The sequence below is a fragment of the Schistocerca gregaria genome, chromosome 9, assembly GCF_023897955.1.
Source record: "Schistocerca gregaria isolate iqSchGreg1 chromosome 9, iqSchGreg1.2, whole genome shotgun sequence".
NCBI lineage: Eukaryota > Metazoa > Arthropoda > Insecta > Orthoptera > Acrididae > Schistocerca > Schistocerca gregaria.
In genome coordinates this window covers 128,612,252-129,188,967 of record NC_064928.1, presented here as the reverse complement: position 1 = coordinate 129,188,967, position 576,716 = coordinate 128,612,252, and the positions used below count along the sequence as shown (strand labels likewise).

Below are 576,716 nucleotides of genomic sequence, written 5' to 3'. Positions count from 1 at the left end.
TATGTCCGTCCAAACGCCCCTATTCCCTTCGACTTCCTCTCCCACACCGACCGTACCTTCTCCTCCTACGTGATCGCCGCCGACCTCAACATCCATAGTCGTTCCGCCAGCCAGTTACGGCGGTGGCATCGGTTCCACTCCTCTCTTCAAGGCGACCTTATCGTCATCCCCCAGCACACCAGTACCGAATTCAACTCCGCTCCTGATGTTATCCTTTCCTCCCCTAACCTCTTTGGCCGCATAACTGTGGATGTCCTGGAGACTATTGGTAGCGACCATCTCCCTGTCCTCCTCACCGTTTCAGACGGCTGTCGCCCCCGCCCTGCCCCTCGTAATGACCCTCCCCAAAGTACATCGATGACTATTCCCGTGCCAATTCGAACACCTACCGGGATACCCTCTCCGCCCAGGTCAAAGGCCACCCTTCACCTACCACCACCCTGACGATGTAACCCATGCCGCCTCCTTTTTCCAGCAGATCTTGTCTGAGGCTGTTAAGGCACACATCCCTAAAGCCGCCATCCACCCCCATCGTCATACCTTACCCCCATAGGCCGTCCTCCTTCTCTGTGAAGCCCGCCATCTCTACTGTGCCATCCTCCACACACGTCACCTGGACACACTAAGATGCTACCGGCAACTGCAGTGACACATTCGAAATTTACTCGTGGCTAAGAAACGCTGGGACTGGCGACAGACATGCACCCATTTAAATGCTACCCTAGCTATAAACTCGTCCAAGTTCTGGTCAGCCTTCAGTCGTCTTACCGGAACTAAACCCTCCCCCTACCATCCTCTTCTCCATGATGATCACCCCTTCCCTGACACCCTTAGCAAGGCCAATCACTTTGCCTCTACCTGTCCGATGTCTTCTCCATCCCCGATGATCCCCAGTTCAATTACTCCCTCTTCCCCGATGTCCACGATCGAACTGACACCTCTGTCCCTCCCCTCACACCTGGTTTCCAGTACTTGGACAACATTGCACACATGGAACTCATGGCCCCCATCACTACACAGGTTCTCATTGCTACACTCCGCACAAATCGCAACACTGCACATGGTCACCTACCGTCACCTTCGTGAAGCTCCTGTCTCATTCCTCTCCACTCTGGCCAGGCTCTACAATGTAGTCCTATCCACCAATCACTACCCCAACCTGTGGAAAACCTGCTGTATCCTGATGTTCCTTAAACCTGGTAAACCGCCGTGCGCCATCTCCTCCTACCGTCCCATCAGCCCTTCGTCTTCAGCAAGGTCCCAGAGTCTATCCTCACCCGCTGCATCCACCAGCATCTCCGCCAGAACCGCCTCCTTCCCGTTACCCAGTGTGGCCTTCTCTTCTGACGACCTTCTCCTTCACCTCACTCATCTCCTTTCCGAACAGCTTAATTCCCGTCGCTCCGCAATCTTCCTCTCCCTGGACCTCAAACGTGCTTATGACCACATATGGCATTCCGGTCTCCTCTTCAAGCTCCAAACCTTCGCCCTTCCCATTAACTACGTCCGTCTGATCGGCTCCTTTCTCTACCACCGTCCTTCCTATGTCTCCATCCATAACACGGATTCCTACAACTTTCTTCCCTCCACCGGTGTGCCCCAAGGCTCTGTCTTTTATATATGGCAGACATGCCGCCGCCATCACCCCCGTCCACCTTCTCCAGTTTTCCGATGACACTGCCTTCTTAGCCCTTGCCCCCACCCTGCAGCGTTCCCAACATCTTCTCCAATCCCATCTTGACCGGTTCACCACTTGGTGCAACCAGTGGCTGCTCAAGGTCAATCCCTCCAAAACCAAGGCGATCATGGTAGGCAAATCCAAGCCTTCCTTCCGCCTCCTTGATTTCTATCTTACCATCAATGGCTGTCCTATCGCCCTCACCCCCACCCTTAAGTACTTTGGCGTCACCCTCGACCGTCTACTCTCCTGGACCCCCCATCTCCAGACAATACAAGCCAAGGCACGCTCCTGACTCCTCAAGCTCCTTTCCGGCCATCTATGTGGTCTAGACCCCTCCACCATACTCCACACGTATAAATCCCTCAACCGCGTATCCTTTGTTATGCCCATCCGGCCTAGATCTCCGCCCCCGCTACCTTTTATAAATCCCTTCAAATCCTTGAACGCCATGCTCTCCACCTCGCATATCACAACTGTCCCCTCCCCCACGGAGATCCTGTACTATCTCATTCCGTTCCCCCACCTCCTCCTTTTTCTTGAAAGGGTAAGGATCAGGTACACCTCCCGCAAACTCGATCCTCCTCACCTGCTTGTATCGCCCATCCTCTCCCACCCCCACACACTGCCACGCCTGTATTCCCATGTCCCACCCGGTCTCCATTTTCCCACCCTCTTTACCCTCTCCCAAGGTGGCTTCCGCCAGCACCTTCTCCCTGATGATGCCCTCCTCCCCTCCATCTACCCTTCCTACCAACTTTGATCCTCCCTCCCTGTTCCTGTGTTTGCTCCTTTGGGCACCCTCCCACCCTTCTCTCCCTCTTCCCTCCCTCCTCCATTTCTCCCCACTCCTTCCCTGGCCTTCTCCTCCCGATTGCGCGTGGCGAAGTTGCCACTGGTCATTCCGCTGGCTCCCAGTTTGGCTCCAACCTCTCCTTCACGACCCCACCGAACACCTGATCCTTAGTCTCTTTTTCGCCGGCCGTACCGTCACCTGCGCCACCATCTATGTCCGCCCTAACTACCCTGTTCCTTTCGACTTCCTCTCCCACATTGATAATTCCTTCTCCTCCTATGTGATCGCCGCCGACCTCAACATCCATAGTCGTTCTGCCACCCATTTACGGTGGTGGTATCGGTTCCTCTCCACCCTCCAAGGTGACCTCATCCCCATTCCCCAGCACACCCACCCCAAATCCAACTCCACTCCCAATGTCATCCTCTCCTCCCCAACCTCCTTGGCCGCATAGCGGTCGCTGTCCTCGACCCTATTGGTAGCGACCATCTCCCTGTCCTCCTCACTGTTTCAGATGGTCGTCGCCCCCGCCCCAACCTTCGCACCGACCCTCCCCCGAAGTACGTCCTGTCCCAACTGGAATGCCTACCAGGATACCCTCTCCACCCGGGTCGAAGGCCACCCCTTCACCTACCACCACCCTGACTATGTTACACACGCCGCCTCCTTTTCTCCAGCAGACTTTGTCTGAGGCTGTGGAGGCTTACGTCCCTACTGCCGCCATCCTCCCTCACCGTCCTACTTTACCCCTACAGGCCGTCCTCCTCCACCATGAATACCGTCGTCTCTACTGTGCCTTCCTCCACACGCGTGACCAGGACACACTACGACGCCACCGGAAACACCAGTGACACATCCGAAACTTGCTCGAGGCTAAGAAACGCCAGGACTGGTGACAGACATGCACCCGTTTAAATGCTACCCTATACATCAACTTGTCCAAGTACTGGTCCCCCTTCCATTGCTTTTCCGGAACTACACCCTCCCCCTACTATCCTCTTCTCCATGATGATCACTCCTTTCCAGACCCTTAGTAAGGCCAATTACTTTGCCTCCTACCTTTCCGATGTCTTCTCCATCCCCGATGATCTCCAGTTCGATTACTCCCTCTTCCCGGATGTCCGCATTCGAACTGACACCTCTGTCCCTCCCCTCGCACCTGGTTTCCAGTACTTGGGCAACATTGCACACACGCAACTCAGCGCCCCTATCATTACACAGGATCTCATTCCTACACTCCGCACAAAACGCAACACCGCTCATGGTCACGATTGCGTCACCTACCGCCACCTTTGTGAAGCTCCTGTCTCTTTCCTCGTCACCCTGGCCAGGCTCCACAATGAACTCCTGTCCACCGACTATTACCACGACCTGTGGAAAACCTCCCATATCCTGATGTTCCTTAAACCTGGTAAACCGCCGTCCGCCATCTCCTCCTACCATCTCATCAGCCTTACCTCTGTCTTCAACGAGGGCCTGTAATCCATCCTCACCTGACCTATCCACCAGCTTCTCTGCCAGCACTGCCTTCTTCCCATTACCCAGTGTGACTTTCGACCATCCTGCTCTTCCGCTGACCTTCTCCTCCACCCCTCCTCATCTCCCTTCTGAACAGCTTAATTCTCATCGCTCCACAATCTTTCTCTCCCTGGACGTCGAACGTTCCTATGACCGTGAACGGCATTCTGGTCTCCTCTTCAAGCTCCAAACCTTCGCCCTTCCCATTCACTAAATCCATCTGATCGGCTCCTTTCTCTCCCACCGTCCTTCCTACGTCACCATCCATAACACGGATTCCTAAACCTTTTTTCCCTCCACCGGTGTGCCCCAAGGCTCCGTCCTCTCTCCCCTTCTGTACCTTTTATACATGGCGGACATGCCGCCGCCGTCACCCCCCGCCCCGACTACCTTTTTCGGTTTTCCGATGACACCTCCTCCCTTGCCCTTGCCGCCACCCTGCAGCGCTCCCAATACCTTCTCCAATCTCATCCTGACCATTTCACCACTTGGTGCAACCAGTGGTTGCTCAAGCCCAATCCCTCCAAAATCCAGGCGATCATTGTAGGCAAAACCACCCCTTCCTTCCGCCTCCTTGATTTCTATCTCACCATCTATGGCTGTCCTATCGCCCTCACCCCCACCCATAAGTACCTTGGCGTCACTCTCGACCGTCGCCTCTCCTGGACCCCTCATTCCGGACAATCCAAGCCAAGGCACGTTCCTGACTCCATCTCCTCATTCTCCATTCAGGCCGTACTTGGGGTCTAGAGCCCACCACCATACACCACATCTATAAATCCCTCATCCGCCCTGTCCTCTGTTACGCCCATTCTGCGTGGATCTCCGCCCCCCCTGCCTTTTACAAATCCCTTCAGATCCTAGAACGTCATGCTTTCCGCCTCGCCTATCGCATGCATCTCCCCTCCCCTACACGGATCCTGTATGACCCCCACGTCCTCCATTTCCTTGAACGGATACGGATCCTGTACACCTCCCGAAAACTCAATCCTCACCCGCTTGCCTCGCCCATTCTTTCCCATCCCCGTCCGCTGCCGCGCCCGTATTTGCACGTCCCACCTGGTCTCCATGTCTCCACCCTCCTTACCCTGTTCCAAGGTGGCTTCCGCCAGCTCCCTCTCCCTGATGATGCCCTCCTCCTCTCCATCTACCCCTCCTACCAACTTTGATCCTCCCTGTGTTTGCTCCTTTGGGCACCCTCCCTCCCTTCTCTCCCCCTTCCCTCCCTCCTCCATTTCTCCCCACTCCTCCCCCGGGCTTCCCCTCTCCTGTCCCTCTACTCCTCCTCCCATCTCCTCAGCCATTGGCATGTTTGTTCTTTCCTCTCCCCCCTCCCCCCACCTCTCTTCCCTTCTTGGCAGGTCCCCGGACTCGCACACGCTACGTGGCCATTCGCGCGCCGGAGATTGTCGCCATCAGTGTCTCGTGTGTGCCGTCGTGTTTAGTGTTCAGTGTTCACCGTCGCACTCCACCTGTGCCATCAAGATCTTCAGTGTTTGCGCATCGTGTCAACAGTTTGTACTGTGGAATCGTCGAGTGTGAACAGCTCCGTGTTGGTCTCTATGTGTCTACTGTTTTATTAGCAGCTGTTGTGTAACTTATGTGTATTCTTTCTGTTGTTTCTTTGTCTATTCTATGGTAGAAGAGCAGCGTAACATGCTGCTGACATCCTGCCTGTTTGTACAGGTTTAAAAATAACAATAAAGAAAAAAAATCGGCCAGCTCTAATTTTGTTGACATCTCATTTTTGCCTGTTCTCGTATTTGCTTAGTCGCTTAGCTCTTATTCGTTTATGTTATTGTACTCTCTTTCAGCTATTCTGATTGTTTTGATTTACTCCCAATTGAGAAGTGCTTATTTTGGCATTTCAGTTTTGCATGTTTCTCATTTTGCTGATAATATGTCCCTTAGCCTTTTACAGGTGAATTGATTAACAAAGTCTCATGTATGTTCATTTCAGCCTGTGAATATTTTGATGTTCTTCAAATACTGTAATAATTATCGGAAGCATTTCTTCCCTTAAACTTGTGTAAAGTATTCTCGATGTAGGATTTGTTCTGTGACACAGGTGTAAGGTTTTGAATATAAATTATATATGAAACTGTGCTTCAAAAGGAATTTATTTTTTCAGTTTGTACTACATCAGATGTCAATTTTGTGATATGATGGAGAAATCTGAGGGCGAACCCATGGAAATAGTCTTAAGTGGTCCCCTCTAAAAATAAAAATTTGTGTGACACTGAAAGACGTGACAGTGTAGGCACCGAATATATATTGACTGTGGCCGGTTGGGGAGAGGCGAAGGGAAGCCACAATAGGCAGCTTAGGGCGGCTCAAGCTCTGAGAAAGCGGTAACGGGGTGCGGTCTCCAGCTGCCTTAAGGTGAGTGACAGTGAGTGGATGGTTGACCCGATGCTGGTGTACCGAGAAGCAGAGAACTTGTACGCCTGTTGATAAATGTCCGTCATCCCGTTTTCAGTGAAACATGCGAAAAAGCCGCGCAACGCTACGGTGGAGCGGTAAACAGAGGTCAAAATATGCGTATTCGTGACTATAGCAACTTCACGCTGAATTCACGGTCCGCAGAGTCTGAAGTGAATCTGGTGAAGAGCGACGGAATGAAATACGCCGGCCTCCTATGGGAATGTAGGACCAAGAAAGTAATTCTGACTCTCCTGGGAGTCAGAATTCCGGAAAAAATTGGTGTTTTGTGCAGACGCTAATCTTGATGGGCGGCCTGGGAGGAGCTAAATAGCAGAAGTTGAGAGGAAGGGAAATTATGTGGGAATTTGTTCACTTCCCAGAGCAGGCATTGTAGTGGGACGCGAAATTGAAGCGTCAGCCATCCACCAGTGTCAGCCCAGTTTGCAGGTGAATATAAGTTTAATTCAGTGTTTGTTTATGTATTTTGTAATATTTGTAATGGTTGTGAATTATCTAAAGTTCTGTATTTATTTTTATGTTTCATGTACGGAGAGGGCGGCGCAACGAACGCAGACAGCATCTTCACTGCCGGGACCAGAGAGAAAATTGCTGGCCATTATACGTCGCGAGTCGACAGCCAAAGAGCAACAGAAGATCCTGAAACCGAGTTGTTGCGTCGTGCTTCTAAAAACTGAAAAAATAAAAATTTGTAATGTTTCTACAACAATGAAATCGTAGAAAGCTTAATCATGTTGTAAATGTTCAGTCCTATCTTGTCATGGCTCAGGTTCACGTCTATGTGTAGTATATAGTAAGATAATAAACTAGTGTATACTACAAAAGTTTAAATACGTGTTCCGAGAATTTATTTATGAAGATTTAAGTTAAGGAAGAAGTATTACTAATTTATTTGACAAGATTATTAATTTTTGACAACGTTCATCCCGAGTTTGAGTCTTGAAAGTTTATACAATGTGGTTTTAATATTTATTAAAGCAGATAACTTGCATTAATATAATTTCTGAGAAGAAACAAACGACATCTAAACTGAAAAAGGTTTGCGCAAACCAACTGGACTGAGTCACGTAATTCTGCGTATTCGACTCAAATGATGATGTTTTAATTACAGTTTCGTTCAAGAACCATTCAGAGACAACTTTAAAAAGAATTTAAATAATTTTGGTTTTGTAACTGACGTAGGTGACGAAGTCTGCACATGGTCATATGTCAAAAGAAAATCATTTAAACAAAACTTACGTCGTTACACTACAGCATTGGTCGGTGCTGGGAAGCGACGCATAATTAACGCGGGTTGCGCTGCAATTGGCGTAAGTGATTTTGCTGGAGGGGAAACCGAGGCGATGAGCGGACTGGGAGAAGTCTCCGTAGTGGTTTCTCTTCCCAGCTCGCCTAGAGTGCGGACGTGGCGTTCTTTACTCAGCTGGCCTGAGGAAGAGTGAGCATCTCTGCAGTTTAGGACTTAGAAAATGGAACGATTGAGCTTGGTGATAGGAAGTTTTGGTTCAGCTATGTACTGAGCAAGATGGCTAGGAGTGAACAGACGAGCGCAGCCTTGCAGCACCACGAGGTCGGCTGACGTCCACAGAACGACGCCGCTCCGCCACGCTGTATTCGGTGATATTGCGCCCGCTCCGACAGCTGATTAATTTGTTGGATCACGTCGGCAAAGTTTCCACGATGGTTTCATGGGCTGTGAATTGTAGAATTCTTTTCGCACTTCGCATTACGCCTGGGTCAGTCGATAGGAATTACTTTTAAGTTATCGCGCTTTACTCCACACCAACGCAATTTATTACCACTGCCTCATAGGAAAGTCTTGTAATGTCATGATTGAAGGTCGGGAGTTAAAATAAATCTGTGTTAATCGACTGCATCTGTTTTGAATCAAGTAGTTGAAATCCCAAGTCACTTTCTTAATTAATTTTATGTTCAACATTTGCATCTGGTGTCTAATAGCTGAATACAACATCAATGTGCACCTCTTTTTAATTGAAAGTGATCAATTCTAAATCAATTAATGTCAACACTGCCACCGCAGTTCAATCAGGAGTCACAGGGCCTTATTACGTTTTTTTGCGTTATCCGATAATGCGGCAGTTTTGCACTCTCTGTTAATCTGTTAGTCAATTATCTGGGGCGAACACACACCAAAACCAGATAAGTGACGGGTGGGGTGTTACAATACCTTGGAAAAGCCCTTGGACGTTAGTGTGTAGGTACATCTAATGTGCGGCCGAGCTCTACCCCATCTTTGAAAAATCATCAAAAGTTGACCTAAACACCCGAGACAGAAGCCAAATGGCACTTTGTTAATAAACAATGGTGTTAGTGATATACGCAATGAGTGGCTGGCATTGGCCTAATGAAAGAAGCAGTTGTTAAAACTCTTTATAAGCAGAGTGACAAGAAAGCGTCCAATAAGTATTATTCTGTTTCGTTTTCCACTGTATTCTGAAAAGGAATGTACTCGAGAGTGGTTTAACATTTAAGTGGAATTAATTTACTTATATGTCACAGTTTGGAATTCAGAAGCGTTGTTTGACTGAAAATGGTATTTGTAAATTCACTCATCACATATCACACAACTTAAATAATAAACAAATCGCTAGATGGCACTTTTTTTCCCAAGGCATCTGACTATAGATCATGCTTCTCACATAGGAATACTTAAGCTTTTTGGAACTGATGGCTTTATACACAACTGTTTTAAATAATATTTAAAAGTATAGAGCAATAAATGGTGCTGAATAATTGAAACAATGTTGGAGCTGTATTATCTCAATTTTTTTTCATTCCTATGTTGAACTTCACTGTAGAAAATTCTGCACTGAATCATAACTGTTGAGATTTTATTTTAGCTTCATTGGTAAATAGCAACAGCATCAGAGCATAAAACTTAGTTAACTGTCATAGTTTGGATTTTTTAGTAAATTTAAACAGATTTCAAAGTGTACTTAAGGTATGTCTTCCAATGTTGGACGTAATGCTGTGGGATTATTTCAGTAATTTCATCAGCCTTGTACTCAATCAGCATTTGTGACAAGATTAACACCATTCAGCTTAAATGAGTGTGTAATATTCATCAAAATGATTGTCCTGAATTTTTGCAATCTCATGCATATCCTAATTTCAACATGGATTTGCATAGTTGTACTACATCCAAATCGAATAATGAGAACTCGTTCGCTACTAAACTTGAAGTTGTATGTGAAAGCACAACTGCGTCAATGACACAAGCAAAAAATGAAAGATATGTTAGGAAAACTAATCCTGTACTCTTTTTTGAAACCAGTATGTGTAAATTACAAATCCGTGAGAACACAGAGCAAGACTCAGCTGTGAAAAAGTCAGCACAATGGATTCCACTGAGGACGAAGTAAGTGCAGTAGAGTGTAGAGTGAAGAAAATCAGTCGAATAGATCACCAAATAAAAGCGATTGCTCATATCAAACCTCAGACAAGCCACTTAACCAGTGAGCAAACTAAAACACATGAAACTGTTGAAAAATCTGTATCGAGAAATGAATTGCATTATGGACGATAGAAAAACATGTCGAATGGGAGTTTGATGAAGAAGTTTCCTCGATGCGAGAACAAATGTCCAGTTACGCTGAACGAGCAAGTACATAAATAATAGAGCCAACTGATGACTGAATTTCCACTCAAAATGAATGTAATATCTACTGGTGCCACAAACAAAAAAGAAAAAGAAATTCATAGCGAAAGTGGTGCGTGCCTCCAATGCCAGCCTAAAGAGACCGCCTCACATCGCCTCAGACGGAACAAGGGCTACGCCACGTGCAAACAGCCATATACAATTCAGAGGCAAAGAAACTGGTACAACTGCCTAATATCGTATAGGACCCCAGCGAACACCCAGAAGTGCCGCGACACGACGTGACATGGTCTCGATTAATGTCTGAAGTAGTGCTGGAGGGAACTGACACCATCAATTCTACAGGGATGTCCATAAACACGTAAAAGTACGACGGGGTGAACATGTCATCCGAACAGCATGTTGCAAGGCATCCGAGATATGTTCAATAATGTTCATGTCTCGTGAGTTTGAAGGCCAGCGGAAGTGTTTAAACTCATAAGAGTGTTCCTGCAGGCACTCTTTAGCAATTTTGGATGTGTGGAGTGTCGCATTTTCCTCCTTGAAATTGCCCCCGTCCGAAGGAATGCACAATAGACATGACTGGGTGCAGGTGATCAGACAGGATGCTTACGTACGTTTCACCTGTCAGAGTCGTATCTAGAGGTGTCGGGGCTCCCGTATCACTCAAAACAGTTACAGAGCCTCAGCCAACTTGAACAGTTCTCTTTTGACATGCAGGTTCCGTGGACTCATGAGGTTGTCTCCATACCCGTACACGTCCATCCACTCAATACAATTTGAGACGAGACTCGTTTGATCAGGAAACAGTCCAATGTTCACGGGCCCAGGTGAGGCGAAAATCTTTGTGTTGCGCAGCCATCAAGGATACACAAGTGGGCCTGCGCCTCCGAAAGCCCAAATCAATGGTATTTTGTTGAATGGTTCGCACGCTGACACTTGATGGCGCAGCACTGAAATGTGAATCAATTTGGGGAAGGGCTGCGCTTCTGTCACATTGAACGATTCTTTCCACTCGTCCTTGTCCCCTTTCTTGCAGGATCTTATTCTGGCAGCGGCGATGTCACAGATTTGATATGTCCGCAGCTCGTGGTCGTGTGGTAGCGTTCTCGCTTCTCACGCCCGAGTTTCCGGGTTCGATTCCCAGCGGGGTCAGGGATTTTCTCTGCCTCGTGATGACTGGGTGTTGTGAGCTGGCCTTAGGTTAGTTAGGTTTAAGTAGTTCTAAGTTCTAGGGGACTGATGACCATAGATGTTAAGTCCCATAGTGCTCAGAGCCATTTGAACCATTTTTTGAACAGATTTGATGTTTTACCAGATTTCTGATATTCACGGTACACTGGTGAAACAGTCGCACGGGAAAATCCTCACTTCATCTCTACCTCGGAGATTCTGCGTCCCATCGCTCGTACGTCGACTACAACACCACGTAGAGACTCACTTAAATTATGATGACCTGCCATTGTAGCAGCAGCAATCGGTCTAACAACTGCGCCAGACACTTGTTGACTGCCGAAAGCAGCGCCGTATTCTGCCTATTTTCACACCTCTGTGGTTGAATACGCATGGCTGTAGCAGTTTCTTTGGCGCTTCAATGTATAAATCGGCTCTCCAGGCTCTCAGCCACTCTAATGTCACCGTGACTGCGGATCACTTGCCTGTTAGACCGAGCCATAATGTAACCCCTGATTTTGTGTATTTGGACTTATTACTACATCATCCATCATGTCTGCATTTTCCTTTCCGTGGAAGTGAAGTAAAAGGCGGTTGGTGGGAATTCTAATATTGTGATGTGAGTGTAGTAAATGCGTTTCGTTAAGGCAGTTCACTGTGGCCAATATGTTGGTGGAATAAATTCTTCAGTCTCTCGTTTACCGGCAGTGAGCTTTGAGCAATCAGCGGCGAGCCCTCTCTGCGGCACTGAACAATTTGCAGGCCTACCTGACGTGGCACGCTTCACTGCCGCAACCCCCCCCCCCCCCCCCCCCTGAAGATGCAGAAGAACGTTGGGTCGCATACGGAAAAGCCTTCGGCGACATTTCCGAGCGTTTGTGTCGTCGACCCTAGAGTGTAATAAGGCTTTCAGGCTTTCTTTCCGTCAGAGACTTCTCCCCGCGTTTATCGTGTCAGGTTCGAGCATGGTACCATAAGTACCCGACCCAACAAAGAAAACACAAAAATTTAGGAAAAGAATGTATTTATTTTTCAACAAAATTTCGTTTCATCTCAGTACAGTTTTTCCCAAAAATGTTCAACAAGTTCGATACTCTTTTTATACTGAGAACTGTCTAACTCCTCAAAATAGTCACTAACTCCACAACGAGGTTTTCACTCAGCAGCGGAGTGTAAACTGACATGAAACTTCCTAACAGATTAAAACTGTGTGCCAGACCGAGACTCGAACTCGGGACCTTTGCCTTTCGCGGACAAGTGCTCTACCATCTCAGCTACCGAAGCACGACTCACGCCCCGTCCTCACAGCTTTATTTCTGCCAGTATCTCGTCTCCTACCTTCCAAACATTACAGAAGCTCTCCTGCGAAACTTACAGAACTAGCACTCCTGAAAGAAAGAATATTGCGGAGACATGGCTTAGCCACAACCTGGGGCATGTTCCCAGAATGAGGTTTTCACTCTGCAGCGGAGTGTGCGCTGATGTGAAACTTCCTAGCAGATTAAAACTGTGTGCCGGACCGAGACTCACTAACTGCCGATATTACGCCTTAATTTGTTGACAATCTTCGACCATCGAGCCATTTTTTCAAGTTTGGAACAGAAAATAATTTTAAGGGGCTAAATCTTGTGAAGAGGGTACATGAGGTAGCAATTCAAACTTTAATTCACTAATTTTGGCGATTGCAATAACGGACGTGAGCTGGTGCGTTATCCTGAAGAAACAACACTTTCTTCTGGGTCAAATGACGTCGTTTTTGCTTGATTTATTCGCCCAAAAGTTGCAAAAAGTTTGCATGATACTAGCTGTTGATAGTTTTTCAAATGGGTCAAATGGCTCTGAGCACTATGGGACTTAACATCTTAGGTCATCAGTCCCCTAGAACTTAGAACTACGTAAACCTAACGAACCTAAGGATATCACACACATCCATGCTCGAGGCAGGATTCGAACCTGCGACCGTAGCAGTCCCACGGTTCCGCACTGCAGCGCCTAGAACCCCAGGCCACCGCGGCCGGCAACTGTTGCAGAAGCTTTGGGCCTTAATCACGGTGCTGGAAGCAGCTGGGCTGAAACGTAACTTGGGCAAATCAAAATTTTTCAGCTGTCATCGTGTATATCAGTTTCAAAGTATCGGATGCTGGCGATGAAAATTGCTGCGCCCGAAGAATGTCAAGAGTTGCATGCATTTCTAAGGAAGATTGTTTCCTACCATTAATTTCTTCCTGATGCGGGCATCGCGGCTCAGCGCCTTCGTGCTCCGTAAGAGTGTTCGTTTTCACCGGCCTTCCACTTGCGAGCTTACTTTCACCCTGTAGAAGTCAAAATTACACTCGGTACCTCCCTTGGTTATCTTCCAACCAGCCAACACCTCGTTCTGGTCACAGGCGTCTCCTATTGTGGCCTCATGGCCGTAATCACACACAAATATCCAGACAGTTGTCAAAGTCCTATTGTGTACACTTCCATAATTCTGAATCAGGAGCACCAATGCTACTAGTAGATAGAACAAAAATTCCTGGCTATTGTGCACGCCTTCAAAATATTTCATGTTTTGCTCCGCGGGTCTAAATTTCATTTGATTACTGGTCATAAACGTGTGGTTTTTCTTTTCCATCCTTCAGTACCACTTCCAGACAAAGTCGCAAATCACCTGCAATGCTCGGCTCAGTTTTGGTCAATTTGTCACGGTCCATCATTTGATCAGGATGAACTATTTTTGTTTCCATTCAGACGTGGGAGCCCAGAACACTTTGGATGGTTTCTCCGTTACCTGTTCTTGGACTGTTGCGTCAGATCCTGTCTTACTTCAAATTGCTCAATTTGTCCATTGCGACTGGCCAGGTAAACCACCAGGCCGAGCATCAGGTCCTAATTATTATGCTCTCCGCCATCGTCTCTCAGCTGTAGATGGTATATTACTCTTAGCTACTGCACAGTCGGCGCCCACACTTGTCATTCCGTCCCCATTGGGGAGTGACGTCATGTGCCTGCTCCACTTGGACCATTGGCGTGTACCTCTCCTACAAAATTGTTGGCCTGCCACCACGTTTTTCGGTCGGGTATTGACAATGAGATCACAGCCTGCCCGGTGTGTGTCACCCATCAATGGGGGCCACCGGCCTATGTTTCTCCGCGGTCCGCCGCAGCGTCCCCCCCTCCCCCCCACCCCCCACTCACTCTCTCGTTCCCTGGGAGTATATTTGTGCTGCTTTCGCATATCCGTTTCTTAGCTTGTTTTCGCTTGTTGTAGTAGTCGCTTTCTCAGAACTTGATCACGTGGTTCATTGCCCGTCCATATCCAGTCACGGCATCTGCAAAGATTTTTTGCTCGAAAGGATTACCGTATGTGCAGTTTGGGACTCAGGATTTTGGCGATTTTTTTGTACAGGAATTGGTATTTAGCATGTTACGGCCGCTCCATTTCATCCTCAATGAAATGCTGGTCCATACCTCCTCCCGAGGAAGCCCTCGATAGTTTCGCGAGCTGCTACAGCTTCACTCCGGTTGGCGATCTTACCCGACCCGTGCGTCCCCACCGCCGCTTCCAGTGTCCAATATCTTTTTCGACTCGTGCGCCATTTTCGTCGTGGGTGCCGCCGCCGCCGGGCGGAGCAGTTGACGCTGGGCCGGCTCTACCCCTGTGGCGTCCGCTGGCGCCGCCTTTGTCTCGTCTGCTGCCTCTGCCGACGAGTGCTCGCACACAGCTGGGCACGGAGAAGCAGCGTCCACCTCCGGCGCTCCCTCACGGCCTCTTGCGAGGAAGTGGGCACCGCGCCTGGTTACGCCTGCACCATGTTCTGCTTCAGCAGTCGCGCCCTTCCGATCGAGAGCAACATGACTAACGTAGAGCAGTGAAACAACTTAAATCACTTAATCAAAGCAGGTCTTCTGGTCCGGACTATATACTAATTCGGTTCCTTTCAGAGTATGCAGATGCAATAGCTCCATACTTGACAATAATATACAACCGTTCGCTCTACGAAATATCCCGAACATTATGAATTTCCTCGAAAAAAAAAAAAAACCGTCTATCGACACACAGTCAACACGGATTCATCGTTCTTGTGAAACACAACTACGCTATGTTATCAAAAGTATCCGGACACCGGGCTCAACGAATGTTTTTGGGAGTGTCCGGATACTTTTGATCACATAGTGTACTTATAATCCGATTTTATGAAAACTATCTGGTGAAAAAATTTAATTCTTTCGCATCTTACAATTTGACATCTTTGCTCGGTGAACATCTGAATTTCTTTTCGTTATTCGTCATAGTTACTGTGCTGCAAGAAACTGGGCACAGGACTGCACGAAATTTTTAAGAGTTTGCTGAGGTAAATGGTTCAAATGGCTATGAGCACTATGGGACTTAACTTCTGAGGTCATCAGTCCCCTAGAACTTAGAACTACTTAAACCTAACTAACCTAAGGACATCACACACATCCATGCCCCAGGCGGGATTCGAACCTGCGACCATAGCGGTCGCGCGGTTCCACACAGAAGCGCCTAGAACCGCTCGGCCACTCCGGCCGGCTGCAGACGTACAATCATGTTGCTTAGACTTTTCGTATAGTTCATTCTAGGCCATACATTATTGCGTATAAAATGCAACCAATGTATCTAAATTGTATTTAAAGCCGAGAGCGGAATGATATCTCTTTTCATTCCTGTGATATTGGTTGTTAGTCGTCGTGAAAATCGGTTCAAGTTGTCGAAACGACGCAGAAAGGGCTATTTTATCATTTGATTAACACTCGATAAGTTTTTGTCAAACATGTAAACAGAGCGGAAACAAGACTTCCTATAAATTACACCATGAGGTCGGAATTTTCATACCGGACCGAAAAAAGAGAAACGGGCAAAAGGGGTATCAAACTGACCAGCGTGAGGTCTAGTTTTGCGTGGAAATATTTAATTTCTTGAAAGCAGTCAGGGTAATGAAGGAAAACTTAATTACTGAGCTGAGAAAAAATATTTCACGAAAAGCTGCTGCCAAGCTATGTAAATAAAGTGCCAAAAAGTTCATTTTTTCAAGATCTAGATAATATGCACATAGAAAGATACACTGGTGCAATATTTAAATGTCAAAAACGCTTCCTTCGAATCAGGTACCGAAGTTAGGATTTTCGAGAACAGAAGACGTTAGCAAGTAAAGTGAGGTGTCAGTAAGATCATGCTTTCTAAATAAAACTTGAAAATAAAAAATAAAAGAAATCGGTCAAATATTTTGTAAAATAATTTGCGTGAAAGAAGTAAGTAGATCAGAGAAACATTCTACGTGCCTTTGAGCTATGCTGGAAATCATGAACGGAAAATGAGGTGCATCAAACGGTTCTATAATATTTTTTATTTCATGCTTTTAGACAATTCCTTTCACAAAATATTTGACTTTCTTTTCGAAAATTGCCGCTCGGAGTGGCCGTGCGATTTGAGGCACCATGTCACGGATTTCCCGGCCTCTCTCACTGAAGGTTAGTCCTCCCTCGGGCATGGGTGCGTGTGTGTGTATGTGTCGTTGTTAGCATAAGTTAGTTTACGTTGTGATTAAGCCTAGAGACCGATGACCTCAGGATTGTGGTCTGTTAGGAATTCAAACACATTTGAACATTTTTCGATAATTTTGTATGCTTTAGTTTTACAGACTATTTTAGATTCACTGAAACGTTTGGCCTTAACATTGACTGCTGATTAATACGTTCGCGACATCAAATACCAGTAAAATTTCATGGTTGTTCATTGCATTTTGTTAGGAATTTAATGTGCGTGATATACTGTGATAGTTGTGTATACAATAAAACAAAGTTTTTCAAGTACTTTGGCAAGACCTCAAAAATATACTTTGCGATGCAGAGTAAACAGCATACATAAAACCTAATACAGAGAATTGCAGCTGAGTCAGATAAAATGTAAGAACCCGGCTCCTTCAATCAGCCGCTAGCACCAGCCGAGTACGCTACCATTACGACACAGATAGCTCTCCAGTGCCGTCCTCATCCGTTTGAGTGTAAGGCAATCAGTCATTCTTCCGCATCTATCGGCTGTTAAAGGTTCTCGATCACGTAAAAAATAATCGTTTTTAATTTATTGATGAGATAGTCGAACGCTCTTCTGCTCATTCACGTCTGTTCGAAGAATGTGTATGGTGATCTTCGTAGTTGATATAAATTATGAAATTCTCCTTGAAGATTCTTCCATTTGTAATTTTCATGCACAGCATTCCTTTTCGCTTTGTTTCCCTAAGTAAACCTAGTTTTGTAGTCTTACTCTCCATTACAGTATTCTACAGTTTAGGGGCGCTGTTTTATAGAAACAGCTGGTTGGCTCTAAGCAGCGATTTTGTACAAGGAGATGGTCACTCGCACGCAGGACACCCGACCTTTTCGCCCGATGCTGCTGCTCGTTGCTGGAGTGTCACGTATCCAGACGTCGTTCGCTGTCGGCCGCTTCTAACGCTAACGTAGAACACGGCCTTAGTCTCACAAACAGGTTCCAGGTGCTGTCTGTTTCAGAGGAAGCCTCTCAAGCCTCAAGACCCGGGCAGTCACAGAGGGTGGGATTATTGGTAGTTGGGAGCACCAATGTTAGGCCCATTACAGGGACCATTAAGGGACATGGCTGCCGAGAACGGAAAGAAAAGCAATGTGCACTCCATGTGCATACCGGGAGGAGTCATTCCAGATGTGGAACGGGTCCTCCCGGATGCCATGAAGAGCACAGTCTGCAGCCAACTACAGATGGTGGCTCACATCAGTACCAATAAAGTGTGTCACTTTGGATCAGGACAGATTCTGCTTGCTTTCTTTTTTTCTTTATTGTTATTTTAAAACCTGTACAACAGGCAGGCTGTCAGCAGCATTCTACGGTGCTCTTCAGCTGTAGAATACACAATGAGAAAAAACAGTAAGAATACACATAAGTTACAGAACGGTGGGCAATAAAACAGTAGACACATAAAGACAAACACGTAGCCGTGCACAGTGGACGATAATCCACACTGCAAACTGTTGACACGAAGCACAAACACTGAAGTCGGCGATGGCACAGGTGAACGATCTAATGCGAAGGTGAACACTGAACACTAAACACGATGGCTCACACGAGACACTGATGGCGATGATCTCCGGCGCTCAGAAGTCCATGTAGCGTGTGCGAGTCTGGGGACCTGCCAAGAGTGGAAGAAGGGTGAGGGGGATGGAGAGGGGAGAACAAAGATTCCAATGGCTAAGGAGATGGGAGGAGGAGTAGAGCGACAGGGGAGGGGAATCCTGGGGGAGGAGTGGGGAGAAATGGAGGAGAGAGGGAAAGGGGGGAGAGAAGGGAGGGAGGGTGCCCAAAGGAACAAACACAGGAAGACGGAGGGAGGATCAAAGTTGGTAGGAGGGGTAGATGGAGGGGAGGAGGGCATCATCAGGGAGGGGGAGCTGGCGGAAGCCACCTTGGGAGAGGGTAAGGAGGGTGAAGGGATGGAGACCGGGTGGGACGTGGGAATACAGTGCGGCAGCAGGTGGGGGTGGGAGAGGATGGGAGAGACAAGCAGATGAGGAGGATTGAGTTTTCGGGAGGTGTACAGGACACGTATCCGTTCAAGGAAAAGGAGGGGGTGGGGGAAGACAGATTCTGGTTTCGAGCTGCTAACAGAAGTGGTAAAGGCTGCCAGTCTTGCTTGCGAGATGAAAGCACAGCTAACCATTTGAAACATAGGAGGAAGGAGCGATTGCAGACGTCTGGTACAGGGCAGAGTGGAGGGTCTGAATCAGAGGTCAGACTAGGGATGGGCTACGATCGCTCCCGAGAAATGCGCGACGCGAAGGCAATTTCTCGAGAATGTCTCGGGTACGCTCGAGAAGTTGACAGTGGTGCGCTCTCTGAGAAATTGCGCAAACTTTCAGTACACGAAGCACTGGGCCACAGCGGTCGTACTCGTCGTTCGTACGTGCACGGAAAACCCTGAAATTCTGTGATTGGTATCAACTGTACTACCGTTATTAATGTGTACTGAGGTATTAGTACCTGTTTCATAAGACACAAGTCATAGAATTGTTGTTTAAAACAAAGCACAGAATTTGCATGAAACAGAAGCTTTATTCTTACAAAATAAATTGCCTTGTACATTCTGCAGGAATGCATGCATGCTTAAATGTAAAAGAGAAGTGCTATAGCCTTTTATGCCCCTCCCCCCCCTTTATTAGTCCTCTCCCTCCTTGGTCCCCCCCCCCTTTTTCGTTTTTTTCCCTTCCTCCCTCCTTGTTCTTCCCCCTCCTCCAGGTCTCCCCCCCCCCATTTGCCTTTGGCTCGGGAGTGTCATCTTTTTGCCACCCTTTTCGTGCAGTGTTTTTCAGTGAGTGTTTTACAGTGAGTGTTCCGTGTTATGTTTTTTTGGGAAGTGTTGCGAACGACCATCATACTGTCGCTGGGTGTGCTTTTTATCTCTTGCGAGCAGAAACCAGACTGTCGCCATGTTTTTTAATTGTATGTGTACTACGTTACTTGCCTGATTCCTGTGTCTTTTATTAACATTGCCAACCCCTTTTGCTTTATGTTTTAACTTTCCGCATTTTTGCGCCATTTTACACTTTATGTCACCGTTTTATCGCCTGTTTTTCTTGTTTATTTTCTTCTTCCGTTTTTAAAATAAAAGTCTGTAAGCTGTAGAGCAGCGTACTAAGCTGCTGCCAGCCCGCCCCCTTCGAAGGGAATTGAAAATCAATAAAGAAAAAAAAAAGCCTTTTATGTACAGAAACTGTGTACACGCGTTTACTTACTGAAGACAGAAAGGAAACAAAAGTTGTTCAGTAGAAGGCATTTTTACATCCCATTGCTGCACTGCCGTCGATTTTTGTTTAGAAATATTACTTTATTAAGCTATTTGAGCCAGATCTCTGGTCGATCATCAGCGATCGGCTAGTTATCTTTGGCGCGTCCCTGCACATGAGCATCTTTGCGTTTTCGGCTGGGGCGCGCGGTACGGCGAGAGGCAGTCGGTTTGGGGCGGCCGGAGAGACTGGCGTAAGCATATGTGTGATGTCTGTTACGCTCGGGCTGTTTACTAATCGTGAAACTCCTGCGGCGGTTATTGGTTACCTGGAAGGCATTTCATATGAACTGTGCCAAGCCTCGCAGTGAGAGGGGAGTCCGGAGGTGGTGTTGGCCTAGATGTCTGAACAAACAGACGTGGCAGTGTGAGAAACACGGTGTGGGCCTGTTGGTTGCTTCGTCTTTCTGGCAGCCACCGCAAGAGGATGTTCGGCCGGAATGTCTACAGTTTGTGGTGAGCATAGTGTGAACAAGTTCTCGTAGGATGTGCTCCCAGCCTGACTCTTAGCCTGTGTTATTTGTGGGTGCCGTCTGTGACTGCTTCCGGGTGTCCTGTAAGATTTCACAGCAAAACTGTGTTTTGGTGGCATTCTGTGTTTCTGGCTCAGCCTCCGCCTAGAAAGTGGAATTCCTTAATGCTGTAATTTAAATATATAAGAAAAACTTATTCTTTCAGAATAAGCGCCTGTCTCTTATGGACGCTGCAGTTCAAACAAGAGTGGCGCAATGTTAATTAGTATTGGTTATTCGTCAAGTGAAGTGTTTTTAATGTCTTGCATTTTTCTGGGGCACGCACCTGTGTTATTTAACTCATTTTGAAGTGTTCTGTCCGGTGAATGATAGCTCCCCACTTCAGTGTATTCTTTTGAGTAGTATTTCAAGGTTTTTTGGATATTTGTCAGTGGGGTGTATTGATTCAATTTTGTTTTCCTCTTTCTTTTCAATTACGGAGAATTGTTTAGTTTATCTGGTTATTGGTTTAACTCTCGCTTCACGCACTAAATCAGCTCATACTGATATTGTTTTTTTTATTCTTGTTTAATGTCAGACAGATTCAAATTTGAATAACAACTTTACTCGAATGAAACCTGAGACATACTAGTTACGAGCAGCGAGCGTGTTTGTCGTGTGGCGGCATTCAGTTCCTAAAACAACAGCGGCGCGGCAAATGTTGTCGCAGTTAACTGGCGCGCAGCGGCACACGCCGCCGAGCCGTTTCTCGTGAGCTAGAGAACTAGAGGCTCGAGGAATTCTCGGTACACTCGAGTCGCCGCGCCACGCCATCCCATCATTGGGTCAGACGGTTCTGCGACCGTGTAGTGTACAGATTCAACTTATGGGTGGTTGCATTTCGGGATCCGCTAAATATGTCAGGGGACAACTACACGCAGGAGGCGGCTACACGGGCTGTGTGGTGTGGCCTGGACGGTTTTTTGAGGGTAAAGGGACACGAGAAAACACAGAAAGGGCTTCAGTCTAAAAGGATGCAGGCCGAACATGGTATGAACTAGATGCAGGAACCATCGGTATAACAGATGTAAACTGTCGTAGCTGTTTTGGGAAGGAACCAGAGCCCCAGGCTCTGATAGAAAGCACTGATGCTCAAAGTGTTATAGGCATTGAAAGCTAGATAATGCCGGAGATAAGATCAACCGAAAATTTTCAGAAGGACCTTACAGTGTTCCGAAGCGCTAGGCTAAACACAATTTACGGTGGCGAGTTTGTTGTTGTTACATGTAGTCTCCACGTCACAAAATTGGAATAGAAGTTCCTGTGAGTTAGTATGGGGGGGGGGGGGGGGGGGGGTTCATTCTTGGCAACTGGAATATAATAATAAATAGATCGTTTTACCGACCTCCCAGTTCAGATGATATAATTCCTGAAAAGCTGAAAGAAAACTTGAGTTTTATTTCAATCATGTACCCGACTCACACACTTATACACTCCTGGAAATAGAAATAAGAACACCGTGAATTCATTGTCCCAGGAAGGGGAAACTTTATTGACACATTCCTGGGGTCAGATACATCACATGATCACACTGACAGAACCACAGGCACATAGACACACGCAACAGAGCATGCACAATGTCAGCACTAGTACAGTTTATATCCACCTTTCGCAGCAATGCAGGCTGCTATTCTCCCATGGAGACGATCGTAGAGATGCTGGATGTAGTCCTGTGGAACGGCTTGCCATGCTATTTCCACCTGGCGCCTCAGTTGGACCAGCGTTCGTACTGGACGTGCAGACCGCGTGAGACGACGCTTCATACAGTCCCAAACATGCTCAATGGGGGACAGATCCGGAGATCTTGCTGGCCAGGGTAGTTGACTTACACCTTCTAGAGCACGTTGGGTGGCACGGGATACATGCGGACGTGCATTGTCCTGTTGGAACAGCAAGTTCCCTTGCCGGTCTAGGAATGGTAGAACGATGGGTTCGATGACGGTTTTGATGTACCGTGCACTATTCAGAGTCCCCTCGACGATCACCAGAGGTGTACGGCCAGTGTAGGAGATCGCTTCCCACACCATGATGCCGGGTATTGGCCCTGTGTGCCTCGGTCGTATGCAGTCCTGATTGTGGCGCTCACCTGCACGGCGCCAGACACGCATACGACCATCATTGGCACCAAGGCAGAAGCGACTCTCATCGCTGAAGACGACACGTCTCCATTCGTCCCTCCATTCACGCCTGTCGCGACACCACTGGAGGCGGGCTGCACGATGTTGGGGCGTGAGCAGAAAACGGCCTAACGGTGTGCGGTACCGTAGCCCAGCTTCATGGAGACGGTTGCGAATGGTCCTCGCCGATACCCCAGGAGCAACAGTGTCCCTAATTTGCTGGGAAGTGGCGGTGCGGTCCCCTACGGCACTGCGTAGGATCCTACGGTCTTGGCGTGCATCCGTGCGTCGCTGCGGTCCGGTCCCAGGTCGACGGGCACGTGCACCTTCCGCCGACCACTGGCGACAACATCGATGTATTGTGGAGACCTCACGCCCCACGTGTTGAGCAATTCGGCGGTACGTCCACCCGGCCTCCCGCATGCCCACTATACGCCCTCGCTCAAAGTCCGTCAACTGCACATACGGTTCACGCGGCATGCGGCATGCGGCATGCTACCAGTGTTAAAGACTGCGATGGAGCTCCGTATGCCACGGCAAACTGGCTGACACTGACGGCGGCGGTGCACAAATGCTGCGCAGCTAGCGCCATTCGACGGCCAACACCGCGGTTCCTGGTGTGTCCGCTGTGCCGTGCGTGTGATCATTGCTTGTACAGCCCTCTCGCAGTGTCCGGAGCAAGTATGGTGGGTCTGACACACCGGTGTCAATGTGTTCTTTTTTCCATTTCCAGGAGTGTAGTTTGGTGGTGACTTTAATGTACCCTCAATATGTTGGCGAAAATACATGTTAAAATCCGGAGGTACGCATAAAACATCATCCGGAATTGTACTCAACGCATTCTCTGAAAATTATTTCGAGCAGTTAGTTCACAAGCCCAAGCGAATAGCAAAGGTTTGTGAAAACACACTCGACCTCTTATCAATAAGAAAGCCCGAAATTATAACGAGAATCAAAACGGATACAGGGGTTAGTGAACACAGGGTTGTCGTAGCGATATTCAATATTCTAAGCCCCATATCCTCCAAAAGCAAACGAGAAATACACCTATTTTAAAAAATCAGATAAAAATTCACTTGACGCCTTCTTGAGAGACAATTTCCACTCCTTCCAAACTAACAATGTAAGTGTAGACGAGATGTGACTTGAATTCAGAGAAATAGTATCGACAGCAATTCAGAGATTTACACCAAATGAATTAACAAACGACAGAGCTGATCCTCCTTGGTACACAAAATGGGTCAGAACGCTGTTTCAGAAACAACGAAAGGAGGATATCAAATTCAAACGGACCCAAAATCAAGACAATTTCGAAGCTCTAAATTCAGCGCAGACTTTAATGCGGGATGCTTATAATAGTTTCCACAATTAAACTTTGTCTCGAAACATGGCAGAAAATCCAAAGATATTCTGGTGGTATGTGAAGTATGCTAGTGGCAAGACACAATCAATGCCTTCTCTGCGCGATAACAATGGACATACTATCGAAGACAGTGCTGCCAAAGCAGAGTTCCTAAACACAGCCTTCCGAAACGCCTTCGCAAAAGACGACGAAGTAAATATTCCAGAATTCGAGTCATGAACAGCTGCAAAGGTGAGTAACGTAGAAACAGACATCCTCGGAATAGTGAAGCAACTTAAATCACTTAAGAAAAGCAAGTCTTCCTGTCCAGACTGTATAACAATTAGGTTCCTTTCCGAGTATACTGGTACGATAGCTCCATACTTAACAATCATAGACAACCGTTCGCGAGAAGAAAATTCCGTACACAAAGCCTGGAAAGCTGCACAGCTCCCACCAATATTCAAGAAAGGTAGTAGGAGTATTCCACTTAATTACAGGCCCATATCGTTAGTGTCGATATGCAGCAGGATTTTGAATTCGAACATTATGCACTACCTCGAAGAGAACGTCTATTGACACACAGTCAACATGGATTTAGAAAACATTGTTCCTGTGAAACACAACTAGCTATTTATTCACATGAAGTGTTGAGTTGTGTTGACAAGAGATTTCAGATTGATTCCTTATTTATGGATTTCCAGAAGGCTTTTGACACTGTACCACACAAGCGGCTTGTAGTGAAATTGCGTGCTTATGGAATATCGTCTCAGTTATGTGACTGAATTCGTGATTTCCTGTCAGAGAAGTCACAATTCGTAGTAACTGACGGAAAGTCATCGAGTAAAACGGGAGCGATATCTGGCGTTCCCCATGGTAGTGTTATAGGCCCTTTGCTGTTTCTTGTCTATATTAACGATTTGGGAGAGAATCTGCGCAGGTGTTTTAGGATGTTTGGACATGACGTTGTCGTTTATCGAGTAATAAAGTCATCAGAAGACCGAAACAAATTGCAAAACAGATATAGAAGAGATATCTGTATGGTGCAAAAATTGGCAGTTGACCCTAAATAACGAAAAGTGTGAGCTCATACACTTGAGTGCTAAAAGGAAGCCGTTAAACGTCGATTACACGATAAATCAGTCTCCTCTAAAGGCCGTAAAATCAACTAAATACCTAGGAATTAGGAAGACCGAGAGACAGATGGCTGAAAGGAGTGGATGAGTGCGTCCAGAAGAAAGGAGAAGACTGGACCAAGGTGAAGACGGAGAGATGGTGGCAAGACAGAAGGCGATGGAGCGGCTTATGTTCCAAACAGACCCGGCCGGAGGCTGGAAACTGTCCATGATGATGATGACATTGGAATTATAATTACGAACAATTTAAATTGGAAGGAACACAGAAAATGTTGTGGGGAAGGCTAAACAAAGACTGCGTTTTATTGGCAGGACTGTTCGGAAATGCAACAGATCCACTAAAGAGACGGGCTACACTACGCTTGTCCGGCCTCTTTTATAATAGTGTCGCGCGGTGTGGGGGATCCTTTCCAGACAGGACTGACGGAGTACATCGAGGTAGTTCAATGAAGGGCAGCTCATTTTGTGTTATCGCGAAACAGGATTCGGAGTCGATATAATTAAAACAAAAGCGTTTTCCGTTGTGGCGGGTTCTTCTCACGAAACGTCAATGAGCAACTTTCTCCTCCGAATGCGAAAACGTTTTGTTGACGTCGACCTACATAGGGAGAAACGATCACCACGATAAAATAAGGGAAATAAGAGCTCGCACGGAAAGATATAGGTGTTCATTCTTTCCGCGCGCTATACAGGATTGGAATAACAGGGAATCAAGCACTTAAAGGTGATTTGCAGAGTGTCGATGTACATGTAGCTGCTGTGACTGTTACAAACGATTCCATTTGAGAACAACTCGCAGATACACGCTGTCTTTGTGTTTGCTGGTAGGAGTTAACAGTTTATGGTCTTAATCTTTGGTCCGCCTGTTACCTCAGGTATATTTATCTCAGCTCTACACTAGGTGCTTGGCCCTGAACTACTGGAAAAAGTAACACTAACAGCATCTTTGATACTTGTGAACAGAATTGTTCGACAATCAAACTAGAAGCATTGGCAGTGGTGTGCGCGTTTAAGCGCTTCCACTATTATTTACAGGGACAAATCTTGGATGTTTGAGGTGATCACAATGCCTCAAGCTCTCTATTTACCTGCAGACTGCTATTCTCGCCCTTAGAGCGTCGCCATATGACTTAGCTGTCTACTTGGATAGAACATACAATTCTGTCATTAACAAATTGACGAGCCTATTACAAGAATTATTGTTAGAGGTATTTCAATAATTTTATTTCTATTATTTTTGATGTCCTACGTAAAGCCTTTCTGATCCATTTTAATTGCTTTTTTTTACTATATTCCCCTTGAATAATACTGAACTTACTACAGTTTTGATGCCCAGCATTGGGCCATTCAATTTCATTTGCACGCTCCTTATTTGCTACAGCACACATTTTTGAGGGCCAGTCCTCAATTAAGTGTTTGACGTGGAAAATACCAAACTCTTGCCACAGCTGTCGACAATACCTGAGGTTCACAACGATAAAGGCAGAAGCTGCTCTTTCACCAGTTCGATTACATTTAGAGAACGAAAGGGAACAAGCTGTTATGTTTCAGTTACAGACACCTTCCGCATTCGTATACTGCCATAAAGAAGAAAGAGGAGTATTTTAATACAAAGCCCACTGCCGTACTAACGCCGAAGTCTCTTTCCTGTGCACCTTTGTATTCACTCACGTAGCCACTGAAACCAGGAGAACAAGACGCGTTGACGATTCGCGGAGGTGAGGCCACATCAGATGGAAATACTCCACGGATTACAGTTACCAAGATATAACCATCGACACCAGCCTGCTAGGACACCTATAGTTCTGTTCGTTATTTCCTGTGCCATATGATGCTTATTGTTGCCACCTGAAGAACATTATGTTGCGAACCTATGGGCATTGTGCTGAATTATTGTAAAGGAAAACACATCTGGCCAACAGCAACCTGTGTTGCTAGAATGATTATTGATGATACAACAAAAAATTTTGGAATTTCTCGTTTTAAGCAAAAGTAGCTGTAATGTTTTACTTAGTGTAATGCAATCGAGTCAATAACACAACAAGCAACATACGATGCCAGAGAGTATCGATCACTCATTTGGAAATAAATAACTTCCGATAAACATGTACTGACAAAAATGGCTGTTTCATTTTTAAATATTCATATTACACATATTTTATCAATGGTGAATCAGTTTATTAAAAATTTTTAAAATTTATTTTTTTTGTTTCCAAGATCTACCAGCGATTATTGATGACACAGTTTCAACTCTTTGATTTTATACTATGTCTCTGCCCTTCCATGGTAACAGTCTTCACAGGAATGTAATGTGAAAAGAATGCTTTAGCAGAAGAGCTATTGTAAACGCCGCTAATGGCTTTTGTAATACTCCTGAAGCCAGAAGTATCTTTTAGTAATAGTTCAGTGTGCACAAATATTAGTTGAAGTAGTTGTGTACACAGTGGCAGCCACTCAAGGAAAATATAAGGGAACTGATTTAAAAATACAGGGTGAGTCACCTAACGTTACCGCTGGATATATTTGGTAAACCACATCAAATACTGACGAACCGATTCCACAGACCGAACGTGAGGAGAGGGGCTAGTGTAATTGTTTAATACAAACCATACAAAAATGCACGGAAGCATGTTTTTTTAAAAATGGAACCACGTTAGTTTTGTTAGCACATCTGAACATATAAACAAATACGTAATCAGTGCCGTTTGTCGCATTGTAAAATGGTAATTACATGCGGAGATATTGTAACCTAAAGTTGACGCTTGAAACCTCCGACGTTCAGTTGCGTGTTGTAACAAACACGGCCCACAGTCGGCGAGCAGCACCTGCAGGGACATGTTGACGATGACTACCGTGTTTACGAGTGTGGCTGTAGTGCACTGTAGTGGTTTGGTCTAGCTGTCGCACTGTCCGCATGTAGCGCTTGCTGCTATTGTTATTCTGCATTCATCTCCGGACGCAGACCAACTGTAGTACACCGTGTTACCAGACGTCTGTGATACTGTAGTGTTGTAGGAACTGTGACCATGGTGTATTCGAGCTCTGAAAAGGCGGAGATGATACTCATCTATGGTGAATGTCGACGAAATGCAGCTGAAGCCTGCAGGGCGTATGCAGAACGGTACCCGAACATGCAAAGTGCCGCACATTGCAAAACATCTACCGCCAACTGTATGCAACAGGTATGGTCGTAGCACGCAAACGGGTCCGTAACAGGCCCGTCACAGGAGAAGCGGGTGCAGTTGGTGTGTTAGCTGCTGTTGCCATGAACCCACACGTGAGTACACGGGACATTGCGAGAGCCGGTGGAGCTATTACATGGCGATGATTTTAATCATCGAGTGCAATTCTTTCAATGGGCATTAACAGAGAATGCGTTGCAGTTCTACCTGTTCACCGATGAAGCGGGTTTCACAAACCACGGGGCAGTGAGTCTACGGAACATGCTTACTGGTCCGTGGACAATCCTCGCTGGCTGAGACAGGTAGAGCGACAGCGATCGTGGGCTGTAAATGTATGGTGCGGAATCATTGGCGACCACCTCATTGGTCCTCACTTCATTGCAGAGGCCCAAACAGCTACAACATACATCGCGTTTCTACAGAATGATCTGCCAATGTTGCTCCAAAATGTCCCACTAGGCTGACCCTTGACAAGATGTTCGACAGGCGTTTCATAGGACGTGGAGGACGCATAATTTGGCCAGCCCGTTCTCCTGATCTTACACCTCTGGACTTCTTTCTGTGGGGTACGTTAAAGGAGAATGTGTACTGTGATGTGCCTACAACCCCAGAGGATATGAAACAACGTATTGTGGCAGCCTGCGGCGACATTACACCACATGTACTGCGGCGTGTACAACATTCATTACGCCAGGGATTGCAATTGTGTGCAGCAAATGTTGGCCACCACATTGAACATCTATTGGCCTGACATGTCGGGACACACTCTATTCCACTCCGTAACTGAAAACGGAAACCATGTGTGTACGTTTACCTCACCCCTCATGGTAATGTACACGTGCGTCAGTGAAAAAGACCAATAAAACGGTGTTAGCATGTGGACGTAATGTGCTGTTCCAGTCTCTTCTGTATTTAAGGTGCATCACCGTTCCCTTTGGATCCCTACGTAATTCGGTGCTCTCCGATACACACGATCGAACAGCGGAGGAGTGGTACTCAAGCGTCAACTTTAGGTTACAGTATCTCCGGATGTAATTAACATTTTACAATGCAACAAACGACACTGATTACGTATTTGTTTATATGCTCAGATGTGCTAACAAAACTAACGGGGTTCCATTTTAAAAAACGTAGGTTTGTGTTAAAAAACTCACTTCCGTGCATTTTTTTATGGTTTGTATTAACCAATTACACTATCCCCTCTCCTCACGTTCGGTCTGTGGAATTAATTCGTCAGTATTTGATGTGGTTTACGAAATATATCCAGCGGTAATGTTAGGTGACTCACCCTGTATATTTGAAAGGCCCAGCCGAGTGTTTACAAGTTTTCTCTTTGAGCAACCTTGGCTGTGTCTACACGACACAAGGTCCTTCCATTTCACAACCGAGGCAGTTCTGTCCAGTTAAAGCTACTGCGAGATATGCCCTCAGCCCTCTGCTTGCCAGTTAAAGCCATCGGTTTAACCAACAGCCTGAACGGAGGGGCAAGTTACGTGTGTGGGCGCTGGAGAGTTCTGCAGGGCAGTGCACACAAGCTTCTCTCTCTTGCGATCCAGACCTCGTCTAGGGAGACAGATCCTCTGGCTCAGCACCGCCTGACTGGCTGCCAGCAGAACTTAACATGAACTTCCTCCCATTCCATCGCCAACTCCTAGACTGTCTTACACCTGGTAATTTCCTATTCTAGACACGCACTGTGAATTTCACACACTGCAATATACAGGATCTATCAAAAATAATCATCAAATTCGGCACATATCTATTCCTCTTTGATGAATGGGAAACTTAAATAGTTCTTTTTCATACCTTTTCAAGGGTGTTCAGTACGGCCCCCTTGAGATGCATAGGATATGTCAATCCGGTATTCAAAATGCTCCCACACTGCAGCGAGCATGTCTTGAGTTACAGCTCCCATAAATGCTGTTATCAGGTATCTAAGTTCATTCATTGTTGTTGGTAACGGCGGCACATAAACGGTGTCTTTTATAAGCCCCCACAAGAAATAATCACATACAGTCAGGTCCGGCGACATTGGAGGCCAGTAATGGAAGAGCGAATCATCTGGTTCAGTGCGACCGATCCATCGTTCAGTAATCCATAACTTAAAAATTCCCACACTGCCTGACTCCACTGTAAAGATGCCCATCCTGTCGGTAAATGAAGTCATTCGAATCAGTCTCCAACTGTGGAAAAAGAAATTTCTGAAGCCTACCGAGATATGTGAAAGGACTGCATCAGAGTTATCAGCAAAGAAAAATGGACCATACATCTTTCCCGTGAAACTGTACAAAACACATTAAATTCTGGAGAATCCCTCGTAATGTTGTACAGCTTCATGTGGTTCTCCCGTACCCCACACTCTCGCATTATGACGGTTCACTTTTCCATTTAACTTCAACTAACAGTTGAAGAAAACTGTCATGCTCCACCTTGCCAAGAACGAAATTACAAAACTCTACACGTTGTTGCTTGTCACCTTCACGAAGAGCTTGCAGTAGCTAAATTTTGTTTCATGTGCAAACGTCAACACAATAGACGTCAGACGGACATCAGCGGTATGTTGAGCTGTCGAGCTGCACGGTGAACGGATTTGTGCGGATGCGTTCGACGTCTGTGTCAGACACTCGGGGACGGCCCGGCGATTTGCCTTTACACAAACAGCCTGTTTCTTCGAATTGTTCATGCCATCGCCTAATGCTCTGTGCTGTAGGAGGATCCACACCATATCTAGTACGAAAGCCACGATGATCAGTTGTTACTGACCTGCACTGCATAAAGCGTAGAACACAAAACGCTTTCTGGTGTCCCGACACCATTTTTCGGTAGACGTGAGGTTGGCATACACTGCTGCTACCTTGCGGGAACCATGTAAAACTCGAGTTTGTTCACGCACGCATCTCAGATAAATTAATAGTTACGTTTTTTTTAAATCGAATGCTTCTTTTTGATACACCCCATATTTTCTTTGTTTGACCAAATTACCTGTTCTATCGCTTAAGGTCAATATGCAGACTGTTGCCCCTGCAACTACTGAAAAGGCTGCTGCCCTTCTTCAGGAATCACACGTTTGTCTGGTCTTTCAACAGATACCCCTCCGTTGCGTTTGCACCTACGGTACGGCTTTCTGTATCGCTGAGGCACGCAAGGCTCCCCACCAACGGCAAGTTCCATGGTTCATGGAGGCGGGGACTTCTAATTACCATATTATTCCTACCAGGAAAGTTATGATATTTCACGATAAAATGTGTTTTTTCTGGGACAATGTTGAGAAATGATTTGAGTAACACTGGAAGTGGTTATTCACAAACATTGCAGGTCTCCGAAAATATTGACAACGCATATCGCTTGTCACGCCCACAATCGTGAATCTCTCTTCAATATTCTTACTGGTCTCAAAGTGTACTCACCCTTTTGGCACGAAACCCCAGAGACTCCACCCTGAAAAATTACAAAAATATCGTGGTATATTACATACTTCCTACTACTGTAAATTTGTTTACATACCTAAACTAAGAAATAACAGACTGTTTGTTAAGTTGTGTTACACACTTAAAGCGAAAGCAGTTATAACTTTGTGTAGGTGACAGTGTCGGGGTCCTTGCCGTTATTGTGCATCTGCAAAAACGAGTGATAACGAATTGCACTCTTCAATGTGCGCCATTTAACAGACGTGTGGTAGGTAGTTCACTAACTCCCGCAAACGCAGAGGCGCGATAACAACACCTCACAGTAACCAATGTTGAACTGCAAACGGTCAGTGCAGTAAGAGGCACCGTGTGTACTATGCTATATACGGTGCTGACCGTTGGAATTGTAGAACCGTGGATACGCCACGGAACAATCGTTAAATATGTATGCTCGGATATGCAAATGGTTATTACATCACAGCTTAGGTAGGAGTAACAGTATTTTCGACATTTCCCGGCCGTGTCAGCAACTGTATGAATATTAATTTTAATTTTAAAAATCAGTAGCCTCAGTTGCACAGATTACCTAGATTTACCTAGATTTCAGTCGGGATAACCCAGCCTTGTTCAGAATAAAAGTAACTACCGTTAGTCGATAGTGGATATCATCAAGCTAAAGCTACAAATCGATAAATTATCGCCAGACTGTACAAACTTATCTGAAACAGCGTCGGCCCCTCTTCGCGAGTTCCAGTACAGCACTAGTGGCTGCCGCATCGCGCTCGTGAAGTGGGGCCGAGGCAGTTTCAGATACGTTTTTACAGTCTGACGATAATTTATGGATTTGTAGTTTTAGCTTGATGATATCGACTATCGACAAACGGTAGTTACTTTTATTCTGAAGAAGGTTGGGTTATCCCGACTGAAGCGTAGGTAAATGCGCCGCGGCCCAGCGGCCCAGCCACGCTGCGGCCCTCTGTCCTGTCCTGTCCTGTCCTGTACTCCAGCACTTCCCGGGTCTGTCAGGGCCTTACCGCTGACGCGCACGTAGGGAACTGAGTGTAGAGGAGTGGCAGACGGGCGGGAACCCAGCAGCCTGGGGAACTGACACACTCTTCGCACGGCCGTGCAAAGGTCGCACACCCCGTTGCGCACTGTCACGCTCAAAGACGTCTGAACGACCTCAGTTGTCTGCAGCCCTCATAACGAAACTGTCCTGTGCCTCTTCTCGCCTCATTTCTACATACAAATCTGACAACGACAAATGATTTCAAAGGAGTCCACTAGTGTTCAAAAAAATGGTTCTAATGGCTCTGAGCACTATGGGACTTAACATCTGAGGTCATCAGTCCCCTAGAACTTAGAACTACTTAAACCTAACCTAAGGACATCACACACATCCATGCCCGAGGCAGGATTCGAACCTACGACCGTAGCGGTCTCGCGGTTCCATACTGCAGCGCCTAGAACCGCACGGCCACACAGGTCGGCGACATCTCAAAAATACAGTGTGTATCAAAAAGAACCATCCGATTTAAAATGAAACATAACTATTACGTCATTTGAGACATGTGCGTGAACAACGGACTTTTGGAAAGAGCAGACTCTCGAGTTTTACATGGTTCCCGCTAGGAAGCAGCAGTGTGCCCTCACTTCAGTTCTAGTAAAAAGGGTGACGGGACAACACAGAGCGTTTTGTGTTCTACGTTTCGGGCAGTGCACGTTAGTAGTAACTGTTCAGCGTGACTTTCGTATTAGGTATGGTGTGGATCCTCCTGTAGGACAGAGCATTAGACGTTGACGTGAACAATTCCGAGAAACAGGTTGCTTCTGCAAAGGTAAACCGGCGGCGCGTCCTCGAGTGTCTGACACAGACACGCACCCGCTATAGTTTCACAAGGAGGCCGCAGAAATACGTTCGCCGTGGAGCTCGACAGCTCAACGTGCCCCCCGATGCCGCTCTGGCGTGTGCCTCTTCGACGTTTACACATCAAACCGTGCAAAATTCAACTGCTGCAAGCTCTTCGTGAATGTGACAAACAACAACGTGTGGAGTAATTTCGTTTTCGGCGAGATGAAGGATGACAGTTTTCTTCCATTTAAATGGAAAGGTGAATAGTCATAATGTGAGAGTATGTGGTAGGGAAGAACCACATTAAGTTGTAAAACATAAGAGCGACTCTCCAGAATGTAATGTGTTTTGTACAGTTTCGCGGGAAGAGTTGTATAGTCCATTTCTCTTTCCTGAGAACACTGTTACAGGAGGCACAAATCTCGATATGCTTGAGAACTTCCTTTTCCCTTCAGTTGGAGACTGATTAGAACGACTTCCTTTACCAACAGGATGGGGCACCGCCATTGTGGCATCTGCAAGCGCGGGAATTTTTATATCAGAGAATTACTGAACGGTGGATCGGTTGCGCTGGACTAAATGATTGAGGCTTACATTACTGGCCTCCAAGCTACCGGACCTGACTGTATGTGATTAATTATGGTGGTGGTTTATAAAAGACTCCGTTTATGTGCCGCCGCTACAAACAGTGAATGAATAGCTGTTATTCAAGACATGGTCGCTGTAGTGTGGGAACAGTTTGAATACCGTATTGACATATTGTGTGCATCTCAAGTGGGGCATATTGAACACCTATGAAAATGTAAGAAAACAAATTTTATGAGCTTCCCGTTCATCGAAGAACAAAATTCATTGTACAAGTTTATTAGTTTCAGAAATATACATCTGCCAAATCGGATAACTCTTTTTGATACACCCTTTGTAACCATTCTCATTACCACTCAATTGGATCACAGTTTGTCGTGGTTAACAGATTTCTGATCAATATCTGGGCTCCCAAAAGGAAAGTAGAATGCCACGCTAAAAGATTTGTTGACCACCCATCAACTGTCGGCAAAACTTGGAGAGCGGGTTTTTATGAACTGGTTATTGAGGTAACCAGTTAGAAAAACCGCTATTAACGTCGTCGAGCGCTGTATGAAAACATCAATATCAACAGTTTATCAATACTAATTTCGCTGTATTCGTGGCGGCTTGTTCACCTACGTGAATTTCGAAGAACACCTATCCACATTGTTGTGGAGCGCAAGTGGCATTCTGTATACAAGATGTACATGATCCACTAGATATGTATTTATTTGAACTTCAAATGTGATGAATAATTTCCTTCGGACATAGAATTTAACCCAGCACCTATGACCACTGATAACTACGTAACGCTTCCGTGCCTAACAGAGGCGTGAGCACGGCACCGATCGTCATTGCTGATTATGGAGAAGGCGCATGGAATTTCTAATTTTTGGCCACTAACAGTTAGCAAGACTCCTTTTAAATTTGCACGGCAAAAACTTTCGAATTTGGAGTCTTCTTCATCGCCTACTGTTCATTTTAACTAACCATGAAAGACACTGAACATGGTTTCTTAAACAGGTAACAAAGTCTTCAGATACAATGAATCCTTTCAGTGCGATGCCGCGAAAGGACAATGACGTTTACGGCGTTGGATATGGCACATATTGTATGCCAGGCAATCACAATATTGGCTGCTAATGGGAACAGCGGGTGGGACAGTGGGTTTCCAGTGGTTAGTGCAGAGTGAGGCTGTGGAGCGTAGTCGACTTGTAACTTCCGCGCGGGATTAGCCGGGCGGTCTGGGGCGCTTAGGGCGCTGCAGTCATGGACTGTGCTGCTGATACCGGCGGAGGTTCGAGTCCTCCCTCGGGCATAGGTGTGTGTGTTTGTCCTTAGGATAATTTAGGTTAAGTAACGTGTAAGCTTAGGGGCTAATGACGTTAGCAGTGAAGTCCCATAATATTTCAGACACATTTGAACTTTTTTTGTTGACAGTGTTACATAGCTAGTGGTGTTGACACAAAGCAGAGCTATGGCAATGGTAAACAAAGCAAACATTGCATTATATCTACTACAACAGTTGACATTTCGTCAGAAAGGAACTCAAGGGATTTCGCAAGGTGAGAAAGAAGCGATAGACGAAATATTAGCGTTCCAGCAAGACGAGTGCGTGGATTGTGTGGTGTTGTGTATGCTCGACTATGCAGAGAACGTACGTCAGGAGTACAATGATGATGGTACGTGTGTAACAAGTGAAGTGATACTGGAGCAGGTGTCGAATCACATAGTTAACCATCCTTGTCGGAAAGGAAGCCACACAGATTAGTGATTTCAAGCGAAGCAGTGGATGGTTACATAGCTTCGAACCGTGCTACAAAATTGGAAGATGTAAGGTAATGAAATATCAAACAAAGCGTCAACTAGACGGCGCACAAAAAATGCAGAATCGGAGCGAAAATCTGAAGATGAGATAAACAAAGTTTATCCTATAATTCTGTAAGGAATTTGTTTTTCAGTTCCGAGCAATCGGGATCTGAAGAGGACACGCATATTAAACGAACCCTGGAAATTGGAGGTACCAGGACAGTTATTATCAAGATAACTAACGTCAATGCCTTAAATCATTCGTGTACAATTATGCCGACTGTTGATCTGGATATTAAATTGGCTGGAGAGTTATCCATTGTGAAGCAATTAGTGGGAGGTGCTCTGCCCCCTACGATCGCTTGTGGTATGCGTGATGTTTCCAGGGCTGTAGGGAATATTTACGCCACAGCAAGAAAGCGTGGGAACGTCGCCGTAAGAGGACTACAACTGTAGTACGACGACTGCTTTTTGCTAACAGCTGGTCAAAATACACTCCTGGAAATGGAAAAAAGAACACATTGACACCGGTGTGTCAGACCCACCATACTTGCTCCGGACACTGCGAGAGGGCTGTACAAGCAATGATCACACGCACGGCACAGCGGACACACCAGGAACCGCGGTGTTGGCCGTCGAATGGCGCTAGCTGCGCAGCATTTGTGCACCGCCGCCGTCAGTGTCAGCCAGTTTGCCGTGGCATACGGAGCTCCATCGCAGTCTTTAACACTGGTAGCATGCCGCGACAGCGTGGACGTGAACCGTATGTGCAGTTGACGGACTTTGAGCGAGGGCGTATAGTGGGCATGCGGGAGGCCGGGTGGACGTACCGCCGAATTGCTCAACACGTGGGGCGTGAGGTCTCCACAGTACATCGATGTTGTCGCCAGTGGTCGGCGGAAGGTGCACGTGCCCGTCGACCTGGGACCGGACCGCAGCGACGCACGGATGCACGCCAAGACCGTAGGATCCTACGCAGTGCCGTAGGGGACCGCACCGCCACTGCCCAGCAAATTAGGGACACTGTTGCTCCTGGGGTATCGGCGAGGACCATTCGCAACCGTCTCCATGAAGCTGGGCTACGGTCCCGCACGCCGTTAGGCCGTCTTCCGCTCACGCCCCAACATCGTGCAGCCCGCCTCCAGTGGTGTCGCGACAGGCGTGAATGGAGGGACGAATGGAGACGTGTCGTCTTCAGCGATGAGAGTCGCTTCTGCCTTGGTGCCAATGATGGTCGTATGCGTGTTTGGCGCCGTGCAGGTGAGCGCCACAGTCAGGACTGCATACGACCGAGGCACACAGGGCCAACATCCGGCATCATGGTGTGGGGAGCGATCTCCTACACTGGCCGTACACCTCTGGTGATCGTCGAGGGGACTCTGAATAGTGCATGGTACATCTAAACCGTCATCGAACCCATCGTTCTACCATTCCTAGACCGGCAAGGGAACTTGCTGTTCCAACAGGACAATGCACGTCCGCATGTATCCCGTGCCACCCAACGTGCTCTAGAAGGTGTAAGTCAACTACCCTGGCCAGCAAGATCTCCGGATCTGTCCCCCATTGAGCATATTTGGGACTGTATGAAGCGTCGCCTCACGCGGTCTGCACGTCCAGCACGAACGCTGGTCCAACTGAGGCGCCAGTTGGAAATGGCATGGCAAGCCGTTCCACAGGACTACATCCAGCATCTCTACGATCGTCTCCATGGGAGAATAGCAGCCTGCATTGCTGCGAAAGGTGGATATACACTGTACTAGTGCCGACATTGTGCATGCTCTGTTGCCTGTGTCTATGTGCCTGTGGTTCTGTCAGTGTGATCATGTGATGTATCTGACCCCAGGAATGTGTCAATAAAGTTTCCCCTTCCTGGGACAATGAATTCAAGGTGTTCTTATTTCAATTTCCAGGAGTGTAATTAGATTTTGCTCGATTTCTGGTTTGTGTATAAAAACGAACATCGCACTACCTGCAGCTACGCCTTAAAGGGTAGTCAGTTCGCGATAAGCTCCATGACTGTTTTATATTCGGTTGCATGCCGTTACATTCAATCAGTTCTCATAACCCCTACACCAATATGATTCTACATGCACTTGATAGAAGTGGATACCTAGGTGAGCTTTCTGCTTGGTTTGTATCTCTCAAGGAGTTCACCTGTAATCATGATGGTACAAATCTTTGCGATTATAGTGGCACACCAGTTTTCATTCGGTTTTCATAGAACAAGTTAATGGTTTGTTCCAAATTTACTTTAGCGTTCTCGCTTCCCACGCCCGGGTTCCCGGGTTCGATTCCCAGCGGGGTCAGGGATTTTCTCTGCCTCGTGATGACTGGGTGTTGTGTGGTGTCCTTAGGTTAGTTAGGCTTAAGTAGTTCTAAGTTCTAGGGGACTGATGACCATAGATGTTAAGTCCCATAGTGCTCAGAGCAATCTGAACCATTTTGAACGAAATTTACTTGAATGTCGACGACGTCCAGTTTGTGAAGTGTAATAAATACACCTCATACAAAGTTGATCTCTACTCCTTCCGGACGTTCATTTTCTGTCGTCGTTCTGATGTACGTGGTGAGTCATTAGCAGCTAACATTTTTCCTGTCGCAATTGTTAACACAACACTTACAAACGAGCCTTATTAATGATTGAACTTGCGACGTCGCAGTCGAGGGGCTCCTCGCCAGACCTGAAACGACGTGACAGTTTTTTGTGTTGGATTGGGGACTAATCGGATTGTTAGAAAGCATAATCAAATTCAGATATCGCATTGTTTCACTAGTAGCAAGGCACTGGAAACAGAAACGGCGAGACGAAAACTTTTTTGCTTCGCTGGGATTGCACACGGCACCAACCACCGGTTTCCTACTCACAGACAGATATTAAATTTCAGTTTCTTTCTCCAGCAGCGCGGTGGGCGCACGTTTGAACTGTAAATAACGTGTTATGAAGTACAATGCTGACTGGAGACAAATCCCATGCACACTATCGTTGTTGACTGTACACAAAGAAACAGCAACCATCGAAATCTGCATACGCATCTAGACCCAGATTCTCTGATCTACAGAGCTACAACGAAAGTTTTGTGTTTTCCTTGAAGTCGAAGCCGGCATCTACGGCTGTTACTGATACCAATCCTATGCCTCCATTTGATGGAGAAGAGGTGTGGCGTCCTAGCCCGTCGAGTCTGAAAGCCCTCCAGACGGTATGAAATGGCTGACGGCCCGTAGGTGGTGCTATCAAACTTGCGAGCACTGCTGCCGCCCTTGTGATGGTGGCTGCGAGGGAAACGCCTACCGTGCCGGTCTACCGGCGCCCGTGATTTCCCTTTAGAGCCAGCAGCAAAGTGTCTACACACAGTGTTGTCAACACGTTGGATTTGTCCCATATTGTGGGACATTTTGACAGATATTTTCAGGAAGGTACAAACGGATTTTCTTGGAAAAGTATTCCTCTCTCTAACATTGTGTAGTAATGGTTATAGAACATGTAACAGTAAAGATAAACATTTCACGAAAGTATATGACATCTGCCAACAGTCCTTGCACAGCCAGCAGTTAGCACTCTCACAATGGGGTTCAAATGGCTCTAAGCACAATAGGACTTAACATCTGAGGTCATCAGTCCCCTGGACTTAGAACTACCTAAACCTAACTAACCTAAGGACATCACACATATCCATCCCCGTGGCAGGATTCAAACCTGCGACTGTAGCAGGAGCGTGGTTCGAGACTCCAGTGCCTAAAACCGCTCGGCCACAGTGACCAGCTCACTATGGGGCAAAATAGGTTTGTTTACACAACAGTAAAACACATGCTCTCTTATAGGTATGATCGTTACATGCCGCGAAAATAATGTAAAATAGGACACAGAAGTAACTGTAAGACACCCATAGACTGTCATTTATTCAACCAGCAGTCAGCACTCACAGTTTAGTAGCTCCCATTAGTTCAAATTTCCTTTCATATTCATAACTTAAAAGCACCATTGTTTATGTATGAGTGACACATGTGAAACATTGTCGAATTTCCCAATGAACATTGCATCTCACAGTGAAATTTCGGTCGTAGGCCAAGTCGAGAGACACAAAGAGAGAGAGAGAGAGAGAGAGAGAGAGAGAGAGAGAGAGAGAGAGAGAGAAAGAGAGAGAGAGAGAGAGAGAGCTTTGCACATGATGCAAAGATGTAAACAATTATTATTATACGGTACTGTCTGAAGTGGTTTAATTTGCTCAGATCACTCTCACTCGAAGTTCTTACCCATCATTTGTCACTTGGTGTCTTGTGTGTTAATCTTGATCTTATTAAATAGTAAATGTTTCTGAATTGTTTGTTTAAGAATGTCAGACTGCAGTCCTTCAAGCGCAAAGAAATCGAAATCTGAGTGCAATGAATTGGATGTGGAAAAATATACTAAAACTTTCCAGTACTCTTGGTATCAACTGACAATTTAAAGGGTGGTTGGAGGTCGTTGAGAGTGACAACAGAAAGGCGCAGTATAAAAAGTGTAACGTGATTGTTACTTGTGGTAAAAGCGAACTCAAAAAACACGCATCTCGAATTAAACACATCAAAATTTTAAAAATTTGCAAAGTAATAGAACTTTTGTGGACTGTTTTTCCACAATGTGTGACAAAAGCGAACATGTGAAAAAGTGAAAGCAGCTAAAATAATATTAGCAACTTTTTTCATGGAGCATAATGTTGCATTTTCAACAGTGGAAGATCTTGTTCCTGTGTTAAAAGATGCTTTTCCAACTCCAAAATTGCTTCAGAGGTGACAGTCAGCAGTGGGGAAACATATGTTCTAGTGCAATTTTGATATCGAATTGATATGCAAATCAATCAATTGATCAATTAATTACCCCCACCCATGGATGATGATGTGGATTTTCCCCAGCTGGCACATGAGCCCCCTCAGGGAACTTCCAGCCCCCTCCCTACCCCATCCAGATGTAATCCAATATGGCACCCCAGGAAAAAATAGCAGGAAAAGTCGCTCAGTCTGCATTTGGACATTGGACAGAGAGGATCTCACAATGGTAGACTAATATAGCGTCAATCACAATGCATTAAACAATTTGCATGGATATTATCTATTTCTAATACACCTTGAAATTTTTGCTGGAGTTTAAACAGTTTGCAGTGATATTGTTTATGCAGAATATTGTTTCACAGGAATAATAAAAATTCACAGTTAGTAGCAGGCTTACTAAAAATATCTGAATTAAATGTTGCATGGAGTATTGAAACAGTTTTCAATGATAATGTTTATGAAAGATTGTGTGTTCTTTAAGCAATTTGAGCATTATGCTGAACATTTCACACAGTTTATAAACTGAATGTCACATAAACTAAATATAACATTGCACAAAGAGAGAGAGAGAGAGAGAGAGAGAGAGAGAGAGCGCTTTGCACATGATGCAAAGATGTAAAAAATTTGCGATGTTATTATAGTTTTTATTTCGAGGAATACTGCCACACTTGAACACAGACTCTAAGAAAATTGTGGCCAGTTCTGGCTCATTTGTGAAGCCTTTGTCTTCGCTGAGCCTTTCTCCCTGAGACTTCGAGCACTTTTATGGGAAAGACTCCAACCTTCTATTGTCTCTGACCATGAACTGCTTAATAAGATATTAATTCCAATAGAATATGTCTCTGAATACACATTCAAGTAGATCGTTGCACAGTAGTTTGCTTCAAGATGTGTCGTAAGAAATCGGTAAACAATTTGTGCATAAAGGAATTAGACATGTAAATGTAGCTTTATACAATTTTCTTCAAATACACTTGCACACAAAACACTGCACTCTAATTGCCAAATGTTGCATACCCATGTTCGAAGGCGCAATGCACCGAACCACGGCCAAGCATCTCGGAAAGAGTGGAGGCCTTCTCAAGTGTTTAGATCCGGTACCTACTTCATGTCGTTGCTTGCAAGCGTGGCACTCTGCAGACGTGCACGTGAAACGGAAATATATCGCTTAAAAGTAAATGAATGCTAATACACTCGAAAATACATGGCACAGGAATATTCTTTATCGACTGAAACTAAAGTAATTGTTGTTTTGTGGTCTTCAGTCCTGAGACTGGTTTGATGCAGCTCTCCATGCTACTCTATCCTATGCAAGCTTTTGCATCTCCCAGTACCTACTGCAACCTACATCCTTCTGAATCTGCTTAGTGTATTCATCTCTTGGTCTCCCTCTACGATTTTTACCCTCCACACTGCCCTCCAATACTAAATTGGTGATCCCTTGATGCCTCAGAACATGACCTACCAACCGATCCCTTCTTCTGGTCAAGTTGTGCCACAAACTTCTCTTCTCCCCAATCCTATTCAATACTTCCTCATTAGTTATGTGATCTACCCATCTAATCTTCAGCATTCTTCTGTAGCACCACATTTCGAAAGCTTCTATTCTCTTCTTGTCCAAACTATTTATCGTCCATGTTTCACTTCCATACATGGCTACACTCCATACAAATACTTTCAGAAAAGACTTCCTGACACTTAAATCTATACTCGCTGTTAACAAATTTCTCTTCTTCAGAAACGCTTTCCTTGCCATTGCCAGTCTACATTTTATATCCTCTCTACTTCGCCCATCATCAGTTATGTTGCTCCCCAAATAACAAAACTCCTTTGCTACTTTAAGTGTCTCATTTCCTAATCTAATTCCCTCAGCATCACCAGACTTAATTCTACTAGATTCCATTATCCTCGTTTTGCTTTTATTGATGTTCATCTTATATACTCCTCTCAAGACACTGTCCATTCCATTCAACTGCTCTTCCAAGTCCTTTGCTGTCTCTGACAGAACTACAGTGTCATCAGCGAACCTCAAAGTTTTTATTTCTTCTCCATGGATTTTAATACCTACTCCGAATTTTTCTTTTGTTTCCTTTACTGCGTGCTCAATATACAGATTGAATAACATCGGGGAGAGGCTACAACCCTGTCTCACTCCCTGAAGTAGATGAGCTCAAATACATCACATCGAAACTCTAGAAATGATCCTACATAAAGTAAAAATATTGTTAAATACATTATCACAATAGTTTGCTGCACGAGATACTGTCATAACCTGGAACCTGCAAAGCGACACATTTGTCAGCAGTTGCAGCTCGCCACAGAGTGAACCAGTGACTGGAAGTGGGATCTCTGGCCGGACTGATGAGCGGGTCCATCACAAGGAATGGATCAGTGGAATGAGTACGTATTTCCAGAGTGCGCCACAATGAACGTGCAAACGGGAGCGAATTCCGTGACCCGCTCAGACCAGCATTCATCAGCTGGTGGGGAGGAATGCCAGCCTGCTATTGTCTCCCTCGGTGTAATGGTCGTTCGGAGTGGTAGAGGTTATGTAAACCCTCATCGTTGTGCAGTCCCTCTCATGCTGCCATCATCAGTTCACTTGTGTGTTCGCTTGTGTTCTTGCATTAGTTTTTTTTTTAAGGGAGAAAAGAAGCACTCAGATTCCAATGACAGCATCAGCAGTGGTAGTAACAGCAAACGCCTTTGCCAGGGTAGCCTGACATGTAAGTTAACTGTTCTATTATTCAATGTGTCTGATTGCCCAATAAGTTCAGTATCTCTCAGAGCGATTATTTAGGTTGTAGTCAGCAGAGGCATTCTTCCATACTACCGTGCTTTTGAACGGTGCATGAGATGGCGGCTGCTGACTATGCTTTTGGATGAGGAGGAGGAAATACAGGATTTTTGGGGTGGGGGAGGGGGGAACTACCAGAAAGCCTGACTTAACTGTTCAAGCCTTGGAGCCAGTATGTAAAAGGTGATTATAATGCAGACATTGTCATTGGAACATGTAATTACCATTATGGAATGTTGGTGTACGTAACTGCTGTTGGTATGAGCTCACAGCACGTATTTAAAAAAATTTGGCATTGAACTTAATATTTTTTGTTATTCATCTGTTAAGAGGCGTCACCGACAGCACCCAATGTCTAGAGTGGTGGTTGCGGAGGCAGGAACGAAACACACGCTTAAGCAGCGTGCACCGCTTGGCAAGATACTACTCTTGGCTGTAAGAGAGGTGACCGCAGTCGCTGCAGTGTGCTCCTTACAACAACCCACCGCCGTCACACAATTGCGTACCCTCTGACATCTGTGGACAGATCAGTCGAAGAAAGAAGAACAGCAATGATCTCCCGCCCCCCAGGCTGATGGTGGTGGAGATTCTAGCATGTAGCAGCAGCATCAGCCACATTGCCAGACACCATCACTGCAACTTGGGTACTCCCACTGTACCTTATCACCACCACCTCCTCCTACTCCAGCTCTGACTGAAAGGTATGTGAGCCTCTGCACATACCACTCCCCCCCCCCCTCCCCTCCCAGCAAGAGCCTCCTCACCAGTACCATCATCCACTAGCTGGATGCAGTCATCAGATTCATTTCCTAGACACAGTATTAATGATAATGAATCTGTGGCTAGCCGTAGTGCTCTCTCCTGTCCTGATAGTGAAGGACATCAGATTAGTGGCCTCATGACCCTTCTAGAACAGTCGACTGTTGAAAAGGCATTTGAGGATTATATTTCTTTCAGTAGAACTGAGTATCCAGTCAGGGGGTATTGTGACCCAGTCAGGTATCTAGGAGCATGGTTTCCAGTGCTGGCCTAGATGATCTGAAATTTCCTACCAGACCATTAAATGTGATACAGTACTTTGCTGCAAGTTGACTCACCGCCCCCCTCCCCTGCCCCCAACAGCATGGTGCTGCTGAAGAGAAAAACCTGAACTACATCTGGGGCCATAATGGGATCAAATCTCGGAGCACATAAATCACCATGTGGTATCGTGAATCCACCATGGGTACTATACTGGCCAAATTTTCTGAGATAGAAGTAAGTGGGTCAGCTAAAGCACTCAGCCAAATACAACACCTCATCATCCACCGACATCCATTAAAATGGGGGTCCAGTTATAAAAACTCCCTAAGGATATAGCTGATAAGAAGGTGTGTATTAATGTCCAAAATGAAAATGATCAGGTTTGTTTTGTATGGTCAATCCTGACTTCCGAAAGAAAAATTAAACAGAAACCGGAGTGCACATCTCGAAAGGGAATAGGCCTTAACATTTGTGGATGTTATAAGTTTGTCAGTATCGAGTTCCCCATAAAGATTCAGAATATACCTCAGTTTGAGTCAGAAAATGCTGGAGAATCAGTTCACGTTTATGGTCTGAAGAAACGCAAATCAAATGTGCGGAACATATCATTGCCCGACCCCTCCATTTCTCAAAATTTGTCAGTGAGCTTGAGATGGATGTAAACATGCTCTTATTTTCCGCTGAGAAATGTAAGGAGAGATGCAATTATCATTTTGTTTGGATCAAAGACATGGCCCAACTCCTTTCCTCCCAGTTGTCAACTGATAGTTATTTAAAGCATATTTGCTAAAAACAAGTTAATTAAGAAATCCTCACCACCAGGAATGACGTCCATTTGTTTTATATGCTGACTTGCTCCCATCATCCACAGTGAAGGAAACCGCTTAGCCTCACATACCACCTTCACATAAAAACACATAAAGTATGTGACAGTGTACCAACTTGTATGCTTATATCGTTCAAGTCTTAACCACTTCGAAACTTGCAGCAGGGATAATCCTACAGTTTAGTTTTTCATTGAGCTCTAATAACTTTCATGAGATTTTGATAGGCTTTATAGCATCAACATCCCCATGACAGCATTAGTTGAGGATAAAAAATTATACAATGATAGAGATAATTGTCATATTAGTGGGCTGCTGTTAGACAGAAAAGTTAAAATTCCCCATAGAGATCATTGTCATCTTATGGGGCAGTTCTGTAGTGCAGCTTACAATGCTTGCAAGTAGAAGTTTATCATGACACATACCTGTCTTCTTTCACAATTTCAGTGGATTTGATGCTCACTTTCTAGTTGAGTAATTGGCTAATTTCGGCATGAGGAGAGTCCTACCTGTGAGTGTAGAGAAGTATATTTCTTTCTCAAAACGAATGACTCCAGAAATTATGATCCTCTTCCTTCACTCTACGTTTTGTGCAGACTTCACTCCAGAATCTTGTTGACACTCTACCTCACATTACCTGATCTGCATAACCCAATGAGGAAAATTTTCAAATTATGACTAGGAAAGGAGTTTTCCATTATGAGTATCCATATAGCAAAGTAAAACCCTATGAAACAAGTTTATCCAACATAGCTGCATTATAGAACTCTCACAGGCAATCCTATAACTAGTGCAGATTATGAACATGCCATGCCATGTGTCTCTGGCGAGAATTCAACATTCCCAATTTGACTATACATGGACTCCAATGCACAGTTGCTTTCAGAGCTTTTTGAAAAGTTCCAGTATGTATGCACAGCCACATACTCTCTGGACACCTCCCGCCTTTTATTACAGAGCACCTGCGTTGTCCAGGGATGCAATGCTGAAGAAAATGATGTGCAGCTTCGAACTTTTGATGGATGCCGAAATGTTTCGTTTCTTTGAGTGCAATATCCGTGGGGCAGTTTGCCATTGTGTCCATAGACAAGCCAAGGGAAATAATCCACATATGGTTGTGGGGTGCACTACATTCTTTGCTTTAAGTTATATTCTATATTTTCATGTGAATAACACATATGGACTTGCCATGATGCAGCCATTGCCAGTTGGTGGATTTCAGTGGGTGCGCAAAGACAAATTAGAGGGATGAGGTGGATGTGGCAGCTGATTCTGATCTAGAGTATGTGATGGATTTAGGCCTCACATTCCTGTCAGTATGCATGAAATGTCAAGTGACTAGCCGTTATGTCCAGACCAAGACGTTCCACAAGGAAACACTGTCCCTGAATTGGTGGGCACAAGCAGGGATATGTAATTCATTGCCATAATCTCTAGTAATGTCTCAGCTTAGGAATGGATCTAGGTAGAGTCACCAGGGATATCTCCTTCAATCAGTCCTCCTGGTTGCAGGGGGAACTAAACACTGAAAAGTGAGTGGATGTGACCAGTAATTTCGAAAAAGGCTTTTATATAGTAATGAATATTTCCATTTTGCTAAAACCATCCAGGATATAAGAAATGGACATGATATTTACATTAGGACCAAATGGTAGTCACGTTATGTGATAAGAAATTGCATCGCCAGACCAACTTTGAAGTTGGTCGTTAATTTCAATGAGAAATTTGTTGCTGTGAAGATATAGAAGGTTTCAGCATAGTTTACGAATCCTATCTATTTGGGGTTGTGTATACTGGAAATCTCCAAACTTCATATATACCACTTCCACTAAGAGTTTCCCAAAATTCGTTTCATGGAACCAAAGTTACTTTATATGGATACAGATAGCTTCCTCTATTAGGTGAAAAACTGTGATCTCTATGAAGTAATGAGGTATCACAGTAACGAATGCGACAAATCTGGACATGCAGGCGGTAATAGTTATAGTATTGTTTCCCAGAACAAGAAGGTTATCAGCTTAATTAAAGATGTGGGGAACAGATTGCCGATTGTGGAGTCTGTAGTTCCAAAATGTAGATCGTACAGCAGATGGGGCCACCCAAAGGTGGGCTAAGGGTGTGTGACATATGGCATCACGTGTCCCCATGATCAAAGACTACTTCATCGCACATCGTACAGCAGATGGGGCCACCCAAAGGTGGGCTAAGGGTGTGTGACATATGGCATCACGTGTCCCCATGATCAAAGACTACTTCCAGTGCATTTATGGAGGTGTTTTCAGTGCTCCACCGCAATCTTTGCAAATCGTATGACGAACTAGTATTTGTTCGCGATGCCAGGAGGTGTACACCGTGTTGAAGTCTAAAGTCAGATTGTCATCTCATAATGATAAAAAATCCATTTATAAAGACAAGATCGAAATCCTCCTTCTGGGTCATCAGTCTTCTGACTTGTTTGATGTGGCCTGCCAGGAATTCCTCTCCTGTGGCAGCGTTTTCATCTCAGATTAGCAGTTGCAACCTATGTGCTCAATTATTTGCTGGATGCATTCCAGTCTCTCCCTTTTTCTACAGTTTTTGCAGCTCCTTCTAGTGCCATGGAAGTCATTCCCTGAAGTCTTAATATATACTCTAACATCATGTCCCTTCCACCTGTCAGTGTTTTCCACATACTCTGCTCCTTCTGTGCAGAACCTTCTCATTCCTTACCATATTACTCCACCTGATTTTCAACATTCATCTGCAGCATCACATCTCAAATGCTTCGATTCTCATCTCTTCCGGTTTTCCCAAGGTCCATGTTTCACTACCATACAATGCTGTACTCCAGACGTACATTCTTCAAATTAATCCCTATATTTGATACTAGTAGGCTTCCCTTGGCCGGTAATGACCTTTTTGCGATTGCTAGTCTGCATTTTAATGACCTCTTTGCTCTGTCCATCAATGGTTACTTTACTGTCTAGGTAGCAGAATTCTTTCAGCAGATCCTCTAGTTCTTCTTCACTTTCACTCAAGATAGCAATGTCATCAGCGAATAGTACCATTGATATTCTTCCACTTTGAATTTTGATTCCACTCCTGAACCTTCGTTTAATTTCCATCATTGCTTCTTCGATATACATATTGAACATGAGAGGTGCAAGACTACTTACACCATTCTTAATACGAGCACTTTGTTCTTCGTCGTCCACTCTTCTTATTCCCTACTGGCTCTTGTATGTATTGTATATTACCCATCTCTCCCTATAGTTTACTCCTCTTTTTATCAGAATTTCAAAGAACTTCCACCATTTTACACTGTCGAATGTTTTTTTTATGTCGACAAATCCTATGAAATTATCTTGATTTTTCTTTAATCTTACTTACATTATCAAATGCAGCGCCAGAATCGTCTCTCTCATGCCTTTACCTTTTCTAACGCCAAACGGTCTTCGTCTAGTGCATCAATTTTCTTCTCCATTCTTCTGTATATTATTCTTCGCAGCTACTTGAATGCATTAGCTGTTAAGCTGATCGTTTGATAGTTCTCGCACTTGTCAGCTCTTGTAATCGTCGGAATTGCGTGGATAATATTTTGCCAAAAGTCAGATGGTATGTCGTCAGACACATACATTCTACACACCAACGTGAACAATCGCTTTTTTGCCACTTCCGCCAATGATTTTAGAAATTTTGATGGAATGTTATCTATTCCTTTGGCCTTATTTGACCTTAAGTCCTCTTTTAACTTCTGATTCTAATACTGGATATCCTATCTCTTCTAAATCGATTCCTGTTTCTTCTTCCACCATATCACACAAGTCTTCCCGTCATAGAGACTTTCAATGTATTCTTTCCACCTATTTGCTCCCTCCTCTGCACTTAGCAGTGGAATTCCCAATGCACTCTTAATGTCACTGAAGGTTGTTTAGACTTTCCTGTATGCTGAGTCTGCCTTTCTAAAAATCATTTCTTTTTTGATTTCTTGACATTTTTCATGCAGACATTTTGTCTTAGCTTCCCTGCACTTCCTATTTATTTCATCCCTCAGCGATTTGTATTTCTGTATTCCTGAGTTTCTCAGTACATTTTTGTACTTCACCCTTTCATCGATCAATTTAGGTATTTCTGATGTTACCCATGGTTTCTCCACAGTTACTTACTTTGTACCTATGTTTTCATTTCCAACTCCTATTTTCACCCTTTGTAGAGATGTCTAGTCCTTTTAACTGTCCTGTCTACTGAGCTATTCCTAGGAAAACATTAATTTATTATCTATTAGAAGATTCTTTCGGTCTGTTGTTTTGAATATTGGTCACAACTTTCTAAAGTCTGGTGTACTCACTAAAAGACACAAGATTAACACATTTCAGTCATGCCATTATCACCCATAAGGATTAGTTATTTTGTCCCCAAATGTGAACAGTTATTACAAATTCTCTGTAGATAATGTGAAAGGGAATTCATCAAATAACACTTAAATGCCTTGATTTCTATATTGCAGCAACCAAAGCAATGAAAAAACGTCTATGTATATGCCATTTTTTTTTTGGAAACTTAAAATTCATTGAGCCAAATATTGCATTACCACTTAACAGAAGGTCCCAGTTAAAGGACATATCGAGTGTTGAATCAATGTTTGGAGGATTTTATCTAAATACATTACCAGTTGAATGGACAAGTCTACCACTTGTGCCTAAGGATAGTAAGAAGGCACTTTTATAAATGGACTTGCATTATATGTATAGTGAAATCTCAAAGTTTAAAGACCTCCAGGATCAGCAGTGTTATCAAATTATCAGTAAACTTGCTAAACTGTTTCTTTCACTTCCACATTCTAATGCTGAAGCCGAAAGAATATTTTCTATTGTAAGTGATGTAAAAACAAGAAAATGGGGAGAGAAGTGGAGATGAGAACTTAAATTCCATATGTATCGTGAGGTCTTCATTTGAAGCAAACGGAATAGACTGCACAACTCATGATGTGGAACAAAACATCTCGGTCTTCACAATACGACAAGCTTGTATTAAGGGAACATTATATGTCCTATGCTGCCAATGTTAAATTATGGAATTTTGTGAACCATTATGTTGGAAAATTTTTAAGACACCAACTTAAAATTTTCCATAAGCTCATCCAGTTCTCGCAGTCCTTTAGCCGTGTTCTGTCCAAATCTTACCCCTAACTTTGTCTTTCATAGTCCCCACCATTAAATGTTATTACAGCATCAGACACTCCTAACTTTCGAGTCATAAGGCAAAGAAATACATTTTTAGTCACATGACACCACGTAACATTATTGGACTCATTCACATTCTGGGTCTACCAATGTAAACACTTGTTTAGTAGCTCAGGATTTGCCAAACCTCTGCAAACAGGCTGATTACCTCCATTACTGCCAAAGGAAGATAATGTTTATGTGTAAATTCACGCAGGGTGCCAGAAAATTCAACTTGCCTGTATTTACGCCGAGTTTTTCGTGGAGGTGGACACAAACCATGACATGGCTTTTCATTGGTTGATCTTCAATGAACGAAAATGCTACAAACAGCTCTTTTGTTCTTCTCTAAATTGTCACAGTTATCTCTAATGGGCTTGCCATAATATTCCTACAGTTCATCAGTTACATAGCCCTTTACTCTTCCAGCACATTTTATTGTTTGCCATCAGATAATCACATTACTTTCAATGAAAAATAGTGTAAGAAAAAAGGACTGATTTGTTTATAAGTAATGCCGACGTCTGAGAAGTTGCAGTAGGCACAAAACAAAGCAATTCACAGCCTAATAGACTGGGCAATTAGCAAGATAAGACTGCTCAACTGTGGCAGTATATTCGTAGCCGCAAAATTTGACAGTCACACATCACCATTCAAAATATTATTTGAAGGTCTCACAATTGTTTAATTTTAATGTATTATATACCAAAATGTTCAGGAAAGTCGAAAGTACATTGTTGTTGTTGTTGTTGTTGTTGTCTTCAGTCCTGAGACTGGTTTGATGCAGCTCTCCATGCTACTCTATCCTGTGCAAGCTGCTTCATCTCCCAGTACCTACTGCAACCTACATCCTTCTGAATCTGCTTAGTGTACTCGAAAGTACATTATGGAGTAGAAAACAGAAAATGTCAAATTTCAACGAATTTCACTTAAATGAAAGTTTAAATGAGCAATGGAGACTAAAAGAGGAAGGAGTATGTGTTTCTGGAGTAATATTTCTGGAAAATACTATCTACTGAATGGAAAAGGTAGCACTTCAATTATGTACTAATTTTACATTTTATTCTGTAGATTTGGAAATGTGTTTTCAAATATTGTAGTTGTTCACCCTAAACTCTACTACTAGTTTATCGTGTTGCATGTGCAATCGTTGTCCATTGTTTCTTTCGTTATACCATCTCTCTCTCTCTCTCTCTCTCTCTCTCTCTCTCTCTTCATTCTTTTCCTTTTTTGTGGGCATCACTTTTTTTTCTTTAACATGAGACAGTTTATAAACAAAAGGTATATTTTGAATACTCGGTTGGGACTTCTGAGTTTCAGCGGTTGGCGTCGCTGGATCCACGGGCAGTAGTAGTTTCTCTGCGCTATTGTATTATACTCTCTGTCTTCGTTCTGGATTCTCTACGCCTCAGTTTTACACCTTAGTTTATTCACCGAACGTGTTATTCTATAGCTCCACCTCCACTGTCTGTCGTTCCCACGTGTTGCGCACGTGCTACAGCGTGTCGGCCAGGCGGCCAGTATACGCTCGTTATCGCGTTGTTCCCTGTCTTGTTTCATTCCTGCCACTTTAATGGTCTGACGGCTTTTTCATTGATTTCACACATGTCGAACCGTTCAAGGATTGGAATAACCAATTTCGTTCAGTTACCAATGATAAGCCTTGTTTTCAATATATCTTCACCATAGCTAAAACAGAGAACTACACTCAGATAATAGTGTGTGTGATTGGGGAGGGGGGCGGGCGCGGAGGTTCTGCAATGGCCTGAAAGAATCGATTATCAGGACCGGACGACAGTCTGAAAGAGACCTCTTCACCTGGTTGCAGGTCCATATTAAACGTGATATCCATACCACAGAAACGTCGGTTTAGGTTTACCAATGTAAAATGTGTAAATCGTGACAAGTAGAAACTGACTCATGAGCAAACTTTCTTACACAAGAAACTTGATTTTGTTCAAGCAGCCAATTCCAGTGGGTAAAGTAACAGGGAACGTATTTCTTACTTTATCTGAACTTGATATGTCGATGATATTTATGCTGGAATGGGATTCGAACTGCAGTCTGTCTTTCCACGTGATTTGACCCGTTTATAACGATACAGAGCCATCATTTCGTTGTTTTGTTAAATTCCAAACACCTCAAGGTCTCCACTAAAGTCGCATCTCTGGGTTCGAATCCTCTTCTGGCACAAAAACGTTGTGTCACTTCAAGCTCTAACAAGTGCACGGCTGACTTCTGGTGAATAAAAAATAATTAATTTTTAACGCGCCACCGTGCGTTATCAGCAATAAAGATAGGTGCCGGTCTGTACTGCCTATGTAACTCTGTGATTTCCGTCACATCGTTTACAGTGTAGACATGTCGGTCGCAGCTACAGGAGGAAATCGATAGTGACAGTCTCTTTGTGAGTACTCTACGACGAAGATACGTGTGAGGTTCAACTCTTAAGTCATAATAGTACTTACCGTCAAGTTGTTTCTATTTCAAAAACGTGAACATCTCTGTACTGGTGAAAGGCACGTGAAGGAAATTTAACGTCTATTTGTGGCTGCAAAAAGAAACGGCGGTAAGTGCCAATTCCAATCCCAGTGGGCACAAATTCTTCGTCCCGGCATCTCCGGTGAAAAAAAAAGTTATATCTAACACTTTAATGTGCTTACATAGAGGTACGATTCATTTCTAATCATGTCGAATTTATTTCTAATCATGTCAGTCCCGAAACCGTACATCACTTTATTTCAAGTCTGAACTTGCGAGCAGTTTCTTAGTTTCTTTCGTGATGGGCAATAGTACCGGTCGAGTTAACAAAAATATAGCCACGTAATTTCATACTGAGGCTATCTAACTGATACTAGAAAAAAAAAGATATTTGATGCCTAATCGTGATTACAGAGCAATTAGTGTCTCGGTTAGAGACGAAAGCTTTGCCTAGCTAGCATTGGGTACAGGTGCTGGATTTGAATTCTATCGAAAACAAATCAGTTTTTTTGTGCCTACTATTAATTTTCCTCGAATACCTTAGGTACTGAATATCACTAAGCGCTAAGAGTGAAGTGAAACGCTGTTGATGTTTTCATAGAGTGCTTGCCACTGTTGATCGGTGTCTTTCTAATTGGTTAGTTCATTAACCAGTTTATTCGAAACCACTCGCCAAGCGGTGACAGGTGGTAGGTAAATCATTTAGCCAGCAACAATATTTCGAGTTATGATATGGCTATGAATGTCACATATTATTGTGAAATCCCTTACGGATAGAACGTTTCATTCAACTAAGGTTTAGTGACTGATCTATGTGACATCGTTATAGGTGTTTGTTGTCTTGCCAATGGCCTCGCCACAGTGGTGACACCGGATTCCGTCAGATCACCTAAGTTAGGCGCTGTCGGGCTAGTCTAGCACTTGGATGGGTGACCATCCGGTGTGCCGAGAGCTGTTGGTTCTCGGAGTGCACTCAGCCCTTGTGAGGCAAACTGAGGAGCTACTTGACTGAGAAGTAGCGGCTCTGGTCTCGGAAACTGACATACGGCCGGGAGAGCGCTGTGCTGATCACATGCCCCTCCTTATCCACATCCAGTGACGCCTGTGGTGTGGGGATGACACGGCGGCTGGACGCTACCATTGGGCCTTCCAAGGCCTGTTCGGATAGAATACGGAGAGTATATGTTGTCCCAGATTCTAATGAGTGTGGTAAGGTTTTAGAAAAAGTATGTGAATATTGTGGGTGGGAGGGGGGGTTGAGGGTGGTGGAGGGGAATGAGCAGAGACGGTGAGGTTCTGGTAGAACCAGTGTATTTGCCTCCCATTCAAAGAACTTTTAGTGAAGTCTGATGCCACATAGCAACAGCAGTTAATGTGAAAAGTGTTTTCGATTCGAAAGGCAATTACAAGAGATTCAACATGGTAGTATAATCATTGGTTGTTTTGTAAATAAAAATTTTGTAGTCTTGTACGTAAGATAAAATGTACAACTTCGTTCTTGCGGTGGTGTAGTCTAGTGAACTAGAAAAAATCTTCCGAAACACACTGTAGATGTTGGAAGTAGGTGGTACGAATCATTTGATAGGCATCGTTTGACGTTAAGATTCGATTTCGGTGGACTGTCTCTACACGAACGGCTTAAACTGACGAACGCGTTCCAAGTGGAAATACGCACCTGTCCGCTGGTGCAGTGGATGGCGACGGAGGTGTCCCGCAGGTGCCACAGGCGGCAGTCGCACGATAGGTGGCCGGCGGCCAGGCACCCGCTCAAGCCCCCAGCGGCGAAGGCCGCTACCAGCGCCACAGCCCACATCCCTGCAACAGGCCATGTCCACGTGAAACGTGTGTAAATAAAGCGAACCGACTCTCAACGTTTCAGCAGCCGATCACGTGTTTGAATCACTCGCCATCTTTCGTCCATTCTCTGACGCTGTATCCAGTAAAATGTTTTTAACTTAAAATACATTGAAATGCCGAAGAAACAAGTACACCTGCCTAATGACCACGCAGAAGTGTCGCAACACGACGTGGCACGTACTCGAATCTGATGTAGTTCTGGAGGGAACTGACATCCTGAATTCTGCGGGGCTGTCCACAAATCCGTAAAGAATACGACGGGGTGGTGGTCTCACCAGAACAGCACGTTGCAAGACATCCCAGATATACTCAAAAATGTTCGTGTCTGGGGAGTTTGGTGGCCAGCGGAAGTGTTTAAACTCAGAAGAGTGTTCTTGGAGCCACTCTGTGTAAATTCTGGATGTGTAAGATGTCAGGCCGCAGCTCGTGGTCGTGCGGTAGCGTTCTCGCTTCCCACGCCCGGGTTCCCTGGTTCGATTCCCGGCGGGGTAAGGGATTTTCTCTTCCTCGTGATGACTGGGTGTTGTGTGCTGTCCTTAGGTTAGTTAGGTTTAAGTAGTTCTAGGGGACTGATGAGCATAGATGTTAAGTCCCATAGTGCTCAGAGCCATTTGAGCCATTTTGTAAGATGTCAATTTCTCCTACTGGAATTATTCAAGTCCGTCGGAATGCACAATGAACGTGAATCGATGCAGATAATCAGACTGAATGCTTACGTACGTGACACATGTCAGAGTCGTATCTAGACGTATCAGGCGTCCCATGCCACTCCAACTGCACGCGCCCCACACCATTACAGAGCCTCCAACAGCTTCAACAGTCCCCCACTGACATGCAGGGTCCATGGATCCGTGAGGTTGTCTCTATTCCCATACATGTGCATCCACTCGATACGATTTGAAACGAGACTCGGCCGACCAGGCAACATATTTCAGTCATGAACAGTCCAATGTCGGTATTGACGGGCCAAGGCTAGGTGTAAAGCTTTGTGTCGTGCAGTCATCAAGGGTACAGGAGTCGGCCTCCGACTCCAAAAGCCCATATCAATGATTTTTCGTTGAATGTTTCACACACTGACACTTGCTGATGGCCCAGCATTGAAATCTGTGACGATTTGAGGAAGGGTTGCACTTCTGTCACGTTGAACGTTTCTCTTCAGTCGTCGTTAGTCCCGTTCTTGCAGGATCTCTTCCTGGCCGCAGCGATGTCGGAGTTTTGATGTTTTACCAGATTCAAGTTATTCGCGGTACACTCGTGAAATGGTTGTAAGGGAAAATCCCCACTCCATCACTACCTCGGAGATGCTGTGTCCCATCGCTCGTGCGCCGGCTGTAACACCACGTTCGTACTCACTTAAATCTTGACAACAAGTCATTGTAGGAGCAGTAACCGATCTAAGAAAAAAATGGTACAAATGGCTCGGAGCACTATGCGACTTAACGTCTGAGGTCATCAGTCGCCTAGAACTTAGAACTAATTAAACCTAACTAACCTAAGGACATCACACACGTCCACGCCCGGGGCAGGATTCGAACCTGCGACCGTAGCGGTCGCTTAGTTCCAGACTGCAGCGCCTAGAACCGCATGGCCACTCCGGCCGGCAACCGATCTAACAACTGCAACAGTCACTTGTTGTGTTGTGTAGGCTTTGCCGACCACATTGCCGTATTTTGCCTGTTTACATATCTCTGTATTTGAATACGCATGTCTAAACTAGTTACTTCGGCGCTTCATTGTAGTATTCTCAGTTTTTCTAGTCGCATTTTTTATTTGAACCATAGTGACTAGTGGCAGTGTCAATAGGGATGTCTCTGATGCTTTTGTCGTATGATTTGCAGAAATGATTGGCTTTGTGATGCTCGCCATGTGACCTAATGTCATAAACTTCGATGTTCACTAGCAGGTGTCTAACGTCGTTTAAGCGATTTCTATTGTTTACATGTACGTTGGACCACTGTGTCACGGTCGTTATGTTAAATTGAGTTGTAACGAGTATTCTGTGTTACAGTTTGACACCATCTGTTACGCTGCTCTTACCTTAAATTTTTGTGATTTCAGGTACGTTTGTGGAGACGGAATAATGTGTAACTGTACGATACACATCTTTACTGTTTCATGCTGGACGAAAAGTCTAAGTCCGCTCCAGAATACGCTTTCATTGTTTGAACCCGAAATGTTATTTTACGTGCTATTAGCGTGATCCTTCGGCTGCTATTGTTTTTGATTTTGTTGTTGTTGTGTAGCGGGTTCAACATCGTGGCTATCGACGCTTATACAATTACAGCGTGGGGTGCTACGTAAGGTAACATTCGTACTCTCCCACTCTTCCTCACATTTGCACGCTCACGGTCAAGCTTAATGGTACAAAAGAGGAAACGGCACAAAAGTGGATACTAATACAAGACGGACTATTAAAATGTTGTCACCAAGAGGAGAAAGTCAAGAATGCATTGTTGACTGCTCGATGAACCTTCGGATCCTTCTAGTGACAGTCCCTGATTATGATATAGGCTTTGTACTTTTGTATTAGTGGCCCTAGGATCTGATACATTTATCTTCAATTTTATCATTATATACCTAGTGGAGAACCTGGAGTCCACAGGTCTGTATCTATTACAATTCTATTAGTCCATACCCTCGTTCTGCCTCCTTCTGTCCTCCTACCCCGCACCCTATCTCTGTCCATCTCCTCCTCCTCCCGCTCAGTCCACCTCCTCCTCCCACCTCTTGTCCATCTTCTTTCACCCTTTCTCCATCTCTCACCTCTTTCCTTTCTCCATTTCCTCCTCCCCCTCTTTCTAAGCATCCCATCTCCCTCCCCCACAACTCTTTGTTCATCTCTTCCTCATTCCTTTCTCTGACAATTTCGTCCTCTTTCCTCCCTCTGTAAATTTCATTCTGTTTCTTCATATCTGTGTCCATCATCCCTCAGTCGGTTCGTCCACGTTTCCTCTCCACTTCCTTTCTCCACATTGCCCCTTCCACCCCAATAGAAGGTTGTTTTTCTTACCCTAAAAGTATTTCTTTCCAGACTTTAATTAATTTGTGTACCATGTATGGTTGAAATCGATCGAGCCACCATTGGAGGAGCTTTTTTCCCAATAACTTTTCCCACATGTCACATATTTCACATATGTTTAACGAATTTCATACATATTTGTACACATATTTCGCCTTTATCTCCAGCGATTTTCACCCTGCAGTTTCATTTTAATGCAGGTCAATGCTGATGACGTCACATCATCGGAACTACTGCCCTCAGAGGCAGTAGTAAGCGGGTATGTTGTGCACACTCAGGGCTAACTTAGTGTGCAAACCAAACTCACCCACAAAAGAAAATTAAAAATTTTGTTCTTTCATTCCAGAGGTGAATGTAAGAAAAAAGTGCAAAACATCTCCTATCGAACATTTTCACACAGTGATCACTGTCTTCTGTATGTCAGCCCATCACAGAGAAATGCCTCTGAGTTAATAGAGTGCTCCATTATTTCGGGCTGAAACATGGCATCTCACCAACAGACAGGCCTTAAGCCTTCCTTGATACCGATAAATCATACAGAAATGAGGATAGAAAATGTCTCCTTGAGATAATGGCCAATATCCTTCTGTCTACATACTTGGTTAAGAGGCTTGACAGAGTAAAAAGTCTTGAAGATTATATATGTAGTTGGTATTTGAGTGACAAAGTTGGTACGAGAGCAAAAAAATCGATTTTAATCACTTAGAAACTATAGGAAACTGTTTAATTCGGCGACTGCTGAAGCAGTCTCAGATTGTGTCAGCTTCATTTGAAAGTATAAATCATCAAAATCGCTTTAGAAATAGCAAAATTATCGTAATATTAATTTTCCACAGTTAGAGGCATCTACTGACAGTTTTCTGAACTGCTGCACGACAGGTGTAGCTGAGATCGACAGTCACAGAGATAAGGAGGTGGAGCTAGTTATCTGAAGGCTGCACCGGCTGCTCTACAACAGGCTGCTGTTTCTTCTAGCGACTATTGGAGTTAGCGATCTCATACGGATAAGAGTTACGCGATTTCTCACACATGCAGCGCTCACCGGCTGCCAGTACTTTCGATTTTTCGCTAATAACTCAATAATATTAACCAGTTTTACAAAATTCAAAATGCTGACATGAGCAGTCAAAGAATGGTTTAGCTGTCGCTAACACTGTTTATAAAGAAGTAAAAATTAATAATTAAAAATTTTCTGCCAAAATTCTGGATCGTATGGCAAATTTTTCTTACCATACATTACTAAATATGCAATTGCGTCTTTCGGAATTTTGTCATTCAAATTGGCAACTAATTTCATTGTTGTTTCCTGTGTAGCTAACAGTCATTCTTCCAGGCATATTTAAGAAATAGATAGGACAATTTTCAATAAACTTGAGTGGACTCACATTAACAGCACCATTCAATTTTGTAGCTCTTTCAAAATCTAGGAAAGCATCATATGCTTCTAGATAATTATTTGATGGATCTAGATCACACATTACTTGAGGAAAAATTTCGTTTCTTCCATTTTTTAATATAGAAATTCTGTAATTTAACATGACCCAATAAGGAAGAGTCAACTAACTGATTATTTTTCCTTTTTGTATGGAAAACAACGAAGATGAAGTAAGGCATATCAAATACTGAAGAGTTGTAGAAGTTTGTAATATCTAATCCAGAAATTTGTAATATACAATCCAGAAATCTCTACAGTTTGTTGTTCAAAGAAATATATGGGAATTATAGTCTATATAGCTCTAATTCAAGGGAATATTCTGGTTCAAATTTAACCACAAAACACGAATTTCTATCGATTCTATGACAATTTTACCCTCATTTGGAAGTGTTGTCACATCTTCAACTGCAGCTTGGGTAGGATCTGCCCAGTAAAGAACACAATGTCCAGCACTTGATGACCATGTAAAAATCGCTGTTAACTCTCTTTCTCACATTGTTTCTCATAATCATTAAGAAATCCGCCAAATAACTGTAATGGATAAAGCACTTCATCATCTTATCATTCTGTTACTAAGAATATATCCTTCCATGGTTAGGACATTGGCTAGAGTCGAAGTCAATTGAAAAAGAGCTAATGAAGAAATAAATGGAAATTGTATTCTAGACAAAATATTCTTTCCTTTCTTTATGGTGATAACATCAAGCAGTTTTGCCAAATAATTATCAATAATTTTTTTTCGATTTTCCATCATAAGTTGGATAATCTGTACCATCAGTTCCAGTAATACTGAAGTTCATGTATAATTGAGCATGATTAAGATGAAGCCAAAAATCTCAAACTCTCGACTTTGTTCATGATTTATTTAAGAGTAAAAAAATTTAAAAATTTCTAAAATAACTGTTACACAATCACCATTAAAATCAATCAAATTATAATTTTCGTCTGTTATAGTAATTTCTAAATCTTAAATTGGATCAAAAACAGGAATATTTACAGATAATGCAGCTCATGAATAATTGATCTGCCAAATTCTCCATTAGGTTTGAATGAAGCAACAATATTAGTTTGTGGATGAAAATTCTCATAATGTTTCACAAACATACCATCGGCCAAATTAAAATTTGTATTTATTAATTCAAATGGAATCATTTTAGGAACATTGTTAGCAACAGTCGTTTATTAGCCTCAGCAACCTGGTTACTAAAACCAAGCACACTTCCAATACTGTCTTTTGTATCTATATAATATATCACTCTCAATGACTATTTAGAATTTCATCTGCTTTAATCTGAATATTAGGCTTTTTTGAATGAAGTACTGACCCATTGGAAATTCTATTGTTTCTCCACAAAAATAATCATTTTTGATGTAATATTTGGAGTTAGAAAAGTTGAATAAAAACCAACCAGTATAATGTTACTAAACCTGTTTTGTAAGGGTACAGTCAATCTTTTTTTAAGAACAAATTACTTACCACACAACTGAAATAACCTACTCATTCATTATTAAAAATTTATTTAATTAAATGAAAACTGATTGGGAACGAAAAATAAGAATTCCAGAAAAAATTAAAAACTAAATTAATGATTGACACTTACATTCTTCTTCCAGGATGCTCAAACTGAAATAGAATCAATCATTGGTACATTTATTCTAAAAGGTTCAGTCAACCAAAATATTCGAGATGAGAAAAAAATTAAAGAGTAGTCGCCACTTTTATTGAAAACAGTGAAGAAATCGTTCTATTAGATCAATGTCAAGATAATTCAGTTGTTATTTTTGATGGCGTCATTCTAGAAAGTCAAGATATAGTTCAAGAACATTTCACAAGGTGGAAGATATAAAGAAATAGAAGGCTTTTATTTGGCTCAAACTTTTTTAAATATCTTTAGACAAGATGAAACTAATTTAAATCACATTTACCATGACTTTGTAGGAGGTGATTTCGCAGTTTGATGAAATTAAAGAAATGTGTAGTAAATGTTGGAATGAAAAGTTTGGTTTTATTACAATAGATATGACAAGAAAACTGAATGATGGGAAGAAATAAAATACAGCATTTATTAAATTTTTATTGTATATAAATGGACAACTTAAGAAATGACATTGCATATCTATTAGATCATGTTGATGGTATTTGACAGAATATAAAAGTGAATTTAAGGACTCTGTTGATAACACAGCAGAATATAAAAATTTAGAAAAAATTAATAAACATTACACTAATTGTCCTTGGTCTGATGATGAAACTACAGATGGTCTGTATACATGTGGTTGCTACTATTTCGAAAAGTATATAATGAGAAAGCATTATCTTTCTAACTTTTCTAAGCATTAATGTCTTTCTTCTTTATTATATGTTTGCAAAATATGATCTGCAGGTTTTTGAAAAAAAAACAGACGAAATATGAAAGGAACAATCAAAAGAAGAGTTTAAAAATGGAAAAAAACAACCAAGAGCTGAGTACAAAAAATGTAAAAAAGATGATCAACCAGTTTTCGATGCCATTGAACAAGTTAAACAGGGGATCGATGGGTTAGGTGATAATGTTTTGAAAGAGAAATTGAAAAGTAAATGGTTCCTTATTCTCATTATCAGTTAAGAAGTATTTAATGATATACCACCAATTAATGTGAAAGACCACAGTTTGGAAATACTTGAAGGGAATCAGAAATACAATATTTATTAATGAACTATGGAGAAGAGAGAGAAAGAATAAAAATGTTAAAAGACAAATATAAGTGAAAAATTGTTAGAATATATTAATCATAGTGAAAATGAAGTTTTATGAATAAGATCTTTTAGTTCATTTAAATACACTGGTATACTACCAGTAAAATTTGATGGAGATAAATTAACTATTGGTGATAGGACATATGAAGGTACAAACTGATTAATGAATCTTTTATCTAGAAAATAGGTAACTGAGGATGATATTAATAAATTATTTACTAGTGCAGATTTGTAAAATTATTCATATATATTGATTCATTCAGGAGCATTACATTCTGATAATAATCCAAATGAAATAAAATCGAATAAAGTTAATGAATACAAATATTTGATAAAAGAAATTGTCGATATTTATCTTTCCAAAAAATTATCACGTTCAGATACAGATGAAAAAAGTGGCGAAGGTGTATTTAAAAAATTTACAGAAAAAGCAATTGAGTATGCTTGATTGGATGACATCCATCAATTATTCGATAGATAAGCAGTTATTCATTGTGAAGAAGACACTAGAAATAAATATTATCATAATTAGAAAATTAGAATAACACATATGTTAACCAATAAACTTAAAGATTTCATAACCCATAGTCTGAAAGGTATTCCATATTTGGTTTGATTTTTGAATAATTTACCGCACACATTTTTTAAAAGTGAAAAACATAGAAAAGGATTAGTAAACACATTCATTAACAAATTACCATTTGAAATTCATCTTCCAGGCTATGTGTACTGAGGGTCAGGAAAAAATTAGTAGAAAGATTAGCTAGGGGAGATCAAGGAATTATTCCACTAAATGACACATATAAAAACACAGTATAATAAAGATTTAGGAAAAAGACACCAAGCAGATAAATAACTTCAATTAACTACAAAAGAAATAATGATGCAAGTAATACTTCAACTGGCGAAAAATAGCTGCAGCTGGAGGAATAAATTACAGAAAACGAAAATAAGGAATGGGGCTCATTCCAAAGAATGCTTCAGCTGTTGCCAACTTAGGCATGGATGACAATGGTTGGGCAGTTCATTCTTTATTAAATTTTTTATCTGTACCAACGATCAACTTTTCTATCGATTATATTTCGCTACCTAGTGGCAAAAGTAAGAAAAAAACGATTAAACTTAATTTTAATAATGAACAATTAAATCTTATTGAGCCACTTTTAAATAAACAGAAAAACAGGTGGAAATTTGCTTAATATATTAAGTATTCCAGTTGTGAAAAAATCGTTGAATATCTAATGAAAAGGAAATAAACAAAACATGAAGGTGGTTTTCTTCCTTTACTATTAGCAGTTTTACCTTCTCTTGCAACGATTAGCACACTTGGTTGACAAGAAGAAAGCTGATAAAGAGGTAGAGGAACAAAAAGGACTTAATTCGGAAGTAGAAAAGAAAGCAGGAGCCTGATTAAAAAAAGAAATATCCAAAAAATAATCGAAAATTTTAAAAATCCTTTATCTAATTTTAACATAGGAAAACTAGTTAAACAATTAAAAATTAAAAACTTGTGAGATATATATACAATTGATGAATTGCCAAATAAACCATTAAAATTGAATGTAGAATAATTAATTTAGAAATTTGTGACCATGCTGGCACACATTGGATTTTCTATTACAAGAATATGAATAAAAAATTCTTTATTCATGTGGTAGAAATATTCCCAAAAACTCATTAGCTATTTGGAGAAAACGATTTGTACTAAAATAGCGGGAGAATACAAAATTTTGATGAATTTATTTGTGGTCATTTGTGTTTGTTTATTATAAGTTTAATGATATTTTTATTTACTAAATGGACATTGTTAGAAACAAACTCATTAAGGATTTTCAGTCAGCAGACCAAAATTTGAAGGCTTTCAATCAAAAATAAATCCAAAATTTAATAATGTAATCACACAATTTTGAAAAGAATTAAAAAACATTTTTAAAGCAACTAAAGGTTATATTGATTTTAAAGGTCGAAGAATCATAGATATAAATATCCAGTAAAAATTATGATTTTGTTACTAAACAATGTTTAGAAATAAAATGTTACAAAACCTGAATATACAATATTCTAACACAATTCAGTAATTATGCCAATAAAGAAGAATTTAAAAAATCTTGTCACAAACAACGAACACGATAAGATTCTCTCAGATTGACGGTAAAAAAATGGTATTTTGGATGGTATCATGGGACATTGTAATAAAGAAATAACCAAAACGAAAACAACTCACCTTCATGCAATATATTCAAGTGACTTACATTACATTTGTAAATCAATAAAAGCTTAGACAAGAAAGTTGACAAAGATCTAGAAGTATTGAGGTTGTTAGATTAATTTAAACTTTATTAAATTTTTTATCTATGTAAACGGTCGAACACATCTGTTTGAAGTGTAAAAGATTTACCAATACTCATGAACCTCACAGAGTTATCACAAGCAATGGAAGACAAAGAATTGAAAGTCTTTGTACAATTTGTAAAAAAGAAGAAAAGTAAATTCACTAAATCAATTTGATAGGCTAAGGTCTAAAAGATATTCGTGAACAAATTATAAATGAACTACATAAGCCAATGAGAAAAAATTTTAAAGACATTTCTTCCCTTTAAAATTTCTGTTGGTACTGATAAACTATGGCAAGCCAATCTATTCGAAATGGATTCCATCAAGTTGAAAGCAATTTAGAAAATAAATAAACGATATGAATATTTATTGACTGTTATTGATGTCTTTTCCAAATTTGCTTGGGCTATTCCAGATAAAACAGGTAAGGATGTAGTTGATTCATTTGATAAAATATTTATAGATGGACATAAACTGTCCTTCAGGAGAGCTTCTGTAAAGTTTGAAAGGTAGGAGACGAGGTACTGGCAGAAGTAAAGCTGTGAGTACCGGGCGTGAGTAGTGCTTCGCTAGCTCAGTTGGTAGAGCACTTGCCCGCGAAAGGCAAAGGTCCTGAGTTCGAGTCTCGGTCGGGCACACAGTTTTAATCTGCCAGGAAGTCTCATATCAGTGCACACTCCGCTGCAGAGTGAAAGTTTCATTCTGGAATAATATCCTTTGCATTTTTTTAAAATTGGCAGAAAGGGTGTACCTTTAATTCGCTTTAATTTTTCAGCTGATATGCTCAGATCCTCTGAAACTCCAAATATGAATAAAGCACAAAATTCCTTTTAGTTTTACAGGGTACTGCATCGAAAACCCTGAAATTCCATACAGAGAGATGAATTTTTGTGAGGGGACGAAAAGATGCAGTTCACAGCATCAGAGCAGCAAACATTGCCATGCTGAGTTTTATTAGTTTAAGATTTGCAGATGGGAAATTATTCCCTTCTAGAATGCCAGAAAATAATGACGGTCGGAAAAATCGACCATCGAAAAAGTTGAACATTTGTGGAGGGACAGAACAAAGCCCACCTACTTTTTTACTCAATTTTGGCAAAGATTCATTATATCGTTAACCAATTTTTCTTGTGTACAGTTATCCAAAGCATTGAAATAATTTCGACAGCAAACAATTCTTAATGTTTCATTCATCTGATGATATAAATTTATTGAATTTGCTGCAGAATCAATTCTTAAAATTTGTTCACTGTTTTGGTGCACATTTCTTATATCTATTTGCCTTTGTGCATTTCTAAATTGTGCACAAATATCATAGTATTCACAACAAGAACTACTTAATCTTACAACAACAAAAAATGATCTTAACTTTTGCTCATTGAATTGTGGACCAACATGGGGCAGTAATGTATTTATTTGCTCATTTCTTTCACACAGAATTCAGCAGCTCTACCATATATTTCATACAATTTTTCTATAGAAATATCCTTAATTTTATTCAGTTGTTTTAAATGATTTATCTGACTTTCATAAAGCTGTTTTGCATGAATCTTTATCTTACACTCTCCATTTTTTCGAATGACTGGTGAAATTTCTTCATAAACCCAATCTTGAAAATCTTCCACAGAAGGATTTTGGATTTCGTAACTAAAGAAAATAAGGCAGGTTCATTGACGAATTTCATTGAATTTTGCATATATTTAACTAGCAACATTTCAGTGCAACCAAATTTTTCAAAAGATTGACAGTATTTTTGTTTAACATGATCTTTAATTGAATTCTTAGGACGTAAGTTCCTGGCAGATTAAAACTGTGTTCTGGACCGAGCCTCGAACTCGGGACCTTTGCCTTTTGCGGGCAAGTGCTCTACCAACTGAGCTACCCAAGCAAATAACTCACACCCCGTTCTCACAGCTTTACTTCTGCCAGTACCTCGTCTCCTACCTTCCAAACGTTACAGAAGCCCTCCTGCAAACCTTGCAGAACTAGCACTCCTGATAGAAACGATATTGCGGAGACATGGCTTACACACAGCCTGGGCGATGTTTCCAGAATGAGATTTTCACTCTGCAGCGGAGTGTGCGCTGATATGAAACTTCCTGACAGATTAAAACTGTGTGCCTGACCGAGACCGAACTTGGGACCTTTGCCTTTCACGGTAAAGTGCTCTACCAACTGAGCTATCCAAGCACGACTCACGCCCTGTTCTCACAGCTTTACTTCTGCCAGTACCTCGTCTCCTACTATCCAAACTTTACAGAACCTCTCCTGCGAACCTTGCGGAAATAAGGATTTTAATTGTTTTTACTCGAATCCTATGTCTAAAAGCAAACTCTCTAGTAGAGGTTAGATTTGTATTCCTGATTATTATGAATAACAAAATAAAAGTAATAGAGCTTTATGTGATTATGATGATGAACAACAAATACAAAATGTATTGGTTGTCAAAAAATTAAGGATTTTGATTGTTTTTGCTTTAACCATTCAACTAAGAAAAATCTCTCTAGTAAATGTAAGATTTTAATACTGGAAGGGAAGCGAAAAAACAAAATAGTGTGTTGTGGAAAAGAAATAGCTAATACCGTTTTCAAAGAGACATTTACAGTCAAACAAGCACAAGAAATTAACTGAAGGTGAACAAGTTTAATTCTGCTCTTTGTTTTTTAGGGCTTATTGTTGCTCTGTTGGCAATGTTTACAGTTGCCCAACTGACACTGGTTTAATGCAGCTCTTCATGCTACTCTATCCTGTGCAAGCTTCTTCTTCTCCCAGTACCTACTGCAACCTGTATCCTTCTCAATCTGCTTAGTGTATTCATCTCTTGGTCTCCCTCTACGATTTTTACCCTCCATGATGCCCTCCAATACTAAATTGGTGATCCCTTGACGCCTCAGAACATGTCCTACCAACCGATCGCTTCTTCTAGTCAAGTTGTACCACAAACTCCTCTTCTCCCCAATCCTATTCAATACTTCCCATTAGTTACGTGATCTACCCATCTAATCTTCAGCATTCTTCTGTAGCACCACTTTTCAAAGGCTTCTACTCTCTTCTTGTCCAAACTATTTGTCGTAGATGTTTCACTTCCATACATGGCTACACTCCATACAAATACTTTCAGAATCGACTTCCTGACACTTAAATCTATACTCAATGTATACAGATTTTTCTTCTTCTATACGCTTTCCTTGCCATTGTTAGTCTACATTTTATATCCTTTCTAGCTTGACCATCGTCAGTTATTTGGTTCCCCAAATACCAAAACTCCTGTACTACTTTAAGTGTCTCATTTCCTAATCTAATTCCCTCAGCATCACCCAAATTATTTCGACTACATTCCATTATCCTCGTTCTGCTTTTGTTGATGTTCATCTTATATCCTCCTTTCAAGTCACTATCCATTCCATTCAACTGCTCTTCCAAGTCCTTTGCTGCTCTGACAGAATTACGATGTCATCGGCGAACCTCAACATTTTTATTTCTTCTCCATGGATTTTAATACCTACTTCGAATTTTTCTTTTGCTTTCTTCACTGCTTGCTCAATATACAGGTTGAATAACATTGCAGAGAGGCTACAAACCTGTCTCACGCCCTTCCCAACCACTGCTTCCCTTTCATGTCCCTCGACTCTTATAACTGCCATCTGCTTTCTGCACAAATTGTAAATAGCCTTTCGCTCCCTGTATTTTACCTCTGCCTCCTTCAAAATTTGAAAGAGAGTATGCGAGTCAACATTGTCAAAAACTTCCTCTAAGTCTGGAAATGCTAGATACGTAGGTTTGCCTTTCCTTAATCTTTCTTCTAAGATAAGTCATAGGGTCAGTATTGCCTCTCATGTTCCGATATTTCTACGGAATCCAAACTGATATTCACCAAGGACGGCTTCTACCGGTTTTTCCATTCGTCTGTAAAGAATTCGCATTAGTATTTTGCAGCCATGATTTATAAAACTGATAGTTCAATAATTTTCACATCTGTCAACATCTGCTTTCCTTGGGAATGGAATTATGATATTCTTCTTGAAGTCTGAGGGTATTTCGCCTGTCTCATGCATCTTGTTCACCAGATGGTAGAGTTTTGTCAGGACTGGTTCATCCAAGGCTGTCAGTAGTTCTAATGGAATGTTGTTTACTCCCAGGGCCTTGATTCGACTCGGGTCTTTCAGTGCTCTGTCAAACTCTTCACGCAGTATCATATTCATCCACATCCTCTTCCATTTCCATAATATTGTCCTCAAGTACATATCCCTTGTATAGTCCTTCCACCTTTCTGCTTTCCCTCTTTGCTTAGAACTGGGTTTCCGTCTGAGCTCTTGATATTCATACAAGTGGTTCTCTTTTCTCCAAAGGTCTCTTTAATTTTCCTGTAGGCAGTATCTATCTCACCCCTAGTGAGATAAGCCTCTATGTCCTTACATTTGTCTTCTAGCCATCCGTGCTTAGCTATTTTGCACTTCCTGTCGATCTCATTTTTGAGATGTGTGTATTCCTTTTTGCCTGCTTCATTTACTGGATTTTTATATTTTCTCCTTTCATCAATTAAATTCAATGTTTCTTCTGTTACCCAAGGATTTCTATTAGCCCTCGTCTTTTTACCTACTTGATCCTCTGCTGCCTTCACTACTTCATCCCTCAAAGTTACCCATTCTTCTTCTACTGTATTTCTTTCACCCATTCCTGTCAATTGTTCGCTTATGCTCTCCCTGAAACTCTGTGCAACCTCTGGTCCTTTCAGTATATCCAGGTCCCATCTCCTTAAATTCCCACCTTGTTGCAGTTTCTTCAGTTTTAATCTACAGGTCGTAACCAATAGATTGTGGTCAGAGTCCACATGTTACAATTTAAAACCTGGTTCCTAAATCTCTGTCTTACCATTATATAATCTATCTGAAACCTGTCAGTATCTCCAGGCTTCTTCCATGTATACAACCTTCTTTCATGATACTCAAACCAATTCTTAGCTATGATTAAGTTGTTCTCTGTGCATAATTCTACCAGGTGGCTTGCTCTTTCATTTCTTATTCCGTATCCATATTCACCTACTACGTTTCCTTCTCTCCCTTTTCCTACTGCCGAATTCCATTCACCCATGGCTATTAAATTTTCGTCTCCCGTCACTATCTGAATAGTTTCTTTTATTTCATCATACATTTCTTCAATTTCTTCATCATCTGCTGAGCTAGTACACATATAAACTTGTACTACTGTAGTAGGCGTGAGCTTTGTGTCTACCTTGGCAACAATAATGCGTTCACTATGCTGTTAGTAGTAGCTTAGAAAACGGGATAAGTTGAATTTAACAATCAACAACCCAAAAATGTTTTATCCAACTTCCACAGATTACCAAGCATCAGATAATACTCGAGAATCTGTTCACACTTTATGCAATAAATTGAGATATAACATCTAATGAGACTATTGCTATAGCAGATACCTCATTTAATATTCAGATGATAGCTATTTCTAGAGGTGGTAAAGGCAAAAAAATAATAAATCTAGCTTAAGACAAAAATAATATAGGCAGTTTCACAAGAATTAAGGTTGGTAATAATTTGTATTGTCTTAGAGCAGTAATTGTTGAATTAACACACCGTACAAATAATATTTTGGTAAGAGAATTAACTACAGATAAGATTAAGAAGATTAGAGAAGGATATAAATACACATTAATAGACAGAGTTAACTGACATATTATGTGAACAGTTCGGTGAATACAACAAAGAAGGATTTTCTGCAGATGATATTAAAAACCTAGAGCAACTACTAAATATCCAAATAAATGTTGTATGTGCTGAAAATTTCAATGCAATTATCTATAGTAGTCCAGAGAAATGAAGATATATTTTTATAAAGATCACAAGGCTTTCGATGTGATTAACAGTGTGACTGCTTTCCTTGGATCAGTATGTTTCTGCATTACATGTAAGAAACTATACAACAACAAGAATGAACACAGATACAAGCTAGAGAGAAAAGTTTGCATATTATGCAAAAGTCAGAACACAAAAGTGAAGAAAATAAGGTTTGTCATAGCAAATGCAATACATACTGTTATAATGAAGAATGCTGAAACAATCATGAACAAGTTTGTGCTATATCTCTTAAATGTACAGAATGCAATAGAATTTGTCCTAGATCTGAAAAACATAAATGTGACTTTGAACTTTGCAGGAACTGTAGACAAGTAGTTATAATTAAATACCATGAATGTTATATGTGCTCTGTATTGCAAAAGGGTGATATCTGTAAAAGAGAATTTAGTAAGGATTTTATAGCCCAAGGTTGTCCAAATTGTAATAAAGATAGTTGTTCAAATGGCTCTAAGCACAATTGGTCTTAACATCTATGGTCATCGGTCCCCAAAGATAGTTGCTACATTGATGGAGAATTTAAAGACTGTTATGTTTGCCAACTCTTTGAATGCAAAAAATAGTTGCTGATAAACGGTTTAAATGCTGTGAAGATGGATTCCCTAAGAGAGTGAATTGTACCCATCCTGAGAGATGCATGTCGTTTGATTATGAAGCAACTCAAGAATCTGGAACACATATTCCAAATCTCATACTCGTTCACAATTTTAAAGGTGATACTGTTTATAAATTTAAGACAAATGATGAATTCTGTAGGTGGATGTTATCTCAAAAAAACAGCTATCCCACATTCGTAGCTCACTACACAATAGATCACAGTTAACAATTTATTTAGAAGTATTGTGTTGAAATTCAATAAAGCCATATACCATCTACACAGGAACTAAACTGATGTTATTGGAGATCAAACCGTTAGGCATAAAAATTATAGAGAGCAAGAACTTCATCCAAGCCCCCCTTAGTAGTTTTACAAGAAATGAGGAAAGGCTACTTCCCACATTTATTCAATACACCAGAAAATGAAAATTATATTGGACCAATTCCTGATACTTAATATTACTGTACTGACACTATGAAGCAAAAGATAGAGAATCATTTCTCGAATAGCTTAGTTCCAGAGTTAAAGAAAATTATGTGTTCAATATGGAGAAAGAAATTAACAGGTACTGCGATTCTGGTGCAGATATATTGAGAATAAGCTGTTGAAACTAAGAGAACAATTTCTAGAAATTGCAAACATCTATCCATTCTGTCATTTAACCATTTGTGGCGTTTACAGGGCTATATACAATAAAGTCATACACCATCTACACAGGAAATAAACTGAAAATACAGCTGCTGTATTACATAAAGAACAGAAAGAGAATTTCAGTAAACAATCGATAGCTTGGTTAAACTGTTGAAACAATAATAATATCTTGCATGCTCTCAATGGTGGAGAAGTAAAAATAATTGGAGCAAAAGTAGATGGATTTTATAAGGAAACTAATACTGTTTGTCAATACCATAGTTGTTTTTGTCATAGATGATTAATTATAAAAATAAAGATACATAGGATGACCTTTATGAAAAGACTGAGAAGAAGTGCAGAAATACGAAATACTGGATATAATTTATTGGAGATGTGGGAATGCAATTGGATTAACTTGCAAAAGTAGAAAGCTCTGAAAAAATTGCCAGAAATTGTCGAACCATTGAATCTGTGAGATGCGTTTGATGGTTCTCGAACAAATGCAATAAAATTGAGAGCTATAACTGATGGTTTTAATGTAATTTTGTAATTTTGTTGGTAAATTATTTATAGGTAAATTATGTTACGCTATTATTTTTCCAATCATAAAAAAGAGAGTCTGAATTTTGTATTTCTCACTATGTTTCTATACCACTTTCATCATATTCTTCTACATCATGGTTCTGGTTTCTCAAATGTTGTATAATTAAAGTTTGTTTAAAATAATACTTGAAAACATTACATTCAACTTGTCTCTCTTGTGGTTTATTATATGTATCGACAAAAATGTCAAATTTAATTCCTCCCACACATTAATCATATTTATAAGATCAAAATTTATCATCTTATTGAATTTTTAATCTGTATAAATGGTGGTTCTACTGAAGAAGCTAAATAATTCAAGCAATTCTTATTTGCTTACAAAGATTCGTGACCTAGAAATAAATGACTTGTATTACAGTACTGATTGCGAATTTTTAAAAACTAGATGTGGGGTAGAAAATCTGTATAGAGGTTGATAGTAAATTTAAAATTATTTTCCCTGACAGATTTAATAGTTTTTAAATATGGTGATATTAAACTCAAATATAAAGAAATGAAGAAAATTAAAAATAATTGTTGTGTGCATACTGTAAGACCTCCGGTACACACACCATCAGATGATTTGACTTGTTGCTCTAACGAAGTAGGCGAGTGTCAGCAATATGTCTCGTGTTATTATCGTGGCGTGTTTATCTTCTGCCATTAGGTCAGACAATGGAAATGCCACTTGCACGTTTAGAGTAGCAGATTGATGGTGACCAGCTTTAAACAGAATTTGATTAATTTTCACACACATTTATTAAAATAATAAAAAGCACAGACATTATGTAACTTGATTCTGGATGCTGTTTACAATTGACAATCTGAAGTTCCTTTGGTCTTGGTACGTTAATCTTATTCTCACATATCACTGATACTTGACAAAGTGTCTATTCGTTTATCTTCATGGTTATGTACAGGAATATGGTAATCTTATTAAGCGAGACTGAAACTTGACTATAGACATACAGACAACTGCAGAGTAATCCAGACTAATGCAGACTGACTAATCAAAGGTCTATACACTCGTTATAATACCTCGCGGGTTCAGGTATCACTGTGCGAGTGTGACCCACAAGGAGAAAAGGTTCTATGTTAGCAGCAATCTCATTGGCTGCGTTACATATTAATATGGGGATTGGTGGAAGCAGAATTTCGTCCGTCTCTAATACAGCACCATCTCGTAGTGCAGAGACGGACGAACGCTGCGCCTGCGCTGTTGTGCTTAGTGGGGCGCGCTCTAGTGGGAAAGTTGACTATGCTGAATTATGTACACAACAATAATGATAAAGATTTTCACAATCTAGAGTTCACTGCTTGAATAAATTTATTTTATAATTTCATTTTCTTATATCTTATCTTAGTTTTTATATCCTGCTTTTTTGGGTGGGTTAGGTTTGCTCACTAAATTACCCCATAGTGCCCTCAATGTACCCATTTACTACTAGGAGCTTATGTGGATACGGTCTGGAAACTGTATAGCTAATATAATTGCAAACAACTAATAAATTAATGCGATAGTTTTTCATTCATCTTCAATGTTTATGGCGTCCAATTTCATAGCTATGTGTCGTACAAAGATGTAATTTTGAATGTACATTCAATGATATATGTGAGTAGTGTCTGCTAAGTTTGTCACGAGCATAGTTAGTAGTGAAGAAATAATAAACTAAAAGGTCAAGTAAGCGATAACATTTTTTTCTTTCAACGTTTTGTGGGGGCAGTCAGTAGGAAACTTTTTCGTTGAGGTTGGAAGTTGTGTCAATTTTACTGCAAGAGCTCTTTTTCTCATATGCTGGATACATAAATTCTGGAGACTCGGTCGCCAGGGGCCACACTTCTTTTCCACTCCCACCCCGATACCTTTGATAGGAAGGTTTCTTACCTCCACACTGACTCTTTCAAAATATGTTTACCTAATTTGGTATAAATCTATCCAATGGTTTAGGAGATGATGTGAAACATACATACATACATAAATATGTACATTCATTAAGTTTTATAATGTGTATGGATAAGATAATGTAAATTCGGAGTACTTTACTTTCTGCTTCAGGAAGACAACTATGAACTCACTTTTCCCTCTGCTCAGGACACGCCTTTAGACATGTAAGCTCCATCATCTCATGTGTTGCACGTTTGTAAGATACTTCACAGTGTAACAGTGTCGTTCAGGACGTATGTGCAGTAAAGAAGGGTTTCATCATTTCTCAACTAAAAGTCTTTTTCAGTATTCCTACAGTCTCAGTAAGAATACTTGTATGACAGCTGTCTTGAAATTTATAATTGCGTTACCTATATGAGAACCACCTTGGAGTGTTAGGTAAAATCACATATGAACTTGCTTAGGCATGATGAACAAGATGTAACAGGAGCACCATTCTCAAAGTAATCCTATTTTTCGGCTGTGTCCTTGGTATCCCCGTCTAAAAAGGGAGCAGCCCTTCCAAAACACGGTTTCGTATTTTGTTTCACTTGTTAATAGTGAACGAATATAGCAAAGCAATTAAATGCCGAATAACAAGACATCTTAATATACACCTTTAAATGTAGGTCGGTATTCGAGGATAACCGAAAATATCTGGCTACCATATACAGAATCGATGCTTTCATTGTTTGATCAGAACGATTACATTTTCTAGGTAGACGTGTTGCATAAGTGTTTTTGTCTCTGATGCTCGGCAGACGTCCGTGACCTTACAGGCCACACCTGTGAACTTTGGTGAAGTTTCTCTGCAGGTAACATAATGTATGAGCCGCCTCTTCCCTTCAGATGGCAGCGAAAGGTCTATTAGCGATGAAAGCTGACAACATAGTGGCATGAGGGAGGTACCGACGCTGGCGAATTAGCACTTCAGTAATTTTTCATATTCAAAAGACGTCTTCCGACTCCAAGCATTCAACGAAGACAGGACGGCACAACGATGAGCTCTGGTCCGGCCACTCAAACTAATAAGCTTTTGCATTGAAAGGAGACGTAAATAAATCTCAAACAACCTTCAAAGTTTTTTAAACACATAAAAAAATACTAACAATTCATTATAAGTAGTTCCAGATTTGTAAAAAAGATACAGATTTATTGTTAGAAATGTAAGAACATACTTTGTATTCATCTGTTAAGAGGAATATATATAGTGTTTATTCTACATTTCATGATGAGTCGAAGAGCTCAAATAAATAAAATTCTGGGTCTGATTCAATGAGTGACAACTTGGTGCAAAAACTATAGGCTGTACAAGTAGGGTATCTCTTACTCCATTGCTCTCCCTGCTTTTACCGAGACTATTAACCATTCAAAACGCAACTCAAGACATTCAATACCATTTTTATAGTTTTTTGTGTAACTTTAAATTATTTATTAGCAACAGACTACAGTTCCTCAAGTTGTGTTCTTTGGGACATTGGTGTTCTGTGGCAAGTGAATAAGTTCTCTATGGGAAATCATTAATAACAAGGCGTTTTCCTTTTTGGACATTTTTACAGAAAGAAGTTATGCTCAATGATTAAAATGTTATTAGCCTTGAAAACAAAGAAGGTGATCCGTGAAAGTATCACAGTTCTCAAAGTGTTCAGTCAGACGAAAATTTTGGGAACACTGCCAAAGAGTTATGCATGCCTAGTTTATTTTTTTTTAATTTTAAAATTATTGAAATGTACAAGGCGCCCTCAGGCCTCAAACACGACTAATTTCTGTTGTTAAAATTTTATTCACGTAAGAACAGGCTGAATCGTCGCCAGCAAAGCTGTCTTCCCAATCAAATCACGTCGCCAGATCCCGTGACTTTTGAGATTGAGGGCTACCGAAGCTGCAAACGTTAAATTTCTCTCTCTATCTCTTTCCTTCACACACACACACACACACACACACACACACACACACACACTTTTGTTCAGAACAGACGCAAATTGGTGGAGTTCCTTCATCTTTGAATTTTTCCATTCTTCTTCAAGATGGCTTATATTCTCTCATGTTCATGATAATCCTCTTCATGTAATCCCCCATAACAAATAAACCGATTACACCTGTAGAGTTCGTTTTTCTAACTCTGAGCATAGTGTATTAATTACAAGTCCACAAGGCTTTCCAATCCTGAATTTCGAGGGGGCGAAGTTGGCAGCCCTGACGCTGGCTACGAACGCTTTTCGCTTGCTGTGTTACGAGATAAGTAATTTATCTAGTAATTTAATTATTTTTGCTGTATATTCTATAGTATTTATGTGCATTAGTGTCAGATAGACTTGATAAATTGAAGGTTTCAGTTTTTATTTGCGTCTGAACAGAAAAAGCGAAGTTTCTGTTTAGGACTGTTTCCTGTGTACGCAAACGTTTGTTTACATTCTTAACTGACGTTAAATACGCGGGATTATGAATTAAGTACAATTCTCAGTATATACTTTAACAAATAAAAATAAAATAAAATAGTCACATATAATAATAATTTGTAATAATAATTATTATTGTTTGGTTGGATAAGCAATTGAGGGATTTAAATTTACGCCATAAATTTATCTAGCTTCGTATGTCCGAAGACGTAGGGAACCTAGCTAGGGCTCATTATATATTTTTTGTAGACAGAGTCTGATATCTGACCTCAGCTTCAATTAGGATAATGGGGTGACTAAAACTACTAAAACAGAGAAAAGCATACTATTAAATAAAACATATATTCATTACAACATATACATTACGATATAAATGACACTCACGTAAAATTCTACCTAAATAATTGCAGATAACTCACAAATGAGAGCGACTTATTAATTCTGCCCTTCTTTTCTGCAAATAAATATCAATGTGGCTAACAGTGGAGCCACACAAAATATTACATCCTTCTAGGACAACGAATGACATAAGAGTGTGTTGATTCCTAGTGGCTGTGTCAAGAGAGCGGTGTTAATTCCTTTATTTTGCATTCTCTTGTCTTAAAAAATCGATACATATAATCTAAGTTAAGTAAATTAAATATTCTCTGTGCTCGAGTGCAAATGGTTGCTTAAAATACGTTTATTAGTGTCCTTTAGTCTCGGTACATTGAAGGTAGCAGTTTTTATACGTTTTATTAGGAAAAGTGAAACTGACAGTGAATTCTAACCTCACTGTATACGTTTCACTAGCGCAACCTGCGAGGGTTAATAGCTAAGCAAACGTAAAATAGTGGTAAATTAGTGTTACACTATAATATCTAAGTAAATCAGTGTTATAATATAACTTCTGAGTCCTTCTTACACACGGTTTTAGTTAGCAGAAAGCTATAACACACCTCGCTTAAATTCCTTAGCTTGTTGTGGATTTTAGTGACTGTGTACTGTAAGCCCATGGGCTCCTATAAAATAGAGGTCATATTTGTGCTTTACATTATGAACTCTTTTTTTAGCTAAGGATTTCTTTTGCGCCTGTATTATCAGTTTACAATACTCAGTGTTTACCTTTATTAGTGTCATTTAGACACGATACATTGAGGGTAGCAGCTTCTTAGATCATTTTTGCATGTATTTAAATGTTTATTTATATTACAAATACGAGGGATAGGGGGGGGGGGGCAGAGATGTCACAGCTCCCTGTCACTGAGCCGACCTCAGGTGCGACTGAGCTGGCTGTCTCACCCTCACCTCAGTGTGGGTGGCGGATTGTGTGGAGGTCTCCAGCCTCAAGGCGAAAGCTGCATGGGGAACGCAGGCTCGTGATAAATCCCATGCACTTTGTTAATAGATTCAGTATGCTATCTGATGCTAGGGGTAGGCTGAGCTGGATCAGAATGTACCTTCAGCCACGATAGTGGCCGCTCCTTCACCAAGGTCTGGGGATACAGGGCTCTTAGTTATTGGGAGCTCCAACGTTAGGCTAGTGATGGAGCCCCCAGGAACACAGCTGCTAGGGCGGGGAAGAAGTCCACCATTCACTCGGTGTGCTTGCTGTGGGAGAGGCTCTTCTGGCGGCTAATGAGCATGCGGCTTGCAGCCAGCTGCAGATTGTTGCACATGTCGGCACCAACGATGCCAGTCATTGGGGTTCCGAGCAAATCCTTGGGTCCTTCCGACATCTGGCTAAATTTACGAAGGCGGCCTCCATCTCTCGAGGAGTGGAAGCCAAGCTGACGATTTGCAGCATCGTACCCAGAGTGGACCAGGGCCGTCTGGTTTGGAGTCGATTGGAGAATCTAAACCAGAGGCTACATCGACTCTGCGACAAAAATGATTGTAGATTCCTCGATCTACGCTATGGGATGGCAGGTTGTAGGACACCCGTCGATAGATCAGGGGTGCCCTACACACAGAAAGCAGCTACATGGGTAGCACAGTACGTGTGGTTTTTTAGATTAAGTTCCTCCCCACAGGAAAGAAACCGTTCATCTGAAAAATTACCAGTTCATGACACTAATGTGGGTATGCCAACAGTGAAAATTGTTAGTTCTCCTAAACAGGTCATTCCACAGGATTTAAATATGCTAAACCACATGTTAGTAAATTGTCGAAGAGTAGCAAGATCCCCGAGTTACTCTCCGAAAAAAACACTAGTAATGCCAATATTGTATTAAGTACCGATAGCAGGTTGAAACCAGGCATAAATAACAGTGGATTGTTGAACTCGCATTGGACAATGTTTAGGAATGATAGGACTGATGCTATGTGATGTGGTGTGTTCACTGCAGTTAAAAGCTGTTTAAACGCAGTTGAATGTGAAATAGTTTGGACAAAGCTGTCAATCAGACAGGGATTGACCATTGTATTAGGATGTTTTTACAGACCACCACCATCCGCAACAAATGTCGCAGAACGTTTCAGGGAAAGTCTTGAGTACATAGGAAATAAATATCCAAATTAAATATTTGTTATAGGTGGAGACTTTAATCTGGAGTGCATTGACTGGGAAAATCACAGGGGTCAGAAGCAAAGACTCGTGTGAAGCTATTCTAGGAGCGCTCTCAACATACAACCTTGAGCAACTGGTTACAAAACCAACTCGAGATGGAACGTATTAGATATCTTGGCGACAAACAGACCTGACATTTTTAAGGTATTAGCGAACATAATGTCGTTGTGGAAAATGAAAAAAAAACAGTTTTCTTGTTTGGGAAAGGAAATAAAAGTGTCATTAATGAATATCTTCATAGCCAGCTCCAAGCATTCAATGCGGGAAACAAAGACTTTGAGCATCTTTGGTGCTAGAGAAATATGTGCTTTGCAAAAATATAGTGGAGGGAAAGGATCCACCTTGTTGAGAAAGCAGAGTTTTGCACAGTCGTTTTAAACGTAGTCACTGCCCCGCTGACAAACAGAAATTATGCGAAATGTAAGCAGCTATCAAAAGGTCAATGAGAGAGTCTTTTGACGAATTTGAAAGCAACATTTTATCTACAGATTGTAAAAGTAGCCCCTAAAACTTTTGTCGTACGTAAAAGCTATGAACGCTACAAATAATTCAATACCTTCTCTTACTGACAGTACGGGTAATGTAACGGATGATGATAAACAGAAGGCCGAAAATCTAAAAGCTAGCTTTCAAAAACTTGTTTATTGTGGAGAACTGCAGCACCATTCCCTCTTTCAATTATCGAACAAACGCAAGGATGGCTGACATAGTGTTTAGTGTATCTGGGATTGTAAAACAGTTAAGATCCTTAGACGCCAGGAAGGCATCTGGTCCAGATGGTATCCCCGTAAGATTTTATGTTGACTATGCTACAGATATAGCACTATTCTTATCCATCCTCTATGAAAGAACATTGGAATAGCGGAAAGTTCCACGGGACCGGAAGAATCTATATAAAGGGTAGAAAATCAGATGCACCTAATTACCGGCCAATTTCACTGACATGGATTTGTTGTTGAATCATGGAACGTATGTTGTGTTCAGACATAATGACTTTTCTAGACTCGCATTCTTGCGAAACACAGCTGGGCCTCTTTGGGCATGATATACAATAGGCTCTAGATACCGGGTCCCAGGTTGATGCCATATTCCTCGACTTTCGAAAGGCGTTCGACTCAGTTACACACTGTCGCTTGCTCCAAAAAGTGCTCGTTCACAGTCTATCCGATGACAAAATGCGGTTGGACAGAAAGTTTTCTAACAGCAAAGAGCAGTATGTCGTCGTGAATGGTGAGACTTCAACAGAAATAAGCGTAACATCAGGTGCGCCCAGGGCAGGTTAATAGGTACGCTCCTTTTTATTATTTACACAAATGATCTGGTTAATGGTATTGACAGTTGTATTAGACTGTTTGCCTATGATGCTGTAGTCTACAGGAATGTAGTACCACACGAAAGTTGTGAACAAATCAATGAGGATTTGCAGAAAATAAATCTGTGGTGTAATGACTTGCAGATATCTCTCAATATTAGTAAGTGTAATCTAGTGCGTACAACAAAGCGAAAATCCCATTAATGTACGAGAACAATATTAATGCCCAGTATTTGAAAGCGTTAACATCCGTCAAGTACCTGGGTATCACTATTCGAAATGATCTCAAATGGAACGATCAGATTACCCAAGTAACGGGTAAGGCGAACTCTAGATTGCTGTTAATTGGTAGAATCCTGAAGCGATGCTGTCCTTCAGCAAAGGGAATTGCTTACAATACGTCAGTTCGTCCAGTCTAAGAGTATGTTCGTCTGTGTGTTACCCTTGCCAGTTGGGTCTGATTCAAGAGACTGAGAAGGTCAAAGAAGAGGGGAAAGATTCGTGACTGGTAGATTAACCCTCACAAGAGCGTTACAAATCTCATAGAAGGTTTGAAGCTAGACACACTTACAGATAGACGAAAAGCTAAACGGAAGGGGCTGGTCACTAAATTCCAAAATCCGATCTTCGCTGAGGATGTAGAGCATATATTACTACCACCACCTTTCATATCATGCAATGATCACCATTCAAAGATCCGCGAGAGGAACGGGGTGGAGGGGGAGGGACTATTACATTAGTGCGAATGGTGCCCTCCGCCACACACCGCTTGGTGGCTAGTGGAGTATACATGTAGATATGTAGACGTATAACTCAATGCGTTTGCAGTTAATTACTTGTGTTGTATTAGTAAACTTATGTGAATTTAATAATTTCGGATCTATGTGTAGTATAGCAAAAAATCGAAAACTAGCCACAATGGATAACCAACAAGAACGTAATATTCAAGACGATGTGGAAAAAACATAACCCACAACTGAGCATATAGAGGACAGGGATCCATTAATGGCATTATTCAGTCAAATCGACATAATTAGCGTAGCTCTGAAAGCCGTTCTTATGAAGGTGGTCACTATTTCAGAAAAGAAACAGAAAATTTAAAAAAAAAACGAAAACAAGAAACTATATCCGAAAAATAGGATGCTACGCCAACTCAACAATATCTTATCAAGGAAAACCTGGTCCATAGTAAACTGTAATATTCTTTATTAATTGTGCAATCGGCCGATTTCCATGTTTATGTCTTTTTGAAGCACATGTTGGTAACCATCACATGATTTTTCACGTTTGACACGGCTCATAAATCGATTTACTACCCCTCATATTTGATTTATGGGCCACGTCTAATGTGATATATCATTTGATGGTTATCCATATGTGCTAGAAGATGTCGGCATATCGCACAATTAAGAATATTACAGCATGTTACGGACTATGTTTTCTTTTACAAAATTTTTAGAGCTTGTGACCCAACACATAAACAAAATAGAGAACAAGAACTACTGGACAAACAAGCTAGCCTCACTAATTAACAGCCTTACACAAAGATACCAACCAACCACTGACATTTTGGCAAAAATCTATTGCCAAGTAGCTTTACGCAGAGACTAGGTAATGGCACGCAGCTTTGCGCAGCGAGGTTTTTCAAGGGCAAGAAGCTTTACGTAGAGAGATTAGTGAGGTGAATATGAGTTTGCGAGATTTTCGAATTATAAAAAGCTAGTCAGGATGCGTTGGAAAATTAGTGAGTGTATTGTAAAACAAATGGAAACAGCAACTTAGTAACTTGGACGTCTACAAAAGATGTGCAGCTTGCCAGTCAAATTGAGGATGGAGTGAAGGTGGCTGTTGATGACATATCGTCTGTGTGGATAGTGTAGGGCGAGACCTTACTCATGGAATAAGTAACACTAGAAACCAGGTAGGCGGTAATATTTTGCTGTGGCAAGTTGCCATATGTGAACATGTAGAGTTGGCCAAAGTCAAAGAAGCAGTACAAGACAATCAGTCTACAGCTTAGAAATCGGAATGGCCGCAAGTCTCTGCTCCATTATTATATAACTCACGACGTTTGAACTATGAATCAGTAGTGAACGTGTCGCCTCCGAATCAGTTACGCTACTACGCTGGTGGAAGAAAATCTCTTCAAGTAGAGGCGATTTCACGTTCTTGTTCCTGACAAGAAAGCAGTACATGCCTTAGTTTTCATTCGTGGTTTTCGGGGTGCACTGTGTCGATCCTAGGGTAAAATTTAGATAAGCTAAATCATTATGGTTTGAGGGGGGCAGTGCACAAATGGTTTAATTGATACTTAACTGGAAGAATGCAGAAAATTGAAATAAGTGGTTCATGTAATGTTAATACAACAGCTGATTCCTCAAACTGGGGGGCTATCAAGCACGGGGTCCCACAGGGTTTGGTCTTAGGTCCTTTACTGTTCTTGATATACATTAATGACTTACCATTCCATATTGATGAAGATGCAAAGTTAGTTCTTTTTGCTGATGATACAAGTATAGTAATAACATCCAAAAACCAAGAACTAAGTGGTGTAAATGTAATTGATGTTTTTCACAAAATTATTAAGTGGTTCTCAGCAAACGGACTCTCTTTAAATTTTGATAAAACACAGTATATACAGTTCCGTACAGTAAATGGTACAACTCCAGTAATAAATATAGACTTTGAACAGAAGTCTGTAGCTAAGGTAGAATTTTCAAAATTTTTAGGTGTGTCCATTGATGAGAGGTTAAACTGGAAGCAACACATTGATGGTGTGCTGAAACGTCTGAGTTCGGCTACGTATGCTATTAGGGTTATTGCAAATGTTGGTGATAAGAATCTCAGTAAATTAGCTTACTATGCCTACTTTCATTCACTGCTTTCGTATGGTATCATATTCTGGGGTAATTCATCGTTGAGTAGAAAAGTATTCATTGCTCAAAAACGTGTAATCAGAATAATTGCTGGAGCCCATCCACAGTCATCTTCCAGACATCTATTTAAGGATCTAGGGATCCTCCCAGTAACCTCAGAGTATATATATTCACTTATGAAATTTGTTGTTAATAATCCAGCCCAGTTCAAAAGTAATAGCAGTGTGCATAGCTATAACACCAGGAGAAAGGATAATCTTCACTATGCAGGGTTAAATCTGACTTTGGCACAGAAGGGGGTAAATTATGCTGTCACAAAAGTCTTTGGTCACCTATCAAACAGCATCAAAAGCCTGACAGATAGTCAACCGACATTTAAAAATAAATTAAAAGAATTTCTAGATGACAACTCCTTCTACTCATTGGCTGAATTTTTAGATATAAATTAAGGGAGGGAAAAAAACTAACTTAAGCATTAGTGTCATGCAATATTTTGTGTAATGTAATATCTTGTACAGACATCTTTCATTAACCTGACACGTTCCACATCATTACGAAGTGTCGTATTCATGATCTATGGAACAAGTATTAATCTAATCTAATCTAATCTATAGAAACATACATACGACATTTAATAGTTTTCTCATAATGCGGGGCCACAGTCATAATATACAGGGTGAGTCACCTAACGTTACTGCTGGATATATTTCGTAAACCACATCAAATACTGACGAATCGTTTCCACAGACCGAACGTGAGGAGAGGGGCTCGTGTAATTGGTTAATACAAACCATAAAAAAAATGCACGCAAGTATGTTTTTTAACACAAACCTAGGGTTTTTAAAATGGAAAACCGTTCGTTTTGTTAGCACATCTGAACATATAAACAAATACGTAATCAGTGCCGTTTGTTGCATTGTAAAATGTTAATTACATCCGAAGATATTGTAACCTATGGTTGACGCTTGAACACCACTCCTCCGCTGTTCGATCGTGTGTATCGGAGAGCACCGAATTACGTAGGGATCCAAAGGGAACGGTGATGCACCTTAAGTACAGAAGAGACTGGAACAGCACATTACGTCCACATGTTAACACCGTTTTATTGGTAATTTTCACTGACGCACATTTACATTACCATGAGGGGTGAGGTACACGTACACACGTGGTTTCCGTTTTCAATTACGGAGTGGAATAGAGTGCGTCCCGACGTGTCAGGCCAATAGATGTTCTATGTGGTGGCCATCATTTACTGCACACAGTTGCAATCCCTGGCGTAATGAATGTCGTACACGCCGCAGTACATCTGGTGTAATGTCGCCACAGGCTGCCACAATACGTTGTTTCATATCCTCTGGGGTTGTAGGCACATCACGGTACACATTCTCCCTTAACGCACCCCACAGAAAGAAGTCCAGAGGTGTAAGATCAGGAGAACGGGCTGGCCAATTTATGCGTCCTCCACGTCCTATGAAACGCCTGTCGAACATACTGTCAAGGGTCAGACTAGTGTTAATTGCGGAATGTGCAGGTGCACCATCATGCTGATACCACATACTTCTGTACCTAAGGTTCATCACCGTTCCCTTTGGATCCCTACGTAATTCGGTGCTCTCCGATACACACGATCGAACAGCGGAGGAGTGGTACTCAAGCGTCAACTTTAGGTTACACTATCTCCGGATGCAATTAACATTTTACAATGCAACAAACGGCACTGATTACATATTTGTTTATATGTTCAGATGTGCTAACAAAACGAACGTGGTTCCATTTAAAAAAAACTAGGTTTGTGTTAAAAAACATACTTCCGTGCATTTTTTTATGGTTTGTATTAACCAATTACACTAGCCCCTCTCCTCACGTTCGGTCTTTAGAATCGGTTCGTCAGTATTTGATGTGGTTTGCGAAATATATCCAGCGATAACGTTACGTGACTCACCCTGTATTTCTTTAAAGTCAGTTGTTTATTAACAGTGTTACATTTACATTTAGTGCAAATGTAACACTGTAAATAAACAGCAGTCTAATGACGGTACTGACTGTAACGAAAAAAGTTGGATACGACAGTTGCTACACATTGGCGGCAGAAGAAACTGAAAGGTGCAAAACCCATGATGAAATTGGGAGAGCACTTTTGGCGAAATACTGCAGTTCCACTTCAGGCGAGGAAGCTTACGAAAATACTTCAGAAACACACTAACAAAACCTGGTATTGTCATAAATCAGTGTTGTGCAGAGATATTTCGTGGATATTACAGGCTATATTTCCAACTGAGATCACGAAAAGTTAATGCGTGTATCTGAATCCTACAACGAAGAGAATATGTCAGTTTCAGAAAAAATGGTTCAAATGGCTCTGAGCACTATGGGACTTAACATATGTCGTCATCAGTCCCCTAGAACTTAGAACTACTTAAACCTAACTAACCTAAGGACATCACACACATCCATGCGCGAGGCAGGATTCGAACCTGCGACCGTAGCAGTCCCGCGGTTCCGGTCAGTTTCATATTTAACAGGCATAATCCATGAATATGTGAGGTCGAGAACTGCACATGCGCAAATCAGAGATCGGTATCTGGGTATAGCAACAACAGAGGATTAAATGGCTCTATTGAAGATCGTGGTGTTCCTAATGATGCACCAGAAAGTTCAGAAACAATCATATAAAAAATGGTGAAGTATATAGTAAACAACAGTCGCCACAGGATTAAGTGACATCAACAATCTGGCTACCTGCCATTGAATAACAATAATGAGTGGCAGAGTCACCGAAGATTGCAACCGAGTAAAACTAGCTAATAGCACTGGCTAAATCAATCTCTGGTAATTACGGAAGTGGTTCAAGACAAAAACTGTCGACCCAGTCTGGAGCTGGAAAATAAGGCCAACCACATTTAACCCCAGTGAGTTTGTCGTGGAACTGGAAAGGGGTTATGAGAGAACAATTACATTTTTATGATACAATGACAGCACATACCTCCAATCCTTGGATATTAATCCATGTACACTGTGTGATCAAAAGTATCCGGACACCTGGCTGAAAATAACTTACAAGTTAGTGGCGCCCTCCATCGATAATACTGGAATTCATCATTGTGTTGGCCCTCCCTTAGCCTTGATGACAGCTTCCACGCTCGCAGTCCCATGTTCAATCAGGTGCTGGGAAGTTTCCTGGGGAATGGCAGCCCATTTTTCACGGATTGTTGCACTGAGGAGAGGTATCGATGTCGGTCGGTGAGGCCTGGCACGAAGTCCGCGTTTCAGAACATCCCAAACGTGTTCTTTAGGATTCAGTTCAGGACTCTCTGCAGGCCAGCTCATTACAGGAATAGTATTGTCGTGTAACGACAGGCCGTGCATTATGAACAGATGCTCGATCGTGTTGAAAGATGCAATCGCCGTCCTCGAATTGCGCTTCAACAGTGGGAAGCAACAAGGTGCTTAAAATATCAATGTAGGCCTGTAGTGTGATAGTGCCACCCAAAACAACAGGGGGTGAAAGCCCTTCCATGAAAGACACCACCACACTATGACACCACGGCCTTCGAATTTTTCTGTTGCCGTTACACACGCTGGCAGATAACGTTCACCGGGCATTCGCCTTACCCACACGCTGCTATCGGATCGCCAGTTTGTGCACCGTGATTCGTCACTCCACACAATATTTTTCCACTGTTCAATGTTTACGCTCCTTACACCAAGAGAGGCGTCGTTTGGGATTTACCGGCGTCATGTGTGGCTTATGAGCAGCCGCACCACCATAAGTTTTCTCATCTCCCTCCTACCTGTCATAGTACTTGCAGTGGATTCTGATGCAGTTTGGAATTCCTATATGTTGGACTGGATAGATGTCTGCCTATCACACATTACGACCCTTTTCAACTGTCGCCCGTCTCTGTCAGTCGACAGACGAGGTCGGCCTGTACGCTTTTGTGCTGTACGTCTCCCTTAACATTGGAAACAGTGGACCAGGTGATATTTAGGAGTGTGTAAATCTCGCGTACAGACGTTTGACTCAAGTGACCCCCAATCACCCGACCTCGTTCGAAGTCCGTGAGGTCTGCGGAGCGCCCCATTCTGCTGACTCATGATGTATAATGACTACTGAGGTCGCTGATATGGAGTACCTGGCAGTAGGTGGCAGCAAATGCACCTAATATGATAAACGTGTTTTTTGGGGAGCCAGCACACTTTCGATGACAGAGTGTTGGTAAGATTACTCAGCTGAGCCAGAGTCAGTGTTCAATGCAAAGATTGCTGCTCTACAAGTGATGCATATCTTAAACATCGGCTAATCTCTGCTACCTCGACTGATTTATTTAAGTGTATCATGAGTGTAATGGCGCGTCTTTTCGGTACTAGTTGTAGAATCATCCGGGAAGTAGGAAACCAATCGAAAAATATAAGGGTGTAAACCAGCCTTATAACTGAACAAGGAACTATAGAAATACAAGGCACTTTCTACGTAGTTAAGAATGTAGTCTTTTTTTACGGCGAAAAAACAACCAAGGGTATACGCGACCATGTCAGGACCTTAGGACACCAAGAAAAAAGTTAAAGGCCACTACACGCTAAGCCCACTCGACGGAAAGACAGACAGCAAAAAACAAGGATTTACTCTTGGAGAAAGTGCAAGTCTGGCGTTAATATTTCTTTGGAAACTTGACCAATGATTCTCCTGTGCTGTGTATACACAAATTCTGAGTCTGAGATATTACCCTCGCGAGTAGTAGAGAGCGAACAGTTGTTGAGAGGAGTCGGATGTGGTCGGATGCAGCATGCGGGGGAGAGAAGCAGCGCGACACGAGAGGCACCAGCCTACCGCGACCGTTGCCAGTAGCGCCGGAGGAGAATTTGGCATTAACTTTGGATTTTTTGGTAATTTGCATTTTTGCTGCAAGTAGCTGTTGGTTGCTTGCGCACTGGACGGATTTTGTCAGATTCGTGCAGCCATGCCTTGAGAGTATCTTTGTTGTCGGCAGGAACGTGTTTATTGAGTATAAAAAATGGTTCAAATGGCTTTGAGCACTATGGGACTTAACAGCTGAGGTCATCAGTCCCCTAGAACTTAGAACTACTTAAACCTAATTAACCTAAGGACATCACACACATCCGTGTCCGAGGCAGGATTCGAACCTGCGACCGTAGCCGTCGCGCGGTTCCAGACTGAAGCGCCTAGAACCGCTCGGCCACTCTGGCCTGCTATTGAGTATAGACATTGTGGAATAATTAAAAGTCTGTGTAAACTTTGTCAGTGTTTCAATAACATTTTGCAAATATGACAGAATATAGACTTTACTGGTATCTTTCATTTTTCTTTACATCGTTTAAGATTAGTCCAGCAACGCCCTCCTGATCATTCAGTTTCTATGTACAAAAATATGGCAGTAATTGTTGCAATTAGTCCATACATTTCATTCTGAATGGGTCGCAGTGTTGCTTTGGAAACATTTTAGCGTGTTGCTCATCACGCAGTTGCAGCGGCAAGACGAGGTAAGTAAAAATGTTCAAATGTGCGTGAAATATTATGGCACTTAACTGCTAAGGTCATCAGTCCCTAAGCTTACACAATGCGTAAGCTAAATTATCCTAAGGACAAACCCACACACCCATACCCGAGGGAGGACTCGAACCTCCGCCGGGACCAGCCACACAGCCCATGACTGCTGCGCCTAAGACCGCTCGGCTAATGCCGTGCGGCGAGGTAAGTGAGTTGTCTGTTGTGCACAGGAGCATTGCAGGATAGTTGTAAGGAGTTGTTAAAGAATATTTTGAACTCGCAGTCAAACAGTTGAGACTCGATTTCTTTATGATTAATTTCTGGTTTTTTCTTCTTATCAATCGTAGTTCTAATATTGTCAGAGATGGAACTAACACATTTTATTACGTCCTTCGCCAGAACAAATAATAATTAAAAATATATTGAATTTTTAATGACACACACCTTTCAAAAGATCCACAAAATACGCCGTAGAAGCAACGAAGGTCGTGAAATAAAGATTAAATATTCTTCGTCATATTGCTACGACGGCTAGAAAGTAAAACCCGGTCACTAAAAAGGCCGGTAACTCAGACCGCAATCATGCATTAGAAAGTAAGTGGATAAAGAAAGGGCATACGGTCAGGAAATGGTGAACCGTCAGAGGCTGATGACAACGGACACAATGTGGTGGGGGATCACCCCTTCGTAAAAGGCTATGGCTACAAAGACCGTGCCAAATACGCAACCTTGCAAAAATGATCTCCCAGCGGCATGAGGGCCGAGAGGAGGCGAGCCAAGCAGCAGAGGTTTAACTCGCCCGAGCTTCTTCCCATCAAGAGTGGCGATGTCCAAGTGACACCATGTGCTGACGGACGGCAACACGGAGACCGTCAGAAGGCACGGAAGAACTAGCGGGCCGAGGTAGAACTGCAGCTTTGGCATCAGAGCGACGTGACCAGGAAACCACAGGAACACCGCAGTGCCTCCATCGATAGTGAGCAAGTGAAAGCTTTCTTACACGTGTTGCACTAAGGGATGGACAGTGTACAGCACGCAGAGGCTCTGAAGCTCACTGAGAGAGCCGGAGCAGATGACACAACTGAAAAGCCTGTGTCGCCGGATGTACTGCGTGACTTAATACAGGGTGAAGAGTGTGGTGTCATTGCCAGACACCACACTTGCTAGGTGGCAGCCTTTAAATCGGCCGCGGTCCGTTAGTATACGTCGGACCCACGAGTCGCCACTATCAGTGATTGCAGACCGAGCGCCGCCACACGGCAGGTCTAGTCTAGAGAGACTTCCTAGCACTCGCCCAGTTGTACAGCCGATTTTGCTAGCGATGGTTCACTGACTACTTACGCTCTCATTTTCATAGACGACAGTTTTTGCATAGCCTTCAGCTACATCATTTGCTACAACCTAGCAAGGCGCCATTTTCAGTTACTATTGATATTGTGAATCATGTACCGTCAAGAGCGACGTTCATCATGAATGGATTAAAGTTAAGTATCCAACCAGCTACGTCCGCTTTCTGAATTCTCATTCCTTGTCATGTTCCAGATCTCACGTCAGTATAGTTCTTCCCTACCCCCGCCAGCCTGCATGAGGTAAAACGCGTGCATTTCCTCTGGTAACACGGTGTTGGCTCTTCTGCCAACTACAACAAAGAGCAGCGCTGTAAATACAGAGCAGTGTTCTGAAACCGATGCCGAAAATGGTCGGCGCCAACGACGAAGGGACATCCGACACCACAGTCAGTCCGAGAGCCATATGTGTACGCAAAGGTACCTGCGTCAAGTTGCGTGCAAAGATCGAGAAACTTGCGGCGATAATTTGAATCTGGAGTAACATCCTTAGCAAGCTAATTAAATCCGAGGTGAACACAGGCTGCCGCACAAAGCCAAGGTGGTGACGGGTTGACACCCACTGGAAATGTGGCAGGTAGCGTGACGTTAATCTGCCAGAGCAATAGCCGAAAGCGACCTCCAGGTGGTAACAGAGAAGAGGGACGTGCCCCATACTGGAGATGAAATGATTCATTGAAGGAGGTGGCAAACGACGCGTGGCCAAGCATGGCAAACAAACAGCACGCATATATGCTGAGGAGAAAATTAAAGTGATAGGATGGTGGCAGTTTGACAGTTTCTGCATACAAACACTCAACCGGGTGTATAGGATGCCAGTGACCAAACGGATGACGTGATGGTGGATATCATTGAGGTGGTGTATGATGGATGGACGTGCAGACGCATAAACGGAACACCCGTAGTCTAGAGTCCAACGGACAAAGAACCAGTACAAACAGAGGAGGGTGGTCCGATTTCCTTCTTGGGAGTACCGCTGAAGACACGAGCAAAGACAAGCGAGACAACGTTGAAAACGCCGCTCATGAAGACAAGTCCGTGGAGGACTGCAATAGGTCGCAAAGTCGTCAACAGAAAGGGAGTCAGAGATGCCCAGCGGGAGACAGACCATAATATGGTTAATGGCTAAAGGAAAGACGACGACGCTCAGGAGGGAACCCTGGCGCACACCGTTTTCCTGAATAAAATTGTCCAAAAAGACAGAACCCACACGTAGCTTAAAAATTCGGTCTCTTAAAAACTCCTGATGGAAACAGGGCATGTGGTCTCAGAAGTTCCATGTGTAGAGAATACGAGTCCTCCATCAGGTGTCGTAGGCTTTCTCCAAACCGACAAGCGAGTTTGGGATTTCCACAAAAAACCATTCATCACATGGGCTGACAGTGACAAAATGGTTCAAATGGCTCTGAGCACTATGGGACTTAACATCTAAGGTCATCAGTCCCCTAGAACTTAGAACTACTTAAACCTAACTAACCTAAGGACATCACACACATCTATGCCCGAGGCAGGATTCGAACCTGCGACAGTAGCGGTCGCGCGGCTCCAGTCTGTAGCGCCTAGAACCGCTCGGCCAACCCGGGCTGGTGGACAAAGTGACAAAATGGTTAAGCGCAGAATGGCGTGCTCTAAATCCACACTGTGAAATGGTTCGTAAATTGAGAGACTTGAGCCACCATACCAGCTGGGCATGAACTGTACGTTCCATCGTCTTGCAGACACAACTGGTGGGAGAAAAGGGGCAGCAGCCAGAAGCAAGGTGTTTGTCCTAACCAAGCTTACTTAAGGGTACGACAGTGGCTTCACGCCAGCGCCTGGGAGACGTGTCGTCTGCCCAGATCAGGTAGTATTTATGAAAGAGGAAGTGCTTGTCTGCATGAAAAAGGTTCTGCAACATCTGAATCTGAACGTCATCCGGTCCTGGGATGGAGGATAGAGATGAAGTGAGGTCATGATCTGACTCTGTCATACCAAAGGCGGCATCATAGCCCTCACGATTCTGTGAAGACTATTGCCCAATCCTCCTTCACTCGTTAGCAATTGAGGAAGGCAAGGTGACAGTTGGTGGAGTTTGAAATGGAATGAACCCTGGTCCCAGAGAGCTGTAGAAGGTTGATCCACTGTTAAAAGAACAAGTAAATGAAATCCAGCTAGCTTTCTTGCTGTCCCAAAGAACGCAGTGACACTGTGCATACCACTGCTTATAACAAATGCAGTTTTCCAACGTAGCATGATGGTTCAAAATGCGGAGAGCACATCTTCGTGTGCAAATTGGGTCGTGGGACCTCAGTCCACCAAGGGAGTGGTACAAATGGAACGTCCTGCGGCTTTAAGGATAATGTTTTAAGATGTTCTACGTGGTCCTCACAACTGGAGAAACGTCGAAGGTCGTCAAGGAGGAGTGAAGCCTTCAGTCAGCCTTAACAAGCTGCCTTTTGGGTGTGCACATAAGTGGGGTAGGAGTCAGTAAACAGAGATCAGATGGGAAATGGACGCTAGAGTATGTGTCAGATAAAGATGGGCTGTCCACTCCAGAATTGATTCAAAGAGGCAAATCCTTCTAAGGAGTGAGTCATAGGTGAATGTGAAAAAATATATGCTTGTTCTTATGATTTCAAAATGCGTCTCTGGTGGCTCTAATAGGCAGAGTGAAAATTCTCCAGTGGACTGCTGCAAGGGCACTCCACACCACATCCTTAAGAAAACATTTCCCAAGCTACAAAAAATGTGTTGTAGACCATGTGCCCATGTGGATTTGCATGCATTGTTTGTATGTGAAGCTTTTTTCGTCCATGAAAACAACAGAAAATAAAGCTCTGTATTTTTTTTCAATTTTTTGGTTATCAGGCTGTACCATTCAGCCATCTCAATAGTAATGCTAATTATGACAGTACAAAAGTATGCACAAGACAACACCTACTGTCAGAGGCGAAAAGAAAAGGTCATTCATTACACTGAGAATCGAACCCGGCTCTCCCCACTTAGCAGTCCACGTCACTGACCGTGCAGATACCTAATCTAGAACCACTCATCAATGTAGAAAACGCTTCTAGCGTAATTTTCCCACACTTCTTTTGAAAAGAAAAGTTCAAATTTCAGAAGCTCCGTAAGCATTTACATACTTTCGAGTGAGTTGTTACTCGTTGTCTTCTGACTTTCGGAATGCGTTGTCAGCAATCATTTAAGCTGCCGTCTTCATCCACCATGTAGTAGGAGAGTATCGCAAGGTGACCCAGGCATCACTCCCCTCCCAACAGCTGGCGCTCCCGCCACTCTCATCAGTCAGACTGTAAGCTGCCCAGTAGCTCACTGCTCCCCATCACTCTCAGGGATCAGATCAGAAGGTAGCTCACTACCTCACTACTCCCCATCACACTCAGGGATCAGATCAGCTCACTTCTCCCCACCATTCTTATGAATCAGGCTGCCAGGTAGCTCACTGCTCCCCCACCACTCTCACAGATGAAGTCGCAGGGAGCAGATCACAGTGAATTGAGGTGTCACTTTGCTGCCCATGCTCTTGGCACAGTGGTAAAACCTGCATCTCACTTTCCTCAATGAACAAGTCTCCATCTGAGGTCATCTTTTTTAAAAATAATGGTATGTGTTACACATATTATTTTATCATATATGATAATCCATGTGTACAGGTTGTTCCAGGAGGAGTCAATACTTAGAGGTATGACAGGAACGATCATTTGAAGCAAAATCCTAAATATGGACATATGCCCTGTTCCAGAGTGTTTCTGAGACTGAACACAGTTTAAGTTAGTTTCGTACATTTTTCTTGAATAACTTGAAATCCGCGACCTGTAGCAAAAACGCGTCACATTGCAAAATTAAACTGCATGAAATTTTATAAAAAAGGTCTTATTCCTTTTCTTCCTAAGACTTATTGTGTGAGTGAAGAAAGTGGGAAAATAATCTCGTGTGGCACGCATGCACTGCGATTTAGGTAAATTTTGTAAGCTAAACTGAGCTACCAGAATGAAACTTTCTCTCTGCAGCGGAGAGTGCGCTGATATGAAACTTCCTAGCAGATTCGAAATGTGTGGCGGACCCAGGCTCGAACTAGAGACCTTTGCCTTTCACAGACAAGTGCTCTGCCATCTGAGCTGCTCAAGCACGACCCACACCCCGTCCTCACAGCTTTAATCCCGCCAGTCCCTCTTCTCCTACCTTCTAAACTCCACAGGATCTTTCCTGCAAACCTTGCAGTACTAACACTCCTTTCTTCCAAGAAAGGTTCTGTGGAGTTTGGAAGGTAGGAGACGAGGTAGTTTTGAGGCAGTTTCCAGAGCTGACAGCCCACGTGGTCTATATCGACTTCGTCGACACTACTATGACACGTTGTAAACAATGACAGTGAAATGAATAACAAAGGAAATAAATAACGGTGTATATTAAATATGTTCTACCTCGGAAACCATTCAGAATAGGGCATAAGCTCACACGAAGCTTTTTGCTTCAAATCCTGGCATATCCCTGAATATTTACCATTCGTCCTGGGTCACCCTGTATGGTGCTTTTAAAGTTTAAATTATTCATTTAACCTGACCAGATTAATGCCTTCTGGGCCCCTCTTACACCAGACCAGAGTATTGTATGTAATTACAAAACTCATTAAAATCACATTTACTTTAAAAAATAGTAAAATTTTTAATATGCTATCTCTTCTTCTTCCTCTGCATTTATTAGACACTTGGCTGTTACCCCCTCTTGGTTGAAATTGTTGATTTTCTTCGGTCTTCTGACAACTGGGTAATAATGCCATCAAGAACGTATTCAGCAATTCGTCTTAGCAATCGAATTTTCATTGAGACGAGTGTTGATCTGAAGGATTTTTCGGCTGCGATGTCACCTGGAGACAGAATTTTTCCCTACTACCATTATTTTCCTCCATGAAATAATTGGTTAACCTAAGTTTTGTTTACTTTTCAATGAGGGTTATCGCTAAAGTCAAGTACTGGTGTGGCTCCTTGATTGTGACAAAGGGATCAGCTGCAGCATCTACTTCGCCTATACTTCTATAGATGCCACTACTCCACCTCCTTATCTTCTGACAGTGGAGTCTATATTTACGATAGCGAGCTTGGCTTAAGCCAGGTGCCCACGTTCGCTAGTCGAAAGACGTGGATGTCGATATTATGAAATATATGGCGGCGTTTGTCGAAATGAGTTGAAAGTGATGGCCAAGTATGTTTTACAGTAACAATATTATGAGATGCAAAGCTGATTAACACTCTATAGTAAATTGATTTCTTAGGATGGCTAGGATGTGTGGCTGCTGTGTACGGACGCAGGAGGAGCTGGCCACTCTTCGCGAACAGCTGAGCGTGTTGATGGCCGCGGTCAGCCGTCTTCAGGCTGCTGCCTCGGAGTGTAGCGGCAGTGGGGAGTCTGGTGCGTCGCATGGTGCACCCCAGGTGTTAGATGCTTCACCCACTGTCCCTGCTGTCGAGACATCTTCGCGGGTACCGGGCGCGGTTGGGCCACCCTCTCCCCAAGAGGAGTGGCGGGTTCAGCGGCGTTCGCGGCGCACGAGGCGGAGGGTCAATGTGGAGGCTGGCCGTGTGGCATCGCCCGCTCTGCCTGTGAGTGGACATGTGGCTGCTCCTTCAGCAAGGTCCGAGCAGGCACACGGGGGGAGGGGTTTATTAGTTATTGGGAGCTCCAACGTTAGGCGGGTGATGGAGCCCCTTAGGGAAATAGCGGAAAGGTCGGGGAAGAAGGCCAGTGTTCACTCTGTCTGCTTGCCGGGGGGTCTCATCCGAGATGTGGAGGAGGCCCTACCGGCGGCGATAGAGAGCACTGGGTGCACCCGACTGCAAATTGTTGCTCATGTCGGCACCAATGACTCTTGCCGTCTGGGTTCAGAGGTCATCCTCAGTTCGTACAGGCGGTTGGCGGAGTTGGTGAAGGTGGAAAGCCTCGCTCGCGGGGTGGAATCAGAGCTAACTATTTGTAGTATCGTTCCGAGAACCGATCGCGGTCCTCTGGTTTGGAGCCGAGTGGAAGGCTTAAACCAGAGGCTCAGACGATTCTGCGGAGAGCTGGGGTGCAAATTTCTCGACCTCCGCTATCGGGTGGAGAAATGTAGGGTCCCCCTGAATAGGTCAGGCGTGCACTACACGCCGGAAGCGGCTACGAGGGTAGCGGAGTACGTGTGGAGTGCACATGGGGTTTTTTTAGGTTAGAGAATTCCCTCCCTAGGCCCGACAAGACGCCTCCTGAGACGCGGCAAGGCAGGAGTAGGCGAAATGCAACAAGGAATAACAATATTAATGTGCTAATAGTAAACTGCAGGAGCGTCTATAGAAAGGTCCCAGAACTGCTCTCATTAATAAACGGTCACAACGCCCATATAGTACTAGGAACAGAAAGTTGGCTGAAACCAGACGTAAACAGTAATGAAATCCTAAACTCTGATTGGAATGTATACCGCAGAGATAGGCTGGACAGTGAAGGGGGAGGCGTGTTTATAGCGATAAGAAGTGCAATAGTATCGAAGGAAATTGACGGAGATTCGAATTGTGAAATGATTTGGGTGAAGGTCACGGTTAAAGCAGGCTCAGACATGGTAATTGGATGTCTCTATAGGCCCCCGGGCTCAGCAGCTGTTGTGGCTCAGCACCTGAAGAATAATTTGGAAAATATTTCGAGTAGATTTCCCCACCATGTTATAGTTCTGGGTGGAGATTTTAATTTGCCGGATATAGACTGGGAGACTCAAACGTTCATAACGGGTGGCAGGGACAAAGAATCCAGTGAAATATTTTTAAGTGCTTTATCTGAAAACTACCTTGAGCAATTAAACAGAGAACCGACTCGTGGCGATAACATATTAGACCTTCTGGTGACAAACAGACCCGAACTATTTGAATCAGTTAATGCAGAACAGGGAATCAGCGATCATAAAGCGGTTATTGCATCGATGATTTCAGCCGTAAATAGAAATATTAAAAAAGGTAGGAAGATTTTTCTGTTTAGCAAAAGTGACAAAAAGCAGATTTCAGAGTACTTGATGGCTCAACACACAAGTTTTGTCTCAAGTACAGATAGTGTTGAGCATCAGTGGACGAAGTTCAAAACCATGGTACAATATGCGTTAGATGAGTATGTGCCAAGCAAGATCGTAAGAGGTGGAAAAGAGCCACCGTGGTACAACAACCGAGTTAGAAAACTGCTGCGGAAGCAAAGGGAACTTCACAGCAAACATAAACATAGCCAAAGCCTTGCAGACAAACAAAAATTACGCGAAGCGAAATGTAGTGTGAGGAGGGCTATGCGAGAGGCTTTCAATGAATTCGAAAGTAAAGTTCTATGTACTGACTTGGCAGAAAATCCTAAGAAATTTTGGTCCTATGTCAAAGCGGTAGGTGGATCAAAACAAAATGTCCAGACACTCTGTGACCAAAATGGTACTGAAACAGAGGATGACAGACTAAAGGCCGAATTACTAAATGTCTTCTTCCAAAGCTGTTTCACAGAGGAAGACTGCACTGTGCTTCCTTCTCTAGATTGTCGCACAGTTGACAAAATGGTAGATATCGAAGTAGACGACAGAGGGATAGAGAAACAATTAAAATCGCTCAAAAGAGGAAAGGCCGCTGGTCCTGATGGGATACCAGTTCGATTTTACACAGAGTACGCGAAGGAACTTGCCCCCCTTCTTGCAGCGGTGTACCGTAGGTCTCTAGAAGAGCGAAGCGTTCCAAAGGATTGGAAAAGGGCACAGGTCATCCCCGTTCTCAAGAAGGGACGTCGAACAGATGTGCAGAACTATAGACCTATATCTCTAACGTCGATCAGTTGTAGAATTTTGGAACACGTATTATGTTCGAGTATAATGTCTTTTCTGGAGACTAGAAATCTACTCTGTAGGAATCAGCATGGGTTTCGAAAAAGACGATCGTGTGAAACCCAGCTCGCGCTATTCGTCCACGAGACTCAGAGGGCCTTAGACACGGGTTCACAGGTAGATGCCGTGTTTCTTGACTTCCGCAAGGCGTTTGACACAGTTCCCCACAGTCGTTTAATGAACAAAGTAAGAGCATACGGACTATCAGATCAATTGTGTGATTGGATTGAGGAGTTCCTAGATAACAGAACGCAGCACGTCATTCTCAATGGAGAGAAGTCTTCCGAAGTAAGAGTGATTTCAGGTGTGCCGCAGGGGAGTGTCATAGGACCGTTGCTATTCACAATATACATAAATGACCTGGTGGATGACATCGGAAGTTCACTGAGGCTTTTTGCAGATGATGCTGTGGTGTATCGAAAGGTTGCAACAATGGAAAATTGTACTGAAATGCAGGAGGATCTGCAGCGAATTGACGCATGGTGCACGGAATGGCAATTGAATCTCAATGTAGCGAAGTGTAATGTGATGCGAATACATAGAAAGATAGGTCCCTTATCATTTAGCTACAAAATAGCAGGTCAGCAACTGGAAGCAGTTAATTCCATAAATTATCTGGGAGTACGCATTAGGAGTGATTTAAAATGGAATGATTATATGAAGTTGATCGTCGGTAAAGCAGATGCCAGACTGAGATTCATTGGAAGAATCCTAAGGAAATGCAATCCGACAACAAAGGAAGTAGGTTACAGTACGCTTGTTCGCCCAATGCTTGAATATTGCTCAGCAGTGTGGGATCCGCACCAGGTAGGGTTGATAGAAGAGATAGATCCAACGGAGAGCAGCGCGCTTCGTTACAGGATGATTTAGTAATTGCGAAAGCGTTACGGAGATGATAGATAAACTCCAGTGGAAGACTCTGCAGGAGAGACGCTCAGTAGCTCGGTACGGGCTTTTGTTAAAGTTTCGAGAACATACCTTCACCGAAGAGTCAAGCAGTATATTGCTCCCTCCTACGTATATCTCGCGAAGAGACCATGAGGATAAAATCAGAGAGATTAGAGCCCACACAGAAGCATACCGACAATCCTTCTTTCCACGTACAATACGAGACTGGAATAGAAGGGAGAACCGATAGAGGTACTCAGGGTACCCTCCGCCACACACCGTCAGGTGGCTTGCGGAGTACGGATGTAGATGTAGATGTAGATGTTACATTCCATCCTGAATTTTTCATTGTTTGGTTACATTCCATCTTGGATTTTCCATTGTTTGGCTACCTTCCATCCCGGATTTTCCGTTGCTTGATTTATACAGTAACAACACAGACGCACTTATAGAACCCGTGCCCACATGAGTAGAGAAGTTCGTAGCTCCTGAAGCACAGGCTTTAGGGTTCATTTGCGCTCCTTTTTTTCCAACCTTTGTCTGCATCATTATCCTGCCATATCTTGTTCACATGGTATGCAGCCCAAGTTCGGATATCACATTCTTCAAAATTTTTAACTTTTAACAGTGAAATCCTCGTTTATTGTCAGACTTGTCTTCGCGAGTTCCTTAATCACTATGTTTCACACTCTTTTGTATATGATACAAAATCTTCAAAATTTTTAACTTTTAACAGTGAAATCCTCGTTTATTGTCAGACTTGTCTTCGCGAGTTCCTTAATCACTATGTTTCACACTCTTTTGTATATGATACAATCTTCACCATCCTGCGTCTAGGTTTCGCAGCTCATAACGTCCTACATCCTACTCTATAACTTCAGAATGTGATGCATATATATTTGTTTTCAAATAAAGATTTCACAATTTAAAATGTCTATTTTTGTTTTTCCAGCTTACTTTACAGTGTGCACAACAATATGTCAGCCACACTGCCTTCGACTAGAAGAAAAACGAGGCATGCACGGCACCATTTTACCAAAATGGGAGAGAAACGAAAATGCCGCTAGAGTCAGTGGATAATTTTCATGGCTTCTGGGGCACCATCGGACGTGAAAGGACATCTAAAGTCGAAGTACCCTGCAGTGCCTCTGGAACGATGTTTTTCGGTATACCCTCAGAAAGGAAAACTGAGTCTCAGGATGTATAAAGCTGATCATTGCCGTAAGGTTCTGGAACAGGCCCTGGTTTATTTCCTTTTGTGGTGTCCTCACCCTAACTGCTTTTCATTTACAACAACCAATAAGTAAATGTTTTAATATTATAAAGTCACTCACGTCAACTAAAAATATGGCATTAGATGCACAGCTTTGAAAAATGATTTCTCCATAGTTGAAGACACAGACTATAGTATGCTTTGCTAAATTTTAATTTACGAAGTCCAAAAATGTTGTCAAACTCTAATTCCTAGTTTATATCACGAATTATTCCATAATATTAAAAATTATTTTTCCACCGCAAAGGCAGTTTGCCTTACGTTCGATGTGTGGACGATTGTAAATACCATTAGTTTCTGCACGTTTAAAAGATGGAAGAGTGAACCTTTTACAGCGCTCACATTTCCAAGACAAGAGATTTGCAGAAAATATCTAAAAATGGATAAATTTTGTTATTTCCAAATACAATATCGATTTTAACGTCATCTCCATAGTAATAGACAATGCGTCAAGTATGGAATAAACTGCCACGCTTCTAAAACTTTCACATATCCCATGTTTTGCATGTTCTTTAAACCTCACTGTGCGACACGCAGTTCAGAAGTCCAAAATTACATTTTTAAGGAGGAACACTTTAAGCAAACTTGCTGATATGCAAGAAAATTTAAAAAATGAGCAACTGAAACTGAAACAAGATGTCCAAGCCATATGTAACTCTGTTTGAAGAAATTCTTCGCAACATCCAGTAAGTGAGGATCACATAATTTTTTGCCTCACTATTTTACGTGAAAAATTGATCACCTGAAACTTAAAAGATACATTTTCTCTGAGGACACCTCTTTGGCTACCTCATCGAAAACGGTATCACATTCAAAAATGGAAATCTTGCCGAGTTTAATGGAAAGGCAACTGAAGAATGTCCTCAAGAAATAGGCATTGGTTTATAATTTCCCTGAAGGGTTATCAGAGTGGTTTAGCGTTATCTGCAGGAACGAATAGATTGATCAGGCAACGTTACTGCACCCCCAATTCAAAAGTTAAGGATTTTCAGCAGACAAAACATTTCAGGACTCTTTTATGAAAATTATTGCAGAAATGAAAGCGTTGGTTGTTCAACAAGAAAAAAACACGCCACAGTTCTCAACCAGTTACGAATATAATGCATGAGGCTTTATCAGTGTGGGAAGAGTTTGATGAAACTATTGGTCAGCTTCAAGCAAGACACAACCCGAAAAGCGTGGCAGTTAGCGACTTGGACAAATGTTTAAGGGAGAGGCATCTGCCTAGAAACAGACATCCTTTAATCAGGTTGTAAACAATAAAATTGTTGTGGCGAGCGCCGTATCAATTGGGTCTATGTATCACACCAACATCAGTGACCTGTAAACGAATATTTTCAGAAGCAGGACAAATATGCATTGAGAAGAGAAATAGACTCACATCGACTCAAATGGGTCATATTTTTTTATAAATGGCAGTGTCGATTAGTTTTTCCCGTTTTCGGTATATATATGTCAATAACGACTGTAAATGACGACTGCAGATACACTGTAATATTACAGTTATAATATGATTCTTGTATTGTATTTTTCGCAATACAGATGTCAAAATATAACAAAAATACCTTCATTCTTAAAAATTTTTTACTTGATAGAAGGTATTAAGGATTTTCTTGTAATATTTATAATTTTTAGAGCACACGATATTTTAAAGTTTTAATCTCAAAATTACAAGGACTATAACATAAAATTAATACTGCTCTTTATATGTCCTTTCAAAATAGGATCAAATCAGATAAATATACAGGTTTAGTGAGCTGAATTAAAAGGGCAATGTGCCTGAGTCATAAAAAAGTAGTAGCTCATTCCAGTGAGTGGCCAGTTCTGATCTGATCTCTGAAAAGAACAGTTTTGTCCATTTCTAGTGGCAGAGAGAGTGGGCCACTCGAAATGACAGAGATCCAAATGGAAATAGGTGTGTGTTGAGTCTGAGTGGAATGTGGGTGCTGCTTCTTTAAGACAAATGAGGTTAACTTGACTGAGAAGATCGGTCAAGAGGGCACCTCTCGGTCAGGTTGTGAGAGAACCCCAAAGGGGACAGTGCACATTAAAGTCACCGAGGACAGAAAGGGGTGAGGGAATTGCCCATTGTGCTGGAAGAAATCTGCCCTGGTGACACCTAATGACAGAGGGGTGTAAATGGTATAAACGGAAAAGGTGAAGTGAGGAAGGAAAAATGTGGACTGCATCAGCTTGAAGCCAGGTAGTCGGGGAAATGGTTTGACTATGAATGTCATACTGGAGCAGCACAACTTCCTCCTGAGACGGAATGCAATCCTGGAAAGAAATGCGAGAGATCAAAGATGAGGATGCAATTTCGTTTCCTGAAGGCAAAGAACAAGAGGATGCTGTGACCCCAAGAGCAACCATAATTCCTCTTTGTTGGATCTAAGGCTTTGAACGTGCCATTGGGGGAGAATCATCATGAGGAAAGGAGAGAAGAGAAAAATTGAAGGGGTGTCACCTCCGTGGCTGCCCAGTACCAGCCTTCGAAGAATTACTGCTACATTGTGCAAAGGCTGGAGAATCCTGCTCCAACAATTCTACAGAGGCGTTGGCATTCTCCGCCTGTCAGTACGTGGGGTCCAGGGCAGATAAACGGTTGCACTTCAGCGACATGATGGTCGGCCAGATGAGGGTATCACGTGGTGACACCGTCGAAGAGGATCTCCAGTTTGGTGAAGGGGAAGACCATTTACCTTTGCTTCATTTCTTTGAGCCTTTCCAGTGGGCAGAGGAAGACTTAGATGTTTGTTGGCTGGAGGGAGGTAAAAAGTCTTCGTGGGAGTATTCCTTGTTCGTTCTGGTCTGCTGGTTGTGTAGCAGGTGACTTGGTCCTATGAAATGTACGGTTGGTGGCTTTTTTAAGAGCTGGTTGAGGAGATGGGGATGCTATCGTGACACTGGGCGATTTTACAGCTGTGGTGCTGAATTTGAGATCGCTTGACTGAATGGTCATGTCCTTTGTGGGGCGAGATGTAGCAAGAACAGTACTGTCATTGGCGGATGGTAGAATGCAGGGTTTTCGACTAGCCAGCAACTTGTGAGTGACAGAATAAGGCACTTTTTCTTTCACCTGATCTCTTGCACAGCCTACTCATCGAGATACATGGGGCAATCTCGGGAGTAGGTGGCGTGATCGCCATTTCATCTGTAGCACAGGATACACTTTTGGCTGGGTGTCAACGAGACATTCCCATGTGGTTGTAATGATGATAATGGCAGCAGCACATTGGTTGGGAATGTGTGGTTGGACTTTGACAACTTCGTAGCCTGCTTTGATCTTTGATGAAAGCACCACACTGTCAAAGTGAGAAGAAGAGTGTGTGTGGGCATCTATCTTTATCATCACTAGATGGACAGCAATGACACCCTGATCAGAAACACATGTTTGGGTTTCTCCCTCAGTCAGACCATCGAGCAGCCTATTGTAAATAACACCACAGGAAGAATTCACCATTTAATGGGCTTCGTGAACAGCCATGGTGGACCAAAGCTGCAAGCAGTGCAAGCAGTTGTTGTGCTTGAGAATCAGATGTAGTCTCCAAAAGCAAAATGCCATTGTGTAGATGAGAGCAAGATTTCACAGGGAATATAATTGCATCACCACCATTCTGGATAATAAACTCATTTACCATATCAAAAGTCTGACTTCCTTCAGTATTTGAAAACACGAAAAATTATGGTGCAGCTGGAAGGGTCTGTGAATCATTAGTCCCACTCCACATAGTTTAGTAGACCTCATTGTGAAGAAGATGATTGGCTCATTGAAAGAAAATGCCCCATGACCACCAGCGTCTCTGACACCATGCTCCTTCCAACTGGGGGCCACCCTCAGTGGCAGGCACACCCACCTCAGGTGGTTGTTCACACATCAGGTCACACCTCCTTAACACCTGACAGGGGGACCAACTGGCAATTCGGGAAGGTAGCGTTCCAAGCAGTCACCCCTACCTGGGCCTGGCCTGTACCAAGGGGTATGTGCAAACTGAACCTGTCGACCTGGAGATGTAAATTATGTGTTAGCCAGTCACCTGTTGCACGTCAGACGTAAAGGCTGTCCTCAGCACAGGGAAAAAGATGAAAGAGAGGAACCTCAAACGCTGAGGCAGAGGAAAGATAAGAGAAGGGAACGAAGAAAGGACAGCGTCTCCATTGTATTTCGTTCCTTTCTTCTGACATCAGCTACTGAAAATGCAGAACACATTCCCAAAAACGTTCCGAACAGTAAGAGGATAGACATGCAGCACGGAAGGGAAAAGATGCTGCAAAGGTTGGGACCTGTTATCTGCTAGGCACGGAAAAATTTTGAAATTTGTGGTAAGATCTATGGGACCAAACTACTGAGGTCATCAGTCCCTGAGCTTACACACTACTTAATATAACTCAAACTAACTTACGCTAAGGACAACTCACACACCCATGCCTAAGGGAGGACTCGAACCTCCGATGGGGGCAGCTGCACCAAAAGTGACAAGGCACCTCAGACCACACAGCACTGTCAGGCACGAATCAGTCAAATAGTAGCGAGCACCCTGAGGGGATACCTAGCTAGTGTGAGTGTACAAAAAGCACTCCGTCTTCAGGCCACGAGTGGCCTACCGGCACCATGCGACCGCCGTGTCATCCTCGGTGGAGGATGCGGATAGGGCAGGGTGTGGGTGGGGTCAGCACACCGCTCTCCCAGTCGTAAGATGGTACGCTTCACCGAAGCTGCTATTAGTCGGTCGAGTATCTCCTCAATTGGCATCACGAGGCTGAGTGCACCACGAAAAATGGCAACAGCGCATGGCGGCCTGGATGGTCACCCATCCACGCCCGACAGCGCTTAACTTCAGTGAACTCACAGGAACCGGTGTAGCCACTGCGACAAGGTCGTTGCGTTAGTGTGAGTGTGGGCATACCAATTTATTTAAGTGTAGACGATATCCGCATTGCTTGTTGAAATGTGTATATGTTGCAGCATAAAGTTACTGTGGGGTTGTGACCCAGAATGTGCAAAGAAAATGGCTTTGCCTAGTCATAAGGAAGGTACACATTCAACACATCGATAGCCGTAAGGAGATGAAAGATTTTACGCGAAAAATTACGTGCACTATACATACTGAAATTTCAATGTGAGATTCGTTCCAGAACCAAATTTCAATGTGAGGTTCGTTCCAGAACCACAGCTGTCAAGAGGAGATATCTCCAATACATTACTTGATGTCAGCCACCAGAAGCACTCTTAATACTAAATTATAATTACACTGATAAATATGTTCCTGGCTCCCAATATTCTTGTGAGTGTGGCCATAGAAAGCCCAGCAGCAAGCAAGCCAAAACAGGACAAGACCACTTGAGATGGCAGAGGATGCTGACAGGATGTGTGCTTTTGTTCCAGCGATCAGATAGATACTTCACTGAGCTGTGGAGCAGTCAACAGGCGACAGTAATGCGACGAGCTCGCTGCTCTGTTACATTCATGTCCCCCAGCGCACCCCAACGTCGGGCAGCCTACATGGGTGTGAGATGCAAGAAAGTTTTTCAGCTTTGTTTAAGCAACCAATGACAGTATAATTCTGTGTTTCCTTGCGCGATCAGAATGAATTGTTTAAAGATACCGCATACTGCAATCGATTGCCCGCCAAATGCCAAATCAACTGAGTCTTTTTCCTGCCAATTTCCAGGTGGGGGTGGGGGCAGAGGTCTGGGGTGTTTACCAGAGCGCATAAGTTTGATCAACTTAATTAATTAGTCAATCAAACTGATAGACTGGGAGGGAGACTATTCGAATAACTCAGGCCTGAAATTGTATATCACATCGGGGGATTCCCAGAGGGGTGGGGGTGGTGGAGGAGAAGGGGTGGGAGAAGTTTCTCTGAAGGGCAGATTAGCCCCAGGGGGTCATAAATCATCCCCAGGGGCTCATAATCCACTTAGGAGAACAATAGATTATGGACCTGTCTATCAAAAGAAAACAATAGGGTTTCCCTTGAATGTAAGCTTGCCCCTGATGTAGGCAGCCCGCAATGCAGGGCGATCCTCCTCTACCCTAATACTCTCCGGATCTTTTGTAAATAAATATGTGTGCATGCACAATGACATTTTGTAGAGCCTGCTGTCCCATAAATGTTCAATGTGACCGCTGCAGTAGGTATTTCACCACAGCAGTAGGTATTTCTCCACACAGACTGTGACAATTCGCCAGATGAGAACTACACACAGTTGCATGATTACTCACGAAACGACGACCCCAACTGACGACGATTTCCCCTCTCGGAGTGGTGAAACCCAGTGCAGCGTGTAATTTGAATGAGGTTCAGTAGGATTCGGCAGTCTCTTTAAAGGAGGTGAGTCAGGGCTGCGATTATTCTCATGGAGCGCAGGCGTCCGAGAGAGCTGGGAGAGTCTGGTGTTGATATTCTCCCGAGCACAGCACGCCTACCGTTAGTCATGGCTGCACGGATTTGTAAGGAGAGTAAAAGGAAGGTATACAGACCGCAGCTTCCACATGTGCTTGCCCATAATGGCAAAGACAGTGATAGAACTGGGGAGCAATGGCGGTGATGATGTAAGAATACAAAACCTTCTTTCGAACCTTAACTGCTGAGACCTAAGGGGAAGACCACGCAAGTGGTCGCAATAGTGTTAAATATGTGTCTTCGTACGAAACCGTTTAACAACAACGCCATTAGATCCATTTCGTTGCTATGACTCCTAGTACTGTATTTTCCTAGTGTAGCACAACGAAACCCTCGAGTTTGGTGAGAGTATGTGGACGCGGGCTACTTTCCCAGGAAGGCGTAAAGCATCAATGGCAGTGGATGGATTCTATGTGCGTTTATGACTGAAATTTAGCTGAAATGATGGATTCGTCATTAATGTACTCGTATCTAGCATCCGTGTCAAATCACGTCTCAGGAGTCCCTACATCTCAATCTTACATCTGTGTAATACAGGAAAAAGGTCATGTGCAGACGCATGGCTCGAGCTTGGGAGTCTTTGTTTAATCTCTTCCCTAGTTTGAGAGTTGGAATTTCGCACAGTGGTAAAAAATCACATTCTCAGTTTTCAACCCAATAAAATAACTGGAGTTTGCTGGTTAGAATGGTGCAAATTTTTTTATCAAACTCTTATTAGAAATATTTTTAATTCATTTGTGAAAATTTTATGCACGCTCAGGAAAATTACCCCAATTGTGATGTGTCTGTGTTCGAACCATCGCATTTCCGAAAACATTGGATATAAAATGCTGTGAATTTCACTCTTCTGTTGTAGAAACTTCGATACTTCTTTTGTTTTCGCCGGCCGCGGTGGCCGAGCCGTTCTAGGCGCTTCAGTCCAGAACCACGCGGTCGCAGGTTCGAATCCTGCCTCGGGCATGGATGTGTGTGATGTCTTTAGGTTAGTTACGTTTACGTAGTTCTAAGTCTTGGGGACTGATGACCTCCGATGTTAAGTCCCATAGTGCTTCGAGCCATTTGAACCATTTTTTTGTTGCTATCATAGTCATAGCAACGCACTGTGTTTAAAGCTGAGGTTTTGATCTGTGAGTTAGTGTTACGAGTCTAGATTTTCGTTTGCGCCTCGTTCGCAGTTTGTCTTGTTACTTTTGTGTTGAGTGGCACAGTTTCTTCGATGCCTAGGAGTACATAATTATTTTAAAATACCTTACCTTCTGTATATGTGATTCTCTTCGAATTTCTCAGCATTGTCGCAAAGCACATCAGTAAATGTCTTCTAGCGTGTACCCACAACCAGAATATGTTATTCAACAACTTCATATGAACTCTTGTGCCCAACAATGCATTATCATGGGATAAAAAAGGAAACAGAGAGTTAGCGATGCTGTTATCTTATTCAGTGATGGCAATCAAGGTAGTTTAACGGTCAAGAAAAGGCTTGACATTGTTCGTCATGGTAACGCCATTAAAGGTCTTCTTTCAGCTTCTGGACAAAATGAGAGCAGGCGAGGCTCATCATGCAGATGAATTTAATGCAAAAAAAAGCAACGACAGCGAGAAAAAGACAGCCTCCAGGCGAAGAAGAAGATCCAGAAGATCTCCTAATTGCTCTGCTGGACACTTCTGGTACCAAAATAAGCGATATCTATGAATTTTCGTAATGAGTTACTTTGCTCGCATTTTGTAGCACTTGACACTTTGAGTGTTCTATGTACCTTTCTCTCGTTAAACCAATGACTCAAATTTTCAGAAATGTTATAAAATAGTTAAAATGTATCACAGAACACGAATCATGACAAGAACTGTCTTATTCTCTGAATTCAGAAGATTCATACGGAATTTTCCCAAATTACTAATGGCTTAAGAGTAAAAATTCATCAATATTACACCAAAAAAGAAACCTTGATTCACGTTCAGTGACCTATAAATACATGCTGGGAACAGCTGTCAAAGTTTCAATATTCCAGGTGTAACAATTCCAGAGAAAACTGCACCAAAAGTTAGCAAATTTAACATTGCGTTCCGACTTCCTATGGAGGTCCCACATATAGCTACGAGTTCAATAATAAGCCTAGTAAAATATGTGAAATGTTATATTATAATACTTTAGTGTAGCACCCACGAAAATGCAGTTAAGAAAAATACAGAATTTGAACAGCATATATCTGAAAATTTGTGAAATACGTGAGTCACGCTGTTAATAACAAGAAGAAGCTCGCGTAGCAATGACAATGTCATAACTTACACGATACGAAATTTAAGTGGTCAGCCACCATTTTTGGTATGTAACGAAGCACTACGGTTGTGTACGGTGGTCCACAGACTGGCTCCGCGAGGACGTGACGGATGGCAACACTGTTCATCTGGCCTACGTTTAGGGAACTACTCATCATGTTGCTCTGTGAACGGTGCCTCCTCTACTCAGCTTCCTGCGGTTCACCCGTCCCACGTGTGGAATCGCGAACCGTGTTGAGTTTCTTGTTGATAGCCACCTGTCGAGGTAGACGCTCGCTCAAGGTACAGAAGAGCACCCTGTGTTAGAGATGGCTAGCAAATTCTACAATTCCACATCAGTTTCGAGTCTGTTAGTTTTCATGCTACTGTGCTGTGGAGTTAGGAAACTTGTATTTATAAAAGTATAAACGCTCCTATAAATTTTTGCTGGGGGGAGTGTGGAGTGGGACGTGACACCCCCTGCCCCCTCTCACTACGGATCCTACCTGTGACAGGTCAAAAACCATGAGACTGGGTATTGATAATCTTAAAAATGGAGTGACATCGACGATAAACAGGGTGCAGTTCGGACTTTAGGAATTTCTTTAAATCTTACATGCGATTACACATAACTCGATTGAAGAGTTTCCCAAGATCTAGAATCATATCATCGCCATTGGCTGCACTACTCAGTACACTTTGGTGGTGGCAAGTTCCTATTGGACCAAACTGCTGATGTCATCGGTCCCTAGGCTTACACACTAGTTAATCTAACTTAAACTAACTCACGCTAAGGACAACACACACACCCATGCCCGAGGGATGACTCCAACCTCCGACACGGGAAGCTGTGCGAACCATGGGAAGGCGCCTCAGACTGTGTGACTACCAAGTGTGGCAAAACTCACTATCCCAGGTCACGTTAACATGTCATCACAATGTGGTCAGTGATGCAGGTGGCGGCTGTGTGTGATCTATGTGTGTCCAGTGTTTATGCTAACAAGTTCCCCATGTTTTCTCAGTGTTCTGCCTGTGACTAGCTTCATATAAAACAATGATTGCATTCTTTCTGAATAACTGTTAAGGGTATGCTATTAATGCCTTGTCTTCGGACGTTAAGATCAACAAATGATGGTGTGGATATAGTGCACAATTGCAAGACTGTTACTCGATTCAAGTACAAGCACATTAGTGGGTGTATGCAACATGTACAATTACCTACACAGGTAATAAGCAAAAAGTGCAAGAATATTCTGACATCCTGGATATTACAACTATAAGTCTACAGACGATAGCATCTATTAAATTAAGAGACATGGAGCAACACAGCCAATGCCTTGCTGTCACCCGCACCTGGTCTGGTCTTCAACTGCTCGCTGTTGCTCTGAAGCACTCTTACGACCCCCACTACTCCGACAGCACTTAATTTATCTCATCTTCTCCTTACTCAAGACGCTGTTGCTCTGACGCATTCCCGCTACACCCACTACTCCGACAATGCCGTCTTTATGTCGTCCCCTCTTTGCCCAACTCGCTGTCACTCTGAAGCACTCTCGCTACCTCCACTACTCCGACAGTGCTGTCATTATCTCGTCCTCTCTTTGCCCACCTCGCTGTCACTCTGAAGCACTCTCGCTACCCTTAGTACTCCAACAGTGCCTTCTTTATGTCTTCATTTCTTTGCCCAACTGTCTGTCGCCCTGAAGCACTCCTGCTACCTCCACTACTCTGACAGCAATGCCTTTATGTCGTCGTCTCTTTTCCCAACTCGCTGCCACCCTGACGCACTTCGCTACCTCCACTACTCTGACAGCACTGTCTTTATCTCGTCCTCTCTTTGCCCAAGTCTGTGCAGTTGCACATTTTAGGTCCACTAGTGAGTGGATCGTGTTCAAATATTTGGAGGTAAGTACACCCATGCAACGAATGCTTCCCGATCACGTTTCACCATATTCCCAGCTGTGATATGAATTCCCACTTCTAGCCACGTCCAGAATCACTAGGCAGGCCAAAACTGCAATGTAGACACCACTCGTCTAGAATGAAATTTTTACTCTAAAGCGGAGTGTGCGCTGATGTGAAACTTCCTGGCAGATTAAAACTGTGTGCCGGACCGAGACTCGAACTCGGGACCTTTCCCTTTCGCGGGAAAGTGCTCTACCCACTGAGCTACCCAAGCACGACTCACGCCCCGTCCTCACAGCTTTAATTCTGCCAGTACCTCGTCTCCTACTTTCCAAACTTCACAGAAGAAAGGCAAAGGTCCCAAGTTCGAGTCTCGGTCCAGCACAGAGTTGTAACCACCCGTCTACTCGTCGGTCCACTCCCTGTGCTCTCTGCAGCACCAACAATTTTCAGATAGTGTATCCTCACTGGGCAACGTTGTTGTGACACTATATTTGTCCATCATTTGTACCTTGGCCCATGCGAGATTAGCCGAGCGTTCTAAGGCACTGCAGTCTTGGAATGTGCGGCTGGTCCCAGCAGAGGTTCGGGACCTCCCTCGGTCATGGGTGTTTGGTCCTCACTTCGTTTCTATTTTTTATTTATTTATTTAATGTTTCGTGGGACCAAATTAAGGAGAAGTCTCCATGATCATGGAACGAGTCAATACATGAAATTATAACACGATATTAAAAACAGATAAAATGAAATATAAAAAACACATATTCAGGTGACAAGTCGTAAATTTAAATAAAGAAAATCAACAATGTAACACTGGAATTTGCTTAACTTTTTAGCTCTTCCAGGAGCTCCTCGACAGAATGGAAGGAGTGAGACATGAGGAAACTCTTCAGTTTAGACTTAAAAGAGTTTGGGCTACTGCTAAGATCTTTGAGTTCTTGTGGTAGCTTATTGGAATTGGATGCAGCAGAATACTGCACTCCTTTCTGCACAAGAGTCAAGGAAACGCATTCCACATGCAGATTGTATTTCTGCCTAGTATTAACTGAGTAAAAGCTGCCAACTCTTGAGAATAGGCTAATATTGCTAACAACAAACGACATTAAAGAAAATATATACTGTGAGGGCAATGTCATAATTCCCACACTATTGAATAGGGGTCGACAAGAGGCTCTCGAACTTACACCATATATAGCTCGAACAGCCCGTTTTTGAGCCAAAAATATTCTTTTTGAATCAGAAGAATCACCCCAAAAAATAATACCATACGACATAAGCGTATGAAAATATGCGAAGTAGACTACTTTTGTGTTGAAGTGTCACTTATTTCACATACTGTTCTAATGGTAAATAAAGCAGCATTTAGTTTATGAACAAGATCCTGAACATGGGCTTTCCACAACAGCTTATTATCTATCCGAACCCCTAAGAACTTGAACTGTTCCATCTCGCTTATAATATGCCCATTCTGTCTGATCAAAATATCGGTTCGTGTTGAATTGTGAGTTAGAAACTGTAAAAACTGAGTCTTACTGTGATTTAGCATCAAATTGTTTTCCACAAGCCACGAACTTATTTCATGAACTACGTTATTTAATACTGTTTCAATATTACCCATAAGACCGTTCACTATCAAGCTGGTGTCATCAGCAAACAGAAATATTTTTGAATCACCTGTAATACTAGAAGGCATATCATTTATATAAATAAACAGCAGTGGCCCCAGCACCGACCCTTGGGGAACGCCCCACTTAACAGTGTCCCATTGGGACTGAACATCACTACCACTCTCAATATTGCGGAGAGTTACCTTCTGCTTCCTGTTCTTAAAGTAAGATGTGAACCAATTATAAGCTACTCCCCTTACTTCATGGTCCATGGTCCAACTTCTGCAGAAATATCCCCTTACTCCATGGACCATGGTCCAACTTCTGCAGTAATATTTTGTGGTCAACACAGTCAAAAGCCTTCGTTAAATCAAAGGAAACACCTAGCGTTCGCAACCTTTTATTTAATCCGTCCAAAACCTCACAGAGAAAAGAGAATATAGCATTTTCAGTTGTGAAACCATTTCTAAAACCAAACTGAACATTTGACAGCAAATTATGTGAATTTAGATGCTCGAGTAACCTTGTATATACAACCTTCTCCATAACTTTAGCAAACACCGATGGCATAGAAATAGGTCTATAATTGAAACTTCCTGGCAGATTAAAACTGTGTGCCCGACCGAGACTCGAACTCGGAAGGTCCTGAGTTCGAGTCTCGGTCGGCACACAGTTTTAATCTGCCAGGAAGTTTCATATCAGCGCACACTCCGCTGCAGAGTGAAAATCTCATTCTGGAAACATCCCCCAGGCTGTGGCTAAGCCATGTCTCTGCAGTATCCTTTCTTTCAGGAGTGCTAGTTCTGCATGTTTCGCAGAAGAGCTTCTGTAAAGTTTGGAAGGTAGGAGACGGATGCAGGCAGAAGTAAAGCTGTGAATAGCGGGCGCGAGTCGTGCTTCGGTAGCTCAGTTGGTAGAGTACTTACCCGCGCAAGGCAAAGGTCCCGAGTTCGAGTCTCGGTCGGCCACACAGTTTTAATCTCCCAGGAAGTTTCATATCAGCGCACACTCCGCTGCAGAGTGAAAATATCATTCAGGTCTATAATTGTCAACATTATCCCTGTCTCCCTTTTTAATAAAGTGGCTTCACTACCGAGTACTTTAATCGGTCAGGAAACCGACCACTCCTAAAGGAAAAGTTACAGATATGGCTAAGTAGTGGGCTAACATACATAGAACAATACTTCAGTATTCTGCTAGATACCCCGTCATATTCATGAGAGTTCTTGGTCTTTAGTGATTTCATTATTAACTCAATCTCCCTCTTGTCAGTATCATGGAGGAGCATTTCAGGTAACAGTCTCGGAACGCTTTTTTCTAAGAGCGCTATATGATTCCCTGTTGGGACTAGGTTTCTATTTAGTTCACCTGCTTTATTCAGAAAGTGACTATTAAATACTGTACATATTTGCGACTTATCAGTAACACGGACATTCCGACTACGCACTGATTCTGTATCTTCGACGTGTCTCTGCAGACCAGCCACTTCCTTTACGACTGACCATATGGTTTTAATTTTATCCTGAGACTTAGCTATTCTGTCTGCATACCACATACTTTTTGCCTTCCTAATAACATTTTTAAGCACCTTACAGTACTGTTTGTAAAGGGTTGCTGCATTTAGATTTTGACTGTTCCTATGTATGACTGTGCACGACTTCACCAAACAGCACAGGCGATGGCGCTTTAAGAGCGAGATGCTATTAGGTAAAAGGTGCGCCTTGTGGGGACATATTTCAGGACGTCCACACTCACCGACAGCCATCCAGAGGTCGTGAACCGCGCCAGCAGTGGAGAAACGGAATGCCCTACCACAAGAAATCAACATCGTGGCCAGCGCGGTGGCACATTGCGCAGCAAGCACTGCCGTCTGCAGTGATCACACAGTCTTTTAACAAGCACTTCCCACCCTTTGTAACTTCTAAGATACTATCGTGTATCACGGTGTCTTCAGTGTATGTGACAGTTGTGTTCGCTCTCTGTGTATCTCTTTTAACCAGTGAACTAGTGTACTAAATCGTAGCAGTTACTTATATCTATAGCCTAAGTTTCACAATGCTACGTTACTTGCAGTGACACATCGTGCGATGTGAAAACTTACGTTTTGCACACCAGTGCAGTTGTCAGCACTGATTAACTGATAAGGAAAGAAAGGTTACATGTCAAGAAACTCTGGGTCAGACTGTCAACTGTGTGTGAATCCCTAAGGGACCAAACTGCTGAGCTTATCAGTCTCCAGACTAACAAACTATTTAAACTAACTTATCCTAAGAACAAAACACACACACATGTCCGAGGGAGAATTTGCATCTCTGGCGGGAGGGACTGCGCAATCCGTAACATAACACCTCTAACTGTGCTGCCACTCCACGTGATTCGGGGTTAGAGGGCCCATACTCGGATCAAGTGGGGGGGGGGGGGGGGGAGGGGTCGTCTCACCCCAGCTTACCACCCACAGCTCATACGGATAGTAAAAAACAATGTAGCAAGTGTTTTTCTTACAAGAAAATGATTTAAAAGTCGATATTCCGCAGGTTCTGCACAGGGTCCGAATTGGAACTTTTTAAGGCTATTTGCAATTCGCCATTCGACGAAAAATACTCCATACCTCCAGGTGGAGCTCCCCTACAAACTTTCATGTGGGCACCCATGACTCCGTGCATTACTAAGAAGCTATAAAAAAAATGAGACGATGCTCTCGGATCAACCGAGGGATGAAACTGCTGGGTGCTTATGCGGTCCCATTAAGATCGATATTCATAGTGGGAGCTCGGACTCGAAAATGCGACCCTCTCGAGTTCTCGCGTGCTCACGTTTTCACAAACCTCAAATGAATAACGAAACACTTGCGTGACAAAACATCTTTCACGAATTCTAATAATGGTTAACAACTACCAGGCGTTAATGTAAAGTAGCGGTACGTTTAACATGTGTTCATTTGTACTGTGCACTGCTGATCAGTACTTGTCTGGACAAGCCTGAAGTCGATCTCATTGTAGCTGTCGCAAACCTATGCGATCTAAAAGCGGGTGGCACGCAATGAGTATTTGTACAGCAGCCTTCATTTAATTAATCTCATAATCTCTAAGTAACAAGGCACCATATTTGAGCATCGATATATATAAAATGCACTGTCACGAAACTGCTGATTGTAACAGCGCAAGATTGTGGTCGATAGCAAATAAGGGTTGATCGCTTTCTACGCCTATAAGAACATATGGTGACATGAACTGCTGCGAGTCCGTTGAATTGTCACGAAAATGCTATTTATAGCCGAACTCTAGATTTGCAAGAATAATAAAAACTAATGGGAATGTGAGTGACTGCTGTGCACCTCCGTGTCCCTGGTGAACGAAGGTTTCTCTCAATTTTACCATAGTCTACAACAAACTACAAGTGAGCAGAGTTGCATTAATGTAGTTTACTCAGAATTTTGTGCATTTTTATGTGTAATAGGGTAGGGAATATAAAATCTCGTACACGCATGAAAGCCGCAAAAGAAAACGGGAGATTCGAAATACACTCCTGGAAATTGAAATAAGAACACCGTGAATTCATTGTCCCAGGAAGGGAAAACTTTATTGACACATTCCTGGGGTCAGATACATCACATGATCACACTGACAGAACCACAGGCACATAGACACAGGCAACAGAGCATGCACAATGTCGGCACTAGTACAGTGTATATCCACCTTTCGCAGCAATGCAGGCTGCTATTCTCCCATGGAGACGATCGTAGAGATGCTGGATGTAGTCCTGTGGAACGGCTTGCCATGCCATTTCCACCTGGCGCCTCAGTTGGACCAGCGTTCGTGCTGGACGTGCAGACCGCGTGAGGCGACGCTTCATACAGTCCCAAACATGCTCAATGGGGGAGAGATCCGGAGATCTTGCTGGCCAGGGTAGTTGACTTACACCTTCAAGAGCACGTTGGGTGGCACGGGATACATGCGGACGTGCATTGTCCTGTTGGAACAGCAAGTTCCCTTGCCGGTCTAGGAATGGTAGAACGATGGGTTCGATGACGGTTTTGATGTACCGTGCACTATTCAGTGTCCCCTCGACGATCACCAGAGGTGTACGGCCAGTGTAGGAGATCGCTCCCCACACCATGATGCCGGGTGTTGGCCCTGTGTGCCTCGGTCGTATGCAGTTCTGATTGTGGCGCTCACCTGCACGGCGCCAAACACGCATACGACCATCATTGGCACCAAGGCAGAAGCGACTCTCATCGCTGAAGACGACACGTCTCCATTCGTCCCTCCATTCACGCCTGTCGCGACACCACTGGAGGCGAGCTGCACGATGTTGGGGCGTGAGCGGAAGACGGCCTAACGGCGTGCGGGACCGTAGCCCAGCTTCATGGAGACAGTTGCGAATGGTCCTCGCCGATAACCCAGGAGCAACAGTGTCCCTAATTTGCTGGGAAGTGGCGGTGCGGTCCCCTACGGCACTGCGTAGGATCCTACGGTCTTGGCTTGCATCCGTGCGTCGCTGCGGTCCGGTCCCAGGTCGACGGGCACGTGCACCTTCCACCGACCACTGGCGACAACATCGATGTACTGTGGAGACCTCACGCCCCACGTGTTGAGCAATTCGGCGGTACGTCCACCCGGCCTCCCGGATGCCCACTATACGCCCTCGCTCAAAGTCCGTCAACTGCACATACGGTTCACGTCCACGCTGTCGCGGCATGCTACCAGTGTTAAAGACTGCGATGGAGCTCCGTATGCCAAGGCAAACTGGCTGACACTGACGGCGGCGGTGCACAAATGCTGCGCAGCTAGCGCCATTCGACGGCCAACACCGCGGTTCCTGGTGTGTCCGCTGTGCCGTGCGTGTGATCATTGCTTGTACAGCCCTCTCGCAGTGTCGGGAGCAAGTATGGTGGGTCTGACACACCGGTGTCAATGTGTTCTTTTTTCCATTTCCAGGAGTGTATATGCTACCTGTGATGAAATTTCACAATTCAAACGCAGTATCTCTGAAAAAACAGAGTATTTGTGGTGATTGAGAAAATGTAGACCTAGCCAGTATGACTCCTGGCTTCGAATGCTTTGCCGTAGGGGATGGTAGTCTGATGGTCACTGTTTCTGATGTCGCAAATTGTTACGACTTCTGGGGCACTTGTTAGCAGCAGACACAGTGGCTGCGCCAAAGACTGAGACGGCGTAGAGTTTTACAGTCATTTATTGAACATTTCTTACAATTTCTCCCTCGTCGTCGCTGCCCAGCCCTGCGGATCCCTCCGCCTGGCTGCTGCTGTGTAGATTCTCCGACAGTGTGCGCCACGCGCCGCCGATCACACTCGGGACCTCAGGCCACCAGTGCCCCGTTGAAGTCAGGATGCCCTGTGGTTGAGATGAACTCGTCTATGCGCCTTGGGGCCAGTTGCCGACGCCTTCTGGACCGGCGGCTGGGAAGCCGTCAGTCGCAATGTCCACGAGGTCCCGTCACAAAATTACCGACTCATCTGTCTGCTGAGCGCGCTCAGCAAGATCGTTGAGAAGGTAATACTAAAACGACTCATCAGGCACTGCATCACAAACGACACTCTGAGACCGGAGCAATTCGGTTTCAGGAATCACCGCTCAACAACACAACTACTCCTCCGCGTCGTTGAATACATAACACACGGATACAACACAAACAAGGCAACTGGGGCGGTGTTCCTGGACATCGAAAAGGCTTTCGATCGTCTATGGCACAACCGCCTAATACGCAAACATAGTGACGCAGGGTTCCCCGACGGGCTCGTACGTCTCATGTACTGATATCTCACGGACAGGAGTTTCAACACCGACGTGCAGGTCAAACAATCGACACGACATGGTATACAGGCAGGAGTACCCCAAGGAAGTATCCTAGGGCCCTTACTGTTTAACCTCTACATTAACGACCTCCCAGCTACACACAACACGACGGTGGCAATCTACGCGGATGACACCGCCATCCTCGCGCAAGATTGGAAGCCGCCTAACATTAACTCACGACTACAGACTGCACTCAGAACGGCGGAGCCTTGGCTGGTGAAATGGCGTGTTAGAGTAAACGTCGACAAGGTGGGATTTTCTACATATCTGTCCTACTTTTTCCTGTGAAAAATGAAAATAACGTTTCAACTGCAAAATCTGAAGTTTTTTAGTTTAATGTAGGAATTTTTAAAGATTTGTATTTTCATTTTGTCCACTACGCACATTTTTATTGAACCTAAAACAACACAATAGCAGTACCTACTTCTGATTCCATTACGATCTTCTGGAGTTTCCAGGAACTAGATTTAATGGAAATTAATTGTTTCTTCCACCATAGCCGGCCGGAGTTGCCGTGCAGTTCTAGGCGCTACAGTCTGGAACCTGCCGCTACTGTCGCAGGTTCGAATCCTGCATCGGACATGGATGTGTGTGATGTCCTTAGGTTTAAGTAGTTCTAAGTTCTGGAGGACTGATGACCTCAGAAGTTAAGTCCCATAGTGCTCAGAGCCAGCCATTTCTTCCACCATTATGTAGAACAGGAAATAAGATTCAAAAATTTATTTCTCTTGCAAATGTTTCTTTCTCCTGCCACGGAGAGCTTTTAAATATCCTAGAACTTACCTGTAATGGAAACAAATTGTTTTTGTTCTATTAAACACGAGACACGGACTGAAAAATTTATTTCTGGTACAGAGGAATGCTTATGTAGTATTTATCCTCAAAGAAAGAAAGAAAGGAAGAAAACACTTTCACAATCAACAGATCGAGAAATTTTTAAAGGCCTTACGAAACTGAAAAAATGGAAATAATTATGAATTGCGTAGAGATGCAAATGGAAAGTCAGATGATTTTATTAATCTTATGAGAAACAAACATGAGAGTGTAGAACAACTTGTCCATGAGAATCTTACGAAATCAGTACAGACAGTCCTACATTGCAATTAATCAGTTTTTAAAAAAATAGATAGCCTTTTCGCGGATTTCTTCTACACTATTCTTGCGCGATGCAATATAAGTAATGGGATACGGTGTATTCCGGTGCTTACGTGTGGCAAACATGGTGCACAAAGGCAATCATAAACTAGCGGAAAGATGCTCCTACTGGAGCACAAAAAATGTGAATATATTCCTGGTTATTTAAAAGATTACTGAAAAGTGAGGTACCAGTCGCAGCATTCTACCTTCCTCAGCATCTTCAAATTTTTGTCTAAAAATTTGGGCATGCGAATATATTCGTAGTCTTTTCCCAACGTGCAACTCACCCCGAAACTCCCACAAGCCCCCCTAAATGCAACTCACTCACACCCACTAGTCCATCGCTGTAAGTCCTTCATATACAGTCACTCGCAGTTTCCCACTGTCACTCATCCTGCCCAACTCACTGTAATCATCTCTTTGTGTCTCTCTGTCATTGTCTCCTTCTCCCCTGGAACCGTCTACACCACTTTTCCAAGCTCTGTTCTTTCGCTGTGAACCACATTGCACTGGGACTGTGTCCCTGTCTTTCTCTCAAACAGCTATTGTCTCCTTCGCTCCTTCTATAACACGTCCACTGTCCACTACCTTCCAATATTTGCTAGTTTTCCAACTCTTTACCATTGCCATTGTCTTCTCTCTCAGCATAAAGAAGGGCGAATATGTTCAATAGCCTTGGGAGACCCAGCCCTGGCAAAACTCTAAAACATGGTGAGCAAGATGTATGAGACAGACCAAATACCCTCACACTTCAGGAAGAATTTATTAATTCCAATCCCAAAGAAAGCAAGTGTTGACAGGTGTGGAAATTACCGAGCTATCTGTTTAATGAGTCACGGCTGCAATACTAACGCGAATTCTTTACGGACAAACGAAAAAACTGGTAGAAGCCGACTCGGGGAAGATCAGTTTGGATTCCGTAGAAAACACGTGAGGCAATACTGACCCTACGACTTATCTTAGAAGATAGACTAAGATAAGGCAAATCTACGTTTCTAGCAATTTTAAAAGTAGAGAAAGTTTTTGACAATGTTGACTGGATTACTCTCTTTCAGATTCTGAAAGTGGCAGGGGTCAAATACAGGGAGCTAAAGGCTATTTACAATTTCTACAGAAACCAAATGGCAGTTATAAGAGTCGAGGGGCACCAAAGGAAATTAATGATTCAGAATGGAGTGAAACAGGGTTGTATCTATCCCAGATGTTATTCAATCTGTATACTGAGTAAGCAGTACAGGAAACAAAGGAAAAATTTAGAGTAGAAATTAAAATCCATGGAGACGAAATGGGAACTTTGATGTTTGGCGACGACATTTTAATTCTGACAGAGACAGTAAAGGACCTGGAAGAGCATCTGAATGGAATGGACAGTGTCTTGAAAGGAGGATATCAGATAAACATCAACAAAAGCGAGGATAATGGAATGTAGTAGAATTAAATCAGGTGAGACTGAGGGAATTAGTTTAGCAAATGAGACACTTAAAGTAGTAGACGAGTTTTGCTATTTGGGGAGCAAAATAATTGACGATGTTCGAAGTAAAAAGAATATAAAATGTAGACTGGCAGTGACAAGGGAAGCGTTTCTGAGGAAATGTCTTGACATCCAGTATAGATTTAAGTGTCGGGAAGTCCTTTCTGAAAGTATTTTTATGGAGTGTAGCCATGTTCGGAGTGAAACATGGACGATAAATAAGTTATAGAAGAAGAGAATAGAAGCTTTCAAAATGTGGTGCTACAGACGAATGCTGAAGATTAGATGGGTAGATCACGTAACTAATGAGGAGGTACTGAACAGAACTGAGGAGAAGAGGAATTTGTGGCACAACTTGACTAGAAGAAGGGATCGGTTGGTAGGACACAAAGGGATCATCAATTTAGTATTGGAGGGAAGCGCGGAGGGTAAAAACCGTAAACGGAGACCAAGACATGAATACACTAAACAGATTGAGAAGGATGTAGGTTCTCGTAGATGAAGAAGATTGCACAGGATAGAGAGCATTGAGAATGGCATCAAACCAGTCTCTGGACTGAAGGCCACAACAACAATAACATGTTCGAAAGCCAGATTTTTGGAAAATTCTTTAAAGGTGGTAAGGAAGGAAGGATGAGGCAGTTGGTACCCTACATTCAGTCATAGTCTTTTAAATAAACAGGAACTTTTTTTCCGATATGAGCATTTTTCAGATGGTTCCCTCCTTTTCTCTGCTGCAGCAGAACATGTAACTTAAATGAAACGAAGCATATTGGTCAGTAAATTTTACATTTTCAGACGTTGTAAAATCGACCAACCAGTTGCAAAACAGGGTTTATTAGCCGCTGACCTACGTTTCGATATTTGTAAAAATTATCTTCTTCAGAAGGCGTGGGCCTTGTTACATCACATGACGTTACATTAGATTAGATGAAGCCGAGCGGCTCGAGTCATATAAAAACTTGACAACACAATAACAACCCAAAGCGATGGCTTTAGATAGCAGCCCTATTAGATATATCGTAATTCAGAATGAATGCTCACCAGTTAATTCCCACAGGTAAAGGCTCTTGTCAACGTAAAAGTGTAACAGGAGTCTCAGGATACAGGAAGTGTACGTCACGCCAGAGGTTGAGGTCAACTGTCGTTCAGATTTACCCAGTTGCTGTTTCACATCCATGTTCAAGATTTTGAAATTTTACATAGGTTATTTGAAATTGAAATAGCGCAAAACTAATTTTACACGTCAGACGGGATTACTCTCCAGTACTACCACATGGTGTTTGCAGATGATAACGGAGACACTTTACAGCATATTTCCCAGTGACACGTCACTTTATAAATTGCTCTTCCGACTCACACCGGTTTTTACGTGCTTATGTTACGTGTACATTTAGGGTAACTGCGGAAGCAGATAAAGATACCCAGAAAATTTTCAAGGTTGTTCCAGATCGGGATCTTAGCAATACGTACATGGCAACCTTGAAAAGTACAGGCTATCAGTAATCACGTAGCAGATATGGAAGCGGGTTCGCGGATTCTCTCAGATTTTTTTTGGGGGGGGGGGGGGGCGGCTTAGAGTTTAATGCTCCATCGACATTCAGGTCATTTAGAGACGGTGCCGAAGATCGGATTGTGTCAAGGATGGAGAAGAAATCAACCGTGGCCTTTCAAAGGAACCATCCCGGAATTTGCCTAGAGAGAGTTAGTAGGAAAATTTTAAAAATTTTAATTTTGTTTCAGGCCTTTAGACAATGTATTTTAGACACATTCCGGCACTAAATAAAGAAAATTTTCCAGCAACTTTTAACAACTTAACTGAAAAATGTCATGATACATGGAAAACGCTAAAAATCATAGTAAACAAAAAAGTACTTTATAAACATTTATGTAAATTACAAACACTCCAAAATCAATACTCGTATATCTCTCAAATTATTAATTAAAAGGAAAGTAAAACATGTAAGCAAAATCCACATAGATCATGAAATAGAGGCCTACCTTCAATGTTTAATACAAAATAATTACTTGTCTTTGTCATACAATGCCTCTTCTTCCTGGATCAGCCTCTACTTGTATAATACAGAATCTTCACTTGTGACTGACAACAACTTTATCTGGAGTGATAATCTTGTTGTAATCTTCGCAGCCTAAATGTCATCCCTTGTAAAATTATTTTGGGAAGACGCTCTTTCTAAAGATAAATGGTTTATTTTTCTGATGATCAAAGAGCCCAAGGTTCCTGTATTCATACTAGATCGAAATTCAGTAATATATTGCTAAGAATACTAAACACTCTCCCACAGGCAGCATTACTGCAAGGAATAAGCAGTAATGCAAGAGTAGGCTTGCTCAACGAGCCCGGTGCGGCACACCTAGCAGATCTTTTGTACCAAGCGATATCACCTTTCCCTTCTTCTACCATTCCAAAGTCATCAAACGGGTGTCTTAAAAAGTCCGTTTCTAATTTTTTTTTCCTCAATCGCTCAGAACATGAGGAAATAGCTCATTCAGCTTTGCAACTGACGATAAAAATTTTCTTTTCCTTGATCCAGTATCTATAACTTCTAAGTTTAAGAGGTCATCATGTAGTGGAAATTTTTCTTTGACCTCACTACATGAGTTGATGAAAAATCTTCTGACACCTTCATAAAAATTCGTGGCTACAGATTTTTCAAGCTTTGTATGACGAATGTAGCTTCCAGTGTCTACACCAATGACAATATCTTCATGTCCTTTGTGATATTTACTTATTTACTGAAATTCCAGTTCCAGGTGACTACCAGAATTAGGTACTGCTAAAGGACTGATAAATCTCAAAATCAAATCTGTAGATAAGTTACTTGGGATGCTGTGAAGTCTGAATTACTGGCTCTTCTTTTTCAAGGAATGCCTTCGCTTTGCTAAATAACGAAACGCGACGACGCAAGAAAGGAAGGTGTGTCTTAGTTACTGTATCATTGAGAACTGTGCACACTCTGGATAAGTGAGAGTTGTTTACATTTTTTGAAGGTTCCTCATAAAACATTTTACAAAAGGTTGCCAGTGTGCAGTTATTCTTTACTGTTGACTGGAGCAGAGAGAGCCATCTTGTTCAAACATCTTCACTATTTAATGGGGTTTAGTGCCATATATATTTTGACAAAGTTTAAAAGTAGACTGTCTTTTTGAACTCTTTTGGAGAAAGCAGAAAATGTCCATTACAGATTCTTCAGAATCAAAATATTCTGCGCTTTTCGCACCTTTTGTGCAGCTGAATGAATCAAGTGGCAGGTACAAGATTGAATTCTTATGTGTGGTTGACCTTTCTTCAAGAAAGCAGCACTTTCTTTTATATGCCCCTCACTGTGTTAGCATTATCACATGCAAATGAAATTCAGCTTTTCCAGGGAGTTCCTTGTGTGAGCAGTTCGCCACTCAAGAGATTAAAAATTCTTTCGCCAGTATTTAAACTTATTTCCAATATAGTTTCACATGTTTAATGTCTGTGGCACCATCATTTGCACATGAAAGGCGATTTTCTTTTAAGTACTCTACTGCATCATTCTGTGTTCCATGAAAAAGAATTTATGTAGTTAGTTTCTTTCATGTTCCATGGACCATAGAAATTCTTCTATGGAAAAGAAGGGGTTGTCAAGAAGAAATCAATTTGTTTTCAAATTTTACCTTGCTATCTGATAGACATTTTATACCACTGGGTAAGTAGTCAAAAATTTTTGCTGCAGCGTTGTGCACCCCTTTCTGTGCTAAATACAACCTTAATGTAGAGTAATGAATGTCTTGTTTCTTCTAGAATTGTAATTATGTAGCTCATTCTTCCTTTTCAACTGTAGTGGATTATTTACAACAAACTTCATGAGGGTATAAATATACTGTGAAGCAGTATTCAGAATGCCCAACTCCGTAAACAGATGTCTACAAGATGGTTGTAGGTGAGCACCACATTTTAATCTTACAGCACTTTCTGAGCAATGAAGGCCTTCTTTCTTAAAGATGAGTTACCCCAGAACATTATTCTATATGACATTACTGAATGAAAATAAGCAAAATATGTGAGCTTACTGATTTCTCTCTCCCCAAAATTTGCTATGATTCTATGTGCAAATGTGGCTGAACTAAATTGTTTCAGAAGCTACAAAATGTATTTTTTCCAATTTAAATTCTCATCAATATGGATACCTAAGGATTTTTAAGTTTCTACCCTAAGTATTATTTCACCACCACATGTTACACTTATCAGTGGTGCAGTAAACTTAGTAGTGCAGAACTGATATGATGTGTCTTTGTGAAATTCAGCGTGAGACCATTCGCAGAAAACCAGTCAATGATTCTTTTGAGAATTTTGTTCACCATTTCTTCCATTTCTGTATATATACTGGGAGTGAGTACAATACTGGTGTCAGCTGCAAAAACAACTAATTCTGCTTGTTGTACAGTAGACAGTAGATCACTTACCTATATGAGAAACAGTAGGGACCCAAGATTGAGCCTTGGCGAACCCCATATGTCGTTTCTCCCCAGTCGGAATTATATCCCTGGATTCTGTTGGTTGAATTACTGTGAAGTCAACTTTCTCCATTATTTTGGTTAGATATGACAGGATCCATTTGTTGGCTTTACCATCAATCCCATGAAACGTCAATTTATCTACGAGCATTCTATTATTCACACAATAAAAAGCCTTGGATGGGTCACAGAAAACACCTTCCAGTGCTATTTTGTTATTTAATGCTTGTAATACCTGGTGTGTGAACATGCAAGTGGCATTCTCAGTAGAGCAACATTTCTGCAACCCAAACTGTGATTTGCTGGTGATGTTATTGTTGCCAAGATGAGATACTACTCTAGAATACATGACCTCCTTAAAAATTATGGAAAATGATGTCACCAGTGAAATAGGTCGTTAGTTACTGACGTCTCTCTTACCACCTTTCTTAAAGAGGGGTTTAACAATGGAAACGCCATCGAAACCAGCTTTTATTCTTGAGAGAATATCTGACCCTATTAATTTCAGAATTAAAAGTTGATGGTACATTCATATGCTGTAATTTTATGAGAGTTGCTTTCTCAACATATTGCTGTGATCTTTTTTCTTGAGCTGTTGGTCCCTACGCTTTCTACTATGTATAAGAAATTATTATTAAATAACTACTGTGACTTGCCATTTATAAACCTTCCAATCAGTCCAATACTAATGTTATCCTCTTGTATAGTTGATTGTCCTGTCTCTTGCTTTACTATGTTCCATACTGATTTAACTCTGTTGTCAGACGTAGTGATTTCTGACATGATGTGCATGTTTCTTGATTTTTTTAATAACCTTTCTTACTAACTTTAGTTTTGGCAGTGTGCTACTACTGCAGGATCTTTACTTGTTCTTGCCAAAAAGTCATTTCCATTTTCCTTTCACAATATACTTTAATCCCCTTAGCGATCCATGGCTTTTTACATGGCTGTTTAATATCCCTTTTGATTAGCTTATGCTGAAAGCTATTTTCAAATACTGATATGAATTTATCATGGAGTAAATTAAATTTTATATTGGCGTTTGGTTCTTTATAACTTTCACCCCAAGTTTTTTCTTGTAACCTACTCTTAAAAACATTTGTCCTGTAGTCATTAATGATTCTGACTTCCACTGAGGTATATGCACACTGTAAGGCAGTATGTCACTTATCCTGACCAACTGTGCATCATATTCAGAGAGAGCATTTGTTACTGGTAAATAGTTATTTTCATGCTCTGTGCCTTATCAAAGAAAACATTATCAGTTAGGGACCTACTGTCTTTATCCACCTGTGTTGGAAAGTTAACTACTGAAAGCAAATTTTAGGATCCAAATAAGGTTTCCAGAACATTCTTCCCATCAGAATACTATGGAAAATATACATTGAAGTCACCACACACTGTTAACTGCTTGCTGTTTTCGAACAGACAGTACAGTAAGGAATCCAGGATCCTCATAAATAATTCAGAATTTCCCAGCGGCGATCTATATACTGTCACAATTAAAAGTGAACTGTTTTCCAGTATTGATTCACAAGCACACACTTCTATGTGCTGATCACTCCAAAATCTACTTGTGTCAACGCATTTGGACTTGCGTTCTGTCTTAATATATGCAACCACTCCTCCTTTCCCCATATTAGTTCTGCATGAGTAAACTGCTGGACTGTAATTTTTTATATGTATCTTATCGAACCCTTTGGTTATGTGGTGCTCGGACAGGCACAACATGTCTGCCTTTTCCTCTAAATTTTGCAAGAAGGCAAGAAGCTCTTCTACCTTATTACTCAATCGTCTAATATTTTGGTGGAATAAACCATCTTACTTTCCTGTGCATTCTTTTGGGGCTCTTCTGTTATAGTGACTTCTTTCAAAACAGGGTGCCTGAAACATGATTCTAAACTAAAAAAAAAGGTCTCCCTCTGAGACCACTAACCACAGGGATCTTGCATTGTGTGATGGTGTCCCCCTGTACGTTTCCTGCAACACGTTCAGCCAACCTACCTTTCCCTCTCCTATTCAGGTGCAGGCCATGTCTTGCCTAACCCCATATAACAATCTTAGCAACGAGCACTGCACTCATAGGAGAATTCATTTCAGTCAGCAGTAACCTGCTCAACTCAGGGTTAACACGGCTCGGAGCAGTATTAACCAGGACTGGTCATGTAGCTGCAGGACCGCCATGAGACTCACATTTGTGAGTGTAGTTGCCACTCCTATTACAACCAGGTCACCCGTAACGCTGTAATTACTGTTCTTAGCCAGTCTGTTTTCTGCTCCACCTACGTGCTACCCTGCTCCTAACATTTCCTGCACAATCTGGCCTACACTCCTCCTATGGCTACTACCTAGCAGCAACACTCTTTTCTTCCTACTGTCTTTTGGTACCGACCTAGACTGAGTTCCCTGGCTAGAAGCCTGCTGCACCCCGCTGTAGCCTATAGATGTATGAGGCTCTTCCCCTTCTACTTCATGTAAGAAGCCGAATTTATTCGATATTGACAGCTCAAATGTAGAATTAGTTGACGAGCTGTTCCCCTTTCAAGCATTGCTTGTTACCATTACCGAGTTCCTCCGACCTTTTTCCTCCATCAATGTACCTAGTTCCATTTTCGCGTGATCTAATTCAGCCTGAGGGGCACAAATCTTTGCCTCCTGTTCAGCTGTTCTCTCGTCTTTTTTGCAGAGCCTAAAGTTCCATGGGAGAGCCTCACTGAGTTCCCCATTCAATTCCCCGATACAACTACCCCAGTGAAATTCCATCCCACAGTCTACAAATACCACTCCCTCTTTGACTATCCTACGGCTACATCCACACTTATCACGCATTGCAAGACAGGTTAAACGCTTAAAAATGTATTAAATGACTTAACACGCTTCACACTACTCGAATGTTCGTTATTTATGTACAGAAAAACTTTGGCCTACTGTATAGCTCTTCAGGTGTTTTATAAAACGCAAAAAGTTATTTATTTTCAGTTACAACACAAACCTAGCACTCACTTAAATACAGTATATGTTAGATAACGTAATCACAACTTAATGGACTTTGCTGTACGCACACTGTATGTAAATGAAAGACTAGTTCGAAAGTTTCTAAATAAAATAATTTTGCATTGTTTGCGTGACGAGACAAACGAAACCAACAACTGCACTATATGAAGTTTTCACTTTTTTCTGATCTGGACTAACAACATAAACTGTACTTTACTAAAACAATCTGGTGACTGACAGTATACCACAATATAAAGAAAACTTACGCCAAAATTCGCGTCTATGAAACGTTTTCTATATTCCGAAATAACTGCGATTGTTTTAGTTCTTCTACAAATGTATTTTTTAGCAATATGAGATTTAGGAAACATTTTTTCGAACAGCTGTGAAGTACGAACTGCACGAGAAAGTGGCAGGCCGCGTTCAACAATAAATCAACTAAAAAGCAATTCAGTTTTGGAGGTAGAGTCTCTTCCATCACGTGTTATTTCAAATGATGACAGTGGTGCATTTGTAGACATAAGGTTTGGCTCTGAGCAAATTGGGACTTAACATCTATGGTCATCAGTCCCCTAGAACTTAGAACTACTCAAACCTAACTAACCTAAGGACATCACACAACAGCCAGCCATCACGAGGCAGAGAAAATCCTTGACCCCGCCGGGAATCGAACCCGGGAACCCTCGCGCGGGAAGCGAGAACGCTACCGCACGACCACGAGATGCGGACGTAAGGATCGCTAGCTCTGTATACACTTTATACATAACTCCCGGCAGTCATTATGAGTAGCATGCTTTATAGAAAGGTCTCATGAACACACTGCAAAAATGACATGTTGGTCTGATGTATTTGATTTTACCAAACATGACCATCCTTTACTATACTGTTTCCCAAATTTCCATCCCGCTTTACATTTTTTCGTTACACTGCCATCCACTGTACTAACGCTTTGGTGTTCCACAATATTAGTGTCTGAATTCGGTACAGTATTTTTCTTACTTACGCTCTCGATTACTTTTACATTGTTTAAATTCGCATTATCATTTTTGTCAGATTATTCTTTACGGACACTATTAACAGTTGCTGAAATGTCTACAAATGCACAACTGTCATCATTTGAAATAACACGTGATGGAAGAGACTCTATCTCCAAAGCTGAAGAAACATCTAACAAACAACTGAAACTTTCCTTAGCAAGTTACACAGTGTTTTCGAAATCGACGAATGTTACCGCCGAACACTAACGATTACAGAAAATATCAGCGCTCTACACGCAATGTACTCAGTATAGTCCTGACGTGTTTCCGCACATATGCTCTAGACGGAAATACCCTGATCACTAGAAATACCGCGCAAACGCGCAAAACTTGAAGGCGCCTGGCTGATTTTCTCTAACTTCGCTCATCAGTCTACTGACTGGTTTGATGCGGACCGCCACGAATTCCTTTCCTGTGCTAACCTCTTCATCTCAGAGTAGCACTTGCAACCTACGTCCTCAATTATTTGCTTGACGTATTCCAAACTCTGTCTCCCTCTACAGTTTTTGCCCTCTACAGCTCCCTCTAGTACCATGGAAGTCATTCCCTCATGTCTTAGCAGATGTCCTATCATCCCGTCCCTTCTCCTTATCAGTGTTTTCCACATATTCCTTTCCTCTCCGATTCTGCGTAGAACCTCCTCATTCCTTACCTTATCAGTCCCACTAATTTTCAACATTCGTCTATAGCACCACATCTCAAATGCTTCGATTCTCTTCTGTTCCGGTTTTCCCACAGTCCATGTTTCACTACCGTACAATGCTGTACTCCAGACGTACATCATCAGAAATTTCTTCCTCAAATTAAGGCCAGTATTTGATATTAGTAGACTTCTCTTGGCCAGAAATGCCTTTTTTGCCATAGCGAGTCTGCTTTTGATGTCCTCCTTGCTCCGTCCGTCATTGGTTATTTTATTGCCTAGGTATCAGAATTCCTTAACTTCATTGACTTCGTGACCATCAATCCTGATGTTAAGTTTCTCGCTGTTCTCATTTCTACTACTTCTCATTACCTTCGTCTTTCTCCGATTTACTCTTAAACCATAGTGTGTACTCATTAGACTGTTCATTCCGTGGAGCAGATCATTTAATTGTTCTTCACTTTCACTCAGGATAGCAATGTCATCAGCGAATCGTATCATTGATATCCTTTCACCTTGTATTTTAATTCCACTCCTGAACCTTTCTTTTATTTCCATCACTGCTCCCTCGATGTACAGATTGAAGAGTAGGGGCGAAAGGCTACAGCCTTGTCTTACTCCCTTCTTAATACGAGCACTTCGTCCACTCTTATTATTCCCTCTTGGTTGTTGTACATATTGTATATGACCCGTCTCTCCCTTCACTCATCGAATTAAAAAAGTCAGAGAGCTCAGGGTTCCTATTTATCGAGTATTAGCCGCCTCGTTCGCATGCACAGGCCGACAGGTGGTTACAACATTCGCGTGCGAGGCTTAAACGAGAATCACGGTCTGCGGCGCGTACGTCACGAAGGTAGGCCTACGCTCGCTCACACGCTCAGCACACAAACTACGTTCCCACACCTGTTATCTCGCAACAAGGTGTGTATGTACAAACAAGAATTGCATCTTCTACTAGAATCCGCTAATATGGAGTCTTACTGTTATTAGTCCTACAATGATCTGAAGCTCATAGGCCTACTTATAATTTGTTACGGCTGTACTGGGGTGCAATGAAATTAAAATCATGTCAAAATGCTTATCAGTTGCACAAGGCACCACTTCTTGTATGGAATGAGGAGTGTTACGTAGAAGAGACTAAACGTTATAAACTAGCAATTACACCATTTATATTGAGTATTGATCTTAATTAAATTTTCTTGTAGTACTGTTAACCAGGAAGACTTCATAATACCAGATTCCAGTAGAAGATGTAATTCTCGTTAATATGTGCACGCCAACTGCGAGTAAACAGGTTTAGAAACGCATTTTGTCTGCTGAGCTCAACGAGGAAGCAAGTGACGTACGCGCCGCGGTTTTTTTTTCTTTTTTTTTTTTTCTCGTGGGCCTCGACCCGCGTGCGGATGACGTACTACCAGTTTTCTTAGTTTCACCGTGAGATGGCTGTCGCGCTACACGTGTACGTCGAAACGTTTCGTAGACAGGTTTACTACACACTTTGCAAGGAAATAATACAGTCTATAATATATTTTAGTAACATATGACTGGCGGAAACACTGTCTTTACCTCTTTTTTTTTTGTAATGCATACCGGTAAAAGAGGGCTTACGGCCGCAGATGCGTCACCTTAGTTGAGAAAACAAGGTCATAAAAAAAGCTGATAATGTCAATACAAAATTTAGCGGAGTGCAGTGTGAAGGAGGGTAAACGTTTCCATCACTTCATAAGAGTTTGGGAAGAAAAATGGTTGGTGTGGGCTGCGCAGCATCTAACTGCACACAATTCTGTACAAATATCAGCGATCTGTTAACCAGTGGACTTCGAGCACATAGTTACGAAGATTATCCGTACTCTTATATGTGTAGATGTTCGTACAAAGTCTGAGACAATTTTGCGAAGAAGCGGAGATGCAACACAAAAAAGTACGTTGGGGTACAGTAAAACAAGTTGGCTTGCACTTTTGCCTAGAACTGAGAAGTCTTGGAAACGTATTGACCAATCAGACGTTACTTTTTACTGCAAGAAAAAATTAATGTTCTTCTATACGTATTCCACTCTAATGAGTGACCTGAGCCTCAGTTACGTTCTTACATGCTCCAGCTGCAAAATTTATCGAAATTATGAAAGGAGCCAAAACTAGCTTATACTACCTTTACAGAAGTTTCTGGTTTGTTTTTGGAGTAAAAACAAGTAGACAGGCGGCTTCGAAGATTGTTATATTCTTCTGTGCGTACGGAAAAATAAAACTTGGAGAGTGGGACGACTGACAAATGTTACTTTACGCGAAATTTTGGTTCTACAAAGGGCGTTCAAAAAGTTTTGCATAATCGTCTCTAATTTTTTTATTTTCTACAGGAGGAGAGTGAAATTTTTTGTGAACATACTTGGAACATTTAGCTATACATTGAGTATGCTCAGTGTAGCCTCCATCAGCTGTGACGCATCTGGCCCAACGTTTTTCCCATGGTATAAATGCACTTTGATAAAATTCTGGGGATTGACTTTTACACCAACGCTTGACACAGGAAATAAGGTCTTTCTCACTATCAAATGTTTTACGGCGCAGGTGGGCCTTCAGACGACCAAAGAGGTAAAAATCCGACGGAGCCATGTCCGGACTGTAGAGAGGACGAGGAACAATTTTCCAACCCTTTTTTCTGATTTTCTCCCGCGTCATAAGGGCTGTATGGGGTTTGGCGTTGTCATGGTGTATTCTGATGAGCTGACCCTGACGCTCTGGTCTGCGGGTCTTGATGGCACGTCGCAGCTTGTCCAGTGACAAACAGTAACGATCCCATTGAGGAGCCAGGATCCAAAACATAAATGAAACTGACCCCACACTGATCCCAGAAGAAGGAGGCCATCACTTTTTGGCCTGCTACTCGTGAAAGCCTTGATTTCTTCTTCCGAGGGGAAACCGGATGACGCCACTACATGAATTCGGTTTGGCTCTCAAGTTCGAACAGAAACAACCATGTTCGATACTGAGTAATGGCGCCGTGAAAACACTGTTTGCTCTCTTCAGTAAAGGTCTCCATGAGACCCTCGCACACATTCTTCCTCATCGTTTTCATTTCTCTTGTCAATAATACAGGCATCCAACGTACTCAGATTTTTCTGTACCTTAGTGACTGTACCAGTGATACCACACTACCCGATGACAAACGAGTCATTTCAGCAAGCTATCGTGTCGTCGATAGCTTGCAGGGATGGCTAGAGGACAAATGTAAGGCTGTAGAGTCTTATCTCACTAGGGGTAAGATACATACTGCCTACAGGAAAATTAAAGAGACCTTTGGAGATAACAGAAGCACTTGTATGAACATCAAGAGCTCAGATGGAAACCCAGTTCTCAGCAAAGAAGGGAAAGCAGAAATGTGGAAGGAGTATATAGAGGGTCTATACAAGGGCGATGTACTTGAGGACAATATTATGGAAATGGGAGAGGATGTAGATGAAGATGAAATGGGAGATACGCTACTGCGTGAAGAGTTTGACAGAGCACTGAAAGACCTGAGTCGAAACAAGACCCCAGGAGTAGACAACATTCCATTAAAACTACTGACGGCCTTGGGAGAGCCAGTTCTGACAAAACTCTGCCATCTGGTGAGCAAGATGTATGAGACAGGCGAAATAACCTCAGACTTCAAGAAGAATATAATAATTCCGACCCCACAGAAAGCAGGTGTTGACAGATGTGAAAATTACCGAACTATCAGTTTAATAAGTCACAGCTGCAAAATACTAACACGAATTCTTTACAGACGAATTGAAAAACTGGTAGAAGCAAACCTCGGGGAAGACCAGTTTGGATTCCGTAGAAATGTTGGAACACGTGAGGGAATACTGACCTTACGACATATCTTAGAAGAAAGAGTAAGAAAAGGCAAACGTACGTTTCTAGCTTTTGTAACATAGAGAAAGCTTTGAACAATGTTGACTGGAATACTCTCTTTCAAATCCTAAAGGTGGCAGGGGTAAAATACAGGTAGCGAAAGGCTATTTACAATTTGTACAGAAACCAGATAGCAGTTATAAGAGTCGACGGGCATGAAAGGGAAGCAGTGGTTGGGAAGGAAGTGAGACACGGTTGTAGCCTCTCCCCAATGTTATTCATACTGTATAATGAGCAAGCAGTAAAGGAAACAAAAGGAAAATTCGGAGTAGGTATTAAAATCCATGGAGAAAGAATAAAATCTTTGAGGTTCGCTGATGACATTGTAATTCTGTCAGAGACAGCAAAGGACTTGGAAGAGCAGTTGAACGGAATGGACAGTGTCTTGAAAGGAGGATATAAGATTAACATCAACAAAAGCAAAACGAGGATAATGGAATGTAGCCGAATTAGGTCGGGTGATGCTGAGGGAATTAGATTAGGAAATGAGACACTTAAAGTAGTAAAGGAGGTTTGCTATTTTGGGAGTAGAGAAGATATAAAATGTAGTCTGGCAATGGCAAGGAAAGCGTTTCTGAAGAAGAGAAATTTGCTAACATCGAGTATAGATTTAAGTGTCAGGAAGTCGTTTCTGAAAGTATTTGTATGGAGTGTAGCCATGTATGGAAGTGAAACATGAACGATAAATAGTTTGGACAAGAAGAGAATAGAAGCTTTCAAAATGTGGTGTTACAGAAGAATGCTGAAGATTAGATGGGTAGATCATGTAACTAATGAGGAGGTATTGAATAGGATTGGAGAGAAGAGTTGTGGCACAACTTAACTAGACGAAGGGATCGGTTGGTAGGACATGTTCTGAGGCATCAAGGGATCACCAATTTAGTACTGGAGGGCAGTGTCGACGGTAAAAATCGTAGAGGGAGACCAAGAGATGAATACACTAAGCAGATTCAGAAGGATGTACGCTGCAGTAGGTTCTGCGAGATGAAGAAGCTTGCACAGGATAGAGTAGAATGGAGAGCTGCATCAAACCAGTCTCAGGACTGAAGACCACAACAACAACAACAACAACCACATCGTGTTGTCACACCTATCGTTATTAATTATTTGATCAATGGTCTCCTTATTCACATAAGTTACTGCCGTCGATGGTCTTACCGCATCGTGGATTGTCCAGTAGAGAGAAATCACCTTCTTTAAACCTTTGCAGACACCGCTGGATATTACTGCGATCCACTGTGTCCTCCCCATAAACAGGGAGCAACTTTCAATGAATCGATGTGGTAAAGTCATCGCTCTTCTTAATGAGGAACTCACCTGTAAACAAAAGAAAATACTTTTATATACCAACTTATAGCTAAATGTTCCAAGTATGTTCTCCTCCTGAAAAAAATAAGAAACTTAGAGACGACTGTGCAAAACTTTTTGAACGCCCTTTGTGCCATAACTGCTTCCAGTGTATAGAAATTCATTCATCAATGCAGCCAATTTTTTTAGTTAAAAAAAAGTCAAGTCTGCGACCGCCTGATGTAGAGCAGACTCACCGACTTGATGGCTGTGTTCCTGACTCGATGATGGCCCATTCGACGAGATGAGCTACCGCACCACTTAAGGGGACCACGAATTTCGGAGAGATGGGAGCAGACGAAGAGCAGTACGGAGAAACCATGGTTGGTGGTGTCTGGACAGCTTAATGGACGGCAGGTAACTGAAGTACCTTTCTGGCTGCCGTGCAGTGCAAGGACGAAAGCGTCAGCCGAGCGGGTATTTTCGTTTATGTGGTAAGCTACGTGTTGTGGTCGTTGTGAAACGTAATATGTGCAGTTGTGTGAAACTTACAAGAAATTCTGAACGAAAATCCCGAATTAATAAACTAAACGTCACACGTCTCAGAAACATGAATTTAAAAATAAACGAATACGTCAATAGCGCACGTTTCCTTCCTAGTTTCAGGGCAACGGAAACCTTCAACTATTTATCTTCATTCCCTACCGACGTCATCGAAAAATATCCCGTACTGACTTTTCATGAAGTTGGTCGCCTTAGCCAAACAGAATTTGTGCCAGGAAAGGTGAGTAAGCTGAAGGTCTCTTCTCACCGAAAAACTTTAAGGACCGAGTCGGTACCGGATGCAGCAAGAGCTTCATTAAAAAGAACATTGAAGTGTAATAAATCAGATGTCGTGCGATTACGAAATAAACTGAGAAGAGGCAGTGCGGAAATCTGTCCGCAGCGGAAGCAGATCAAAACAGTGTAACAGACGGACAAGATCTTCTTGGTCATTTATAAACGCAGTGGGAGAAGGGAATTAATATTTGGCACAACGTTAAGCAGTTTCTTCATAACACATTATATTAAAACTCAGTTAGTAGTAGACATTGTATGAAGCTTGCATTATTGTCACACGCCTTCGAACACATATTTTCGTAATTCAGTTCACGATGTGTAAAGCCGATACAGATTAACACACACGTTGTTCAAGCAACTGGGAACTATTTTTTGGAAGATGATTAAAAGGGAACACTTTCATATACAACATTCTGACTATGCTGAAGATTGAAGAATTTCAGCTGGAGAAGAGTTGACTGAAAGTAAAGTATCTCTTTAATACAGAATAACTACCCAGAATTCCATTGTACTCGATCTGAACAATCAATGAACATCATTTCAGTCCTTGAGTTTCTCCCGGCGTATTTGATAATCAAAATATCCACGGGTGTACTGCAGGTCTATAGTGTCCAACGGACACAATATTTCGGCGATCAAACATGTCGCCATCATCAGGTGAACTGACGGACTGAGCTCCTGTGAACGCCCGTTGGACACTATAGACCGGTAGTACACCCGTGGATATTTTTATTATCATTTCAGTCAATGAACACAAGGTCAGCCCTGCAGTGGTTCATTAGCTCAGTAGCTAAGGACATAAAAGTGTTGAGCGACATAAATGCTGTAGGATCCGAAACTAGTGCGTTAACAACACCGCTTACAAGATATGTCAGTAACTTACAGAGCACACTGGTGTTCTTTCCCTGATAACGCTGTGCATGAAAACGCAGATTCACGAGATGTTAATGGAATCTTGATACATTCTAAACATAACTTCATTGCTTCGTAAGAACTCTCCAGTTCTTAACACTAACTATTTAAAATGCCCTAAGAGGTTCGCATCAGGAAAAGAATATTCAGCTGTGTCATGACATAGATTTAATCATTCTCGTTTTGAAATTGATTTCGCTATTGTAAGTTGCGATGATCATCCATCAGTAACAGACTTCAATAGTTTTCTCATATATCTGTAAACAAACGTGATTGTTCGTTGACATCAAATGGAAGCCGCATCTATATTAGCGAGATAGTTTCAGCAAAATAACAGAAAAGGAGTTATAGAATTTAAAAATGCAATTAACAAAACGCTACGTGTCCCACATATCGCCACATTCGCTTAGTAGCAGTTGCAACACGTCCATTAGCACTCCAGTTACGCTGGATTAGTTAAAAATTTCAAGGAAAAAATTTTCATAAGAAATTAGAAAGAAAATTTTGGACTCGTGTACGAGGAAGTGGCACCTTAAGGTGGAATGTAAAAAAAGTTAAAGTAGGAATTCCTTAGGATGAAATAGCAGACAAGGTCCTGAAAAAAGCACGCAGATCCAGAAAGGGCAATAGAAAGTTAGGACAGAGGTCCTGCGTCTGCAGTGAAATGGCAGATAGCATGTACTGCTGCAAAAGAATGGTACGAGAATGGTCTGAAACCGTCCATATTTGATGGCAGTCAAAAATGTTCCGTCAGTTCAACGACGCCTCTCAGTATAGTTACCTTGCCGTCTAATCTAACGGCTGTTTGAACTGGTCTGCAGTGCTGGTTGTGCATTTGCAGAAGGTAGCGTAACAACAGATGTACATTACCGGATATGTCGCAAACTTAACAGCGAGAAAAGAGTAGTAACAAAGTATATAAGAGGCTCTAAGCACTATGGGACTTTAAATCTGAGGTCATCAGTCCCCTAGAACTTAGAACTACTTAAACCTAGCTAACCTAAGGACATCAGACACATCCATGCCCGAGGCAGGATTCGAACCTGCGAGCTTAGCAGCAGCGCGGTTCCGAACTGAAGCGCCTAGAACCGCTCAGCCACAGCGGAAGGCTTGAATAACATGTAAGGAATGCAGCACGCGAGAAGACAAAACAATTTTTTTACGACTGTACAATGTCAAAAATTCATACGATCTGAAACATTAAGGTGTCCTAACTTGGAAATGTTATTCTACCTGAAAATTTTATTTGGCGTGCACGGTTACGTTTAATGCTGCAATACTGCCCGTATAGGTGTCCATATAAGTGGGACACATCACTTTAAAACGATACGAAGTGTGCGCCAACGTAGTTTTATAAATATAACAGTATACTCTCATCCACAAAAATCACAATTCCTCATGTTTTGCCTTCTGCGTCAAATATCGTGTATAAAAATCAAACCTAAACATGAAGTATTATACAGGGTGTAACAAAAAGTACGGCCAAACTTTCAGGAAACATTCCTCACACATAAAGAAAGAAAATATGTTATGTGGGCATGTGTCTGGAAATGCTTACTTTCCTTGTTAGAGCTCATTTTATTACTTCTCTTCAAATCACATTAATCATGGAATGGAAACACACAGCAACAGAACGTACCAGCGTGACTTCAAATACTTTGTTACAGGAAATGTTCAAAATGTCCTCCGTTAGCGAGGATACATGCATCCACCCTCCGTCGCATGGAATACCTGATGCGCTGATACAGCCCTGGAGAATGGCGTATTGTATCACAGCCGTCCACAATAGAGTCTCTACATTTGGTACCGGGGTTGCGTAGACAAGGGCTTTCAAATGCCCCCATAAATGAAAGTGAAAAGGGTTGAGGTCAGGAGAGCGTGGAGTCCATGGAATTGGTCCGCCTCTACCAATCCATTGGTCCCCCAATCTGTTGTTGAGAAGCGTACGAACACTTCGACTGAAATGTGCAGGAGCTCCATCGTGCATGAACCACATGTTGTGTCGTATTTGTAAAGGCACATTTTCTAGCAGCACAGGTAGAGTATCCCATAGGAAATCATGATAACGTGCTCCATTGAGCGAAGGTGGAAGAACATGGGGCCCGATCAAGACTTCACCAACAATGTCTGACCAAACGTTCACAGAAAATCTGTGTTGATGACGTGATTGCACAATTGCGTGCGGATTCTCGTCAGCCAACACATTTCGATTGTGAAAATTTACAATTTGATCACGTTGGAATGAAGCCTCATCCGTAAAGAGAAGATTTGCACTGAAATGTGGATTGACACATTGTTGGATGAACCATTCGCAGAGGTGTACCCGTGGAGGCCAATCAGCTGCTGATAGTGCCTGCACACGCTGTACATGGTACGGAAACAACTGATTCTCCCGTAGCACTCTCCATACAGTGACGTGGTCAACGTTATCTTGTACAGCAGCAACTTCTCTGACGCTGACATTAAGGTTATCGTCAACTGCACGAAGAATTGCCTCGTCCATTGCAGGTGTCCTCGTCGTTCTAGGTCTTCCCCAGTCGCGAGTCATAGGCTGGAATGTTCCGTGCTCCCTAAGACGCCGATCAATTGCTTCGAACGTTTTCCTGTCGGGACACCTTCGTTCTGAAAATCTGTCTCGATACAAACGTACCGCGCCACGGCTGTTGCCCCGTGCTAATCCATACATCAAACGGGCATCTGCCAACTCCGCATTAGTAAACATTGCACTCACTGCAAAACCACATTCGTGATGAACACTAACCTGTTGATGCTATGTACTGATGTGCTTGATGCTAGCACTGTAGAGCAATGAGTCGCATATCAACACAAGCACCGAAGTCAACATTACCTTCCTTCAATTGGGCCAACTGGCGGTGAATCGAGGAAGTACAGTACATACTGACGAAACTAAAATGAGCTCTAACATGGAAATTAAGCGTTTCCGGACAAATAACATCTTTTCTTTATTTGTGTGTGAGGAATATTTTCTGAAAATTTCGCCTTACCTTTTTGTAACACCCTGTATAATTGATATGGCGGTGGAGCATGTTCCAAAAATAAATATGCAATCACGGTTCTACTTCTCCTGCAGTTTACGATGTGTGACTCAGGTGTCTGTCGCGCCGAGGCCATCCTGCAGCCGCGTATGCACACGTCCCTCCCCACCACCCCCCCCCACCCCCCTCCAACGGGGAAGCCCCGGTCTCTGCTAACCTCAGCCGCTGAGCTGCAGATACCACTTCTTGTGGACAAACCGCTGCTCTGCAGGGGCAACACATTTCCTCTCGGCTTCCAGACTTGCAGAGAGAATATTTGCTTCCGCCTATATTACAAGGCGCAATCCGACCTCATACCTGGCAGGAGACATTATTTGTCTTGGTATCTGTATGTGCTAACTGTACGCTCAGTACTGAAAGGAGCAACGTGACGCGATCGACGGGCATACTAGAGAGTGGAGACACTGCTCAGCACATCTGTGTAAAGATTTATCAGGTTTTCACTGTAGTTTCCATTTCGCGCCCAGTCGTACCTTACTTTGTGAACAGCCCTCGTAAGTATGAAAGCAAATACTATTTCGCAAAGATTTTTTGGGAGCAGAACATCCACAAAGCTTTTATTACTTCTTGTTCAGTTTATTCCGGTATTACTGTCCATTGTTCGAGACAGTTTCACTACACAATTTGTGTAGATGTTCACTTCGTCCACAGAAGATTTCAAGTCAATCATCAAATACCATACGTGGATGAAAAACAAATTCATCGTGCCGTAAGTTCCACATGCTGAATTTGACAATGGCTAATTTCACCATGGTGACTTCCCGTTCTGTAGTAACGGTCGTGGTACTTAAGACTCTCGCTTTCCGGGGCACCTTTGTATCCTTATTAATTAAAACAATAAATATCTTGAATGAGTCTGCAATCGTTGTGGATATTTTGTGAAGGAAACAGTCTATATCAGTAAATTACTTGATTTATAACGTCTTTTCGGCTACTACCATTATGAGAGGTGTAATTATCATTAAAGGAATATTTGAACGATGGATGTTCATTGTCCATTATCGCGATATAAAGGACGAAAACTTAAAAGATTGAAAAAATTTAAAAAGTTCACTTACCAAGACTTTGAACCTGTTGTTTTAAACACTCCATGTCGAGCAGTTGAACCTAAGTCTAAGTGATATGGCAACTGTCAATTGAACTTTTTTTTTCACCATGATACAGGCTGGCGCCAACTGGTATCGCATTCGTTTACTAGTACGAGGTGCCTTCAAGTTCTAAGGCCTCCCATTTTTTTCTAATTAACTACTCACCCGAAATCGATGAAACTGGCGTTACTTCTCGACGTAATCGCCCTGCAGACGTACACATTTTTCACAACGCTGACGCCATGATTCCATGGCAGCGGCGAAGGCTTCTTTAGGAGTCTGTTTTGACCACTGGAAAATCGCTGAGGCAATAGCAGCACGGCTGGTGAATGTGCGGCCACAGAGAGTGTCTTTCATTGTTGGAAAAAGCGAAAAGTCAGTAGGAGCCAGGTCAGGTGAGTAGGGAGCATGAGGAATCACTTCAAAGTTGTTATCACAAAGAAACTGTTGTGTCACATTAGCTCGATGTGCGGGTGCATTGTCTTGGTGAAACAGCACACGCGCAGCCCTTCCTGGACGTTTTTGTTGCAGTGCAGGAAGGAATTTGTCCTTCAAAACATTTTAGTAGGATGCACCTGTTACCGTAGTGCCCTTTGGAACGCAATGGGTAAGGATTACGCTCTCGCTGTCCAAGAACATGGACACCATCATTTTTCCACCACTGGCAGTTACCCGAAAAATTTTGGTGGCGGTGAATCTGTGTGCTTCCATTGAGCTGACTGGAGCTTTGTTTCTGGATTGAAAAATGGGATCCACGTCTCATCCATTGTCACAACCGACGAAAAGAAAGTCCCATTCATGCTGTCGTTGCGCGTCAACATTGCTTGGCAACATGCCACACGGGCAGCCGTGTGATCGTCCGCCAGCATTCGTGGCACCCACCTGGATGACACTTTTCGCATTTTCAGGTCGTCATGCAGGATTGTGTGCACAGAACCCACAGAAATGCCAACTCTGGAGGCGATCTGTTCAACAGTCATTCGGCGATCCCCCAAAACAATTCTCTCCACTTTCTCGATCATGTCGTCAGACCGGCTTGTGCGAGCCCGAGGTTGTTTTGGTTTGTTGTCACACGATGTTCTGCCTTCATTAAACTGTCGCATCCACGAACACACTTTCGACATATCCATAACTCCATTACCACATGTCTCCTTTAACTGTCGATGAATTTCAATTGGTTTCACATCACGCAAATTCAGAAAACGAATGATTGCACACTGTTCAAGTAAGGAAAATGTCGCCATTTTTAAGTATTTAAAACAGTTCTCATTCTCGCCGCTGGAGGTAAAATTCCATCTGCCGTACGGTGCTGCCATCTCTGGGACGTATTGACAATGAATGCGGCCTCATTTTAAAACAATGCGCATGTTTCTATCTCTTTCCAGTCCGGAGAAAAAAAAATCGGAGGCCTTAGAACTTGAATGCACCTCGTAAGACGGTCGTATACGACTGCACGAGTCAGCTAATCCCAAGACAATACAGCGGCACTGGCATGCTTTCACATCATACGATCGAGTCGGTCCCATAACGGACCTGCACGGCCGGCTGGCGGACGGATCCTAGTGAGACGATACTGGCTGGACGGACTCGGTGGAAGTGAGTGCTGTTGCTTGTGTCTGGGCTTATTGCAAACCAAATTACCAACTGTGGACGTACAGAAGTCTGCTAGATTTGTGAATGAGGTTACTGCGGAATATGCGAGAGACATCACCACCATGACTGATAGACGAAACTATGAAAGCTGCAAAGAATTGGAAACGTTCATCGTGACGTAGCAGAAAAATGTAGTACTCTGTGACCAGGTTTAGTCAGTAGTAGACGAGACCCTGGCGTTGCCCAGGTTTGTATATGTTGCGTTCTTCTTCCCCCCTCTCTCTATTTATTCCCTCCCCCCGCTCTCACTGTCCATCTCCTCCTTCTTCCTACCTCTCCACGTTATCATGCTCACCCCAACAGGACGCTGCTGGTCCTTACCCCACAATATTTCTTTTCAGATCGTACCTAATAATTGTACCACATTTGGTTGAAAACTTTCCACAGGTGCAGGATGAACTTTTTACCTGTGGCTTCGGCCGCGTGTGCACACGTCAACCACACAGGATGATTCATGAAGATTAACAAATATTTTAACATGTTATTCTACAAGTAAAAGTAAAGGAGAACATCCAGATAAACATAGGTCCCCAAATATTTAGTTGCAGAGTTACGGTTAATAAAAGACATTGCCTGAAATTTAGTTCAAATGGCTCTGAGCACTATGGGACTTAACTGCTGTAGTCATCAGTCCCCTAGAATTTAGAACTACTTAAACCTATCTAACCTAAGGACATCACACACATCCATGCCCGAGGCTTGATTCGAACCAGCGACCGTAGCAGTCGCGCGGTTCTGGACTGAGCGCCGTAACCGCTAGACCACCGCGACCGGCTGAAATTTAGTAAATTAGCTCATATGAAGCCATTGAAAAACTGTACTAGTTTAAAGAAAAAAACGATTTCTATTTATTTTCTTGTCATTGGTCTGGTGAATCTAATAAAACAAGCCCCAGACGTGTATCTGTAGTATTTTTCCAGAACATCCACAGAAGCAAAGAAGTATTTATGTAAAATTTTAATTTATTAACTACCTGGCTCCATTTATTTTTTTAAATTCCAGATAATTGCACACAGTTTTTACAGAAGTTCTAGACAATTTAATTTTGTAAATATGATTGTAATAATGTTAACTGAAACTGTATGAATGTATCAGATAAGCTGCTTTTATTAATCCCATAACACATGTGAATTCATGTTAAACCGGAAAATAAACAAAGCTCAGTGTTAAGGAAGTTGTACAATGTGGATACAACGCTAGGAAATGACTGTAACAATTCACTAATGGTTGACAACAATGACATAAACGTTTCTACATTCTTAATGGGAAGTAAAAAAATTTACTTGTATAACAATCTTTGCTACTCTAGGTGTTCTGGAAAACTACCACAGATACATGATTGGCACATGTTAAATTAGTATCACCAGATCAATAACAGCAACATAACTGGAAATAGTGCTTTACTTTAACCTCATACGGTTCTGCGATGGCTTTATATTAGTGAAGTCTCTACACCACAGGCAAAATCTTTTAGTAGCCCTAACTCCGTTACTAACACTTTGCGGACCTATGTTTACATATACTTTTTTCTTTAGTTTTACTTGTAGAACAACGTATTAAAATATTTTCAGATCCTCGTGAATTAACCTGTATTTCACACATATTTACCCTACTTTACCAGTATCTCTAGCGATTTCACCCTGCAGTTTTATTTTCGCGCAGCTTGTTGTTTAAGACGTATCTCCTCACCTATGTGCTGTACAATGATATTATTTTGGAGGAAAATCTACGGGTGCATGTGGCTGCTGTCTGCGAAACGTATCGTGAACAAAGTAGCAAATAGTAAACTAGAATGTCATGCCTCGTGTTGCAGCTTTACTGCATTGTCAACGAAGATGTAGTAATCGATAAACTTTTTCCATTTTCATCATTTTGTGGGGCTCGTCAACGAGAAAAAGTTTTGTGAAGGTTTAAAATAATCTGTTAAGTTTTTTCCAAGTCACCAAGTGCTCTCATTCTGAAACATTGGATTACTCGTATACGACTGTTCGCGTGTCTCGGGCCGCACTGCTTTTTTGCCGCCACGACTTTGCAAATCGTCGCTATGGGGGTGAGAACCACATTCCTGTCAGACATTTAAGTGATATTCATACCAAGTTGAGCTGAAATCGGTCTAGTGGTTTAGGAGGATATATGACACACACATACAGACATCCATTTTTATAGTTGTATGGATGTAGTACGTGACGTACAGTGTACATTCAGTAACACTGTTGAAACAATTCTAGAAACTGCATTTAGAAACAAAACTGAGAAGAAAATAAACACGCACCACAATCCTGTCTTAGCTACTTCTGTCAGAACGTCTTAGTGCGGAGTGGCGACAAAAACATTATGTCTCGGAAAAAGTACATCCTGTGGTATTTTTTAACTGAATTCTCCGCACTTTTTGTATAACGAAGACCAACTGCAAACACACCATTCAATAAGAATGTTTAAAACACTCGGGAAACTGAATTTAAAATCAGAATTTATTTCGTTCAATTATACGCCTACTCTGCATAGCTAGTATTATCTGAAGTACTTAAACCGATTTCATATGCTAACGTCTCACGCGCAAAATAACGCCATATACTCATCTCCAATACAGCGGTTCCCGCCAACAGATGCGTATCTTTTTGTCAGTTCCGTTAGCTGGCGTTTAAATGAACCTGCTGTTCTTTCCTCTCCCCTCCTCAATTGCTATGTTGTGTAACCAGCATATGCATTTCAGTACAATGTCGACATTCAATTATTTTTTGCAGCTATCTCCATTTACTGATCACTACTTCAAACACACATTGTATCACTTATAGAGTCTTAGAAAAGCATCTATTGCATCTTCTCTTCATTAGTCATTATGTTGCCAGAAGGAAATTCCACCTTTTAAGCTATGAGATTTGCTGCCTTCATGGAGAGAGAAACCAATGGAGCAATGCTTCATGGCCTTCATGAGGTCCTCAAATACAGTAACATATCCAGCCCAACCACTGTACCTTTTGCTACAGTATGTTCTGCATTGTATGCATAGTTCTCGTATGTACGTCTTGGCAGGATTATGTGCCAGGTGGTACATCGAGATCCTTATATGTGTTGCACTGGTCCAAGTTTTGACACTGGTAGTGGTCTGGTCAAATGAAACTCCAGTTCAGTTGACTCTTGAATCACTGGCTGCAACCTGTGTATCGTTTAGTTATTCAGCTGTGGTGAACGAGCTTTGTCAGTAGCGGGGCAAAGAGAGTTTTGGAACACACTGTTGGGTGCCCACATAGCGGTAAGCGTACATTTAGAGACAAACATATTGTTTTCTTTCCATTGATAGGTCCTTAACCTATTGTTCTGCTAAGAAGATTATCACTCCCTACTGATAATCAATTCTTTTGAATAACAGGTCCTAAACCTATTGTTCAGTTAAGTGTTTTTCGACGTCACCCACACACCCTTCTCGCACTTCTCCTCCCCCATCCATCTGGGAAAACCCTCGCCAATACAAGCAGACTTTTGATATCAACTTGATTGACTAACTAATTAAATTAATCTACTAATTAACCCCTCCCACTTTGAGAAGCCACCTAGCCCTCGCCCTCCTCTACCCAACCTTGAAGTTGGTAGCAAAAACTAAGTTGATTAGCCATTTGATGGGAAATCGATTGCAATGTATGGAATTTTGTTTAAACAATTTAAAAAAGGTGTGTAATATTTTTATTTAAACTATAGTATATAAGGCAGTGTATGAAATATTGTTTTATTAATTTATTTAAGAAATTTGACAGTAAATCGATTGCATTGTTTGGAATATTGTTTAAACAACTTACACTTGTGTCGAATATTGTTTATTTAAGCAATTTACAAGATACAGAATGGTATATGGAATACTTAAACAATTGGGGCACACTTTCATACTGATCACATAAGGAAACACATAATTACATCATCACACACCAGTTAAACATACCTGAAAAACTTTCTCAAGTGTCACCAGCCACACAGGGTGCCAGAGGCTGTCGGATACCAGTGCACACAAGAGATGCCTTCTTTCCAAAGAAAATAGCTCACAGGAAATCAACCCAGAAATACTGCTAAGCTTAATAAATAATTTCTGGTCACGTGATCATGATATAGTGGATATAAGGAAGATCCAGTACCTATTTTACACACACAAATTGGCAGTGTCACGAAGCTAGTAGTGGCTGACTCGAAATACACTTTAAAAAAGATTCTTGTATACACATCCACACACACACATGCACACAGACACACACACACACACACACACACACTCACACACTCACACACACACACACACACACACAGAGAGAGAGAGAGAGAGAGATGGAGAGAGTTGTACTTTACTTTGCAGATGAGATACGAACAAGTACATGATATTTCATTCTTCCATGAGCTCTAAACTAACTAAGCCTACCTGCCTGCCACACTTTCTTGTGGTGCATTTCAAGAATTGCTTCAGTAGCTATTAAATTTGGTGTGGAATATCTCATCTTGAAAATGTCACAAATGATGATTCAGAAGATGTGCCACAGCACACATTACTTGTTACATTATTACAGCATTCAAACAATATCCTTCACACAATTTAAAACTACACAAAATAAAAAAAATCGACATTGCACAGTAGTTTGCTTGTATAAACAACAGTGTTATGTTTTAGATGAGAAATTTCATTAAATAATCCAAATTTATTATTGTATGATGTCATGATTGGAAGTGGTGATCCATGAAATGATAATTGGAATTCTAAATTTCGATGGGGATGATGCATACACAGACACAGACATACAGAAAACAGAGTAAATGCGCTGCAACTGTAAAAAATGTGGTTGGCGGTGACTGGATGCATTCAAGTACGGTATTATACTATGCCATCTGACCAGAAAAACGGTGTGTTTACACTAGGTGTTGGCTACTATAATGCATTTACAACCAATTTTAGAACACGAAACAAGAAGTGCTGGTATGACTGCATAGGCAGAAGTGAGATAAAATCAATAAAATAACGAAAAATGATGGAAAATACGTATAAATTGGGGAAAAATACGCCGAAATGTGTAGAAATTGAGTGAGTACTTGCAGGTATTCTACTTGGTACTTGACATCTCTTGTACACAGTAATGGGTATGTGACAGCATGAGGAGTATGAGAAAAAGTTGACATGGAAGCAGTGGGAACCTGGAAAACACTTTTTCTCAACAGTGATAAGATGGTTGGAATAGAATATTTAAGATGGATGACAACCAAATTCAGAGTGATAAATTTTCATATGTCCAATCAAAAGTCCAGGTGTGACCCCAAAGTTATTGGCAATCACCTTATAAACTTTTATTAAGTGTCCTTAGTTAAAGAGCGTTGTATTACCAGCTACCAATATTCAGCTACAGAACTGATTGTGTGTTTGAAACCCTAACATCCAGTATCTAGAATGTGCTTCTCTGTACTCCCTGCCAGTCACAACCTTGTGTAGTCAGTTAACAAACACTTGTGGTGTGGTTCTTTCAACATTATATTGAATGTCTATTGAGGCAATCATGATGTGTGCAAGTTAACTGGTGTCTTTGATGATCTCCTGGCAAAGAGAGCCATCTGCTTCTAAACGTAAGTTGATCTGTGTTAAAGGATGATAAAAAGTGGATGGAGTGATCAGTTGGGAAGGAGAAAAGGAGCTGTGGCTCCAGGTCATTTATCACTCATGTAACCATTTTTCTCCCTTGTTCTCTCAGGGTGTATCAGTTGCGCAAACTTGCGATTACTTGTGATTGATTCGCATACAACTGTGTTTTGCATGTGTGACCTTGGGCACTATCTGCGATAGTCAACAGCATACCTCTCCAAACCACTATCATCAGAGGATTTCCAACTAATGTGTGATGAAACACCTGTTACGGTATCCTCTTCTAGACGAATGAAGACGTATGTGAAGTAGCTCATTTATCTGCCACATCTTGCATGTAAATTGAGTCTTCAGTTTCGTATAGATAAGAAGCGACTGTTACTGTACTTTTCATGTTCATCCTATCATAAATGCATGCAAATGGATCATCAGAGAGAGGGCATGTCTTGGGATTTTTTTAGGAGGTTGATTTTCTACTAGAATATCTGCGCATCTTACACACCAAACAGCAAATGGGTATGTCGGCAATATGACCGTATCCATATGGAAAACTGGAAAGAATATTAAAAATGACGTAATATCTGTAAAATTCGTGAGAAACCTGGTGCAATCACGAAAATTTGAAGTGGGGTACTTAAAAATTAAGGAAAATACCATGAAATATGTAAAATCGCGAAACGCAGTAAAATCACAGAAACTGATGGAGAATACATAAAATACGAGGTAAATACCATTAAAAGAGTACTAACTAAAATCATTAAAAATGTGTGAAGGTTACCAGGGGCAGTGGTAAACTGCAGTAAGACTGTTGCAGCTCTCTGGCTACTGACTGTGGTATTCATTTTCTTGTAAGATGTCTCTGCTTCTTTGTATGCATCTTCAGCTATCGGTGATCATTTTATAGGGCTGTTGTGAACATATAATTTCCCAACTGTAACTGGGCTTGAACTTCGTAAACAGCAAGCGTCATACACCTTTGGAAACCTATGTAGCGTTTGTGTTACAAAGAATAAATGTTTTCTTTGGTGTACAAGATAGGAGTTTTATCATTTTACAGTTTGTCACCATAGTTTATCGTAGAGAAACTTGCACGGAGGATGTATGTCACGTGCTGGGAGTATTTCTTACATTGGGATGTTAACAATGTAGCTTTCTGTGCGACGAATATGTTGGAAAGCACACCACTCTAGTATTATAGTGTGCTTTACATGTTGAACCACGTAGCCCTTGGAATGGATTTGTTTGTGACCCATGAGCATTTCTCTTTTAATATTACCTTCTTGGTACTGACCCCAACAGTAGAACAATACTTTGGAATTGATGGCACAGCTGATTTACGTAAAATGCTTTGAACTACATCCGTCTGAAACCCCATCATGCAATCTATATATTTCTCCTTCATAATCATTGTTATATCATCACAGCACTCTCATATCAACTATACATCAATAAGGGGTGCCAGCCTCAACATGCACACATCTGGAAAGACCTTGTACACTTGGGTCGGTGGTGTGAATAAGACTCGTGTGGAACAGTCTTCGCTGAACAGCAGTTCCACACATGGATTGCTCTGTTCTTTTACGAGATGTGGAACATAGGGTATATAGTAGCCTCCTACTTCTACTCAGTTGCAAATTAAATTGGTGACAGTGTTGCAGGAAGGGTTGGTTAACGACAATGCAGGGAGTTCTTTCCATCTCCAACTTTATCCTATGAATGCGAGAATGCTCTGCGACTCCCACTTGCATAGGGGAAGGTAGGCCATCGTAATCATATATTATCCACTATCATCGAAGCGCTAGAAACATGTACAGCGATGTAGGATGTGTGTGGAATACTTTGGTATATACATGTTCAGAAATTAACAATGAATGGACATGCTGCTCAATCATGGATCTACATTTGCAATCTAGTACATGGTACTCGCAATGATGGCGTGGTTTAGTGATGATACATAAGTTAGAAAGCATACAGGCATGACATTGGTCGGTGTTGAAATTACAGAAATACTGACAAAATTGCTAAAATTGATCGCACTGTCAACTGTGGTGCTTGTTACAGTAAATCGATGGCGTCTTTTCCATCCCATCTGTCTGCAGCTACACTGTTGATTAGCACATAATGATTGGCTGGCATCACTTGATTCAGATAGAGAGAGAGTCTTAGTGAGAACAGCACCCTGCATGGTTGGCCTGCACCAAAACAGTGATCACATACATTACTGCAATGTGAGGGATCAATCAAAACAAAACACACAGACATGTGCTATCATGCCACTGTGAAAGGTGACTTTAAAAGTAAAGATCATCAATCACCCTTGGACAGCCATTTGGAAACAGTCCCCCTTGCAACAAAAATCTTCCAGTTTCTTTATGTTGTGAGTGTCTTTTATTTCTATCATCCTGTGTGTTGTGAGAGTAGTAGCACCATAATTTACACTATGTGATGTCCAGCTTTCAGTGAGCCAATGGATCGAAAAGTGTTATTGTCAGTGTTGAACCTGATACAGACGTTGAACCTGTGGTACGTGGAAAAAAACAATGGTAGTGTACAAAACTGCAGTCACACAGTGCTTGGATGTGTTACAGCCGAAAAAACAATGTATCAAACAACAAAACAGTGACCCACTCTTGTGACTGATATTTTGTGACATATGATCCTCCTGTAGTACAGGCGATGAAATTTACATTGGTTTATGTAGATGACTTTGATCATTGGTCACCTGCTCCAATGGATCAATATCTGCATATTTCAAATGGATCAATACCTGTATATTTCATAGGATCGCTAAATATGATCGATGTCAGCACGCAGATGGTATTTGTTTTCTATACATACATGAGTATATTGGAAAAGAGAGAAGTGGTAAAATGTTACTGAGTTCTCTGTCAGCCCCAATTAGCTGAGTTTTTATAGTTCATGGTTGTTTTTTCTTTGTTGGATGGCACAAAATAAAGATGACACAGAGAATGTTTTGGTGATGGACGTGAATGCAACCTGGAAGACGCAAATCTCCTGTATGTAGTTTGGAGACGCATCGCAATGCAGCAGAAACATTTTCTTCCTTTTCCAGCAACTGTTTGTATGACCTTTCCTACTACTTCCTGTTGTAGGAGAAAGCTTCATTTGGCAATGGCCTTACACATCATAGACAGTTGGTGGGACTAGGACAATACATTCCCATTTCCACCATGTGGTAAAAAAGACGGCCCTGTCACATTTATTCAACTCACTCTTTTTTCCCAGGGATGCGGTGTGTCTTAGATATAGCGCTCTCTGACTTCTGCTTAGATATAGCGCTCTCTGACTTCTGCTCAGGTGCAACTTAAGCTGCAAGATCACATGGACAAAGCTGTAGGCCATAGATTGAGGAACAATTAAAAGATGCAAAGGGACCATGTAAAACACCACGCTGGCTTTTCATTGTAACAGATACGTTAGAAAAAGGTGACTTGTTTCGTTGTATGAGCATTTGACGAATATGATTCACTAGTGGCTGTAATCATTATAAAAGGTCTCCATACGAAGAACGCAAGTATGTAGTTGAATGGATAGACATGATTCCAAATCATGAACAGCATAAGACTATCAGCAACTCTTGTGTGTGCCTGTAGAACCAGGACTGCTTTTTATGCAGTGTGACTGTAACATACGCATTGTGATTTTTAATAGGGCAGTCCTTACTTGAAATGTTTGTTCATAGTGGTAGATCCCTTCTTCAGTAGCTTCAAATGTGGGTTATCAACAGCGTTCCTCGAAAAACACGTTGACCTCCTTCCAGAGATTCCCATTTGAGCTACCTAGTGAGTGAAATCTGACTGGTGGAAGAAACTTAATCGCCATGCAAAGTTACTCTCATGACCAATTTAATTAATTAGCCTGTCAATTTCAAATCAGTAACATGTCGTCTGGTGGGTGAAAATAATGGCTATGGTGGAACAGACACAGGATGAGAATTTTGCTGCTGCATTGCAATGCGTCTCCAAACTATGTAATTTGTCAATTTCTGTGTGTAAAATATCCAACTCATTTGTCTTATATCTCCTACAACATGATCAAGTGACCAGAAGTACAGACCACATGAAATGGTAGCAGACAGCTGACAGCAGTACAGTGATCCTGGTGGTGCTTTCAATGCCCTCTAATGCACATTGACTCCTGGCAGCCTGCGTGGGCGGCGAGACGTGAGAAAGTTCTTCACATATGTTTACGTGGTCTGAGTCACTGTAATTACACATTTCCTATGTGATCAGAATAAAAAAGCGCCACAGTTGTTGAAATATTCCATATGTCACCTTGTATCTCATAAATTGTTTAAATAAATAATATTCCACAAATTGTCTCAATTGTTTAAACAGTGTTTATCCACTGTAGTCGATTTCCCGACAAATGGCGAATCAACTGAGTCTTTTTCCCTCCAATTTCCAGGTGGGGGAGGGAACTGGAGGGCTGGGTAATTTCTCCAAGGGGGAGGGATTGATTAATCGATCGATTTAATTAACTGGTAATAGAAATGAGCGTTTGGCATCATTGTCCCAGAGGCCCCTTACTGGGCAGGTACCGCTGTCTGGGTGCAGGTCTTATTACATTCGATGCCACATTGAGCGACCTGCTCCCCGGATGGGGATGAAATGATGATGAAGACAACACAGCATTCAGTCCCTGAGCAGAGAAAATCCCCAACCCAGTCGGGAATTGAACCTGTGCCCCTCAGGACGGCAGTCCGTCATGCATACCATTCAGCTATCGGGGCGGACTATTTAACTGCTCAAATTGATATCAAAAGTGAGCTTGTATTTGTGAAGGGAGATCACAGAGGGATGGAGGAGGAGGAGGAAGGGATGGAGGTGGGGGAGGGGGAGGGGGAGGGGGAAGGGTAGGTGATGTGGGGGTGACATGGGAAACAACGAAACAATAGGTTAGGGACCTGTCAATCAAAAGGACAGATTATCTCCAGGGCGTCATAATCCTCTTAGCAGAATAATAGGTTAAGGACCTGTCAAGAAAAAGAAAAAAATAGTTTTGCACCTAAACAATTGCTTTCCGTGATGTAGGCAACCTGAAATGTGTGCCAAAACTGTTTTTGCACCGCTACAATCGTAGCCGTATTCATATTACTGTATAGACACCATGTTAGACGGAAACGTCACCAGTGGACGTTCGATTTTAGTCCTTAGCAGCTGATCTATCCACCCACACCGCACAGCACAGCTTCAGACACGCCGAGAAGCATAGTATGAATGTAATGTAATGCACGCTCCATAAATTTTGTGTGTCGAAAGCTTTAGCATGGTATAAGCTGCACTGCAGAGTTCCCAATGAAGAGGTGTGGACTGATTTGTATGGAAAGTATTCAAGCCTCAAATCGGATAGATAACAGCTATCTTAAGATGTTACAAACTATACTGAATGTTTTTCAGTCCAAGAAATAGGCAGACTCTTCACAAATATAGAAACACAGTCGCTGTAGAAGAACCACGTCTGCGGCAGTGTGCACTTTATGCCCACTCTCTCTGCCTCTCCTCCTCCCGCCTACCAAACGGTTTTATGTTTGAGTCACTGCCCGACTCTAGTGGTTCTTACCACAGGTACTGCTAGAACGAGCAGTGTGAAGGAGGACCCAGAGGGGGCCTCTCTGTAGTATCAGGAATCCCCTCCCCTCCGCTCACACGGTGGCATCGAGGCAGTATAGGACTGGAAGAGGAAAACAGGCACAGCCTGCTCGCGTCGTTTATGGATACACCAGGAAATGCGGCACTGGGACTTGGACTCGCCCGCTGGCTAGTTCACAGCTCTGGAAGGAGCGTTCATTCACTCTTTATACGCCTAAGAGTAGACAAAAGTTCTTTATGTTCAAATAAGTGTGCAATAGTTTGATGAATTAACAGTAAAACTTCAATCACCCACCAAAAAGGACCTTGCGCTGAGGTTCCCACTAGCATTTAATATAATCTGTCTCATTTTGCCACAAGACTGTGCACCGGGATTTTCCTCGCCAACAAGAAACGGATCCTTAACTACCATGTAAGTCGATCCCCGCGACATGTGGAGTGTGCGTTTAGAATTCTAACGAATGAATGGGTCATATTTCAGAGACCTGTCGAGCTAAATATTATCAAATGCTGCTGTTCCTTCATAACCACTGCCATTCCAGACATGCTCGTAACTTTGAACACACCCTAACCATACAAGGACTATGTACTCTTGACAATGAAATCCAATCAAGCGAAGGCAGTAGTAGAAGTAATGATTACTTTAAAGTCATGCTGGCAAAGTACCATGACCAGACAAATATATGTAAATCTGTTCTGTAACAATTATAGTCAACACTTCATCGATCTATTACCAAACATGAAGTACTGTTTAATTTACACTGAGGTGAGAGAGGTCATGGGACAGCAACACACCCGTATACAGGTGGCAGTACACAGGGAATGAGAGGGCAGTGCAGTGGCAGAACTGCCTTTTGTACTAGGGTGATTCACGTGAAAAGGTTTCTGAAGTAATTATGGCCACACAGCCGGGTTGGACGGGCGGTTCTAGAGGAGGAGGAGGAGATTAGAGTTTAACGTCCCGTCGACAACGAGGTCATTAGAGCGGAGCGCTAGCTCGAGTGAGGGAAGGATGGGGAAAGAAATCGGCCGTGCCCTTTCAAAGGAACCATCCCAGCATTTGCCTGGATCGATTTAGGGAAATCACGGAAAACCTAAATCAGGATGGACGGAGACGGGATTGAACCGTCGTTCTCCCGAATGCGAGTCCAGTGTGCTAACCACTGCGCCACCTCGCTCGGTGGGCGGTTCTAGGCGCTACAGTCCCGAACCGCGAGACCGCTACGGTCGCAGGTTCGAATCCTGTCTCGGGCGTGGATGTGTGTGATGTTCTTAGGTTGGTTAGGCTTAAGTAATTCTAAGTAGTAGGGGACTGATGGCCTCAGAAGTTAAGTCCCATAGTGCTCAGCGGCTCTCCTGGAATCGTGACTGTAGGTTGGACACTAGACGACTGGAAAAACCGTGGCGTGGTCACATGAGTCCCGATTGCAGTTAGTAAGAGCTGAAGGCAGGATTCGACTGTGGCAATCACACCATGAAGCCACGGAGGGAAGACGTCAACGAGCCAATGAGCAAGCTGTGGCTCCACAGTGGAGCGTGCTGTGTTCACATGCAGTGCACTGCATCCTATGGACCAACTGGTTATTTTCGGCTCCTTGGAGACCGTTATTTGCAGCCACTCATGGACTTCATGTTCCCAAACGACGATGGAACTTGTGGTGTCACCGCCAGACACCACGTTTGCTAGGTGGTAGCCTTTAAATCGGCCGCGGTTCGGTAGTAGACGTCGGACCCGCGTGTCGCCACTATCAGTGATTACAGACCGAGCGCCGCCACACGGCAGATCTAGAGAGACTTCCTAGCACTCGCCCCAGTTGTACAACCGACTTTGCTAGCGATGCTTCACTTACTAAATGCGCTCTCATTTGCCGAGACAATAGTTTAGCATAGCCTTCAGCTACGTCATTTGCTACGACCTAGCAAGGCGCCTTATTCAGTTACTATTGATATTGTGAATCATGTACCGTCAAGAGCGACGTTCATCATTAATGGATTGAAGTTAAGTATTCCACCAGCTACGACCGCTTTCTGAACTCAAATTCCTTATCATGTTCCAGACCTCGCGTCATTGTAGTTCTTCCCTCCTCACGCCAGCCTGCGTGAGCTAAAACGCGTGCATTTCGGCCACCTCTAGTAACACGGTGTTGGCACTTCAGCCAACCACAACATTGGCGACGAGGCAAAACCGCGTTCTTAACTATACTGTCCTGATTGACTTGTGCAATCTGTGAATGACAAGGCGCCATATCACCACGCTACAAATGTTCTCATCTGGTTTGAAGAACATTCTGCACAGTCCAAATGAATGTTTTGCGCTCATATTGACCAACATAAATCCCATCCAGCATTTACGGCACATAATCGAGAGGTCAGTTCGTGTACAAAATCCGGTGCCGGTAACACTCGCAATTATGGACGACCGTGGAGGCAGCATGCGTATCAGCATTGCAAAACGTGCAATTATGCATTGTGTTGATGCTCTAGAATAAAACATGTAAATCAGTGAAGTTTGGTATGTATGCAGACAAGAAAGAAATATCTCGCGTTTCCCGGATTTCCCGTTTAAAGGTACACCTTTTCCCGGGCGAAAATATACTTTTCCCGGGCAAAAATACACTGTTCCCGTGTTATGTGACAACATCTTTCCCTCGGAACTGTAAAATTTATCAATCCTTTGAATGGTAAATGTTTTCTTCACCGGCGTCGAACTTCCCTGCACTAAAGGATACGAAATACAGCAAAAAAAAACAACGTGTTTTTAAAGATCTTTGATGTTCAGCAACATGTACACTGCATATTTTCTTATTCTGAAAGTATAAACACGAATTAGACCAAATACAGACATTAGTTCCCGAAGCACTGAAAACGAAATTTTAATGTGCTTTTGTCGTAGCTCATGTCACGTGATTTTGACAGTCATTGAGAGCAGACGGTCAGAGCACAGCACACGTTACGTAGTTATCCAATAGCAACATCACTGATAAATGGTTTTAAATGGCTCTGAGCACTATGGGACTTAACATCTGAAGTCATCAGTCCCCTAGAACTGAGAACTACTTAAACCTAACTAACCTAAGGACATCACACACACACCCATGCCCGAGGCAGGATACGAACCTGCGACCGTAGCGGTCGCGCGGTTCCAGACTCAAGCGCCCAGAACCGCTCGGCCACTCCGGCCGGCCATCACTGATAAGTGGCGCGAAGACACAAATAAGCAAAGTTAACAGTTTAAATTAATATACATATAGTACAACTCGAAGCAAAGCCAAGGTTTCACATATAATATAGGCCATTTTTTGCGTGTTTTACCCCTTAACATATACTGAAGAGCCAAAGAATCTGGTACACCTGCCTAAAATCGTGTACGGCCCCCGCGATCACGCAGAAGTGCTGTGACACGACGTGACACGGACTCGACTAATGTTTGAAGTAGTGCCGGAGGGAATTTGCACCATGAATCCAGCAGAGCTGCCCATAAGTCCGTAAGAGTACGAGCTAAATAATGTTGGTACCTGGGAAATTTTGTGGGCAGCGGAAGGGTTTAAACTCAGAAGAGTGCTCCTGGAGTCACGCTGTAGAAATTCTGGACGTCTGGTGCGTCGCATTGTCCTGCTGGAATTGCCCAAGTCCGTCGGAATGCACAATGGACATGAATTGATGCAGGTGATCACAGACAGGATGATTATGTGCGCGTCACAAGTCAAAGTCGTACCTAGACGTATCAGGGACCCATATCACACCAACTGCTCACGCCAAACACAATTACAGAGTGTCCACCAGCTTGAATAGTCCCCTGGTGACATGCAGGTCCATGGATTCGTGAGATTGTCTCCATACCTGTACATGTCCATCCTCTCGGTAGAATTTGGAACGAGAATCGTCCGACCAGGCAACATGTTTCCAGTCACCAACAGTCTAAGTTCGGTTTCGACGGCCCCAGGCGAAGTGCAAAGCTTTGTGCCGTGCTGTCATCAACGATACACGAGTGGTCCTTCGACTCCGAAAGCCCATATCAATGATTTTTCGTTGAATGTTTCGCACACTGAAGGCCCAGCAACTAAATCTGTAGCAATATGCTGAAGGGTTGCATTTCTGTTACGTTAACGATTCTCTACAGTCATCGTTGGCCCCGTTCTTGCAGGACCTTTTTCCGGCTGCAGCGCTTAGAACCTCTCGGGCACCAGTGTCGGATCTCTGATTTAATCGCACATTCTCACACGTAACGTAATTCATCCTGCGTAACAAGCAATTTACTTTGGAAGTAATGCTTCTCAAACCACCATTCCCAATATTTTCCTGCGAAGTGTTAGTAATAGGTTCGCCTGGAGATTTGCGAGAGAGCGTTACTGCGCATGGGCAGCTATGACGATATAGAAAGCCCTTTCTTTGAGTTTGCTCTGCTCACACGGATTTCGTCGCGTTTTTGTTTGGAATTTCGTGCGTCCTGGGGCATCACGTGACCTTTTTTTGTCATCAGTCTACTGACTGGTTTGATGCGGACCGCCACGAATTCCTTTCCTGTGCTAACCTCTTCATCTCAGAGTAGCACTTGCAACCTACGTCCTCAATTATTTGCTTGACGTATTCCAATCTCTGTCTTCCTCTATAGTTTTTGCCCTCTACAGCTCCCTCTAGTACCATGGAAGTCATTCCCTCATGTCTTAGCAGATGTCCTAACATCCTGTCCCTTCTCCTTATCAGTGTTTTCCACATATTCTTTTCCTCTCCGATTCTGTGTAGAACCTCCTCATTCCTTACCTTATCAGTCCACCTAATTTTCAACATTCGTCTGTAGCACCACATCTGAAATGCTTCGATTCTGTTCTGTTCCGGTTTTCCCACAGTCCATGTTTCACTACCATACAATGCTGTACTCCAGACGTCATCCTCAGAAATTTCTTCCTCAAATTAAGGCCTTGTGTGACCTTGTGCATCGCTTGCTCGGACGAAACATACGGAGATATTGTACTTGGGGCAACTATTTTAGAATATCCTACTCACATAAGGAATTGAAAAAAATAGGCAGTCCTTGGCATAATATTCATTTCAAAACTAGACAGCAGAAATCAAAGTACCCCAAACGTTTCTGTGTTCTCACTAACAGAAATTTCTTTTTTATTGGAACTCTGCAATACTGTCATCTAGCATTTAAAATCAGGTTTGCGTCCACACAGCACTGCAAATAGTTTGTAATAAGGAATACAAATTTCTTTCAAAAACATGAAAAACAGGTTTTTGTGTACCCCAAAACTAGGAACGATACGTTTTTCGTGACTTTTTCAAACAATACAATAAATGAACAAGATTTCTTGTGAAACCAATAATCCGTATAAATGGCAGTTCACATTCATCTCCAGAAGTAAATATAAAACCTTGTGGGAAGTTACAGTGATGTAACACGGTGTGTCACGAGTAAACCATTTACCGAAGAATAGCGTTCTGTAGATTTAAGAAGTAAACAACACAAGTGAAGAAATAATGTCAAGGCTAGAGGTTGAACATGCCTTGTGATCAAAAAACATTGTGTTACACGGAAGGAAGATTCGTAACATTCTGCTTAAGTTGTCAATATACACTCCTGGAAATTGAAATATGAACACCGTGAATTCATTGTCCCAGGAAGGGGAAACTTTATTGACACATTCCTGGGGTCAGATACATCACATGATCACACTGACAGAACCACAGGCACATAGACACAGGCAACAGAGCATGCACAATGTCGGCACTAGTACAGTGTATATCCACCTTTCGCAGCAATGCAGGCTGCTATTCTCCCATGGAGACGATCGTAGAGATGCTGGATGTAGTCCTGTGGAACGGCTTGCCATGCCATTTCCACCTGGCGCCTCAGTTGGACCAGCGTTCGTGCTGGACGTGCAGACCGCGTGAGACGACGCTTCATCCAGTCCCAAACATGCTCAATGGGGGACAGATCCGGAGATCTTGCTGGCCAGGGTAGTTGACTTACACCTTCTAGAGCACGTTGGGTGGCACGGGATACATGCGGACGTGCATTGTCCTGTTGGAACAGCAAGTTCCCTTGCCGGTCTAGGAATGGTAGAACGATGGGTTCGATGACGGTTTGGATGTACCGTGCACTATTCAGTGTCCCCTCGACGATCACCAGAGGTGTACGGCCAGTGTAGGAGATCGCTCCCCACACCATGATGCCGGGTGTTGGCCCTGTGTGCCTCGGTCGTATGCAGTCCTGATTGTGGCGCTCACCTGCACGGCGCCAAACACGCATACGACCATCATTGGCACCAAGGCAGAAGGGACTCTCATCGCTGAAGACGACACGTCTCCATTCGTCCCTCCATTCACGCCTGTCGCGACACCACTGGAGGCGGGCTGCACGATGTTGGGGCGTGAGCGGAAGACGGCCTAACGGTGTGCGGGACCGTAGCCCAGCTTCATGGAGACGGTTGCGAATGGTCCTCGCCGATACCCCAGGAGCAACAGTGTCCCTAATTTGCTGGGAAGTGGCGGTGCGGTCCCCTACGGCACTGCGTAGGATCCTACGGTCTTGGCGTGCATCCGTGCGTCGCTGTGGTCCGGTCCCAGGTCGACGGGCACGTGCACCTTCCGCCGACCACTGGCGACAACATCGATGTACTGTGGAGACCTCACGCCCCACGTGTTGAGCAATTCGGCGGTACGTCCACCCGGCCTCCCGCATGCCCACTATACGCCCTCGCTCAAAGTCCGTGAACTGCACATACGGTTCAAGTCCACGCTGTCGCGGCATGCTACCAGTGTTAAAGACTGCGATGGAGCTCCGTATGCCACTGCAAACTGGCTGACACTGACGGCGGCGGTGCACAAATGCTGCGCAGCTAGCGCCATTCGACGGCCAACACAGCGGTTCCTGGTGTGTCCGCTGTGCCGTGCGTGTGATCATTGCTTGTACAGCCCTCTCGCAGTGTCCGGAGCAAGTATGGTGGGTCTGACACACCGGTGTCAATGTGCTCTTTTTTCCATTTTCAGGAGTGTATTTGAAACAAAACATGTTATTCAGTAGTACTGACCAAATTAGCCTGGTTAGTCATTTTCAAGTGAACATTTACGGATGTTCGTGCATATACAGCATTGACAGACCTTACATTATGTCGCAAAAGAAACAGGACTTCAGAATACCCTCGAGAGCATCTGAATCTTATGAACAATACTAAAATGCGTAATTCGACTTAAAGAGCACATTCGTATGATCAGATTCACATTGAAGTAGGCCCTTACCTGATATTAAGCTGTTCAGTGTGGTTTTTGGTTGCTAATTTTCTTGAAGTATCGGTTCTGTATTATTGTATTCTTTGTTATGACATACGTGTCAGAAAATGAATATGTACATTCGAAATTTAGCGCACAGCTGAAACTATCCAAAAGCGTAGCATGAAATAGTTACAAATGAAATGGCTCCCTCTGTGGAAAAGATATTTAGCGTTTATATTTTTCTGCCAAACCAGAAAATTTGCAGAAAAATTAATTTAGACGATTAATGCTTGATTACCAATAGTGTGGGAATAAAGTGAAATCAGAAAACTGAAACTAATAAATTATATTCACAAGAGTAAAATCTGTTAATCCGCCTGATACTCCCCAGCCACAGAAATGTGTTTTGTTTTTATTTGACGTGAGAACTGTAAACGAAGAGAAAATAGCAAGTCACGAAAGATACACACAGGCAACCTCCGCTCCGCAACTACAACTCCGACTGCTCTGCGCATGCACCAATGTGGCAGCTTGGACACACTAGAAATGTTTTTCTCGGTATCATCTGGCTGCATGCTGCTACTGTTTACACCGCTAACTCGAGAAGTGGAAGAGGGCGCTGCTCGTGCCGTACATCAGCGCTGCGCATGCGCCGTATCTCGTACCCTTCGTCCTAAAGCCCTTGGCACAGTTTGCTGAATGAACAAATCGAAAGTTTAAAAATAAATTTTGTTCAAATAGGATGTATACGCTCCGAAACAACTGGGAAATCCTGGAAAAAATTGGGATTTTTTTCATCCGGGAGAAAACCGGGAAAAAGCATTTGCTGCTTAGCGCTATTTGAAGTTTTGAATGCACTGGAGCAAAAACGCCACCATTAGAACCAAGGTAATTGGCAGTGCTAAGTTTAGCAGCGACACATATGTCATTTTTCTCCTGAACCAGTTTCCCAGCAAAACTCTCTGAAAATACAATGAAATGAATACCCCTAGCTGCATACAGGCATTGATATGCTCTTTGAAACCTTTCCTTCACACACTCGAAACTATGTAACTTTGTTCTTAACCCTTAACTAACGAGGTGTGGTGTCTTAGACCGCGCCAGAATTTTCCAAGTCGCTCTCGTATGTCAGTAATGGTGGAATGCTTTTATACACCACTTACCTTCTATTAATCACCAACTCTACAAATTATTATTGTCAGTTGCGTCATCGCCTTACTGTATTGCTGTGTGTTGTTGACATGTGATGGGCTCTCCTAAACCGCGCCTAGTGAACTACGGATCTGCTTTCCTCAGTTCAGTAGAAAATGTGTTAGCAAGAATGTGACAATTTTACGCACTCTAAGTTTGATGAAATTTTTAGCCAGTGGATGGAGAATAATGTCAATGATACAGAACAAGAAGTAGACGAAGAAGAAACCGATTTTTCAATAGCCAGTGATCGCAATTCTGCTAGTGAACAAGAGGACCATTCAGAGGAAGAACTTGGGGACAATTTTGATGAGCATCTTTCTGTTTCTCGAACAAAATACTTAAAGTGTTAGTAAAAATTAAATGTGATCTGAGTGGTGCCAAAGAAAGATGTAGATTTCAGTAATGATTATTAAATTCTCAGCCTTTCTTTTTCTGGCTATCGAGCTCAGTTTTTATATGCAAGTTTAAACTCCGGAAATTAGTTTTATGTAAAAATTTGCTTTCTACAGAGTGCCATAATTTTTCAGAATGTGAAATTCAGTTCTCAAACAGTTCGTTTTGTTTACTACTGAAAAGCTTCACAAAAGTATGTGATTTTTGCTCGATACAAAAATAAAATAGTGATGGCTTTACTTAGTTCAATAAAATTAATAAGGAGTATTTAAACAACTCTACTATAGTTGTAACCATAAATGTTGTTGTTGTTGTTGTTGTTGTTGTTGTCTTCAGTCCTGAGAGTGGTTTGATGCAGCTCTCCATGCTACTATATCGTGTGCAAGCTTCTTCATCTCCCAGTACTTACTGAAACCTACATCCTTCTGAATGTGCTCAGTGTATTCATCTCTTGGTCTCCCTCTACAATTTTTACCCTCTACACTGCCCTCCAATGCTAAATTTTTTTGATCCCTTGATGCCTTAGAACATGTCCTACTAACCGGTCCCTTCTTCTCAATTCTATTCAATACCTCCTCATTAGTTATGTGATCTGCCCATCTAATCTACAGCATTCTTCTGTAGCACCACATTTCGAAAGCTTCTATTCTCTTCTTGTCTAAACTACTTATCGTCCATATTTCACTTCAATACATGGCTATACTCCATACAAATACTTTCAGAAACAACTTCCTGACACTTAAATCTATACCCCATGTTAACAAATTTATCTTCTTCAGAAACGCTCTCCTTGCCATTTCAGTCTACATTTTATATCCTCTCTATTTCGACCATCATCAGTCATTTTGCTTCCCAAATAGCAAAACTCCTTTACTACTTTAAGTGTCTCATTCCCTGATCTAATTCCCTCAACATCACCCGACTTAATTCGACTACATTCCATTATCCTCGTTTTTCTTCTGTTGATGTTCATCTTATATCCTCCTTTCAAGACACTGTCAATTCCGTTCAAGTGCTCTTCCAAGTTCTTTGCTGTCTCTGACAGAATTACAATGTCATCGGCGAACCTCAAAGTTTTTATTTCTTCTCCATGGATTTTAATACCTACTCCGAATTTTTCTTTTGTTTCCTTGCTTCCTTTACTGCTTGCTCAGTATAGAGATTGAGTAACATCAAGGAGAGGCCACAACCCTGTCTCACTCCCTTCCCAACCGCTGCTTCCCTTTACCCTCGAGTCTTACAACTACCATCTGGTTTCTGTACAAATTGTAAATAGCCTTTCGCTCCCTGTATTTTATCCCTGCCACCTTCAGAATTTGAAAGAGAGTATTCCAATCAACATTGTCAAAAGCTTTCACTAAGCCTACAAATGCTAGAAATGTAGGTTAAATTTTCAAATCATTTACAGGTTAAATCGTGGTTTAAAGATTGAGGTCTCAAGACCACACCTCGTAGTATGCGTTACAGAAAAGTCACCTCGTGCGTTAAGGGTTAACCTACCCTCACACTCCTTCTGAGATGTGTCCCATGTTTGAGGGTATTGCTTCATCTGCTTAACGAACAACACTACGCGCAGACCAGCTGTATCCGCGGTGGCTGACAGAGGCTCTCGTTTTACGTTTGCTTTCACGCCTACATTGCTCTACTCTCCTTCATCGACAGCCGCTTGCCAGCGATCGCGGGAGGGGGGGGGGGGGAGGAGGGGGGGGGGGGTAAGGCCGGGGGAATGGCAGCTGCGAGGTGGCTTGCCTGGTTAGGTAGTCGCCGCCACCAGCTCAACTGGGGCGGCCGACCTCGACCGCTCAGCGCCTTGACCGCGGAGGACGCCCCTGACCTCTCTCTCTGCCGCTGCCGTGGCAAACGAGCCCCGTGTTTCCGAGGCGGAAGCCGCGCTGCGGCGACGCGTAGATTCCGGCAGCCAGCCACGCAGTCGGCTGAGGAGCGGTATGTGGAAACCCGAATATCGACTCGTCTGCCTCCAAGCGCGTAGCCAGGATTTTGTCAAAGCGGGCGGGCGGGGGACCACATAGGACCACACAGGACCAGATAGGAGCATGAAAGAGGCTCGTGTTTTTCATTTATTCTGAAAATACATTTATTTATTTTTTAAATTTTATGTGCGCAATTGGCTTTTGGGTGGCCTACATACAAACACTATTCGATGTATATCCTTGGAAGGAGAAACAGCATTGGTCGTATTTTTTTGTTTTATTATCCGCAAAATCGATTTTCGGTCACTTAGTGACCATCCTAAGTGCTGTTGTTGTTGTGGTCTTCAGTCCTGAGACTGGTTTGATGCAGCTCTCCATGTTATCCTATCCTGTGCAAGCTTCTTCATCTCCCAGTACCTACAGCAACCTACATCCTTCTGAATCTGCTTTTTGTATTCATCTCTTGGTCTCCCTCTACGATTTTTACCCTCCAAGCTGCCCTCCAATGCTACATTTGTGATCCCTTGATGTCTCAGAACATGTCCTACCAACCGATCCCTTCTTTTTGTCAAGTTGTGCCACATACTCCTCTTCTCCCCAATCCTATTCAATACTTTCTCATTAGTTATGTGATCTACACATCTAATCTTCAGCATTCTTCTGTAGCACCACATTTCGAAAGCTTCTATTCTCTTCTTGTCCAAACTATTTATCGTCCATGTTTCACTTCCATACATGGCTACACTCCATACAAATACTTTCAGAAAAGACTTCCTGACACTTAAATCTATACTCGATGTTAACAAATTTCTTTTCTTCAGAAACGCTTTCCTTGCCATTGCCAGTCTACATTTTATATCCTCTCTATTTCGACCCTCATCAGTTATTTTGCTTCCCAGATAGCAAATCTCCTTTACCAATTTAAGTGTCTCATTTCCTAATCTAATTCCCTTAGCATCACCCGACTTAATGCGACTACATACCATTATCCTCGTTTTGCTTTTGTTGATGTTCATCTTATATCCTCCTTTCAAGACACTGTCCATTCCGTTCAACTGCTCTTAAAAGTCCTTTGCTGTCTCTGATAGAAGTACAATGTCATCGGCGAACCTCAAAGTTTTTGTTTCTTCTCCATGGGTTTTAATATCTACTCCGAATTTTTCATTTTGCGGATAATAAACAAAACAAAAATGACCAATGCTGTCTCTCCTTCCAAGTATATCCATTATCTTGTCGTGATGCACAGAACACTCCATGGAGCCCTCAATCAATACTATTCGGTGTATAAAAGTAAACAAGAACATCGTGTCTTAAACAAGTAAACAGGACTTTTTTTGTAGGAATTTTAACTCTTAACTCACGAGGTGACTTTTCTGTAACGTATACCACGAGACGTCGTCTCTGAAACCAAAATTTTGGAACTTTGTGGTAAGGTCTTATGCGACCACTGCTGAGGCCATCGCTATGGGCAACAGACACACCTATACCCGAGGCAGGACTCGAACCTCCGACGACAAGGGGAGGAGGTGGAGGGGCGGGGGGGGGGGTGAGCCTTACGGACCTTAACAATGCCCCTAAGACCGCGCGGCTAACCCCCACGGCTTTAAACCAAGTTTTAAGCTGTAAAACATTTGAAAATTTAATTTTTGCTGTATAACAGATATGATTACAACTATGTAAGTGTTGTTTTAATTTTCCTCGTTGATTTTATTGCACTAGATAAAGCCAGAATCGGTTCCCTTCAGGTCACCGAAGTTAAGCGCTGTCGGGCTGGGCTAGCACTCGGTCTGCCGAGCGCTGTTGGCAAGCGGGGTGCTCTCAGACCCTGTGAGCCAAAGTGAGGAGCTACTTGACTGAGAAGTAGCGGCTCCGGTCTCGTAAATTGACAGACGGCCGGAAGTGCGGTGCACTGACCACATACATGCCCCTCCATATCCTCATCCAGTGACGCCTGTGGTCTTGGGAAGACACGGGAAGACACGGCGGCCAGTCGGTACCGTTGGACCTTCCAAGTCCTGTTCGGACGCAGAAATAAAGCCAGTAGTTTTTATTTTGGCATCAGCGTTTTCAATAGTACACACAAACGAACTGTCAGAGAAATGTATATTACGTTCTTTACCACCATTCAGAACTCATTTCATTTTAACTAATACTGTAAGTATCTTACTAGAGAAACAGAAAGAAGTTCGTCACCATTGTCCTCAAGTTCTTCCTCTGAATGGTCCTCTTGTTCGGTGGCAGAATTCCAATCAGGATTGAAAAATCGTTATTTTCTTGGTCTAATTCTTGTTCTATGTCACTGACATCATTCTCGATACACCGACTAAAAATTTCATCGAACTTAGTGCGTAAAATTGTCACATTATTGAGAACATATTTTGTACTAAACTGACGAAATTCACGGGACGCGGTCTGGGAGACCCCATCACATGTCAACAACACATGTCAACAACAATCGAATAAGGCGATAACACAACTAACAGTAATAATTTGTAGGGTTGGTGATTAAAGGAGCGTATCTGGTGTATTAAACCATTCCGCCATAACTGACCTACGAGAGCGACTTGGAAAATGAAACTCTGGCGTGGTCTGAGAGACTACACCCCGTGAGTTAATGGTTACTGCGGGTAAATTTTGTAAGGGGATACGTTTTCTCTAGAGGCCGTTGTTCCGAATTATTCCAGAAAACTTAATACAAGTGATCTTCAAACACGTCTTACTTGAATAACTCAAAAACCGTGCTCTCCTGCAAGAACGTACCCCAGCACAAAGTTGAAGTACATTAAATTTGGTACAGAAACGTGCTGTGCAACTTTTCTGTAGAACTAAAAGTGTGCGCGCGAGTAGCGAGTAAAAGAATATGAAAAATCTCATGTGTGATTTTTGAAGGCGTTGTGGGTTTTATTTGGCAAGACGATAATTCTACTTACTGCCAAACGAATCAAATTGCTAATATAATGTATTGCTTCCTTGGAAGCAAAACACAGGTCAGAATTCTAACATACGGTTAACTATCGCAGAGCACAGAATCTTAACGTTGGTTGGAATAGCTTATAAAGTTACACGGACTCAAACCTCGTTTGACAATACAATCCTTTTCCTTCAGCAACCTTGTATTTGAATTAATGACTTGCCAGTAACTAGGCCAGATTTCCTTGACCATAGCTAAGCACCCCAAGTTCCTCAATCCAGTATTAAATTTTACTAAAGTATCACTTCATTAAAATTCTTCGATTTTCTTCAGTGAGCAATAACTTCTTTCTAAATGATTATTTGCAGTCAGCTTGAGACTAGGGCAACAAAATTAATTTATAAAGCAAAAGGCATCACGAGGGTGAGGCCCGGGTCCACCAGGGTCCAGTCCTTTCACCGGGAAGTTGCGACGACTACTCGCCTACGGAGGCAGACTATTCATTTATAAAACAAAACAAAAGACACAAGTAAGAGGCTACAATTTTGAAATCTTAACACTGACTGATTACAAGTAGACTTCTAACTCATGTGTCATCATAAATGAGTTACTATTCATCTGTGATAATATGGTTATACAGTCTTTGATTTTAAATACCTCTACGATGTACAACATACGTTGCTGTTCGTATGACATTTATTTACAAATACTTTACAGTTCTGACAGTTGCACTCACTTTCCAAGGATATTACGAATAAGACACCTACATCTGCAGTCTGCAAACCATCACGAGGTGCGTGACAGAGCATACATTCCATTGTGCCAGGTGTGGGATTTCTTCTTGTTGCACTCACGTATGGAGTGCGGGAAGAATGAGAGTTTGAATGTGTGCAGTAATTATTCTAATCTTATCCTCACGATCCCTAAGTAACCGATATATCTGGGGTTGTATTCAAGACTGATGATTTCAAGCCAGTTTTTGAAACTTTGTTAACAGACTTTCTCGGGATTGTTTGCCTCTGTCTTCAGGAGACTGCCATTTCAGTTTCTTCAGTATCTCTGTGATACGTTTGAGCAATATTTTAAAACCGGTTGCACGAGTGGTATCTAACCAATCGCCTTTGTGCACTGACTGCGCTTCCCCAGTATTCTTCCAATAAACTGAAGTCAACCGCCTGCTCTACCCACGACTGAACCTACGTGATCATTCCATTTAATATCCCTACAAAGTGTTACGCCCAGGTATTTGTATGAGTTGGCCGATTCCAATAATAACTCATTGGCATTGTAGTCACATGGCATTACATTTTTTCGTTTTGTGAACTGCACATCTTTACATTTCTGAACATTAAGAGCAAACTGCCAATCTTTGCTATACGTTCAAATCTTATCAAGATCTGACTGAATATTTATGCACCTTCTGTCGGGTCGTATTTCATTACAGATAACTGTAAAACTGCAAAAAGCCTCATTATTAATATTGTCTGCAAGGTCATTAATATACAACATGAACAGCAAGGGTCCCAACACACTTCCCTCGGGCACACCCAAAGTTACTTCTACATCAGACAATGACTCACCATCCAAGACAACATGCTGTGTCCTCCCTTCCAAAACGTCCTCAATCCAGTCACAAATCTCACTTCATACCCCATATGATCGTACTTTTGATAATAAGCGTAGGACCGGTGCTGACTCAAATGCTTTTCGGAAATCAAGAAATATTGCATCTACCTGATTGCCTTAATCCAAAACAAAGCTTTCAGTATGTCATGTGAGAAAAATGCGAGTTGGGTTTCACATGATTGATGTTTACGAAATCCATGTTGGTTGGCATCTAGAAGGTCATTATGTTCAAGATATCTGATTATGTTTGAGCTCGTGTCACCTGTGCATTTTTCCAAGAACTAGCTACGCTTTTTTGTTCGAGGGATATAATATAACTACAGTGTATCCACTGTAGTTAGAAGATGGACTAACTCAGCCATAAATTCGGTATAACATGTAACAGGCATTTCATCAGGGCCTGCAACTTTGCCCAGTTTTAACGTTTTCAGCTGTCTCTCAACAGCACTGACACCAATACTAATTTCATTCATCTTTTCCGTGGTACGACGATTAAATTGAGGGAATTTCCCTCCGTTCTCCTTTGTAAATAAACATTTGAAAATCGATTTAAGCATTTGAACCTTTGCTTTGATACCCTCAGTTACAGTTCCTTTCTCATTCACTAGGGACTGGACACTGACTTTGCTGCCACTAACAGCCTTTACCTGTGACCAGTATCAAGATGGCGGCAGTAGAAAAATGCAGTGACACAATGCTCTTTAAAAGTAATAAGTTAAATACTTGAGCATGTAAAAAATGTCAAAACCTTGGTATAAAATGAATCAGGTGTGTGATGTCCAACTACTGGCTGCACGAAAAGTGTGCGAAAACGTGTTTAAAATTCATCAGCAACGATTTTCAATGTTCATGTTTGGAGTGTATACATACGGAAAACGTAACGTTAGAGACGTCAGTGAACACAAAAGAACGAGTTATTAAATCTCTGAAAACTGAAGAAGACAATCTAAAATCAGAAACAGCACTACTGAAGCAAGTAAATAATGCGCTGATGAGACATTAATACAGTAATTGTGAAAATTTCGAAAATGAAAAACACCATCTCAAAAGCAGTAACAGTTTTGTAAACAAACGTAACAATGAAAACTGGCGAATGGAGTACACCCAGTTTACGGAATCTTCTAACTACGCCATATGTGTAGAATATGAAAGTTAAACTCAAAAAATCTCCCACCAATGCAGAAATAGCGTGGTAAGCAAACTTAAACGTGAAAACTTGCGAAGTGATGACATCCAGTTTACTGAATCATTAAGTTCCACGGTTTGTGATGGTCATATTGAAACTTTCTATCAAAAGCAGGAAAGGTGTTGTAAGCAATCTTAACCGTGAAAACTTGCGAAGTGATGACATCCAGTTTACTGAATCATTAAGTTCCACGGTTTGTGATGGTCATATTGAAACTTTCTATCAAAAGCAGGAAAGGTATTGTAAGCAATCTTAACTGTGAAAACTTGCGAAGTGATGACATCCAGTTTACTGAATCATTAAGTTCCACGGTTTGTGATGGTCATATTGAAACTTTCTATCAAAAGCAGGAAAGTTGTTGTAAGCAATCTCAACCGTGAAAACTTGCGAAGTGATGACACCCAGTTTACTGAATCATTAAGTTCCACGGTTTGTGATGGTCATATTGAAACTTTCTATCAAAAGCAGGAAAGGTGTTGTAAGCAATCTTAACCGTGAAAACTTGCGAACTGATGACATCCAGTTTACTGAATCATTAAGTTCCACGGTTTGTGATGGTCATATTGAAACTTTCTATCAAAAGCAGGAAAGGTGTTGTAAGCAATCTTAACCGTGAAAACTCGCGAAGTGATGACATCCAGTTTACTGAATCATTAAGTTCCACGGTTTGTGATGGTCATATTGAAACTTTCTATCAAAAGCAGGAAAGGTGTTGTAAGCAATCTTAACGGTGAAAACTTGCGAAGTGATGACATCCAGTTTACTGAATCATTAAGTTCCACGGTTTGTGATGGTCATATTGAAACTTTCTATCAAAAGCAGGAAAGGTGTTGTAAGCAATCTTAACCGTGGAAACTTGCGAAGTGATGACATCCAGTTTACTGAATCATTAAGTTCCACGGTTTGTGATGGTCATATTGAAACTTTCTATCAAAAGCAGGAAAGGTGTTGTAAGCAATCTTAACCGTGAAAACTTGCGAAGTGATGACATCCAGTTTACTGAATCATTAAGTTCCACGGTTTGTGATGGTCATATTGAAACTTTCTATCAAAAGCAGGAAAGGTGTTGTAAGCAATCTTAACCGTGAAAACTTGCGAAGTGATGACATCCAGTTTACTGAATCATTAAGTTCCACGGTTTGTGATGGTCATATTGAAACTTTCTATCAAAAGCAGGAAAGGTGTTGTAAGCAATCTTAACGGTGAAAACTTGCGAAGTGATGACATCCAGTTTACTGAATCATTAAGTTCCACGGTTTGTGATGGTCATATTGAAACTTTCTATCAAAAGCAGGAAAGGTGTTGTAAGCAATCTTAACGGTGAAAACTTGCGAAGTGATGACATCCAGTTTACTGAATCATTAAGTTCCACGGTTTGTGATGGTCATATTGAAACTTTCTATCAAAAGCAGGAAAGGTGTTGTAAGCAATCTTAACGGTGAAAACTTGCGAAGTGATGACATCCAGTTTACTGAATCATTAAGTTCCACGGTTTTTGATGGTCATATTGAAACTTTCTACCAAAAGCAGGAAAGGCGTTGTAAGCAATCTTAACCGTGAAAACTTGCAAAGTGATGACATCCAGTTAATGAATCATTAAGTTCCACGGTTTGTGATTGTCATATTGAAACTTTCTATCAAAAGCAGGAAAGGTGTTGTAAGCAATCTTAACGGTGAAAACTTGCGAAGTGATGACATCCAGTTTACTGAATCATTAAGTTCCACGGTTTGTGATGGTCATATTGAAACTTTCTATCAAAAGCAGGAAAGGTGTTGTAAGCAATCTTAACCGTGAAAACTTGCGAATTGATGACATCCAGTTTACTGAATCATTAAGTTCCACGGTTTGTGATGGTCATATTGAAACTTTCTATCAAAAGCAGGAAAGGTGTTGTAAGCAATCTTAACGGTGAAAACTTGCGAAGTGATGACATCCAGTTTACTGAATCATTAAGTTCCACGGTTTGTGATGGTCATATTGAAACTTTCTATCAAAAGCAGGAAAGGTGTTGTAAGCAATCTTAACCGTGAAAACTTGCGAACTGATGACATCCAGTTTACTGAATCATTAAGTTCCACGGTTTGTGATGGTCATATTGAAACTTTCTATCAAAAGCAGGAAAGGTGTTGTAAGCAATCTTAACCGTGAAAACTTGCGAAGTGATGACATCCAGTTTACTGAATCATTAAGTTCCACGGTTTGTGATGGTCATATTGAAACTTTCTATCAAAAGCAGGAAAGGCGTTGTAAGCAATCTTAACCGTGAAAACTTGCAAAGTGATGACATCCAGTTTACTGAATCATTAAGTTCCACGGTTTGTGATGGTCATATTGAAACTTTCTATCAAAAGCAGGAAAGTTGTTGTAAGCAATCTTAACCGTGAAAACTCGCGAAGTGACGATTCTCATTTTCATGAACCACTGGAACAACGTCACATACAGAAAAAGACGAATAAGTCGTCACAGTACACAAAAGGAAAATCAAGAAGTCTTTCTCATTATAGGTGACTCTCTAGTAAAACATGTTGCTGTGCCAAAATCAAGACTAGACGTTCGCCGTGGTATCAGGATCCATCAATTAAATAATCACTTAATCAATATTCGAAATTCAAATCAGGGATCTTCAGGTGAAGGCACAAGAACATACAAAGGTGTTTACATTCATGTAGGAACAAATTCACTACGCATCACCACCGAGAAAGAAATTGTCAGTGAAACTAGAAACTTAATCCGATCAACAAGAAACTTATACAGGTCTTCAAGAACTGTAATCAGCGGAATAATCTACAGAAGGTCTGTGAGTGATACTTATATAGAGAAGATAAATTGTTATATTCGTGATATCTGGAATAATCTAGGATCCAAGTAAGTTTTCAAGCAACAAATCTCTGGGGAAAGATGGTACTCACTTAAACAGGTTAGGCTCCAAGGCCTTCACTAAGATGATTACTGATATCTGCAACATTATAAATAATAAGGGAAACTAAAAAGCAGAAGAGGGGAAGACCATACCCAAAATGTGCCTGAAGAAAGCAATATTCCTTTCCTTCATTATAATGTAGACGGATTAAGTAACCAGATTGATGTTTTAGATCACTACCTTACAGATATTACACCCCACATTCTATTTGTCAGTGAACACCACAAATCTGCAGATAACATACACCTGTTTAAAATCCAAAATTATTCATTAACTGATTTTTACTGTCGATCTAACCATAAAGGCGGAGGAGTGGCTATCTACCTGAGAACCAATAACTTAGTAGATTCTTACGAAAACATCTCTTAGGTAAAAGAGTATTTCTCTGATTTGCACTGTGAAATTCTAGCAATTAAGTTAAAATTCTTGTCTGTTGTATTCTTTATCTTAGCATTGTATAGATCACCAAATGGAAATTTTGAATTATTTCTTAATTCCCTTGATACAGTATTATCTAAATTGTTGTCCAAGTAAGAACATATAAATGTTATATTATTAGGGGATATTAATGTCAAAAGGTTACAAGATTCCCAAGAAATCTAACGGTTCAAAGACTGTATCTATTCTTATGGCGCAAAAGATCTGTTGGGAGACATACCCACTAGAATCACTCCAACTTGTATAAGATCTATAGACCATGTTGTTACTAATTGTGAAAATATTGCCACTCCTGCTGTTGTAAATAGTCACGTCTCTGACCATCTAGGCCAACAATTAGTGCTAAAGGGAGATCCTCGTACAAAACCAAAGAAAATTTATGAATACAAAAGAAATCTCTCTGTTATCAACATTGCCAAACTGAGTGAGAGCCTTGGTCATGAATCTTGACATACAGTATTTCAAACTGAAGGAGTGAATAATAAATGTGATGCCTTTCTAGATACATTATCTTATCATCTAAATAATACTATTCCCATAAGAAAGATAAATATTAATAAGAATAAGGCAAGACAGTCAAGAACTGCGGAATTTGATAATTCTACCAAAGAACTGAAAGAAAAAATGGAAGAAATGTATATGATACAAAGAGAGTCCAAAAACAATGAGCACAGGGATAAATACTAACAATACAAGTACTAGTTTTGCATGAAAATAAAAAGATTAAAGACTGAAAAGGTTAACTCGAAAATACAAAATTCAGATTCTATCTCCAAGACCTGCTGGTCAATAATGAATGAAATAACAGAGAATAAAACAAAACTAGGGGTAATCGTTATTGCCAAGGAAGTAAAAAAAGAAGAAAGATGGCACTACAGATTTGCACTGTACGCTGTTTTGAAGCCAAAGTGGTCAGGGCCTGCCGCCATTTTAAATACCCCATAACTTTAGCAGACAACTGTTGACAGCTGCTTCTGGATCATTATTTATGTCGTGTGCATACAGTAGTTGTTATAAATACCAAAAATTACAGTGTTTATTTGAATAACATAGGGTCAGGAAGGCACCCTCGAATGTTTCTTTCTGTTCTTGTATGTGTAATTGCTCTAGTAATATATAACTTAACTTCCTTTGGTGTATTTCGAATAACCAAGAAGAGAAGCATGTGTAAGAAGGATGCTTTTGCAATCCATTAATTCCACTCTTACTCTATTTGCACCGATAGCAAATGAAGCTGGAACTCCGAAACCGATACGTGTTTGCCTACTGCTACTGCTTCTTGTTCGTTACATTGTCAGCTCTCAGCTCGTATGCAGAACAATTTTAATGTTCCCATTTGCAAAAAGCGTACCTATGTGTTCGTTCTTTGTTAGCCTATAAACGTATGGACTGAGGAAAGAACCAAGGCCTGCTAACATATCTTATGTGCACGTCATTTTTGAAATGTCAAAGAAACCGAACTGCACAGAGATATACCTCCACCCGGATTGTCAGCACATTATTCTTATTGTATACATCTTCCCACTTTGAAATTTTACCTATGATGCATCATTCGGTGCATGAGCAATAATAGCAATTTCGAGGGTGAAAAAAGGATATAATTTTTCAAAACATGTTTAGGTGTTGTTCAATACTATAAGTGTAATTAAGGGAAAGTTCTCAAACGCTGAGAGTCTGTAAAACGCATGTTTTGCTTTCACATTTGTCATTTTTTTAAATAATGATAGCCTAAGCTGAGCAACATGTAGGCTTACCTTTCCAACAGTAGCCTCTTTGCTGCTCTTACCGGAATCGTTGTCACCAGTAACTGTATCACTTTATGAGAAATAACGAGACATATCACAGTTGTAATGTATGTCTAATTTGATAATATGCTTGATTTTATGTTTGAATTTCCTTTTGAGGTTTTCAAAGTGTAGAAGCCTATACCACGTTCTGTGGTATACCAATAGTTAATTTTGAGTTCCATGTATCATTTGCACGACAAATGGTAATTTTATACTAACATCAGTCTTTTTCGTAAATATGCCTACATGTTGATTATCTATTAGTTTTTATGTTTTGCAATTAAAGACAGGAAGATGATAGTAACTCCTGCCCGTCACCACTGACACATTACAACAATACACGGTCTCCTGCGAAATAGGCGGAGTTTTCATAGAGTTAAGTTTTGTTCATAGAGAAACTTTTAAGTTTAGTATCAGATTTTACTCTGCTGTGTATCGGGCATTTTATATCATTGTGTAAGTGAACTAAACTTTTGGTTTCAGTATTGTGAACCACTGCTTGTGCTACAGACAACCTTCAAGGGGCGTAATGAATGATTTTCGTCTTTTTTGCTTCTATCATTGTAATTACGTACATCATCGTGCCTGTTCAATGGATTATAAGATACACCGTCTACTTTTTATGCAAAAACACTGTTTTTTTTTACGCAAGCATCACCTCTGTGCCATCATCAGTGGGTTTTGTTTATTGAAAAGTGTAAAAAGCGAACATATTTTAGGTAGTAACTGATCTAACAAAGTGACGACTAACGAAGAATTTTGATTTGTTTTTACATTATATGGCTTTGGACGACCATCTGTATGATGTTATGCACTAATTTGCTTGCCATCTGTAAACCTATGTCCTATAATTTATCTGCAAACACGGAAAGAACAACAGGAGCTGCAGATCCAGAGGATGAATATCGAGTGGATTATTCACACCAAAAATCAGGGAATGACAGTACTGTGAAGTGGATAGATTTTATCACACGCCTAGCAGGAGGCATGTACGACGAAAAGAGTGTTCACTTAAGCTTTCGACCAAAGACATTTTCAGAAAGGAAGCTAAGCACACACACACACACATACACACACAGGTCCCATAGCCTTGTATTGTCCGGGGACGAGGCTGTCTGAGAGAGTTGGGCTGATAGGAAATAAAACTAATACAATAAAAGTAAATAATGTGACAGTCTGCGTTCGACCCACATACAACCACGTCTTGTGTGCATGATGTAGAGCACTGTCTATTTGCGATTGTCAACAGCAAACCTCTCAGTCATCATAGGACTTGCATCTCATGTTTCTTGAAAAGTGACCATTCTATTTCGATGCATTCCTCTAAATGAACGAACATTTAAGCGACGTACCCCATTTCCCTGTAGCATCTTGGGTGTAAAATCAAGTCTTCAGTTTCATAACTACGATGATTTTAAGTTAGAGGCAGATGTTTGTGAGGTACTGTAATCCCAGGTATACTAATGTTTGACAGATGTCCTGTTTATAGAGTTATTGGTGGCTATATGTTTATCTGTTTCCTTGTAAGAGGTATTCTCCGTTACTAACGATCATTTTTATATAGGACTGATGAGAGCATAGTATAATTTCTGAACCGCAATTAGATGTGAACAGTGGGCGCTGTACATCTCTGGAAAGCTATGTTGTGCACGTATCACACAGAATCGATATTTTAAGGAAGTATTTTTTTCAGTTTATAGTTCGTTACCGTGGTTTGTCGTAGAGAAACCTGCAGGAAGAGGGAAATATATTTCTTGCATAGGAATGTTAACAGCGCTGCATTCCACATGACTCATAGGTTGGAAACAAAAGCGATCTATCATTATAGTCTGTTTAAGTGCAGAACCGTGTAGCCTTAGGAATGCGTGTGTTTATGTTCTGTCTTACCAACGCCCGACCTGGTACTGATCTCAGACACTAGAACAATACTTTAATATTGATAGCGTAGTTGATTTACATAAAATGCTTTGAACTCCGTCCGTCTGGAGCTCCAACAAGCATAAAAACCACTTGTTTCCTCTTCTTCTTAACCAACTGCTATTACATCCCAACACTTTCATATCTACTGCTACACACCGATTAGGGCTGCTGACCTCCTCGACATGTGTGTATCTAGAGAAGCCTTGCGCATTTGGAAGGGTGGGGAACAGCAGTTACGGACTTGGTACCCTCCATTCTTTCATGAGACGTGGAATGTAGCGGTCTACATTTGGTCAGCTGCAGATTACATTAGTGCAGTGCTGCAGGGCGGGTTGGTCAAAGACAGCGAGAGAAAATCTTGCAGTCTCTAACATTATGCCCTACAGAAAGATTGTAAATGACACACTACTCACGAAGTGCAAGAAATATATAGATCGCTGTCTGGTATACTTTCTTGTATATATTCGACAATTAACAATGAACGGACATACTGCACAGTCACCTATCTACATCGCAATGGTACTCGCAAAGTAGAGAAGGGATGGATTATCGATGGTACTGAAATTGGAATGCATGTTGCTGCGTCATTGTTAGGTGTTGAAATTATCGTAAAATTGCTAAATTCTTCTCCATCCCATCCATCCACTGGTACGCTGTTGATTACCATGTAATGACTGACTGACATCGCTTGTGTGAGAAGGAGAAAGAATCTTGCTGGAGGGGCTACACCTTCTGGGGACGGCTAGCACGGAAACAGTGATCGCATACATGACTGCGATACGAGGAACCAATCGAAATGGAACACCGAGCCATCAACCATCCTGTCACTGTGATAGATGAGTTTGAATGTAGAGACTGTCAGTCACCTTTGGACCGCAGTTTGGAAATGCTCTTCATGTTTCGATATGTTATGACTGTCTTTCATTTCAATTATCCAGTGTGTGTGTGTGTGTGTGTGTGTGTGTGTGTGTGTGTGTGTGTGTGTGTTTTGTCGTAGCAGCAGCAACAACAAGATGTACACTGTGCGATGTCTAGTTTCCTGTGAGAGGCATCGAAATGGAATTTTGAACCTGTCACAGACCCCGAAGTCATAGTGGAAAAAACAGAATTTATGGCAGTGTACAAAGCATGTTAGAGCAGAAAAAAGCAATATTTGAAACAACGACACAGGGTCACAGGGAGCCTCTCTTGCGAATGATTGTCGGATATGGTCCTCCTCCACCTACAGTTGACACTTTACACTGGCCCGTGCAATGGGTCAATACCTGAATGTTTAATGCCACATATGCACGATGCCGGCATGCATACGGTATTTGTTTTGAAATATCGGAAGAGAGAGATGCGTTAAGAATCTTACTGAGTTCTGTATCAGGTGAAGTTAGCGGAGCATTTATAGTTCTTAATTTTTCTCTGATGAGTGGTACAGAATAACAATGATAGAACGTTGGAGTCATAGATGTGAATGGACCCCGAGGGATGTGGATCTGCTTTAGCCTGCAGTACCCCGGTGATGAGTCGTCCTCATTTTCCCGATAAGAAACATCGCTATAACTGTACGTATTATTTTTATACTACCTCGAGCTTCGTTTGGTGCTGACCTTACACATCATACACAGTTGGCGGAGCTACGACAACATGTTCCTGTTTCCATTGAATGGTCAAAACACTGCCATGTGGCACTAACTCAGCCCGTTTCGACAAGGGTTGTAGAATGTGGTAGATACAGCTCTCTGACTTCTGCTCACCTTCGACTTAAACTGGAATGGTTACATGAGGAAAGCAGCAGAGATGGCAGGGCAGAGTCTCAGGAGCAGTTATAAGATGCGTAGGGACTATAACTGACAGATTCGAAAAAGGTGACTCGTTTCGAGATATTAGAGCGCCACAAATATGATTCACTAGTGGCTGTAAGCATTAAAAGCCTTCTCCATAGGTTCCAACGTAGGTATTTGGTTGAATGAAAAGACTTGATTCCAAATCACCTATAACTCAGTGGATATATCGCACAACCTCTGACGTGGTATCGTGACAGAATGCGTTACTGGTACTGGAGAACTGTCTAGTGATAGCACGACGGTGTTGCAAATATTGGCTCCATACCATGTTCCTTAGCCGAATAACCTTCTAAATTCGGTGATTTTATAAAGAGCTTAGACCATCGGCGATGCAACTGCACCGTTGGTCTGATAATATACACTCTAGTGATCACCGTCTATATTCAGTGTCTCATCATTTTTGTGGAAAAACTACTTCATTTGGAGGCAATGCCATACCTCGATTTATGAGGCTTGTATAGTTTTTTGACATGGACATCGTTAGCGATACTTGTGAGCACCTTTAGAACCAAGGCCGATTATGACAGTAACATGGTCGTTGCGACCGTGTTTTAACATCTGGCGGCTGGTAAGACGATTACTCCTCTTTTTCTAAGACACAATGGTACCGCTCACAACAAAAACTTATGAAACATGCCATCCTATCACTGATTTTTGCACAGTATTGTTTCGTATCATCAGCATTCATTTGTACGCGACGTATTATACTTAGTAGTAGGGGCTGCGTGATAGATTTGGATTGAGCATCAGGCTTATGAAGTGTGTATGTTCAGACGTGTTGCAAAAAAATGGGTATCTCCTGTCGTGAGGGAAGGTATGGATTTGGTGTGGAATACTGTGATAGCTACAAAGGGAAAATTATGTCAAGTCATAAGAATGGTACAGATATTTCTATTTCCAGAGCCACAGCCGTCAGGAAGGGGTACTTCCGATACTTCGCTCATCATCGGATATCGTCCGATTGAGGGTGAAATCGTAATATTTCATTGTAAGTACAGTGATCAGGCACATATGTTGCCGGTTTCCTAGGACGATTCCGTCTGGGGGTGCGTGACACAGTGGCGGCGGCCTGTCGCAGAAACGATTCACGTTTCTGGCTTACAGAGGGAGCTATCTAAATGGAACAGCCCGTTCGGGTGCAAGATGTAGCTGACCAAACTATGTCGCCCTCTAGATGGAAGAATAGTATGTGCTGAATAGCCTTCGTAATCACGTGTGTCCTCCATGCAAATTTGAGAAGATTCAATATGGACGTGTGTTTCAGCTGTAGCATTATTCTCTCCCGTGTTAACTGTCCAGCTGACCACTTCTGCACATTTCCCGCCCTTATTTCGTTGAGAGAACTTCGATTGTGGTTTGTGTTATGTGCATGTAGCAGGTGAAATACGGGTGGAAGGCATGTTTGCTGGTTCTCTAGACATGAAAAACACCTTAGTTGATTTTGTAAATTATAAGGATAATTTGGAATCTGTTACATCATCTACATCGTTATTCGCGAGTGGAATTATCAGTTTCCTCCTCTTTTTTTTCCACGTAAAGGCCTTCGCAGACGAGAACGTAGAAAAGATAAGTATCTAGTTACTCAGTGGTTTGTAGCACATTCCATCTCGCTTCACCCCACAATTTCCGGTCTTTATCTTCGGAATTATACTGCGCAAGCGATACTGCTGTGCGAGCGATATTGCCACGTGTTTGATATCGAGAAGTATCACGGAAATGGTATGATATTCTGACAAACCATGTGAAAACATGTATGTTCTTGTAATCACAGAGTTTGGAGGTGGGTGTAGAAAGTAAACAGGTCTGGGTCAGAAACAGTAACTCCTTTGTGCCAAGGGGAAACGAACCAGTCTTTGTGCAACAGTTCGGAGAGTAACCTGGGTCCGCTGAGGGTGCTCTGGTTATGCAGTGTGCCAGCGCATGTGCAAAGTCAGATGACTTGTGACCATCAGCAGTGGTGGATGACCACCCAACCTCACAGGAAGTATCTAGTGCTGCGTGGAGAAAATACGGTGCATGTGCTTATGCCGTCTGTCTTTGTGGTTCATGTGCGAGTGTCTGGTGGTCGATAGCTATATTCAGGATACATAAGTAGTGATGTTATATGGCGCAGGATACGAATTGTGTGTTTACTACATCGATATGGAATGTGATGATATAGCCAGATTTGAGATTGACTTCACACTGAAATATTCAAGCTATCCTAGACAGTAGCAGAGCAGTGTGATTTAGGAAGTCTCTTTAAATATTTAACGATATGTAGACTACTTTTGCAGGATTTAAGTGTCAGTGCACTATGGTAATCTTCACAAAATAGTTTTTCTGCTGAAAGTGTCATCTGCAGAAAAAAATGCCGGACAGTGCTCCCACACTAGCAGCAGCAGCAGTTTGGTGAGTAAATTCAGTCAGAGTCAGTCAGAATGCTCTATTCATTAACAATATATCCTTTGTGAGGGGTGTAGGGGTCTCTACAGACTGGTTCGAACAAGATGGGGGAAAGGTATCTATACAAAGTTCTGAGAGTAACGTGATGTCTTCTTTGTTCAAGTGTTCAAAGACAAGTTGAAGCAGGTCATCCATCTCTGGTTGGATGTTGTCCCAGATCCGCCATTGTGGCATTCGGACATCTCCAGACCAGCAGCTGTAGGACACTAAAAATTCCAGCCATTTTCCTCTTCTGTACGACAGTACCTCTAATTATTTTCGCGAATTGTTCTGATTTTCCCGTCTGTGCTTAGACAGTGCTCTCTTTCCAAACAAAAAGAATGCTTTTATGATTAATGGGGTTTCCACAAGCATGCTCAGACATGATGAAGGCTTTTAGCAGTGAGAACAAGGGTGAACATGTACCGTTTCTGAGAGATATGTTTAGAGTAGGACGTTACGAGTACCAGGAAGCATAACATGTGACAGTTGGCTGTCCCAGTAGGTTTGCTAGGAAGAAGGCTTCCTGTGTTATTACGTGATATTTTTTGTAAACAGTTTCTGAAAGCATTGTGAAAGATTTTCATAGTGCATCCAGAGGGAGACTTTGCTTTTATTTACACATACATCAGGCATCAGTATAACACTGACAACCTCCTAGCTGCACCTGCAGGGCTGATTCGCTGGACAAAAATCTCGCTCGGCGATTAGGTTTGCGCAGGACCTTCAGGTTTGAAGGCTACATGTCAAGAGCAGCAGCAATGGTCAACACGTTTACGTGGCGAGAGACATCTCGCATGTGGGACAGGCGTGCGCGCCTTGGATCTCTGTGGGGAACAGTTTACTTGTGTGTCACAGTCGAATTTCTTACTGACAGTTTGAAAGTGTTTTTACATGCAATGAGAGTTTGTTCTCTGCATTATTTTCGACTGTTGCATTATTTTCGGCTTTTGCAGAGCATTATACATGCATTCTTTTGACAATTTTACGCATAATGAACATGTCTGTGCATCAGTGTACTGCATTATTTTGGGAACATGTCTGTAGGCTGTACAATGCTTCATTTCAACATTTTACAGTTAGTGAACGTGTTTACAGAGCATTTTACATTAATTATTTTGACAATTTACTAATTGTTTGCATGTCTGTACGTCAGTGTACTGCGTTATTTCGCTAACTTACGAGCAGTTTGCAGGTCTGTAGGCTATGTATTGTGACCATAAGCATGTCAGGGTAAGTGTTTCGTATCAGCATAGTAAATAAACCGTATGAAATCCCTCTGTAAATAAATTGTTCCCACTTCCTACTGAAAATCAAGTACACTCCTTGCTCTCCAGCAGCTGTACACAGACTGAGTCCTGTTCCCACAATTCCTCCACAGACTTCCATCTTGGATGACATCATGAGAGTGATAACATCACCTTCTGGTGGCGGAATGGTGTACTAGGTCAGTTGGACTCCAGACCTCATGGTGAGCACACTGGATGGAGCTACTGCATATGACAAATTGTTTAAATGAGCACTGGATGCAAAATAAGGACCTATGTCCATCCTATCCAACACCACAGCACAGATTGAGTCCTTTTCCCGCCAATTCCAAGGAAGAGGTGGTGGTTGGATGACAAAGGATAGTGGAGGTAGCACAACTGACCTTTTTTTCCCACCAATATTTTCCCCTCCATCTTCTTGGGGACATTAGGGGAGGGGGTGGTAGGTGAAGGAAGGGAGTTGTGTTAGTGGAGGTAGCAAATTTGACCTATTTCCCCAGCAAAATTTTAATTTGCCAGGACGTCACTGCGGCGTTCCCACATCTATCGCCACCATCTTGAATTAATCTGGCAACAGTGCAGAGTGCACTGATGTCCTCGTTGCCCTACTACTCTCTGCAGCCTTGTGAAATGCTGAAATATTTTAACACCAAAGTTCTACCAGTCTCCAAATAACTACTCGTGTGCTAACATTAATCTGCAATAGATAGGTAATTAGGTGCATACAAGCAATTGTCTTACCAGGACGCTAGGGTTTCCTCTATTTTCTTGTCACAAACTTATCCATAATTAGAAACTGTCACAACAGCATACAGCACAAATGCATACAAATGTAGACAGTAAAGAGTAAGTATTGAACTGATTAGCAAGACAAGAACTGAGCTGAGGTAAGGGCAAAAATTTACCGTTGTTTGCCACGGCTCAAGTATAAGTGAACGATAGCGACAGTTGTATCAATGTATCTCCATAACTTAAATATATCAATGACATTGTTGATCTCGATACTGCGTATCTGTTCCTCGAAATGAGACTGAAAATCAAAATATTTTTCATTGTCGCTATATCGCAACTAGGTTGTGAGTAATTTCACTGTGGTGGAAGGTAGGGTCTTTCGCTACGTCCTTGCTGCCGTGACTCTAAAATAATTGTTTTATCTAAGCGAAGTTTTTCAATAAAACTTTTATTTTTCACGTGAACAATAAAATGACCTCTTTTCGGATCCGCATTTGTTCTCCGCTTAGCGAACGTTAGATTTCTCTGACTGGCTAGCGATTGCTCACGATCGCTTCAGAACCTCGTTAGTTGCACTGATAAACTGAATACGACTTACTGCGAATAGAAGACTCCATAAAAGTCACTGTCCATTACCTTACAATATCCAGAAATGAAACATCTACTACCAAACTTTTCATTCCAGCTTTGTAGCTGGAATGTGTTTACACATCACATGACATAACCAAAGGTTTTTGTTTTAATGATTAGAGCAGTCAGATTAGAAACTGCAGTTGGTTCTCATTTCCTGGCGGCACAAGTTCAGTAGGCCCACTATATGATTTCATACATTTCACTTGTAAAGTCAGTAATTCTGCATTGCTGCTCGTTTCCACCAGCGAACGGCGTTCATGGCGTTTCGCTATTGTTGTCGTATCCTCTCAAACTATGTATAGGCTCTTGAGATATCACTTGAGTCATTTTTAGTGTAACAAAGGCTACTGCTTAAGATGAAATATTTTTCAATCAGTTCGCACTGTGGTATTTAATTCATCAAGAAAATTTTTATCTGTCGTTTGTTCTCTAAACGTGTAATACCTACTCTTAGACCAAAGGACCATTCTGAGCGAACCCATAGATTTTCGTTCCGTGACTTAGTCGCGAAATTAACTGACAGCACACAAAAGCAGGCACCAAAAGAATGTCTAACACGTTTCTCTCCTTTTGTCATAGCTAAAAGGGAGAGAGAACCTCTCGTTCGTTTCAGAGTAAACAGCACGCAGAAATGGCAACTTTCAAGAAAAACTATTAGTAATGTGTCAGATAGTGCAGGCGGCGTGGGTAGGGGGGAGGCGGAAGCGCGTTTGTTGTGTTCTACAAGGAATGTCGTAAATGACAACTCTGCGTTTGTTATCACACTTTCGTCTTCCGAGGATTTGGAAAAATGGTTAAATTCTCGTCCGTATGAAAGAATTTTGCTAGCCACGTGGTTATGGTAATCGTTTCTTCCACAACGAGCAACTGGAAAATCCTTCCTACAGACGCAACTTAAACTGGAAAGAACACGCAGGAAATGTTTCGGGGAAGCGAACGACTTCGTCTTAGTAGATGCAACGGATATACTAAAGAGGCTGCCTACACTACGCTTGTCCGCCTTATTTTGCAGTACTGCTGCGAGGTCTGGGAACCTTACGAGATAAGATTAATGGCGTACATCGAGGTATTTCAAAGAACGACAATACGTTTCGTATTATGGAGAAATAATGGAGAGTGTGTCACGAACATGATGCAGTATTTGGGATGGACATCTTTAAAAGAAAGGCGTTTCTCGTTGCGGCGGGATCTTCTTACGTAAGTTCAATCACCCACGTTCTCTCCGAACGCAAAAATATTATGTTGACGCCTACCTACTTAGTTACAAACGATCATCATAATAAAATAAGGGAAATCAGAGCTCGCACTGAAAGTCATAGGTGTTCGTTTTTTCCGCGCACTGTTCGAGAGTGGAATAATAGAGAATCATTGTGAAGGCGGTTCGATGACCCTCTGCCAGACACTTCCGTGTGATATGGAGAATATCGATGTAGATGTACGAAACATATGTGAGTTAGATTTGGCGGAGTGCAATAAACAGGGCCATGCTTTCCAGTATTCCTCCCTACATTTCTGAACTATTCTTGGTTTCTTACCAGTGTCACTAATCCCGGTACCGTCACCACACACATTTGGTGCACCAGAAAGCGCTTCATTGTTTACTTCAAAATCTTTCGAAAATATTTCCTCGACGCACGAGTATTCACTAGAAGGACATTCTATATTAATTTGTAAGTGCGATAAACGCTTGTTAATATGTTAAACCCACACACGTTGTTCACTACACAGAGCTTCACTCCAGAACTGTCATCACAACAAAACAAAGACGCCTGTGCGGTAGCTCGCCAGTAACAGTCATTAGGTGACTACCAAAGAGAACAACTGCGGAGGATATAGCACTACATACTCGGTTATACGTTACGAGGAGGAAAGTTACATACCATGCATGCTACTTTGTGCAATCAAAATTCTATGAGTGGCACAAAAGGACAAGTATACCAATAGTTTATTAAGAGTTTGGAAAGAAATATCGTTGAGTATGCAAGCTGTAAAGAATGATTTTCTTTCGTGCATCATTTTGAGTACTTTATACACTTACACTTACAAATCACCAAAAACTTTTTAAAAAAGTCCTAAATTTTGCCATATCATTCTTAAAGTCGTAAATACTGCAGGGAATTCATAATATTTAAAGCGGTGGAAGACTTCAATTTATTGCTGGGGAAGCGCAATCAGTCTGCAAGATAGATCGCTTACAAATCAGTCCTGCGAATCATCCTAGAATATTGCTCAACTGTGTGGAATCCGTACGAGGTAGAACTAACAGGGGATATAGAACGTATACGGAGAAGGGCACCAAGAAAGGTCACAGGTTTGTCTAATCTGTGTGAGGGTATTACAGATATACTGAAGGAACTGGAATGGTAGATTCTTGAGGACAGACGTAAACTATTCCGATAAAATGGCTCTAAGCACCATGGGACTTAACTTCTGATGTCATCAGTCCCCTAGAACTTAGAACTACTTAAACCTAACTAACCTAAGGACATCACACACATCCATTCCCGAGGCAGGATTTGAACCTATGGTCGCGCGATTCCAGACTGGCCACCCTGGCCGGCTATTCCGATAAATTCTTCATTTGTGTGGTCATAGTGTCTGTAGCTGCTTCATAATCCTTGAGGATATATTTGTTCTGTCGTTTCAGCTATAAAAATGCTTGATTTTTTTTCACCAGAGGCGTTTCTAATTTTTTTAAATGTCGTAGGTCAAAGAAAAACTAGTGGAAAGGTTATTTTGGCAACCCTACAAAACACAAATCAGAACACGTACGTGAAGTACACAAACAAACAAAATACAGTGGTGTGCATAAAAGTGTGTTGTGAAAAACGTAAGAAATGCATAGTTCTGCAGAACAACTAAATTTTAGACCAGAATTATCGGTGCCTAACGCAGAAAAGCAACGATGTGCTGCGAGACGGGATTTCCCGATGTATGCCAGAAATCAACTTAACGACCTGTTTTTCGATCTAAAATCAAATCAAAATGTAAAGAACTGATGATGCTTTACCTCAATAAAGCGGAACGCGACTGGTGGAAAAAATAACGCTTTTTTGTTGCTGCAGCGACAGATCCCGAGAAAGTCTATTAACAAAGTTCCAAGAACCGGCTTTAATTGATTACTTTAGGTGTATACTACAACCCGCTATGTGTCGTTGGCACAGGGATCGTAAGACTAAGATGAATAATTAGTGCAAGCACAGAGACATTCGTACAATCACTCTTTGCGTGCTACGTATGTAAAAGGTAGAGGAAGAAACCCTAATAACTGGCGCAATGAGACGTACCCTCTGTCGTGCACCTCACGTAGTTGTGATATAGAGGTAGACGTAGACACAGGACGTGATGTGGTCTGAGTTTGTATAACTGATCGCGTTTAGCCAAGACTGGAAATAGAAATGACACTGCTTTCAGCTACAAACGTAATTTCGATGTATCAGAAACAGTTTCTATGCGACCTTCAGTGCACCGGCTACAGAGCAGGCAGCGACTAGTTCTTAAACTCAGACTCTACAAATTTAAGACAAGTGGTTCCTTAAATTTCAAGAATCGTAATAACTATGAATGACAACGAAAATATAACTACTTCATTGTAAAATAGTCAAGTGAGACTATAATACGGTTTTTTAGTAGAACAGTTTAGGCTAAATATTCTCACAATTCTTTACTGCCTCCGTGTATTTAACGGACACACGCCGACACACACGCTCAAACGCACACACTGTCTGAAGTCAGACGCGCAGTAGCGACTGACTGTGGAAGTTCACTTCGGCACTCCAGGCATATACAGGGTGTTACAGAAAGGTACGGCCAAACTTTCAGGAAACATTCCTCACACACAAATAAAGAAAAGATGTTATGAGGTCAAGTGCGCGGAAACGCTTAATTTCCATGTTAGAGCTCATTTTAGTTTCGTCAGTATCCAACGTGATCAAATTGTAAATTTTCACAATCAACATGTGTGCGCTGACCAGAATCAGCACGCAATTGTGCAATCTTGTCATCAACACAGATTTTCTGTGAACGTTTGGGCAGGCATTGTTGGTGATGTCTCGATTGGGCCCCATGTTCTTCCACCTACGTTCAATGGAACACGTTATCATGATTGCATACGGGATACTCTACCTGTGCTGCTACAACATGTGCACACAACGTGTGGTTCATGCATGATGGAGCTCCAGCACATTTCAGTCGAAGTGTACGTACGCTTCTCAACAACAGATTCGGTGAGCGATGGACTGGTGGAGGCGGACCAATTCCATGGCCTCCACGCTCTCCTGACCTCAACCCTCTTGGCTTCCAGTTATGGGGGCATTTGAAAGCTCTTGTCTACGCAAGTCCGGTACCAAATGTAGAGACTCTTCGTGCTCGTATTGTGAACGGCTGTGATACAATACGCCATTCTCCAGGGCTGCATCAGCGCATTAGGGATTCCACGCGACGGACGGTGGATGCATGTATTCTCGCTAACGGAGGACATTTTGAACATTTCCTGTAACAAAGTGTTTGAAGTCACGCTGGTACGTTCTATTGCTGTGTGTTTCCATTCCATGGTTAATGTGATTTGAAGAGAAGTAATAAAATGAGCTGTAACATGGAAAGAAAGCGTTTCCGAACACATGTCCACATAACATATTTTCTATCTTTGTGTGTGAGGAATGTTTCCTGAAAGTTTGGCCGTGCCTTTTTGTAACACCTTGTATAGACATACACGGCGTATCGAAAATAATCATCTGATTTGCCACGTCTGTATTTGTGAAACTAATAAACATATACAATGAATTTTGTTTTTTGATGATTATGGGAAACTCAAAAAGTTTTTTATACCTTTTCTTAGGTGTTCAATAAGCCTGTATTGTAGTGCACGGCATATGTGAATGTGGTATTCGAATCATTTCCATACTGCATCGAGCATGTCTCGAGTTACAGCTTACACACCTGCTGTTACGCGATACCTTAGTTCGTTCATTGTTGTTGGTAACGGAGGCACGTAAATAGAGTCTTTTATAAACCAGCACAATAAATAATTACAGACCGTCAGGCCAATAATGTAAGCCGAATGATTTGGTCCAGTGCGACAGATCCATCGTTCAGTAATCCTTTCACTTATAAATTTCCGCACTTTCAGATGCTAGTGTGGCTACCTAGCGGGAACCATGTAAAACTCGCTAGTTTACTCTTTCCAACACTACGTTGTTCATGCACATATGTCAAATACCATAATAGTTACGATTATTTTAATGGGATTATTCCTTGTGATACACCCAGTACATAGTTTTCTGTGGTTTGAAAAGGTGGTTTACACGTTGGATGAGGTAAGAAATTGCCACTCATGATTTCTTGTGCAGATATGTGCCCACTAAAATGTTGATTTCAGAGCGACAAGTTTCTCGCTCGCTATCTCCCGGCTACACGAACACAGCCCTCGTCTGATTTCCCAAGAAGAGTTTACCACAGCTGTCCGCCACAAAAGGCCATAATGAAATAGAACATGGCTGTTTTTCAGAATCGGAAAAGTTGTCCTCGCCCCTATATCAGAACGAGGTCGCGTCTCTGTCTCAACAGGACATTCTACTTCGTGAGCACATCCTCGTCTGGAATGGTTCTCACTTTGAAAAAAGTTCGACATCAACACGCCCTGTTGTTTAATTTGCGCGAGTAGGATTTTCATTACAGCTGAAGACCTCTGACGTAAGAAGCCGAGTCTGGCGGGCAACGCACACAAAGAAGGGTGGAGGGGGGGAGGGGGGTTGTCTATGCATCCACTTTAAATAGAGACACTGGGGGTGGGCAGACAACCCTCACTTCCTGTCTGGTTGTACCAGTTCGCTAGTCGCCAGTAGTTAGTACATTGAAATTTCCGTTCATAATTCGTGTCTTTTAAATCTGCGCTCCGAACCGAGGAAGATGTTGAGTAACAGCCGTTCTGGCTCGGCGCTCCTACCTGCTGAGAGAGGCGACGCAGTTCTCCGCTCCCGCGCGTCTTGATCACTGGGACGCACCGCGAACAACTGACTTCCACAAGAGCCGCGGCCGCTGCTCTGTAGTCACGTGACTGCTGCTCTCGGTAGCCCGAGACGTCCGAGGAACGTGCGAGACGAGTGACCTTCGCTACTTTCGGATTATCTCAGAAACTTCCTGCGTCACAACGCCGAGTTAGTGTCATTCGGGCTTTTCGCATCGATTCCCTCATGAAACGTCAAGTACAAAGATTCCAATCGTGTCGACGTCAGCAGAATGGGTATTTTTCGACGGGAGTTATCGCAGTTTTCAGTGCCTTTCATTTTTAACGGCTTCAAGTAAGTGGCAGTTACCTCTGCTGTGATTTATGAGGAACAGATCGCGCAGACGACTATTTGGTTACATTCTGCGGAAATTTTTGTCTCATATTTAGCGGCTTTTGCGTAAAAACTTACATGCAACGTAGACAACCCGTCAAAAATTTCTATTCGCTGTACGGTTTCTTAAAATACAACGGTGCATGATGAGATATCGGCACATAAAAAAGTAACCTCTACATAGGGTTGCCATGTACAGCTGGGACCTCGTCAGAACACTCTGGGATGTTATTTAATGTAATTACGTTTTGTTTAGAACACAATTACGTGAAACTTGTTCACCTTTTTAAGAAAGTCTTTCTTTTTCTCTTTTACATACTCATAAAATTCCATGCAAGTCAGCTTGTAGTTAAACTGGCAACTGTAAGATTGATTCCACAGTTCTTGACAGCAGTGGATTTATTTCATCAGTCCACTGGGCCGACATCAGCGAAAATACTCTTTCCACAGTGGCGTCGTGTGCAGGAATAGAAATCAAATACTCGCATAATTTTAGGTCCTGGCATCTGCGTTCAGGACTTTCGGTTTCATTGTGAATGTAAATCCATGCTTCTTCCGTTCTTCCGAGTCACGAGTAGTTTCTAAAAAGCTCTTCAGATACACGTATTCCTGAAAACTATTACCGCCTAAAATCTCCAACTTTTTTTTAGTAAGGTATTGTAACCTCCCCACAAAATAATTTCCGTAACCTCCCAACAGTAAGAAATATAATTATTTATAGCATTCAGCGTAACCTCCCACAGATAAATTCCGTAACCTACCAATAATACAATGCGATTAATCTCTCAATAAAATTGCGACTCACTTATAACCTTTCAGTAATTGACTGTCAATTTAACCTTGTAAATTTTGGACGTCAGCAGTGCTGCGTCATGGCCCTGATACATCATTCTGAATAAACTGAAAAATCTTACCTTAATTAGGTCGCCGGATAACGCGTATATATTTGCTCCTATAAAAAATTTTCTGGCGCAGCTAAGTGCAATGCTGGCCGATAGATTTGTCTTATATAAAAGGAAAGAACTGATTTTTCTTTTCAATAATCGGGGTGACCAAGGATCGGAGAAATCAGTAAATTCTTTAAATTGAAATGAATGATTGTCAAAAGTTACTTTTTATGAGAAAGATTCTTACTAAGCGATTTTTTTTAAACATTTACATGGGACTTGATATAACAATACTACATATGCGCGAGGCTGCTTTTACCTTATACTACAACGCTCAGGCTCCGCCATCGCTGCACACGACCGGCCCAGCCAACACGATACACCAGACTGCTAGCAACTACTTACTGCTACTGCCACACGGTTCCTACTGCAGTCAACACTGCTCTTTGGTCTCAGATTGTCTTACAGCTTACATATCGCAGGCAGCATGTGAGCAATCCATCGAAATTACAAAAGCTCGAGTGCGCTAACAACAAATTCCTTAATCATGGACTTCTTACAGTATATAAAAGTGTTTTCAGTTATCACCCAACTGGGACAACACATAGAGTCATCTAATCAAATGATATTTATTAATTTCTTCAAATTCATCTTGAATTGCATGCCAATAAAGCAGCCGGTCTTCCTTTAAAAAAAAATGGTTCTGAGCACTATGAGACTCAACATATCTGGTCATCAGTCCCCTAGACTTAGAACTACTTAAACCTAAGGACATCACCCACATCCATGCCCGATGCAGGATTCGAACCTGCGACCTGCGACCAGACTGCAGCGCCTAGAACCGCTTAGCCACCGCGCCGGCGGTGTTCCTTTCATTCAGACATCTTGGAGAGTCAGTATATTTCTTATTTCAAATATCGAGACTTCATTCTTCTCCACCTTTTTATTTTATTTTTTTCAAACAGAGCCAAGTCTGACTGCTGAAACATGAAGTAAATTTCAATGAAAATAACTGAAATTTTTTTGACGTCGAAGGCAGCCCACCTAAAATATTGTTTTAATAGACTCCAAAGCTTAATAATTCTCCCAATTGCGGACATTAACGACAGCCATCTTGTTTTTGACTGAGATACAACAGTCTGGTGACTGACAACTTATAACATCTCTTTCAACTTCTCTGCCCTTGCCTTGTATATCGGAAAATAAATATTTTCATGACGATTATTTCAGTCTCGGCTGCTAAGACTCCACCAGCGCTTGATATGGTGTTGTGGAGAATATGGGCAGGACATTCAATTCCTTCTACATTTTTTTTCCAAGTTCTTCTTTTGGTGAAACATATTCCGCTGGCCGCTGCGATGAAGCCGTCCGAAGCTAGTAGTGACATTGTCTCCACAAAAACCGATAAATTTATCTAATGGATTTTGCAGGTGTCTCTGAAGTTTCGGCATTCAACGGATGAAACTTCAACAGCTTCTGTTGGATACCGTCAGTTTTAGTAAAGCATTGAACAACTAAAGAAAACATCTTTTGAGCCTGTTTGTTCCATGAATCGTTGCGTATTACCAAAATGAAACTTGTTGTGATTGCTTTATGCAGGCGGACACGGAGCGTGGTGTGAGAACATTTTTTAACAATACAAAATTGTCAAGGATTTCGTGGGCATTTGTTGACAAACCGCCTGCTGGCTTCTGCCTCGAGTTCTTCGGTCGATGTTTGACAATTTTTCTGATGTTTCGCCTGCACAAGTGGCTGGCATTTTCAAAGCTGCACCCTCCACTGCTGGTGGTGGACTGGAGTCGGGCTCGCGGTCGCATTCTGTAGTCTCTCTGAACAACCGAGTTGTTTTCTTCTGTCTCCTCCGTAAACATGTTAGTTACCTAGTAAGTGGATCACAGGATGCTGGGCTGTGATGTTATCCGTGCGTCTGGGTAAGACTACGCAATAACACGGTGCATCAGGTGATAGATAGTGGACGAAACGCGAGTGAGGGTAGCGATTTGAAGAGCAGAGGGAAAAAAGTGCCATGGCTCGTGCCGCGGGAAAAAAAAAACCTCTGCGACAGTGGGATGGGTAGTAAGAGCAATAGTGGCTTACTAGCTGCGATAGTTCATGCAAGGTTGGGTTTGTTAATATGGGTATTGTGCATCATTACCGTAGCAAGCGATGGCGATGTATCCCAGTTGCTGCAGCTGCTACATTCCTGGAACAATTAAGATCGTTATACAGGAGTGGGAGATCGGCCATATATCATCTTACTGTGTGGGGGATGTGTGGAGCTTATCTGCGCGCAGTGTAATTTGATTCCTTTTCTCATTTGTCGACCTAAGACATTCTCTGATGTTCCTTGTCGGTTTACAAATAGTGTTCACGCCGCGTCTGCCTGCACAAACTGCCAACTCACCACCCGAACAGAAGCACAATTAAGAGTCTCCTAAAACGGGGAGGACGGAGATGTGAACATCTCATGTAATATTGTGTAGTTTTGATGAATATATATATAATGAATATTTATTATGTAAAATGAATGGATGATAATGGGGAAGAAATGGTTTTAAATATTTTTGTTATTTACTCTTTCAGTACGAACTTTGTTGTAAAACCCCCTTTTTTTACGTGTGGTAATAAAAATTCATTTAGACAGAATTAAGCACATTTAAAATTACGCGAACTTTAGCAACCCTCTCATGCTGATAAATTCAAACTAACTGATTAATAACATCTATAACTTTGAAAATTATTTAAATTAAATTTTATATGTATTTCGGACTTGGCACATATTTTCTAGATGCAGTGGGTTTTAAAATATTTACTGAATTCTTTCCCGGCGTTAGCTATGGAACACAAGATAGTTTCTGTTAGCATAAAATGGTTAAATATTGCCAAGCCGACCTGAACGCTTAATTATCATTGACAAAACACACGTCACTATACGTTTAAGTTATTTGCTTTAGAAATTGAAAGAACCAACATATTAACAACTTCAACGTTAATCATCCGCCTATAAATGCACAAATGTAAAATGAGTAATAAATTCAGTCAGCCTCACGATCGCAGTAAAAGAAAAATATTTCGTAATTCACTGCTAATTTTACCTGCTCCCGATTTACGGGTTTGGTTAATTTTATAGCGGAACAATTTTTTAAATGTGCCGCCGCTGCAAATCGTTAGGTCGCGGCACAGCCCAGCAACACCAACGATAATCGCTAAAAATGCTGAAAATTCTTTAAAGAAATATTATAGATGACATGGGCAAGCTAATTTAAATTAGTAATACACAGTTTTGATAAATTATAATGTATTTAGACTATAACAATAATTAAAATTACATACCTTTATAATTTCCCCTCTAATGGCAGCTAAAGTTAGATACAGACAAAAGAAATCTACTCGTTCATATAATGCTACGTCACAGGTGTCGCTGTCTCTCTCAGCTCTCGAGGAATACGACAAAGAATGCACATTATGTAGTGCTACTTATATTATTGCTGATTATTCATATCTCTTTGTAATCTTTCAACATTATTTTCCTCTGTGGCTATATTTTACATTTTTTTCATCGCAGATATTAACATATTTCGTAATTACATTATGAGTATAGAAATAATACAATCACAAACACATCGAGAATATTATTACAGAAAATATTACAATAATAATAAACGTCCTTTATACAAAATTAAATAATATTTTTTGTTAAACAATTACAGTATATACGAATTGCTTCATAGCGCCGTACATAGTACAATTAAATGTCGTTTCAGTTGATTAAAAGTGTGTGTGCTGCCAGGGAACGTTACATAGTTCACGTCTAGAGAGTCCACAAAATGACAGTGATGAATGTAAAGTTATTGTAATGTGATTTGAGAGGGAAGCTTTAATTTTGAGTGTTTCTCTCGGAATCGAACTGGGACGCAGCGGTGTGAGACGTGACGGAGGGCAGCGACAGCCGCAGACCGCCGTCCTCTCCGCTTTCCGTGTCTTCCCGTCGTTCGGGTTTCGGCAGCGGTGTCTTCTGGCGGCGAGTCATTCCGGGGGCAGCTCACGCGCGGTAATCCTTCAGGCAGTGTCTGGGCGGCGAGGCGGCTGTGTGGGTTGGCAGCAGCGCTTCTCGTGTGCGAAGCGTGGAACTTGCCGTAATTCAACTGAGCTCAGCCTCACATCGTCGCTTTCAGCAGGATTAGAAACACTCTCAACGCAGCCTCAGTGAGTCATTTTGAGCAGTTACTTGAAATTTAAATTTGCACTAGCTAGAAGAAGTAGATAGCGTCGGAAGTTCCATGCGGCTTTTCGCGGATGATGCTGTAGTATACAGAGAAGTTGCAGCATTAGAAAATTATAGCGAAATGCAGGAAGATCTGCAGCGGATCAGCACTTGGTGCAGGGAGTGGCAACTGACCCTTCACATAGACAAATGTAATGTATTGCGATTACATAGAAAGAAGGATCCTTTATTGTATGATTATATGATAGCGGAACAAACACTGGTAGCAGTTACTTCTGTAAAATATCTGGGAGTATGCGTGCGGAACGATTTGAAGTGGAATGATCATATAAAATTAATTGTTGGTAAGGCGGGTACCAGGTTGACATTCATTGGGAGAGTCCTTAGAAAATGTAGTCCATCAACAAAGGAGGTGGCTTAGAAAACACTCGTTCGACCTATACTTGAGTATTGCTCATCAGTATGGGATCCGTACCAGATCGGGTTGACAGAGGAGATAGAGGAGATCCAAAGAAGAGCGGCGCGTTTCGTCACAGGGTTATTTGGTAACCGTGATAGCGTTACGGAGATGTTTAGCAAACTCAAGTGGCAGACTCTGCAAGAGAGGTGCTCTGCATCGCGGTGTAGCTTGCTCGCCAGGTTTCGAGAGGGTGCGTTTCTGGATGAGGTATCGAATATATTGCTTCCCCCCTACTTATACCTCCCGAGGAGATCACGAATGTAAAATTAGAGAGATTCGAGCGAGCACGGAGGCTTTCAGACAGTCGTTCTTCCCGCAAACCATACTCGACTGGAACAGAAAAGGGAGGTAATGACAGTGGCACGTAAAGTACCCTTCACCACACGCCTTTGGGTGGCTTGCGGAGTATAAATGTAGATATAGATGTAGCAATGGACGTAGACAGTTTTGCTACAACTGTTTTTGACTGATCGCGGAAAATATCGTCAGCATTTGCAGGCTCTTAAGCAACCTGCAATTTTGTGAATGAATACAGTCATAGAACTCATTTTCTTTCAACAATCTATAGAGGAAAGTAGATAGTCTAAATTACATGTCGCCGTATATGACGTCGGGATAAGTAAAGGAACAGTGCTTCTGGAGTCTGGATGTTTGCAGGTGCACGTTCGTAGTGATATCTGTATAATATCAATAAATATTTATCAGATGTGGATTTCTATATTACTGCATTAGTAAACATTATTATTCCTATTGGATGTATTAATTAATTTTTTTAGTGATTCACTGACCAGCCAATAAATTACTAGGGTGATTCATCCAAAATCAATGAAATACGAAGTTTTATACTTTGACGACACGAAGAAGATTTACATTTCAAGGAGTTCAACAAATTCGAACGTAAAGTTCTCTCTACGATAATGACGGAAGCTGAAGGAATGAACCAAATTTTTTTTGCCGCGGCCGGCACGCGAACTCAGATCTTTGTCACGAACAAGGTAAGTCCAATGTCCTCTCCAACGCAAACTTCAGTTCATACCTTCATTCCCCCTACATTGTCACTGTTGCCAGGGCTCTCCGGCATTGGAATAGCGGCCCAGCGATGGACGTAATGGGCAATTCCTATACCATACGCGATCTTATAGATCTTATAATTAGATTTTCCCAGAGACATTTAAGTCTCGTCCTTATCTACGATAATGATCGACTTCTAGTGTCCGTGAGCAGCCGTGACTGTAGTGCTGCGGTGGTGTAAGGTTTAGCATTTCTGTCTCCTGAGCACGAAGAACTGCCTTTCAGTCCCAGCCGTCTCACAAATTTTAATTCGTTTCTTCAGCTTCTACCATTATCGTAGATGAAGATGAGACATAAATGTCTCGGCGAAAATCTAATAATCAGCCCTCCTGACAGTGGCCATCTTGGACTGGGAAAAAACTTGGACTTTGTCCGGGTGCTGACAGTTGACAGCCCCACAAACCAAACATCGTCACCTTTTTTTCCAAAATTACCTCACTCAGGAAGATCGTATTGTGGTTTCTCTTTTAAACCGTCACACGAACACCTGAATTGCAGGTATCAAAATGAGTGAATACGAGATAGAAATTCAATTAAATTTACTCAAGGGAGGAAAGGCCACTCGTTCTGACGGGATACCAACACAATTCTACATCGAGTATCTGAATGAACTCGTCCAGCAGCAGTGCACAATAAGTCACTGAAGGAGCGAAGCTACACTAACTAAGATCCTGATTTTTATTTTGAGTTATCAGTCTTCTGACCGGTTTGATGCTGTCTCTCTCCAATTCCTCTCCTGTGCCAACCTTCTCGTCGCAACGTAGCACTTACAACCCACGTCATCAATTTTTTGCTGTATATATTCCTATCTCTATCTTCCTCTACCGTTTTAACGCTCTACAGCTTCCTCTAGTGCCACGGAAGTTATTCGCTGATGTCTTAGCAGATGTCTTACCGCCCTGTCCCTTCTTCTTGTCAGTGTTTTCCATATATTCGTTTCCTCGTCGACTGTGAGGACGGCCTCATCGTTCCTTACCTCATCAGTTAACCCCATTTTCAACATTCTTCTGTAGCACCGAATCATAAATGCTTCGATTTCCCTTCTCCCGAAATTCCCACAGTCAATGTTTCATTACCATACAGTGCTGTGCTCGGAACGTACATTCTCAGAAATTCCTTCCTGAATATTTGATACCCATGTTTGATACCAGTTGACAGCTCTCGGCAAGGGACACCCTTTTTGTCAGTATTAATCTGCTTTTTATGTCATCCTCACTCCATCCATCATGGGTTACTTTGCTGCCTAAGTAGCAGAATTCCTTAGCTTCATCGTACTTCGTGACCATCAATCACGATGTTATGTTTCTCTCTGTTCTCATTTCTCTCCTCTTACTTTCGCCTTTCTTCGATTTAACCTCAATCCATATTCTGTACTCATTAAATTGGTGATTCCATTCAGCAGATCATGTCATTACTCTTCACTTTCAATGAGGACGGCAATATCGTCCATTCAACTTGAATGTTAATCTCGAATTTAGACCTCTCTTTCATTTCCGTCATCCACTGGTATTTCGATGTTTGTTTGTCATACATACTGTACACTGAAGCGCGAAAGACACTGGTATAGGCACACGTACTCAAATACAGAGATACGAGTATGTAAAAAGGCAGAATACGAGGCTGCGCTCGGAAACGCCTGCATAAGGAAAAAATGTCTGGCGCAGTTGTTAGATCCGTTACTGCAGTTAAAATGGCAGCTTATCAAGATTTAAGCGAGTTTGAATTAGTGTTACAGTCGGCGCACGACCGATAAGACACAGAATCTCCGAGGTGCCGATAAAATGGGTATTTCCCGTACAACCATTTCACGAGTGTACCGTGGATATTAGGAATCCGGTAACACACCAAATCTCCGACATCGCTGCGGCAGCAAAAAGTTCTTGCAGGAACAGGACCAACGACGACAGAAGAAAAACGTTCAACGAGACAGAAGTGCAATCCTTTCGCAAATTGCTCAGATTTCAATCCTGGACCACGTGTCATCATGTGAAAGATCATTTCACGAAACATGATCGATATGGGCTTTCGAAGCCGAAGGCCCACTCTCCTACCTTTGATGACTGCGCGACACAAAGCCTTGCGCCTCGCCTGGGAACGTCAACACCAACAACAACATGTTGACTAGTCGGACGAGTTCGTTTCAAATTATATCGAGTGGATGGACGTGTACGGGAATGGAGACTACCTCATGAATACATGCATGTCAGCAGGGGTCTGTTCAAGCTGTTGGAGGCTCTGCAATGGTGTGGGGCGTGTGCAGTTGGAGTGATATGGGACCCCTGATACGTCTAGATGCGACAGGTAACAAGTACGTAAGCATCCTATCTAATCGCCTGCGTCCATTCATGTCCATTGTACATTCCGACGGACTTGCCCACTTCCTGCAGCACAATGCGACACCTCACACGTCTAGAATTGCTACAGAGTGGCTCCAGAACCGCTCTTCTGAGTTTAAACATTTCCGCTGCCACCAAACTCCCCAGGCATGAACATTATTGGACATATGTGGGCTGCCTTGTGACGTGCTGTTCAGAAGAGATCTCCACTCCCTCGTACTCTTACATACACTCCTGGAAATTGAAATAAGAACACCGTGAATTCATTGTCCCAGGAAGGGGAAACTTTATTGACACATTCCTTGGGTCAGATACATCACATGATCACACTGACAGAACCACAGGCACATAGACACAAGCAACAGAGCATGCACAATGTCGGCACTAGTACAGTGTATATCCACCTTTCGCAGCAATGCAGGCTGCTATTCTCCCATGGAGACGATCGTAGAGATGCTGGATGTAGTCCTGTGGAACGGCTTGCCATGCCATTTCCACCTGGCGCCTCAGTTGGACCAGCGCTCGTGCTGGACGTGCAGACCGCGTGAGACGACGCTTCATCCAGTCCCAAACAGATCCGGAGATCTTGCTGGCCAGGGTAGTTGACTTACACCTTCAAGAGCACGTTGGGTGGCACGGGATACATGCGGACGTGCATTGTCCTGTTGGAACAGCAAGTTCCCTTGCCGGTCTAGGAATGGTAGAACGATGGGTTCGATGACGGTTTGGATGTACCGTGCACTATTCAGTGTCCCCTCGACGATCACCAGAGGTGTACGGCCAGGTAGGAGATCGCTCCCCACACCATGATGCCGGGTGTTGGCTCTGTGTGCCTCGGTCGTATGCAGTCCTGATTGTGGCGCTCACCTGCACGGCGCCAAACACGCATACGACCATCATTGGCACCAAGGCAGAAGCGACTCTCATCGCTGAAGACGACACGTCTCCATTCGTCCCTCCATTCACGCCTGTCGCGATACCACTGGAGGCGGACTGCACGATGTTGGGGCGTGAGCGGAAGACGGCCTAACGGTGTGCGGGACCGTAGCCCAGCTTCATGGAGACTGTTGCGAATGGTCCTCGCCGATACCCCAGGAGCAACAGTGTCCCTAATTTGCTGGGAAGTGGCGGTGCGGTCCCCTACGGCACTGCGTAGGATCCTACGGTCTTGGCGTGCATCCGTGCGTCGCTGCGGTCCGGTCCCAGGTCGACGGGCACGTGCACCTTCCGCCGACCACTGGCGACAACGTCGATGTACTGTGGAGACCTCACGCCCCACGTGTTGAGCAATTCGGCGGTACGTCCACCCGGCCTCCCGCATGCCCACTATACGCCCTCGCTCAAAGTCCGTCAACTGCACATACGGTTCACGTCCACGCTGTCGCGGCATGCTACCAGTACTAAAGACTGCGATGGAGCTCCGTATGCCACGGCAAACTGGCTGACACTGACGGAGGTGGTGCACAAATGCTGCGCAGCTAGCGCCATTCGACGGCTATCACCGCGGTTCCTGGTGTGTCCGCTGTGCCGTGCGTATGATCATTGCTTGTACAGCCCTCTCGCAGTGTCCGGAGCAAGTATGGTGGGTCTGACACACCGGTGTCAATGTGTTCTTTTTTCCATTTCCAGGAGTGTATTTATGGACAGCCCTGTAGAATTCGTGATTTCAGCTTCCTCCAGTACTACTTCAGACATTAGTCGAGTCCATGCCGCGTCGTGTTGCGGTACTTCTGCGTGATCGCGGTGACCCTACACCATACTATGCAGGTATACCAGCTTCTTTGGCTCCTCATTGCATAAGTGCAGTGGACAGCTGTTTTCATAAATGAAGTGGAAAAACAAATCACACAATAGTTGTCCATGAGTTAGTGAAAATGGGACACTCATATCTGTCATATATGTGGGGCCATGCACCGACAGTAAATCTAGAAGTACAGTTTTCTTTTACTTCATTTGTTCAACATACTCCACTACAATATCAACAGGGTGTTACAAAAAGGTACGGCCAAACTTTCAGGAAACATTCCTCACACACAAATAAAGAAAAGATGTTATGTGGACATGTGTCCGGAAACGCTTAATTTCCGTGTTAGAGCTCATTTTAGTTTCGTCAGTATGTACTGTACTTCCTCCATTCACCGCCAGTTGGCCCAATTGAAGGAAGTTAATGTTGACTTCGGTGCTTGTGTTGACATGCGACTCATTGCTCTACAGTACGAGCATCAAGCACATCAGTACGTAGCATCAACAGGTTAGTGTTCATCACGAACGTGGTTTTGTAGTCAGTGCAATGTTTACAAATGCGGAGTTGGCTGATGCTCATTTGATGTATGGATTAGCACGGGGAAATAGCCGTGGCGCGGTACGTTTGTACCAAGACAGATCTCCAGAACGAAGGTGTCCCGACAGGAAGACGTTCGAAGCAATTGATTGGTGACTTAGGGAGAACGGAACATTCTAGCCTATGGCTCGCTACTGGGGAAGACCTAGAACGACGAGGACACCTGCAATGGACGAGGCAATTCTTCGTGCAGTTGACGATAACCCTAATGTCAGCGTCAGAAAAGTTGCTGCTGTACAAGGTAACGTTGACCACGTCACTGTATGGAGAGTGCTACGGGAGAACCAGTTGCTTCCGTACCATGTACCGCGTGTGCAGGTACTATCAGCAGCTGATTGGCCTCCACGGGTACACTTCTGCGAATGGTTCATCCAACAATGTGTCAATCCTCATTTCAGTGCAAATGTTCTCTTTACGGATGAGGCTTCTTTCCAACGTGATCAAATTGTACATTTTCACAGTCAACATGTGTGGGCTGACGAGAATCCGCACGCAATTGTGCAATCACGTCATCAACACAGATTTTCTGTGAACATTTGGGCAGGCATTGTTCGTGATGTCTTGATTGGGCCCCATGTTCGTCCACCTACGCTTAATGGAGCACGTTATCATGATTTCATACGGGATACTCTACCTGTGCTGCTAGAACATGTGCCTTTACAAGTACGACACAACATGTGGCTCATGCACGATGGAGCTCCTGCACATTTCAGTCGAAGTGTTCGTATGCTTCTCAACAACAGATTCGGTGACCGATGGATTGGTAGAGGCCGACCAATTCCATGGCCTCCACGCTCTCTTCTGATCTCAACCCTCTTGACTTTAATTTATGGGGGCGTTTGAAAGCTCTTGTCTACGCAAATGTAGAGACTCTTCGTGCTCGTATTGTGGACGCCATACAATACGCCATACTCCAGGGCTGCATCAGCGCATCAGGAATTCCATGCGACGGAGAGTGGATGCATCTATCCTCGCTAACGGAGGACATTTTGAACATTTCCCATAACAGAGTGTTTGAATTCACGCTGGTACGTTCTGTTGCTGTATGTTTCCATTCCATGATTAATGTGACTTGAAGAGAAGTAATAAAATGAGCTCTAATGTGGAAAGTAAGCGTTTCCGGACACATGTCCACATAACATATTTTCTTTCTTTGTGTGTGAGAAATGTTTCCTGAAAGTTTGGCCGTACCTTTTTGTAACACCGTGTATAATACTAGATGTTTAGACACCAAGATACATGAAGAAGAAGTCTAATTATTACCAGATACAATAGTGTGAATGGAAAGTATTCACAACAGTGAACTTCTGTATGATCGATATAAAGATAATATTGTTTTAACTTTTAGTAACATAAAGATTCATGTGCTGAGAAATGTTATTGAACTGCGAAATTTCTGAAATTCGTTTCCGTATATCTTTCTTAAAACTGGTTTATGGACGGGCCAGCTGCCTTCCTTTCCTGTAACACTCCTCCTTAGCGCGTCCCTCTCTGTATGGGGCTCGCGAAACACCCATGGCAGCTCATCTGCTGCTTGAACAACCTCTCTGCACGTACAGGCAGCAGTTGAGGCTAGCGCGAACGGATAGTAGTAAAAGGTTAGCTTTTCATGTCCAGTAAACACTGTTGAAGATTAGATGACTGCCGTAAATTTACGGAAAGACTATGCTGACAAGTCGGAAAAATACCTTCTGTGATAGCCCGCTTTGCAGTTTCAGCCCATTCTGTCTCTTGTCCTTCTTTCGAATGCATCTTAACTTGCTTGTGATCACAGACGAAGGGATTCTTTTGTAGCTTTCTGTTGCGTTTTCTGGAGCTGTTTGTTTGTCAAGCTTGTCTGCCAGAATTTTCCCACTTATTCCTAATCGTGCTTTCGTCCATTCGAAGTTAACAGGCCATTTCCACCTATGCAATTCCCTAATTTTGTTTCTGATCTCTTGTATCAAATATTTAAGAGTCCTAGAATTTCTTAACGAATCCATCGTGACTCGACTGTCCGTGCATATTACAACTGCCACTTAAACTTTATTTCTCGTGAGTTCTCTGCTTTCTCTAAGGCTCGCAAGATTGTTAATAGTTCTGCATGGTTAATGGTTCACCCATTCATTAGTGTGTACTGCAACTGATAATGTGGTGTGCAATTAATGATCATTACCATTTCTGAACCTGTTCCGTTATCTGAATAATTCCCATCCGTGTAAACCTGAATGTGATATTCCTTCAGTTCTTAATTTTCTACTAAAGTTATCTAACGGAGAATCTACAAACGGACGTGTGTTCAGTTTTTGTAAAATTGTGTTCCTTAGCTATTGACTGTAGTTCAGAAATTATTGGTGTAAGGCCTGTTAGAATGTACAACGCTTTATTAGCCGTCGTTCTTTAAACATCAACAATCTTTATGTTGATCAAGCGCTGGATTCTTCGAATCTTCATACAATTATAGTCGGTTCTTAGTGCGCTAATCCAAACAGGAGCTCCGTTTCAGTGCTCCTGGACCAAGCCAACAATTGAGCTTTGCTGATTTAGATAAAGAATGTCATGTTCATTAAAGCTAAATTGAGAATCAATAACTACACGCAAGTATTTTAATCAGGTAGCTTGGTGCAAAACATTATTGTTTATAACTATACTGACTGTTGCTTTGTCTTTACGCTTTTTCCTTGGTATTACTTTCGCGTTTTGCTCATTAAAAATTATTTTGTTGTTTTGGGTCCAAGCTGTGATTTTTTTTCCATTTCTCTACCACAGAGCTCCTCAGGAGTAATGACAGTATCTGCTTTAATCAACACGATTTGGTCATCTGCTAATGCTACCGTTTTTCTGATACTTGTGTAGTCCAAAATTAGCAGAAAATTGTAATGGATATTCCAAAAACCTTGACCACAGCAGGGATCTTGTGGGCACCCTTCCCTCACCTTCTTTTCTAGTTCCATATTGTTATACGCCAAGACTGCTATTCTATCACTGAAATAGTCTTTACTACGTTATACAAGTTCCTAGGAAATTCGAATTCTTGTAGCGCTTTAAGGATGCAGGGGCACCAAGGTGCGCGAAAGCTCCCTGTACAGCAGAACTAACGAATATTACGTACTGTTCCTGTATTATGACTTGCTCTACGAAGTTCTTAACAACCAACAATACATCGACTGTTCCTTTCTGTGGAGCAAATCCGTAGTAATTATTGCGTAGTAGATCCTTAGAGAAGACGTGATGTATAATTCTGTTAATTAATAGCTATTCCAATACTTTTCCCTTCATGCTGATAGGACGAAATTACGACACTTCCACTCTGTTTCTTTTACGAGGGTTGAGAATCGGAACTTTTTTGGCTCTTTCCCGCAGTCTCGGAAAGCAATCGTTCTTTAAGCAACTGTTATATAAAGCGGTAAGATATTTGGGAAAATCGCTATGCAATCGACGAAGTATCTTAGTATAAACACTATTTTCACCAGGAGACTTCTTTGCAGGCTAGTTCGTTATTATTTCCTTTATTTCTGTCTGTGTGAAGATTACATCATCTACCGCTCCGATGGGGGCGTATCGTTTGAGTTCTTATTAGCTTATGGTATTCCGTGTCTTGAGTTTGATGGTCCTCACGCACTGTTCAGTCATACAGGACACAGTTCGGTTGATTCCGTCGCTGTCGTGTTATCACTTTTCCTCAGAGTTGTCATGAGAATATTACTTCTGGTTTCCCCTGATCGATTCCATAGGTTGCTTTCCAAGAGTTATTTGTTGGGTCGAGCGGCAGTATTGCTTCCTGGACCGAATTTTTGTTTTGTCGCTGTGTTGTATTCCTTCTTCTCTTTGCTCTATTGTTGCCTTCGAGGCTCCCTCAGCTGTTCGTTGTCCTTTGAAAAACTCACCTTAATGCGCTCTTTTTTTTTCTCATTGAAGTTAATTCAGATTGCCACCAGGGGAACGCTTCATTGCATAAAGCGTCTAAAACTTCTCTACATTCTGTGATAAGAGTTTCAGAATTTGTTCCCGTTTGAACTTTTTCTGTCAAATTGTGGTCTATTTTCTTCATGATGCGTAGGTCCGTGTTTGGTAAATATTTGTGCGCAACTTCTTCCAACAAGTACCGCTCAAAGTATCTCAGGTTTTTGTCTCTGACAACAAACCACGACGAGAATAAGTGGCCGGCTATCTGTTACCTGCTGGGGTTGGATTTCTGCGAGAGGGGCGGGAATTCTTCACAGGATAGAAGGAACTCTAGACAGCGTGCAGTATGCCCACATATGGGAAAATGTGATGCTTCCGTCAGTGCGAATGCTGTACGCAGAAGGGGACGTCACATTGGAAGAGGACCATTCCCCCATTCACAAGTCTGCTTTTGTTCAGCAGCGGCTCTCCACGATTGGCGTCAACGTCATGGACTGGCCGCCACGGGCGGCTGATATGAACCCCATGGAAAACATGTGGGCTGAGGTCGTCAGAACATTAACAGAAAACTGGCTACGAAACCAACCAACTACTGCGGACGCTCTTTGGGACTGCGTCCTGGGAGCCTGGGAGAAAGTTGCTTCTTCAGGCTGTTACGTCCGACGGCTTATACATTCTATGCCAAGACACGTGATAGAAGTACAAAATAATGAAGGATTCTGGATAAAATATTAGAGTCCTTAAAATGTTTTGTTATGTCTCCTTTTTCGTCATTTTTCCTGATTGAGAGCTAGTGGAAGATCGCGTGGCAAGAGAAAAGATACAATATGGGCTAGTCTTCCTTTGAGTTGCCTTTTTAATTCAAGTGGTTTCTTTTGAATATACAGTTTGTTAAATATTCTATTTTGATTTCATTTACACCCTGTCTAGATACTTACAAACTAATCAGCGTAGATGGACTCTGTCACACTAGCTTTTGTTATTTCAAATACATCTCTCTCTTCCCTTCATCCATGAATACACCCTCCGTCCTCCACACAATACGCAAATGATTTCATATTATGTTTACTCGTTATTAATATCTATTCTCTCTCTCTCTCTCTCTCTCTCTCTCTCTCTCTCTCTCTCTCTCTCTCTCTCTCTCTCTCTCTCTCTCTGACACTATCGCCGCAAGTGCCCTTCTATTCCATTCCCCCAAAACCTATAAACAAATCTAGCGGTCTCCATTGACGATACATTTTCTCTTTTAATTGCTGCTGTCTTTACTCTCTATCATTCCTCTCAACATCTATGAAACCTTATTCTTTGATCTCCCCTTCACTACAATCCATTCTTCGTTCTGAAAACAGTCCTTCCTTATCTCTCGGTCCTAAGATAAAACGAACTGTGGCACACATCTAAGTAAGCAATACTTTGCAAGCATTTCACGCTTATATTTTGCACTTCTGCACTTCTATCCATTCCCAGATCCCGCCCTCCTTCCTGTTACCCGTCCCTTGACATCTGCATCTACATCTAAATGAATAATCTGCAATTCATAATTATGTGCTTGGCAGGGGGTTCTGTGGTCTGGTAATTAATCTTGTATTGATGTGTAAAACGTGTAGGTTCACATCTCACGTCAGGCGTAGATTTTCAACACACACAAGTAACTCTCCGTCACCCCTACTAATGCCAAGTGCATAACGCCAGTAAGCCCCGCAATAAAGACAACATCCCTTCGCTGCCGACTGGGGCAGAGCGGCATTCGTTTGAGCTGTGACAGATGGAGAAACACCGGAAGGCAGAGAATCTGTCACCAGCAATCCGTCGTAAACTAGAAAACGTGTTTAATTTAATGAACCAATGGCCATGTAAATTCACAAGGCTCTTACTTTATTTGAAACTGAGACGTTGAAAATTGGAGTGCCGCACTGGGATTCGAATTTGATTTCACTGTGTTCCCCAAGATTGCAAACTCTTGTAGGCCTCCTCGAAAGGCACTTATCTGGTCTCGAATCCTGATCAGCACAAAATATTCATTATTTCATTTCAAGCCCTAGCAGGTGTACTCCCAACTACTAGTAAAAAAATTTCAACGCCTCGTCTTGCGTTGTCAGCTTTAACGTGTTCGTTTCAACTCACAGCCACATGATGAGCTTTTTATGACAACATTACAAGATCAAACGTTTCCTTACATCTTTTCAAGTTCAAACATTCCTCTCCACCCTACTGGCGAAAACGGATTTGGATTTGACGTTGTGTTCGTTGTGATCACCAACGACGATATATTGTGGATTCAACTTCTAGCCAGTAGAGTATTTTCCATCACATCATTGAAAGTACAAACATGCCACTCCTAGCTATTATTGGAAAAGAATTTGATAGTTAAAGTGTCTTCATGACCACGTGTGCGGGGTTTGAATTCCATTCAGCACAAAACTATTCGTCGCCTGATGTCTAACTAAACATGCGCACATCTCGCTAATGGTGAACCAACAACAGCTATTTATCGTCTGTTCCTGGCAAGAAAACAAGGGCGCTGGATGCTGGGTTCGAATCCAAATCAGGCAAAAACAATTCTATCGTCATTTAAGGTTCCATCATCTCGCTATTGGTGAAAACATTTGATATTTAACTTCTGATTTTACATACTTCGTTAACAATCTGATTAGGTGCTGGCTTCGCATCCCTGTCACAAGCTTTACATGATGGCATTTCAATTTTAAACATGAACATACCTTGTTCCTCGTGAATGACACCGTATTAAACGTCGTTGGGAGTAGTTCCCAGGAAGGTAATTGTTATGACAGGATTCCCAGTTCAGTACAAACTTTTTCGTCATTTATTTTCAGGATCTGAATAGATAACTGATACTGCTGCAAATAACTGTACTTCACGTCTCTTTATTCCTAGTGATCGGGTCACAATAAGGCACAAACAAAGCTTAGTTAGTAATGGCTATAGGTGCTGGGTTTGAATCCAGGTCCAGAACGACAACGTTGGTCATGTCATTTAAAGTTCAAATTTGTGTACACGTAGCTGTTGATGTGTTACGAGAACAATGATAATACTGGTGATTCGCTGTTAATGTTGAAATTTCTGTAGATGTTGCCATTAAGCGCGTTTTTTTACTGGTTCGTCCAATATCCAGTTTCCAGAGCCACTCGCCGTTGAGTGACGTTCAGCACGTGGATGGAAATCCTTTTCGAGAGTGAAAAACTTTTTTCCAATTTCAGTACAGCTTTGTAAATCCATATATTGTCTCTAGTATTTAATTTTGACTAAGGATTACTGTACGATATATGTAAAATAATCCGTTTTCTCAGAACTTTTGGAATGTCACTTGTTGTAATTAAGGTTAGTTTTTGAGTGTTATGGGGAGTCTCATCGCTAAGAACGTGTTTTCTAATATGTTTTGTATGACGATATTAGTTGACACTTAGACTGACTGCCATAAAGACCTTTGGTCTCTAATAGACTCTTGCGGTACCTATTGTATGTAGTCAAACGACTGTACCCCACGGGGTTTTGGTGTTTAGAGGACCTGCAACACAGCTACGTTATGTTGGTTGTATTCGGCAGTGACCCACTTCTTTTTTTTTTTTTGCTGTCAAATGTAAATGAATGTATAAACATCTGAGGATGGGCACAAGCGCAAAACTGGACGTGTGACAAATAAATAATCTTTTATTGAGAATGGTAGCGGAAATTTTCCTGCACCCTATAAAGGAACAGTTACAGAGTTCAACAGCATCCACTATCGATAAAGTTCATTTAGGCCACTTATTTCTTTGAAAAAGAAATAGGACCAAATATTCTTTCTTTCAAGAAGATCTTCGACGTGGCGCTAAAAAAGGGATATCACACTGTCGTTATATTTGTCATCAAATTTCAAGACGGCGGACAACTTCTTATTATGCGCATCAGTTGCTAGTGCCACACTTGCACCGTGTGTGCATCTGGAAGAAAAGCGGCGGGAAAAAAGAAAACATACTTCTATGAAGCTATAGGTATTACGTCAAGATGATAAAAGCATTCAGCAAAATTTGTTACGAGAGCTACTAGTGGAGGACGTCAAGTCTTAGGTTGTAAATTTTAAGTTGACAAACCAAAATGGCTCGAAAAATAAGCTTCACACGAAAAAATGCGTAGAATCCCAAGTTGATTATTTTCGAGGTGGACATTTGCTGGTGCTAAAATTAGCCCCTGGGGGTGGGGTGGGAGACAACTTCAAAATTTGAAATTGGAACCCCTATTTTGTATTGCAGAATGAGATGCTTCATAAAAAACTGCGTACATTTTGCCTTAAACATTGTTTTTATTCTTGATACTTGACGCTGTAATTCAAGAAAATCCATGTTCTCATTTTTGCGTGGAAAATGGTTATAGATAAATAAAAAATACTTACTTTCTTTAGAAAATTTTGGTTCGTTAAAACTTAAACTCTCCCTCTCTCCCCATAGGTTGGGGTTTGAGAGAGGGATTAGAGTTTTACAAACATTGACCACAAAACAAACAAAACTTATCCGAATCTGCGAAAAAATTAATATTTGGGTCAACATTTGTGAATAATTCGTCTCTCTCCCACCTCCAGGGGCTAATTTTAGCACCAGCAAATGTCCACCTCGAAAATAATCAACTTGGGATTCTACACATTTTTTCGTGTGAAGTTTATTTTTCGAGTTATTTTGGCTTGTCAATTTAAAATTTACACCATGTATATAAATTACGTACGAATGGGTGAGAACGTATTTCAGTATTTGTTCAGTAAAGTGGCTTCTCATATTGCAAAACAGAATACTCTCTTGAGCAATGCTATATATGCAGGAGACAAGCAAACTATGACACTGCAATATCTTGATACTGGAGGGAGCTACTCTAGTTTGCAACACAACAGTCGGATATTACATTGCACATTAACCAAAATAATTCCAGAAACGACTGAAGCGCTTTATAAAGCACTTTAAGGGGAATATGTGGAGGTAAATAAATGTGTAGTACACTATACGGGCAATAAGAAATATTTTTATGTTTTAATAAACAAAGTAGAATGGAAACTAAGTGATATTTCTTCTATTTTAGAGTGTGACCATATCTTCTATTCCTTCTTGCTGCATAGCTGCATAGCTGTATAGGTGGATGACTGTAGCTGTAATTGTGGACATGAAGTCGCCTGCAGCATATTCCACCTGCCCATTAACACACAATTAATAACATGCCTGTGCTCACCCCCTACCCTAGTCTAAGCAAGTTTATGAAAAAAAAAAGAGTCTGAAAGAACACACTAACTTTGAGGCCATGTTTACAAACACACTACAGAGACGGCTGTAGCGACGACAGCGCTCCAAGCGGTTACATTTCACATTGCAGTGAACAGAAGGCGAACGACTTTTGTGATCAAATCCACGGCGAGGCCCTAGGTTTGTAGAAACACCAAATCAGCACACAGATAATAATTCTCAGTCAATTTAAAAGCAAGGACGTCAGTGCTGTTAGCGCATTTGGAATAGCAGTGTTAAACACAGATGATAGAGCGGGTCGGTGGAAAGTCTACTGAGTACAACGTATGATTTGAGAGAGAAACGAAGAAAGACGAAGGTTACAAGAAATAGCCGGAGGGAGAGTGACGATGAACTTAACATAGAAATAGGAGACCACGAAATATACGAATTGAAGGAACTGCGCTACCTTCCAAGCAAAATATCACATGACGCAAGTAGGACATAACAAGCTAACTAACACAGGTGAAGAAAGCGTTCGTGGCTGAAAGAAGTCTACTAGTATCAAAATTCGGTTTTACTTCGAGGGAAAAATATTTGAAAATTTACTTGTGGAGCACAGCATGGCGTTGTAGTGAATCGTGGTAATGAGGAAAAAGAGGAGATTCGAAGCTATTGAGATGTTATTCTAGAGGAGGATGTTTAAAATTACGTGGAACGGTAAAATACGGAATGTGGAGAAACGCCACGGGGTGGTGAAGCGGGGAACAAGAGGAAATCACTGACGAGAACAAGAGCCGAGGTGATATGCGTGTTCAGGCATCAGGAAAAACTTCCACGATACTAGCGGGAGCTGTAGCGGATTAAACTGTAGAGGAAGACGGAGAGTGGAATAAATTCAGCAAGTAATTCAGGACGTAAGTTGCAAACAGTACACTGAGATGAAGAGGTTAGTGAAGGAAAGGAATTCGGCGTATAGTCAGCGCCGACACGCCAGTCGGAAACAACAGGGAAGAGAAGGCTGTGAGAAGAAGTCAGCCAATCACACGCTGACCGGACCTCCCTTCCAGGACGACAATGCGACAGTAGTGGCCCCTATGTGAAGAGGACTTAAACGTGGCAGCCCACTTCGAGAGCAGCGTCTACGTTAGCCACTTCGTTAGGAATCTCTGTGTAGCACAGACCTATATTTGTATATTCTGAAAAAGACTATTTTGTATGTCACCCTTTGCTTGCAACACATCTGTGTAATCCATGTTGAGTACTGTAATTGTCTTTTGTAATAAAACTCATTAATACGAGTTGTTTGATTGCTTGTCTAGCGAACCGAGTAAGCAGAACTCCTAAACACAACGAACTGCACAAAACTATTCAGAAGACTAATGAAAAAATACTTATTAATTGAAAACTACCTAACACATTCTGTGATAATGCATCATCATATGGCATGTAGTACTGCATGCAACTTAATAACTTTATAAAACTGAACGGAGAGCTGTATGCATATATGAACAGCTCTCTCTACTTCATAACCAGGATCTATAATCCCAGTGTCCCATGGGTCACGTGAGCGAAGTCTGAGTAGTGTGGGTATTTGTACCAGACATATACAGAGTGTTACGAAAAGGTACGGCCAAACTTTCAGGAAACATTCCTCACACACAAAGAGAGAAAATATGTTATGTGGACATGTGTCCGGAAACGCTTACTTTCCATGTTAGAGTTCATTTTATTACTTCTCTTCAAATCACGTTAATCATGGAATAGAAACACACAGCGTGACTTCAAACACTTTCTTACAGGAAATGTACAAAATGTCCTCCGTTAGCGAGGATACATGCACCCACACCGTCGCAAGGAATGCCTGAGGCGCTGATGCAGCCCTGGAGAATGGCATATTGTATCACAGCCGTCCACAATACGAGCACGAAGAGTCTCTACATTTGGTACCGGGGTTGCGTAGACAAGAGCTTTCAAATGACCCCATAAATGAAAGTCAAGAGGGTTGATGTCAGGAGAGCGTGGAGGCCATGGAATTGGTCCGCCTCTACCAATCCATCGGTCACCCAATCTGTTCTTGAGAAGCGTACGAACACTTCGACTGAAATGTGAAGGAGCTCCATTGTGCATGAACCACATGTTGTGTCGTACCTGTAAAGGCACATATGCTAGCAGCACAGGTAGAGTATCCCGTATGCAATCATGATAACGTCCTCCATTGAGCGTAGGGCCAAATCAAGATATCACCAACAATGCCTGCCCAAATGTTCACAGAAAATCTGTGTTGATGACGTGATTGCACAATAGCGTGCGGATTCCCGTCAGCCCACACATGTTGATTGTACAATTTGATCACGTTGGAATGAAGCCTCATCCGTAAAGAGAACATTTGCACTGAAATGAGGATTGACACATTGTTGGATGAACCATTCGCAGAAGTGTACCCGTGGAGGCCAATCAGCTGCTGATAGTACCTGCACACGCGGTACATGGTACCGAAACAACTGGTTCTCCCGTAGCACTCTCCATACAGTCACGTGGTCAACGTTACCTTGTACAGCAGCAACTTCTCTGACGCTGACATTAGGGTTATCGTCAATTGCACAAAGAATTGCCTCGTCCATTGCAGGTGTCCTCGTCGTTCCAGGTCTTCCCCAGTCGCGAGTCATAGGCTGGAATGTTCCGTGCTCCCTAAGACGCCGATCAATTGTTTCGAACGTCTTCCTGTCGGGACACCTTCGTTCTGGAAATCTGTCTCGGTACAAACGTACTGCGCCACGGCTATTGCCCCGTGCTATTCCATACATCATATGGCCATCTGTCAATTCCGCATGTGTAAACATTGCACTGACTGCGAAACGACGTTTGTGATGAACACTAACCAGTTGATGTTACGTACTGATGTGCTTAATGCTAGTACTGTAGAGCAATGAGTCGCATGTCAACACAAGCACCGAAGTCAACATTACCTTCCTTCAATTGGGCCAACTGGCGGTCAATCGAGTAAGCACAGTACATACTGACGAAACTAAAATGAGCTCTAACATGGAAACTAAGCGTTTCCGGACACATGCCCACAAACATATTTTCTTTATTTGTGTGTCAGGAATGTTTCCTAAAAGTTTGGATAGACCTTTTTGTAACACCCTGTATATCCGTTTAATAGCCGTATTTGTTGATACCAGCCGGCCGCGGTAGTCTCGGGGTTCTAGGCGCGCAGTCCGGAACAGTGCCACTGCTACGCTCGCAGGTTCGAATCCTGCCTCGAGCATGAATGTGTGTGATGTCCTTAGGTTAGTTAGGTTTAAGTAGTTCTAAGTTCTAGGGGACTAATGACCACAGCAGTTGAGTCCCATAGTGCTCAGAACCATTTGAACCATTTGTTGATACCAAACAATGTCTTTATCTCTTAACTTCCTTTTAATTTTTTTATGTACAGCCGAGTTCTGGTAAAACTGTCAAGTATGTTGCTAAAAAGCAAGAAAATAATACTGTAACGGCAGAAACTACCCCAATCCATTGCTTGAAACTACCAAAATACAGTAGCTAGAATTCACTTGTACACTGCCGAAAAAATGCGAGACACTCAAAGTGCGTTGTCGTAGCAGCTTGTTATATGTGCATACGGAGGGTTTTTAATTTAGTAATGCACTTGTGACGGCCATCGGCGGGCAGGTGGCGCTCAGGAGGGCTCTCCATGCATCCTCCATTTTGACACTCCAGAAAGTAACTGTGCTGTGTTTGGAGGTGAACGGTGTTCGCAACGTTCGTTCTAGCATACAACCGTGCCCCTCCGACGAGTACAGACTTCTGCTGAACAGCTTCAGACATTTCAATGTGAGCGCATTGTGGACCTGTGGGAAATGGCTCTGAGCACTATGGGACTTAACATCTGTGGTCATCAGTCCCCTAGAACTTAGAACTACTTAAACCTAACTAACCTAAGAACATCACACACATCCATGCCCGAGGCAGGAATCGAACCTGCGACCGTAGCAGTCGCGTGGTTCCGGACTGAGCGCCTAGAACCGCTAGACCACCGCGGTCGGCTGTGGGAAGCTGGATGGATACTTTATTGGCCATTAAAATTGCTTCACCAAGAAAATATGCAGATGATAAACGAGTATTCATTGGACAAATATATTATACTAGAACTGAAGTGTAATCACATTTTCACGTAATTTGGATGCATAGATCCTGAGAAATCAGTACCCAGAACAACCACCTCTAGCTGTAATAATGGCTTTGGTACGCCTGGGCATTGAGTCAAACAGAGCTTGGATGGCGTGTAAAGGTACAGCTGCCCATGCAGCTTCAACAAGATAGGACAGTTCATCAAGAGTAGTGACTGGCGTATAGTGACGAGCCAGTTGCTGACCAGACGTTTTCAGTTGGTGAGAGATCTGGAGAATGTGCTGGCCAGGGCAGCAGTCGAACATTTTCTATATGCAGAAAGGCCCGTACAGGACCTGCTACAAGCGGTCGTGCATTATCCTGATGTACGGTTTCGCAGGGATCGAATGAAGGGTACAGCCACGGGTCTTAACACATCTGAAATGTAACGTCCACTGTTCAAAGTGCCATTAATGCGAACAAGAGGTGACCGAGACGTGTAACCAGTGGCACCCCATACTATCACGCCGGGTAATACGCCAGTATGGCGATGACGAATACACCCTTCCAATATGCGTTCACCGCGGTGTCGCCAAACACGAATGCGACCATCATGATGCTGTAAACAGAACCTGGATTCATAAGAGAAATGACGTTTTGCCATTTGTGCACCCAGGTTCGTCCTTGACTATACCGTCGCAGGCGCTCCTGTCTGTGATGCAGCGTCAAGGATAACTGCAGCCATGGTCTCCGATCTGATAGCCCATGCTATTGCAAACGTCGTCGAACTGTTCGTGCAGATGGTTGTTGTCTTTGAAGCGTCCCCATCTGCTGACTCAGGGATCGAGACGTGGCTGCACGATCCGTTACAACAATGCGGATAAGATGCCTGTCATCTCGACTGCCGTCGGGATGCAGCACGGCGTTTCGTATTACCCTCCTGAACCCACCGATCCGATATTCTGCTAACAGTCATTGGATCTCGACCAACGCGAGCAGTAATGTCGCGATACGATAAACCGCAATCGCGATAGGCTACAATCCGACCTTTATCAAAGTCGGAAACGTGGTGGTACGCATTTCTCCTCCTTACCCGAGGCATCACAACAACGTTTCACCAGGCAACGCCGGTCAACTGCTGTTTGTGTATGTGATATCGGTTGGAAACTTGCCTCATGTCAGGGCGTTGTAAGTGTCGCCACCGGCGTCACCCTTGTGTGAATGCTCTGAAAAGCTAATGATTTGCATATCACAGCATCTTCTTCCTGTCGGTTAACGTTCCGCGCCTGTAGCACGTCATCTTCGTGGTGTTGCGATTTTATTGGCCAGTAGTGTACATGGCAGAAGTGCTACCTGTATGGGACATAGCGTATCGGCGCTGCTCTGTGCAACACTCCCACAGCTGTGCACTGCGTTCTGACGCGTGTCAAGATCGACCCACGATGTGAACAGCGTAGCCGACCGAACATCATCCTAGGACAAAACCTCGGCACGTGTTCCACCTGCTGCGTCATCAGCGACCCCTCGGAACCGCCTGCTTGCATCAGAACTAACAACGCATATCAGTCTGGCCGCGCTACCACTAACAGATACAGTTCCCCACAGTCGTTTAATGAACAAAGTAAGAGCACATGGACTGTCAGACCAGTTGTTTGATTGGATGGAAGAGTTCCTACGTAACAGAACGCAGCAAGTCATTCTCAATGGAGAGAAGTCTTCCGAAGTGAGAGTGATTTCAGGTGTGCCACGGGGGAGGGTCATAGGACCGTTGCTATTCACAATATACATAAATGACCTGGTGGATGACATCGGAAGTTCACTGAGGATTTTTGCTGATGATGCTGTGGTGTATCGAGAGGTTGTAACAATGGAAAATTGTACTGAAATACAGGAGGATCTGCAGGAGGGCTAGAGGTGAACCATTGCGTCATTCACTTGATGAATTTGTGAAGTTCTCTTGAATAAATTTGTCTAAAATTCTAATAATATTTTGCATATGCATGTACATTACATCTACCGATTTTGTTTCCGTTTGTATAATTCTTTCAAAGTACGTCGTTTCCTTAGAGTGAATTGACGCATGGTGCAGGGAATGGCAATTGAACCTCAATGTAGACAAGTGTAATGTGCTGCGAATACATAGAAAGATAGATTCCTTATCATTTAGCTACAAAATAGTAGGTCAGCAACTTGAAGCAGTTAATTCCATAAATTATCTGGGATTACGCATTAGGAGTGATCTAAAATGGAATGATCATATAAAGTTGATCGTCGGTAAAGCAGATGCCAGACTGAGATTCATTGGAAGAATCCAAAGGAAATGCAATCCGAAAACAAAGGAAGTAGGTTACAGTACGCTTGTTCGCCCACTGCTTGAATACTGCTCAGCAGTGTGGGATCCGTACCAGATCGGGTTGATAGAAGAGATAGAGAAGATCCAACGGAGAGCAGCGCGCTTCGTTACAGGATCATTTATTAATCCTGAAAGCGTTGCGGAGATGGCAGATAAACTGTAGTGGAAGACTCTGCAGGAGAGACGCTCAGTAGCTCGGTACGGGCTTTTGTCGAAGTTTCGAGAACATACCTTCACCGAACAGTCAAGCAGTGTATTGCTCCCTCCTACCTATATCTCGCGAAGAGACCATGAGCATAAAACCAGAAAGATTAGAGCCCACACATAAACATACCCACAATCCTTCATTCCACGAACGAGACTGGAATAGAAGAGAGAACCGATAGAGGTACTCAGGGTACCCTCCGCCACACACCGTCAGGTGGCTTGCGGAGTATGGATGTAGATGTAGAACTAGACTAGCAGTCACGGCTGATGTGGTGTCGTGAGCTGACCGGAGAGTGTAATGACGCTCTGCCGTCTCCAGTGATGAGGGTAGGTTCTGTCTGTTATCGAGTGAGGGACGTGCACTGTATGCTGTGGAGCTGTGAGCAGCCTGTTCCGAGAGCATTCGCCCACGACACAGAGGTCGGACCCCAGGCTAGGCGGTGTAGAGGCCAGTCAGTTCCACCTCGCGGTGGTATTCGTGTTGCTGCATGGAGCCATCTGGATTGCATAGGCTGTTGTCCACGTGATACCGCCATTTATTCAGTAGGAAGTTGAAGTGCTTTTTCAGCAGGATAATGCAATTTCATGTACTGCTATAGCAAAGAAACGTGTTCTTCGTAGTATACAACTACTGGCCTAGCCAGCGAGATCACCAGGTGTCTCCAACTGCACGCGTACAGGACACGATGCAGCGGGAGATTAAGTCGCTCTCCAGGGCCTGCAAGAACCACTCCCGAAGCGCAAGATGCTTGGGGCGGTCTGTCACAAGGTACATTCGGCACCTTTGCGATCGTCTGTATGCGAAAATACATGCCTGAGTTTCCAACAGTGAGTGATGTACGAGAGGGGGAGGGGGGGGGGGGGGGGCACGGTGTGAAAAGGACGTGCCCTTAGCGCCAGGATTTCACCTGGAACAAGTCCCGCCCATTCACCCCCTCCACGCCTATCCGTAGTGTAAGGCCCTCCCCTAAACAGCCGCCAGTTTTACAAACTGGAAGCTACATCAAACTTGTTATCGTCACAGTCCAACACACGTTACACTGTGATGAAAGTCTGTTATGATAAGAAATTTAACTTTTTCTGGATAGTAATGTAATATGAATGTGCATTATTAAAGAAATGAAAGTATTTATAGAGAATTGAAAGCATCGCCAGCAACAGAAAACAAAAAATAACGTGATGTTATTTAAGGGCAATAGGGACAAATTTTCATTAAGTAATTCACTTTTATAATACGTTTATTTGAGGGAAACGGCAGAGCAAACATGCAGTGCAAAAACAATGGTCTTGAATGTGTCATGTCGGTAGTAAAGCCACGGATGCAGTCGACTAACTCTGTTGTCTAAAATCAACGTTATATGGAAATAAGTGAAAGTCGTTTTGTTTATGTAGGCCCTCATAGAAACTCACAAAAATTAAAGAATATAAGAATGCCATGAAGTAGAAATGCCTAATGAAAGCAGTAAGGTATTTGCTTATATGCCATATTTCGTTAGTATTTGCATGGGTAATGAATGAATTTTAACTTGTAAATTCTTCCAATGCCATAAATGCGCTGTATAAACGAGGTTATGAAAAATTGTGGCTGTTTCTGTGTGATTAGTGTCCTATATGCTGTTGCAAACGTCTCAGGAAAATAATCTGTCGTTATTCTTTCTCCTGTCTGTTTTTAACCAAAAGATTTATTAATTTTGTAAATGTCATTCAAACCATTTCTTAAAAATAATAATGATGATGTGTATGTTTGTCACAGAGCAGTTATGGAGGATATAAATGCTGCAGTGTTTCAAATGTTCAAATGTGTGTGAAATCTTATGGGACTTAACTGCTAAGGTCATCAGTCCCTAAGCTTACACACTACTTAACCTAAATTATCCTAAGGACAAATACACACACCCATGCCCGAGGGACGACTCGAACCTCCGCCGGGACCAGCCGCACGGTGCAGTGATTCACGGCTGTAAAACGTCCTTCATGCTGTGCTCGCGCTTCTTCCACCTCTAAAACCTGTCAGCAAAACTATTCAGTGAATAAGACGCAAAACAGCTTGGACCGATCTAGCAAGAACAAAGTAATCTTGATGCCATCTGGAAGTATAGTGAACGTTGGTGCTTGTTTCACATCTACTGTCTGAGTTCTGAAACAATTGACAAGTATACTGTGGTCCCTGTTTCTCCAAGCAAATTATTCTTTGAGCGTAGGTTTTTCATGTTGTAGCTTTGGGTGCTTTTTCTCACATAGAAGTAAGTTTCTTCATAGGCTATTCATCTGAATACTGAGTTCCCGTATTTAAAGAATTCAGTGCTAAATTGTTTTCTCTTTTGTTTGCTGTGGAAGTACCTGGCACAGCTGAGGCCAATTGTGCACGGTTTTTGTAACGTGTCTTTTAACTACCTGGCAAAATTCAAGACCTAGCAAGATATTAATGTAACATTCACTCCTAGGGCAACCGGACGCGGTAAACCACGTGGATCAACTGAAACGATGCCCATGCGCCGAACAAAGACCTTTCCCGGTGAGTGGGCGGGACTTGTTCCGGGTGAAATCCTAGCGCTAACGATTCCTGTGAAAAGGAGAGGCTGCTTGGGCAGCCTTTTGTGTGACACGTGTGTTTCTTTTGCTCCGAATTTAGTATCACGCACTCCTACATTGATGAACAACCCGTCACCTCACTTAATAGTAAATTGAACTTATCCTTGACGGTTTTGCGTTCGTTTTTCGGCATTCTACGTATTATAATTTGCTTACCTCGTTCATTGGAATTTAACATGTTATAAATGTCGTCTCTCTCGAAAAATAGTGGCAAAAATTTCTGAAAAGACCCTTCCGAAGGTTAGTTACGAAAGCTCCTTTTTTTGTTTGAAAGTTCTAAAAAGCCTTTTGCGGAAAAGGGTGACTACATCGAACCTATTAGGATGAAATGAATAGTCATTGGCCGAACGAATCAGATTTTCGGATGAAAATTCGGGAAAAAAGCGTAAAAAGTTATTGCGCTTACTACAAAATCAAATCAGGACCGTTATAAGAATGATTTCTTTTATTTTATAAGGTAAGCAGACAGACCGATTAACGAATAAAAATTTCTAAGTTGATGCACAGTGTAACATGGTTTACTTATTCTGTAACCTTTAACAACTGCAACCTACACTTTCTTCTTTTAGTAGCAAGTAACCTACTCGTGTTTTTCTTGCCATACATCCTCATCTGCTCCGACCTTGTGCTCCGTCTCTAATGACCTCGTTGTCGACGGGACGTTAAACACTAATCTCCTCCTCCTCCTCCTCATCTGCATATCTACATCTTCATCTATAGTCTGCATTTGACCTTACAGTGTATTGCGGAGGGTATTTCTGGTACCAATATCAGGTCCCCCTTCCCTGTTCCATTCGCTAATGACGCGGAGGAATAATTATTGTCCGTAAACTTGTAATTTCCAGGATTTTCTCATTGTTGTTATTTCGCGACATCGGTTTTTGGAGGAAGTAATATGTTTGCCATATCTCTCCGGAACGCGCTCCCCTGCAGTTTTAACGTAAAACATCTCAGTGAGGCATAACGCTACCTTGTAGCCTCTGAAGTTGTGGTTTGTTGAGCAGCTAAGAAAGTCCGATGGGGAAACGCGCCACTATTCGTTGGGTCTTCTCTCTCTCTCTCTCTCTCTCTCTCTCTCTCTCTCTCTCTCTCTCTCTCCTACTAATCCACCCTAGCTAGCGTAGCAGACTGATGAGTAATATCAAAGAACAATTGAACAAATGTTTTGTAAAACAGTTGGTTGGTGGATGAATTACATTTCATTAAGAGTCTCCTCATGAATATCACACTGGTATCTGCTTTGCTTTGTGTAGTCATTTCTCTATATTCTTACCCCCAGGAGGCCCCAGGAGTGAACATTCCGTTAGAACTACTGATAGCCTTGGGAGTGCCAGCCGTGACCAAACTCTTCCATCTGGTGAGCAAGATATAGGAGACAGACTTCAAGAAGAACATAATAATTCCAATCCCAAGGAAAGCAAGTGTTGACAGGTGCGAAAATTACCGAAATGTCAGGTTAATAAGAAACGGCTGCAAGATACTAACACGAACTCTTTAGAAACGGATGGAAACTCTGCTAGGAGCCGACCTCGGGGGGATCAGTTTGGATTCCATAGAAATCTTGGAACACGCGAGGCAGTACTGATCCTACGACTTATCTTAGGAAATAGATTAAGGAAAGGGAAACCTAAGTTTCAAGCATTTGTCGACTTAGCGAAAGCTTCTGACAATGTTGACTGGAATGTTCTCTTTCAAATTCTGAAGGTGGCAGGAGTGAAATACAGGGAGCGAAAGGCTATTTACAATTTCTACAGGTAGCTGATGGCAGTTGTAAGAGTCGATGGGTATGAAAGGGAAGCAGTGGTTGAGAAGGGAGTGAGACAGAACTGCAGCCAACCCCATTGTTATTCAAGCAGTAGAGGGAAAAAAAAGAAATTTGGAGTAGAAATTAAAATGCATGGAGAGGAAACAAAAATCTTGAGCTTTGCCGACGACATTTTAATTCTATCACAGACAGGAAAGGACTTGGAAGAGCAGTTAACCGTAATGGACAGTGTCTTGAAGGGAGATTACAAGACGAGCATCAACAAAAGCAAAACGAGGATAATGAAATATGATCGAATTAAATCAAGTGATGCTGAGAGTATTAGATTAGGAAATGAGACACTTAAAGTAGTAAATAAGTGTTGCCGTTCGGAGAGTAAAATAACTGATGACGCTCGAAATAGAGAGGATATAAAATGTAGGCTGGCAACGTCAAAGAAAGCGTTTCGGAAGAAGAGAATTTTGTTATTATCGAGTATAGATTCAAGTGTCAGGAAGTCTTTTCTGAAAGTATTTGTATGGAGTGTAGCCTTGTATAAAGTGAAACATGGACGATAAATAGTTTAAACAAGAAGAGAATAGAACCTTCCGAAATGTGGTGCTACGGAAGAATGCTGAAGATTGGATGGGTAGATTACGTAACTAACAAGGAGGTACTAAAAGAGATTTCGGGAAGAAGAGGAATTTGTGGCACAATTTGACTAGAAGAAGAGACCGGTTGGTAGGACGCGTTCTGAGGCGTCAAGGGATCACTAAGTACTGGAGGAACAATGAAGAGTAATAATCGTAGAGGGTGACCAAGAGATGAATACAGTAAGCAGCATCAGGAGAATGTAAGTTGCAGGAGTTATTCGGAGATGAAGAGGCTTGGACAGAATAGAGTACCATGGAGAGCGGTAACAACATTTTGTTACCCCTGGATATTTCACAGTAGTTAGTGTTTACAGCGACTTGTCAGCAACAGTGTAATTGTACTCCACTGTGCGCTACGTTTTTTTATGTCGATCCTGTACCACTCACCAGTCCTGTGGCGTTGGTGCCCTGTTATAGGCAACCTCATCACATGCCAAGAGCCTCGTGTAGCTTCCGAGCTTACACACCATACCACGTATGTTTTTACTGTAAATTGTAACAGTCCTGTAACACATCCCTGTGGTACTCCTGAACTACCTTTACATTCCTTCATTTTGTTCCATTAAGAGCGAGTTGCTGAGTTGTATCTCCAAGGAAGGCGTGAATGAAGTCATAAATCTGCTCCGGTACTCGGTAAGCTCGTTTTCCTTTTCTTTTCTGTTTTTACTGAATGACAGTGCAGGGCGGTGTGAATTGCCTTTCTGAGGCCAAGGGCGCTTTCGCCTACGATTCTGTAGAACTCGTGAACAATCAGAGCGAGCTGAGCTTAGAAAGATCTTTGTTAAGGAATTTATATTGATTTTTGTAGAAGATGATCACATGGCATCGATGGCTGGCTGACCCTACAACATTTAACTCTTTTGCAGTATTATTAATAATGCCACTGGTGAAAACCATGTTTAACATTGAATCTCCTGTCAGTCAAGAACAAGTATAGCACTGCTCTTGTGTAACCTTCTTTTCTAAACGTGGCCAACAGTCAGAATGTTCGAAGTAGTACCTTCTCTAAGAAATTTCTTGCTGCCTGATGTTTACTCCTTTTCTACTATGTGATGATATTTATCTTGTCAAGTCTGACATATATTCATTATTTTGCCCAATTTCTTCTTTTTACTATGTTGCCTGAAGCACAAAAAATGACTTTAAATTACTTCTTTCTACAGGTACAAAATGCCTTGTGCAATATACAAACCTTCCTTTTTCTCCTCATGTCCTATTTGATCCCTTATTTAAGGGAGCTCCTATTTTTACCTTGTGTGCGTTTACTCTGCAGAGATAGTTAGACTAGATGCCAGTATAAATAGTTTTTATGTAAACATAGAGATGTTCTTGCAATCATACGAAAAAATATACTGTCATAAAGAAACTATTTTTGCACACTTCTCTGGATGTACAGAACAACTATTTACTCAAGTTACCGAATGTGATATACTTTGCTCTTGATAACTAATTTTTCACGTGCCACCACCATAACTTGGTGTGCAATGATTTTGGTCATACTGAAATTAAGCTTACAAATAACACTGAATGTAACGTGGTGTTCCCATGCCACTTGTATGTACTATAACATATTGGAGTTTGTGTATACTCTTTTCTTGCTGATATTGCTACCACGATTATTTGCTTAGTTTTAAGCCACTTCTCTAGCGTTAAGTATTCTGATATTTTTGCTCTGTAAGGTCAAAAATTCTTGTCACATAGCGACTAAGTTTGAACATTACACCGACATATGGACTTCCTAAATACTTGTGAAAAACTGATTATTTGCTTAGTTTTAAGCCATTTCGTCAGTGTTAAGGTGTATTGTATTCTGTTTTTTTATTTTTTTCCTCTTTAAGTAATATCTTTCTCATTTTGTTTCTCTATGTAATGTGTGTACTAGTTCACCATTGTATTTCATTGCCTGGAAGTACCCTCTTATCTTATATGAAGCATTTGCACTTTATTTGCAGACTGCGCAGATACTGAAATATTTTCACTGGGAGGCACTGTTAGCTCTCATATTTGGATTATACCCAGGCTTGTGATTAGCCTCTACTGCATTTAAGACTATACAACTGTGGATGTCTCATGGAGACATGCTTGTAATGAGCGGTTAGGTTCTTGCTACAGTGCGGATGGACTATTTTTTTTTTTAGCACATTCTGAGCTTACTACCTTCTCATTTGTGCTAGTATAACATAAGTCTGATGGTGCTGGTGGGACTGCAAGATTGTCTTGCACTTATCAGTTCTAACAAATACTTCTCATGACAGTGCCAATGGTTCTGCATGATTGTCTCACAGTGCTTTTTAAATAATATTTGTACTGTAACTGTCTGTGGGACTGCTATATTTTCCCTCAGTTTGTCATATAGTTTGCCTACGCACTTATGGTTGTCAGTTTTTTTTATATGTTTTACTGTTCTCAGGACACTTTTTGTGCTGCAGTCTAGGGTGGTGATGAACATTTTCTTTACTTAGGAATGAATAAAACAATAGGAGTGCGGGTAAGCTACTACAAACAGCATAGTGAACGCATTGTTGTGGCCAAGATAGATACGAAGCACACACCTACTACAGTAGTACAAGTTTATATGCCAACTAGCTCTGCAGATGACGAAGAAATTGAAGAAGTGTATGATGAAATAAAAGAAATTATTCAGATAGTGAAGGGTGGCGAAAATTTAATAGTCATGGGTGACTGGAATTCGGTAGTAGGAAAACGGAGAGAAGGAAACGTAGTAGGTGAATATGGACTGGGGCTAAGAAATGAAAGAAGCCGCCTGGTAGAATTTTGCACAGAGCACAACTTAATCATAGTTAACACTTGGTTCAAGAATCATAAAAGAAGGTTGTACACATGGAAGAAGCCTGGAGATACTGACAGGTTTCAGATAGATTATGTAATGGTAAGACAGAGATTTAGGAATCAAGTTTTAAATTGTAAGACATTTCCAGGGGCAGATGTGCACTCTGACCACAATCTATTGGTTACGACCTGTAGATTAAAACTGAAGAAACTGCAAAAAGGTGGGAATTTAAGGAGATGGGACCTGGATAAACTGACTAAACTCGAGGTTCTACAGAGATTCAGGGAGAGCATAAGGGAACAATTGACAGGAATGGGGGAAAGAAATACAGTAGAAGAAGAATGGGTAGCTCTGAGGGATGAAGTAGTGAAGGCAGCAGATGGCAAGTAGGCAAAAAGACGAGGGCTAGTAGAAATCCTTGGGTAACAGAAGAAATATTAAATTTAATTGATGAAAGGAGCAAATATAAAAATGCTGTAAATGAAGCAGGCAAAAAGGAATACAAACGTCTCAAAAATGAGATCAACATGAAGCGCAAAATGGCTAAGCAGGCATGGCTAGAGGACAAATGTAAGGATGTAAAGGCTTATCTCACAAGGGGTAAGATAGATACTGCCTACAGGAAAATTAAAGAGACCTTTGGAGAAAAGAGAACCACTTGTACGAACATCAAGAGCTCAGATGGAAACCCAGTTCTAAGCAAAGAAGGGAAAGCAGAAAGGTGGAAGGAGTATATAGAGGGTCTATACAAGGGCGATGTACTTGAGGACAATATTATGGAAATGGAAGAGAATGTAGATGAAGATGAAATGGGAGATACGGTACTGCGTGAAGAGTTTGACAGAGCACTGAAAGACCTGAGTCGAAACAAGGCCCCGGGAGTAGACAAAATTCCATTAGAATTACTGACAGCCAGTCCTGACAAAACTCTACCATCTGGTGATCAAGATGTATGAGACAGGTGATATACCCTCAGACTTCAAGAAGAATGTAATAATTCCAATCCCAAAGAAAGCAGGTGTTGACAGATGTGAAAATTACCGAACTATCAGTTTAATAAGTCACAGCTGCAAAATACTAACGCGAATTCTTTACAGACGAATGGAAAAACTGATAGAAGCGGACCTCGGGGAAGATCAGTTTGGATTCCGTAGAAATGTTGCAACACCTGAGGCAATACTGACCCTACGACTTATCATAAAAGCTAGATTAAGGAAGGGCAAACCTACGTTTCTAGCATTTGTAGACTTAGAGAAAGCTTTTGACAATGTTGACTGGAATACTCTCTTTCTAATTCTGAAGGAGGCAGGGGTAAAATACAGGGAGCGAAAGGCTATTTACAATTTGTACAGAAACCAGATGGCAGTAATAAGAGTCGAGGGACATGAAAGGGAAGCAGTGGTTGGGGAGGGAGTGAGACAGGGTTGTAGTCTCTCCCCGATGTTATTCAATCTGTATATTGAGCAAGCAGTGAAGGAAACAAAAGAAAAATTCGGAGTAGGTATTAAAATCCATGGAGAAGAAATAAAAACTTTGAGGTTCGCCGATGACATTGTAATTCTGTCAGAGACAGCAAAGGACTTGGAAGAGCAGTTGAACGGAATGTATAGTGTCTTGAAAGGAGGATATAAGATGAACATCAACAAAAGCAAAACGAGGATAATGGAATGTAGTCGAATTAAGTCAGGTGATGCTGAAGGAATTAGATTAGGAAATGAGACACTTAAAGTAGTAAAGGAGTTTTGCTATTTGGGGAGCAAAATAACTGATGATGGTCGAAGTAGAGAGGATATAACATGTAGGCTGGCAATGGCAAGGAAGGTGTTTCTGAAGAAGAGAAATTTGTTAACATCGAGTATAGATTTAAGTGTCAGGAAGACATTTCTGAAAGTATTTGTATGGAGTGTAGCCATGTATGGAAGTGAAACATGGACGATAAATAGTTTAGACAAGAAGAGAATAGAAGCTTTCGAAATGTGGTGCTACAGAATGCTGAAGATTAGATGTGTAGATCACATAACTAATGAGGAAGTATTGAATAGGATTGGGGGGAAGAGAAGTTTGTTGCACAACTTGACCAGAAGAAGGGATAGGTTGGTAGGACATGTTCTGAGGCATCAAGGGATCACCAATTTAGTATTGGAGGGCAGCGTGGAGGGTAAAAATCGTAGAGGGAGACCAAGAGATGAATATACTAAGCAGATTCAGAAGGATGTAGGTTGCAGTAGATACTGGGAGATGCAGAAGCTTGCACAGGATGGAGTAGCATGGAGAGCTGCATCAAACCAGTCTCAGGACTGAAGACCACAACAACAACAGTGTTGGGCAGTTGGATGTGAAAAGCGCGTTGCGAAGTTGGAGGTGAGTCGGTAGCAGTGGTGGATGTGGGGAGAGAGATGGCAGAATTTTGAGATAGGACGATCTGGTCGTGTGTCCATCAGAAAGACTAAATTTGTAATATTGGATATCATGAAGTGATATATACATACGATGACTTTTGAATATTATTAAGGTAAATACATTTTTTGTTCTCTATCAAAATCTTTCATTTGCTAACTATACCTATCAGTAGTTTGTGCCTTCAGTAGTTTGACTCTTTTATTTAGCTGGCAGTATTGAGGCTCGCTGTATTGCAGTAGTTCGAGTAACGAAGATTTTTGCGAGGTGAGTGACTCACGAAAGGCATAGGTTATTGTTAGTCAGGGCCATTCTTTTGTAGGGATTATTGAAAGCCAGATTGCAGTGCGCTAAAAATATTGTGTATCAGTTTAGTGTTGATCCGAATAAGTAAAGAGAAAAATGTTTTCGTCTGTTTGAAAATCAAATGACATAAGAGGTTTATCTGCACTGTCTTCATAAATTTTTCTGAGGGGACGTTTCATACGTCGACTCTTAGCCGAGGATACCTCACTGGAATCCTCTAATTTTTTTCTTGTATTTTGGGTAATTAGTGTAGCTATTGTTTACTGTTAGCGCGTAACTGTAGAGAGAATCTTTTTTGTAGTTGTAGTTTTTCATTGTTGTACAGTTAAACGGTTGTGGCATGCATATAGATTTGCACCACGTATTTTGCAGTTGCGCTTGCAATTAACTATATATTATTTTCATTGCTATGTTAATGGGTTTGCTCTTCAAATTGTGCTTTCCTTGTTATCATGTGAAATACGTGATAATTATGGTGTGTGAAAAGCGTAACGCTAGGTTCCAAAGTAAACTGAGAAATGGTAGTAACGACGAGCGTAGCTTATCAGCGCCACTAAGTAATGAATTAACAGACATTCGAAGTAGTAATTTGGTTATTGTGCATAGGGAAATGGAGCGGGCGGCAAATAATGGTGTAGACAGTGGAACAATTAGTGAACAGGGAAGCATTACCGATCGATCGGTCGGCAACAGCTTATAACACTACCGTCTGCAACTGCTGTACCATAACCTTAAAGCTTGAAGCAGGTTGTGAAAGAAAACTATTTTATTAAAGCAAATTATGATACAACGCAACAGAGCAGTGTTACCCTCTGAGAGGAATTTTGTTATGTTGACCGTGTTGTACCTAACGGAGGTGGCTTATCAGAAATGAAAGTCAGAATTACGTAAATATTTGGACAGTAACAAACAAAATTTTGCCTATCTGCACCGTTTAACTGATAAAGAAAACGGTCGCCAGCCTAACTAGGCAAGAAAATGATTAACATTCTCGTTCAAGAAAATAGTTATTAATAACTTTAATGGATAAACACAACCTATATTTTGTCACACGCGAGTGCAATGAACTCTTGACACATACACATGTTTATGGTACGATTGAAACTAACAGAGCAGCACAACCTATTTGCAAAATTATAACAGATACCGGATACTATTACTATTACTTTCAGGGCTTACACAAACTAAATGGTCTTTAGAACATTATTACTATTCCCGGCAGAATCATTAATTGGATATAGGTTAAGTCTCTCTCAATTAAATACTTTACTATTTAAAATGAAAGTTAATTGGAATCCACTAACAGGTTGCTTCTCATATCATTTGAATAAAGAAATTATGGTTTTCATAATTAATGGTCTTTCCGTTACATGTTACCGAGCATTAACACAATAGACAAACGGTGGATTCTGTTATACTATTCATATGCACTTCTAATACACAAGAGAGACAAACACTTCGCAAACATGAGTATTTAACGTTTCGCAACTGCAGTTTTCCACTTTTACTACAGTGAGAGACAAAATTAACATATATTTAAGATACTGACTCACCTTCTGCGATTCACAACAGGCAGTAATGTGATCATTAACTAAGCAAAACTTTATAAGCCTCAGTCTTAAAAACTTTTAATTTGAAGTTGGCAACAACACATTAATAAGCAGTTTTACTAGGAAAATTATTTTCAGCAAGCATCATTAACTTTAACTCACTGTCTTGCCACTTTAACTTTCTTTTTACTATGTTCAAGAAGCATCAATTAGCATAAACACTGGGCTTTAATGTTCTTTCAGTAAGGACACTCGGAAATCACTTTAGTTCAAACGGAGAGGAACCTGAGAGGTGTTATGACAAGAAGAAAAATCAAGGTAGGTACATAAATTCAGTTATAAATTACCTTATATTTGAGCACACTAAAACATCCGATAAGCTGATCCTTCACTGTACATTATTATAGCATTCCGATACAGTGACTGCGCAATGTGGTGGCAACTGCATGTTGGTAGGTGGATTTGCAGGTAGAATTGCTGCACTCTGTCATTTCTTGGTGGCGATGATAGATACAGACTCCAGAATAATTCCAGCTATTTATCCATCGATCCGAGGCATTGGAAAGTAGCAGAAAAGGCTCTCTCGGAACCAGCACAATAGGCATCTTGTACATGGCAGAGCACAGTTTGGTAGCTCGTCACCGGCTGGTGGCTACCCCCGACTGACTCTTGTTCCAACTTTTTTACCTAGGCCAACCACAATTTGCATGCGCTACACAGTTCCGTTCCCGAGGGGAACCACTACACCGTTTACATACAAACCAACTAAGAACCCTAAGTGAGGATCAGCAGTTTACATAACAGCAAACAAATACAATAAATAAAACAGAACATTTGCACATATTGACATTTCTACCAAAAATTATTCACACAAAATTACAATTATGTACAGTAAGTTTTGTTCCCTCCAAATGGGACAAAGAATTTAAATGTCAGATATACTACATTGCATAGAATCAAACAAAGACATCAAAGTTCTTACAAAGAAAGGAGTATACAATTTTGTGTTATCGATTCAATCAAACACATTTACAGAAGCTCAATGATGTAACATTAAATGAAACAAAAGCAAAATAAATCCGTACAGCATTAGAGCTATGGTGTTACAAGCTCGCCTCAGTATTCCGAAATAACAGGACGCAATCTTGCAAATACTGTAGATTCAGGTTTTGTGTCCTCACCGTTTTCTCAAATAAGTCCAGACACATTTTCTGCTTTTCAAAATGCGAAGATTGCCGGTTCAAATGCACTGCCGAATAGCACTGAGAATCATGAATCAGTCACCAGTGCATTGTTATTACAATTAATGCAACAAATAGAACAAAATCTTCAAAAGCTAGACACAATGGAACAACACCAAAGACAAGCATAGCAACAGTTAGAGGCAATGGAACAAAATCAAAAACAGTCACAGCAACAAATGGAACAAAATCAGAATCAATTAAAGAAACACTTCAATAAACACGTGAAGATTTAACTACTGAGTTACATAACATGGAATCGAAATGTCAAAAAGTTTGTAACGACGTAAAAACACAAATTTGTGAGCATTTTCAACCTATTTTTTCGCGGCATAAAAATGCATTACAGAATCACAAAGCAGCCATCAAAGAACTGCAAACTATTGTTCATGAAAATCACGAGACCTTGCGGGCTAAAATTGACTCAGTTGCATCTACAGATTCGGTTACACAACTTGCAAAAACGCAGGAAAACTTATAGGACACAGTAGATACTCTGAAAATTGGTTCAGAATGACACATGGAGCAAGTTAGTTCATTATTAGATAAAGTAGTCGAACTTTCGAATCAGCTAAATATCTACGAAGGTAGTTGCTAATCTGAATGACACAAGACCGGAAGTCTTTAATGACACAGAAGAGTACGAACAAATTAGAAAACTCAAACAAAACCAGAATCAAATTAATACACAACACAAAAGAGAAATCCGGGAAGTACGAGATCAGTTGGCACAAGTAATATAAGAATTACACTCCTGGAAATGGAAAAAAGAACACATTGACACCGGTGTGTCAGACCCACCATACTTGCTCCGGACACTGCGAAAGGGCTGTACAAGCAATGATCACACGCACGGCACAGCGGACACACCAGGAACCGCGGTGTTGGCCGTCGAATGGCGCTAGCTGCGCAGCATTTGTGCACCGCCGCCGTCAGTGTCAGCCAGTTTGCCGTGGCATACGGAGCTCCAACGCAGTCTTTAACACTGGTAGCATGCCGCGACAGCGTGGACGTGAACCGTATGTGCAGTTGACGGACTTTGAGCGAGGGCGTATAGTGGGCATGCGGGAGGCCGGGTGGACGTACCGCCGAATTGCTCAACACGTGGGGCGTGAGGTCTCCACAGTACATCGATGTTGTCGCCAGTGGTCGGCGGAAGGTGCACGTGCCCGTCGACCTGGGACCGGACCGCAGCGACGCACGGATGCACGCCAAGACCGTAGGATCCTATGCAGTGCCGTAGGGGACCGCACCGCCACTTCGCAGCAAATTAGGGACACTGTTGCTCCTGCGGTATCGGCGAGGGCCATTCGCAACCGTCTCCATGAAGCTGGGCTACGGTCCCGCACACCGTTAGGCCGTCTTCCGCTCACGCCCCAACATCGTGCAGCCCGCCTCCAGTGGTGTCGCGACAGGCGTGAATGGAGGGACGAATGCAGACGTGTCGTCTTCAGCGATGAGAGCCGCTTCTGCCTTGGTGCCAATGATGGTCGTATGCGTGTTTGGCTCCGTGCAGGTGAGCGCCACAGTCAGGACTGCATACGACAGAGGCACACAGGGCCAACACCCGGCATCATGGTGTGGGGAGCGATCTCCTACACTGGCCGTACACCTCTGGTGATCGTCGAGGGGACACTGAATAGTGCACGGTACATCCAAACCGTCATCGAACCCATCGTTCTACCATTCCTAGACCGGCAAGGGAACTTGCTGTTCCGACAGGACAATGCACGTCCGCATGTATCCTGTGCCACCCAACGTGCTCTAGAAGGTGTAAGTCAACTACCCTGGCCAGCAAGATCTCCGGATCTGTCCCCCATTGAGCATGTTTGGGACTGGATGAAGCGTCGTCTCACGTGGTCTGCACGTCCAGCACGAACGCTGGTCCAACTGAGGCGCCAGGTGGAAATGGTATGGCAAGCCGTTCCACAGGACTACATCCAGCATCTCTACGATCGTGTCCATGGGAGAATAGCAGCCTGCATTGCTGCGAAAGGTGGATATACACTGTACTAGTGCCGACATTGTGCATGCTCTGTTGCCTGTGTCTATGTGCCTGTGGTTCTGTCAGTGTGATCATGTGATGTATCGGACCCCAAGAATGTGTCAATAAAGTTTCCCCTTCCTGGGACAATGAATTCACGGTGTTCTTATTTCAATTTCCAGGAGTGTACATATTTCAGAAGAGACTCGCGCTCCAACACGGGAAGGGGGGTGCTTGGAAATACGAAAAAGCCACAAAATAATAACATAGGGCAATTCGGAAATTATGAAAGAAATTGGCATGGTGCACCGAATTTTGAGATGGAACCGCCGACAGGACGTAACAACGACCGATATGCGACTCGCCTACACGATGACTTTGTCTATAAGCTGTTTGTTACTACACGTAAATTAAAAACATTTGGGAACTCTAGCAACGACATTCATCCACAATCATGGCTTAATCAATTTCTCATTGTTTTCCTCCCAACTGGTCATTGGAGCACAGGTTAGAATTAATGTGTGGCTACTTAGAGAATGAACTAGTTGCAAGAATGCGATCGGCCATTCACGATTGTCACAGCGAAGGAGAATTTTATCATGACTTCCTCTCAGCATATTGGTCTCAAGCTACTCAACATCGCGTAAAACATAGCACCATGATGATGAAACACTTTGAACAATCTGAATTTTCCAGTCTTGTCAAATATTTTGAAGACATGTTGCACAAGACTCAGTACCTGTCAAACCCATACAGCCCCTCAGAACTCATCCGCATTTGCTTAATGTAATTGCCTGAACATTTAAGACATATTATTTTGGCAGGACGTTGCAAAGACGACACTGAAGCTTTTCAGGGACTGTTACAAGAATTGGAAATTGACACTGACAATCGCAGGACGTGGAAACAGGAACACAGCAGTTACAGGTCACATCCGTCACAATTCCGCGATGACAGAAATAATAACTGGACACGACAAGTCTATTCTTACAACGCAAATCGTGACCAAAACAGACATTACCCGTATGACAACCGTTGACAGAGTAAAAATAATTTCAGAGAAAGATCGCATTTCCAAAGTAATGAATGTGACAGAGACAACTATAGAAACAGGCAATATGGGAACCTAAACAATTATTATCAAGAGAGACAGAATAACTTCAGGCACAACGGTCTACCGTGCAGTTACGACTCAGGGAGAAGGTCTCCACCACGTGACCGACAAAAAAGAAATTACCGACATGACGACAGAAGATATAAACGTAACGACAGACCTGAATTTCATCTGAACTGGCGAGTTTCTAACAGGACAGGGCCAACTCCACAAGGTGAATGTGTAGAGGTAGGTCTCCTAATCCTAATAACGAAGCGCGCCAACAAAGAGACAGACAATGACTCGCACCGCAGGCAGCCATGTGCGCCGGCTGGCTCAGAGAGAAATAACATAGACACTAACCTTGAGAAAAATTTTAGCATTCCTTACCGACGTATACAACGCGATAACTGCTTTGAAGTTGAAACTCTGTGCACTAGAAAGGGTAAAAGATTGCACCACATTTCACATATAAAACAATTTATTGAGAGATAATCTGCTTTTTAACTTAGTCTTTACCATGAAATTTTACACTTCACGTTAGTAGTATGTTTTGTCACACTTAGAAACTGTTAACATGCAACAATGTTTTAAAGTCAACTATACAGGCAAGAACGTAGGGAAGTTATTTAAACAGTAATTACGAATGCATTGTTGTAGTGAACATACGGCACAGCGTTGTTATTTGTCTACATCTACATGACTACTCTGCAATTCACATTTAAGTGCTTGGCAGAGGGTTCATCGAACCACAATCATACTATCTCTCTACTATTCCACTCCCGAACAGCGAGCGGGAAAAACGAACACCTAAACCTTTCTGTTCGAGCTCTGATTTCTCTTATTTTATTTTGATGATCATTCCTACCTATGTAGGTTGGGCTCAACAAAATATTTTCGCATTCGGAAGAGAAAGTTGGTGATTGAAATTTCGTAAAAAGGTCTCGCCGCGACGAAAAACGTCTATGCTGTAATGACTTCCATCCCAACTCGTGTATCATATCTGCCACACTCTCTCCCCTATAACGCGATAATACAAAACGAGCTGCCCTTTTTTGCACCCTTTCGATGTCCTCTGTCAATCCCACCTGGTAAGGATCCCACACCGCGCAGCAATATTCTAACAGAGGACGAACGAGTGTAGTGTAAGCTGTCTCTTTAGTGGACTTGTTGCATCTTCTAAGTGTCCTGCCAATGAAACGCAACCTTTGGCTCGCCTTCCCGACAATATTATCTATGTGGTCCTTCCAACTGAAGTTGTTCGTAATTTTAACACCCAGGTACTTAGTTGAAATGACAGCCTTGAGGATTGTACTATTTATCGAGTAATCGAATTCCAATGGATTTCTTTTGGAACTCATGTGGATCATCTCACACTTTTCGTTATTTAGCGTCAACTGCCACCTGACACACCATACAGCAATCTTTTCTAAATCGCTTTGCAGCTGATACTGGTCTTCGGATGACCTTACTAGACGGTAAATTACAGCATCATCTGCGAACAGTCTAAGAGAACTGCTCAGATTGTCACCCAGGTCATTTATATAGATCAGGAACAGTAGCGGTCCCAGGACGCTTCCCTGGGGAACACCTGATATCACTTCAGTTTTACTCGATGATTTGCCGTCTATTACTACGAACTGCGACCTTCCTGACAGGAAATCACGAATCCAGTCGCACAACTGAGACGCTTGTTAGTTGCACGATTACGTAATGAATATACGGTCTACAAACTTAGTACATATACCGATACTGCTAATGAGATTTTAATGTAACATTTTGGTTTACTTGAAAATACATTCTGGATTTAAAGTACTTTCTGAGAGATACCAGATGACACAGTGGTTAGTTTATTTGACAGCTACACGATTATACCATGACGCTACTAATGAGTTACACAATTTATGTTATTGCTTTTGGGCTGTATCTGTTTTATATCTGCACTGTTTTTCTGTATTATTCTGGAAAGTAAAACATGTTTTAGTAGTAACTTGGTGGTATAGCTACCACAGCCTCTTCTGTAGCACAACAATACGTTACAGTACACTACTTTCTTCATCACAGCAATAATCGTAATAACTACGATATCTATACACAAAACATTTCACTTTTGTTTATGGTGAGGGAAGTACATTGACTTCTGCAGAACTTTGCTTATGGAGGACGATAACTACGACACTTCGACAGAATTATCTTAGAGCAAGACGCACAGTTTAGCGCTAAAGGACACGCATTTGAGTGATTAATTTTTGTACTTAAAACATTTATTTTTAAAGGTTTTTGATTTACAAAGATACAAAGTTTTTCCGTGATACATTTCATTCCATTGCTGTAATCTGTAACACCTGAATTTATAAGTACATTAATCCTCCGGGGGTACACGCCTCCTTTATGTGCTAAGTGTGTGACGAGCGCTAGGAGCCCTAGCTGATATGGTATTTGCTTATCCAACTTTACACAACGGTACCATATTTCTCTAACACAGAATTACACAGCTATCTGCTTATTTAACTGAGTGAGACAAACATTTTTTTAATATGTCAGTGAGACATGTTTACCCAGTTACACAGTTGGATAACTTCACACTTACGAAATTGTATTTTGTCTGTACTTTGTGAACTGTTCATATTTTTTTCGGAACCATTGTGATACTATGAGAGCTTTTAATGTCGTATTTGGTAAGGGATCATGATTTTTGAAGTACGTTTGAGGTAGATGACTTTATTGAATGTTTTGATATTACAGGAAGAAGTTGTGACGATTTTGAGATGTGGTTGATCTGTTATGATGTTATTATTACGACGACGATGTGTATTATGCTATTGAGGTATGTTTATGATCAATAAGCTGATGCTATATGAGGAATTTTATTATGCTACATATTTATTATGATGAAATATTGAAGAGTCGTAGTTTAAGAGTTATGAAAAGTGTGTACATGCGTGAATGTATCACAATGCCGGCGAAATTTTTTTGGGCACTGTTATAGTTATAGGATTTTGTTTCTACATATTTGTATCACAGATTCTCGACCTGTGAAATTTGTTTATATGAGACTGTCACTGTAGTGCAAACTGCTGTCGGTAAGAAAGCTAAGTGACCTTGACGTGATTTGTTGTGGGCGCCTGGCCTGGAGAAAAATCCATTCGGTGGAGAAAAAAGAGGCCATTAACCTCGCTATTGACATTCCTTTGTAGAAATCATCGCATATATGACACGCTATTGCCTGGAAACATATGATTATACTGTAGAGCTCGTACTTCGTGCTACTTACTGAAATGCTTATTAATTGATGGGAAATATTCTTACATCTGCACACCTGATTATGACAAGTGTCTTTCTACGAGAGTTGAGAAAATTTCTACTGACTTATGAAATGCCACATGGCTATTGAATGATATTTTTATTCATTGCTTTGTACATAGTTGCTTATTTCATTTGATATCTGGTTTCCAGCTGAGTTGCAGCATTGGATTTATAAAATAAAATTAAATGCATTTGCTAATGTGAACGCTTTCTGTCAACAGATCTATTAAATAATAATTTTATGATCCACATTCTTCAAAAAAGGAGCACTTGGAAAGGAAAGAACAATAAGAATGGACTAATAACAGTAACTGCATACATAATTTTCTTTTCAAGTACTTGGTAATTTTTTTTTTTGTAGAATAAGTTGTTGTGGTGCACCACTTTAATGACATAGACATTAAGATGTGCATTGTTGTCTTTAGTGTACTATTGTTTCTGCTTTTGGATTTGTCATGTTTGGATATAAGTTATTGCATTTGCTGCTGCTGTTTGGCAAGCATAGTGCTACTGAATTTCACTTTGTATTACTAGGTTAAGCCAGTTTTACTACTGATTTATTTTTCCTGTTTGCTGCACATTGCCTTATATTAGTTGTAATGTTGCATTTGCTTTGCTAGTTTAGATATACTGCTGCTTGCTTTGCCAATGTGCATTTTTTTGTCATTGCTGTTTGTGTTAATTTTTTTGCTGCTGCTGCATTGCGTCGTCCCTTAGTATATACATCTGAGCTCAGTAGATTTAAGTTAACTTAAGAGGGGGTAGGCTATATAAGAGAATGAGTTATGAAGAATAGGAAAAGAACGCATTGCGAAGTTATATGAAAAAGATTTAGGCCAAAATGAGTATTGTACAATGAGAAATAATTATTTTGAAAGAGGATATGAACAAAACAGTAGGCTTTAGGCACAATAGGTTCCTATAGTTTTTTTTTTATTTTATTTTTTTTTCGGGAACAAATGTTGAAATCAGGAAATATTTATAGAATGAAGATTTGGGTTGGACTGTAGCACCAAATGTTACACTGAAAACGAACCCCTCCTTTCCTTTTGTGTTATTCCGCTATGTGTTTGTGTACCCTTGAGTATTTGTGTTTTTCCTGTCTTTATGTAGAATTTTTCTAATACTAAGCTACATTCACTATGACGAGGAATACTGTTATTCTCAATTATAATTTGCATTAATAATATGTTATTTACTTTGTAAAGATGTTTAGACATTATTATAGAAAGATATTCTGATCTTTTATGTATTTACTTATGTCATAATTCCTGTATTACTGATGTATATATTTATTTGTATTCTTTTGTAAAACCCGTATTGCTACAAAGTTATCTGTACTATTATGTTCTTTAATGATGTATTTTGTACCTTTGTAATTGTATTCTTATGTTGTAAATTTATAATTGTATAGACACCAGTTCTTCAAACTAAGTTTCATTTCACTGCACACGTTTCTGTTGGTCATAGTATACACACAATATGAAAAAAAGAGGCCTGTTAGTGCTCGTACATGCGTTAATAATTCAGCCAGGGACTGGTTAACAGCATTGCTGGTTCTAACGACAATTCCAGAAACTTTGTGAGTGCACAAGTGGTGGTTTATGAACTTGCTATATTGTCCGCAAGACTCTTCGATGGTGATTGTGCACCTGCACTGTCGCAACAGATGGCTGCTGACGTTTCTACAAGGATTGCAGTGGGTCTGCACCTTTGACATCCCACCAATACCAATTCTCTACCAGGACTACAGTGGGTCTGCTCTGCGATGACCTACCTACCAATAGTCTTCAAAACTTGAACTGATTTTTGTTGTGGGTTTGCTCTGTTGTGGCCCATTACTTGTCTGCATGTCAAGAGACAGTACTGTCTTTCCGTTGGAAGTACAACACTAATTCTTCACGACTGCATGGAAATCCACTACATACGTGTGCATTTTCCTTTACTGCTCAGACTTTGAGAAAAAAAAAAGTAATTACTGTTGTGATGAATGATGAGGACTGTATTTATGAGAACAATTTTTGCTTTTTACAAACATTGCACCGATAAGTGTGTGCCTTTGATATCTTTGTTGTTGTAATTATGGAAAACTTTATCAAATCATTATTGGCCACTGCCCTAAACAATTTGTAAAATTTTTTTGTAGGGAGCATGGGCGCTATATAAGTAGGCTGTTTAGGTTTTTATGTTGGTAACACCACATAGTGCTCTATATGGAAATCACTGACTGTGCTGTGTGCAGTCTGTGGCTGGTTTGCATTTTTGGAATATTCGCTATTGTAGCTTTGGGCAGTTGGATCGGAACAGGGCATAGCGTTGCGCAGTTGGAGGTGAGCCGTCGGCAGTGGTGGATGTGGGGAGAGAGATGGCAGAGTTTTGAGAGCGGGCGATCTGGACATGTGTCCATCAGGAAGACTAAATTTGTAATATTGGATATCATGAACTGATATATACATACGATGACTTTTGAATATTATTAAGGTAAATACATTGTTTGTTCTGTATCAAAATCTTTCATTTGCTAACTATGCCTATCGGTAGTTCGTGCCTTCAGAAGATAGACTCTTTTATTTAGCTAGCGGTATTGGCGCTCGCTGTACTGCAGTGGCCGGCTCGGGCGGGCGAGCGGCTGTAGACGCTAGAGGCTGGAACCGCGCGACCGCTACGGTCGCAGGTTCGTATCCTGCCTCGGGCATGGATGTGCGTGATATTCTTAGGTTAGTTAGGTACTGCAGATTTTCAGTTTCCATTTGGAATGCTGGGCGATGTTCACTGTAGTATTTCGCCAGTGCTAACCACGTGTCTAAGAGATTAACGACAGGTTCAAATGGCTAGGAGACATCTGTAACTTGTTCTTTGAATGCCTGTAACCATGATGATGCTTTAACATAAACTTTCTTCAGTATAGTGATTAATTTATTTACCTGAGGGAATTATAGCCTCACTTGCCTCTATAATGCGGCTGATACCACGTACAATACAATTTACATGCAACATCAAAGAGTAGAACATTGAAGCAATTGAAACACTGCCACCAGATATACAGAGGCATCTGCGAAGGCCAAAAACACCTTGCTTACATCCACGCCATTTGGATGTAGCATCTTCAGCTCATTGTTGACAAAGTGTGCAACTGTGATTAGTCTCTGTGAGTTGTTCTGAAAAAGCAAATAAGCCCTAGGTGCTGCATCTGGCTCCAACTAGTCAACAGTCAGATTTGTAGTGTACTGGCCAAGACTGTCAGTAGTTTCATCAAAATAAATCCATATGCAAGGTTCCCCAATATTTTCTTGGGTTCTATGCAGTGTGTCAGTGTAAACTGAATCCACATAATTTTTACGAAAAGTTGCCTTTGCAGCAACAGACTGATAGCAGCACTTCTCAAGAAAACCTTTGAAAATAGAATTTTCTAGAAATGAATGTTTGCTGCCACAATAGCATGACACAGCCAACTGCAAAAATGGTTCTTTTTGGTGGATTCATCACATGTCTTTGCTAAAAACAAAATTCGTTATTTGTAGTTGAAATTATATTAACAACATTCTTTTTGAAAAGATACTGAAAATACCTTTTAGCACAATCTTAGTAATAATAACAACACACTTTCAATAACGTGTACTACGACTTCATAACCGCCGTAAAAATTTTTGAAAATGCATTGTCTTTTACTTTTGCTGTAAACATACTTGAAAGAGATACGGTGTGTAAATAAGGACCTGAACAATGGAATATTTAATACGCTATTCATTGGGCAAGTGTAAACTAGCCACAATGACTTAAATTTTCGGATTTCATTTCAGCACATAAACGAAGAAATATTTGTAAATATTGTGAAATTTGATGGAAAATTAATACTGTGTGCCGAACTCGGGACCTTTGCCTTTCGTGGGCAAGTGCTCTACTGGCGGAGCCACCCAAGCAGGACTCAGGAGCTCTCACCACATCTGAATTTCCGCCAGGTCCTCATCTCCTACCTTCGAAACTTGTAAATATTGTGTTCCCTGTGTCCTACTATCAGCAGAATAAAGTAATGAAATACAACTGCCTCTTTTTCTTGTGATATCGTATATTTGTTCTGTAAGGACTGACGCTCGCCGTAACGTGGCGGTGACGTAGTCCTCTTGCTTATTTGAATGTGAGAAATGCATAGACCCTGGGCTGCTATTAACTGGCTGTTAGGCATACAATTTCTCGAGAAATGCCGACAGTGTGAACCAATACTCTTCTACCCTGAATTGTTAACAATTTTGTGCCGAACTGAAACATCCACACCTCGTCATTCTTCAGTAGTAACGTTCATGCGGCGTCAAATGTTTCTTGAAGGGGTACTTTCGGAATATCATACGTAGTGCTCAGATTAACACGCGACAACAACAAAACATGAGTTCCAAAAGAAATCCGTTGGAATTCGATTACTCGATAAATAGTACAATTCTCAAGGCTATCAATTCAATTAAGTACCTAGTTGTTAAAATTACGAACAACTTCAGTTGGAAGGACCACATATATAATATTGTGGGGAAGGCGAGCCAAAGGTTACGTTTCATTGGCAGGACACTTAGAAGATGCAACAAGTCCACTAAAGAGACAGCTTACACTACAATCGTTCGTCCTCTGTTATAATATTGCTGCGCGGTGTGGGATCCTTACCAGGAGGGATTGACGGAGGACATCGAAAGGGTGCAAAAAAGGGGCAGCTCGTTTTGTATTATCACGTAATAGGGGAGAGAGTGTGGCAGATATGATACGCGAATTGGGATGGAAGTCATTAAAGCAAAGACGTTTTTCGTCGCGGCGAGATCTTTTTACGAAATTTCGCTCACCAACTTTCTCTTCTGAATGCGAAAATATTTTGTTGAGCCCAATCTACATAGGTAGGAATGATCATCAAAATAAAATAAGAGAAATCAGAGCTCGAACAGAAAGGTTTAGGTGTTCGTTTTTCCTGCGCGCTGTTCGGGAGTGGAATGGTAGAGAGATAGTATGATTGTGGTTCGATGTACCCTCTGCCAAGCACTTAAATGTGAATTGCAGAGCAGTCATGTAGATGTAGATGGTCACGGGGTGTGTGCGATCCTTGGTAGTCTTTTCTTATTTACTTTACACTGCAACTATTAGTGAAAATTTTCGCTTCCAAATAAGTTTCAAAAAGATAGAAAACTGTAGCTAAGATATAACCTCATTTAAGGGAGTTTTATAACGAAACGATCGCATCCTCAATTCTCCTAACTTAGGTAAAAGTGATCTGTCTCCCTCCTCGACTACTCTTACTTCTTTTCTTTTTTCCCTTGTATTGCTATGAATTTCTATTCCATTCTTGTGGAGTGTATGACCTTACACTTCCTCTGTGTGTGTGTGTGTGTGTGTGTGTGTGTGTGTGTGTGTGTATGTGTGTTAGAATGAAACATGCAGTTGACGATGAGATTATTGTAACAGTCTTTATAGTTGTTAACAATAGATTTTTGGTTTCCCTTCCAGGATATGAGACCGAGCGAGGTGGCGCAGTGGTTAGCACACTGGACTCGCATTCGGGAGGACGACGGTTCAATCCCGTCTCCGGCCATCCTGATTTAGGTTTTCCGTGATTTCCCTAAATCGTTTCAGGCAAATGCCGGGATGGTTCCTTTGAAAGGGCACGGCCGATTTCCTTCCCAATCCTTCCATAACCCGAGCTTGCGCTCCGTCTCTAATGACCTCGTTGTCGACGGGACGTTAAACACTAACCACCACCACCACCAGGATATGACGAAAACCACAATGACAGCGACATCTATGACGACCATGGTGACTACAGACACGCCTGGGCTCCCCGGCACAGTGGTCCTTGGCGGCGGTACTACAGAGGACTGTGGCTGAATTGTTCTGTAAAAGAAAGGTAAGTAGAAACGGACAAACTGCTGTAGCACACCCTCCAACTGCCTCATCACTAGAGTGGAAGGGCAAGAGTCAGCATCTCTCCCAACACCCTTATAAGGCCTCAAACAAAATGCTTTACGGACCTCAGGAGCCACACAAACGGAGGAAGGTTAGTTAAACGTGCCGTCGATGGTGCAGTCACTAAAGAGACGGCAGCTCCTCAGCTTAGAACATTTGCGTGGAGTGATTTAGGAGAACACGAAAACCATGTATCTCATAATAACTGCTGATAGAGCGATTACTTACGAGGGAACCTCCCCATCGCACCCCCCTCAGATTTAGTTACAAGTTGGCACATTACATAGGCCTTATAAACTGAACACAGACCAATCGAGAAAATAGGAAGAAGTTGTGTGGAACTATGAAAAAAATAAGCAAAATATACAAACTGAGTAGTCCATGCGAAACATCGGCAACATCAAGGATTGCTTGAGTTCAGGAGCGCCGTGGTCCCGTGGTTAGCGTGACAAATTGTGGAATGAGAGGTCCTTGGTTCAAAAATTCGATCGAGTGAAAATTAGTTCTTTATTTTCGCAAAGTTATGATCTGTCCGTCCGCTCATTGACGTCTCTGTTCACTGTAATAAGTTTTGAGTCCGTGTTATACGACCGCACAGCAAAACCGTGCGATTGGTAGACGAAAGGAAGGTCATAGGTCAACCGATTCCTCCGTAGGAAAACACGTCTGATATGTTCTATACGACACTGGTGACGGCATGTGCGTCACATGACAGGAATATGTTGTCGACTCACCTAACTTGTACACTTGGCGAATGGGCAAAAAGGTTCTTCTACCTTCCCTGATTTAGGTTTTCTTGTGGATGTGATAATCTCTCCAAAAAAAAGTGGTGAAAACATAAGAGTTTGTCTCATAAACTGCAACAAATGAATGCAAGAGTTTCACAATCGCACTGTTTTCCCTGTGCTCTGTCAAAACATATGTTTTTAACGTTTTCATACAACGTCCCCATACTACGGTGCAGTTACCTCGCATCGGACGGACGGACGGACGGACGGACGGACGGACGGACAGATAATAATTGTATGAAAATAAAAAAATTAAACGATTCAATCAACGGAAGACTTGAACCAAGGACCTCTGATTCCGCAGCTCCTGACGCTAACCACGGCACCACGGCGCACGTGAGCGCAGACAGTCCTTGATATTGCCTATGTTGCACATGCACTACTCGGTTTGTATATTTTGCTTATTTTTTCATATTTCCACACAACTTCTTCCTGTTTTCTCGATTGATCTGTGTTCAGTGTTTCAAGGCCTATCCACTGTGCTAACTTATAACTAAATCTGAGGGGTGTGCGATGGGGAGGTTCCCTTGTTAGACGTAATCGGTAACAGAGAGATGCCTACAAACTGCATGCATTTGGGACGTACCCTAAATTTGGGTAATGTTTCAGTTACATTTCAATAGCACAGAGCATACTGTTCACAATACTTCGAGCTTGCTCTTGCTTTAATACCAGACAGTCTAAATACAATTACTCGCACGCATGCGTGCATACCTGCGACTCCAATATACTCACCCAGTTCTCAGCTCTCAGTTATGCGCACACTGGAAACAATACTAAAATTTGATGAAAGACAGGATGACGCACATCATGTAGTCAGACAACAGGCTCATTTGCGGACCGCTTTCTTAAACTGATCCAACACGCCTGATAGCAGGCAGTATTGACTGTGTATTGGCCGTACTGTGTCATTCTTATTACACTAAACACCGGAGTGACCCTTCCAGTGGGTCAATAAAGGAAGATGAACATAAATAAAGGACTTCATTCTAGTTAACGATGAGCTAATTGGCATAGCAAAAATCAATTGCTAATTATCTAATAAAAAACACGATATCAAGGTTTTACTGCCACAATCAGGCTTTACACAGAAATGAAAGTGAATCGTGTGCGTCAACAAATTATTATTACAACTTTATATTTAAGACAAGTAATTACATTTATTTTTAAACGTCACCCCTATTGCCTCCCTCTTACAAACCCACTGCGATCAAGTAATTACACTGGTCAAGAAATCAAATCATTTTTTCCCGTCACAAGAACGATATACTACTATCTTTCTGGAAAATAGTCCACCTCTGAATCCACATCCTCAGTTTTCGCTCCATAATTATTTCTGTAAATGCCTACGGCAGCCTGAGTATTATTTGCATCCGGCAAAATGACCCACTCTCGCAAATAGAGTTCCAAATGCAGAAGACAAATATATCTGTCTACACACAAAATAAAGAAATGACTGTTTTTGTAGTAAAATATTAACTTAATTAAAGTAGTACTTTTAAATTGTTAACTAGGTACATAAACTCAGAGGACTCCTTACAACGCATTAAACGTAGCCTTTCAACATTGTTGCTGCTGTGCTGGTCTTGAGGCAGAAGGCTGGTTTGATACAGCTCACCACGCTACTCGGTTCTGTGCAAGCTGCATCTTCTCCGAATATTTACTGCACTCTACATCCTTATGAATCAGCTTACTGTATTCCTCTCTTGGTCTGCATCTACGACTTTCTACCCCCTCCCTCCCTCGTCCCCCCCCCCCCCCTCCCTACGCTTCCCTCCAACATTACATTGGTGATCCCTTGATGTCTCAGACTGTGTCCTACCGATCCCTTCGTCTAATCAGATTGCGCCATAAATATCTTTTCTCCCCCTCATAAGTAAAGTGATCTGCCCATCTTATCAGCATTCTTCTGTAGAACTACATTTCAAAAGCTTCAGGTCTCTTCTTCACTTCCATACATGGCTAGACTCCATACAAATTCTTTCTGAAAAGACCTAAGACTTAAATCTATATCCGATACTAAAAAATTTCTCTTCGTCAGAAACGCTCTTCTTGCCACTACCAGTATACATTTTATATATCGTGCACTTAGGCCATCATCAGTTATTTTGCTGCCTAAATAGCAAAACTCATCTACTACTTCACGTGTCTCGTTTCCTAATCGAATTCCCCTGATTTAATTCGACTACATTCCATTATCGTTGTTTTGCTTTTGTTGATGTTCATCTTATATCCCTCTTTCAAGTCACTGTCCATTCCGTTCAAAAGCTCTACCAAGTCCTTTGCCTACAGTGTCATCGGCAAACCTCAAAGTTTTTGTTTCTTCTCCCTGAAGTTTAATTTCTTCTCCAGATTTTTCTTTGGTCTCCCTCACTGTTCACTTCCTGCACAGACTGAATAACTTCGGGGATAAGCTATGACCCTGTTTTACTCCCTTCTCAACCACTGCTTCCCTTTCATGGCCGTCGTCTCTTACAACTACCGTCTGGTTTCTGTACAAGTTGTAAATAGCCTTTCGCTCCCTGTTTATTTTTTTTATTTTTTTTTATCCCTTCTACCTTCAGAATTTCAAAGAGACGACCAGCCAACAATGTCAAAAGCTTTCTCTACGTCCACAAATGCAGTAAACGTAGCTGTACCCTTGCTTAACCTGTCTTCTAAGATAAGTCGTGGGGTCAGTATTGCCTCGCATGTTCCTACATTTCTCAGGAATCTAAATGCTAGTTCTTTCATTCTTCTGTGAGGAATTCGTGTTAGTACTTTGCAACCACATCTTATTAATCTGACAATTCGGTAATATTCACACCTGTCAGCACCTGCTTCCTTTGGAACTGGAAACATTGTATTCTTCTTGAAGTCTGAGGATATTTCGCCTGTCTCGTACATCTGGCACACGAGATGGAAGAGTTTGCTGACAGCTGACTCTCATAAGGCTATCAGCAGCTCTGACGTGACGTCGTTTACTCCCTGGGTCAAAACTGAATTGCTCAATCAACTTCTTCTCGCAATTTCGTATCTCCCACCTCATTTTCGCCTACATCCTCTTTCTTTTCTATAATATTGCCTTCAATTTCATTTCAGTTATATAGACACTCAGTATAATCCTTCCATCTTTCAGTTTACCTTTCTTTCCTGATATTCATACATCTGCTACTCTTTTCTCCAAAGGCCTCACTTGTGGTAAGAGTCAACATCTGCGCCTGGAAATGTCGTACAACTTAAAATCTGGTTCCGAAACCTCTGTCTCACCAATTTATAACCAAGCTGAAGCCTTCCAGCGTCTACAGATCTTTTACACGTATACAACCTTATTTCATAATTCATAAACGAATTGTTAGCAATGATTAAATAATGCTCTATGCAAAATTTTATCAGGCGGCTTGCTCTTTCGTTCCTTTTTCCCATTCCTCATTCACATATTATTTTTCTCTCGTCTTCCTTTTCTAGCTATCGAATTCCAATCCCCCACCACAAGTAAATTTTCGTCTCACTTAACTACCTGAATAATTACTTTTATGTCATCATGATATCTAATACAGTTTTTCAATTTTTTATTCGAGATATAAAGATAACTTACAAGAAGCGCACATAACCCTTTCCCGAACTGCAGACAGTGAGGCAAAATCTACGTGAAAATTATTTTTCTGCCTTGCATTCTAACTGTATAGCTCACAGCTCATCTGAAACTGACTTTTTTCTCGGATACAAAAGCTATTAAAGCTCAAATGTAATGGTAAGCGGCTGTAAGATACCAAAGATCATTTGTAAAATGGACTCTATATGACTGGATACTAATATCGTACGTTTCCAAATATTTTTAATAGTCACCATCTCCACGATCCAATGAGGGCTGCATATCTTATGTGTACCAAGTTTCGTTTGAATTGCGCCAGACGCTCCAGAGCCATGATTACACGTCACGCTTTTCTCATAACCACCTCCGCAAACAAAAATGCTAAGAGCGTCTTACCCAAGTGGTAATTATCTCCTGGTAGTTAGGCACATATGTACCATGACTGGTTTAATTTGCTGTCCGCATTCCAGATCTGTGTTGGAAACACACACACATTGTTTAAGGCTAGGCCCCAGGAAACTCTGATCTTGGAAATGGTGAAGCTGCTCTGCTGTTGGCGTGCTACTATCGCGAACGTTTATGGAAAGTGGTTGAAGCATGGTGAAATAACGAGTAAAAAACTAAAACTAAACTAAACTCCGTTCTAACAGGTCTTGGAAGGCCCAACGGTACCTTAACCGACCGGCCGCCGTGTCGTCCTAAGCCCACAGGCATCACCGGATGCAGATATGGAGTGGCATATGGTCAGCATATCGCTCTGCCGGCCGTATGTCAGTTTGCGACACCGGAGCTGCTACTTTTCAGTCAAGTAGCTTCTGAGGTGCACCCCGCTTGCCAACAGCGCTCGGCAGACCGAATGGTCACCCATCCAAGTGCTAGCCCAACCCGACAGCACTTAACTTCGGTGACCTGACGGGAACCGGTGTTACCACTGCGGCAAGGCTGTTGGCGAAATAACGAGTAGGCCTTATGTTATTGGACGGCCACGTCTCATCACGTAACGTAGAGGTCTGAGAGAGCCCCGCTGTATAACGAAGGATACACAGTGGTCTGCAGTAATTCTGACGACACAGTACAGTACTGGTGCAGGCTCCAGTGTTTTGTAGCTCACCGTTCAGAGGCCACTGTCGAACATGGAGCTCCACATCACACGACTCCTACATGTTCCTGTGTTAGTCCAACGACATCGGCAGTTACGATTACAGTAGGCACACTGTTTTAAATGTGGATCAACAGAAACGTATCGCTTGTCCAATGAATCGCTTTCCTTGTTACGCCGAGTCTGTGGGTGAGTCCTTACACGTTGTCATCCAGGCGAATGGCTGCACGAAATGTGCACCGTGCCACAGATGCAGGCCGGTGAGGGCAGAATTATGATATGGGGTACATTTATGTGGGCTCCCGTGGAATCTGTGGTGATTATAGAAGGCAACACGACAGTAGTGGACTATGTGAACATTCGACATAGAAGTTTTCTGGGTGTGGTACAGTGTCATATTGTATAAAACTACTGCTGGAGAAAAACCAACGTTTCGGCAACGATTGGAGCGGCCTTCGGTCTACTGGTGCGTTCTAGCTGTGCAGTGTCCCTTATATTTTGTTACTACTCTTCATTGCACATGCCATTACGTCTTCATTTTAAAAGATTGTTCATTTCATCGGTCACTTAAGGAAGAAGTTTTTTTTTTTTTTTCTTTACTGAATTTCGATTCCCCCCGAAGGGGGCGGGCTGGCAGCAGCTTAGTATGCCGCTCTTCAGCCTACAGACTTTGTTTTAAAAAAGGAGAAGATAATAAATAATAAAAAACAGGCGGCAAAATCAGAGACAAAGGGTAACATGGCGAAAAAATCGTGGAACTAAAAACATAGAACAAAGGGATGATGATGCAAATAAAATACGTATGAAGCAGGCAGGTAAAAAAAGAGACAGACAATTAAAAAACAGGGCGATGTCTGGTTTCTGTTCGCAAAAGACATAAAATTCACCCCCCCCCTCCCCCAAACAGCATGGTTTCTGTTCACAGCACTGGAAAAGACGAAACAACACTGAACAGTCACTGGAACCCTGCACTAAAATATGACATACCACAGCCGAGAGCAGGTGGAGGGAAACTGGACAGATGATGGGAAAATAAAAAAGGGGGGAAGGTGAGGAAAAGAGAAGGGGGAAGGGGGAAAGGAGCCAATGGAGGATGAGGACCCATAAGAGGGGTGGGGGGGGGGTGCTGGGCAGACGTGACAGGGACTGGGGAAGGCAGAGGAGGAGAAGACAAAAGGACTCGGGGGGGGGGGGAGAAGGGAGGTAGGGAGAGGTTAGGTGGGAAGAAACACAGGATGGGAGGGGGAAAGAGGGAGCCCAGGGGAACGATGGAGGAAAGGAGGGGGGGGTGAGGATCATAGTTGATAGGAGGGATAGATGGAAGGAGAGAGGGCATCATCCGGGAAGGGTAGTTGATGGAAACCACCTTGGGAAAGGAGATGATGGGTGTAGAATGGAGGGTAGGGGGGACAAAACAGTGAAGGCGTGGCAGGGGGCGGGCGGGAGAGGAGAGGAGCAACCAGGGGGTGAGGGGGATCAAAGCGGCTGGAGGTATAGAGTATGCGGATATGTTCAAGGAATAGGAGCAGTTGGGGGAAAGAAATGAGGTCATAGAGGAGCCACGTGGGGGACGTGAGGCGTATACGGAAGGTGAGGTCGAGTGCATGACGCTCAAGGATCTGGAGGGACTTATAGAATTTGGGGAAGGAAGAAGGAGACGGAACTTTATTTTAATGGGTTATTGCGGTGGAGGGAGAGGGTAGCCTCTGTTGTCCATTGGCTCTTGTGTTATGTGCCATGATTGGTGGTCACCGGCGAATGAGAAGTTGCCTCCTGCTTACCACATGCTGGACGTCGGCCGCGCGGCGGCAGTTACCCGCCGGTAGTGCTCGCACCTCGTGTTGACAGTGCGATCTGCTTGGCTCTGATTGCTGGCAGCCTGATTCTGTTACGCGCTCCTGTGAACGGGAACGCGTTATGCAGCTCTTGGCTTTACACGCGTCCATTTAGAAAAGTTCTTACTGAGTTTAACGAAGGCGATGTTGACCTGATATATTCGACGATGCCCTTTGGCTACACTGACTAAAGGATTCTTCTAAGAAATACGAAATTAAGCTAACCTGAAGATGCCTAAATAAGTCGAAACGCGTAGGTTGAAAAATACAAAACTAAAATTGCAACCAAGACTGTTTTTAACCAATAGTGTCAATTTATTTCTCTACCGTTCCACTCTCAAAAAGCGAGTGGAAATAATGAACAACTAAACCTCACTGCGCAAGCACTGATGTCTCTTATCACAATGGTCACGTTTCCTACGTATATGAGGGTAAGCAAAATATTGTGGCATTCAGCGGGAGGAGGTTGACGATTGGAATTTAGTGAAAACACCTCGTCGGAAAGTAAAACGCCTACGTTTCAATGATTTCCATCCTAGTTCGTTTAGCATAACCGTGACACAGTCTCCTATATTTCGTGATAATTGACAACGGGTTGCCCTTTCTTGAACATTTTCAACGCCTTCCGTCAGTCATACCGCTTAGGGATCCCACACCGCTCAGGAATACTCACGAAGAGGTCGAAAAAGTGTGTTGTAGGCGGTCACTTTAATTGATTTGCTGCATCTTCTACGTATTTTACCAGTTAACGCACTCTTTGGGTTCACTTCCCCACAATACTTAACGTATGACGGTCCCAATTTAAGTTGTTCGTGATCGTAGCTCATAGACATTTAGTTGAATTGACAACATTTAAATGTGACTGACTCATCGTGTGAGCGAACTTAAACGGAATTGTTTTGGTATTCGTGTGTAGAACTTCACAAATTTTATTGTTTAGGGTTGACTGTCACTTTTTCACAATGAAAATATATTTTGAACGTCATTTAGCAATTTTCTGTGCTCTTCTGAGGTGTTTGTTTACTGGACGGCAACATTAACTTTCACAAATCTAAGAGAAATGTTCTGACTGTCTGCTAAATAGTTTATAGAGGATGTTACAAAAAGGTACGGCCAAACTTTCAGGAAATATTCCTCACACACAAATAAAGAAAATATGTTATGTGGACATGTGTCCGGAAACGCTTAATTTCCATGTTAGAGCTCATTTTAGTTTCGTCAGTATGTACTGTACTTCCTCGATTCACCGCCAGTTGGCCCAATTGAAGGAAGGTAATGTTGACTTCGGTGCTTGTGTTGACATGCGACTCATTGCTCTACAGCACTAGCATCAAACACATCAGTACGTAGCATCAACAGGTTAGTGTTCCATCACGAACGTGGTTTTGCAGTCAGTGCAATGTTTACAAAGGCGGAGTTGGCAGATGCCCATTTGATGTATGGATTAGCACGGGGCAATAGCCGTGGCGCGGTACGTTTGTATCGAGACAGATCTCCAGAACGAAGGTGTCCCGACAGGAAGACGTTCGAAGCAATTGATCGGCGTCTTAGGGAGCACGGAACATTCTAACCTATGACTCGAGACTGGGGAAGACCTAGAACGACGAGGACACCTGAAATGGACGGGGCAATTCCTCGTGCAGTTGACGATAACCCTAATGTCAGCGTCAGAGAAGTTTCTGTTGTACAAGGTAGCATTGCTTACTGTATGGAGAATGCTACGGGAGAACCAGTTGTTTCCGTACCATGTACAGCGTGTGCAGGCACTATCAGCAGCTAATTGGCCTTCACGGCTGCACTTCTGAGAATGGTTCATTCAACAATGTGTCAATCCCCATTTCAGTGCAAAAGCTCTCTTTACGGATGAGGCTTCATTCCAAAGTGGTCAAATTGTAAATTTTCACAATCAACATGTGTGCGCTGACCAGAATCAGCACGCAATTGTGCAATCATGTCATCAACACAGATTTTCTGTGAACGTTTGGGCAGGCATTGTTGGTGATGTCTCGATTGGGCCCCATGTTCTTCCACCTACGTTCAATGGAACACGTTATCATGATTTCATACGGGATACTCTACTTGTGCTGCTACAACATGTGCCTTTACAGGTACGACACAACATGTGGTTCATGCACGATGGAGCTCCTGCACATTTCAGTCGAAGTGTACGTACGCTTCCCAACAACAGATTCGGTGAGCGATAGATTGGTGGAGGCGGACCAATTCCATGGCCTCCACGCTCTCCTGACCTCAACCCTCTTGACTTCCAGTTATGGGGGCATTTGAAAGCTCTTGTCTACACAACCCCGGTACCAAATGTAGAGACTCTTCGTGCTCGTATTGTGGACGGCTGTGATACAATACGCCATTCTCCAGGGCAGCATCAGCGCATCAGGGATTCCATGCGATGGAGGGTGGATGTACGTATCTTCGCTAACGGAGGACATTTTTAACGTTTCCTGTATCAAAGTGTTTGAAGTCACGATGGTACGTTCTGTTGCTGTGTGTTTTCATTCCATGATTAATGTGATCTGAAGAGAAGTAATAAAATGATTCTAACATGGAAAGTAAGCGTTTCCGGACACATGTCCACAAAACATGTTTTCTTTCTTTGTGTGTGAGGAATGTTTCCTGAAAGTTTGGCCATACCTTTTTGTAACACCTTGTAAATTCATAACATTGGAACAAAGTATTTGTTGACATGTCCTGTTACATGTCAATGAAATGCATTTGTAACTCAGTGGATTACGTTTATTTTCTTTCCGATGTGTTGTGGTGATCTGTGCAACTTTCCATTCTTCTCCCTCGCCATAAATACTAGAATGCTCCTCATGACATCTATTTCGTCCAGCCTCATCGTCAGTCTTCATGTGCCTAGGAATCTTGCGCACTCGGTGGTATTAAGAGTTTTATTACAATTAGTCAAATACAATACTTAACGTTGGCAATTAGACAGATGTGTCGCAAGCGAAAGGTGACATACGAGATAATCAGTCTTTTGACTGTTGATCTCTGACTGTCAAGAGTCTGTCCTGAACTGCAGTCGAAGTCGCTATTGTTGACGCTGTTACCCAAGTGGTCAACATTGTTGCTGCTATCTAAGTGGGCCGTCACCAGTCGGGTGCCACGCTTATGTCCTCTTCCCGTAGGGGCCGCTACTGTCACGTTGTCGTCCTGAAAGGGAGGTCGGTCAGTGTATGATCGTCTGACTTCTTCTCTCAGCCTTCTCTTCCCTGTCGTTCCCGACTGGCGTGCCGCCGCTTGACCATTACAACACCATAGGAAAAGTGCTTAAATCACTCCACCATTGATGCACAAGGCTGAACCGTGGCGGCTCATATCGATAGTGCCACTCTGGTGGTTTATCTTTCCTGCCTCGGTCAGGGCAGTAAGCACCGCCCTTTGGGGCCTAAACGAGGAGTAACGAGGCGAGGTCCTGTGGGGGGTGTGCTCCGGGACGTGGTGGGAGACGGTTGTCGGGTTGACGCAGCGAGTGTGGGACCGTGCCTATCGCATAGAGATATACAAGTTGGCTCTGAACGGAAGGCGCCGAGGCAAGCAGCGGGAGACGGGCGTCCTGTAATTTGTGTGAAGGAGTAACGATTTTTGCATTGGATGTCCCAGTGGTTCCCGAGAGTTGCGGTGGCTGCTTTCGGAGAAGAGAATTGGTAAGAGCTTGTGTCTACGGTCTTTTCCGTACGATGTTCCTGCCTGCCGCTATCAACGGATGAAAATCAGGCACTTGTATTGACTATACGGGAACTGGTGATCTAAAATTACACTTGTGATTGAGTCTCACTTGTACTGTGACAATTTAAAGGCGAAAACTGAGGTGGTTTCATTGGGTCTGGTTCTTTGCTGTGTAACTAAGGGAGTCAGTTAATTGGGGTAACTGAAGGAGCACCATTATGTTGGTCTAAGTTATACGTTCTCCACATTTTGTCTATGGTTTTGCAAATCGAAATCGTGGGGGAGTACACGTGTGAGTAATTTGCTATTGTAAGACTGTTCTCTGGCGTGTTAAATCACGCTCTGATTTGTAGCCAATCTAAGCAGAAGTTACCATTGGTACTTGCTTATGTGCTACTGTCCTTATGATTGGCGTTGTTTGTCCTTTGATTGTGGGTGTGCTCACATTAAAAAAAAAATTACGGCTACTATTCATAAGGGTTGTCTAGTAAGGAAATTGCTTAAGCTTTTATCATATGCTGGTCTGTTTGCCTATCACATTGGCTTCCTATGCAGTAACTGAAGGAATGTGTATGGTGGCTCAAGATTGTAGGCTGACTAGTATTTGAACTGGTGTTGAGGTTAAGGGCGAGATCAGCATCCCGCAAATCCGCACGCTGCACGTGGTTAAATGTTCCGCCGGCTCTCTGTTCTTGGATTTTGTAAGGATACGTGATGAGTGGATCGCTCTAGTTTTTCACATGCTAAATTGCGGGGTGTCGGTGCCGTCCTAGGGCTAGACTTGTGATGTATGTTATGTTGAAAGGGAATTAACTGTACCAAACTTAAGACAGCTTTTAGTTTGTTTTAGGTCTGTACATGGAATGATGTTGATATTTTGTCGATTGCAGCCATAACTTCCTGTGTGCGGAGATTCTCTGAGCGACTTGTATCGTACTGTTGCAGTGCAGTCCGTCTGAAACGTGCTGCTTAAAACTTGGGACTGCAGCTCTCTGATGTTATATATTACTGTTTAATCTTAAATATCTTGGATGTAATATGGTTGTTGAGGATTATGTAATTAATTTTGATCGCTGGTTCCTTAAAGGAAGTATTTCGTTTTAAAATATGTGCTCGGTCAGAGCGTATGTAAATATGATTTTGACTCATCATTCAAATTTTCTAGTCTTGCTTTCTTGAAAGGCTTTCAGTTAAATTCGCCTGTTTAAATGTTTGAGTGACTTAAAGGAAAAGAACATTATTTTGTAATTTTTACCGATTGTTCCTTTTGGGTAATACCTGACTTGTGTTCAATAAATGAGTGTCTACTCAATGGCGATGCACTGTTCTATTGCTAGCCTACCCCTTCCGCTCTACAGCCTATTGAACTGCTTTGTGTCGAAATTGTGTTCATAACACCCCTGTGACCTGACACCTCAAAAGCAAACACCTAAATTGTTAGCCCACTCAAGAAAGACATTTCCTGTAGATACATAATCCTACTGCTACGATTATGATAGGGTCATCACAACATAGTGGAGCATGAGCAGTGGGGTAACAAGTCGTCACCCGACAATGTGGGTTGCCTACATCAGGGGCAAGTATACATTCAGGGGCCAAACTATGGTTTTCTTTTGATTGGCAGGTCCCTTACCTACTGTTCCCCTGACCATTCCCCTCCCCTCCTCCTACCACTCCCCATTCGCAGTCCCTCTGGAACACCTCTCGCCGACACAAGCTCGCTTTTGATTGCAATTTGATTAACTAAGTAATTAAATCGATAAATTAATTAACAATTCACTCTCTGGGAAACAATCCAGCCCTCCCCTTCACCTCCTCCACCTGGAAATTGGCGGGAAAAACAATCAGTTGATTGGTCGTTTCGAGGGAAATCGATTGCAGCCTATGGAATATTGTTTAAGAGAACCGGGATCCTAAAAATTATGAAATTTTGGGTTTTCAGTTTATTGTGAAATAAAATACTACAGATCTTCCTCTTTAAAATGACATATTAATCTTACCTGTAGCTCAGCTCCAAGTATTGAAAATATTATTTTCAATAATGTGATGCAGAGGGCATGTCGCGACATTGAATTTCCATGGATACATGTTCATTGAAAACATCGTTTTTCAAAACTTCCGGTCTTTCCAAAGACTTTATATTATGTTGGCAACACGATTTGATAGGCAATTGTTTTGTCTGCGTATTGTAGTCTTTGGATACTGTTGTTTACATTGAGCATTTGGTGGTTGTTGCACGTTTTGTGTTGTATTTCTATTGCGTAACTGGAACTTATCAAATATGCCTCGATTTAGTGACAGAGTTTACAAGAGGAAGAAGCCTCCTCCGAGGTACACTAGTGGAACTGTGACAATTTCTCCGACCTTAGGAAATGATTCTGAAAGTAGTGAGGTTATTCATGAAGTGAATTCTACTCCTGTCTCTAGCACAAGCAAGAAGTTGCATGGATCAACTGAAAAACACTGCAGTTTATTGGAGAAGTGCAGTGAGGATAATGTGAACGAAATAATTAACATTTCATTGCTCTCAAAGGTGACTGAGAGTTCAGTACTATGTAAGGAATGTTGCAAATTGAGTATTTCAGTAAATGTCAAGCGACACGTAGGACTTGCAGCAGAAATCTGTCTCCATTGTACTAGTTGTCATTACAGTGTTCCATTTTGGAACTCAGAATATGTCGAAATAGGCCTAGGTGAAACTGATAGTGATAAAAGCAATGCTATGGTGTAAATATTAGCTGTGTTTATGGTCTAAGGTTAATCAGTAAGGGATATTCTGCTGGTCAAATGTTTTATGGTGTAATGAATCTACCACCACCACCAACGAAATTCTCAAAATATAACTCGGTTGTTGGATCCTGTGTTGAAGATATTGCCCAAGAATCCATGAAAGAAGCAGTGGAGGAGGCTGTGGTGGTGAATGAAGAAGTTCCAGATGTTCAGAATCCTAGAGACCTGACTGTCGCACTAGATGGTACGTGGCAGAAGCGCGGGCACACTTCACATAATGGGGTAATAACGGCAACAAGTGCTGATACTACAAAAGTTATAGATGTTGTAATTAAATCCAAGCACTGTAGGTGTACTAAAAGAGTGAAGGATGAACATACAGAAAACTGTAGAAGGAATTACAGTGGGTCTAGTGAGGCCATGGAAGTTTCCGGTGTGAAAGACATTTTCAGTCGCTCTCTTCTGTGGTACAAGGTCAAATACCTACAGTTCCTGGGTGATGGTGATTTGAAGTCTTTTGTTGCTGTATCTGAGCTGAAACCTTATGGAAATGATGTTACCATTACTAAACAGGAGTGCATAGGTCACGTTCAGAAACGTATGGGAACAAGGTTGCGTCGACTGAAGACCACAATGAAAGGTCAAGTACTCAGTGATGGAAAACCTTTGGGTTGAGCTAAAAGATTGACAGGCGAGGTAATCAACAGATTCCAGAGAGACTATGGACTGGCAATAAGACAAAATCCTCACAGTGTTGATGCAATGGAAAAGGCTGTAATGGCACTTTACTACCACACCTTATCGACTGACGAGGAACCACTACATGGCCTATGCCCACATGGACCCAATTTCTGGTGCAAGTACAGCAAGTATTAGGGATCTGAACGTGTATAAAAGCATATCACAGTCTACCAGAAACTGTCATGAAGGCTATAAAACCAATTTCCAGAGATATTTCTGCAATTGAACTTTTGAAGAAATGTCTCCATGGACGTACGCAAAATCAAAATGAGAGTGTGAATAATATAATTTGGACCAGAATCCCAAAAAATGTGTTTGTGTAAATTCATACGCTACATTTTGGAGTATATGATGCCACTGCTACATACAACAAAGGTAGCATTATAAAGTGCAATGTGTTGCAGAAGTTGGATGTGATGCCCGGAAAGTACATGGTGAGTGCAATGATGGCGATAGACAATGAGAGGAAATGGGATGCTGAAAGGAAAGAAAGGAGTGTGAGAGGCAAGCCAGACAAAGAATGAAAGGTATGAAAAGAAGGCTAGATGTGGAGATGTCTAGTAACAGTGAAAACCCCTCTTATGGTGCTGGACTCCACTAAAATGTTAGTGAAACATTGAAACGAGTTTCCCACAACTTCACTTTTTTGCCATATAAGGAACATTTTCTGACAAACTATTAGAGATAAAGACTTAAAATTTTCAAGGAATGTAATCAGTGCCAATATACACCTTGTATCATAGCCTTTTTGTGGTATATAATTGATAACAGATTTTATTTCAAAGACACTATGGCAAAAAATGTGTCAATTATTTTCAGTAACAAAATAATTAATATCTTCCAAAAAACATCAATAAATTAAAATCCATATGGTACATGGTATTAAATATATGTAATATTATACTGTAAAAGTTTCATCATTCTGGTGTTAATAGTTCATAAGAAAATGTTCCTTACATTTAACGTTGGAGGTATAGGATGTTCTGGGTCCCCTTAAACAATTTAGAATGTATGGAATATTGTTTATTTAAACAATTTGCGGGATACAAAGCGGTGTATGGAATATAGTTTATTTATGTAGTTAAAAAATTTGTTGGGAAGTTGACCGCAGCGTATCGAATACTGTTTATTTAATCAATATACAGGATACAAGGTGCTGTATGGAATTGTAGAATCTTCTACTGTGCGGATCGAGGGATAGGATGTTGTTTGGTAGCTGGTATCCTCTTTCTATAACACAAATGCACACACAGATTAACACAATTCTTTAGTTACAATAACAGGAAGCTACTTATCGTGAACAGAGTCCAAGTGTTTTGGTACAAGATCAGTAATAATAGTCCTCCTGCAGACAGCATCAGTAATCCTGCTATTACCAACTTTAATCTCGCTGCTAGTCTCGATCTGGTCGCTATACGCTGTCGTAACCTAAGATGTAAACTGACAGACACCAGTGAGTTAGTCCGAATCAGTGAACTAGTGACTGAGAGCATCCGGTCAGCGGCGCAGCGGCGGCGGCCTCAATACTTGCCGTCGAGAGGACCTCGGCGGCATGTTGTTTGCGAGTCTGGCCTCTCTCGGGATAGGCGCACTTGATCGAGCACCTACTATCGATCTTCATGTTACATCTTTGCCGTCAAGTATGCTGGTGACAGCTTACTAGGTTATGCCAGCACACTCCTCTCACCATGAAATGCTGCACCGTGGTCGTGTAGGGAAGATGCAACCGACAATGGAGAGGGAGGCATGACACTGAATGTGGAGACGAGCCTGGAGCCATGACTGTGGAGCAAGTAGTACTCTCGATCTACCTCGCCATCGGGCTTGCGAGGCAACAGGAGCATCCTCCAGAAAACTGCTTCCAGGGCAAACGTCTAGGACTGAGAGTGTGTCCTGGGGCTATGATGCAACGGCGATGGGTACGGCGACAGTGATGGTGGGTCCAGGTCCATCGGGTCGGCGAGTGGGGACGGCGGGGGCGATGGCGCATCGTCCATCTGCTCCTCCTAGGGTGCCCTGGTGCACCAGCGGGCGGCTGCGAAGGCGGCACGTCCCTGGGAGGCTGTGAATCTGGGGGAAGAAATGTAGCAGACTCACGGGGCAAATGACGAACACGAATTTGGTTCTGGTGGCGGCGCTACAAAGCATCGGGACCTGCTATCAAGTACGTAAAAGGGCCAATGCATTTCTCGATCACGCTTCTTTCCCAGAGCCCACAGTTGCCATTAACCCTGAAAAGAATAAGATCGCGCGGCTCAAAGCGATACTTGCGGAACATTGGTGGCGCCATATGCTGTGGTGGGTGTAGCAAGTGTAGCAGCGTCCAATGGTGGGGGGCATGCGGAAGTCCCGCTGGTCATGGTCCGTCTCGTGGGTAGGAGCGATAAGAGATGTGAAAGGGTTGCAGCACCTGTTCCTGTGTGTGGGTGATGTGAATCTTGGCCATCTGTCGTTTAAAAGTGCGTGCGAAGCGTTCTGCTTCTCCATTAGACTGGAGGTGAAACAGAGCACTTGTTAGATGCCATTTCGTTCACAATACTGTGGTCTGTCGTCCGTCGCAAGTGCTTCTGCAAACCTTCTATGCAAAATATGGAGGACAACGCTTGAATGGTGCTATGTGATGTGGTATGTGGTGTGCATACTGTAAGACCTTCGGTACACACACCATCAGATTATTTGACTTGTCGCTCTAACGAAGTCGGTGAGTGTCAGCAATATGTCTCAGGGTCTTATCATGGCGTATCTTCTGTCGTTAGGTCACATGATAGAAATTCCACTTGCACACTTAGAGTAGCAGATTGACGGTGACCAACTTTAAACAGAACTTGATTAATTTTCACATGCATTTATTAAAATAATAACAAGCATAAAAATTACTTAACTTGGTTCTGGATGCTATTTACAATTGACAATCTGAAGTTCCTTTGGTATTGGTTCGTTAATCCTATTCTCACATATATCTCTGGTACTTGACAAAAGTGTCTATACATTTTTCTTCATGTCTATGTACAGGAATTTGGTAATCTTATTAGGCGCAGACTGAAACTTGACTATAGACTGGTACAGACAAATGTAGAACTCGTACAGACTGGTAGAGACTAACGCAGACTGGTACAGACTGGTGCAGACAAATGCAGATTGACTAATCGGAGGTCTGTACACTCGTTATAATACATCGCACGTTCATGTATCACTGCACGAGTGTGATCCGCGAGGAGTAAAGGTTCTACGTTAGCAACAATCTCATTGGCTGCATTACATATTAATACGCGGATCGGTGGAAGCAGAATTTGGTCCGTCTCTATGGGAGCACCATCTCGTAGTGCAGAGACGGACGAGCGCTGCGCCTGCGCTGTTGTGCTTAGCGGGGCGCGCTCTATTGGGAAAGTTGTGTACGTGCTGACTACGCGGAACTATGTACACAACATGGTAGAAACCATAGGCACCGCGAATGGGAACTTACTAAAAGAGTCTACCACTACGAGCCAACGTGTGTTCGAAAATATTCCTGCAATGTCTATATGCACTCGCTACCGTGGCAGTTGAGTCCTGGGCCAAGCTGAGAATGTCTGTGGTGTAGCGGAACGGTTTTCCGCGCATGCGCGACACAGTGACGTCGTCTGTTCAATGTGGGGCGTTCAATTCCAGCATTTAACTGATTAGTGCGAACAATTCCGCAATGTCCTTGGTGGGGCAATCGCAACACATCCTTTTGCAACACTTTGGGATTAAGCACACTCGATTGTCCGCTGTCATTTGGAACGAGAATCACATCCTGTTGAACGTTATGCCAACGTGCAAAATATCGGCGTACAACTGAGTTCTGGATACTGTTCAATGGACGAGGCCAAGACGTGCGAATGTAATGCAACCAAGTCTTGACATCTGAATCTGCTTCCGTGGCCTGCACAATTTTTTTGTAGTGCAAGGGGAAAAATTCCAGGAAATCGTAATCCTGCACATCGGCTTGGCAACAAGATGCGGCAGACAGGTCAGAACCTGGGCCAATCGGAGAGCGAGATAAGGCGTCTGCATTGCCATGCTTTGCCGTAGGTCTACACACAATTTCACATTAATAATGCGAAAGCAACAAAGCCCACAGTTGCAATTTTTGATCAATGCGTGTATGAACCGGCTTTAATGGATGAAACAAGGACTGCAAAAGGCTTGTGATCTGTCACTAAAACGAACTTGCGAATATACAGATATTGATGAAACTTGGTCACACCATACAGAATAGCGAGAGCCTCTTTTTCTAATTGAGAACAATTGCACTGAGTTTGAGTTAACAACTTTGAGGCGAAAACAATTGGTCTGTCTTGGTCACCGATTCTGCACGAAAGCACAGCGCCGATTCCGTGGGAAGAAGGTTGTAAAATTACTGGCTTGGCAGGGTCAAAATGCACTAAACATCTGTCACTAAGCAAAGCATTTTTGAGTTTTTGAAATGCGTCATTACACTCTCGGTATGAACAGAATGTAGTATGATCTTACGTAATACTGACAACAGTTCAGACACATTACGACGAACAGACACGTAACGGATTTCAGGCGAATGAGATTGCAGTGGGTGCACACCCTGACTGTTTATCACACGATCTACGTATTGTAGTTCAGTTGGAAAAAAGTGACACTTTTTGAGACGACACCTGAGTCCTGCTTCAGACAAAACTCGAAAAAGGGAATGCAGATTGGCAATGTGTTCCTCTGGTGTACGACCTGAGACGACAATATCGTCAGGGTATAATTGCGTAGGCTTCCGCGGGCAGAGTCAGTCGACATAAAAGTTTTCTGGGTTTGGTACCGCGTCATAATGTAAAAAAAAAAAAGTGATGCTCAAAACATCACACCTGAGCTTAAAAGGTTACGCACAACGTTTTTAGCCAATGGCTAGAGCCATAAGTCGATAAACACAGCCTCGTCGACGAACACAAGCAAGAAAGATAAGCAGGAAATAGACAAACTGCAGCCAACAGTATGCTTGCCCTATGTGAAAAACGTTACTGACCGAATAGGCAAACACCTTCTTAGGACCCAGGACGTGCTAGGCTCCACGGAGGACAAGGTTGGATGCATTACACACTGCAGGCGTTTACAAGGTGGAATGCGAATGTGGAGAGGCATACATCGGCGAGACTGGTAGGCCAATAGCAACGTTCATTCGGGAGCACGAGCGTTATATTCATCTAGGGCAACACAACAAATCCGCAGTGGCAGAACACCACCATGACTACGGAAAAGAAATAAAATTCAGCGAAGCCTGTGTGTTGGCCAAGCAGCCAATTACGTTGTTGTTGTCTTCAGTCCTGAGACTGGTTTGATGCAGCTCTACAAGCTACTCTATCCTGTGCAAGCTGCTTCATCTCCCCGTACCTACTGCAACCTACATCCTTCTGAATCTGCTTAGTGCATTCATCTCTTGGTCTCCCTCTACGATTTTTACCCTCCACGCTGCCCTGCAATGCTAAATTTGTGATCCCTTGATGCCTCCCTTCTTCTAGTCAAGTTGTGCCATAAACTTCTCTTCTCCCCAGTCCTATTCAATACCTCCTCATTAGTTACGTAATCTATCCATCTACCCTTCAGCATTCTTCTGTAGCACCACATTTCGAAAGCTTCTATTCTCTTCTTGTCCTAACTAGTTATCGTCCATGTTTCACTTCCATACATGGCTACACTCCAAACAAATACTTCCATAAACGACTTCCTGATACATAAATCTATATTCGATGTTAACAAATTTCTCTTCTTGAGAAACGCTTTCCTTGCCATTGCCAGCCTACATGTTATATCCTCTCTACTTCGACCATCATCAGTTATTTTGCTCCCCAAATAGCAAAACTCCTTTACTACTTTAAGTGTCTCATTTCCTAATCTAATTCCCTCAGCATCACCCGATTTAATTTGACTACATTCCATTATCCTCGTTTTGCTTTTGTTGATGTTCATCTTATATCCTCTTTTCAAGACACTGTCCATTCCGTTCAACTGCTCTTCCAAGTCCTTTGCTGTCTCTGACAGAATTACAATGTCATCGGCGAACCTCTAAGTTTTTATTTCTTCTCCATGAATTTTAATACCTACTCCAAATTTTTCTTTTGTTTCCTTTACTGCTTGCTCAATATACAGATTGAATAACATCGGGGAGAGGCTACAATCCTGTCTCATTCCTTTCCCAACCACTGCTTCCCTTTCATGCCCCTCGACTCTTATGACTGCCATCTGGTTTCTATACAAATTGTAGATAGCCTTTCGCTCCCTGTATTTTACCCCTGCCTCCTTCAGAATTTGAAAGAGAGTATTCCAGTCAACATTGTCAAAAGCTTTCTCTAAGTCTACAAATGCTAGAAACGTAGGTTTCCCTTTTCTTAATCTTTCTTCTAAGATAAGTCGTAAGGTCAGTATTGCCTCACGTGTTCCAACATTTCGACGGAATCCAAACTGATCCTCCCCGAGGTCCGCATCTACCAGTTTTTTCATTCGTCTGTAAAGAATTCGCGTTAGTATTTTGCAGCTGTGACTTATTAAACTGATAGATCGGTAATTTTCACATCTGTCAGCACCTGCTTTCTTTGGGATTGGAATTAATATATTCTTCTTGAAGTCTGAGGGTATTTCACCTGTCTCATACAGCTTGCTCACCAGATGGTAGAGTTTTGTCAGGACTGGCTCTCCCAAGGCCGTCAGTAGTTCTAATGGAATGTTGTCTACTCCGGGGGCCTTGTTTCGACTCAGGTCTTTCAGTGCTCTGTCAAACTCTTCACGCAGTATCTTACCTCCCATTTCGTCTTCATCTACATCCTCTTCCATTTCCATAATATTGTCCTCAAGTACATCGCCCTTGTATAAACCTTCTATATACTCCTTCCACCTTTCTGCCTTCCCTTCTTTGCTTAGAACTGGGTTGCCATCTGAGCTCTTGATATTTATACACGTGGTTCTCTCCAAAGGTCTCTTTAATTTTCCTGTAGGCAGTATCTATCTTACCCCTAGTGAGATAAGCTTCTACATCCTCACATTTGTCCTCAAGCCATCCCTGCTTAGCATCCCTTAGCTGTCCTCCCATGCTGATAAAAGTCCAGCGGAAATACTTCACGGTCGGCCATTCCACTCTCTCCTATCTGTTCTAGTTCTCCAGGCTTCTCACCCTTCCACCCATAAGTCGGCACACTCCTTTCATGTCGGCCAGGAGGTCTGGATGCGGATCTTCTCTCATCCAAGGGCACACTGGGCATCTGTGGTCATCACCGAGCTCTGCAGCCAAGCGATAGCGTCTCTCCAGTGGGCTGACAGTTCCACCGCCTGCTGCCACCTCAACCAGCTCCACTACCCTCTGTGGACCACGATGCCCCAGGGAAGCTGCCAGCGCCTATAGCCAGCAGCTCTCTGGCGGAACCTCCGCTTCCATCTCCGCCTCAGCCGCTGACTGCCTTTATTGAGTAGCCACCTCCCACCCCTGATGGTCACGAATCCATGGACGTCGACCAGGACGCCCCTGCTCCTATGGACGTTTGTGGTGTTGTACATTTTTCTCAGGGGGGAAATTTCATAGCGGCCCGTATTTAGAGGGCCCACACAACTGACATGCAAGATGGGTTGCTGACCTCCTTGCAGGAATGCAGAGAGAAACATCGCCAGCGGACAGAAACAACAATAGATTTTCCAATTATTCATGCATCGTGTATCCACAGGACACGTGGCTTGTAACTGAAGAAGTGTGACGATGATTTCTCCTTTAGCGAAAGATTCTGGAATAGTCCTCCATTCTTATCTCTGTGAGGGGACTGCCAAGGGAAAGGTTACCATGAGAAAAAGACTGAATAATCAACGAAATAATAACAGTCTACGAGTCGGGGCATGGAATGTCAGAAGCTTGAATGTGGTAGGGAAACTGGAAAACCTGCAAAGGGAAATGCAAAGGCTCAGTCTAGATATAGTAGGCGTCAGTGCAGTGAAGTAGAAAGAAGACAAGGATTTCTGATCATATGAATATAGGGCAGTATCAACAGCAGCAGAAAATGGTATAACGGGAGTAGGGTTCATTATAAATAGGAAGGTGGGGCAGAAAGTGTGTTACTGTGAACAGTTCAGTGATAAGGTTATTCTTAACAGGATCGATAGCAAACCAACACCAACAACGATAGTTCAGGTATACATGCCGACATCGCAAGCTGAAGATGAAGAGATAGAGAAAATGTATGAAGATACTGAAAGGGTAATACAGTATGTAATGGAAGATTAAATCTAATAGTCATGGGGGACTGGAATGCAGTTGTAGGGGAAGGAGTAGAAGAAAAGGTTAGAGGAGAATATGGGCTTGAGACAAGGAATGAGAGAGGAGAAAGATTAACTGAGTTTTGTAATAAATTTCAGCTAGTAATAGCGAATACTCTGTTCAGGAATCACAAGAGGAGGTATAACTGGAAAAGGCCGAGTGATATGAGAAGATTTCAGTTCGACTACATCATAATCAGGCAGAGATTCCGAAATCAGATCCTGGATTGTAAGGCATACCTAAGAGCAGATATAGACTCAGGTCACAACATGGTAGTGATGAACAGTAGGCTAAAGTTAAGACATTAGTCAGGAAGAATCAATACGCACAGATGGGGGAACGGGAGTACTAAGGAATGACGAGATACGCTTGAAATTCTCTAAGGCCATAGATACAGCAATAAGTAATAGCTAAGTAGGCAGTACAGTTTAAGAGGAATGGAAATCCCTAAAAAGGGCGATAACAGAAGTTGGGAAGAAAAACATAGGTACAGGACCTCCGGTCACTACTCAAATTCTTACGCTCATCCCAGAACCTCTCTCTACTTACCCCTACCACTCCCCGCACTCCTACTTTCTACATGCTTCCTAAAGTCCATAAACCCAACCACCCAGGACGCCCCATGTGGCCGGTTACTGTGCACCCACTGAGAGATCTCTGCTCTCGTAGACCAACACCTTCAACCTATTACCTGGAACCTATCCTCCTATAAAAAAAAGTTACTAATCATTTCCTAGACTGACTCTCCACAGTTCCTGTCGCTTTGCCACATGATGCCCTGCTCATCACTACTGATGCCCTGCACACTAACATTCCTAATGCCCATGGCCTTACTGCTATCGAACACTACCTTTCCAGACGCCATATGGTTTTCAAACCAACAACCTCCTTCGTAGACTCCATGACCAACTATATCCTCACCCACAATTAGTTCTCCTTTGAAGGCATTACCAACAAACAAATCCGTGATCTTCGTACATGATGATACTCATGAAATTCTACGTGAAGATTCCTCCCTTTGTAATTTTCATGCACAGCATTCCTTTTCGCCTTAGTTTCTTAAGTAAACCTAATTTTGTAGCCCTAGTCTGTGTCTTGGAGAGACATAGGCAAAGAGCCTGTAGTATGCTATGGGGAAACAATTTCTTTGTCTCATCGTTAATGTGAACCTTACTTCAAATTTGGTTTGGCGCCAACGCGTTTGTTTTGTTACCGACTTTCACGTTGGACGCTTCTGAAGAGCGGGTCAGTGGTCACGTGGTGTCAATACGAGTAAGTGGCGGTATTGTGCGGTATTGCTGCTACAACTATACTGAGCCTATGTAAGTTTAGTAATTATAGCGCGTGCTTTTATTGTGTAATCAGATTCCACAGATTTAATTTTAAAGTTGGCCAGTTTAAGAAGTTACCAGAAAAATAAAGTAATAACCTCAATATTGTAACACACAGAAGATAACTCAGACCACGGTGTTAATACATCACAAAACGAAGGAAGAAAGACAATTGTTTCAGTTAACCATGCACCGTACTTGGAAACTATGTACAAGCTTTTCATTGAATGTGCTCTACGTAATAGCGCAACTTACGTATGACATTTTTGTGGAATCTAGGCATTTCATTATGTTGTAGACTGTAGAGGAAATTGTTCGACGTGAAAACATGTTACACATACGTTTATGACAGAGGGTCGAGAACTTGTTATGACATGATCAACCTTGTCCGACTTTTGGTCGAATAAATTCTCTGTTGGAACACAGATAGTGAAGTTGCGTATAGTTTACTAAAACTTGGTTTTACTGTGTTACCTGTGAATGTTTATTGTACGAAAGCCCAAATTTGTAGATAGGCTGCCACATTTTGTGATCGATTATTATGGCCCTTGTCGCTGGACATCAATTTGTGGAGAATGAATGATCATTTCCTGAATGATGTGTATTAACGATTAAATAAAATGCAGTCATACTGTTTCAATACAGTCGATGGCTTAAGGCCCGTACAAAGATCTGAAACAATAAATATATTTTAAAAAATCCCTTGTCAATGTGGAAACGAGTCTCGTTAGGTGTTTTAAATCGTGCCCAAAACATATTTTGCATGGATAAAAAATTAACGTTAAAAAAAATATCAGTAGCAGCTTATGAGGCTAGTACAGGCTTCACCTTCCTGATCTGATAAAGCTCTGGGTTACATTGAATGCATCTTATTATGTAGACTCGTGAGGTCCTCCGTAAGGATATGGAGAGTGACAAAAGTCTGAAATGTAATTTCGGTGTAGTAGAGGCAGACCTTACTTATTTTCTAAGTGAACATACATAATGGTACCATATTGCCCTTTTCTTTAGTGGATTCCGATTTGCATTTTCAATTCAGACCTTCTGGTTGAGGAAATTGTAGTTCTTGTACAGTGTAAAAGACTTTCAGTTGACATTAATTAGTGGGTTACACCAAAAAATATTTGGATATGTTAATTGGTGTTACATTTAGACACTCTCATTATGTTGGTATTTTTCAGGATGTAACTATGCGCATCTGATACTCATTTTTCATTTTGTTTGACACATTTTGAATTAATTTGTTGTATCGTCAGTGGAAGTATGTTATACTGAAGGAGACTCAGTTAATTAAGGGGAATGAAAATTGGCTGTTTAGTTGCACATAGACACAAGCTGAACATTAATAACATGAAATTGATGGCAACATGTGTAGACAGACCAAGAACGTTAGATAGGTCACTTTTAGCTTTCACATTTAAGTGTAGCCGTGAATGTTTTGGAGATGAAAATCTCAAAAAGTTGGCTTTACTTGTTTTTGCATTCACAAATGTTTCATTAAGGGGGAAATGTTCGTTGCGCAGAAGCATGTAATTCACATATGTGGTGTTCACTTTGGAAACTTGTAGACAGCTTATTACACAGTAGGATGCATATGGACTAGGTGACAGCCTCACAGCATGTTTACTCTCAAATGATGTTTGTTGTGAACAGTCACAGCTTGAACACATTAACATTACAGAATAGAATATTAGAAATATAAATTATTGACTGTGTCCATCACTCAGCTTTGAATTACACAGAAAGCAGCGAGGTGTTTGGTCGTGAAAAAATTTGACTGGTGTAAATAATTTAATGGGTAGTAAAATTAACTTACAGCGAAAACTGAAATCATATCTGCTTGAGAGCAATTGCTACTGCACATAAGAGTGTCTGAATAAGTAGTGGCATTGGTTATGTAGAAAGAGAAAATAAGTAACTCAGACATAGAGTAAGCAGTCAACATATTGCTATAGCCTACTTTCCACTGTAATGTAGTGTCTGCTATAATTTTAAAATTGACTATCTCCATAGCATAGAGATAGGTAACAATTACATTCTCCTGAACATGCAGGTAACTTAACTCACTGTGCTTGTTGTACCTTTCTGTACAAAGTGGTTTGTTATTAGTTCTTTGACAAAAATTGGATTTTGCCACAGCTGTTTGACCTTCAATATCCATGTTGCATAAATTGTTTTTTCCATTTCAGTCATTGTGCAAATTTGATTAGCGTAATCTGCAAACTGTAGCTAAGAATAAAACTCTAGTTATCAACTTTGATCAGTGATTTTGTAACGATGCATTCCCAGCACTACATTTGTGTATGCCGACTGTGTCATCAGTCAATCATTTGTATTTCATCGGAGAATCTGGTGGTTTCAGGTAGTGTGTTCTTATTATTCATGCTTCAAGTGTGTTACTGGATAAAGAGGGATTTTTCCCTCCCCCCACCCCCCTTCTCTCTCTCTCTCTCTCTCTCTCTCTCTCTCTCTCTCTCTCTCTCTCTCTCTCTCTCTCTCTCTCTCTCACTCACTTCCTCCTGGGTCATTCCATGTCAGTTCAACCAAGGGCTCCAGCTCCTCATAGTCTCAGATTTGACTGAAATTCACTAATTCTACCATGTGTGGAACACTCGTGTACAAAGTATTAGTTTCCCCTGCCAATTAGTTCCAGAATTATGACTTGCGAAAGAAGGTGGCGTGACACGGAAATTGCAACCTGCATCTTTCAATCTATCTTCAGACCCAACTTCAGGTCTTAATAACTTTGGAACTATTCCGCACAGTCCAGTGAAATTTTTACAACCCAGTAACATCCATTTCGAGAACACACTCCATGGATCAAAACACCACCAACATATTTCTGAGGGAAAATAAAAAATTCCAAAATGTGATTTAAAAAATGTAATTCATTAAAAGGTACATATTGTAGGTGCCCTCTATGCCAAATATAATTCACTCAAAAAGGGTATGAATTTTTTTGTGGTAAGCTTATTGTGGCCTAAACACACACACAACTCATCATGCCCATATCAGTCACAAAAACTGAGTTACATGCACACGAATATACAAAAATTTGAAAAATTACCTGAAAAACATGGATTTTCTAAGTGTGGTAGCACAAAAGGGACAAGTGGTATCCAAGCCAAATTTCACACACTTCATAAGTAGACCATAATGATATAGGCCCATATCTCAAAATTTCAGCATGTTATTGCAAGACATTTGTGTACAATGGAAGTTGACATGTATTTGGTGATGTCGGCATTGTTCCACAATACAATTTTGTAAAAACATATCGTAAACTGTTCTGCCTCTTCTTGTCCTCTGCCACAACTTCGTAATCACTAAGCAACAACATATAGACAGATTAACACAACCTATCATTAATGTTTACTGCACCTTAACTGCTAAAAACCAGTTGATTGTGCTTTGAACAGAAGTTCTCCCACACTTTAGTTACTCTACTATGTACATTGAGTGGCAAATTGTACTGTCTTCCTGACACTGTGGTAGGAACTGGAACTGTCATAAGAATATGTTCAAAAGGAATCCAATACCTTTCTGCCAAACATGGCCAATGAAATGATATTGCTGATCCTGCTGGTGCCGTGAAGTTCAAAAATACATCACCTTCTGCTTCACAGCACACTGCAACACATCATAAGTACCATTTGTCACCATAAACAGCAATAACATAGCAACCTGGTTGTATGTTGCTGCTTTTGCTTCTGAATCCTGAGTCACACACACTGTGAAGACACATGTTGTGCATGAACCTGTAGTTATAACCCGACAGTCTGCCCATCTGCACAGTGTCAGAGTCCGCTGGAGAGAAGTGATGATGGCTCCTTGTGCCTGCAACAGTTTTAACGTGTTCTAGTCTGCTTTTTAGCTACTCTTTGACTTACTTGACCTCATCTTTTGAAACATAGAATGATATTTTTCTGCACCCAGGTAAATAATTGAAGAAGTGTTAGAATGTGACCTTCTGTAGGGTGCCGCAGACTAGCAGATGATGCCATGTACTTAATGTTATCACTAATACCATCACATACATTTTTACCATGACTTGTGAAAAAATTCCATTCTGCGTGACTCTGAAAATCATGGTAATGCATGCATAAACTTTTGAGATGTTTACAGTTTTTGTACTGACTAGCTGCCCCAGCACTGAAGTATTTCGCAAAATGTATGTGAGGCAGCTTGTTTTTCACATATGCCATGACAGTGCAGATGTGGGCATGAAGTGCAATGGCATTATGAATTAAACAGTCACGAAAAAGGCACAGCTTCATGACAGACACATCACCTGATTCACATCTATAGTAAATTGTAAATGGCTGGAGAGTTGCTCGACTGTTGTCCCAATGATATCCTTGGATGGCATCTTGAACTATAAATGATAATTTTCAGAAAAGTCTAGTATTACTATAATTTCATCTTGTTTCCAGTTACCTTTACAAAACTGGAAATAAGCCGATAGTGCTTTTGCTGTGAAGCTGTGTGTGGTCAGTTGGTCCGTTTTTTGACAACACATTTCAACAAAATCTTCCACTGTACTTTGCTTTGTTTCGAGACCTGTGCGATCCATGTATGTCCATTGTTTATAAGAAACAAGTTCATCATCATCATCCATAAGGAGTTCACCATACAGTTTATTATTCATGTGTTCTGCAAGATTTGCCTTACCAGAACACTTTTCACACCTGTGTTTCATGCACTGGTAGGAACTGATGTCACACACTAGCAGCGTCATTGCACCTTTGTAATCCACACCAGAATCCTTTATAGCAGCAAACATCAGCTTAGCATTTTGATGGGTCTCACATATACAAACATTGTGTGTGCCCCTTGAACTTACAGGCACAACCCATTTTGGCTGAAGATTGAAAAAAGATGATAAACCTACTTTTGTATTGGGATACTTTTCCTTGAATTCTACATACAGTTCTGATATGTTGCATAGCAACAGTCTCTTTTGCATCTGTACACGTACATTTCCCATTTTCACCTTTACATAGTCTTTTTTTTTTCCATGAGTAACCTGTAATTATTGCTTGTTTCCTTTGATGTTCCTGCCTAACAGTGACTCATTCTGCCCCTGAAAACTATCATTGTTTAACTTCCTGTTGTTAGTGGTTCTCAATAGCTGCAGCTTTATCGGAAACAAGCTGTCTGCATCATCACTATTACTTGCTAAATCATGTTAAAAGAAACATAATCAAATACATCTGTCAACTTTTATTGTACACAAATGCCTTGCAATAACAAGTTGAAAATTTGCCACATATTATATTGTGGTCTACTTGTGCAGTGTTTGAAATTTGGCTTGGATATCACTTGTCCCTTTTGTGCTACCACACTTAGAAAATCCATGTTTTTCAGGTAATTTTTCAAATGTTTGTATTTTCATGTGCAGTTTTTGTTACTGATATGGGCATGATGAGTTCTGTGTGTGTTTAGGCCACATTAAGCTTACCACAAAAAAAGATTTATACCCTTTTTGAGTGAATTATACTTGCCACAGGGGGCACCTACAATATGTACCTTTTAACGTATTACATTTTTTAAATCGCATTTTGGAATTTTTTATTTTCCCTCAAAAATATATTGGTGGTGTTTCGATTCGTGGAATGTATTCTCTAAATGGATGTTACTGCGTTGTAAAAATTTCTCTGGACTGTGCGGAATAGTTCCAAATTTATTAAGACCTGAAGTTGGGTCTGAAGATATATTGTCAGATGCGGGTTGCAATTTCCAGGTCACGCCACCTTCTTTCACAAGCTATAATTCTGGAACTAATTGGCAGGGGAATTTAAAATTTTGTACATAAGTTTTCCACAGTTGGTAGCATTGGTGTGCTAAATTTCAGCCATATCTGAGACCATCAGTTGGAACATTTTCTCCAATTGGTTGAATTGACATGGAATGACCCCCCCCCCCTCCTTCCTTACGCTCTTCCCCTTCCCCCCCTCCCATAGATGTGAGATGTGATGTACATATGCAGGCAAACAAATACAATTTCAGAAAATTTAACTGATTTATGGAAGAGAAAGAGGTTCACAAATTGAGCAAATCGGCAATGTTGTGCTCCACTTCTGGCCTTAATGCAAGCAGTAACTGAACTTGTTATTGGTAGAGAGAGGTGTTGGATGCCCTTCTGAGGGGTATCGTGCCAAATTCTTTGCAATTGGTGCTGTGTTCAATGGTCAAAATCCTGGGCTTGTTGGAGGGCTCTACCCACAATGCTCCAAACATTCTGAATTGGGAGGCATCTTTGGTGGACAAAGTAGGATTTGGCAACCATGAAGACAAGCAGTAGAAACTCTTGCCATGTGCAGGTTGCATTGTCTTAATGAAGTGTAAGCCCAGGATGGCTTGCCATGAAGGGCAACAAAATTGGGAGCAGAATATTGTTTCCATACTGCTTTGCTGCGTGTATGCCATGGGTGACAACCTGATAGGTCCTGCTATGAAAAGAAATGACACCGGACCATCAGTCCTTGTTGTCGGACCATACCGTGGGCGACATTTGGGTTGGTATCCCACCACCATCCTGGCTGTTTTCAGTCACACCTTTGAAGGTCATTGGAGCTCAGTTCAAAGTCGGTCTCATCACCAAAGACAAGTATACTCCAGTCAGTGAGAGTCCAGACCTAAGATGTGTCTGGAGATGCCCCAGACAGCAGTGAGATAACCTGTCTATCTCTCACTATAAGGCCCAATAGCCAGGAGTGGTGGCCTGGGGTGCCATTTCTTTTCTTAGCAGGATCCCTTTGGCCATCATCAGGGGCATCCTTCAGCACTGCAGAATGCTGACAATATTTGACACCCATATTGTTGCCCTTCAAGGAAAACCATCCTGAAAATTTCAGTTAGGTGATGCCCTTCCCCAGACGGTGAGAGTTTCTACTGCTTGCCAAATCATATCTTGGCAAGCAAAGTTGCAGGATCTCTCCCCAATTGAGAAGATTTGGTCCTTTATGGGCACGGCCCTCCAACCAGCTCGGGATTATGATGATATAACCCACCAATTGGACAGAATTTGACACAATACCCCTCAGGAGGACATCCAGCAACAGAATCAATGCCTAACTCAATAACTGCTTGCTTAAGGGCCAGATGTGCTCATTTTTTGAAGCTCTTTGTCTTGAATAAATCATCCATTTCTTCTGAAATTATAATCATTCATTTGTATGTACAGTTCTGGTTTCCGTCATATTTGGATAATTTCTTTGTGGTATACATATATGTCTGCTTGTGTCTATGTATGTATGGATGGATGGATGCGTGCGCGTATATACCTATCCTTTTTTCCCCTAAGGTAAGCCTTTCCGCTCCCGGGATTGGAATGACTCCTTACCCTCTCCCTTAAAACCCACATCCTTTCATCTTTCCTTTTCCTTCCCTCTTTCCTGACGAAGCAGCCGCCGGTTGCGAAAGCTCAAATTCTGTGTGTGTGTTTGTGTGTTTTATTCATTGTGCCTATCTACCGGCACTTTCCCACTTGGTAAGTCTTGGAATCTTTGTTTTTAATATATTTTTCCCATGTGGAAGTCTCTCTCTCTCTCTCTCTCTCTCTCTCTCTCTCTCTCTCTCTCTCTCTCTCTCTATATATATATATATATATATATATATATATATATATATATATATATATATATATCACAATGAACAAAATACACAAACACACACACACACAGAATTACTAGCTTTCGCAACCGATGGTTGCTTCTTCAGGAAGGAGAGGGAAAGACGAAAGGATGTGGGTTTTAAGGGAGAGGGTCTCTCGTACTTTACTGTAGTTAAACTACATAGTTTTTGCACTCTACTTGTCTTCCATGGGCCACACGATTTACCTCCCAATTTTTCCAGTAATTTTTATTCAGCCAGAGTGTGTTGTGATGTTTCCAAATTTTTGACAGCATAGCTTCAGTTTTCTGTTTTTGCTTTTCTGTGGAGATTGTAATCTAAAACATTCTTTAAAAGTGTGTTTTAGTTCAGAACTTCATATTATTCAGTAAAACACCATTCTAACAAGGGGAGGCCATGATGTTTCAAGCATAGATTTTTACGCTTTAGTAGGCCATTAAAACAACATAATGTGCTGACAGTTCCAAGAAAATCACAAGAGAAGTTTTACACATCTGTTATGTAACTGATGTATCTGTGTGTAGGTGCTTGGATGTTAGAGTTCATGTGGGGTGAAGTTGTTAACTTTCTTGTGAACGAGGCAACCGTGTATGAGGCGACAGTTGGAATCCTGCTTACAATTAATTTTAATCTACATTTTTTCATCACTGGTCGTCTATGGTTTGCATGTAAAGTATTGGAGGAAAGAGAGATTTTTAAAATGTCAGGAAGGTGTGTTTATCTGTTAAACTCTGAACATTCCCTGTAAATACGGGAAAATTGCAATCATTTGATGTAGTAGATGCCGTTTAAATTTATGTTTCCGATGTGTGTATGACAAATACCATCCTGCAACATGTGATGTGGAGAACACATCCAGCAAATAATTGTACCTTACTCTTGTGGCCTTGCACATGGTGACTTACTATATTAGTGAATAACATTATGTGCCAAGAAGCAACAGCCGTGAAATTTAAGGAGACGCTTACGAGAATGGCTGACTTCACAAAATAACTTTCACTCAAGAAAGAAGAAATCATGAAGCGAGGTTGTGTCAAAGATCACACACTGTGTGAGAAAGCAATATACTGTCGTGAAGAGCCAGGAAAATCTGCAGTTCACTTAGCACAGCTGTTCTGGGAATTGTTCATGAGGAACTACGCCACAGTCAGTAGGCCAGATAGCTCTATTCTCTTTCGTCTTAACATGCCACAATGCATACGAAAACGCTACCATCTCCCTCTCCCAGACCTAACAACGATCTACAAGATCAGGACGAACTTGTGATAGCACTCCGAGCAGAGGTGTCCCCAAACATTGTCAGGTTCACCTTGGGGTGCTACCCCAACCAGGCACCTGCTGCAGAAGAAGTAGAAGTAGCAGCAACAGAGTCTCTGGCAGTACAAGCCGTAGCAGAGACACGAGCCGATTGGGAGACATGGCCTGTTACTGCAGAGTCCAGGAAATGGAAAAACAAGACTCCCAGCATCGCCCTAGCCTCAGAGGATAACTCCAAAGGCAATGAGAGCTGAAGGGACAACCTACTCAGATGGCTTGACCAGGACCACTCCACCAAGGTGCATTCTAGCTGCAGACCCTGCCTCGACGAGAAACTGGTTTCGAGCCTTAGAAGACAGTGAGCAGGAGGACGGACTCACAGCAGCCGCTGCAAACTGCTCTGCCAAAGCAAAGTAGGCTTCCTCTATCAGCATCAAGTTTGAAAACTCATTTACTGAACTGCTGGAAGTAATCAAAGAAGCGACAAAAGAATGTATCTGGTTCAAAGTAGCATGAAACGACCTATATTGTCTCTTCGCCAAAACTGTAGAGGACGTCACAAGCGTCTTGCAAGAGCTGAAGAAGAGAAAATGGCAACACTACACATATTGCACGAACGAGAAACCCTTAAATCTTGCGATGAGGGGATTACTCTTTGAAGTTCACAATTGCAACACTGCAAACTGAACTCGAGAAAAAAGCATCTCGACCAGATCAGTGACCAAATCAAGTCACCCTTAACAGACATGTAATTATTTAAGCAATAAAGTCACAAAGAAATTAAAAAAAAAATTATTAATGTTTGTCAATTCTCAATTTCAAAAAAATTACAAGGATGTAGAAAAATGCTTATCACATTTCTCCAACCTTATGAGTACCAGATTTTGGTCCGAAATAATTTCCTAGATTGTAAGATTTCTAATAAAATAAAAATTTTAATGGTCTTCAGCTAACTTACACAAACATCTGAAATCAAAATAATTTTCCCCGGGATTGAAAAGGATCATTTTAAGTAAGGTCATCCACTCACTGTGTCACTGCCTCAGCTGCAAGGGTATCAAATTAGCATTTTTAAGTAAAACTCATTCTAGGCTAGCAAATTAACTTTAAGTGTGGAAATTTATTTTCTTTCATTTGACTAATTCAGTAATTGTTTAAAGACTAAAATATATGTGATTTGTGTGTTCAGCCAATCACCACCTCACAGTGATAAAAAAGTGTTCTTAGATAGCAGTAGCTTGTTTGAAATCTTTATAGGCATGAAATCAATGCAACAGTTGCTGAAATTCATTGCTGAGAATAATTGGAATGCAAGTAGTCTATTTGGCTTCAGGTGCTCTTTGGCTTTCTGAGACGTGAGACAGGTTGTATCTGTTCCTGGTGAGGCCCTGTCATTCCACATGTTTAAAGTATGTCTACAGTGAATTAGTGCTTAGTTGATTCCAATGGAAAATGTGAATTCATGCACTGTTCGAAAATAACTAAAAACATCATGACATTTGACAGCCTATAGCGTAGTAAAAAAATCAGCAAAAAGTAGAAGAGCTGAGCAAAGACCAATGAGATTTGATATTGCTGTGATCCAGTATAAGGTTTCCACAAGATCAAGAAAGTACTGCTGTATGTGAACATCACAAATACTATTACTTAAATGTTTTTGAAGGTCATCAAATAACTTGTGATCCTTTAAAAAAACACAAACAGTTAAAAAATCTTTGAGGACAGTTTGCTTGTCTTTGTCTAAAACATTAAGCGCTAAAAGAATCTATGTAAAACCATGCCAAAAACTGTGAACTGTCGTAAGATTTGTGAACAGCAAACTGACTTCAGTAATAGAAATGAAAGTGATGCATATCACATGGGGGTGACATTTTACGAATGAGTACTAAAATGCCAAAGTATTGAGGATGCAAATAAAACTTTACGTGATTTGGGGTGCTGTCCCTCAAAACTTCACTCCATTCCAAATCACAGGTCTCACATGGCAAGAAGAAGCTAGAAAAAGTGAAGTATGTTTTGGAAAGAAAAGTGTGCTGGGCACTAGATTCCAGTATTGCAGATTCTGACTGTAGAGAAGAAAAATTTGATGATTAAATTGTTAAGAAGGTCAAAGATTTTGATGGCATGATACTGTCAATGAAATAAAAGTTGTCTAGTGTAAGAATACCTGAGAAAATTCATATTTTAACTGTAGCTCCACCCTCTTGGTCAAAGGAAAATGTAATGTCAGAAATCAAGGTTATTGAGTATGTGGTTCAACAAGCAAGGGCCCCCCTGTGGGTTCGGGGGTAAGAATAGGCCCACGGTATTCCTGCCTGTCGTAAGAGGCGACTAAAAGGAGTCTCAAACGTTTCGGCCTTATGTGATGGTCCCCTACCGGGTTTGACCTCCATCTTCTAAATTCTTCCGAAGAGCGAGCTGATTGGGGAAGGGCGCCTTACAAGGTGCAATGTGTCCATCGCTCATTACCATCTCTAGCTTGGTTGGTCGTCGTCGCATAGCTGTCCCGCCCACTCACCATCTCTAGGGCGTGGCTTTGTTCTTGGGTGCGGTTTTTGCAGTCTGCTCTGCTGTGTCGCTTTATGCGCCAATGACGATCATGGGCTACATTTCACCTGAAATCCAGCACGGTAGCCAGTCCGTTGTGGTGGGGCCGCCATGTACCCTGTCGGTTGTAGCCCCCTGACAACACAGGGATCGCTCTACTGATGCCTGCGCCGTTAACTCCCCGCGTATGCCAAGGAGTAGATGCCTGTCTCCTTGGGGCATCGGGACTCCCGGCAATGGCCATCCCGCCAGGTGGTCGTTGCTGAGGCTGGGTGGCGCCCGTGGGGAGGGCCCTTGGTCGGAGTAGGTGGCATCAGGGCGGATGACCCGCGATGAAGCGTGGTACATCATCTCTTGCTGGCGGCCAGCCGCCAGCAGTCTCTAAGCGTTCTCGGCCTCAATACAACGCTCAGGCATATGATCCACAATCGTTCCCCTCCCTGGCCACACCATGGGAGGAACGAAAGGCTACGGTTGGCAGCGAACCTTATTCACCTCGCTATTTAGTCTGTACACGAGTCGATGGGGAATCGTTTATGGCGACCAAGCCTCAGTTTTTTGTCGAGCACTTGGAGGACAAGTTTGGGGAGGTGGAGGGCTTGTCCAAAATGCGCTCTGGGGCAGTATTGATCAAAACGGCTTCCTCTGCACAGTCACGGCGGTTACTCGCTTGTGACAAGTTGGGGGATGTTTCCGTCACGATCACACCCCATAAGAGTCTCAACATGGTCCAGGGCATTATATTCCATAGGGACCTACTCTTGCAGTCGGACGACGAGCTACGCGCCAATTTAGAACGGCGGGGTGTTCACTTCGTCCGGCGCGTCCATCGGGGTCCGAGGGATAATCAGGTAGCCACCGGTGCCTTCATCTTGGCCTTCGAGGGTGACGTCCTACCCGAAAAGGTCAAGGTGATGGTCTACCGATGTGATGTGAAGCCCTATATCCCTCCCCCAATGAGGTGTTTCAAATGCTGGAAGTTCGGCCACATGTCATCTCGGTGTACTTCCAGCATGACATGCAGAGATTGTGGACGCCCTTCACATCCTAATACTGCATGTGCGCCGCCTCCCATCTGTGTGAACTGCGGCGAACACCATTCCCCTTGCTCGCCAGACTGCAAGGTTCTACTGAAAGAACGAAGGATCATGGAATATAAGGCCCTGGACCGCATGACCTATACTGAGGCTAAGCGGAAATACGAGAGGCTACATCCTGTGGCTCTGACCAGCTCCTATGCCACCGCTGCCAAAACAGTAGTTTTGTCATCTGCTGCACCGATTCCACTGAACACTCTGAGCCGGAATACTACACCTGCCCCCTTGATGGTGGGGGGCACTTCCCCATCTGTTGCTCCTGCACCACCTACCTCAGGAGCAACGACCCCCCAACCATCGGGGACACAAGTCCCCCAACTCTAAGCCGGAGAAGCGTCCGACTTCTTCGGCGACTCTCTCTCGCAAGGGATCCCTCGGGTCCCTCCATTCCCAGGTTTCCACCTCTGGGAAGGGTGACGTCAGCCAATGGCTGAAAAGCAGGCCAGCGGCTGGTCGCAGGGCTTCCCGCTCCTCCTCCGTCCCGGAGACTGACTCGGTGGAGCCCTCCCAGCCAGTAAAGCCCAAGGAGCCGAGAGAGAAGACGAAGAAGAAGAAGGCCTCTAAGGCCAAGGAACGCGCGGTGGCATCCACCCCACCGCTCCATACAGGCTCTGCGTCTGGGGATGAGGTGGAGATCCTGGCGTCCGCTGAGGACCTGGATCTCGCCATACCCTCAGACGCCAAGGACGCCGATTGTACTGGTCCTCGATCGGTGACAGCAGGTGACCCAGTGACGTGATCTGCCTCCTCGGTCCCTTCACGCCTATTTCGCCCATGGACAAAGTGATTCTCCAGTGGAACTGCAGCGGTTTTTTCCACCACCTTGCTGAGCTCCGCCAACTCGTTAGCAGTCACCCTTTCTTCTGCATTGCCCTCCAGGAAACGTGGTTTCCGGCAATGCGGACCCCTGCCCTACGAGGGTATCGGGGTTATTATAAGAACCGGGCAGCTTATGAGAGGGTGTCTGGTGGAGTCTGCGTCTACGTCCTTAACTCTATCTACAGCGAGTGTGTGCCTCTTCATACACCCTTAGAGGCTGTCGCTGTAAGGATGTGGACGCCTCAGCCTATTACTGTCTGCAGTTTGTACCTTCCGCCGGATGGTGATGTCTCTCGTCATGTGCTGGCTGCATTGATAGGACAACTGCCGCCTCCCTTTGTGTTGCTGGGCGACTTTAACGCCCATAACCCCTTGTGGGGTAGCGCCGCGATTACTGGCCGGGGCAGAGATGTCGAGACTCTTCTGTCACAGCTTGACCTCTGCCTTTTAAACACGGGAGAGGCGACCCACTTTAGTGCGGTCCATGGCTCGTTTTCGGCCATTGACCTTTCTATTTGCAGCCCCGGACTTTCACCATCCATCCACTGGAGGGTCCATGACGACTTATGTGGTAGTGACCATTTCCCCATCTTTCTGTCACTGCCACAGCGTCACTCTTCTGAACGCCCCTCCAGATGGGCTCTGAATAAGGCTGATTGGGACTTACTTACATCTGTCGCAGTGATCGCACTTCCTTCCACTGATCCGATTGATGCGGTGGTTCAGTCGGTCACCACCAGCATCGTTTCTGCGGCGGCATCTGCGATTCCCTGTCCGTCCGGGTCACCTCGGCGGAGGACTGTGCCGTGGTTGTCGCCCGAGATCGCAGAGGCGATTCGAGATCGCCGGCGGGCTCTTCAGCGCCATAAGCGGCACCCGTCGTTGGAGACCCTCATTGCTTTTAAACAGTTCCGCGCCCGAGCCCGACGCCTTATTCGCCAACGGAAGCAGGAGTGCTGGGAACGTTATGTTTCCACCATTGGCGTCCGTACCTCTGCATCGCAGGTTTGGGCCACGATTCGCTCAGTGCCTTGCCAGCGACGCCTCCTAGATCTTTTCAATCGCGTCTGGGTCGAGGGTGTTTTCCCGTCTCAATGGCGGGAAAGCATAGTCCTCCCCGTATTGAAACCTGGCAAGAACCCGCTGGAGGTGGACAGCTATCGTCCCATAAGCCTCACCAACGTTCCTTGCAAGTTGCTGGAACGTATGGTGAGCCGGAGGTTGAGTTGGCTCCTCGAGTCTCGGGGCCTTCTGGCTCCGTCTCAGGGTGGGTTCCGTAAAGGCCGCTCTGCCGTCGATAATCTGGTCTCCCTGGAGTCTGCCATCCGTACAGCCTTTGCGCGCCGCCAACATCTGGTTGCCGTCTTCTTCATGCGGAAGGCATACGATACGACTTGGCGCCATCACATCCTGGCCACACTTCATGGGTGGGGCCTTAGGGGCCCGCTCCCGATTTTTATTCAGAATTTTCTTTCGTATCGTTCCTTCCGCGTGCAAGTAGCTGCGTCGCATAGTTCCTCCCGGGTCCAGGAGAACGGGGTCCCACAGGGGTCTGTCCTCAGTGTGTCCCTGTTTTTAATTGCCATCAATGGGCTCGTTGAGGCGGTGGGGTCGTCCGTCGCGGCTTCTTTATATGCGGACGACTTCTGCCTATATTACAGCTCCAGTGGCATCGCCGCTGCTGAACGGCAGCTGCAAGGTGCCATCCGCAAGGCGCAGTCATGGGCTGTAGTGCACGGCTTCCAGTTTTCGGCCGCGAAGACCTGCGTTATGCATTTCTGCCGGCGTCGCATGGTTCACCCTGAGCCGCGCCTTTACCTTGACGGTGAACCTCTTGCTGTGGTCGCGACGCATCGGTTCTTGGGACTGGTGTTCGATACCCGGTTGACTTGGCTGCCCCATATTAGGCAGCTGAAGCAAACATGCTGGCGGCACTTAAACGCTCTCCATTGCTTAAGCCACACCAGGTGGGGTGCCGACCGGTCCACCCTCCTCCACCTATATCAAGCGCTGATCCAGTCCCGCCTTGATTATGGGTGTGTGGCGTACGGTTCTGCCTCGCCTTCAGCGTTGCGATTGCTGGATCCCATACACCACTGCGGGATCCGCCTCGCCACGGGAGCGTTCCGGACAAGCCCCGTCGACAGCATACTTGTGGAGGCTGGTGTCCCTCCATTGCGGTTCCGGCGTGACCGCCTTCTGGCCGCCTATGCCGCGCACGTTTATAGCATGCCAGGGCATCCAAACTACCGTCTCCTGTTCCCGCGCTCGATCGTCCATGTTCCAGACAGGCGGCCCCGGTCAGGGTGTCCCATTGCGGTTCGCCTCCGGGACCTTCTCCGTGGCCTTGACTTTTTTCCTCTGCCGCCTGTTTTCCGGGCCAATCTCCGTCTGCCCCCGTGGAGTGTGCCCCGACCGTGCCTTCGGCTCGATTTGGCACAGGGTCCGAAGGTCTCAGTGCCTCCGGAGGCCCTCCGCCGCCGCTTTCTTTCCATCCTGGCCGAGTTTCCGAACGCGGCGGTGGCCTACACCGACGGTTCGGTGGTCTCTGGTCACACTGGTTACGCTCTCACTCTACGGGATTATTGTGAGCAACGGTCATTGGCAGCTGGCTCCAGTGTATACACTGCCGAGTTGGTTGCCATCTATCGTGCCCTAGAGTTTCTCCGCTCCCGCTCAGGTGAGTCCTTTGTCATCTGTAGTGACTCCCTGAGCGGTTTACGAGCTCTTGACCAGTGTTTCCCTCGTTCCCGTCTGGTGATGGCCATCCAGGAGTCCCTCCATACTCTCGTCCGTTGCGGCCGCTCTGTCACCTTTGTTTGGTCCCCGGGTCACGTCGGCATCCCGGGTAACGAGCGGGTTGACGAACTGGCGAAACAGGCGGTCAGTTCCCCGGCCATGGAGATCGGTCTTTTAGAGAGTGACGTCCGATCCGTATTGCGGCAGAAGGTCCTTGCTGCTTGGCGTGATGAGTGGCGCACCCTGCCCTCTCCCAACAAACTTCGGGCAGTCAAGGAGACAACCAGTGTGTGGCGCTCCTCCATGCGGGGGTCTCGCAAGGACGCTGTCGTCCTCTGCCGGCTCCGCATAGGACATACCCGGCTCACGCACGCGTATCTCTTGTGCCGTGACGACCCGCCTCTCTGTCGCTGCGGATTGGCCCTGACCGTGGTACACGTCTTACTAGACTGCCCACTTTTAACTGCCCTCAGGCAGACGTTCGCGCTGCCTGATACACTCCCTGCTCTTTTAACCGATGACTCTACTATGGCTGACTTAGTTCTCCGTTTTATTCGAGCAGGGGGTTTTTATCATTCAATATGAGAGTCCCTTTTTATTTTTTTTTTAGTGTCGGCTGTAGCTTTTGGCCTGGGGTTTTAGTTTGTGGTGTTTTAATGTGTCCCTTGGTTGTTGGCCTTTCCAGTTTTATTTTCATGGTCGGCCAATGACCGTCGCACTCTGTGTGTCTTTTAATCTCTTTTCTCTGGTCTTCGTCTATGTCTTTCTTGTACTGTGTCGTCCTGAGTTTGCTGAAAACTACGGTTTTGTAATTCAGAATGAAATTCAGAGTTACCACTGGACAAGAAGCAACTGTACAATCCATCCCATATGTGTTTATGTGGTAAATGAAGAAAGTAAAGTGGAAATAGTGAACCACAGCTTTATAAGTGATCATATGGAACATGATGTAGAATTTGTAAATGCTGTCCAGAAAGAAAAGGGTATGTGGCTGGCAGTGCATTAGACACAAGTGAAGAAAATGCATTATGTCTCTGGTGGATGTGCTGCTCAATGTAAGAATAGAAAAAGCTTTAAAAATGAGTGAGCACAAAAACAATTTTTCTGTTGATTTTGGGCATTACTTTTTTGCTGCTTGCCACAGTAAATCTGTGTGCAATGGTTTGGGAGGAACAATAAAATGTATATTGAGAAGAGAACTAGTCTTCAACTAGCGGATGATGGACAAATAACATCTGCGTCTGGTGTTTATGATTTCTGCAAGGGTAATATTGACAGATGTATTTCCCACTTCTTAGAGAAAGTCAGTGTAGATTTCCTATGCAAGATCCTCGCAATACTGCACAATACCTGGTACCAGGAAGTGTCACCATTATAAACCACACTTTTTGATTCTTTAGAGATTAGAAGAGTAACTTCTTCTGAAAAGCCTTCCTTGATTTTTTTCATTCAGTGAAAATGCTCCACAATGGACATGCACTCGACCTCGACAATTTCTTTCGTAGCAGCTGTATACGATGACAGGTGGTACTTTGCCTTCATTAGAAATGTCTGATAAAGATGATGTTGAACTACTTTTCCTCTACCTACCTGGACCAGCAGTGTCATTCTTTTGACTGAGATGGAAGACTCTTGTTTTATGCCTTTGGGAAACATTTTATGTCATGTTGGTGTACGTAAATCATTATTGTGCAGGATGTATTACTTTAATGAAAAAGATGTGAAGTTAACAGAATATAATTTGCCACAGTGAATTAAAAACAGAGGTGCTCTTAAAAAGTTTAATTGATAGTTTCAGAGATCTCCACTGCTGAATCTGCACATTTTAAATTAGCATTATATAGGGGAGATGCTGAGTCGCAGATAAGCGTAACAAAAAGACTCTCACAATTAAAGCATTTGGCCATTGGCCTCCATCAACAATATACACACATACAGGTGTGTGCACACACATGCGCACACGTGCACTCATGCAAATGCAGTTCACACACATATGTGCGTGTGCATGTCTTGTTGATGAAGGTCAGTGGCCGAAAGCTTTGTGCGAGTCTTTGTTGTGCATATCTGCGACATCACACACATCCATGCCCGAGGCAGGATTCGAACCTGCGACCGTAGCAGTCCCGCGGTTCCGGACTGCAGCGCTTAGAGCCGCACGACCACCGCGGCCGGCGCGACTCAGCAACTCCACTTTCCTTCTCATAGTATTGTTACATTCCAGCCTGGATTTTCCATGTTTGATTAAATTAACAATACTGTTGCCTGAATAATTGTTGTTTGAAGATGCTAATTTGAGACCCTAAATAAAGTTAACCTGTGTAGTGAAAATTTTTCTATTAAATTTATAACTTTTAGCTCTGCACTTTTGTGAGGCAGCCTTACTATCGGTCGTCAGTTCATGAAATCTGATTTGAATGATCTACTGAGCAATGATTTGATATAAATTAAATGAACGTCCAATATCTCGGGGTGCTTCTTTTTTCTTTCTTTTAAAATAATATCGGAGTTTCGATAAAAATAAATATTGTATCAGTTGTCAAAGTGTTTTAGATATTTAAAAATGAGCTTCTAGTATGATAAATAATAAATAAAATATTGATATATTTTAATTTTTTCAATTTTAATCTAATACTTATATAGGTATTGTAATTCGTACTGGAATGTCGTGTTTCCAGTTTGGCACAGCTTTGCCACGGGAAACACGAAAGAGGCCGAGGTCTCTGGTCGGCTCCTGATCGTTGTCAGGAGGTGGCTAGTTTTTGATTACGCAAAGGTTTCTATTATTTGGAAAAGAACAACCCGGATTCCTTTACGTAATCAGTATGAATTTTATAGTTACCCAAGGGACTTTTAACAATGAACAATGAAAATTACATTAATAAACGAGGCGGCTATGAGTTGTATAGAAAACAGGGAGAGGCCTTCCGTCTATGACCAGGATGCCACGGTATTCTCCGCTGTAGTTAAGGCTGATTGACATAAAAATATGACATGGAGGTAAAAAAGGAAAAGGAATAGAATAAGAATTCTGGTAAACATTAAATATATTCAGTTAATTCTCACAAGCAATTAGGGTAAATTTATAAACAGTGTAACTTATGTAAGTAATTTTCGGACCATTTTGGTGTGATAAGATTTCAGTCTGTCCTGTGATCGCTTCTTGGTTCGCGTCTATATTACAGATTACACTCATTATCTTTCTCTTTCTTTCGATGGAATTCTTTCACTGTTTTTTTTAACATATTTATAACAATGACTTGCCGATTTACAGCACTGTCGAACATAAATTGAGTTTTACCAATTAATAACTGTTGCCTGCACGCTGGCAAGACCGCTCATTTTTATGGCTCACAGTCGACCTTTTTTTAGCCCTTTCACATTACAAGAAGTAGTGCGATAAAATCTGAAGATCTACGAAAGTTTACAGTCATATTTTTTATGTAGATCGAAGTGGAACCCTCTGTTCAGCTTCTGTTAAAATGTTTCTCTGACTGCGCAGCCGATGTATTAGCGTTTATGCTAGATGCGCATATGTACAGTTACATAAATTACATAAACCAAATGTCTTTCAAAGAATAGGTCTCATCTTATAAGTTGATGATTTGTTACGTAGCTTGGTTGGTGAATGCCTTTGCAAGGGTACTTACAAAAATTCATACAACGGAAATCCCAATAATATTACAAGCTTAGTGTAAGGGTCTACGGATTGCGCGCAGCCGTACGGTGCGTTAACACACGCTCGCCAGCCGACGTATCTGGAATGCTGACGATTCGCTTGGTCAGTAGATGCGCATCCGGCCGCACTGCGACGGAAAGTACGCGACTGGCCGCTGTCCGCAGCGGGCAGTATTAACTAGCGCGGCCTCGGGCGCGAATATGTCTCTCTTTCTTAGCTCACTACGGAGCCTTTCGATACGACCGTAATTAGCCTGGCAAAATATTCGTGTAATCATCATCCGGGACAACAACACAGACTAACCCCCGTATAGAAGTGGTGTCAGCATGGGGATAATTATGGAAAGTCGACAGTCCTTAAGAGGCGCTACAACGTGAACTTCGAGCAGCAGCAGCGTGAACATCTTCCGACTACGTGGGGACATCCAACGCTGGAATTCAGGTTGGTCTACTCCAGATTCGCTAGAATACGAAAGGCCGTGATGGATTTTTATTTTACATTTGAGTGACTCATTGCCGTTAAATTAGACGAAATGTCGCAATCCAGTCAGAATAACGTTGTCGATTTACAAACTGTTATAAATGAACTGCTAGTAGAGATTCGGCAGTAAAAAGCAGAAGGAAGCGAGCATAATATTCAGAGATACTTGTCAAATAATAGTTCAATCAGTACAGGTACAACTACAATAAAGATTTTTTCATTGTTGCCATAATTACCAGTGTTTAGCGGGAAACCCGAAGGTGATTTGAAAGTGTGCCGCCCTATTAGGATCATGGACAGATTCCGATAAGTTAGTGGTTGCCAAATTAAGAATTTAGGGAGCAGCACAAGATTTTATTAGCGCGTACCTACTTGCCTGAAAATAGAATATTACAATGAGTTTAGAACGATTGTTGTTCAGAGATTTAAACGTAAAAACGCGATCAGATTTTACAGAGAGCAGCTTCGCAGTGTGCGAATGCGATGAGACGAGTCTATCGAGCAGTTTGCTGACAGAATTTGAAACATCAACGCTCAAACGTACGAGTTAGTAGAAGACGAAAATGAAAATCGAATTCAGTTATTCGAGGCCGACCAGAGAGTCTTGGACACATTCATTCATGGGTTGCAAAAAGAGGAAGTAAGCAAAGCTGTTTGGTTGGTTCGATGTAAAACGTTTCAGGAAGCAGTAGAATCAGCTGTTGGTTTCGTTGAAGCACTAAGACGACCGAATGAGATGCAGAAATAAGAGCGTAGAGTTGTCAACACAACAGTACAATGCTACAGATGCAATAAGCTGGGTCACAAGCGTAAGCATTGTCAAGAGAATCGAATCTGCTATCATTGCGGGATGCAGGGTCATGTTTAGAGAGACTGTCGCAACAAGAAGATAGGTAATGCGAACAACAGACAATCTACCAGATCTTTAAACGAGTACGGGGACGTACGGGCCAGCACTCTGTCCGTTTCTTGTCAAAGACAGTGATTCCTGTTAGTTCCAGTGAAAATCAGACCGAAAATGACTTCGTGGTAGGTGCTGTATATCGTGGGAGAAACATCAAACTACTTATTGACACAGGAGCACAGACCTCATTAATGTGGTGTTGCATAGATAAACGGGATAAATTGAAACCGCCGCTATTAAAAGTGCGAGGGTTAAATGGAGGAAAGCTACATAACTATGGAGATGTTGACGTAGAGTTAATTCTTGGCCAAGATGAAGGCGAAAATAAAGATAAATACACAGCACGGGTGCAAGTAGTTTCAAATAACGAAACGCATTATGACGGTGTACTTGGGTTTGATTTCTTGTCCACTAACGAGGCAGAGATATTTGTCGCAGAAAGAAAGATCAAACTAGGCCGTAGTAACTACAACCTAGAAAATCGTTCTTCAGATCATACTCAAAGGAGCAGCAATACTAACGTCGTGGGAATGGACCACCCAAACGATGCATCAGTTCAAACCGTCCGTGTCGATGTTCAAATTGATCAGCCTCAGCAGATTCCCAAGGGAGCAGGGAAGACAATCGTACGTTGAAGTCAAGTCACCCCGGTGCAAGGAAGGAAATTTGTTATTAATTGAGCGATGCGAGAAAAGTGAGTTGTTGGATACAATGCATTGTTTTGTTGCTAGAAGTGTAGGTGTCGCCATAATGGTGAGACAATGCCGCAAAAGTCCCGGTTACAATAACGAATATGACCAATAAGGATGTTGTTTTGCCACGAGGAACGAAAGTTGCTGAAGTGTCGAGCGTGAGTAATAATAACGTAATTCAGATTTCAGATGAGATGAGATAACAAATGCTGCAGTTATAAACACAGATTTTTGTAATAGTACCGCAAAATTGCAACGAGGATACGAACTTAATAATGAACTGAAGTGCAAGATTTGGGAAAAGATGGAACATTTAACAGTTGAATCAGAAGATTTTAACGCCTGTTTTGCTGGAGTATGCTGGTTTATTCCGAGAACGTTCAATTTTACCTGTCACTCATTTAGTTCAGCATTGTATTCATACAGGGAATGCTGCCTGAAACACACAGAAACTTTACTGAATACCATTTAGTCCAAGAGAGTTGGCACAGAAGACATGGTTAAAGAACAATTAGAAGAAGGAATTATAAAACCAAGAGACCCTCCAGACCCATCGTGGCGTTTGCCTGTTGTAATTGTAAAGAAGAAATCAATTTCAGGAGAAACACAGTTCCGTGTTTGTGTTGATTACCAATCTTTGAATGCTGTGACCACACCCAACATTTACCCCTTACCATATTTAGTGTAAACCTTGGATTACTTGGGCAGATGTTGAATTTTTTTCAGTATGTGATTTAACAAGTGGTTATCACAGTGCATCCAGATGATCAACCAAAAACTTCATTTGTAACAGCAACAGGAGTATACAATTACCTTCGTATGCCATTTGGACTTCGTAATGCACCAGCTACATTTCAGCGCCTGATGGATTCAGTTTCACTAGGGCTCACCCCAACACAAGTACTTGTTTACCTCGATGATGTAATAATTTTGGGTGAAAACATGAAGCAGCATACTGTGAGACTACAAGCTGTTATTTAGCGTATAAGAAGTGCAAACCTGTCTTTATCAATTGATAAATGTCATTTTGCACAAAGTAAAGTTAACTACCTTGGTAATGTTATAACCAGTGAAGGTGTTCGACTTGATCCAGAATTGATTTAAGATGTAAAGAATTTTCCTGAACCTCAGAATTTGAAAGAGCTGCAATCATTCTTGGGATTGTCAAATTTCTACAGATGATTCATAGACGGTTATGCAAATATAACACATGCGATGACACAGTTACTGAAGAAAGAAACCATCTTTAATTGGTCAACAGAATACAAAAAGGCAATGGAAGAACTTAAAACTGCTCTAACCACAGCCCCAGTGTTAGCCTATCTGGATTTCAGTAAACCTTTTATTCTTTGAAGCGATTCATCCAATTCTGCCATAGGTGCAATTTTGTTTCAGGAAGTTGATGGTCATGAACATCCTATCTCATTTGCTTCCAGACAATTAAACAAAGCAAAATGTAATTATACTACTACTGAGAAGGAGTTTTGTGCTTTGGTTTTTGGTATAACACATAACAGATGTTTCTTAACAGGAAGAGAATTTACGGTTATTACAGATCATGCCGCATTTAAATGTTTATTGAGCTTAAAGGATCCAAGTTCCAGATTAACAAAATGGGCATTAAGACTGAGTGAGTACCAATTTAAGGTTATTCACCAACCTGGTAAACAACATGTGAATGCTGATGCAATGAGTCGAAAAGTCAATGTTTGTGTTACAATAAGTCGAGAAGAAGAGGCAGCTCAAGAAGAAGATCCGCAATGCAAATTATTTTGTAGAGCAAATCATGAGAGAGCAACATGATTCTTTATTATCAGGACATTGCAGGAAAAAAAAAAAAAATTAAAATAGCTGAAATGTTTTGGTGACCGAGTCGGAAAGCTGACATTTTCGAGTTTGTTTCACTGTGATTCCTGTAACAGATGGAACAATGTAGGAAAAAGTAGAGCGCTATTGCAAGAACTGCCAGCAACAAGTGAACCATTTGAATGAGTAGCACTAGATGTCGTAAGATCGTTGCCTAAGACTAAAGATGGAAACAAATACATATTGACAATGTTAGGTAATTTCTCTAGATACCTTCTCATGATACCATTACCTGATCAGAGTGCTAAGACTACAGCTAAAGTTTTTGTAAAAGAATGGATTCTTAAGTTCGGATCACCATTAAGTATAATTAGTGATCAAGGAATGAATAATATGGGTGAATTACATAAACAGACTTATAAGCTCATGCAAATAACTCAGTTACGGACTACACCAACACACTCTGAAGGAAATGGAAGAGTCGAGCAAGTCCACAGAATAATTATTAAAATGGTTAGCCATTATGTGAGCAGCAAACATGACAATTGGGATGTCTGTTTATTGTACTTGGTAAGTTGTTACGATGCCAAAATGCATAGCTCAACTGGCCTAAGTCCATATGAGATCATCTATGGAAGAAGAATGCATTCACCCTTGGACTTTGCACGATCGACTGCCAGAATCAGCAATGAACACTTAAAGGGCTCTAGCACACAAGCTAAAGGAAGCATGGAGGGGAGTGAAACAATGGAATCATCAATCCTTTCTTCAGCAAGCAAGACAACACGATCGCCAAGCAGCAGTGCCACAGTATCGAGTTGGAGATCTTGTGTATCTGAGCAATGTGGTGTTAAAGAAGAGTCAAGTCAAAAAGTCTAAGAAGTCTTGGAAAGGACCATATCCAATCTTGGAGGTGTTGTCGCCAGTCTCTTTTAAGCTCCAACTGCCCTTCTGTTCGATTGTCGTTCATGTCAATCGTGTAAAGCCATTTCTGGGCAGATTTCCTGTAGTATTGCAAGGCGATGAGGACCGACCGAGAGGCAGACCTACTGTTATCAAACCCTGGAAGCGAGAATCGCGAGGTCGCAGTCCAGACTTCGAGGCCGAGGCATCGTCACGTTCTGAGCGATCCTGTTCCAGACACCCCTACAATTGGTGTAAACGTGTGTAGTGTGCGAGTGTGCCATGTGTGTGTTTATTTCAGCCATGTGCTTATGTGGATGTGTTGTGAAATTTTAGTATTGAAGCTATTGCATGAGTGCATAAGTGAAACTAAACCTTTTATTCCACAGGTTACGTATTCTACTAATGTTATAGTAATACAGGCGTTTTGTTTGAACCACGATCAGACGTGGTAGTGTCAACAAGTAATACAAAACTTGTCCTCAAGTACAGTCTTAGTGAAATCCAGCAACAGTTCAATTCTGTAAAGAAGCAAATTGATCTAATTCATTCTGTTAAGGGTAATGATACAATTTCCAAAATGCAGGTAGAGTCTACATTTGCTAATTATGTACAAGAAATTTACTGTTTTTTAAAGCTTGTGCGACATAAAACTTTAATTAGGCATAAACGAACCTGGTCTGATTTTGGAGGGAGTATCCTTCATTGTGTGTTTGGTACTTTAACTAGTCGAGATCTACTGGAAGTTAAAGGCAAAATATTAGCTCATGAACAATAGTGCACACTTAGATTTAAACTCTCTTTTGTTAAGAATTACGGATAGTTTATCAAATGCTAGAATTGATTACCTTAACTTAAGAACAGCCTTAGAAAGTAGTTCAAATGATTGTTTGAGCAGTGTACTACCACATCCAGAACAATTTTTACAGATCTTACTATCAATTGAACGAAAGCTAGATGCAACATATACCATGATTTACCCTGTTAACTCATACAATTTATATGCTTACTGTAAGTTAACCACCACCACACTCCTTAATGACTGAAGATAAATTAACTGTTATTGTTTCTATTCCCATTGCTAGATCAAAGCATAATTTTGAAATGTATAAGATTTATACTTACCCTATGAAATGGAGACGGGCAGGTATTCGTGTGAAGTATGTACTGAATCATTGTCTACTGATAAGCAAGGATCAAAGATATTTTGTGTCCCTAAACGAAAATGATTTGCATATGTGTAAATGTAGTCATAAGTTAATTTGCACTGAATCGTCAGTATTCTTAGACAGTAGAGTGTACAGCAGTGAGAAAGAATTGTTTATGAATTAGCCCCCAAGAGATGATTGCCCTAAAATTTTAATGCATCTTTATCGTCCATTTCTTAAACGATGTTCTGAAGGTATAATTTTCTCATTTAACTCCATCCTTGATGTCACATGTACATGTTAAAACTATGATATACCTGAGCTACTCTTTACACTAAAATTGAACAATAGTGGATTAATCTTGCGTGCCACATTATGATGTATCATGTAAACTATTTGATATGCCTAGTGTGTTGCCAACTACATTTCATGCAACTGGACATTTGCCATTAACTGGAATGTTATCTGTTTATTACAATGATTCATACATATTAACATATGTAAAGCATTCCTTATCAAGTTTTTTCTGAAGACAATAAATTGATTTAAGGACATCGATGAAAATGTAATCTCTTCAAATAATGAGTTACATTTCATTGAAGCAGCAAATAGAATTGAGTCCTTCGATTCCTCCAGTAATGTTAATGCTTACTTGATTGTCAGTATTGTGTCTTTATTGCTTTTATTAATTTGTCTTTTGTCAACAGCATTTGTCATGTATGAAATTGTCGCCTTGAAGGCATGCTTCTCTGTACTGAACAGTACTGTGTCTGCAGATGAAATACTTGTTGCAATGCCTTCTGATGCCACAAATGGCGAAATGGATTCATAACACCCAGGAGGTCATTTAGAGCCACCTATGGTTGCTCTTTTTCTCTGGGTAGAGTGATGTAATGTTCTACGGATTGCGTGCAGCCGTGCAGTGCTTTAACAAGTGCTCGCCAGCCGGCCTATTTGGAATGCTGAGGATTTGCTTGGTCAGAAGACATGCGTTCGGCAACACTACGATGGAGAGTACGCGACTGTCCGCTGTCCGCAGAGGGCAGTATTGACTAGCGCGGCCTTGGGCGCGAATTTGTCTCTTTTTGTTAGTTCACCATGGAGCCTTTCAATACGACCATAATTAACCGGTGTTATGATGTCGGACACAGTGATGATGGGTGTGCGTAGCATGCGTGTTTTATAATCTGCTTTGGTCAATAGAACTGTTTAAACTTACTTCTCGTTTTTGCGAATTGCTGTACCTCAAGGACCGACGGCTTACAAATCCTGACAAAATATTTGTGTAATCATCATCTGGGCCAACAACATAGACTAACCCCTTATATTAAGTTAATTTTCTATATTCCCATAAGTCGAGAATAGTTATTAATTTCTTTCCAATAGAGATAAATCCCTTCTGTGCCATCTTGGGAAATATAAGAGTGGTGTGTTGAAAGTAAGATAGTAGTTGTTGAAGTTGAAGTAATGCAATCCAAATGATAAATTTCAGTTGCAGCATTTATGTCTGTAAAAAATTTCCATTCCCCACCCTCAAACTACATGAAGTATGTGTAGAAATTTTGCATTGACTATTGCCATGCAGACAAGAAGTAGAAGAGTAGTTTTGTGAAAATCTGAAGCAGTGGGTGTCAGGTATGGATAATCTTTCTTAGAATTTCTTGTTTTTTTTTTTATTGAAGACCAATTATAAGTTCCCAGCAGGTTGGAGAAATGTGATATAAGCATTTATCAATGTGTCTGTACTTTTTCCAGAAATTGGAGTGAGATACACATTAAAATTTTTGTATTGTTCTTCGTAGCTTTACTGCTTAAATAATTACATGTCTGTTAAGTATGTGCTTGTCTTAATTTATGGAAAAAAATTCCGAACTAAAAGCTTCATAAACTCTCAAGTTATGGTCATTTATCTCTATATGTACCATTTTGCTCTGATATTCTTGCAGAGCCCAGTTACCGGACTATCACTGCATTTAAAATTCGACATAAAAAAAAGTTCTGAGAGCAAAAAGATTTTGTAAAAGTACAAGAAAATGTGCAAAATTTCATGAAAATCTGAGATGATGGGTGACATGACCTGCATGATTTGACGTGGAATGACCTCCCACCATTATTTATTTAGATTTGACTTTCTCTAAGCCTCTTCCTCATCCATGAAAATTTAATTAAAATAGTAAATAGTCAAATAACATATGGAATTCACTACAACTTCATGAAAATGCACTTTTTTCATTATATTAACTCTAAAATATAATGTAAATTAATTAATGTGATCATCGATGAAAAAATGTAGCTTAATAAATTAATGGGGGGGAGGGGGGGGGGAGATTCAAAAGACTGCTCATCCCCGACCCTCTTGCTTAGCACGAACACTAAGAATGTGACCACACAGGTGGCCTACAGCTGTTAACTTCGCACAAATACATCAGGTACATAATAGATGTGTAAAATGTCTCTTGCGATTTTCTCAGTTTTGCCATAGTGCACCTTACTACTTGCATATTATGTTGTTTTAATGGCCTACTAAAGGTGTACAAAGTCTGAAGTAAATTTGTGATTCCAGTGTTTTGACCTTCCCTTGTAATTTTTGTCATCCTTAAATTTAATTGTTCAGTTTTGTAGTGCAGATCTTCATTACTCCTATTACTGTATTATCCACAATTAATTTATGTTTATCAACATTCTTCTTAAGTTATTCCTTCATCTGTCCCATGTTTTCTGTCTCTTCTTAGTCTGATCCAAGCATTTTTCTGCCCATTGATATTCTGACTTATTGCTGTAACATAGTGCTATAACTTTGTTTGATACAGGTTAGCTCTCTTATTGTACTTGTATTTAGTTCACAGGCTCATTTGCATAATCCTCGACCCGAATTTGTTAGCCTCTGTCCCAACCATCCGTTTGTGTTACCTAGCTAAAGTTAACAGCCTTCTTAAATTTTCTGTATTTTCTCCCCAGAAAACTTCCCATGTTGTACATGGTATCATTCATTACAGGTGGTCTCAACTGCTTCTAACACCATTTGACATCTAGCAACTCTGAGGCTTCGTCTTTGCTGCACTACACGAATCCCGTTCTCAGCAGAAGCGTCAGCTGCCATGATAAGGTGTTGCTCCTCTGTGACAATCTCAGGTACTGTACACAGACACCTGCCAAGTCTGCCACAGCGGTGAGTAGTCTCTTCGATTTGTAAATCGAGAAATCAGTGCACCATCTCAGCTGCCGGCATTTTTATTTATTTATTTCTCGTCAGAAGCATTTGTACATCGAAGAGCTACACAATAACTTAGCAACATGCGTTGTAATAATTAAAACAGAAGTATACCATAAGTTACATACATTTGTGGGGGTTAAAGCCAAAGTGATGTAAGTCACGTTTCATGCATTTTGAGAAACAGAAGGTTTTGTGAGAAGCATTATAATAAATTCCACAAGAAATCAATACCATTTTTTTGTGTTTTACATCACAGGAAGGTGTCGTTGTTTCAATGTGTTCATAATTGAAAACGGTTTAATACAAAATTATGTGTCTTTTGAAGGGCCCAAATGACTTACACCATTTTGCCTTTAACCAATCTTGTATTTGCAGTACATTTAAATAAAACCAAAAGGTATTTTTAATGACAAATGATACATTTCAGAAATAACTAAGAGCAGTACAACAAAATATCCTTTCTTAGCTATGATAGTGTTCAGTCACATTCAGTATCAACAACATCCAGCAGACCTGCGTTGTCTACTGTTGCTTCAGTTGTTGTAAGTCCCTGGAAGTAAGCATGGTTGATGGGTGGAATGTATGGTAGAAGATCTAGCACGTCCCTTTTCTTTTCCTTGGTTACAGGTCTTGATCCATGGTATAGATTGTCCATAGCAATATGTCCAAGTGAAACTGGCCTTCCTGGTTTGGCTGGCTTCAAACATAGAGCGACGAATGGAAAATCCTTATTATCGTTAATTCCCCATTAATGAGAGTGTTAAAACACAATCAATATTCACAATGACAATATGGTACATAAATTGGTACATTTTAAATTCATGGCATTTTTTCTGTCTCTTTTCTCTTCCCAAAAACCTCTCATAAATTCACTGTGTTTCTTCCTCTCTTCTGTCCACTTCTTTCCTGATTTCTTCTCTTTTGGTGTTTCTTCGAATTTCTGTTTGTTGATTTTTTTCTATGTATTTTCCTCTGTTTGATATTTCTTCTGTAGAGATGTTTAGACTTTTGAGGTCTTCCATGGTTTCCTTTACCCAATAATGTTTTCACCTTATTCGTCACCACTATGTTAAAAGTCTTCTTGGTCAGCCTATTTTCATTCATCCTATGAATGTGCCCATAGAATTTTGCCCTTCTTTTTCTGAGGTTGTCTGTAATTGTCTGTGCCTGTTTGTACAATTCCTTTGTTAGTATCCTTATCCAGGTCCCCTGTCTCTAAACTGGCCCATAGATCTTTCTCAGAATTTTCCTCTCTTGCTTTTCCATTTCCTTGATTTTAGTTCTTCCTCTGATTACTGTTGTTTCTGAGGCATACAAGGCCTCAGGTAAGATGATTGTTTTGTAATGTCTTAATTTGACATTGATGGAAATATTTCTTTTATTGTAATGGTTTCATGTAAGTCTATATGCTTTTTGTAGTTTTGTAACCCTTTCTTCATTGGCTGTTGAATTCAGTCCTGTTTTCTGTATAATCTCTCCCGGGTATTTGAAACTTTCTACTTGTGTTATCTTTCCGTACTTTGTTATCAATGGGCTTCAGTCTGTAGATTTTGTGTCCACATACTGGGTTTTTTCATATGATATTTGTAGTCCTGTTCTGCCTGCTATTTCATGCAATATCTCTAGGGCTTCTCTGGCTTCTTTTCTGTCTTCCCCCTCCTCCTTCCTCATCACTTGCGAAATGAGGCCCCGGCAGTGGCGGAGTTTGAGTCTCCTTGTAATAGAGCGTAAAAGATTCGTTCTTCAGTAAACGAATCCACTGCATATTAAGCAACGACACTGGTTTTTTAGCGACATTTTCTTTTCTCCTTGTAATAGCTTGTTCAAGATTGAAAATCTCTTCGGGTTTGCTGCCGGATCCTAAAATCAACTTGACTCGATATTTCGGCGATCCAACTGGTCGCCATCTTCAGGAGAATGCTGCTTGCTGATGAGTCCCGCTGAGAACTAACGCCTGGCTGCAAAACGACGTCCTATATAGCCCACCGTGCAGTACACGGCGCGTGCGCCGCCCGTCACAGTTGCTGCCCTCCAAGACAGGGAAGGGGCGCCGCCCCTGATAGAACTTTGCGGCAACGATATATCGCACTCATGGTCGCACCGAAGAACGTTCAATTTTGATGCGGGATAGTACCGGATTCCACGTCCTGCTAAGAGGAAACCCATTGTCTCTATTGATTAAATTATCCGCCAACCTAATTTCAATCACCTCTTTATAAACACTATTCCAAAAACTGGAAATGTTGGCAACTACCACAGTTTCGTCATATTTCATGTCGTGTCCCTCATTTAAACAGTGTTCTGCTACTGCCGATTTTTCCGGCTGTTGTAGCCTCGTATGGCGTCGATGTTCCACACACCTGTCATGAACTGTGCAGGACGTGGAATCCGGTACTATCCCGCATCAAAATTGAACGTTCTTCGGTGCGACCATGAGTGCGATATATTGTTGCCGCAAAGTTCTACCAGGGGCGGCGCCCCTTCCCTGTCTTGGAGGGCAGCAACTGTGACGGGCGGCGCACGCGCCGTGTACTGCACGGTGGGCTATATAGGATGTCGTTTTGCAGCCAGGCGTTAGTTCTCAGCGGGACTCATCAGCAAGCAGCATTCTCCTGAAGATGGCGACCAGTTGGATCGCCGAAACATCGAGTCAAGTTGATTTTAGGATCCGGCAGCAAACCCGAAGAGATTTTCAAGACTTATTATGCCGGGAAAGCCGTTGTTCAAGATTCTTTGTAGACTTAGTCTTCACGTGACATTTGCGTAACAGTAAAATCTTTTTTGATTTTGCGATTATGGAACACCATCAGCAGGAACATAAACTGTTTTACTTCTTGCATAGGGTTCTATAGATCGAAAATCTGAATCATTAGGGAGATAGGAGTGGCCACTAACCATAAATTTATGGTCCATAATGTCGATGTTAACACTGGTGTGAAGCAATTTCATGAGACACAATGCAAATTTCAAATTCCTATTTTGCCCCGTACAAGTGTCACTATACATGACAACATGTTTTGAAGCTGAAGCTCTTGTAGTAATGTTTTGTAACACAAGAACCTATTTCTTGTGACCCATGTGAGGCCATTGTCTCATCCCATGTGTACATAAAGCCAATATCAGTTGACAGCTCATAACAGCCAAGATTGTAGAAGTACATGTTTCTTTTATAATAGGCCACAGAAGTGGTCAGTTTGGGGAATGGTAGAGCTTTCTGCAAGTCAAAAGTGAAGGCATAATACAATTTATCTTTCTGTGGCTTTTCTTTATCTAATTTCATGGATGTTCTAGCAGCCTCCGCCTTTCGAAGATGAAGTTCATGTTGTACTTCCACGTTCCTTCTTTCTATTGCATCTTCTAAAGTGGACATCTGTATTTGTACTTGTCACACTTCACACAGGTATCTTTCACATGGAGCATGAAAGTGCAAGTTGAAGTCATGACTGAAACCTGAAACATCTGCCATAAATGGGTTCTTTAACAGGTAAGATTTTTTTTCTCTTTGCAATATTCTCTGTAGAAGTTATACATAAGACGTACATTAAGGTCAGGGGATAAATATTTTCTGTTTGGATTTTGAGCTCTTATATAATGAGACTGGAATGAGGGGAATGATGAAATATGCTTCCCGACAATATCCATTCGTTCATCAGAGATTTTGTTCACGGGTATCCCTCTTCCTCTTTTGTCCGATCCTGGTTGCTCTCACATTTTCAACTTTTGTACAGCTCTGGTCATCCGCCCATCTGATATTTGGAATGTTTGAAGGAAATATTTTTTGCATACTTTAACACTAGTTCCATCAACTTGAATATAAAATTGATTGCTGGTTGACTTTGGCTATCTTGGCCCATTTCTAGGACGCCTGTGTTGAGGACTTATTTGCTTAACTAACCAACATAGAAAAGCATTCTGACAGGAAAAAGAACCTAATTTCCAAAATGTTTCAAGTGAACTTCTGCGTGCCACTTCCGATATCTTATCTATACATTTTAATCAGCAGTTACAATTTAGGTTTGATAATGTCTTTTCAGGAACCTTTCTCCCTTCCTTAGTTTCATGTGCCTGACCCAAATTTCTTTTTTTCCTTCTTTCCTGCTTAGTAATCCTCCTTCCTTGCCTCTTTCTACTTCGATTTGGTAATTCATGTTGTGTTATTTCCACTTTTTCCTCTGCAACCAAACAAACATGCATAATTATTTTCCGAATGTTATGCTACGAGGTTTTGAGGTTGTGTATCAAGACCGTTATTATTTTTATGAATTGTTTTGCAGAAATTATGCTACATTGTTTAGCTCGCGCACCACGTTTGCTATAATTTTAGTGAAATTACGTTTATAGGCCAGTCATTGTTAAACTTTAAATGATAATGTGTTACTAACGTAATTGGCCAAATGGTAGACAACGTGAGTTAAACTTACATGAAGAACCAAACATTTCATTCTATGAAGGATCATAATCATCACTAGATCCTGCATTTTGCAATATACTGGATTCACTACTTGTGTCTTGAGGATCCATCTTCACCAAAACACGTAAACTACACAGTACAAAAGCACACCTTAGAAGCACTTAGAGGAATAAGGGCGTAAGTCAGACTTGCACTGCAATGCCTGTAAACAAAGCGGCCATTTCCCATTTCATTCACAAGTGAAACTGCTAACGCCATCTATGGGGGTAAGAACAAAACTGTGAGTTACACCATTCTTCCATTTAACAGATCTATATTTCAAAATTGTATTGCAGCACTTAAAATTTTCCTGGACTAATATTTCGCCACTGTGTGTGTGTGTGTGTGTGTGTGTGTGTGTGTGTGTGTGTGTGTGTGTGTGTGTGTGTGTGTGTGTGTGTGTCAGTTGAAGCCTCGGCCAAGGCTCTGAGAGTGCACCTAGCTGGGCACAGGCTGCAGTGCAAGATGGTCTCTGGCCTGTTCGACACTACATTCGGTCTCCACCGTGTAGCCCCATCTGTGTATGTCGGATCTACAACTTGTGACACTTGCTTCGAAGTCAGTTGAGTGTTTTCAGAGAACCCAGTTGTCTTTGTGGCCAGTGGTTGCTCTCTCGTCCGGTACCAGCCAGCCTTCCATTTTTGGCTCCTGGTGCACGACTCATGAGATGCACGACTCCTGAAGTATTGTGGTTGATGCTTAGATGGTTCTGCAAGTGCCTCGGTTGTTCCCAGGAAGTCCTTCCTCGACTTGAGTCTCGGTTGTGCTGGCTGGTATTCAAACAAGTGGTAGGTTGCAGATGTTGCGGGCTCAGTCGTCGTTCTCTTCTGCCGAAAGCCTTCGTATGTCTGGGGGTGCTATTCCATCAAGATAGTACTGCTTCTCCAGAAGTGTGGGGTGGAGACAGCCTGTGACTGTGTTGTGTTTTTCGTTACGAGATTCATTCACAGTTCTTAGAATGGCAAGACTGATATGACACTGGGCAGGCATGTTCTGCCACGGAGTACTACGAGGCCAATGCGGATGTTTTTAGTGCCTCTACTCTTGTGAGCTGCTTCTATTGTGATATTCAGTACCACATTGTTTGTTGCACCCACTTTCTGCTCATTATGTAGGCATTCTTTCTTATAGGTCAGTGTTCTGTCCAAAGAGACCCAAAGATATTTAGAGGCTGTGCAATTTCCCTCCCCAGTTAATGTGCAAAGGCTTCTAGTGGCCTCCTTGTTCTTCACATAGAGTACACACACCTGTGTCAGCTGGTTGTCTTGTAGTAGGTGGACAGTAAGTTAGGGCTTTTGACAGTGTTAACTTTGATGCATTCAAATTCCCTGAGCTGTGATGGCATGATCATCTGCAGAAGTGAAACTTTGGGTTTCTTATAGTTGGGGCTTGTCTTTCCTATATATGACTGGTTCAGAGCACAAGTGGTGTAACTCCACCTAGGATAGGTTTGAGTAAGAGGAACATTCATTAAGAAAAGTATAAAAAATTATTAATGTTAATAATTTATTTATATTGATGAATACAGGATAATATGCACTAAAGTCTGTCCGTAAATATTTTAACAAAACAGAATATTGTACAGGAAATGTGTAGGAAATGACATGTTGAACAAAAAAGAAAGGAGTTACTTAGTTTGTGCACTGAACACTTTATGAGTCATCCACTGTAACTTAAAGTACATTGTGTGAATACAGGTTCGTCGTTTTCCTTGTCCGAAATCTGATCCCAGGAATCCGAATGTCGAATAGACACCTATGTAGGCAAGTCCTTGAAGAATGGACGATACACAGGAGGAATGAATTTTAGAAGATCAAGCATATCCTTCTTGTCTTGTGCAGTCTCCCTTGTGTCACTGATGCAAGGCTTCGAATAGGTCTGCCTAACGTGCTTACGAAAATCCACCTCATGAAATACTTCACTGTGACGGAAACTTGATTTAAACCTCATGGAAAATGGCTCTGCCCATTCAAATTGCATCCATCTGCTTTGCAGATATTTTAACAGATGTCCATCAATAACATTTTGTTTTTACATCCTTGGATAATACAGTATCCACTCAATCACCAGCTGACTAAATATATTTTTTTGCTACTGGCTAATTCAAACAGACCAAAGCATGCATCATTAGGTAGGTAGCTGTGGCCAGGTATCATAAATTTGTGGTTTATTACTTCCACTTTCATGTCTGGGTCTTGCACTAATTTCATCAAGGAAACATACATGTTCATCACTCATTTTATTAGTATCCTTGGATGGAGGCTTGAAGTGTAGATTAAATTTTTGAAATGAAAACATGATAGTAATATTTTGCTTTTGCCAGTTCTTTGCGTGTTCCTTCACTGTTGAATAAAGAGTTCGTACATTTTTCTCACTGTGAGATCTTGGCTGAGATATCGTCAATTGGGATTATCCTTTCTAGTATAATGATTCTGGTAAGATGGAAACAACTTGATATGTTCTTGAACACTGCTGTTGTCTATTTTATTTCCAGGTGTCTTTCGTCCTTGTGAATCAGGTACAGCAAACACTTCTTGCTTTCCTATACACCTGTATAATCTCCATTTATTTGCAGTGTCCCTAAGAAGTACTTTTTGTGCACCTGTATACTATTATTATTTCCTACGCTAAGAAAGTATTTCTGTGTGACTGCTTTCGGAGAATGAGACCCATCCTTCCAGTTTTTTCTATGTGCTGAGTTTGACGGAACAAGTCCCCAAATATACACATTCTGTGTGGAGTAGTCTGCTAATTTCCAAAAATTTTCGGATATTTCTTTCCTCTTACTTGCCTCAATTTTTGCTTAACATTCTGTCCTGCGGTTACAGTCCCCGCCCTCAAATATCTTTTCTAAAACATTCTTTCCACTACGAGATATATGTGATTGCCAGAAGTTTGTGTTATTCTTACGGGTGTTCTGTTTCCACACACTGGGAGTTCATGTCCTTTTGCATCCCCTGTGCACTTCTTCATAATCTAAAAGTATGATTAAAAAAGTTATGTCAAATGTTTTGGTCTGTGCTAGAGTGCAGTTATTGTACGTTCATGGTATACACAATACATAATTGTTATAAACTGCACTTCTGTTCAGGTGTATATGTAATGGTAAAATGCAGCACCCTTCGACGGGTTAGGTTAGAAACAGTATCTTATTCATTTTGGCTACATATAGATTATTATTTATTATTATTGGCATGGTTTACCTATCATAGTATCATTCACAGGAAAATTTTCCTCTTTGTCTGGTGGATATTTTGAACAACACTGCTTCATATGGTCACTACAAGAACCTTCAAATTCCGTCTTCTACTAATGCTTATGGGCATACTTACGTTGTGCTTTGAACAAAGGTGGGAAACAGTTAAAGCACTAACACAGTGCTGTACTCAATGCACAGATGACGAAACGTCAGAGATATGTACTTATAGCTCTGAACTGTAGATGTCTCTCTGTTAATGAATATCTCTGTAACTCTTTCTCAACGAAAAGTGGAGCTACGCTGCTTGTTCTCTGAACCCCTCATATGAGGCATTCAGATGCCAAGCTGGCTCACTTCATAAAATGAAAATGTTCAGTGCAAACAGTTGTTGATCTATTAATTTTTTTCAGCATATTTATAATAAATTCATTTAGTTTCTTACAGTTAAGGTTATGACTAGAGCACATTAAAAACAAAGATTCCAAGACTTACCAAGCGGGAAAGCGCCGGCAGACAGGCACAATGAACAAAACACACACACACACACACACACACACACACACACACACACACACACACACAGAGAATTACTAGCTTTCGCAACCGATGGTTGCTTCTTCAGGAAAGCAGGAAGGAGAGGGAAAGACGAAAGGATGTGGGTTTTAAGGGAGAGGGTAAGGAGTCATTCCAATCCCGGGAGCGGAAAGACTTCCCTTAGGGGAAAAAAAGGACAGGTGTACACTCGCACGCCCACACACACACACACACACACACACACACACACACACACACACACCCACACACACACACACACACACACACACACACACAGACATAAGCAGACATTTGTAAAGGCAAAGAGTTCAGGCAGAGATGTCAGTCGAGATGGAAGTACAGAGGCAAAGAAGTTGTTGAAAGACAAGTGAGGCATGAGCGGCGGCAACTTGAAATTAGCAGAGGTTGAGGCCTGGTGGATATCGAGAAGAGAGTACTGAAGGGCAAGTTCCCATCTCCGGAATTCTGACAGGTTGGTGTTAGTGGGAAGTATCCAGATAACTCGGACGGTGTAACACTGTGCCAAGATGTGCTGGCCGTGCACCAGGGCATGTTTACCCACAGGGTGATCCTCATTACCAACAAACACTGTCTGCCTGTGTCCATTCATGCGAATGGACAGTTTGTTGCTGGTCATTCCCACATAGAAAGCTCCACAGTGTAGGCAGGTCAGTTGGTACATCACGTGGGTGCTATCACATGTGGCTCTGCCTTTGATCGTGTACACCTTCCGGGTTACAGGACTGGAGTATGTGGTGGTGGGAGGGTGCATGGGACAGGTTTTACACCGGGGGCGGTTACAAGGGTAGGCGCCAGAGGGTAGGGAAGGTGGTTTGGGGATTTCATAGGGATGAACTAAGAGGTTACGAAGGTTAGGTGGACGGCGGGGAAGGATGGATCTCATTTCAGGGCAGGATTTGAGGAAGTCGTATCCCTGCTGGGGAGCCACATTAAGAGTCTTATCCAGTCCTGGAAAATATCCTGTCACAAGTGGGGCACTTTTGTGGTTCTTCTGTGGGAGGTTCTGGATTTGAGGGGATGAGGAAGTGCCTCTGGTTATTTGCTTCTGTACCAGGTTGGGAGGGTAGTTGCGGGATGCGAAAGCTGTTTTCAGGTTGTTGGTGTAATGGTTCAAGGATTCCGGACTGGAGCAGATTCGTTTGCCACGAAGACCTAGGCTGTAGGGAAGGGACCGTTTGATGTGGAATGGGTGGCAGCTGTCATAATGGAGGTACTGTTGCTTGTTGGTGGGTTTGATGTGGACGGACGTGTGAAGCTGGTCATTGGACAAATGGAGTTCAACGTCAAGGAAAGTGGCATGGGTTTTGGAGTAGGACCAGGTGAATCTGATGGAACCAAAGTAGTTGAGGTTGGAGAGGAAATTCTGGAGTAGTTCTTCACTGTGAGTCCAGATCATGAAGATGTCATCAATAAATCTGTACCAAACTTTGGGTTTGCAGGCCTGGGTAATCAAGAAGGCTTCCTCTATGTGACCCATGAATAGGTTGGCGTACGAGGGGGCCATCCTCGTACCCATGGCTGTTCCCTTTCATTGTTGGTATGTCTGGCCTTCAAAAGTGAAGAAGTTGTGGGTGAGGATGAAGCTGGCTAAGGTAATGAGGAAAGAGGTTTTAGGTAGGGTGGCAGGTGATCGGCGTGAAAGGAAGTGCTCCATCGCAGCAAGGCCCTGGACGTGCGGAATATTTGCGTATAAGGAAGTGGCATCAGTGGTAACAAGGATGGTTTCCGGGGGTAACAGATTGGGTAAGGATTCCAGGCGTTCGAGAAAGTGGTTGGTGTTCTTGATGAAGGATGGGAGACTGCATGTAATGGGTTGAAGGTGTTGATCTACGTAGGCAGAGATACGTTTTGTGGGGGCTTGGTAACCAGCTACAATGGGGCAGCCGGGATGATTGGGTTTGTGAATTTTAGGAAGAAGGTAGAAGGTAGGGGTACGGGGTGTCGGTGGGGTCAGAAGGTTGATGGAGTCAGGTGGAAGGTTTTGTAGGGGGCCTAAGGTTCTGAGGATTCCTTGAAGCTCCGCTTGGACATCAAGAATGGGATTACCTTGGAAAATTTTGTATGTGGTGTTGTCTGAAAGCTGACGCAGTCCCTCAGCCACATACTCCCAACGATCAAGTACCACGGTCGTGGAACCCTTGTCTGCCGGAAGAATGACGATGGATCGGTCAGCCTTCAGATCACGGATAGCTTGGGCTTCAGCAGTGGTGATGTTGGGAGTAGGATTAAGGTTTTTTTTAAGAAGGATTGAGAGGCAAGGCTGGAAGTCAGAAATTCCTGGAAGGTTTGGAGAGGGTGATTTTGAGGAAGAGAAGGTGGGTCCCGCTGTGACGAAGGACGGAACTGTTCCAGGCAGGGTTCAATTTGGATAGTGTCTTGGGGAGTTGGATCATTAGGAGTAGGATTAGGATCATTTCTCTTCGTGGCGAAGTGATATTTCCAGCAGAGAGTACGAGTGTAGGACAGTAAATCTTTGACGAGGGCTGTTTGGTTGAATCTGGGAGTGGGGCTGAAGGTGAGGCCTTTGGATAGGACAGAGGTTTCGGATTGGGAGAGAGGTTTGGAGGAAAGGTTAACTACAGAATTAGGGTTTTGTGGTTCCAGATTGTGTTGATTGGAATTTTGAGGTTTTGGAGGGAGTGGAGCTGGATGTGGGAGATAGGGTAGATGGGAGAGACTGGGTTTGTGTGCAATGAGAGGAGGTTGAGGTTTGCTGGAAAGGTTGTGAAGGATGAGTGAGTTGCCTTTCCGGAGGTGGGAAACCAGGAGATTTGATAGTTTTTTGAGGCGGAGCATGGCATGCTGTTCTAATTTGCGGTTGGCCTGTTGGAGGATGCTCTGAACAGCCGGTGTGGATGTGGGAGAGGAAAGATTGGGGACTTTTATTAAGGATAGGAGTTTACAGGTGTGTTCATTGGCTGAGTTGCTGTGGTGAAGGATTAGGTGGGTGAGGGCAATGGAGTGTCCAGTTTGGAACTGGTATAGGGACTGATGGAAAGAAGGGTTGCAGCCAGAGATGGGAACTTTAAGTGTGAGGCCTTTGGGGGTAATACCACATTTCAGACAAGCCTGAGTAAATAAAATATGGTAGTGTTGGTGCCACTGAGCTGTCATTTGAGGATGCGGCCTCGTCAAATATTTGTGCGGGAAAGCCTTGTCTCCCACAATCATAAAGGGTGCTGGTATGTTTGTGCCAGGCAGGTTCCTGCTATTGGGCACACCTGAGGTATTGCTTTCCAGTGCTTCGCCCAGATTGGACTGAGTGTAAATCCCGCCATAACTTTCTGCTGTATGTTCCATATCCACTGCTATGAATTTATAATGTGCATCTGGAGGTGCTAGCAACATGCTTTCCATCAATTGCAGCAGTGAAAAAGGGGAAATAGCGTAATTTCCAAAATTCGTCAGCAGCAGTCAGCCACTGCTCTCGTGTACGTGGAGGCGTCACAGCATTGAGTGTGGTATCAATAACTGTCTAGCACATTCCATAGACAGTCCTGTGCACTGTAGTGTGTCCTAGCCAGAAGCTAAAGGCTGTTGTCAGTAGAGGACCTCCTGGAAGGAGAAAAAGGAGAATTAACAAAAATTATAAATTACTTCTCAACTGTTAACAGAAAAACAAAATAGACTAATGCAATCTCCATTCATAATTTTAGGCCTGTCTGGCAGATTTCTGCAACTTAATATGCCGATCCAGAAAAAAAGGTGGTGCAACATGTGTAATGGTCTGTCTTCGCCAAAACGAGGATTGTTACTTTGTCTGTTATTGTTCTTATACTGACTATATCACATGCCGTGTAAAGTACATTGAGATACAGTCAAAGCAGTAAGTAAACATAAAAGTCACTCACAATTTCTAAATTATATTGAAAGTAAAATGCTCAAATTGGAAATGATAGGCCTAAATTTTAGGGCAATAAACAAACTGCAGAGTCTGCATGAAAGTATAGTAATGCAAGCAATGAGATTAATACTGCATAATTTGATGAACTTCTTGATGTTAATGAATTTGAAATAGATTGATAAAGTGAAATATTGTATTCAATCAGCTAAACAGTGTCTTTCATTATGGAAACTGAAATTGTCAACGAATTGGCTGTCAACCTTTTTTGTTTTGTTAGGGCATGCATAATTTAAATATAAGCAGTAATTAGATATGACGTGGGTACTTGGGGTGTGAGAAAAACATGCTTCAAAGTCTTCTTAATTCAGAAAGAACCAGGTTCATTAATTTGGGACTAACAAGTGTCCGTATTGTTCAAGAGTCTTGTATATTCAGTACGAAAGATATATTTAGCCAATGGATGCTACTTTTTTAAAGGCAGCTTTCAAAGACTTCGGCATGAACCAACACTAAAATTGAACTGTATAGTCCACCAGCTCATATAGGCTTATGTAAGTTTCTTGAAAATACCCCATGTCGTAGGAGCTGATACACTGCAGTAAAAATCTTGAAGAATTCGGAACTATACATCTCAAACTTTGAAAAATTTTTCAGACTTTATTATTATTGTGAAAACGAGTTTATTCAGGACAAACTACAGCGCGCGTACACACACACACACACACACACACACACACACACACACACACACACATTGATATATCAATCATCGTTACTGATGTACTGTTGTCATACATCACATAGTTACAGCATGTTGAACACCGTAATAGCCATTTGAGACTGAAAATAGTTAGGGCCGTAAACTAACAGTTGACAAATTGATAATGTTCATATATCTGTTTTTTTAAAAGCATGCAATATTAAAATAGAAATTCTTTTTGTACAGTATGCCAAGCCATGGCACAGAAACCCACTACAGAATTGACAGAGCTGAAATGTCAGTCGCCTCAAACAAACCATCAATTCTTCTCATGTAAAATTGGCTCTTCATGTCTCCTTTCATAATCCTCTCGCTTATCAGAGACAGTAAATTAAAATGTTGCTTTCGTGATATTTGATGGTATTTCTAAAATGTAGTTCCTTCTCCTTCTTCTAACTATCTGTACAGTGTGTGAAATTGACCTTCATACATTCTCTTCAAAAGCATTTTCTTAACCCCCGTTTGTCCTAATCGCCTTGCCAGTTTCTGTTCTCTTTCCTCGTCATATAAGGCAATTTCAACAGTAACTATACTGTGTAAGGTGAAAGAAGAGCTCTGGCAGTGCTGTCGCCAGTATTAGTCACAGAAGGGTAGCGAGCCAGCAGCGGTCGCCCAGCACTACGGCAACACTGGGGCGTTGCCACGGTAAGGTAAACAAAAGCCCACAATCTGATTCGCTGTTGTGGATGCGTAAAGCACGTACGCCACTGTCAGAGCTTTACTCTTGGCATTTGCACTGTAGTTCTTAAACACTAAATTTAATGTCAGCCATTTTGAACAAAAAAACATGACTGCGGGTTTCCAAGTGTGCACCAAATAGTGCTTGAATTTTCGCCACATCTTGACATTCTGTCCAGTGGGAATATATGTGGATTTTTGAAAATGTGTGGTGTCACTAAAGTGATGTGACAGAGAGCTTTGTACGCACTTTTAAAAAACAGATGGCCCTACTGGTTTTACCACTTTGTTGTAGTTCTGTATCTGTATCTTCAAATTTTTAGACAGACATCTTTCATTGCAGACATTCCTAGTTATTCCATAAGCTCTCTCCATTTTATGTACTCTTTCTTCTACAGCAAATTTTTCTAAGCCATACCCTTGAATAATTTCTCCCAAACATTTAAATTTATTCATAGTCTTTATCTGGCTAGTATCTGTTGCTAGGGATTCGGAGCATTTTTTATATTTTTCATAAATTTTGTTTTTTCTACAGATATTCTTAAACCTGCTTCGTTGGTAATTTTTTTTTAAGAGATTGATCTGTATTCCAGCATTTGTTAGGTTTTCCGAAAGGATGGCAAAATCATCTGCAAATGCTAAACAGTGAATTTCAATACCTTTGTTTTTAGTTTTCAGTCTGATTGGTGATAGCTTCTGTTCTTTTAGTTTTTGTTTCCATTCTCTTACTATTTTCTAGTACACAGTTAAAGACAGGCTGTCACCTAGCCATACACCTGTTTTTATATTGAATGCCTTCGATGTTTCACCCCGAAACTTTACTTTTGATTTGGTGTCCGTGAGCATTTCGCGAATAAGGTTTGCTAATTTAGATTTGATGTCAAATTCTCTGATCACTTTATCTAGTTTTTCCCTTTCAACCGAGTCAAATCCCTTTTTAAAGTTTATAAATGTTACAACTATATATTTGGAGTTTGTAAGTCTGTGATGAATTATAGACTTCAGATTGAAAATCTGTTCTGAGCAACATCTGCCCTTTCTAAATCCACTCTGATATTCTCCCAAATGGCTATCAAGTGTAGTAGTATTGTTGAAAATCTTTTATAACCCACTCACAAAAAAGATACACTTCTAATAGTTATTTACATGTTGCTTATTACCTTTCTTGTGTAAAGGATGGGTGAGAGCCACTTTCCAATCTTCTGTATCTTTTCAGTTTCCTGTACTTCTTCAAACATGAGTTGAAGGCTAGTTACAATTTTTGGCTGAGACCATTTAATAAGTTCAGCTGTAATAGAGTCTTCTCCACTGGCTCCATTGTTTTTCAGGGCACTTGTTGCTTTTTTTAATTTATTCAGCTGTAGGTGGTGGATCTGCTTCTGTAATTTCATGGAAATCTGGAAATTCTAGCTTACAGTTCGGTTCTTCACGGTTCAATAATTTTTCAAAGTACTTTCTTACTATTTCACAATTCTGGCTGTTCTATAGGCCTACTTTACCATTTTCATCTGTGAAGCAAATACTTCGAGCTTTACATGACTTTTAAACATCTGATAGAAATTCTGGGAGTTATCTATTACAAATTTGTTTTGTATGTCAAGAAATTGTGATTTCTTAAAAGATCTTTCATCACTCTTTATTATTCTTGCTGTTTCTTTCCTCTGCATTCTAAATTCAGCAAGGTGTTCAGGCTTCCCAGAACATTTCCATTTCTTCCACTGTTTTGTTCTTTCTGTAACTGCTTCTTCACAGATTTCATTCCACCAGACCCCCTTCTTCATTTTTGTTGTTCTAAATATAGTTTTCATTGCCCTGTTGATTTTTTTCAATATTTCTTGCCATTTCCCTGATTTAGATACTTTAATTTCTTCCTGAAAGTTTTTTATTACATCTTTGGTGCTGTTGATCCTGCATGTATTATACTTAATTAATTTTTGCTGTCTGTTTTGGTTTTCATTGGGGAGAAGTTTCAGTTTAACTTTACTCAGGTAATGATCAGAATCAAATTCCCTGTTTCCTCCTACTTTTACATTCATGATTTCTTTAAAATTGCATTTAGGAATAACCATGTGATCTAACTGGAACTCCCTTAGCATTGGATTCGGAGAGATCCATGTTTCTGCCTTTCTTAGAAATTTTTTGAAGAAGGTTAACATTACATTCAACTGAAATGTGCTGGATGACATCCTTTTATTTTTCGAACCTTTTTTCCCCTCCCTATTTGTGCATTAAATTCTCCCATTTGTATAACATTTGATTTTGGAATTTTTGATATCTGTTCTTCTAGAAGTTCCCAGAAAACATCTACTTTACTCACATTTTTCTTATTGTTAACACTGATTGGAGTATGACAATTAACAAAGGTATACTGTTTATTTCTCCATTTAACTGTGAGAAGAGTGAGTTTTTTTGAACTGGATTTGAATCTCTGTAATGATATCTGCTAAATTTTTATGAACATTGAAAGTGGTACCAAGTATTGGCACGCCTTAAAGTTCTTTTTGTTTACCAATTTTTAGTAACGAGTTTTTTCAAGGTGCGGCACAGAAATTCCTTTTGAACCTGAGTTTGGAAGGATACTAAGGATGCTCCAAGTCATCCTTAATGCAGATGTTGGGACTCCCAAGAACCCTAGTTCCCGATGCATTGCATAAAGCAATGGTGGACTCCTCTTTTGAGTTACCACCTGGGGTAGTGCTTTCTTCTAGCGGGCTTCCCATTCTGCATTTGAAATTGTACATGGTAGGAAACAAATTCCAAAGTAAGATCAGATTGTTAGTCCGAAATAATTATTTTTCATGGTTTTCTCCATTAGGTTCTTCTGCTCTCTCTGCCGTTGGGAGTTAGGATTTCTCTTCCACCTTTGAGATCATTGACCGGGTTTCACCTGTAATCCTAGCCAGGAGCCTTCACAGGGTGCTACCATCCGGAACCAGATGGACCCGGTCTTTTTTACAAGGTGTTACTCTTCCCCCTCCTCCTTCCTCATTGCTTGCGAGATGAGGCCCCAGGCTTGGACTGGCAGTGGCGGAGTTGAAAACATGTATTAATAATAATGATATTTTTAATATGAAAATGTGTATTTTAACATTAACATTTTTGAAAAATATGGTTTTTGATACAGATATTTGCTACCGACACTGAGCACATCTTTACTTTGATAGGCTTCAAAAAAATTATTTTTCACAACCCATAAATACATTATACTCGGTGTTACAAAAAGGTACGGCCTAATTTTCAGGCAACATTCCTCACACACAAAGAAAGAAAATATGTTATGTGGACATGTGTCCGGAAACACTTACTTTCCATGTTAGAGCTCATTTTTTTACTTCTCTTCAAATCACATTAATCATGGAATGGAAATATACAGCAACAGAACGTACCAGCATGACTTCAAACATTTTGTTATAGGAAACGTTCAAAATGTCCTGCGTTAGCGAGGATACATGCATCCACCCTCCGTCGCATGGAATCCCTGATGCGCTGAAGCAGCCCTGGAGAATGGCATATTGTATCACAGCCATACACAATACGAGCACGAAGAGTCTCTACAAATGCCACCATAAATGAAAGTCTAGAGATTTGAGATCAGGAGAGTGTGGAGGCCATGGAATTGGTCCACCTCTACCAATCCATCTGTCACCGAATCTGTTGTTGATAAGTGTACGAACACTTTGATTGAAATGTGCAGGAGCTCCATTGTGCATGAACCACATGTTGTGTCGTACTTGTAAAGGCACATGTTGTAGCAGTACAGGTAGAGTATCCCATAGGAAATCATGATAACGTGCTCCATTGAGCATAGGTGAAAGAACATGGGGCCCAATCAAGACATCACCAACAGTGCCTGCCCGAACGTTCACATAAAATCTGTGTTGATGATGTGATTGCACATTTGCGTGCAGATTCTTGTCAGCCCACACATGTTGATGTGAAAATTTACAATTTGATCACGTTGGAATGAAGCCTCATCCGTAAAGAGAACATTTGCACTGAGATGAGGGTTGACATATTGTTGGATGAACCATTCGCAGAAGTGTACCCGTGGAGGCCAATCAACTGCTGATGGTGCCTGCACAAGCTGTACATGGTAGGAAAACAACTGGGTCTCCCGTAGCACTCTCTATACAATGACGTGGTCAACGTTACCTTGTACAGCAGCAAGACGCTGACATTAGGGGTATTGTCAACTGCACGAGAATTGCCTCGTCCATTGCAGGTGTCCTCGTTGTTCTATGTCTTCCCCAGTCATAGGCTGTAATGTTCCGTACTACCTAAGACGCTGATCAATTGCTTCGTACGTCTTCCTGTCGGGACACCTTCGTTCTGGCAATCTTGTCTCGATACAAACGTACCGCGCCATGGCTATTGCCCCGTGCTAATCCATACATCAAATGGGCATCTGCCAACTCCGCATTTGTAAACATTCTACTGACTGCAAAACCACGTTCGTGATGAACACTAACCTGTTGATGCTACATACTGATGTGCTTGATGCTGGTACTGTAGAGCAATGAGTTGCATGTCAACACAAGCACCGAAGTCAACATTACCTTTCTTCAATTTGGCCAGCTGGAGGTGAATCGAGGAAGTACAGTACATACTGACGAAACTAGAATGAGCTCTAACATGGAAATCAAGCGTTTCCGGACACATGTCCACATAACATATCTTCTTTATTTGTGTGTGAGGAATGTTTCCTGAAAGTTTGGCCGTACCTTTTTGTAACACCCTGTATATTTTATGCACATAACTCTCATCTTGAAATTACAGCCAGGTTTCCTGCATTTGGAGGCATTCTTGGCCTCAACAAATTTTGGTAGATGGCCAACATTGCCAAACTTTATGTCTGCAGTTGGTGGTGACAGATCTCTTCTTGGCTTTTTATTTATATTTTCTGCATCATCGACATCTTCACTGTCATATGAATCACTGTACTGCGACGTCCTCGTCTCCTAGGCACCGACCCAACAGATTTGTAATTAATCATAGCTTTGCTAACATGTACTTTGTATATGGGCGAGTTGGAAAATAAGTTTCCCTTGTCAACTGAGGTCAGAGTTGTGTGTAAAAGGGAAAAAAGAGAATGAGACATTAAAGATAAGAAGTATCTTTATTTTTCTACATAATTTCCAAGTACATTGAAACATTTGTCATACCGCTTTATAGGCTTTGAAAAGCCTTCCAGGAAAGAATCAGGCCCATTGCATATGGAAGAAACGTTGAAAGCCTTGTTTGACGTCAGCATTGCTGCTAAAGCTTCTTCCACCGAGAGTCTTCTTCGAAACAGGAAACTGATGGAATTCACTTGGTGTGAGATCAGGACTGTAAGGCGGGTGCTGTAGGCACTCCCAACCAAGAGTTGCAATATGGTTTTGCTTTGCCATCGCCGTGTGTGGTCTCGCATTGTCATCCAACAGCAGAATGACAGATCCGAGAAGGCCAGGCCACTTTTTCCAAATCACCTCTTTCAAATTCAACAGAGTGGCACAGTACTGCAAAGCATTGATGGTGGCATCCTTCAGAAAGTCCAACAGCGGAACTCCTTTGACGTTCCAGGAAACTGAGTAGCACTTTACCTGCAGACAGAGTGCTTTTGAACTTCTTTCAGACAGGTAACGATGGACGTTTCCACTCCATTGAAGCGGCCTATGATTTGGTTGTGTAATGGTGGACCCACGTTTTATCCCCCATCACAATCCGAAACAGGAGGTCATTGCCAGATTCATGGTAATGCATGAGCTGTTCCAGGCCGAACGCCTTGCGTTGTTCCATGCATGTCGGGGTCAGTTGGCAGGGCACCCTTCATGCTGACACCTTCCTGTATCAAAGAATATCATAGATGATCTTGTGAGCTCGCTCGTGTCAGGTTGTAAGTTCTGCCGCTACGCCATCGATGGTGCTACACTGGTTCGCTTTAATCATGCCATCCACCTGCCTGACATTTTCATCTGTAGTGGCCGTGCACGTCTGTCCAGGTCTCGGTATGTCCTGCACTTGCTGACGACCATCACCGAATTGCTGGCACCATCTCTGCACCATCTGTTCTCAACATCACACCTAACCCATACGCCTCACAAAGGCGGTTATGAATTTCTGTGTCTGATGCTCCACGTGTCCATTCATAGCGGATTCCAGCTCTCACTTCCATCTTTGACCACAACTCCAAACTGCACCTTCTCTCCATAGGTCCGGGAAAAGACCGAGTGGCTGGCCTCCGCTTTGCGCGGGCACTGCGACAGCACCATCTGCTTGATCGCGGTCGACCTCTACCCAGTGGTGTATAGGTGTCTTGCACGTGCACGTTTACCTGCTGTGTCATCTTTCGCCCATATCACACAACTCTGCCTACAGTCGACAGGGGAAACTTATTTTCCAACTCCACGTCGTAATCCATGAGTGAAAACTTGTCATTTGGGTAATTAATTGTTCGGATACCATCAGCGGTACATCACCCGACACTTGGCAATTACAAGGTCTACAAAATGATTGGACATTCTTACAGGCTATTTTCCTGTGCGATAGTAGCACCTGTAATAGGACATAAATTTGTCACAAAGATCAACACCTGTATTTTCATTATAGAGTTTCACTGCTATTGGTTGTGGATCATGTAATTTTTTATTCTCTCCTCTTGACTAACCCTTACATGTTGTAGGAGGGCTGCTTCCAATTCATGATGAAAACAGCACCGCACCTATATTATCATTGAAAAATGACAGACTACTTATGGGGGGGGGGGGGGGGGGGGAATGGGAAGAATGGGTTAGGGAATATTACAACCCACCCTGTTCTTCATAATCTCTCTGGTAAGTGTTTCTTTCCAGTAACATGTCTACATATTTTATTCTTGTGAAAAATCTGTCAGTGTATACATAGTGCTGCTTGCCTCTAGGAACACTGTGTCAACAGCTTAGTTACTGCTGCACCAGGACCATACTCTTTCTGACCTTTAGTTGACACAGTACCTGCTTCAGTGTAAAACATGAAGTCTAGCACATGACCATCGGGTGAAGCCAAAATGAAGCATTTTAAACCTAATGGATTAGGTTTTGATGGTATGTAAGTCAGAAAGCCACCATTCCCAGAAAATGGCACCATCTGTTCGTCAGTGGAAAGATGATGAGATCTTGGAAGGGTCAGGCACTTTCCTTCACACAATGAAGTAAAGGTTTTACCTTCCTAAGCTTCTCATGGTGCTCAGTGGTGTTATCCACAAAATGCATGTAGTTCCTCAGTTCATAGAATCTGTCTTTTGCCATACACTTAGCAACAACTGGAACCTGAGTATCATAATGCCAGTAATGCTTATTTTGTGCATAACCCAGGACTCCTGTTATAAGTTCTGTCCCAGCTAAATGCAAAATTTCTTCTGTATTCGTGTTAACAGATCTTGGTTCTTGTTTCCAAACTAGAATGGCAGTGGAAGGTATTCTTGAAAGGATTCAAAAATTTCTTTCTCTTCTTGATGATGTGGAAGATGAATTTTACTGCCACAAGGATTCATATGCGGTGTTTGTTTCATTTTCCACTTTTTGTATTGTACTGGCAGTCAAGTTGGAATAATGAGAATTTTGTGTGGGGCATGTAAAACAAGTAAAACATGGGTAATGGGACTAAACAACTTTTAATTATTGTTAATAATTCCTATAAACAATAAACACTCCATTTCCATCATCTGCTACATCACGAGCAGCCCCAATGTCTCATCTTCACTTGCTTCATCTTTGCCATTGCCTTCAAGCTCAACAGTACTATCTTCAAAAACGATAATTTGTTGTCTTCCCCATCAGATAATTCTTCATTGTTATAATTAAAAAGAGCTTCTAATTGCTCATCTGTTAAGATTTTGTGCATTTCTGTAAAGTGTAAAAAATGACAGTTACTTAAGTATTACATATGAGTATTACACTACAAAGGCCAAACTGTAATTAGCAAATATGCATTACGAATTGAGGTCCACCTACGAGAACACTTCGTACAGTGTGGTATTTCATAGGTAACAAACAAAATTTGCGCCAATTGGAACTAATTTTCAATATCTAGAATACTTACGGCACATTCAGAGGAAGCACAGATTCTCTGTCTAATATTTAGGCATAATAATTATTTACATGCCTTTCCGACTCGTTGAAGCAGCCATGTTCAGCGCATGCTGAAATGTAAACTAATACACTAGTCGTTTGTTGCAAGCTGCTGCGCTCTCGAGTTAAAATGAAGAACTAGAAGATCCACGCTCATGGCTCATTGGTCTATACGCAGAAAAGTACGCCTATTGTCGGAGAGAGAAAAATTATGAATGTATGTCCACATTTGTGGACCAATAGAATGAAGAGGCTATATATCCTGACTGCTTCTTCACCCTCCACCTCATTTGCTAGCTGTCTGCGTGGCCGCCGGATGTGGATGGTGACAGTGGAGGGGGGGGGGGGGGGGGGGCGGGAAGGTCCCCAGGTATCATATTTCGGGAAACATACGGTCTCTGGTGAATTCTGCATTGCTGCTCTCAGCGTTCTATATGTGCTGGCCACTCGCTCCATTTGCTACCTGCACGATTACCGCAGTGGACGGTGATGGTGGTGAGGGAAGTCGAGCTCGGGCCGCGCTCTGGTCTGCAGTGTCCGCACTACCACTGCTGGATGTGGACGCCACAGTCCGGGAACATCTCTTCCTCTCAGAGTTCAGTGCAGGGTTCCACACCTGACTGAGTTGTAGGCCACTATCTTGATTGATTAGATCATCCTGCAGTCTGATTTCGATGGCCTCTTTAATCGGGTAATCCTGGGAGGAGAATGGCTGCTAAGTATTTTGGTGTTTTCGTAATCCACAGTATAGCTTTTTTATTTACTGTGGTCGGCCATGGCTGATCTAGTGGTGTGGTGTAGTTAGGTATGGAGTTTATATCCACAGCCCCTCTTTTCTGCAGTGCAAAAGCTTTCCCCGATGCTTGATTTGCTGCACTGGCAGAGGATTTGGTAAACACCTGGTTTGTGGAGGCCTAAATCATCCTTTACTGAGTCGAGTATTCACAGGAGGTCGAGATACACTTCTTACATTCTGTCGCTCTAGTATATTACTGATTTTTCTGGAATTTTGCACACCAGCTATTAAACTCTTCATTGTCTTTGTCCTGCCATTGCCTTTAAACAGTGTCTGCACACTCTGCTTACCTTTTCTGAATGCCATCTTGAGATGCTTCAGCTCAGCTGGAAGGCTGTCTGGGTTGCAGATGGATTGTGCCCTGTGAATGAGTCTCCGTAAAACGCCTTTTCAGTGGGACTTGTGGTGGCCACTGAAGGCATACAGATACAGATCAGTGTGTGTAGGCTTCCTGTACACATTGTGTACCAGGTTGCTGTCAGGTTTCCATTTCACTAGTGTTTTAAGAAATGGAAGGGCACCGTCCTGTTTCACCCCAGTCATAAACTGTATGGTGGGATGTGGTGTGAAGGCCTCTGATGCACACTCATTCACAGGGGACGATCTGTCTGTGACTGAGACAGGCTTCGAGCAGAGCTGAAGCACCTTGAGTTGACATTCGGAAGAAATGGGTATAGCAATAATCAGATAAGACGTGCCTTCAGACAGACTGTTCCAAGGCAACAGCGGGCAGAAGAAAAGGAACTGGTGTGCAGACTTCCAGAAAAACTTTTGGGATAATAGAGTGACACAATGTATGTGAAATGTGTGTTTCGGCTCCTGCAAAAATGCTGACTCTACTAGGCTCAGTAAAGGATGATCTAGGCCACATCAAACCAGGTGTTTACAAAATCCCATACTAGTGTGACAAATCATAAATCGGAGATAGGGTTCACCCAGTAGAAGATAGGTGCCGTGAACATAAACACCATACTGAACTACACCAGACCACCAAATCAGCCGTGTCCAATTGTAGTATAAAAACTAGACAGTACTATGGATTACGAAAACACCAAAATATTTAGACAGTCATCCTACTTTTGGAGTTGCATATCTAAAGAAGGCACTGAAATCAGGTTGCAAGATGGCTTAATCAGTGAAGATAGTGCCCTGCAACTCAGTCAGGTATGGAACCCTGCACTGAACCTGGAAAAAAACAAGCGTTTACAGAGGTGGCGTCTGCACCCCATGGTGGCAGTGTGGACACTGCAGGCCAGACTGCAGACCAGGGTGCCGCTTCCCTACCCCTACCACTGCCACTGTCTGCTGCAGCAGCTGTGCGAATGAGGTGGTAGAGGGAGTAGTGGTCAGCATATATAGTATTCCAAGAGGAGCAGCGCAGCATTCATCAGGGACCACACACAAAATATGTTGGAGGAATTAAAATGTGGCCCAGCTGGACACCTGAGAATTCTGTGGATGATACGATGTTGAAGGGTGACAGGCAGATTCCATCTTACTAGATTTCCAAAAAGAATTTGACATAGTATGCCATTGCTGACTGGAGGTACAAGCACACGGTTGTCTGAGGGGCTCACAGACTATCATTATGAAAATGTTAATGACACCTACAGAGGGAACAGTAAGTTGTCCTCGATAGTTAGCAGTTCACCAGAGATGAAGGTATCATCAGGAGTGCCTTAAAGAAGTTTTATAGAACCACTCCTATTTTCTATTTGTGAGTAGCATCAAATGAATAATGGAACACACTTTTTCTCGGCCAATTCAGTTGAAAGTATATGAAATATGTTGTGGTGCATATTTTCAGACTTTAGCTTCTTTATTTTTGCGAAGTTCCGATATGTGGTGGTATTGTACATAGCTCATCCGGACGTGTCTGTTAGTAGGGCTGACACACAGGTCCACCAGTTGGTGTTCTCGAAGGTGTGTGCCCAATGGCTTCCTCACCGCCTCGCAGAAGACCATAAAGAGCAATGAAGGACCATCCATATGAACTGCTTGCGCATTACAAGGCTAATCGTGACTTAAAAAAAAAACTTCGCAACAGGCAATGAAATGTGGGTTCGACACTTTGAACTAGAAATAAAACAACAGTCCACGGAGTGGCATCACACCTCGGAAGTAAAAGTTAAAAGCCACACCCTCAGCATGTCTTTTGGGGCTCTGAAGGGATTATTCTGTTTGATGCCCTCCCTCATTCTGCAATGTTCAAATATTAAGTGTATTTTGCTACCCTCCGAAAACTGGAGAAGCAACTTCAGCGTGTTCATTATCACAAAAATTCTGACGAATGTCTCCTTCTCCGGGACAACGCGAGGTCTTACACGAGGCTGTGCACCCGAGAGGAGTTCACAAAACTTCTATGGACTGTGCTTTATCTGCCCTACAGCGTGGGTGTCACAACTTCAGACTTCAGTCCACAGGCCCTATTAAAGGTGCTGTTCACAGGAAGCAGTATGTGGGTGAGGGGGAGGTTAATGAGGTAGCAAGACTTTGGCACTGTTGTCAACCAGTGGAGTGTTACCATGAGGACGTATAGGTCCTCCCGGTAAGTTGGTGTAAGACAGTTGCATTGAACGTAAAACCAACCGGCTTTGAAAAAGAAAAAAAATTATGTTACATTACTTTTTGGCCATGCCTCATGTATAAATGATGCGATGGACAGGGTGAGCAGCAATCTTCGGCTTTCTGCTGGGGGTGCTAAAGTTGTACATGAAGGTGTCGTCAAGTGACTGTAGGATGGTACGAGATGACTGGTGTAGTGAATGGCAGCTTTTTCTCAATGTAGAAAAGTGGAAGTTAATGTAGATGAGTAGAAAAGACAAGCTTGTAATGTGTGAATAAAGCATTAGTAGTGTAGTGCTTCACACACTCACGCTGATTAAATATCTGGGCATAAAGTTGCAAAGAGATGTGAAATGGAACCAAGCTCGAAAGGATGACAGTAGGGAAGATGAATGGTCGACTTCAGTTTATTGGGAGAAGTGCCAGAAAGGAGCCCCTGTGTTAAACGCTAGTCTGACCCATTCTCGGTGACCAAGAGTTTGGGATCTGCACAGAGTCAGATTATAAAAATGAAGCAATACATAGGCATGCTGCTGGATTTGTTACCAGTAGGTTCGATCAGCATGCAAATATTAAGGAGACACTTACGTGTTGAACTCAAATGGGAATCCCTGGAGTGAATACAACGTTCTTTTTGAGGAACACTATTGAAAAAATTTAGGGAACCAACTTTTGAAGCAGGCTGCTGCCGATGTACAAGTTGTGTAAGGACCGTGAAGATAAGACAAGTAGGGCTTGTACGGAGGCAGACAGGCAGTAGTTTCTCGCTTGCTCTATTCATCATTGGAATGGTAAACAGTGACTAGTAGTGGTACCAGGCATCCTCCGCAGTGCACCATATGGTGGCTTGCGGAGTGTGCGTGTGTATGCCGACCAGGTGGGGACAAGTACTGCACAATGCACATACTTGCATTGCATGTGATAGGCCGGGTTACTCAGAAACAGCTACGTTATTCTCTCTGCAATGCTGTAGACTATGTCATGTGTTTGCTGCTAATTTTTAACTGCAGGTATCGTTACTAAAACAGTGCTCGGTGGTTTTTCCAATTTATGTTACAATCCAATATTTCAAAGCAATGGTAGTTTTGCGAATAAACATTACTAGCTTTTAAAAAAGTTTTATATAAAAATAAAGAACGTTAGTGTTGTCGCAATAGTAAAGTGATACGCCAGTATTATTATCCGAGTATGTGTAAAAAAAAAATAATTAAGGAATTGTTGCAACAGACCAAACATATATCAAAGGATGCCAGTTTTTGTGAATCAGAATACCATTATTGCTTTTAAACAGTCTAATTTTTCCATCCCTGCACGGTCAACAGACGTTTACATTGCTACCCACTGCCTCACCACCAACGGCTGGGTCTGCCGTCGTGAGGGACACGAGAAGGCCTTTCCCAACAAGAGGAAGAAGCTGCCAGCTGCTGCTGTGCCAGCCGTGACTACCCAAGAAGCCACAGCACTGCTGGAGTCTACTGCAACGGTCTTGGCCACCCAGGAAGCCAGGAGCAGCCCCACCAGACGTGGCTACTGAAGAAGCCACAGCACTGCTGGAGGCTGCTGCAACAATTGTGGCCACGCTGGAAGCCAGAAGCAGCCCCACCAGTCGTGGCTACTGAAGAAGCCACAGCGCTGCTGGAGGGAGCTCCACCAGTTGTGGCTACCAATGGAACCGGAGGCAGTTCTGCAAGATGTGGCTAGCCAGAGGCAGCTTCGCCAGTTGTGGCTACTGAAGATGCCACAGTACTGCTGGAGGCTGCTCTGCCATTTGTGGCTAATCGAGAAGCTGGAGACAGCTCAGCCAGCCGTGGTTCGTCTGTCATAAGGGATGTGGGGGTGGGGGTTGGATCCAGGGATGGGAAAATTCGGCTGTTTAAAACAGATACTGGAATTTTAAATCAGAACAACCGGCACCTTTTCATAGTTGTCTGGCCTCAGATACTCATTTTTACTAATAATCAGGTAATAAAACCAGCATATGACTTTCCCATATCAGCAGTGCAAAACTTTTTATAAAATTTAAACAAACCGTTTTTACAAATTAGCTGATGTTACCATAGCTTTGAAATATTGGATTATTACATAACTTGGAAAAAGCTGTCAGCACTATTTTAATAACCCCTGCAGTTAGAAATCAGCAGCAAACACATGACATACTAATTTAGAGCAATGCAGAGAGAATAATGTACCTGTTACTGCGTGACCTGGTCTGTTAGATGGTGTGTGTGTGTGTGTGTGTGTGTGTGTACGTGCCATGAGGATGACTTGCTCCCACCTGGTCAGCATCTACACATACATACATATTGCGCAAACCACCATATGGTGGATGGCGGGGGGTACATGGTACCTCTAATGGTCACTTTCTTTCGCATTCAGTGGCAAATAGAGCTAGTAAGAAGCGACTGTTTGTATGGATCTGTACAAGTCTTAACTTATCTTCATGGTCCATACACAAAATGTATGTCACCAGCAGTGAAGTCATTGTGCAGTCGGCTTCAAATGTCAGTTCTCTAAATTATCTCAACAGTGTTCCTCGAAAAGAATATCATATTCACTCCACTGATTGCCATTTTAGTTCAACAAGCAAACGTCTTCTTACTACTCATATGTTGATTGAAACTACCAGTAACAAATCTAGCAGCATACCTACCTAAGGAGCCAGGAGCAGCATTGCCAGGCGTAGTTACTCGAGAAAACACAGGCCTGCCAGATGTGAACATGTCGTATGCCTAATTGTGCAATACGAGATGACCAATGGAGACACCGCAGGCCTCGTGGAAGTGTCGTTATGAGATAGATGAGGAGGAGTGCGACCACAACTGTGAAGCTCCAGACAGTGAATGAAGAAAAAGGCGCCCACTGATAATGCCATCACAGCTCCGTCAGCTCAGCTGACCCAGAGGATGGCCTTGTTGCTCTATATGTGGATCTACATACATAATTCACGAGCGTAGTGTACTACTGCTGCTGCCACTGCTACTGCTGCTGTTCAGTTCCTCTTTCATTCACAAACATAGTGAGGGAAAAAGAGACAGTATGTGCCTCTGTGTGAGCCCTTAGTTCTCGTATCTTAACTACATGGCCCTTACATGAAATTTATGTAGGAGACAGCAGAAATGTTCCGCAGTTAGCTTATAATGCGGGTCCTTAAATTTTCTCAGTAGTGCTCCTCGAAAAGGACGTCGCCTTCCCTCCAGGGATGCCCATTTGAGTTCCCAAAGCATCTCTGTAAGTGTTCCATGTTGTTCGAATGTAGTGACACTAAAACTAGCAGCCTGCCTCTGAATTGTTTCAGTGTCTTTCTTTAATCCAACCTGTTTCAGATATTTAAGTGACGTGAACTGTATCAAGCAGGAGTCAACTAATACTGTATCCGAACATTACAGGTTTGTTTTTCTTACTAATCTGCAGTAACTTACATTTTGTACATTTAGAGCTAGCTGTCGTTAATCACAGGAACTACAAATCGTGTCTAAGCCATCATTGTATCACTGAACAATGACACTTCCCTGTACACCATACCATCATTTGCAAACACATGCGTATTACTACCAATCCTGTCCACCAGACCATTTATGTATATAGAAAATAATGATCCTATCACACTTCTGTGGGGCACTCCTGATGATGCCCTTGTTTCTGGTGAACACAAAATAAGAATCTGCCTGTTGCACTTCATCCATAGTTCGTAGTTTATCGTGCGGGAAAAGGGCTTCCAAACTGAAGAACATTGCTTGGACAAGGGTGTTCGAGCAGTTGCAACCACTGCATAACTCAAACAACTTCATCTACATTCCCGTTGTCCTTCAGATTTGTTACACAAAGACAAACAAACAGATAATTGTCTCAAGTAAAACACTTCTTACACTGGGATATACAGTGGAGACAAGTTCTGCATAAAGTCAAACACGAGTCCACATACAGAGTAGTCTCTGGCAGTTAACTGTGGGCACTTCTGTAATTCCTTGTGGAATTTGTGGCTTCTGTGTTTATAAATGTCCAGTTCAGCCTGTGCCATCCATTTAACAGACTTGGGCAGGTGACGTGATCTCAATTTGATTCCCAGTGCTGCAGACTTCAGTTTGTGGTCTCCCAAATATTAATTTAAAATTGTTACTGAAGTATGATAAATAAAAGCTATGTTTAACTATTGTTCCAGGATGGCACTTTGAAAGAGGTTGTACGTAGTCTTCAGATTTAATTCAGAGTGCAGGCATTTTATTTCGTTTCCTCCTCAGTGTGATGTTTTAACAGGAAATGATCTTGTGAAACTGCATGGGACTAATTGTCTAAATTGGTGCCATCTGGTTGTTTGGAACCTGAGAATAAAAGTGAACTTAACCTCAAAACCTTTTTCTGTAATATATAGTGAGCATTGATGAAAAGCTTCTGTACAAATTTATTTGTGGTTTGACTTCTGCAGTGCATAGAACTCAAAGCTTGCCCTTATTTATTTTGAATATTCAATGCTTAAAATCTTCCATGAGCTGTTGTAGATGTAAAATCACACAATTTTGATAGAATTTGTGTGTGTGTGTGTGTGTGTGTGTGTAGGGTTGCCCTTTGACCATCTTTTCTATCCTAATGTTACATGTTTCAGGTTTTTCCTTCACCTTCTTACCTTCACCTAGAAAATTCAGCTCATATTGTGCCTCTCCCAACTCCATAGTTTTGCTAAATTATTCCGGCAATCCTTGCACAACATTATTTCACTTCAAAGTACTTACGGGCATTCAGCCAGGTTGAATTTTCGACAACTGCCGATATTTCAGCGGATGCACCCTCTGCCATTTTCAAGGCTTAACTGCAACGACCAGACGAAGTACAGAAAACACGAGAGCTCGGTTCTGCGAGTCTAACAGAAAAGATAACACACACCTAAACAAAAGCCACCAAAGATGAATGAAGTCAGAGCTATCGATAGTAAGAAACTATGGACGGGTAGTTGAGGAAACGTTAACTCTGTCCCTATGTTTTTAACAAGTGAAAGAGCAGGATTCCAGGCCGAGTTTAAACAAAAGCCTGTGATATCAACCAACTGTGCGCCAGGTGACTGATGATAATTCTCAGTTGACTCCTAAATCTATTGACTTTTTGCCCTACATAGGAAGCACTTCAAACAAGATAGGTCGTATTTTACGGAAATACAATGTGAAATGTGTTTTCCGACCTCCATCTAAGATTAAAGCGCTTTTGGGGTCTGTTAAGGATGATCTTGGTTTACGTAAGGCAGGTGTTTATCGCATTCCTTGTAGGTGTGGCATGGCATACATTGGTCAGACCATCAGGACCGTGGAGGACCGGTGTATTGAACATAAACGGCACACGCGACTACAGCAGCCTAGCAAATCTGCTATTGCCGAACATTGTTTGGACACTGGTCACCCCATGTGGTATAATAATACCGAGATATTAGCATGTACATCCGGCTATTGGGATAGTGTGATTAAGGAGTCTGTTGAAATTAAATTGGCTAGCAACCTTGTGAATAGGGATGGAGGCTTTTGTTTAAACTCGGCCTGGAATCCTGCTCTTTCACTTGTTAAAAAACATAGGGACAGAGTTAACGTTTCCTCAACTACCCGTCCATAGTTTCTTACTATCGATAGCTCTGACTTCGTTCATCTTTGGTGGCTTTTGTTTAGGTGTGTGTTATCTTTTCTGTTAGACTCGCAGAACCGAGCTCTCGTGTTTTCTGCACTTCGTCTGGTCGTTGCAGTTAAGCCTTGAAAATGGCGGAGGGTGCATCCGCTGAAATATCAGCAGTTGTCGAAAATTCAACCTGGCTGAATGCCCGTAAGTACTTTGAACATAGTTTACGCCAGGAGAAGCTCAGGTCTTACATTATTTCACTTTCAATCAAATTCACAGAGTGAAAAATGTGCAGATATTTGTACTTCTTTCGTCACATAACCCTCAGTATTCCTCCATGTCATATCAGTTGTTGTGTTTGGAAGTGAACAGAACTAAATGCAATAGTTGTTTCTTTTCAATATCAACTATGCAGAATAGGTTCTGATTTATGTCCACATAGCCACCACCAGTTGACTGGTCTGCCACGAAAGTACACTGGCTATTGTATATAACTCATTTAACCCAAAAATATCAGTTAGTGCCTTTTAGTTCTGACTGATTCAAACACAAACAGTAAATATTTGAATAAATGGTAGATACATTTTATTGACACAATTATGGCACATTACTCTTCATATGGAGCTGAAGAGTACATTTTTCAGTGACAACAGACATTTTAACCCCTCCCTTTTGGCAACAATGATTACTTTTTCACAACATTTATACTACACATGACAGGTTGACTTCCAGGCTTCTTTGAGAGCTGTACAAATTGCCTATAAATACAACAGCCTATTTATAGATAAAATTTAAAAAAAGTATGACAAATGTAATTAATATATGACTTTGACCTGTGTACTCTACCTTACTTCTTACCAGCTGCTTTTTGCTGTGGCTAATTATTATGCGGAGGCAGGAAGATTTTATCAGTAAGATGCTGTGACAAACGTATCATGACAAACGTAACTCAAGGGTCATAATTATTAACTTTATTTCAGAATAAGCTACAGCCTTATGATTGAAGCACATGTGTAAATACAAAGCATATAGCATTGGATAAATCTCATATAGTTCTCACTGAACTTGAAATGACCACGATGATTCAGTGGGCATGGTGGTGATTGCAGTTTCTTCACAATGTCACTCTTGTGATAAATAATTTGATCCTTTTTGTCAGGCCATTTATATGTAGATGTGCCAGCAGGAATCATGACAGACACTTGAAAAGAATTAGAATCCTCAGGATCCACTCCAACAACTTATCCAGGATACCTCTGATTATCATACTGAACAATGCACCAGTCGTGTACAGATAGTTCTATAGAATCAGAATTCCCAAATGTTAGGACATTACTAAAGTCTTCACTACTTTCTTGGGGAATACTGTTATCTGACATTATCGTCATTGCCATTGTGAAGACTGACAGTGTAAAATCTTACACTATCAGATATGGCAACCACATCTTCTGTTTTTTCATACAACAAAACCTGCAAATTTCCTACTTGTTTCACACAGTGCACTCCCTTGATACATTGGACAGGAGCTACATGTTTAAAAAAGTTACTCAGTTCACGTTTTTCTTCTTACATGTCACTCTTGGCAACAAACGGGACCTGCATATTCAAATTACCAGCAACAAGAACATCACAGAACTCTCTAGCATTCGAAACATGCTAGTCACCTTGGAGGACGCACCTCCACACATCTTTTTGCGACAGCACCCACAGCATCATGTGCGCCCTTACCATGATAAGATTCAAAAAAGTTCCAAGCAGAGTATTTTGGGCACGCCGACATAGCTGCGATGGAATACCTGTTCTTGAAATGACTGGCTGCTCCATCACTCCATACTGTAATTTTTTCAACTGTCTCAAAGTGCTCTTCAAAATGTGTTATGATGGCTTTGTTGAAGATCTGTACTTCTGCAGATGTGTGACCGGTGCAATCTGAAATCACAGCATAACACCGATGCTTGACATCCTCGGTAGATTCCGGTCGATGATGTATGACTGCAGTACATATTGTGACAGCACAATCGTAGTTCCAGTGTGCTGCCATTACTTCACTCTGGTGTCTTACACAATAGTTTTCATCAAAGTCTGTTCGCAGTATCACACTTACTAGCTGGAGAGAGTCTTTCTGTTTCTGCAATTCTGATGCCTGTCGGTATATGTTATATAGGTGTAATTTTACTTTCTGGAGTTGAAGTTAGTTCATCTCTTGCTTCAAGAAGATTCCATTCTTGCTTCACAATTGCACCCCTTCTATCCCACTGAGTAACTTGAATCTTACAGTTCTCAAGTTCTTCAGTTCACTGTTACACTTTGAACTCCAAGGTGTCTACTAATTGTTCAGAAGGTAAGCACAAGTGACACATTCCTATCATACAGTTTTTGTTATGCATATCACACACAATAGAACGTACAAAGCCATTTGTGGATGTTTCTGCACTTGTGTACAAATGGATCTGCCGAAGAAGGAATTCAAAGTTCTCACAGTATAAACAACAACACACTTCCTGTCTCAAAGAGCCAAACAAGTCAACATGTGGTGGAGGCAATTGGCAAAACATTGACAATCCTATTTTCACATAAGAGTACTTTTCTTTAAACAAAAAGTGGGCCTCCTCCAGATTGAACATCATCAGCCTCGTTTGCATGCTTGTCTTTGTCTTTGTTTGTGCATCCCTGACAACTTTCACATCTTTCTTACCAGGCAGCTGGCGTGAAATTGTATCACTGTGTAAGAAAACTTGCACAAGTTGTTTTGTTTCATCACTGATTGCAGTTGACCTATGTCTTCACACTGTGTCACACAGAGAGACGCTACATAAACTTGTTGAAGATAATTTCGTTATCACTTTTCTTCATTTTCGAGGACTGTTGGGTAAAGCTTCATTCACTTTTCTGAAAGCTCTTTGTAGTGACAGAGCACTTTTGTATGGTGATGTTTCAGACGAACTTGTTGGCATTGTAGGGGATGCTGTTCCGTCAGAAGCCTGTTTTCGGCGTTCTCTCATTCTTTTCATGCAGATTCTTGAAGCTTCCATCTCGTTTTGTGGAATTTTCTTGTTACCTGCTTTCTCGAGGTTTCTTCATATTTTCACATGCTTTCTGTCTTTCCATTTCCTCCTCCTGTGGATATTGCTTAGCTCGACTTCTTCTTATCCATTCTGCTAGTGTCATTGGAACCATTGTGGCCAGTGATGCTCGTCTCAACTAATTTTCCACCGCTGCATCCGAAAGACTCCCCCCCCCCCCCCCCCCCCTCCCCTGGTGGCCAGGAAAGACCCAACCCGACAGGAGAAGTCCGACATCTCTGGCTGCTCCATAGGAACCACAACAGTATAAGAAGCTCCTTCCTCCTCGTCCTCGTCGTCCAAAGAGGACTGGGACGATCATAGTCATCTCTATCTTTCAGCATATCTGAATAACTTACTTGGCAACGTATGCCTGGAATTCCTACCAGTCGCCATAGTCTGTTCTTTGTATCATTCGCTGTATCCTTTGCAGGAGTGTGGCATATTCGTTTCATGTATTTACAGGGGATGCACGTTATTGTTTGCTTTTCACAGCTCTTTGTGTCATGACTGTCGTCTCCACACTTACCACACACATGTTTCTGAAATGATTCAGCGGCAAGTGAAAATGCCGCTGCCCAATAGTTATTAATTTATTAAACAATGCCAACGCCTTTGCAGCAGTCTGCTGAATGTGTACTCCAAAATTCCAGTGTTTATCCAAATATACTCCCAGGTACCTAGCTGAGCCACGTATGGAAACAATTACCTCATTAATTTGTACTGTTGGGTCTCTGTTGAGCTTTCCCTTCAGTAACATATACAATGACTTTCTTGGCGCCACCATCAACTAGTGGCCAAGGCTTCATTCCATGCATTTTGACCATATCTCTATATATTTTCTCAATGTCAAATTTTCGGCCGCTTCTAGCAAGCACGTGCTGCACCAAGCTCAGTTTCATAAGTACAATGAGAGTTCGCCAGTCGGCACTAAGGGCTTCGCTGTCCCACCTGTAAGGCATGGGCGGGTGTGTTGAGGAGCGGCACAATTCCTGGCGTTGAGGTGCGGCCACCGGAAAGAGCGCCATTCAAAATTTGATGTAAATACTTGCATAGGTACAGTGAGTCCGCTGGTCGGCACTGAGGGCGTCGCTGTCCCACCAGTAAGGTGTGTGGCGGGGGGCAGCATAATTCCTGCCGTTGAGGTGCCGCCGCCGCCGGGAACAGCACTGTTCAAAACTTCATACAAATAGTTTCATAGGTACATTCGCTTTCATCATCTATCTATATGGCCCTGCATCATTTACTAAGCAGTGCTGTGAGACAGCTCAGCAATAAGTACAGTACTGATGTACAGCAGAATGTTTGCCTTCTACCAAAGGGCGAGTATCGACTTTACCCCAGCGTTGCCACTGCAGGAAGTGGCCTAGGAAAAACTACCCCCACACCATCACCATTTTGCGGGGGTACGGACCCTCTATATCCTCAGAGGAGCATACTTAGCCACCAGGCGTCAGGGCTCAGGGACAGCTGTTAGGCGCCCACAGGGAACTGCGTGGAGGTGGTGCCGCCGTAGCGTCTGCTTACAATAAGCATCAACTGGCGCACATTTCCCCCGCCATACCTTGGGCTCAGCAGGTTCAACAGCACTCGGCTCAGGCTAGCCAGGCCTTGCCCATCGTCGAGCCCTGAATTTTCTGGGTTCTTGGTCTAGAGTCCGGTCACAACTTTTCATAGCCAGCCCACGAGTCAGCAGCCGAATCATTGCTGCTGGCCTCTGGAGTCGTGTCGGGATCATGGGGCCTTCTAGCCCTTTCCCTGACGGGTTCCACGGCTCTGCTCCAAGTATTGTTCTAATGCACGTGCAGAGATCGCAGAGGCAAGAGTGTTGAGCACCCTCCAGTGCTCTCGGCTCTGGAGTAGTGCCCTGACGTCTCTGTTGGGGGCAGTTCGCCTTCCCGTACGTCATCAAATTGTGGGCAATCCTACAGTGTGTGTTCCGTGGATCCTTCCTCGCCACAGTTGCAGAATGTAGTTTCTCGTTTGCCTGTCCTACACAAGTAGGTGGGAAACAGCCCTTGTCCCGTCAAGAAGTGCATCAGTCCCTGTGAGGGTTTCAGAAACCAAAGTCTCATCCACTCTCTCACGTTAGGGAATATGTGGTGCACACGCCTGCTTGTGCGGAGTGGGTCCCACCTTCGCTTCCACTCGTCAAGGAGCTAGTTCCGGACTGCAGAGTTGCTGTCTGCCAGTCGGCCTAGGATGTTATTGTCCCCTTCTGGATTTCCCTTCTGGAGCCAGTACAGCCCACCCCTTTCCCTGACAAGTAGGTCAAGTGGGGATATTGCTGAGAGGACAAGTAGCACATCGGCAGAATTCGTGCTGTAGCCTCCAGCAAGGCGTATCAGCGCTAGGTGCTGTAACCTCCTTAATGATGCCACAGGCTTCCTCTTTCTCAGTCTATGAGCCCACACACTTGACCCGTAGGTCATGATGAGGACATGGATACTTGATTGATACAGCCTCAGTGGTGTCACCAGCAGGTGGAACTGCTCGTTTGCAATACTTGCTGTCTTGTGAAATAGGGCTTGGCTTTTGCTACACACAATTTCGATGTGCGCAGAGAACAGTCTGGTCTCATTGAGACAGACGCCCAGATATCTCGTATTGCCTGTTCGCCTGATGACTCCGTTGTTGGCCCTGCCAGCGACTAGGAGTATAGGGTCTTGGGCCAAACAGCTGTCTGACAAGATGTACACTGTCTTCTCTACAGACAGCTATAGCTTCTATTTCGGGACCACTGCTGCAGTGCATTGAGTGCTGCGTTGCAGTTTACTTCCAGCATTACTCGATAGTCACCTACTATCACTAGAACGCTATGGTCGGCATACGCCACCATGCCTCGTACTTGTCGCAGTTCTCCAAGTTCCTCCAGCACCAGTTCAAGGCCTACATCCCAGAATATGGGACTGTAGACCGAGCCCTGTGGGCATCCCTTAATGATCGACTTTTCAACCAACTTCCCCAGGCACTGTACAACTGCCCGCTGATCACGGCAGTAGTCAAGCAGGCACCGGTACAGGACTCGGGCATTCCAGCTTCCTTAGGCTGTCGAACAGGGCCGGCCACCATAGGGTGTTGAAAGCTCCAATGATGTCAACCATTATCCCCGCAACGTACTTGCCTGTGGATGTGTCCACCAACAACATCGCCTTGTTTATAGTGTCCACCTTACACTGGCCCCTCCTAAATGCGTACTGGTGGGGACTTCGTCCCCTAAACTCCAGGTGTTGCTCCAGCCGGATGCACAGGAGCTTCTCGTGGAGCTTGGCCATGGACTGCATGAGACAGATGGGTCGGTGTGACTACAGCACTTCCGGATCCTTGTCTTCACCCTTTCACAGAATGACCACTTAGGCCACCTTCCATGACACTGGTACGCGTTCCTGACGTAAGCACTCGTTGTAGACGTTTGTCAGGCAGGGGCAGATCTCCACACACAAAACTTGGAAAGCCTCTGCAGCGACTCCATCATGGCCTGTCGTCTTTTTACAGCGAAATTCAAGAAGTGCAACGGTAATTTCACGTTCAGTGAATGGAGCAACCAGCATCTTGTCGGCGTACACCTCATTGAGTTGCCGCCTAAGATTCCGTGTTCCTCATCCTCATCTTCGCTACTATCATCAGGCAATAAGGTGTTCATGAGGAGTCTGATTGCAGTCACACAAGGGACTAGCAACAGTCAGTCGATCTTCCTTAGGGTCGACAGGATCGTTAGTGATCGAACCTTCGACGCTGCAATCTTGTACAGTGTGCACCAGTGGTTAGCCGTCAGACTCTTGCGAACGAATGTCTGCCAACTCTCAGTCTGTACCGTGTGCAGTGTCTGCTTAAACACCACCTTGGCCTGCCTGTACTGCGCGAGCGTGGCTTCACACATGCGATCGCCAATATTGTGCTGGTAGTGCCGCTGCGATCTTCTGCGTTTGCGTCGGAGACGCTGCAGCTCAGGGTTTCAAGGTGCCCTAGGCGCTTTCCCTGTATGGGCCAATGGGACTGCGCCTGTTGCTGCTGTCTGTATGGCCACCGTCAGATCCTCTACAGCTTTGTCTACATCCACAGCGCGATCCATTGGCCAATCCGGTACCACTAGATTTCCTCTTAGACAATCCCAATCTGCCTTGCGCCATTGTATTTGACAATGCCGTTGACTCGGTCTTCAGTAGGCTCCCCATCATAGGCTACAGTGAATGTGATCAGATTGTGATCACGTAGTGTCATTCCCCACCATACCTTCCAATTCTCCACACAGAGAAGCGCGTGTGCACTCTTGAGTGTCACACCAATGTTCGAGGTTGCCCCTCGGCGACCTTCATACGTTGATGGGAAGTTTGGTCGGTTCAACACTTCAAGTCCGAGCTCGTGAATTGCTTCAGCTAGTCTCTCACCTCGCCTCGCGGCGCGTCGTGCGCCGAGAGGCTCGATGTCACTGTGCCATAGAGGTGACATGGTGTTTACATCCATTGTGCAAATGAGCAAGTCGTTGTGGTAGAATCCAACAACCCAGCGGCCCAGTCGAGGACGGCACGTCCCACTATAAGGCAAGCGGGAGCGATCTAGCGACCATGAAGTTCATAGCAACGCAGTTTGAGAAGGTCCTGGAGTTGGTGGACGAGTCCCTCAAACTGGGGCAACTGGTTGAGGGGACGAATATGGGCGACTTAAAGTGACAGCTGAGAGCTTTGGCCATGGTGCAGTCAACCCTCACAGGAAGGGTGCAAGCCTTACAGGAGGAAATGACGAGGATGGAGGCGGTGCCCCCGCACTACCCAAGATTTTTGCTTAAGTTGCCGCCGCTCCACCCTCTCCAGAACGGAAGACCCAGGCCATGATAACAAAAGCCCAGACTGAGAAGGCAACATTCTTCATAAAGTCAAAGGGCAACAAAAGCAGATCGGAAGTGAAGAAGTAGTTCACCTCCCTGGTCAAGTCAGAAGTCGAAGGTGTGAAGTTCTCACGGGTGACCACAAACAACCAGACACTCATCGCTGATGTGGTGTCTGAGACTGATTGTCAGAAACTACTGGCTAACACTGAACTGACAGAAGTACTAAAGTGCGAACTGCTGAAAAAGCTGAATCCACAGATCACCATCTACCATGTAACTTTTGTCATGAAGACTGTGATTGAGCTCACTAGCAAGCAAAACGACCTCTGAGGACTTTCGGAAGCGCAATTCAGTAAAAAGTTTAAGCCGAAGTTCTGGACTGGACCAAGGGGCAAACAGACATCGTATCACGTGGTGGAAGTATGCCCCAGATTCTGAGTCGCTATCCTAAGGCTGAAACGACTGTATATGGGCTTTGTGTCCATGCCAGCCGATGACTACCTCTACTTGGTTGTTTGCACACACTGCCAGGATGTGAACCACTCAGTGAGGTTCTGCAAGCAGGACCCTAGTATTGTAATGTGCGGGCACTGTGGCGAAACCGGCCACATGAGAAAAGATTGCAGCAAGGCAGGGTACCGAGCAGTCTGCATCCCGTGCAAAAAGCGAAACCGAACTTGTGTAAATCCAGGCAAAGAGTGTGAGAACTAAAAGATTCTCACAAAGCGCAAAATCCAGAGAACAGATTATGGGAGACAAGACCTCTCGTCAACTGGCTCCTTACCGGCTGCTGCCTCACCTGTTCCCGACCGGACCGTGAAAACTCACAATGTTCGCATCGGTTAAAATAGGACAGCCGAACTGCACGCAAATGCAAGCAGTGATGCACGAGGTACGACACCGTGCAGAGGAGGAGTCTCTAGACATTTTATGTCTGCAAGAGCCCTACTCTAGAAATGGAAAGATCCTATATATGCCACCTACAGCTCAGATCTTGGCTGAGGGAGAGCACCCTATGACAGCAACCATTGTGCTAAATAGATCTTTCCGACCAGTCAAAGTGGTGCACCTAAGCAACAAATGCAAGGTGTTAGCCGAGATAAAAAATGACACTTTCACCTTCCTTGTGCTGAACATGTACTTCCAGTACAGGCACTGGAAGATACTGTATACTGATCAGTTATATATATGCAGTATTCCCAAAATTTTTATGAAAATGCAAGTTTTCTTTATTTCTAATCACATATCACACACAGAGTTGCAGCTTGGGATGTAACAGTGAAAGCATTAAAATGTGTTCATTTGTTAGCATTACATTTCATAAGAGGTATCATAAAAATCATTATATATAATGGGTGATGATGGAATGTTCATTAATTCCACAGATAATGATGAGTACTTTTGCAGTGTTTTCAATATCCGTGCTTTCGTCCATTGCCAGTGAAAACCAAACAAAATCTTCCCTCACAGTCTTTAGCTGGTTTGCAAGTTCGTCACTAATTAAATCAATGCGCCGCGCTAAAGTCCTCCTTGACACGAAATGCTCTCAAATTTGGTTTTAACCTCAGGACGCAATACACTTGCAGACTCTGCCACGCACTGTTTAATAAACTCGCCATCCGAAAAAGGTTTGTTTCCTTTAGCAAGGTTGTAGGTGACCTGCTGCACAGACAAAACACAAGTAAACCACCCGAAAAAGAAGAAAATTGCCCTAAACTCGGCGCAGGAGAAATACTGCTCTCCCATCAGCCACCGCGTGGAGCATAAATTTGCGCCAATAGCAGGATGCACAGTGTTTTTTTCCATGCCCGTGATGGCTGATGGTAGTGCTCCCATAATCCACCGCGCCCACATGCAGCTAGGTTGGTTGCATGACTGTAGAGACATTTGTCGGTAGTACGCACTACCGAGTAGTGCAGACGCTCGCGGATTTTTGAAAGTCGCGCGGGGAAGGGAAATTTTGTTTTTCCTATGATTGTTGTAAATGTTTTGGCGGGCCACAAAAACCCCTCTGCAGGCCACATGTGGCCAGTGGGCCACTATTTGCCCACCCCTGGCCTACAGGCGCGGCTGCTACAGGCATTTTCCCCGACTGGGCCGCTGGTCTGCTGCTCGGCTACCTTCGCCGGTTCCAGCTCGCCATTCACTGTCTCTGACGGTTGCGACTTAGGCTGTGTGGCCACCATCTCTTCCATCAGGCAAGGCTGAGTGGACATGCCAGGACTGGCTGGGCCACCGGGTTGTTGCCCAGCTACCTGCGCCAGCTTTGGCTTGCCTGCAGTCTTTTCTGCTGGCAGTGTTGTCGGCCGCAAGACCTTTGTCTCTGCCTTTGAGTTGGACTTCCCGGTTGCGCCGTCATCAACTGGGCCACTGGGCTTGCGTCCGGCTACCTTCGCCGGCTTCGACTTATCTCCCGCCTTGTGTGCTGCTCTTGGTGCCGCTTGGCGGGGTGGCAGCATTAGCTCGGTGGCAGCATCCACACTCTGTGATCTCTGTTTTACCAGTTTATGCAGGGTTTCTTCTGCCTCATTGCTGCTGCCTCGCATTCTTTTTCGCTGTCACTTTCACTCGTGTCAACGAGTGTCCGTGCCAGAGTCTTGCTTGCAGCAGTCTTGGCGCTCCGTGCACGAGGTGTTCGGAAACCCAATTCTGGCGTGCTAAGCGCGGAGTCAGTGTCTTGTGGCCAAGGGGCTTCCGACTGCCCTTGTGTTTGGAGGTCATTACATCACGAAGTATCAGACTCGCTCCCTGAATGGTCAGTGTGATGACTCCACGACAGTCCACTGTTTCCGTCATGAGAGATGTGTACGAGAGAATCCATATGCTTCCCACGAGTAGCTAGGGATGTATGGGGTCCGCCCAGGCGTCGCCCCACTCACCTGGGTAGGCATTATACAACAGAGGGTTGGTGGGTCCTCTTAGATGGCTGACTCATGACTGTTCACAACTCAACAGCCTTGCACCCCATAGCCGCCAGCTAATGCAGAGTGTGAGGGGTGATATAGAGATTGTCCTTCTCTTGCCCAGGCGATTAACCCAAGACTCCGGTCCGACACATGCATGATGTTCCACTGCTCACCTCACAGAGGTTTTTGAGGTGTGAGTATCAGATTACGCCTGTTGCCAGCTCCAGTCTAGGGTACTCCGGGTTTGCCAGGCCCAAACCGAGGCTGCATTAGCCTCCGTCCATATGGTCTTGGTCTTAGACCACTCTGGAGCATCCTCCTGGGGGCAGCTCCTGGTGAGTTCCGTGTTGCGGTGGCCGCGTCCGTCCTCCCCTTCAGTCATGCACAGGGAATCCTCCGAGTGTGGCCAAGTCGTTGCCTGTGTTGCATCCTCTGAAAGACAGAGGGCATCTCACAGTCAACGCCCTTCCCCAACCTGTGGACACTGGCCTGCTTCCAAGTTAAGTCCTCCGTTGTGGAAGAGTTTGTTTCCGCAGGAACGGTGACCGCCCATACTACCCACTGTGTGCCGACCGCGTGTACCGACCACAACCAACATTGCGTTTGGCTGGGTGGCGCCGCTAAGTTGTCCGGTCGCGGCCAGCCAAACTGTGCACAGCTGCCCCGGTGTCCGCCCCGGCATAGCAGCGGGAGCGGACAGTCAGTCAGTGACCAACCGCTCGGCCCCTTCCACCCAACAGCGCTCACACCGCCCCACCCCGCTCAGCCCGGCGCAGTGCAGCCGGTATGGTGATGCATCAGCGCATATAGCGCATCAGCACATACATAGAGGATTTGGTCTACGTCGTCCTCTTCTCCGCAAGTGCAGATGGGATCCGTTTCGATTTTTAATTCCCATAGTTTCTTCTTTAACCCGTGTCCATTGAGAAGACAGGTAAGTGAATAGGGTGGTGTTTTCATTTTACTCCATCCGGTACGCCAGTGTGATACCTGTTGAAACTATTTGTATGTGTCTCTTCCCTTGTCTGAGGACTCCCACCTTGTCTGCCATTCTACTTATAGCAGGGATTCTATGGCCTTGGTTTGATTAAACCCTGGTGTTTGTGCATCAGGCACAGGAAATCCTGCTACACTTCCACCCGTACCATGTCTTGTATGGTATGTGAGAGCTGCCCTAATTACTTCCAGATCCAGTGGTAAGCATCTGGCAAGTACCTGCAGGGCTTCATTAGATATTGGTCTGCATGCCCTGGTCTTTTGTAGCAGACAAGGTCTCTGTATTGCAAATAGAATCCTTTGGATGTATCTGTTGTTTGCTCTATCCCCCATGCTGCAGCACCGTATCTACATAGTGATAGGCAAAGCCCACTGTATATTAATTTCAGGAACTTGTTTGAGACCCCATTCTGTTCTCCTCACTCTTACCAGTGCCCCAGTTATTCAACGAGGGTGACTCCCAGATGCGTGAATTCAGAGACAAACCTGATATTCTGTCCTTCAAATTTTATTTGTGGGGGGCCTTTCTCTGTCAAAATGACCTTTTAATGTCATAGCTACAGTCTTGGTTCTGGAGATCTGTAACTTATTTCTTTTCACCCATTCCCCAATTGTTTGTTTGGCTTGTATTCCTTTCTCCAAGTTGCTTCCTACTGCAACCTTTTATCGTGATGGCAAGGTCATCTACATATGCCACCTTTGTCCATTTATCTCCATCGTCTTCCTTCACTATTTCATGAATACAAAGTTCCATAGGAAGGGGCTTCAGATGGAGCCCTTTCGTGATAACCTTCTGAGTTGTACCAGCACTGGTTTCTGCCATGGCTTTGCGGTGACTAAAATAACTTTGTCAGGTGCTAGATGTTTTGTGGGCAGTCTATTTCTCTTAGTTGCCTCATTACGCATGGCCACCATAGGTTGTGAAAAGCTCCTGCTATGTCCACAAAGATGGCAATGACATATTTTTCTTCAAATTGGGTGGTGTTTAAGACCTGCCGGATTGCCATCTCTGTGGAGGCACCTTGCCTAAAGCCGAACTGGTTTGGGGCTTTGAGGCCTGACTTCTCATACTGTTCCTCAAGGCAGCCAATAGTCAGTCATTCCAACACCTTGCCGAGTATGGCAAACAAGCATATGGGACGGTAAACTTTGGTTCATCCCTCGGCTTCTCTTCCGATTTCAGCAGTATGCATACTCTTCCTTCTTTCCTTGCTTCTGGTACTGTTTGTTCCCTTAGTCAGGAGTTGAATATGTCCATTAGTAGGTCTGGGCATGTGAGCCATATCCTTTTGATTATTTTGTCATTGATACCATTTGGGCCAGTGGCTTTCTTTGGTTTGCAAGCTTTGATGGCTGCAGCGATTTCCTCACGTGTGAATTCAGGTGCAATGACTATGTTGTCGTAGTTTTTATTTTCTTCTTTTACTGCATCCTGGTCAGCCGTATCCTCCTCTGGGTTGTCGTCTGGTAGCAAAGATTTTAGCAGGTGTTTTATGGTCTCCTTCCATGTTAGGGTGTGAGTCTGGTCGGGGAGTTTTATTTTGCTAAGAACATTATCAGTGCCACGTTTTGGTCTAAGTATTTTTTGTGCTGCTTGCCAGCAATTGTTGTTTTTGTCACAATCTGTTATCCATTTTTTCCAAGTATCTTCTTTGGCATTTGTTATTTGTTTTGTGTATTCATTTCTCTTCTTGTTGTAGTTCCTTTTTGCTGCCTCAATTTCGGTCTCATCCCCATTCCTGCGTGCTTGTTGTAGGTTTTGTCGGGCTGTTGTTGTGTTGCGTCGAAGCTGTGTGAGGGTGTCATTCCACCAAGGTACGGGATCCTGCAGCTGTGTCCTTTCCTTCATGGATCTATGACAGCTTAAATTTATTGCTTCCTCCAGGGTGAGATCTATGTTACTTTCGCCATTTGGCCCACTGAAGGTTGTTAGTGGTGAGTCCTTGTTTATTATGACAAGGCTGTGCTGGCTTATGAAGTCTTTCAGTATCCTTCCTTCAGCATCAGTTGTGTTGCCATGCCACATTGGGGAGATTGCATTTGCATCCATCCCTATAATTACGTGTTTCCCTGACAGTTTGTTTATAATTGTTTAGAGTTTGTGAAGGAAGCGGTCTAAAGGTTGGCCATATAGACGGTACATGCTTACAAGGTAGAGCTCTCCTAAGGACCCACTTATACTTGCAACAGCTGTGTGTGCATCACATAGGGTGGTGAGTTGCAGCACATTTAGTTCTTTGGTTCTGATTATTATGGCCACCTTTGGTGTTACATGCTGAGGACTGTGAACGACTCGAAAACTAGGAGGATATCCCTTGATTTTGTCAATAGATGTGCATGGCTCCTACACCAGTAGCACATCTAGTTTGTCCCACTCCATTCTTTTCACAAGTTGGCCAGGTACTGCTTTGGACCTCTGACCATTTATCTGCAAAATCTTTACTGAGTTTTTTTCCATGTCTTGTGCTTTGTTACCAGAGGGTGCTTCTTCATTTTTATTCTTGGCCATATTCAATTTTTCGGTTTAATAGTTCGTTTATTCTCTTATACTCTGTGCAAGTTTGGTCCTGAACTGAATGGTTGCAATCCCTCTTCCCACACTTTCAGTTTGCACATTGTGGTGGCTGCTCCTTCTTTTCACACTCTTTAAAGCTGTTTCCTGAGATTGCACAGTGTCCACAGATGGTTTCATTACTTGTACACCTTGCTGATGTGTGGCCATATCCCTTGTATCATGTGCTAATGTTTGTGTAGTTTTGCACCCTGTGGGATGTGCAGCTGAGATATATACGACCTTGTTGGGTTATGTGGTTCCATGTTTTTGGTGAAACTTCAAGTACAATGTTTACTACTTCCCTATTTCTTGGTCCACTTTTGAAAACATCTCGGGTACCATTTGACACTTCCTCTAGGGTCATTCCTATCCTGGAGAGATTCCTCTAATGCAGTTCGGATTTTAGAGCCTCTTCTTCCATGTCTCTGGGGACATCATACACCATTACCCTAGGGTTTCTTTTCTTGGGGTTTGAGAAAATTAGACCTGAACTCCTAAAGCCTTCACATGTATTCATTTAACAGCCTCCTCATCGTTTGGGACTTCGATAATGAAGCTATAGTCCTTCATGGTCCTACATTTCGAGACTCTTACATCTCTGAGTGTTGTTTCGATAACTTTTTTCACGGTTTCTTACACCTGTTTTGCGTCCTTCTGTGACTTTTCCTCTGTCTTTATGACCAAAACCTTGTGCTGGGGTTTTGAGGGTGCAACTCGTTTTGGAACTGTAGCTGTTGAGGAAACCTTTGCAGCGTAAGTCTCCTGCACTGGTGCTGTGTTGAGGTGGGCGTTTCTGAGACATCTTAGCTCAGTTTTTAGTTCTATTATTTCTGCCTCGTATTTTTTAATATCTGTTCATACACAGATAATTTGCCCAAGACCTTTTGTTTTTACTATTGTGAGTTTTGTGTGTTCACTGAAAGTCTGTTTTTCATCTAAGTGTAGGCCAAGGTAAAGCGTAACCTGTTTTCTGCGTATGCTTACATTGTTTAGCTTTAGAATAGGGTTTCTCTGCAGTACCCCTTTAAGTAGTATGTAAACCGTTTTGTTTGCAGCGATGTGAAGTTTATTTTCCCTACATCAGTCGGCGATTTTCATAAGGAGTTGTGTGTCGTTTTGTTCGAGTACAGCTTGTGAGTTTGCCGACGTTTGAAGTTGGAGATCGTCAGCATAAGCAACCACACCTCTTACACAGTGATCTTGGCCCATAATATCCAAGAGGGGCTCAAAGTCGATGTCCCAAAAAACCGGGCCACATATCGAGCCTTGTGGGCAGCCTTTGCTAATTCGTTTAACTACCTTTCGCGTGTCTCCCCTCCACCCCACCACACAATTGTGGCAATAGTCTAATAGACTGTTATATAGAGATGTACGTTGCTGGATCTCTCTAAGGCGAGCAAAGAGTGATGGCTACCATAAATTGTCAAGGGCTCAGCTACATCAATAAGTATAGCTATCACGTACTTGTCACGAGTACTATTAGTAATTTGCAATGCTTGATTAATAGCATCATTTATGCACTTCTCCTCTCTGAAGCCATACTGGAAGGGTGTAAGGCCGGTAAGACGTCTTTGTGACTGTAGCCCGTCACACAAAAGCCTTACCTGCACCTTAGCCAGTGTGTTTAATAAGCATATAGGATGGTATGTTTTAGGATCAGTCGGGTCCTTGTCCTCAGATTTTTGAATAATAACTGCCTCAGTTGTTTTCCACAAATGTGGGATTCTAACTAAGCTTAGTGCATCGTTAAACAGTTTGGTGAGAAATGGTGTAATTTGCGTAACTGTTTGTTTTATTGTTTTTGGAAGAATTTTACCTGGGGCCAGGTGCTTTGCCACTCTTAAGTTTGTTGATTGTCATTCTCACAAGAAGAAGCTGCAATTGCAAAGTAATTCTGTCACTTACATAATTTTCCCTCATTTTCCATCTTAGATCTAAATGACACTGTTAATCGTGTGTATGATCATCGTCTGCTTAAAAGATACTCGGCCGAACTCCGCCACCCCTCTGTCAGGGTACCATCAGTTTGTTTTAATGTTGAAAGTACAGTCGGTGCCCTTAGTCGTTCTGACTGAAGTTTCTATGGCTGCCCCGATATGTCTTTATGTAATTCCGATTTAATGAAATTGGGCCAGTGATTCTTCCCGGTTTTGTGCAATTTCTCCTTATATTTCTGTCTTGCATTTCTGTAGAGTTCAAGCATAAATTGTCTTTCCGGTGCCGTTTTTGCGGTTTGGTAGTGCTTTCTTTTGACCCTAGATTCCCTACGCAATCTGGAAAGTTCTGTTGACCATGGCAGCTGCTTACCACCCTTATCATGTACCGTAGGAATAGCTGCATGCTGCGCGTTCTGTATGACACTTGTTATAATGTGTGTCCTGTAGTCGTTATAATGTGTGTCCTGTAGTCAATGCTGCCGTCGATTGTTGACAATGATGCTGCCGTAACCAAATCCCTGAGTTTCGGCCAGTTTGCCTCAGTCATCAATAAGTGCTGGTGTCGTGTGTCCCTGTGTTGTATGTTCATAGAACGGTTAATCCCAATGACAATGGGATTATGGTCACTGTGTAGCTCGCTCCACAACCTCCCAGGTATTGATGAATGGTATGGACTTTGTGTTCACTAGAGAAATGTCAATGTTGATTTCGCCTCCTGCATGTCCACAAAAAGTTGGGAGTTGTCCTGCTTTATTTAATATGAATAAGTTGCACTCATTAATTGCGTCTATCGTAGATACAGCGAGAGTCCGCCGGTCAGCACTGAGGTCGTCACTGTCCCACCTGTAAGGCATGGGCGGGTGTGGCGAGGGGTGGCACAATTCCCGCCGTTGAGGCGTGGCCGCCGGGAAGAGCGACTTTCAAAGCTTGATGCAAATAGTTTCATAGGTACAACTTTTTTTAACAACTTTATTGTAACATACAATAACCCACTACCTAGGTTACAAAAGTGGGTACTAAATCTAAACAATAGCTACTTTTTACAAACTGTGATTTCTACGTAACATGCACAATGCAACAATCTATATAACATTTGGCGTCTTAGCTGCTCCTGGTAACCAGTAGCATTGCCCGTCCCTAGCAATGAGGAGGCGGGCCGACTACTACCGCGAAACCACTGCCTTGGTGTATTTGATTATATCATCCCTCCACCACCCTTAATGATACATCATCTACATATACATATCTACATCTACATTTTTTTAAGAACAAATAACATGCGCTTCGGCTCAAACTACTAACTTTCTTCAACATAATGATGAAATAGTAATTATAAGAATTTTGAAGACATCATCTTAATATACATGTTCATACAAAAATAATACATGGAAAGTCTGGTACCGCACGCCGCGGAATTTGAATCCCCACCAGACGTCATGGACGTTGAAGACCCATAGAGGTATCTGTACCATCCCCATACATGACGTTTTCCCTTTGGAGAGGGCGGAGAGCCAAGCCCCACCGATGGATCTCCAGATGGCGGGACCGAGTCGGCTATTCCACCCTCCATGGGCCATTAATTACGGGTCTGATAAACTCTTGATGCTCAATACTCGTCAGCCTGGCTGATGAGTACGGTTTTTCTTTATTAACTGTGTGTCTATTCAAAAATTAGCTTCGCAAATTTAGAAACTTGATCGGCTAGATCTTGTAAAACTTTGTATAGGTCAGGAGTTGTTAGTATTTCTACTATTTGTCTGTTTCTTAATTCCCTCCTTGCTTCTGAGGCAACCGGATCAAAGTCTGGGCACTTGAAAACAACATGCTCAGGCGTCCCCACTGGGGTGCCACAGACACATTCAGGTGTTGCCCAGCTTCCTATCCTATGAAAGTAGGTCGGATAGTGGCTGTGTCCTGATAGAAAGTTTACTATGCCACAAGTCACAAGCATGTTCCATAACTTCAATCTCTCGCGTACACTGGGAAGGTGGTCAAAGACCCACCTGTCAGTGTCGGAGGTTTCCCACTTCTCCTGCCATAAATGAATGGTTCTTTGTTTGTTATCTTTAACTTTATACAAGTAAGTCCCCATTACACCTCTTACCCTCTCATAGTCCCTCTTTTTTAACCAATAAGTTGCTGCATGCTGTCTAACCTTCAAATCAAGGGGACAAAGTCCCATCATTACACAAAGAGCATCTGTTGGAGTGGTGTCAAAGCCACCTACACATCGTAAGATGACATTTCTTTGTATTCGCCTGATTTGCATTGCAGGCTTAACCTGAACGATTCTGTGGGCACAGGCACAGGAGCCATATCCCACAACTGGCACAAGAATGCAGTTGTTATACTCTTGTGTTGCTGCCGGAGGCAGATTAAATCAGCGTTGTGCAATGCTTATAAGCCTGTTGAACAGCGTTATTGCATTAGAAGCTACATAGCCAATGTGTGGAGCATATCTCCAGGTTTCGTCGATAAAGACGCCTAAGTATCTATCAGATCGTGTTCTGCCTACCGTGCGGTTTTCTAATCTTATGACCGGATCCCTTGTCAATCTTCCCAACAACATATAGTTTGACTTAAGAGGTGCCAAGTGAAGCTTTGATTGTTTGCACCATTGCGACAAGATTTCCAACACCCGAGCTGTTTTTGCGTGTATCGCAACGCGACTGTCTCCGTCAACAAGGATAAGAAGGTCGTCTGCATACACGACGACTCCTAGTACCATGTTGCTCTCATTTATGATTATTAACTACGGGTCCATGTTAATATCCCAAAGTACTGTTCCACACACAGAGCCCTGTGGGCAACCCTTTGGGATGTTTTTAGACACCACAGCACCAGGAGCCGTTACTTTGGCGACTCTGTTCCGGCAGTAGGCCTTTAGACAACCATAGCGCGTTGCTGGACACTCCATCCCCTATAACTGAGAGCTGGTCAGCACAGATTGTCAAAGGCACTGGAAATGTCCTCCATGACTCTGAGATCTTATTTCCTCATAGATGAGTGTACAATACTAGCTGCCTGGTTTATCGCATTCGATGTTGACTTGCAATACGGCTTCCGAAAAGGCAAGTCACTCATTCCATGTAGAATTGTATGGCTCGACAGTGTATACACCAGCAGTTTCTCAAAGGTATTTCCCATTAACTCAAGCAGACAGATCGGTCTGTATGATTTTGGCACCGTTGGGTCCTTATCAGGATCCTTTTTTATAGTAATTAATTCTGCTGTTTTCCAGTGAGTGGGGAAGCTTTGTGTCTCTAAGCATCTGTTGTATATTTTTGCTAGTACCGGAGCCACCTTGGGTGCAAGACACAGCAGGACTTTGGCAGGAATTGCATCCGGTCCTGGGGCCTTTCGTTTTTCAAGGGAGGAGATGGCGTATGCCACTTCTGCTGATGAAAATGGGTATACCTGTGTTATGTTCTAATAGTCGATCTGGTCTTGCTGTCTCATTGCCAGTTGCATCTCTTCGTGTGAGTCAGGTTGGTCGTCAGGTAGGAGCACGAGTAGGAGTTCCTCGGCTGTTTCCAGCCAATTCATCATTTGGTCTGTGTCTCCAATCTTTATGGTAGACAGGTGCATTGGCAAATGTATTTTTTCTCTTATTATTTTGTATTGTATATCCCTAGAGCCAAGTGAGACATTACAAAGTCCTCCCAGCTCTGTTGCCGATGTTGAAATAAGGTCTCTTTGAATACACTTTTTTGCCATTTGTAATTGGCGAGATAGTATTACCATTCCTCCAGGGTAAAAGACCTTTGATCATTGTGGCGCGCTCTTACTATAGACTGCCAGAACCTTGTCAGCTGTGGAGTCCTTGGAGAAGTGATCTTACAGATAAGATGCCTTCTCATCGGTATTGTCACAGCCACTGCCTTCCTGATCGATGCTGTCAGCGCCTCAATGGCCTTCTCTGTCAAAATTACCGTCTTTCAACTCTGGAGGATTAAACTCCGCCTCTAGGAGGTCCCAGTTGGCTCTCCCGTAATCAAACTACGTGGTCCACCCCTCTGGCGCGTGTTAGAGTTCGTGCACTAATGTGAATTTTATTGTATTGTAATCACTTGTGGTATGATTTTCCAGTGCTTGCCAGTTTTGAATTTGATGGAGCTCAGTGTTACATCAATGTGTGAAGCTGCCCCAGCTATGCTCCTGTAAGTAGGAGAGTTGCCGGGGAGATTAACCTCGTTTAGGTGAAACTCCATAATCATGTCTTCAAGGGCAATGCCCCTTTGATTCCGAACTGGGCTGTGCCAGAGAGGGGACTTAGCGGGGAAATCACTAATAATCACTATGGATAGCAAGCTAAGGCTTTTAATACTTTTTTCAACTGCCCTAGGTGAATTTCAGTTGGATCTCTATATTGACAGTACAGATATATTAAATACCAAAAGGAGTTATGATAGTTTATTTCCACAACTGGTACATGTGAAGTGCAGAACTGTGTGACTACTGTGGTTTTGATTAATTTATTCAAAATAACTATAGCCGAAATTGGATTTTGTCCTGTGGTGATTACCTGGGCAGTAACACGAAAGCCCGAGACTCTACCCGAGGCAGTGTTTGCCTCTTGTACAAGCAGCATATCTATCTTATTCTCTTCTGAAAGCCTCCACAGCTCCTGCATGACCAGAGAGCTCTTCATTGGATTTATTTGATAACATTTAATGTGTATCAGGGTACTTAGTGTAGACAACGCTGTTAGGCCAGGTCTGGACAGGGTCATACGTGATCCTGCCACACATCATTAGCAGCTCGTTGTAACTTTTTGTAAGATCAAATTTCCTTCCCCGTCTTGTGTAAGCTTTTGAGACCAACTCCTTTAATTTATCATAATCCTGCGGAGTATTTAGTGCCGCTAACTCGACACAGTCCACATCCTACAGAGTTGTAAGCGTGATCTTTTCTCTTCTCGGATGCTCAGCCCTGACCAATTGCCTCAAAGCAGCCATTATCAATGCCGGATTCTCCAATCTACTGAGCTGCAAAGTCTCATTACAGATATCATATGTGTTTCCAGGTGGACACGTGTTATACTTGTGTCTATCTACTGAGGTTATTGTCACAAAGCCAAAATCAGATTTTATTTAATGTACACTTTTGTTAATGTTTGTAGTTTCTACGCCATCTTCTGACCGGTGAACAGCAGTGGCTTCTGCAGCAGGCACTGACAGCATCACACCTGAGGCCAGGGAAACCCAACCAGACAGGAGACAGACACCGCGCCGTCTGCCGCCCTTACCAATGTATCTGGGAGACACTGCCTAGCCAGCAAAGACCCGGTTGGCAGGAGAAATCGGATGTCTCTGGCCACACGAGTGGAACCAGGAGAGCATAAGTGCCCCCCCCTCCTCCACCTCGGTAGTCATCATGGCTGGAGGACCACCTCAGAGACTGGGGTAGACCTGTCCAGGCAGGAGTAGTCTGACGTTTCAAGCCGCTCCAGTGAACCTGTAACAACATAGAATTTCCCTTTCAGCCCATTACCATCATTCAGGGACAACTGAGACGATCTCTGTTTCCTCCACCTGCTCGCATCTCGCAGAAGTTTACCTGGTGATTTTCATTTGGACACGTTACAGCTAGTCACCATAATCAGTCTTTTGTATTAACCTTTTTATAAGTAATTTGTATATTAGGCACTCCTTTCCAGGAGCATGACACGTTCTTTTCCTGTATCTGCACAGGAAACAGACAGGTGTTTGTTTGTCACAATTTTCTTCTCATGTCCCTCCTCTCCACAATTGCTGCACACTGAAGATTGAAATGTACAATACTTGGCAACGTGGCCATAGTCCTGACATTTGAAGCACTTGGCCAGTGTCCATGTAATCATTGGTAGATATTGTGTTGTACCCTATGTACAACCTATTTGTTTTAAGAAAAGAAATCATAAAGTCAGGAGCACTTCTACCACATGATGTACGGTAGGTCTATCCTGGGATCCTGCCTTGAATCTTGGGTTAAACTTCTCAAGAAACTGCTCATGAGTCATTTTATCTTCAAAATTTTGTCTTTACTCACAGTCTGTCATATCATCCACAGTCATGTATGAGGGGACATCATACATCATCATCAATGGTCTGCGCTTCCTTGGTTTTTCGCATGTGATTGTTGAGGATACTGACAAATTGATGAATAACCCTAAAGTTAAGGAAGCAGAGGCTAGTTCTGCTCTATGTTTTTCGTAGTTCTTACTTGGTTAATTTTAATCTTGTCTGTCCAGGGGTTAACGCTTTTCTCTTTGACCTTCTTAGCATCCTTACACTTCTTTGGCTTTACAAATACTGTTGGGACTTTTTTCTCTAAATTAATTTTTATAGTCTCGTGTACTGTTCTTTTAGGTTGTGTTGGCACAGCAGATACTGCTGCAGCAGCATAGGTTCTCTGCAATTATTGGTGTTCTTTCCTCAACCGCTCATTTTCCTCTTTGATCTCAGCATACTGTCCTCCTAGCCATGCATGGGCCAGAGTCCATGTGGCTGTTTTCCTTGATTGCCCTGATCTGTTCCGCGTTTATCTTTCCATGTTTTATGCTCTGCTCAAAGAGCCGGAGGAAGTAGGCATGTCTCTTCGCTACACTCATTTCATAGAATTCCCCGATAGGATTATCAGGCTCCAAGTGCGCGATATCACTCTCCATGTTCTCAGCCATATTTCAAGAAGAGTGAAAAGAATTCGGAGGACCGTCTCTTTCCCCAGACAGGCCTCTCTGGCATGTGGGGGGGGGGGGGGGGGGGAGGGCGGCGGGCGGCTTTCTGGAGCTCACTCACCAGTCCTGCCCCTTGACCAAGAGCCTTTTCAGCTGCTGCGTTTAGCACGCCATTCCCAGTGTGCTAGTCCCCTTTCATGACCACATCACTGGAGATTTCACCTACTCCTCCCCGGCAAGTGCCCACCATATTCCGGAGAGGCAGATTCACCTCTCAGCCTTTGCCCCCTACTAGGCCGAGTTGCCACACTGAGGCCAAGTACTCAGTCCTACCCAGGTGCTGGGTCGGTCCCCCAGACTTTCCAGGTTCTGGCCCATCCAACCAAGCCAGGGACATGTCACCATGCCCTGGCTTTGTGGAACGTGTCCAGGACATCCCGTCCATGGCGATGAGCCTTTGCCGGCTCAGGCTGCGATCGCTCCCCAGCGAATGCGGCCATGAGAAGAACGGGGCACTGTTGTTGTTGTGCCCTGTATATAGGGACAGATGTTGTGTCCCACCTGACACAGCTTCCCCTGCGCCACGCACCCTGTGCTTTCGCTTTGGGTTGGGGGACCTTTAACGTCATCCAGCATGTAAGGAACTGCAGCGGCCAGACCGCAGGATTCCGGGATCGTCGTTAGACTTACCCTCATACCCTCTCCCAACCGGCGTGCTCAACTCAGAAGAGATAGATGGTGTGTCTCTCGTAACGCAGCTCCCCCTGCGCCATGCACCCTTTGCTTTTGCTTGGGTTGGCGGCATTTAACGTCCTTCCATGACGGGAGTTCTATGTCCTGCCTTGACACAATGACAACCCTCACCTATCACGCAGCCCAGAGAAGGTGATGTTGATGATGATATGATTTGCAATGTTGTGGCCCGGGTCTTATGTTGTGGAGTTTTACATCATCGAGACGGTGCGGCACTCAAACCCGAGTTACGTTCCCTGGAGGGTCCCCAAACATACTGTGGGATCATGACCAACTATGTCTCACCCACCGGTTTTCTTAATTCATGGTAGGCCAGTGCGGACCAGTGAAGGTTGCACCCAGTTAAGGGCTAGCCGTTTAACGTCATGCGTGGATGGCCCATCACATGTTAGCAGCTTCACCACATCCCAGGGGGTTACTGAGCCACGGTGCCGCAACAAGTCCACGGGATTGGACATTACAGTCCCCGCCCCACTCAGGTTCCTGTGAGCCCTGGTGTGTATGAAGATTTCAGGGAATCAGAGTGTCTCCTGGCGGTTTTAACCCAGCTATGGGAGGCAACACACCTCCCCCAGGTGACACCACACAGACTGATTTCCCCTATTTCATAGGTACAGCAAGAGTCCGCCGGTCGGCACTGAGGACGTCGCTGTCCCATGTGTAATGCATGGGCGAGGGGTGGCACACCTCCCACCATTGAGGTGCGGCAGCCAGGAAGAGCGGCTTTCAAAACTTGATGCAAATAGTTTCATAGGTACAGTACCGTACATGGGCTCGCTGGTTTAGGAGTTAACCCGCACCAGAGGGGAATTGTCATTAGGGATACTGGAGCTCTCGCTCATACTCCCTTCTAATTATCTCCGTGGTCCACAATCTAGCTTCTTTCTGCAAGGGAACTGACTTGTAAATACTACTCCCAGTGTGGGGGAATGGACCCTCCGTGGAGGCGGTGTTGCCATCCCTGGCATTGACCCTTATGCCAGAGATAAAGCATCCACAACAGCATGCCATTTGCATGGGAGGGTTGCCCTCCAAGCTGGCCAGGCCTGCATGCTGTTGAACACTGGAAATCCTGGATCTGGGCCAGATTTCCCTGCCATTCGTTGTAACATGCATGTTTATATTAATATGGACCACTTAACTATTATGATACTATATTATACCTACTTATTTTTAATTATATTTATTTTATTTTATACAAGTTTTCTTTCGGACTGATCACTTTACTTTACTACACTATACCAATTAATTACTAATTCCTATATTCCTGCTGCATAATTTATGGACAGGAGAGGCCACTGGAGTCCTAATTATTTGTCATCTTGTTTCAGATTCAGGTTCGCCCACTTACTTATTTCTATAGTATATCTGTTTATTACTGGTTTACATTGTTTTTTAAGCTACGCAACTGGTAACCAGGCTAAGTCACTGTAGTGTATTCATTTATCCTGTCTGCTCTATTTCATTGAATATTCTCGTTACTTCCCTAACTTCAAAGCCTTCCTCAGCAAACAGCTTTATTACAGTGTATGTTTCACTGGTTACCAGTAGCATATGTTTTGACTGGGAAGTTGTTTCACCCACTGCTGTTATGAGTCTGTGCCTCTGTTCCTGGTAGTTCCTGCATACATAGAGGATATGGTCCATGTCCTCTTCTCCACATGTGCACATTGGGTCAGCTTCAATTGTGAGTTGATGCAGCTTCTTCCGTAGGCCATGTCCAGTGAGCAGGCAGGTGAGTGAGTATGATGGTGTCACATTTTTACGCCAGCCTGTCCACCAGTGTGAGACATTTGGAGTCCATTTGTATGAGGCCCTTCTCTTTTCTGAGCCTTCCCACCTTGCTTGTCATTCCTGTTGCAGCATGCAATGAATTGCCTTTGCTGGTCTTGTTTCGAGGTGTCTGTGGCCCGGGTACTGGAAACCCTGCAACAGTTCCAACCATACCATGTCTTGTGTGGTACAATAGGGCTGCCCTTATTACCTCAAAGTCCAATGGGAAGCATCCAGAGAGTACCTGTAGGGCTTCATTTGATATTGTCCTGCAGGCTTTTGTCATCTGCAATAGGAATGGTCCCTGGATTGAATAGAGTATCCTTTGGATGTACTTAGTCTTCGCTCTACCCCCCCCCCCCCCCCCAAGCTGCAGCACCATATTTAAAAATTGACAGAGACCACTGTAGATGAGGTTCAATGATTGTCGTTTTAAACCCCACTCTGATCTGGTGACCCATATTAATGCACCCAATATTGCACCCAGCTTCTGTTGGTTTCTCTTCATATGGGGAGTGAATGACAGTTTCTCGTCTAGCATAATGCCCAGGTATGTAAATTCTTTCACAAACTTGATGTTCTGCCCTTCGAATTTTCTTTGTGGTGCCCTTTCCCTATCAAAGTGTCCTTTTAGTGTCATTGCTACAGTCTTCGGTTTGGAGATTTGCAGTTTATTTTTCTTGGCCCAGTCCCCAATCTCTCTCAAGGCTAGTGTTGCCTGGTCCCCAAGTTGCTTGTGACTGTTGCCTTGAGTGATAATGGCCAGGTCATCTGCATAAGCTACTTTGGTCCATTGGTTCCCTTCTTTTTCTGCTACTATTTCATCAAAAACTAGATTCCAAAGAAAGGGACCACAGATGGAGCCTTGGGGACACCTTTTCGTGACTAATTTTTCAGTTGTGCCAGCACTTGTTTGCGCTATGGCATTTCTATTTGTGAAATAGTTTTCAAGCCATCTCTGTGGGTGCACCTTTCCTGCACCCAAACTGGATTAGGGCTTTAAGACCTGAGGTTTCGTATTGTTCCTCTAGGCGCCATACCATTAGTCTTTCAAGTACTTCCGCTAGTATAGATAGTAAACATATAGGCCGATATGATTTTGGTTCATCTCTAGGCTTTTCATGGGACTTGAGCAATATGCACACTAATTATTTCTTCCATGGCTCTGGTACAGTATGTTCCCGAAGGCAAGAGTTGAATACATCCATTAGGAGAGCTGGATGTGTTCACCATATTCTTTTGATTATTTGGTCATCAATACTATCTGGGCCTGTGTCTTTATGAGGTTTACATGCTTTTATGACAGCAACCACTTCCTTTCTCGTATATTCTGGTGCGTTTTCTATATTGTTGTACCTTACGTTTTCCACTTTAACTTCTTCCTGATGGGCTGTATCCTTCTCTAGTTTGTCATCGGGCAGAAGTGACCCTAGTAGATGCTGGATTGTGTCCTCCTTCATCATTGTTTGAGTCTGGTTTGGAAGTTTTATGTTGCTAAGGACGTTTTCTGTACCTCTTTTTCGTCAGAGTATTTTTTGAGTTACTGCCCAGGGGTGGTTGTCGTCACAGCCAGATACCCACTTCTTCCATCCATCCTCTTTAGCAAAGGTGATCTGTTTTGTCTATTCATTTCGTTTTCTGTTTTACTCTTGTTTTGGTGCTGGAATTTCTTCTGCATTCCCATTTCTGCAGGCATTTTGCAGGGTTTGTTGTGCTGTCATTGTGATATGTCTCTGTAGTCTAAGTGTCTCGTTCCACCATGGTATAGGGTGCTGTCGCCAGGTTTTTCTTCTCATTGATTCTTTGCAGCTAACTCGTACTGCCTATTCCAGGCATTGGACCTTCTCATTAACATTCATTGCTTGGATATTCCCCAGATTTTCATTTTCCTTTGCAATGCAGTAATCGAAAATCGCCCATTTTCCAAATTGTGTATTGTATTTTTGTTGCACTATAGCCGTTCTGTTTCTCTCTTGTGGGGAAATCTCATATGTTATGGCCCTGTGATCGCTGGTTGGCCATCCCCCACGGACCTTCCATTTTGTTGTGGTTCTAGCCACAGTTGCTGTACAGATAGTGAGGTCTATGTTACTCTCTCCATTTGGTCCACTGAAAGTTGTTAATGGAGATTCCTCATTCAGTAGGACAAGACGATGCTGGTAGATGAAGTCTTCCATCTTCCTACCATCCCGATCTGCCATATCACCATACCATAATGGGGATGTTGCATTTTCCTTTAGGCCTATAATTACTGGTTTCCCAGCCATGTTGTGCAGTATGTCCTCAAGTTTATTCAGAAAGTAGTCAATAGGTTTACCATACTGACAGTACACACACACACACACACACACACACACACACACACACACACACACACACCTTCCACTTATGCTTGCCGCACATGTATGTGCATCGGAGAATGTGGTTAGCTGGAACACATTGAAGCTCTCGGTACGAATGATTGTAGCTGCCTTTGGTTATCCATGTTGGGAGCTGTAAACCATTTGATAACCTGGAGGATAGCCTTTGACTTTGTCGTCAACTGTGTATGGTTCCTGTACCAGTAGTACTTCTAACTCCTCTTCCTCCATTTTCATGAATAGTTGGTCAGATACTGTTTTTGACATTTGTCCATTTATTTGGAGGATTTTTAAGGGGATAAGTTGTTGGTCCATTGAGTATCTATGTTATTACTTCCCATAATCAGTTATTTATTGAATTGCTTCTTTTGCTCTCTTGTACTCGGGGCAGTTTTCGTACAGAACTGAGTGTTTGCAGTCTTTCCTCCAGCATTTGCAGGCATAAAGAACAGCCACCACAGTGTGCATATTGCATTCTTTGAAGGAGTGTCCAGGTGCTGCACAGTGTCAACATATTGTTCCAGCTCTTGTGCATCTTTATGTGTGACCAAAGCCCTGACATTTGTAGCACCTGCTAATATTTGTATAATTTTGCACCCTGTGGGATGTGCAGTCCTTGGTCAGTCAGCCTGTTCCATATATTTTGTGCCACCTCCGGCACTATGTTCACCACTTCTCGATTTTTTGGTCCAGTTTTGAAGGCGATCTGTGTTCCAAACACTACATCTTCAACGGTGAGACCTGCCCTTGACAGATTTGTTTCACACAGCTCAGTTTTCAGTCGTTCTTCTTCAGTATCTCTTGGAACATCAAAAAGAACTACCCTGGGATTCCTTTTTGGGGGGGTCTTGGATGGTAAGCACACAACAGCTAAACTCTTCACACTTCCTCAGTCTATTTGCTTCTTCAGTATCTGGGGATTGTAGTATGACGTATTTGTCCCTTGTAGTCTTATTTCGAGGAGACAGTAAAGAAAGTCATCACATCGCTGAAAGATGTGAGGGTCATGAAATTTGTTTTTCTGGCTTCACAACTAACAATTTGGGCTCAGATTTTGGGCCTTGAATATCGTTTGTGGGCATCACTTTGGTGGATGCCTTGGAAGCATATGTTTCCTGTACAGGTATTTTTGCAGCATGGGCAGCCTTAGTGGATCAGAGTTCAGTTTTTAATTCCAAAATTTCCATTTCGTATTTTCGTACAATCTACTCATACGCCAATAATTTTCGCAAAATGAACCTTTTCTGCACATGGCATTGGTACAGCGAGTGCGCCGGTGGGCACTGAGGGCGTCACTGTGCCACTTGTACGGCATTGGCGAATGTGGCGAGGGGCGGCACAATTCTCGCCATTGGGGCGCAGCCACCGGGAAAAGCACTGTTCAAAACTTGATATATGTGAATGTACGTATGAAACTATTTATATCATCTATCTATATGGCCTTGCATCACTTACTAAGCTGTGCCGTGATACAGCTGAGCTGTAAGTACAGTACTGATGTACAGCAGAATGTTTGCCTTCTACCAAAGGGCGAGTATTGGCTTTACCCCAGCTTTGCCACCACAGGGAGCAGTCTCGGAAAAATTACCACCACATCCTCACCATAGTGTGGGGGTACGGACCCTCTATATCCTCAGTGGAGCACACTTAGCCACCAGGCGTCAGGTCTCATGATCTGCTGTCAGGTGCCCACAGGGAACTGTGTGGAGGTGGTGCCGCCGTAGCGTCCGCTTACAATGGGCATCAGCGGGTGCGTGTTTCCCCCGCCATACTTTGGGGTCAGCAGCTTCCACAGCACTCGGCTCAGGCTAGCAAGGCCTTGACCATTGTCGAGCCCTGAATTTTCCAGGTTCTTGGCCTAGAGTCCGGTCAGTCATTGCTGAGCCATTGCTGCTGGCCTCCGGAGTTGTGTCGGGGGTAATAGGACCTTCCAGCCCGTTCCCTGGCGAGTTCCACGGCTCTCCACTGCAAGTATTATTCTTACGCCTGTGCAGAGCTCGCAGAGGCAAGAGTGTTGAGCACAACCCACTGCTCTCGGGTCTGGAGTAACACCCGGATGTCTCTGTTACGGGTCAGTCCGCCTTCCCATACATCAGCAAATTGTGGGCAGTCCCACATAGTGTGTTCCGGGGATCCTTCCTTGCCACAGCCGCAGACTGTAGTTTCTCGTTTGCCTATCCTACATAAGTAGGTGGCAAATGGCACATGTCCCGTCAAGAAGTACACCAGTCCCCATGACGGTTTCAGAAACCAAAGTCTCATCCACTCTCTCACATTGGGGAATATGTGCACACGCCTGCTTGTGCGGAGCGTGTCCCCCACTCGTCAAGGAGCCAGTTCCGGACTTCAGAGTCGCTGTCTGCTAGTCGGTGTAAGATGTTATTGACCACTTCCAGATTTCCCTTTCCAGAGCCAATACAGCGCATCCCTTTCCCTGACCAGCAGGTCAAGTGGGGGATTGCTAAGATGACAAATAGTGCATCGGCGGAAGTCGTGCTGTAGGCTCCAGTAAGGCGTATCAGCGCTAGGTGCTGTAACCTCCTTAACTCCGCCACAGGCTTCCTCTTTCTCAGTCTATGAGTCCACATACTCGACCCGTAGGCCGTGATGGCGACAAGGATACTTGAGTGATACAGCCTCAGTGCTTGCACCAGCAGGTGGAACTGTCGTTTGCAATACTGGCTATCTTGTGAAACAGGGCTTGGCTTTCGCGGCACACGATTTCAATGTGCGCAGAGAACAGTCTGGTCTCATCGAGATAGACTCCCAGATATCTCGTCATGAGTGTACGCCTGATGACACTAGGAGTATAAGAGTCCTGCGCCAAACGGCCCCGTGAGAAGACTTTCCAGCACCACTGCTGTAGTGCATTGAGCGCTACTTTGCAGTTAACATTTAAAACAGGCCTCGTACTTCCAGCATTACCCGAGAGTCACCTATCACTAGAAGGTTGTCATCGCCATAACGCCACCATGCCTCTTACTTGTTGCAGTTCTCCAAGTTCCTCCAGCACGGGTTCAAGGCTTCCATCCCAGAATATGGAACTGCAGACAGAGCCCTGTGGACATCCCTTAGTGATCGACTTCTCGACCACCTGCCCTGGGCACTGCAGGACCGCCCACCGATCACGGCAGTAATCAAGCAGGCAATGGTACAAGGCCCAGGTCATTCCAACTTCCGTAGGCTGTTGAACAGCGCCGCCCACCATAGGTTGTCGAAAGCCCCAGCAACGTCAACCATTAACTCTGCAACGTACTTGCCTGTGGATGTGTCCACCAACAACATCGCCTTGTTTATAGCGTCCTCCATACACAGGCCCCTCCTGAATCCAAATTGGTCGGAACTTCAACCCTAAGCTCCCGGTGTTGCTCCAGCCGAAAGGCATACGAGCTTCTCCTGGAGCTTGGCCATGGAGTTCATGAGACAGATGGGTCGGTATGACTGCGGCACTTCTGGATCCTTGTCCTCACCCTTTCGCAGAATGACCACTTCGACCAACTTCCATGACACTGGTACTCGTTCCTGACGTAAACACTAACCGTAGATGTTTGTCAGGTAGGGGCAGATCTCCACGCACAAAGCTTGGAGAGCCTCGGCAGCGACTCCATCATGACCTCTCGCCTTTTTACGGCGAAATTCAAGAAGTGCAATGATAACATCATATTCAGTGAATGGAGCAACCGGCGTCTCATCGGCGTACACCTCGTTGAATTCTATCAGTCCGTACCATGTGCAGTGTCCGCTTAAACAACGCCTGTACCGCGTGAGCGTGGCTTCACACATGTGATCGCCAATGCTGTGCTGGTAGTGCTGCCGCCGTCCTTCTGCATTTGCGTTGGAAATGCTGCAGCTCAGGGTTCCAAGGCGCCCTAGGCGTTTTGCCTGTATGGGCCAACGGGACTGCGCCTGTTACTGCTGTCTGTATGGCCACCATCAGATCCTGTGCAGCTTTGTCTACATGCACAACGCCATCCATTGGCCAATCCGGTACCACTAGATTTCCTCTTAGTCGATCCCAATCTGCCTTGTTGTATTTGACGATGCCATTCACTCGGTCTTGAGGAGGCTCCCCATCATAGTCTACAGTGATCAGATTGTTGTCACTTAGTGTTATTCCCCACCACACCTTCCAATTGTCCACACAGAGAAGCACATGTGCACTCTTGAGTGTCACACCAATGTTCGAGGTTGCGCCACAGCGACCTTCATACGTTGATGGGAAGTTTGGTCAGTACAACACTTAAAGTCCGAGCTCGTGAATTGCTTCACCTCGCCTGGCGGCGCGTCGTGCGCTGGGAGGCTCAATGTCACTGTGCTATAGGGGTGACATGGTGTTTGCGTCCATTGCGAAAATGAGCAAGTTATTGTGGTAGAACTCAACCGCCTCTATTAACTGATCAGTATACAGTGCCTGTACTGCAAGTACATATTCAGCATGAGGAAAGTGAAATCTCCAGTGTTCATCTCGGCTAACACCATGCATTTGTTGCTTAGGTGCGCCACTTTGACTGCTCTGAAAGATCGATTTAGCACAATGGTTGCTGCCATAGGGTGCTCTCCCTCAGCTAATATCTGAGCTGTAGTAGACATACATAGGATCTTTTTATTTCTTGAGTAGGGCTCTTGCAGACATAGAATGTCTAGAGACTCCTCCTCTGCACAGCGTCGTACCTCATGCATCACTGCTTGCGTTCGCGTGTCCTATTTTAACCAATGCGAACATTGTGAGTTTTCACGATCTGATCTGGAACAGGTGAGACAGCAGCTGGTACAGGGCCAATGACGAGAGGTCTTGTCTCCCATAGCCTGTCCTCTCTATTTGGAGCTGTGTGAGAATCTTGTAGCACTCATAGTCTTTGCCAGGCGTTCCACATGTTCGGTTTCACTTTTTGCACAGGATGCGGGCCGCTCGGTCCCCCGCCTTCCTGCAATCTTTCCTCATGTGGCCGGTTTCTCCACAGTGCCCGCACGTTACTATACTCGGGTCCTGCTTGCAGAACCTCGCTGAGAGGTCCACATCCTGACACTGAGTCCATGCCGATGACTACATGGACTTGGTTATCTGCACACAAAGCCCATATACAGTCGTTTCTGCCTTAGGATAGCGACTCAGAGTCTAGGGCTTGCTTCCAGCATGAGATGCGATGTCTGCCCCTTGGTCCAGCCCAGAACTTCGGCTTAAACTGTTGGCAGAATTATTCTTCCGAAAGTCCTCAGAGGTCGTGTTGGTTGTGAGTGAGCTCAACGACGGGCTCGTTCTTCATGACACAAAGTATGTGGTAGATGATGACCTGTGGATTCAGCTTTTTCGGCAGTTCACACTTAAGTGCTTCTGTCAGATTGTCAGAAGCTACTGTCAAACACCGAACTGTCTCAAGGCGCCACATCAGTGATGAGTGTCGGGCTGTTTGTGGTGACCCGTGAGAACTTCACACCTTCGACTTCTGGCTTGACCAGGGATGTGAACTTCTTCTTCACTTCCGATCCACTTTTGTTGCCCTTTGACTTTATGAAGAATGTTGCCTTCTCAGTCTGGGCTTTTGTTATCATGGCCTGGATCTTCCGTTCTGGAGAGGGCGGAGCTGCAGCAACTTGTGCAAAGCTCTTGGGTGGCGCCGCCTTTGTCCTCGCCAACTCCTCCTCTAAGGCTTCGGCCCTTCCTGTGAGGCCGACTGCCCCATGGCCCAATCAAACAGTTTGGCTCTCAGCTGTCGCTTGAAGTCGCCCAGATTTGTCTCCTCAACCAGTTGCCCCGGTTTGAAGTACTCGTCCAAGAACTCCAGGAAGTCCTCGAGCTGCGTTGCTATGAGCTTCACGGTTGCTAGATCACTTGGGCTTGCCTTATAATGGGACATGCCATCCTAGACTGGGCCACAGGACTGTTGCCTGGCTACCTGTGCTGAGCACAGCTGCTTGTTCGATTTCTGTCTCTTTGGTCGGTTCCAGGGATTTCACCCTTCGGTGCCCGACATTGGCATAGAGGCATGGCTACTACAGGCGCTATCCCCGTCTGGGGCACTGGGCTGCTGTCCGGTTACCTTCGCCTGTTCCTGTGCGCCATTCACCGTCTCCGGCGGTTGCGAGTTAGGCCGTGTGGCCGCCGTCTCTTCCGCCGGGCCACTTCACGGTTGCAGCGTCACTGACTGGGCCACTGGGCTTGCATCCAGCTACCTTCGCCAGCTTCGACTTGTCTCCCACCTTGGGTGCTGCTCTTGGTGCTGGTTGGCAGGGTGGCGGCATTAGCTCGGTGGCAGCATCCGCACTCTGCGATCTCTGTTTTACCAGTTTCCGCAGGTGTTTCTTCTGCCTCCTTGCTGCTACCTAGTGATCGTTTTCACTGTCACTTTCACTCATGTCAACGAGCGTCCGTGCCAGAGTCTCACTTGCGGTAGTCTTGGCGCTCCGTGCACGAGATATGGTATGTGCCTTTTTAGCCCGCTTACAGTTTGCACATTGGGCTGGTTGGTCCTTCCTTGAACACTCCTTAAAAGTATGCCCAGGTGCTGCACAATGGCTACATTCTTACACTTTGCTGCTGTTTGCAGTGAGAAACCATTTGCAGAGTCCGCCAGTCGTTATATAGGGCGGCGCTATCCCACCTGTAAGATGTGGATCATAGCTACATGTTTTCATGTTTTTATTGCTACTCTACAGCCCACTATCTAACTACTTTTTAGTGGGCTCTACTTTACAATGTTTACTACTAACTGCTCAGTGTTTTTACAATTTTCCAACGTTTATTCAACATTGCAATGTTGGCCGTACACTTTGTGTTGTTTATATGAGCGTACAGTATTATTAGTAATTGGCCATGATAATTACAATTGATTACAATATTGCCTAATACTACATTTCTGACAATAGTTACAATTTATTTTACTACATGATATAACAACTAACAACTAAATGAATTTTGCCACTTAGCTGCTCTGGACTAATCCCAGAACGTTGCCCATCCCTACCGCAAGTAGGTGGGCCTCTACTAGCTACCGAAACCACTGACTACTACTACTACTACTACTACTACTACTACTCCCTCCACCACCATAATTTTGACCATTTGTAATTGATAATTTAGTTATTACATACAGAGTGTATTTATTTATCTATCGCACTCTGACATAATTGGTAGTATGTGTTACAAGGTGTAAGACGGCTTCAAGGCAACTCTTGTTTTGCTTAATAATCGCTCGTGTGACAGAATTGATGTTGTGCCAATTTTTGGTATGAACCTACATCGAGGCCCGCTCTATCCAATTCTCTACCGCAGTGGGGATTGTGGTTTGCCCCGATCCACATAAAATATCTCTCAGGTTGGGCCCTAAGCCGGGGAACCATAATTAAGCTCCTTTTCTCCAGTACTGACATAAGGGTAGAGCTGCTCCCATCTCAAACCTGGTTCATTATTCTTTCTTGATCGCAATCATTGTCTTGTTCTGGTTGTGCCATATCCATGCTGCAGTCCAACCCGAAGCTGCTGTCAGTCCTTTCATATTCAATTATTTCTGTGTATTCTTTGTCATTTATATCACTGCTGAGCATTACTTGATACTATATCAACAAGCTTTGTGAAAATCTGAAGAAGGTCATTACTTTCTATTATATTCACGATATTTCTTGTTGGTAGCGTCTGCCTCTCTATTTACACACCTTGATTGGCCTCTCTATTTACACACCTTGATCGTACTCAGGGCAATCAAAGTTTAGCAGATATGGCCCATGGCCTGTAAGAAAGTGTATTACAACGTGTGATGGTATAAAATGGTGTAGTTGTAGTCTCTGTGTAATGTTAGGAAGGAATCTGTGTACCCTTCTCACTTTATCAGAGTTGTCCCATTGTTGTTGCCATAGCTGCATAACTCTTTGTTTAATTTTCTTAAATGTTCCCAAAAGTGTGCCTATTATATTCTGTATTCTCCCATACTCCCGCTTGTGTAGCCAATGTGTTGCAGCATGTTGTCTTATGACCAGATCTATGCGGCAAAGTCCCATTACTACACACAGTGCGTCTGCTGGGGTAGTGCTGAAACCCCCAACTCATCTTAGCAGTATATTACTCTGAATTCTTCTTACAGCCATGGAAGGCCTCACCAGAGTAAGCCTATGCACCCATACACTGGACCCATACCCAACGATTCGCGCCAAAAGTGACTTGTGATACATTTTTATAGCTCTTTGTGGTAAATGAAACTGGCGAAGTCCTATTGAAAACAGTTTGTTGAAGAGTGAGTGTGTTTTTGCAGCTACTTGCTCAATGTGGTGCATGAAGTTCCGTTGTCCATCAATGAAGATACCCAAATTCCTTGCAGATCTTTTCCTTCTAACGATAGTGCTCTTTATGCAAACTATTGGATGTCGATGAAATTTCCACTTTAGAAGTAGATAAACAGATTTTGCTGGTGCTATTGATAATTTTGTAATTTTGCACCAAGTTTCTATTATTGTTACCGTGGTTTGAGCCTGTCTCACCATTTCCACAGCGCTATTGCCCTGAACCAGGACGACCAGGTCATGAGCATAGGCAACCGCACCCAGCGCTGCGGTGTCCTGCTGCAAGGTATTCAGTAGCAGTTCCATGTTTATGTCCCAGAATGTGGGACCACAAACTAATTCTTGTGAACATCCTTTTGTTACTCTTTTAGACGCCACATTACCAGGAGCACTTATCCTCGCAACTCTATCCCTGCAATAGGCCTCCAAACACCCATACAGCAGCCCAGGGCACTTCAACTCTCTAAGTCGGTAGAACAGTGCGGGCCACCAGAGGTTGTCGAAGGCCCCAGAGACATCCACCATGACCCCGATAACATATCTTGCCGTGGCTGAACAGAAAATCCGCTGTACAGCGTTGATTGCATCTTGCGTGGAGTTCCCCGCTCTAATGCCCAATTGACATTCATTCATTCCCTGTAATATGTGGTAGCTGGACAGACTGGCACACAACAGCTTCTGAAAGGCCTTCCCCAGAACGTCCAACAGACAAATTGGCCTGTAGGATTTCAGTAGTGGAGGATCTTTGTATTCTCCTTTTTTGATTATTATTACTTCTGCTGCTTTCCACTGCGACGGGTATTGAGCTGTCTCCAGGCAGCGATTGTAAATTTGTGTTAGACATGGGGCGATCTTTGGCACTAGGTACTGCAATATTTCTGCTTGTAGTCCATCTGTGCCAGGGGCCTTCGCTGGAGACAGCTTCTTCAAGGTTTGAATAACCTCTTCCTCATAGAAAGGGTAGGTAAGTATTTGTCTGACGTACTCTTGTATCAGACTACTTCTTATTGCTGTCTGGTCATGGCTGTCATTTCCTCGTCGTCTTCCAGAAGGAGCGCGTTGAGCAGCAGGTTGGCGGTGGATAACCAATCCACAGTGTACTCTTCATCTCCTATCTTCAGGGTTGACAGTGTCATGGGAGAGTGGATCTTCTACGTAACAATTTTCTAAGGGTCGCCCCCTGGGTCCAGGTTCAGTTTTTCCCTGACGAATTTCTCCCAGGACTCTCTCCTCGCTTTATCTATCTTCTTTTTTGTCTTGATCTTTTAACCTTCTGTATATTACTATATGGGATTGCCTTTCATTCTGAGAGAAAGACCTCTGATAATTCTGTCTGGCTCTGCGCACAGACTGCCAAAGCTCCATTCGTTCCGGGGTCCATGGAGTTGTTGACCAGCGGATGAGCCTTGCCACCCAGGTCACAGCCGCATTCACAGCAGTTTTGATGGAGGAGACAAGCTCCTCTACTTTCTCATCTATGTACACTTCATCTGGCCCCACCTCTGGGGGAGTAAACTCCGCTGCTAAGCGCTCTCAGTTCACCTTTTCAAAGTTGTAGCGTTATTCCCACTCCCCCAGCTCAGGCAGATGGTTTGATGCAGTTTCGAACTAGATTGTATTGTGATCACTTGTTGTTAAATTTGGGAGTTTGTGTTAGCAGAAGAGCCAACACTGTGTTAAGAGTGGAGGCCGAAATGCACGCGTTTTAGTTCGCGCAGGCTGGCTTGAGGAGGGTAGAACTATACTGACGTGAGGTGTGGAATACGACAAGGAATGAGAATTCAGAAAGCGGACGTAATTAGTTTGATACTTAACTTTAATCCGTTAATGATGAACGTCGCTCTTGACGGTCTCTGAAAGTTGTAGTATTTGGCGATATGGCCATAGTCATGACATTTAGAACATTTAGCTATAGCAGTGTAATCTTTAACAGAAATTGCATTATACCCAACATATAATCTATGAGAAACACTGTTCATCACACAGTCGAGGTCGCACCTGTATTATGGAAACTTAATAACAACTGTTACGAAGACCTGCTTTGAACCGTAATTTGAAATGTTCATTAAACTCTGCGTGTATGTGCAAAATTTTGAAGACAAGACGACTCGCGAAGTCTGAGACACTGTCCTGGGACATGTATGACGGTACGTCATACATCATCATCAGGGGGCGGCGTTTCTTTGGCTTTTCGCATGTAAATGATTCTTTCAACTTATTGAGTATTTTCTCACTATCCTCAATTGAGCCCACTTCAACAATTAACACATTTTTGGTTGTCTTGATATGATTTATTTTAATTTTGTCGACACTAGGGTTTATACTTTGTTCAAATTCTTCTTTGTTCATTAAACCTAAAAAAAAGGTGATGACGTAAAGAAAGCCAGTGTTGGAACAGCTTTATCGACATTTTGTTTAATGGTCTCCTGGACCGTTCTTTTATTAACTGGTGCTGTCGCCAGAGGTCTCGATAGTTCTTCGCACAAGCGGTCGTTTTCCGCTTTGATTTCTGCATACTGCCCCTCAAGCCTAGGATGTGCTAAAGCCCAGTTGGCGATATCCTCCTTTATCACTCTGATCTGATCAGCGGTGATCTACCCATGTTTGACACTACGATCAAGTAATCGTAGGAAGCGTGCATGTCTTTCCATAACTGATAGATCAGTCGAATTCGCATAAATGGGAGCATCTTCCTTCGATAGCGCCGTTTCACTCTCCATTTGCTCAATCATGTTGATTTGAAGAGTGAAAAAGAATGGAGCAGTTGCGTAGGTACGTTTTTTTTAACTTGCATGACCCACTGTCTAGGTTACAAAAGTGGGTAGTTTAATCTAAACAATTCTACTTTTTATTTCCTTGTTAGTAGTGTTTCACAATGCTTTACAATTTATTTATGCAATACAATGTTACAATGTTTGCAATTCGGTCTCTTAGCCGCTCCGGATGACCAGGAGCGTTGCCCGTCCCTAAGCGCGAGGAGGTGGGCCGTCTACTAACTAAGGAAACCACTACCGTATTTACAATTTACATTTGACATCCCTCCACCACCCATTGTTTACACAAAATCTCTAAATACAATTCTACTACTACAATCCAAAGTTACAATTCTACATACTACTGCGCCAAACAAAACAAATAGTACATACAAGAAAGCATATGATACATCACTGTTACAAAGTTACAGCTTGCGCTTCTGCGCAAAAAAAAAAAATCAAAACAAAAATGTAATATTTAAATTTTATGATTTTATGAAAGCACGAAAAGCATCTTTACATAAGTTATTGATTTAGTTATATATTTCATGTGTATGTCCAGTCAAGTTTTATATGTTATCGGATTATTGGTTTGGATCTACAGGAAGGCAATTCTGCCATTGGATCCACCCCTGGGGCATCTCACGCGTCTATGTCTCCATAGACCGTCTTGCCCTCGTTGCAGTTCCCAGATCTTTGTGTTTCGTCGGTGGGGCGGACAGGCACCGCGCAAGCGGACATCCAGAAAGCGCGGCTACCCTCCTTTCCACCATCGACAATGCTAGTGTTTGCGTAATGCAACTTTTTTACCGCACAATACTCCTCATCCCTGTTGAGGAGTACGGCTTTTCTCTGGTTTAACTTTAATGTATTTCCTCAAATATTAATCTAGCGAATTGGGATATTTGATCGACTAGACTTTGTAGTGTCTGGTATGTATCAGGGTTGCTCAGTATTTCAAATACAGTGAGGTTTCTTAATTCTTGCCTTAACTCCGAGGCAACTGGTTCGAATTCAGGGCATTCGAATACTATGTGCTCGGGTGTCCCCACAGGGGCACCACAAACACACTCAGGTGTTGGACGACTCCCTATCCTATGTAAATACACCGGATAGGGGCCGTGTCCTGAAACAAAGTGAACAATGCCTTGAGATGGATTAATGTGCTTGTTATGTATTCTTTCTCGGACATTGGGAAGGAGGTCATAGACACGTCTTCCTGTTTCTGATGTGTCCCATTGTTGTTGCCAAAGACTCATTACTTTGTGCTTGATCTCCTTAACATTGTTTAGGTGTTCACCCATTATCATTGCTACACGTTGGTATTCACGTTTGGACAACCAATACATCGCTGCCTGCTGTCTAATTTGTAAGTCCAGGGGACAAAGCCCCATGATCACACAAAGAGCGTCTGTGGGTGTTGTGCCGAATGCGCCCACACATCTGAGTATTACGTTTCGTTGTATACGTCTTACCATAATGGCAGGTTTTACCTGAGTGAGTTTGTGCGCCCAGGCACTAGAACCATATCCCACAATAGGTACGAGTATGCAGTTGTTGTACATCTTTGTTGCGATTGGGGGAAGATGAAACCGCCTTTGAGCTATGCTGATTAATTTATTGAGGACTGCTAAAGCCTTTGAGGCAACATGAGCTATATGTGGAACATAGCTCCATGCTTCGTCTATGAGGACGCCCAAGTATTTTGCGGCTCTCTTCCTTGTAACAATTCGATTATCTAGCCTTATGATTGGGTCACGAGCTAGTTTACCTTTCAACAAAATGTAGCTAGATTTCTGAGGCGCGATCTCCGATTTTGAACTGTAGCACTATTGTGTTAATATTTCGGACACGTGGACCGCTTTTGTCTCTACCTCGGCACGGCTGCCACCCTCGACAAGGACGAGGTGGTCATCCGCATACGCCACGACTCCCAGTGTCATATTGTTCCTTTCCAGTGTATCTAACAACGGGTCCATGTTCACATCCCAGAATAAGGGTCCGCACACAGAGCCCTGTGGGCAGCCCTTTGATATGTTTTTGAACACCACGGCACCGGGAGCCGTGATTCTGGCGACTCTATTTCGACAGTAGTCCCTCAGACAACCGTATAGCGCTGCCGGACACTCCATCTCTCGAAGACGAGAGAAGAGCGCCGGCCACCACAAATTGTCGAAGGCTCCCGAAATGTCCACCATGACTCCGAGAACGTATTTCCTCGTGGATGAGTGTACAATACTTGCCACTTTATTTATGGCATCTGATGTTGATTTGCCAGCACGAAATCCGTATTGCAAGTCACTCATGCCACGTAGGATTCTGTGGCTTGACAGTCTAGAGACCAATAGCTTCTCAAAAGTTTTCCCCAAGACGTCTAAGAGACAGATGGGCCTGTAGGATTTAGGCACCGCTGGATCTTTGTCTGGGGCCTTTTTTATGATTATAACCTCAGCTGTTTTCCAGCAGGTTGGGAAGATCTGTAGTTCAAGACATCTGTTGTATATTTTTGCAAGGTCCGGTGCCAGCTTGTTAGCAATACACTGCAGGACTTCCGCAGGGATTGCGTCTGGCCCCGGAGCCTTGCGTTTCGCAAATGAGCGGATGGCTGCCTTCACCTCCTCAGTAGAGAAGGGGTACACCTGTAAGTTATTGTAATATTCCAGCTGGTCTTGGCGTCTTAGTTCTCGCTGCATCTCGTTGTCTGTGTCTGGTAGATCGTCAGGGAGGAGCACATTTAGTAACACCTCCGCAGTCTCAGCCCAGTCTTGTGTCAGTCTGTCCGTGTCACCGACTCTTACGGTCGAGAGATGCATCGGCGAGTGTATCTTTTCTCTAACTATTTTGTATGGTGTACCCCAAGGGTCCATGGTCAGGTGAGACTTCACAAAGTCTTCCCAACTCTGCTGGCGATGTTGTTTTAAGGTCTCCTTAAAGAGCCACTTCTTTCTCCTGTACTGGGCCAGATGATATTGCCTTTCCTCCTGGGTAAAGGACCTTTGATAACTATTCCGTGCTCTTCTCATAGACTGCCGGAGCCTCGTAAGCTCTGGAGTCCATGGAAAGGTCACTTTGCGTATGAAGCGCCTTCGCGTCTGTATCGCCGCGGCCACAGCCGCCCTGATAGAGACAATCAAGGCCCCTACAGCCTCGTCTATATCGAAAGGACCGTCTCCCAACTCTGGAGGACAAAACTCCGCCTCCAGCAGGTCCCAGTCTGCTCTCCTGTAGTCGTATTGCATTGTCCACTCCTCCAGCACATGCTCCACTTGTGGCACTATTGTGAATTCAATGACATTGTGGTCACTTGTGGTGATATTATCAAGTACCCTCCAGTTTTGAATATTGTTTATGATGTTTGCCGTGCACAGTGTAACGTCTATGTGTGAAGCCACCCCTGCTCTACTCCTATATGTAGGAGGGTTGCCGGGGCGGTTAACAACATGTAAATTGTATTCCATTATGAGATCTTCCAATGCAAGGCCTCGTTGATCCTGCACTTGGCTGTGCCAGAGGGGGGACTTTGCGTTGCTATCCATTGTAATTATGATTGATTTGCCTGCAAGGGCACGTAAAGCTGTTGATAACTGCCCAAGATATGTATCTATTGCGTCTCTATACTGACAGTACGTGTTTATCATGTACCAGTGTGTGTTAGACATGTTTATTTCCACTACTGTAACATGGGTTGTTATTCTCAACAGGCATATCAAAACAACTGTATTGACACAGTTCTGTACAATTACAGACATAGGATTTGGACCTGTGGAGATTACTTGAGCAGTTACGGGAAAGCCTGTGATCCCGCCGGAGACAGAGTTCGGCTCTTGTATTAATATCACATCAGTATTCTTTTCTTCCGCGACTTTGCGGAGCTCCTGAGCAACAAGGGTGCCTGGTATAGAAATGGCTATCAGGCCAAATCTGGGCAGGGTCGAAGCCAATCCTGCCGTACATCTTTACCATGTTTTTGTAAGTTTTATTTAGATCAAACTCCCTACCCCGTCGAACATACAATTTCGAAACTAAGTCTTGTAATTTCGAAAATTCTGTTGGAATGTTTAGAGCTGCTAGCTGTATGCAGTCTGCGTCCTCCAGAGTTGGGAATGTGATTTTTTCACCATGAGGATGCCCAACCCTCACCAGCTGCCTCAGAGCCATATTCAACACTGTAGGTTCTTCTAACCTTGATAACCTTAGTGTCTCTTCACAGATAGTATAAGTGTTTTCTGGCGGACATTTATTGTACGTTTCCTCTACGGTACCACCACCAGGAGTTATTTCTACTGCTTTGTCTACTGGTGTTATTTCTACAGTCTTTGTTACTTCTACAGTCTCTGGTGTTATTGCTACTGTTTTGACAGTTTTCTCAGCTGCAGAGCCCTCCGCGGCGACCGGTGTCGACTCCCCCACTGATGGTGAAGGCGAACCCCCTCCCTGGAGGGAGGAGCTCGCCACCCCGGCCGTCGTTTCCGCCAGAGAGTCCGGGGGACCTTCTCCCGCAGTCAGGAAATTCCCGACCTGGCAGGAAAAGTCCGTCATCTCTGGCTGCTCAGCTGACATTGGTAGTGTGTATATCTCCCCCTCCGCTTGCGGGGGCAAGCCCCCGTCACGGGAGCAGGGAGACCCCGTCTTGGTCTTCTCCGCCACCTCGTCCGGGCGACCTCTCCCTGTGGCCAGGAAGGACCCGACCTGGCAGGAGAAGTCCGTCGTCTCCGGCCGCACAGCAGGCACTGAAACACAATAAACCTTCCCTTCCTCGTTCTCCTTCCCTTCCTCATTCTCCTCAGTCGCATTGTCCACAGGGGACTGAGTCTCCTGTAACTTTCGCCATCTTCCTGCATCCCTTGCTTGTTTACTAGGCTTACGAGTAACCCTATAGCGAGTCGCCATAATCGGTCCTCTGTATAAGTCGCTGTAATGGTAACTTGTAGGTAAGGCATTCTTTGCCAGGATTGTGGCAAGTACGTTTGCGATATTTACACGGGATGCAGGTTGGTGTTTCCCTTTCGTATTTACTCATGTCGTGTTTTTACTTCCACAATTTCCACATACTGGATTCTGGAAGTTACAATATTTGGCCACATGGCCGTAGTCTTGGCATTTCGAGCACTTTGCTAGTGCAGTGTAATCCTTTACGGATATTGCGTTGTACCCTACATAGAGCCTGTTTGTTGTTATGATCTGTTTTATGAGTGTTGGTGCAACTTCGATTGCGTAATGTACAGTGTTCCGGTCGCGAGGACCTGCTTTGAAGTGTACCTTAAACTGTTCCACAAATTGTTCCCGGGTCAACTTGTCTTCAAAATTTTGCGCATATACGCAGTCAGCTACATCATCTTGAGTCATGTATGACGGAACGTCATACATCATGATTAGTGGCCTGCGCTTTTTTGGTTTTTCGCAGGTGAAAGACTCTTTCAGTTTGACATTGTTTATTAGTTTCTCGCTGTCCTCCGTGGAGGCCAGCTCAACTATTAAAACATTTTTTGTTGTCCGTATCTGGTTAATTTTAATTTTGTCAACTCGTGGGTTTATGCTTTTTTCAAATTTCTCTTTGGCAGTCTTCACATCGTCACCCTTTTTGGGTTTTATAAATACAGTTGGTACTGCCTTTTCAACGTTTTGTTTGATTGTCTCTTTGACCGTAACTGTGCGTTTGCTTTGAGTTGGAGTTGCTGCAGCTGCAGCATAAGTCTTTTGAGGCTTGGCTATTTCTTTTCTTAGTCGGTCATTCTCTGCCTTGATCTCGGCATACTGCCCCTCAAGCCTGGCATGTGCCAATGCGCAATTGGCAATATCCTCCTTGATCACCCTGATCTGTTCTGCGGTGATCTTTCCGTGCTTTACACTTTGGTCTAACAGCCGAAGGAAATGTGCATTTCTCTCCATAACTGTCATATTCGTAGATGTCGCCTCGATTGGAGCATCATGCTCCGACAGCACCGTTTCACTCTCCATGTTATCAGCCATAGTTGATTGAAGAGTGAAAAGAAATGGGGCCCGTCTGTTTCCCCCGACCGGCACCTCTGGCATGGTGGGGGGGGGGGGGGGGGGGCTTTAATGCAGCTCGCTCACCAGTCCCGCCCCTTGACCAAGAGCCTTATGAGCTGCTGGGTTTAGCACGCCGTTTCCAGTGCACTAGTCCCCTTCCACGACCACACCACTGGAGATTTCACCCGTCCCTCCCCGGCAAATTCCCACCGCATTCCGGAGAGGCGGATTCACCACTCGGCCTTCGCCCACTACTCGGCCGAGTTCCCACCTGTAGGCCAGGGACCCAGTCCTACCCAGGTGCTGGGTCGGTCCCCCAGACTTTCGGAGGTCTGGCCCCATCTAACCTAGCCAGGGACATGTCACCACGCCCTGGCTTGACGGAACGTGTCCGGGACATCCCGTTCACGGCGATGAGCCTTTGCCGGCTCAGGCCGTGATCCCTCCACAGCGAATGTGGCCGTGGGAATTGCAGGGCTAAGATGTTGTTTGCCCTGCGAGGGACAGATGTTGTGTCCCTTGTGACGCAGCTTCCCCTGCGCCATGCACCCTTTGCTTTCGCTTTGGGTTGGGGGACCTTTAACGTCGTCCAGGACGTGAGGAACTGCAGCAGCCAGACCGCAGGGTTCCAGGATCGTCGTGAGACTTACCCTCATACCCTCGCCCAGCCGCCGCGCTCAACTCAGGAGAGACAGATGTTGTGTCTCTCGTTATGCAGCTTCCCCTGCGCCACGCACCCTTTGCTTTCGCTTGGGTTGGGGGCACTTATCGTCTTGCCGCGACGGGAGTTTTACGTCCTGCCTTGACACACGACAACCCTCACTAATCCACAGCCCAGAGATGTTGACGGTGATGATGATGTGATGAAGATGGACATGACTGGGTCTTATACGTGGAGTTTTACATCATCGAGACGGTGCGGCACTCAGGCCCGAGTTACGTTCCCCAGGGGTGTCTCCACACGTACCGGGGGATCATGACCGACCATGTCTCACCCACCGCTTTTGCTAGTTAATGGTGGGCCAGTGCAGACCGTGAGGATTGCACCCAGTTAAGGGCTAGCCTTTTAACGTCATGCATGGACGGCCCATCCCGTGTTAGCTTCGCCCCATCCAAGGGGGTTACTGAGCCAGAGAGCCACGACAAGGCCACGAGATTGGACATTACGGTCCCTGCCCCACTCAGCTTCCTCTGAGCCCCGACGCGTTCGTTGACTTCGGGGAATCAGAGGGTCTCCTGGCGGTTTTAACCCAGTTATGGGAGGCAACACACCTCCCCCAGGTGGCGCTGCGCAGACCGCTTTTCCCTGGAGTGAAGTAGGTACAGCGAGAGACTGCGGGTTGGCACTGACGGCGTCGCTGTCACACCTGTAAGGTGTGGGCGGGTGTGGCGAGGGGCGGAACAATTCCCGCCGTTGAGGTGCGGCCGCCGGGAAGAGCGCCATTCAAAACTTGATACAAATAGTTTCATACGTACAGATTTTTTTTCAGAATTTGTTATACATACAAAACCCACTGACTAACAATTATGCGTGGGTGTACTACTGACTACACAAGACTAATGTATTGCAAAAGTGGTTACATTTAATAACAACTACTAAAATGAGCATTGTGCTCGCAAAACAAAACCGGCCTCTTAGCCTCTTCAGGCTATTCCCAGAGTGTTGCCTGTCCCTGGCCATGAGGAGACGGGCCGCTACTATCTACTCAAAACCACTGGAAAAGATACAATCTTCCCTCCACCACCCCTTTTGATCAACTTTACACTACTTTACTGACAACTATTTGCATACTACTTCCAACACACAATCAATACTTCCGGCACTTGATTATATAAACAGCAAGAGGCGGCCAACACCAACAACAGACATACCCTGAAATAAAACTTACACATAGGTCATATGCCTGCTTCCCATTTCATCCTCTCGCTGACCCTTCCTTCTTCACTTGGCGGCCGTGCCCCAGGTGGTCCAACGCTTGTCGCCATTCCTGGGGAGGACCAACTGTGTCACCTCAGTTACAAGGCTCTATTTAAATTTAAGTTGTTACTTGTGTGACAGTATTCATTTCAGGAAATTTTCCTGAGCCTTTCGATACTCACTGTTAACAAGTTTAGGAAAGATCTTGTAATTATCAGCATTAGTCAAAATACTGGTTACGTTTTGTGTTGGTAGTGGCTGCCTCTCCACTGAGGCAGCTTGCTCATATATTGGACACTGAAACACCACGTTCTTTGGTGTACCTTGCGGGAACCCACAGTCGCACCCTGGCGTGGGTATCCTTCCAGTCCTGTGTAAGTACTCAGGGTAAGGTCCAATGCCATCAGGAAGTGAATGATACTAGGAGATGGCACCATAACCTTGTTCTTGAGTCGTGTCCTTACACTTGGAACATATGTATAAACTTGCCGTCCAGTCTCTGAGTGATCCCACTCCTCTTGCCATAAATTCAGTAGCTGTTCTTTAATCGCCCTGATGATAGTAAGAGGCGCACCCATGATGTCTCACATTGTATATTCTGTTTATGTAACCAGTAGATAGCAGCTTGCTGGTGAATTATTAAATCCAACAGACACAGTCCCATCACTACCAACAAGGGATCTGTAGGGCTGGTACCAAATGCTCCAATATATCTGACAAGTATGTTCCTTTGAACTCCCCTGACTGCCATCGCAGTCTTCATCAGGGCTATCCTGTGGACCCACACACTTGCTCCGTAACCAACAATTGGAGCTAAAAGGAATTTATGATATATGTATGGAAGTGAAACATGGACGATAACTAGTTTGGACAAGAAGAGAGTAGAAGCTTTCGAAATGTGGTGCTACAGAAGAATACTGAAGATAAGGTGGATAGATCACGTAACTAATGAGGAGGTATTGAATAGGATTGGGGGGAAGAGAAGTTTGTGGCACAACTTGACTAGAAGAAGGGATCGGTTGGTAGGACATGTTTTGAGGCATCAAGGGATCACAAATTTAGCATTGGAGGGCAGCGTGGAGGGTAAAAATCGTAGAGGGAGACCGAGAGATGAGTACACTAAGCAGATTCAGAAGGATGTAGGTTGCAGTAGGTACTGGGAGATGAAGCAGCTTGCACAGGATAGAGTAGCATGGAGAGCTGCATCAAACCAGTCTCAGGACTGAAGACAACAACAACATGTATAGCCTTCAGCGGCAAGTGAAAACGCCGCGGCCCAATAGTTATTAATTTATTAAACAATGCCAACGTCTCTGCAGCAGTCTGCTGAATGTGTACTCCAAAATTCCAGTGTTTATCCAAATACACTCCCAGGTACCTAGGTGAGTCACGTCTGGAAACAATTACCTCATTAATTTGTACTGTTGGGGGTCTATTGAACTTTCCCTTCAGTAACATATACAATTACGTTCTTGGCGCCACCAAGTAGTAGTGGCCAAGGCTTCGAGAAGTGGTGAGACATTCATTACGTACATTTTGACCATATCTCTATATATTTTCTCAATGTCAAATTTTCGGCCCCTTCTAGCAAACACCTACACCACCGAGCTCAGTTTCATAGGTACAACGGGAGTCAGCCGGTCGGCACTGAGGGCTTCGCTGTCCCACCTGTAAGGCCTGGGCGGGTGCGGCGAGGGGCGGCACAGTTAGGCGCGGCTAACGGGGAAAAAACGTCGTTCAAAACATGATACAAATAGTCTCACAGGTACAGTACTGTACATGGCTGCTCTGGTTCGTGTTTCCTCTGGCCATAGTTGGATCATCATCAGGGATACCCAAGCTTCTGCCCACTCTCTCCTCAAGTCCAACCCACGCACCCACTACCCAACTCCACCATAATGAAGGAAACCAAATGGAAGATCCGCCCACCCCCCTCCCCCAAAGGGGGTAGTTTTTCTGAGCTGAAGAGTGCCTTTAGCCACCCTTTTGGGTGCCCACTGGGAACCATGTGGAGGCGGCGCCGCAACTGCTGATGGCTACCCTTTTCATCAGCAGTATAGCATCCACATACAGCATGATCGTAATTACGGAGGTGCTCAGGGAGACAACCTGTAGCCCCCCAGGCTGGCGAGGCCCACATGCTATCCATCAACAATTTTCCAGTATCTCGGCCAGTTGCTGTCCGTATACTGTTATTATTACATACCCTTCTCGCCACTGGTGTCCCAGGAACCATGTAGAGGCATCATCGGTGGTTCTGAGAGACAGCTCGTCACTCCTCCACACTCAGCCATTATTCCTCGAAGTGCGCGAGATTTCAGGGCTTTTCCCGAATCGTGGGTCAAGGAAAATATTGTGTTTTCCAGTTGGTACTGGTTCCTGTACTTGGTCGCAATTGTTTCTGAATATTTACTATATATTTCTTTAAATTCTTTCACTGATTATTCTTGCTACTTCGCTGATTTGAAATGCTTCCTCAGCAAATGCCTTTATTGCTGAGAATCTATCTATTGTTTGGAGCAGAGTTTCCTTTCTCTAGTAGGATGCGTGTTCCACTGCTTGTATGAGCTGACTTCTGGGCTCAGCGTACTGCTTACAGGTGTAGAGGATTGGAATCCACTTCCTCACCACATGTGCATCTGGCGCCATCTTCAATGCCCAGGTCGCAAATATTTTCAGACTGTCGTCAGTCAGCAGGTACGTTAGGGAGTATGGTGGAATCGTCGCCCTCCGCCAACCTGCCTGCCACATTCCCACATCTGGTATCCAGCTGTAGGTTTCCCTACCCTTCTCTGCCTGGTTCCATCTACTCTGCCACTCCTCCTGCAACATGATATCTATTTGCATGCAGGTATCACGTCTAGGGCTTTGCCCAACAGTGGCTCGTGGAGCCTGGAACCCTGCGACCGAACCAGCCATGTCGAGTATAGTACAGCAAGGCTGCCTTCACTATCTCCAGTTCGAGCTGCATGCATCCTGTTAATACTTGCAGGGCATCTGCCGATAGTCCTAAAAGCTCTGATCATCTGTAACAGAAATGGCCTTTGAATTGCATCAATTATTCGTTTGACATATCGGTGCTTCGTCCGATCTGCCCATGCAGCTGCACCATATCTGCAAACAGAGAGACACAAGCCCTGATATATTAGCCTTAAAGATTTTTTCTGCAGACCCCACTCGGTTCTAGTTACCCTCAGGAGGGAACCTGAGACAGCTGGATGTTCCTTATGTGAGGTGTGAACCACAGTCTTTCATTCAAAGTTACACCGAGATATGTAAACTCTGCAGCGATCTTGATATTTCCTCCCTCGAAAGAGATTGTTGGTGGTCTGTGACTGTCAAATCTACCCTTGATGGTCATGGCAACCGTCTTTTGTTTGTATATCTCTAGCTTGTTTTTGGTGGTCCATCTGCTTACATCACCTAGCACGATTCTAGCTCTAATCTGTTTCCTGCTCAGACCTTTAATGATGATTGCGAGGTCATCCACATATGCCACTTTTGTCCATTGCTCGTCTTCTTTTTCAATTACAATCTCATCAAAGACCAGATTCCACAGGAATGGACGGCAACTGGAGCATTGTGGGCAGCCCTTTGTGACCATTTTTCTACACAGTCAGCCCTATTTTTGACCACAACCTTCCGGTTTTTAAAGTAATCCGCCATTAGGTCATTCAGATTAGGCAGGCACTGGATTGCTCTCAGTCGCCTCATAACACTAGGCCACCATAAGTTATCGAAGGCTCCTGCTATATCTACAAATATTGCTACCACATACTTCTCACAATCCACACTACCCAACACTTGCCTAATACCCATTTCTGTCGTTGCACCTTTTCGAAACCCGAACTGGTTGTTGGCCGTGATGTTTGATTCGTCATAACGTTTTTCGAGACGACTGACTACTAGCCTTTCTAGAATTTTACCTAAGATAGATAGGAGGCATATTGGATGGTAGGATTTAGACTCATCCCTAGGTTTGTCTGTTGATTTCAGCAATATGCAGACATTTCCCTCCTTCCACATGCCTGGGTCTCTACTTTCCTGCAGACATTTATTCTATAAATCTGAGAGAAGATGGGGATTGGTGCGCCAAACTCTTATTATAATAGCATCATCAATACCATCAGGACCTGTTGCTTTCCCTGGTTTGCAAGCCTTTATTGCTGCCCCTATTTGCTCTAGTGTGAATTCTGGGTTAAGGTCCCCATTGTCATAGATGACCAACAAGCTGTGAAAACTGACCACAGCTGTGTCCTGTTATGGGTTGCCATCAGGAAGTAGGCTCTGTAGTAATGACCATACAGTCTCCTCCCATGTCATTGTAGGAGTGTGGTTCTTTCTTTTTATATTACTCATCACGTTTTCTATTCCATATTTTGGGCTAATTATCTTTCTCAGTATGACCCAAGGATCATTCTCATCGTAGTCAGTGACCCATTTCTTCCAGGTCTCCTCTTTGGCCTTATGAATTTCCTTGTTGTAGTTATCTTTTACTCTATTGTGGGTTTGTTTTCCTACTTCTGGGTGGGGTTCATTATTATTTTTACGTGCTCGTTGCAATCTTCGTCGTGCTGAAGTGGTGTCACATGCATGTTAGCAAGTGTTGCATTCCACCGTGGCACTGGATTCCGCACCTGTGTCCTCTTTCTCATTGATCGGCTGCTGCTCTCCTGGATTGCTGCCTGTAGCCTTGTGATCATTTCATTTGTTCCTACATTTTAGCTTTGTGGCCAGTGGCCTGTGGACCTGATGAGGTGCCACTTTGCGAAGCTGGTGCTGTAGTGACAAGTTCCACAGTAGCTCTCGCTCTTTGAGGTGCCATGAATTTGAATGTTATTGCCCTGTGGTCACTTGACGTCCATTCTTCATTAACCATCCACTTGCACACCGCTTTGGCAGCTGGAGGTGTGCAGAGTGTGAAGTCAATATTGCTCTCCCCATTTGGGCCAGAGAATGTTGTTAGCTCTGACCTCTAATTCATTATTATCAGCCCATGTTGTGAGATGAAGTCTTCAAGCATTCTGCCTGCTGCATCAATCGTTGAGCTGTGCCATACTGGTTAGTTGCCATTTGTGACCATCCCTATAATAACTTTCTCCATCAACTGGAGATTATCCTCGATAAACTCCCGGGAAAACCAAAGGTCTATGTGTAATCCATATTGGTAGTATATGCTGGCTATGTAAATCTCACCAAAGGCTCGATTTATGTTGGCAGCAGCTATGTGCATGTTGCCGAAGCTTGTCAGCTGCAAACCTGTTACTGTTTGTAAGTTAACTGCTATTGCTGCCTTGGGTCCTTTGCCTTTGGGGCTGTAGATCAGCTGGAAGTTTGGTGGGTACCCAAATACTTTATTGTTTACATAGTAGGATTTCTGAGTCAATTGCACAAATGTATTTTCTTCTCTGATTCGCTGTACCTTTGTGTGTCAGTCCGTGGTCTTCTTTTACGTTGTGCTGCTGCATTATTATTACATGCCAAAGTCAATTGTATTATTTATTATGGCCTTTATTCTATTGTACTCAGGGCAAGATTTCGCCATGACTGCGTGGGTATCTGCCTTCTTAGCCCACTTACAGTTTGCACGTTGGGCTGGTTGGTCCTCCTTTGCAGTACCTGGACTTAAAATAAGGAGTGCTCAAAGACAGCAAATGGGATCTACATTCTTGCACTTTGGTGGACTCTCACTGCACACAGCAGCAGTCAGCACTGAGGGCGTCGCTGTCCCACCTGTAAGGCATGGACAGGTGTGGCGAGGGGCGGCACAATTCCTGCCATTGAGGAGCACCGTTCAAAACTTGATACAAATAGTTTCGTAGGTACATTCACATATATCATCTGTCTATGTGGCCCCGCATCATTTACTTACCAGTGCCATCAGAAAGCTGAGCTGTGAGTACAGTACTGATGTACAGCAGAATGTTTGCCTTCTACCAAAGGGCGAATATCGACTTTACCCCAGCGTAGCCACCGCAGGAAGCACCATTGTGCGGGGGTACAGACCCTCTATATCCTCAGTGGAGCACACTTAGCCACCAGGCGTCAGGTTTCACGGCCTGCCGTCCGGTGCCCACGGGGAAATGCGTGGAGGTGGTGCCACTGTAGCGTCTGCTTGCAATGGGCATCAGCCAGCGTACGTTTCCCACGCCATACCTTGTGGTCAGTAGGTTCCACAGCACTTGGTTCAGGCTAGCCAGGCCTTGCCCATCGTCGAACCTTGAATTTTCCGTGTGCTTGCCCTAGAATCTAGTCACATCTTAGTCATCGCCGACCCGCGAGTCAGCATCCGAATCATTACTGCTGGCCTCTGTAGTCGTGTCGGGGTCATGGGGCCTTCCAGCCTCAGCTTCACTGTCCAGCACCACTGCTGCAGTGCATTGAGCGCTGCATTGCGGCTTACTTCTAGCATTACCCAAGCGTCACCTTCTATCACTAGAAGGATGTCATCGGTGTATGCCACCATGCCTCGCACTTGTTGAAGTTCTCAAAGTTCCTCCAGCACTGGTTCAAGGCCTACATCCCAGAATATGGGACCGCAGACCGAGGCCTGTGGACATCCCTTAGTGATCGAATTCTCGACCACCTGCTCCCGGCACCGCAGGACTGCCCGCTGATCACTGCAGTAACCAAGCAGGCACCGGTACAGGGCCCAGGGCATTCCAACTTCCTTGGGCTGTCGAACAGCGTCGGCCACCATAGGTGTTGAAAGCCCCAATGATGTCAACCATTATCCCCGCAGCGTACTTGGCTGTGGATGTGTCCATCAACAACATTGCCTTGTTTATAGTGTCGACCGTACACAGGCCGCTCCTGAATCCACACTGGTCGGGACTTTGTCCCTTAAGCTCCTGGTGTGCTCTATCGGAGGCATAGGAGCTTCTCCTGGAGCTTGGCCATGGAGTTCATGAGACAGATGGGCCGGTATGAATTCGGCACTTCCGGATCCTTGTCCTGTTCCTTTCGCAGAATGACCACTTTGGCCAACTTCCACGACACTGGTAATCGTCCCTGATGTAAACACTCATTGCAGAGTTTTGTCACGCAGGGGCAGATCTCCACGCACAAAGCTTGGAGAGACTCGGCAGCGACTCCACCATGGCCTGTCACCTTTTTACGCCGAAATTCAAGAAGTGCAACAGTAACAGTCACATTCAGTGAATGGAGCAACCGGTGGCTCGTCAGCGTACACCTCGTTGAGTTGCTGTCTTAAGATTCTCATGTTCCTCATCCTCACCTTCTTCGCTACTATCATCAGGCAATAAGGTGTTTATGAGGAGTTGGGCTGACTCTTGCCAGTCCCAGGTGTGGCTGCCATCGATCTTCCTTAGGGTCAACAGGACCGTCAGTGACCGAACCTTCAACGCTGCAGTCTTGCACGGCGTGCCGCAGGGGTCAGCCGACAGACTGTCGCGAATGAAAGTCTGCCAACTCTCAGTTCGTACTGTGTGCAGTGTCTGCTTAAACACCGCCTGTACTGCACGAGCGTGGCTTCACGCATGTGATCGCCAATGCTGTGCTGGTAGTGCCGCCGCGCCCTTCTGCATTTGCGTTGGAAACGCTGCAGCTCAGGGTTTCAAGGCGCCCTAGGCGTTTTTCCTGCATGGGCCAACAGGACTGCGCCTGTTGCTGCTGTCTGTATGGCCACCCTCAGATCCTCTGCAGCTTTGTCTACATGCACAAGGCCATCCATTGGCCAATCCGGTACCACTAGATTTCCTCTTAGTCGATCCCAATCTGCCTTGTGCTAGTTGTATTTGACGATGCCGTTCACTCAGGGAGCCTTCTCAAGACCATCATAGGCTACAGGGAATATGATCAGATTGTGGTCACTTAGTGTCATTCCCCACCACACCTTCCAATTGTCCACACGGAGAAGTGTGTTTGCACTCTTGAGCGTCAAATCAGTGTTAGAGGTCGCCCCTCGGCGACCTTCATACGCTGATGGGAAGTTTGGTCAGTTCAACACTTCAAGTCCGAGCTCGTAAATTGCTTCAGCGAGTCTCTCACCCCGCCTGGCAGTGCGTCGTGCGCCCAGAGGCACGATGTCACTGTGCCAGAGGGGTGACATGTCGTTTGCGTCCATTGTGCAAATGAGCAAGTCATTGTGGTAGAACCCAACCGCCTCTTTTAACTGATCAGTATACGGTCTCTCTCGGTGCCTGTACTGGAAGTACATGTTCAGCACAAGGAAGGTGAAAGTGTCATTTTTTATCTCGGCTAACACCTTGCATTTGTTGCTTAGGTGCGCCACTTTGACTGCTCTGAAAGATCGATTTAGCACAACGGTTGCTGTCATAGGGTGCTCTCCCTCAGCCAATATCTGAGCTGTAGTAGGCATATATAGGATCTTTCCATCTCTAGAATAGGGCTCTTGCAGACATCGAATGTCTAGAGACTCCTCCTCTGCACACCGTCGTACCTCGTGCATCACGGCTTGCATTCGCATGCAGTTCAGCTGCCCTATTTTAACCGATGTGAACATTGTGAGTTCTCACTTTCCGGTGGGGAACAGGTGAGGCAGCAGCCGGTAAGGAGCCGATGACGAGAAGTCTTTTTCTCCCATAGTCTGTCCTCTGGATTTTGCGCTTTGTGAGAATCTAATAGTACTCACACTCTTTGTTTGGCATTACACATGTTCGGTTTCACTTTGTGTACGGGATGCAGACCACTGGGTCCCCCGCCTTTCTGCAGTCTTTCCTCAAGTGTCCGGTTTTGCCACAGTGCCTGCACGTTACCTTACTCGGGTCGTGCTTGCAAACCTAACTGAGTGATTCACATCCTGGCACCGTGTGCAGACAACAGAGTCCAGGTAATCATCGACTGGCATGGACTCGTAGCCCATATACAGTCGTTTCTGCCTTAGGATAGCGACTCTGAGTCTGTGGCTTACTTCCACCACGAGATGCGATGTCTGTTTGCCACCTGGTCCAGTCCAGAACTTCGGCTTAAACTCTTTGCCGAATTGTGCTTCCGAAAGTCCTCAGAAGCACTAAAGTGCGAACTGTCGAAAATGCTGAATCCACAGATCATCATGTACCACGTACCTTGTATCATCAAGAATGAGACTGTGGTTAAGCTCACTCGCAAGCAAAACGACATCGGTCAGTTCGGTGTTAGCCAGTAGTTTCTGACAATCAGTCTCAGACGCCACATCAGCGATGAGTGTTGGGCTGTATGTAGTGACCTGTGAGAACTTCACACCTTCGACTTCTGGCTTGACCAGGGAAGGGAACTTTTCCTTCACTTCCGATCCACTTTTTTTGCGCTTTGAGAAGGCAACGTTCTTCGTATATTCAGTCTGGACTTTAGTTATCATGGCCTGGGTCTTCCGTTCTGGAGAGGGCGGAGCGGCGGCATCTTGTGCAAAGGTCCTGGGTAGCGCCGGGGGCGCCGCCTTCATCCTCACCAACTCCTCCTCTAAGGCTTTCCACCCTTCCTGTGAGGGCCGACTGCGCCATGGCCCAATCAAACAGTTTGGCTCTCAGCTGTCGCTTGAAGTCGCCCAGATTTGTCTCCTCAACCAGTTGCCCCGGTTTGAAGTACTCGTCCAAGAACTCCAGGAAGTCCTCGAGCTGCGTTGCTATGAGCTTCAAGTTTGCTAGATTGCTCGGGCTTGCCTCCTTGTGGGACGTGCCATCCTCGACTGGGCCACCGGACTGTTGCCCGGCTACCTGCGTCGAGTCCAGCTGCTTGTTCGATTTATGCCTCTTCGGTCGGTTCCGGGACTTACAATCTTCGGTGCCTGACATTGGCATAGAGGCACGGCTACTACTGGTGCTTTCGCCGACTGGGCCACTGGACTGCTGCCCGGCTACCTTTGCCAGTTCCTGCGCGCTATCACAGTCTCCGGCGGTTGCGACTTAGTGCTGGCACGTCCACCCAGCATCGCCCGGTGGAAGAGACGGCGGCCACGCGACCTGACTGGGGCGCCGGGTTGTTGCCCAGCTACTTGCGCCAGCTTTGGCCTGGCTGCAGTGTTTCCCGGGGGTGGTGTTGTGGACTGCAAGGCCTTCGTTTTCGCCTTTGAGTCAGACTACCCGGTTGCGGTGTCGGCCACTGGGCTTGCGCCCGGCTACCTTTGCCGGCTTCGACTTATCTCCCACCTTGGGTGCTGCTCTTGGTGCTGGTTGGCAGGGTGGCGGCATTAGCTCGGTGGCAGCATCCGCACTCTGCGATCTCTGTTTTACCAGTTTCCGCAGGCGTTTCTTCTGCCTCCTTGCTGCTACCTAGTGATCGTTTTCACTGTCACTTTCACTCATGTCAACGAGCGTCCGTGCCAGAGTCTCACTTGCGGTAGTCTTGGCGCTCCGTGCACGAGATATGGTATGTGCCTTTTTAGCCCGCTTACAGTTTGCACATTGGGCTGGTTGGTCCTTCCTTGAACACTCCTTAAAAGTATGCCCAGGTGCTGCACAATGGCTGCAAATGGTTTCTCACTGCAAACAGCAGCAAAGTGTAAGAATGTAGAGTCCGCCAGTCGTTATATAGGGCGGCGCTATCCCACCTGTAAGATGTGGATCATAGCTACATGTTTTCATGTTTTTATTGCTACTCTACAGCCCACTATCTAACTACTTTTTAGTGGGCTCTACTTTACAATGTTTACTACTAACTGCTCAGTGTTTTTACAATTTTCCAACGTTTATTCAACATTGCAATGTTGGCCGTACACTTTGTGTTGTTTATATGAGCGTACAGTATTATTAGTAATTGGCCATGATAATTACAATTGATTACAATATTGCCTAATACTACATTTCTGACAATAGTTACAATTTATTTTACTACATGATATAACAACTAACAACTAAATGAATTTTGCCACTTAGCTGCTCTGGGCTAATCCCAGAACGTTGCCCATCCCTACCGCAAGTAGGTGGGCCTCTACTAGCTACCGAAACCACTGACTACTACTACTACTACTACTACTCCCTCCACCACCATAATTTTGACCATTTGTAATTGATAATTTAGTTATTACATACAGAGTGTATTTATTTATCTATCGCACTCTGACATAATTGGTAGTATGTGTTACAAGGTGTAAGACGGCTTCAAGGCAACTCTTGTTTTGCTTAATAATCGCTCGTGTGACAGAATTGATGTTGTGCCAATTTTTGGTATGAACCTACATCGAGGCCCGCTCTATCCAATTCTCTACCGCAGTGGGGATTGTGGTTTGCCCCGATCCACATAAAATATCTCTCAGGTTGGGCCCTAAGCCGGGGAACCATAATTAAGCTCCTTTTCTCCAGTACTGACATAAGGGTAGAGCTGCTCCCACCTCAAACCTGGTTCATTATTCTTTCTTGATCGCAATCATTGTCTTGTTCTGGTTGTGCCATATCCATGCTGCAGTCCAACCCGAAGCTGCTGTCAGTCCTTTCATATTCAATTATTTCTGTGTATTCTTTGTCATTTATATCACTGCTGAGAATTACTTGATACTATATCAACAAGCTTTGTGAAAATCTGAAGAAGGTCATTACTTTCTATTATATTCACGATATTTCTTGTTGGTAGTGTCTGCCTCACTATTTACACACCTTGATTGGCCTCTCTATTTACACACCTTGATCGTACTCAGGGCAATCAAAGTTTAGCAGATATGGCCCATGGCCTGTAAGAAAGTGTATTACAACGTGTGATGGTATAAAATGGTGTAGTTGTAGTCTCTGTGTAATGTTAGGAAGGAATCTGTGTACCCTTCTCACTTTATCAGAGTTGTCCCATTGTTGTTGCCATAGCTGCATAACTCTTTGTTTAATTTTCTTAAATGTTCCCAAAAGTGTGCCTATTATATTCTGTATTCTCCCATACTCCCGCTTGTGTAGCCAATGTGTTGCAGCATGTTGTCTTATGACCAGATCTATGCGGCAAAGTCCCATTACTACACACAGTGCGTCTGCTGGGGTAGTGCTGAAACCCCCAACTCATCTTAGCAGTATATTACTCTGAATTCTTCTTACAGCCATGGAAGGCCTCACCAGAGTAAGCCTATGCACCCATACACTGGACCCATACCCAACGATTCGCGCCAAAAGTGACTTGTGATACATTTTTATAGCTCTTTGTGGTAAATGAAACTGGCGAAGTCCTATTGAAAACAGTTTGTTGAAGAGTGAGTGTGTTTTTGCAGCTACTTGCTCAATGTGGTGCATGAAGTTCCATTGTCCATCAATGAAGATACCCAAATTCCTTGCAGATCTTTTCCTTCTAACGATAGTGCTCTTTATGCAAACTATTGGATGTCGATGAAATTTCCACTTTAGAAGTAGATAAACAGATTTTGCTGGCGCTATTGATAATTTTGTAATTTTGCACCAAGTTTCTATTATTGTTACCGTGGTTTGAGCCTGTCTCACCATTTCCACAGTGCTATTGCCCTGAACCAGGACGACCAGGTCATGAGCATAGGCAACCGCACCCAGCGCTGCGGTGTCCTGCTGCAAGGTATTCAGTAGCAGTTCCATGTTTATGTCCCAGAATGTGGGACCACAAACTAATTCTTGTGGACATCCTTTTGTTACTCTTTTAGACGCCACATTACCAGGAGCACTTATCCTCGCAACTCTATCCCTGCAATAGGCCTCCAAACACCCATACAGCAGCCCAGGGCACTTCAACTCTCTGTCGGTAGAACAGTGTGGGCCACCAGAGGTTGTCGAAGGCCCCAGAGATATCCACCATGACCCCGTTAACATATGAAGGGCACAAGGCAAAAATTATGATAGTGCCTTTTTTTTCAGGATGACGAATTTTCTGTTCTAGTCTCTCGTATATCATAAACGTTCACCATATAGAACAATAAAAGTGTTGTTGTGATAATTATATCTATTTGTTTAGGTAATAAATGTAATACAATCTAAGGTACTTTATTAATTAAAAACTTAACTAGGTACACAAAAAACACGGTAAAAGTAATTGTAGTCATAAAAAACTTGGTAAAAACGATGAAAGTCCGCTATCTTTCTGTGCTTCTTCATTGAATATTGTAACCTGTAAACAGATTTATAATATTCTAGATTTTAACACATTAGGCCCATATAGAATTTAATACTGTTACTCACAACTTATGTTTTGTCAACTATAAAGTTCTAAGTACTTTTGAGCAGATGGACTGTAAAACTGCTTCAGGTACTGCAGGTCTTGGCAGATGTGGAAATGAGCAAACTTTTGGGTTAAAACAAGGGAACCTGCTGGTGGTTTTTGTCCTAAAATAGTAACCTACCTACTTACATAGCGTATTATGAATTTAACTATTAACCTAACTAAATATCTGTTGCAATAACGGCAAAAATATTTCCTGTACTGATTAGTTTTCATTACTAGCAAGGTCACACTATTGTTATGAGGTATTATTCTGTAACTCATTATATATCTATAGATTATTGATATGTGAAAGCAAGGGTAAAGTGTTGAGTCATTTTCTCTTACCTTCACGCGGAATTGGTGGTAAAGAGGAGGACATATTTTCACCAAGGTCTTTTGTCTCTCTTGAAAGCGTGGTAAGTGGTTGTTGTGTTAGGATCACTGACATAAGAAAGTACCCAGTATAAGATGATCTGTGTTCAACTAACCTACAATGGTCTTCTGAAATTTTTATTTCACAAATTGGTCGTGTAGCAAATGGGCATTTCTTGTGATAGTGATTTCCCAAAAAAGCAGTCCATTTTCTAAATGGGTTTTGGTCAGCATCAATCACAGTGAAAGGCGAAGGCTTTACTCTGGCATTCTTTATTTCATTTACCCAATGTTCTGGTATCTCTGCGGGAAATTTGCCATTGATCAGGGCCATATCTCTATCGCATTCTAAGTAAGAGTGTCCGCTAATAGGGAGTATGACTAGTTTTTTTAAGGATTTCTACCACATAATGACAAACTGCATAACAGAGGCGAAACATGGTGTAATTCTTGTTCTCCCCACTACAAGAATCACAAAATATGTACAAGTTTTTGACATTGGACTGTAACATGGTGAAGATATAATAGTGCATCATCGATACTACTTCGTGTGCACCTTTACCTCCTTCTGTTTCTAGGTAAGCAAAAAAAAATAATAATAATAATAATTGCGTTTCCTGTAGATAGGCTGTGGACATTGAACAAATCCAATGACGGCAGTGGTAAATGTCATTTGTGGTCAAATTACGTAAGCTTAAATTTTTTTGAAAATCAGTGGTAAGTGCCTCAGTATCTCCCTTGTTTTCGAAAAAATTTCCGACATATTCTCTTTGTGTCATAAAACATGATAGCTTTCCTCGAGTATAGTTCATTCTCACATTGTTTTGTCTTAATGCTGCTTAAAATATTTCCTTTTTCCTCGTCATCATTAGTCTGTTCCAGCTGGAGGTGTAGAGCTTTCATTTCTGCTTGGTACCTGTCACATGCACTGCAGGTGTCGCTTCCGGAATATCCGAAAGCTGTGTTAAACTTAGATACGAATATCTGTCTATAATATTCAAAGGACACAATCTTACCACTAGGCCTACCTGTTTTGTACAATGTGTACTTTTTTTTTTTTTTTTTTTTTTTTTCAATTTAAAAGTGTCTGGCAAGTATCGTTTTTTAGTTTTATCAAAACTGTAATGGATTGTACGAGACTTTCCTCTCTTGTCTGATGGGGGTTCACATGTTCCTTTCAGACTCATTGGAATAGTTTGAACGCTTCTCCCAGTTACACCAAAAATAGACCAAAATGCTTTATAACACTGCTGTCGCCACTTCTTCCTGCGCAGTTGGACGGGTGACAGTTGGTGTAGTGTACACTGTGTCTAGTTTGCGTCTCAGTGTTGCATATTGTGGAGTGTCTGTGTTTGCGATTTCGGGCAGGGGTTTGCTCTGCAGGGACTCCGCTGTGCGTCTCCAGCCCTTAGTCATCACACCATCCTCCTGTCGCAGCGTTCCCGGAACCAGTGGGCTCTTGATTTTCTCTGTCACAATTTTGTATGGTTCCCCCCAAATGTTTAGTTGTGTTTGTGCTGCTACATGGCTATTCCAATTGCCTTTCCTTGTCTTATTCAGCTCAAGTTTGTATTTGTCCTTGGCAAGCCGGTAGTCGTGTAGTCGTAATTGTCTTTCTCTATCTGAAATTGCTTGTTGGTAAGGCTTACGTTTACGTTTTGAGTGTTGCTTAAGTCGTGTTAATTGTTTAGTCCTGGGAATGTGTTGGTGTTTTTTGTCATTCTTTGTGTGGGTATGCAGGTGTTTTGTGTGTGTGTGTGTGTGTGTGTGTGTGTGTGTGTGTGTGTGTGTGTGTGTGTCACCACATTGCGACACGTAAGTCCCAAAAGCGATACGCCATAGAGCGAGGCCGAATGTAGGCTGGGTGGCTTCGCCGGCGATGTCCGATCGACACTGAGCGCTGCGGTCAGCTCCGCATGTCAGCCGGCCACATGGTTCGCGGGACCAGGTGGGGACTGTAAGCTCCCGTACGCTGCTGACTCCCGCGGTTGGGCGCGGAAACTACTTGGGAAACTCAGGCGTAGCGCGTGTCAATTGGCGCGCTGCGACCTACTCTCGGGACTTTGATTACGAGAAACGTAAAGCGATACGCCGTGACGGCACGCAATTTTCCTCACTTTCGACAGTTTACAACTTTTACCTATAATATGTCTACAGGGTGTTACAAAAAGTTACGGCCAAACTTTCAGGAAACATTTTCTTGCTTTATGTGTGAGGAATGTTATGTGGACATGTGTCCAGAAACACTTACTTTCCATGTTAGAGTTCATTTTATTACTTCTCTTCAAATCACATTAATCATGGAATGGAAACGCACAGCAACAGAACGTACCAGCGTGACTTCAAACACTTTGTTACAGGAAATGTTCAAAATGTCCTCCGTTAGCGAGGATACATGCATCCATCCTCCGTCGCATGGAATCCCTGATGCGCTGATGCAGCCCTGGAGAATGGCGTATTGTATCACAGCCGTCCACAATACGAGCACGAAGAGTCTCTACATTTGGTACCGGGGTTGTGTAGACAAGAGCTTTCAAATGCCCCCATAACTGGAAGTCAAGAGGGTTGAGGTCAAGAGAGCGTGGAGGCCATGGAATTGGTCCGCCTCCACCAATCCATCGCTCACCGAATCTGTTGTTGAGAAGCGTACGTACACTTCGACTGAAATGTGCAGGAGCTCCATCGTGCATGAACCACATGTTGTGTCGTACCTGTAAAGGCACATGTTGTAGCAGCACAAGTAGAGTATCCCGTATGAAATCATGATAACGTGTTCCATTGAACGTAGGTGGAAGAACATGGGGCCCACTCGAGACATCACCAACAATGCCTGCCCAAACGTTCACAGAAAATCTGTGTTGATGACGTGATTGTACAATTGCGTGCAGCTCACCCACCAACCTTGTCCCTAGGTCAAGAGCAGTCCTGAGCTGCGGAGTTCAGCACACCGTTGACAGTGTACTGGTCCCCTTCAGTGGCCTCGTCACTGACAATTTCTCCCAGCGCTCACCGGCAAGTGCACCCCGCACTCTGGAGAAGTGGATGCACTCCTTGCCCTTCGCCGCCTACTAGCCCGAGCTCCCACCAAAACGCCTAGGACCTGCTCCTACTCAGGTGGCGTATCGGTCACCCTGTCGCTCGGCGGTTTGGACCCAGCTAACCTGGCCCAGGTGATGTTACCACCTCCTGGGTTTGGCAGAACCCATGTCCTTCCTTGACAAGCCAAAACTCACCATTCCACAGCCCGGAGGTGTTATGAAAATGATGATGTGGTGAAAATGATGGTATGGCCTGGGTCTTATGTTGTGCAGTTTGACATCATCGAGATGGTGCGGCACTCAAACCCGAGTTACGTTCCCTGGAGGGCTTGCACACGTACTGGGGAATCATGGCCGACCATGTCTCACCCACCGCTTTTGATAATTCACTGTGGGCCAGTGTGGTTCAGTGAGTATTGCACCCAGTTACGAGCTAGCCTTTTAGCGTCGTGCATGGACGGCCCTTCCCGTGTTAGTAACCCCCTTAGATGGGGTGAAGCTGAGTGCCAGGGCCACGTCAAGGCCACAAGGACATTACGGTCCCCGCCCCACTCAGGTTCCTCTGAGCCTCCGGAGCACTTCAGAAAAATCTGAAGATTTCTGGGAGTCAGGGGGTCTCCTGGCAGTTTTAACCCAGTTTTGGAAGGCCACACACCTCCCCCAGGTGGTGCTACGCAGACCCCTTTCTCGTGCGATACAAATAGTTTCACAGAGTCTGCTGGCCAGCGCTGAGGGCGTCGCTGTCCCACTTGTAAGGCGGGGGCGAGTGTGGCGAGGGGCAGCACAATTCCTGCCGTTGAGAAACGAGAAACGGCCGCCGGAAAAAGCGGTTTTCAAAACAGTATTTAGTAGGACTTCGATTAGAACACTAACTTAACCTACGTCATCATCGGTACTTTTGGTCGCAATCGGTGTAATTGACCCCCCCCCCCCCCCCCCAATCCCGTACGTGGCGGTTTCCAACTTATGGAAGTCGACCATTCCACGCACAGGCGGTATGGGAATGGGATCAGGTCTTAATCGGTTGGTCTTTGTTAACAGGTTACCTGAGGGACCAAGAATAGGCACCAATTCAATTTTCGTGATACCTCATCTGCCAGAGCATTCAGAGTATGAAAAGTGTCTTCATATCTAAGTAGATTCTATGTGTCGTTGTTCAGAAGTCTGTCTCGGAGTGTTGTCGCGACGTCATTGAAGAGAGGACACTCGAAAACCACATGGTCGGGAGTTACCTCCGCCGCGCCACAGTCACACTCGGGATTTGCCCTTTTCCCAAACTGACATAAATATGTCGGATAGGGTCCATGACCAGTGAGAAAGTGGACGAGTCCTCGTGTGGGTTTAGCAGTAAGTATGTAGATTTACTCGGAGATATTTTCATCTTTGTGTTTAGGCACCATTGGCTTGCTCTATGGCCTTTCGATCTTTGGCTCGATGTGCTCTCGGCTACGAGAGCCTACACAGATGACCTCCTCCTGCTGGTCGGCAATCACCTCTAGCACTTCTTCACTTTGTTGTAGTCCGTCTAGCAATGGTTCCATATGGATGTCCCAGAAAAGGGGCCCCAGAACAGAGCCTTGGGGACACCCCTTGGTACTTTCCCAATTCTTCCGAACCCCCTGTTCCTTACAATAGCTCCTCAGACACCCATATAGCGGCCCTTGGACACTCTTTCTCCCGGAGACAGGAGAAAAGCGAAGGCCACCACAGGTTGTCGAAGGCGCTACTGATATCCATCGTGATGCCGACGACCTACTTATGTGGGATCGAGCCACAGACCTCAGCCGCCAGAGCGATAGCATCAGATGCAGACCGCCCCGGCCTGAAGCCGAACTGTCTGATGGCTCACTGGGTACTGTGTGGGATGAGCGACAATCTGTCAGCCAGCAGTTTTTCCAGAAGCTTCCCAAAGAGGTCCAGTAGGATGATTGGCCTGTATGATTTGACATCAGCCGGGTCTTTTTCTGGTCCCTTTCCTTATTATGACCACATTCGCAGTTTTCCACCTCTTGGGAAACTTCCTTTGTCTGAGGCACTCAAAGAGGTGAGTCAGTGGCGCGATTAACTGGGATGCTAGAAATTGCACCACCGCAGCCACAATGCCGTCTGGTCCTGGAGCTTTCCCTCTTTTTAGGGATCTTATTTGTGCAGCCACCTCCTCTTCTGAGAATGGATAGACTGCCGTGTCATTGTTTTAATCTTCTAGGTCCGTGTCTCGCAGTTGCTGCTGGCTTACAGTTTCTCCATCCGCATTGTCGTCAGGCAGCAGGGATCGGAGAAGGACCTCAGCAGTTTCCTGCGAAGATTCCGCTGTCCTGTCCCCCTGACTTGATATCTTCAGGGGAGAGCGGATTTTTTCCCTCACTAATTTATAGGGGGGAGCCACGGGTCTAAGGCCAACTGGTTCAGCACGTAGCTTTCCCAGCTACGCGTTCTCACCTCGCGTAGTTGCTTCTGAAATCTCTGCTTGGCCTCCCTGTATAGCAACTGCCATCTTTGCTTTCCAGCCAGACGACACTGCGCTGTTAGTTCCTCCATAGCCTCCTGACAGATTGCAGTAATTCCTCTAATTCGGCCGACCATGGTGACGGCGAGGCCGCCACGGCCTTCCTCCTGGTTGGTACTGCGGCCCTCACCGCTCTGTGTATTGCACCCACCAGTTGATCAGCTCTTTCGTCCATGTCTATGTCTTGATGTACATCACCTTCTGGTAAGGCAGGAATGTCGCACTCCCTTGTTACTTGTTCCCAATTCGCTTTGTTATAATTGAATTGTACTTCCCATCCCATGGTCCAGTGGCACTCTCTTTCAACTACAATGAAGGTTATTAAATTGTGGTCACGCGTGGTGGCATTGCTTACGACTGTGCAAGCTTTTTATGAGATTTGCTGCATTATGACATGTTAGGGTTACGTCTATGTTCGTGCCGCAACGTCTATGTTCGTGCCGTGTCCTCCTCCTGCTGTGTAGGTAGGAGGATTGCCCGGCTTGTTGGTCACCACGAGTTGTGAAGCCATGAGAAACTCTTCCACTTTATCACTGTTTGTGTCTCTGATGCCGCTGTACCACAGGGCGAATTTTGCATTGATGTCAGCTGTTATAACCAGTTTGCGTCCCCGCAACGCCGTGGCTACTCTTGTTAGGTGATCCAGATGTTGTTCCATATTGGAAATACATATTTATGAAGGTTATAATTCCCATGGGAGCCTGTATCTCCACGACATTGCAGTGACTGGTGGAAAATTGTGCAAGTGTTGTTACACGTAGGGACTGATTTGTAATGACAATTGCCGCTTTGTGGGCGTCCCCACTACTAGCTATTTGCCATGTAGCGGCTGCAAATGAAAGTTTCCCAGCTTGAGAGTACGGCTCCGGTAAGCAGAGTACGTCAAGCCGCCTCCTCTCCTCCACCTCCCTTCGGAGCTCCTGCATCACAAGTCTGCTGTTATGCGTGTTTAGTTGTCCGACAGTTAGTTTAGTCATTATGAGAAGTAAGTATGATTGGAATAAGACTTGGCCTGACGATAGTCCTAGCTCGTGGTCGAATCGCCTTTGCATTCTGATTGAATGTAGATGTCGTCTAAGTCAAATTTCTCCCCGCGTCTAGTTGTATTTTTACTCAAGAAAGTATTTGACAAAGTCAGTGAACCTTCCCACCGACTTCGGAGCCCTGCGAGACTATCTACAGCCTCCATTACCGAGAAGGTGACCCTTCTTCCATTCTCATGTCCCACCCGGACCACATGTCGTAAGGTAGTGGTCAGGATAGCCGGCTGCTCCAATCTTGCCAGTTGCATTGTAAATTCGATGTTGGGATGCACCCTAACCGAGTGTACAGGCGGTAGCCTGATTACTGGGGTATCTGCCACGGTTGGGTTTGCACTGGTGCTAGTAACTGTACTTTCTTGGAGTGGCTGTTGTTTAGTATGTTTAGGTTCGTGGGTAGGGGCCAGGGAGGCCGCCACCACCACAGGATGCTTCTGCCGTCATTGATCTTTATTCGGCCTTTCTCCCCTGTTTGGAGAAGGGGGAGCTGTGTTCTTTTCCGAGAAATCAGTCTGCAAACATCTGTCCACCATAAAGGGATCTGTTCTGATTTCTTCCTCTACTGTCGTAATTTTTATGGCGCCCCCGAAAGCAACCTTAAAAATTCTCTAAATCTATTGGCCCTCACAGCGTCCCTCCTTCTTTTACTCGAGGGCCTAAGCGTTTAAGCATCCTGTTAACTGAGCCCCGCTCAACCATAGTCACTTCTAGAAATAAGGCGCTGTTCTAGCATCCGGTAAGTGGGGCAGTTCCGTCTCGTGGCACCACAGGATTTCTTCCCACAATTTTTACACAGGATGCAGACCCCTGTTGCTTTACATTCTGTACAGTTGTGTCCACTCTCACCGCACCTGGAGCAAGCTGACCCCCTGGTGCAGAGCCTCAGAATGTGGTCCAGGTCGCCACAATTATGGCAACGAGGTACCACGATATAGTCCTTGGCGTTAATGGCGTGAAAGCCTACATATAGTCTGCCTACCGACAGACCTCACGCCAGACAATACAAATAGTTTCATAGAGTCCGCCGGCCGCCACTGAGGGCGTTGCTGTCCTACATGTAAGGCGGGGCGAGTGTGGCGAGGGGCGGCACAATTCCCGGCGTTGAGAAGCGGCCGCCGGGAAGAGTGGATTTCAAAACATGATACAAATAGTTTCTTTTTTTAAAAAAAAAAAAAGATTTTTATTTACTATCAAGAATAATTATACATCCTAACCAACTTCCTTATGTGATTAGTGTGTCTTACTTTCTATATGTTAGTTACAATTAGCAGCTAATTACCATATATTAGGCTGTGAGCAACAGCTATATTCTAATTACAATCGGCACCTTTTCAGTTATTAGTTTTCTTAACTTCTAAGATTTTAACTAACCTACTTCTACTTCCTGCAGCGTCACAGATGTGTCGGAATATATATAAGCCTACTTTATTGCCTTGCCCATCGAGCTAATCCCGATGTTCGTGCCCCTGACACTGGGCAGACCAGGATATTAATCGGTGCAGGTTCCTAATTCTAAATTCCTAGTCTAATTGCACCGAAATTGACTTAGGTTATAACTAGTTAGTAGAATTGTCCAGTCCTTGTTTTTTATTCCCCACTCCCCCCTAATCCCGTACGTGGCGTATTCCAGACTCTAAGGTTGGCCAATCCACACGCAGGTGGTATGGGAGTAGGACGCGTGTTTGTTGTAATTATCTATTTAGTTTTGTTCCCTCATGTATTCTCTTAACACTTTTCGTTTATTTAGTGTTTGGAAGGTGTCGTGTCGTCTTATCAGGTGGTATGTGTCATGATCGGGTAATTGGTCACGTAGTGTGGAAGCAACATCATTGAAGAGGGGGCACTCGTAAATCACATGTCGGTTCGGGAAAAGGGCCACACCCACGTGTGAATGTGGTGAACCGGAGGGCACTCCTGATCAAAAGTATGTCAGGTAAGGCCCATGTCCAGTGAGAAAATGGATTAGTCCTCTGGAGGGTTCAAAGTATTTCATTTTTAGTCGTTCTCTAATGCTTGGAATCAATTCATATGTCCTGCGCCCTGTTTCATCCGTGTCCCATAGTTCTTGCCATATTTGTTCTCCCCTTTGCTGAATCTCACCCTTGTCCCCTGCCCCAATGCCTAAGATCTCCTCAATTTTTTTGCATTTCCCTTCTTAATCCAGAACCACGCAGCCTGATTTTGATATCCAGGGGGCAAAGCCCCATTATGACCAGTAGTGCTCCCCCTGGTGATGTTCTGTAAGCCCCTACCGGTCTAACTATCATGTTCCTTTGAACCCTTCTCACTGTCATGGCGGGCACAACCCTCGCGAGGCTGTGTTCCCAGACTCCCGAGCTGTAACCCACTATTGATGTTAATATGCTATTATGATAGAGTGTTTGAGATGAGGTGGAAGATGAAATCTTTTATGTCCTATGGATATGAGATTGTTCAGTGATTGCGAAACACATCGAAACCGTAACCCAGAAAGCCCTTCAAAGTTCCACTTCTCATCAATGATGATGCCCAGGTATCGTGTGTCACGTCTCCAAAGTACTGGCGTGCGCTCGATTCGTACAGTCGGGTTACGGATTAATTGTCCCTTTAATGGTAAATAGGTAGAGTTGCTCGGTGATAGTCATTTTGGTGTTTTGACACCATAGTTGTAACTAGTTTAGGGCACTTTCTATTTTGAGTTCAATGTCTTCACAGCTATGGCCGCCGACCAACAGGAGGAGGTCATCTGCATAGGCTATCACCTCTAGCACTTCTTCACTTCGTTGTAGGGTGTCTAGTAAAGGCTCCATGTGGATGTCCCAGAACAGGGGCCCTAATACGGAACCCTGGGGACAGCCCTTTGTTATAGATTTTCCAATTCTCTCGCCAGAAGATGATAGCCAGGCTTCCGTTCTTCGCAATAGCTCCTCAGACAACCATATAGCGGCCCTGGACACTCCTTCTCCCGCAAGCAGAAGAGCGAAGGCCACCACAGGTTGTCAAAGGCGCCACTGATGTCAACCATGATGCCCACCACGTACTTACGTAGGATAGAGCCACAGACTTCAGCAGCCAGGGCGATTACATCAGATGTCGATCGCCCAGGCCTGAAACCGAACTGCCTGTCGCTCATCCCACGCAGCATCCGATGTGCAGCCAGTCTGTCAGGTAGTAACTTTTCTAGTATTTTCCCTAGTATATTAAGCAAGCAGATTGATCTGTAGGATTTTGTATTTGTTGGATCTCTATCTGCCCCTTTCCGAATGATAACTACAATTGCAGTCTTCTACACCCTTGGAAATTTTTGTTTTATCAGACACTCATTATATAAGTGAGTGAGTGGTGCAGTTAGCTGGGGAGCTAGAAACTGCACCACCTCGGCTACAATGCCGTCTGGCGCGGGAGCTTTACCCCTTTTAAGTGATTTTGTGTGGGCAGCCACCTCTTCCTCCGAGAAAGGGTAGACTCCCGTATTGTTGATGTATTGTCATGTCTTTGTTGTTGTTGTTGTTGTTGTTGTTGTTGATCAGATTCACCGTCCGCACTATCATCAGGCAGCAGGGACCGGAGGAGGACCTCGGCAGTTTCCCGCCAGGATTCCGTCATCCTGTTCCCGTGCCTGACTGTTGATAATTCCAGTGGAGAGCGGATCTTCTCTCGTACTAATTTATAAGGTGTACTCCAGGGGTCCAATGCCAATTGGCTCTGGACAAAGTTTTCCCAGCTTTGTAATCTAACAGCCTGGAGTTCCTTCTGGAATCGGAGTTTAGCCTCCCTATATTGCAGCAGTCATCTTTGCCGTTCTGGCCAGACGATACTGTGCTGGTAATATCTTCTCAACCTTCTAACAGACCGGCGCATATCCTGGAGTTTGGGCGATCATGGGGATGGAGAGGCTGCCATGGCCTTCCTCCTGGTCGGTACGGCAGCTTTCACCGCGCTAGTTATTGCACTGGTCAGTTCCTCTGCTCGGTCATTTACGTCTGTGTCAATGTCTGCGCCACCGTCTGGCAAGGCAGGGATGACGCACTTCCTCGCTAGTCAGCCCTTTTGTAATTAAACTGTGTTTCCCACCCCGTGGCCCAGCGGGACACCCATTCACCTCTAGTGAACGTTATTAAGTTGTGGTCGCTTGTGGTGGCGTTTTTTTCTACTTTCCACTCTTGTATTGTGTTGATTGAATTGGGGGTAGCTAGAGTTACATCAATGTTCGTGCCTTGTCCTCCTCCCCCAGCATAGGTTGGAGGGTTACCAGGCTTGTTAGCTATCACTAGTTGTGATGCCATTATAAAATCTTCTGCTTTCTCTCCATTGGTGTCCCTTGTGTCACTGTACCACAGGGGGGATTTTGCGTTGATATAGGCAGTGATTATCATCCTTCGTTCTTGCAATGCCGTGGTTACTGTAGCTATATGGTCAAGATGGGTTTCAATGTTATCACTGTACTGAACGTACATATTAACTAGTATTATTGCTCCACCGGGAGACAACAGCTCCACGACATTGCAGTGACTGTTGGTATATTGCGATAGTGTAGTTACTTTCAGGGCTTTATTTGTGATTATTAGCGCAGCTTCCGGATTATCTCCTTGGCTGATGACCTGCCAGGTCGCGGCTACAAATGCTAGGGAGTACGGCTCTTGTAGACAGAGCACATCCAGCCTCCTCTCCTCCACTTCCTTACATAGCTCCTGGATAACAAGTCGACTGTTGTGTGTGTTGAGTTGGCCAATGGTAATTTTTGTCATCTACGGAAAGTATGTATGTATGCGGTGTTCAGGCCATGTCTTGCTCCAGTCAAATGCAATACGTCCATTAGCCAGAACTGACTGTTCGTAAATGTCGTCTAGGTCAAATTTTTCTCCTCATCTCTCGAATACTTCCTTTAGTAAGTCTCACAGGGCTCCGAAGTCGGTGGGGAGATTCACTTACTTTAGCTGTATCCTGTCTACAGCCTCCATTACCGAGAAGGTGACTCTTCTTCCGTATTCATTTCCTACGCGGACTACATGTCGTAAGGCAGTGGTCAGGGTAGCCGGCTGTTCCAATCTTGCCAGTTGCATGGTGAATTCTAGATTTGGGTATATCCGAACCGGATCTACTGGCGGTAATCTTACCACTGGGGTGTCTTGAGAGCTTGTTATTGTGCTCTCTTGCACAGGCTTTTGTTCTTTCTGGTTGCTTCCAACTATTGGGACCTCAGGGACAGGATGCCCTTGCCATTGCTGGTGATCGGCTTCACTCCGCTGCTGAGAGAGGAAGGAGTGGCCATAGGGATAGATTCCATCTGGATACGTTTATCAATTTTCGGCGGATCTGTTTCGATGCTTTTGTCAGCTATCTCAGTTATCGGATCTTTCGAAAGAGACTTTATAAATTCTTTGAACCTATTTGCCCTGATGGCATCCCTCCTCCTTTTGCTAGGGGATTTTCGCTTTGGCATCCTGTTTTGTTTGATATCCAGAACGGACTATGGTTGAGTACGTCAGTCTCGCTCCAGCAAGCGGTACGTAGGGCAATTTCGTCCTGAGGCTCCTCAGCTTTTCTTCCCGCGTCTCTTGCAGGGAATGCATACACTTGCAGCTTTACATTCTTTCCCTGTGTGACCATCTTCGCCACACCTGGAGCACGCCGACCCCCTGATGCAGTGCCTTAGAATGTGGTCCAGGTCTCCACAGTCATGGCAACGAAGTACCACGAGATAGTCTCTAATATTTATGACATGGAAGCCAACATATAGTGTGCCCATTATTATTATATCTGCTTCCACATTTGTGCTGTGACCTCAGGGACGTGATGTACGACATCACGATCCCGTGGCCCCGTTTTAAATCTCAGCCTACAAGAATCCTTGAAATCATTATCATTCATTTGGTCAAAGTTCTGGTCCTTTATAGTCTGGTACAGTTCCTCGTTTGGTCATTCTATACGATGTACCAACAACAATGACAAAGGGTTTCTTTTTCTCGGTGGTTCACACTTAACCACTGAGTTCAGCTTGGGGTTCTTTAACCATTTTTCTTTGTCTTCCTCTGTGGCCACCTCCACAATCACTGAGTTCCTACTAGGTTTAAGTTTATTTATTTTGATTTTGTCTTTCGCTGGATCAATAGTTTTGGTCAACAACTCTTGTATTTTTTTAACACTCGTGTCTTGGCCGCGTAGAGTTCTTAGGAAGACCGCCGTGTCTGACCGCTTGGGCACCTTGTCGATCGTTTCTTTTGTTGTTTGTGGTTTTGGTGGTGCTTGTGCGACCACTCCAGCCCAGGTCTTAGTAGGTGTCATCAGGCAGCAGGGACTGGAGAAGGACCTCAGCAGTTTCCTGCCAAGACTCCGTCATCCCGTCCCCATGCCTGACGGTTGAGAGCTCCATCGGAGAGCGGATTTTTTCTCGGATAAGCTTGTAGGGGACTCCCCATGGGTCTAAAGCTAGTTGGTTCAGAACAAAGTGTTCCCAACTTTTTGTTCTTACTTCACGTAGTTGTTTTTGGAAATTGTCTTTAGCTTCCCGGTAAAGCTGCAACCATCTTTGTCTTTCTAGCCAGACGACACTGCACTGGTAGTGCCTCCTGAACCTTCTAACAGACCGGCGCATCTCCTCCAGTTCAGCTGACCATGATGAGGGAGAGGCTACCATGGCCTTCCTCCTAGTAGGTACAGGGGCTTTGACCACTCGAGTTATTACTGTCACCAGTTCCTCGGCTCTGTTGTCTATGTCAGTGACCAGGTGTCCGTCACCTTCTGGCAATGCAGGAATGTCGCACTCCCTAGCAAGTCTTTCCCAATCGGCTCTTTTGTAGTTGCATTGTACTTCCCACCCCATGACCCAGTGGCTCTCCTGGTCTCCAATACTGAAGGTGATGAGATTGTGATCGCTATTGGTGGCGTTCTCTACTACTTTCCACTGCTGGATGAGGTGCGTAGCCAGGCTCACATCAATGTTTGTGCCTTGGCCACCTCCCGCCACGAAGGTCGGAGTGTTGCCTGACTTGTTTGCCACCACCAGCTGCAAAGTCATGATGGCGTCTTCTGCCTTCTCTCCTTCAGGGTCCCTGGTGCCACTGTACCATAGTGGGGATTTGGCATTTATATCTGCTGTTACAATTGCTTTCCGCCCCTGCAACGCCGTGATGACTGTGGTAAAGTGTGCCAAATGTCTCTCAATCCTGTCACCAGACTGGAAATACATATTGATGAAGACAGTTGCTCCTGATGGAGACTGCAGCTCCACGACATTGCAGTGGCTAGTTGTGAACTGTGATAATACTGAGGCTATAATAATAACCAATAAACTTCTAAGGGCCAATCTTGGGTCTTTCCCTCAGCTTTCACAGATGCAACCAGGCAAGTAGTAAGCAATTTTCCCATTTAGGGAGTACGGCTCTTGCAATCCCTCGGTCCATTGTGGAAAAGTCGGTTTGAGTGCTTGTGTTCGTAGTTTCAATAGTGGCGCTCATGAGTGTCCTCAAGAATTAACTTGAAAGCACTTGCCCTCATGGCATCCCTCCTCCTTATGGCATCCCTCCTCCTTTTGCTCGGGGGTTTTCTCATGGGCATCCTGTTGGCCTTAGCTTGATCAGCCGTAATCTGTCCTTGAGATCAGTCGTTGTTGTAAAAGTCTGTAAGTGGGGCAGATGCATCTGCATCCCATGTAAAATACCGGGCAAAAAACATTGTGGAATCACCAGACTGCTGCAGCCCTACAGTCTTTCCTAACACGACCATCTTCACCACATTTTGAGCAGACCGACACCCTGGTACAGTGCCTCAGAACGTGGTCGAGATCTCCACAATTGTGGCAAAACGGTACCACAAGATAATCTGTAGTGCTGATGGCATGAAAGCCAATGTATAGTTTGCCGATTGCTGTTACTCTCTTCCACATTTGAGCGGAGACCTCGGCAACGTGATGGACCACATCACGGTCCCGAGGCCCCATTTTGAATCTCAGTCTAAAACTTTCTTTAAATTCCTCGTCTGTCAAGTCCTCAAAATGCTGAGCCTTAATAGTGTTGTGTAGTTCCTCATTAGTCACGACCGTTGGGATGTTGTGTAAGATAACTAGAGGGTTTCTTTTTCTCTGTTGCTCGCATTTGACCACAGAGTTTGTTCAAGTTGCCTCGGAGGAGGACAAAGAAAATTACCGAGTTTTTGCACGGTTTTACTTTATTTATTTTGATTTTATCTTTGATAGGATTGATAGTGTAAAAAAGATACAGGAGTTACTCACAACCACTGTTAACTTGGCCAGGCAAGGTCCTTAAAAAGACCGTTGTGTCTTACCGTTTGGTAACTCTAGCAATGGTGTCTTTAGTTGTTTGCGGTTTCAGTGGCGCTTGTGCAACCGGCGATGGCCCAAGCCGCCTGACTAATCTTACCGTTTTTAATATTTTGCTCTAGGAGCAACATGATTCTTGTGTGTCTCATCAGTTACCTGTCCCATCTCGTCCTGAGGAGCGGGTTCAGGCATCGAAGAAGCTCGCAAGGGCGCATTCGTATCACTCGTTTCTGGTGCCGCCGTTTTGTACGAGTGATAAATAAAAAAGGGTGTGAGCCCATCTCTTGCCCCGGTCCGGCTCCTCTGTCATGGGGGGGATTACTGCAGCTTGCCCAGCGACTTCGCCCCTAGGTCAAGGGCACTCTTGAGCTGCTGGGTTTAGCCCACCGGTTCCAGTGCACTTGTCCCCCTCGGCGATTTCATGCGATGCACCCTGGCAACTGCGCCCCGCACTCCAGAGAGGCGGATGCACCTCTCGCCCTTCGCCGCCTACTTGACCGAGTATCCACCTCTCGGCCAAGGACCCACTCCTACTCAGGTGGCGGGACGGTCTCCCAGATGTACGGCGGTGTGGACCTATCTAACCTGGCCCAGGCGATGTCACCACCACGTGGGTTTGGCAGAACACGCCCCGGTTACCCAGGGGCACGGCGAAGCACCCTTGCCGACACACGCCGCGATCCCACGTCAACGAACAAGATCGCTGGCATGCAGAGCACCTGCTGGTCTGTGTCTTGCGAACAGAAAGGGACTGGTGTTCGGTCCCTCGACACAGCTCCCCCTGTGCCACGCACCCTTAGCTTTCGCATCGGGTTGGGTCACAGCTCTCCCTTTTGTCGCAAGGCAGAATGCCGAGCTTAACATCTGGCACCACAGGAAGGTGGAAAGAGCCACTTGGGAAGGAGAGGATATGAGAGACGCATCCCTTCTCCGTGTGAGGACTGCCGCGGCACGCCCGACTAGAAGCGATACGCCCCAGTGCGAGCCTCCGTGCGGGGGCACTTGCAGGGGAGGGATGGATGAAAGCCACATAATGGTGAGGCCGTCAAAGAGGACGAGCGTGCTCGAAACGGCACGTTCAACCTAGCAGCTCGATTTGTGTCCTGGGGCGGGTCCGGTGGGCGAGCTGCCATACCCCCCCCCCCCCCCCCCCCCATCAGTGCCAGTGGTGCCGGTCGGGGTTAACAGATGGGCCCCAAATTTTTCACTCTTCATGCTCAAATATGGCTGATCCTACGGAGAGTGAATCGGCGCCTTCGGAGCATGATGCTCCTATCGTAGATAATAATGAGAATTTAACAGTTATGGGCAGACATGCTTCCTTCCTCCGATTGCTAGATCGGAGTGTTAAGCATGGCAAGATAAATGCAGATCAAATAAGTGCATTAAAAGAGAATATTGCGATTTGGGCTGTTGCCCATTCAAGGTTAGAGGATCAATACGCGAAAGTTAAATCCGAAAATGAGCGGCTCTGCAAAGAACTTCAGAAACCTCAAAAGTCGTATGCTGCAGTTGCAGCAGCGACTCAACCAAAACAGATGGTCCCAGAGACCATAAAGGAAAATATTGAAAACATTGGCTTTCTTTATATCTTCACCTTTTTTGGGTTTGACAAAAATAGTGGGTACAAAGAACACTTTGAACAGTCAACCCAAGAACAGACCAAATTAAAATTAATCATGTGAGAACAACCAAAAAATATGCTAAAAGTCGAATTAGCCTTAGCTGAGGACTGCGACAAGTTACTGATAAACAAGAAACTACATGACTCCTTTGTATGTGAAAAACCCAGAAAGCGGAGACCTCTAATGATGATGTCCTGAGACATCTGCGCAGTTGATGACGTTGTACGACGTCCTGACGTATATGAGCAAAACTTTGAGGACAAGATGACGAGGGAAGAGTTTATAAAAAAGTTCAAGTTACGATTTAAAACAGATCCACGGGACCGACCTACGGTGCATCACGCCATAGAAGTGGCACCCGACCTAAAAAAAAAATAATAGTGCGAACAAATAAACTGTATATTGGCTACACAGCTATAACCGTTAAAGATTACACAGTACTGGCGAAATGTACGAATTGCCAGGACTACAGGCATGTAGCTAAATACTGTAATTTCCAAAACTCGGTTTGCGGAAAATGTGGTGAAGATGGGCATGACAAAAAATCATGTGATAGATGTGAAATCTGCAGCCCTTGTAGATACAGAAAGAGTCATACACTCCCTTCCTGGAGAGTGACAGACCTACAAACTGTTAGCTCAGAGACTAATCCAACGGACTGACTATGGCGACTAGCCATAAAGTCCAAAAGCAAAAGTCACCCAGCAAATTAGCACGGGATGCTGACAGTTGGCGTAGGTGGAGATCGCAGTCTTCCTTGGATGATGACGAAACTGAGGATTCTTATTGTGTTCCAGTTCCCAAGACGGACTTCTCCTGCCAGGTCAGGTGCTTCCTGGCCTCAATGGGGAAGTTATCGGCATCTGGTAACGGTTCGGCTGCTGAACAGTCTGAAGACAAGACAATTGTAGCTTTAACAAATCTGCATGTAGAGAATTATGTAACTGGTGACGGCATGGAGAAAATATTAAAAGACTATGTAGAACAAGTAGCATTAACTTTGCATGTTGATAAATATGTAACTGGTGGCGGCGCGGAGAAAAAGACAAAAGACTCAGTAGACCAAGTGACCTCTGTAGATAAAAAGACTTATACCGTACGCTTTCCCAGGGGGACAGTTATATATGTGAAAAAACACTAAGGTTATCCCGTTTAGAAGATCCAACGATGTTGATTGTGGCTCTCAGGCGACTGGTGAGAACTGGGTATCACCATAGTGGTGAAAATTTCCTGGACCTTCCTTGTGTCTTGGCCGGGCAGTGGTCTTAAAAAGACTGCTGTGTCTGGTTTTTGTGTCACCTTCACTAATGTTTCTCTAGTTGTCTGAGTTTTGGGGGCAGCCTCAGCTACTACACCTGCCCATGTCTTAGCTGGTTGTCTCCTAAGAGTGATATCCTCTCATTGTAGTTCAACAACTCGCCCCTCAAGCCTTGCATGAGCAATCGCCCAGGAGGCAAGCTCATTTTTTATTGATAGTAAAGCAGTCTGGCTTATTTTACTGATTTTTACGTTGGACTCCAACAGTTGCGTAATCCTGTCGTGTCTCTTGCTAACGCTCTCGTCTATATCTTCCATTTGCCCCAATGGGTCGGGAGCAGAAAGCATCGGAGCTCTCGTGGACGCACACAAATCGCTTGTCTCTGGTTCGGCCATGATTTGACAAGCGATAAAAAAGGGGTTGGGAGCCCGTCTCTAACCCTGGACTGGCTCCTCTGGGTGGGTGGGGGTGGGGGGGGACTAAGATGCAGCTCGCCCACCAACCTCGTCCCTAGGTCAAGGTCAACCCTGAGCCACCGAGTTCAGCACATAGTTGCCAGTGTACTGGTCCCCTTCGGTGGCCTCGGCACCGACGATGTCTCCCAGTGTTCACCAGCAAGTACACCCCGCACTCCGGAGAAGCGGATGCACTTCTACTCCGGAGAAGCGGATGCACTTCTACTCCGGAGAAGCGGATGCACTTCTCGTCCTTCGCTGCCTACTTGCCCGAGCTCCCAAATAGTTTCATAGAGTCCGCTGACCACCACTGAGGGCGTCACTGTCCCACCTGTAAGGTGTGGCAAGTATATGTTAAGACTAAGTCACCTCTTTCCCTAGAGGACATAGAAGAATGTGACAGTCATAAAAAATATTGATTATTAGCTGACACTTATATTCTTGTCGATCTTCTCGGAGATACTTAGATCTTGCTGCTTCAAACTGTACTCCCAGAACAAATGTGACCATCTGATGTTGACTTTAATACAATGGGAGTATGTTGTGATCTAGGCTTGGTTCGGTGTACTGTTGTTGTAATATCCAGATTCTGACATTGTGATAATTCGCTACGAGTTTTCGTAGATATAGTTGTCCTTTCTGCTTCTTCATTAGGTGAAAGTGAATATTTTGATGCCATTGTTTGTTTTCCTTCCAATACCACATGTACTTTCAGTGTAAGTAGCTTCTTTCTTTGGAACTAATGCCTAAGAACCTAACAATACTTTTGTTTCACAAACAGAAAGTTTCGAAATATTTGCAATTTCAGTACTTACACTTGAGCTTTCTATTAAATCGTGCCTGTATGGAGTGCTGATGATGACGGTTTTGTTGCCTTTACTCTCAGCAATTTGTTTTGTCGCTGTGAAGGTAAATTGATTTTTAAGCCATTTTTTACACTTTGAATGCTAATAGAATTACCCTGTATATTGTTCTGTTGCCTCTTTTCTCAATAGCTGGTTTTGTCTTTCTGATGGTAAATTGGTTTTTAAGTCATTTACTACACTTCTAATGCCTTTTATAATTCCACTGTGTATTGTTAACTTGCTTCTGCTTTCAAACTTTCAATGTCACATCAATGTCATTTACAATACGAATACTTGATCTGTTTGCTATTTCAGTTTTCTTTCGTGTGCACAAGGAAACACATTTAAAGCAGATATTGGAGAACTTCATCTAACACAGTTTCCTTAGTAATGTTTAATTATCACTGCGTTCATTTTCCAATGTCAACACTCAATGTATTCGTTAATTATTCAATATCTCTAATATAGTTTTTAGCTACTAAAGATTCTTCTTGCAGTGCATCTTGAGATATCTTGTCCACTGGAATGAACAAAGCCACATACTCATTATGTTTTTCACACATTTACAGATGTATCTAGCACATATGAAGGAGCACAAGTGAATACCACTGTAAAAACATCTTTGACAGTTTATGAACTTTAAATTGTATACAGTGGTGTTTCTACAGCGCACTTTATGGCTACTACTTGCATATGTGATGCCATCTTGCCATCATCCACTGTGGTTCGGTCACACAAAAGGCGTCAAACACTATTTGTAAAAGAATACTCTATTGCCTGACTTCAGCACTAATGAAACGTACCTCTGAATTCTTAATTGACTTTCTGTTTCAAATGTCTGGCAAACCAATACATATTTACCATTACGCATCTGTTCCAAACCTGTTTTCTAAATTATCAGTCTGCAATTTACCAGATAGACAGCATCTCTTCCCCTTACTGTGAAGCCAACAGTTGGCCAAATCAATGATGGCATCAGTTGTGTGCTTAAGTTCACAATGTGTCTCTTTGCTCACCTGAGGCTGCTTGCTTAACCCCTGTGAAAAGTCTTGCATAGAACTGAAAGCAGGGGAGAAACTTTCTGCAGTTGGCTTCAGGTAGCTCTTGTTTGATCTCTGTCCTTTCAATGAACTTTTTACACTGACAAATCCCACCACTAATTGTACTTTTCCAGTGCTCAGTGTGTTTTATGGGACCAAATTCATTAAGAGCAATGGCTATAGATGATTAAGAACTTGATGGATAGAAAGATTTCAGATTCTTAAAGTGGCCCACCATCATCAGAGAGACCAAGTTGCCATGTTAAAAGATTGTAATAATGGAAGTGTTTTAATGTACCAAATGAGTAATTAATGTGTTCCCTTTTTTCCAGTGTGTTCAATGCCTTCAGACGTAGCAGCAGCAGTGCAGCCAGCTATTTCAGAGCTGAATGACAGGAACCGTAACTATCTCACTCCAGTTCAGTGAATTATTACTTTTACTTTCTAAAATATGCATCCTGTTAGAAAACATTACTATTAATCTCGAGATGGTTACTAAAGTATGGTGTGGCCCTTCTGTTGACTGTACCATAATCATAACTCCAGTAACTTGATATCCTACTTTCTGCAGATAACAACAACATTCTGTCTAAAGTCAAACTAACTTTGCATCCACAGTTGCTACCCTTTCAAGACAGCGCCAGACTTAACTGCTATGCAAAGCTCTGTGAAAATCATTCTTACTTCCAGTTTCATAGTTGGACACTTGACTGTTTGTTGCGAAAAATGCCCTTGTCTGATGTTAGCTAACATGTGAATATATATAGACGATCATAATTTTTAATTCTTTAAAGATATTCCTACACAATTCCATATCAGCAACCATTTTCACTATCTGTAGTTTTAGTTTTTCAATTGTAAATAATTATTTTGCATAATTTCTTTTTTCCTCTGATTTGCTACCCGTACTATAACAGGGTATGCACATTTGCGTGGAGAGCACATGCTATTGTTTGACAGTTACATTAGTCCATAAGCATTCTCAAAACATATTGAACTACTGACACAAGGGTGAGTAAATGCTTTTATGTTACACCCTAGACACAATGATTCAGTTTCAGACCATAGGGTGATTTTTAAGTAAGGAAAATTTGATGAATTTTTATTTTGTCAGTCTCAGCCCAAAAGGGGTAACCACAACAGCAATAAATTGCTTATTCATGTAACTGACTCCCCCATTCTCAAACCTCACACTTTGTTATTTAACAGTAACTAGTTATACAAAACATGGTGCCAAAAGGCATAAACTGCTTCATACAGGAAAGTCAGACTGTGAGCAACAAATACACTCATTGATATGACAGTCTACTGTTTCACCTAAATGACACAACCAAGTGTTTCAGTACTTTGATAATGTGGAAGGTGGAGCATAGATACAAGGAAACGTACAATAATTATCACATATTATAAAATAATATTGTTATCTGCAATATGCAGATGGTCACAAGACATGTGACACATTGCCCTATGTCTCTTTAATTACTGAGTATGCCATTTACACTTCTACAACAATCATGTCCACAGTATTTGGTGTAGCATTCAGTTCATCATGTTCTGTAGATGAACACACTTCGAATGTCTCTGAAGCCTGAATATTAATTTTTTTTTTTTTTTTTTTTTTTTTTTTTTTTTTTTTTTTTTTAAATATATATATGTTATGTGACTCAGTTGGCTGATATCGGTGAAATATATAATTTTGTTATTTTATCTTTGCTAGAATCCACAGCCAGTCATAATTTAACAGTGGCCATTTGTGTAGACAGACAGCTTACATATATGTATGTGTATTTAGTCATGCTTAGAGCTCAGTAGTTATCTGAAAGAACTGTGCTACCGAAAATGAAGTGGAGCTGGGGGAAGAGTATGATGTCAGCCTCACATTAATTAAATCAAAACTTGCACAGTTTCACAAATCTAAACAGGTAACATTCAGTATAAATTTATGTAATAATAGCTTTTTGTAGGAAAAATTAAAAATATTTTTAGTAACCTGCTCTTTGGAGTCTATGGCTAGTTTGTGGCTCCTTATGTCTGTTTATTTTCTTCTGTGGTCTTATTTTCTTGTGTGGTCCAAGTGCTTTTCTGTTATGATTGTTGGGGATCCATTTTGTTAGCTGTCTTTAGTTGCTCATTTAGAATGTATTGAGGTGAAGTGATGGTGTAAATACATCATTCTAGTTTTCTATTAGCCCTCTTCCCTTATTTTTGTTAGTTGTATATAATATTTGTAAGTTATGTATAATGTTTGTGGCAGTGTGTCCATATTGATTTATGAAATTGGCCATTGCAGAGTTAATTAAATGTTTTGTCAAAATGCACACATGTGTTCACAATATCACATATTAAAGTTTCTCCCAGTATGGCCAAGATTAAAACTGGGGCAATTGTCACAACCAGTCTGGTATATTCCTGATTTTACAAGACCTAGTCTGGTAATATGGTGATGTCTTCTATGTTATAAGGGGTGCTCAAAAAGAAATGAGTCACAGTTTGGAATGCGCAAACCGGTGACAGAAGGGTAATATCATGGCACGTGTAAAAGGGTGTGGTTCCGACCAGGGCATGGAAATTGACAGCCTGCCCCTAGACGGCACATAACTATACAGAACTAGCAGCAATGTGCCTCAATCATCCAACACTGCAAGTCACATTGCAAACAAAAAGAAGAGCAAAGAACTGTTGTTCGTTTTCTGGCAGCGGAAGGAGTAGAAGGAACAGACATTCGTTGACGAAAGTCACAAGTGTACAGCAAACACTGCAGATCCTTTGCAAGGGTCAAGGCGTGGCAGAAGCACTTCAGGGAAGGACGAGTGTCGTTAGCCAATGATGCACTCAATCCAAACACGGTGGCTGTGGCTTTCACTGTCACTTGGAGGTCCTGGGTAATGAGCATTGGAAATGTTCACACCATCATGAACGACTGCACATGCACAAAGTGTGTGCCCAATGGTTGCCCCAGTCGTCAACCACACTAGAAAGCATGTTGAATGACCCACTGTCTTCGTCATCTGCAGTGCTATGCTCAGGAAGGGAATGCATTCCTGGCACGAGTGGCGGCTGGAGATGAGTCATGGTGTCATCACTTTGAACCAGAATCAAAATGACAAAGTCTCCAGTGGAAGCATCTAGGGTCACCACCAGCAAAAAAAGCCAAGGCCATCCACATAAGTGCAGGAAAGGTTATGCTGACATTCTTCTTTGACCAAGATGGCCCCCCTTCTGATTCACTTCCTGCAGCATGGGACAACAGTGAATGCCCAGCGTTACTTGCAAACCTTGACCATCCTTTGCCTGGTCATTTTCATTTGATCATTTGACACTCTCACCCATGGGGTAATTCTGCTCCATGACAATGCAAAGCCTCATATGGCACTCCTGCAGAAATTCAAAGGGGAAGTTTCCGGCCACCCTCCTTACAGTCTGGACCTCTCTCCCTGTACTTAAAGCCTTTTTAATGGGACCAAAAATGGCATGAGCGGCAAACGATTCACCTCAGACCACAACGTCCAGCTGTATGTGTGGAACTGGTTAACATTGCTGCCCCAGGAATTTTATGAGACAGCCATTCACCACTGCCTTGGATCACTGTGGGCCAGTGTCTCAACAGCCAGAGTCACTACTTCTAACATACAAGTAGTGGGTTCTGTACTTATGCCTCCAGCTCATCTCTTTTTGACCGCTCTTTATACATTGCACAGTACTAGGCACAACTTAATGTTTAAAGTTGAAATTGTATCATTGCAGTGATGTACAGATCCTGGCCATAGGATTTAGCACCAAGATTTGTTAAGCTGTGTCAGTTGTTCATTGTTAAGCAATGTTAATTTGGTAGCATTTGTACCTTGTGTTATGTAAATATGCCTTGAGTTCATAGTATCATTATTTGGGAGGGCTCTATTTGTGATTATTGCTGATGTTCTTGAGGCTTCACCTGATGTTATGTAACTGCCCAGTACCTGTGTTTTATGACAGGGTTATTTGGAAAATGGAGGGTCTGTGATTAATACACAGCTCTCCAAACAACGGTTGATGATGAATGTTTTGCAGGAGATAATGTTAAGTTTACACCATGTGTATATTTATTGAAAGTGCTCAACTGCCAATAAATTTGTGCTCATCAGAATTTCCAATGTAGAATAGGCTGATAAGCTACACCTGTCCTGTATGGCCCTTTGTGTCCAAGACCACTTCTTTTAAACTATAATCTGTCAAGTGAAATGCTTAACTGAAATTCCTTACATGCCATAGCAAATTGGTGATTTAGCATGAAATATAAATAATGTGTGATGATTTTCGCCCTAAATACATTAGCCATCATTACCTACGTTTACAGTTACATTGGTTGTAAAAATTATAACTATTCAAAAGTAGCTTCTTTTCTTCATAGAGTCACTATTGTTTTATGTTGAAAATCTTCTGATGTTGTGACTAGTTTATTCTTGTTAAAAGGTAATGACCTCATTCATTTTCTTATGTAAATGTTCATTGTTTGCCAAAAAATTAAGTTGAGGTCAAAAAATTAAGTTGAGGTCAACAAATTCCCATTAGACTATTGTTTGACAGTGTTCAAAATGGTTTTTGCAACATGTATATGAAAAATTTACTGAGAATCAAAAGTATTGTAAATAGTAATGCAATTAATGTTAAAAACACTCCTCCCTTTCTTACTGTATACTGACTTCTGTAGATGATACTTTTCTTGTGGGCACTTTCAAATGTAAAGTTACCTTCATGGCGCTTCATGCTGTAACTGTTACATTTCATAGGTTCACTCTTACTTGGTTACGTATTATGCACATATGCAAAACGGGAAAAGTCAAATAAATAGAGTACTATTTTTGTGTGAAAAAGAATGAGCTCTGTATACATGGATTAACAATCGTATCAGTCCTGAATGAACTTAACCAATTATAACCAGTACAGTACAATGAAAAGGCATTATTTGTCAATGTGCGTATTTTCCTTTGTTGCATAATCCTTAATGATGTCATCTCCATTTTACCTCTGATGACCCTTGGGCAATTTTGGAACTATCATCTCTTGTCCTATTGATTCAATGGTACACTTTGCTGTAACCTCTTTCATGACTGTTGAGTTCCTTAGCTACATTCAGTTTGTGTGGTACAGTTACTGCAAATATTTCTGGAGTTGTGGAAGTTGATATTTGTTTCTAATTTGGTACAATCTATTTGTGATTTATTTACTTGCATTTTTTGTATGAAATTGTAAATATGATCACTATGTAAAAGTCATTTATTTGTATTTAGAACTAAATGTGATAATTATAATAAACAATAATACTTTTTGAAATTTAGCACAGTCTTCACGTGTATTAGTATTGCAAGGGTTATTAGTTCACCACATACTGTAAATCATAAGTTTTATATGAAATAGTCTCATTTGTAAAAACACTTGATATATCATGTGTCTAGCTTGTATATCCTTTGGTATAAAACACCGTTGGGTTCTTACTATTTGCAGCTTTAAAATTTATTGAGTGATTACAGGCATCTGTCAGTTACACAAAATTAACTGTGATTTGAACAGTCCACGGTTGCTAGTTTTCATATTATTGTTCTGTACATGCATCATGGAAATCTAGTTGGAGACTAATCAATTTCTACATAAAAATAAACAGAACACCGGCATTTTGATTTTATTGTCTGTGGTATTTTCATTGTATTGTTTGCTTGTTGTAATGTACGTTTTTTTTTTTCATTTAAGCTAATTTTTATAACAATTACTGCTTTTGGTTTTGTTGTTAATACTGTAAAGTTAATATTCTTACAATTCTCTGCATACCCAAAGACATATTTATGAGGAATGAAGCCAGTGTCACGGCTATAGAAGCTGAACACTATTATATTTATCGACCTTACCAGTGAGTGTAGTCACATCAACAAATGTGAGCAATGTTCTGCACCATCAAGATACCATCTCAAGTGCCGATAACTGTCCTACTGCTGGTGCTAATGATAGTAATAGTTATGCCAAGCATCTAACAATGAGTGTATGGGACACTAACACCGGAGTCTGTTACAGAAGTGTTGGCAGGAACTGTGCGCATCAAAACTGAAATGGGTCGATAGGAGGTGCTTCGCCAAGCCTGTCTCTTTCAGCATACGACGTGATGGATGGGGCCTGGAATACGCTGTACAGGACCTGTGCTGACACATTTCCGTGAAGACGTTGTCACCAAAACATTTGATGGGGCTGGTGGAAAACACTTGGCACTGTCATTACTGCAAGGCTACCCTGCAGTGGTGGAGACCAGTTAACTACCCTCCGATGACTGAGCAGTGACTGCAGTGTGAACAAAATGGATAAATGTGGTAGCCATCAGCATCACTTCACAACGTCTAAAACCATCAAGGCACTTCTAAAATCATTAAGGACCTGTGCTGCCAGTATCTTGTGGTCACCAGAAAAGCCCTTTCACCTTTTCCATGATGCTGCTGGCTGTGATGATTGTTTTCATAGTCACACCAATCCCGTCTTCTATGGATGAGTACTGTGGAGGCACAAACTACCCTCAAGTCCTCTATCAGAAATTCTTTTGTTTGGTAAGCAGCCACAATGGTGACACACTGTTCTTAAATGTACTGGACATTTCCGATATCACTTCTGTATTGATCCTGTTCATACAGATGTTGCCAGGTTGTGCCCTACCCTCTGTACTTGGCATCAGAAGGTGCTGGATATTTGATACTAAAGAAGATACTTCAGCTTCACTGCTAAAATGATGTCGGCACCAGAGAGATCCATTCTGACCACAGACTTAAAGTATCAGCAGCTACAGTTCTTCAGTTTCAGATTTTCTGTAATGCCTACATTGTTTTCTGTACTTTTAAGTGTCTACTTAGTTGCCCGACATACCTATATATTTATTTATTTTAGACTATCCTAATACTGTCACCTGATTATGGAAAATGTAATTACACTATGTGTATAATGCTAAGTGCTATGAACAGCATTAATGTCAATGGCAACAGCAACAATAACAACAACAATAATAATAATTTCTTCATCCCATCAGCTAAATTAATTGTTAATCAGTGTATTTCTAACAGTGTCCTGTATACTCTTTTAGGCAAGTTGGATAAAATGAATGTAAGTTTGCGATGTATTTTGATCTTTGACAACTGAATTACGAAATGTTGTTGGACAAATGCTGAATGTAAAACAAAGCCATCACCGGGAAAGAATTCACAGGCCCCTGCATGGGGCCTCCTGGCCAACAATGCCATATGATCATTTCATTTCATTTTTTTGTAGACTGTTAATATTTATTTAGCTCTAATCATGTTGTTGTTTGATGACAATTACTTAAAATATTGTACAGCACCAAAGAGATGTTTTGTTTCTCTTGTTACATACATTTTAAATTTTACATCACTGATATGTTTTGTAGCAGATTAGTGACAAAATCACTTTTTAGATCTGTACTGTCTATTACAGGCATCCCTGTGGATGCTCATAATGGTGTCCAGTTATGGTGTGAGTAGCTATACCATTATTCAAAATGAAATAAAGTATGGTTTGAATACACAGCTTCTATTCATTAATGCCACTGAATATCTGTCACTTGCCATTCGTTTCTCCTCTAGAAGTGCTTATTAATGTGATGTAGTCATGAAGCAACCTCAAGATGTGGAAAAAAAACCTGCAATATTTTGGCAATGATGTTTATTTGATATTTTAAATACTACAGTCATTTTTCTCATATATAACTCTGTGACAATATTTATATATAGCATACACTCATTGAAATGAAAGTATTTCCCAGTAAGCAAAATTACTTTTGTGACAGTAGTCTGGAATAAAATGTTCTCAGTTTCCTCGTGTGAGGGCACAGAGATAACTTGAGCTTTTGGTAAAATACTACATAATCTTTGACAGGACCTGAGTGTCTGAATGAATCCTATGGAGCTGTTCTGTGTGCAATAGTCCTAAATATGAAATACCACTAGAATATTATTTAATAGACAGCTCCTGGAAATGACAGAAATTGTTGAAAGCTTGATTTCTCGCTGAAACTCAAATGGGGAAGGAAACATGAATGACATTATCTAATAAGTTGCTTTCATTTTGATATAACTGTAGATCCAATTTCTGCTTGTAAGTCATAAGCACTGTCGCATTTACAGAAGCTGTTGTGTGTGAGGTAGAAGGATGCTCATGTCAGGGCTATATTAATCATCACATTTGTGTAGAATGTGGCAGAGCCAGGTAAATTCTCTTTCTGAAGCTTTGAGCACGTCACTTTCAGTCCACGCAATCGTACGGCTGCTGGAAACAGAACAAGATGCACATACCGTGTATTTCATGCTGTGCATTGCTTGACTGCAAGGGCTCAAAGACAGTAAGCTAGAAGGGGTACTGGGTTTTAACATCATCTATAGATTTAAGTGTCAGGAAGTCATTTCTGAAAGTATTTGTATGGAGTGTAGCCATGTATGGAAGTGAAACATGGACGATAAATAGTTTGGACAAGAAGAGAATACAAGCTTTCTAGATGTGGTGCTACAGAAGAATGCTGAAGATTAGATGGGTAGATCTAATAACTAATGAGGAGGTATTGAACAGGATTGGGGAGAAGAGACGTTTGGTGATCCTTTGATGCCTCAAAACATGTCCTACCAACCAATTCCTTCTTCTAGTCAAGTTGTGCCACAATTTGGTACTGGAGGGCAGTGTGGAGGGTAAAAATCCTAGAGGGAGGCCAAGAGATGAATACACTAAGCAGATTCAGGAGGATGTAGGGTGCAGTAGGTACTGGGAGATGAATAAGCTTGCACAGGATAGAGTAGCATGGAGAGCTGCATCAAACCAGTCTCAGGACTGAAGACCACAACAACAACAGATGTTGACTGGAGACTGCAGAACAACTGTGGCTCAAGTTTGAAATAATAGTTGACTGTGGACTGGGTAGATGATATGCACCGAGTAGAACAATTCATAATCCAAGGGACCCGCCATACCATACAGCTGCTGTAAAGCAACTTCTACAGAAACAGACTTCTGCATAATAGGTGTAATACAAAAAAGAAATCCAGATCATATGTAAAGGTTGTTGGTTGTAAAACAGTGTCCACACACATGTACAAACATGAACTAAAATTGAGAGTAAAAACAAATGCAGAAATATTGGATTCAATTTTCAAATGTTTCTTTCCAAAGAAAAATCCAGGATTATTGTCCCAATGTAATTCCCACACCAGTGCAGAGATCAATGGTACTGAGAAACAGTTGAAGTTGATACAATTTAACCTTTCACATCCCCTGGCTACAATTGTGTACATTACGTTTTACTGTGGTTTAGCTGCAACAGAAGTATTTTTTCTCAATGGAAACCTGAGGTACGCATTTGTGAGAGTTCAACCTTTTTGTCAAGGCCAAGTGCTGCTAACTGTTGGGCTTCATTACAAAAACTCACCTAGTCTATGTAAGAGTGCAGTGTAGCATGTAACCACAAGAATACACGGTTGTGGTTGGTTTGCTGTATTCTACTCTATAATTTAATATTGTTATTGTTATTTTTCATGGTAATTATTGAATGATAATTTCACTATTTACTACAATAGAAAATATTTTGTAGTCAGTTATTTTAGTCCATAAAATGAAGTCAGTGTACAAAGCATGTTTCAAAAATAGGTGATTTTTTAATGATTTCAGATGCAAGATTTCTTCAAAAATATGTATCTAAGAGCATTAGCAGAGAAAGAAAAATTTTCCTTTCTCCAGAAAAAAATTCAGGTCCGAAAGAATTAACAACACTCTGGGGTCCTATCACATTTCATACTGAATTTGCAGCTGAGATATACCATAGATACCTTAAACCAACATTGGTATCCTTATAGATGTGTACAGATCACAACACGTCTACAAGGAGGATAGTAGAAATGATCAGAAACCACAGTCCAATATCATTGTCATTCATTTAGTGTGGAACCTTAGAATATATTCCAAGCTCAAACTTAATGATTTATCTTGAACAGAATGACCACCTCATTTCCAACCAGGGTAATGTTGAAAACTTAGATCACGTGAAACTCAACACGTTTCTCACACATGACAGCCTGACAGCCATGCATCAAAGTAGTTCATAAATGATAGTCATGACAAACTTCCTGCAGATGATGCAGTTATCTATAACAAATCAGTGTCTGAAATAAGCTGCACAAATATTCCGTCAGATCTTGATATGATTTCAAAGTACTGTAAAGGTTCACAGCTTGCTGGAATGTTCAGAGATATAAAATTGTGCTCATAACAAAATGGAAACATGTAGTATCCCACAACTACAACATAAATGAATCCAGTCGCGGATACATATGGGGGTGCGCGGGGCGCGCATTCCCCCCTTGCGGGGCCACCCACACTGCCATCTGCGCCACCCCCACCAGTCAACCCGCACGCTATTCATTCATTTCTTTCATTAGTCAACTCAACTGAACCAAGTTATCGAGTAGTTCTACTTTCCTATGTAGCACACGCATACACGTCATCGTTATTTCATATGTTTCTGTCTAGTACATAGATTCTGTTATGCAAGTGTTGTCTGTTTGTCCTAGATCTTACTATCCTACTTTGCACAAACTGTACAAAATATTTGCTTGTCTACCTGCATCTATTGCTACAGTAGAAAGAAGTTTTTCAACATTGCGGCATCCAAAGACATAGATGAGGTCGACAATGGAGGAGGATCGATTTATGGCTTAGCTCTGTTGAACACTTACTCTGACACTGATTGTCCTATTGATGATGTAATTAACCAATTTTTCACGAAGACTGGGTGTATAGACTTCATCATTTAAGGAAGAGAAACACAATTTTAACTTTTTTATATCAAAAGATGGCATTGTCTTCTATTGGTGTACAATCAGTTTAAATGAAACTTTCTTAAACTTTGCACGTGACTATTATTTTTTTATTATGGTAAAAGTAAAGGTAGCTCAAGATATTTAGTGGTGGATACAGATAATCCTCAAGCAGGGGGCACTGAAGATGAGTCACAGTTGGAGTGGGTCATTGCTTGCAAATACCTGGGTGTCATAATGTAGGGATATGAAATGGAATGACCACATAGGTTCAGTCTTGAGTGAAATAGGTGCCAAACTGTGATCCAAATCCAATGCTAGAATACTAGAAGAATGCAATAAGTCTACAAAGGATATTGCACAAAAAACATTTGTGTGACACATCCTAGAACATTGTTCAAGTGTGTGGGACCCATACCAAATAGGACTATCAGAGGATATTGACAGTACACAAGTAGAGCAAATGGTCACAGATCTGTTTATCCAGTGAGAAAGTGTCATGGAAATGCTGAAAGAAATGAACTGGCATACGCCTGAAAATAGGTGCAAATTATCCAATGAAAGCCAACATATAATTCTAATACTTACCGGAGATTCTTGTTTAACGAATACATACTCGATCTCTTGCTTCACAGATACAAGTGGATCAGTCTCCACCTGAATGAAAGGAAATGAGTTATTACAATTGCAATGCATAATTAACAAATCACAAATAAAGACCAGTGCACATAATACAAATAATTACTTCACGGCAACTGAAAGTCTGTGTCAGATCATGACTCAGACCTGTGATTCCTGCTTGTCACAAGGACCAAGATACACACAGACATGGGGAAAGACACAAAATGAATCAAATGTACAGTACTTAAGTAAACTGTTTGATGGGGATGAAATCAGTGCATCACATTGCAGGTTTGACAATATCTCTCTACCATTTTCACTGGTATTAGCTCATGTTTACATCACTACAACCTGCCACACTTCTTGAATGAATGATTTATTTCTCTGTAACTAGGAACTGTGATGAACAAAAAAAATTAATCCAAATACACATCAAAGTGAACATCAAGAACAACAATGTTGCTCCACATCAAACGAAGGACAATGTGTGGAATTTGGGCAATAAATTCTCACTGGCATACAATGATGGGCCCAGGCATTAAAGCAGCTACAGAAAAATAAATCATTTACTCAACAACTGTGTCAGGTTGCAGTGTTTTCTTCAGTGATATTTACAAAAACAGTCCGGATGTTCTCAAACCATCAAGGCTAAAATAATGTCATTTCACATCATTGCACCTTCATGGAGTTCATCCTCATTCTTCCATTCATTTCTGTGTATTTAATTCATTACACCCAAGGAACATACATACAACTCCTGCAATATGAGAAATGTGCAGAAGTTGATTTAGTCAGTGTCATCTTGGCAAGCTGCTGGTTGATGACCTGGACTTAAATCACATGCAGTCTGCAGGAAAAGTCAGATTACAGAGATACAGCGCAGCTGTACAAAAACTTAGGACTGGGGCACTCATGCAGGGGCACCACTGGAATTTTTGCCTCCTGTTCCACCACATTGTGCTGAGACACTGTAATTGGAGGAATACTTGTGCCTGATCTGAACTCAGTCCCAGTGTTCCCTCTCTTGCAGTCCTCTGAACACAACAAGAAGCATCAACTTGTGACATTATCTGGAAAAGTTGAAAATATTCAAACCAGTAATACCAATCTTTTATTATCCATGATCAACTTCAAATAAGTCAACATTATCTTCCTGAAACCACCTCTCTTGCATCTGTAGTGTGTGTAGTTTCATTGGAGCTAAATTAGGAGGTAACAATCACACAATTAAAGTTTCTGGAAAAAAGAAAACATTTTTTTTTAAATTATAAACAGATAATTTGTGCAAGTCTTATCAGAAATTAATCATATGATTAATGATTACAAGATACAATGCAAATACACATACTGAAAACAACAAGAAATTGTGCCCATTTCTACTCTACATCAATACTCTGTAAGTGACTGCATGGTGCATGGCAGAGGTCACCGTGTGCTGCTACTAGTCATTCCCTCCCCTCTTCCACTCACAAATAGAGCGGAGGAGGAACAATAGTGTATACGCCTCCATATGAACCATAATTTCTCGTATTTTCTCGGTCCTTACATACAATGTGTGTCGGCTGTAGGATCATTTGGCAGTCAATTTCAAATGCCAGTTCTCTAAATTGTCTCAGCAGTGTTCCTCAAAGAGAACATTGCCTTCCCTCCAGGAATTCCCATTTGAGCTCCCGAAGCATCTCCATATCCGTTGTTCGAATCTATCGGTAACAAACCTAGCAGCCCTCCTCTGAACTGCTTCAATGTCCTCCTTCAATCCGACCTCATACGGATCCCAAACACTGGAACAGTACTCAAGAACAGGTTGCACCAGCATCCTATATGTGATTTCCTTCATAGATGAACCACTTTCAAAAAATTCATTCAATTAACTGAAGTCCACCATTTGGCTTCCCTACCACAGTTCTCACGTGCTCATTCCATTTCATATCGCTTTGCAACTTTACGCCCAGATATTTAAATGACTTGACTGTGCCAAGCATGACACTACAAACATTACACGTTTGTTCTCCCTACTCATACTCCGTAATCAACATTTTCCACATTTGGAGACAACTGCCACTCAACACACTAATTAGACATTTTGTCTAAGTAATCTAATATCTTCCTACAGTCACTCAACTTAGACACCTTATTATATACTACAGCAGCACCAACAAACGACCACAGATTGCTACTCACCCTGACCATCAAATCATTTATGTATATAGAGATCAATAGCAGTCCCATCACACTTCCCTTGGGTCCTCCTAATGATACCCTCATCTGCTGAACACTTGCCATCGAGGACAATGCGCTGGGTTCTATTACTCAAAAGGTCTTCAAGCCACTCACATATCTGAACTCACTATGTATGCTCATACCTTCATTGACAGCCTGCAATGGAGCGCTAGGTAAATGCTTTCTGAAAATCTAGAAATATGGACTCGACCTGTTGCTCTTCATCTTTAGTCCTCAGTATATTATGTGAGAAAAGGACAAGCTGAGTTTTGCAGGAGTGATGCTTTCTAATACCACACAAACCATAGACGTAAGCTTCTCAATCTCAAGAATGTTTATAATGTTCGAACTGAAAATACGTTAAAGGATTCTGCAGCAACCAGAAGTTAGGGATATTGGTCTGTAATTTTGCGATTCTGCTCTTCTGCCCTTCTTATACACTGGAGTTACTTGCACTTTTCTCCAATCGCTTGGGACTTCATGCTGGGCAAGATATTCGTGATAAATGCTTACTAGGTAAGGGGTTAATGCCATAGAGTACTCTTTGCGAAACCGAACTAGAATTCAATTAGGACCTCATGATTTATTTACTTTTAAATCTTTCAGTTGTTTCTGTATACCAGTAATGCTTATTACTATGTCATCCACACAGAAGTCTATCTGATGGTCAAATGATGCTATGTTTGTGAGATTCTCCTGTGTGAAGGATTTCTTGAATATTAAAATTAAAACTTTGGCTTTCATTTTGCTATCTTCAACTGCCACACTATACTGGTCAACAAGGGACTGAATGGAAGCCTTAAACTTGCTTAACAATTTTACACACAAGCAGCATTTTCTCAGGTTCTCTGCCAGATTTCTTGCTACTGTACGATGGTGACAGTAGTTGTATACTTCGCGCGTAGATCTTTTCACAGATGCACAGAGCTTACTAACCTTTACTTGTCATTATTTGTGCATTCTCTTTTGAACCAAGAGCACAAGAGCCTCTGTTTCCTCAGCACCTTCTGAATTTCGTTATTCAACCATGATGGGCCATTTTCATTTTTTATCCACTTCCTAGGCACATATATCTCCAGACCACAATTTACAATCTGCTTAAACTTTGCTCTTAATTCCACTACATCGATCTTGCTGGAACCAAGTGATGTCAGTTCACAGTCTACGTGAGTTGCTAACAATTACTTATCTGCTCTATCTAGCAGAAACACACTCCTAGCCTGATTTATTAGCTTTCATAACCACATTTACTGCAATGATGTCATGATCACTAATATCCATTTCTGTAATGACACAGACCTTGTAGCTATAAATAGGCTGGACCTTACAGTCAAAGATATTTCCATTGCATGAGGTTTGCTCAAAGCAATCTTCAGACAACTGTGTTCCACAGTATTTCATATGACTGACTGTCTGCTCCCCCCCCCCCCCTCCCTACCCTGCAATCTCCAACTAGTATTGCATGATCTGAGTATTTACATAATACTCACCATCGCCACAGACTATCTTTGAATGACGAACTGTCACAGCAGAGTCAGGTGGCCTGTAAAAATATCCAACAATTAACTTGATTTCACACAGGGTGCGATTTGTGCTTTTACCAGTGGGGGTGGGGGGGTATGTCTTACGAGGTTCGTAGAATGTTGCTAGCCTCGACCGTGGTGTTACGCATGGTTAAACAGCTATTTATAAATATATGTTAATGCCGAAACTCACTATTCATGCATATGCACTATCAGAAACGCCATCCCTTATTATATCTTTAATAGTACATTATAGGTAGAGCTTATTTACAAAATCATCTACATACAGGTATACGAGAGGAATTCAAAAAGTAAAGGCACATTTGTGAAAAGCTGTACTTATTCTGATGTTAGAAAACTGAAACATATTCATAGTATTAATAGTAAGACTTACTAAAAACTTTCAGTGTTCGGCTCCACAGATAAATTATATGTAAAGTTTTACTCCAGTGCGTGGGAAATAAACATCCCAGGTAGGGATGCATAAACTAACACCAGAGGAGGGGATGGTCTGATGCAGAGGGGAAGGGGGGAGGGGGGAATGCCCCCCATCCCTCCCAGCAAATCGCACACTGGTTTCACATACACCTGTTATGCATGACCAGATAACATTATTGTCACAGTGAACTTCGACCTCAATAGGAACAATATTATCGCAGAAGAAGCCAAGTACTGCAGTAGTATAGGGGTTATGTTATTGAATTGTTGCATATTTCTATATTCTGTTCGAGTACATTCTAGAAGTATCCACAAATGGCAAGAATCATTGTACTGGAGTGTTCTGTAGCTGTATATATACCATATGTGTACTGGCCGGAGGCAGTTCGCTCTGCGCTCTTGCATGTGCAAGTGCTGAATAAACCTTCGTTAAGTGAAGTCTGTGTTTGTCATTCATCTATTTACACCTTCCTCTATGTGACATTATTCTGGTGGAGAAGGAAGATAAGGCTGCACATCTCATGAAGGGTGTTGCTGAGGACATGTATCAAGCCCCATTCCTGAAGGAGGTTTCGACAGCAGATGACTTCATAAAATGGTGCCAGTTTATCAAGACAATGCATCAGAAAAGAATTACATGCAAGAAGTTTGAATGTCTTCCAAACAATGTCTGTGATGGAGGAAGAAACTTATTTCACGAGTGTTCTTCGTCAGATAGTGAGAAAAGAAGTTCAGAAGGCACTTGGACTGCACAGCGAGCAAAAAGCAGACACTTCAAGAGGTCATAAGGGAGGAAGTGCAACAGACGTTGAACCCAATCTCTCGTCCTACATTTCCCTTTAAGATGGTAAAAAATTTGAGACCCCAGCAAAGCTACGTTCCTACAATGCCACATGAGGAACCTGTTTGGGCACCAAGGAAGACTAATGTCTGGAGGACCCAGGATAACCAACCAGTATGTTTCCACTGTGGATGACCAGGACATGTGGTGCGCTATTGTTGAGAAAGGTGGCTGATATTTGATGACACTCGCGCCAGGAGATGTAGACCGATCTTAAACGACGCCAACTCCAGGACAATGAAGATGAACAAGAAGATGTGGATGCAGGATGACGTAGGTCACCATCGCCGCAAGCTAGCCACTGTAGAGGACACTCCCCAACATGCTGATCAAGATCTCCATCGCTGTTTAGAAGCTCCAGCCAATCACGTAGCCACTGCAACCTGGAAAACTAATGGGTCCGACCTTCCTTGGAGGGGAGGCTGCCGAAGAGAAAAAACCTCTGCCATCGATCACTACAAAAATGATAGGAAACAACGTCGATATGTCCATGGATGGCCAACCAGCCCAAGCTGTTGTGGACTTTGGAGCATCATATTCAATCATTTCAGAGAAGTACCGATGCCACTTGCAGAAAACCATATTTGTTGACAACAAAACATCTCTGCTGAATGTGGCTAATGGGAAATATGTAAAACCTACACAAAGATGTGTCATTCATGTAGGTATAAGTGGCAATACACAGCCCTTAGAATTCATCATCTTACAAGGGTGTAGTCATGACGTCATTCTCGAATAGGACTTTTTGAAAGCTTCTCAAGCAGTTATAGATTGTGATTGCTCGAATATTATGCTATATGAGATGAGATACTGTGGACAGGAAGATGCGCATCCGAGTGTGTGGAGGCTGTGCGTGTTGGATGAAGTGATCGTTCCTGTAGTCAATGCTAGAAAAGTAGCTGTCATGTGTCAGATCTCGTAGTGGAATGTAAGAGAAGCATACCACTGACAAATAACTTGGTCACCCCAGCCTCTGTTGTCTCGTTTCGGAACAGATTTGGTAAATAATAATAATAATAGCTTTATTCATCAAATGGTACACTGTACATGTACAAAGAAACAGTAATGATTAAAGTTATTTGTACAATACACAAGACACATTCTTCTGAATACGTCAATAATTTACAACAAAATTAAAATAAGATATTTACTGATTTCTATTCACATAATTTCACAAATCATTTGTTGTTCTTCATATAAGTATGGTACTCTTCAAATGTGTAGAGAGGGTGTATTACTAAAAATTTCTTAAGCTGATGTTTCAGTTTAATTGTAGGAAGAGCCATGACTGTACTAGGCAGTGCATTGGCTAATTTTATACCTGCGTACTGAGGCCCCTTTACGTAAAGTGCTGTTCTGTGGCTGCCAGTGTAAAACCTTTCTTTATTTCCAGTATTGTAGTGGTGGAAATCTGAATAAGTGTTTGGGTGCAATATGGCTTTTAGAATGTATGTGTTTATAACAGTTAACACCTCTGTTTTTGGAAACAAGTTGCGACAAGATTCCCTATATTTTGCTCCACAGATTATTCTCATGTCCCTTTTTTGAAGAATGAGTAGCTTATCTAGATTAGCTTTGGTTGTTGCCCCCCAAGTTTCAATACTGTAGTTCAGGTGGGAGGAGAAAAGAGCATGGTATGCAGTCTTTAGGACTACAGTGTCTAGAGAATTTGCTAATAGTACTGATTGCAAATATATTTTTTGACAACTTAGTTGCTAGGGAGTCAATATGTGTGTCACATTTCAGGTTGCTTTGGATTGTTATGCCAAGGAATTTTACACTAGACTCTTTCTTTACCAATCTGTTGCCAATGTATAATTTAATTTCATTATTCAAACTACTTTTGTTAAACTCCATCAAACATGTTTTACTGGTGCTTACATTTCAGTGGCTTTCATTAAAAAACTGAACAATTTCTTTTGACACATTATTACACTAGGCATCTAGTTCATTACATGATTCCTTTTTACACACAATGGACGTGTCATCAGCATACAGAACAATTTTGGAATTTATAGTACAGTATTGAATATCATTTACATAGATCAAGAGCAGAAGGGGGCCCAACACCGAGTCCTGGGGCATGCCATATTTTATGCAAGTGATCTCTGATTTGTAGACACCACTTTCGGTTTCAAGTAGAACAAACTGTTTTCTATTGATCATATAACACTTTATTAGGTCATAAGGAGCACCTCTAATGCTCATGTTCCATAGCTTGTCTAATAGGATGTCAACACTCACACAATCAACGGCTTTTTCCAGCTCTAGGTATACACCTGCCACATGTTCCTTGCTTTCGATAATTGTGGATAGTTAACTGTCGCCGAGAACTGCAGATCCTTCGAAGATGCATGTGTGTGGCAAACGCTGAGCCGTTAATTGCAGAACAGCTGAGCATCATAGAAACCCTACCATGCCAAGTCTGTGGGCGAAATTAACACTACCACTACGAGACGAGATCTTCTAGCTCAACTACCACCAGGCCTCACTAAGGAACAACAGACAAAGCTACTTGCCATTCTTCAAGAGTTCTCTGAATGCTTCAATCCACAGGTGAAGAGCAAATTAGACAAATCGATGGTGAAGCACTGGATTAGCACTGGAGACCATAAACCAATAAGCCACAGAGCATACCGTGTGTCAACAACAGAACGTCGAATAATTCGTGATGCGGTAGAGAAAATGATGAAGAAAGATATCATTCAGCCTTCACAGAGCCCATGGTCGTCACCAGTGGTTCTCGTCAGGAAGAAGGATGACAGTTGGAGCTTTTGTGTTGATTACTGGAAGCTTAACAAGATAACTAAAAAGGACGTTTACCCTCTTCCACGAACTGACGATACACTAGACTGTCTGAAGGGGGCTATGTTTTTCTCAACCATGGACATGTACTCGAGATACTGGCAAATTGAAGTAGATGAGGCTGATCATGAGAAAACTGCATTCATCACCCCTGTGGGCCTGTATAAGGTAATGTCGTTTGATTTGTGTAATGCACCAGCAACTTTTGAATGGATGATGGGTAGTCTTCTAAGTCATCTGAAGTGGACGATGTGTCTTTGTTATTTAGATGACATTATAGTGTTCTCAGAGACATTTGATGAACACACAAAAAGACTGAGGGCCGTTCTTAAGTGTCTCCAACAAGCCCAACTGAAACTTAATCCAAGAAAGTGTCTCTTTGGAACAAAAGAAATCGGAATACTTGGGCACCTTGTGTCAAATGGTGGTGTGCAGCCAGACCCAGAAAAGGTGAGAGCTATAACGAAATTTCATATTCCTTAAAGTATTGGAGATATGAGAAGCTTCCTCGGATTGTGTTCTTATTGCCTTCGTTGTTTCAAAGACTTTTTTTAATCAAAGCCAGGCCACTCCAAGTGTTGTTAAAAGCTGATGCTACATTTATCTGGGGTGGTGCTCAACAAGATTCTTTTGATGTGCTGTGAAAAGCTCTGATGACTGACCATGTACTTGGTCCGGTGATGAGAGAGCACCTATAGAACTACACACAGATGCCATTGGGTATGGGGTCGGTGATGTTCTGGTGCAGATTTCGGATGGAAAGCAGAAGGTTATAGCCTATGCGTCTAGGAGACTTACAAAAGACGAGAGAAACAGAAAGAGAATATCTTGCTGTGATCTGGGCCATGTGCAACTTTTGACAGTATCTCTATGGAAGGCATTCACAGTTGTTACAGACCATCATTCACTTCGTTTGTTGATAGGTCTTAAGGATCCAACAGGACGACTCGCCAGGTGAGTACTACATCTTCAAGGGTATGACATTACCGTAGTGTACAAAAGTGGAAGAAAACACCAAGATGACAACTGTCTCTCAAGAAACCCTATGCAAGACCATCAAGACTTTGATGAAGATAGTGACTGTCATTCTGCACTCCAGGATCTCTCTGCTGAGCAGAAGAAGGATGCCAATATATCTCAAATTATGCTTGCCTTAAGTCAGTCAGAGGATGTGAAAGGACAATTTAAGGTAGTTAATGGATTACTTTGCAAGAAAAACTTTGATGTATTTGGAAAGAGGTGGCTACCAGTGATTCCTAAACACATGCACCTAGATGTAAATTCCATGACACACCTGAGGCCGGACATTCAGGATTTATTAAGACATATGATAGGATCCACAAGAAATTTTTCTGGCCAGGTTCATTTAGGAGTGTCCGTCACTATGTGAAGCACTGTCGAGGGTGCCATAGGAAAAAGGCAGTTCCTGAGAAACCACCTGGCCAACACATACCAATTCCACCAGCTGAAACGCATTTCCAGCATGTTGGGATTGACCTCCTCAGACGATTTCCAATGTCTGCTAGTGGAAACAGATGGATTATTGTTTGCACTGATTATCTGACGCGCTATGCCATTACAAAAGCCGTGAAACCAGCTGAAGCATTCGCGGTAGCCAAATTCATTATGTTTCCTACATTACCTTCCTTAAGCAAAGGTACAACTATTGCCTATTTAACTACTCTGGAAATGTCCATGATGTGAAGGATTCATTTATTATATTTGTTAAGGGGCCTTGTGTAATCCCTATGCATTGTTTCAGTACACGCATTGGTACTTCATCTAAGCCTACTGAGCTGGCCGGAGTGACCGCGCGGTTCTAGGCGCTATTGTCTGGACCCGCGCAACCGCTGCGGTCGCAGGTTTGAATTCTGACTCGGGCATGGATGTGTGTGATGTCCTTAGATTAGTTAGGTTTAAGTAGTTCTAAGTTCTAGGAGACTGATGACCTCAGCAGTTAAGTCCCATAGTGCTCAGAGCCATTTTTTAAGCCTACTGACTTTTTTTTGTTTGTTTTTGAACTGTTTTTGTTGAATTCATTCTCTGTGGTTGGAAGTAACATCATTGTATTTAGTTCAACATTATTTACAGGTGTTATATTTGTTTGGGGGGATTTTTGCTATAACCTCTGTGCAATACTTGAAAAATGCTCGTTTACATAGTTTGCTAAGTGTTGTGGATCATTTGTTACCTTATCCCCCTCCCTTAGCAGTGTGTTAGTCTGTGTTCGTTCGCCTCTCCACATTTCCTTTTTATAACATCCCAGACTTCTTTGCTTTAATTCTCTGCACTATATATTATTTTATCATTAAATGACTTTTTAGCAGCAATCAGCACCTTCCTGCAGATCTTTTTGCGTCTATGGTAGAAATTTAAGAATTCTGCATCACTGTGAATCTTTTTCATGGAACTGAGGTGTTTAAGTGAAATGACATTGACACTTTCCTAAATCAGTTTGTGCCTGGTATGCCCTAAATATATCCATACCAATTAAACAATCAACTACTAATTTCTCTACTATCAAAAAATTGCATCGTACAGAAAACTGTCCTAATTGGATGGGATTTAAGACTTGTATTTTGACTCCTTTCGATTTCTGATCAGTGGCAGTTTGTACCTTGCAATTTTGCACTTGCAGTGTGGGTATACGCCCACGTTACTTCAGTTCTTGAAAGAATCCCTGTGACATCAAATTAGTCATAGCACCTGTGTCAAGAGCAATGGATACATCAAGGTCAAATATTTTGGCTTTAATAGTAGCTTGTACCTTGTCCTATATCAAGTTTTTCTGTGTATCCTCATTACTTTGGTATACCATTTTTCACATCACTACATTGACTGTATCTCATAAAGCAAGTGTCGACCAAGCTCGTGCCTGCACTCTCCTACCAGGTCACAGAACGGGGGCCTACCATGACTGCTTCAAGATTTGTGGCACCGCGATGTCATCGGTCTCTGAGTTAGGCATAACTTCCACTACGTGGACTGATGGTGTTTGATTACACCAATTAATATCATGTGAGGCTCTTGACTGAAATTCTCTTTGCCTTTGCGCGTTATTCAGCATGTGTGCGTTACTTTGCTGGCCGAATTCTGTTGTCTATAGATTATTCGGCTCTCTTTTTTTTTTTTCCCCGTGTTTATCAAGCGATCGGCTGATTATTGCTGGTAGCTTGTGTCTGTACATATTGTACTTGCTGGCCATACGCTAATTGCCCGTTGTAGTTGTTTTTGTTAAATTTTTGCCCATTTCTTTTATATCCACCCTTGGATTTACGGCGTTTCCAGTGCCGTTGTGAATACTGCTACGGTTACCATAGGTCTGTGTGGAGTGAGGTTGCTATCCGTGTTGTACTACTAATCCGTTGTCCACTTGTTGGTCCGTAAATCTCTGTGGCAGTACCTGCATATTAACATGCTTGGGTTGTACCGGTCTGTCTGCAGATATTGTGGGTAACCAGTGAAAGTATCTAACCTCTCTAAAAGCATGGGTTTGTTTTCTGTCAAATGTTTTGGAATGTCAGTAGTTTTCACAGTAATGTCTTGTAACCTTTCCTCTGCTTCTTTTAAACCTGAATCTATTTTAGCTAGAAATTGACTTTCTTTCTCTTTTAGACCTTCTTCTACAGTATCTCCATAAATTTTGCACTCTGACACTACCTTTTCAGCAAGGGTGCTGCCCTTATTCAGCATACCAGCTTCAGCTTTTTCAGTTATTTCCTTTACATCTTCACATATCTTATCTCTCTGTTTTTGGCAAATTTTGATTCTAAAGATGACTGGTCTATTCTCAGACTTAACTTTTGTAATTAAATTTTTGCACACGTTTTGCAGCTCGCTGACTGCGTCCATCACAATTTTTTTCTGACCCACTAATTTGGGACTGCATCTCCTGAATTTGAGACTGTGCTTCACTAAGATTTTCTAACTCTCCTGCAAGTTATTCCTGTTTATCGTCCAAGGATGATACTTTTTCAATATTATGAAAAGGAAAGTTGCTACTCACCATATAGTTCGTCAGATAATTTAGAGTGTATAGTTTTGCTTACCTCACTGAACTGTTGACTAATACTATTATGAAATCGCTAAATGACTAATTTTTCTGTGTAAGCTATTGTCCTATATTTTCCTGATGTGTCATGTCCTTAAGTTATTGTGTTACACTTTCCTGAAATGCCTGTTGTTTTGTAAACTGTAAATACTGTTGAGACACACAATTTGATACAACTCATGCAACAAATAACACAACAGTGTTTTTACGAACTGTTTCCTGTTCTTGCGTTTGCGATGTCGTGAACATTTGTTCACGTCGTTTAACAATATTCTGCTACAGTAGTCACGAAGGCGTCATGCATAACTCCCTTGACAAGTGAACTTTTTTTTCACCATCTTCCTATCTATAGGCCTATGTTTTGTTTTACACCTATTATGTAATAATCTCTGTTTCTTTAGAAGTTTTTTGTTCAGTTACTGTATACCTTGGTGGTTCCCTCAGATTATGAACTGTTCTAGAGGGTACATATCTATTCAGTGCATGGTCAGCTATTCTTTTAAACTGGAGCTAGAGTTCCTCTAAATGCTCCTGACCTATGCCAAAAGTTTCGTGATGAGGCATGACATCACTGAGTTTTTATCTAGATTACTGAAGATGTACATGTTTCTGCTTGCTTTAGTTGTCCTTTGTACTATTGTAATCATTGTTGCCACAGCCACGTCATGGTCACTGATACCAGTTTCAATGTTTCCATCATGAGTTGGGTTTCTAATTATCTGTTGTAGATAGTTTTCAGAGAAAGCATTTAGTAAAGTTTCACAGGATGTCTTGTCACACCCACCACTATCAAAAGGTTCAGTCCATATGAACTGATCCCATGAGGGTTACTTGACCATGTTTAAATATTTTGATTTCTTATATGTGACTACCCCATAATTGAGAAGTTCAAAACAGGTTTTTTTTTTCTTTTTTTTCAAATTGCCTTATACCCTTCCTGAATGGCAACCACATTTATTTGTAAGCGCATGACGGTTATTCAATTTGGAGACATTTGTGTTAATTTGAATATCTCTGCACTGGGTTAAGTTACAACTGATATGACCGTTTTTAGGACGGTTATTCAATTTGGAGACATTTGTGTTAATTTAAATATCTCTGCACTGGGTTAAGTTACAACTGATATGACCGTTTTTAGAAAAGTCTCTTCTACAACATAGTTTATTACCCAAAATACCCTAAATTCAAAAATAACCTGTCAAAATGACCTCCAAAGTTTGGTACTGAAAATTTAGAAAACCTGGTTCTCAGACCCAAAAATACAAACCAAGGAGTGATTAATCAACGTGTATTTTTTCTAGTTAGATGTCATAAATTACTGGCCTTATATAGAGTTAGAACACGGACAAATGTTTCCTTAATTTCTTACGAATTTTTGAAATTTGAAAAATCTAAATTTTTTGTAAAGTTTGGAGCTAGTTATGGTGTTGCTGAATATAAAAATTCGATTTTTGCACATTTTCTCCACCTATATGATAGCAAAGTACTAGAAAAATTTCAACATAGATATTTGACTGTGAACAAAGGTATGAGTTTTTGAAAATAACGTAGTAACTCACATAACACTGCAATTGATCTTATGGTTATTGCCTATTGAAATGGTTTATTGTTTCACAGTAATAAAATTTAGCTGTAACCTATATTTAGGTAATAATATGACACTATATTTAGTTAGTAATATTTATCTTGATAATAAAATAATAAACAATAGGAACTTACACTTAATGACATGTTAAAAATTGACCTTTACATCTTGGCTTATTCTCAGTGAAGTAGCACTATATTACAAGTTACAAATGATAAAAGTAAAATAAAAAGCATGTGAAATATCTCTACTGTTAAGAAGGCTCCAGTTTTTGCATGAGTTCAGTCCTCAAGACAGGTGTGTACAGGAGACCAATGGACAGAGTAACAAGTCCCAAAGTCAGTGACAAGTCTGTACATGAATTGTGTATCCCCATTACATTTGCTGGTTGTGGTACTGCTGTAGTCAGTCTGTTCAGAAACCGCTGTTAGAGTGGACTTATATATTTCACTGAGAGTGCAGAATATTTTATGTTTTCCGTGAGTGTAATTTTTATTAACTAAAATCATTTTAAAATTTAATAATAAAGACTAATTGGGATGTAATAAAATGTACAAACAGTGCTCTATTGGACAGATAGTAAGTGAAGTGTGTCATAAAAGTTAATAACCTTGATGATGATACACTTAATGTAAACAAAGTATACGTGTAAGTTCTCCTGTACCATCAGTTTGAGAATATCATGAGAAAAAATATACACTGAAGTACAATCATGTTTTTGGAAAAAAATGCTCTAATCTGCTCAAAGTTCTAAAGTACATTCTCATTTTTGTAGAAAAAAAAAAGCTCTGATCCACTCAAAATTCATAAGAAGCCAGTTATTAAAGGTTTGAGGGAAATAAAACTAGAACATTTGTCCTTGTTAAGTGTGAGTTAATTAGGTTCACAAGTGAAACTTACTGACGTTCCTGGAAATTCCATGTGCTCAAATTGTTACTGAAAAATATTTATCATGAATCTGGAACAACAATTATGTAACCTTGTTAATGACATTTATATTCCTCATGAGGAAACTATTAACAAATTAGATTTTGGTTGTTCTAATTTAGAGATATCTCTTGCTTTGAAAATAAGAAAACTGAGTAGCAGAAAAAGAAAAGAAGCTTTCAAAAACAAGATTCAACGAATTTCAGACAAAATTAGTAAAGACTTAGAATCATGCTTCAATAATGCAGACACCAACAGTATTTCTAAAAATGAAGGAAACCTATTTCTAGAATCATCTGACACTGAACATTTGAGCTTAATCAAGAAATTAAAATGTAAGTGTTCAGTGATACCTAAAGAAGAAAAGATAAAATTAAGTTTGCTCTCAAGAGAAAAAATAGTTCACTAGTTTAATGTTTCTGGCTCTTTGATTAGACTAACTCAAAAATTAGTGAAAGAGCAAGGCATTCTACCAGTTTTAGGAAAGAGGAAAGGAGCAGGTATAAAAGAAACAACTGAAAAGATCCAGCAGTTTTTTGAAGATGGTATAAACAGTAGAATGTGCCCGGGTAACAAAGACAGCCCAGAGTTGTTGGAAAAGGAATCAAAGTAACACAGCAGAAATGGGACAGTGCTGTCAAATTTAAACGAACTTCGTGTAGCTTTCAAAAACGCTCATCCTGATTGCAAAAATGGAAGGTTAAAATCTTGCAGCCTTCGCCCGAAGTGGTGTATTTTGGCCAGCTCCTCAGGAACACACTCCATGTGTATTTGGTTATATCATAAAAATGTCAAGGTGATGACTGTGCGTGCAAGACTCAATGACGTTAACTTCTAAGAGTTACTAAATGTAATGGCCTGTGATGGTAACAATTACAACTGCATGATGAGTTTGTGTGATAAATTCTCTGGTAAAGAAACCACTCCGGCGGGGTCAGGGATTTTCTCTGCCTCGTGATGACTGGGTGTTGTGTGCTGTCCTTAGGTTAGTTAGGTTTAAGTAGTTATAAGTTCTAGGGGACTGATGACGATAGATGTTAAGTCTCATAGTGCTCAGAGCCATTTTTGAAAAGAAACCACTCTTGAATTGCTTAACGAATCTGAGGAGGAAATGCCTGACAGTATTACCTTCAAACAGTGGGTCACAACCGACAGAGCTGAAATGATGACAGTGGTTAAATCTTAGGAAGAGTTCGTTAAATCTTTAATTGATAACTTAGAAAATCTCAAAATTCACCACTATGTCTCTAAAATCCAAAGCAAGGTTTTGAAGGACAAAACAAGCACAACTTTATGAAACTGAATGAATAATCCTACCTGATTTTGCAAGAAATGTTACCACTGGGTTCATGACCAGGCAGCAGTGCATTCACTTGTTCTGCAGTTCAAAAATGAGAAAGATGAAGTTTGAAGCGTTGTGCTCCAATTAGTCATGTAGAATGCAGATTGAAGAAGTGCAGTTGTCCAGGCGTTCCAAAGTATGTAACTAATTACATAAAGAAAAGTTGCTCAAGACTGAGAAGCTCATATACTTTTCAGATGGAACTCATAGTCAATACAAGAACAAAAAGAATTTTTCAAATCGTTGCAACCCTCTTGCCATGGTAACAATGCATGCAATGGGGTAGGCGGTATGACAGAATGGGAAGAGATTGAAGCCAGCCTACAATGAACGATCACAGACCAAATACTTACAACAGAGGGAAAGTGCTTTTTGCAAGGATAATATTAAAGGCACCACCTACTTTATCATCAATAAAGAAGAGGCAGTTCTCAGCCTTCATAGCACATATGAAAACGGTATGGCAACAAAACGAACAAGTAATCCCACAAATCCTTGGCACTGCAGAAAACTTAGTTTGATGCTATGTAACATCAGAAACCGATATCTACTAGGATCACTGAGTCGGTAAAATTGTACAGTGAAGCACCAAAGAAACCAGCATAAGCATGCATATTCAAATACAGAGATACATAAACAGGCAGAGTACAGCGATGTGGTCGGCAACGCCTATAAAAGACAAAAAGTATCTGGTGTAGTTGTTAGATTGGTTACTGCTACTACAATGGCACGTTATCAAGATTTAAGTCAGTCTGAAAAAAGGTGTTATGGTTGGTGACGAGCGATGAGACAAAGCATCTCCGAGGTAGCGAAGAAGTGGGCATTTAACCGTACAACCATTTCACGAGTATACCATGAATATCAGGACTCTGGTGAAACATAAAATCCCGAAATCGCTGCGGCTGGAAAAAGATCCTGCAAGGACGGGACCAACGGCAACTGAAGAGAATCGTTCAACATGACAAAAGCGCAACCCTTCTGAAAATTGCTGCAGGTTTCAATGCTGGGCCATCAACAAGTGTCAGCGTGCAAACCATGCAAAGAAACATCATCGATGTGGGCTTTCAAATCCGAAGGCTCACTCGTGTACCCTTGATGACTGCACAACAATGCTTTACAGCTCACCTGAGCCCGTCAACACCGGCATTGGACTGTTGTTGATTGGAAACATGTTGCCTGGGCGGACAAGTCTCATTTCACATTGAATTGAGTGGATGGGCGTGTACTAATATGGAGACTACCTCATGAATCGATGGACCCTGCATGTCAGCAGAGGGCTGTTCAAGCTGGTAGAGGTTCTGTAATGGTGTCAGGTGTGTGCAGTTGGAGTGATCTAGGACCCCCGATATGTCTAGATGCGACTCTGATGGGTTACAGCAAGCATCTGCATCCATTCAATGCCCATTGTGCATTCCGAAGGGCTTGGGCAATTCCAGCAGAACAATGTGACAACCCACACATCCAGAATTGCTACAGAGTGTTTCCAGGAACACTCTTCTGAGTTTAAACGCTTCCGCTGGCCACTGAACTCCCCAGATATGAACATTATTGAGCATATCAGGGTTGCCTTACAACATGCTGTTCAGAAGATGTCTCCACTCCCTCATACTCTTACGAATTTAAGGTCAGTGCTGCAGGATTCATGGTGTCAATTCCCTCCAGCACTATTTCAGTCCATGCCACGTCGTGTTTCGCCACTTTTGCGTGCTTGCAGGCAGGTATACCAATTTGGTTCTACAGTGTCTCTCTCATTGAATGACATAGTGGCACATGTGCATGATGGACAATGGTGGCTAGCTGATTTGCAAGAATAAGTTTGGAAAACAATGATGTTTTTATGCATTTTTATAGTCCTGCTGGCCCAAGAATGTCATTCAAGAAATCTACTATTGACAAAGTCTGGATGCCAAAGAAAAACATATTATGGATGCTTTCAGTGCTTGAGCTTACCGCACCAGCTGTGAGACCTTATTCTACGTCACAGAAGCTGTCTGAAGAAATAAGTGCTCTTAACAATCACCACTAGGAGTAGGAAGCACCACGTCGTGAAAGTATGTTAACTGAAAATTCATGCTAATATAAATGTTAGGTCAGAAATTTTTCGAGTTTCTGCATATAATTCCATACCTTAACTTCAATGATAATTGATTACATCCAGCCAATATCACACATGAATTAGACAACAGCAGTAAGATCAATTGTAGTGTAATGTGAATATTTCCATATTTTCAAAAATTCAAGATCTTTATTCACATTCAAACATCAAATTTGAAATCTTTACAGTTATGCTATCATACAGATGTATAAATTATGCAAAAATTAAATTAGTATATTCAGTCCCACAAGAGACACCTAGCCACAAACTTTACAAAAACTAAAATTTTTCAGATTTCAAAACTTTACTGTTTTTCTCTAATTATATTTCACAAACTATTAGCCTTGCGTAGAGCAATAACACTGACAAATGTTTCCTTAATTTTTATAAACTCTTACTAATCACTCCTTGGTTGTTATTTTTGGGTCTAAAAAGTGGATTTTCTAAATTTTCAGTACCACACTTTGGAGGTTATTTCAACGGGATATTTTTGAATTTAGGATATTTTGGGCAATAAACAGTGTTGCAGAGGAGAGTTTCCTGAAAAATAATCCTTGTCAACTACAGTGTTGTAACTTAACACAGTGCAGAGATATTCAGAAGAACGCTAATCTCTCCAAATTGAAAAACCATTGTACACTTTCTCTGAAGTATTCAGTTACATCAGGAGATGGGCAATAGAAGGATCCAACTATCATGTTATGCCCACCCCTGATATTGAGTCTTTTCCAAACAATCTCATATGCAGCTTCAATTTCTATCTCAGGGGCTTCGAGGTTCTTTTTTTTTTTTTTTTTTTTTTTTTTTTTTTTTTTTTTTTTTTTTTTTTTTTGTCTACTGCAACAAATACACCACTTTCATTTCCTATTTGTCTGCCCTTGAGATATACACCTAAATTTTCCCAAAAAAATCTCACTGTATCAATTTCAGGGTTCAACCAGAATTCTGTACCTAGTATTACGTGAGCTTCACTGCTTTTCATGATTGATTGATTGATTGATTTATTCAGCAGCCATTTGATGTAATACATTTGATACATGTTGTATCTTTACATATAGGCATTGTCATGTTTTACATTGAAGTTGAGAATACATTACAATTTCACATATACATCTTCAAATTGATACTATTATAAAAAGTGATAATGATACATGTTAAAATCCCATAGGTTAATAATCATAATAGTCTACAATTATACAAGTTTATAATCATACATTATTTATTCATACTTTTGCTGTAGTCGAAATATCCCTTTATTGAATGAAAAGGGTTTACTTATACAGCTTCAAATTAACAGTATTATAAAAAGTTAATAATAACACATGTTAAAATCACCTAAGTTAGTAATCATGATAGTCTACAATTATACAAGTTTATTATCATACCTTATTTATTCATACTTTTGCTGTAATCAAAGTATTCCTGTATAGTATAGAATGGGTTTTCTGTCAGTATTGGTTTAATACCTTTTTTAAATTCATTTATGCTCTCTGCTTTTGTGATGACATTTGGTAGACAGTTATAGAGGCGCATTCCTATGTATGTAGTCCCTTTCTCATATCGGCTGGTCCGATGCTGAATTGCCCTTAGTTTCCAGCAATTCCGGGTTTCATATTGGTGTACCTGTTAGTTCGTTTGGTAGAGATTAATGTGTTTTTTAGTGAGTATTAGAATTCTGTAGATGTAGACATTTACTACCGTTAGGATATTTAGTTCTTTAAATTTTGGTTTGCAAGTGGCTCGCCACTTTTGTCTTGTCATTATGCGGATTGCCTTTTTTTGTATAATAAGGATCTTTTTCATATTTGATGCACTCCCCCAAAGCTCAATTCCATAGGACATAATGGAATAGAATTGTGCAAAGTAATATTTTATCAGAGTTTCCATATTAACAATTTCACTTAGCTTCCTAATTGCAAAACAAACCGAGTTAAGCTTATGACATACAGCATTGATGTGCTCTGACCAAGACAGTTTGTCATCTATGTAGAGACCTAAAAATTTCGCACTTGTTACTTGTTCAAGACTGTTGTCATTGATTTTTAATCCTATCAAATTTTATTTGGGTCTGTTATTTTTGAAACAGATAAAATTAGTTTTCTTGTAATTTGGTACTAATCTGTTGTTGCAGAACCAAGTATCAAGATAACAAAGAATACCTTCAGTGTTTAGAGCACATTCTTCTAAGTTTGCACCCTTTATCACAATATTGGTATCATCAGCATAGAGGATGGCCTTATTTTGGATGCCACTGGGGAGATCATTTACATAAATCAAAAAGAGTAGTGGCCCAAGCACGCTTCCTTGTGGTACACCATGTGTAATTTTCTGTGTGTCAGAGTAAAATGTATTTCCTTTTTCATCAGATATTTCCACTTTCTGATATCTATTTGTCAAATATGAACTCAATAAGTCAAGTGCCGTGCCTCTGGTCCCATAGAATTCTAATTTCTGCAGAAGCAAGTCATGATTTACTAGGTCAAATGCTTTGGATAGGTCACAGAATATCCCTATTGTAGTTTCTTCCCTGTCAAAAGCATCTAGCACATAGTCAATAAGTTCCTTTGTAGCAGTAGTGGTGGACTTGTTTTTCTGGTAACCGTGTTGACTTCTGGATAATATTTTGTATGTTGTGAAGAACTTCATCAACCTGTTGTGCAGAATACGTTCAAAAATTTTTGCTATTATTGGTAAAATACTCACAGGCCTGTAGTTTTCTGGTTCTTTCGCATTACCCTTTTTATATAGCGGTATTAATCTTGCTATTTTCAGGCTTTCTGGAAACACCCCCTCTGCCATTGATTTGTTGAATAATTTAGCAAGTGGCTTAGCTATAAAGGTAGAAGACAGTTTCACCAGCATATTTGAGATCCCATAAACATCCTGTGTCTTAGTGTTTTTCAGGTTGTTTATGACTCTAATTACTTCTGTTTCACTCGTAGGAAACAGGTAGATTGAATTACTTAATGATTGATTATTCAGCTTTAACCCATTTAAAGCATTATTTGCTGAAGTTCTGATATTGTCTGTCATATGCTTGCAGATATTTACAAAGTAGTTATTAAAGACATTTGCTATGGCATCTGGGCTTTTTATTAAGGTGTTATTCCATCTAATTTCTTTGGGACAGTCCTTTTTATTCCTTCTATGACCTGTTTCTTCATTTAAGATTTGCCATGCTGTCCTAGCCGTATTTTCTGAAAGGCTGATGGCCTTCTCAATAGCCTTTTTCTTGGCACATTTTATGACTTTTTGATATATTTTTTTGTACCTATCATAATACATCTTAAGATTTGAACCCTCTGTTTTGTACTTAACTAATCCATGCACCTCTTTGAGCCTATTACTGGATACCATAATGCCCCTGCTTATCCAGTTATTTTGTTTTGTTTTACTAAAGACACATTTGTTTTTGTAGGGGAAAGCCTCATTGATGTATTCACAGTACTTTGTTATAAAAATACTAGCATTGTTTTCATTGCTTTTATCTAGTAGTTCAGTCCAACCTTCCTTAGCCAGATTGGTGGTAAACTTATTTATGTTTTCTTTGTGTATTGGCTGGTACTTAATATTATACTTTCTGTCCTTTAGGTTTCGATTTATGGTAATTATTTGTTCAGTATGGTCAGATAAATTGTTTTCAGCAATGTTTACAGTATAATTCTCTGATTGAATATTTGTGACAATGTAGTCAATTGAAGTGGCACTGTTAGCAGGGACTCTAGTCGGATCTATGATTGTGTTGTGTGTTTAGAATCCTTGAGGTAATCAATGTTGAAGTCCCCGCAAAGTATTAGTTTGCATTTAGACTTAATAACCTTGCTTAATACTTTATCTAAGCTATTGAAAAATGTGATTAATTTACTATAAGGTGATCTATAGAAAAATGTGATTAATTTACTATCAGGTGATCTATAAACATTAATGATTACATATCGTAGATCAGAAAGCACAATTTCAATGGCAGAGCATTCAAATTCTTTTTCAATATTTAACTTACATAAATCTGCTCTACTTTTTACCACATCCAGTAGTACATTTTGCACATAAATGCAGCTACCTCCATTTTTATGGGTTGTCCTACTGAAATATGAAGCTACTGTATAGTTTTCTAGATTGAAAAGAGGTATTTCCTGTTCCTTAAGCCAGTGTTCGGTAACACATATGATAGATGGGTTGTTCACAGTTCTTAATAAAGCCTCTACATTTAACAGTTTATTTCTATGTGACTGAATATTTTGATGTGTGATTATTAGTTTTACGGAAGGACTGATTTTGCCATGCTTGTCCATAAAAAATCATAGCTTTGGTTACTCACTTTCCTCCTCCTGCTGGACTCACGTGTTGCAGATGACACTTTCTTGCCAGCTGGTGTTGTCGAGTCCACAGTTGCTGTTGTTTTAGTTGAGGGGGGTGGTGGTGGTGGCATTGCTTGTAGTATCAAGGATTCCACTTCTGTCAGTACTAGAGGTGATGAAGGATCTGCCTGATGACTGGTTGCTGTTGCTGTTAGTTTTGTCCCTGATGCTGGTTCTACTGCTGCTACTTCTGCTTCTTTTGTTGATTCATCTGTTGGTGATGATGCTGCTGATGATTCTGCTGTTGTTGTTAGTGCAGCTACTGAAGATTCTTCTCTTGTTATTGGTGCAGCTGCTGGTGGTTCTGCAGTTGTTTTTGGTACTGCTGTTGTTATTGATTGAGCAGTTAGTGCTGTTTCCACTATTGCTCCTTTTGTTGATTCAACTGTTGGTGATGGTGCTGCTGATGATTCTGCTGTTGTTGTTAGTGCAGCTACTGAAGATTCTTCTCTTGTTATTGGTGCAGCTGCTGGTAGTTCTGCAGTTGTTTTTGGTACGACTGTCGTTATTGATTGAGCAGTTAGTGCTGTTTCCACTCTTGAAGCGCTTCAAACTCTGGTAATTTGTAGTGAATGCTTCGGCAGCTTGTTGTTGTTGTGGTTTCAGTCCTGAGGCTGGTTTGATGCAGCTCTCCATGCTACTCTATCCTGTGCAAGCTTATTCATCTCCCAGTACCTACTGCACCCTACATCCTCCTGAATCTGCTTAGTGTATTCATCTCTTGGCCTCCTTCTAGGATTTTTACCCTCCACCCTGCCCTCCAGTACCAAATTGGTGATTCTTTGATGCCTCAGAACATGTCCTGCCAACCGATCCCTTCTTCAAGTCAAGTTGTGCCATAAACTCCTCTTCTTCCCAATTCAATTCAATACCTCCTCATTAGTTATGTGATCTACCCATCTAATCTTCAGCATTCTTCTGTAGCACCACATTTCGAAACCTTCTATTCTCTTCTCGTCCAAACTATTTATTGTCCATGTTTCACTTCCATACATGGCTACACCCCATACAAATACTTTCAGAAAAGACTTCCTGACACTTAAATCTATACTCGATGTTAACAAATTTCTCTTTTTCAGAAACGCTTTCCTTGCCATTGCCAGTCTACATTTTATATCCTCTCTACTTTGACCATCATCAGTTATTTTGCGCCCCAAATAGCAAAACTCCTTTACTACTTTAAGTGTCTCCTTTCCTAATCTAATTCCCTCAGCATCACCCGACTTCATTCGACTACATTCCATTATCCTCGTTTTGCTTTTGTTGATCTTCATCTTATATCCTCGTTTCAAGACACTGTCCATTCCATTCAACTGCTCTTCCAAGTCCTTTGCTATCTCTGACAGAATTACAATGTCATCAGCGAACCTAAAAGTTTTTACTTCTTCTCCATGAATTTTAATACCTACTCTAAATTTTTCTTTTGTTTCCTTTACTGCTTGCTCAATATACAGATTGAATAACATCGGGGAGAGGCTACAACCCTGTCTCACTCCCTTCCCAACCACTGCTTCCCTTTCATGTCCCTCAACTCTTATACCTGCCATCTGGTTTCTGTACAAATTGTAAATAGCCTTTCGCTCCCTGTATTTGACCCCTGCCACCTTCAGAATTTTAAAGAGAGTATTCCAGCCAACATTGTCAAAAGCTTTCTCTAAGTCTACAAATGCTAGAAATGTAGGTTTGCCTTTCCTTAATCTATTTTCTAAGAAAAGTCGTAGGGTCAGTATTGCCTCACGTGTTCAGATATTTCTACGGAATCCAAACTGATCTTCCCCGAGGTCGGCTTCTACCAGTTTTTCCATTCGTCTGTAAAGAAGTTGTGTTAGTATTTTGCAGCTGTGACATATTAAACTGATAGTTCGGTAATTTTCACATCTGTCAACACTTGCTTTCTTTGGGATTGGAATTATTATATTCTTCTTGAAGTCTGAGGGTATTTCACCTGTCTCATACATCTTGCTCACCAGATGGTTGAGTTTTGTCAGGACTGGCTCTCCCAAGGCCGTCAGTAGTTCCAATGGAATGTTGTCTACTCCGGGGGCCTTCTTTCGACTCAGGTCTTTCAGTGCTCTGTCAAACTCTTCACGCAGTATCATATCTCCCATTTCATCTTCATCTACATCCTCTTCCATTTCCATAATATTGTCCTCAAGTACATTGCCCTTGTATAGACCCTCTATATACTCCTTCCACCTTTCTGCTTTCCCTTCTTTGCTTAGAACTGGGTTTTCATCTGAGCTCCTGATATTCATACAAGTGGTTCTCTTTTCTCCAGAGGTCTCTTTAATTTTCCTGTAGGCTGTATCTATGTTACCCCTAGTGAGATAAGCCTCTACATCCTTACATTTGTCCTCTAGCCATGCCTGCTTAGCCATTTTGCACTTCCTGTCGATCTCATTTTTGAGACGTTTGTGTCCCTTTTTGCCTGCTTCATTTACTGCATTTTTATATATTCTCCTTTCATCAATTAATTTCAATATTTCTTCTGTTACCCAAGGATTTCTACTAGCCCTCGTCTTTTTACCTACTTGATCCTCTGCTGCCTTCACTACTTCACCCCTCAAAGCTACCCATTCTTCTCTACTGTATTTCTTTCCCCCATTCATGTCAATTGTTCCCTTATGCTCTCTCTGAAACTCTGTACAACCTCTGGTTCTTTCAGTTTATGCAGGTCCCATCTCCTTAAATTCCCACCTTTTTGCAGTTTCTTCAGTTTTAATCTACAGGTCATAACCAATAGATTGTGGTCATAGAGATTTAGGAACCAGGTTTTACATTGTAAGACATTTCCAGATTCAGATGTGGACTGTCTTACCATTATATAATCTATCTGATACCTTTCAGTATCTACAGGGTTCTTCCATGTATACAACCTTCTTTCATGTTTCTTAAACCAAGTGTTAGATATGATTAAGTTGTGCTCTGTGCAAAATTCTACCAGGCGGCATACTCTTTCATTTCTTAGCCCCAATCCATAGCTACCTACTACGTTTCCTTCTCTCCCTTTTCCTACAGTCGAATTCCAGTCACCCATGACTATTAAATTTTCATCTCCTTTCACTATCTGAATAATTTCTTTTATTTCATCATACATTTCTTCAATTTCTTCGTCATCTGCAGAGCTAGTTGGCATATAAACTTGTACTACTGTAGTAGGTGTGGGCTTCGTATCTATCTCGGCCACAATAATGCATTCACTATGCTGTTTATAGTAGCTTACCCGCATTCCCATTTTCCTATTCATTACTAAACCTACTCCTGCATTACCCCTATTTGATTTTGTATTTATAACCCTATATCCACCTGACCAGAAGTCTTGTTCCTCCTGCCACCGAACTGCACTTATTCCCACTATATCTAACTTTAACCTATCCATTTCCCTTTTTAAATTTTCTAACCTACCTGCCCAATTAAGGGATCTGACATTCCACGCTCACCATTAGTATTTTAATACTCTGTCCTGTGGGAGGCATTTATTTTGATCTCACATTGAAATTTAGTTGTTTCCTACAGCTATCGTTATGTGGAAAGTCACTAAATCTAAAAAAACCTCTTGTGCGCACCCCGCACACAGTCAGCTACCTGAGTAGCGGCCTCTGATGTGTAGCGCACATCTGACTTATTTAGGTATATCGTACAGTTCTTAACACTGTTGTAAGTCTCTGGTTCAGTCCTTTCACTTGACTCAGAACAAACGGGTCACTATCAGTTTATAACGATATGTTTACGTAATGTGTATACATAAACATACAGCTATAAATGTTCCCGTTCATAGTCGCTAATTATAACAATATGTTATATTTTCACCGCTGATTATAGCTATATGTTACAGCACAAAAGTAATTTGCGAACGCCGACCGTGTGCGGCTGTTTCTTGTTGGGTCGTCTGATCACTCGGAAGTTGCATTGCAGAGGATAGTAAATGCCTATTCAAAATATAATTATTTTTCGATTGCTCAACATGAATTTCCTAAGGGACCGTAGTTTATCATGCATTTGCCAGTAGAATATGGCGCGGAGAAAATATTTCGCCGCATACAACTTCCGTCCGATTTCGAAGAAGGAATTCGTGACTGTGAACTCTCTATTTGGCAGAAACATAAAGAAAATTAAATAACTTCATGAAGGAGTGAGACATAGATTCTACACTGAATAAATAGTCCATACACTAGTTACATTTAACTCTGAATTTATGGCAATTACTAGATGAACTTACACTACAATGAAGAATTTAACATGGATGCCGTTTTGACTGGCACTTCTCCTCTCGTAATGAAAATAATTCCTTTGACGTTTTCACATACACGTCGCACAATAAACCTACTGCTATGCAGTATTGCACATTTACTTTACACTAAAATAATATTACTTTTAACGATAGTAATACGGCGGCAAGACATGCGCGTCCGACACAAGCTACAAGAGACAAGAGAAGAATGAGTAACTGTTCATCGAGAATATCTCGTACATAAAAAAAAAGTGTTCTTCTTCTGTTCGTTTTTCGCGCCGCGGTTTTCAAAGTCAATAACTCACTGCACCTCTGACGGCGCTTCGACAATAAACAAGTTACGTCATATGTCGTTCACCTTTTACATTCTCGCAACATTATTTGCTAACTGTAGCTGTTGCCAAGCGACTTCTCGATTAGTGAATGATTTAAAATGATAAGCCAATCACATAATGTTACAAGTTCTGGGAACAATGCTGCAAATTGTGACCTTCATCGGAACTCCACAAGCAAGGCTGATCTTCTCAATCTAATCTGGCAGTCACTGGAATGATCCTAGAATGACTTCAGAGCCCAGACGACATGCTTCATTTATTCCAACGTGCGCCACAGTCTGCAGTTGGTTACAACCTGTTTCCTCAATGGCTGCCGCAAAGCCTCTTCAGCATGTTGAATGAGGCCCCCAGGCGTACCGAGGTAATGCATCTGGTGTCCTTTCCTGTCCCTTGCTACCATTTCCAGTGTGTTTGAACTGTCAACGATTAGTTGACGCCCACTTTTTGCATTTGCCGCCTCCTGATACTGGGCAGAACAGGTTTCCTGCCCCGTTAGCTGAGTGGTCAGCACGTCGGAATGCCACGCCAAGGGGCCTGGGTTCGATTCCTGGCCAGGGCAGGAGATTTTCTCCGCTCAGGGACTGGGTGTTGTGTTCTCTTCATCACCATTTCATCCCCATCTCCGACGCGCAAGTCGCCCAATGTGGCGTCGAATGCAGTAAGTATTTGTCCTCGCTGCCGAACTTCCCCGTACGTTCATTTCCGTTTCCACAGGTTTCCTCGCAGCAGGTGAAGTGAGTCCCTGTGGGTCAGTTTCAGTAAAAGACAGCACCTCAAGCTTGTTGATTAGGGGTATCAGTATAGCATCCTGAGTCCTTCCTAATCCCTATACACCATGTAAGGACGCCTAGATTTACCACTGACGCGCCACTCGTATCAAGCGGTCAGGTAATGACAGGTCCTGTACTTTCTGCAGAGGAAACAGGATTCACAGAAGAAAATAGTACTTGAGGTACCCCTGGTACAGGTATCACAGGCAGACGACCGTCGGGAGCTCCTCGGACACACCAATTTGCAGCAGCTGTCAAGCGTTTGACGTTTGCAAGCGGCAGAAATCGCCGAGTCTACCGTCAACCAACTCATCCTGTGTTTGTGAAGAGCATTCACAGTGGGGCTGCATTTAGGCTGGTGTAATGTATTACAAGGCAGTGAACAAAGGACTTCAAATCAAACCTGCTGATTATCTTTTAATCTGTAGAGCTAAAAAGTTGCCAATTCCTTATGTGATTGAAGCAGAAACACAAAACGAGATTTCTGTAAAGACAACACAAAAAACTGTTATAAAAGTTATTAGTTTCCTAGAACGTTTTGTCGTTAATTGTAGCTGTTAGCAAACTCGAAAACATAATTTAAGATAAATGCAGATAATATACAACTACTCCTCTTAAGCGAAAACTAGATGTTAGTTAGAAAATCTGCTGGAGTAACTAAATCACACACACCGATTTCTTACAAATTGCTCTCAGATTATATAAAAGACAGTGGTAGCTTTCGAAAATTCTCAAAAACGCACGTTTATTTGCGTTGATATAAAATGATATTCAGGGACGATGCATACTTTGGCTGTATTATGAGCCACAAACGCTAATTTGCTACAAAATTACAGTATGTATTCAAAACACAAGTATCACTAACTTACGAAAATTAGGTTTCTAAGCGTCAGAAAATTCTGAAACTACCCTATTTCTCGCGTAATTGTACAATGATATTAATGAAAGATTGTTTTGAACGAGAATAGGTCTACTGTCTTTAAAAATTTTAAAAGAACACAATTTAGTTTACGTCTATAATTGACAATAACAGTTAATAACAATTCGCGGGGCTTGCGAATGTTCGAAATTTCACGATGTATCACATTTCAAAGGGGTATTGCTACACTCAATGAAAGATTACGCAGAAGCTACGCGAACAGTAAAATATGCGTAATATAGAACTTTAAATAAACACACGATCTTGTACAAGCGGTCTCACACAAGGGAAAATTCCTAAGCTGGCTATCATTTATAAACAAACGTGCGTACAGCACGGATTTTTCACTTTGCTGATTCTGTGCACACTTGTACACTGGCGGGCCGAAGGCGAACACTACAGCGTAAGTTTATCTCGACCAGAAATCGCTAAAATGTGCAGCACCAAGAAAGCACATCTGCCTGTTGCAGTAACAACGCAATTTCCACGTAGTAACAATGTCGGAAGTTCGACATATCCACAAAAGAAGCAGAGTGAGACACGAAAATCCCACACACTATCAGTCCTATCCATTTTTTTCTAAAATAATTGTGTAAATAGTTTGTAATTAATTAGGAAAGTATAACAAAATTAATTACAATATTCTGAATGATCATTAGGGATTTAGAAAGGGGCAGAGTATTGTACACACTATTAACAAAATAATCACAGAAATAAGCAAATGCTTTAATAATCACTGTGTATATCCAGTATCTTTTGTGGTCTCCCTGAAGCATTTGGCACAGTAAACCACAAGCTAATGCTACACTTTCAAAGTAAAATCTTTGAGGTGGTTCTCATTCTATCACAAAATAGATAGTTGCTATGCAACAAGAAGATGAGAGAGCCTGTTATAGTTGGAAGGATATTGAATTAGGCATACTCCCGGAATCCATACTACGTCCGTTAGTGTTTCTGATACACCATATGTCATTGAAGACAATCTCAGACAGTTCTGAGAGACTTGACAGCTTTAGTTTGCTTTAAAAACATCGAAAACTACCCCGGAATACAAAACAAACTCTTCAGGTACTTGTCATTATCTTGTTATTCGCTAATATAATTATATCCCATTAATTTGAAAGAAATCAGCAAATATTGCACAAGAAAGTAGCATCGATGCAAAAACAATTAATTGTGTCAAGCACTAAAGGGGCTACTAGACTGTCAATAATACTACTCAATATTTAAGGATGAGCAATAACATTGTAAGGTATGTGGGGTAGAGACAGTGTTGCCAACACAGAAAAATTATTCCACTAAACTTAAGTTAAAATTCCACTAAATGCTTATTATTGTTATTTACTCTCCTAAAAATGAAATTTCACTGCATTGATAACTTACAAGGAAATTTTTTGTCATCGTCAAGACTTATTATTACTCCTAAATGGAAGTTTACTAAGTTCAGATTCCACTCAGCGGATTAATGTAGTTGAAGCCACAGTATTTCATTTTCCTCCTCGTCCTGCAGTAGGTTGTCTGCTGAAGTACTGAGACCAAGCTGAAGGCATCTCTGGGGCATAAGCTGTCATGGTGTCGATTTCTTGGAGAACATTCTCCGGCAGTTCGTAATCGTGACAGCACTTAACAACACAATTAAGACCAGCTCTTATTGTAATTATGGTGTTCACCATAATACGTAGTTACTCTGTTCTGAAGAGACTTTCTATCAAACGTAGTTGGCTGAAGGTCCTTTCCACCTCTGCACTGGGCCACGCTAAAACCAAAAGCATAACAGCCAGATCTGAGTGTTCTCGAAAGGGATTTAAGCCGCTGGCATCTCCGTATGACCTTATTTCATTCCTGAACGCTGCGGTATTGTTGATTTGTTACCTTTGGACTGTAGTCAGTTTGTACAACTGAAAATCAATTTTAGCTACTGTACTGTCTGATAAGCCTATTTCCTTAGCCAGTGATACTATTGGTTCTTTTATCACTCTCAAGTATTCTCTAGGAGCAGTTAAGGATACTTTTTGCAACACTTTTACATTTTGGGGCAAGAAGCGTTGCACTTCAGAAGAAAGGGAAACAAGAAAATGTTCACATCTTTTCCTTATGGCATTCTCAATCTCAGATGAAATTTCGTTGGAAGTATTCATATCCTGCAGTAAGATTTCGACTTCATGACCTTCCGGTAAGTATATTCTTGGCGACTTATGTTTGCGAACATCTACTGTTAAAAGATCGCCTCTACACCCTGGTACAAGAATTCCCCTTACGAGCCCACTGAATAGTGAAACAACTTCGTTTAGGGGCAGTAATTGGCCTGAAGAATTTGACTGAAATTTCTTATTTACTAGCTGACATTCTTCCAAATATGGTTTCAAAAACGTAAGGTAAGTTTTGTTTACATCATCACTGTACATATTATCGAGGACTTGGGCAGTAATAGCACTTCTCAAGCAACGCTGCTATCTCAGAGTGTGTTTTTAGTTCAAGCCACTGAGACAAAGCACGAGAAACAGCCTCTAAAATAGACATCCAACGTGTATTGCACTTCTGAACTATTTTCAATGGATTAGCTCCGTCATTTACTGCACTGAATAACATTCTAAAATTAATTTGCGAGATGAAAACTTGGAAAACCAAGAGTACGTTTCTGACAACTATAATTCCAAACTCTGAGCAACGTTTAGCTGCGGCAGAAGATACCTCCAGCTGCACGGAATGGCAGGCACGAGGAATTATGACAAGACGAGGAACTTCTCTTTTCAAATTCTGATACACACCATTATTGATGCCTGCCATAACTGCTACATTGTCAGTACCCAAACCGAGCATTAAATGAATGTGCAAGCCTTATTCATTCAGCAAGGATTTCAAACCATTGGTTACTGCCACTCCGTTGCCTTCCTCTAACTCTACCGTTCCCAAGAATGTGGAAACATTGTGACCTTGGGCCTCATCAGGAAGGTATATCACCACGCAGTTAACAATGTACTGACTCTAATGTCTGTAGATTCATCCAGAAGTACACTGAAACATCCGTCTCGTATGTCCTTTCTCAGACTGGCCTTGAAATGTGGGTAAACGTTGTTTCTAATCACACCATTCTACTTGCTTCTATGCAAATGCATCTGAGAGCCACGGGAGTACCTATAAAACACCGTTATGAAAGGCTGCAGAGGTGATCCACAAGTCTTATTGCGGGATGGTCAGCTACAAATAAACATAACGCAGCTTCTGCAACAGAAACTTCACTGAACTGGCTAACTACCTGTGCATCTGGTTTCGACTGCCCCTGTGAAGAAAAGGGTGCCGCGGCTTTTATAGGCTTTTTGCTTTTTGAATGCTTCAGTAAATCCAACAGACGCGAATTTAAATTGCACTGGCAAAATCGAAATCGCGCGCTAGAAGGACCGGCGGGCATCTCAAGAAGCCAGTCTTCGAATTGTTTGTTGCTAAGCCACTCTTTTCTAAACTTGTGGATGTATTTTTTGTCCTTATGCTTTGACATTTTGACGAGACAACCAATAAAAAAGTAAAAAAAACCACTGGTTACAACCCGATTAACTGCACCATAAACATTAACTATTCAACACTATGCACTGCACCAACTTTGGTCTACGGTAACTTGTAACTGCAATGCTGAGAGCAAATAACTAGACTGGAAAGGATTGTTCTGTTGTGTTGAGGCAGGGGAAACACTAAATCGAAATATGATTATTAAGAGTTAGCTGAAGCCATATTGTTGCCAGTTTAGGATTTTTCACGGTAAATATAATACAAATTGTGTTATGGAAAGGCTGAATTGAACGGAAAAATATTGTTGCAGACATCAATCCACAAATCCTCTAAGAAATCCGTTGACCGCTAAATGCAAAATTTCACCCACGGAGTGTGTAAAATCTGTCAAATTTAGCGGAAATTTCGCTAACTTGGCAACCTTGGTTAGAGAAGTTGTTTGTCGCTACAGAAGCTGAGAATTACATTCTAGAGGAATAAAAGCTGCACTTTCAGATCAATTATTACAAAATGTCAGAAAAGTATGCTACTGAAATTTGGGTAAGCGAAAGGAATGCCTGTAACGTGTTTAAAATGCCCGCCTCGCTGAAGAACTGCGCAACGGGTCGTTACGTTTCGAGAGCGAACAGTGGAACGCAGTAAACATGTCGGCAGTTGTTATGTGGAGCTTTTGCCGAAGTGTTCCTAAATAAGCTTAGTGTGTGAGTTCCAGTTGTTCTACATGCTGATGGGACTGTTTGCCGTTTATCATATTGAAATTACAGGTAGAATTTTACTTGAGTTGCCTATCGATCATGTTTTCTTCTACAGCAGCCTTGAAATGCATGGGTATTTAAGTATTAAATGCACGGTTTGGAATATTATTTGTTTTATATGGAGACGTTGATCTGGGGAAACAGAAAATACGCGTGGAATGCGTATGTTTAATTTATAGAAAGGGGTGATCGGCAGATAAATATTCTTGTAGCATAACCTGTAAGACGCTATAATCGGTTCGTGTGTCTGTTTAACTGTCAGTACCTTGTGTTTTGCTTACGTAACGAGTATTTTTGGCATTTGTATATAATAGTTTTTTTACAGTCGTAAATTTGAGTATTATTACCGCTCCAGACTTTGACACAAATCGGGAAGTGTGAGTACACGGAAATGACTAGAAGTCATTAGTAGACGTTATGAAAGATTCCGATATGTATATTGTGTGTACAACGGGTCGGAATCAGTCGCACTTTGCATAAAATAACATTTCTGTTGAAATAAGGTAATATTACTTACGGGATTTTACGAAGAAAAGAGTGACCCAGTGTTCAATAGCTATTCATTTGGTGCCGCGATTAGTGTTTTGTGCAGTACGACGTTTAGTGCCCGCCTTATGCCATCATATGGTGCCGGCATGTGTGCCTATAGAATTAAAAACCTTAAAACTACTTAAATTTATAAGTTCATAACTGTTAAGAACAGGTAAGTTTGTAACTAGTTATGGCTCATGTGTACCATACAGAGGATCAAGTTGTCATTTTGTACTAATACGCTCAAACGAAGGCAGGTCTTGCCAGAACACCAATTAGTAATTGCGAGAACACCCATTAGTAATAACTAACAAGCCGGCGTGGATTTAATGATCACCTAATTGCAGACATTACATCGACATTTTCATTGATAGTGCTTATCTAGAAGAGAGATAATTTACAGTTGGGTAATGCAACTCATTCCTACTATAAAGCAGGGTAGATGCTTACTTTATTAGTGAATTTGTAGACTCCATGCAGTTTTTATGTACAGATGCACTGCATTTGTTCAGTTCATATAATTAAGAACATGCTTGCACCTCGAGATAGAAAAGGGTTGCTCAGGATTATTGATTAACCCTTGTGCTAAAAAAGCCTGTTTGTTATAATTTGTAATAGTCTCGGGATAATTGAATAGCAGAATCGTCCTGATTATCAGTGACACTACAGATCAATGAAAAATTGCTGTGTGCCATTTGCCATTGATAAAGCCTATCTGGAAAATGCTCTCAGCTTAATAATTTTATGTTTTGAAATTCGTAGAGCCTGTACACAAGGAACATACATAAACGAACAGCACCATCTGTAACATGGTATAGGTTCTAGGGCAGTGTTTGCGAGAGCCATTTTCTTCAGAATGATTGCAAAACTTCACAAATTCAGCAATACTTTGTCATTGTGTCACAATTTATGCACAGAACACATAAATAACAAAGGTAAATTACAAACAGAAAGAAGTAGTCATGACATGGTCTCTCTTCGCACTGGATGAAAAATTTTCACATTGTGTTTCCCCCATTTCCATACTAGAATTGGTTAGATAGTGAGTAAAAGACACTGGAAACTTGTGACAATATTCACTCTGTACACTATGTATTGTAGCTCTGACTTAGTAATTGTTAACGCCACCAAGAAGAATATCTTGCATTTAAGCTTATCTGAAACACTTAAGTTTGACCTCCTTTCAGTGAAGAAGTACATTGCTCAGTACATACTGAGCACATACTTCAGCTTTTGAACCTTTTTTCTGCCTAGTGAGGAGGAAGCACAGATGGTGCTGGTGGTTGGTTCTCTGGACAAAATGTGTAATGTATTGTCCTGTGTCATCTGGAAGTTTCTTTCCATGCTTTAAGTTTTGGTTAAGTCAGTATCCATTTATCCTTAAACTTCATTGCTGCTTTTGAATTTATGTCTGAAACAGGTAATTCTTTCATAGTTGTTTTTAATGTATCAGCTCTGAGGAATTGATGCCATAATGCTTATTTCTTATTGATGATTGGATATATTTAACTTTTCCTTCATTTCTCTGAACGGCTTCTTGTAATCTGAATGGTTCATTGTGTGATTACTGTAGGTTGTTCCAGTTTACTAGGGTAAAGTCGACCAATTGTTGCAGTTTTCTTAAGATCAGCATCTTTTGCTTTGCATAGCCTTTTTTGTTTTTAACTGATTCATTGAAATTTTGGTGGTGATACTGTAACAGCTGATGAGCTCGCATTTACATCTTTGGAAATAAGAATTTTTGGGAGCTTGTTGTAATTTTGTTTTTTTCTTATTATAAGAATAAAAAGTACAAGTCTAAATTTAATTTCTTTCTATTGGCGATGACCAGTTTCTATAGTAATAACCATAATCACATCAGTTAATTTACCCAGATTAAAATTAATTTACACATACCACACAGAAGCCACTGTTCGAACCCAATGTGTACTTGATTGTCAGGGTAAATTTGTTGTGGTTTGATGATGGTTATAATTGAAATTGGTCTCTCCCAGCAGAGAGATATTTTAAAAAATTAGTACTTCATTAAATTTATCTGAGTCAGAAGTATTGGTCTCTTCAGCTTTATGTTGTTGATATGGAATTAATTTCTGTGTAGTTTTCTATGTGGGACAGTCTGTCCTGCATGAAGAACACAGTTTTTGACATGTCGGACTTCATCTCAGTTTAGCTAATAAGCCATTATTAGGTAAGTCAGTAGATCATGGCCAGCTCCAGTGACAGAGGTGTTTCTTTACAGCTCATAGGTTAGTAACATGTCAGTTTTGCATAGCTTCTGAATGATATGTTACATAACCAATGAAAGGCAAGAAATGAATTTCTAGTGCCGAAATAGAAACAGTGTCAGTTTCTCAGTATTTTACAAAATGGCTAAAAATTCTCTTCTGCACTGCTTTTTTGAGAAAATGTTATGAAGCATGAAGTTGTGGTTAGGTTGTGAGCTAATAGTGCAGCTTAAATTGCTGCAAGTGAAGTGAGACACAAGAATTAAGAGATTGTGATTATGTTAGTGTGTGACAGTTTGGTTGTAAGTTGGCAGAGTCAACAAATGTTAAAGCTAAAAAACCTGATTGTGCCAAAATGACATGTAGCTTAGCCCGAGGCCTAAGTTACATTGAAATGACAGCTTTACTCCCAATGAAATTAATATTATTTGTGGTCTCATGTATTTTTCTTCTGAATATTTCACAGAATATGAGGCTGTAGCTTGGTTGGAAACTAATAGTGCGTTGTACGTTAATAGGCTAATCTTTGTTGTCAAAATGTTTGCTTGTTTCTTCTTAATGTCTTAGAATTAGGGAGATGTGATATATAGACATTAGAATGTGACAGTATCCCTTTGAAATGACTTGTCTGCCCACAGTTTTCTTATTGGCTGAGTAGGCCGAGTAACAGACAAGCCCTCTTTCCTCCCCATTGTACCTTACGGCGAGTGACCACCACACTACTGCATGAGATGTGTAAATATGCCACGGGCCCTCATCCTGCCTTTTACCGTAATTTCCAAATTTGTTGAGGCTGCATATTGTCATATTGTGGGATTCATTTTGACTGGGTTCGATAAGTAACGCAAATTTATTTCCACAAGGATCATTTTAAAATGATAAAGGATGTATTAGCTTATTGTGATGATCAGTCCAAAGACTGGTTTCATGCAACTCTCCACACATGATCCTGTGCATGCTGCTTCATCCCTGAATTATTACTGCAACCTACAGCCCTTTGGACTTGCTTTCTTTATTAATGCTTATCCCTCAATAATTTTTTATCTTCTATACATTTCTCTCCGTCACTAAATTAATTACTTGGTGCCTTGGTATGTGTCTTGTTGTGCTTGGCAGGAGAGCCAACACAGGGTTACTAAAGGAGGCCGAAATGCATGCGTTTTAGCTCAAGCAGGCTGGCGTGAGGTCTGGAATTAGAATTGAGAAAAACGGACGTAGCTGGTGGAATACTTAACTTTAATCCATTAATGACGAACGTCGCTCTTGACGGTACATGATTTACAATATCAATAGAAACTAATCATGGCATCTTGCTAGGTCGTAGCAAATAACGCAGCTGAAGGCTATGCTAACTATCATCTCGGCAAATGAGAGCGTAGAAGTCAGTGAACCATCGCTAGCAAAGTCGGCTGTACAACTGGGTCGAGTGCTAGGAAGTCTCTCTATACCTGCCGTGTGGCCGCACTCGGTCTGCAATCACTGATAGTGGCGACACGTGGGACCGACGTATACTACCGGACCGCGGCCGATTTAAAGGCTACCACCTAGCAAGTGTGGCGGCTGGCGGTGACACCACATGTCCCATCAACCAATCCTTTCTTTAAATAAAATTGTGCAATAACTTCCATTTTTCCTTACTTTGATTACATACCACATTAATTATTTGATCTACCCATCAAGTCTTCAGTATTGTTTAGTAGTACATATCAAAAGCTCCCATTTTTTTCTGAATTGTGTGTCAACCATGTTTACCTTTTGTACAAGATTGAACTGCATACATATACCTTCAGAAAAGACTTTCAAATATGTTGACAAATTCCTTCTTTTCATGAATTCTTTTCTTCTGTTGTCAGTCTGCATTTTATGGTCTTACTACTTTGGCTGTCATTTGTTATTTTGTTGCCCAAAATATGAAATTTGTAGACTACTTTTGTGTCACCTGATATAATTTGACTAATACAGTTACTTTTGTTTAGCGTTTGTTATTCATTCATAACCTCATTTCGAGATACTGTCCGCCTCCATAGTACAGCGGTAGCGTTACCACCTACCACACAAGGGAGCCTGGGTTCGATTCCCAGCTGGGGACTGGGTGTTGTGTGTCCATCATTTTCATCACCATTGACATGCAAATTTCCGACGTGGTGTCAACTAAAAAGACTTAAAATACAGAGGCCGAACTCCGAAGGGGATATCCCGGCCAATAAATGCCATATGATCACTTCATGTCAAGAGACTGTTTGTTCTATTCAACTGCCCTTCCAAATCCTTTGTCATGTCCTACAGAATTACCTGTCAAATTACCTTAAAAAATTTCTCCTTGTTTCCATATACTGCCCACTCGTTTCACAGGTTGAGTAACATTGGTGATAGGCTACAACTCTTTCTGACTCCCTTCTCAAATACTGCATCCTTTCACGGTCCCTGATTCATAACTGCTGTCTAAGGTGTGAATAACATTTTGTTCCCTATGTTTTATCCCTGCTACTTTCATAATTTCATTGTGCGTGTTTAATTCGTTGTTGTAAAATGCGTTCTCTAAATTTGTGGGTCCTATAAACAAATGCATGCCTTAAAAGAACGCAGAGTCTTGCGGGCGGTAACATTGGATAAAAAGTTCTTGGGTTTCCAGTCTTGTGAAGCAATTAGAATTGCATGCGCTTTCGGCCAAATACTGCTTGGCCATTGTTCAGTGGTGCGACTGCGAGTGGACTGATGGTAAGGCCCTTACACTAGCTGCTGGCTGTGGAAATACTGGTGCCTCTCAAATCGCCATACACGTATATGTGTTGACTTTGCATTCTATAGGCCAGCTTTAACTGCATTGCTGGATCCCACGCCGTGCTGAGCTGCAGGCCATTGTCTCTATTTAGGGTGTTATTGGTGACTTTATTTCAATAGCTTCTTTAATTACGCTATCCGAGAAGCCAGTTATCCAAGCTTTAATGAAAGTTATGTCAGATTTTATCTGGTCACCGTTTTCTAAAGCGTGCTCAACTAAAGTAGATTTCTCAGGGTACCGTATAGCTGGTAAAACCTGTTGTGCTCCTTCCTCTGTTTTTCCGCAGTGTGTACTGTCTTTCTGACAAGACTGGCCGCACTCCCAAGGTGCATTTTAGGGCCCAGGTGTTCAGAGACCTGCTGCCCCCCTGCGGGTTCGGGGGTTTGAATAGGCCCTCGGTATTCCTGCCTGTCGTAAGAGGCGACTAAAAGAAGTCCCTCCCCCTCAAGGGGGTTGTTAGGTTTCACGACCTATATTTGCGTTCATTTTGTTTTTTCACTTCTTCTGGTTTCTTCCTTCCTTTGGTTGGTTCCTTTCTTTGTTCTTCTCCATCTCACTGTCTTACTCTTCTCCTTGCCTTCTTCTCCTTCTCTGGTCTCCGCTTCGGTGTTTGAGACAGTCTGTCCTTTCTTTCCCTCTCTCCTTTCTTTTTCCTCTTCTTCCTTCCTCCCTGTGCGTGCCTTAAGGATCGACCCACGCGTTCGCGCGCTTAGCCGGTGATGGGGTAACGTGTAATTCCCCGCCCTGGGTAGACAAGTAAGGCACGCACGTACCCTCTGATATAGGCCAGGTCCAGGGAGGGGTGATTGCATGAGCTGACACCTTCCGACCATGCCGATTGGTCCCTCGGTCCGTTTCTCGGGAGGTGTGACCTGAGGTGTGAACAATCACCTAAGGCGGGAGTGCCCTCTGAGAGGGTCCCCACAAGGAAGGAGCGCGCCGTCGGAGACGCTGGCAATCATGGGGGATTCCTCCGCAATGGATTCTTCTTCTTCTTCTTCTCCTTCTTCTCCTTCTCCTCCTCTCGACTTCTGCCCACAAATGGATACTTGACCAGCCACCAGTGACAAAAGTACTACCGCCTGCCCCACAGTTCCTCGTAGTTTCTCGATCTGAGGACGGAAAGGATTTTTCCTCTGTCAACCCTTTCGTTATCCAGAAGGGCGTAGATGCCATAGCCGGATCTGTCAACTCTTGTACCAGGTTGCGTAATGGTACCTTGTTACTAGAAACTGAGAGCACCTTTCAGGCACAAAAACTGCTTCGGGCCACACTCCTGTACACGTTCTCTGTTCGGGTGGAGGCTCACCGCACTTTGAATTCGTCTCGCGGTGTGGTATATACTAGATCACTCGACGGATTGACTGACGAGGAGATTCAGTCTTTCCTCGCCGAGCAGGGTGTGACGGCTGTCCGTAGGGTCATGAAAAAGGTCAACAATGACCTTGTACCGACCCGGACACTTTTATGACCTTTGATAGTGATCAGCTGCCGTCGCGCATCAAAGCGGGCTACGAGGTTATTTTTGTTCGCCGCTATGTCCCGACACCTATGCGCTGCTACCAGTGTCAGCGTTTTAATCACACTCGCCAGAGTAGTTCCAATGCTGCTACATGTGTGACTTGAGGCAGGGATGCCCATGAGGGTGACTGTCCACCTCCGTCTCCTCGTTGTGTGAACTGTCATGGTGACCATACAGCGTCCTCCCGCGACTGTCCCATCTACAAGTAAGAACGCTGTATCCAAGAATTTCAGGTCAAAGAGAAAGTCTCCACCTCGGCTGCTCGCAAGCTATTTGCTAGTAGGACGCCACGTTGCTCCCAGTGGGGAAGTACAGTACTGTCCTCGCCTATCCTCGGACTACCAGGGAGGTGGCGACGCAGACATGCGATCTGACCTTCAGCACTATGGTCGTCTGTTCGGCCGGTGCTAAGATCGCCCGGTCGACGTCTCCTCTTCCTCCCGTCGCCCCTCCGGCACAAGCACCTTTATCAGCTTCTGCCAGGACGAAGACCCAGAAGTCAGATGCACGGGCCTTAAGAAGGAACCGTCTCGTGCAGACCTTCTACGTACCTCGAACCCTCAGCCAGAGACCAATCCTTCCACAAAACGACCTTCCAAGAAGGCTCATAGGAAGCACAGTTCTCCTTCCCCGCCACGGCGCATTTCTCCTCCTGCGCCACACTGCAGTTGCCGCCCCAGGCCGTCACCCGTTTCGCCTGGCCACACCGCTGGTAACTGAACATCTGGCCGTTCACCAGCGGAGGAGGTTCCCCCTCCTGGCCATCTTCACAAGATGGCCGATGAACCTATAGAATAAATGGATGATGACTGTCCGCCTCCTGCTAGCGGCGGCATTGCTCGCTTGAAGCTGGGCCCTCAGCGGCCTTCGAGATGACCCCTTCTTGCATCTTCTTCTTCTCACGATGGCACTTATTCACTGGAATATTCGCAGCATTCGCGCCAACCGACAGGACTTGAAATTGCTGCTCCACTTGCTCCGTCGGCTCATCGTAGCCCTCCAGGAAACGAAGCTACGCCCATGCGATCAAATTGCCTTGGCACACTACACCTCTGTGCGTTTTGACTTACCCCCTGTGGCAGGTATTCCGGCTCATGGAGGAGTTATGTTGCTGGTCCAGAATGATGTCTACTATGATCACATTGCACACTGGCATGCGGGCAGTTGCCGTCCGCATTACTCTCCCCACTTTTATATTTTCCATTTGTACCGTTTACACTCCATCGTCGTCTGCCGTTACCAGGGCAGACATGATGCAAATTATTGCTCAGTTACCGGCAACATTTCTGTTAACTGGAGTCTTCAATGCCCACCATCCCCTTTGGGGCTCTTCAGCATCCTGCCCGAGGGGCTCCCTGTTAGCAGACCTTTGCAACCACCTCAATCTGGTCTGCTTCAATACTGGCTCCCCTACTTTCCTTTCAGACACCTCTCACACCTATTCCCATTTAGACCTCTGTATGTACTACCCAACTTGCACGCCGGTTTGAGTGGTATGCGCTTTCTGATACATATTCGAGCGACCACTTCCCGTGTGTTATCCATCTCCTGCATTATACCCGCTCTCCGTGCTCAACTAGTTGGAACATCTCCAAAGCAGACTGGGGGCTCTTCTCTTCCAGGGCGACCTTTCAGGATCAAACCTTCACAAGCTGCGATAGTCAGGCCGCACACCTCACGGAAGTCATTCTCACTGCTGCTGAATATTCCATCCCTCACACTACTTCTTCTCCACGCTGCGTGCCGGTCCCCTGGTGGACCGCAGCATGTAGAGACGCCAACGAGCTCGCCGACGTGCTTTACGCACCTTTAAACGCCACCCTACAGCGGCGAATTGTATCAATTATAAACGATTATGTGCACAGTGTCGTCGTATTTTTAAAGAAAGCAAGAAAGCCAGCTGGGCTGCTTTCACAAGCCCCTTCAACAGTTTTACTCTTTCTTCTGTTGTCTGTGGTAGCCTGCGCTGGCTATCTGGCACTAAGGTCCACTCACCAGTTTCTGGCTTGACGGTCGCAAATGACGTCCTTGTGGCCCCTGAGGATGTCTCCAATGCCTTCGGCCGCTTTTTCGCAGAGGTTTCGAGCTCCACTCATTAACCCCCTGCCTTCCCCCTCCGAAAAAAGGCAGAGCAGGCTCGGCCACCTAATTTCCACTCCTCGAATTGTGAAAATTACAATGCCCCATTCACCATGCGGGAACTCGAAAATGCACTTGCCCGGTCACGGTCCTCCTCTCCGGGGCCTGATTCTATTCATATTCAGATGCTGAAGAACCTTTCTCCTGCGGGTAAAGGTTTCCTTCTTCGTACTTCTAATCGCATCTGGATTGAGGGACATGATACAACAATAGACTCGCGCCAGCATGCGGGAACGATTCCTAAGCCGGGGAAGGACAAGCACTTGCCCTCCAGTTATCGACCCATCTCGCTTATCAGCTGTGTCTGTAAGGTGATGGAGCGAATGGTTAACTCTCATTTGGTTTGGCTGCTCGAATCTCGACGCCTACTTACCAATGTACAATGTGGATTTCGTAGGCGCCCCTCTGCTGTTGACCATCTGGTTACCTTGTCGACCTTCATTATGAACAACTTCTTGCGGAAGCGCCCGACCGCGGCTATGTTCTTAGATTTGGAGAAGGCTTAAGACACCTGTTGGAGGGCGGGCATTCTCCGCACCATGCATACATGGGGCTTTCGCGGTCGCCTCCCTCTTTTTATTTGTTCCTTTTTAATGGATTGACAGGACAGAACCCACACGTACCCTGAACTGTCGGACACCTTTCGCCAGGAGAATGGGGTGCCACAGGGCTCCGTTTTGAGCGTCGCTCTCTTCGCCATAGCGATCAATCCAATAATGGATTGCCTCCCAGATGATGTATCAGGCTCCCTTTTCGTGGACGATTTTACCATCTATTGCAGTGCGCAGCGTACATGTTTCCTGGAGCGCTGTCTTCAGCGTTCTCTTGACCATCTTTACTCCTTGAGCGTTGCCAATGGCTTCCGTTTTTCTGCCGAGAAAACGGTCTGTATTAACTTCTGGCGCTACAAAGTGTTTCTCCCACTGTCCTTACGACTCGGCCCCGTTGCTCTCCCATTCATGAAGACAACAAAATTTTTAGGTCTTAAATTTGACAGGAAACTTAGTTGGTCTCCACATGTGTCATATTTGGCTGCCCGTTGTACCCGTTCTCTAAATGTCCTCCGTGTTCTCAGTGGCACGTAGTGGGGAGTAGATCGAACCGTCCTACTTCGCCTGTATTGGTCGATCGTCCGCTCCAAGCTTGGATTATGGGTGCTTTGTATACTCCTCTGCACGGCCGTCCATCTTACGCCGTCTCAACTCCATACAACATCGTGGTTTACGGCTTGCGATCGGAGGGTTTTATACTAGTCCCGTCGAGAGTCTTCATGCTGAAGCCGGTGAATTGCCTATCACCTACCGGCGCGATATACTGCTTTGTCGTTACGCCTGTCAGCTACTGTCAATGCCCGACCACCCATCGTATCATTCCTTTTTTGACGACTCTCTCGACCGTCAATAGGGGTTGTATGTCTCTGCCCTGCTACCCCCTGGAGTTCGCTTTCATCACCTCCTTCAACACCTTGATTTTTCACTTTAGAGTGGGCGAGAGCCACACGCCACCTTGGCTCCAGGCTCAGGTTCGCGTTCACCTTGACTTCCGCTCGCTCCCAAAGGAGGTTACCCCCAGTTCAGTATACCACTCCCGTTTTGTCAAACTTCGTTCGAAGTTCATTAATATGACCTTTATTTATACAGATGGCTCTCAGACCAATGACGGTGTCGGGTGTTCTTTTATTGTCGGGGCACACAGTTTCAAATACCATCTCCATGGCCATTGTTCGGTCTTCATAGCTGAGCTAGAGCTGCTCCAGAACAACATATGGATCAGGATCTTTTGCCTTCGGCTGAGTGCCGTTTCACACTGTCGGTTGCTAGCTCTGAGCAGTCGTTGACAGCAACCTTGGCCACATTCTTCCATTTTCTGTCCACCCTATGTCCATTATCCATTGGAATATTCGCGGCATTCGAGCCAATCGGGATGAATTGAAGATCCTTCTCCGATCCTACTCGCCGGTCACCTTCTGTCTTCAGGAAACAAAGCTGCGTCCCCATGACCACTTTGTATTCCCCCATTTTCAGTTAGTCCGATTTGATCTCCCCTCTGTTGAAGGCACTCCAGCACATGGAGGACTCATGATTCTTCTCCATAATACTCTCCATTATCACCCAATCCCCTTAAACACTTCTTTCCAAGCAGTCACTGTCCATCTTTCCCTTTCTGTATACACCTTTTTCTCTCTTTGTACTGTATACATTCCATCGTCCAGACCAATGGCACTAGATGATATCCTTCATTTTCTTGGTCAGCTTCCACCCTCCCCTATTTGCTGGTTAGGGACTTCAATGCCCACCACCCGCTTTGGGGATTGCCACATACATGTCCGCGTGGCTCACTATTGCTGGGACGTCTTCCACCAAGCGGATTTTGTTTGCCTCAATACTGGGGACCCTACATTTTTGTCTGCCTCCATGACAAATTTCTCTCATTTGGACCTTTCGGTCGGTACTGTTCCGTTAGCCCTTGCTGATACACACTCGAGTGACCACTTTCCATGTGTCCTTAGATTGCAGCCACAACTGCCATATATGCGCCGAGACGCTGGAAGTGTGCCCAAGCCGATTGGATACTTTTTTCGTCTCTAGCGACATTCGATGACGGTCACTTTCCTAGTGTCGACAATGAGGTCACTCATATTACAGACGTTATTCTTACAGCTGCAGAACGTTCAATACCACGCACCTCTGAATTGCCCCGACGCCCCCAGTTTCTTGGTGGAACGACGCATTCCATGACGCAATACGCGAGCGGCGACGTGCTCTTCACGTTTTCCGCCACCATCCTACTTTGGCCAACTGTATCCGCTATAAGCAGTCCCGTGCGCGATGCCGTCGTGTCATCTGCGATAGCAAGAAGGCAAGCTGGAAATTCTATAGTAGCTCATTTAACACCTTCACTCCCTCCTCGTAAGATTGGAGTAGGATTCGACGGTTATCTGGTGCACCTAGTTTCTCCCCGGTCTCTGGGCTCACTGTCGCGCATGGTACATTAGTGGACCCTGTCGCAATTTGTAACTCATTGGATCAACACTTTACTGAGATTTCGAGCTCTTCAAATTATCCGCCAGCGTTTCTCCCGAAGAAACGTGCAGCGGACATGCGACCTCGTGCTTTCTCCTCTCAAAATCGCGAAAGCTATAATACTGTTTTTTTTCCATGCGGGAACTCCAACATGCACTCTTTTCTTCTCGCTCCTCCGCCCTAGGACCGGATGGTATCCACATCCAAATGTTGCTGCATTTATCAACCCATAGTCTGCGTTACCTCCTTTGCCCTTATAATTGAATTTGGACCGACAGTACTTTTCCCAGACGATGGCGGGAAGCAATCGTCGTTCCTGTTCCGAAACCTGGAAAGGACAAACATCTCCCCTCTAGCTATCGCCCCATTTCTCTCACCAGTAGTGTATGTAAGGTTTTGGAGAGTATGGTTAATTGCCGTTTAACTTGGTGGCTGGAGTTCCGCAGTCTTTTAACACCTGCCCAATGCGGTTTCCGAAAGCATCGTTCTGCAGTTGACCATCTTGTTGCTCTCTCCACTTATATCGTGAACAATTTTCTCCGGAAACGCCAAACACTAGCAATATTTTTTGATCTGGAGAGAGCCTACGATACCTGTTGGAGGACAGGCATCCTCCACACACTGTTCTCTTGGGGCTTTCGAGGTCGGCTGCCCCTTTTACTTTGCGAATTTATGGCAGAGCGCACATTTAGAGTGCGGGTGAACAACACTCTCTCCGTATTTTCTCCCAAGAAAACGGGGTACCCCAGGGCTCCATGCTGAGTGTTGTACTGTTTGCCATTGCCATAAATCCAGTTATGGACTGTGTCTCTCCTGATGTCTCAGGCTCCCTCTTTGTGGATGATTTTGCGATCTATTACAGCTCTCAATGGACCAGCTTCCTTGAACGATGTCTTCAAGGCTGTCTCGATCGCCTCCACTCTTGGAGCCTCGAAACATGCTTCCGCTTTTCTCCAAGTAAGACCGTTTGTGTTAATTTTTGGCGTCGTACGGAATTTCTTCCACCCTTCTTACATCCAGGACCTGTCAACCTTCCATTTTCGGACGTCGCTTAATTCTTGGGTCTTCTGTTTGACAGAAAACTGTGCTGGTCCTCCATCGTTTCCTATCTTTCGGCTCGCTGTCTGCAATCCCTCAACACCCTCCATGTCCTGAATGATACCTCCTGGGGAGCGGACAGAGTGGTCCTTCTCCGCCTCTATCACGCCTTAGTGCGCTCGAAATTGGACTATGGCAGCATAGTTTACTCCTCTGCTCGGCCATCTGTTCTTCGGGGCCTGACTCTATCCACCACTGTGGATTACGTTTAGTGTCTGGAGCTTTTTACACCAGCCCTGTGGAAAGCCTTTATGCTGAGACTGCTGAACCTCCACTGTCCAATCGGCGGGCAGTCCTACTGAGTCGTTATGCTAGTCATCTGTCTTCCATGCCTGCAAATCCGGCCCATGACATTTTTTTGACTCCTCCCTACTACCACCGGGAATCCACTTCCGTCAACTGCTCCATTCTCTTTCCTTTCGCTTTCCTGTAACCTTCTTGACAACTTGGGGTACAGCACCGCCTTGGCTCCGTCCCCAGATCTGCCTGCTCCATGACCTTTGTCAGTTTCGCAAGGATGGTACCACTTCATTTGTTTATCGTTGGGCATTTGCTGCTCTGTGCACAAATGAAGGAAGCCACATTTATTTACACTTATGGCTCCAAAATGTCGTTACGTGTAGGGAGTGCCTATATTGTTGGCGACACCCCAAATCGATTTCGGCTTCCCAACCAGTGTTCGGTTTATACTGCGGAGCTTTACGCTGTTCTCCAGGTTGTCCACTACATCCGCCGCCATCAGTGGATACAGTATGTTATCTGTTCAGATTCTCTCAGCTCTCTCGTCAGTCTCCAAGATCTCTACTCTGTCCACCCTCTGATCCACCGGATTCAGGACTGCCTGCACTTGCTCCAGTTGTGGGGCGTCTCGGTGGCGTTCCTCTGGATCCCAGGACACGTTGGTATCTGTGGAAATGAGGCGGCCAATATAGCGGTGAAGGCTGCTGTCTCTCTTCTTCGTCCAGCTATTCGATCGATTCCCTTCGCCTATCTGCGGAGTGTTTTATGTCGTTGTGTTGTTCTTTTATGGCACGCACATTGGTCGACATTTCCCCATAATAAATTGTGGGACGTGAAAGCTCTTCCCTGTGCTTGGACCTCTTCCTCCCGAACGCGTCGTCGGGAGGAGGTACTTTTAACCAGACTCTGGATAGGGCACTGTCTTTTTAGCCATCGACATCTTTTAAGTGGCGATCCTCCCCCACTCTGTACCCACTGCTCTCAGCTGTGGACGGTAAGACACCTTTTAATTGAGTGCCCCTATTTTACTCTGTTACGCGCCCGTCTACAGCTGTCCCTGATATCGTCCATTTTAGCAGATGACATGCGCTCGGCTGATCGCTGTCTTGATTTTATTAGTGCCAGTAAAATGAAGTCAGTCATTTGAAGCTCTTTTTGGGGACAACCAACCCCTTCCTGTAGTGGATTTTAAGCTTTCCTTCTGCTTTTAGTTTCTCCAATTTTTTGAGTTTCCTTCCCATTGCTACTGGTTTTCATTTTAGTTCCGCCCAAAAAAAAAAAAAGCTGAGCTATTTGCCATCTACCAGGCTGTTCTTTACATCTGCCGCCACCGACATTCTGCTTATGTCATCTGCTCCGATTCCCTGAGTGCCATCCAGAGCCTCAGTGATCCGTATCTGGTTCACCCTTTCGTGCACCTGATCCAACGCTCTCTTCAGCAGCTGGCAGACTACGGTTATCTGGTTACCTTGATGTGGGTTCCTGGCCATGTCAGTATCCCTGGGAACGAAGCTGGGAACAGCTTCTCATTGTGTCCCTTCATCAGATTGTAGCAGGGTCATTTGTCAGCGCATTTTATCGCTGTGGCATGCCGATTGGGCTGCACTTACGGACAACAAGCTTCGGGCCTTGAAACCTCTTCCTACGGCTTGGACGACCTCATCACGCCCTTTTTGGTGGGAGAAAGTCGTTTTGGCCTGGTCACGAATTGGACACTGCCGGTTCAGCCATCGCCATCTGCTGACGGCTACGCCGGCGCCGTTGTGCCCATGTGGGCAATTGCCAATGGTACGCCATATTTTAATGTCCTGTCCGAATTTTAATACACTGCGTGTTGATCTTGGCCTGCCATGTACTCTGGATCCCATTTTAGCGGATGACCTAGGAGCAGCTGGTCGCGTTCTTCGTTTTATTCACTTGACAAACCTGTCTAAGGACATTTGATAATGCTGTTTTTTTAATCCTAAGCCTGTCAATATGTCTTTTATAGTGTTATCCCTTTTAGTTGCTGTTTTAACCTTGTGCCTTGCGGTGCATTCCTAACTTAGTCTGAGTGCTAATGACTTTTGTAGTTGTGTACCCTTTTTGTCAAAGAAAGAAAAAACTCTAAATTGGCGATCCTGAAATCATATTTATTAGGCGTCAATCAATTTTTCACCAAGAGGGAAAGTAGAATGGCAGTACAGATGTCATTAAATTTTATCTTATTTTTTTAATGTGACTGCAAACAGAAATGCATTACATTTTTTATGTAAGTAATAAATACTGCTTGCAAATGTCGAAGAGTGATTAAAAGACAGTCTCTCAATGAGATACCACACCACACCACACTTTTGTTTCCTGTTATCGAATATTTCATTGTACAATAGGCAAGAGATGTTTGAAATTTGCGTATGAAATCGATAATGTTTTTAATGTAAGTGAAGTCCTCTAACTTTACTTAGTTGAACATCATTTCTTGGTAACATCAGTGTGTACTTCTTTAACATCTTTTCCTACTTTTTCATTATTGTGTTTAGTCATGTTTGTCATTGATTAGTAATAGTGCAACAACAGTGATGACTACTCTGGTTTTTAAGAATAATTGCACTTTTGCAACAAGTACTTGCAACTACTTCCTGAAATAAACTTTCCTCAGTGACTTGAAGTATCTTGAGTAAGTTTTTGTTCTATTGTAAACACCTCAGCAAGTGCTTACAGAAGCCAATTGATAACGGACAGAAGCTTTCGTAGTCCTTCTTGTCTGGGGGGCAGTTTGATGTTGACTACTCTCGGAGACAAATGAATATCTTTCAAGTAGTGCCAATTTTTTCAGTTTCTGGCAGCTCTAGTGAAATCGTCAAGCTGTTACGGTCAAACAGTAGTTGTATATTGAGATAGCTTTGTTGGGAAAAAACCAGACGTCCAAGTGCCAGTAGAGAGTACTGAATCTCAGATTGTTCCAAGCAATGAAAGCTGGCTGTAGCTGGAGAAAAGTTAGCTGAAATTTTTACAAATGACCTAATGGTATTCAGAAAGGATATATTAAATACATTTGGTGGTGGAGCATTTATTCCTGTTAGAAGTAGTTTACCTTGTAGTGCAACTGAAACAGTTCCTTTCAAATAGTATGGATAGAGGTTATACTTGATAGCCAGAGCAAATTAATAATTGGTTCCTTTTACTGAACCTCAACTCTAATAAAACAGTTGCTGAACACTTCAGTCTACCTCGATGTGCAGGCAAAAATACTTGTTTAGAGGTGGTGCAAGGCATAAAACATAATCCAAAAAATGTACTAAATGCTTTCTCAGAAAATTATCTTGAACAATTAGTTCAGGAGCTCACTCAAAGGGTAAATGGTTGCAAACAATTCTTTTCAAATAGGGAACATGATGACAGATAAAGGGATAAGTAACCAAAAGATTATCCTCGCAAGACTGAACACCATAACATCCAAATCTACGAAAAATAAATGCAATTTAGAAAAGTAGGTAAAAATTTGCTTGACACCTTCCTAATAGTGAGTCTCTGCGCCTTCCAAACTGACTATGTAAGCGTATGCCAGGTGTGGCTTGGATCCAGAGAAATATTAATTGATGGCAATTTGAAGATATATACTAAATAAATGAATAATAGATGGTACTGATCCCCCAAGGTATACAAAACAGGTCAGGACACAGTTGCTGAGGCAACAAAGAAAAGAAAAATACCAAATTTAAAAAAACAATATTTTACAGAAGCTTGAAACTTAGTATGGACTTCAGTGCAAGTTGCTTTTAATAGTTTCCACAACAAAACTCTTCTCCTGAAATGTGGCAAAAAATCCAGAAAGAAATTAGTCTATGTAAAGCACATCAGTGACAAGAGACAATAACTTCACTGTGTGATAGCAATGGTAATCTTGCTAATGATGTGCCACTAAAATGGAGTTGCTAAACAAGATGTTTCAGTATTTGAAAGAACAGCAGTCAACATGAGTAATGTAAAAGTAGACATTCTCATTGCAATGAAGCAGCTGAAATTCTTAATGAATGCAAGGCTTTCAGCCCAGTTTGTATACCAGTTAGGTTCCTTTCAGAGTATGCTGATATAATGGCACCACAATTAACAATCACAATCAACCACTCACTAACCTATAGGCCCATACCTAAAGACTGGAAAGTTCCACAGGTCACACTAATACTCAAAAAAGGAAATAGTAATGCACTAAATTACAGACCCATATCACTAATATCGATTTCCCAAAAACTATTTATTGACAATTTTTACTTTATGGTAACCAGGAATTTTTTTGAAAGAAATTTGTGCTATTTGATTGCTAATTGTTTATTTTGCACAATCATGATTTCAGCCTTGTAGCCATTTTCAAGTACATTTTGAAATGTAAAGATATGTCTTCAAAAAATTTCTGGTGTTACGGATACAACTGGCTTGTAAGACCATAGATGTTTGTTCAACGATGACATGTCACAGACAGGTCAGACATTTTAACATGCGATTGAAATGGCTACAAAGCTGAAATCATGATTGTGTGAACTAAAATAAATTATTGACAAGTAGCTGATACAGATTAAGAAAATATTGTTCTCGTGAAACCCAACTAGCTCTTCATTCAAAAGGAGTAATGACTGTTACTGATGGGGTATCTCAGATTGGTTCCATATTTCTAGATTTCCAGAAGGTTTTTGACAGTGATTAGACATGATTTGTGAGGAACAAATTTCATGCCTATGGAGTACCATTTCAGCTCTGCAACTGAATTCATGATTTCATGTCATAAAGGTCACTGTTTATAGTAACTGATCGAAAATCATTGAGTAAGACAGAAGTGATATCTGGAGTTTCCCGAGGAAGTGTTATAGGCCCTCAGCTGGTCCTGATCTGTACAAATCATTTACTAGATAGTAAAGACATCAGATCAAAACTAATTGCAAAATGATTTAGATGAGGTATGTGTATCATGGAAAAAGTGGCAATTGACTCTAAATGAAGTCATCCACATGGGTAATAAAATGAAACTGCTAAATTTTGTTTACACCATAAATCGCACTTTATAAAGACTTCAAATTAAACTAAATTCTTAGGGATAAAATTTATGAATAATTTAAACTTAAATCTAAATTTGACCAATGACGTAGATAATGTTGAGGAGAAAGTGAACCAGGATTGTCACTTACTGAGAGATAACTCGGAAAAAGCAACAAGTCTACTCAAGAGACTGCCTACAATACATTTATCTGTCTCCTTCTGGAGCATTGCTCCATGATGTGGGATCTGCTAAAGATCAGATTGATAGTACAAAAGAGGTTCAAAGAAGGGGCAGGAGTGTTGTCCTGAAATGGGGAAGAAGAGAGTGCCGTGGATATGATCCATGAGTTGGAGCGGCAAACATTAAAACACTTACTTTTTGGCAGGACCTTTCACAAAATTCCTATCACCAACTTTGTATCTGCTATCTACCTATTTACACAAACAGTCTGCAAATATCACATTTAAGTGCCTGGCAGAGAGTTTATCAAACCAGCTTCACAGTTCCCTATCATTCCAATCTCATATAGCACACAGAAAGAACAAACATCTATATCTCCCTGTATGAGCTCTGATTTCCCTTATTTTATCATAGTGGTCCTTTCTCCCTATGTAGGTCTGTGTCGGCAAAATATTTTCGCAATCGGCAGAGAAAGTTGGTGATCGGAACTTTGTGAGAAGATCCCGTTGCAACAAAAAACCTTTCTTTTAATGATGTCCAGCCCAAATACTGTATCATTTCAGTATCACTGTCTCCCATATTTTGCGATAATACAAAATATGCTGCCCTTCTATGAACTTTTTCGATGTACTCTGTCAGTCCTATCTGGTAAGGATCCCACACCGTGCAGCAGTATTCTAAAAGAAGACAGACAAGCATAGTGTAGGCAATCTCCTTAGTAGATCTGTTACATTTTATAAGTGTCCTGCCGATAAAATGCAGTCTTTGGTTAGCCTTCCCCACAACATTTTGTGTGTGCACCTTTCAATTTAAGTTGTTTGTGATTGTAATTCCTAGGTATTTAGTTGAATTTACAGCCTTTAGATTAGACTGATTTATTGTGTAACTGAAGTTTAACAAATTCCTTTTAGCACTCATGTGGATGACCACTTTTCGTTATTTAGCGTTAGCTGCCAATTTTCTCCTCCGAATGTGAAAATATTTTGTTGGAGTTCACCTATATAGGGAGAAATGATCCTTGTAATAAAATAAGGGTAATCAGAGCTCGCACAGAAAGATTTAACTGTTTGTACACTCCTGGAAATGGAAAAAAGAACGCATTGACACCGGTGTGTCAGACCCACCATACTTGCTCCGGACACTGCGAGAGGGCTGTACAAGTAATGATCACACGCACGGCACAGCGGACACACCAGGAACCGCGGTGTTGGCCGTCGAATGGTGCTAGCTGTGCAGCATTTGTGCACCGCCGCCGTCAGTGTCAGCCAGTTTTCTGTGGCATACGGAGCTCCATCGCAGTCTTTAACACTGGTAGCATGCCGCGACAGCGTGGACGTGAACCGTATGTGCAGTTGACGGACTTTGAGCGAGGGCGTATAGTGGGCATGCGGGAGGCCGGGTGGACGTACCGCCGAATTGCTCAACACGTGGGGCGTGAGGTCTCCACAGTACATCGATGTTGTCGCCAGTGGTCGGCGGAAGGTGCACGTGCCCGTCGACCTGGGACCGGACCGCAGCGACGCACGGATGCACGCCAAGACCGTAGGATCCTACACAGTGCCGTAGGGGACCGCACCACCACTTCCCAGCAAATTATTGACACTGTTGCTCCTGGGGTATCGGCGAGGACCATTCGCAACCGTCTCCATGAAGCTGGGCTACAGTCCCGCACACCGTTAGGCCGTCTTCCGCTCACGCCCCAACATCGTGCAGCCCGCCTCCAGTGGTGTCGCGACAGGCGTGAATGGAGGGACGAATGGAGACGTGTCGTCTTCAGTGATGAGAGTCGCTTCTGCCTTGGTGCCAATGATGGTCGTATGCGTGTTTGGCGCCGTGCAGGTGAGCGCCACAATCAGGACTGCATACGACCGAGGCACACAGGGCCAACACCCGGCGTCATGGTGTGGGGAGCGATCTCCTACACTGGCCGTACACCTCTGGTGATCGTCGAGGGGACACTGAATAGTGCACGGTAAATCCAAACCGTCATCGAACCCATCGTTCTACCATTCCTAGACCGGCAAGGGGACTTGCTGTTCCAACAGGACAATGCACGTCCGCATGTATCCCGTGCCACCCAACGTGCTCTAGAAGGTGTAAGTCAACTACCCTGGCCAGCAAGATCTCCGGATCTGTCCCCCATTGAGCATGTTTGGGACTGGATGAAGCGTCGTCTCACGCGGTCTGCACGTCCAGCACGAACGCTGGTCCAACTGAGGTGCCAGGTGGAAATGGCATGGCAAGCCGTTCCACAGGACTACATCCAGCATCTCTACGATCGTCTCCATGGGAGAACAGCAGCCTGCATTGCTGCGAAAGGTGGATATACACTGTACTAGTGCCGACATTGTGCATGCTCTGTTGCTTGTGTCTATGTGCCTGTGGTTCTGTCAGTGTGATCATGTGATGTATCTGACCCCAGGAATGTGTCAATGAAGTTTCCCCTTTCTGGGACAATGAATTCACGGTGTTCTTATTTCAATTTCCAGGAGTGTATTTCCCACTCGCTGTTGGGAATGGAAAAGTAGGGAAAAAGCTTGAAGATGGCCTGATAAACCCTCTGCCAGGCACTTAATTGGGAATTACATTAGTCATGTAGATGTAGATAAATCTGAAGAGAGAAATCGCAGCATAATTGTGGGTAAATGTGTGTCATAACAGCAATAACGAAATGAAGTAATCTGATTGTATTGCCAGTTAAAAGGTCAGTGATCATCGGTTGGAGCATGTTGCATAGTTTGAAAATATGAAATAATACTGAGAAGTGTTGCAGTAGGTGTCAGACATGCAAAGCCTGCAGTAGTGAATGCGAATAGAAGCTTTTGGTTTGCCAGAAGGATTCTGCGTAAGTACAGTGCATCTGCAAAGAGAATTGCTTAAGAGATGCTTATGCAATCAATTCTACAGTATCCCTCTGGCGTTTGAAGTCTCAGTGAAGTAGGGCTGAACAAATTCAGAGATGTTCTGAGATTGTAACAGTTCTACATAGTCCATGTGAAAGTTCAGCAGGGACACTTGGCGGAATGTAAGTGAGACTCTGTGAAAGAAAGGCAAGATTGTCCTCAGTGAGTACTATTAAGTAAATTTAAAAAACTGGTGTTCAGTGGAGACTGTCACATTTTGCTACTAGAGTCTTATATCTTTAGTATGGGTCGTGGGAATAAGACAGATTGAGGCATGTACACACACAAATAGATAATATTTTTTTTCCTCATTGGTGCACAAATGGAGTAAGGCAAAAAAATGCTAATATTGATAAAAAGGCCATGCACTGTATAGTGGTTTGGGGAATCTATTTCTTGGACTTTTTAATAAGTTTGTGTTATGGGTATGACTGGTTTTTATTTACTTTTATTGTAATGGTGTTTTATTTAACCAATAATTAATGCTGATAACTTTGTTCTGTGACTAATGATAATTTACTAAATCTTGTGATGTCAACTGATCTGTTTCAGGCAAGAAAATTTGCAGTTGTGTGCAATGAGTAGTCACCACCACTTGGGGCCCAATGCCCCAACTGGAGAGATCGAACACATGAACTTCTTGTCTGAGCATATCGGGGCCTTGTACCTGAATGATGAGTACAGCGACGTCGTCCTCTCTGTTGATGGGCACAAGTTCCACGGGCATAAAGTTATTCTTGCAGCGAGAAGTGATTACTTCAGGTACAGCAAATATTTAACTACTGTACTGTGAAATATGGTTACTGTTGCTAATTTAGATATGTGTTATGAAAAATTGATGGAAAGTATCCTCTCGGTACTATAAAAATTCTTAAGTATTTGTTGTTCCTTTGTTTTTGAAGCTTGTTTTCCACATTTGCAGTTTTACAATTGGTTTGGAGGCTATTATGCCTTTTGTGACTGTGTGAAATCATTTGGACCAGATGGGTTTCACTGTGTTCAAAGCATTAACAGTTGTGGTTTTGTTTACAATCATATTTTCTCATTTTAAATTCAATTATTTGTGTAATTGGACCACACAGATCTTCATTATCACTGGCATCTTTTCAGTAGACGTATTCTATCTCATCTTGCACAACCTTCTTTGTTTCATTTCGGTCAGTTCTCAATTGGACATCAATCTCCATTCGTGGTTATTCTTTCAGAATATTATGTGGTTTTATTATTAATGTTGCAGATGCAATGTGCACATCTTGGCTACCTGTAGGCCTGTATACAGTTTCCTGCCATCATCGGAGAATTATTTTACAGTTTTTTTTTTTGTTGTAATATTTAAAATAAGCTCTTATTTTACAATATATATATATATACAGGCAGCTGAAATCAAGGGGATGATTAGCTGCTCAGTTGGCCATTCCAATCGTGTCATCATGTATCGACTTCCAGTCGGTTTACACTTTTCAGTGCTGAAATATGTGTGGTTCTGAAGGTACTGGAGCAGATATGGCTTCATTGAACGAAATCATTTTCCATCTGCTCTGGTTCCCTTAGTATGCTGCATGAATTGCAGCAAATGTATCAAGTAGAGAAGATGATTGAAGTGGTACAGGAAAAACTGCTATTTTTCAACAGCTGTGGAAGCAGGTAACATTTTGCTGGGTACCAGAGCAAGTGAGGCTTTTGGGGAAACAAGGTAGCCACTGTAGCTGGGGAATCTATGTACCTCAACCCTCCAGGCTGTCACGTCATGAAAAATTCATGCAACTGTGGAGGAGGAGGATTGGCAAGACAGGAGGAGGAAAAATAAACTGTGGTTGGTTGAGCCAACAATCTGGCAGTGTGTACCTCATACTGATAACTGCAGTGATATGAAGTTATCACTGTCCAGCTCTGAATAGGACACAGAGCATTAATGCACGGCTTCGTGCTTCCGCTGACACCTTCGTCATATGAGTGACCTTAAGCCATGTTTTAATACATTTTATATTGAGCCAAGAAGACAGTGGCAATTTTAACTAACAATGGGATGAAAGTTGGGCTCCAACCTAAGTTCCTGGATTGTGGCCTTTAGTGTGTTACTTAGTTGCTGGCTTACCTTTCTTTCCTTCCCCCCCTCCCCCTAGTGATTGACCAGTTAGATACATACCTGAGAGTCTCTTAATCACTTCTTTGTTGGCTCTGTCTTTTGTTTTAAACAAAAGAACTAATATAAGAACAAAAGAAATATAAGTAAACTATTTCATTTTTATTTCAGTGTAGTTGTACTTAATTTTAAGTGATTTTTAACCAGATCTTCTTGTCATATTTTAGTACGGTCACTAAAGACCTGGAGCTTGCATGTCACTGCAGAAACCCTATTGCTTCAGACTGGGCAGTCTTTCGGGTCACTCAGAAGATGGCTGAAAGGTATACAGCTGAAATATCACGTGGTGAAAAAGGGTTTCTGTGGTTGCTGACCTGAAGTCTAAAGGATGATTCATTGCATTTGTGAAGACGCTCATCATCATTATCGTCTTCTTTGATAACAATCTGAAGAGTTTTTCACTTGAAAGAAGAGATGGAAACCACTTAAAGCAATGGCTGTAAGACATATTCTTCCCACCAAAATGGCTCACCAAATTTTCGGCTTTTGGCTGCATGTGACTGAGTATTTTTGTCTTTATGCCTAAACATTGAATAAACTGCAACTATTTAATGGCCATTCTGTCAGTCAGTCAATCATTTTAGCAGATCTCTCACAATGTACGGGAAGGTGTGCCAGTTTCACATTTTAACAGGTTTATTCAGAAAAGAATGTTTTACTGGTTTAGACAGTGACTGGGTATATAATTCTTCTTTAACATTTTAAAAGCACACAGTAATTCATGGAAACAATCAGACTTGGTACGCAATTACTACCCTACCCCCTCTCCCCTCTCTACGGGTACAGGGGTTAGAGTAGGCCCGAGGTATTCCTGCCTGTCGTATGAGGTGACTAAAAGGAGTTTCACACGTTTCGACCTTTGGGTGATAGCCCCCTGTAGGGTTTGACCTCCACTCTTCAAAATTTTCCGAAAGAGCGAGCCAATTGGGGAAGGGTGCCTTAAAAGGTGTATCATGTCCATCATGCATTGAGACTTTCTTGTTGTCACATTGCAGCCGTGCCCATTCTCCATCTCTTGGGCGAGGACACCTTCCTGGGTGCGTTTTCCACCATGGAATTCTTTGCATCTGACATCCAGCATGGTAGCCAGTCCGTTGTGGTGGGGCTGCCATGTAACTTGTTGGTTGTAGCCTCTGCTGATGCCTGCGACGTTAACTCCCCACGTTTGCCAAGGGGTAGATGTCCATGCCCCTGGGGCATCAGTACTGTGGGAAATGGCAATCCTGCCAGGTGGCCTTTGCTGCGGCTGGGTGGCAGCCTGTGGGGAGGGCCCCTGGTCAGAGTGGGTCAGTGCGGATGACACGCGATGAAGCATAGTCTATCATCTCTTGCTGGTGGTGAAACACCAGCAGTCTCTAAGCGATCACTAACTTGACTCAGTGCACAGAAGTGCGACCCCAAATCGTTCCCCTCCATGGCCACAACATGGGAGGAATGTCAGGCTAAGGATGACAGTGGATCTTATTCGCCCCGGTACCTTGTATGTTCGAGAGCTGATGGGGAATCTTACATGATGAGGCCTCAGTTTTTTGTTGAGTATTTAGAAGAAAAGTTCGGGGAGATGGAGGGCATGTCCAAAATGAGATCTGGGTCAGTCTTCATCAAAACAGCATCCTCTGCCCAGTCATAGGAGTTACTTGCTTGTGACAAGCTGGGGGATGTTCCTGTAACCATCACACCCCATAAGAGATTAAATATGGTCCAGGGTATAATATTTCACCGAGACCTTCTTTTGCAGTCAGACGATGAGCTGCGCGCCAATTTACAGTGGCGAGGTGAACATTTCTTGCGGCGTGTCACCAGGGTCCAAAGGACAATCGGGTTGCCATGCCAACGGTGCCTTCATCTCGGCCTTTGAGGGTGATACGTTGTCCGAGAAGGTCAAGGTGATGGTCTACCGGTGTGATGGAAAACCCTGTATTCCTCTCCTGATGTGGTGCTTTAAGTGCTGGAAGTTCGGCCATGTCTTCCCACTACTTCCAGCGTCACATGCCGAGATTATGGACGCCCATCACATCCCAAAACTCCATGTGCCCCGTCTCCCATCTGTGTACACTGCAGAGAGCACCATTCATCTTGCTCGCCTGACTGCAGGATTCTCCAGAAAGAAAGGAAAATCTTGGAGTAAAAGACCCTGGACAGACTGGCCTACATTGAGGCTAAGAGAAAAGTTGGACACCTGTATCCTGTGCATGTGACATCATCTTACGCCTTTGCTACAACAGTTCTGGCACCACCATTTCCGCTATCTCAGGTCACCTCTCAGAGCCAGAAGACTAACCTGCCCCCTTGATGATGGGGGCATTTCCCTCCCTGTTGCTCCTGCACCACCTACTTCGGGAGCAACCCCCCCCCCCCTCCCCCACCTGCCCAATCATGGGGGATGTCTGTCCACACGTCTAAGCTGTTCCCATGTTTCTTCTAGTGGGAAAGACAACATCCGCCAGTGGCACAAGAACCCAAGAGTAGCTGGTCATAGGGCTTCACGCTTATCCTCAGTCCCAGAGACTGAGACCGTGAAGTCCTCCCAGGCAGGAAAACTCAAGGAGCTGCGAGAGAAATCAAAAAGAAAACCGCCAAGACCAAGGAAACTGCGGTGGCACCCACACCATCACTACCTAAAAGCTCTGTGGCTGAGAATGGGGTGCAGATTTTGGCGTCTGCTTAGAACCTAGATCTCGCCAGACCCTCAGACACAATGGATATAGACTGCTCAGGCAATAAATTGGTGGCAGCAGGTGACTGTGAGGCGTAAACTGTGTCATTGAATGTTCCATGCCTTCCTAGTCTCACGGTGTCATCCTCCAGTGAAATTGCGGTGGTTGTTTCCACCGCCTGGCTGAGCTATGGCAACTGTTAAGCTTTACACCTGCTATCCGCATTGCCCTCGAGCAAACCTGTTTCCCAGCAATGCGGACCGCTGCCCTCCGCGGCTGTAAGGGATATTACAGGAACCGTAGTGACTATAATATGTGTGTCATGTGGAGTTTGCGTTTATGTCTTAAACTCAGTCTGTAGTGAACATGTGCCCCTTCAAACCTCTCTTGAAGATATGGCTGTCAGGATAAGGACGACGCAGGAAATAACTGTCTGCAATGTATATCTTCCTCCAGATGGTGCAGTATCCTTGAATGTATTAGCTCACTGATAATTAACTTCCTAAACCTTTCCTAACTCTGGGAGATTTTAATGCCCATAACCCCTTGTGGGGTGCTACCTTGGTAACAGGCCGAGGCAAAAATGTCGAAACTTTACTGCCACAATTCTATCTCTGCCTCTTAAATACTGAGGCTGCCATACATTTCAGTGTGGCTCATGGTAGCTACTCGGCCATTGATTTATCAATTTTCAGCCCAGGACTTCTCCCATTTATCTATTGGAGAGCACATGATGACCTGTGTGGTAGTGACCACTTCCCGATCTTTCTGTCACTGTCCCAGCGTCAGGCACACAGACGCCTGCCCAGATGGGCTTTGAACAAGGCGGGCTTGGGAACTTTCACCTCTGCTGTCACCGCTGAATGTCCCCCACATGGTAATATCGCTGTGATGGTTGAGCAGGTGACTAGCACAATTGTTTCTGTGGCAGAAAACGCAATCCCTTGCTCTTTAGAGTGCCTGAGGCGTAAGGCAGTCCCTTGGTAGTCACCGGAAGTCGCTGAAGCAATTAAGGAGCATTGGTGAGCATTACAGTGGCATAAGCAGCACCATCCTCTGCAGCACCTCACAACCTTTAAATGGCTCTGTGCCCATGTTCACTATCTTATTAAACAACGGAAGGAGGACTGTTCGGAGAGATACATCTCTACCACTGGGTGCCACACGTCACCTTCCCAAGTCTGGGCATAGATAAAATGTCTTTTCGGGTACCAGACTCCAACAGCTGTCCCCGGTGTTACCATAAATGGCTAGTTATGTATCGCTGAAAACACAATTGCCGAGCACTTTGAGAACTTTGCTTGAGCCTCTGCGTCGGAGAATTACCCCCCAGCATTTTGCACACTCAAATGGCGGCTGGAAGAGAATGTCCTCTCATTGACTACACGCTGCAGTGAATCCTATAACGCCCCATTTACAGAGTGGGAGCTCCTTAGTGCCTTTGCACATTGCCCTGGCACAGCTCCTGGGCCTGATCGTATCCACAGCCAGATGATTCAATATCTCTCATGTGACTGCAAGCGACATCTTCTCATCATCTTCAGCCAGATCTGGTGCGATGGCGTCTTTCCATTGCAATGGCAGGAGAACACCATCATTCCGGTGCACAAACCCAGTAAAAACGTGCTTGATGTGGGTAGCTATCGGCCCCTCAGCATCACTAACATTATTTGTAAGCTGCTGGAATGTATAGTATGTCGGCAGTTAGGTTGGGTTCTGGAGTCACGTGGCTTGCTGGCTCCACGTCAGGGCGGCTTCCACCAGGGTTGCTCTACTACTGATAATCTTGTGTCCATCGAGTCTGCCATCCAAATAACCTTTTCCAGGTGGCAACACGTGATTGCCATCTTTTTTGACTTATGTGAAACATATGACACAACTTGGTGACGACATATTCTTGCCACATTGTATGAGTGGGGTCTCCGGGGACCACTCCCGATTTTTATCCAAAACTTCCTGTCGCTCTGTACTTTCCGTGTACAAGTTGGTGACTCCCATAGTTCTATCTATATCCAGGAGAATGGAGTCCCACAAGGCTCTGTATTGAGTGTCTCTATTTTTAGTGGCCATTAACGGTCTAGCAGCAGCTGTCGGGCCCTCCGTCTCACCTTCTCTGTATGCAGACAACTTCTGCATTTCGTACTGCTGCTCCAGTACTGTTATTGCTGAGTGGCACCTCCAGGGAGCCATCCACGAGGCACAGTCATGGGCTCTAGCCCATGGCTTCCAGTTTTCAGCTGCGAAGTCATGTGTCGTGCACTTCTGTCAGCGTCGTACCGTTCATCCGGAACCCGCACTTTACCTTCATGATGATCCACTCACTGTTGTGGAGACATCAATTCTTAGGACTGGTTTTCAATGCTAGATTGACTTGGCTCCCTCATATTCGTCAGCTTAAGCAGAAGTGCTATCAACACGTCAATGCCCTCCAATGCCTGAGCAACACCAGTTGGGATGCAGATCGCTGTACGCTGCTACAGCTCTACGGAGCCCTTGTCCAGTCCTGAATTGACTATGGGAGTGTGGGTTATGGTTCAACCCTGTGCACCACTGTGGGGTTCAATTAGCGATGGGAGCTTTTAGGACGAGTCTGGTGACCAGCATAGTAGTGGAGGCTGGTTTCCCTCCACTGCAGATCAGACGTGCACAACTGTTCGCCAGTTACGCAGCACACATTCATAGTTCCCTTGAGCATCCGAATTACCGTCTCCTTTTCCCGCCCACGGCAGTCCATCTCCCATGTCGACAGCCCAAAATGGGGACTAACGATTGTGGTTTGCATGCAGTTCCCTCTCTCTGAACTGGAGTCCTTCCATATACCACCTCTATTTGCGGTCTGTTCATGTACACCTGCATGGTGTACGCCTCGGCCGCAGCTTCATCTGGACCTTTTGCATGGCTCTAAGGACTCTGTTAACCCTGCCGCTATAACTTCCTCTCGTTTCTTGACCTGCTCTGGGCTCGCATTCGGGAGGACGACGGTTCAATCCCGCGTCTGGCCATCCTGATTTAGGTTTTCCGTGATTTCCCTAAATCGCTCCAGGCAAATGCCGGGATGGTTCCTTTGAAAGGGCACAGCTGACTTCCTTCCCTAATTCGATGAGACCGATGACCTCACTGTCTGGTCTCCTTCCCCAAAACAACCAACCAACCAACCTACCTACCAACCTGTTCTGGGGCTCTGAAGTGGTTTACACTGACGGCTCAATGGCTGATGGTCACGTAGGCTCTGCATATGTTCATGGAGGACATACTGAGCAGCACTCCTTGCCAGTTGGCTGCAGTGCTTTCACTGCAGAGCTGGTGTCCATATCTCGTGCTCTTGAGTACATCTGCTCATGCCCTGGCGAGTCATTTCTCCTGTGTACTGACTCATTGAGCAGCTTACAAGCTGTCAATCAGTGCTACTTTCGCCACCCTCTGGTAGTGTCCATTCAGGAGTCAGTCTATGCCAGCTAACAGTCCTGTTCCGTGGTGTGTGTGTGTGTGTGTGTGTGTGTGTGTGTGTGTGTGTGTATGTGTGTGTGTACCTCAGGGCATGCCAAATCCCCGGAAACGAATTTACCGACAGGCTGGCCAAACAGGTGATGCAGAAACTGCTTCTGGAGATAGGCATCTCCAAAGGTGACCTGTGTTCTGTCTTGCACCACAGGGTTTTCCGGCTTTGGGAGACAGATTGGCATATCAGCATGCATAGCAAACTGTGTGTCGTTAAGGAGACTGTGAATGTGTGGAAGTCTTCCATGCAAACCTCTCGCAGGGAATCAATTGTCCTCTGCATTGGCCATACGTGGCTAATGCATGGTTACCTACTCCATCACGAGGACCCATCTCAGTGTCGCTGTGGCTCCCAAATGACAGTCGTCCACCTCTTGCTTGACTGCCCACTTTTAGCAGCTGTGCGACAGACTTTTAACTTCCCAGTTCCCTGCCTTTGGTGGTGGACGACAACGCCTCCACAGCACCTTTAGTTTTACGTTTTATCTGTGGGAGTGGGTTTTATACTTCTGTGTAGTTCTTAATGCATTTCCTTTGCCCCTGTGTGTCCTCCACCTTAGTGCTTTTAGGGTGGAGGTTTTAATGTGCTGCAGAGTGGCTGGCTTGCCCTTTTTATTCTTGTGGTTGGCCAACCACTGTGATCTGCTTTCATGTTTTACTCTCTTCTGTTTCTAGCGTCTCTGTTGTTTTCTTGTTCTCTTTTGTTCCTTTTAGTGTTCGTTGCCTTCCCTTCATTCTTATGGCTTTTCCTTTCTTTCCGTTTTGTGTTATATGTTTCGTGCATTTTATTCTCACACTTGTGGCATTGTTTTATTAGGAACAAGGGACTGATGACTTCGTAGTTTGGTCCCTTCTCCCATCTTTAAAACCAACCAACCTTGATTGCTAGTGACTTGCCATTAGATGAAGAAAACATGTGACTCTCACAAAGTTGCCACAATCGCGATATTTGTAAACAGTTCTTGCTTTCATTTTACAACTTGTTCTTGTTGCTGATAATGCATTAAGCAGTCTGATAAAGTACAAGTGGCAGGTGGCTTGTGACATGGTTATTTCTTTGCAGGTCTTCAGAAACTTGAATCACAATTTTTGTACTGCCAAATGTTGAAGACAAAGCTTTTTGGTGCCAAGAAATTATAGGCTTGCCATGTTTTTGGCAAGAAACAGAAGTTGCTAGAGATTTAGGATAAGTGGTATCATTGATCATCAAAGTAAAAATGGGATTGGAATTTTCAGTTTTCTGTGTCAGAATATCACCATGTACTTAGTGTGTGAAGAATGGACCACTGTAAACTTATTACCCATTGTTATTAATTGACTCTTGGAAAAGCTGTAGTTGTAATTATTGGGCAGTGTGGTACATTGGTACAGGGAGACAGGATGAGGGGGAAAATTTCAGACACTATAGAATTAGTCAGTGTAAAGATGTTGTAGTAAAGTGTCAATTATGCGAATGTTGATCAGCTGAACTGTTACTTGCTCTACGATATTGATGGAAGCTGACGAAATGAATTAAAATTTGTGCTGTTGCTTGGACTTGAAACTGAGTCTTCTCGCTTTCTAGCCAGGTATGTTAGTCGTGACACCACCGCAGCACAGCACTACAGCTAACATAGCTGCATGGACTACCTTAGTCACAAAGTTATTCAAGTCTTCAGCTTACTTTCCCCTTCTTAGATTGTCCCTATTTTAATTTCTTCAGCTTCCATCATTATTGTAGATAAATATGACCCTGTAGTCTGGAACAAAATGTAATTATATGTTATTTGCCGATTCGTGCTGCTCTCCCTCTGCTACGGTATTGCCGATGCCCCCATAAGCACAATTGATGAGCTGTAGACAATAGTAAACATTCACGCTCTACTATGATCACTTGTGTCAGCTTTGCTGTTAACGATACTTTTCTGTATAGTACCTTGATAATGTAATATGTGTTTTTTCTAATTGCAGAGCTATGCTTTTTGGTGGACTTCGAGAATCACAGCAATCAGAAATTGAGCTTAAGGGAACCTCATTAAGTGCTTTTAAGAGCCTCCTCAAGTACATCTACACTGGTCATATGTCCCTGGCAAACCAAAAGGTATGATAAAACTTTTGTAGCATTTGTTTGTGCTTTGCTTTTTACCATGAAGTTTGTGAATCTTTCCTTGTACTCTTTTCTCATCTTACACTGCTCCTAGCACCCGCATACAACCCCCCCCCCCCCCTCGCAACCTCCCTTTGCCCACTCCCTAACCCTAGATATTTTCATAAAACTTTTTACTGTATGTTCTACTTAAATTACCTGTAGAGTATTCTGCAGAAAGTGGTACACCTTTATCTAGTTCCTTAAGTTACAGACTGTCTCTGTAATTATGCATTTGATGAGCTATTAATTATAGCAAACTGTTAATTTCAGAACTGCCCCAACAGTTGTATGCCATCACTGCTGAGTAATTTTGTTTGTGTGCTTGAAGAGAGCATACAATTTGATCTATAGGAGAACCTTGTTCAGTCTCTTAGAGGATTTTCAGGTCTCATGACAGAACTAAAAAGTGGAAGATGTGAATGGTGGAACTGTGAGTGAGAGGTGTGTGTGCATTTTGAATGGACTGCAGAGTATTTGTGAGGCAGTATACGAAGGTCATTCCGTAAGTCGTGGCAACTATCATATGTCGTGAATGTATGGTTTTACCATAATCTCGGTACTTTCGGAAGCACGCAGCCAACTTTACTGAAAGCATCTGACAGATTGCAACCTCGTGAGAGTCTGGCTCTGTACGGGCACCTGAAACATTCAGTAGGAGGTGCTACAACATGTATCCCCTCTCGCCCAGCCTACTCACCAGATCTCAGTCCATGAGACTTCAACCTCATTCCACAACTGACGAAACTGTTGAGTGGGAGATGATTTGGAAACAGATCAGATATCCTCATGGCATTTTGGCGACAGGTGGCACACACAGATGGCGATGCCAGTGGCATTCGGTGCCTTCCCCATTGTTCACAAAACTGTGTGTATGCTCTGGCACACTATTTGGAAGTGCAGTAGTTGATTTTGATTAATTTTTATTCAATTTGTACTTGTGCACAGTAAATTTGCGCAAGAGTTCCAACTATTGAGCGGGGTGTGTTGGAGGGTACTTTGTGTACTGCTGTCAGTTCTCTATTTTCTATTAGTCACAAATGATTCATGGAAAAGAAATTGCTGGTAAGCCTCTGTGGGGCCTTATCTCTCCCTGATTCTATCTTCATGGTCTCTTCATGAGATATGCATAGGAGGAGACAATATGCTTGTTGACTCTTCTAGGAAAGTATGATCTCAGAACTTTTACTGTAAACCATACATTGATGCAGAGTGCCTCTTTTGCAGCATCTACCACTTGCATTTGGGTTATTAAATGAACGTGCTCTTCTTGGATATTCTTTACTTCCTTTGTCAATCCCATGCGGTACAGATTCGATACTGACGAGCATTATTCAAGTATTGGTACCTCAAAAGATTGTGAGCTACTTCCTTTGTCGACGGGCTGTATTTCCTTAGGGTTTTTCCAGCAAATCTGTCTGGCATCTGCTTTTCCTGAGATTAGTTTTATGCAATTGTTCTACTTTACATTGCTCCGTATACATACTCTTAGATGGATCATAGAAGTAACTGCTTCCAATGATCATTCTGCAATTGTGTAATTGTACAGTGGTTGGTCTCCGTCTGAGTATACACAATACATCACATTGTTTACCTTAAGTGTCAGTTCCCACTCCCTGCACAAACCACTGGTCGTCTACAGGTCTGTCTGCATTTTGCTACAATTTTTTAGCATTGCAACTTCTCTGTATAAAAAAGCATCGTCCACAGGGATTCCAGTGTTGTACACTATATAATTTATATGTATTGTGAAGAGTCATGGCCCTATACCACTCCTTTGTGATGCGTCCAAAGTGAAGTTTATATCTTGAGACTTCTCTCCATTGAGAATAATATGATGATCTTTGTGCTAGAAACTCTTCAATTAATTACACAGCTGGTCTGATATTCCATACCCCAGTATTTTGTCCATAATGCTGCAGTGCAGAAGCCACCAGTGCAATCAGATATTTGAAAATCAGTGTCCTACAGATTATTGTATATTTTTCACTTATGTCTTAAAGTGAACATTTTTTCATGTTTAAGTGAACGGGTTGTGAAAACCGTTAATGCACACATAAGAAATAAAAAGAAACTTGCAACTGACACACTTTATCGTGCAAATGCCATTAGTCAGTGAGGAAATGGTTAGGAATTGAAACTAGCAACACATTTGGTGGCATCTGATTTTATCTGTAATGGATAAGAGGTTATGGTTATAAAAATCAGTGTTTTTTACACTGTAAATAAATGATTGAGACAATAGTTTAACATTGGTTTTATGAAAGCCTTATTTAATATAAACGCAAAGTTCTTACTAAGTAATGACACTTGTTACCATATTCTGGTGCACTCCAGCAAGATATTTACAGACTTCGCATGCCTTTACTATGGTGGATAGAATTTACAGCATTACTGGCAAGCATCAAGGACTCATCAAAGTACAATATAGACACACAGAAAGAGGGATTTGAACATGAAGTCTCAACCATTCTGTAGATTCTCTTTTATTATAAGCACAAGAATAAGAAAATTGTGTGGTGATCAGAATGACTCCTCCAGGCCCATCTTATTGAGCCTTAATGGAAGTTCAGAAGAGCTATACTTGGTAGAACCAACACCTGTAAACTTCAGTTATAGCACTCTAACTAGCATTTCTCGGCTCATCCTTAAGATAGTGTCCAACCACTTGAGGATGGCACAGGAACTGAATTTGGGGGAGCAAAGCAAAAGTAGAAATGTTGATGTTGGTTTCCAAATGTTGCTTTACTTCACGAGATACATCCGTAGTGCCTTAGGTTACTTCTTGGACTACTCCATAGATGAGTGATACAGGTATTATTACCAGTGGCTTTGTGAAACAGTTAAAATTTTTTTAAATAATCTATACTCTAGGACCCAGTAGAATCCATCTCAGATGCTACACAGAATTAGCAGCTAAGTAAGCTGCTGCTTTAATCATTATATTTACAAGGGTGGTTAGATAAGTCTGATAAATTTCCATCAGAGAGAACAATGTTTTTGTTGTGCCTTCATGATTGGTAAGCTTGATTATTCCAAGGATCACATACAGAACTTCACTGTGTAGTGTACAGTTTATTGTTGACAGCTGTCTGAATTTTTCAGTGCCAACGGCAACTGAAAATGGGGAAACAGTTTGCTGCAGTTATTAAACATTTTCATTTTAAGGGCCGGACTGCCACACAGATGGAAAGAGAATTGGATGAAATTCACGTGGACTCTGCACCATCATTGAAGACTGTTTACTTTTGGAGTAATGAATTTAAATTCTGATCAGACAAAAACAATCCGGTTGTCCAATTGAAGTCACTTCAAAGGAAGTTGTGGACAAAATGTTGGGGTAATGTAAGACCACCGAATTATTGAGATAGCTGAGACAGTAGACATTTCAATTGATCGATTGCATAATATCCTATGCAGAGAATTGGCTGTGAAGAGGCTGTATGTACAAGGCAGTTGCTGTAATTGTTCACAGTAGACAAAAAGCACAAATGTCACAACATTTCATTACAAATGTGTGGCGATGTTTAACTGCAATCTGCAAGACTTTTATGCCAATTTGTGACTCTTGATGAAACCTAGATCCACAATTACACGCCAGTCAAAAAACAATAGAGAAAGGCTGATGAAAGAACACTGAAGACAGCAAGGACTGTTTTGTCAGCTGACAAGGTGATGGCCACTGCTTTTTGGGATTCCCAAGGAATAATTCTCATAGACTACTTGGAAAAAGGCAGAAATATAACTTGACCCTATTACACTTCTTTGTTAGATTGTTTGAAACTTGGGTTGACTGAAAAAAAGATAAAGGTTGGCACGCAAAAAGTTCTTTCACCAGGATAATGCACCATCTCACACACCAGTGATAACAGTGGGGAAAGTACATCAATTTGACTTTGAATTGGTTCCTCATCCACCTTATTCGCTAGACATAGCCCCAAGTGACTTCTTCCTGAAACTGTAGTTTGCTGGGAAGAAAGTTTCATCAAATGAAGAAGTTGCAGTAAGTTAACGAGTATTTTTCTGATAGGATGTAATAGTTGGAAAATCCCTGGACCAAGTATGATCCCTCAAAGAAGACTGTGGAGAAGTAAGGTGAGTTGTTTATGAAACACTTTTTTCTTTTTTTTTATTTACCAGACTTATCGAACAAGCCTCATGCTAGATAGATCCCTTAATAACTATGCTCAGAGTTTGGGAAATGCTCAGGTCTCTCCGGTCTACTAGAAGAGCGGCAGAGGTGGTCACAAAACTGCTGTCAAATCTTAGAATATTGTCTAGGACCCTACAACATATGGACATTGATATGTTCAAACATAATGAGCTATTCGCAATAGACTGACCTGCTCCAAGCAACCAGCACGGGTTCTGAAAACGTCAACCATTTGGAACTCGATATGGACTTTTCTCACATACATTCCTAAAAGCCATGGATTCAGGCAATCAGATGAATGCAGTATTTCTTGACCACGTTTTTTTTTTTTTTTTTTTTTTTTTTTTTTAACAAAAGTATGCTTATATGGAGTATCAAATAAAATTTATGATGTGGTGGAGGATTTCCTGGTAGGCAGCATGCAGCATATTATCTTGGATGGAGAGACAGCAACATAAGCAGAAGTAACTTCAGGCATTCCTCAGTAAAGTGTGCTGGGACTCTTGCAGATCATGTTGTGTATTAATGACATGACATAAAATAGTAATAGTACTCTCACAGTTTTTGCGTATGGTATGGTATTATTATGTGTAATGAAATATTGACAGAAGAAAGTTGCAGAAATATTCAGGTGGATCTTGATAAGATTTAAAAGTGGTGCAGTGATTAACAACTTGCTTTGAATATGTAGAAATGTGAAATTATGCACTTCACAAGAAGAGATTGTTTTCTGTGGACTACAATATTCGCTACTGGAATCAATCAACTGGTAGAAATAATGAGTGTAACTATTTGCAGGGATATAAAATGCAATGGTACATTAGGCTCAGTCAAAGATTACAGGATGATTGCATTTCTCCAGTTCCCCACCAATCAGAGGACATGGCTCATAAAGAACTTGTGCGTCCGAACTTATAATATTGCTCAAGTGTTTGGGGCCCATACCAAGTATGACTGATAAGGGATATTGGACATATGCATAGTAGGGCAACTTTGCCGTTTTGTTTATGAAACACGAAGGCGTGTGAGAGTAGCTGACCCTATTGCACGTACAATAGCTTCTTACTGACCATCGCTCATTGCAGCAGAACTACTGATACATAAAGACATTTGTGGATAACAGCTAGTTTCTTTTTATACTTACAATACGGGAAGTTCAAAACACAGTATCAGTTGCCCAAAGCGGTTTGATGCAACCCCAAAGGCCACACAGCTCTGTGGTAGAAAGCTTGCTGCCGTGTGAGATATCCAGGTTTGATTTCCGGCTGATGATGTTCCAGAAAACAGTAGTTTTTATTAATGAGCAACATCGTATAGTTTGTTAGCTAGTTCATTCTTCACAGATGTACCCTCAAAGATGCTAATTTGCCCACCACAAACCTTACATGATACAGTATCTTGTAAAACTTGTCCTAACACACTCAAATCTAATTTACATGATCTCTTTTGTCAATAAATAAATCCTCATGGTTTTAAAGTTTCATCCTCAAAGCAGTAGTTGGCGTGTCCTTTTCATGTGCCTGTGAAACATCTATTTCAGGATCAGCACTGGATTCAGATCCTGCCATATGCTGATTTCCATGGAAACATCGTTTCTTAAACGAAATCTTTCTTTTCCTCATGTTGAAAAGAGGTATAAGAACATATAATAGTACACCAAACCAATACATTTATCGTTAAACACCTACAAAACAATACACCCACAAAGTAAATCCACAAGATGCATGTGCAATACTGTCATTTCCGTTTACACAGTGCATCCACTCTTAATATGAATCCAAGGTACAAATAGCTGAAAACCACAGCCTTTTTGGTTGAATAGTTCGAGATAGCAAGTCAATGCAGAAAGACTGGATTTTTTTTACACTTGCACTATTAACTTTCAAATAATAAAAAGTACACTTATAATTGTAATTAATCTACAATTATGATGCATAAAATTATTCAAGAGCGATCAGATAATATTACCAGATAATAATCAGAAAAGTCACTTTTTGTGACCAATTTTACCATACATACTCACCTTAATATATTTTCTAAGATAAGTCATAGGGTCAGTATTGCCTCATGTGTTCAAACATTACTACAGAATCCAAACAAATCCTCCCTGAGCTCAGCTTCTACCAGTCTTTCCACTCGTCTGTAAAGAATTCGTGTTAGTATTTTGCAGCCATAACTTATTAAACTGATGTTCAATAATTTTCACACCTGTCAACACCTTCTTTTTTGGGATTGGAAGTATTATATTCTTCTTTAAGTCTGAGGGTATTTTGCCTGTCTCATACAATGTTGTTCACCATATGGCAGAGTTTTGGCTTTCCCAATGCTATCAGTAGTTACAAGGGAATGCTGTCTACTCCCGTGGCCTTGTTTCGACTTAGGTCTTTCAGTGCTCTGTCAAATTCTTCATGCAGTGTGATAGCTCGCATTTGATTTTCATCTATGTCCTCTTCAATCTCCATAATATTTCCCTCAAGTGCATCACCCTTGTATAGACCCTCTATACATTCCTTCCAGCTTTCTGCTTTCTCTTCTTTGCTTAGAACTGGTTTTCCATCTGAGCTCTTGATATTTGTACAAGTGGTTCTATTTTCTTCAAAGGTCTTTATAATTTTCCAGTAAGCATATATATCTTACCCACTAGTGATATATGCCTCTACATCCTTACATTTGTCCTCTAGCCATCCCTGTTTAGCCATTTATGTGATGTTTCCTCTTGTCTTTTTACCTACTTGATCCTCTGCTGCCTTTACTATTCCATCCCTCAAAGCTATCCATTCCTCCTCCTGTCAACTGTTCCCAAATGCTCTCTCTGAAACACTCTACAACCTCTGGATATTTCAGTTTATCCAGATCCCATCTCCTTAAATTCCCACGTTTTTGCAGTTTCTTCAGTTTTATATACAGTTCATAGCCAATAGATTGTTGTCAGAGTCCACATCTGCCCCTGGAAATGTCTTAAAATTGAAAACCTGGTACCTAAATGTGTCTGAAAATTATAAACAAAGTGTTAGCCATGATTAAGTTGTGCCCTGTGCAAACTTCTAGCAGATGGCTCCTCTTTCATTCCTTACCCCCATTCTGTATTCACCTACAACTTTTCCTTCTCTTCCTTTTCCTACTATGGAATTCCAGTCCCTCATTTTCGTCTCCCTTCACTATCTGAATAATTTCTTTTATCACATCATATATTTCTTCAATCTCTTCATTGTCTGCAGAGCTAATTGGCATATGAATTTCTACTACTGTGGTAGGCGTGGGCTTTGTGTGTGTTTGGCTACAATAATGCGTTCACTATGCTGTTCATAGTAGCTTACCAGTGCTACTAATTTTTAAACCTACTCCTACATCATCCGTATTTGATTTTGTATTTATGATCCTGAATTCACTTGACAAAAAGTCTTGTTCCTCCTGCCACTGAGCTTCACTAATTCCCTCTACATGTAATTTTAACTTATCCATTTCCCTTTTTAAGTTTTCTAACCTACCTACCTGATTAAGGGATCTGACATTCCACGTTGCGATCTGTAGAACATGTTTTGGTCCTCCTGAGAAGTCCTTGCCCGAAGATCTGATTTGTGGACTATTTTACCTCTGGAATATTTTACCCAACAGGATGCCATCATCATTTAACCATACCATCAAGCTGCATGCCCTTGGGAAAGCATTATGGTTGTAATTTCCCCTTGCTTTCAGCGGTTCGCAGTACCAGCACAGCAAGGCCATTTTGGTTAATGTTACAAGGCCAGATCAGTCAATCATCCAGACTGTTGCCCTTGCAACTACTGAAAAGGCTGCTGCCCCTCTTCAGGAACCACATGGTTGTCTGGCCTCTCAACAGATACCCTTCCATTGTAGTTAAACCTGTGGTATGGCTCCCTGTATTGCTAAGGCATGCAAGCCTGCTCACCAGCGGCAGGTTCCATGTTTCTGGGGGGGAGGCGTAGGGGTTGAATGCCTATGTCATTTAGATATAAAATTTACTAAATATATGTTAATTAAAACATATATAACTAATTTTTTTATGAAAAATGCACATCTTCTTATTTCTAATTCCACATCTTGCAACAAAATTCCTATTCTTATTGTTAGTCACTGATCTTTCATAAAAGATTAATAAAAATGGTTTAAAATAAAGAGTATAATTGTTCTATCTGTGTGTATTTTAAGTGCCACAGAAATGGTTGTAGAACATGCACCTTTGATTAAAAATTTTCAATGCCAGTATCGAACCCAGACTACCCACATGTCAGGTAAGAAGTCTACCATAGAACAGTGTAGTCCATAGAAAAACAACAAAGATGTAGTGAATTAAGAATGCTCTGTTGGACCACTTGTCACTCCTGCTCTGTACGTGGATGATTTCTGTATTAGTGCTAGCTCACAGTTACCGTATTTACTTGAATCTAAGCTGCACTTTTTTCCGGTTTTTGTAATCCAAGAAACCACCTGCAGATTAGAATTGAGTGCAAAGTAAGCGGAAGTTCTGAAAAATGTTGGTAGGTGCCGCCACAACTAACTTCTGCCGTCAAATATATGTAGCACTACACAGGCATGCTTCGCAGGCACAAAGATAAATACTGGCGCCAAAACCTCTGTGTCAGTAAATAAATTAAAAGAAAAGGTAGAAGAATGTAAACATTATGCCATATATTCTTTCGTCTTTGCTGCTATCTCTATTTAAATCCTGTGTGCCAGATAAACTACGAAACTAGAGTGAGGCAATAGCAAACGCGGAAGAATATACATGTCATGTTTATATTTGTATTATTCTTATGCTGAATAGTGATACAGTCAGAAATGAAGCACGGCAACTGACTAGATTTTTGAGTTTAAGATTACTCTTAATTTCTGTGCAGAATATAATGTACTAAAGAGGCATCTGCAAAGATTTTCAAAAGGAGAAAATTTTTCGCTAGACTCTCGTTCAGAACATCTTCTATCATACGCAGTCTATTATTTGGTTCTTGTTGATCATTATCAAAGAAAGCAGCAGTGTAAGTAACAACAAATAACATTCTCTTGCCATTGTTTCGCTCAATTCCTCTTCCTTTTTTTAACTGCGGTAGCGCGCACAAAAGCAAGCCACGCCACGAGCGGTGACAGGTCGTAAACACTCATCATCAGAATGCGACAAACCATACATGACACAGTACAATAATGCGTTTTCAGCTTAGTGTGATGTAAACACCTATAACAAAAGAACGGCAATTACCAGATCAAAGCAAAATAAGCAATTGATTCAAACCAGGCGAAGCACGTGAAAAAGGAAGAGAAACCGTATAAATGCGAACGGAGCACCTGACACATAGCAATGGCTACTTGATGAAGCTTAACTGTTAAGCTTAAGACTAGAACCAAATTACTGTACCTGTACCTCCAGGGTGCCATTTGATCTAAATTGTCACATATACAATCGACCAACTTGGGTTAGATTTGGAGGTGCGGTCTAAAACTTTTCTCTGCCCTTGAATATAGTGTCTCAAATTTGAGGTGCGGCTTAGATTCGGGAATTCTTTTTTTCTTCTTCTTGATTTCAAGTGGTTTTCTTTTTTTTTTTTTTCTTTTAAATCCCCAGATGTGGCGTAGATTTGAGTAAATACGGTAGTGGCCTCTGCGGAATGACAGCTCCAGGGTGCCATCTGGTGCACATCCATATGTTTACTTAAAGAGTGTTCAGTTCTCCCCCCTTAAGTCGAGGGTGGTGCATTTCTGTCACCGTAATACGGTCCATGTTGATCTGGAGCTCTAGCTTGATGCCCAACAGCTGACTGGAGTCCCCTGCTTCCGTTTTTTGGGTCTTGTTTATGACAAAAAGCTTAGTTGGTTGCTCCCATATCCATAATCTGAAGGTTGGCTGTTGTAAATTCAATGTCCTTTGCATCCTTGCCCACACCTCTTGGGGGTGCAGATCATTCAACCCTTCCCCGCCTTTACTGGGCATCAGTTCTGTCTTGTCTGGACTAAGATTGTCAAGTTTATAGACCAGCTGCTCCTTCCTCTTGGACGTGGCTCACTATCCTGGTATCCGTTTAGCCACTGGTCCCTTTTGCACTAGCTCTGTCAACAACTTCTGGTTGACATTGTGATTCCTCCCCTTTAGATTTGGTGGTCCCAGCTCCTGGTTCCCTATGCCCTCAGTATCCACTCTTACCCTGCTCACCTCTCCTGTCCGAGCGAGGTGGCACAGCGGTTAGCACACTGGACTCGCATTCGGGAGGATGGTGGTTCAATCCCGCGTCCGGCCATCCTGATTTAAATTTCCTGTGATTTCCTTAAATCGCTCCAGACAAATGTTGGGATGGTTCCTCTGAAAGGGCACGGCTGACTTTCTTCCCTGTCCTTCCATCATCTGATGAAACCGATGACCTCGCTGTTTCGTCTATCCCCTCAAACAACCCAACCCCAACCCCACCTCTCCTGGTACATTCGGGTTGATTGACCAGTTGGGCTTCATCTGTCTTCTCTCTGCTCTGATTTTCATCTCCCCTCATTGTCCTCTTCTCATGTTTTCTCCTGACCTCATCCCCTTTCCTCTTGTTGTTTAGACCCTTGGTCCCTGATTTGAGTGGATCTCTACTAGGGTTCAAAAGTGTCCATGACTCCAGTCGTGTTCAGTCGTTTGTTCCAAATGACCTTGTGGGAGTTTCAGGATGCCATTGTTTTTTTACACCGATGGCTCTAAATCCACTGATTGCGGGGTATGCCATCACATCTTCTGTTGGCATGGAACACCATCTCTTGCCTGCCACATATGGGCTGTTTACTGCGGAATTGATGGCCATCTATGGAGCCCTTTGCTTCATTAAATGGCCCTCACTTGCCGAAGTTGTTACGTATGTACTCAATGAGTGACCTTCAGGCTATCACCAGAAGTGTTCCAGCCACCCTCTGGTATCTGCCGTCCTGCGTCTACGACCTTCTTGCTGGACTTGTTAGTGCTGTGTGTTAGTTTGATTTCCTTTGGATTCCTGACTACGTAGGTATCCCGAGTAATGAACTTGCTGATCGTCTGGGTGGGAGGGTGTTCGCCGGGCACCTATGCCCCATTCTCCCTGTCCCATCCAGAGATGGGTTTGTGCTGACTCTGTGGAGGCTACCACTCCACACACAACACCCCTCCCCCATGTAATAAATCACACACAATCCAGGAGACTTCTGCCACATGGCGTTCTTCCCTCTTCCTCTCCAGGTGGTAATCTACCATACCATCCTCTGTCACCTTCATAATGGCCATTCTAGGTTGACCCAGGTTTCTTTTACTCTGCAAGAAGCAAACCTCGCCCCCCCCCCCCCCCCCCCAATCCCCTTTGTAGTTGTGGGGCGTTCCTCACAGTGATCCGTATTTTGCTGGATTATCCCTGCCTTTTGGCCCTTCACACTAAATATGCTTTCCCTCCTTTCTTTGGAATTTGAGTCCCTGTTATTGTAGGCATTGATTATGATGGCCTTGTCCTTGTCTCCACACTGGTCGGGTTCTACCCATCTTTTCTCGCAATTTTGTCTGGTCTGTTTTGTTTCCCCATTTCTTGTCTCTTCCCCTAGTGTCACCTCTGTTTTATCATGATGATGATATAATATGGATGCTGGGACAGGTCAGTGGCTGTGCTGGGACAGGTTGGTGGTGGTGCTGGTGCCCCACCATGTGTAGTGTTTCTGGGGTGCCCGGCTCTCCCTGTTTCCACCCATTCCACTCCTCGTCTTTTCTTTTTCTATTACCCTGGCATCCATTTTCTGTCTTTGTTTGCCCAATATCCCTTCCCCTTGACTGGACTGTGCTATTTGTGCTGTTCCTCCATTGATTACTTAGAACATGGGACTGATGACTGTGCTTGTTTGTGCCCCCCCTCCTCCCCAACTTCCCCCATGAAAAAAAAAAAAAGAAATCAACCAGCTGTGAAGTGAAATTTATAAACTTAAATGTTTTCAGAGTAGAATAATGTCAGAGTTTTTACTATGTTGCAGTTAATATTGTGTACAATTGCTTTGCAGGAAGATGTGGTGTTGGACATTTTAGGCCTAGCCCACCAGTATGGTTTTGTGGACCTGGAGGCAAGTATCTCAGACTACTTGAGGGAGGCCTTGCAGGTGCGGAATGCCTGCATTGTGTTTGATGCTGCGCGCCTTTACGGTCTCACCCACCTGCAAGCAGTATGTGCCGCCTACATGGAGAGGCATGCTGCCGAGATGCTCAGGCACCAGACTTTCTTGCAGCTGTCACCGGTGAGTGCTACCAGTGGTCACTGCCATTGTCAGTGTGTTCTGCCCAGTATTTATGAGGTACAGTGGACTGGATAATAGCTTGAACAAAGTTAAAAGATGAACATCAACAAAAGTAAAACAGTGGTGATAAAATGTAGTTAAGTGTCTGTGGGGTGATACAGGGTATCTTGTACAGAATTTCTTTGGTGTAATGAATGGCAGCTTACTCTAAATGTAGAGAACATGTAGGTTAATGCAGGTAAGTAAGAAAAACAGTCCTGTAATGTTAGAATACTGTATTAGTGGCCACTACTTGACACAGTAATGTTGATTAAATATAAAGGCATAAACGTTGCACAGCAATATGAAATTGAGTGCTTATGGTCAGTAATAGGGACAGATAGTTGACTTTGTTTTATTAGGAACGTTCTAGGAAGAGGTAGCTCATCTACAAGGGAGGCAGTAAATATAACTCTAGTGCAACCCATTCCTGAGTACTCAATTGTTTGTATCCCCACTGCGTCAGATTAAAGAAATATATCGAAGCAGTTCAGTTGCTTACAGCTAGATTTGTACTGGTAAGTTCGATCAATGTCAAGTACTACAGAAGTACTTCATGAAGATACATAAGGGAATTTCTTGATGGAAGATGACATGGTTTTTGTGAAACACTAATGACAAAATTTAGAGAACCTGCATCTGAGACTGACGGCAGAAAAATTCTACAGCTGCCAACTTAGATTTCACAAAAGGACTACGAAGAATGTAGCATTGTGCAGAAGTGAAATGTGGACAGTAAACTGTCCAGATAAGTAATTTGGTGTTACAGAAGTATGCTGAACATTATATTGGATAACTAATGAAGAGGTACTGACTGAAATTGGGGAGGAAAGATGTCACTAAAACATCAGATTGATTGATAGGTCACATACTGATTCATGGGTCAGTTTGCAAATGGAGGGTAGAGTGGGGGGAAGGGGAGATAAAAATCGTAGAGAAGCCAATCCAATGGTTAAGGTGGTGTAAAAAGGTCCCCGAGACAGCACAACGTGCTTTTGCCAGCTTTCATTTATGGTTTATGGCTGCATGTGGGAACAGAGCTGTCTACAGAGCTGTGACGACATTGAGGTGTTGCCATAGAGACATTTACAAAGTTGCATTGAGTTATTGAATGATGGAGACCCATGAAGCAGACACCAAGTTATTGTCTAGAATAGGCCCATGGAGCAGGTGCACCCAGGACACTGCAACTGTCAGTGCTCATCTTATGCTGACCCTGCTGTAGGCTTTAGTACAGATTCCTTGTTAGTGTGGAAACAACTAAAGTAGTTGGTCTGTTGGTAGTGTTACTGAGTGCATTGCGGAACACTGAATGAACTTTCAAAATCCAGAACTTGTGAAATCAGCAGTTGCTGAACATGGTCTCATAAATAATAATAATAATAAAAAAAAATAACATGAATAAGCTAAAATCATGTCCTTTCATTCTACACACCAGGATTCTGTATTAAAGAATCAGTAATCAGGGTGCCTTTAATGTGGACAGTGGTTGTAATCTTAGCAGTGTTTGGAAGCAAGCTCTTGATACTGAGAAGACACTCAAAAATGCACTGAAATATCTACGTTCCTATGAGATAACTGGCTCCCTCACTGCAGACATAGACGCAGCCTCTGGCAGCATGACATAATGACAATGTACACCAACCGATTGCTAGGGATCTGAAAATGTAGCATGTATTTTCGGCAAAATTCAAGACTATCTATGGTGGAATTAGCATATATAATATTTTAATAAATGATTAGGCCTTTGCTTTTAAAGGATTGTCACACCTCATGCTTGAAAATAAGCCTCAGTGCTTTGAAATTGACTGAAAAGAAAAAGAATGTTTCTGTTGAGAAGCATTGCCATTTTCATGCCTCTGATTTAAGGCCATTCTCAGAGTTATTTTTCTTTTCCCACCCAGTTTGATGATTAAAAAATCTGTAGAGTAGCAATTTTGATGTTTTTCATGGGAATTCGTAGCTGCGCGACCCATAATTTACAATGCTACAGATAGAACCTACAAGGTAGATGACGTGGAAGCAGAATGTTTATTCACATGTTACGGGAAGACTTTCATTGAAGTCAGAATATATTAACAGATTTTGTTTTCCGGTTGCCTTACAGTGCAGAGTACGGACACTATAAATCGGCACTTCACCACGAGTGTAAAACAAACAAAAATGGGAGAGGAGAGAAGCAGGGTGGGGAAACAAGCCCTCTCACAGGGCACCCAGCCTGCATCTATGTTTTGTGTTTGTGCAGTAGCACAATCTAATGCCTGGTCATAGGGATTGCCAGTCCCATTTGGTTTTTGATCATCATTATCAAACTCCATAGTGGACCAGGATTAGTTTCTTCACTCATTTCAAAATAAGAAAACAGCCTGCAGCACAGAATGCAAAGCGTTTAGTGTGGGCTACTGTGCAGTCGCTTGCTGATGCTGGCTGTGCTATAAATGAGGTGGTTCAGACCCAATACTTGACAGTATTTGACGCAATCACAATTCAGAACACCTGCCACCTAGAACTGCCATGTTAAAGTGTCATCATTATAGCAGCTTTTGAACTTCAGCTTGTAGGCAAACTTGTGTGTGTGTTCTAAGCTGCTTGGACCCACGATTAAGTCCTACGTTGCATTATATGATTGTCCCTTTACATGGACCATTAAACTTCCCACAATTAGTGTGCCATCAGAGCATCAAGTGCAGTGATATGACATTGCATTCATGCAACTTCTGTTTTGAAAAAACATTCTTATGCAAAATAGAAATTTTTCTTCACTAGATGATCTGCAATACCAGTAACGGAAAACTGAGTTCATTTTCAGTGTTTGTATAAAGAACGTAAAGCCATTTCAAACTACGTCTGATAAAATAGTTCATAGTACAGTCCACTGTGAAATAGCATTTATTGTGTAATTTCACATTTTTGTGTTTAGAGTCACATATCACAACTGTGTTCATATTTAACACCAGCTGTGAATTTTGCAGAGTCCCTACCAATAGCAAGCCATGTGTGAGCTGTAAATGTTCACCACAACAACAGTTAAGTTGGCAAAGAGAATTCAGGATTTAATTGAAATCTTGGAGATTTTACCCAGATTTGATGTGACGAATAAACTGAGAATGTTTTGTACAGTTATGAAAGGGTACTCAGTCAAATTGGGGAGGAAAGAAATTTATGATGCAGTATTAATAAAAGAAGGGATCTGTTGATACAACACATTCTGAGCCGTCAAGGAATCGGCAGTTTGGTAATGGAGGTAGGTGTGTGGAGGAAAACGTGGAGGGGGATACAGTGGCTTTAATACCATTAGGAGGTGCAACAATTGAAGGTTGCAGAAGTCAGGCAGAGCTACAGAAGATTGCACAAGATAGACTAGTATGGAGAGCTGCTTCAAACCAGTCTTCACTTGAAAATTACCACCACCACGACCTCCTGCTCCTCCTCCTCCCCCCCCCCCCCCCCCCCCCCACAGAAAACAGGAAAATGTCAGTAGTAACCATTTTGTATGGCATGTTGCAGGAAGCCCTCACAGAGTTGCTGTCACGCGACTCCTTCTATGCCCCCGAGGTTGACATCTTCCGTGCTGTGTGTCAGTGGGCTGCAGCCAATCCTGAGTGTGGTGAGCGGGCATTGGGGGAAGTGGTGTCAACAGTGCGCCTGCCCCTCATGTCCCTCTCAGAGCTGCTCGGCGTTGTCAGGCCTGCTGGCCTGGTCTCCGCAGATGCGATCCTCGATGCCATCCAGGCTCGGACCCAGGCCCGGAACTCGGATCTCCATTACAGGGGCATGCTGTGTAAGTTCACATTTGCTACATATTTTTGTGAGTAAAGTGAAATTTTACATTTGCAAACAGTGCTGTTTTTAAAACGTGAGTGCACAACCTGTGGCTTTTTGTGTTTGGAGAAAGAAAGTAAGGAATGTTTCAGGAAACAGATGCATAAATGAAAATTCTTGATGTTACTTCCTCTGGTGTCCAGCAGCCTTACTATCCATATTTAAGACTCAAATACTACAATAATTTATAGTTTTCTTCTTTTATTGTTATTATTATTATTATTATTATTATTATTATTATTATTATTATTATTAACATTAACCCTTTCGTGGCTGCTAGCGCCGAGCTTCCTGCCTGCTTGGCCGGCTAATGGGGCGAATGTTTTGTGCACATGGCCAGCGGATGGTGGACGTGGCCCTAGGACCGCTGAAGGCTGCAGCCACTGTAGGCCACTGGCACATAGAACCCCTTTTCGATATTACTCTTTTTAAAATCATCATCTCACTGTACCGTCATATTGATTGCAGTTTACGCTCACCATAAACGAGAGCTTCAAAACTAATCTAACCTTTCTTCTATAAGTTTATTCTGGGTTACAAAACAATTATTTTGGAGAAATGAGAGTTTTTGTTTGTGACTGAAGAATTCTGTAACTTGAGATTTACATTATATACAGCACAAGTACGTTTCCAGATCCATAGTTTTGGAAGGAGCCATTCATAGACGCTCAGATCTTGGACAGTCTTCTGCTCCTTGCAGCAATGAGTGTTGCTCAGAAACTGTATATATTTTGCGGCATCTTATACATCAGTTAAATAGCCCTACAGGTTATGTATGTATGCATCTTTCCTTTTGTGTAGGTTAGGAAATCAAATTGCATCTAGCAGATCAACTCATAAGCTGAAATGAACCAGGGGCAGGTGAAAACTATAATGCTTTCTGACAAGAAAAGCAGATATTGACAGTGTTGGCAGCAATGTTGAAACACGGACAACAGTGAGTTGCCATTCTATATTATCCATTTACCACCTCCTGCACCCGGGTGTACATAATGCTTTTAGTCCTCAGGCCTTCCTACGTGTTGGGCATAGATGCATGGAGATAGCCCCGAAAGAGTTAATCTCCTTTATTCAGTTTTTTCTTGGCAGAGTGTCAAAAATGTGTGTGTTAATAATGTTAAAACCTACAGAGGCAAAAGTGTGAATACATCGACCCAGTGCCCCCGCCCCTCCAGGGGGCTTGCCATGGCCAGTTCGTGCTTGGCTATCACCGGGCCCCAACCTTCGCAGCATTTTTTCCCTACTGGGCTTCATGTCTATCCTCTTGTTATTCTTTTTCCCCTCCCTTCAGGAACATGTTTGGGGTGGTAGTGGGAATGTACTGTTCTGTCGCTGATGTAAGAAGTCTCACCACTATTTTTTGTTCCCTTTTCCTTTCTTTTACCTTCTCCACTTTGGCATTTCAGGTTTTTATTTTTCTCCTTCCTCCCTGTGCAACTCCTCAAGGCTGGCTGAGGTGTCTGATGTATAACAGGTGACTGGGTAACGCATTCTTGCCAGCCCTGGGTTGACAGGTAGGGTTTGCATGTACCCCCTGGTACAGGCCAGGCCCAGGGAGCGGTGATAGCCTGAGCTGCTACCTTCCAAAATTGCCAACTGGTCCCTCTGTCAGGTGTGACCTGAGGTGTGAACAATGACCGAAGTCAGGTGCGCCCCCTTGTGTAGGGGCCCCCCAGTTGCCCCCTTCCTTCATGAAGGACATGGCCATGTCGACATGCGACCTCAAACTCAGCTCTGAGGTTGTGAAATTGCCCAGTTTCAAGGTAGAATCGCCATCCCCTCATCCAGCTGTGCAACAAGCCATCAAACACTTGCCTCAAGGGGCAAAGTCACCAGATACACAACCTGGCAGGCTGGAAAGGACAGGAGTACTCCGGTGAAGACTTCATACATACCTCCAGCCAACCAATACCCGAGTCTTCCTCTGCTAACTGGACAGGCTCAAAGAAATCCAACAAAAGCAAATGGTCTTCTCCTTCGCCGACTCTTAGATTCTCTTTGACGGTGTCACCTCATAACTTTGCCCAACTGGCCTCAATGTCGCCTGTGTGCACCCCAACCGTTCTTCTGCGTTGGACTCTGCAGACCAACAGCACGATAATGCTGATGCTTCTGTGGACCTCAAGGAGCAGGATCCTCCTGCCTCCGTGCCCTATGTAGCAGCGAATCTTCGCAGGCTGGCAAGTCGCCAAGGCGACACACCTTAGTTTTTTGCTCATCATTACTCTCCTGCAATGGGACATTGGCAGCCTTTGATCCAACAAATAGGATTTACGACTGCTTTTAGAATTGCAGCTTCCTCTTGTACTCTGCCTTCCGGAAACAAAATTGCCTCCACACTACCGCTTTGAGCTTTCACATTTCTTCCTAGTCCGTTTTGAGCCTCTCCCTGACCACCCGTCTTCAAGCTGTTGCAGTTCGTCTTTTCCTTCCTCTCTTGACCATTGTACCATTTATATCCCTCCATCATTTGACGTCAGCAGGGCAGACTTTCTCCAGCTTCTTGAGCAGCTACTTCACCCATTTCTGCTGCTCAGTGACTTTAATGCACACCATCCCCTTTGGGGTTCTCCCAGAACCTGCCAGAGAGGTGCTCTCTTATCTGATCATTTGTCAGCATAATCTACCTTAACACAGGAGCACCCACATTTGTTTCTGACTCCTCTACAAACCTATTCCCATTTGGACCTATCCTTCTGCACTGCCCAAGCTTGCCCATTGTTCTCGAGTTGTCTGTTCTTTGTGACACTTACTAAAGTGATCATTTTTTGTGCGCTATCCATTTGCTGACTCCTATCCCACCTGCGTACGCATCCAAATGGCAGCTTACTAAGGCTGACTGACGGCATTGCTCCTCCCTGATGACCTTCAATGAACACGAGTTCCCCAGTTGTGATGACCAGGTGAACTATCTTACTAACGTTATCCATACTGCTGAAGAATGTTCCATTTCCTGCACTTCTTCTTTACCAACGTGTTTCCCAGTCCATTGGTGGACTGAAGCATGCTGTGATGCAGTTTGCGCACAGAGACGTGCTCCATGCTTTTAACTGTCATCCTATGATGGTAAATTGCATTCATTATAAACTGATGCATGCACAGTGTTGTTGCGTTATTAGGGATAGCAATAAAGCTAGCTGGATTCCATTCACAAGTTCTTTTAACAGTTCCACTCCCGCCTCTGTCGTGTGGGCCAACCTCCAATGGCTCTCTGGGACGAAGATCCATTCCCAAATTTCATGCCTTGACAGTAGTGGAAGATGTTAAAGTGCACCCTATTGCTATTTCCAAAACCTTGGGCCAGCATTTTGTGGAAATTTTGAACTCTTCCCACTATCACCCTTCCTTTCATCCATCGGAAACGAGCAGAGGTGGCTCGGGCGATATCCTTTTCTTCTCAGAATCGTGAGTGCTACAATTCAGCCTTTATTATTAGGGAGCTTGATCATGCTCTCACTTCATCCCGATGCTGTTCACATTCCGATGTTGCAGCCTCTTTCTCTTGCTGGCAAGCACTTTCTGCTTAATATGTACAACCACATCTGGGCAGAGGACATGTTTCTGCGACACTGGCTAGAAGCCACTGTCATACACATACCTAAGTCCAGTAAGAACAAACACCTTCCTTCTAGCTTCCTTCTGTCTCACCAGTTGTGTTTGGAAGGCGATGGAACATATGATTGTGTTTGCAAGGTGATGGAACTTATGATTCGTGCCCAACTGGTAGGGTGGCTCGAGTCTCACTATTTTCTAACCACTGCACAGTGTGGATTTAGAGTGAGCCGTTCTGCAGTTGACCATTTCGTCACTTTGTCCACCCATGTCATGAATGGTTTTCTACAGAAATCCCGGACTGTGGCCACGTTTTTCGATTTGGCGAAAGCTTAAGACACTTGCTGGAGGACTGGTATCCTCTATATTCTCTACACGTGGGGCTCACTGGCTGCCTGCTCCATTTCCTGGAGGAATTTTTAACAGATTAAGTTTTCAATGTCTGTGTGGGTTCTGCCTTGTTGGCACCTTTATCCAGAAAAACGGTGTGCCTCATGGTTCCGTCCTGAGTGTCGTTCTCCTTGCTATCGTCATTAACCCTGTAATGGCCCCTCTAGTGCCAGGCATCTCCGGCTCCCTTTTTGTTGACAATTTTGCCATATATTGCAGTTCTTCACAGACCTGTCTCATTGAGCAACATCTTCAGAGATGCCTCAATCGTCCTTACTCGTGGAGCATCGACAGTGGCATTTATTTTTCCAGTGCGAAAACCATTGTATGAATTTCTGGGCACACAGTAGGTTTCTCCCACTGTCTTAGACCTGTTGCTCTTCCATTCATTGAAACTGCGAAATTCCTGGCGCGCATGCTCGATAGGAAACTCCCTTGATCCTCCAAAGTGTCTTAGCTGGCAGCCCACTGAACACGGTCCTTCACTGTCATACATGTCCTGAATGGTACTTCCTGGGGTGCAGATCGAACCACCCTCCTATTTGTACAGGCCCCTTGTCCTGTTGAAACTGGATAACAGGTGCATTGTTTATGCATCTGCACATTTGTCCCTCTTACACTGTCTCAATAGTATCCACCATCGTGACACTCGTTTGGCCTTTTACACTAGCCAGGTTGAGATTCTGTATGCAGAAGCTGCTGAGTTACCACTGTTCTACTGCCGTGACTTTCTCCTCAGCAGATACGAACGCAGTTTGTCTGCCAAGGCTACCCATCCCATGCTGCCTCCTTTGATGACACCTTTGATTGCCAGTATGGGATGCGTCACTCTTCTGTTACCTCCTGGAGTTCGCTTTCGGCTCTTGCTCCAGCAGCTAAACTTCTCACTCTCTGCAACTTTCCCTGTGGGGTGTGAACCCTTCATCACTGTGGCTTCATGCATCGGCCCATGTTCACCTTCGTTTTCATTCACATCCTAAGGCCACTGCTCCATCCTCACTCGATCGCCTTCAGTTTCACAAGCTTCGCGTGGAACTTTGCGACTGTACCTATGTGTACACTGATGGCTCTCGGACTGACTGTGGTGTCAGGTGTGCCTTCATCATTGGTGCCGATGTTCTTTGATCTCTGCTCCTGGCACACTACTCAGTATTTACAGCATAGCTCTTCACCCTGTATCAGGCCACAGAGTACATCCAGTGACACAGGCTTTTCAATTGTGTCATCTGCTCACTCTCTCTCAGCGCCCTTCAAAGCCTCTGTGTGCTGTACACTGCCCATCTGTTTGTGCAACATGTCCAGGAAAACTGTCACTTGCTCACTTTTGATATAGCCACTGTGATGTTTATGTGGATTGCTGGTCTTGTCGGTCTGACAGGATATGAGGCTTCCGACACTGCTGCCAAGGCTGCAGTCCTTATACCTCAGCCCATTAGTTCTTATATTCCTTCTGATGATCTCTGTGCATCTTTCAGGAGGTGTCGTCACTTTGGCATTGCCACTGGTCCTTGCTTCATGGAAATAAGCTCTGGCTTATTAAGTCTCTCCCAGCTGCATGAACAACATCTCGGCCCTCCCTGTTGCTCCCACACCACTTACTTCGGGAGCAACATCCCCACAACCATCGGGGATATCAGTCCCCACTTACGAGCTGGAGAAGCGTAAGTCTTCTTCAGTTCCTCTCGCTAGGAAGGGGTCCGTTGGGCCACTCCCTTCCCAGTTTCTGCTTGTGGGAAAGATGACACATGCCAGTGGCTGAAGAGTCCAAAAGCAGTCGGTTGTAGGGCTTCACGTTCACCTTCAGTCCTGGAGACTGATACAGTAAAGTCTTCCCAGCCAGGGAAACCAGGAAACCAAAGGAGTAGCGAGAGAAATCCAAAAAGGAGGTCCCCAAGACCAAGGGAATTGCAGTAGCACCCACACCACCGCTACCTATAAGCTCGGCGTCTGCGGATGAGGTGGAGATTCTGGCATCCGCTGAGAAACTAGATCCAGTCGGACCCTCAGACACAATGGATGTAGACTGCTCAGGCAAAAAGGCAGTGGCAGCAGCTGACCCAGAGATGTGAACTACCTCATTTAATTTTCCATGCCGTTCCAGTCTCACGATAACGACATCCTCCAGTGGAATTTTGGTGGATTTTTCCACCGCCTGGCTGAACTACGGCAACAGTTAAGCTTTACACCTGCTTTCTGCGTTGCCCTCCAGGAAAGCTGGTTCCCAGCAATACTGACTCCTGCCCTCCGCAGAGGTAAGGAACCGTAGTGACTATAATAATGTGTCAGGTGGCATTTGTATTTATGCCCTAAACTGTTTGTATTGAAGCCGTGGCTGTCAGGATAAGGACGAGACAAGAAATAACTGTCTGTAATGTAGATCTTCCTCCAGATGGCGCAGTATCCCTGAATGTATTAACTGCACTGATGATCAACGCCCTAATAAACCTTTCCTACTTTTGGGAGATTGTAATGCTCGAAGCGCCTTGTGGGGTAGCACCACACTTACTGGCCATGGCAGAAATGTCAAAAATTTACTGTCCCAACTCTACCTGTGCCTCTTAAATTTCATCGTGGCTCATGGTAGTTACTCGGCCATTGATTTATCAATTTGCAGCCCAGGGCTTCTCCCATATGTCCTGGAGAGCATATGATGACCTGTGTGGTAGTGACCACTTTCCCATCTTCCTCTCACTGCCCTTGTGTAAAGCCACAGATGCCTGCCCAGATGGGCTTTAAACAAGGTGGACTCGGAAACTTTCACTTCTGGTGCCATCGTTGAATCTCCCCCACACGGAAATATTGATGTGACGGTTGAGCAGGTGACTACAAAAATTGTTTCTGTGGCAGAAAACACGATCCCTCACTCTTTAGGGCGCCCCCGGCAAAAATATTGGTGGTCACGGGAAGTCGCAAGGAGCATCTGGGGCAGCAGCATAAGCGGCACCTTCCCTGGAGGACCTCATATCATAGCCTTTCAACTGCTCTGTGCCTGCATTCTCCAACTTATCAAATGACGGAAGCAGGGGTATTGGGAGACACTTGTCTTGACCCTTGGGTGCCATACATCACCTTCCAGAGTCTGGGCAAAGATCAAATGTATTTTCAGCTATCAGACCCCAACAGGCGTTCCCCATGTTAAACATGGCATGTTATCTACTGACACAAACACGATTGCCGAGTACTTTACTGAGCACTATGCTGGAGCCTCTCCGTCGTAGAATTACCCCCCAACCTTTCGCACTCACAAATGGCGGCTGGAAGGGAAAGTCATCTCGTTCACTATGCGCCACAATGAATCTTATAATGCCACATTTACTGAGTGGGAGCTCCTCAGTGCCCTTGCACATTGCCCCGACACTGTTTCTGGACGATATCGGATCCACAGGCAGATGATCAAACATCTCTTACCTGACTACATCTCCTCGTCATCTTCAACCGGATTTGGTGCGATGGCGTCTTTCCATCGTAATGGCGGGAGAGCAAAATCATATTGGTGCTCAAACCCGATAAAAACCTGCGGGATGCAGGTAGCTATTGGCCCATCAGCCTCAACAACGTTCTTTGTAAGCTGCTGGAGTGTATGGTGTGTCAGTGGTTGGGATGGGTCCTGTAGTCATGTGGCCTACTGGCTCCACGTCAGGGCGGCTTCTGCCAGGTTGGCTCTACCACTGATAGTCTTTTGTCCCTTGAGTCTGCCATCCGAACAGCCTTTTCCAGATGCCAACACCTGGTCGCCGTCTTTTCTGATTTACGGAAAGTGTACGACACCACCTGGCGACATCATATCCTTCCTTGCCCACATTATACGAGTGGGGTCTCTGAGGCCTGCTCCAGATTTTTATCCAAAATTTCCTGTTGCTTCTTACTTTCCGTGTCCAAGTTGGTGTCTCCAATAATCCCCCACCCCCTCCCCCCTCTCATAAACAGGAGAATGGGGTCCTGCAGGTCTCTGTATTGAATGTGTCTATTTTTTGTGGCCATAATGGTCTAGCATCAGCTAGGGCCGTCTGTCTCGTCCCCTCTGTATGCAGATAACTTCTGCATTTTGCACTGCTCCACAAGTACTGGTCTTGCTGATCGGTACCTACGTCCACAAAGTGCAGTCATGGGCTCTAGCCCTTCAGTTTCTAGTTTTTGGCCACAAATTCATGTGTTATGCACTTCTGTCAGCATTGTACCATTCATCCAGAACCAGAACTTTACCTTAATGATGATCCGCTCACAGTAGTGGAGATACATTGATTGTTAGGACTGGTTTTCAATGCCCGATTGACTTTGCTTCCTCACCTTTGTTAGCTTGAGTGGAAGTGCTGGCTTCACATCAATGCCCTCCACTGCCTGAGCAACACAAACTGGGCTGTGGATCGCTCTACGCTACTGCAGTTCTACAGAGCCCTTTTTCAATCCTGCCTTGACTATGGGAGTGTGGTTTATGGTTCAGCGGCATCCTCAGCATTACATTTACTCGAGCCAGTGCACCACTGTGGCGTTTTGCCTAGAGACAGGAGCTTTTAGGATGCTTCTGGTGACCAGCCTCCTTGTAGAGGTTGGAGTCCCTATATTGGAGGTCAGGCATGCACAACTGCTGGCTAGTTATGTTGCACGCTTTCATAGTTCTCCTGCGCGTCCTGATCAGTCTCCATTTTTCCACCCATGGCGGTTCATCTCCTTCAGGGCTTCCAATTGCAGTTCGTGTCCATTTCTGACGTGGAGTCCTTTCCTTTACCACCTACACTTGAAGTCCATTCATGTACACCTCCATGGGGTACACCTAGGCCGTGGCTTCACCTGGACCTTTCATATGGCCCTAAGGACTCAGTTAATCCCGTGGTAGTGTCCATCCACGAGTCCATCTATGCCCTGGAATGGTTCAGTCATTCAGTGGTGTTTGTTTGGACCACAGGTCACACTGGAAGCCCAGGCAATGAACTTACTACAGGCTTTGTGGAAACTGCTTATGAAAATTGGCTTCTCTGCAACTGATCTGCGTGTAGTAGTACGAAATGGCATAACCTCAGCACGCACAACAAACTGCGTGCCATTATGGAGTCTGTGAATGTGTGGCAGTCCTCTACGAGGGTCTCTCACAGGGACTTTGTTGTTCTCTGTCGGCTACACATTAGCCATGCTTGGGTGACACAAGGCTACCTCCTGCGCCGTGATGACCCACGTCAGTGTCAGTGTGAAGCCCGACTGACCTTTTTAGGTGAGTTTTCCTTCTTTGGATGCTCTGCGACGGGCTCTTCAGTTACCGGACTCGTTGCCATTAATTTTAGCTGATGCCGCCTCATCGGCTAATTTAGTTTTACGTTATATACATGATGGTGGGATTTATCATTCTATATAAGTTTTAGTGCATGTCCTTTGTCCCTTGTGTTCTCCACTGTAATGCTTTTAGGTTAGATGTTTTAATTTATCGCAGAGTGGCTGGCTTTTCCTTTTTTACCCCTTCCACTTGTTTCCTTGTCCTGTTTTGTCCATAGTAGTCTCGGTTGTCCTTCTGGTTCTTCCTTTCTTTTTTCTTTCGCTGGTGTAATTATTTTACTGGCAACAAGGGACCGATGACCTTGCAATTTGGCCCCCCACCCTCCGTCCTTCCAACTAACCAACCACGAGGGGAAATTAGGGTTTTAGTCAGGATAAAGGTTATTATAGAGCTTGGGTCTAGTGAAGATTGAGATCAGGAGGATTTTATGGACAACTGGTGTGTTGCAAGGAAAACTACCATCTGTGTGTTTCAGAGAAACTGCTTGAAGATCCAGTGGCAGGAGTTGTGAAGCTGCCATTGAAATTTAACATGTTGTGTGCAGCAGTGCGTTCTACTAGCTCTGCTATCGGCCAGTTTGGTGATAGCCTTATATTTGGGAAGACGGTTGGTGATCATGTCTGCATCAAATGGTGTGCAGAATTTTAAACAATTTAAACTCAACGTAGAAATATCAACAGTATAGGGAAGGTAGATTATTACTTACCGTAAAGAAGACATGTTAAGTTGCAGACAGGCACAGTTAAGTATACATAGTTTTCGGCCAGGGCTTGGGAGCGGGTATGTCATAAGGATGAAGTAAGTATAGTGTAGATTAGGTGGGTGGTGGAATACCACATTCAGAGGAATGTGGAGGATTTTGTGGTAGGATGTCCCTCATTTCTGGACATAAGTAGGCAACAGCCTGGTGGAGTGCAGGTAAAGTGACAGCAAAAATGCTGCCAGTAAGCGTACCTGGGTGCAAATCATGGACAAAGCACCTCTTTGGCAGGAGGAAGAGGGACGGGATTTTGGGCGCACCCCTGTCACTGGCTGTGGGCTGTGGACGGAGTGGTAGGTCAAAGGGAGGGGAGGGGAAGAGAGAAAAGCACAACGCCAGTCCATCAGTCCAGCTGATGATGGAAATGGTTTGTTTTGCCAGTTAGACACTTACATTCAGCCATCCACCTGTGAACAGTTGTCATGAATTGCACTGGGAGAAGGTGATCACAAAAATAAATCTGATTCAGTTCAATTTTGCAGCCGAAACTTTTTAAACATTACTTTCTTCCAACCAATCATTTTGTTCATTGTAGAAAAATAATATAAGTATGTGGATGAATTAATGAAAAGCCTGTATGTTCGTCTTTTGTTTGTTAGATAATGATTTGTATGAGAAATTTGATGGTTTCAACTTTCTACATTTAAAGTTCCTCTCTGTTTTTGTTATTTCTGTGTAGCTGTACTGCCAAATATTGAGGGGTTGTTTTTGCAGTGCCAGAGGAGAACATGGCTCACCCACGGCACGGCACACAGGTTCTGCAGGGAGAGATGAGGGCTGCACTGCTGGACGGTGACTCCCACAACTACGACATGGAGCGCGGGTACACACGCCACGCCATCTCAGAATCTGCCAGTGATCATGGCATTGTCATAAAGCTGGGCACCCAGGCCCTTCTCAACAGCATTCGCATGCTCCTTTGGGACCGTGACCTCAGGTATGGAGTTTTGTAGCCCAAGTTCAAAATCTGAGACAAATATTATTTTTGTCATAATTAAAATTGTATGAAATATTGGGTGTTTTGAAAAGATACCTCCAGTTTCAGAATATTGTATCTTCTACACGAATGAAACTTTCTGGAGATTAAAAGTATGTGCCTTGAACGTCGAACCTATGCACAAGCCATCAGAGTACAACTTTCAACTCGCTGTCACAGCTTTAGTTCCACCAGCACCTGTTCTTCTACCTTCTGAGCTTCAGAGAAGTTTCCTTGCATACATTGGTGGATATTACTCTCTTGGAAGATAGAAGGAGAGGTACCACTGGAAGTATTGCTGTGAGGAAGGGTTGTGAATTGTGCTCAGATGGGTCTGTTGATAGAACACTTGCCCACAAAAGGCAAAGGCCCCAGATTCAAGTCCTGGTCTGGCACATAGCGTTAATTTGCGGGGAAGTTTCAAATCTGCACACACTTCACTGCAGAGCGGGAATTCATCTGGAAATGTGTCTAAAAGATTGAAATTTTACCTTACATACCAGACTACAAGCTGGTAGCTGTTTCCCTTTTGCAGCTTGTCTGTGCATTACCGAAGTGTGTTGAATTGAAGTGGCAGTAGCAAAGAAACAGGAGGTATTTTACAATATCTGTTAAACATACACAATGTAGTTAATTACTGTACAGCTTTTACAAATGCGCAGCATGATTTTTGTTGAGTATGGAATTGCATCTGCTAGAGTGGAAGAGGTATACGAATCACACATTGTACCATTTCACCTCAAAGATCACCCAATCTCACAGTTTGACCCTCTTTTACTTTTTTGGAGGGTGGCGGGCGGGCGGGGGGGGGGATGCGCTTTGTACTGGCACTGTGAATGACTGTGCCTATGTGCCTTCTCTTCCAACAACTTTATGTGAACTATGGTGCTGCGTACCAATAGCAGTTAATGCAGTAACTCCAGACATATTCCCAAAACTAGGGGGTGAGTTTGACTCCTCATCCTCCTTTCCTGAAAGATTTCTTATTACGCAGGTCTTCACAGAGCGTCTTCCAATCTTCTCATTTCTCCTATATGCTGTTGTTTAGAATTTCTTTCCAGTGTAGTGCTCTTCGATTCAAACTGTTTTTTACATGTTCTCAGCCTAATGTTTGTGGTCTGCTAGTTGGTCATGGTCTATTGTCCACTCCAAAGCTACCTCTCACGCTGCGGGTCCGGGGTTAGAATAGGCTCGAGGTATTCCTGCCTGTCGTAAGAGGTGTCTAAAAGGAGTCCCTCCCCCTCAAGGGGGAAGTTTGCACCTGCGTCCAGAGACGGACGGTTCCATGACTTACATTTGTGGTCATTTAGGTTTTTCACTTATTCTGGTTTCTTTCTTCCTTTGTTTGGTTCCTTTCTTTGTCCTTCTCCCTCTCACTGTCTGCCTTACTTTTTACATTGCCTTCTTCTCCTTGACATCGGAGACACTGGCAATCATTGGGGATTCCTCCGCAATGGATTTCTCTTCTTCTCTCTCGACTTCTGCCCAAAAACGGAAACTTGACCAGCCACCAGTGACAAAAGTACTGCCACCAGCCCCAAAGTTCCTCGTAGTTTCTAGATCTGAGGATGGAAAGGATTTTTCATCTGTCAACCCTTTTGTTATCCAGAAAGGCGTAGATGCCATAGCCAGATCTGTCAAATCTTGTACCAGGATGCGTAACGGTGCCTTGTTGTTAAAAACTGAGAGCGCCTTTCAGGCGCACAAACTGCTTCGGGCCGCACTCCTGTACACGTTCCCTGTCCGTGTGGAGGCTCACTGCACTTTGAATTTGTCGCATGGTGTGGTATATACTAGATCACTCTACAGATTGACTGACGAGGAGATTCAGTCTTTCCTCGCTGAGCAGGGTGTGACGGCTGTCTATAGGGTCATGAAAAAGGTCAACAATGACCTTGTACTGACACAGACACTTTTCTTGACCTTGGATAGTGTTCAGCTGCCGTCGCGCATCAAAGCGGGCTACGAGATTATTTCTGTTCGCCCCTATGTCCCGACACCTATGCGCTGCTACCAGTGTCAGCATTTTAATCACACTCGTCAGTCTTGTTCTAATGTGGCTAAATGTATCACTTGTGGCAGGGATGCCCATGAGTGACAGTCCACCTCCGTCTCCTCGTTGCCTGAACTGTCAGGGTGACCATGCAGCGTCCTCCTGCAACTGTCCCATCTAAAAGGATGAACGCTGCATACGGGAAATTCGTGTCAAAGAGAAAGTGTCCACCTTAGCTGCTCGCAAGCTATTTGCTAGTAGGAAGCCCATGCTGCTTCCAGTGGGGAAATACAGCACTGCCCTCACCTCTCCTCGGACTACCAGGGAGGTGGCGACGCAGACATACGATCTGACCTTTAGCACTACGGTCGTCCGTTCGGCCAGTGCTTAGATCGCCCGGTCAACGTCTCCTCTTCCTCCCATCATCCCGAAGAGAAAAGCACCTTCATTACTTTCTGCCCAGACTAAGACCAAGAAGTCAGATGCATGGGTCTTCAAGAAGGAACCGTCCCGTGCAGACTTCCTATGTACCTCGAACTCCCAGCCATCGACCAGTACTTCAACTAAACGAACTTCCAAGAAGGCTCATAGGAAGCAAAGTTCTCCTTCTCCGCCATGGCGCGTTTCTCCTCCTGCGCCACCCAGGCAGTTGCCGTCCCAATTACTCTCCCCACTTTTACATTTTCCATTTGTACCGTTTACACTCAGTCGTCGTCTGCCATTACCAGGGCAGACATGATGCAAATTATTGCTCAGCAACCTGCACCATTTTTGTTAACTGGTGACTTAAGTGCACACCATCCCCTTTGGGGCTCTCCAGCATCCTGCCTGAGAGGCTCCCTGTTAGCAGGCCTTTTCCACCACCTCAATCTTGTCTGCCTCAATACTGACGCCCCTACTTTTCTTTTGGACACAACTCTCACCTATTCCCATTTATACATCTCTATATGTACTAACAAACTTGCACGCCGGTTTGAGTGGTATGCACTTTCTGATACATATTGGAGTGACCACTTCCCTTGTGTTATCCATCTCCTGCATCAAACCCCCCTCTCCGTGCTCAACTAGTTGGAACATCTCCAAAGCAGACTGGGGCTCTTCTCTTCCAGGGTGACCTTTCAGGATCAAACCTTCACAAGCTACAATAGTCAGGTGGCACACCTCACAGAAGTCCTTCACACTGCTGCTGAATATTCCAGCCCTCACACTACTTGTTCTCCACATCGCATGCTGGACCCCTGGTGGACTGCAGCATGTAGAGGCGCTTTACGTGCTCGTCGATGTGCTTTACGCACCTTTAAACTCCACCCTATGGTGGCAAATTGTATCAATTATAAACGATTACGTGCGCAATGTCGTCGTGTTATTAAAGAGAGCAAGAAAGCCAGCTGGGCTGCTTTCACAAGCACCTTCAACAGTTTTACTCCTTCTGTTGTCTTTGGTAGCCTGTGCTGGCTATCTGGCACTAAGGTCCACTCACCAGAATCTGGCTTGACAGTCGCGAATGGCGCCCTTGTGGCCCCTGAGGATGTCTCCAATGCCTTTGGCCACTTTTTCGCAGAGGTTTCGAGCTCCGCTCATTACCACCTTGCCTTCCTCCCCTGAAAACACACAGAGGAGGCAAGGCCACCTAACTTCCATTGCTCAAATTGTGAAAGTTATAATGCCCCATTCACCATGCAGGAACTTGAAAATGCACTTGCCTGGTCACGGTACTCCGCTCCAGGGCCTGATTCTATTCATATTTAGATGCTTACGAACATGTCTCCTGCGGGCAAAGGTTTTCTTCTTCGTACTTATAATCGCATCTGGATTGATGGTCATGTTCCCACACGATGGCGCGAGTCTATTGTTGTCCCGATTCCTAAGCCGGGGAAGGACAAGCACTTGCCTTCCAGTTATCGACCCATCTCGCTTACCAGCTGTGTCTGTAAGGTGATGGAGCGAATGGTTAACTCTCGTTTGGTTTGGCTGCTCGAATCTCGACGCCTACTTACCAATGTACAATGTGGATTTCGTAGGCGCCGCTCTGCTGTTGACCATCTGGTTACCTTGTCGACCTTCATTATGAATAACTTCTTGCGGAAGCGCCCGACGGCGGCTGTGTTGTTTGATTTGGAGAAGGCTTAAGACACCTGTTGGAGGGCGGGCATTCTCCGCACCATGCATACCTGGGGCCTTCGCAGTCACCTCCCTCTTTTTATTCGTGCCTTTTTTTAATGGATCGACAGTTCAGGGTACGTGTGGGTTCTGTCCTGTCGACGCCTTTCGCCAGGAGAATGAGGTGCCACAGGGCTCAGTTTTGAGTGTCGCTCTCTTCGCCATAGCGAGCAATCCAATAATGGATTGCCTCCCAACTGATGTATCAAGCTCCCTTTTCATGGATGATTTTACCATCTATTGCAGTGCGCAGTGTACAAGTTTCCTGGAGTGCTGTCTTCAGCGTTGTCTTGACCGTCTTCACTCACGGAGTGTCGCCAATGGCTTCCGTTTTTCTGCTGAGAAGACGGCCTGTATTAACTTCTGGCGCTACAAAGAGTTTCTCCCACTGTCCTTACGACTCGGTCCCGTTGCTCTCCCATTCATGGAGACAACAAAATTTTTAGATCTTACATTTGAAAGGAAACTTAGCTGGTCTCCACATGTCTCATATTTGGCTGCCTGTTGTACCCGTTCTCTAAATGTCTTCCGTGTTCTCAGCGGTATGTCGTGGGGAGCGCATCGAACCATGCTACTTCACCTATATCGGTCGATCGTCTGCTCAAGCTGGATTATGGGAGCTTTGTAGACTCCTCTGTACGGCCGTCCATCTTACGTTGTCTCAACTCTATATAACATCGGGGTCTACGTCTTGCGATCGGAGCGGTCTATACTAGTCCTGTTGAGAGTCTTCATGCTGAAGCCAGTGAATTGCCACTAACTACCGGCAGGATATACTGCTTTGTTGGTATGCCTGTCGGCCATTGTCAATGCCCGACCACCCATATTATCGTTCCCTTTTTTGACAACACTCTCGACCGTCCACACGGGTTGTATGTCTCCGCTCTGCTACCCCCTGGAGTTCGTTTTCGTTGCTTCCTTCAGCACCTTGATTTTTCACTCCCTGCAACCTTTCGAGTGGGTGAGAGCCAAATGCCACCTTGGCCCCAAGCTCAGGTTCGCGTTCACCTTGACCTCAGGTCGCTCCCAAACGAGGTTACCCCAGCTTCGGAATACCGCTCCCGTTTTGTCGAACTTTGTTCAGAGTTCATTAATATGATCTTCATTTATGCAGATGGCTCTAAGACCAATGACGGTGTCGGGTGTTCTTTTATTGTCGGGGCACAGAGTTTCAAATACGGGCTACATGGCCATTGTTCGGTCTTCACAGCTGAGCTCTTTGCCCTCTATCAGGCTGTTTTTTACGTCTGCCGCCACCGACATGCTGGTTATGTCATCTGCTCCGATTCTCTGAGCGCCATCCAGAGCCTCAGTGATCTGTATCCGGTTCACCCTTTCGTGCACCGGATCCAACGCTCTCTTCAGCAGCTGGTGGACGACGGGTCTCCAGTTAGCTTTATGTGGGTTCCTGGCCATGTCGGTATCCCTGAGAACGAAGCTGCAGATGCCGCGGCCAAGGCTGTGGTCCTCCAGCCTCGGACGGCTTCTTGTTGTGTCCCTTCATCAGATTGTAGCACGGTCATTTGTCGGCACATTTTATCGCTGTGGCATGCCGATTGGGCTGCACTTACGGACAACAAGCTTCGGGCCTTGAAACCTCTTCCCGCGGCTTGGACGTCGTCCTCACGTTCTTCTCGGCGGGAGGAGGTCATTTTGACCCGGCTATGAATTGGACACTGCCGGTTCAGCCATCGCCATCTGCTGACGGCTGCGCTGGCGCCGTTCTGTCCATGTGGGCAATTGCTGACAGTCCACCACATTTTAACGTCCTGTCCGGATTTTACTACACTGCGTCTTGATCTTGGCCTGCCATGTACTGTGGATGACCCAGGAGCTGCTGCTCGCATTCTTCGTTTTATCAACTTGATACACCTGTCTAAAGACGTTTGATTATGCTGTTGTTTTTTAATCCTATGCCTGTTAATACATCTTTTATAGTGTTGTCCCTTTTAGTTGCTGTTTTAACCTTGTGCCTCGCGGTGCATTCCTAACTTAGTCAGGGCGCTAATGAACATTGTAGTTGTGCACCCTAAAACCACAAAAAAAAGAAAGAAAGAAAAAAAATGTCCAAAGCTCTTCCTGGTAATGTTTCTGTTAATGTGGCCAAACCATTTCAGCCTGTTACCCTCCCTAGTTTCATTTATGGGAGTTGTATGAAGTGTGTAATATTTGTTTGTTTCTTATGTCATCCATTCTTGACCTGTCAATGATAGATCATAGAAACCTTATCTGTATTGCTTGTATTTTGATCCATATGCCAAAATGTGTAGATCATACGATTTGTATGTTGTGGTCTAAGTTGTGCCATGTATTTTACAATTCCTATTTCTGTCATACTAATAAAATTTTGAATAATTTTCTATTTTCTCAGAAATTTCTTACTTTGATAGCTTAATTTACAATGTTGTGTATGATGTAATTGAAGAGCATCGGTGAGAGCACAGTTCCTTATCGAAGCCCCCTATCTGTTCTAAATGGTTCCACTTTTTTGCCATGTATTACTACGCTGTTCAGCCATTTTTTTATACATTTCTTCTTCAGAGTTGCATTCCTCAGCACAGTTCCATTTTAGTCAGACTTGGGATTTTTCTCCCCTTATAACAGTCTCGTAAATCTTTTTTATATCTATTAACACAGCTATGATGATTCCAAAGTCACATTTCTTTTCTACTACATATCTTCCTGTAAATATAGCATCTGCAGTCTATTTTCAGGCCGAAATCATTTTTGTTCTTGCCTTTGCTGTTGTGTGTTCCTCATTTAATGTAAAATTGCATTTTTTAAACCCTCGTGCAAAGGGACAGTAATGGTATTCCTCTGTAGTACTCACTTTCCCTTTTTACCTGTCTTGACTGCACACGGGATTAAGGGTCCTAAAAAGACTGCCTGCCATGTGTATTCCAATGTACATATGAGGAATTTCTAATTTGAAGAAATTCTGCAGCATTTCTGGGGTGCTTCAAAATCAAAGAGAGGCATTAAAGGTTTGTACAGCGAGTGGAGCTGGACAATCGTGTAGACCATTCTTTAACCCTTTCACTGTAGCAGACGTAAATATACACTAATCGTTTCAGTGCTCCAGACATATATATATTATTTGCTATAAAAAAATACTTAAAGCAGTTCCCTGCCACAGTTGTATATTTACGTATAATGTCGACACTCGGGCCAGAAAGTCGGAGGTAATTGTTGCGCAAGTATGCAGTTTAATTGTTGTAATACTAGGAAATACCTGAACGACTATTGAATGCTGAATTCTCTTTCTGCTGAGTTCATTCGTGTGTTGTTGTGGTCTTCAGTCCTGAGACTGGTTTGATGCAGCTCTCCATGCTACTCTATCCTGTGCAAGCTTCTTCATCTACCAGAACCCACTGCAACCCACATCCTTCTAAATCTGCTTAGTGTAGTCATCTCTTGGTCTCCCTCTACAATTTTTACCCTCCACGTTGGCGATCCCTTGATGCCTCAGAATATGTCCTACCAACCGGTCCCTTCTTCTAGTCAAGTTGTGCCGCAAACTTCACTTCTCTCCAATCCTATTCAATACCTCCTCATTAGTTATGTGATCTTGCTATCTAATTTTCAGCATTCTTCTGCAGCACCACATTTCGAAAACTTATATTATTTTCTTGTCCAAACTAGTTATCGTCCATGTTTCACTTCCATACATGGCTACACTCCATACAAATACTTTCAGAAACGACTTCCTGGCACTTAAATCTATACTCGGTGTTAACAAATTTCTCCTCTTCAGAAACGCTTTCCTTGCCATTGCCAGTCTACATTTTATATCCTCTCTACTTCGGCCATCATCAGTTATTTTGCTCCCCAAATAGCAAAACTCCTTTACTACTTAGTGTGTCTCATTTCCTAATCTAATTCCCTCAGCATCACCCGACATAATTCGACTACATTCCATTATCTTCGTTTTGCTTTTGTTGATTTTCATCTTATATCCTGCTTTCAAGGCACTGCCCAATCTGTTCAGCTGCTCTTCAAAGTCCTTTGCTGTCTTTGACAGAATTACAATGTCATCGGTGAACCTTAAAGTTTTTATTTCTTCTCCGTGGATTTTAATACCTACTCCGAATTTTTCTTTTGTTTCCTTTACTGCTTGCTCAATATACAGATTGAATAACATTGGGGAGAGAGGCTACAACCCTGTCTCACTCCCTTCCCAACCACTGCTTCCCTTTCATGTCCCTCGCCTCTTTCAATTGCCATCTGGTTTCTGTACACATTGTAAATAGCGTTTTGCTCCCTGTATTTTACCGCTGCCACATTTAGAATTTGAAAGAGAGTATTCCAGTCAACATTGTCAAAAGCTTGCTCTAAGTCTACAAATGCTAGAAATGTAGGTTTGCTTTTCCTTAATCTGTTTTCTAAGAAAAGTCGTAGGGTCAGTATTGCCTCACGTGTTCCGATATTTCTACGGAATCCAAACTGATCTTCCCCGAGATCGGCTTCTACCAGTTTTTCCATTTGTCTATAAAGAATTAGCGTTAGTATTTTGCAGCTGTGACTTATTAAACTGATAGTTTGGTAATTTTCACATCTGTCAACACCTGCTTTCTTTGGGATTGGAATTCTTATATTCTTCTTGATGTCTGAGGGTATTTCGCCTGTCTCATACCTGTTGCTCACCAGATGGTAGAGTTTTGTCAGGACTAGCTCTTCCAAGGCAGTCAGTAGTTTCAGTGGAATGTTGTCTACTCCCGGGGCCTTGTTTCGACTCAGGTCTTTCAGTGCTCTGTCAAACTCTTCACGCAGTATCGTATCTCCCATTTCATCTTCATCTACATCCTCTACCATTTCCATAATATTGTCCTCAAGTACATCACTCTTGTATAGACCCTCTATATACTCCTTCCACCTTTCTGCTTTCCCTCTTTGCCTAGAACTTGGTTTCCACCTGAGCTCTTGATATTCATACGAGTGGCTATCTTTTCTCCAAAGGTCTCTTTAATTTTCCTGTAGGCTGTATCTATCTTACCCCTAGTGAGATAAGCCTCTACATCCTTACATTTGCCCTCTTGCTATGCCTGCTTAGCCATTTTGCGCTTCCTGTCGATCTCATTTTTGAGACGTTTGTATTCCTTTTTGCCTGCTTCACTTACTGCATTTTTAAATTTTCTCCTTTCATCAATTAAATTCAATATTTCTTCTGTTGCCCAAGGATTTGTACTAGCCCTCGTCTTTTTACCTACTTGATCCTCTGCTGCCTTCACTCCTTCATCCCTCAGAGCTACCCATTCGTCTTCTACTGTATTTCTTTCCTCCATTCCTGTCAATTGTTCCCTTATGCTGTCCCTGAAACTCTGTACAACCTCTGGTTTAGTCAGCTTATCCAGGTCCCATCTCCTTAAATTCCCACCTTTTTGCAATTTCTTCAGTTTTAAACTACAGTTCATAATCAATAGATTGTGGTCAGAGTCCACATCTGCCCCTGGAAATGTCCTACAATTTAAGACCTGGTTCCTAAATCACTGTCTTACCATTATATAATCTGTCTGATACCTTTTAGTATCTCCAGGATTCTTCCATGTATACACCCTTTTATGATTCTTGAACCAGGTGTTAGCTATGATTAAGTTATGTTCTGTGCAGAATTCTACCAGATGGCTTCCTCTTTCATTTCTGTCCCCCAATCCATATTCACCCACTATGTTTCCTTCTCTCCCTTTTCCTACTCTCGAATTCCAGTCACCCATGACTATTAAATTTTCATCTCCCTTCACTACCTGAATAATTTCTTTTATCTCATCATACATTTCTTCAATTTCTTCGTCATCTGCAGAGCTAGTTGGCATATAAACTTGCGCTACTGTAGTAGGTGTGGGCTTCGTATCTATCTTGGCCACTATAATACGTTCACTATGCTGTTTGTAGTAGCTTACCCGCATTCCTATTTTCCTATTCATTATTAAACCTACTTCTGCATTACCCCTATTTGATTTTGTGTTTATAACCCTGTATTCACCTGACCAGAAGTCTTGTTCCTCCTGCCACCGAACTTCACTAATTCCCTCTATATCTAACTTTAACCTGTCCATTTCCCTTTTTAAATTTTCTAACCTACCTGCCCGATTAAGGGATCTGACATTCCACTCTCCGATCTGTAGAATGACAGTTTTCTTTCTCCTGATAACGATGTCCTCTTGAGTAGCCCCTGCCCGGAGATCCGAATGGGGGACTATTTTACCTCAGGAATATTTTACCCAAGAGGACGCCATCATCATTTAACCATACAGTAAAGCTGCATGCCCTCGGGAAAAATTACTAGCTTCCCTTAGCTTTCAGCCGTTCACAGTACCACAACAGCAAACCCGTTTTGGTTAATGTTAAAAGGCCAGATCAGTCAGTCATCCAGACTGTTCCCCCAGCAACTACTGAAAAGGCTGCTGCCCCTCTTCAGGAACCACACATTTGTCTGGCCTCTCAACAGATACCTATTCGTTTTGGTTGCACCTACGGTATGACTATCTGTATCGTTGAGGCACCCAAGCCTCCCCACCAATGGCAAGGTCCATGGTTCATATCACTATATTATCTAGTTTGTGTGCCTCTGTTTCCGCGTTACCGAATAAAATCACTTAAGAAAAGTAGTTCCAGGTGCTTTCTATCCTTTTAAAAACTTCTGCATTGACAAAAGTTTAGTTCTTTTCAAAGGTCGTGTCTTCTTCAAGCAGTACATTCCTTCCAAACACCACAAACTTGGTGTAAAATTTTTTGTAGTATGTGATTGTGAAACTGGTTATATTCTTGACTTTATTATTTATGTGGGTTTCGCAACAGACGTAACTTGAAAATTACCTTGGTAAAAATTACACATTATGTGTTGACAATTGGGTACACTAGCCCAACTTTATTTTCTTATTTGCATGACAGAGTGACTAATGCCTGTGGAACTGTGAGAACGAACTGCAAAGGCATGCCTGCTTTATCAAAAAAAAAACTTAGAAAAGGCGAGACCGAGTTTGTCAACAGATAAACTTCTTGCTCTGAAGTGGCAGGACAAGTGGGAAGTGAGGATGCTTTCAACTCTTTATACAAGCGAAATTACAGTGACTGACAAAATTGACAGAACCATGAATGAACCAAAAACAAAACCAGCTTGCATCGTAAGCTACACTGAAAATATGGGGGTCGTCGACAGGAGCGATATGATGCTAAGTTCAGTAGAAAGTGTATGAAAAACTGTAAAATGGTATAAAAGAGGATTTTTCATTTGGTGGATCTGTCTCTGCTCAATGCTCATGCATTATATAAAACTCAAATGGGACGAAATATTTCAGTATCTGATTTTCAACAGAAACTTATCAAAAAGATCCTAGAGATTCACCACCAACCGCAAACAGAGGGACGTCGTGGAAGATCGGCTGATGGTGAAATCCCTTATGCCTAACAGAGTGCCACTTTATCTCGCTAATCCCAGGAACTTCAAAGAAGGCCGCCAAGAGAAGGTGTATTGTATGTGCAAAACATGATATACGAAGTGACACAAGATACATTTGTTTAAAATGTAATGTGCCTTTATGTTTGAATTTTTATTTCGAGTGATATCACACTTTGAAGTATTACTAATGTAATATGTTTTGTATTTTTTTCTCGTGATAAAGTACCTTTTCTGAACAAAATAAGACTTTCTGAACAAAGATTTAAAAAAAGGAAACAATTTACACGAACAATACTGGCTTTTGCGTCTCATTTTTATCTCAATAATAACGGTGGACTGCTGCAGTTATATATATACGCACCAGGTGGAAATAACGCGCACAGGGTGGGAATGGTTCAAATATGGAGACCATTACCATGCATGTATATTGTGGACACACTAATCTCTGTATAAAAGTGTAATTGACAATGATAGTATGAAGAATAATTGTAGCATACACAATGATAAGAAATTAAAGAGAGGCTTGCCCAGTTCATGGGCAGAATTATTGTCCTAGAGAGCCACAGCAACTGTTAATGATGCCTAACTGATATTTACACTGAAGCTCCAAAGAAACTGGTATGGGCAGGCGTATTCAAATACAGAGATATGTAAACAGGCAGAATATGGTGCTGTGGTTGGCAACGCCTGTATAAGACAACGAGGTGTCTGGGACAGTTGTTAGATTTGTTACTGCTGCCACAATGGCAGTTGTTATGAAGATTTAAGTGAGTTTGAACATGGTGTTATAGTCGACATCTGAGTGATGGGCCACAGCATCTCGAAGGTAGCGATGAACTGGGGATTTTTCTGTACGACTATTCCATGACTGCACTGTGAATATCAGGAATCTGGTAAAACATCAAACCTCAGACATTGCTGCGGCCAGAAAAAGATGGGACTGACGACGACTGAATACAATCATTCAACATGACAGAATTGCGATCCTCTCGGAAATTGCTGTGGGTTTCAATACTGGGCTGTCAATAAGGGCCAGCGTATGAACTGCTCAACGAGACATCATCAGTATGGGCTTTTGGAGCTGAAGGCCCACTTGTGTACCCTTGATGACTGCACTACGCAAAGCTTTACGGCTCGCCTGGGCCTGTTAATGCTGACACTAGACTGTTGATGACTGAAAACATGTTGCTGCTCAGACGAATCTCATTTCAAATTGTATCGAGCTTTTGGACATGTACAGGTATGGAGGCAACCTCATGAATCCATGGATTCTTCATGTCAGCAGGGGCCTGTTCCAGCTGGTGAAGGTTTTTAATGGTGTGGGGCGTGTGCAGTTGGAGTGATATGGGACCCCTGATACATGTAGATAAGACTGACTGGTGTCAAGTACATTAGCATCCTGTGTGATCGCTTGCATCCATTCATGTCCATTGTGCATTCTGACGGGTATGGGAAATTCCAGCAGGACTATGCAGCACTCCACACATCCAGAATTATTACAGAGTGGCTCCAGGAACACTCTTCCGAGTTTAAACACTTCCGCTGGCCACCAAACTCTATAGACGAACATTATTGATCATATCTCGGATGCCTGTTCAGAAGAGATCTCCACCCTTTGTACTAGTATGTATTTATGGACAGCCCTACAGGATTCATGATGTCAATTCTCTCCAACACTACTTCAGACATTAGTCGAGTCAATGCCATGCATATTATGGCATGTTTGAATGCTTGCGGGAGTCAGCATCATACAAGGCAGGTGTACCAGTTTCTTTGGCTCTTCAGTTACAGCCACAGCCTCTAAATGCCATCTCCAGATCTTCACTGGTTCGTTACACTACTGAAGGTATTTTAAATCTGTCTTTCCAACCACACGAAAATTCTTGTCACAAAATGCATTTGATTTTATTGAAAAAAACAACATTGATAGTGGCATTCTGTGCTTGGTTTGGTGACATTTCATCCCTTTCTTTCGCGCACATCAGGAAATGCCGTCTGCTCACATAGTTTTGAAGTACCCCTTTGATTGGTGATGTTAATTTTGACCTAATTCCTCATTGCTTTGCAGAACTATGCATTTTATGAGATGAAGCACAACAGAATGTTGCACTTATACTGTTTTACAAGGCACAAAGTAGTTTCATTGTGTATGTCTATCTCAATTTTGCAATGTCCTCCTTCCAATTTTTCACATACTGTTTTGCCTGGGGTTAAGTCCAGGTAGACAAATAGTATTAATTATGTAAATGAAAGTTCTGTACAAGGTAGGAGAGAGAGCAGGGTCATTCCATATCAATTGAACCAGTTTGAGAATATGTTCCTGCTCATAGTCTTGGATCTGGCTGATATTTAGCACACCAATGCTACCATGGGTGGAAAGCTCATATATGAAGTATTAGATTCCCCTAAGAATTAGTTCCAGACTTGCAGCTTGTGAAAGAAGCAAACCCAACACACACATTTGTCAATCAATTTCCAGAGACAACTTCAGGACTTAATAACTTCGGAACTATTCCTCAGAGTCCAGTGAAATTTTTACCACTAATTAACAGCTACTTAGGGTACACACATTATATATGAAAGCACCAACAACATGTTTCGGAGGGAAAACAAGAAATCTCAAAATGTGATTAAAAATGTGACTTGTGAAAAAATACATATTGTAGGTGCCCACCATGACAAATATAATCCACTTGGGTAGAGGATAATACTTTTTCTAGTAAGCCTGCTATTTCAATGTGTTGTAGCACGAAAGGGACAAGTGATATTAAAAGCCAAATTTCATACACTGCATGAGTAGACCACAATGCAGCGTCTCAACATTTTGACATGTTATTCCAAGATATTCATGTACAATGAAAACTGACAGATGTATGTGGTGGTTTAATTTATTTTAATGAGTCAGCAAGTCGGAGAGATGGTGCAGACAGCTGTGGTTCCCATTTTCTGATGAGATTCAGTTCATGTTTCACTCAAAGCTGCAGCAAGTGTTGGAAATAATTTGGCAACTGAAAGTTAAACCTTGTATGTGTTCAGGAGCAAGATGAGCCGTTGCCTGGCAGGAAGAAGAAAGGAGACAAGTGAGCATCACAGATTGCTCATGCTTTCAAGGTTCTAGTTCAGGCTGGTCAGTGCTGTTGTGGCAGTGGCAGGATGGAGGCAGAAGTGTTTGCTGGTGGTGCTTCCGTTCTAATAAGTTGTAGTATTTGTAGAACCTGAGTCTGAATGTCGTAAAATATCATGTGGAACTAAATGTGGCATTTGCTTTGTACACGATCTTAATGAATCAGACTAAGATTTGTTGCTATGGAGACATGGTGTTCACACTGAGGGCACGAGAAGTACAGTTTCGTGAAACATGAGTGTTTATCATCATATGGAAGTCTTTTTCTGGATAAGTTTTCTTTCCCACAAAGAAGTTGTTTTGGCCAATTTTGGATCGAAAAGAAGACAGTGAGGTGTAGCCTTTGAGAAGTTGATATAAAATCGCTATTGAAAGTGAATCAGTGCACAGGACTTAATGTGAAACCCTGCACAGGACAAAAATGTGTGTGGCGGCTAAAAAGTGAAGGATATTCTGATAATGTACATGTTAGTGATGAAGAATATCAGCCACCTTCATCCACAGTGGATGAGCAGTTACATTCTTCAGTGACTGCTCCCAGTATGTTTCCCATGAAGACATAGAGAATTGGGAAAAGAGACAGACCCAGTTATTATGGTAGTAGAAAACTACAAGAAGCCGAAATGGAAATGAAACTCAAAATGACAGACACTAATGGTAGAAGAGGAAGAACTATCGGTTCCAAAGGAACAAAAATCATGCCAGAAATGCTCCGATTTGGACAAAATGTTGCACAATTTGAAAGAAAAATGTGTGGTATCTACACACCAGAAAAAAGTAGCTATTCTTGCTCTTGCACTGTCCATTCTATTGAGCATACTGCAAAGGAATTCTGTGTTTCTATGTATATAGTAAAGCAAACCAGGAAAGTTAAAGTAACCCAAGCAGTCCCAGAACTTTGACTGGCTCACGGTAAACAATTGAGTTGAAAAATAAAGGTGCTAATATCAAAGTTTTACGAAAATGGTGACTGCAGTAGAATAATGCCTGGCAAGTAAGAATATGTTACAGTAAAAATGGGAAAGGTATGTGTGCAGATGTGAAAACAGGCTGTTGCTATGTAACATTTCTGAAAAATATGTAGTATTTGAGGAAAAGTATCCTAATGCCAAAGTGGGTTTATTATTTTTTTTCAGTCTTCACTCAAAAAGGAGCACACACAATGTCTGTTCATGTGGATCCCATCAAAATGCTAAGTTGATGTTTACTGCTATAAAGGATTCTGGTCTGGATTACAAAGATGCAATGAAACCAATAGTCGTGGCATTACTTCCTGCCCATGTATTATGCACAGGTGCGAAAAGTGTGCAGATAAGGCAAAGTAACACATGAATAATAAACTGTGTGACGAGTTCATTACTAATTATAAACAATGAACACAAACAGAATGCACAACTCTTGGAACAAAGCACAGTACAGTGGAAGAGTTTGTTGTACTGTGTTGTGAAAAAAACAAACTGACCACAACAACAGTGCAATCTGCGTATCTCCAGTTTTGTAAGGACCATTTGAAACAAGATGAAATTTTAGTAATACTGGAATTTACTGAAAATTATGCATCAATAGTGCAAGATGCTAATCAAGGATGTCATTGGGACAACAGCCTAGTAACTCTTCAGTTTGCAATTTATGCTCACTGTAATGGCATATTTTAAAAGCAAGCATATGTTCTGCAAAATACTTCAGTGATGGGGCAGCTAGCTAGTACAAAAATTGTAAAAATCTCAAATTTAGTATGCATTACCACGATTTTCAGATTTATGCAGTATGGAATTTTTTTACAAGAAGTTGTGGCAAAAAGTGTGCGACAGTATTGGTGCTACCATTAAGTGCAGGGCATTACAAGCTAGTCTGCAGAACCCTACAGAAGACCGCATCCTGACACCTCTTCATTTAATTACCTGGGGATAGAAAAATAGTTCTGGCATACGATCATTTTATTTTTCGAAAGATGTGAAATCTGTCGAAGAGTTTCTAAAAGGCAGACTGAACATGTTAAAATTATTGCAGGCACCAGGAGCCAACATCGATTTTATCTGGTGGACTCTGACAATGTGCAGATGAGCAGTCTGTCTGGTTATAATAATAGGTTCATGCACAAAATGCGTCTTCACACTGTCTGGTCCTGGGTGCAGACGTATTAGTTGTTATTTATGATGACAAATGTTACTTATGATGTGTCACAGAGGGCTGTGATGCTGAAGGTGATGTGTTAATGAACTTCATGGCACCAGCAGGCCCAGCAAGATCATTTCACTGGGCCACATTTGAGAGATGTTTTGGTTTCCTTTTGACCATACTCTTATGACAGTTACGGTTCCTACAACTGTGTCAGGAAGATGGTCAAATTGCCACCTGATGTGCAGAGTACAGTAGATACAGCATAGGAAAACTTCTGCTCCAAGCACAAGCAACTGGTTTCTCGTAGTTAATATTCATTAAATGTTTGTGAGAGGTTGTGTTAATCTATCTATATGTTGAAACTTCCTGGCAGATTAAAACTGTGTGCCCGAGTTCGAGTCTCGGTCGGGCACACAGTTTTAATCTGCCAGGAAGTTTCATATCAGCGCACACTCCGCTGCAGAGTGAAAATCTCATATCTATATGTTGTTGCTTAGTGATTAAACAGTGGGGGAGGAGAGAAGAAGAGGAAAAAGAGTTAAAGACCACTGGTCACATCACTAAATACAGCTATCAGTTTTTGTTGTACACAAATGCCGTGCAATAATATGATGAAATTTTCAGACATTTTACATTACAGTCTATTTATGCAGTGTGTGAAATTTGGCTTGGATATCACTTGTCCCTTTTGTGGTGCAACACTTTGAAAAATCACTGAAAAAAATGTGTATTTTCAATTTTTTGTTTTCCTGTGCATGTAACTCACTGTGTGTGAAAGATCTGGACGTGTGTGTGTGTGTGTGTGTGTGTGTGTGTGTGTGTGTGTGTGTGTGTGTGTTTAGCCCACATAAGGGTTACTATGAGGGTTGCCCAGAAAGTAGTGTACCACATTTTTTCTCAGCCAGAAACAATGCTGTGAATGCGAAACATTACGTATGTATTATTTGAAGTCTCCTGAGTGAGTGCGCGCGCGCCAAGTTTCCATTTAGTCGCTGGGCACGGAGAGTGAGGTCATCAGAAGACACTTCGGCAGAGCTCCAAGATTTTCAGTTTTTGCGGAGACCATCCACGACTGTCACACCTGACTGTTGCAGTGAGCTGCTGATGTCATTTGTCATTAAAGGATGCTGTTTGTGGAAGACATTTTGAGGATGAGGTGATACACACAGTGAAGCACTGGCTCCGTCACCAGGCAAGAATTTGTACCAATACAGCATACGCGCCTTTGTTTGGTACTGGACGAAGGCCAGTGAATGCAATGGAGATGACGTGGGAAAATAGGGTGTGTATTTTTCGTTATGTCCAATAAAGCGCGCGCCCACACACACACACACACACACACACACACACACACACACACACACACACACACACACACAAAAGTTAAATTTTTAATCACATTCTTATTTTTCATTGGGAAAATGATGGTGTTCTGAGACTCTGAGTGTTCCCTAAGTGGAGGGCTGCCAGGTGTTAAAAATTCGAGTGGACTGTGGGGAACAGTTCCTAAATCATAAAGCCCTGAGGCTGTCTGTGAAGATTTGATTGCCAAATGTGTATTTAATTTTATGGATTGCAACACTATAATTCTGGAACTAATTCTCAGGTGAATCTAATACTTCGTAAATAAGAGATTTGGCTGAAATGTAGCACACCAATGCTACAATGTATGGAACTGAGACTGTGAGCTGGAGCCCCTGGTTAAATTGACACAGAATGAACTAGCGAATTGTGTATTTGAATTTGGTACCCTGAAGTAATGGTTGCTTCTGGATATGATTTGTTGTACAAAAAGTTTGACCACAGAAACAGTGAGACTGAATTAAGTCATTGTACAAATACCTAGGTGTAAGTGGATCACACAGAATCCACGTAGTGTGATGGGTCTGTTTAATTGAGCTCTGAATGATATGGCCCTCTTCTGCAACTGCCTAAATGTTTTTCCTGTTTCTATCTTCTGATGATGAAAGTACCTGTTACTCTTAGTGTGTGTGTGTGTGTGTGTGTGTGTGTGTGTGTGTGTGTGTGTGTGTGTGTTCGATCTTTTTGGTCATCCCATCCACATGAAGTTATGCTCTTTAAATGTAAATATTTGGCAGGCAACCCGTAATCGAGAATTTTATGAATGTCTGAATGGAATTTTGTTATACTAGTAGTTTCTGTGGCACATCATAACTTTAGTTTCTGCTATTGCGTTAACAACATTGTTCACACTTCAATTTTAAGTACCACCTCCAGAGTGCACTGTAGGTTAAACCAAACTTGGTATTGCTTTTTAAACTTGTGGAAAAAAATTAACTGTAGTAATAGATTTGCATAATAGTCATTGACAGAATTACTTTTTTCTGTGTAATGGTAAGTAAAATTTTGTGCTTGAGTTGTAGAATGTATTGTCCCTAATGTAACCATTCTGCCTATTGCAGGTCATACTCATACTACATTGAAGTATCCATGGATCAGCTGGACTGGGTCCGTGTAATTGACCACACTCGCTACTACTGCCGCTCCTGGCAATGGCTGTACTTCGAGCCTCGAGTGGTGCGATACATCAGGGTCGTGGGAACCAACAACACTGTCAACAAGGTGTTCCACGTAGTGAGCTTTGAGGCAATGTATACCGCATCCATGCCACCACTCCTGGATGGACTTGTTGGTGAGTTAAACAGATATGTGCTGCAGTACTTTGATCATATGGCAATCGTCCTAATCAGTGGTGACTGTATCATTACAAATTACTTCAAAAAGTCTGTGAACAGTTAGTGTTTGTATCTTTTTATTGTAGTTGCATTACTGCAATCTACATCTGAATGTGCTTACTGTATTTCTTGCTTTCTCCCTCTTCATTTTTTACCTCCTGCACTTCCTTCCATTACAAAAGTACTATTCGTTGGCATCTCAGGATGTATTCTATCAATCTAGCCCATCCTCGAGACATTTTCTGCAATCTCTCGTCTCTCATCTATTAGACTCACTGCCTTGACCAAGTTTCACTTTGATAAAAGGATGTATGCCAAAATCCTCCTCCGATTCTCTTACTGTGTACTGTTGTGTACAGGTTAAATATCATGTGGATCCTTTCGCAATGATTGCGCCCCCCCCCCCCCCCCCCATCCTCCGTGACACAACTGCAGTCTGGTTCCTGTACAAGCTGCAGATAACTTTCACTCTGTGTTTTATTCCTGATAACCTCAGAATTAGTAAGAGTGTAGTCAAGTCAGTATTGTCAAACGTTTTCTCTAAAACTACAAATGCTATGTTGGTTCGTGCTTCTGCAACCTGTCTTTTAACGTAATTTCTGGGGACAATTGGTATATTGCATGTTCTTGCATTTCTCTGGAACCCCATACTGATCACTCCCCAGGTTGGCTCTTACCAGTTATTCCATTCTTCTGTAGATAATTTGTGTTGAAATTTCTGTCTCTGTTGGGTTAAGCCGATGGTGAAAAATACACCCATCAGCACTAACCTTTTTTGGTATTGGAATTATTATCTTCTTCTTGAAATCTAACGTGACCTATACGAGAGTTGGAACTTAAATAGTGGCAACTATTTATTTACAAGTCGTATAAAGTAGATAAATGTTTCAAGGTTCTATTGTCCTTCAAAGTAGTCACCAGCATTATGTATAACCCGTTGCCAACTATGTGGAAGTTGTAGCATACTCTTAGCAGTGCCAGTGGTGTTGACAGTTCAAGTGGCATGGTCTATTGCCTGACGAATTTTTAGCAGTTCTGAAGCGAATGCCGTGAAGTGTTTCCTTCAGTTTATGAGTAGAGTTAACTTGCGAGGGCTTAAGTCAGGAGAGTGCAGTAGATGGTATAGCACTTAGCAGCCCCATCAGTCAAACAAGTCAGTAACAGCTTGCACTGTATTTGCTTGAGCATTGTCCTGCAAAATGATGGTCAGGTCCTGCAGAAAGTGTCGTCACTTCTGTCTCTATGCTGTTCATTTTAGGAACACAACCTACGACCAGCTTGGAGACACACATTTATCTGCAATATCCAAATCAATGGTGATCAGTCATAACACTGGGGGAAGGGGGGGGGGGGGGAGGGGGGGGGGGTGTTTGACTATCATAGGTACAAATAAAAGGGGTAAATAGAGGATAATGAGACAAGGAAATAATTCTATTAAATATAGGTCTAGAAACCAATGGTTTCCCCAACACGATACTCACAAGTACAGTCATGCCAGTGTTTATTTCAAAACAATACAAGCGAGGTGTAAATTACAGTGTGATACGTCACCCTCGTTTGATTTTTTTGTGATTATGGATACCTAAGTACTAGTACATAACATTTCAACCTTAGGACTATGTCATGACTCATCAGTATTGTAGCCTCCCAGGTCCTCCATCTTGAATCCATTGGATATTAAAAGCTTTGGTTATATTTCATCCCTGTTGAAAGTGTCGATGAACTGAGAGAACACATTGCGATCGTTGTCAGTGCCTCCTGAACAAACCTGGGATTTTTGAACATGTAAGGTCATTAATGAGGAGGTGTGCTGAATTCTGCCTTCACGTAAATGGTGGCCATATGGAATACCTGTGTAATGTGTTTGTTCTCAATTACATATCTGTAATTCTGGATCCTCTCAGACTTTCGTCATGTACAGAGGCATAGTATGTCGTGTTGGGGAAACCATCGGTATTCGTACCCTTGGTTATTAGGATTATTTGCTTGTTTAATTGTCCTCTTACATGTCCCTTTTGTTTGCACCTATAGTTGATAAACACACTCTATAATGACCTCCTTTCTTGTAGTGCTACAGGTCAGTAGGTGGCCAAGACTTCCATGAATAAAACATAATTTAAAAAGTGGCATTAATACAGGGTTTTTACTCTGTGAATGTTTAGTTGTAGATTGCTATTAAGGAAATTACTGATTACTTAACACAGTGACTATATAAGCCTAGGACTCTGTGGCAACTATCTAAATGCATGTTTCTCGGTAATTCCTTGTCGTTGACCGACTAAAATAGTGACTGCACTCTTTTAATGCTGGAGGCAGACTGACTCTGCCATTGGCTACAAAACCTATTTAAAGACATGTAATAAAATTTTTACAAATTGCCTTAATACAAATTTATCACATTTTAAATATCGGCATAAAAGTAGGATTGACCCTTACGTGTGTGTGTGTGTGTGTGTGTGTGTGTGTGTGTGTGTGTGTGTGTGTGTGTGTGTGTTTTAGAGAATGAAGATTTCACAAAGTGGCATTATTGGGCCGTATGTAACTAATGAAAGTTATTTTTCAAACTATGGCAATACACACACACTTCATTAAACTTGTAAATGTCACTATAGATACTCAGTTCAAGTTATGACACGTTCAATATGCCTACAATCATTGCAGACGAATAGCAGAAATTCTGCATGACCAGCTGAAGTGTCATAGCAGCGATGTTGTCAATGACATCCTGAATGGCTTTTTTCAGCTCAGCAATTGCTTTTGGAGTTATTTCTGTACATCTTAATTTAGCCCCACAAAAAGAAGACACCTGTTCAGAATCAGAGAATATGGTGGCCAGTGGAGGGCATTGCACACCAGACAATCGCTCATTGAGGGTGAAGAGACTTTTCTATCACGAAATGCGTAATATCAGTCCCCCAAATGCACAAATTTTGCATATTGACGAACCCATGCAAATGGAAGTGGACTTCATCACTAAAACAAACCGTGCATGCAGATACTAATGCCCTTCATGCCCCGTGGCCAGCTGAACAGTGTGAAGGTCCTAGCACAAACCATTCAGAAGTATGATTATTTTATTTCACGTAGTTGTCATCCTGTATTACATGTAGCTTAATTGTGGGTGTTCGCTTTCATCAGCAGGGTTTATCAAAGTTCCATAAGAATTTTATGGGAACTCAAAATTACTAATTCAATCGTTTCTTTCACCTGTTGAAATCATACATTTCTGGGAGAAAAAAGAACCAGGGCTGCCATACTAGGACACCTGATTTTCGAAAGGATTGCATTTTGAGATTTCAACAGTATAGAATTCTTAAGGTTACAGTGGTTTTAAATAATGATAACTTCTGAAACGCAGCTTCCAGAAAAGATCTTTGTTCGAAAGAAGAAACCAAAGGCTTTCAAATAACATACGCCAGACTTAAAGCAAATGCTTATTAGTGATTTTGAATTTTTAAGTGCATGTGGTTTTCAGGAATTCTCAATTTTTAATATTTCTTGAATTAAACTCTTCATGCTGTTATGTGCAGCCTGCAAACCATATGAATTCCTTACTAATATTATAAATGTGCAAGTAACTGTGTCTGCTATGTTTTGAGAACTAAACCACTGAACCCCTTTTTGATGAAATTTGGTGTGGAGATTCCTTGAATCCTGATAAAGAATATAGGTTAAATTAAAAAAAAAATCTGAACAAAAGCCATGTTAAAAAACATTAAGTTTGTTGCATGATGTACATGATGTACATGTTGGGCATTGTGTAGCTACTTCAGTAGTGTGGTGCATAGATGAGCACTTGTGCCATTTCAGTCTGCATGCACTGCTTAGCAACAGTGCTGCAGTGTTCTGCGTGTGCTGCATCGTGTGTTGGGGCAATTGAGGAGCTGAGCTTATTCTTACAGGCAGGCACATGAAGGCAGCTGATGTTTTTCTGCCTAAAAATATTATAAAAATTGTGCTTCACTGACCTGCAAATTATTATTTTTTCTTTATAAGTGTAACACTATTTAATAATTTTATGAGGTGTGCATATTGCTTTAGTGCGAAACTAGATTCCTTGAAACAGACATCAATTTTGTGTTAGGTAGTAAATGTTTTGTAATTTTCAGTCTTATACAGGGTGTTTCAAAATGGGCTTTACAACTTTAAAAATTCATATAAATTTATTGAAAGGAGATATAAAGCTGGATTTAGTGTTATTTTGTAGGGAAGCACACAGTTTTTTTATTTTATTTTATTTTTTATTTTAAACTAAAGATGTTGTATGTGGCTTCTGTTGGTTATCCTGCACACTTCCCATCCAAAGTCAGTTTCTTCCCAAACTCACTGTAGCATTGCAGGTGTAACTTGCTCAGTGGTGGCGTAAATTGTTGCTCTTAAGTTCAGGTAGGTAAGCTGGCACGGGAGGTGAAAATATGATGTCCTTGATGAATCCCCAAAAAAAAGTGGTGTCAGGTCTGGGGAATGTGGGGATCATGTGATTGGTGTATCATGGCCAATCTATTGACCTGTAAAGTGGTCTCTGAGAAAATCCCAGACGTCAGCCGGTAGTTGAGTGGTGCACCATTTTGCATGAAGTAAACATTTCGTTTTTTGGCATCCTCGTCTATTTGTTGTATCAAAAATTGTTGTAACACATCCAGATACACTATTCAGTTGATGATTCTCTCTCTGAAAAAAAAGGGGCTGTACACTTTGTTCTTTATCAGTGTACAATAAAAAATTCAGTTTAGGGATATCAGGAATATGTTACAATGTTTGATGTGGATTTTTACTGCCCCAAATCCTACAGTTACGTGTGTTGTGTGTGGCAACCAAGTTCATAAGTTCGGGAGATTGTCATTGGCAAACTTGTAGCGTCACCTTATTGACTGTGACCACTGCTTTCAAATTGCCAAGAACAGCATGCAACAAAAGAGCCAGATACACCGTAAGTTCACTTTAACAGGATACTCTTACACTACCTCTTTCTCTCTCTCTCTCTCTCTCTCTCTCTGTGTGTGTGTGTGTGTGTGTGTGTGTGTGTGTGAGAGAGAGAGAGAGAGAGAGAGAGAGAGAGAGAGAGAGAGAGAGAGAGAGAGAGAGAGAGTTTATTGTTATTCAGATCTCTTGCTTCTCTTCTTTGCAGCTCCAAAAGAGAACGTGGCAACCATAGAAAAGAGCGCATCGGTAATCGAAGGTGTGAGTCGGAGTCGCAATGCCCTCCTGAACGGGGACACGAGGACATATGACTGGGACTCGGGCTACACCTGTCACCAGCTGGGCAGCGGTGCCATAGTTGTTCAACTCGGTCAGCCCTACATGATTTCGTCTATGAGGTTTGTGTCTTGTGTAATTCATGCATTTTGAAAAGCAAAACATGATTGCTAGTAATCTGAATAGAACAGCAAACTTCTGAATAGTTGCTATGCATTTGTTCAGCTTCAGTTCACAGAATGGTGTTCAGCTTCAGTTCATAGAATGGCATCATTACTGGTTTTGGCCTTTTACGAAGTCTTCCTCATATGATCCATTTAAAAAGGAAAGAAAAAGGGAGAGAGTAAGATATTACGTAACTAATTCAAAAATGAAATGAACTGTTACTTACAATTGCATATAAATGAACATGTTACATTGTCACTTTTCACCTGAACAGGCCTGGAGAGGTGCTCATAGTTGTAAACATGACTGTGGTCTGATTCTTTGAACTGGAGGCTACAGTTCACTATGTAATAGTATAAAATAAGTGACTCCTACATCACAAATGCAAGAAGGTCACCACAAAGTAATGTCTGTCTCTCTCTCTCTCTCTCTCTTTCTCTTTCTCAATCAACAGTTAACAGTGTTGCAAATGGTGAAACATGAGGTATGAATTCTTCAAAGCTTCTTGAGTACATGTGCAAAATTTGCTTCCTCCAATGCACAGTGTAGTTACAGTAGTGTTTCAAAATGCTAAGGGATGTGTGTTATAAGCAGCATGTTGCCATTGAGTTTCTCAGTCCCGAGAAAGAAACGATGGCAAATATTCTCAAATATTTGTGCAAGTCAGTGGAAATTGTATAGTTGACAAGAACACAGAGGGAAGGCCACCAGAAGATAGTTCAGCAGAGCTCCACATTTTGCAGCAAGCAGGAAGACCGCCCACAGTGTCCCTTACATGTTGTGGTTTGTTGATGTTCTCGTTCGTAAGCATCAACACACCGAAGCAACTTTGGTGTCATAACGATCTGAGGGATGTTTCAGTTCACCATGATAATGCTCGGACTGTTAAAAGTCTGAGGACTTCAGAACACATCATCAAACAGGTTTGGACAATGTTAAGTCATTCACACTACAGTGCTGACCTGACCCCGGGCTTCCTTTTGTTTTGACCATTAAAGGATAGTATTCATGGCAGACATTTTGAGGACGACCAGGAGATGACTTATTCTGAAGACATTGTTTTGTGACTAGGACAAGTACCAACAGAGCATACACACACACTCGTGTCTAGCTGGAGGAAGACTGCAGAACTGGAAGGAAGAAAAATAGGACATGCAGATAAAACATTCTTAAATAGTGGAAAATCCATGACGGTATAACAGGGTGTATACGACCCAGGACAACTGGGAGACCCGGGAAAAAACCTGGAAATTTTTTAAATTCTGGGAATTTTTCATTGTTTTTGTTTTCAGTTACATTTTTGTAATTTTGACTGGTAAGAGCCAGTACTGTAACAAAATATATTACTGTATCTCACTACTGCAGTATAATATTGCAGCAATAAAAAAATGAATCTTCTTGGTCTATTCAAGAAAATTTCTAGGAGGTGCATTCAAGTTCTAAGGCCTCAGAATTTTTTTCCAATTAACTACTCACTCGAAATCAATTAAACTGGCGTTACTTCTTGCCATAATCGCCTTGCAGACATACACATTTTTCACAACGCTGACGCCATGATTCCATGGCAGTGGCGAAGGCTTCTTTAGGAGTCTGTTTTGACCACTGGAAAATCGCTGAGGCAGTAGCAGGGCGGCTGGTGAATGTGCGGCCACGGAGTGTGTCTTTCATTGTTGGAAAAAGCCAAAAGTCACTAGGGGCCAGGTCAGGTGAGTAGGGAGCATGAAGAATCACTTTGAAGTTGTTATCATGAAGAAACTGTTGCGTAAAGTTAACTCGATGTGCGGGTGCGTTGTCTTGGTGAAACAGCACACGCGCAGCCCTTCCCGGACGTTTTTGTTGCAGTGCAGGAAGGAAGTTGTTCTTCAAAACATTTTCGTAGGATGCACCTGTTACCGTAGTGCCCTTGGGACGCAATGGGTAAGAATTACGCCCTCGCTGTCCCAGAACATGGACACCATCATTTTTTCAGCACTGGCGGTTATCCGAAATTTTTTTGGTGGCGGTGAATCTGTGTGCTTCCATTGAGCTGACTGGCACTTTGTTTCTGGATTGAAAAATGGCACCCACGTCTCATCCAGTGTCACAACCGACAAAAAGAAAGTCCCATTCATGCTGTCATTGCTCGTCAACATTGCTTGGCAACATGCCACACGGGCAGCCATGTGGTCGTCCGTCAGCATTCGTGGTACCCACCTGGATGACAGTTTTCGCATTTTTAGATCGTCGTGCAGGATTGTGTGCACAGAACCCACAGAAATGCCAACTCTGGAGGCGATCTGTTCAACAGTCATTCGGCGATCCCACAAAACAATTCTCTCCACTTTCTCGATCATGTCGTCAGACCGGCTTGTGCGAGCCCGAGATTGTTTCGGTTTGTTGTCACACAATGTTCTGCTTTCATTAAACTGTCGCACCCACGAACGCACTTCAGACACATCCATAATTCCATCACCATGTGTCTCCTTCAACTGTCGATAAATATCAGTTGGTTTCACACCACGCTATTTCAGAAAACGAATAATTGCACGCTGTTCAAGTAAGAAAAATGTCACCATTTTAAGTATTTAAAATAGTTCTCATTCTCGCCGCTGGCGGTAAAATTCCACGTGCCGTACGGTTCTGCCATCTCTGGGACGTATTAACATTGAATGCGGCCTCATTTTAAAACAATGCACGCGTTTCTATCTCTTTCCAGTCCGGAGAAAAAAATCGGAGGCCTTAGAACTTGAATGCCCCTCGTACAATCCCCAGCTAGCAGCCTCTTAAGTTCTGTTCTGGAAGAAGTGTAGAAAACGCATTGTATGAACATGTAACAATGCCTAATTAGAGAATAATTCTGGGATAACGAAACTGGTGATTCTGGCAGGATTAGTAAAGGTAGCTGGCGAATAAGTTAGGAATAGTTACAGACTTAGTGATGAGAAGATTGTTTTTTAGAACAAGGAAGGAGAAGAAACGGGGACATCACACAAATCGTGGAAGAATATGACGATTCTAAATTTATATAAAAATTTCGTACTATTACTTTTCGATCTCGTGCTTGAGAAACTGGAGCGTATGAATGAAATGTGAAACTGTTTCCTGACGTAAAGTTTTTTGTTTGTAGTAGGCCTAATAGGCATTTGATATTAGTATTTTGTGAATTATATTTTGTTGTGTTTTAAAAATGACCAATTGTACCAAAACAGTCTCGTTTATTTGGTGTGTGATACAGTTTTTGCAATATTAGAAAGACCTATTTTGTTTTATCTAATAGACGGGGACAAAATGGACGTTATTAGCTCAAGAAACCATGCTAGCATTTGGTACTATTTGTGTTAACAGCTCTTTCAGTATTAGACAGCAACATTTAGATTTTCCATGTAGCAAAAGTTTGACGAACTTTGAAGAGGTAGTAGATTCTTTCACACAAAGGAAAGCACAGCATGTAAAGCTGTAGCAATATAGAGAGGAAAAAATACTAAGTGCTAAGGATTGAAGAAATGTGTACTGTCTTGTTTGTCTCTTGTCTTTCTGGTTTTATGTATCCAATATTTAATTATATGTCACACAAAACAGCAAGTTATTAGCTAGTAGCCAATAAACAATGCAAATTTTCTGAAGCACTCTTGTTCTCCCAATTACAAATAATACCATCCAGTATTAAATGCAAGTTTTTTTTAAAGAGGGACAGGATGTCAAATCAGCCGACTGGAAGCAGGAGACGTACCACAGGACATTTTAATTTCCACTGCCCTGAATAGTGTGATAGCATCCATTACAAAATATTGCATGTTTGAATTCCGCAGAGTGAAATATAGTGATGAGCAATTGAATAATGCTGTGTGAAGAGGTGCGGCACTGCGCTTTGGCACATTTAAGACCAAATAAAATGTCTTACATTTCCTTAAACACACATGTTTCATGCATCAGACTCTACAGAGAGATGTGCACTACAAAATGAACATATTTTTGAAAATTCAATTTTTTAGAGTTTTGACATCCCATCTCCCATGCTTGAGGAAGAGGGGGGAGGGGGAGGGGTGGCGTCACTATCTAGCATTGCCCCGATTCGGAAGTATCGGTAGATCTGGGGCTGATGTGCCGAGCAGTCAGAGTTATAGTGGGGAAGGGGGTAGTCTCCATGTGACCCATGTTTACATTTAGTGATTTTGCTGTTTACTCTTTGTTTACTGCTGTCACGGCGAATGGAAACAAAACGGATTTCTGTGGCTGAGAGGTATCAAGTGAATTAAAATACATTCACATAATTATGGAAGTCTAAAATATGTTAATAGTTTCAGATTTTGTTTTATTTCCACCTTTCTGACAGTCAAACATTAATCGCCTTGCAGAACACTGAAGTCATTTTTGTCAGTTTGCTAAAGAAATCTGGCTTTCTTTAATCTTTTCCGCTGAGGCACTCAATGTATTTGAAACATGTGTGGCATTATGCCATAATAAAAAACCAAACATGAGATAATACAATACTGGTACTCCAAGAAAATTTACATTCCGAAAACCACACTGAAAAGCTTAATATTAGTTAGAGACCTACTTCATTGGGAATCTGGACATACGAATGTGCACTTTAAGCATGCACTTTAAATGTGCACATTTTAGTATGGATCACGAAATTCCAATGCTCTTTGAGTATCCCCTGATGTCTTGTTTCTTTTATGACAAAATGCAAGATCTTTTAATGTTTTATACGTACGGACAGATGGGCCTCCTATGTCATCATAGCTGTGCAGGCACGGTTGCGCCTGTTAGCTGGTGCTTTCTGGCAACTGCTGAAACGAACCTATTTCTAACAGTTCACGGGAAAATATTTTAAACGGTGGTTTGTAAAGTGCTACTTTCAAAGTAAATTTCCTTTTACGCAAGTTGAACTATGTGCGAGAATGTACTATCAATTTCTTAAATCGCAGAGCGTTTGACTATAATTTAAAAATCAGCTCTTTGATGACGAGCCATTTAGAAGAATTTTGAGCCCAGAAGATCAGACATTTATGTCATTATTAAAAATTTTACTGGCACATTTGTGTGATATATCTTAAGTGCAATACTTGCAAAAAAGATCAATATTATATGTGAAAGCTTAGTTCCTCTTGCAGCTTATTAACCTTATAGCCCAGTATGAGTGTGAAAGCTTGATTTTCTTGTAGCAGTACTATGTATATTAATTTAAACCATTAACTTTTCCTATTGGTGTGTTCACACTACTTAAGTGATGTTACCATTGGCTGACTATTGTAATATATCGATTATTCCTTGCTACTGTAGTGTTATCTTGAAGCTGTGAGAAAGGAGGACAGGCGTTCCAAGGCACAGAAGCAGAGACGATGCTGAGGGCAGACGAAACTAGGAGAGATATTGTTACATGAAGTAAACAGGAAGGGGAGTGCCTTGCGAAAATGCAGACGCCCCCAGACACGTTCCCAGGGCGTTACTTGCTCTTCTAGAAATTTACATGTAACTTCATATGTCGTCTAGATGCTGTAGTAGGTTGTCACCGTAGAACTTTGTAACCAACAGGCACGTACTAGTGTATAAAGCCAGCTTGATACCAGCCCTGAGTCTCTCAGTAGTCTCACAAGGGTTAGAAAGATAGCAAAAACACCAAAAACTGTTGACTCTGCAGTCCATACTCTGGGAAGCCCGAGGGGCGGGGCTGAATGATGTATAGTAATAGTGTTGCAAGCCTTATTTGGCAGAGCAGTTACGTTTAGCTTTCAGCTGAACAATGTTGATACCAAACTGCATTAACATCCCTGCCTTAGGAGCAGTAGTGGGGACCTAACTAAACCATGATTGTCAGGCACCTGCAAGAGACCTACGGGATTGGCTGGATGGCTTTAAGTGGGGAAAAACAGTGGCTCTTTAAAACTCCTAAATTTCGCCTTTTGGCAGAGTTCTCAGTCAGACGATCTGTGCGCTGAATCCACATCTGTCGACTCCAGCCTCGGTTCAGCTCTGCGTAACTCTGCTCTCTCTCACTTGGAGTGCCTCAGTGATCAGCGTCACATTCATTATGCATTGTTTTGCAACTAAGTTGTTGCCTTAAGATACTGCTAGTGTTTGGTACTGTGGTTAGCATCCACTCCTGGGACTTCTGCACTGGCTTCTGTTGTAACAGTGTTATTCGTGCTTTTTCTAGCTCTAGAACTAGCCTCCAGTGTATTAGCTAGTCCCGTCTGGAGTAAACAACTATTTCAAAACCCTGTTTGTCAGTGTGTCTCCACGAGTTCCCTACCGAGTCTCACCACCTGCATTTCTAGTAAATGCCTGTACTAGTGTTGGCTCAGGTGGAAGAAAACAATTAAGTGCCTACACTGTGAATTGTCCTCCTGCTCTGTACCGCTTCGGAGTGTAGACTGACCAGCAACCCCTTTTCCCCCCTCCCACCTATGTCAGGACACGACGCTATATCATGTGTCCTATGCTCTGAATATCCGCTGTCATCGGCTGGCGAGATCACATGACATGAGCTATGACTGGCTTACAAAAAGTGCATCGCAGTCTCTTTTTAATGCTTCGGAAAGTAACATGCGGTGTTTGGTGTAAATCGAATTTATACTTTCTTAATATGAAAACATGCAGCGTACAAGTTGCTGCACATCAAAGATCTTTCCAAAACGTGTTTTTTTTCTTTTTTCTTTTTCTTTTTTTTCTTTTTTTTTCCTTTTCTTCCTGAGTTTCATTTTCTAAAGTGCCAGGAAATTCTATGCCCGTGTATAAAACCATAACCATTCAAAGGATTGACAAGTTTACGATTCTGAGGGAAAATATACTGTCATTAAACGCAGAAGAAGTGTGTTTACACCTGGGAAAAAGCAAATTTTAAACCAGGAAAACCGAGAATTTGGCCTTGTCCATGTATACACCCTGTATAATGATGATAATATGGAAAGGGTAGATTTGAACTACACTCACTCACTCATTCATTCATGTAAATGTAACTGTCTCGCACAGCAACTATCTCTAGCTGTGAAGACAGTGGTCATATGTGAGACAGTTGCATGCCAAACGCTTACTTGTTTAGCAGTCTTTTTGTTGTGCCTTCATGCAACTGAACATTCGGGAGTATTGGGCATGAGGCCACAAACTAATGCAGAGCCTCTCCTCCAACCATCCATCCTTCCTTCTCTTCCTTATGGTCTCATGATGGCAGCCTTTCATGTTGACCTAGGTATCCCTAGGCTTTCCTTTCTTGACATATTCATTCATTTACCTTACATCACCTTTCAGTTGGAGTAATTATTTGTTCCTATCTGTGTTTGATCTAAAGTCTCAATTTTTTTGCTCTAAATTCTCAATTTTTTTTCTGTAGTGTGGCCTGACGGGGGAAGAATACCTTAAATTGCTCCTACCGCATGCAATGTTACAGATCATGTGTGCACTAAAACTGTGTAGTCTCATATGCTCATAAAAGCCAGTGTGGTAACCAGTCCTATTTGGGGGGTCATTATTTGTCTTAGTGGTAGAGCCTCCTGACAACTCGGGGATCACATTGCTGATGCCCAAGCTACTAGCTCGTCATGCATGCGAAGGAGTCGTCTTGGGGCGTTTGACTCCCGGCAATGGCTGTCATGCCAGATGTCTTGGTTGCAGCTGGCTGGCTTCTGTGGTGGGAATCCTGGATTGGAATGGGTGACATCAAGGGGAAGTTTTGCGTATGAAACATATCAAGTTAAACCAAAACAATGGATGCTTTGATCTGGCAGATCATCAGACAGGTCTAGAAATTTCAATAAAGGTGGTGCTAATCTTCCTCCTTTTCCATACTTGCTATACTGTGGGAAGAGGGACAAGCTGGACATTTGGGAGCAAAACATTTCATCTGATACCTTATATCTTCTCAAACAGATGGAGGACGAAACCATTATTTTTTGTGGGGGCATATTGGAGATAAATTTAAAGTAGTTCAGTCACTGTGGGGAAAATGCACAGTGGATGGTTACTGATTAAAGCCTCCTCTGCTGCACACTCTACAGCTCTCCAGACATGCAAATGACTGAGTGACGTATCAGTGACCATTGCACCACAGAAAATTTTTAATATAGTCCAAGAAGTCTCCTTCCACAGATGCCTAACACTCCTGGCAGATGAAGCACTATGGGCTCATTTCAAACAGTGTGACACGCATACAAAAAGCCCCGAGTTTAATCTAACAGATACAGGCACTTTCATTTTAGCCTTTGAAGAAAATATTTTTCCTGGGAAAAGTTAGTAATGGTGCATAGATACATCACATCCCACCACCAGTGGTTTCCGATGCATATGTTTGTCTTACATCGTCCCACCACAGGGTGGACATGAAGTGTGGAAGCTGCATATGATCACTTCACACAAGCAGTTCTTGTGGACAAATGTGCCCTGTGTGTCAGTTTTTGGGAACGCTTGCCCCAATGTTCACGAGTTTGCAGCCCACTTTTTAAGAAAGAAAACAGGATATAAGAATATGACTGTGTGACACACACACACACACACACACACACACACACACACACACACAAGTCTTAGACATCCACCACCATAGAGTGTCAAATCGTTTCGGTAGCGAGTACAGCAGCGGTCTAGCTCACCTCCCAGGTGCACACACATGGTTTCCTTTCTTCTTATAATTTTGTACACTCCACATGTACTAATTCTGCCATCCTAAATGTTAATTTTATGATTGTGAAAATGTATTCATTTAAATTACTTTTTACAATTTTAAAGTTTGTGTCAATTTGCGTGTATACGATTGGAGGTGGGGAGAGGGTGAATGGATAGATTAAGAAATCTGCTCGCCAAGCAGCATGAGCTAACCACTTCGTGGCATTCGCCTCAGAACTGTTCAGGAGATTTGACAGGCAGTAGACCACTCCATTCGCACCATCAACAGAACGGGCTCTACTAACGGTATACTACGCCTTCCCCTTCGCTGGCAACGGGCTCTGCACAACACTGGTGACTACTTTGAAGGACAGTAACAGGTGTAAACATGTAACTCTTTTGTATCAGTTGTGAATAAATAGTTGCCAGCCAATATTTAAGTTCCAACCCTCATACTATATCCTCACTGGGAAAGTTAAATATTTTCAGAAAAAACTTGATCCTTTATTATTGCACTTCACAGACAAAAGAAAGCAGATATCTTCTGAAATTAATGTTAATTTTGTGAAAGATTCAGGTGAAAGAAAACAATTTGGAAATATTACTTAAGACATGTGTGTGTGTTCTCAGTTTTTTTCTTTGCTCTTAACTTATTTCTTGTATTTAAAAAAGAAATGAATTTTGTAAATGAACCTCCAATTATTTTGTGAATTAAGCCATGTAGACTGCTTAATATGTTTGTTTATTTATGGCCTTTTGAATGCTACTATCATTAGTTTGATCTTTTAAAAGAACAGAAGAATGAGATGTTAACTAAATGTTACCGGGTGACAAAAACCAAAAATTATTCCAAAAATAATACCTGTATATATGTGTTCTCTTGCTGCTGCTTGGCGAGCAGATTTCTTAATCTATCCATTCACCTTCTCCCCACCTCCAATCATATACACGCAAATTGACACAAACTTTAAAATTGTAAAAAGTAATTTAAATGAATACATTTTCACAATCATAAAATTAACATTTAGGATGGCAGAATTAGTAAATGTGGAGTGTGCAAAATTATAAGAAGAAAGAAAACCATGTGTGTACAACTTGCAAAACAAATGCAACATATTTACTGCTGGTGCCATCTTTTTGCTTTAATCACTTACATTTCTGCTTAAACTTTTGAGCTGAGTTTAGCAGTTGACAGCATTCTAGGCATAGGTTTCATTACAATCGACACTGAACTTCTTATACGAGCTTTAAGTTGTGGTGAGTGAATCTTCAATTCTTTACTTTTGTAGCTTTTGTTGTCTGGCATGGTATAATTAACACTGCTCATTCTTATGTTCCTTTAGTCTTAAATACAGATCTGTAGTAGAAACACTGCCATGAGTAAAATAAATAAATAAATAAATAAACATATCAAATGATTTAGGTGGCTTTATTTGTAAAAATTTTATGGACTTCTATGGTACTTTCTATTTTATTTCAGAGTTAAGAACACATTTCAGATTCTGTTGCTGGATGATTGCAGAAGTTTACTCGTGTGGATGGTGCTCAGAGTTTAGCCCTGAAATATTTCATCACCCTTGATGTTCTCTGTTTGACAGGTTGTTGCTGTGGGACTGCGACAGCCGCAGCTATAGCTACTACGTGGAGGTGTCGGTGAACACTTGGGACTGGGAGGTGGTTGCCGACAAGACGAGGGAGGCATGCAGGTCCTGGCAAACCCTTACCTTCAAGCCACGGCCCGTTGTCTTCATCCGCATTGTTGGGACACACAATACTGCAAATGAGGTTAGTCACGGTGGAAAGTTGCTTGGAGACTGTGGAGACGGGATAATGTCAGGGCGCGCGCGCGCGCGCACACACACACACACACACACACACACACACACACACACACACACACACACACACACACACACACACACACACATATTTTGTTTTTGATATAAAATATACCTGTGTTCACCCGAATAACACATTTTTAGCTTGTACAAAATTTGAGGCATTCCTGGGTCTTACATTTAAAGGGGAGCTTACACGTCTTGTACATTTGAAATACTATCACAAAAAATTCCAGAAATCACTTCACTCAATACGGTCCTACTTTTACATTCCCAGAATTACATTTTTTCACGATGTTTTTATCAGTCCCTTGAAATTCTCTGTGTTCAGGACATTTATTCTAACCTGCTTTTGCATTGTCATGATTACAAATTTCCTGCTATTAACAGCTGATGAAACTTTAATGAGGAGAAACAGATGCTCTGTTCTCCCTATTTCTGAGTTAGTGGAAGCCATTAAAGTAGGAGGAATTAGTGCTGTTCGTGCTTTGTCTCCTAACACTGCAAACCTAACAATAACTATACCACATGTAGTGCTGTTTATAGTTTATCAAAGTGTCGGGTAGAGCTATAACTTTAGTATTAGCCTGAAAAGATGGAAAGTTTGCAGTGATAAACCAGAGCTGTGGTAGTGCATCTTCAGGGTAATATACAAACTACATTCGAACTGTCGCAAATGTAGAGCCTCTTATGAAAAAAAGTGTGAACTATGTGGGAACTCTTGGCATATTATTTTGTCGGGAAAAAAAGGTGGGGTGATGGTAGCGATTTTCAAAGTATTTATAAAGTTCCGAACTAATAGGAAAGCCTTAACAATTTAATAAGATATTATTTGTTACACACTTTTGGCACTTACCTTGAAATATGTTCTGATTTCTGAGGTGTTGGTTAGGATGGCACCCAACAGCAAAGCTAAAATTTCACTGCACCATTCTGCACTATAGTCCAGGTTTTGTAACCTGCTTCAGATTTCTGCTAGCTGTCTGATGCAGATACCAAAACTTTTGAATATATTTCTCAACGAGGGGGAAAAAGCCATAAGAAATTGAAACAAACTGTAATTATGGGTTTTTAGTTAAAGTATGATCGACCAGTATGCTTGTGGAATGAAAAACCAATATATTTTCTTAAAAATTTCCCTCAATTTTGCATTTTTCTGAAATTTGCTCTGTGAAAAGTGTAAAAGAGGGATTCCATTGTATTAAAATTTATAAATGTTAAAACTTCTTTCGAGGGGACTGCACATACTTATCATCAGTTTCGTCCACAGTTTTGGTGTGTATAGGGCATGGCCAGAAATGAAAGTGATGGAAGTGAGAGCTCCGTAAGGCCAAGCAATTAAAATAGCAGTTTTGGTGGGGGTCAAGCAAGGCCTGAGTAACTTCTGTTAGCATGTTTTCCAGTCAGTGGTTGGTGCAGCAGAAAAAAAAGTGCTGAGTGACACTCTGAGGGTTGTGGGGTTGAATCCTTGTGCAGAACATATTTTCTTTTTGTAATTTTTACATTATTTACACTGCAAATAAACCTAAACAATAATTCTCAATAGATTTTCATAAAAGGTACAAAATAGATTGAAAATATAGCCATAAGTTCAAGAATCAAATTTCTTCTGTTAATTTCTCCCCAGGGGGTCCACAGTCCTTGTGTGGGTATGTGTGTGGTGTGCACGGGGCCCTGATCTATTGCAGTCTCCTTTCCTTTCTGGGCTGCATTACCATCCCTGTTCCTCTCCCTCCCTATCCGTACTCCTTTGTCCCTGTCCCCTATTTTTCCTCTTAGTGGACTTCTTTGTCGGCCTGGCTATCCTCCTGGCTTCTTTCCATCTCCTTTTCGGCGTTTTTGGCCCCCTTGGGATTTGACCTCCATTTCCAAGGTTTTCTGTTCAGTGTGAACCATTTGGGGATGAACTCCATACCTAGCTTCCATGGGGCAGGTTCCTGTCCCCCTCCCAATCTCCTTTCCCTTTGCACCCTGGCTCCCCTCCTGCTAGGTCACCAGCTCAGTAGCCAGTCCTTGTGGTGGTGCTGTTAAGTACCCACTTGGCTGAGCCCCCTGGAACCATAGGGATCACACTGCTAGTACCTGAGCTGTTAACACCTTGTGTATACCCAGTAGTCGATGCTCATCACTTTTCACTTTGGGGATCCAGAATTCGTGGCAATGGCCGCCGTGCCAGACGGCCCTTGCTGTGGCTGGTTGACACCCATGGGTGAGCCCGTGATTGGAGTGGGTGATACTAGGGTGGGCACCTTGCGCATGAAGCGACAAAAGCTTCACCATCCTGGCCATTCTGTGGCCGTCTCTAAGTGATAGCAGATGTGGTACTCCTTCCGTTCCTTCGGTTTTCCCCTCCCTGGCCACCCCCTGGGAGGATGATCAAGCTCGCCGTCTTGGGTTGAAACCTTTCCCTCCATACCTGGTTTGTACCAGGACAGATAGCGCAAGTTTTGCCACAGCAAAGCCTTTGTTTTTCGTGGAGACAATTGAAGATAAGTATGGCAAAGTGGGATTGTTGAGTAAAATGCGGTCCGGTGCTTTGCTCATAAAGACATCTTCTGCTGCCCAATCTGACTCCCTACGTGCTTGTGACTGTCTCGGTGATGTCCCAGTCTCCGTCACCCCCACCAATCTTTGAACTCGGTGCAGGGCATTCATTTCCACTGACATCTTCTTCTCCAAACTGACGAGGAGCTCCGTGCTAACCTCGAGCGGCGAGGGGTTCGTTTTATCGACTGTGTGCTGTACGGCCCTCCGAACAATCGCACCGCTACGGGCGCCTTTATTCTGGCCTTCAAGGGGGATGTACTCACAGAGAAGGTCAAGGTAATGGCGTATCGGTGTGATGTAAAATCTTATATTCCACCACCAATGATATACTTTAAATGCTTACGATTTGGACAAATGTCTTCTGCTGCACTACTGATCCCCTCTGCGGTGTCTGTGGACGCCCCCTCCGTGAGGGGAGTGCCTGTGCTCCCCCTCCAGTGTGTGTAAATTGTCATGGACAGCATTCTCCATGCTCGCCTGTATGCCCAGTGTTTGTGAAAGATAGGAGGATTCAAGAGTACAAAACCTTAGATCGGCTCACCTACACTGAGGCTCATCTAAAGTATGACCGGCTCCAGCTCGTGTCTATGTCTTCTACTTTTGCTTCTGTTACGTCCATTCCCACTTCTATCCCCTCCTCTTCCCAGCCCCACCCCATTCGCCCCATGCCTTCAGCCTCCTCCTCCCTCTCCCACTCCCCCTCCCTGTCAGTACCCATACCCACCCCTCCGGGCACTGCTCACCTACTATGGCGGCCGCCGGTACTGGAGCTCCCTCTTCGGACTCCTTTTCCTGGCATCCCCATGAAAGGATATCTACTGCTCGGCAGCATGATCCGTGGCCAGTGGGCGCCAAGATTGCGTTGTGTAATTCTGTGCCCACTCTCACTGAAGTCTGCCCTTCTCTTCCTTCCCAAGAGAAGAAGCAGAAACACAGGGAATAGGGAAAGGCGCATCTGGTACCTCCTGAGGTGCAGCCTCCCCATCCGCCAGTCAATGAACCAACAGTGTCTGACCCCACCTATATGGATATTACCCCATCCTTTTCGGCGACAAATGGCGACTCAGCGATGTGACTGACTCCGGCCCTTTCACTTCCCATTTGGACTTCGGCTTGAGAATCCTCCAGTGGAATTGTAATGGATATTTGCATCACCTTCCAGAATTGAGGTCCCTTTCTTCCTTCTACTCTGCCGCTTATATTGTGCTCCAGGAGACCCATTTTGTCAATTCTTACGCACCCGCCCTTCGTGGGTTCCACGCTTTGCGGAACCGAATTGGCCTCTTGCGGGATTCTGGTGGTGTTTGCACCTTGGTCCGCAAGGACATTGTTAGTAAATTGGTTCCCCTCCATACCACTCTGGAAGCCATTGCTGTCAGGGTCCATCTGGCCACTCCAGTCACAATCTGTAACCTCTGCCTCCCACCTGACAGGCTGCCCACATCCCACCCATGCCCTCACCACTCTTCAACAACTCCTTTCTCCCTTCCTGCTATTAGGGGAGCAATGCCCACAACCCTTTTTGGGTAGTCATACGACTACTGTCCTGGGCAGGACAGTTGAAGCTATTCTGGCAGGGCTTGACTTCTGTTTACTAAGCACAGGCGCTCCCACACACTTTAGCGTGGCGCACGGCACCTTTTCTACCATTGACCTCTCCATCTGCAGTCCCGGCCTTCCCCCCATTCAGTGGGGAGTCCACGCAATTGTTTTGACCTTCCTTCAGTGTATCTCGCTCCATCACCCTCCCAGGTGGGCCATATCTAAGGCTGATTGGGGCGCCTTCTCCTCTGCTCCCATCCTCCCTGTATTGCCACATGACAGTGTTGATGAATCTACTCAGACTTTGACTGCTGCCATCCTTTCAGCAGCTGTTTCAGCAATCCCTTTCTCCTCAGTTTCCCCACGCCCGAAAATGGTCCCTTTGATGGACTCTGGAAATTGCTGCAGCCATAAAAGACCGCCGCTGTGCTCTTCAACACTTCAAGCAGCACCCTTCTACTGATCTGTGGTCGGATCCACTACCTAATCAAATTTCAGAAACTGATTTGCTGGGAACGATATGTAGCTGCCATAGGACCACACATCCCGTCTTCACAAGTCTGGGTGAAACTCGGGCGAATTTTTGGCCACCAGGGTTGCAGGAATTTCTGTGCAAGGTGTTGTCCTTACCAATCCGGACTTTGTAGCAGAAAATTTCGCTCAAGCTTCGGCATCGGCTCAGCATCCGCCCACGTTCCTTTTTGTGAAAAAGTGCTCGGAACGACTGTCTTTGTCTTTCGTTTATCGCTGCTCTGTGCCATATAAGGCTCCATTCAGCGAGTGGGAATTTGCCAGCGCCCTTGCTCTTTGTCCTGACACAGCTCCTGGACCAGATTGGATACATAACCAAATGCTCCAACACTTATCGATGGCTGGCGACCGTCGTGTACTGATCCTCTTCAACTGTCTGTGGAATGAGGGAGTCTTTCCTACCCAGGAAAGCATTGTTGTTCTGGTGTTGAAGCCAGGGATCCCGCCTCTTCAGTTGGATAGCTACCATCCAATTAGCCTTACGAACACCCTCTGCAAGCTCCTTGAATGCATGGTGAGTCAGCGGCTGTTTTGGAGCTTTGAATCGCGCGACCTTTTGTCATCGACTCAGTGAGTTTCGCTGTGGCCGCTATACGGTGGATAACTTGGTACACCCAGAGTATGCTATCTGGTTGGCTTTTGCCCATCGGCAACATCTCCTTGCAGTCTTCTTTGATCTGCATAAAGCCTATGACGCCACCTGGTGCCACCACATCCTCACCACTCTTCACGACTGGGGCCTTTGTGGCGCTCTGCCCATTTTTATCCGTAACTTCCTTTCTTCTCGCTCTTTTCGGGTCCAAGTTGGCTGCTCCTACAGCACTCTCCATCGGCAGGAAAATGTGGGGGTTCTGTGCTGAGCGTCCCTCTCTTTCTCATAACCATTAATGGCCTGGTAACAGCTATTGGGCTGACAGTGTCCCCCTCTTTGTATGCTGACGATTTTTGTATCTACTTCGCTTCCTCCGTAATGTGTGCTGCCAAACGCTGTCTACAGGGGCAATCTACCTGGCGCACTCATGGGCGTTCTCCCATGTATTTCAGTTTTTGGTGGCCAAGACGTGTGTTGTGTATTCTGCTCTTGCCGTACAGTCGATCGCCATCCGGAACTGTTCTTCAATGGTCAGCCGCTCGAAGTAGTGGACACCCATCGCTTCTTGAGTCTGGTTTTCGATGACTGGCTGACATGGCTCCCTGATCTTTGCCAGCTGAAGAGGATGTGCTGGTTCCATCTCAATGTTCTTAGGTCTCTGTGCAATAGCGCTTAGGGAGCAGACCACTCTGTTCTCCTGCGATTGTATCAAGTGTTGGTCCAGTCTCATTTAGACTATGGAAGTCCTGTCTACGGCTCTGAGTTAACTTCGACACTGCAAATCCTAGACCTCATCCACCACCGTGGGGCCAAACTTGCGACTGGTGCCTTCCGGACTAGCCCCGTTCTTAGCCTTCTCACAGAGGCGGGGACTCCACCACTGCGAGTTTTGCGCCAACAGCAGCTGATATCTTATGCGCTCCGCATTCGCTGCGCCCTAAAGCACCCTAATTATGGTCTCCTTTATCCAGCCACGGAGATCACCCTGCCGCAGCGGCAACCACAATGTAGGCTTACTATGGCTGTCCGCATTCAGTCGCTCTTTTTTGAACTCCAGCAGTTCCCTTTACTGCCTCTCCTCTATGCTCACGCACATATCCCTCCTTGGTGCGTCTCTCGGCCACAGATCCGTCTTGATCTCTCAGTCGATTCAAAGGATTTTGTCTCTCCGTTGGATCTTCACCACCAGTTCTGCTGTCTCCTTAGTTCATTCCAGTGTTCAGAAGGGATTTATACTGATGGCTCCATGCTTGCTGGCCGCACTGGTTTTGCTTACACCTAAGTCACGACGCACAGAACTTCGTTTCTTGCCAGATGGCTGTAGCATGGTTACTGCAGAATTGGTAGCCATCTTGCGCGCTCTGGACTGTATCCGCCCGTGCTCGGGGCTATCCTCCACTATCTGTAGTGACTCATTGAGTGGTTTGCACGCTATGGCCAGTGCTTCCTTCACCACCCATTGGTCATCGCTATCCAGGACTCCCTTTCTCTACTCGCTCAACATGGATGCTCAGTGGTTTTCATTTGGACCTCATGCCATGTTGGGATTCCTGGCAATGAACTTACCGATTGACTGGCTAAGTTAGCTACTACCAGGCCGTCTCTTGCTATTGGCATTCTGGAAATAGACCTTCGCTTGGCTTTACATCATCAGGTTTTCGGCCTTTCGTATGCAAAATGGCACACTCTTTCTTCACCGAACGAGCTCAGGGTGATTGACGATTCTACAACTCCATGGTAGTTCTCCTCCTGGGCCTCTTGTAAGGCATCTTGTCATCCTCTGCTGGCTCCGCATCGGCCGTACTTGGCTGACTCACGCTTATCTCCTCCATCGTGAGGATCCCCTCTCTGTCGTTGTGGACCGATGTTGACTGTGGCTCAAATCTTATTGGACTACCCCAGCTTAGCCACACTGCAACGGACTTTCAGCTTTCCAGACTCACTACTGATGGTGTTGGCTGACAATGCCTCAATGGCGGATCTTGTTTTACGCAGTATTCATGGTGGGGGTTTTTATCGCTTTATTTAAGGGAGGGACCTTCCATCTTATTGGTGAGTGGGGAGTATGGCAGGCCCTCTTGCTCACCCCTTCGCCTCAACTGGATTGCCTTCAACTGGGCTTGGTGGTTCACCCCAGCCCTCTGCCTTCCCACTCCTTTCCTTATGGGGTCTGTTATGTCTTGAGCATCTCTCTTGTCTCCTGTGATTCTTCCTTCACGCTCCTGTCATTAGTCACTTTCTTTCCCTCACCTCTTCCATCCTTTTCCTTCCTTCCCTGTCAATAGTTTCATTTTATGGATATTGTAGTTCCCTCTTTTAATGTGGGATTTTATCAGTTTTAGTTAATCTAAGGTCGGAGGGACTGATAACTGCATAGTTTGGTCCCTTCTCCAACCAACCAACCAACCAACCAATCTTCTGTTAATTTACTCATGGGGGAAGACAGACAAATTCACAACTATAGAGCAAGATTTCTCAAGGTGGTGAAAGATTGCCATCGTGCATTATCAAAGTGTTTCTTCCCAAATGCACTCTGCAACTGCAACCTTGCGATGTCTATATTTGTTGCCTGGTTAAGAACTTAACTGAAAATCCTCCAAACTGCTCTTCTCTCATTCAGAGAGAAAAAGGAATCTTATTCCATGTAGAGTGCATGAAAATACATTCTGCTGTAAAGCACCAGCTATCTTCGCCAATATTTGGTAAAATGATGCGTTATGCATGGTTTGCTGCCAAAGTGTGCAATGATAGATTAACTTTATTGGCTGTAAACCAAGCTTGTTTTTCTGCACTGTAGAAATTCTAAACCAGCCATGTAATTGTAAAAATGTAACATTTATAATGTGTTCAAGATGCCAGGATAATTATGGCTTCCTGCCAATTCAGCATGTGTGTATCAACTGCAAAATAATAAAAGTACCTAACTTTATATATAAAGTTCTCAAAAACATTTAATTTTATATACAAAGTCCTCATGTGTGCCGTAAAATTCCTTTCTGAAAATTTATTTACAATCCCAGATTTTCCATCTCCTTTTCTTTTCATGCCTCTTATAAAAGTATTAATAAATAAAATATATTGAGCATTATTTGGATTTACTGGCAATGTGTGTAACAAAAATTGAAGATAAAAATAAAAGGAAAACAGGAAGTTTCTCCAAAGGGACTCGACCCCATGATTCTTGGGTTATTGTTGTTCTGCACTCTTTCTGTCGACAGCTGCCTGGAAACTAAGCTAGTATAAATGGCTCATGCCTTGCCCGAACAGTGTCAAAAATGCTTAACAGTTTGCCAATGGGAATTCCCAATTCTGTCATTTTCATTGATGCCCAAGCATATACCAGTAATTTGGTCCGTGATAATGAGTGCAGTCTCCTTCTTAGACGCTTTGATAACTTCCACATAAACACTCTCGGCAGTGTGTGTGTGGATCAGTGTGAGCTTCAGCCTGAAGATATTGGATACAGTTGGCAGTGATGATATTTGCTTGTACATTAGGTGTTTAGGGCAAGCCCCATACACAGCCTTTTGCCAAGGATTGCGATCTTCCGAGATCCATCTGGGAGGAACTCCATGTGATGCTACACGTAGATGTGCTCTCCTGTCACAAACATTTGAATGGGTTGCCTGTCTGCTGTCAGATCAGATATACAAAATTGCTCTGAAATGTCCTTGGCTTCATAGTGAAAATGAATATTCATGTTTTCAGAAATCTTACTTGCCTTAACATTAATACACCTCATCCTATGATATTCCAGTGACATTCAATCTCTGTAGTGTTCCCCCGGAAGTGCAGCAAAATATTCATCTACAGTTGCAATCACTTGTCAGTTGGGCAAAGTATGCTGACTGCCAAGGCAGACATTGACTTTTGGGAAGAGGTGGAAGTCTGAGGGAACTAAATCAGGGCAACTGGGCTGAAGTTCTAACACTTTGTAGTACAAGTCTGTCAATTTTTCCCAATGTTCAGACACTTTTGTGGGTAGGTTTGTTGTCCAGATGACAGTTAATTTCTTTCTTTTTCAAACCGTGTCTCAAATTTTAGCATCCAGATCTTTTAGAAGATTAAAACAATTTTCCTCAGTTATTAGGCAATTCTTCAGTTTCTCCCAGCATATTTCTTGCTCGAACAGTCCACGGGTTTACTGCCAGAAATATTGTGCCCATTGGACACTGTGGACTAGCGGTACACTCGTGGACTGTTCCTCAGTTCCTTTCGCATCCCAAAATTCTGATGCTATGCTGGCTAATGATATCATCTTCGCATTCTATGGTAATGAAGAACTGGCTTCCGTCCACTGTATAGATTGTTATTTTGATTCTCCAACGAATTGGACACGAACACTCTTTTCCAGGTATTCCACTGTGTGCACCTGGAATGCCCTGCGCAGATTTCTGAAGACTCGCCTCCTCCCTCCACTGGTAACAGCTTGGGCCACAGCCCACCATCCGCACCGAAGGTCCTGCCCACCCCACCAACTCCTGCTAGTGGCAGCACCAGTGGTGGCAACAGCAGTAAACTCCAGGTGCAGAGGCAGCAGCAGGATGATGATGACGATCGGCAAGAGGAGCAGCGGCAGCAGCAGTGGGAGGACCGTGAGCAGCAGCAGCGCCAGCAGCAGCAACAGCAGCAGGAACTGGAAAAGGACCTGCAGCGCCTGCACGACAACCCCAGCCACCAGTGTCAGCAGAGAGGTTCGCGTGAGGAGCACGTGCGTCGCCGTCTCTGCTACCTGGCAGTGGGGCCCGGTCCTTCTGCTGCACCTGCCTCGGAGAGCTTCCCTGCTGCCAGTCCGCCCCCACCCCCCTCGCTGTCACCAGCCGCGTCGTCCTCTCTGCCGGACGTTGCTGACGGCACGAGGGCTGAAGGGGAAGGAGAGGAAGTTGAAGAGGCGCAGCTGCCTCGAGAAGGTGGCGGATCGCCGTGATCTCCCCCTCCACCTTCCTGCTGCAGCTACTGTGGTGCCCTTGTGTTCCTCTGGGCGCCCTCGTAGCCCACCCGGCGGGGAGTTTATCCGAGTCATTATCCTGCGTGTTTGTGATGTCACGTCACCTAACTGCTGCACAAATAGTTTTTGCCTGAGTTACGTTTGTGTTATGCTGTTCTGTGTACTTTCTGTTGCCTTTTGATAATTGTTTTCATTCCACAGTCCTTTTTTTTACTCTGCTACTTGGAAAAGATTGTTGACATGTTGAAGATGTTATTTTGCAAGTACACCTTACTGAACATATATTTCACATTGTACTTAATCATCCTGGCATATGCATATGGTCTCTCTCTCTCTCTCTCTAGTAAAGTTGAGGAACGACTGCATTTTACTGGTGCTTCAGTATTCCAGATACACTTCTTGTATTTATTACTTCCTGTAAAATTTTGAGACAGAAATGCTGTCCTGTTAGGCACATTCAGGGGGTGAAAAACCAGTACTGCTAACAGGCACATGTAAAAAAAATGCAACACTAACCCAGTTTTCAGAACTAATATTGATTCCTTTGTGAGGAGGAAAGGAGTAGTTTGAGGAATGCTAAAAAGGAAGGGCAGATATCTCAGACTCCAAAATGACAGGGGTGCACTTGTGTTGAGGGCATCTACGGTATTTCCTGTTTCGCTTTTCATCTTCATTATCTCTCTCTCTCCCTTCTCTCTCTCTCTCTCTCTCTCTCTCTCTCTCTCTCTCTCTCTCACACACACACACACACACACACACACAAACACCAAAACATATGTCACAAATGGAAACATACTGTGCTCCAATTTATCAAAAGCTGCTTTAATGTTAGTGACTGGAATGTAATGAGAAACTGCACTTGCACATCCTGCAGTGCTCAATGGTTAAGACACTGAACTTTCATTCAGGTCACTAGTAGTTCAACTTGGGGCTTTTAGGTTTCACTAAAGCAAATGGCTACTTCGATAAAAATTCAGGCCACAGAAGGCAGTTAAGTGAAGAAAATTTAGGAGGAGCAATTAGAAGAGCTTGTCAGTGTTGGGTAAACAAGTAAAAAGGAAATTGCCAAAATAAAAATGAGACTGCAATAAAGTAACAGTGGGTAGATTGATTTGATCTGGTCACAGGCTGTGATGCCTTAGTGCAATAATGACGGTACATTGAAGAGGGAGTGTGTTTAATTGTCTTAGTACTGTTCAGCAATTGTGACGGTCTTCAGAATAAACAGAGAAAAGGCAGTCAAAGAAATGATTGAATCTTGTGTGCCTGGGATTTATGAGCTGAGTAATGAGCAAACGTGAGAAACAAAATGGAGACCAAAATTATTATTATTTTTCCTTTCTTTTTTTTCCTTCAATTCTCCATTTAAATGTGTGTGGAAATTTTCTGTTTCATTGTGTGCTTTGCATTTGTTTCTATTTTATCCTTTTAAGTCAGTATCTGTGGCTGTCTTCACTGTACACATGAACAGCATCAGCAAATGGCTGCTACTGATAAAAAGTGCCCATTTCATACCCTTCTTTTGATACCAGCTATGGACTGGATTTGATGAAGTTATGTATGCATATTTATTTATATTGATAATATTTTATTCATTAACACACAAATTGCAACCCACTTTTACCAGCATAATGAAATACAGAGCTAACTTTTAAATTGTTGATAATGAAGATGATAAAAAATGTTACCTTCTCTTCAGAAAAGCAGTGTTGAGCCCTGTGACTTGACAGTTTTGGCTTTTCCATGATGTGTAGCCAAAAACACAGAGAAACAAATGGAGAATGCTTTGATGGGGAGTTTCTATTATGGTTGGCCATTGATAGAACACCTTGTTTGTTGCCAGTTTTTCCTCCTGCTTTGCTATAACTTTCCATCATTGATCTCTTGCAAGATAAATATGAACCTTAACTATTGATAGTTTTTTCTTGTGATATGTGGATAAAGCAGCCTCTGTGACTTTAATATTTAATTGGGGTTTTTGTCCATTAGATGAAGATTGTGTCTACTGAGTGTGTTTGTACTATTGGAGTGGAAATTTCCCCACATTCGTGGTTTCCATTTTGTTTAGATTTTTACATGACCGTTGGTTGTTTATATATATATATATATATACATTTTAGAGAAGTTGTTGTTTATTTACATTTTAATTGCTTGTGAATAGTTTTAACTTACTGCCATTAGGGGGTTTCATTGTTGGAAACAAGTACAAGTTTTATATTGTATACCACCCGAGCATGAAGAAGATATTTAAGCAAGTATTAGAGATTATAATTTATTAAGATACAAGGATATATAATTTTTGAGAAAATATAAATTCAGTGCTCACATATATATACATATTGAAAATAAGTAAATATATAAATTGGTATTTAAATTTTAAAAATATCGGTAAATAAAAACTTGATAAGATGTATTGAATAATTTACATTAAAAGATAAAAAAACATTAGATGTCACTTACTTTGTTTGTAAATTGATAGTGCTCCATAAAATACGGTGCTTCTGGCTATAATATAAAGTTACCACAATGAATAAGTTTATTAATTGACTATGTATGTAATACAAAAAAAAAATTTTTAATGTTGTTACATACAAAGATATAAGTAAAGTGCATACAGTGCTCAATATTAGCTGTGCAGATATGCTGTTTGGTAACTTCCTTGCCTGTGTATTTTTATGGTCGAACACGACATGAAAAACACAGTTTTCGTGTTTGTTTCAATGTAGTGTAATGTACTGTTCATGAATAGTCTGAGAGCCTCTCTTTTAAGAGCCTCAAGGTAATTTAGTGTGGGAGTTGAAATGTTGAGATTTATTGTATAGATCTCCTTAACTTTCTTGGTTGTCCTTTATTTGCAAACAGTGTGGCAGAATTTCAATATGAAGAACTTTCTTGTGTAACTTCACAATGAAATCATATTTATCTTATTGAGAATCATTTCCTCATGTTTCCTTGTGGCTGTGGTCTGTCTGACTGTTACGAATCGTCAGTGAATGCTTTGAGGTTTGTCTCCATCCACTCTTTCACAGAAGGTTTTGTGAATACATACTTATAAATATACCTGTGAAATGACTAGGAGAATTGTTAGTAATTGATTAAAGTGCGATTCATCTAAGATATGAAATATACAGAATTAAGATTCTTAGAAAGTTAATGTATGTTTTATGTCACTGCGTGATTTCTTCAAACTACAGGCAATCAGTACCATCCCAAAAATACTTCCAGAGATGTTAACCTTGCTATTGAGGGAACACTTGGAAAATGGCAATGTCTTTCCTGCAGATGATGTGATACGGGTATAACTACAAATAAATTTTTGGAATAAAATTTTTCTGTCTGTTGTAAGCCTAATACAATTACATAGAAACCACATCTTGATGTGTTAGTGAGAGCAATATTCCAGTAGTCTGGTGTTTGCTGTGGAGTTGTTTGCAGAGTTAGGCAATGTACAAAAATGATTTTATAAGTATACAACTTAAAATGGTTGTTGATTGCAATTGGATCAATTTTACTTGCAGTTAAGTCAGTGTGTTTAGTGTGTAAGTTTAATGGATTATATTTAGTGTTGAGCATATGTAACCTCGGATACTTTCTGGCTTGTGGTGTAGTCAATGAAATGTGATCATGTTCCTTTGAGAGGTAGTTGAGGGATAATTTGGTGATAGGCTGTGACGGTTAATGAAGGATGTTTGAAGGTACTGACTTTCATAGAGAATAGAGGGTATACCCTTTGTTGTTTCATTTATTACATGTAATGTTTATAGTGTTTTTTTTTCCTTCCTAAATTTGCAGCAACTGAAGAAGTGGAGTAGTTTCTGGATTTTAATAATGTATACTAGCAGAATGTAATATTGTCTGCAGGAATACTGTAATTATAGGCTCCATGACTTTTGAAAGAAGTCAAAGTGTATATTCAGCATCTTACTGAAAACTGCTCAAAAGCTTTTATACAAAAGTTGTTTTTTTTTTACATTCAGTCAAATTTTCCGTAGACAGTTTATAAAGCGAAGTATCATTTGTGTTGATTTATAAAGATAATTTGAATTGTACCTATTTACTTTTCTTCGTAAGTAGAGAATTGTAAAGTGCAGGAGAAGAAAAGTTGTATGTTGTGTGGTGATCAGTAAGGTATGTACATGCCTCTATGCACACGGCAGACATAACCTAGGGAGCAATTTGGCTACTTATGGTAAAAGTACAATGAACTCTTTTGGGCATTAAAAAGTTCCACAATGTTCCTGCCTGTAATGAGATCATCTTCACCTCATAATATCGATCTTAAAGTCAGCTTAGCCTTGTAGGACATTTATGCTATAATAATTAGTCTTGGAATAAGTATTTGCAGAGTAATTGCTTTTAAAAATTCACATTATATGTTGTGTCAAATTCATTTCTGTTGTAGATGCAGTAGGAGGTAGTATCTTAGTTCATAGCAGAATGGATCATTAGGGCTCTGCAGAATCTTCTATAATGCTTTAACACAAGACATAACTAAATTTTTTGAAAGTTTCTCAGAACAATTTGTAGTGTACGTGGATGCATATATTAAAATGGTCATTCGTGGTGAAATGTCTGGATTAGTATTGTGAAACCACCTAGCTTAGGTAAATATCATGAAAACAGACTTGTTTCATGTGTGTGAAAATGTGTAATTGTCAAGTTCTACATTGAAATCCAACAAACTGTTTCGCTAAGCACTGTGCTGAGGAAACACTTCCAGTTAAGTATTGTGCACTATCATACAAAGATTTCTCTTTGGCACATTTTTCTTGTCTTTGTATTTTGTTCATTTCCCTTCAATACAAATAATGAAGCACAATGGAGTGGGCAATATGCACTTGTTAATAAAATTACTTCAGTTTATCAATGAAAATCTCCACCTTGACTAACTTTTTACAAAATTAACGTGCGTGGTGAAATTTCTAGTCTCATTTTTCTTGATTTCATATGGTCACCAATAATGATTAGTCTGGAAACTACCTTTTTTGTGTGGACAGATATTTTGGTTGTTAACTATTGACAGATATTCCAGTTCCACTAGTGTTCCCAGTATCAAATGCTTTAATGGAAGTCCATGAAGTCATCACTGGATTTCTGGGTTTAACTAGCAAGTGACCAAAAATATATTTCTGGCGTTCAGTTATTTACCTGATTACCATATTGGAACTGAAACCAGACACTACATTCACAACTGGATCCAGAACTTGGACTCCTGTGATGGAGCAAAAGTGTTAACACCCAGTTACACGAGTCTTGTTTCAGTGAATTTCAAGTGTAATTTATTGCAAAAATGTTCATAAAATTCTTAGTTTTGCTGATTACTGTTGCTACTATCTTGTCTAGACTTAGAACAGAAATACATTAGACATTTTGATGCCATTCTTTGTAATCACAGAACATTCTATTGATGTAAGGCATACAATTATATAATAAAATTTTAATCAAAATAGCAGTTTCGTTAAATATAATCTGCAATAACAATTTCACTTTTTTCACAATGCGCTATTTTGGTTTCATATAACATATATATTACAGCTTTAATATTGTAAATAAGTATTTTGTATCGTCACATTAATAAAATATCTTACATGTACATGTTGCAGTTGTGTGGTTATTCTCTCTGTCCTCCTCCCACCGCTCTCCCCATCCCCACCGCTCTCCCCATCCCCACCGCTCTCCCCACCCCCACGCTCTCCCCACCCCCACGCTCTCCCCGACCCCCAGCCCCCCACACTCTCGCCACCCCCACCCTTGCTCCTCCAATAGATGACTTTCTGTAGAATGTTCCTCACTCATTCCATGTCCATATAAAACTCTCTCTTCCATTCCTCATGCAAAATGGGCTAGCACCATCACGATTGGCTTGACTTCATGGTTTGTATGTGCAAATCCATGCCATTGTACCTAGAGCATCTCCTTTTTCATTTCTTTCACCAATTTTTCTCTTTTTCTTTCTTTTCTCTTTTTCTTTCTTTTCTCTCTTTCTTTCTTTTCTCTCTTTCTTTCTTTTCTCTCTTTCTTTCTTTTCTCTCTTTCTTTCTTTTCTCTCGTTCTTTCTTTTCTCTCGTTCTTTCTTTTCTCTCGTTCTTTCTTTTCTCTCGTTCTTTCTTTTCTCTCGTTCTTTCTTTTCTCTCGTTCTTTCTTTTCTCTCGTTCTTTCTTTTCTCTCGTTCTTTCTTTTCTCTCGTTCTTTCTTTTCTCTCGTTCTTTCTTTTCTCTCGTTCTTTCTTTTCTCTCGTTCTTTCTTTTCTCTCGTTCTTTCTTTTCTCTCGTTCTTTCTTTTCTCTCGTTCTTTCTTTTCTCTCGTTCTTTCTTTTCTCTCGTTCTTTCTTTTCTCTCGTTCTTTCTTTTCTCTCGTTCTTTCTTTTCTCTCGTTCTTTCTTTTCTCTCGTTCTTTCTTTTCTCTCGTTCTTTCTTTTCTCTCGTTCTTTCTTTTCTCTCGTTCTTTCTTTTCTCTCGTTCTTTCTTTTCTCTCGTTCTTTTCTCTTTTTCTTCTTTTCTGCATGTTGAGGGAGTCTAAAGTTCCGTTATGAAATACATCACTCTCAAGCCCGTTTATCACCTGCAGTATAATTAATTAAGTTTGGTAACCTTCCTGGCTATACTTGCAAATGCTAGTAATCGTATGCGGAAGACAGTTTCCTTGTCAGTACATTACACACTGTGCGTGTTGGTGCACTGGTTACGATTGTTGCATTGGTCATTCAGGGCAAGAGGGGTTCGGATAGCAACAAATTCATCTGAATCGCAGCTCTCTGCAGAGATTGGTGAATACAAGATAATACTCATAATTAATAGAAAGAATCAAATACTGGCCAATTAAGATCAGTGACAATATTCTGGATCCTCTCACGTAATTTAAAGGTCTGTGGAAAATACTTCAAAGCAGAGCAGAATGATGCAAACACTTGATATTAGCTGTTGAAAGGCTGCGATTGTTAGGGTTCTGGGAAATTGTGATACATGTAAGAGAACTGTATGTAAGATACCCTTTTTAGAAATTGCTTCAGAATTTGGTGTCCTTGTTTGAGTACATACAACAGCAGACTATGAACAAATTCAGATATGTGTAGATACAATCGTATCAGCATAGTGCAGCCCACTTTAAACAGAGATGCTCAGAGAATTCATATGCAAATCTACGGACAAAAGATTGCAACATTGTTGCAGGAAAACCCTTTCAGATTAATTTTGAGAACTGGTGTTTCAGAAAGACAATGCAAATATCTCCACATAATATCTCAAACGGGGATCATTGATGTATTGTAAGAGATTAGGCCTATTAACAAGCCATACAAATTGGTAATTTTCCATCTCTATATACGTGAATGGGGTGCACACTAAAATTATGCTTTGCAGAGAATTACTGTAATTATAGATTTATGTTTTCTGTGGGACAACCTAAGGTCAAAATCGTTATTTGAAAACTGTTGAGTCGAAATTCTGTCTGATAAGCTCATTAACGGGATGTTAGATATTAATTCTCCCTTCCTTCCAAAATTCACTCCATAAGAATGAACTGTGTTAAAATTTTCTGCTGTGGCAGAACTATGGGACTGTGATGTAAATAACAGGAATATTTTGGTTCTGTGTATTTCGTTTGTTGCTGAAAGTAAAATCTGTCATCCATAATAGGATATTATTGAAACAATTCTCAGAGTTCTGATAGTAATGTAGTTAATACAGGGTGTTTCCAATATATATCGAAAATTGAGAGGTGTACATTTAGTGCTTCAAGGTATCGAAAGGTTGTGTACCATTTTTCATGCAAATCAGTGTTTGCAAAACAATTGCTGCTTTTCAGTAGCTGAGAAATGCTATATTAGTAGACTAAGAAGCTATTTCATACAGAAAATGACCAAAGTATAAAGATTTTGTAACTCCCTTCTGTAAAAAAAGCACATTGGTTGCAAAATGGACGACAAGCTACTACTGTAGTACACCAAGCAATAGAATACTTTGGAAATAACATATTTCTTTCATTACGGTTGCAGTTGATTGTTCTTACAGACAGAAAAACTTTGATGTAAATTACGTACTAAACCAATGGACAAACAAAAACATTTAGGAGTTTTTGTCTGTACTTTCTGCAGACTTTTTTTTTCACACTTTGGGGAAAGTTATACTGTATATACTTAATACAGTGTAAATGGAAGCCATTCATGTGGATTGTTGTCTTGCAAACAGTATGTGAACTAATCTAATATGATTACACAGGATCAGACACTACAAAAGTGCAAAAAGCGTGCCCCTCACCAACACTGTGTGTGAGAAATAATACGGAACATTACCATAGTGCTATGTCTGTTGGTTGTGTATGGGCCTCGAACTTACTGAACTGGGAAGCCCTGCGGCCACTAACAGGCACAAATTGGTTATTGTATAAGGGCAATGAACTGTGAAGCCTACTCAGGAAGGAGAAAGATGCCGAACCCTGCGCTTATTGGATGGAAAGGGGCAGGTAGGCAGACCCAAGAAGGACTGACCTATACTGTGTGGGCAGGGACACCAGGAAGGGGATTGACCTGTACCATAGCAGAATAGGAATTTAAAGGGGCGTACCTACAGAAATGGAAGGAGGAAGTGCATTCATAGGGTCAACCTGTAGGTTAGGTATAGGTACTGTGCCTAAAGGAAAAAGGACAGTATCGTGACTGAAGTCACACATTTTGTAGAGATTGTTCTGGTAAGTTTGGATTCTCTATTCCGCTCACATTATTATGTTTTATGTGAATATACTGTCGAAAAGAACATTATTCCGCTCACATTGTTATGTTTTATGTGAATTTAACTGTCGAAAAGAACATATTCATTTGCCCAGAGTTCCTCCAGACTACAAGCTACTGTAGGGAATGAAACCATTAGGAACTAAAGAAAAAATAATTCAGGGAATTATAGTAAAGAATGGTGTAATAAGAAGTCTGTGACACCTGGAGTTTGTTATTGGAAACCAGAAATGCTGTCCATGCGATCCCTAGATATAAAAGTACGAACTTCAATATTAGGTGAGATGCTCAGATAATATCGAAACTAAAAAAGAAAAGCTGTGTATTAAATACACGATTGCTAGAAAAAAAGTTATATAAACTGATTGAAATGTAAATTTGTGTTATATGAATACGATCTTGATGTACATAAACGAACGTGTATAAAATATCGTGTGTTCGAGCTAAGGGGAGGGATATGTAGTGCATCAAGAATTTCGTATGTGAGTGAGAGACAAGAGAGTGTCTACCTCGTGCCGGTTTTCTGTGTGCACAGGGTGGACATGTATCGAGAGACTGCTGACTGGTTGATTGATGCAGGCAAGTGGTTGCCGCACTCACCACATAAGCTACATGCCCAGCACTAGGAGCCAGCGCACCTTACTCCGTGAGGAAGATTGCAGGTTCGAGTCCTGTCACGGTCGCCAAGTTCTGGCAGTTTCCGGTGACTATAGGAAGCTGTGTGGTGCTGGTGTGCAGGACTCGCACATCCCCTTCACTCGGAGGTGCTATGCCGATCTTTACAGGATAGCCAGCTGCGTCGATCTCCCCAACTTCTTCTCCAAAGATATAATGTTGTTTGGAGGAATTTTCTCCACCCTCAAAATGATTCCGCGTGCTCAAAATACTTTTAAATGAATCCCACTATATTTTCACGTCCACAAACAGAACACCACATAATAGTTTTCACATAAATAAGCAATATTTCATAAGCCCAATGACTTTCAGACCGTCAGAGCTATTAAGTACTTTTACAATAAATTCAATTCTAGAAATCTCTCAAAGTTCTCTTAAGCCCACCATCAGACTCTCAAGAGAGTGAGTGAGTCAGTCAGTCAGTAACCGTCCACATTATAACAGACTCTTGATACACGTCCACCCTACACACACAGAAAATTGGCATGAGGTAGAGTGTCTCCCATCTCTCACTCTCGTATGTAAAATATTGGGTTTTCGAGACGGTGGAAAGCTGAAGGTCTCTAGAACCAGTGTTGACATTCTCGAGGCACTACAATAGGGTATGCTTTCAGGCCATGTCAGTGGTGATTGAGGGTAATTTCATGATACAGTAGTATGAGGGTTGCCCCCTTGTCCTGGTGGTGAAGCCAGTGCTTCACTGTGTGAATTACCTCCTGATCATCCTCAAAATGTCTCCCACAAATGGCATCCTTTAATGGTGAATGATGACGTTAGCTCCCTGAAACCCGTCAGGTGTGACAGCCACTGCAAATCATGCAGCTCCGCTGAAGTGCCTTCTGATGACCTCACTCCCCCCCCTGGTGACTAACTGTACTTCTGTCGACAGCAGTGCTCCGTAGACTTTGCACGAGCATTTGTGAATATTCCCCACATCTTCTTTGTGTGCAGTGAGAAATTCAATGATGGCATGTTGCTTGTAATGTACGTAAACTATGAACTGCACTCTGAAACTGTCCTGCCGCTCTGCTATCTGTGACGGATACTTGGCACACTCACTTGGGATATTCAAATAGTATGTACGTAACATTTTGCATTCGTAGCATTGTTTTTGGCTGAGAAAAAATGTAATGCGTTTTTCTCTGAGCAACTCTTCTACATCGCAGACGTGCTATGTCCTCGTGTATTACCTCTCACGTTACAACATTGTGGTGTCACTTTCACAATGCTCGTCCACACACGGCACATTTTTATGAAATGTCTGTGAAGATGAGGTACTTCTGTGGCCACCGCAATCGCCAGATTTGTCCCTGATAGACAAAGTTCTTGATGGAATGTGCATAGAACGAGCTTGGATGTCAGAACTCTGTCCTTGTGTCAATATGACAGAGTGCCTCAGGAGAGGGTGCACTGGCTTTATGACACCCACCCAACTGAATTGCCATGCCAAAGGGGTGCAAAATCACGCTGATGAGTGGCCTCATACTGCCAAGTTCTTTGTAAATGTGACTCAGTTTTATAGTTGCTGAAATAATATCACATACCACCTCAACCCTTGAAGTTTCATCTCATTTTCTGCTCACCTTCTGTGTGGTTTACCTTCTCCATAAGGCAAAAACATTGTTTTTATCTGAGAAAAAATGTGATGCATTTCTTTCTGATCAACTCTCGTACATCGCAGACATCTTCTTCTTCTTCTTCTCCGCTGCTTCACAGTATAGACAAAATGCCAATTCAGCCTTACCATGTGGTTGTAAGAAATTTGTGCAGTAATGTTTTATCTTAATGTGAGGTGTAAAGTGTTAGTTCTACATGTGTTGCATGCACTCACTGTAGTGCTTTTCCACGTTGGTTTTACAAGTGCTTGACAGTGACAAGTAGTCGAAAAGTCGTCCAGTGTCTGTTCATGCTAGAAGTCCATACATCTTTTATTAGTATTGAAATTATAATATAATTGGATTGATAAAAAATTAGTCAACACATGGGGACAGGGACAGAAACATACAAAAGTTTTCCTTTTCATAATATTGTTACATTCCATCCTGGATTTTCCATTGTTTGATGAGATTGCACATTTCCTTATCTTTTATATGTGCTTGTCCCTGCCGCTGCTTGGAGAGTAGATTTTTTATTTATCCAATTATATTTTATTAGACTTTGGTGTTTTTAAACATTGTCCATTCTTTTGATATGGCCTTTCAATTTTTTTTATAAAGTTCCTTCTGTTTTTGTTCCAGTTTAACCCTCCTAGTATCAATGGGATCAATATGATCCCACAACCACCTTTGACATATATCTCTCCCTTGTTTTGAAAATAAATTACTTTCTCCCTGTGGGTCAGTTGTATCATCCAGTGATTTTTTTCCCATGTTTATAACACACTGAAACCTATTTTTTTTTTTTTCACTGAATACCACTGGAGTCAATATGGCCCCAATCTAAATTTATTTTTGTTTCTTGAATGTAAGTTAAGAAAATGGAATGATGACTGTTGAATGATTATAATGTATATTTTTATGACAGTTCATTAAAATATTGCCAATATGTCATGTCTAACTTACTTGGGGGTCTTTATGGTGCCACTGGTACCCAGTGAAACAAAAAATCCTAGTAGGTTTAAATAACATTTAATTTTGTTCTTGTCTCCTGATTGCTTATTCTATTCAATTTAGAGCGCCTTACAACTTTTCTTTATTGTCATCTTCATTATGAAGATTGGTTTGCTGCAGCTCTCCACACTTATGTATCCTGTGTGAGCTTCGTCACCTCCAAATAACTACTAAAACCTACATTCCTTTACTACATTCAAGACTTGGTCTCTCTAGATGGAAAGCTACAATTTTTACACTCCATACTCCTCCTTCCAACCCCACCACCTCTTCCCATTTTGAAAAATAACAACTTTTGATGCCTCAGAACGTGTACTGTCAACTCATGCTGTCTGTAAGTCATGTTATTCCATAAATTTCTTTTCTCCTGAATTTGATTCAGCACCTCTTCATTAGTTATTTGATCTACCTGCCTAATCTTCATCATTCATTTGTAGCACCACATTTCAAAAGCTTCTATTCTTTTCCTGTCTGAACTGGTCATCATGCACATTTCACATCCGTTCAAGACTACATTCCAGACAAATACCTTCGGAAAAAGAGTTCATAACAATTAAATTTGTATACAATGTGAACACATTTTACTTCTGCATGAAAGTTTTTCTTGTTACTAACACTCTGCATTTTACATCCTTTCCACTTTGGCCATCATCAGTTAGTTTGCTGTCCAAACAGCAAAACTCATCTAAGAACTTCTAGTGTCTCATCTCATAATCTAATTCCCTCAAGCATCATCTGACTTGATTCAACTACATTTCATTCGATTACACCAGACTGTTATCAGGAATCTGTTTTCTGCTCTTTGAGTGTAGTTCAGGTCCCTGTGTAAGGGGCCCACATCTCTGTACCACATGCTAAAATTGATACCACTGTAATTTTATAAATTTTTGTTCTACTATCTTTACTCATCTTGTTATGGCCCCATATATATGCTTGAAGCATTGTCCTTTCAATTTATATATCTTTGTCCTCATCATTATGCATGTCAACCACTAAATAGCAAAAGTGTAACTTTAGTTCAGTAGAGTGTTCCTGGTAACTAATGTTTATTTGACACGTTGGAAGTGACTGAATTAATACCTTAGAAAGCCAACACAATGAATTTTTGTACCTCACATTTCTCCTCCTCCTCCTTCATCATCATCTTGTAGCTTACTTCTTTTTGCAGTCTGTTCTAATACTTACAGATACAGCTGGAGGTCATCTTAAGATTTTATTAGAAAAGGAATATTTTCTCTGAATAGATGAATCTTTATTATGGTGTGATCATTTAGTTTTATTCCTGGGTTTCTTTCTTACAAGTTTTACAATACAGGATGCATATATGAGGGCTATTTTTTTTCCATCCTCCAATTGGTCATCAAAAGGAAAACACAGGGAAAATTAGAAGTATTTTATATGCAAATTTAGCTACATCTTCCAACTACTTGTCTCCACAGTCACCACTCCTACTTAGACATTTGTTGTAGCATGATATCAACTTTGCATCATAGAAGGCAACTGCCCTTGATTTCTGCCTAGTCCGCATGCTGTTCTTGTAACATCACTTTATGCAATCTGTGTAAAGCCATTACTTCAGTGAAAGAGAAAAGAGGACTGAACTTTCCACATTAATTATTGAATCTCTCTCTCTCTCTCTCTCTCACTCTCTCTGAGTTCTTTATTGTATTTAATTTTCAGAGGAAATTTTGATGTGAATGGTTTGCCAATAGTCACTATCAATGGACAGGTGGTGAAGGGCTGCAGTTAGAGATGTGTGATGACCCAGGAACCAGTATCAGAGTGCAGGACAACCCAGGAAAAGTTTTGAGAATCTGTGGATGGGTTACCTTCTGGAGTCCACTCAGGACACGATACAAGGAGGTTGTGACAATATAATTTCAACATAAATTACTTATTAGGGATCTGTGGATAGTTTTAAAATTATATGTAGTAGTTTATGACCAATCTGAGATTAGTTAGTCACAAGCACTGCATGCCATGTCTATATGTGTCATTTTGCCAAGTCCTACACGACCTTTATGTACACAAATTTAGGTGTAATTAATTTTGAATTTTGTTTGTTTGTTTTGTGTGTGTGTGGGGGGGGGGGGGGGGAGGAGGAGGGAGGGGTTTTCCGTGATTATTCAACTTTGGGTGTAATTCTTAAATTAAATTTTCCCTGAGACATTTAAGTCTCTAATTTATCTACGATAATGTTGGAAGATGAAGAATCGAATTAAAATTTGTGCTGCAACCGGGACTCGAACCCAGGTCTTCATGCTTACTAGGCAGATATGCATTTTGGTCAACACAGCTGCACGAACTACCCAAGTCAAATACCACCCCCCCCCACCCCCCCCAACATAAACTCCAATTCACGTCCAATGCTGGGGTGCTATTCCAATGTTGGAGAGCCCTGGTAATAGTGAAAACATAAGGGGAAATGTGAATTGGAGTTTGTGTTGGGGAGGGTATTTGACTTAGGTAGTATGTGCAGCTATGTTGACCGTAAAAGTGTGGTGGTTTAATGGTCAGCATATCTGCCTAGTAAGCATGAAGACCCAGGTTCAAGTCCTGGCCGCAGCACAAATTTTGTTCCACTTCTTTAGCTTCCAGCGTTAGATGTAATTGATAGGAAGAAGCGAAGATCTTCAATGAATTCACTGTCTGTATCCATGTACTACACACATTACATTAAGATGCTCAGCGGTAACCAGTTACATGGGTAATCATCAGTATATCCCTCAAAGAATTATTGTTAATGAGCCTTGTGTCATCTTCCTATGTCAGTGAAAATATTTTTTAATATCTCTGTGGAAATACAATTCTCTGATTTTCTTTCTTGACTGATATGCTAAAAGATAACTATTTCATGCAGAACTCTTACTATTTGGAAGGAATGAATTCTTGTTAACTGCTACTTCTTGTTTTTCTTTAACAGTAGTGACAGTTTTATGTCCATTGATTTTACCAATGGAATAAATTTGTGTTCTTCCCAACTTTTTCCCATAGGATGCTTTTTTTCAAATTTGCATTCTCTGTAATTGAGGTTAAGACATGTTGGATTTAAAATGCCTGCACTCCACTCGATGGCCATCATTGGGGGGGGGGGGGGGGGGGGGGGGGGTTCTTAATGAGGCCAGGTATAACCCTTGGACACCCAAGCCTTATTTTCTAACTTGGAAGCCTAAGGGGGGGGAGGGGGTTGGCAAACCCACAGGTGTAACCCTAGGGTGCCTAAGGTCATTGAACCCACAATTTTTTAATGTCCGCTGCTTTTGCCCAAGTAACTTTCATACTACATATTCCCTTTAAGTTATTGTTTGTTGGCTATTTTATGAAATGTTAGTGTCAATATATTTTATAGAAAATTCCTGCTTTGAAAGAAAAAATAAATAAACTTATTATGGGTCCAACAACCCCCCCCCCCCCTTTGGCTTCCATTCTATAGAAAATTTCCCTTTGTAGGATTTCGTATTTGTCATCTCTACAACAATGTAAGTTAGTTTCTTGTTGGTTGGTTTTCTTGATATTCACGACAATTGGTTTACTTTAAGAGGAAGTGATTGCTGATGTCAGTCAGCTGTTATTTATGTTGGAAACTTGCAGTGAGTTAGTGCAGTTCCCTACTGTTTGTACCCAGACTTAGAAATGACTAAAAGAATACTTGACTCGTCTTTAGAAAGAGTTCTGTATGAAATTTTAGATGAAAATTCTGACTCGGGGAGTTAAAGTGAATATGAGGATGGTGTTATGGAGTATGATTCAGATCGGGAAAGTGATGTGCATTTTAGACAAGATGAAGATCGTGCAGCTTCAGGAAGTGGTCATCAGGATGTTATTGCGGCCAAGTCTGGAAGAAGGTTTGTAACCACATAGACTAGAATTCCTCAGAGGTCTGTTGCTAATATAGTAAGAAAGAAGGCAGGAGTAACTCCAGCAGGTGTATACCATTCACCTGGAGAAGCCGTGAAGTTACTTCTTATGCCTGACATCATGGATGTTATAGTAAAACATTCAAATGAAGCGGCAGTTAGGTGAAATGTTACTTTGACTAATGAGAAAGAATTGTATGCCTTTATAGTAATCCTGATACTTATGGGTGCAAATAAAGACAATTCTGTCAGTGTACACGATCTTTGGTCAGACCTAATGGGTCGGTCAGTTTACAAGGGTATTATGGCAAGAGAACGTTTCAAGGAACTTTTTCCAATTCTAAGGTTTGATGACAAAAGTACCCGCAAGCTAAGAAGGGAAGCAGATGAGTTCGCAGCAATCCGTGATGTTTTCAACAAAGTGAATGATAGGTTTCCACTACTGTACAAACCAGGGGTCCACCTCACCATTGATGAGAGGCTCAGCTTGTTTAGAGGGCACTGCCCCTTCAAATTATTTATGAGGGATAAACTGGGCAAGTATGGCATCCTTATACACATGATGTCCGATGCAGTTGACAGATATGTCTTGAATATGGAACCCTATGCAGGTAATGTTCAGAATTTGTCGAAAGATGAATGGGGTTCAGCTGCTGTCATCAAACGTCTGGTAGCACCTGTGAAAAATACTGGTCAAAATGTTACTACAGACCGAAACTACACATCGGTGGATTTGGCGGAAGAGTTATACCAAGACTAAAAAGTTAGTACAGTAGGAACTCTCCAGTCAAACAGGAAGCTTATTCCAGACATAATGAATAACACATCAAATCAAGAGCTATATTCATCAATGTTCTTGTTCACAGACCCATCAACAGGTAGGCCTCCAGTAACTTTGGTGTCATACATAGCAAAAACGAAACCAAGTAAAAACTTACTGATGTTGTCAACAATGCACCAAGATAAAGGCACTGTTGGAGGAGAGAAGAATAAAACTGAGATAAATGCATATTATAATTCCACTAAAGGTGGAATTGATACCATTGATCAAATGGCGCGTATGTACACCTGCAAGAGGGGAACAAAGAGGTGGCCTCTATCTGTATTTTACTCTCTCATCGACATTTGTGCTATCAATGCAACCACCATATTCATCCATCAACATCCGAGATGGAATGAAAAGAAACACAACAAACGGAAAGTTTATCTTCTGCAAGCTGGTATGGAACTAATGAAATTGCAGGTAGAAGAAAGAAGTGCCAATTCAAGAGGGTTATCTAACCAAATTGTTCAATCAATGGAGACTATGCTACAAAATATAATCAAAGAAGTGACAACAGAAGCACGTCAGCCTCGTGCAGGGAAAGGTCAGTGCCGTATTTGTGTAAGAGAAGCTAAAACAAAGAAGCAGAATTACAACAATCTAAGTAAACCAAAACAGTATTGTGGACAGTGTCATAAACATGTGTGTAACACACATTCAGAAAAAATTGTGAAGTGTGTCTCTTGCCTTTAAGTTGAAGACTCAGAGTAGTCTTTTGTATATGAACACATCTGTATTTTTCATTTTAATATGTCCGTTTTTTATTCACTCAAACCAATATTTATAACAATTAACAATATTTATAAAGTGATGCCTTAGTTAAAATACGCAAACCATTTTGAAAGTTGTAATTTTTCGTCAGTAAACTTATTTAACACTATAGGGAAAGGGATATATTGATACGTAGAGCTGCAAATGGGCACAATGAAACGTCTGTCACACAATTGGCTTTCGGTCAAGTCTTCAGAAAATGTGCACCCTGAGTAGGCAAATGTTTTCTAGCCAAATTATCTGTTTTGGCACGTTTTGATGTTCATTTGTCAAACTACCCATCACGACTTCTAATCTTTGGAGTATTTGTATAATCGGATTTGGTATAATAGCAACAAACTTTGTAATAGTTTCTCACGCTCCAGGTGACGTTACCTTACTTGCCGAAGTAGGAAGATGTCTTAGAGGGGCATTCAATAAGTAATCCGACGCATTTTTTTCTCGGCCAGTTTTGGTTGAAATAATGTCGAATTTGTTGTGGGGCATCATTCCCGTTTCAGCTCCAACAGTTTCACTAAGTTCTGGTAGGTGGTGGCGCTATATGTGACCTTCAAAATGATGTCTGTAGCAGAGGTGCGTTCCAGGTGGATAGCCGTCACTGAGTTTCTTCTGCTGGAAAACCAGAGCATAGCAGATATTCTTAGGCACGTGCAGAAAATCTACAGAGAACTGGCAGTGAACAAAACCACGGCAAGTTCTTGACTGAGGCGTCTGCCATCATTGCAACGAGGTCACGCAAACCTGTTTGATCTCCAAGATACCAGCCTGCTGCACACAGCTATGACTCCTGCAGTGGTGGAACATTATGACAGTCACGTTTCAACTGATCAAAGGATCACAATCGAACACGTCGCAGCTCAACTGGATGTCTCTGCGGGTAATGCTGGCACACTTGTCCGCTATTTGGGGTACTCACACGTGTGTGCCTGCCTCGTTCCTCACCACATAACGGAAGATCATAAAGGACAACATAATTGCTTGCGTGTTACGAGGCAGGTCTTAAGAATTTTTTTTGTCGAACATCGTAATTGATGATGAAATTTAGGTTCGTCATTTTGAACTGCAAACAAAACGGCGGCAATGCGTGTAGTAGCGCCATCTCCTCCACAGAAAAGGTTTAAAGCCACGCCCTCACACAGTAAAGTAATAGCGGCAGTCTTGTGGTACTCTGAAGGGGTTATTCTGTTTGATGTTTTCCCTCACGGTGCAACGATCAACTCTGAAGTGTATTGTGGTACCCTGAGGAAACTGAAGAAACGACTTCACCGTGTTGATAACCACAAAATGCGAACGAATTTCTCCTCCTTCTTGACAACGCAAGGCCACACAAGTCTGCGCACCCGATAGGAGTTCACAAAACTTCACCGGACTGTTCTTCAAAAATGTGTGTGAAATCTTATGGGACTTACCTGCTAAGGTCATCAGTCCCTGGACTGTTCTTCCTCGTCTGAGGTACAGTCCAGTTCTCGCACCTTCTGACTTCCATCCGTTTAGCACAATGAAGGATGCACTGTGCGGGAAGCAGTAGAGGCTGTCGGTGCAACTCTGACGTCGACCAGTAGATGATGATGATGATGATGATGGTTTGTGGGGCACTCAACAACATGAACATCAGCGTCTGTACAAGTTTCCAATTTCGCCACTTCCCAGATGATGAGGACAAGACTAACAGCCAGGCACAGACAATCCCCGACCCGTCTGGGAGTCGAGCCCGGGATCCCACGATCCGGAGCTAGCCACTAGATTAGGAACAACAGACTCGACCCGCAGAGTGATACCGTGCAGGCATACACGCCCGCCAAAGAAGTGGGGAATTATATGGTGTATTGAAATCCTGCACAGAACCAGCCTATTTGCCGGGAAAAAATGCGTTGCATTCTTTATTGAATGTCCCTTCTTACATTTTCACTGAATCTTGTGGTACTGATACAGTCTCTGTATTTGATGTCTCCGTCAGGTAGTCTGACATCTAGTTTTTACCTTATTAATGGATAAATCAATTTGTTAAAGCTGCTGCTGTTCGCACTGCAGTTAACATGTAAAGTAGTCATTCATGGTATTAGCGTGCAGCACAATGTTATTGACTAAAAATATTTCATTGTAAACAAAAGCACATCGTTGTTAGATAAAATGTGCACTCACCAAGAATAGCGCAATCTTGTGACTTATATACGAAATTAGTATAATTAAAAAAATGATTTCGATTTTGTCTAAATAGCAAATTTTCTACACAATGTGGGATTCAAGTAAACAGATCTCACCGCTAAGTAATGCCACGCTACATTTCACTAATGAATGAGAGTAACAGTATCCTGTCTTATGCGCTACTGTAGATAACACCGAAATTTTATGATTTTTCTTGATTTTAATTTCTATAAATTTTATTTAAACTTCCTTATTTAGTTTTATTCTTTGTCAAGGTTATTTGTGTTCACTCTTACAGCTATTTCCCATTCACTTACATGTATCTTCAATACACGTGATTAGATTAGATTAATACTTGTTCCATAGATCATGAGTACGGCACTTCGTAATGATGTAGAACGTGTCAGGTTAATAAAAGATGTCTGTACAAGATATTGCATTACACAAAATATTGCATGACACTAATGTTTAAGCTAGTTTTTTTCCCTTCTCCTCCCGTAATTTATATCTAAAAATTCAGCCAGTGTGTAGGAGGAGTTGTCATCCAGAAATTCTTTTAATTTATTTTTGAATGTTGGTTGACTATCTGTCAGGCTTTTGATGCTGTTTGGTAGGTGACCAAAAACTTTTGTGGCAGCATAATTTACCTCTTTCTGTGCAGATTTAACCCTGCATCATCCTTTCTCCTGGTGTATAGCTATGCACACTGCTGTTACTTTTGAACTGGGTAGGATTATTAACAACAAATTTCATAAGTTAATATATATACTGTGAGGTTACTGTGAGGATCCCTAGATCCTTAAATAGATGTCTGCTGGATGACTGTGGATGGGCTCCAGCAATTATTCTGATTACACGTTTTTGAGCAATGAATACTTTCCTACTCAACGATGAAATACCCCAGAATATGATGCCATACGAAAGCAGTGAATGAAAGTAGGCATAGTAAGCTAATTTACCGAGATTCTTGTCACCAAAATTTGCAATAACCCTAATATCATACGTAGCTGAACTCAGACGTTTCAGCAGACCATCAATGTGTTGCTTCCAGTTTAACCTCTCATCAATGGACACACCTAAAATTTTGAAAATTCTACCTTAGCTACAGATTTCTGTTCAAAGTCCATATCTATTACTGGAGTTGTGCCATTTACTGTACGGAACTGTGTATACTGTGTTTTATCACAGCGTATCGCACGTTCATACAGAAAAGAAACTAACAATTATT

The 576,716-nt window shown here is 42.7% G+C and overlaps 4 protein-coding genes and 1 pseudogene across 5 annotated transcripts in view; 1 reads left to right on the top strand and 4 right to left on the bottom strand.

Moving 5' to 3' along the window:
• LOC126291924 (uncharacterized) overlaps positions 1 to 190,339 on the bottom strand; it is a 256,225-nt gene extending 65,886 nt beyond the window's left edge. The window contains exons 1-3 of the mRNA XM_049985657.1: positions 190,175 to 190,339; positions 54,774 to 54,913; positions 31,739 to 31,769 (exon numbers count right to left, since the gene is read on the bottom strand). Coding sequence (XP_049841614.1) covers positions 31,739 to 31,769; positions 54,774 to 54,911 — 169 coding nt within the window. The 5' untranslated portion in view covers positions 54,912 to 54,913; positions 190,175 to 190,339. The remainder of the gene's footprint in view (positions 1 to 31,738; positions 31,770 to 54,773; positions 54,914 to 190,174) is intronic.
• Positions 190,340 to 248,432: 58,093 nt separating this feature from the next.
• LOC126292541 (5S ribosomal RNA) lies at positions 248,433 to 248,550 on the bottom strand (annotated as a pseudogene).
• An 18,667-nt stretch (positions 248,551 to 267,217) lies between these two features.
• Positions 267,218 to 561,476, top strand: LOC126292288 (BTB/POZ domain-containing protein 9-like). 2 transcript variants are annotated; one of them, XM_049986204.1, is made up of 12 exons: positions 267,218 to 267,292; positions 296,001 to 296,136; positions 407,389 to 407,474; positions 473,403 to 473,612; positions 483,099 to 483,228; positions 495,419 to 495,649; positions 499,196 to 499,469; positions 510,193 to 510,415; positions 529,672 to 529,901; positions 535,073 to 535,262; positions 545,484 to 545,670; positions 555,290 to 561,476. In XM_049986204.1, exons 3-12 carry the CDS (start codon positions 407,446 to 407,448, stop codon positions 555,860 to 555,862), a joined length of 2,277 nt encoding a protein of 758 aa, XP_049842161.1. In that variant the 5' UTR covers positions 267,218 to 267,292; positions 296,001 to 296,136; positions 407,389 to 407,445; the 3' UTR covers positions 555,863 to 561,476. The 2 variants fall into 2 exon arrangements, with proteins under 2 accessions (XP_049842161.1, XP_049842162.1); XM_049986205.1 differs by lacking the exons at positions 267,218 to 267,292; positions 296,001 to 296,136; positions 407,389 to 407,474 and adding an exon at positions 451,084 to 451,205.
• On the bottom strand, positions 370,620 to 382,091 carry LOC126291464 (uncharacterized). Its single transcript, XM_049984976.1, has 4 exons — positions 382,024 to 382,091; positions 376,459 to 376,639; positions 371,116 to 371,316; positions 370,620 to 370,896 (listed from the first exon to the last, which is right to left on the bottom strand). The coding sequence occupies exons 1-4, from the start codon at positions 382,089 to 382,091 to the stop codon at positions 370,633 to 370,635; spliced, it is 714 nt and encodes a 237-aa protein (XP_049840933.1). The 3' UTR covers positions 370,620 to 370,632.
• A 276-nt stretch (positions 561,477 to 561,752) lies between the features above and the next one.
• On the bottom strand, positions 561,753 to 566,904 carry LOC126291463 (histone-lysine N-methyltransferase, H3 lysine-79 specific-like). Its single transcript, XM_049984975.1, has 2 exons — positions 566,883 to 566,904; positions 561,753 to 562,381 (listed from the first exon to the last, which is right to left on the bottom strand). The coding sequence occupies exons 1-2, from the start codon at positions 566,902 to 566,904 to the stop codon at positions 561,753 to 561,755; spliced, it is 651 nt and encodes a 216-aa protein (XP_049840932.1).
• Between the last annotated feature and the right edge of the window lie 9,812 nt (positions 566,905 to 576,716).

Coding starts and splice junctions, on each gene's coding strand:
- LOC126292288 (XM_049986204.1), top strand. CDS start 407,446: ATGACAGGAACCGTAACTATCTCACTCCA. Junction 483,229..495,418: donor TGTCCCTGGCAAACCAAAAG/GTATGATAAAAC, acceptor ATTGCTTTGCAG/GAAGATGTGGTGTTGGACAT. Junction 495,650..499,195: donor CTTTCTTGCAGCTGTCACCG/GTGAGTGCTACC, acceptor GGCATGTTGCAG/GAAGCCCTCACAGAGTTGCT.
- LOC126291464 (XM_049984976.1), bottom strand. CDS start 382,091: ATGGGAGAAAAAGACTTCTCGTCATCGGCTCCTTACCGGCTGCTGCCT. Junction 371,317..376,458: donor ATAGTGAAGGCAGCCTTGCT/GTACTATACTCG, acceptor ATAGCCAAGCCT/CAAAAGACTTATGCTGCAGC. Junction 370,897..371,115: donor ACAAAATTAAAATTAACCAG/ATACGGACAACA, acceptor TTGACCCGGGAA/CAATTTGTGGAACAGTTTAA.
- LOC126291463 (XM_049984975.1), bottom strand. CDS start 566,904: ATGTTTTTGCCTTATGGAGAAG. Junction 562,382..566,882: donor GTTTTTGCCTTATGGAGAAG/GTAAACCACACA, acceptor CTCAACATGCAG/AAAAGAAGAAAAAGAGAAAA.